The following is a 576,716-nucleotide window of genomic DNA, read 5'->3' as shown; positions in this document are numbered from 1 at the left end:
TCCATCTGCCAGGTGGGTTTCTGAGACTGAATTCAGGTCATTAGACTTGGTAGCAAGCACCCTTACCCACGAGCTCTCTCACCAACCCTCTCTCTTAACGATCCTTCCTCTATGGTTTGTCAGGACTTCCTGAATAGTCTCCCAGTCCTCCCAACCCCCAGCTTCTCCCCTCCATTCCGTTGTGACTGGCAATATTAGTAACTGTTTTGTCCTCCTGAAAAGGTAAACTCCTTTGGTCCTCAGCAGTCAGCTCTCGTGAGGGAGAGAGCTGGTAGCAAAAGACACACTTCCAGTGTTAGGAAGCTTGGAGTGTCAGGGGTATGGATAAATCTGGAAGCCCTAGATTCCCTTCAGCAATGGACAACACCCACTCCACTTCACCCAGCTGGACCATTCTCTTCTGCCAAGCCTCCCTCCCCTGCCCTGGTGTCCTTCCCGCCCACTGTTACTCCATCTGCCACACTAGCAGGCATCCATCCCAGCATAGAATCCAGTCACCATCTTTTCATTTGTTTGTTTGTTTGTTTAGACAGGGTCTTGCAGCATACTCAGTGTTGGTCTCAAGGTCTCCTTCCTGCTGTCTCACCTTCCCGATTGTTAAGGTTAGAGGCATGTGACATTCATTTTGCCTGGCCAGGTACCCTCTTCTGAGGGGCTCTCACAGCACAGGGAAACATCATGTGACCCACACTTCCATGGGCACAGGGCTTTGTGACAGGAGGTAAAATGAGAAGGAACGTTCATGCACAGTCATGGCGGACGACAGGGCTGTAGGGAGAGGGAACGAGGGCTGTGCACAGATGTAGCTCTCCATCTGGGTACGTGGCCCAACTGCCCTACTACAGCTGTGGGACTAGAAACATGGGAATACTGGGTAAGCAAGAAAGGGAGCATATTTAGAATATCTGTCTTTTTTAAAAGTTTTTTTTTTTGTTTTTTGTTTTTTTGTTTTGTTTTGTTTTGTTTTGAGATAGGGTCTGCCTATATAAGTGCTGGCGGCCCTTGAACTCACAAAGATCCACTTATCTCTGCTAAGATTAAAGGTGTGCACCATCACACCAGGCTTAAACTTTTACAATTTGTATGTATATGGGTGCTTTGCTAGCATGTGTCTTGTGTCATGTGGCTGGTGCCCACAGGAGCCAGAAGAGGGTGTCCCTGGAACTGGGGTCACAGATAATTGGGAGCTGCCATGGGTTCACTGGGAACTGAGGTCTGTTCCCTGGAAGCAGCAGTGTTCCTTACCATGGAGGCGTCTCTCCAGATGTCTGATTCTGAGTCTTTACAAACCATAGAAGCATTGGTGAGGAGGAAGGGACAAAAAGATACACACACACACACAGAGAGAGAGAGAGAGAGAGAGAGAGAGAGAGACAGACAGACAGACAGACAGACAGACAGCAAAACAGAGAGACAGAGAGAGATGGAGAAAGACAAAGACAGAGACACACAGACAGAGAGAGTCAGAGAAAGAAAGAGAGACACACACAGAGAGAGAAGAGTGCCAGAGAGTCTTGAAAAGTGGGTCAGGCAAGGACCCAGGCTGACTAGGAGGCAGCCAGGCGTCTCTTCAATGCCAAGATAAAATCAAGGCGTCTGTCCTGCCCAGGCCTGAGACCAATTCAAGGTCTGGGTCCCAGTATTGTTTTCTAAACGTGTGATCTTTAACCGTATCTTTCAGTTGCGGGTCTGCCCTATCCCACGCATGGTCACTAAGATTGAGGCTGTCAGGTAAGACTCTCCAGGTTCTTAGGACTTGTTAGTCTTTTCAAAAACTCAGGATCCCACCAGTGACTCGGATGCCCTAAAGTGGCCCAGAAAGTGGAAAGGACAACTCCCTCTCAGTGGCCCAAGAACAGGTGCAGGAGTCTATGGAGCAATCCAAGTCCTGGATTGCTTGGAATTAGCAACAGGTCTCAGATACAGAGAGTGCTTCCACAGGGTGACTACCTGTGTGCGCCCTGACCTGAATAGTGCAGTCTGTAATTAGCCAGGGTGTCTTGGAATTAACAAATGAACTAATCGAGTTATACGAGGAGAGTCATAAAGCAAAACAAAACAAAAACGCTGAGCTTGCAAATTCTTTAACTCCATCGTGTAGCTTTTATTCCCATTAATACCTGTCCTGGGCACTGTGACTTGTCTTCCCCAATGTCCAGACTCTTGTGTGGGTGGTCAGGAGCTTGGGAGAAGAAGAAGAAAGGGAGGAGGAAGAGGAGAGTGAGAGGAAAAGACCAGGTGTGATACTTCTGAGCAGATAATTGGAAAATTCTATAAGCTGGGAGGGTTGGTGGGGTGGGAAGTGGAGGGGGAAAATCATCAAAGAATAGTCAATGACGAGAAGAAGAGAAGGAAAGAGCTGGCCCTGGGCATTTGCTTCTCCTTGGTACTCAGCTCCTAAACAGAATCCAACTTTGTCCTTGATAGTGGGAGGAACAAGAGAGACAAAGCCTACGGGGCCCGAGGATGTAGAGATAACACCTGGAGAAACAACTGGCCCTGAGAAGGCCCAACACCTGGAGAACACCAGAGTATCTGGCCCAACACCTGGAGAAGGCAGTGGGGCACTGCGGCAAGACCCACAGTCCTGGGTGAGGGGTGAGCTAACAGGGATACAGAGCTGCTGAGAGTGGGCTTTGAAGGAGGCCTGGAGTCAGTGTAGGAAGTGTTCAGGCCAGTGTTCTACACAAGGAAGCAAGCTGCTTTCAGCTGCAGCTCGCTTCCCAATTAGGGAGGAGCAAAGCTCTCTCCCCAGCCCAATAATGTGTCTCCCAGCACATAGCAACAGACATAGTTGAGCCAGCAGAGAGCTTGCAAGAGGCATGGTCACAGGTGAAGCAGAGTAGAGAAAGCACCATGCACAGCTCTCTGTCTCCCCCACTGTACCCCAACCCCCCACCCCCAAGAACATATTTCTCCTCTGTCATAGTTACTTTTCTCTTCACTGTGACCAAACATTCCACAAGAAGGGAGAGTTAGTTTTGACTCATGCTCCAAGATGATACAGTCCATCATGGTAGGAAGGCAGGAGAGTGAAGCAAATGGCCACATCATGTCCACAGTCAGGAGGCAGATAAAGGACACAAAGTGGGGCCAGGCTGTAAAACTCAAGGCCCACCTCAGATGACCCACTTTCTCTCTCAAAGCTCTCTCTTCTAAAGATTCCGCGGCCTTCCCGAACAACACCATCAAGCTCATGAGTCTGTAGGGTACATTTCACACTCAAACCTCATCCTCCTAGCATCAGAGACATCCACCTCTAAGACACGTTTTTTCTTGTGTCACCATCCTGTTAACAGTGTTTGTGGGTCTTCTTTCTGCCTTAGGTTTTGATCAGTTCATCACTGCCTGGTAGTCTGTCTCCCTGTAATTCTTGGACCCTGGGATGAGGCTGGGTTTGCTGCTGGAGTGAGTTGCAAGCCATTTCCTGGATTCCCAGTGTTCACTTCTACCTACCAATTTCTGAAATATGTGCAAAGAATTTCATGTCTAGGGAGGAAAAGTCTCCTCAGATCTATGTTTGCCTTAGTGGTTATTCTAATTTATCTGTTCTAGAACCAGAATTTTGCTTTTCCAACTCTGAGAGAGGTTACCTGTTTAAGCATTTATCTTGAACAGTATGACATACACTGAAGACAAGACTAGAGACATCACAGTGACAAGCCTGGTGTTTTGAGAATGCCTAGGGCATGTTTTCTAATGAGGCTCATGCCTAGGACACACAGGGGCTGCAGTTCTCCACTCATTTCCAGTCAATGGGCTCCTGGCCTTGACCTCATGTTAGAATATCTTCCAGTGAATTCTGATGTGACTTAGGAATCTAATGTTCGATTTCATTTGAACTTTATTGCCCCATTACTGAGGTCTGAATGTGAAATGTCTCCCAAAGACTCGTCTGTTTGAGCACCTACCTGGCCCCTGGCTGGCAGTGTCATTTTAGAAGGTTGAGGAGCCTTTGCAAGGTAGAGCATCTCTGGAGGAAGTGGGCCACTTGGGATAGGCCTTGAGGAATTTTATAGACCAAGCCTACGTCTTAATAATTCTCTGTTTCCTTCTCCATCAAGATGTGAGGAGATACGGAGTCCCAACTACACATTCTGCCATCACGGATCTCAGTTCGCTGACATATTTTCCTGTCTGTGATGGATGGTATGCCCGAAGACCATGAGCCAACAAAAAAATCTTCCTCTTTTAATTTGCTTCATATCAGATAATTGGTCATGGCAACAAGAAGAGTGGCAAATGTAACCATAGGTCTGTTTGGGCCTCTGGCTGGCTCCTTTGAAGAACACATTCATCCATCTACTTGTGGGTTCAGCAACCTAGGCTGTAATTCCAGGGAACAGCCATGTAAGAGACCTTGGTTATGAGTGTTAGTTTACACCTGAGTTCAAATCCCGGGACTGATAGTCGTCATCTATTATCACATCCTTGACACAGTCATTACCTCGTAAGCTTCACTTTCTCTATCCAAATAATATGTAGCGTATGGTGACAAGTATCTATTGACTTGTAGTGTTTGGTCATTATCTCTCTTGGACTATTCACTGTTACTCATGAAATAAGGAAGTCTCAGCCAATAAGGCAATAAGAAAGGGAAATCTTAGACTCTCCTTCATCTCCTGAGATGGTCTGGGCTCTCCTTAAACTAATCCTCGAGCTAATGTCTGTTCTACCAGGAGGACAGGGGCTTCATCTGTTAGCTAGCAATAGACAAACTTTCATAGGAACTTTCGTTAGGATCTTAGCAGGTGTGACCCACTTCCTTACCCTGTAGCTTGCCCTTCTAGGCTTCTTAATTTGGGCGTGTGTGGTCATGCCTCTCAGTGCCTGGCCTCATCCAAAAGGAAGCAGGACATTTGCCAGTGTCCTCCATCCATGGCTCAGGATGCAGTTGCTATTGAGCTTTGGATCCAATGTCTAGACCTCTGGAGGGGAGATTCCTGCTCTAGTTTCCCTTCCTCTCTTCAGATCCAGCAACAGCTGAGCCAGGAGTAGTTGTGGACACCTGCGTGTCCTCCATGCTCTATCACATGACACCCTGTGCCTGATCATGTGTTGGTTCACCCTAAAGACTGGTCCTTTACGTAGATGCCTTCTCCTGCATTCTCATAGGGGTGACCTCCTCCCTAGATAATAACACAGACCCTGTTCTGCATCTTAGCCAGGGGCCAAGGTCTAATTCCTGACCTAGATTCTGGGTCTTTCTCCAGGCTGAAGTCTCCTTCCCATCCTCAGCCCACAGATCCATTTGCATACCCCTTGACCTGGTACTTAGATACATTTGCCTCACCCACTGGTCAGGATGAGTTTGGAAGTTGTTTTTCTACCTCTATATTTTCCTTGTTTGCTTTGGGCTGACTGAATCCCTTGTCTTAAAACAGTTTCTCTAGCTCCAGCCCACCCAGTACAGACACATGGACTTTTAAGAGTCTAGCTCCTGGGCAGGCATGGTGGCACACACCTTCAACCCAGTGCTCAGGAGGGAGGGGCAAGGGAATTTCTGAGTTCAAGGCCAGCTTAGTCCACAGTATATTTCCAGGACAGCCAAGGATGCATGGAAAGACCCCGTCTTAAAAGACCAAACCAAACCAAATGAAAAGAATCTAGCTCTTGCTAGTGGCATGGTCTTGGGAAAGAAACAACCTTAACCTGTTTATGTATCTGTATTTTCTCATCTACAATTGGAAACTAGGTAAGACTGTCCGTGTAAATTAGCTTAATGCCAAGCACACAGACACTAACAGCAGGCAATGGGTGAAAGGCAATTTGATCTTTGTGAGAAGTGGAGGGGGGAGGGGAATGGGGTTTGGGAGAAGGGGAGGACAAGGCACAGACCTTGGCTTTTTGTTTACAGTTCTCATTGCTCCCAGGAAAGCTGAGGTGATGCTCCTCCTCCCCCCAGCCTTGGTTGTTTCCCAGCTAGCACACAGAACCCAAAGAGGTTCCCAGGAAGGACTCTGAGGTGTTGGGCAGAATGGTCCAAGGGCCCAACCATCTCCTGGACCAAAGATACAGGAGCTACTCTAAACTCCAGACTCGAGGCTCTGGACAGAAATCCTAGGCATGGAGAAGAGAAGGTGCGGGGAAAGGATGGGAGTCGGGTGAGAGCAGAGGAAACACCCAGTCAGAGAGGCAGAGGCAAGCAACTAAAGGCTCTGGGCAAGGACAAAGTTTGTGAAAGCCAAATGCCCTTCCTATTCCACTGTGTCAAGCTCATGGGTAGGGCTGGGCTGGGACTGAGCTGTTAGCTTCAGCCTTCCAAGACTTTCCCAAGCTCTAATCACACTTCCCATTAGAAACACTCGGCTGTCCCCCTCACTTGATGGAGTGATAGAGAAGGAGCCTGGAGATCGGATCCGCCTCTGATCATGGAGGCTATGACACAGCACACACTCCCTGGAGATGGAAAGCAGAAAGGACGGGCCTGCTAAATTTGTAAGCCTGGAACCAAAAGACGCAAAACAAGTCCCTAGGATCTTGTTCCTCTGGTCTCAAGAATGTCAACTCCTGCAAAATTTATATGGAAAAGAATTTCAACTATAGCCACATGAGAGGCTGCTGAGGATGCCACAGCTGAGGATCCTGCCAGGGAGACTATTGGGAGATTCCAGTTCAAGGACAGCATGGTCCTCTGACTCCCCAGTGAGAGAACAAGTTGGAGACATCAACCATCATCAGTATCACCCCCATCATGACATCTCCATCCTCAGCACAAGATGGTGTGGGGTCATCCTGCTGGTGCTCCCAGTTTCCTGCCCATGGTGTGCCTTCTGTGTGGGGCACTAGTTTGGTAAGTCCCAGCTTCTCAAATGGTGAGTCCTGAGTGTAGGGGTTGTGAAACTTAGCAACAATACAATGTGTCTGGATGTACACTGAACAAACAATTAATTCAAAACCAAACACATAGGGGAGCTAAGGTGTTAATAGTAACACTACTCCAGCTACATTACCGAGCTCTGTGGCAGGCTGGGCTCTGAACACACAGCATAGGCACTTTGCCCTGCCTATAAACCAGTGCCAAGAAGCTCAGCCTGCGACAAACATGCCTCAGCCCTCAGCTCAGGTTCTAGCTGTAAGGGCTTTGAAGAAGTTTCTTCTCTCTCTCTCTCTCTCTCTCTCTCTCTCTCTCTCTCTCTCTCTCTCTTCTTGGACAGGATCTCACTATGTAGCTCTGACTGGCCTGGAACTCAACTCATTCTATAGACAAGGCTTACCTTGAGCTCACAGAAATCCACCTGTCTCTGCTCGGATTAAAGGCATGAATAATTTTCTGCTCTTATAGAAACAGAATGATTTAATGGTAGGAATTTTAATATTTCCCTACCTTCAATTCCTCCTCAGTGTATACATCATCAGATTGCATTCTGTTAAGATGTTTGATTTTTAGAAAATTCTGGAGTTGCTGATCTGAGTTTCTTTTTTTAAAAAAAAATCTGTCATACATAGTGCCTTTAATCCCAGTAGTCAGGAGGCAGAAGCAGACAGATCTCTGTGAGTTCAAAGCCTGCCTAATCTACATAGTAAGTTCTAGACAGCCAGACCTGTATAGTAAAGATCTTGTCTTGGAAAACAAAAACAAACAACAAAACCCAACATATATCATCCAATGGAGGTGGAGAGATGGCTCTGTAGTTAAGGGCATCGAATGTATCACTCTTGTAGAGGACTCAGGTTCAGTTCCCAGAACCCATATCAGGCAGTTTACAACTACTACCTGTAGCTTCAGCACCTGAGGCCTCTGGTCTCCCAGCACACCTGCTTACAATGTACACAAGCACACACACACACACACACACACACACACACACATCCAAACACATAATTTTTAAACTTTTTCAAGTTGTTCAGTTAATTCATTTTGGGATTAGAAGAAAATTACCACTGCTTTCTGACATGGCCCTGAACATAGCACTCCCGTTTAGAACTACGTGTTTACATAAAGCAATGTCTTCAGCACTGACGGTTATAAAGTCAAGAAGCAGGAAGCTCTGAGAAAACATTGATGATTTTCTGCATCCTGAAGAACCAAACATTCAGCCACAATTTATTTCTCCACATAGAAATAAACATACCTGTTTCATTAGTATGCAAATTAGATTTTGTCTTTAATAAGTGATAAAATTATGTGTATACCAGAGAATTGTTTTAAAATAAATTTCTTTATGATTTGTCATCAGTAAATGTTTGATTTGCACACCTATTTTTGATATTTAAATATTCCATCTGTGGCTGTTGCTGATAGCACACAGTCAAGAGAGTCAGATAAGGGAAGATGTAGCTGTACAAAGGACTGAGTTTGAGCCCCAGGCATTGCCAGGCCTAGCTGCAGCAGCCCGGAGCTGGGCTCCATAGAGCTCCGCTCTGTTTGCCTAACTAGGTAAAGTGGCCTCTGCCTGACATTCTTTACAGTACTTTTAGATCGTAACTATGTGTAGAACCACGAAGAGACACTAGAAAATTATAGCGATAGATCTTAGTGGGACCAGAGGGAGAGTTGGTATTTGTGTTGTTTTGTTTTGCTGTGTGTGTATATCTGTATATATGTGTCTGTGTGTCTTTGTGTGTGTATGTGTTTGTGTGTGTGTCTGTATATATGTGTCTCTGTATATGTCTGTGTGTCTTTGTGTGTGTTTGTGTCTGTGAGTGTGAATGTTTGTGTGTGTGTCTGTGTTTCTGTGTGTCTTTATGTGTGTGTATGTGTTTGTGTGTGTGTGTTTGTATATATGTGTCTGTGTGTGTTTGTGTTTGTGTCTGTGTGTGTCTGTGTGTGTCTCTATGCGTGTGTCATGTGTGTGTCTCTGTGTGTGTGTCTGTGTGTATGTCTGTGTGTGTATGTACTTCCACTGCAGGTAGGCCTGTGAGGATGCTAGATGTTGACGTCAGGATGTCTTTCCTTTATCTCTTCCCCATCTTATTTTCTAAGACAGTGTCTTGGCCTCTTACTGAACCAAAAGCTTGCCATTTTGCCTGAACTGGCTCACAGCAGGCTCCTGGGATCTATGTCTAGCCCTCCCTGATCCGTGCTGGGGTTACAAGCATGTGAAATCCAAGCCTAACTTTGATTTGGGACCTGAGGATCTGAACTCAAGTCCTCATGTTTGCTCAGCAAACACTAAGCCATCCCCCAGCCCTAGAATTTGCATATTTTTGAAATAGTTAACAATAACTAATCACAGTGGCAATTCTAATCTGAGCTGAGCTGGAGAAGGGCAAGGGAATGGGAGGGGAAGGTGTGGCAAAATGGGCTTGGGTGGGAGACAAGTTCACCTGGATTCCTGAGGAGCCAAAGTGGTTTGTGTCTACTAATGAACACATCAGAGCTAAGGTGTGGGCTTTTCCTTCTCAAGTACTCAAGGCCTGTGGCCTCTTCTCCTGTAAACACAAAGGCCACACACACACACACACACACACACACACACACACACACACACACCCTACCACCAGCAGTAGCAGCAGCAGCAGTCTGCTTAGGCTTGCTGTACCTGCTATATGAGACCCGAGATAGGGACTGTAATACAGATTGGTCCACCTGGTTGAAGTTCCTCTTCTGAATAATACCTAGGAGGATATGTTACCAAGGACCACAAATTAAAGGCAACACACAATCTATCACAAAGAAATGAACCCACACTGTGGAATAAACTATGAATTGTGTTTATAAACACACACCTACAATCTCCTCCATGCATCAGTGACAAAGCCCTGTTGCCATGCAGAACTCTGCTTCTGCAAACCAGCCCATGGTTGTTCAAACAGAAAATCGGTTAGGCTTTCTCACCCAGGCTATACCACCTTCCCCTCAGGACTCTCTGGCTACTTTTGTGGACCTAAAGGATTTGCTCTGATAGAAAACTCCATGTCTAATCTCACATTCGTGTCAAAGGCCCTCCCTCCTACTGCTTTGAATACTCAAAGTCCAAAGCAGAGACGCATAGTGGGGGTGGGGGTGGGGGTGGGGTGGGGTGGGGTGGGGTGGGAGTGCTGGGGCTCTTCTCTTCCCCATTTCTGCTTTCCCTCCTTTCTGCTCTTCACATCTCCAGGGCTAGGCAGGGAAGAGTAAGTACCTCCATCTTTACCTCTTATTTCAGAGGCCCTTCTTTTTCCTTTTACCTCTCTAGGAGTCACAGAGGGTCAAGCATACTCTACTACAGGCCCAAGGGTTCTTGGATGTAGGGTGGACCTCCTAGTCACTGCAAGTTCCTCAGAAACCTCACCCAGCATCGTCCAGACAGCTTCCCCTGTCAGCTCTCCACTGGCAGGTCCCAGCTCCATCTTCTTGGAGGATGAGTTTTGTTTTGTTTTTTCCTTTGTTCTCTGAAACAGGGTCTCATGTAGCCCAGGCTGTACCTCTCTATGTAACCAGAATGTCTTCAAATTTCAGATCCTCCTGCCTTCGCCTGTGAGTGGTAGGATTACAAAATATGTGTCGCAGCCCCAGATTTATGCAGTGCTGAGCTTTGAACTCAGGAATTTGAGCACACTAGGCAAGCACTAATAACTCTCCCATCTTAAAAGGGAAAATGCACACTTCCCTTTACACAAAAGCTGGTCTATTTTCCAGTCACTTTCTGGACCCTGGTTTGGTGAGAGAATTCAGCACCATCTAGCCCTAAACTTCATATGGGGTGAGGCCGGAAGGAGGTCCTATCTCTGTTCAGAAAACCCCCAAACTCCAGGGACCTACCAATTCCAGGTGGCTTCACAGTGTCTGCAGCTCCTGGTGACTGAGATTTCTGCGCTGTGTTTTTCCAGTGTCAGTGTCTGTCAACCCCTCCCTGGGTGTGGATGTAACAGGAAATGGACCCGCCAAGGCCCTTCCTGTGTGGCTGACAGTCCTTTATCTCAGCACCTCTCTTAAATGGTTCCATTCACATTTCTTACCTGTAATCCTGGATCGGTTAACATTTGCTAGATCTATTTTTGCTAATCTTTGGGAATTCCAGTAGGGTATTGAAATGCATGGCACCTTAACATCAATAAAATGTTATCCAAAATCTATGCATAAAACATAACCTAGTCTATATTATATGATATATTACATGCACCTAAGTATATATGAGAACTTTGGACACCTGTCCAACCTTAAGGCTTATTGGTCAAATTTTTGGGTCAATCAGGAATTCCGTTTGACAGCATTTTGTACTGCCAGCTTTGATATCCTGGAACCCTCAAACAGGGAAATCTAAGAGACAATCAGTGCTGACTCTCCCAGACTCTCGTGCTGGGTTGTCATGCTGCTTGTTCATTGACTGGGGACATCTGTCACCTATTACAATTAGAATCCCTGGTAACTCTGATGACTTGTGTCACACTGGGAAATACTCTGAACCTACACTCTGCAGCCCAAGCTTTAGCCCCAGGGCTTTGGGTGGCATTTTGATTCTGTTGTTTATTGAGGTATTTTGTTTTGCTAGGTAGCCCATCATAAAGATGTTGGTAGTGTAGCTCTCTGTAATAGATCTCTGTGCATCTTCTTAGACCTAGCCAAGAAAGAAGGGAATGGAAGAAACCTGGGGAGGGGGGAGTGTCCTGAGCTGAATGCTCCCATCACAGCTCCCTTCACAGCCTGTCTCTGAGATGCCCAGTGTCAACCAGCTGCAGCACTCACAGGACCCACTTCTTGCCCGACCTGAGCATTGCTGACCTGTTCCATGCTCACTTTCCTGTGGGTGGTATGCTCTCCCTCCCGCCCCCGCTCCCCCACTCTTTCTCTCTCTTTCTGTCTCTGTCTGTTTCTGTCTGTTTCTGCCCTCCCACCCCCACCCCTGTCTGTCTGTCTCCCATCCTCTCTCAGTTCTGCTGTCTCTTTTGTTTGTTGTTTTTCCTTCCTTCCCCCACCTGTGTCTAAATGACTCAGTGAGACCAGAGACCCTGAAGGGGCCTGTCTAAAAGCTCCAGGCAATTGTACCAGTGCTGTTGTTTCTTCTGGCTGCAGGCTGCTTGCATACCAGTCACCCTGGCAGAGGCTGTGAGTGTCTCACCTATAGCTGCTCTGCCCTTTCCATCTCTGTGCTTGCTAGCCTACTTCCAAGCGCAGCGCCTGGGCCTCGTGCCCGCCCGAGGCTTTCTCCAGCTGCAGGAGCACACCTGGAGCAGGCCAGGTGCAGAGAACCAACACCCTCCCTTCCCTGCAGCAGCAGCTTGCCACCAACTGACAGGAGCTGGTGGCCAAAATGCCCAGTGCCCTTGTTCCTTTGGCATGCAGGGTGCTAGCAGCTCAGGACATGCTTCCAGGGAAATTCAAACTCAAGTTCTCCAAGAAACTAACATGAACAGATAGATGGATCAACAGACTGGCTCAGACCAGCTCCCAGTACAGCCACATTCCCCCAGCTAGCAAGGAGAGGCTGTGTGTGTAGACAGGGAATCTTGCAACCTAGAAACAGGCAGCTAGGAAAGGACCAGAAGAATGTGCACCCTCATCCCCACGTCCTTCCCTGTTACTTTGATTTGACTTCTTGCCTTCTCCCTAACTCTAGAGCCTGGAACTCGGTTCTTCTTTTGCTCAAGACCCCCAGTGTGGTGCTGACCTGTCTGAAGTTCTGTACCCCTTTTCTAGTCCTGAGAGCTAGCCTACCATCGTCTGTGGCCCATTCCACCATGCCAACAATTGTCTTAGGCCTTTGGAAGGAAGTCAGCAAAACCATTCACTGACTAAAGACTGCTCCCAGGAAATAGATCCAAAGTTAAACCTACACACTCTTCTTTCCTGTCAGATGACAGGCAACCCTTTATCTTTGTCAGCTGTATCAATCAAAGAAGTGACTAATTCATTATTTAATATTGGCAAAAGTAACGTAAGGGCCTCAAATGAAGCCAAGAAAATACATACTACAGCAGTGATGGCTCCAGGTGGAAACATTGCCACACTCCTACCTGCAAGCCTGTCGGAACTGTGCGTGTGTGCGCGCGCACGTGTGTGTGTGTGTGTGTGTGTGTGTGTGTGTGTGTGTGTGTGTGTGTGAGATCACATTCATAAGGTTATGCAAAACTCTACTCACCGACTTAGGTGGGTGTGGCCTGAAGGGGGAAAGACTTGTCCTTGCAGCAAAGTTACACTCTTTAAAAACCAATGCTAGCTGGAAAGAATGATAACCCCAAGGTCCAGAGACTGGAGGGTGCTGTGATCCACAGGTTGTTCTCCAGCCATGATGCCAGGATTGGCATCCTGCATCTAGAGCACCCCGATGGCTTGCACAAGATCAGTTCTATTGAGCTTCTCTCGGGTGGCTTATGAGTACTCCCCCCTTTCTGAGGATATATAAGGAATTAACAATTGCTGGTAGGGCTGGAGGGGGCCACTCTCCTTGGGTGGTGTGGCTGTCTATAAATTGACCCGTAAAAATTATCTACCTATGGTCTATAAAGAACCCTAATTAAATTCTTTGGTTCAACAAGCTAAACGTGGGTGGAATCATTTCTTGGGTCTGTTGTTGCCTTCTCTATTTGGAGTGAAGAAACTCCAGAGGAACTCACAGAATGCTTGGCATAGAAACGGAGCATGGCAGAAGCCAAGATGGGTTTGTGCAGATCAGCTGCATGGCCCTTGGGATGGGTGTAAGATTTATGACTGAAGTGAAGTCATCTGAGGGTGGAGCATCAGGGGTACCAGTTCGGATATGCTGCTCTTCCCCATGAGGGATGAAACAGTGTGCCTGTCTACTGCAGTCGCAGTTGGCTCTGCCCCCACCATTCATGATGAGAAACACAGCTGAGACTGTTTAATTTGAAGGTAGAGTGTCTACTGGGGGAATTCCAGTTGACTGTTCTAGTTTGCCTTTCTATTGCATGTGATAAAGTAACTTTGGGAGGAAAAGGTTTTTAATTTTATTTTATACTTCCCCCAACCCCCAAATCAACATGGTCAGATTCAATACATCAACACTTCACTCTTGGTACTGATTTCTGTTCAAGTTTGTTTTCTGTCTCTATCATAAAGCACTCTGACCAAAAGCAACTTGGAGAAGAAAGGGTTTGTTTAGTTTATACTCTAGGTTACATCACTGAATAAATTCAGAGCAGGAACTCAAGAAAAACCATAGAGAGACACTGCTTATCGGCTTTGCTCCCTGAATTATACCCCCCAGCTTTCTCATACAGCCTAAGCCCATCTGTGGAGGGATAGTACCACCCGAAGTGGACTGTGCCCTCCCACATCAGACATTAAACAAAATAGTCTCTCACAGACATGACCACAGGCCAATGTGATTCAATTCTTCAATCTTCTTCTAAATCGTCTAATTCTTCAATTAAGGTTCCTCTTTCCAAATGACTCAGGTTGTATCAAATTGACAATAAAATTTAATCAGCACACCAGTTGTGGTGGTACATGCTGGTAGGATTTGCTAGAGGAGGTGGAGGCAGAAGAATCAAGAGTTCAAGGCCAGCCTGGGCTATGCATTTTTTTTTTTTTTTTTTAGGAACTAGAGAGATGTCTCAGGGGTTAAGAGCACTGGCTGCTCTTCCAGAGGGCTTGGGTCAATTCCCACCATCAATGTGGCAGCTCTCAACTGTTTGTAACTCCAGTTTCAAGGGCTGTGACACCCTCACATAGACATACACACAGGCAAAACACCAATGCACATAAAATGAAAAATAATTTAAAAAAAAAAAGGAAAAAACCCCTGACCATCACAGTGGCCATCTTTTCTGATGTGGTATAAAGTGGCACGCCTTTTTGATGGATGATGTCATGCCATTGACCACAGGATGACCCCAGTATAGCTAAAGGGGCTCGGAAATATCTTGCAGTTCCTGAAAGTAGCACATGAGGCATGGGATCATGAGCAAGCCAGGCTGCCTTGTGTGGCCTATAGCTTCTGATTTGGCAGAAAATCAGGGAAAGACGGAGATGATGACGTAGACATGGCAAAAGCTGCCCTTCACATCTAACCTTTAATGCAGAGGATGGAGACTCTGTTCTCCAGGTAGGCTAGAGTTATGATGATGATTCACTAGAGAAAACCCAGTCTACGAATCCTCTGTCTGAACTGATTAAATTGGGAACTCCTTTTTGACAAGAGATGAAGACGCCTCTCACAGCATAATGGAGGAGGCTGTGGGCCCCAGGCTGAGAAGCTGAGTGGTGAGTGTCTATTTATCCCTCCTTGAGTTTATAAAGGCTGCAAAATCTGAGGCAAGATGAAGAATGCCAGTCCCAGAACACTGACTTAGGAGAGCCAGTGAACTGGAAAACAAGAAAAAAAGCTGGACTTTCCTGAAGAGCTGAGCATGAGAGAGGCAGTGTTGAATGCCCCGTTCACTGGGAAGGACAGACCATATTAAAAGGAGAGTTAAGAAAGGAGGGAATTCTCAGGAACCTTAGGACTTCTGAGGCTCTTGTGGCTTTGCTGAGCCCCATGGAGGGTCAGGCTAGCATGCCAGCTGGGCTTAGAACGTGCAATCAAAGGGGGTGGAAAAATGAAAGATCAGGTAAAGGGACCTTTCCTAAAAGAAAAGAAGGCAAGATTCGTGTTTCTGAGTTCCTAGGGAAGAAACGGACACAAGCCTACTGCTGTGCACTTCTGGAAGGCTTTAGAACCTAAACAGCCATTCATTAAAGGTTCTGTGAAAGAAGTGCAGTTTATTCTAGCTGAACTTGCTGCTATGAAGGAAGGAGATCTCACAAGAACCACCTTAACCATTTCTATAATTGGGTGGCCAAAGATGCCTATAAGTGAGGACTTCATAGGGTACCTGAGATTCCATGTTGAATCATGGCTCCATTGGTGTCTTGCTAATATAAAGGATATTTGGGCTTTGGTGGATGCTAGGGCAGATAAGTCAGTTCTGGAAGTTTCCAGAAACATGGGAAGGGGGCAGTAGACATCACTGGATAGTTATGGAACTAGAGTAGTACAAATGATTACGCTTGTCTCAGACATGTGGAACTATCCCCTTAGACAATGCTCTATACATTCCTCCCCTGATGGTACAGATTGATCACCACCCAGAGGCCTTTTAGCAGCTAGGTGTGGCCAATGGAAAGGTAAAGGCCACAGCACTGTTCAGGAGTTTGTCAGACCCAGTGTCTGGAGCCATAGGGGATGGCAGGACCCTGCTTCCCCTTGGCACCCAGCTCAGAACAGTTCATTCCCTCCAGGCCTGTCTGAGATGGGGAGGCATACAGCAGCCTCAGAATAGTGCCCCAGAATGAGAAAGCTGGTCAGTGTGCAGAGAATGATTGTGGGTTAAGAAGAGCTAAATAAGTCCCTTCTATCCATGACACGGTACCCAACACTGCTAGTTGGAGAAAACAACCAGGGTTCTGGAGCCTTACTAAACCTTGGATCCCCTTAGGAGTTGAATCCTGAGACCAAGTAACTTGTTTAGATTAAATGGCAGTAGTCTTTACAGATTCTGTTCACCCGCTGAAAGAAGGTACATTGCATAATGCTAATCTCTGACGTTTTTTTTTTCACTGATTCAGAAAATCATTTGAAAGACATACATACTCAATGGAGTGAGAGATGGAAGTCAGCACATGCAGACATTATAGGCTTGGATAACGTACAGATAGTACTCAACAGGGTGATGGAGAAAAAAAAATACTACACTTGCCTGTACCCATAAATGTAAAACACTGATTAAGTAATTCAAACTCAAAGACACTGTCCAAGTGGGGAAGAAAGCACATACACGATTTAAAAAAAAAAAAAAAAATGAAATTCCCAGTGCCAAGGATGGGCTACCTCTTTACAGGTTGTTGGCTGGGTGGGTCCTGACCTTCCCTTCCAATACAGGCTATCACTGCTGCTCTTGGATCTACACCAGAACTAGATGTCAAGTCTCTATTTCTGATGACACTGAACATTTTGGTTGGAGGACGAGAAGAACCAGGCTGGGACTGAGCTAGAAGCTCTCTTCCTGCTGCCTAGCACTGATAGTGCTAGAGGAGCTGTGTAGGCTGCCGGGGGAGAATCTTTACTACTCAGCCATGGACCTTCTCATTCTGGGAAGATGTGTCTACTGGTGTAGCAGTGGTATAATTGATATGGCTGAAAACAACTGTTCCCTGGTTAGATTTAAAACAGCAAACCATGGGGGCAGGGTTTAAATAGAAGGGAACCCATGCTTAGAACCATAAGCCAGGACAAAAAAAATCTGTGGCTGGGGAGGGCATAGGCTGTAGTGGGAGAGCTACTGCGGTCATTTTGCTGAATGTACAAACTCATGACAGTTACTGCAGATGCTCATATTGGTCAAAATGCTAAAAATAAATGCCAATTGCCATGACATGGCAGCCTAATACTTAGCCCTAAATGGAAGAAAATATTCATGCATTTATTTCACCCTCTTCTAAGGCTAGAGAACATTAATGAAGGAGGGGGAGAAAGAAAGAATAGGATGAAGTAATAAAGAACTCTGTTCTCTGAATACAACATAACCATAGCTGTCTCAAAACCAGAGCAGCTCTGATGGGACCCTCTCAAATTCAGACCCACTAACAATCCTACATGGATGAAGGGGAGGGCTCAAGACACAGGAGACCCTTCCCTTCCTTGAGAATGTGTAATCTGTTAACAATCACTGGGGGATATGGGAGGTCCTCTTCTTTAGCCATGTATCTGCTCTTACGTTGTCCACTCTCCTGTAAGTAACTCCCTGTCCATGTTTCTCTAGAGAACCCCAGTTAAACTCATGCTTCACCAAGCTAGACTCTAGTGAAATCATGTCACTGTCTACTTTATTTGCAGTGACTATAAATAGACTCCCCCCAAACAGTCACAAGGCAGGGGGTGTAACTCAGTGGTAGAGCACATGCTTAGAACACAGGGGTTTGGTTTCCAGCACTCCAAATTCAAAGCATACAGGCTCCTGGTAGAGGTGCTCCATTACTTCACGACACAATACCATCCTATGCAAGCCCCCACTGAAGAGGTACTGACGAACCCACCTGCCGAGGATGTGCTTGGATGAGACATGATCTCCACTTCTGTTCCAAAAATGAGTTGGGGAGGGAGGAATGCCACAAAGGTAGGCTCCCCAGCAGCAGCAGCAGCAGCAGCGCTTCTGTCCCGGAGGGCTCCAGCCCGGAGTGCCCTGGGCAGGTCAGAGCACTGCTGTGTTCCAAGCTCAGTACCCGGAGGGGAACTTTCCCTGCATATTTTGCCGACACACTCAAAATTTGGCTGCCAAGCACAATGATTTATTTGTATGTCTTCATTGAGGGCAATTATTTTTTAGCACCTTGCTGAGCATGCTGGGTGAGCTCATCTCGGGAAAGAGCTTGTCTCCTCTGGAGCGAACGTGAGAGGCACAGCCTCCGTTTTGCCTCTGCCAGAAATCCTATCCTCTCTCTTTGGCCTCTTCCAAAAAGGTGAGGAAATCAGTGGCCTTGTCTCGGGAGAGCCACACACAGGTTTACCTATAAAACTCACCCAGAGTTAGAAAACAAATATAAAAACATTTTTATTTTGACTGTTTTTCAAGTTGAAAGCAAGTCACATAAACCTCTAGTCAATAAGCAAACTTCACATGACCAATGCCTCTCATCCCCAGATAGAGATAGTGGGGCAAGGTAGAGGCAGCATAGTGAGGGACCTGCAGGAATGGCTAAGGGGACTAAGACTTCATGGGGGCTGAAAATAGGCCAAGCAGAAGACTCTAGGCAGAAAGAAAGAAAGGGAGAAGGAGGCTGAGAGCCTTCCAGAAGCATTCTGCTTCTTTTACTGACTGACCAATTTCTCCTCAAATTCCACCCTCATCCTCAACCAGGATTTGAGTTCCTGCATCCACTGTGACCTGTTTCCCACAAGGAAGTCTTCTTGTCTCTGTCTATAAAGTATGCCCTGTGGGGTAGGCAGAAGAGAGAAACACTGGGAACCATAGATGCTTGACTAGGAATCAACCCTCCCAAGCTCTTCCTGTCCCTGCTCTCCTGGCATCTCCTCTGAGTGGCCATCCCCACAGCTTGCCTTTTGCTCTGTCCACTCCTCAACTCCCTTTGCCTATTTCTTCCTCTGCTCACTTAACAGTAACCTATAGCCATGATGCCATTACCCACCCATGCTCTCCAATGCCACAGACCAGGATGGCACCATGTGTGTTTCCATGGCCACAGTGTCTCCGAAGGAATGGGAAGGAATGGGAAGGAATGGATGGAATGTCTGGGCTTGCTTCAGCTTCAGCAGGAAGAAGCATGGTTTCATGGACACACTCAGTTTCCAATCCTATCATGGACATGGTGCTTTGTGGAAATGTTTTCATCCATCCACAAAACAGTCGTGATTAAACCTGGCCAAAACAAGCCATGATTCCCTGCCATGCAGTTCACTAACGGGCAGCACTTGAGCTGAGAGACCAAAGAGGAACATTTAGGGCTAGAGATTCTGGGCCACTTTTCAAGCACCAGAGATTGTGGGACCTCAGGAAGATGACACACCTGCTAGCAAGGGAAAGATCTAACTCAAGGGGGTTGGCAAAATAATACGGGGATTCTAAGCACAAACTAGGGAGCCAACGTCTGGCCTTGCCGCTCGCTAGTTGTGTGATTTCAAGCTCGCTTCCTAGCCTCTCTCTGCCTCGGTTTCCTTGCCTCAAGAATGGGAATCACAGCAATTACCTCTGTGGAACTGACGTGAAAGATTAAATGAGACAGGTTGGCATAAGCTGCTTACAACAGTGCCCGAAGGGAAGAAAGTGCCAGGCAAGGATTTATGAATAAATGCTATGTTTGCTATGAGTGGAATTATTGATCAAAGATTGCGTATTTATTTCTACTCCTAAGAGCTGTGGAGGAAGCCTATTTCATCTTTCTTTGTACCTAATCATGTCTCTTTGAAGTGACACCAGGCAGAAGTCCTCTTCCCTTGCTTAGGAGCCCTGGGATCAGCCGCTTTCTGTGGCCCATATGAATCCAGGCCAGTGACATCACCAGGTGAGATGGATGTGCTTGTACAAGCAAAGGGATGACGTGCAGGGAGGGCTAGAGACTCCCCGGGACCTGCCTCCCTGCCCTTTGATGTACAGCAGCATCTCCGGGTGACTCAGCTGCATGGCATCATGGGTCACTGTAGCACTGTGGTCGGCCCAAGGGCTGGAAAGGAATAGGAGCCTGGTGGAGAGAGGAAAGTGTTGTCAGGGACTTGGGCCAAGGGGATAAGACTGGGATGGTAAGAGACTTGTCTTGTAGGTGGGTCTGCACTTCATAAAAGGCATGAAGGAGAGATGGGCTGTAAGCTGTTAACCTGACTTACAATGGAGCAGAGTCCTGGCAGACAGCCTTGGTTGAAAGTGTCATAGCCAACAACATGTTAGGTACACCTGCCAGCCTCTCATCTCAGCCACACAGTGCTCTGTGGAGGGTCAGTGTCTCCCCTGGGATATTTGTGTGACTGCATGGGAGTGGTGGCTCTCTGTTACTGAAGACTGTGCCACATATCACTAGCTGGGGGCAAGATCAGAACTCAAAATGTGAAATATGGTTTCTACTGAACTGATGTTGCTTTGGTTCCATTGTGAAGTCAGCAACCCTGGGAGGGATCATCTGGACAAGCACATACACACACACATACACAATCTTTTTAAAGGACATTCTGTTGCTTGTGACAGTATAGTTGGACCTAGAGAATATTGTGTTAAGTGCAATAAGCTGGACACAGGAAGGCGAATAGCATGTGATCTCACTTCTATGTAGAACCTTTAAAAAAAACAGTTCATGAAAGCAAATGGTGCGTGTGAGGGTAGAGGTGATAAAAAGAGGTAGCCTCAGCGATGCAGGACCAGTATGCTCTGAATATAAAACAGGGCTGTAGCTATCAGTAATGCATTGTATAGTTGACACTTGTTTTTACCCCACACCCAAAGGAAGGTTGCCATGTGGGCTGATGGGTAGGTTAACAGGCTTGAGAGCAGCAATAGTTTTATGCCATAGACATATACATATACACACATATATATATGTATACATATACACATATATATGTATACATATACCATAGACACCGTAGATTAATATAATTTCTATTGTTCTGAATACCTCAAAGAAACTGGGTAGGGAGTGAGGGAAACGGGTCAGAACTGGAGAGAAAAAGGAATCTACAGTCATGAGAAATCTAGCCCCAGGCACCTAAGGTTGTGACTGAAGGTCACACAGAAATAATGAGGGTGGCCAGGATTAAATGGCAGTGGGTGGTGGTCGTGGGGTGTCTGATTTTGAAGCCTGAGCCCTTACTTCTAACCACAGTCATCTCCCAAAACCTCCCATCACTGCTGGATCAACCATCTAGAGCAGCGGTTCTCAGTCTGTGGCTCACGGCTCCTGTGAGGGTTGAACGACTCTTTCACGGGGACCACTTAAAACCATCAGAAAACACAGTAGTAAATTCACAGTTATGAGGTAGCAATGAAAGTAATTTATGGCTGGGGTCAGCACAACACGAGGAACTGTATTAAAGGGTGGCAGCATTAGGAAGGCTGAGAATCACTGATTTAGAAAAGTCTTGTTGATCCATGTGGCTTCATGAAGGGGAGTGGCCAAAGAAACAAACACGAACAAACAAAAAACCCTGACCCTTATTGGTGCAGCCTCAATGTAGCTCAGGCTGTGAGGGGGGAGCCTGGTCAAGGACGCATCGTACCTGAGCAGTATCTCTGTTACCTCAGGAGCTTCTGTGGGGCGCCAACCCTCTTTCAAACCTGAACCTTCTGCAGGGTATGCAGTGTACATTTTACTATGGCTAATAGGAGATATAACCTCATCTGCTACTGTCTCTCTTTCCCAGCCCCAAGCCTTACAGAAATGTCTGCAATGATCCTGCCTGTGGTTTACACATCTCTTCTCTACAGCATGATCAGATTCAACCACTGATCCAAGTTCCGCCATTATTGGCCATGGCCTTGGATACGTTGCTTCTCATACAGAGTCCCATGACACTGCTATTTGGTGAAGAGCTTGGGTTCAGAAAGGACACCAAAGAAAATGGCAGAAACATATTCAGGTTGATGTGACTCTAACTTTTCTAGTGTACGGCCCAAGGAGGAGTGGGAATCTCAGCAAACACACTGGAACGTTCTTGCTGCTTTTTTTTTTTTTAACCTCTGACCATTTGAAATACAACCAAATTCAACCAGAAAAATTCAACCAGCAACCACCTCAGTGTGCTAGGCAGAAGGACTTAGAAAAGAGCCCTTGCTATCTGCTCAGGCCACTGGTACCAGTAACTGAGTGAGCCTCCTTCATGAGTCTGTGACATCTTTATACACATGTACATGTTCTCTTGTGGGAAGCTGCATGTTCACAAGTGTGTAGGTAGGTGTGGAGCCCAGAGGACAGTATCAGGTGCCCTCTCCACCTTACTTTTTGAGACAAGGTCTCTCTCTCTCTCTCTCTCTCTCTCTCTCTCTCTCTCTCTCTCTCTCTCTCAACCTTGAGCTTTCTAGTGTGGTTAGATTGGCCAGCCAGAAACCCCAAGATCCTCCTGTGTCCTCCCCTGAGTGCTGGGATTACAGGGTAGCCTGCCACATCCAGCTTTTTATATATGAATGCTGGGGGTCAGACTCAGATGATCCAGTTAAAATGCTAAAAAAAAAAAAAAAAAAAAAAAAAAAAAAAAAAAAAAAAAAAAAAAAAAAAAAAGAAAGAAAGAAAGAAAGAAAGAAAGAAAGAAAATTCACGGTGTTGGGGTTGGGGTTGAGGCAATCTGGGTGCTCCTGAGAAATGGGACACCTCCTGTTCTGATATTGTCTCAGACATCCTCTTGACCTGGAGGAGGATCAAGTCAGTAGAACTTTTGGAGACACACCTTCCGATTAGCAGCTTAGTGGCTGCAGCCTAGCATGTGTCTCCCCTCCAAACCATCCTCCTAAAACCTTCCTTCTTGTAGGAAGAGCCATGCTTTGCAGCATTCAATTGCAGAGTTCAAAGAGTAGTATCCTGTTACTCATTCATCTACCAGTCCCCCTGGCAAGCAGTAAAGAAAGATGTCTCAGCAAGCAAGCCTGAACATGGCTCCTGCCCTACCAGACTCCAGGGAGTGACAGCTTTGGAGGCAGGTGGGTGAGGCCTTCCAGCTCTGCTAATGACAATGGATCATCTCACCTACCCCTAAACTCCCTGAACCTCAGGTCCCTCAGGTCTGAGATGTGCACAGTGATGCTTGCCTCCTGGGACCTGAGGAGAGTGGAAAGAGTACGTGAGGCCAACCGGAAAGGGCTCAACTCACCATAGTTTCCATGTAGCATTTCCTACGAAGGTTGATCTGTAACTAAAGGCTCCTTGCTTTTCCACTCAAGAGGCTTCCTCTGCCTGACTTTCTGGTGGTGCCAAAAACCCAAGAGTTACTTTTCAGGGTTTGTTCTGGATTGTTAGAGGATTTTTAAAAACAAGCTTTATTAAGACACAATTCACCCACTTAAAAAAACTCAGTTCAATGTTTACACAAGATATTCCCAAAATGGCATGGCCATCGTCAAACCTCAGAACATTTCCTCTTTCTATTTATTTTCTCTTAAAAATATTTTTGTGGTCTGAATCTGCAGTTTTGACTCTCTCTCTCTCTCTCTCTCTCTCTCTCTCTCTCTCTCACACACACACACACACACACACACACACACACACACACACACTCTGTCTGGTGCTCATTTATTAATTTTAATTAATTAATTAACTTTTAAGCAGGGACTTATTATATAGCACTGGTTGGCTTCAATCTCACTGAGATCCTCCTTCTTCACCCTGCCAGCCAAGCGCTAAGACGAAAGGCGTGTGCCACCATGCCTGGTTTATGTCGTTCTTCCTGGCATGAGCGTTCCAGTGTCTGCGAAACTTCACCAGCACTCTTTAATCTGTCCTTGGTTATCTTCTGTCTGACGAGTCTGAAGTTATGCTACCTCACTGTGATTTTTGTTTGTGTTTGTGGAGCCGCTTGACGGCCGCGTTGGGAGCCCTTATCCTGTTCCTCCCACAGCATGGGTCAGGTGTATTCTCCCTCACATGAAGAAAGTTGAGTAAGTTCAGTATTGAGCATCCTAATAAATAGGTTCATATTTCGTTTTTTAAAAAAGGCTTTTAAAAGGTGTCTATTACTTATCTTCTTGCCAAAATTGTAGTATGTGTGTGTACATGCATGCATGTGTGTATGTGCACATGTATGCATGTGTATTTGTGTGCCTATGTGTGTCTATGTATCTGGGTATCTCCTTCCCCAGTGAGCCATTATAGAGCCAAAGAAAATGTCAGCTGCCCCTCTAACATTCCCTCCTCTCTTTTCCTCTCTCCTTGGCTTGCAGGGCTTCCTGCAGGTATACCAGTACTCCCTTCTGTCCTGATTCATCAGCTGTCCACAGCAGCCGGGCTCTGGTTAGTGGTGGGTGGAGGAAGCTGACAAGTCACTGTTGTACTTTGTGTTTTTTTTTTTTTTTTTTTTTTTTTTTTTTTACAGGTAACAGTTAAATCCACATATCCAACAAGTGTCAAGTTCACTAGGTCTATGGAATCACCTTCTTGATTTATACTGTGTCAAAATTCTCTCCTTAAATGAGTGAATAGCCCCAGGCTTCTCAGCTTCCCTCGGCTGACCTTCCACTCCTGTCTCTGATGCTCATGGTGGGGGAAGGAGAAAGGCTGTCACGTTGCCAGCTCAAAAGTCACTTCTGGTCACAGAGCAATAGCCATACAGCAAGCTGGGAGCCTGCTTCACTCGATTCCTTACATCCATTTCTTCTCCCACTGGGCCCCACTCTTGCTCCCCACTTACTGTTCCCAGAGCTGCAGAGGTGGCTGCCACCATTCCTGTCCTGGCTGTTCTCACATTCCTGGGCCCTTATGGCTCATTCCTCTGATCTTTACCCAGAACTCTCCCATTTGTTGTTCAGCTGAAGTGTAATGTGTGTGTAATGTGCCTGACACTCACTTTCTGTCCAATGCTCCGATGCTCCGATGCTCCGATGCTCCGATGCTCCGATGCTCCGATGCTCCGATGCTCCGATGCTCCGATGATCCGATGCTCCGATGCTCCGATGCTCCAATCCTCACAGATTCCCCTGATGGGCTTTTAATATGCACTACTGCATTCAAAAGAGAAGCAATGAGTATATATAAAGAACAGATGCAGGAAGTGACACTCAATTAAGTAACATCACAGGCACCTAGACACTTGTGGATCCGCTGACCGAGAATATAAGCAGTACGTGATTTCTTTCTGTTATTTGATTTTGTGGGGAAGTATGGTACTTATCACCATCTGAAACTGTGTTACATTTGTACTTGATGGATGCGTCTTTGTTTCCTGTAATTCCTCCGGAAATGTAAACTCTGCTGTCTCCTGTGTTGCTCTCTCCCCTAGAGCCTCCAGTAGCATCTAAATACCAAAACTCAACTTACGAATGAGTAACGGAGGATCAGGCCAAGGTTGAAGGAATGGGGTCCTCCTCCTCCTGCTGCTGCTGCTGCTGCTGGCATTTGGCCCTCATCTGTCTCCACATGGAGACCCACTAAGTCCAGTTGACTCTGCAGACAAGCTCCTTCCCTCCCTATTTCTCCAAAGTCTAGTTGGTGTATAGACATGTGTACACGCAGTATCTAGAAATGCCCACAACACCCCATGGTTTATTTTGACATTTTAAAGACTGGGTCTATGTCTCTGGCAATAGTAATACATGTTTGCAGGATGCCTGAGTTAGGTACAAGAGTTCTCCACACAGTATTTGCCCAAAAGCAATTTATGCAAATTAATGAGATGTTTGGGATAAACTCGTGTTTCATAGGCCAAGAGTGATGCAAACGGACCTGGGGAGGCATACACTGCCACAGGAGGAGGAGGAGGAGGAGCACTCCTCAGAGTGGAATTGCAACCATTTTGTTCAGGGTTTCAGTAAGCTGCATTTCCTTCTTAGTCAAGTCCCTCCCAGTGAACTGTAGTGGTAACACTTGCTGTCCTCACATGCCACATAAAGATGCCCAGCTTCCAGCAGCAGCCATCTCTCAGCCTGACACCTTCCCCTGATAGGCTAACATAATGAACACCTCTGCTCTGAACTGGCTCCAGGCTCCTTGCCTGCCCTGGAGGTCCATCACTTCCCACACCTGAGCCAGCATATGCAGCAGAAACCACTTCACCATAGGAAAAGGGTGTTTTTGTCTTTTTCCAGCTGCAAGTGTGTGGCCCTTTTAAAGTACGGGGACTGGAAATCTCTCCATAGTGACCCAAATGCTTTCTGAAAAGTCGATCTTCATGATCCTTGTGGAATCTAGGAAGGCTAATCCTCAAAGGGGACCAGGTATGGCCACCACCTTTTCAGAAGACTGAGGTAAAGGAAGCCTGTTCGCTTGCATAGCAGATTCTCCTGGCTGCTCCTTTTCATAGGAGAGAGTGTACCCATATTGGTCATGATCATAGACCATAACCAGCTGACGTTATTTTTGCTGTGCTGGGGATCAGGTATCTCTGCAGACTTGTGCAGTCTGAGCAGAGCCTCTGGATACATGTGAGATGTAACAATTATTCTTGAATGTTTATGCTGCTAAATTAGAGTAGAAATGCTGTATGCATTGAAAGAGTCTAACTGAATCCATTTAAGGAAATTTGAGACCAGGAAATAATTCCAAATATAATTCTAGATACTTACTTGAAAAGAGGAAATAATTTTCAGAAATCTTTAGGATGAGAGAATGAAGAAACCTAAGAATTTATATAGCCAGCACTGCTCAAACTTTTGTGTGTTCCGTGTGTGTGTGTGTGTGTGTGTGTGTGTGTGAGAGAGAGAGAGAGAGAGAGAGAGAGCGAGAGAGAGAGAGAGAGAGAGAGAGAGAGTTTATGTGTGTGTATGTATGTTTCATGTGTAGTGGGATATCTTCCCACTACATTTGTATAAAGCTCAGCAATTGGGCTGTATGAGAGGTAGGCAGAGTGAAGAGTTGGAAGGAGAGGAAGAGGAGAAGGAAGAGGAGGAGCTTTAAAAGCAGAGGAGAGGCAGGATTGTAGGAGCCATGGGGAACCACGGGTCCAGGACTATCCTGGGTAACAACTTATATCTAGGCTAGTTAATTGTGTAACACCTCTAATTGTGCGAGCATCTTGCTAATTGAGCATTGCCAAACATATAAAGCCTTTAGATAATCTTTAAGCATTAGAGTCTCATTTCTACAGGGTACCCCATGGATGGTGGGATGGTCTGGGCTCAGCCCAGCCTTGTGGAGACATCATGGGAGATTGGCAGAGCCATGTCATCTCATGGATGACAGGGCCAGTGTTTTTGGGCCAACATGAGCTGCAGTCAGAGTTGAGCAGCAGTGGGAGCAAGTTGTCGCTCATGGCCTCAGGCCTTGCCTAGTTGGGAAGATGGCAGCCCCGTAACAACAAGCAAGATTGGCTGCCACTGTCTTAATTTTATCTGTAACATCCATGTATGTGTGTGTTCTCTGTGTGTGTGACTGTGTTCTCTCTGTGTGTTCTGTGTGTTCCGTGTGTGTGTGTTCCATGTGTGTGTGTGTTCTCTGTATGTATGTTCTGTGTGTTCTGTGTATTCCATGTGTGTGTGTTCCATGTCTGTATGTTCCATGTGTATGTGTGTTCCATGTGTGTGTTCTCTCTGTGTGTGTTCTCTCTCTCTCTCTCTCTCTCTCTCTCTCTCTCTCTCTCTCTCTCTCTCTGTGTGTGTGTGTGTGTGTGTGTCTGTCTGTCTGTCTATGTCTGGCTCTCTCTCTCTGGCTCTGTGTGTGTGTGTGTCTGTGTCTCTGTTTGTCTCTCTGTGTGTTTGAATGTATGTATGTATATGTGTGTCTGTCTCTATGTGTGTGTGTGTTTCACTTTCTGTGTCTGTCTCTCTGTGTGTGTCTGTGTATCTGTGTCTCTACTTGTCTCTTTGTGTGTCTGCATGTGTGTGTGTGTCTGTCAATCTGGCTCTCTGTCTGTCTGTGTCTGACTCTGTGTGTGTATGTCTGTCTCTCTGTGTGTGTATGTGTGTCTGCATATCTGTGTGTGTGCCACATGTACTTCCTCGAGCTGGAGTTGTAGACGGTTGTGAATTTTCATGCTGAGAACTGAATTCAGGTCTTCTGCAAGAGCAGCAAGCGCTCCCCGATAAGAATATTCTACAGCTGGGTCTGTTCTTTGGAAACATTTTTATATTTTCACATCTTCCCTCTGTGACTCATCTGTTATCTGTCTTGAAGACTATTCCTTTATATATTTATGTATTTTGCTTTTTCTTAGGTTTTCTAAGCAGGAAATATATCCAGCCCCTCTCATTCCATTCCCTTCAGAGGTGGTCTCTCTCCATTTCTCTTCCTTTCTCTGAAATATGACTTAGATGGGAAAGAATGCCTTAGCATCCATCTATAGGAACTCTAAAGGAAGTCAGTGCTTTCCATTGGCCCTGCATAATGTGGTTTTAAAATTACCATTGCTGTAGATAAAATCCAGGGCCTTATCCATGCTAGGCACTTACTGCTTCATGAGTTACATCTCTAGCCTACTACATATGATTATAACAACAACAAAAGAGGCTCCTGACTCTTAGAAGCTTGATCAAGTTCTAACAGTTATAGCACTTATGCCAACGGATGGCTCAGCAAGTAAAGGTGCTTGCTTCTAAGCCTGACGATCTGAGTTCAGCCCCAGAATTCACATGATCAAGGGAGAGACCTAACTCTTGCAAGTTGTCCTATATCCTCCAAACACATTGTGATATGTACACATATGTATAGATTAAATAAATAGATAAAACACAATAATTATCTTGAAGCTATACCACTCAGTCTCTGACATCCAGAAACTCAAATCCAATGAAGCCTTGGCTATATTTTTAAATCTACCTCTGGCAAGACAAGGTATTCTGTCATCCCAAGAGTGAAAAGCTTGGTGTGGTACTTCTCCCTGCAGGCTTTGAGTAGACTGGGTGGGGCCCAAAAGGGACACCCAATCCAGCAATTCATCCTTAAACTGACTGCAAACCATAAGTTTACCTGTGATGTTTAGCTTCAAAGATTTAGAGTAGGCACTGATTCAGACGTCATCTAGTTTCAAACAGTGCAGTGGCTGAACCTGAGACCATGGGTGAGCTTGCTTCTGTGGCAGCTGCTGGGCTTGGTGGCTCAGAGGGCTGGTGAGATACAGGTGACAACATGGGAGAATAGAGTCTCAAGAGTACATCTTGGCAGCTCCTTTTCCTTCTTCTGGGCAAACCAATAGTTATCTCAGAGCCTTGACTTCCCCAGGCTATGTTTTTCCAGGCCTGTTGGAACCACTCTATCTGGCATGATAAGGCCTCCTCCTTTGAAGTCTCATTAAAAATCATCTCACTTCTGAGGCCTGTGGAAAGAACACGATGCCTGCAAATAGAGTCCAGGATGTCATTGGGAATCTTCAGATCCTTTCTTTTGCAAGCTAGATGCTCAAGATCACACACGGCCCTCTTCATCTTTCTAATAAAGCCACATCTAGACTTAAAAGGCAAAGCACCTCCGTTAGCAATCCTTAGTAGTACACCATACGGTGACTTCATTTTTAAATTTCTTAGGTGAAAAAAAAAACCAAAACAACAACAACAACAACAACAAAAAAAAAAAAAAAAAAAAAAAAAAAAAAGTTACTCAGGATGAGAACTGTCTCAGAAGCCTGACTGGAGCTGGGCACATGAGTGAATGCTCAGCATCCTAGCACCTAGAAGGCTCAGGCAGGAGGATGATGAGTTTGAAACCAGACTTGGTGATATAAGAGACCCTACCTCAAGAAACCAAAACAAAGGCAAGAACCTGAATAAAAAGACCTGCACCTGTTGACATTGATTTGCAAATTAATTTTTATTTTTGTTGAAATATTTCTTCATACATATGATATTCGGATTATAGTTTTCTTTCCCCGAACTGCTCCCAGGTCCTCCCCAACTCCAAAACCTCTTTCTCTCTCCCTTTAGAAAACAAACAGGTAAGCAAAACAAAACAAAAAAAAAACTCAGAATTTTAAGAAAAAGGAAAAACACAAGAAAGACACACCACACACACCACACCACACACACACACACACATACATAAAATCACAAACCATAATATACAAGCAAAAGATCAGTAAGACAAAAATTGCCCAAAATATTGTGAGACAAATTGAGTTCACTATGTGCTGGGCATCTACTGCTGGGCATGGGGCCTACCTTTTAGTGTGGTTTATATACCCAGTGAGACCCCCAACCCCGGAGAAAACTTTTTTTTTCCTTTGCAAGCAGACGTCATCTGGAGATAGTTGGTTGTGGGGACTTATGACCACTTCCCCCTCTCAGTTTGCTGGGACCCTGTCTTGCTTCAACCTGTGCAAGCCCTGTGCATGCTGACACAGTCTCTGTGAGTTCACACATGTATAAGTCCTATAGTGTCTACAAGGCACTTAAGTGTCCATGATGTCAGCCATCATCTCTGGCTCTTACAATCTTTCTGCCTCCTCTTCCACATGGCTTCTCTGAGCCCTGAGGGGAGATACTTCCTATTTTTGCCAACTGGGAAAGAAAGCTCTGAATGGCTAGAACTCCCTGTCATTCGTCTAGATGGTATCAACACCTTCTATACTGAAGGAAGCAGAGACATGAACAAGGTCTGATGGAAGATCACATGGTATGAAGCTGGGAAAGGGTGCACCTGACATGGTTGGAGACTGAAGCAAGCTAGGAAGCCCGAGTCTCTGAGGGCAAATGCAGAATGAAGTCAGATTCACCATAATAGGGGGATCTGTAGGAGAGAAATACGCCTGTGTAAATCTTAGCCCTGAGAGTTTAGAGATGTTTGTTCTTATGGCATAACCAAGCTTGTTCTTACTGATATAAATGTTCACATGTGCACACACCTTTCTTGCTTAAACTTATCACTTCTATCATATGTGTTGTGGGAACCTATTCAAATTAAAGCAGAAGAAAGCAAAATCTGCAACATACAGTGAGAAACACATGATTTAAGTGTGTGTGTGTGTGTGTGTGTGTGTGTGTAGTATGTATAGATGTGTGTGGTGTGTATGGGTATGTGTGTGGGTGTGTGTTTGTAGTGTGTATGGATATGTGTGTGTGATATGTATGTGTGTGTGTTGTATAGGTATGCAGGCACAGGTATGAATGTGTGCATCCATGCATGTGTGTGTGTGGAAGCCAGAGGAGACATCTCCTCTATTATTGTCCACCTTATTCCCTTAAGACAGAGTCTCTCACTGAATCTGGAACTAGACAGCGTCCAGCTAGGTTGGTGATCAGCAAGCCCCAGCAATTTGCTTGTCTTTGCCCCACGAGCACGAGGATTATGAGCACATGTGGGCACACACTGTTCTTTGCATGGATGCTGGTAACACAGAGTTGAACTTGGGTCCTCATGCTTGCATGACAAGCACTTACCCAATGCATTAACTCCCCAGCCCCTAGATGGTCTGTTTAAGAGTGAGGTGTAAACTTGTAACCACAAAGTGGTGTGTGTGTGTGTGTGTGTGTGTGTGTGTGTGTGTGTGTGTGTAGGTACTAGTTCCCACATATGCACATACATGTATTCTCAATAAGTCATGCCCTAACAAACGCGCCATCTTCCACTGCCTCATGTTTGTTCTTATACAGAGGTCATTCCACCCCTGTAGGGCAAAGTCAAAACCTAGAAGCCATCACTGACACTCCTTTTCCTGCAACATGCCCCCTCTCACTGCACTGACTCCATCAGGTCCTGTCACATCTCAATCCTCATTTCTGAGTCTCCAGAGCCACAAACTGGCTAGGGTCATCATTATCTTGGCTCCATTGCCTATTATGGTGGGTCCAACCTGTCTCCACTGCATACAGCCACCTCAGTCACATTCTTTATGGGGAGTCACATGCCATGTGTCTTGACCACAATGGCAGTTTTAAAGCCTGGTTGCATCAGCCAGGGTTCCTCAGCAGGATGGCGAGAGTTCTTTTAGCTGCAGCTGTATCTGGGGTCTCCTCCTGAGTAGCCCAGACTGAGGCACATCTTTCCCCTACTCCCCTCTTTCCACACAGTGCAAGTGTGATACTAGCTGTACCAATGTAAGAGAAACACCATCACTCTCCTGTTTAAGCTCCTCAATGCAATCTCAGTGCTTCGAGGTGAAGAGCAGCATCTTGAATAGGGGCGACCTGACCTTCCCCATCCTCCCTCTCCCCTCTGTATATCACAGATCAGGCATGCTGATTCTTAGGGTCACAGTAACAAAGTTCCACAGACTTCTGCAGTCTGTCAGTCAGCAATCAAGTCCTCTGTGCACTGCAGGAAGACCCTTCCTTGCTTCTTCCTAGCTCCTGGTTGATGGCCAGAAACCCTTGCCTTCCTTGACTTGAATGAACATCACTCCAGTCTAAGACCCCTGTCACCTGCAACTCTCCTGGCATCTTTATTGTCACATGCCCTTCTATCCCAGTATGCCCTAACTAATTACATCTGCAGTAAACCTTTTTCCAAGACTCTACTTTGCTTTGGAGTGCATGCCTCCCAAAGTCACATATACTAGAATCTTGATGCTCCCTGTAGTGACATGAGAGCTGTTGGGGCCCTTAAGATATAGGATTTTGTGAGATATATCATTGGCTATTGTATTTCCTTCTCTGGTTTCTTGCTTATCATGTGATCTACCTTTATTTCTTTCTTTCTATCTATCTATCTATCTATCTATCTATCTATCTATCTATCTATCTACCATGAGATCCTTAAAGAAGAGCTAATGCCAATAGCATGCCTTTGAATCTTCAGGACCAGGAGCTAAATAAACATCTCCTCTTTATAATGTTCCAGGCCTTGTAGCAATGGAAAACAGACTATATATTACGAGAAACTGGAGCAGTCAGGACTTGAACATGTCACTCTTCAGAGGACACAATACTCCAATACTACCCATCACACCAACATTCTTTGGATCCTGAAACAAGCCATGCTCCAACCTCCCCACCCCATGGTCTTCACTGCCTCCCTTGTCAGTGTTTTCTTTCTGCTCTGTACTCCAGCTAGGTCAGCTCATCCCATTTATAATACCATGTACTTAGAAATAAAACGCAGGCTACAGGCTACATTGCACCTTCACATCTTTTATGAAACCTCTTAGCCATCTCTGTCCTTTTTTTTTTTTTTTAAAGAATTTATTTATTTATTTTGTGTAAGTACACTGTAGCTGTCTTCAGACACCCATATGAGGGCATCAGATCTCATTATGGATGGTTGTGAGCCACCATGTGGTTGCTGGGATTTGAACTCATGACCTCTGGAAGAGCAGTCAGTGCTCTTAACCACTGAGCCATCTCACCAGCTCCTCTGTCCTTTTTTTTATTGGCTATTTTATTTACATTTCAGATGCCATCCCACTTCCCCATTTCCCCTCCCTAGAGAACCCCTATTCCATCCCCTTTTCTCCTTTTTGTGTTTATACAATTATTTTTAATGTTAATCAAAGGCTTTATAAGTTTGGTAATGCGCAGTAACAAGATGTCCATACAATCAGAAGTGTAACCCAATACCCAACCTAGATATATCAACTATCTTTGACTGGCAGAGGCATGTAAATTCCCGCTTCCATGTTCTCCACCTCTCTCTCTCTCTCTCTCTCTCTCTCTCTCTCTCTCTCTCTCTCTCTCTCTCTCTCCCCCCCCGTCACCTAGCTCCTCCTCTCCTTCTCCTCCTCTCCTTACTCCTCCCACCTTAGCTCCTCCCGAATATCACCCTTCCTGTTAAAATAAAACTTTTCTCTCAAAATACAATTAGAGCATAACTATACCAATTTGTGTCAGTGGGGTACAAGATAGACCTAATACCCAGTCCATCATTTTGTTTACTAACCAGAACCTCTGTCATCTCTCCTAACTAAGAGACTTAGTTCTGAACCTGGCTTTTCTCTTGGCTTTAGAGTGAATGTCAGCTGGAAACTATCTTCTCAAATCTTTTCTCTCAAAGTAAATAGCTGGAATTGGCTATGAGACTATAAGTCTTCAACCCCGTAAGAAATCCGGAATGACTGAGTTAACTGAAATTATGGGCAGCACAAAGCATAGCTTCTAAAACTTAGCCAATTTATACAGACCGCTGAACACCTGGACAGTCCCTATACTACAAAACGTTAGAGCATCCGATATTCAGTCTTCTGGCCCAGGATCATCTGACAGACTTAGTGATGCAGAATTATTAAAGGCTGATTACTCTGTCTTGACAGATATAATCAGTCGACTATTCCGCAAGTGTGTTCTTTTCTGGACAGTAATTTGTCTGTAGATGAAAAGAGGCAATTCTTGCCTAGTGGCTGTCTCACTACAACTGGAGTAACTTCAAGGATGCTAAATTTCTTAGAATCCAAAACAGGAAGCTGTCAGGAGCAGACAGGTCTCTAATCAAAATGAACATTAATACAGAAATGTTTGTAACATCAATTTTGTGGATTTCTGATGTTTTGAAAACCAACTATCCATGTAAGGCAATCTGGAATGTTGTCTGATAACTCCTCTTAGCTATTTCTAAATAAACCCTAGCAATAAACTCAGAGCCATGAATTTTGCTATAGGCCCTTAACTCACAGGCTAACCATCAGTTAATCTAACTAATCAGTTAATCTAACTAATCAGTTAGAAAAGTTAAAGGACTGGGTCTAAGCCTTGTATTCCTAAATGTGTTATATAGGCACAATGCCTATGAGAGTAACAATATTAATCTCACTTTTATATCAATAAGAAGCTCATACTAATGAAAACCTTAGATTTGAAATTAAAGTAAATTTTGTACCATTTAAGAAATTATAACTTCATCTTAATAACAATTATACAGATTTCTACCAATAGGTTATGGCTATGCAATAAATCCTAGCTAATCCTCCCTGTTCCAACAAAACCACTACTTTTCCCTAGAAAGACAGCCCAATATTAACCACCTCAGTCCCCAAGCCCAGGGAATAGGGGTGCAGACTCTTCATTAACTTCTTCAAGCTGATTATGGGCGTTGAGATATTAGAAGAGGGGTAGGGAGAAGAGTAAATTGATAAGCCTCTGATGCTGTGTCTTCATTACATCCAGCTGAAATTCCAGGACATCAGAGGTTCGAGCAGGTCTGCTCAGCTTGCTTGATGAGTAGATAAACCAAGGCTGTATATTCTGTAATATACAATTCTCAAAACAAATTTTAGTATCAAGATTTTTTTTGTTTGAATTCTGGAATCTAGTCTTCTGATGGCCTGCCTCTGTCATGTCTAATCCATATAATTCTGTTAGTTTCTATGAGGGTGTGCTTCCACCATCCTCCCAATTCCCGCCTTCCTGCTCTCAAATTCCCCAACACTAGGGAATCCAAACTTTCAGGCACCAAGGCCCTCTACTTCCACTGATGCCTGGCAAGGCCACCCTCAACTACCTATACAGGTGGAGTCACGAGTCCCTCCCTTTGTGTTCTTGGGCTGGAGATTTTAGAATGGCTACTCCAGCTTGTTTCTTAGGACCATTTGCTTGAAAAATTGTTTTCCAGCCTTTTACTCTAAGGTAGAGTTTGTCTTTGTCACTGAGGTGGGTTTCCTGTATGCAGCAAAATGCTGGGTCCTGTTTACGTATTCAGTCCATTAGCCTATGTCTTTTAATTGGGGAATTGAGTCCACTGATGTTAAGAGATATTAAGTAACAGTGATTGTTGCTTCCTGTTATTTTTGTTATTAGAGGCAGAATTATCTTTGTGTGGCTGTCTTTTGGATTTGTTGGAAGAGGGTTACTTTCTTGCTCTTTCTGGGGTATAATTTCCCTCCTTGTATTGGAGCTTTCCTGCTATTATCCTTTGTAATGCTGGGTTTGTGGAAAGGTGTGTAAATTTGGTTTTGTCGTGGAATATCTTGGTTTCTTCATCTATGGTAATTGAGAGTTTTGCTGGGTATAGTAGCCTGGGCTGGCATTTGTGATCTCTTAGGGTCTGTATGACATCTGTCCAACATCTTCTAGCTTTTATAGTATCTGGTGAGAAGTCTGGTGTAATTCTTATAGGTCTGCCTTTATATGTTACTTGGCCTTTTTCCCTTACTGCATTTAATATTCTTTCTTTGTTTTGTGCACTTGGTGTTTTGATTATTATGTGACAGGAGGTATTTCTGTTCTGGTCTAGTCTATTTGGAGTTCTGTAGGCTTCTTGTATGTTTATGGGCATCTCTTTCTTTAGATTAGGGAAGTTTTCTTCTATAATTTTGTTGAAGATATTTATTGGCCCTTTAAGTTGGGAATCTTCTCTCTCATCTAAACCTATTATCCTTAGGTTTGGTCTCCTCATTGTGTCCTAGATTTCCTGAATATTTTGTGTTAAGAACTTTTTGCATTTTGCATTTTCTTTGACAGTTGTGTTGATATTTTCTATGGTATCTTCTGCACCTGAGATTCTCTCTTCTATCTCTTGTATTCTGTTGGTGATGCTTGCGTCTATGACTCCTGATGTCTTTCCTAGGTTTTCTATCTTGAGGGTAGTCTCCCTTTGTGATTTCTTGATTGTTTCTATTTCCATTTTTATGTCCTGGATGGTTTTGTTCAATTCCTTCACCTGTTTGATTGTGTTCTCTTTTGTAATTCTTTAAGGGATTTTTGTGTTTCCTCTTTAAGGGCTTCTACCTGTTTACCTGTGGTCTCCTCAATTTCTTTGAGAGTGTTATTTATATCCTTCTTAAAGTCCTCTATCATCATCATTAGAAGGGATTTAAAATCTGAATCTTGCTTTCCTAGTGATATGGGGAATTCAGGACTTTATTGTTTTGGAGAACTAGGTTCTAAGGATGCCAAATATCCTGGGTTGCTGATGCTTGTGTTCTTGCGTTTGCCTTTTGCCATCTGGATCTCTTTAGTGCTACCTTCCCTGTCTCTGACTGGAGCCTATCTTTCCTATTATTTTGATAGTGTCAGAACTCTGTAGGGTGGGTGTTACTACTGGAGTTAGAGCTGGGCCCCAAGATCTGCTCAGTGCTCAGGGGCAGACAGGAAGGAACACAGTGCTCCAGGCCAGGAATGACTTCCTGGGTCCTAGTGGGTCCCAGTTACTCCCTGTTTGGGGCAGGTATTACTGTCTTCTTACCTAAGATACTGCCCGGGTTAGAGCTCCTTGGAGGCCTGCTTCCTCTGGGTTCTATGAGATTGGGGGCAGAGCTGCCACCCAGGATCTGCTCAGTGCTCTGGCCCAGACCGGAAGGCCATCTCTGTCTACAAGTTCCACGAGGGCAGGCTGTTGCATTTTCAGTGCCGAGCACAGAGCTTGACATATATTCGGCGCTCAGTAATGAGGTGAACAACTTCAGAAAACTCCCATTGGGTTGTTTGGTTTCATTCCTCCTTGTGTTTGAAGACTTGAGTGTTTTTATTTTCCAGTAAATCAAAACAACAAGGTGGAGAAGGTGAGGTAATCATTCCTGTAGAGTAGTCTGAAGTTGATTCCCAAGTAGGGGGGTGAGGGAGCATATTCCTAGTACACAGGGCTTTCTTTAGGGAGTCAGTTGAAACTCTTTGCTACCCAACTGGGAGGATGGGCAGGACTGACTTTTCTCCCCTGCCTTGGGATCTTCCTATAGTCAGGACTCTGCAAGTGGCAAGTTCCTCACAGGGACACAGCAGAAAGCTGGTGAACAAGGGAACTCAAACAGTTCCTTATATATCCTATCAAGAGAGAATTGGGTATCTCATTCTAGAAGGTTTTAGGAGGCAGAGCATCGGAAACAGCCCAAGTAGATGGGAGTAATGATTTCGGGTAGAGAATGAGAGCTAGTTAGAGACAGCTTAAGGTTCTGCAGATTTACTAACCGAAGGCCTACTGCTTAGCAGCTGTCAACCCTCAAGTAAAGAGAAGCTCTCAATTATTTATGCACTGTGCTTCTCGCAGCTCCCCTTCCCCCGCTGGAATAAAGCTATAATACATGTTTTTAAAAAATTCGTATCCAACTCTTAGCCAAGCCTACTCTCCAGGGGGTAGCTTATTGTACCTGCCCATGTGGCACCAGATGACGTCCATAGTGCCAGGACATTTCCACATGTGTCCTGTCCTTGGCAATACCTGTAGGGGTGTGACAACAAAACTGTCATTTAAATGATTGAGTCCACAATATATGGTGAGCCCTACAAAGCTGTTAATTTGAGGATAAATATAGTTACACCAGGAAAAACAATGGTACATAATTAAAACAACCGCATGGGTCTGGTGTTCATTCCGTGTTCCTCCCAGCTAGGGTAAGTCAAAGAGCGACTGTCTGTTTACCTATTTCTGGTCTAAATTCTGTCTGCAGTTATCCTGTGGCCTTTCCATGTGTCCTCTCCACGATGTGTTGAACTGGAGTTCACTGTGCTCTGACTATGCTATTGTGTACATCTTTTTTTACTATCAGACTGAAGCAGGAACAGAAGAGGCTGTTGGTCCTCTGGTCTGCAGAGTCTTCTCTCCCTGTAACCCTGCAGGTCCTCGTCTTTGTTTGTGATCATCCATGGAACTCAAAGTAGAAGCTTTGGCTTCTCGGTAGAAATTTTGTTAATCAAGCTGTACTGCCAAACGTTAGTGCACGTCTGCTCTGGAGGCAAGGTCGGTGTAGACCTCTAACTGCTGCAAGAGGACAGGGACTGCCAGGCCTCCAGCCTATCCTCAAGCCCCATGTCCAGAAGCTTTTACAGCAAAGGCTCTGTACAACCCTATTACTAGTTGCTCTCTTATGAAAAGCATGAGGCTTTAGAATAGCCCACTTGCTCACTCAGTGTTCATTTCTGTCCCATTCTGCAGTTCCCTGAGCATACTAGAGTGATACCCACTGTTACATGTGTGCATACTTATTGTAACGATACCACATTGGTGATTTAAAAAAAAAACTTACTGAGCTATCTATCTATTTATTATTTATATTGGTTTTTCAAGACAGGGTTTCTCTATGTAGCCTTGGCTGTCCTGGAACTCACTCTGTAGACCAGGTTGTTGTCAAACTCACAGAGGTCCACCTGCCTCTATCTCCAGAGTACTGGAGTTAAAGGGGCAGGGGGTGCCACCATCACCCAGTTCCACTTTGGCATTTTAAAACTTGCCAGGCCTGGTGATATATGGCTGTAATGCCAGCACTCAGCAGGCAGAGGCAGGAAGAAAAACAAATAAATAAACAAGAACAAACTTTAAATCTGGTATGGTGGCGAATACCTTTAATCCCTTGGGAGGAAGAGGCAGGTCTCCTTAGCCCTTCTGCTGCCTTGGGAGCTATGGGCAATTCTGTGTTCCCTGCTGCTTGACAGAAGACGCTTTTATGAGAAGTTATGCTGCAAGCAGGCTACGCTGGATTCAAGACTGTCTTCTGCTTTGTGCTGAGGCTGCTTTCCACAGCTTGGCTGTTTAGCCTGCTGCTTCACAGTAATTGATCTGGGCCTGAAGAGGTTTGACTTGATCCAAAAGAAGTCCTTAGGTAAAGAACCCCAGTGTCCTGGAGCAAGGCTTGGAGACAGCAGCCTGTGACCAGCAAGCACTACTAGCCCAGCTGTTTGCAGGTCTCTGACGGTAATACAGGGCTGATCACTAAAGCCCTCCATCCTCCCGTCCCTCCCTCCCTTCCTCCCTTTCTTTTTGTATTTGTAGACAGTCTACCCATGTAGTCCACTCAGTCTTTGAGCACTACCTTTCCAATTCTGCTTCTACCACCAAAGTGAGATGCCATAGGCTCGAAGTACCCACTGCCAGCCAAAGCAGTTTCTGACACGCTTGGTGAGTCGCCTTGACCTATCTCATGATCCCTGCCACAGGCGATAAAGAGTCCTAAGCCCAGGCTGAGAGCATCAGCATTGGCCCTTGATGCTAAGGTGATATGGAATCTAGCCTTCCAACATAGGGAACATGGAGTAAGAGTGGCCAACAGACCCTCCCACACTCTGCTGTCTTTGTCCATGATCATGAAGAACTCCAGGTACCAATATTTGAGCAAGCAGTGGGGCCATCCATGTTTATGTTATTTTAGGTTTAAACAGATAGGACGGGGAAGTGGTCAGCCGAGATCAAGTAGGCCTGGCCTACTCTAGCATATGCTCTCCGTCTGACATATGTACGGGTACTTGACTGATGTTGAGTGAATTATTGAACTGGGGGTGGGGGGAGGGGAAGAACCAAGAGACTTGGGAGGTGCTGCATACAGAGAATCTCCCTTTCGAGGAGAGTGTACACTTAAGCTTTCTCATTTTACAAGCACCCCTACCCTCTTGCACCCCATCACACACTGTCTCAACACTCACGATTTCCTGCAAAGGTGTGTGTGCTGGGGGTGGATCTCTGCCTGGTCTCTTACGGTTTGCCCTTATGCCTGCACCAACTTTTCCAAGGGCAAGAAAAACTGGTCTATCCAGTTCTCCTTGGCTGCAGCAGAAGCCACTGTCTGCAGCTTCTGAGCCATGGGCTTCCTCACCAGTAGCTGGGATCCTCTTTGCTGCCACAGGGCTGCCTTAAGCTTAAGACAAGGACGGGTCTCAGATCTCCCAGCTGCCTTCAGCAGCCAAGCTCTTGGGTTAGACCCCATGATCACCTGGTGACAGGTCACAACCCTTCTGAACTTAGCAACTGTCCTCCATCTGCTCTCCACGTTGTCCCCAAGGGAGTCAGCAGCGGCACATGTGGCTAAGAGTTTGACAGCTCTTGGACCAGATACAAGTTTCTTAACTTGGCCAAGCCTGAACTCTCTCATCTATAAAACTGGAATAACAATGGTGGCTGCCTCTTAGGATCATTAGAAACACAAGTGAAAAAATATGTGAAAGGATTTGAATAAAAGAAAAAGTTTCTAGACTTGTTTTATGTGTATCAGTGTTTGTTTACACATATGTATCTGTACCACATGAGTGCCTGGTGCCAATGGAGGCAAGAAAAGGCTTTCAGATCCTCTGAAACTGAAGATACAGATGGTTTCAAGCCACCGTGTAGGTGTTGGGAATGGAACCCCGCATCCTCTGCAAGAGCAACAATCTCTTAACCACTGAGCCATCTCTCCAGCCTTAAAATACTTAAGTATTGGTTATGTTTGCTTTCACTAAACCACTTGCTGGAAACAATCTAAGAGGTTCCTCATGGTTTCTGAGGGCTTGAATTCCTCGTGGTGAGAAAGGCCTGACAGACAGGCTCGGTTCATGGCTGTGGTAGTGTGTGTGGCAGAGACAGTCCACATCACAGTAAACCAGAAAGCAGTGCACATGGCAGGAAGAGGATGGGTACAACCCCTAGTGGCCAACTTCTGTCCCCTAAATATTCCATAGCGTCTCTAAGTAGCACTACCACCTGTGGGACAAGAATTCAAGCTATGAATCTATAGATGACATTCCAGATTCAAAGTACAATATTCCCCCCTAACTCCCAAAGGTGCACAGCCATCTTGCAATCCGAAATACATTTAGTCAACATCAAGCATGCCTGCAATTATTGCATTGTATTGTTTATTTAACTAGTTTTAAAAACATCTAAGAGATTGAATCACATCTCTAGATGTAACTGTGGTAGGATTTCAGAGAGGTTTAGCTGAGGTAAAACCCACCGTGAGTGGGGATGGTACCATCTCATGAGTCAGAAGCATAGAAAGGGTGAAAGTGGGGAAAGCAAGATGTGGGCAGAGTGTTCATCTTTCTCTGTAGGTAAAGATGACCAGCTGACTCACCATGATGCCCTCCACCCCCATGATTATATATATATATATCCTCAAACAGTGACAAAATAAATTCTTCCTCCCTCGGGTTGCTTTTTCTCGGGTTTGTGGTCACAGCAAGAGGAAAAGTAACCAATACAGTCCCCAAGGTCTTAACCAGGCCAGTATTGTTCAAATGTCTCAGTATTTTCTGTGACTCAGGCAATCTCTTAGCCGTGAGTGAGCCTCTGCAAAATACAAAGCAAAGTCCCATGCCTCTAATATACCCCAGCACAGAGTAGGCTTGTTATGTGACTAAATCTGACGATATGGTTCTTAAGCCTTTGGAACTGGTTTGTGAAAAGGATTCAGAAGACTTTGGAGCTGTGAAATAAAGTAGTATTGCATGCTATAGACAAAGTTTGATGGGCAGTTCTGGTGAAGGTTGGTTTGGTGCCTTTATCTGCATGAAAAGATGGGCTTTGATGTTGTGTATCTAGTCTCCTTAGCCGTGCAGAGTATGCCCACCTTCCTGAAGCCTAGGTCTCTTTCCTGTTACAACTATAGACGCACTCTAGTCTTCCTTTGAGTTTCATGCTTTGTGTATGGCTCCCATGTTTCTGTACATTAATACACTTTTCATGCATTTCAGTACAAATTGCTTGGTCTTTAATTAACAATGCTAATCTCTTTGAGAACTAAGGACTCTTCTTCTGCCACTTTAGACATGCTCATTTTTCGACCAAACTGCACTCTAAAAAGTCTTTCTGCTCTTCTTTTCGATTCTCACTATAAACTTAGCCAAAAGCAGGTAACAGTAATTATGCCACAGACTGAATTATATGGTTTCTTGAAATTTCCTCCAATCAAATTAAACTCTAACTTTTAAATTCAGCTCCACTCACACTTATTTTCAGGACATGGACAAAACAGACCCATCTGGTCAGAATATAAAACAAATGGTCTCTATCCTAATTCCCAACAGAGTCCTTATTCCCATCTGAATCCTCCTGAGCCTGGCCGTCACTGCACATTTCGATCAGTATTCTGGTTTTCCAAATCCAACAAGTATAGCCTATTAAGCTTTGCCTACTGCACATTGATCTTTATCCTGCATCTCTTAACACTTTCAAATTCCTCTCATAAACCAGTTCCAAAGTCTTAAGAGCCACACTGGCAGATGTGGTACATTAGAGGTATGGAATCAGACTTGTCACATAACAACTCCACTTCTGGTACCAATTCACCATATTAGTTACTTTTGTATTGGAGATCAAAATACCTGATAGAAACCACTGAAGCAAGAAAGATTTATTTGGCTAATGATTTCAATCTATCACGATGGGTAAAGACACAGCAGAACAGGTTCTATCACAATGAGGAAGAATGTGACAGTGGCTATCCACATCACAACAGACCAAGAAATAAACAATGTAGCAGGAACTACAGGCTAGTTATTACTTTCAAAGGCCCACCTCCAATGATCTACTTCTGCCAGCTAGGCCTCACTTCCCACAGCCTCCAAAAACAGTACCACCAGCTAATGAACAAGCATTTGAAACATGAGACTATGGAAGTCATTTCATGTTTAAGCTGTAAACTGTAACAATTTGGCACATAGTAAGAACTCAGTAAATGCTAATATAGAAAAACCTTCCCTCTGAAGGTTCAATAATTGTACTCTGATATTAATTAGAAGTTGGTTATGAGACAGGGGACATAAAATGTATTAATATACAGAAACATGGGAATCGTGCCCAAAGTATGGAACTCAAGAGGGCTGTATTGGTGCTTCCATGGGATGGGTTATGATGGTTGTCCAAAGAGACTAGAAACACAGCATCAAGGACTGCCTTGTCACCAGATAAAGATGGAAGATGCATAGCCATGGAAACCCCAGTCTTCCAGAGGAAAGCTGTTCCTCAGGTGGGATAGTTGACTTCTCCCACTTCAGCTACCATCCTTTCTGCTGGATATAGTTTGTTCTTGTTCTCTTGTTATAAACAAACAAAACACACAGGCCCACAATCTAAATAAAATTAAAGGAGACAGCCATCATTATCAATACACTTAACAAAGACTCTACTGGGTTCAGATAAGACCTGGAAAATTTACAGAATATTGGCAAAGAGTTTGAAGTCCCCTGAGCCTCACATGGGTTGATCCTTGAAACAAATCACACATTGTTCATGTACCTGTCTCACTTTGAGGCTTTCCTAAACTCAGCCTCTGCCTTTTCTGGCTAGTTGCACCCCTGGCTTCATATCCAGGGGGATAAATTCAAAGAGTGGTGCATAGGAAGCTCCTTAGCAGGTGCGTTTGGCCTGAGTAACTGCTGGAAAGAGAGAAAGGCTGACAAAACAAAGAGGACTAGGCACTGTGAAGTCATTTTGGAAGGTGTCGGTGACTTCCTAGGCATGTCTCAAATGAAAAGGAGTAGCTAGATTTCATGTGCCCAAGTGGATAAATCCCTGGATGCAAGCTAAGTGTGGAAGGTGTGACCCTGAGGAAGATGGTTTCCATAAGTAACATCTGTCTGGGAGGGATCTACAGCCTCCCCGAAGCTGTGGAATAATTCAGTCTTTCTCAAGAAGAGACTTGGAGGTACAACTTCCCCCTTGCTGCAGCTTACCTTTGATTATTAATAAGAACATGTTAACATCACCCATTCCACCCCTGCACCTGCCTCTCAATCAGGTAAGAAAAAAGTCAAGGAATTGCAAATTTCTGCACATGCAGACCCACTGACATCCGTGCACGAGGGTCTCTCCATTTCCAGCATCCTGGGCCTCTCTCCACTGCAGAGCACTCCTGACATTGAGGCAAGACGACTGCAGAGGAAGGAGCTTGCAATCAGTAAAGTGAAGAAAACATAGAGGAGGAGCCAAGAAATCACTGGGGAGGAGTGGCCTGAGCTTGTTCCAGAATGGTCTGGATCTCATTTAAGACAGCTTGTGGTTACCTCTGCTGCTTTTTTTGAAGTAGGAGGATGATGAGTAGATTTTAGCGTCTCTGGGCAGAATGAGGGTAGAGCCTATTTCCTTGGACTCTTCATTCACTGCTGTGAGGAGCTCAGTGCAACCAGTCATAATGAAATGTGGCTGGTGGGTCGGCTGTCTGCTGGCATGCTCCAACAGGACCCACCGTAAGACTTACTGGCCTAAGTGCCTGTTGGGGTGAACTCTGGTAACACACAGTATATCTGCAAACATGTCTTCAATTAGAAGTTGCTCCTTGAAAAACTACAGTTGCCTTCCCACCCCAGAAAGGACACACCCCAAATCCAATAGCATAATGTAACTGACTTGCATTTATGACTGATTACAGGTTGCGGGTTTTTTTTTTTTTTTTTAAGATTTATTTTACTATTTATTTTAGTGTGCCTGCAGATACCCTCAAAGGCCAGAGGGGCTGTCAGATCCTCTATAGCTAGAGATACAGGAGGTTGTGAGCCACTTGACATGGGTGCTGGGAAGTGAACTCACTTCCCCCAGAAAACCAGCAAATTCTCTTAACCTCCAAGCCATCCATCCAGCTCTGGTAACAGGTTTTAAGGAGTTCTGAGTTCTCAGAAGGTGGTGGTTGTTGTTGTTGTTGTACTAAAACTTCTGTGAATTTTAAGAACAAAGCCGAAAGCACACATTTCTGTGAGTTTGTGCTGTAATAGGACAGGTGAAGCGGTTCCTACACAAATGTGTGTGTGTGTCATCACAGAGGAATGACTGAGTCCCACCTACGGGAACAATGCTCTATACAGAAAGGACTTATTTGGGGTTGAAGGGAAGAGAAACAAGGTGAACCTAACATACCCTAGTGTGCTAGAAATCAAAGAAGGATTGGAAGAGGGGAGACATCCCAAGGACACAGGAGCCAGATTAGAGGGACTCCATTTGGCCCCATCAGTTATGGACAGTACAGAATTATAAATCATTGGAAAGAATTCCAAGCTCTTCACTAACGATGAATGGATGGATGAATAAATAAGCAAAAGGGGTAATAAAATACCAAGATAGATGAGCTGCCCTGAGTGGAGAGAGGGCTATAGCTGAAAAAGTGTTACCATCATGACACAGACCAGAACCGCCAGTGAAACTCAGGGAGATATTTGGACAAAGAGTGGGATATTCTGACCCATCTCTAAGTGGTTCCCTCAGACCCACCATTAGTTTCAAGGAAAGCAAAGGGGATTAAAGTGGGAAAATCAAGCATCAGCCTAGCTGGTGATCACAGTGAACCTCAGCAAGGGGAGAGGGGGACATCACAGCTTCAGAGGGACCTGCCCACTATCTCTGCAGTGTCCTGGTGAGGAATGCCATTGGGACAGAACATCAATCCTACTAACACAGAGAGAAGAAGGATATGCACTTTTAAAATGTCAGCTTCATAAAAGTCAGGGTAAGCCCTGAGTAGAGAGAACTGAAGAGCCAGGGCTGGGGAGACGGCTCAGTCCAAAAAGTGCTTGCTGAAGGAGCATGGGGTCCTGACTTTCCCACAAGCATGAGGACCTGATTTTAGATTCCAACACCCACACAAAAAGCCAGGAAGGAAGGTGTGCTAGCCTGTAATTCACACAGGGAGGGAGGGAGGGAGGGAGGGAGGGAGAGAGGGAGGAAGAGACCTAACCCTGAAGTTCACTGGCCAGTCAGCCTAATGGAGTCAAGACCAGTTTACTTTTCTAATAGCATTTCTGACCTAGCTCGGGGTCTAGAACACCCTTTCTTCCTCCACCGGCTGCCTGCTTCCCCATGTCTGCCCTTGAAATGGAAACAACAAATGAGATGTCTGTTTCCTGGTAGAGCAAGGAGGTTACATAAGCTCCAGCCCCTCACGGGGCCCCGCCCTCTGGCCGAGGACCTCCTCCAAGAGTCCATTGTCGCCCTCAGCAGTGCCAGGCCTCCACTCAGGTCTCATGAGAAGGCCTGAGATCACATCAAGGCAGTTCCAGTGAAACAGGTGGAGATTCGCCTCTCTTCCATTCATGCTGGGGCCGGTCCCGCCTCCTGCAGCAGCTCCCTCAAGATTGTGTCACACGCCACCAGGCTTCACACGGCCTTTCTTCTGTCTCACAACCTTACACAACTTTGGCTCATGTACAAAATAACTCCCTGAGAGGCCTCTGAACTTAGATGTTTGGGAGTTTGGGAAAAGAGCAGATGAAGTCAGGGAAATGCCAAATTCCCATGGCTGGGAAGGCGGCTTTCCTGGCTGTCATAGGCTTACCCAGCAGACACCTGTCACGCTGAATGTGTATTTTTCCAGTGGCATGGAAGCCAGAGAAGGTGATTGGCAGCTGTAGCAGGGAAATCCTCAAGGTCATGAGGTCTCCTCTGGCTGCTCTCTTCTGACCTCTGATAATACGTTTCAGTTTATTTTTACATTCTTCCACTCAGTGGATAAATCCATTCAGTGGATAAATGTGTACTTTCCTTACTCAAACAAACTGGCAGTCTTTAAGTTAGAAGCTAGGCATGGTGGCACACACTTGTAACCTCAGCACTTAGAATGTAGGATGGTTGCAAGTTTGAGGCCAGCCTGGGATATCACCCTGTTTCTCTGTTGTACTGAGAGAGGAGAAAGGAAGCAAGGGAGGAAGGGAGGAAGGGAGGGAGAGAAAGAAAAAAGATGGAGGAGATTCTTCAAATCTAAAGCCCTACCAAAGACTTGCCAGTGCTCAGCCCTTTTTTGAAGCTGGAGAGTCTAGCTGTGTCTCCTGCACCTGGACTCCAGGAGTAAGCCAACCAGTTATTGTGTGTTATTGACAGGTGAGTCCTTAGAGACGCCTCATATATAATTAGTCAAGAAGACAGCTGGTACTAAACATGTCAAGAAACTTAAACACAGAAGCATTGACCCCAGTGGGCACTCATTTCTCGTTGGTTCTTTTTTCTGGTAGATGAAAAATGAGAAATCTTTTTTTCAGATCTAGTAAATCAATACAATAATTGTGTTGATTAATCTTGACTGTTAACCTGACAGACTTAGAATCTAGTATGAGACAAACTGCAGGGCATGTCTGTGAAGGTATTCCCCGAGAGGTATGACTGAAGAAAGAAAATCCACCCTGAGTACGGGTGACCGCAGCCCATGAACCAGGGTCCTGAACTAAACTAAAAATGGGGGGAGGGAGGTGAGCTGAACACCAGTAGTCATCTGTCTCTCTCTGATTCCTGACCAGGGACAGCATCCACATGCCTTATATTTCTGTCCCATCACCTTTCTTGCCATGATGGACTCTACCCTCAAACTGGGAACCCAGAGAAAGCCCCCTTCTTTGAATCTTCTCTGTCAGGTAATTTGTCACAGCAACAAAGTAACAATAACAATACAGCACTGGAACATCCCCTTCAAAACTGAACTCACTGGATCACATTCTGCTTCCCTCTCTTGTACGCCAGTGACCTCGACATGGTCATTCTCTGCAATACCCCAGTTCCACCGTCTAGAGAGTGGAGTCAGCAACCACACCTGTTGTATGCTGTGGACTGAGACAACAGCCTCTGGTGTGTAATCAGTGCTCAGTAAATCTTAACTATTATATTCCAGAGGCCGAGAGGCATGGGAGTTGAAGGGTGAACTTTCTACTTGGCTTTGGCATCACGAAGAACACTTTCAGTTTTTTTAAAAAGAAGGCACCCATGTGAACACACCCACCACACACACACACATACACACAGACACATACACACCTCCCGTACACACCCCCCATACGCACACCTGCATACAAACCACCACCAGAGGAGAAAAGCTGGTCCATTAAGGGGCTACTTGAGCTGAATGTGCCTGCAGGAGGCCGGGTGGAGAAAAACTCTGGAAAGTTCCGTTTAGCTCTCAACCTGAGAAGTGAAGTGATTTACTCTCCCCATTCTGAAAAGGTTAGTGGCACCGGGGCATCTCCAGGGACAATGCATGCTTTTGTTGAGGAATGACATTTAAAAGTGTGTGATTGTTCAGGGCGGCTGTTTGAAGGGTTGCCTTACTACAGATTAATGGCAAATTCCACCCTGGATTTCCTGCCAACAAATGTATAACGCTTTGTTTGAGACTGAAAGCACTCAGAAGTGTTTGTTTTTCTGGTTTTTTTTTTTTTTCTTTTCTTTTTCTTTCCCCAAGAAGGTTCTGGGTGAATATTAAAAAGAAAAAAGCTGAGGAGGAAAGGCCTCTGTACTGAGAGTGTTTGATGGAAGAAGCAGCTGAGTCAAGGAACTGAATGCAACAGAAGGGGGAAGTGAGGAGCTCCATCCTCCCAGGCTCTGCAGCTTCCTCTGCGATCCTCACCCAGCCCCTTTCTGTTGTGAACCAACAGTGTTGACAAAGTAGCTTCTAGAACCTTCTATCCATTATGTAACATTACATAAAACCTGTTCTGCCAAAGGCTGCAGGTGTTACTGTCAGTAGCCAGAGCCAGCATTCTCCGTCTAGGTCAGGAGTAAACAGCCCCAGGCTTTCACCCCAGTGTTCAAGGGGGTACCTGGTGAAGGAGTACTCCAAGCTTCATCTCTGAGGCCTCATTCATGCAAGCCACCCTGTGTTCTCTGTGGTCAACAATGTGATGACAATCTCCAGCACGAGAGTACTCACTTTATTTTTTAAAAGATTTATTCATGTGCATGGGAGGTTTGCCTACATATATGTCTGTATCATGTGTGTACCAGGCTAGAAGAGGGCTTTGGATCCATGGGACTGGAATTGCAGACAGTTATGAATCATCATGTGTGCGCTGGGAAGTGAACCTGGGTCCTCTGGAAGGGCAGCCGGTGCTCTTAATTGTTGAGCCATTTCTCCACTTACTCTTTTAAAGATGGATAACTATAGTGAACGTGGTGTCACATGAAGAGCGCAGATTGCAAAAAGATGTGGCCAAAGAAAAGCAATGTAGAGAGACATTTTAAACTTTTAAAAATGTAAATTCTGTGTGTGTGTGTGTGTGTGTGTGTGTGTGTGTGTGAGCGCGTGCGCACATGTTTGCATGTAGATCACCAGAACTACATGTGGAGAGGTCTGAGGGCACTTGGTAAGTTTTCGCCTTCCACTTTGTAGGTACAGGGAATTGAGTCTTGGTCACAGGTGCCCTTGAGCCCTCTTGCCAGTCTCCCAATGTAAGGAAAGAAATTAAATTATATTACATATGGAGGGCCCTGCAGATACCCTGGTAGGAAGGAAATGATCTGTGAAGAGGTGAGAGTAAAAACTCAAGTCAGCCTGACTCGATTCAGTCTTCCAGTCTGGCTCAAACCTCTAAGAGTCTGATGCCAAGTGGTTTATTGCCAGCAGATTTAAACACAACGTAACGTGGAAAACAGTCTTTTTGCCCAACACAACCCCCGGTGCATAAGAAAGTAATAATTATATTAAAACTTAATTGAAAGTACATGCCATTTCTTTCAAGAAGATGGGTTCTATATATAGGCTATGTGGGCTAGCTTAAAGGCCTAAAGAAGCATCTGGCCTGGTCTCAGTCATACGGATACCGTGGAGGTCATTTGGGCTAATAACCACCTCTTGTCCTGGTTGTGGGAACTTGGGGGGCCCCTGGCTATACAAGTCATTTAGATTACTAGCTACCTCTGATCCTGGGTATGGAAGCTTGATATGGCCTGGCCCAGTAGATACTGCAGATCACCAGGCTATTATCCACCCCCAGGGTTTCCATCCTTCCCTTGGAAAGGACAATTCTAGATGCCTAACATTCCTGGTTTCCCTGAAGATCTTTGGATGCAAGGACCACTGTGCTTCCAACACATATGATTTAAAGAAACAACTTTAATTGCTTAGAAAGTATAAGAGTATGGCTCAAAATCATGTTGGTTAGTTAGTTAGTTAGTTAGTTAGTTAGTTAGCACTAAAGATCATGGAGAGAGAAAGGGGAGATGAGAAGCAGGAGTTGAGCTGCACCTCAGTCCCTCGAATCAGGAATGACATAGTCTGGGACTAGTGTGCCTGCTGAGCCTAGGTGTGTGGGTCTCCACAGTGTAGATACTTTTATTTTTAAAATCTTCACGATTTTAGATGTAAAAAACAGTGGTATATTTATACAACAGAATACCATGTAGCCATTTAAAATGTAAGGGAGTTTGTGTAGAGTGTCAGAATATGGAATATTTTAGATCAAGACAACAGATTGCTGTCATCTATCTGTACTTAATATCACATATATACAGAAAAAATATGTGTCCCTAGTCTAAAATATCCACACGGCTCCACACACCTATGCTCAATTAACATGCTCGTATATGTTGGCTTAAAAGCAATTAAGGGAGTGTGGTAGTTTGTATATGCTTAGCCCCAGGAGTAGCACTGTTGGGAGGTGTGGCCTTGTTGGAGTAGGTGTAGCCTTGTTGGAGTAGGCGTCACACTGTGGGCTTTAAGACCCTTCTACTAGCTGCCTAGAAGCCAGTATTCTGTCAGCAGCCTTCAGATGAAGATGTACAACTCTCAGCTCCTCCTGTACCATGCCTGCCTGGATGCTGCCATGATAATGGACTAAACCTCTAAGCCTGTAAGCCAGTCCCAATTATATGTTGTCCTTACAAGAGTTGCTTTGGTCATGGTGTCTGTTCATAGCAGTGAAACCCTAACTAAGGCAGAGAGAAAGAGGGTTTTGGAGGGATTTTTTTTCCTTTCTTCCTTTCTTCTTTTCTTCTTCTTTTCTTCTTCTTTCCTTCCTTTCTTTCTTTCTTTCTTTCTTTCTTTCTTCATTCCTTCCTTTCTTCCTTCCTTCCTTCTTTCCTTCCTTCTTTCCTCCCTCCCTCCCTCTCTCTATTTCTTTCTTCTTTCTTTCCTTCTTTTCTTATAGTTTGAGGGGATACAGTCCATCATGACCAGTGGTGAAAGAGAAGCATGGGGTGGCTCGTCACATTGCGTCTGCAGTCAGAAAGCAGAGATGGATGAATGCTGCCTGATGCTCATCTGGTTTATTCTTTCTGCCCCTTTTATTCAGGCTAGGAACAAATCCCATAGGATAGTGGTACCCACATTCAGGGTGGGTCTTCCCTCCTGAGTTATGTCTCTGGAAATGCCCTCACAGATGTGCCCAGTGGAAGGTCTCCTAGGTGATTCTAAGCCTAGTTAAGCTGACAATGGAGATTAACAGTCAGAGTTCCAAACGAAGCAACAGGGGTCCCCTCTGCTATCCTTCGTCTTCATAGCATAATATCACCTATTGTTCCAGTAAAAATCCCTTGGGTAAATGGTGGATTTTCCCTCTCCCTCAAGCCTTGCTGGCCCTTCCTGTCTGTATCAGTTACTTTTCTGCTGCTGTGACAAATACTATGACTAAAGCAACCTATGGAAGAAAGGTTATTTGGGCTCATGGTTCCAGAAAGATCTACTAATGTTAATATAGAAAAACAAGACCAATAAAAGCAATGTGTGCTACCTGCTTCCAGGAAACACATTTGAATTGCAAGGGTGGATAAATTATGGTTACAAAACCAAAACACATGAGCAGTAGCATCCATCCCTCTCTGCTTCCTGACTATGTAGTTATGGCTATGAACCCTCAAAGCCTAACCCAGTGACATCTTTCCTCTAGCTGCATCATCTTCCCAAACAGCACTACCAACTAGGGACCGAGTATTCAAATACCTGAGCCTATGGGGGACATTTCTCATTCAAACCACCACTGTCCTACCTCTAATCCTCCCCTGCCCTGCCCCTCATCATTGGTCCCAGAACTCTCTCCTACAATCCCTGTTACTTCTTATAGTCTCTCATTTCCACTGTGGCTGGTGTGGTCCCAAGAGATAGAAACCATTCCTATGGAAACCTCAATATTTCCATTATTCTCACTCTTTGATTCCTAGTCTGGTTCTAGCCTCATTCCCTGCCTCGTCTGAGGCCCATCTCCCCATTGGCCCCTGTGCTCCACTCTGGAGCGCTGGAGTTTGCCTGTGCGCATGGCACTCTGTGCTGACAGGAACACCTTGTATGTCATCTCTCTTGCTGCAGCAGCCTGTCCTGCCTTCCTCTCTCACACATCCTAGGCCAACCTCAAACTCCTTATATATCCAGAGATGATCTTGAACTTCTGATCTTCTCCCTTGTATCTCCAATGTGCTGGGATTAAGGCATTTGTGTCATTTATACGCAGCTTATGTGGTGCTGGGGATTTATCTATACTCACAACAAAACCTGCTCCCTGGAAAAAGATAGCACACTGTGCTTTTGTTGATCTTACGATTTCCATATTTATTATTCTATTCAATGTGGTAAGCACGTTGACTCCTAGTCCTGCCCTAGAGCTGTCCTACATCCTGCTCCCTGCTCTCTACCTCCATCACCACAGGCTTTACCGGATCTCCAGTCTCTACTACATAATGGGAACTACATAGAAACACATGTGTTTGTCATTTCTCATAGGACAGAAACTCCTTGGTTCTAATACTTGGGAACAAGGCTAAACATCGTCTAGAATCCTATTTTCCTCCTAACATAGCTATAAGTCTAAAACCAAGTGAACTTCACTTCATCACATAGACCAGTTCTTCTGAGACCTGAGCCTTACCCTGTATACAGCTTTCTGATGCTAACTTTTGCATCTGGACAACTCCCTGGAAACTTGCCAGAGTGCTCTGTGGCTGGATACCTCTGTATGCAGTTTCTGGAGTACACAGTCGAGTCTCCAGTGCAGGATACATCCTGCCTGTCCACACAGCCTTGTCTCCTGGAGCACAGTCCAGATTCTTGGTTCATTTCGAAATCCTTGGGGTCAAAATCTACAAAGAAAGTGCCTGTGTAAAGTTCTCTGGGTTAATTATTGGTATTAAGTCAATTTCTTTGTTGTTTGTTTGTTCCACAAAAGCTCTGGTGGACAAAAGAGCATTCAGAAAACATTTGATTGTGAAATAAACAGAGGTGGGTTTAGCCTTATGTTGAAAGCACAAGGTAGGCATGCTCTTTCCTTCACAACCAGATCTTGTGCTTATAGACAAACTTCTACACATCCATCAACACCCACCTTACACATCACTTTGGGAAAAAATATTTTCTCAATGCAACCAACCTAAGGAGGGGGCTTTTCTTCTTTACTGTGATTCCCAGAACATACCTACTATTTCTAGTTCAGCACTAGCCATGATGCCTTTGAATCATTCATTCATTGTGTCTTCCCATAGAATAACTAGGTCCTCTAAGGCTAGAACTGTATTTTGTCCCATCAAGCATGAGATTTGTCCCATGTAACCATAGCCAAATAGGAGCTCTTGGGAACAAGTGAAAGCGGGTTCCAATTCTAACTCAACACTCTACTTCTGGTTTGGACATGGAAAATCATTTCCCCTCCTGTGTCTAGTGTCTAGAGGACAGCTGCTTCTTGGGGTTGTTAAGGCAACTGAAGGAGGTAGTTACCACTGGGAAGCCTAGGAAAGTCACCAGTCTGCAGTGTCACAGCCAGTTGGCCCTAGAACCTCGCAGCCCAGAAGAGACACGGAGCTGGGAAACAGGTGGGAAGGGAACAGGGGTGTGCTCTCTGAGGTTGATCACAGCTTTCAAAATTCTGTTGTGAGTGTCTTTCTGTTTTGCTTTATGGTCCATCAGTGACTGAACTTATTGCCAGAGGAATGGGAAGGCCTAGACCCTGCTTTTAGGCCTTTTTTTTTCCCCAGAGGTCTTACATTGCAAAATTGTAGCTGTCTGATTTCTATTGGGTCTCACACTGCTGAGGCAAGACCTGCTCACCTGTGAAGCAGAACAGAGAACCCTGGACGGCTAAGGGAGAAGGGACAATTAGCAAAAGATTCAGAAGAGTTCTGGCCTTTGCTCCTGAGACAGAAACGCAGAGACAAGCGACAGGAATAACAGATGCTTCTCTTGTATGTGCACTCTCAAGTTTAGAAGAAAGCACTGGATCCCATGGAGCTGGAGTGCTGTCCTCCGGATACTGGAAACCAAACTATGATCCTCTGAGAGAGCATCTAGTGCTCCTAACTGCTGAAACATCTCTGTAGTACCTTCAGAAAACCAGTCTTTGGCCAGGCGTCATGGTACACTTCTTTAATCCCAGCACTGGTGAAGCAGAGGCAGGCACCATCACAGAGGCAGGATCTTTGTGAATCTGAGGCCAGCCTGGTCTACATAATTAGTTCCAGGTTAACCAGGATTACAGAGTGAGACCCTGTCTCAACAAATAATAAAAATTATTATTATTATTAATTACATTATTATTATTATTATTATTTAATAGCCCTGTGGAATAGACCTGCTAGACCAATTGTTCTCAACCTGTGGCTCACAATCTCTTTGGTGACCAAACAACCCTTTCATATGGGTCCCATACCAGATATCCTGCAGGTCAGATATTTACATTACAGTTTATAATTGTAGCAAAACTACAGTTGTGAAACAGCAATGAAAATAACTTTATGGTTGGGGGGGTCATCACAATATGAGGAACTGTATTAAAAGGTCTCAGCACTAGAAAGGTTCAGAACCACTGTGCTAGACCAAAAGCAAGCTGACCCCTTTATGGCCTCTTATGGAGTCAACTAACTCAAATATTCTTCCCTAGACGTTTGGAAACAGTGAACAAAAATAAATTCAAATCAAACACTTAATGAATCTGGGCTGTTTCTCAGATCACTCTTCTGTGTTATAGTCAACAACTTTATTGCAACCTTAGTTCTGAACACACATGTAACACAAAGGAACTCTGCCTGAGACACCTCAGTTCACATTGGAGACACTGTACATTATAAACAGCAGTGTTTATACTGTATGTACAAAATTTTCTGATCTTATAGAAACATTTAATTATGGGAGACAATTACTTTTAATATATCCCTCCTGCCATTCTTCAGCCTGTAAGTATTAAATTAGTATATATTTTGTTTGTGTTGCATAGAGTATTTGATTTTTAAAATCCCTGTTTAATTTGCTTTTGTTGACTTGGTTTTTATGTTTTAAAATTGTTAAATGAATGCTAGTTTGAAATTAGGACAGAATTTCCAACAATTTCTGCAATGGCTCTAGACAAACCCTTGCTATTTTGTTCTGGCTATTTATCGTAGGTATATTTCTCAGCACTGGTCATTACAAAAATCAAAATATTTGTCCACTCTGAAAAAAACTGAAGATACTCTGTGTCCTGTCGTATCAAATGTTTAGACAGTATTTAACTTTGGGACAGGTTCAAGTAGCCCAGGCTAGCCTGGAACTTGACACATACCTAAGGCTAACCTTGAACTCCTGACCCTCCTGAAGCTACTTCCCAAGCCCTGGGATTATAAGCATGTGCCACCACACCCAGCTTTCAAGTTTAGTTCTTTCTTTAAATATATTTTTATTTATGCTTTGAGACTATCATATGTGTTTATGTCTTTTGATCATGTCCTCATCCCACTGTGCTCATTAAACTCCTCTCAGACACCTTCTTGTCTTTTTATTTATTAATTAAAAAAAAATAACCCACTGAATCCAGTTAATGTTGCCTGTACGTACATGAGTGCAATGGCCATCATGGTTGGCCTACCAGGAGCCACATCCCTACATCCCTGAAGAAAATGGATTCTCTTTGCCCAGCAGCATCAACTGCCAATAGCGCCAATAGCGCCTCAGCTAGGGAGTGGAGCCAAGCTTTCATTCCTGCTGGGATGCTGATTGGCTTGCTTGAGTCAGTCTTGTGCGGGGAGCCACAGCTGCTGTGAGGTCCTGAGCGCGGTGGTCCAGTCATACGTAGGGGATACTTTTGCAGCAGCCCTGCTGACACCTGGCTCTCACACTCTTTCTGCTTGCTCTTCTACAGCGGTCTGAGAGCCCTTGGGGAGAGTCTGTGATGTAGATATCCCAGGTCACCTGTTCTCTGCACTTTGACCACGTGCGAATGACCTGCACTAATCCAAGAGTGCAGAGACAAGTATTTAGAAGACAGTTTGATATGGTGTTAACAGGAGGTTCAACCCTGGGGCCTATGAGCTTCCCAGCCACAGGTTCTTGGTCAGGTTTATAGTATCAGGCCTTGAATCTAATGATTTAATACTCTCTCTCTCTCTCCCCTCTCTCCTCTCCCCTCTCTCCCCCTTCCTCCCTCCCTCCTTCCTTCTTTCCTTTCTTTCTCTCTTTTTCCTTTTTTTTCTTGAAACATGGCCTCTCTCTATAGCCCTGGCTGTCCTGGAGCTCAATCCGCAGACCAGGCTGGCCTTGAACTCACAGTGATTCCACCTACCTCTGCCTCCTAAATGATGGGATTAAAGGCATGTGCCACCACACCCTACTCAAAGATTTCTTTATGTAAAAATAAACCAGCTTATCCATTACATTAGCATACAAATTTACCTTTATCTTTAATCAATGGCAAAATTATATATACACATCAAAGAACGATTTTAAAAGATTTTCTAATGGTTTATCATCAGTAGATGTTTGATTCACATGCCTATTTTACATACCTATGTTCCAAGAAATGTGTGAAAATTTCTCCAGAGAAAAGAGGATCTGGAACAACAACAACAACAAAAATACATGCAGTCTGCTCTCTCTCAGCAATTACCATCCCTGCCAGGCACTGCAGTGAAGGTGTTGGAAGGCTGCTTCATCTGGCCTGTTGGGGCAAGTGCATTCTCTCAGAGAGCCGGCAGGAGACAGCTTAATTGGTGGTCATTAGAATAGATGCGACTGATTACGAATCACTTGAAAGCATTTCAGCTGCTTTTGCACTTTGTAATCTTCTTCCCTTATCCTTTCCTGGCAACTTTTCTGCTTACTCCTCATTGAAGTTTCCCAGATAGACGCTTTATGTATATATATAAATTTATAGCCTGTTATTCTGCCGGTGGCTCTTCATTCTTCCCTTCACTGAGACCATAGTGGCAGCTCCAAGAATGCCTACTGTGTGCTTTGAGAATACCTACTGTGTGCTCATGGACAGTGTAGTGACTAGAACTCTAGCCCAGCCATGACACACAGAGAACATTGTCCTGGCTTTGTTTTGTTTCCTACTATATCCCCCAAAGAGTGCATGCCTTCGTTACTTGTTCCGTTGCTATGACAACACACTTGACAAAGGCAACTTAAAGGAGGAAGGGTTTATCAGCTCTCAGATCCAAGTACAGCCAGCATGACAGGTAGGCATGGCAGCAGGAGTAGGAGGCAGCCATTCACACTGCATCCACAGGCTGAATCAGAGTGATGGATGCTGGTGCTCACCTTGCCTTCTACTTTCTATCTAGTCCAGGACCCCACCCATAGGATGATGCTACCCACGTAGAGGATAGACCCTTGAATATTAATTAATATAATCTAGATACCCCCTCTCAGATGTGCCCAGAGGTTTGTCTCCTAGGTTATTTTAGATTCTGTAAACCATCAAATATCAACTATGATAGCAGAACAAACAACCCGTGGTGTGAGGCAGAGTAGCTGTCAAATAAACTTCCTGACGCACCCCTGTTACCTCACTACACTGAAAGTACTGTCCTTCAGATTACAGCCACTTCAGCCACTGCTCTCCTCAAACTCAAGCCATGCCCTCGTACTCTCTCTCTCTCTCTCTCTCTCTCTCTCTCTCTCTCTCTCTCTCTCTCTCTCTCTCCACATAGAAAGTTGCCATGTAGCATCTGATATAATCTTGCTGCAATCTTCCTCCCCTTCTCCCAGGACCTACAGTCCCCTACCCCTCACTGCCCAAAGGTGGTCTTGGCTATAATTAGTCCTTATCAGTGCCTACCTGACTTCTGACTCACAGGCTAGGTCATAGCATGGAAACTTCCCCAACCCTGGAAACCTATACAAGGCAGAAAAGCTATCTTCTTCCTCAGTCTGTTAGTCCCTAAGGGCTGTTAACTGAGTACCACAAATAAGATAGTGTCAAACATCTGGAAAGAAACTGTCAAGTTCAAGGGTAAATGGTGGCTCTCCGACAACTCTGTCCCACCATCTGGGGTTGACTGGTTGGCCTCAATGTCTCTGGAAGATGCAGTGATCTGGTCCTGGATATTTTCATACCTTCTTCCTCTGGCATCTGTCTCCAATTCAAAGTCCCCTTTTATAAGGGCACTAGGTATGTTGTCAAGGTCATCTTCCCTAGTGACCTTAATTTTATGTAATGGCTTTTATAAAGACACTTTTCTAAAGAGGGTTGTGGACATGCTCTCCTCTCTTTAAAGTTGTATTTACAAACATCAAGTGTGATGGACCCAGGACATCACAATCTCTTTTAATCTAGCCTAGCTATAATAGTTAAATCCCTTTTCCTTCTTGTAGGCGTTTTGTCCTGTAGAGCCTCTCAAAACATGAATTTGGCTAATTGTGTGTTGAAAATCATGCCCCACATGTTCCTCTGTTGCCAGACTCCTCTTCTTCAGCAGAACCACACTCATCATTGGCTATAAATGCACCATATGAGAAGAACATTTGTCAAGCAGGGTCCAGTACTCCCCCAAGTTATCAGACCAGGAGATACAGTGATCCCAGAGAGGCCTGGGTCTCAGTGGCACATGCTGACACTGCAGCTCAATGTCTCCCTGACACCAGTTGTTCTCCTTGACAATCATGTGGCCACACAAAGGACATCTAGCCCACTCCCACTCCCACCCCCTTCCCCCACTACAGGCTGAAATTCTAGTGAAAAGAACTTATCCTTATCAACTGTTTGATGACTTAGAAACACAGTGTGTTCAGGAAAGGCAGAATAAATGTTCTTTTTATTATTGATGTCGAGAAAAACAACTTGGTATCCTAGCAACCCCCAAAGGTAATTAAGAAGCTAATTTCTTTTCTTTCTTCGGGTCATTTGGAAGCTTTGCGTTTTTATATTTCAGGATGACTCCATTACAGTTGTCATGATCATTTTTTCTCACTTTGAACCATCAGTAGCCCCTTAGGTTGACCCCAAGTTCTGTAGGCATACATATAGTTTTGTTTTACAATTATTTATTCTGTGTTGAGGGGTAAGAGAGCTCAGGTGCTGAGATGAGTATGTGACAGTCAGAGGAACACTGACATGAGCCGATTCTCACCATCCATGTGGACTCCAGGAATCAAACTCAGGTCTCCTCATTGGCAACAAGCATCCTAACCTTGCAAAACACAAAGTTGTAAGTTTCCTAGCTTTCTAGCAGCTAGGATGCAGGGGCCCACCTCAGCCCCTTTGTGCCTTAGGTTCTGTCATGGTTTGAATATGCTTGGTCCAGGGAGTGACACTATTTGGAGGTGTGGCCTTGTTGGAGTAGGTGTGTCACTGTGGGTGTGGGCTTTAAGACCCTCATCATAGCTTCCTAGAAGCCAGTATTCTGCTAACAGCCTTCAGATAATGATGTAGAACTCTCAGCTCCTCCTGCACCATGCCTGCCTGGATGCTGCCACAATCTCACCTTGATTATAATGGACTGAACCTCTGAACTTGTAAGCCAGCCCCAATTAAATGTTGTCCTTACAAGAGTTGCCTTGGTCAATGGTGTCTGTTCACAGCAGTAAAACCCTGACTAAGACAGGTTCTGCATAGGTCAGATTCAGGGCCCTTTTCCCTTGTCATAGAAAATGACACTTAGGTACCACAGTGTAGGTATGTGACGGGTGCTGGGAACTGGTGTACAAGCTTTGATTTCGGGCTTTCTCAGAGAACAAAGCTAAAAAAATGTATTATTTGTAGAGTTTAGGAAATCAGGAGTGGATTTATACCACGTCCACCAGCTTGTGTTCTTGCTCATCGCCATAGTAGAAATGTTCTCCATGTTCACAGTGCAGACCTGTGTGATCTCAGAAACCATACAATGAGAAGAGCATGACTATAGTGGTCTGCAGAAGCCGTTTCCCACTGAGGTGACCTCTCAGCTTTCTCTGTGACACACAGTGTCTCAATGAGCCTCGTACACGTACTCGTACGCGTGCAAATGTTCTGAGAGGCTCTTCAAAGTGGAGTTCTTGTTTTGAAAGTATTTTAAAATCCCAGTACCAGGCCAGACATGGTGATGCATACCTTAATTTCAGCACTTGGGAGACAGAGGCAGATGGATATTTAAGTGTGAAGTAAGCCTTGCAACCAGCATGTTCTACACATTAAGTTCCAGGACAGCCAGAGCTACACAGTGACACTGTCTCAATAAATACATGAGTGAATAATAAATAAGTAAGTCCCAAACCATTAAATAAATAAATAAAATAATCTTTAAATAACCAATTAAATAATCTTAAAAAATTTAAATTACATTTATGTGTGTGCATGTGTGTGTGCGCGCACATGTGTGTTTGTGTCTGTGTGTGTTCATGCATGTATCACAGTATGCTTGCAAAGTCAAGAGGACAACTTTACGTGTCAGCCTTCATTTTCCAGCTTTTTGAGGCCGAGTCTTTTGTGTGCTGCTGCCTCCTCTAAGCTAGCTTACCTGGGAGCTTCCAGAAATTCTCCTATGTAGGGGGTTGGTTTGGTACTGCTATGTATTCAAATGGTAAGTACTGGCCCCCAAGATCTAGTTGTCCTCATGAGGATATCCTCATGACATCAAATGATTCTGTGTAAACTTTGCCTCCACGTTATCTTATCCCTGATTGGTTAATAAAGATGGCTACAGCCTGGGCTGGGCAGAAGAAGCTGGGCAGAATGAAGGTTCCTGGATTTGGGGTCTCAGGAAGGGACCATGTGGAGAGTGAAAGAAGTTGCCATGGAGGAGGTGGATGGTGAGAGTGTGGCCATGAGGGCTGGCCTGTTGGAGTAGGAGCAGCCCAGGCACAACCTGGCAAGAAGGGAAAGTAGACAAAATAGCTTAGAGGACTGATATTCACCCAGCTCTAATGCTTTAAGGCTTATTATAATCTAGAGGTTTTGTGTGTTTTACTTGGGAACTATATGGTCTAAGTCGGGGGAAAAACAGAATAATATTTACTACAACATTTTTGGCACCAGTGTAAAATATTGTGAATTAAACTTAAGCCCTGTCTTGCTTCAAATGAATGAGTCTCAAACTACGAGACTTATTCATTAGGCTCTGCACAATTACTGGAGAATCACCCCTAATCTAAATCTCTAAAGCTACTCTGGCTACTACCCCAAATGTGTTCCCCAAATACTTGCTGTTTGAAATTCTCTGGGTTATTTCTGCTCCAGTAGTCTGGTGAGGCATCTCACTCTGGTACATGCTGCTGGTCTCATCATGAGTAATGGAGACCTCCTGTTTCTCTGTCTTCTTCTTCTTCTGGCTTCTTCTCCCCCTCTCTCCTTTCTCCTTTTCATGGTCCCCATCTGTGACCCTTGCATGATAACTCAAAGTCCATCCATCTCTATCCCTCCCCCACCCCAGTAACTGGCTATTGCCAGTTCAATTTAACCAATAGTTTTAAATTGGGGAGCAAGGTTTATACAACAAAGGCTGGTATACTGAGAGTCTGTTCTTTTTGCAGCAACCAGATCTTAGGGTGCAGAATTTAGCATTTGAATACAAGCAACACCAGACCAACCCCCTACATTCCTATCTTACAGCTCCCTGTAAGAGCACTGGGATCACAGGTGTGCACTACCACATCCAGCTTGTGTGGGTCCTGGGAATTTGACCTCAAATCCTCATACTTGCATGCACACATGTCCATGAAGCCACCGTCTCAGCCTTGTTATCTTATTTTTGACTTGAATATCTCAGCAAACATGAAGTTATCGCTTTGTTCAAGGTAATGTATACCTTCATATAGTCCCAATAAAATATACTGATAGAGGCTATTACCAGCTAAGGACAGCTTTCTAGTATTATAATTGAGAATGATACCATTATGAAAAAATAGAAACCAGGGACAAGGGAGCGGGTTGTTAGCCCATCTTCTCTTGCTTAAGGGCAAACACAGGCTTGATAAGTTTCTAAATTGGTCAGACAGAAGAAATGTAAGTATGGTTCTTAGTAAGTTTGGAGAAACAGAAGAGGTAAATTAAAGACACTGCTTTCAAATTGCCCAAAGAAAATTCTATCCATCCTATGACAGGGAAAACAGAAAACATCCTGTTTAGTGTAGTGGCAGAGGGGGCACAGTGAGAACCTCTGAAATGCCACTTGTCAGTAAAAACAAGACATCTCCCAGAATTTTGCAGATTCCAAAAACCCAACAACCCAAAGAGACCTGTAACCCCAGAACCTGGGCAGGGGGTCTTCAAACTTGACAAGTTTGAAGTCAGTCTGGGCCTATGTAATGAGACCCTGTATCAAAAGAAAGGGACAGAGAAAGGAAGGCTGGGAAGGAGTAAAGGAAGGGAGGGAAGGGAGAGAGGAAGGGAGGGAAGAAGAGAGGGGGGGAAGGAGGGAGGGAAGGAAGGAGAGGGAGGGAGAAAAGAAAGAGGAACTAATTGAATGAGAAGATCCAGCACACCTGTGCTCTCTGGTGCTTGTGCCTACACTATTCCCATCCCCTCCCCCAGCTCCACAGAAGTCTTGAAAACCAGTAGCCCCAGAATCACAAGAACACCCCCACACCCCCGTCCTCGTTACAGTGCAAAGCAGCAGCCCTGCAATCACAGAGCAAACAGGCAGCCCTGCAATCACAGGGCAAAGCAGCAGCTCTGTAAGCAATTACAATGGGGACCAGATGGACTTCTCTGACTGTCACCATCCTTTGACCTGTCTAGTTGGTTTTTATTTCATCCAGCCCCTTTCCCCTGCAGGTGTTGGTCAACAACAGTTACAGATAATTGTTCAACATCACAACTGCTTGAAGCAGAGATTATAGCAGAAAAGCAAGAGTCTGTCTCTCTCTCTCTCTCTCTCTCTCTCTCTCTCTCTCTCTCTCTCTCTCACACACACACACACACACACACACACACACACACACACACACACACACACACAAAGTTAAAAGGAAAAGTTAGTGAATAAAATGCCCACAGAGGCTTTGGGGGCTCTGGCACTTTTCTAGGAATCTAGCCAGTCTCATCCTGAATAAGGAGTGCAGCTGACATAAGAGAGCAGTAAGCACTAGGCTCTGAATGGACTCCAGGCTCTGAGCCAGGGGAAAGTGAAGTTCACCCAAACCACCCCTAAGGTGAAGATTTAGCCTGACTCACACAGAGCCCCTGAGGATGGCTGAGAGATGAATTAGCATTTAAGGAACTCTGTCCAATCAATAACAACCACTAGCCTACCTATGCAGACTTCTGTGGCCACAAGACACTTTACAGAATCAATTCAAGAAAGTTACTAACCAAACAAGCAGGAGTTGCAAACCAAAGGAAACTATCAAAGACAGCAACAAAGACTCTGATGTCCAGAGTTGGCATGTTGTACTGTTTATAATGTCCAGTTTTCAACAACAACAAATTATGGGGCATGCAAAGAGACAAATAAAGCAAGGTCTAGGTCTACAAGCAGGAAGAAAAGTAAATAATAAAAACTACCCACAACATAGTTCTGGTTTACAAATTATTTTAAAAAGGCAAATTATTATTATTATTTTTTTTATTAGGATCTTTCTATGTAGCCCAGGTGTCTTAGTTTGAGTTACTACTGCTACAATGAAACACCACAATCAAAAGCAATTTGGAGAGGAAAGGGTTTGTCTCACTCCCAGTTCCATATAGTAATCCATCACCAAAAGCAATGAGAGCAGGAACTCACACAGGGCAAGAACCTGGAGGCAGGAGCTGATGCAGAGGCCAAGGGGTGCTGCTTACTGGCTTGCTCCCCACAGCTTGCTCAGCCTGATTTCTTATAGAACCCAGGACCATCATCCCAGGGATAGCACCACCAATTGTCTGGCCTCCCAGCTCAATCACTAATTACGAAAGGCTTTATAGGCTTGCCTGCAGCCCAAACCTATGGAGGTATTTTCTTAACTAAGGTTCCTTCCTCTCAGATGACTCTAGCTTGTGTCAAGTTAACATAAAACTAGTGAGCACACCACGTTAGGCTGGAACTCCTGACCCTCATATTTCTGGCCTAAAGGTCCTGGGATGACAGGAGTGTGCTACTTTGCCTGGATTAAAGTCAGTGATTTTAGAAAGTCCTTATCCAGAAATAGTGACCTGGTTATATAGTTCCAGTTATTTGAGAGACTGAGGTGGGAAATTCATCTGAACTTAGATATTCAAGAACAGATAGTCAAGGCAGGGGCAACCTAGTGAAACCCAAACTTCATATAAACAATTAGATAAATGAATACATGGGAATGGTTTCACAACAAATAAAGGGGGGAAAGGCTCATTTTAGATTCAAACACAAAAATATGCTAAATGTGAAATAATAGAAAAATATATTGCATATAAATAGCAATCAAACAAAATCTGGGGTAGCCTTGTAAATACCAAACAATATGGACCTTAAGTCACCATCTGTTGCAAAAAAAAGAAGGGTGTCAAATATCAATAAGAAGATCAATTCACCCTAGAGTCATAGCAATTATAAACAAATATTTACCAAGTATTAGAACCCCAAAGAGTGAAGCAAATGTCAGCAAAATAAGAGAAGGAAAACTCTACAATAGCTCTATAGTTACAGCAGGAATGTTTACAGACTTTTTTTCAGATAGAACAATGAGAGAAAGGACATGGGCCCTTGAACCATGGCCTAGACCAATGATACCCAGGAGAAACAAACAGAATGTCATTCCCACCAAGAGTCTAGTATACATTTTCTCAACTGCACATGGAAAATTCTCCAATATACATAATACATTTAAGGAAATTAAAAACATTTCATTTTTTTTAAAAAAAGAACCTGTCGGGGATTGGAGATATGGTTCAGTGGTTAAGAGCATGTACTGCTCATCCAGAGGACATGAGTTCAATTCCCAACACCTATATCAGGCAGCTTGCAACTGCCTATAACTCAGCTCCAAGGGGATCTGACACTCTTGGCCCATAGGAGCACCTGTATATACACATACATATTTAAAAGAAAACTGTCTTTTTTACCACAATAGAACAGACAAAAATAGCAGAAAGAAAACTAGAAAATTCACAAATATGTAGAGATTAAAGAGCAAATTCCTAATGAATGCATCAAAGAAGAAATCACAGGTGAAGTTAAGAATCCTTGAAACAGATGAAAACAAAACTCTGTCACCAACAGGGCCCTAGAGACTGTGTGAGTGGGGAAATCAAGCTAAACCACAAACAGGCAAATAAATAAGCATGTGTGCATTCATTCTGCCTCTGCTCTCAACTGTGGATATGGTGTGAGCAGCTGTTTGGAGCTCCTACCGTGATTTCCCCATAATGGTGGGATGTAATCTTGTATTATAAGTTGAAATAAATTCTTTCTCCCCTATGCTGCTTCTCATCAGGGTATTTTATCACAGTGGAAATGAAACAAATACTGAGTATCAAAGCAACTGGGATGTAGCTAAAGCTGCCCTAAGAGTAACATTCATAGCACTAAACACATGTTGGGACAAAAAGGTCTTAGATTGGCCTCTTAACTGTCTACCTTAAGCTAAGCTCAAAGCAGAAGACAACAAAGATGAAAGCAAGCATGAGAGATATAAAGACTAGGAAAGTGGGGATGGGGTGGGGAAGCAACTGGAGAAATACTCAGTGGTTAGGAGCTCTTCCAGAAGACCTGAGTTTAGTTCCCAGCACCCACAGCAGGCATATCACCATGGCTTACAACTCTTGCTCCAGGGGATCCAAACACTCTCTTCTGGCCTTCATGAGTGCCTGCACACATGTGCCTATAAACACACAGAGATGCATACATAAAAACAAATACTTTTTAAAGGACAGTGATAATGGGAGGGAGAAACCAAGAAGGGGTCAACCCTACATAAAGAATTACAGGCAGCTAAGGAATGCTGAGAGCAGGAGAAAGTCCTTCTGGGAAAGAGCACACTAATTGGTTATCCAACATCAAATGGTCATCCCTGAAAACATACATACAAGCAACATTTTATACTGAGCAGGTTATACTTATATATCTAGGAATATATATATATATATATATATATATATGTGTGTGTGTGTGTGTGTGTGTGTGTGTGTGTGTGTGTATGTGTGTGTGTGTACACACATATATGTGTGTATGTATGTATGTATATATGTGCACAATACATATAAATACATGATATATAGAGAGATACATATATAAATGGCAAGAAAATAGTCAAGAAGTTGAAATAAAAATAGTTCAAATCTGAAACAATACCTCTTCTTGCAAATGGCACATTCTGACACAGACTATCATGAAGATCACATGCCTATGCAGACACATTAGCAGGGCTAACCAATAAGATTAGCAAAGTTTCAGTAAATAAAAGCCAACAGACATTCTTTTCACTAACAATGAACATCCCAGAAAGAAAAGTAAGAAAACAGTTCCATTTACTATAACATCTGGAATAAAAGAAATTTAAATAAAATAATTAGTAATGATTTTAGCAGAGGTAAAACTTTGGAAACAGAAAACTATACAATTGCTGCAATAAACTAAAGACAACATAGATGGATAGATGGGTAGATGGATGGATAGATGGATGGGTGGATAGATGGATAGGGGATGGATAGACAGATAGAAAGGCTGTTTACAGATTAAAAGATTAATAATGTTGCCATGGTTCTTTAGTTTCTTTTCCTGTTGCTGTAATTAAAATACCCTGGCAGAGAAAGGAGAAGGGGCTCATTCTGGGCCACAGAGGCATCTGCCATCGAGAAGCAGGGGCTGATGAGTGCTTGTGCCCAGATCACTTGCTCCTTTTTATACAGTGCAGGGTCCCAGCCTAGGGATCGGTGCTATCCTCTCTGGGATGGACTCCCATCTTGATTACTAGTCTAGTAAAGATAACCCCTCAGAGGCATGCCCAGAGGGCTTCTCTAGAAGGCAATTCTAGACTCTAGAATCTAAAGCAGCAGTTCTCAACCTGTGGGTTGAGACTCCTTTAGGGGGATCAAATGACACTTTCACAGGGGCCACCTAAGACCACCGAAAAGCACAGATGTTTACTTTATGATTCATAACAGTAGCAAAATTACACTTATGAAGTATCAATGAAAATAACTTTATGGTTGGAGGTCACCACAACATTAGGAATTATATTAAAGGGTCTCAGTGGTAGGAAGGTAAATCACTGGCCTAGAGCCTTCAATCTGATGGTTGAGATTAACCATCTGAGATGGCAATGCTGTAATTCAGATCTGCAGTGACCCCCAAAAGCCTCTGGGGCCCATCATATTGCTATTAGGATGCTGAGGAAACTTACAAGGGTAGATCAAATGGAAAGTTTTGAGTCATGAGGAGAATGTCCTCAAAGAGGTTGTAGGATGCTGGCCATTTCCTATTGCTTTTTCTTTTTACTTCCTGGCCACGAGAATGAAGTTTGTTCCATCATGACCTCCCTGACACAATGTGCTTTCTCCATACAGGTCCAACACTGATCATGGATTGAAACCTCCAAAACTCCAAAACCTCCAGAATACCTTTTGTCTTTTTAAGTCGATTTCTCAAAGTATTTTGTTACAGTAATAGAATGCCAACTAGCACAGGGAATATGCTGTGAAGTCAAATAAGATACAAGAACGCCATTAAGTATCTTCAGGAGTTGAAATGTGATCTTAATGAAGTAGAGTGGACTCAATTCTGCAGTTTTTACTGAGGGTCATGTTGGCCTGAGAAAAGGGCTGATAGATGGAAGACCAACAACTCCAATCCAGCTAAGAAATGCAGATGTCATCCTAGATGCTCTGGGGACATCCTATAAGTGTTAAATGATTTACAAAGGAATAGATAAAAAGGCAGAGGATGGGACAGTGGGCTTTAGGTCTTATTCCACAGAGGGAGGCCATGTGGCCAAGGATGTCCTTAACCCAGATACACAGGTTTAAATGCATGGGAACAGGGAGGCACAGTAACTCTCACCCTTGTCTCTTCCCTAAGATTCTTGTATGGAATGGCTCACCAGAAAAGATTCAGTTAAAAGTGCTAGGTGGACTGGGATGTGGCTCAGTTGGTAGAGTGCTTGCCTAGCATGCAGGAGGCCCTGGGTTCTTTCCCTAGCATCACATAAACTTGCATCGTTTTGCATGCCTGAACTTCCAGTACTCATCTGGAAGTCAGGAAGTCAAAAGTTCAAAGTCACTCTTGACCACATAGAGAGTTCAAAGCTGGGCTGAGCTACATGAGACCCTGTCAATAAAATTAAAAAGCTAGGGACTGCTCTGACAGCTTGGGTTGTCACCACCAAGAACTTCATGTACCTGGCGCTCTTGCTCTCTCTCTCTCTTGCTCTCTCTCTCTCTCTCTCTCTCTCTCTCTCTCTCTCTCTCTCTCTCTCTCTCTCCATCCCTCCCCCTCCTCGTCCTCCTCTTCTTCTGTTTTTTTGTTTTTTTTTTTTTTTTTTTTTTTTTGTTGTTGTTTTTTTTGTTTTTGAGACAAGGTCTACATAGCTTTGGCTGGGCATGAACTCACAGAGATCCACATGCCTGTGGCTGCCAAGTGCCCGTCCTCTCTAATTTTCCTAGCCACTCAAATATTTCCTGGGAATGTCTCACCTCTGTCTTGTGCTAACTTTTTACCTACAGATAATCACTAGCTCTGGGATATGGAAGAGATGGTTCCTCCTCTCTGAGGGAAACAAGATCTTGCTAATGGCTAAGCCTTTCCAACACTAGAGCCTTTGACAGCTCTCTCATAGGTTTGCCAAGCTCTCTGTGCAGGTGTCTGGTGTGTGTGCAAGCAGGGTGCTGGCTATGAGGTCAGGCTTGGGCTGGAATCTCCTGTCAGCTTTGTGTGTGTGTGTGTGTGTGTGTGTGTTAGAGATGGGGTTTCCACATGTCCTGAAATTCACTCTGTAGACCAGACTGGCCTCAAACTCACAGAGATCCACCTGCCTCTGCCTCCCAAGTGCTGGGATAAAAGGTGAATGCCACCGCCATGCCCAACACTCACGGTCAGCTACTGATCAGAAAGACAAACTTTGTCTCTTTGTAAAAGATGGAGATTCAAAAGGCCCACCTCACAGGGAAAAATACATGTTGTCCTATAATGTAGTCTATTGGAAAAATTCAGACAACAGAGGCTTCCATATCTACCCTCTGTCCTTCCTCTAAGGAAGTACCTTGGGCAAACATTTCCACACTGGAGACTTCACTTCCCTTTTCAAAAATTTAGGGATGGGCTGGCAAGATGTCTGGGTGAGTAAAGATACTGCCAAGCTCAGCAACCTGACTACCACCAGAACCCACATAGCAAGAAGAGAACAGACTCCCACAAACTGTCCTCGGCTTTCCATACGTAGTGTGGTGTGTGCCCCTCCCCAAATAAACAATACGTAAATGTTAAAAAGGGGGGGGGGGATAGTCTAAGAACTGAATAATACATGGAAACTAAAATTTTAAATTAACAAGAATTTAGAACTGAGCCCAGGTGGTAGAGCGAAAACCCCAGTTTTACAAACTGTTAGCAGCTGCTAATTAGCAGCTTGGCCTGTGTGTTTATTGTGTTTACATTTAATTTTTCAGTAAAGGTTTGTAAAGAGAAACACAATGTATTCATGACATCATCTTCCAAGAATCACTGTTCCGCTAGACTCAGATGAAAAAGATAACTATTTGTTTTTATAACTCCGGTTCTTCTGTTATCTCCTTTGTCTTGCTCCTACAGAGCCTTGGCCCCTCCTACTCTCACATCATTGGCCAGTTTGGATGGGAGACAAGATTGCTAGTGGGTAAGTCTGCCCAGAGAAGAAAGAAGAAAATGAACGGAACACTATGCTCTCTTCTTCCTCCTCTTCATCCTCCTCCCCATTCCCTCCTCTTTCTCCTCTTCCCCCTCCTCCTCCTCACCCCCCCTTCCTTTCTTTTTAAAGACGGGCGTCTCATGTAGCCCAAGCTGGCCTCAAACTCACTGTATGACTTTGGACCTTTGACCCTCCTCCTCCTTCACCTGTTAAATGTTGGGATAATAGTTACAAGCCACTATGCCTGGTTTTACATACTGCTGAGGATTAATCCCAGGGCTCCTACCTGCTAGGCAACTCTACCAAGTGAGTTACACCCCTAGGCCCTGCCATGTCATCCTAATTCTTATAAGTAAAGGCGTGTGTCCTTGCTGTGGTGGTTTTAAAGCACATTTACAAGAGAGCTCTATCACCAAGTTGCACCTCAGACGACTGAACACCTCTACCACCTGACCCAGCCTGTTACAAAGATATCTTAGGATGATGATGCTCAGCCCTGATTTTGAGGCTATATGAATTAATACATTTTGATGAAACTATTTTTTAACAAACAAACAAAAACCAATATCTAATGACTTCTAGGATAAAGTGGGTATTTTTATACATAGCTTACTTTAATTAGAATAAATTGTTGGAAAAGCATTGTGGCAAATACACATGAAGCTTATAAATGTGTCCACTCTTTAGGGTAAGAATTCTCTTCCTGGGAGTCTTTTGGGGGGAGCAGGAGGGGAGCCCCCAGAGCAGATGCACTTGTAAAGGAGCTTAGCACAGCTATGTTACAATAGTGAGAATGTGGGTTAATAACGTGAGCTGTCACAGAAACTATGAAGCTCAAGAGTGGTTGTCCATAGTGTGGGGCCAAAGCATGCATGCAGTCTTATCAAAGTTATGTGCAAATAATAGAGCAAAATAGGAAAATTTCAAAATGCACAAAAAGCCCTGAAGGGAACTTTGGCGAATTTTGGCAGGGACAGGCTTTTTGTGGTAAGAACCTGAATATGGCTCTTCTTTCTTTCCGAAAGTCATGGTGCTTCCAAGTCTTTCCTCAAGACTGTGCTGTGCAGCTTTTCTAAAGATGAAACTATTAATAAAAATAATAACCATTCTTTTTTTAAAAAAAAAGTGTGTGTGTGTCTATGTGTGTGTGTACACACACATGCACGCTCTAGCTTGAATGTGCATGTGTGTGTTTGTGTGTGCCCAGTCACCTCTGAGGAGGTCAGGGGACAATTTGCAGCGGTCAGTTCTCTCCTTCCACCATGTATGACCTGAGGATCAAACTCCTGTCCGGCTTGGTGTCCAGCACCTTTTACCCACTAAGCCATCGTCTCGTGGGCCTAATAACCATATTTTAAAGAGGGAAGTAAACATAGTAAGGCCACATGGGATGCTGGGTCTGGGAGAGCACCCTGAATATGATGAATTGGAACACACAGTGGATCATTCTAATTCCAGAAGAAAGATGGGCGGGCTGGCTGGGAAGGAGCTTGTGGCACTCTCTTCACAAGCGTGCTGGATTTCCATAGGGCCTAAAAACAACCAGAGAGCAGGAGTCCCTCTCCCAGGGACAATGTGTGCAATGTTGACTCACCTCTAGTGTCACGGGAACTATCCATATGCAGGAAAATGGAACACACTCATTCATCAGTGAGACTTCAAGCCTACACACACAGCTGTGACAAGAACTTTTCACAAAAGCAACCCCTGCCTCTCCTCCCGCCCCCAACTCTCCTCTCTCCTACTCACACAGAGAATACCGCTTAGGAATAGAATTGATTGGAATGAAAGAAAAAAAGACTAGTCTATCTTTTGTTATAAGCAAAGCCTTCCAGCTGTCCGAAGAGTTTTAAGCAGGGTAATGTCTTCATGTGTTAGAGACAGGGAATGTTCTCAAAATCCCCGCAGGCACTCCTCCTGTGATGTGGCATGTTTGCTTTGCGGGTTTCGGGCATATTTGCTGACGTCAGCTACCCATCAAAGTTTAAAATAATAATAGTCAAAAGGAAAACAGCTCCTTTCGGCCAGGCAGTCGTGCTCTGCCAACTTCTATGTTCTTTCTGAGTTAATAAACGTCCAAGAACCACCTCCCCTACAACCCTAGGGGGAAGAAAAAAAAAAGCATGATAATTTAAAAAACCACCAGGTCAGCCCATTGCCAGCATAAACCATTCAGACAGGTGGCATTTGTCACACTCTAATGAGGATTTTACCTCTGCCTCAAAAGGAAGGCTGTCATTAAGCTTTGTGTTTACCGAATCAAATGATCGTCTGGGGAACGGGGAGGTTCTTTTGGAGGAGTTTCTTTTGGCCCCTTCTTCTTTTGAATGATGCCACAGGACCAAGAGTGTGTGGATGTTTTCTGCATCAGAGGAACCTAAGCAACAGCCACATAACTATGCCAAATGGGAAACAAAGGCTTTCAAAAAGTAGCACGTAAGAAAACTGCCTTTTCACTTTGATTGTACTTGAATATTTGAGAATGGTCTCGTGTGTTTTTATTCCACGGCAGCATCAGTATGGGGACAGTCTATGAAAAGGGGACATCCCAATAGTGAACTGAGGAGCTCAGGAGGACATGCTCCCGTTGGGGACACTAAGGCAGGTGATCTCAGAAGGGAAGAAACAGCTACAAATCCCAAGCTTCTGAACTTATCTTTGCATGTCGTTGTGGGGATGGCAGCCAGCCCCTCACTAGTTCAGTGGATACCAGCCTTCTGTACCTCATTGGCAACACACACACACACCATTGTTAATACTTCCTCTGGACAGATTAGATCCACATTCCTCAGAAAGTACTGGGCTCCACAGGGAAATGAACTAGTAGGCTCACTGGCCCAACAGCTAACTACAACTGATAAGTTTAAATTGAAATACCTGGAACAATTACACTGCGGGCCCCCCCCCCCCCCAGCACTACCACCAGCTACTGGAGACGATGTCACCACTGCCACACGCAGAGGGATGTGACCAGGCAGGAGCAACTTAAATTCTTAACTCAGTTTCATGTGCTTTCTCATAGCACATGGCTCTGTGCTATGGTTGATCTATTTGTTTACCCACAGTGGCCTATCAGATTGCTCCCCCACCCCACCCCCCACCTTGGGGCCTTAGCTAGTAAACCCTGCTGTTTGCACTTGAAGTTAATTGGCACTTGCAGTTTACTTGAACCAGAACCTTATCTCCAACCAAAGATACTGAAGTTAGACTTGAGTCTGGGTAAAATTCATGAAGAACATAGTTGGTTTTAATCAGGGAGCTGTATTTAGCAGCTAAACACTATGCAAAGATCCTTGCTTCCAGGTTGTAGCTGACACCAGACTGTCCTTTGAAAACAGCAAAGTAGGCTGCACTGCGTTCTGCAACTTCCCTTTTTAAACTATAATTGAGCCAATGAACAGCAACTCTGCCTTTGCAGAAACACACCCCAAAGAGCCAGATTACATTTTTACCCTGGATTGTGTATGCTAGGATTTTATAACTAAAAGTGCTATGTTTGGGGTGAAGGTAGGGGGCCTTTAACACAATGTATTTAGTAGGGAGAAGCCTTAGATCTCAGTGCAGTTTGGCCTTTGACAGAAATAAAAGGCAAATGATTTAGCAGATGGGTAATTCCCGAACCTGAAGAAATGTAAACAACCAGGACTTTGATGCCTATGGGTTTTATCAAAGATGTTAAGCAAGGCAGAGACCAACACTGGTGCGTCCTCTTTGGCTAGTTTGAACACGTTTCCAGTCACAATTAACATTCAAGGAATTTCCTTTCCATCCAAGTGTTTTCTTTTAGCAGCACTTTATGCCTCAGACCACAATTCTAGCTGTCATCGGTCCTTCCCATACTCAGGAGTGGTAAAAATGTCCCGTAATGTTTTTCTTTTCTCTTGTTTTGAAAATGGGCTTGGACCTCGTCACTTACCTAATGTATTTTTAAAAACAGGGAGGGGTTCTCATCTCCTGACTCCTTTTCCCTCTAAAGCTTAGGAAGTTCAGGGCTTCCTTGTTCAGGACTCTCCTTCACACTCATTCTCTAGACCCATCCGTGGGAACTCCGAGCTCACCCCCAGAACTCACTTCATGTCCCTGAGCAGGCCAAGCAAGTGCATGCTGCAAGCGTCTAAGCTCACTTTGTACTACTTCTACACAAGGGATTCGCACACTGGGGGCACCGAGTCTGAGTCTTGGCTATGCATGGAGCTCAGCCCAGTATCTGAGTCCTCATCGTTGCCGGGGCAACTCTTAGCCAGTCCCCGGGCCTGGTCTACCCACATTTCTGCACAGGTCTGAGGTTGAGGTTCGCGAGAGGGTCCGCCTGAACCCAGAGCCCCATCATGCACCACCGTCTGCTCAAAAGTGCGCAAACTCTGGAGAAGGCCTTGAAGCTCGCGCTCCTTAATGTCCCTCTGCTGCTGGCTGTAATCCAAGTCCGCCTTGACGGCCTCCAGGTCCGTGCTGAGCCTCAGCCCGATGTAAAGGCTGGTGCTGAGCTGCGTCCTGACCCGCTCCTGCTCCAGCAGCAGCTCGCCCTCCGGACCGCCATCGGGCTCCGGGCACTCTTCTCGAGCTGCCAGCTCCTCATTGCGCCGCTGCATCCAGCGCTGGTTCAGTTCCTCCTGGATCTCGGCGGACAAGCGCTCCAGCAACTCCTCCTGCTGGGCGCGCTCCTCCTGTAGCCGTACCAGGTCGTCACAACGCCGGGCCAGCTCCTCCAGCGCTGCCGCCTGCGCCTCGCCGTCCAGGGGTGCCGCCGCCTCTGTCCTCTTCTCCTCCAGTGTCGCATCCTCCTGCTCCTCTTCAGGAGTTGGCCCGTCCAGGTCGATGCCAGCCCCCACGAGATAGGTATCCTGCACGTAGTTGACTCCGTGCCTCCGCATGCGGTCTAGGTGCACCTTGGCCTCGTAGCGGTCTATCTCGCGGTCCAGCTCCCGGAGCCGCTGCACCTGCTGGCGGATCGTATGGTCCTGCGACAGCACAAGATGTACCAGCGTCTCCATGCGCTCTACCGACGCGCTCTCGTGGGTCCTAGGAGACGACGAGCAGGACGAGGCGGTGGACGACGACGTGGACGAACAAGGTGAGGACGGCTGCTGCTGGCGCCTCCGGTTGAGCTTGGCCAGCTTGCGGAAGGCCTTACGTACCACCCGCCGCTGCTTCTCCTGGGTCAAGGCCAGGTTGGGCCGCGCCGGGGTTCCCCGGGCCAAGCAGGGGCGCTCGCGGCTGAGCACTACCCGCGCCTCCGCGCTTCGCGGCCCGGCGTTGGGCAGCGACGCCTCGCTGCGCACCAGCACGAAGCGCACATTCTCCTGCTCGTCACCCCAAGCAGTCCAGAGGCGCAAGATCCGCGTTTTGTTGGGCAGGATGCGCTCAAATCCGCGCCACTTCTCCACGATGCAATAGCACTGCGGGGGACCACATAGCATGCCCGGGGGCATCGCGTCGTCGTCATCCTCGTCGTTTTCGTCCGGGGGCTCCGGCAGCTCCAACTGGCCGGAAGGGTCCTCCGTCAACCCCCGTCGCTGGCCCCGCCGCTGCCTGCAGCGCCGCCGGCAGCCGTCCTCCAAAAGCACCCGCACCACGTCCGAGCAGGTGGTACGGCGGGAGAGGCCAGACACCAGCTTCTCCTCCTGGCAGATCCACACCGATATCTTCTTCTCCGAAGGATCCATGGCGCAACCGGGACGTGAGGAGCAAGTCCGGCTAGGTGCTATCAGGGCGGCAGGGACAGCGCGGGCAACCTGGCAGCTCCCGAACTGAAGTAGAATCCGTGACCGGGTCTCCGGCTCCACTAGCCTTTCTCCCGGACTGTGTACTGAAATCCGGCAGCGACCGCTTTCGTCTCGGACGGCAGACTCTCCCAAAGCTGCACGCCGGGGCTCGGGTTCCAGCGGCTCTGGTTCTGCCCGCCTTGCCCGAGGCCTCCGGGTTTTGCTCCTCCCCACCTGGCTCCACCTCTTCCCGCCCCCAGCGCCCTGAGCCGCCGCTCAGAGCACCGCAGGCGCAGCGCCCAGAGTCGCCCCTCCCAGCCCTGCCGCTGGGTCTGCCCCTGGCTCGAGTTACTGGCGTCCAATTCCCAGTTTTCTCCACTCAGAGCTAAGAAGGACTCTGGGACCTCTCTGCTACAAGGCCTGGAGCCCGCACCTCACCAAGCATCAGCTCTGAGCCTCCCCGGGCTCGGCTACTCCTTGCCTTGCGTCTAGACTTGGTTGGAAACACCTTAACCCTGACTTCCTCCTTTTCCAGCGTCCCCAGATGTGCGTGGTCTTGTACCCTCTATGCACTTTTCACAGGCGGGGAAACTGAGGCACCCAACAGTTTCTAGAAGAGACATTGCAATCCACTACTTGACCAGCTCAGATTTGTAAGCGCTGCCTCTAAACCTTCCAGGTTTCCTCAACCACAGTGAGGTCCATGATCAGATATGCAATGATCTAAAGGTGGTACCCAATTCCCCATAGGTTCTGTAGGTTCCTACCTTGCCTCTCCACTTCCCACAGCCTTCTTGACAGAAAAGTCAGGGCCAAAGCTAAATTGATCACCAGTCCTGATTCCAAAGGGGAAACTGAGGCAGTTACTGTGACTGTTTCTGCTGTTCCCTGGCATCTAAATGTGGTCTGGAAATGATGAGAATCAAGTATCAGAACACAAGAAATTCAAAGCCACTCAAATCGAAGCTTAAAGCCCTCTCAGTGAAATGCTTGCCCTGAGCTTGTTCTGGGAAGCCCGGATCTGACAGCTCACTCACTCCCCTGCCTCAAGACCTTGGATGTCTCATTATTTCTTGTAAAGTGCTTTGGTCCATTGAATGACTCTTTCCTGGAACATTTGCTGAGTTCCCACTGTCCCCTAAGTCCAGTGCAAGTGATGTGATGATGAGCAAGCCTCCTGGCCTGCCAGCAGCTCACCATAGCTCAAGAGACATTTCCAACATGGGGCCTTGTGTTTCTGACTAGGGAAGTCACCATGCAGTAAGAAATCATGCGTGGACGCTGCACACCAGCCTAGACCCCGTCTGCAAGAGTCTGCAAAGGCTTCCCATCAAGGGTACCATCTGAGGCAAGACAAAAAAAGAACCGTTCGGAACTGCCAAAGGTCTAAGAGATGGGGTACCTGGCAGGCAGAAGGAATCTGATGCGCAAACTCAAAAGAATCAAGAGAGCATGGCAGTCACTGGGCCACCACAAAGTTATATGAAGAAGAATCTGCCAAGGATAAGCTAAAAGGACCAGGTCAGGAAATGTTCTTAATTCCATGCGTACGCTTTTAAATGTATCAGAAGCATAGTCAGACACTGGAGGTTTACACTGGATACTTTTACTTACCATGCCTTAGGAAAAATATGTAATACCTCTGAATCTTATCTGTAAAGTGGTGATAATTTAAAAAGTAACTGCTATAAGGATTAAATGTCAGGTCCTGGTAAGTGTATAGCAAAAGTTTTTATTGAAAGGTTAAAAAGCTAGGAGGTATGAGTTTTTAACTGCTATAAAATGGATTGCCATGCAGTTAGTAGCTGAAAGCAACACCCACACCTAATCACACTCTTCTGAGGCCTCAGGTTGTACTTGTCTTGACTGCATAGAGTGTCCCAGGCTAGAGGTAGTGTGCTTCTGCTGGTAGAGTTTGGGATGGAGAGGAACTCCACTTCAAACCCATTCGGATGTGTTTCCAGACACCACTTCCCTTCCATGGTGACACTGAAGTCTCCATCTTCTTGGTGGCCTTCATCAGAACCTCTCTCAGCCTCTTATGGATTCTTCCCATGTGTAAGTGCCCATTTAAAGCAGTAATGGCAGGTCAGAACCACCCAGTCCTCTTGGCATCTAATCATCCTGGCATCATCCTTTGCTAACACTAAGAGAAAACTCTGCTTGTAAAAGGCTTCATCAGGCAGACCCACCTGGAGAAACTGTATTAAGGTCAGCTGATTAGTCACTGCACTGGCTAGATTTATGTCAACTTGACACAGGATAAAGTCATCAGAGAGGAGGGAATTCAATTGAGAGAAAACATCTCCATAAGATTGGATTGTAGGAGGCTTATAGGGCATTTTCTTAATTTGCGATTGGTGGGGGAGGACCTGGCCCATTGTGGGTGGGGGGGCATTCCTCAGCAGGAGGTCCTGGGTTCTGTAAGAAGCAGGTTGAGTGGACCATGGGGAGTAGACAAGCAGCACTCCTTCATGGCCTCTGCATCAGCTGCCCCCTCCAGGTTGCTGCCTGGCTTGAGTTCCTGCCCTCAATGGTTTTGGTGGAGATTTTAATATGGAACTGTGAGTGATATAAACTTTTTTCTTCCCAAGTTCCTTTTTCATGGTTTTTCATCACAGCAATAGAAACCTTAAAACAGTCACCATAACTATATCTGCACAATCACCTTGATTGTGTGATGTCACAGTCACCAGAGCAATGACCAGAGTGGAGGAAGTAGAGAACTATGAGGCCAGCTTGAGACACTTCCCACTGTAGGGCTTAATAACAGGCCAGACCTTCACTTTTGAACCATCATACTGTATGGGGACCATGGGGCCAGGAGGAGTGGAGTGACGGGCTAGAAGGCCCTTAAAATCTCACTCAGCCCAGTGGTGGTAGTGCATGACTTTAATCCCAGAGCTTGGGAGGCAGAGGCAGAGGCAGAGAGAGAGAGAGAGAGAGAGAGAGAGAGAGGCAGAAGCAGATGGATCTTTGTGAGTTCAAGGCTAGCCTGGTCAACAGAGAAACTCTGTTTCAAAAACAATCCCACTCACGAAAAGAAGAGATATTGGGTTCTATTGCCTCTAGAAAAAGAAGGAGATATGTGCATGGTCATGTAGCAGTATTTTAAAGTATAGGATCTAGAGGTCATCCCAACTACATTTGCATTGAGGATAAATCTGTCCTCTCACTCAGCAGTAGTGGATATCGGGAGTAAAGGGCTCCGATCCACTAAGCGGGCAAGCAGGCAATGGTTCTAGAAGCAACAGACTCCAGCTGAGCACCTTCTAACTCAATTTTCTTCTGATGCTGCCGCTGTCTTTCTTGAGAGATGGCAGGTGGAGAGCTCAGTCCCTAAGACTGCCTTCTACCCTACCTCAGACAACAGCTACAAAGCCCAGGCTTGAACTGAGGGTCAGATGGAGGGGCGCAGGGCAAGATGGAGGGGGAGGGGGAGGAGGAAGAGGAAGAGGAGGAGGGGGAGGAGGAAGAGGAGGAGGAGGAGGAGGAGGAGGAGGAAGAGAGTGCTTCCGTGCCACCCTCCAGGGACCTCCATCTATTCAGTTGTCCAAAGTTCTCCACCCTGATCATTTGGGGAAGTCCTGTCATTGGAGAGGCAGTATGGATGAAGGCATTGGCCATTGACGCCCAACTGAACCTTCAGTTTTTCTTCCCTCAAAGGAGGCTGAGGACCGGGAATTAGGACTGCAGCCCTCTGAGTGACTGGCTGCTCTCTCCCACCCAGTATCCATTCTAGAGGCGTCCCAAAGCATCATCAGTCCTGTGCTTGCAAAGGCTTCCCAAAACCAAAAAGTTGGTCTGTCACTGTCATTACTCTGGAGCTGCTGTCAAGAACCAAGGACAAAAGAACAAATGTCTGTCCCCCAAAAATGCCCTTTCTGTTCTAAACCATTTATGAAATTGCAAAAACTACAATGGCTTAAAGCCAGGAGCTGGTAAGCAAGAAGAAGTATGTGCAGTCACGAACTGAATAATGACATTCCTGCCAAGGACAGACCACATGTAGGGTAGTGGTCCCATAAGAGCAGAATGGAGGAGCTCAAAGATTCCTGTTGCCTAGGGAGCTGTAGCCATCACACCATACACTGTGTGGGTCACATGTCGATGTAAACAAGTCTGCCGGGCTGCCAGCACTATAAAAGCAAACCACGTGCAGTTACTACACAATAATGGAAATTAAGAACTGTGTTTGCTTTGCATTTATGGTTTGTGTTCTTAGTATACTGCACTCTTGGTTGTTATTTTAGAGTGAACTTGTACTTAAAAAAACACACACACACACACAGTTGGCTACAGAACAGCACACTGCCCTGTGCAGGCAGCAGCTCAGACAGCTGTTCACCATATCACTCCACTGCAGGGCTTTTGTCTATGTTTGAATTTTTATCTCGTGTGGTTTTGTCTCTCACGACCCAAGCAGCCATAGGGTGTGCATGTATGTGAGTGTGTGTGTGTGTCTATGTGTGTCATCAGCTATACTATCTAGGTTTATGTCCATATACTCTGCAATGTTTGCAAAATGACAGACTCACGAGTTACTGCATTTCTCAGAATGTACCCCTTCATCCTGTTGTTGAGCAATGTAAAACCATATGTCATATGGACTGGAGAGATGACTCAGTACTTAAGACTGCTTACTACTATAGTCCAGAACCAGAGTTTGGTCCCCAGCACCCACATAGTGGCTCAAAACACCTCTAACTCCAGTTTCAGAAAATCTGACCATAACATCACAATAGCCAGAGGTTTTGTAAGCTCCTATCTTCAGATCTGGGTAAAGATGAGAAGAACATTGTAGAGTTGGCATTGTATAGAACAAAGCAATAATATATAGTATATAAAATACCTATGTCCAAGTTAATCATTATCAACCTCACTGGGTTTGGAATCACCTAAAAGACACACCTCTTACATATCTGTGAGGGCGCTGCCAATGAGTAACTGAGGGGGAAAGACCCAACTGGATATGGGCAGCACCATCCTACAGGCTAGGGTCCCAAAGTAAAAGGCACCTAAGAAGCACTAAATAAAGCACAATGCATAGAGGTACACAAGGGCAATTGCTGTTCTTGTAGCAAATTAATAGAGACCCACCCACTAAGGGGTAACTCCACAGACAAGAAGCCTCCCCTGGTTCTGAAGGTTTGCAGCAATTGAATCTGGTAGATTTATTTGTCTAGGCAGCAATGAGTCTTCAACGTGCGTTGGCCAGTACAAAATGCCAGCTTCAGAAGGATTTATCTGAGAGGATCTTGCTTATATTTTAAAGGACATACATAGAACACATATGCACATAAAATTCCTCTCTGTGTTTTTCAGGAGTCCGGACACCTGTACAGGCATGCATAGAAAGTGGTCCTAATGAACACTGAGTTCAAAGCAATGACTCCCTGCAGAGGGAGTGTTAAATTTAACCTATGTCATAATGATTTTTATATGGAGTTAGTCATCTATTAACTATTTAGTCACGACGAACAACTTTTACTTGTTTGTTTACTTGCTTGTTTGATTGATTGATTGGTTGGTTGATTGAGGCAGGCTCTAACTCTATTGCCCAGGATGGCCTTGAATTCAAGGTGAGCCTCCTGCCTCAGCATCCCAAGTGCTATCATACACATCTCTGTAATGTGTAACTCTCAAAAGTGAAGATGCTAGACTTGGGATCACTACCCACTGCCTGTTCTCCTTTATGCCTTTCCCTTACCAGCCTGTGTCTCCTTTCTGTGGTCTCAGCCACTACACAGCTATGTCTGCTCCCTGCTCCCTGCAGGGCATTATGTAGCTTCTGACTTATGAGAATGCTTGTGAGACTAATACTTCTGGCAGAGGGATGGAAGGCACCATGAGCCCCACAGTGTGTGCTTTACAGAGCTCTCTGCTCCTCTCTCTCTGGGGACACTTTCCAAATACATCTCAGCTCTCAGAGAGGTGGCCTTCGTCCGATTCCCACGTTGGCTCGCAAAGGTGGCAGGTCATTTGAGCCTGTGGGAGTTTTTTCAGTCTTTTACCTTCCTAAGACCTATGAGAGGTAAGGCATAGCTCTCTTACCATGAGAAAACTGGGGCCAGAGAGGAGGCGTTGGCGAGTTTCCCAGCTCACACAGCCCTGAGGAAGGTGGCATTTCTCAGGAACTTTCTACCTTTCCAGTCTGTCAGTCAAGGTTCACAGCAGCCCGGAACACCCCAAACAGGAACTTCCGACATTAATTATGTTGAACCACACAAAAAACGTGACTAGATTTTATTGACTCAATCGGTTTCTTGTAATGATTAGCTCCAGAAAATAATTTGGCAAACCGTGTTTACAGAAACTTGTGGCGCCTCTCAGACTTGGTGGAGGAAGCTGTGCACTGCCGCTCTTGTGCACCTTATGAACAACCCTTATCTGACTCAACTGAGCCCACGGCTGGGGCAGAAATTCTGAGTTATTATTCCAGGGACATATGGCTTCTTAAAGTGAGGGGAAACCTGGCATGGGGCTTTTTAAATTGCAGCCAGCTGGGCTTTACTAACAGGAATCCCTGTCTGTAAACCCAGGAATCTGTCTTCTCTGGTGGTTATTTTTTATTAAAGTCAAGATTAATTTTAAAATGTATTATTATCATTATTATTAAGATGAGTGTGTATGGGAGGGGGCACACACATACCACGGCACACATGTGGAGGTCAGAGGAAGCTTTGGGAATCTGTTCTTGCCTTCTACAGTGGATTCCAGGGACCGCACTCAGGTAGTCAGGCTTGCTTGCTTTGACCTAAGGAGCCACCGTCTGGCCTTCCCACATGACTCTTGCGTACACTCAACTCTGACTGGGATGTATGGGGATCTGAGAGCTCTTCATGAGAACTTCACATGAGAATGTGCTTCGGCCATTCTACTCCCACAGATGACAATGATGTACATCTTACACAAGAAAATGGCAGGAACATATGACAGGTTAGAAACAACACCTCAGGCAGGAAGGAGAAGCCAGAGCACAGGCAGGAGGAGAAACTGCTCACCCGTTCTCCTCTTGAGACTGATGAATCGTTGGTGGGAGTCTGGGCTACATTGCTATGAGAACATAGCGTTGCTTAGGTAAGGGACTCTAAAGCAATAGACACTCCAGGTATGGGAAAGACATTCTGTAAATGAGTAAGCATGTCTTTGTTCCAAGCAAAGGAGCCTGGCATCTGAGAGACCTCCTGGGAATTCATAGTACATACAGAATGGAGCTGTCACCTATTCAAGACTGATGACATCACCCTCTCGGACTATGTCAAAAGGGGTTTTGTCTGATTAATTTTCATTATCTGTTGTTACTCAGTAATGAAAGGTGATACTATTAATGAGTGTGTGAACGAGACAGTGTCTTCAGTGCCATAGCTGAGCCATTCCCAGCTTTGTCAGGGTAGAATAGCTCTGACCTAAAGAGTGCCCTTTCTCCATTGTAGGGAACACTACTCTTTCTCTCCAAGTGTCCCCAACACCAACTTACTGTGTGTCAGCTGCTCACTTCTCAGAACACAGCATGAAGCCTGTGCTTGAGTTTCTGCTATTCTGTGTGTGCAGAATGCTAGCTTTCTTTCCGCAGTGAAGTTGATTGAGTCAAGAGGCGTTTCAATACCGTATTGATTGGCTTGGAAATGTGGTTCTTTTAGGAGCTGGTACGAACTGCAGGGACTCGGGAATCCATTTAAGGAATATTGTGTTGAAGGAATTAAATCGGACTGAGCAGAGCAAATTACCCTTAAATGCTGAAACCATCATCACAAGATGTTCTGATTTTCTCCACTGAGGAAGACATGGAGATATCTTTCAATTGTCATCACATCCATCCGTCTAGAAGAGGAAGGAGGCTGTGGGCCAGATAAGGGAACTAGGTTACATCTGGCATCCTGGTGTACTTTTCTCTGCCTGCTGAAGAAGCTTCTCTTTGTTTCATTCCTGAAGTGCAGCGTTGTTTTCTTGGGCTGTGCTCTGGGTTAAACCTGGGTTAGACTATGGATCTCTTACACTTGATCCTGTGATTGGGAGACCCACACAAATGCAAGCCCAGGACACAATCGGACCCCTATTAGCTGAAACCTCCATGAATAGCACAGAAGCTACTTGATCTTACATAAGTCTTGTGCGGTGGCTTTCTCTTTTGCGGCAGTTAGATTTCAAGATGAAATCAGATGGATTTATCAGCCTGTGGGTGTTTGCTGCTTTAGAATATACCTTTTAAGAATTTAGCAAAAACTATGTATGCTTTAAAATGTACTTCCTCCATAGGATGTAACAATACTCCCTGAATAGGCACATACCCCAAAGGACTGAGAGCAGGACCTCAGAAATGTTCACAATCGGTTTCATCATCCACAATACCAAAAATAGAAGCAACTTTGGGGTCCATTGATTGACTGATGGGTGAATTCCTTGTGATATATATACATAATGAGTTACAAGGTTTAGGAACCTTGAGAACATAATGCCAAGCAAAGCAAGGCAGTTATAGAAAAGACAGACTCAACACTACTTATACAAGGTGCCCAGAGCGATCAGGTTCATAGAGCCAGAGAATCCAATGGTGTCGAGGGGCAGAGGGAGGAAATGGGGCGGGGGGGGGGAGGAGCTCTCTTTCACATAGCTTCACTTTTGCATTATGGAGACACTTCTGGAGTCTGACAGTAGTGATGGCTGCACAATATGTATGCATACTCAATGCCACTGAATTTCACATTTAAAATTGGTTGTGATGCTCTGGTGGTTTGAATGAGATGTCCACAATAATGCTGGGCATTTGAATGCCTTGTTTCCTATTGGCAGTGCTGTTTGGGGAGGCTTAGGAAGTGTGGCCTCTTTGGAGGAAGCATGCCACTGGGGGCAGGCTTTGAGAGTTAAAGACTCAGTGTTTCCCTCTCATCTCTGCTGCTTCATGTTTATGGTTCAAGATTCTCCAGCCTTTGTCCTCCAGGGGCTGTCTGCTGCACGCTATCATCGTGGTCTTTCAGCCCTTTGGAAGTGTATGTCAAGTAATAAGCCCTTCCTCTACAAGTTGCCTTGCTTAGTCTTATATCACAGCAATAGGAAAGTAACTGACACAGAGGCTAAATGTTAAGTTATGTATATTTTACTACTTTTGAAAATAATAACAAAGGGCTGAGAGGTAGGTTGGCAATTAGGAAATACTTACTGCTCTTGCAGATGACATGGGTTCAGTTCCCAGCACTCACAGTGGGTGGTTCACAGCCACCCAAAACTCCAGTTCTAGATGTCCTCAAGCACCTGGAGCACACAACACACATAAATTCACACACACACACACACACAATCTTTTAAAAAATAATATATTTTTTCTTTAAAAAAAAAAAAACTTTATGTGCATGGCTGTCTTGTCTGAATGTATGTCTATACAACTTGCTTGTGGTATTGTAGTACACAAAAGCCAGACGAGGGAGTCAGATTTCCTGGAATGGGGTTATACGACTCTTGTGAGCTGCCACGTGGGTGTTGGGAATCAAACCTGGGTCTTCTGCAAGAAGAGCCAGTGCTTTTAACTGATGAACCATCTCTCCAGCCCCAAATAATAGTTAGTAAAGACTTTGTACTATGGTTCTTATTAAAGATCCTTCAACTTTTTCAAGGATGTGTAAAATACTTTTTACCTGACTTTCAAAGTAAGTAACTACTTCATTAACCCCTCCCCTTTCTGTGATACCAAATTCCTGGTCATTTGAGTAAAGTATTTGTCTTCCTTCTCCCTTCACCCCACCTCCCCACAGCTCTGTGTATGAGTGAACGTTGTTAGTCATTGGTGCTGTTTGTGGCTTCTTTGCTCTGGTCTTCATTAGAAACTCAGGTAGGTATGTGCACACATTGTTAAGCTTGATAAATGATGGCTGTGTACCAATTACTCTGCACTAAGGAACCTGTATGTCTCTATGTTAACAAAGCGTATTTTTATCCTTACAAAGATTGATGTTCCTTCCTTCAAAGCTGTCCACAGAATCAGCAGCACGAAGCCTGACGAAGAGCCTAGAAGCTGTGGCCAGGAACACACACCATCCCAGCAGGTATTTGCTGATTAAGCAGTAGTAAAAAAAAAAAAAAAAGTGAGGTGGATTCAAAGGCTCTTCATCCTGTACCCTGGAGCACGAGGTTTCTAAGCCAGTTTTCTGTCTCAGGAGTGACAGGAACCAGAGTTAAGCCTTCATTTTTCAGTCAGCTAGTGAGACTGCACTTGTATGTTTATAGAGTCTGAGTTGTTTAACCGCGAGGTGGCTTCCGAGAACCTCCTTGGGTGATGTCATCACCAGTATTAGGGCATGGGGAGATGACTGACTCGGTGGTTGAGAGCGGCCTGCACGTCTTCCAAAGGATCTGAGTTTGGTTCCCAGCACCCATGTCAGGACACTTCCAATCTCCCGAACCCCCAGATTCAGGGTATCTAATGCCTGTGCCCTCCTTGGGCACCTGCACTCATGTGCACATATTCCCACATAGGCACCCACACATATACATAATTAAAAATAATTTAAAAAATAAATTAGAAGGTGTCGATGTGGACTGTGTTAGGATGTTGACACTTTTTAAAAAAAGATGAGTGTTAAGTGATTTTGTGGACTGTCCTCTGATTTTATCTTGACTGCCTTCTTTGTCCTTCCCCTGAACTATGACCCTCTCTTTTAAAGTGTCTACTGCATCCTGCCACTCAGAAGCCAGCATCTTCATGACACTGTCTCCAGCCTGATGTCCTGAACAGCGTTTTAGTCAGCTGCTCCTCTCCACTGTGGTGTCTGAACTCCTGCTTGGAATCTTGGAAGATTCCAAGCTGAGTCCGGAGTGCATTTTTTTTAATTCCAGAAGTTGTGTGGCAGAGGCAGGAAGAGTGCTAGTTGGAGCCCAGCCAGGGATACATGAGACCCTGTCAAAAACAAAGGTAAAAAGGAAGGGAGGGAGGAAGGAAAGAGAGAAAGAAGAGAAGGAGGGAGGGAGAGAGAGACAAAGATCTGATGAGCCTAGATGAAGCAATGGGGTTTGAAATGTGTCCCTTGATGGGAATTAATACTTAGAAAGCCTTGCTGGGCAATAACATACTCATGGACTCCAGACAATAGCTTAGAATGCTACATAATTAGCATCAGCAGCAAGGAATTAAAACCTGTAGGCCTGCATGAACTGGGGGAAGAAATAACACCTCTGGGCCCGCGAGAGTCAGTCACAGAGCAGCCACCTGACAGGAACCTGGGAGAGAGATGCAGCTGCTGCTAGAGGTACAGACAAGCGGAGAGGAATCTGTAAGGAAATCCTCTGGCCTTCTCCTGTGGCTACCCTTTGGCCTCTAAACAGTGACTCCTTGGCTTCAAAGGAAACAAGATGGCACAGAGCTTCATGATGCTTCCAGGGACTTGCCCTACAGATCTTGGCTTGCCCTTGAGATGGAAAACAGACAGGTTTAGGGACCTGAGCCCTAAACTTATTTCTTTATGAGGAAGGTCTGGTAGAGTTGACATGAATGTCTGTAGAAACAAAGACCTGAAGGAGTTCTGCTACCCCCACTCCCTGTGGCAGACACTGCTTGACTGGCATTCATGACTCTCAGGGTTCCTGGACACCACTGGTAGTGAGTGATCAGCTAGTCCCTTTAATGCTGATCATGTATTAGAAGTAGATTTTGGGGGGAAAAAGTTAAATCTTTAGGTTGGCAGAGTCATTATGGAAAGAGCTGAAATCTCAGAGTCAGAGAGTTTTGGGCTTCCTGGTGTCCACCATGTGAGGCCTTCACACACACCCATGTGTGTGAACAGGGTTGAGGTATATCTAACACTTGGAAGTCAGGACAAGAAAAACAATGGTTTCTGCCTTATTCTCCGTTGGTGCATTCTGCAGAACTCACTACCATGCCATTAGAAAAGGCCCTAGTTGGTGAAGAGGCCAAGCTTCCAGATCAGGCTAGCAAGAATGAAGTCTCTTCCTGAGTCACTTCCTGAGCCACATGAACTTAGGGCTGGGTCCTCTACCTCCCTTCAAGCCTTCAGATGCCTGCAAGTCCTCCTAACGACAGACCTGTAGCCTCATTGCGAACACCCATCGAAAACAGACCTAAGTCCTTGCCTTACAGAACATGGACTGGGAGCCTTAAGCCACTGCATTTAAAGTATTACAATAGTAGGCTTGGGGTTTTAATGTCTTTTTTAAAGTTTCAAAGTTTGCAACCTGGGTCTTGAAGGCTGAGTGAGGCTCGCCTGGAGAGAGGGAAGAGCACAGCCCATACAACCATGGAGGTTGTGCCTCAGCATTTGGACTCGTTGAAATAACAGAAAAGAGCTCTGCAAAGAACACGCTTAGGAAACAGAAGTGGAGCTGAGGGAGCACAGTGTGGGACAGTGTTCGTGTCATCTAAGACGCTGGGACCCTCGGCTACACGCAATGAGGAGCTAGCCCGTGAACAATAACTACGAGGGACCAAAGCCATGACAAAGAGAGATTTTTAATTTTCTATAACTTTTATTAATTCCTTGAGAATTTCACACACGCATACAATGTGTGTTTGTAGCCTATTTACCCAAAGGTAGATTGTTTTTCCCCAATGCGGTATTTTTACTATTCCGGAATTTCACATCACACACACCAAACCAATCACAATCACTTCCCAGTCTTCCCATGCCCACTCCCCTCCCTCGTGACCTCCCCTTCAAAAGAAAAAGAAAAAAAAAAAAAAAACAAAGAAAAACAGAAAAACAAAAAACAGAAAAACAAAAAAGAAAAACAAAGTCCATTTTGTGTTCTCCATATGCTCACTAGAGCATGGTCAATCTCGCAGTGACCAGTCCCTGAGGAAACTGAGTCCTTCTCCACCTGCATCCCTGCAGAAGCCATCAACTGTGGAGAGCTACATTTCAGCATCCGGATCACAAGGTTTAAGAGTTCTCTTTGATGGCTTCCTGTTTGTGCTGTTTCTTTTGGGGTGGGGTGGGGTGTGGTGGGGTGCGGTGGGCTGGAGGTAGGGGTGGTCACCGAAGCCTTCCATGTCCCTCTTTCTCAAGTGTTCATCTGTAGTCATTGCTACCACTGCATCAGGAGCTCCCTTCCCCTTTACAGTCAGTGGAAGCACAGAGCACGGCCTTCTACCTGATTTCTGGTAACAGAGCAAACCACAAATATTCATATGGCCTCCAACACCAGCGCATGCCAAGGACCTCCATTTAGTCTCCAGTGGTAGTACGTCCACAGACATCAACATGACCCTCTGCCAGAGCACAGACCATAGACCAGCACGGCCTCTAGAAGCACGTACTATGGAGGTCTTTCAAGAAGACTGAGTCCAATAAATGGGCCATTCTTCATCTCAAGCATCCTGTTGCTGTTCAGAGCCAGGGTGGCTGGTACAGCTGGACAGTTTGTTTAGGGGCTGAGTCTGAGTGAGCTCCACACTGCTGCACACCGTGCCGCTGACCCTACTGACTAACCTGTTCCTTCATCGGCCGCAGCCTTCTCCCACACCTGTCACAGCTGCACACGCACCGCCCTGCTCCTTCATCTTTCCTGCCTCTCCATCACACATTTATGTGTTGTCGTGGCATTGGAAGCTGTAGTGTGTCTTACAGTATACCTTTTGCTCAAACAGCTTTATTTTCAATTTACGTGAGTCATTGGTCTGGTTCAAGGACTCTGGCTTCTGCTGCCCCATCAACATTGGACCCTCACAAAGACCTGCCATCACCCAGAGTCATGGAGATCCTGCAGCTTTGGATCTGCAGAACCAGCTCCTTCATGTGACCCAGAAGTTCACAGATTGAGTAGATCTGGGATGAGCCAACTCAAAGCCCTGATCTGAGCATGGGTAGTATCTGAACTGGTCAGCCCTGGGCCCACAAGGGGCTAGACCAGCCTTCTAGATTTTCCTTCTTTCTTTCATTCATTTTTTTTCTTACTTCCTTTGTTCCTTTATATAAAATGTAAGCAACAGGGCAGGGTGGTACACATCTCTGTTACCACTATTATTGTTATTTGAAGGCAAGAAAACAAGGAGTTCAAGGTCCTCCTTGGCTACATAGTGAGTTCAAAGCCAGCCTCTGTCTCAATTTTTTTCTTTTACTTAAAAATTAATAAATGATATAATGTCCTGAAGGTGAAAGCCCACCAGAAGTCTGTTGTACTAGTGAGAGAAGCTGAGAGGGTGGATCTGGAAAAGAAGGAGAAGGGGACAAGATAAAACCAAACCAGAGGAAAACAAAACAAAATCCAGTTCAAGAAAAAAAAAGAAAGGAGAATGAGAGACATTCCCCTTCCTGGACAGGGAAGAAAAATCTAAGCTCTTCTCTCTAAGCCTGAAAATATGAAAGAGTTTTGCTTGAGGATGGTCTGTTGAGACCAGGAGGAGAAGGAAGGAGACCACTAAGTTTCCAGGGAGCAGGTAGAGGCTGCCTTGAGTCTCCATCAGCAGTGGGGCTCAGGACTAGGAGCAGGATGCTCTCTCAACTCTCTGGGCTCCAGCAGGATACTGGAGGAAACCCCTGTCTGCCACCAGTGTAACTTCACAGAGTCCTCTCTACTTAAAAACTTTTATGTGGTCCAAGATCCTTTGTCTACACCTCCGGAACAAGCCAGCTGCGGAAGAGATGCCGGTTTTATTGGTGACTGCCTCACCTTGGCCTTGATCATGGCCCAAGCTCTGGTTTTGTTTCTAAAAGGCCACACATGGAGAAACCTTTCCTAAGTCAAAATGGACAAGAAGACAGAAATGTGTCCATGAATGAGCAGGAAAAAAATATCAAAACTTAGAGGAAGAACATGTGTATGCATGTATAAATATGAACCCTCTCAAAGAGGTAAACGGCAGAGATCACAAATTTGGCAAACATGTTCTTGGGCCTTTGAAATATCCCATTGGTTAAAGGCACTTACTGACAAACCTAATTACCTAAGTTCAGTCCTCAAGACCCACATGGTGGAGGGAGAAAACCTTATTGCTGAAGGCTGACCTCTGACTAACACACACACACACACACACACACACACACACACACACACGAAAACATGTATATGTGCCACACACACACACGAAAACATGTATATGTGCCACACACACACACACGAAAACATGAATACATGCCACATAAACTTAAGAAAACATTTTTTAAAGGGCTGAAGAAATAGCTCAGAGGTGAGGAATGCATACTGCTCTCGAAGAAGACCTGAATTTGGTTCCCAGAACCCATGACAGAAGACTCACAACCACCCGTAACTCCAGCTCCAACCATCCGTAACTCTTCTGGCCTCTGCAGGCACTTGCACTTGGGCACGTATTCACACACAGGCACACACACACACACACACACACACACACACACACACACACACACACTTTAAAACTAATAAATCTAGAAGATAGGCATTCCCTCCCATCTTTGATAGCCGTGGCTCACAGAGCTTCTTTGACTGAAAATGTTGACCCCTCCAAGGGTACCTAGAAGCAGAAGGAAGGTCTGGCATCTCTGTAGTCATTCGATGCCAATCTACTGCACTTGAAGACACAGAAATAAGTCATTGTCCTAAACCTGCTCTCACCTTAGATTCTAGGGGCAGCAAACTCTTCACAGGGCCGACCCTCTTCCCCGGAGGAGGACAATTGCCCATGATGGGTGAGACTGCATTCCGGAGCATAAGTGGTGGCCTCTCAAGAACTCCACTGTCCTCTCAAGCAGTGATTTCTTTGGATCACCTTGCAGAACCAGGTAGACTGGCTGGGGAGCGAATGGCAAACAGGAAAGGGCTAGGATACAGGGAGTTGGTAAAAATCAAATGCAAAGGGTATCAAGGCCACGCCCTAATTAAGCACTGGAGCTAGTCAATTCAATTGGAATTTGTAATGTCATCATGATAGAGGGCCACTGTCATCTTACACAGACTCAATCCAGCCATGCTACCGGGCTCACTGAGTTCCTGGAGTCAGAGAACATCCACTGGGCACAACTAAAGGTCCTAGGGAGAAGGAGGGCCACTATAGGCAATGTCCTGGAAACCACAACTTAATGTCAGTGCTGGACAAACCTGAGTTCTCTTTTGCCTCTAATCTCATAAGTACCAGGCCAGAAAGGGAAGGAAGGCAAAGCTGTGGTTCAGAGCCCATCAATTGACTCGGGATTGCATTGATTGGTTTTACAGCACATTGTGGAATACCTTGCTTCAAAGATAGGCGAGCAGGGTTGGAAAGGCAGTTATCCCATAAAGCACTTGTCACACAAGCACAAATAAAACAGAGATGTGTGCTTGTAATCCCAATTCTGGCACCGTGGAGACAGGAGGATCCTTGAGACTTGCTGACCAGCTAGTCTTGCCAAATAGGAGAGTTCTGGTTTCAGCAAGAGACACTGCCTCAAGAAACAAGGTGAGGAGCAATAAAGGAAGTCATCTAACATTGACCTCACTCCTCCACAGGCACACACAATATGCACATATACATACCTATACACATGTACACACAGTATGCACATATACATACCTGTACACATGCACACACAGTATGCCCACATACATACCTATACACATGTACACACACACACACACACACACAAATGATAAAGCAAGGAGCTTTAACATCTAAACTAGAGAGGGGAAATAGAAATTCTATTCCTTCTAAACTGCCATAGCACCTATTCACGGTGCTTGATGTGCCCACCTTTTCCAGTAAACTGAGCACTTTCTGTGTGGGCCAGGTCTGCCATCTACATGCTAGCACATGGTACAAAGGCCAACATAGACAAAAATGACCAAGTAAGAGTGGGAGTTGTTCAAGTGGTAGAGATGTCAGGTCCAAGGTACATTTTGAAGACAAAGCTCAATAAGTATTCCTTATTGAGTTGAAGAGTGAAGGAGAGGTAACTCAACAGTTCTGGCTTGGGAGCTGGAGAGTAAACAGTCCTCAAGGGTGGAGAAAGCTGGAAGGAGGTAAGATGTTCTCGTTTGCACAGGTGCATTCTGGGTGTCCACAAGCTATCCAAGAGGCTGAGTAACAGCTGAGATTTCAGAAAGGTTTATATTAAAGACAAAAAATATATTGAGAATCCTTGGCATAAAGATGACAAATGAAAAGACCTTGAAACTGTTCACTTTTACCAGAGAGTGGGTGTAGAGTGGTCCTGAAATATTACATTAGCAACAATCTCAGGAGAGATAGAGACACCATCGAACAAAAGAATGAACAGTAACCAAAGATAGAGCTAGGGGAAAAAAGAAATAAAAGAGGAAATCTAGAAGTGGCCTGACGGCCAAGAGGGGGGGAGAGTCACATCAAGGAAGAGGGGTGTCCAACAGTATCAAGTGCTTATGAGGAAACCGAGGGTGAGAACAGCCACTGGGCCTGGCAGGTGGAGGCCACAATGAGATCATGTGTGGGCTAACAGCTGGGGTGGGTGAGTCTGGGAGAGGAGGAGCGGCTAGGCTGGAGGCAGGGAAGGCTATTCCCTATAAGGATTCAATAAGAGAGAAGCAACAGGATGAGCACCAGAGCCAACAGAAGTGGTAGGAAGTCACACATATGTCACTAATGGTGACTATGGGCAGGTTGGGGTGCTGCTGCCTCTGTTGCCTTGAAGAGGCTATGGCTAGACTTTCCTCAACTCAGTCTTCTCTTTTCTAGGTCCGACCCCTAAATTGTCTCAAGGATGGGGGTCACATGACTTTCCTTGATTCTTGTCATATGGATACTGAGTAGATACAAAATATTTATCAACTATATGAATGACTGCACATCTGAGCCAACAGTCAACTCTGAGCCACAGTTGCTGCTGCCTCCAAGGATTAAATAAGAAGAGACACACAAGTGCACAGAAAAGGTCTGGTACTTGGTTGGTACCCAATATTACTTTCAATAAATCTAACTAATCCAATGCCTTCATGTTATAGATAATGTATCTGTTAATGTATCTGAGGTGCAGAAACCCAGCTAGTGACAGATAATAGTCTCTTGAATTCATCTTGAATTTCTTCCATAGGGTCAGAAAAAAACCCTAGGTGACATGGACCTGGGTATATATGTTCAAGCTTCTGCAGATTGAGGCGATGAGAAGCTTAGACATTCAGAACTGATGGCAGCTGTGACATCTCGCTGTGACCTTCCTATATGGCCAGCACGCACCTTCCTGCGTGACTTGCCAGCCCTGCCATGCCATTTCTCTCTCTCTCTCTCTCTCTCTCTCTCTCTCTCTCTCTCTCTCTCTCTCGGCTTGTTTCCTTGTTTTACCTGAATTTCACATCTAATGTTTTGGGTAGCAGCCCTTGTTACTCTTCTCATCCTCAAGTCAGGGGACCAAGCTATGTCACGCACATCCTTTTCATTTATCATTAATTGTTCTTTAAGCCCAGGTGGCTGACTCTTCCAGTTCCAACCGCAGGTGACCATTTCCATACAGGGCCAGCATACATTTCTGAACATTAATGAACATGTTTGTGAGCTAGGAGCACACCTCTGTCATTGTCCTTGCACGAGATAAACAGCCAACCCTTTCCCGGATGAATGAAGCCTGTTTACTCTGCCAGCATTTATCCGTGGAGAACTATAGGCAGCAATCCCTTTAATAAGACAGTAAATCTTTAGCATGGTTTATAGCTGTCTTTCATCCAAAAACCTCAAAGAAACTTTACTCACACCGTCATTATTAATCATCCGGCTTGCCCAGGGAGGCAAGCTGTGATTGTTTCAAAGAGAGAAACTGAGGTTCCAACAAGGTTTATGTGACTTCTCAGGGTCATGAACAGGGTCAGAAGAAAGAGCTGGGCACAGAGCCCAGATTCCTTTCTATCAGGCCAAGAACCCAGCCCTCCCTTCGAAGCTCTCCAAACACTCCCTTTTGGTAGAAAACATGATTTGTTGTTACCTTGATCTATTAAGCAGGAATGAACTCCGAACTCTTCTTCAATGACAGCGGGAAAGCAACATTTATTTTTGAAGTTCCTTCAAGTCATAAAAAGCTTGATTCACTGTGTTAAATACTAACATTGACCCGAGCCGATAGCTTTGTAGTCCTAATGATACCCTGGATTTAAATGGTGCCTTTGCAGTGCAGTTCACAGGCTTCTGAAGACCTTTGGTCTCGGTTTGATTTCCAGTATCTCCTTCCTTTTCTTCTCCCCAGTCTTCTCCTCATCCCCCTTTTCTCCACCTCCCCCTTTCCCCACTAATCACATCTGCCCGTGCCTCATGCTCTCAGGATAAAAGGAACTCTTTGGGGTGGAGGAAGAAAATCTCCCAGGCTCCTGGAGCTGCTGGGAATCCACAGGGATTCTCCATCAGATTTATGGGATTAAATCCTGCCTGCAAGGACAGGTAGTGGTGGGGAATTAGTCGCTTGGCTGCTGTTTGCTGACCTCTGATCTGGGGTGTTTGGATAAGAGAATCCTCAGTTTGTTTGACTGCTAGTTACATTTGTCAAGGCATTACAGTCAACGTCTACATTTGGAAAGTATTGAATGGCTTGCAGGGAGAAAGGAAAGAGAGGAAATAGAACTTTCGGTCTCTACCTTCTCCTGAACTTTAAGTGGTCTACAAATGCTATGGCTCCTGCTCTTAATGCCCACTCAGATGCAGGAACAAGGAGGGTTGTTTTTGGAAAACAGAACTTGGGGAGCAGAGCGCAGTGTTTAGTGAACACTTGAAAAACTGAAGAAAAGTCAGGCAGGTGCGTGCAGAACAGAACTGCATCAAGTACAAAGGCCCAGGGGCAGAAGTATTCCTAGTATCTTCAGGGACAAGTGGGGTGTTAGTATGATCAGAGCAGATGAAACAAGGGAGGGAGCATGATCAGTAGTAAGACAGAAGGACGTAGAGCTGGGGCGGTGTTGAGAGATCACACGGGCTACCGTAACCATCTTGAAGATGCTAGTTTTTAGCATGGAATGAGTTGAGAAGCCATAGAGAATATTGGGGTGAATGGGGACATACTTTTGTACTCCGTGCTATTTGAGATCTTGTTGACAGGGGGGACTTTCACTAGTAACTTTTAGACTAATATCCTTATTCTTAGGACCTGAAGCTTAAAAGATTAAGGGGTACACACAGTAGAAAAGCATATCATATAAAATTTATTCTTAAGGGTTCCGAAAAATACATACACTAATATGTGTGTGCACGCACATGCACACTTATACATACATGTTTGAGAGAAAGAATAAGTCAAACACTAACACAAAGCAGAACTTCTGGAAAGAGTGGCTGGGGTTACAACATGACTTTAAAACATTCTATTACATTTGAAAAACTTGTAAAGGTTTTTACTCATGCATGGAGGTTTGTGCCTATAATGAGTAACTGAGAGGCTGAAGTAGGGGTATTTTAGGCAGTTCAAGTCTACCCTGGGCTGCATAGTGAGTCTGAGGCCAGCCTGGGCTTACACAGAGAGAACTAGACCAAAGCCAAGTAGAAAGTTTAAAACAAAACCAATCAGTTTGGCTATGCTGTAGCTCCTGCCATAAGAAGAGGGAGGCATTTTGCTTCAAATGATGCCCCAATATTCAGAGGACAGGAAGAACAATGAGAGCCTCCTCAGTTCCCAACCAGGAGCCAGTAAGCCATCTCTTGTCCCTGCTGCCATAGAGCAAGAAGTCTCGGGATTGTAACAACAACCAGACACCACCGCCTCTCATACACAGCAGGTCCAATATCACCAGAGGCAGGAACACCCATGGCCTTGCTTGTCCTGCCTCTGGGGTTCTGACTTACTGTGAGGAGCCAGGAAGCATGGAAGGGTCATGGGGCTTCTGAAATAGGAGTTTGAGCAGCTGTGAGTCACCTGTACAACATTCCTGAGACCCTGATTCATAATACCATACCTCCTACTCTGAGTGGAGCACAGTGCTGGAGAAATGACATACAGGTGAGTGGTTGGAACTCTATTCCCAAATGCTAGCTCAGATGCTGTGGCCCTGAGTGTTGAAATTCCAGAAGAACAAAGTCCCTGAAGCCCATTACCACTCAAATCACAAACCCAAGAGGTCAAAATTCTAAAGTGTCCAATGGCACAGTTGCTGTGGCAGGGAGGGAGGAGAGAAAGAATGAAGTCGGGGGAGAAAAGAATGAACACTTATGCAAAGCCCAGGAAGAGGCCACGTGACAGAGCAGGACACAATCTTCAGTTTAAAACACGTCATCTGCCTGTCACTCATTGGCCCGGGAGGAAAGCTGTCGTGTCACAATGTTGCGCCTATGATCCAGATTCCCAGGGGTGACACTGGTTTTGTAAATGGTGAACTCGAGCTATAAAATTAAACTTCGCGTTTGGAAGAAAAATAATGTGTATTAATCCATGTCAGCACTCCTTCAGCTGGTGAAGATGCCAGGTGATCCATCCGGGGTTTGGAAAGAGTCTGTCCAAAGACCCGGAGGCTCAGCCTGCTACTTCAGATCACTTCCAGCAGTGCTAAAGCAGGGTGCCCAGCCGCCAGTGCTCCAGTGTGAACGGGCTTCATCTGCTCTTCTTGAGTGCTGCTGATAAACCTGGGTCTTTGCTATCTTTATAGAAAATGGTGATTTTCTGTTTTAACCTGTGAAATGGCCTCTAAAAAGCTTTTACATGTTTTCACTGATCAGATAAAGCTTTTCAAAATATATGATTTGAATGTAAACATTTTTTTAAAGGGAGAAATTTTTGTTTTTTATAACAGGTCCTCTCAAAGCCAGGCATGACAGTGACGCCTGCCTGCAATCCCAGAAATTGGGGATGGACGCAAAAAGAACAATAACTAGACGCTGTCCAATCTGGTGACATGGGACTGTGACTCTTCCTTCTGTGACAACAGAGGAAGAGGAAGAGGAAAGAAGAGAAATAGAGATAAAGACACACACACAGAGAGAGAGAGAGAAAGAGAGAGAGACAGAGAGAGACAGACAGAGAGAGAGAGAGAGAGAGAGAGAGAGAGAGAGAGAGAGAGAGAGACTCTCCTTCTGCAGCCCTTGCAGCCCTGAACCTCATTATGTAACCCAGACTGGTCAAACTCAGTGATCTCCTGCCTCAGCCTCCCCAGTGCGAAGCACCACACACAGTTTGTAGATCTTTTCTTTAAAGAAACAAAAACTACATAAATGTCTGTGGTTTTAAGAATTTTTAAATGATTTTTTTCCAAAATTATATATATATATATATATATATATATATATATATATATAGACTTTGCCCTTCCAATATTTAAATTTTACAGAGTTTGATCTTCTGAGCTTTCAACAGTTGGAGGGACTGTGATTCAAACTGGCTTGCAAAAATCTTCCAGGTTGCCAACATCCTTGACTACAAGGAGCACCCTCCGGTGATTGACAGCTTCAGGGTCTCCATGGAATGCAGGAACTCAGGAGTGCCTGGAAATCTGTTCTTGCAGCGCTGTCCAAAACACCCATTTGTTTCAGCAGGGGTTCTACCACCAAGCTCAGCTCTGAGGGCTGGGGAAGAATTAACAGGGACGTAAAGGGCTTTTGGGTATATTCAGAACCTTTCAGGTGCAGAAACCACCTTCCCATACCCACTAAACAGGCCACCAGGACACACAGCCTGAGCGGCAGCACAGAGTCGGCAGGCAGGGTAACTGTGAGTATTCCCGCAGCTCAAATGAACTCTTTGTCTTCAGTCCACTGGAAAACCGTCTCAGGCTACATCTATTCAAAGATGTATCTATTCAAAGATGCTGCAGCCTGGGAAGGTTAGCTTGCAACAGCCCCTGGTGCTGAGGGAGGTACTGCAGGCTCTTCCCATCTCTAGTTGTTCCTGCTCCCCAAGTTCAAGATACATTTCCAAGGTTCCTCATTTGAAAGGTATTAAATGCTAGGACTTAAGTGTCTAGTGGGTAGTTACTCAGCTTTGAAATTTTGCCCTGAAGAGTTAAACTTTCTACTTGACTGAAAATGAGGAGGGAGGTGGATGTCCTTGTGGGAGGAATTTTTAGCCCTTGGAATTTTATGTCTGATCTCCCTCCCCAGCACGAGATCAGTGGGAGATTGCTGGAGAGGGAGGGAGGGCAAGTACAGTTTGGGGGCCTCCAGGTGTTCCTTTCCATGCCAGCCAGTGAGAGCTGCCACCCCCTTCTCAGCCCCCACAGGCAGATGCACCAGCCAGGACTTGCCAAAGCCCAGAGTCACAGGAGTCAGCTTGCAAATGACTTTCCACAGCATCAGTCCTGATTGGATCACACGTGAGAGGCTATGGAGGTGCAGGAGCCAGGACTGTAGATGGAGGGTCCACAGAAAGAGTGCTATCATGCAAAGGTGCAAGGACCACCTGTGATGACCCCCAGACAACCCTGCTGGGACCCACAGCTTCTCTCCTGTTCCTATGTCAAGAGCAGACTAAGTAAGCTGAAAGCTGAGGAACTGCACCCCGTCTCCCATCTCAGCTGTAATTGCTGCCCTTTCTCTTTTAGAGTCTGTCTATCCATCTGTCTGTCTGTCTAAGACAGGGTCTCAGGTAACTTCAAATTCACTAAGTACGAATGATGACCTTGGACTTCTGCTTCCCCAGTCACCACTTCCAGAGGCCTGTGCTGCTACACTAGGTCTATGCATTGCTGGATATCCAACCAATGCACACTAGGAAGCTCTCTGTCAACTGATCTGCATTCTCAGGGCTTGCTCTCTCTTTCAATCAACATCCCCTGAGTCCTGTACTTGGAGAAGCCCAACACTGACCTCCAGGAAGGCTGTAGCCAGGAACTACTCAATATAACAATTTGCACAATAGACGTCAGTTCTTAGTTAACTATGGTTTAAGGAAACACGGGGTCCTCCGGAGTGATATCAGATGTGACATGAGAGTCCTGAAAGGGGGGATGAGCAATAGGGCACTGAGGACATTAAGGAGGCTAGTGACACATTAGGGTTGAAAAGGGGCTATAGTCACACCAGCCAATTACCAAGGACCCTCAGGTCTGCCTCCTCTGCAGATGGGCCCAAGTTTAAAGGAATGTTCATGGAACAAGAATTTAGGAGATGTTTATAAAATGAAGATAAAACTAGAGGTGAGAGGGCTTGTCTCCATCAAAGCAAGGGGCAGAGGAAAGGAACTTCAAATTTCCACTTGAGAGTGGCAGAGAGCTGAGGAAAGAGGCAGGGTGGAATGCTACTTGAACCCCTTTGGAGCTTCCAAGGTTCGGGGAGAGCAGGAAGAGGAGAGACAAGGGTTAAGTCTTCAGTTGCTCTTCTCAGCTTCTGAGAAAGGCAGGCTCCTCTCAAGGGCAATTCAGTCCCCCTTAACTCCCTTCCCCTTGTGGACTTAACCTCACCAGGCCCCAAAGTCTGCCCCAGGCCACCCACCAACAAAGACAGGCAGATTGAGAGGAAATGTGCCTCCAAGATCCACCCCACTGCCTTCCCTATCGGCCCTCCAGATCTAGAAGTCAGTGCCTCCATCCCTAGGATCCTAGCACTTGGAAGATTTTCTTTTTTTCCTCCACAAACCCCTTCCTGCCTCCTTGTCTCAGATCCCTTAACAGTGATCTACACTTTCACGATAACGCTTTAATCAGATTTGCTCTTATCATCGACTTTCATACCCAGCCTCATTCCACAAAGGATTGGAGGCAGCTCTAAAGTTGCAGGTGGTGACTGCTTTGATAAAGACAGCTCTCCACTCTCTTCCCAAGCACCTGCGCCCACAGCCTGGAGTATGGACGCTGTTTCTAGTTTTAGTATAAAACCAGTGAAAAAGTACCTTTGAAGCCTGGCTCCAGGGTAGAAACCATGTGCACATACTTAGTGCCCCAAGATAACAACTTAACACGCAAGTGGAGTGTCTTGACCTCGAGGGTGACATTGGTGAGCTATGCTTGAGAGGTGTTTGTAAAGTTCTGGCCTCCTCAAGGCACTGCTCCTTGGCCTAGCATCTGGGTTCTGAGTTCTGAGCTGTAGGCCTGCACTGGAAGGAGGGATTTGGGAGGAGCAGGGTTTCCCTCCCCCAGAACTCTGCAGAGTTCACACCTCCTCAGCTCCTTTTCTGGCCAGACTGGCACCTCTACTCATAAAGGATCGAACCTACAGGTGCCAACTAATCAGAGTTGTCTGAAACTGGAATCTTTTGCTAAAAGGCCTCTTGGCCACTGCCCAGCTCAGCAAGGGAGGGTCCAGCTTTGTCCCTAGGGAGCTGCTATGAGAGGCTCACTCTTGGGAACTCCCATGTTGTGGGAAACTCAGTGGTGCCCCCCCAACCCCCATTCACAGAGACAACATTTGTTTGGGTCTACCCTGGGAATGGGCAGGGCTTTTCTCTGCCAGGGACCCAGGCAAGGTCAGCTATGCCAGCTCAGGAACACAATGGGGACTACGAAAAAGCTTTTGGGTTCATTTTTGTTTACGTTAGTCATGAGTTTATATGGCTGCCTTTCTTCTGAAAACACCTGGGAGTTTGAGAAAGCGTGGCATAAGACAAGATAGCCTCTGAACAAGCAAAAGATGTGCTGTCCAAACAAAGAGCTGAGCATGGGGACAGGAGCAGCCTGAAGGCTCCTGGCTGTCATCTCCTCATGGCACTCACACTCCCTTGTATTTTTACAATCCCGTGGGATAAACACCACCAACGGCTAATGGGTGCTGTAGAAAACTTCCTGGGGAGAAATAATCAAACATCGCACCTCAGCTGGAGTGCCAACAGCATGGAACAAGCCCATCAAAGCCCATCTTCACCAGCCAGTGCATCTCCAGAGCTTACTTACAGGGCAAAGGTGAGAGGTTACTTACAGGTCAAAGGTGAAACGTTACCTGAGTGCCTTCAAGGCAACACACCACCAAAAAGTCTCACACCTACATGGATGATGACTTCTCTGTAGCTACATAGATGAAGTCCCGCTCTGGCTAACATTCCGTACTCTATACACCTCCAGAGACCCTGAGACGACATGCTTCTGGGACCAAATTTACATACAGCTGGGAGGGGGTTGTAGGAAAGCATGGTTAGAATCTCAGGTAAGAGTCTGGTAGAACCCAAACAGGTATTGTAAAAGCACCTAGGAGTATGGGTGCCATGCAGAGATGACACAGAGACCCTAGGAGTGTGGGTGCCATGCAGAGATGACACAGAGACCCTAGGAGTGTGGGTGCCATGCAGAGATGACACAGAGACCCTCTTAAGTTAGTCCCCTCTCCATATTCAACTTCTTTGGACAGCACATCCGCTGCTTGGCCAGAGATGTCTTCATTTCATTCAGGGACTTCTTGATGGTCTCTCATGGGTCGTCACAGCTGCTCTGAAGATGGTAAAGGCTGTTATGCCCAGAGAGTCTGGTTTGAGTCCAGACTAGGTGATGCCATGTGCCCTTGTACAGCTGCCATTGTCAGACACAGCATTGTTTGTGTCTATAACCACAAAGGCAGAGCTAAATTCAGATAGGCCGTGAGTCTCACCCTCGGCTGGGTAACAATCGTGGACTCAGCAGTGACACATGTCCCGTCTCTCATATGGACTCTGCTTGTCTCACTGATGAGTTCTACCTGATATGGGTATGCCTTGAAATCTGTAGTCCATTCCTAGATGGCACTTCCATTAAATATGAACACTTATGGCTCTGTCTTCTTTGCAGTTTGATATACTTTGGGAATACCCCAGGAGTGGCTGAGATATGCAGCTTTCACGTAGCTTCTAAATCAACCCGTTGAAACAAAACTGTCCCGGGCTGCTAGAAATGTAGAAAATAGGTAGAAAGATCATTTTCACGGGGTTCCAATCAATGATGAGCTTCTGAGAACTGCAGAGTTCTGAGACAGCAGGGTGGACGCAGGCAGGAGGGATTGCAACAACCAAAAGGTTGCAAAGGCCCTTCTTACTGCTCTAGTCTGCTTTCTATTGCTTTGATAAAACACTGACCAAAAACAACGTGGGAGGAAGGGGCTTATTTGGCTTCTATGTGCTGATCCATCATTAGGGGAGGCCAGTGCAGGAACTCAAGCAGAGCAGAAACCTGGAGGCAGGAACTGAAGTAGAAACCTCCACGGAATGTTGCTTACTAGCTGGCTCCCTGTGGCTTGCTCAGCCTGCTTTCTTTTCTTCTACAGTTGAGGACCAGCTGACCAATGGTGGTACCTCCCAGTGGACCAGGCCTTCCCACATCAGTCATTAACTAGAAGAAATGTCCGCACACACTTGCCCACAGGCCAAATCTCATGGTATCCTTCTCACAAGGTTCCTTGATGTCAATTGGCTCTCCCTGTGTGGAGTTGGCAAAAATCTACCCAGTAAGTAATCTACACTTAGTAAGGAGAGACGAGCCAGCTGAGCACAGGCATACACTGGAGGCCAGCTGTCCTGACAGAAAAAAATGGTCTGACAGAACTGGGGTACAACCTGAGGGATTGTCGTCTTAAACACATTCGCACTCATAGTACATGGAGGCGAGATGGCATTCTTATGTCTATTTTATTAGAGACTGGATTTGCAGAGAGGACATCGTTTTTTTAGAAAGTCAGTAGACAAGGGTTCAAATCCATGCTATTCCAGGTCATGGCTGTGAGGCTTTGATAAGTTGCCCAAGTTAGAGTCCAGTGTCCTCCTTAGGAAAGGAGAGATGACAATACAAACCTTGCTGGAAAGCTGTCAGGATAAAAGGCTGCCCTGTGGAGACTCGATGCCAGGTACTTTGGAAGGCTCTATAGTAGGGTTGTCTGCCTCACAAGCAGCGTGGTTGTGGCACTGGACACCCCTGGCTCCCACTGTCAGGTCAAAAGAGCATGGGAATAAGTTCAGGTTTTGCAGGAATAGCAGCCACATGACCTTGACTGAGGGGTTCTGGGGTTTGCTTATTTGGTTTTAGATTTGGGGTTAGGAGGCATTGTTTTATCTTGAGACAAGGTCTCTCCTGGTCTAACCTTGAAGGTGCCTTGTAGCTGAAGATGTCCTTGAACCTGTGAACCTACAGTGCTGGGGTTTCAGGTGTAGGACACTGAACCTGGTTACAGGTGTGCTGGGAATGGAGCCAAGAGCATCATGTACAGAAGAAAGTGCTCTACGGCCTGGTCTACAGCCCCTGCCCTTGGCTTCAGGGTGTTGTCGTTGTTTGGCTTGTTTTAGACAGCCAGTTGAATTCACTATGTTGCCCAAGTCGTCCTTGACCTCATGATCTTTCTGACTGGCCTCCAAAGTTCTGGGGTTACCAGCATGTGCTTGTAATGGTTAAAAACATGAGGCCAACCAACCCAAGTAGCCATCCCTGTTACCTGCTATGTCTCCCACCTAAGCCTTCAGCAAAGCCGCCAGCCTCCATAAAGTGTTGACATGGCAGTTTGCTGCCCTCTGCTGTCCATAAGAGGAACTTACTAAGGCTACTTGTTTTTGTTTTTTAATTTCCAAGAAACTTGTGGCCCCAGGTGGGCCACATACAGAACTTGCTCTACTCTTCTGAAAATAGCCCCAGAAATGGTAATGCGAGGCCTGGCCGCATAGTCTGAGGGGCCCAAAGACCTTGCTAAAAAGTATTACACTGCAAGTTATCCTCTGATTTCCACATGAGCGTCACCCCCACCTCTCCCCTCCTCTCTCTGTCTTCCTCTACCCCCTCTCTTTCTCTCTGTCTCTGTCTCTCTGTCTCTCTGTCTCTGTCTGTCTCTGTCTCTCTCTCTCTCTGTCTCTCTCTCTCTGTCTCTCTCTCTCTGTCTCTCTCTGTCTCTGTCTCTCTCTCTCTCTCTCTCTCTCTCTCTCTCTCTCTCTCCTCTGTCCAAAGACGAAAACTTTAAAAAGAAACATAGGAGGTAGGACATGGTATTAAGCTCAGCTTCAGACACTTATGAAGGTGACAGCTTATGTCTACCTGTGCCTCATGCCCTGAAACTAGGATGTCCTCATTTCTTCCTGCTCCTGACATTAAACTCCTGGGCCACTAAGCCCCTGAAGGATTTTCAGACTTTGGAAGGTAGCGGATGGAGATAAGTCTCTCCCTAACAGGACAGTCTTGCAAACAGACTTCTCTAGAGTAGACTGCATCATCAATCCAGCCTCTTTCAACTCACTATTAAGGCCAGGAGAGGCCAAAAACTCAGTACCTCTGTCCAGGTCCCAAGAGTCAATTCAGTCTTAAGAGCTGGACCAATAGGAAGTCAGATGTCAATTTTGAACAGAGCAAGCTACATTGAGGACCGAGGTGACTTAAGACCACAGGGTGGGAAAATTCACTTACAAATTTCTCCAAGAAAGATTATTCCAAAAGAGAACATGGGTTCACTGCTGTCACAGTAACTCAGTGTACATCTGGGGATGAATGAAGAATCGGAGAAGGTGCCAGGAGGGTTGGAGGAGGCGGGGCATGGTGCAGGGCTGCCTGGAATGGATTCGGGGAACTGGTGATAGAGGTAAGGGGAATGAAGCTCAAGATTAGCAGCAGTGGCAATCACTTGGGCTCCAGATGGAGACATAAGCTGCTATACCCGGACCAGGGACCACACACACCGAGCATCCCTCAGACTGGACCTGAGGGCATCAGAAAACGCAACTGTGCTGGTTCAGAGAAAGGACAGAATCCTGGCTTCTGCACTGCTTCTAGCTTAACTTCTCCTGGCCACAGAGACTGACAGGCAGCTGTCACAGGAGTGGGAGGGAGGAGAGCTCACAAGGTCAGAGCTCCTGAGTGACAGAGGACAAGCAAGGGCTGGGTGCACACACCCCACCCAGCACCAGAGCTCGCCTTCGGTGGCTATTTCTGCAGCCCTGTGGAAAGGCCCTTAGCCTTACTTCCTTTTCCTGGGGCTCTCCGAGGCCACCGTTCTCTCCCTCCTCTGCCTTCTCTCTCCCTCCCCTCACCCCCACCTCTTCTCCTGTTTGTTTCCATCTTTGCTTTTTCTCCGGTCCTTTTCTAACTTTCCATTCTCCTTTCTCTCCGCCTCTTTGTTTCCCATTCATGTGCTTGTTGACGTCAAGGCCATTATGTGTATTACGTATTATTTTCCAATAAATATTCCCGTACAGCCAACGACAGTCGTCCATCTCTGCTGCTGGTTTCGCCCCCTGTGGTTTTTAATCACTGAGTCTGCCGCCTGCCACTGGCTGCAGTTGGAGAAGAGCAAATGGATAATTTCAAAAATAATCAACTCATGAGGTTTTAAGTTGTATCCCAGTTTGGATACTGTGAAGAAATCCCCTGCTGCTCCATCCTCCCTGGAACATGACTGTTCCCTCTGTCCAGGGCATCCACAGTGTATATACTGCCTGATCGTTTGTTACTTAGTATGCCACCACCTTAACTATGGTATATCTCCCTGCTGATGTTCAAGTCGCCTTAACTCTACTTAATGATGGTCCTGAGCACGAGGGCATAAACTGTGGAAGGATCAATCAACCGTGGGACTCTGTGGTCATGCTATATTCAGGACATATCGGAAAACACTGTGTAGACAGGGATCCGTACCACCTGTGGTTTCACACAGCCAATAAGAATCTGGGACTGTGGCCCTCCTGAATCGAAAGAGTATGGTATGAAAACAGAGTGTGACCCCTGACCCCATTCCCACCTCTATAGCCAGGAAGCCCCAAATCCAAATGTCCAAATGAAAATTAATCCCAACTTCCTTTACTTCGTGACTAGATTTGATACTGACTTCATGGGAAGACTCGGCAACGATGGCAAGGAAAAGACATCTAACTCCCACATCAAGGGAACTGGTACAATGTTGACTCAGTAAGACTTCTGCTCACAGAAATGATTACAGACACATCTGCTGGGTGGACACCACTTGAAATGCAGCTACCCAAAGGCACTAAAGAGTGAACTCAGTAGGCAGGTTCTGGGAAAAGTCAGGCATGAAGCAGAGATGCTACAGAAGTATAGTCCCTCCCTGCTTCTGCTCTCTGAGCCTGGGGAGTACCCTGTGGTACGTGAGCTACTGCTGGTACTGGTGAAAGCAGCCATCATGTTGGTTCCCCAAACAGAAGGTCACATTCAGAGCAATGACAGCTGAGAGTCCAGGAAGGTAGGGAGCCTGAGTCACCCTGCTCCCAGCCCTCACCAAATGCTACCCACTCCTGTAGCTGGCTAACCCCTGAACTGAGCGTGCCCAGGAAGAGATGAAGCATTTCAGCTAAAGACAAAAACACTTTAGAAAGAAGCCACTGCTACAAAATAAGACTGGTCAGAATTCAGTCAAGAAAGCCCCTATGAAGGTGCAGCACCCCCGGAAAAGAGGGGAATCACAACAAATTCAGGGTGGGCTGGGCTGCACAGGAGTTCCAGGTCAGCTAGGTCAGATCCTGTATTAAAAGTAAGGGCGAGCAGACAGACATATTTATTGTGAATGAGAGGCAAACTGCCTAAATTTGCAGATGACAAGGTCCTATAATTCTTTACAAACAGCTATTTAATCCAATAAACAATTTTACCAACAGTAGATACAGGGTCAGTCCACAAGTCAACTGAATTCCCATGTATTCACAATGGGTAGATTAAAATGAGATTTCAAAAAAAGAGAGAGAGAAGAAAAAGAGGAAGAGGAAGAGGAGGAGAAAGAAGAGGAGAAAGAAGAGGAGGAGGAGGAGCAGGAGCGGAAGAAGAAGTAGAAGAAAAAGAAGGGAGGAGGAGGAAGAGGTGGAGGAAGAGGAGGAATCACATCTTTTAAAAAAGATAAAACGAACTTCACTGAGATCTAAGGCTTTTGCTCCTCAAATGATCAGGCTAAGAAACTGCAAAGACAAGCCACAGATTGGGAGAAAAGATTGGCAATGCATCCAGCCAAGCTCAGGCTCGTATCCAGACTTTATCAAACCCTCCCAAGACTCAAAGACTAAAAGAAATAAATATGAGGAAAAGACTCGAGGGATCACTCTATAAGATAAACGAGTAGCTAAGGGGCACATGGAAAGCACTCGGTCTCACTAGGTCATCCAGGAAGTTCAAGTTAAAACCACAAACTATGTGCTATTATGTACCCACCAGAAGGCTAAATGGTGAAGAATGACAACTGCCAATTCTAAAGGCGGCATGCATTGCTGGAGGCCATAGGCAACGGCAACGTTGTGTGGAGAAAGAAAGGGACAAGCTCTTATAAAGACACATTTGCCAACCACTCAACAATCCCCTTCTAGAAACACGGACACATGTCCACAAATAGGCTTAGCACAGACATTTCTTACAGCAGCAGGGTACACTAAAGCTCAAAAGTGGGGAACAACTCCAATGCCTGTCAGCTGGGGATTTAATAGTGGAACATGCATGCTTTGGGACACCACTCTCTGTGACAAAAAGGGAATGAACTATTTATTGCTTTAAGAAATATCACTGACGACCCTGAAACACATTATTCAAAGTGCAAAGAAACAAATAGAAAGGACTGCATGGCCACATGTCTCCAATTACATGAACTCTCAGAAAAGCCAAAGGTAGCTGGGCGGTAGTAGTGCACGCCTTTAATCCCAGCACTTGGGAGGCAGAGGCAGGCGGATTTCTGAGTTCAAGGTCTACAGAGTGAGTATCAGGACAGCCAGGACTACACAGAGAAACCCTGTCTCGAAAAAAAACAAAACAAAAAAAGGGGGAAAAAAGCCAAAGGTAGAGGAACAGAACACAAACTAGTGCTTGCCTGCCTGAGTCTGGAGTTGTCATGGGGGGTGGGGGGGAAGGCTTGCAGAGAAGTGGGAAGCTCTAGGTGTAGGTGGTGCATGTGTGTGTACTTTATGTGGTGACGGTTATGCAACTGAGTACAATTTTCCAAACTCATTATTTACTTCTAATGAGAGCAAATTACACTTTTAAAAGACTGGATTTAAAGACAGACAGCATGAGCTGGGTGGTGGCTCAGTGGGTAAAGGAATCCTTGTAAAAGCCAGGATTGGTGGCACCATCTATAACCCCAGCGCTTTGTGGGGTGGAGGTGGAAATCGGAGGCTCCCCAGAGCTGGCTGGTGAGCCAGTCTAGCTGGCCAGGGAGCTCCCGGTTCAGTAAGAGATCCTGATTCAAAAAATAAGGTGGAGAGCAACAAAGGACGACACTCAGTGTCAACTTCTGGACACTATGTGTGCATGTATGGGCATGTGTGCTCATATACATTAATGCATGTACGCACACATTAATTAATAAACAAAATCAGTCAATAAGCTCTTCCTCATAGTTACAAGATACAGGTTCATATCTTCATGTCCTTTAGACTTGTAATGGCCCATTGCACCAAAAATAATTAATGGGGCTGGAGAAATAACTCAGAGGTTGAGAGTGGGTTGAAAAGAACCCTAGTTTGGTCCCAATACTCTGTTAGGTGGCTCAACAACTCCCTGTAACTCCAGATCCAGAGGATCTAATGTCTTCTGGGTTCAACAGGCACTGCCTTCTTAACTCCTCACCTCTACCTCTACCTCTCCCTCTCTCCCTCTCCCTCTCCCCACCCCCCCTCCCCCAGCCTGGAAGTAGCAGGTGAAAGAGGCATCTCCTTCCTCTAGACTGAAGAACAGAGAGCAATGAAGGCACTAATGACAGGGGACTCCTACTCCTATCCCATCACAGACTGAGATCTGTGCCATATAGAGGAGAAGATGCCTGCATCTTGCCATTAGAGAACACGCTCTCCATTCACAAAGCCCAAGTGCACACTTGCCCATTTTCCAGGTCATTGCTCAAAAATGGCAAAGCAGGGAGAAAGGATGGATTTGGAGCTACAAGAAAATCAACTGGCAATTGATACACTCTCCTAAATTGTTAGTCCTTTCCGAGAGTTCATGAGTCATTTTTGATTATCTGATTCCCCACTCCCACCTCCCGCCCTGAGACAGGGTTTCTCTGTGTAGCTCCGGCTGTCCTGGAACTGTCCAGACCAGGGTGACCTCGAACTCACAGAGATCTCTTGCCTTTGTCTCCAAGTGCTGGGATTAAAGATGTAGCACCACTGCCCAGCCGATTCTCTGAATTTCTATACATGAGGGGCACAAAGGGAAAGTAGCAAATTTTTACTTTGGTGGTATTTAATCCATAGACTTATTGGGTGGAACTGAGGATTTCAGCTCAGGAGTGTCTTCAGCTCTTCATTGACTTATTGAAGGTTTTGGTTTTTTTTTTTTTTTGTTTTTTTTTCCAAGACAGGGTTTCTATATGTAGCCTTGGTTGTCCTGGAACTAGCTCTGTAGACCAGGATAGCCTCAGTTTCACTGAGATCTGTCTGTCTCTACCTCCCAAATACCAGGATTAAAGATATCCCTTCATAATTGTAAAGAAATGATATTTGAATTTATTTTTCTTGTATGAAAAGCAAATGTGTTTTGGCTGTTGGTGGGTTTTGTTTGTTTGCTTTCTGAGACAGGGTCTTAAGCCCAGTTTGGTCTCAAACTGGCTATGTAGCTGTCTGCCCTTGAACTTCTGATCCTCATGCCTCTATAAGCCAAGTCACCAAACTGTTTATATCATGGTAGAAATCAAACTCGGGGCTTCCAGCATACTAGGCAAGCTCTCTACTCATGAACCACGTCTGCAGGCACCCCAAATGCAACTCTAGGCATTCATGCATTGCTTTGTGATTCATGTAGGCATCCATGTCTCATTTCCCAAACCGGATTTCACTAAAAGCTTATTTTTTTGATAGTCTTTGGTTCAGAAAGGGTCTTTCTAGTCTTAACTCAATAAGTAATAGTAATAATAATAAAGTCCATGAATGTTTGGGGTTAAACAAAACCCATTTAACGCTCACATTTGAAGGTCTAGACCATGGTGTCAAGAAGATTCTAAGTGCTGATGACAGCTTCCCTATTCTGCAGATGGCCTTTGTCTGTGATCTTGTATGAAGGGAAGAAGGAGGCTCTAACCTCTCCTGGTAAAGACTCTAAACCCCTTCACAAGGACCACATCCACATAATTCCATACAACTGTGATCACCTCCCACAAGCTCTGCCTCTGAATATCATCACATTGGGGAAAGGGTAGGAGCTGTAGTATGAGAATGTGACAGAGTTGGGGGACACAGTGGACACCGGATATCATCGCATGCACCAGTCTCCATCTCTTCGTGTGGTTTTGCTCCTTTTATCTTCTGTGGGAGTTTATGTGTGCCGATTTCCTAATGTTTACCCGAGCTAGTATTGTTTGGAATGGGCACCATTTTGTTACACATGATGATGCTTGCCCTGTTACACTCAACTTGCTAGTATTTTGACTCATTTATGCTCACTAGTGGGATTAACCTATGGGTTCCCTTTTACTGCCCTTGTGAGTGTAAGGTATTCATCTCAAACAACTACTGGAGCATATTTAGAAACAAGGCTTGTGCACCACCTCACATGCCCTTGGTTCCCCACCCCTACCCTCGTACACTTTCTACATCAGCCTTCTGCTTTCAGACATTTCATGGCTCATACCTTGGGCCATGGGTCTGAAGTCTTCCATAACTACTACAGGGTAGATGCTGGGATAGAGGACACACAGTACCAGACTGTTGGAAGATTGTCACCTGATGACAACTGGTAGGTGAAGCAGTTGAGAAGCCAACTGCTCCCTCTTCTTTCTTTCATTGGTAACTACAAGACTTTCTTCCTCTTTGCAACATTTCTAGGAAAGCCCAAACGCCAAGCATCACATATGCTGAGTGACTTCAGGTGAGTAACTCCAGTTTGAATTACCAAAGCTCAAATATTCTAATCTATGAAACTTGCCAAGTACTGACATCAGGTTTTAGGAGAGAAATGCCATATCTGATCAAAAATGATGGGTTGGAGTCAACATATAGGTGCATTAAAAACATGTAAATTTACTTTCAAATGATGTAAGACAATGCATATGAAACAAAGATGAATCTCCTATTGAGATTTGAGTCCCATCTCCAAGTTATCTCATTATTACATCCAAGTACTTAAAAATCTGAGATACTTTAGATCCTACATGTTTTGGGTAAATGACCTGAACACCTCAAGGGCTGTAACTTGGCAGTCTGTAGATTAATACATGACACGTGTCAATGATGTCTACTGACTTCAGTGTCCCTCTTGTTCACCCTGCCCTGAATGTGCATCTCCTATACATTAGCAGCTTTACTCTCCATTCAGACTCTATGTTCTGGAAGATCTAAGCTATGAATCCTGTATAGAAGAGCACAGGACTTCGCTCCTTAGGTTTGTGTGGTACCATTAGGAACAACCGTCGCTTTCTTTAGTGATTTTAAGGCCACCATTCTGTTACACTCATCTTTATGAGATTATTTTCTGAAGTTATCTGTTTTCTAACTTTTATCTGTATTTTCAACTTTCTTGGCATAAAAACTTACTAGTATGTCTTTATTATCTATCATATTTCATGTAAAATCTGTAGCGATGTCCCATCTTCCTGTTATGTTGGCACTGTCCCAAAGCTGAAGATTTCTCTATACAACATCTGAAAAATCAAGTTTGAACTTTGTTAATCTATTTGATTCCTAATTAGTTTGCCAAACTTACTGTGAGTCTTTCTCTCTCCTTCTCCTTCCTTTCTTCTGTTTATTTGTTCTTTAACTTTGGGAAGTGAAGACCTAGCTCCGCTTTAACCTCCTTCTTATACAATGTTCTTTTGGAATGCATGCCTCCTAGAGACTAATTTGTCTTCAACACACACAGATCCACCTGCCTCGTGAGTGCTGCGATTAAAGGTGTAGCCCTGGCTGTCCTGAAACTCATTCTGTAGACCAGGCTGGTCTTGAACTCAGAAATCCACCTGCCTCTGCCTCCCAAGTGCTGGGATTAAAAGTGTGCGGCACCACTGCCTGGCGCATATTTTTCTTATGAGTTAGAATTATGTATTCATCCTGAGGTGTGTATGTGTGTGTGTGTGTGTATATATATATATATATATATATATATATATATATATATATATATACATGTATGTATTTCTTTACAAGATCCTCTCTATACTGACTTCTACTTCAATTGCATTAAGGCCAGAAAATATTATTATAGCAATACTTTGACATATAGAGATTTGCTTAATTTTCAAGTATATAGTTTCCAGTTTTCCCTTAAATGTGAAAAAAAAAATGGGGATATACTGTATATACACATTGTGTTCACTAATGTAAAATGTCTATACATTCTTCATATTGGCTTGTTTCATTGATAACTGGGGAAAATGTATGTGTTTGGTTTGAGGCAGTTTCTTATTTTTGTCTCATATCCATTAAGACACAATTATCAAGGGGACACTTAGATTTAGACTAGTTCACCAATATCTGCTTGAGTTCCCATCACTTCTACACTAAGGGTAAATCTTCACCAAGATCCAGACAGAAAAGTTGGGTCCTTGCTTCTAGAAGATGGGGATCAATCAGCAAGAGCTACAGGACCAACCCAGTCTGATTTTTCCCAACAGGAACTGGGAGACTTTGCCTTGGAGCAAATCTTGAGAACATGAATCTGGACTATTATTATGTCCAGATTATGGACAGCCACTGGTATACCAGGTGCCCTTCTGCAATTCAGGTATTAATGTCCCAGTGGAAACCAGGTGCTATTTCTAATGTGCTGCTGGGCAGCCCCTTGATACTTGAAAGAAACTATGGTCAAGACCATACTCCCGGGATGAATTGATAACTAGAGTAGAAACTAGAGTGTGCACTTCCTATGTGCCAAAGGTCTAGACACTGCATTAAAACTATAGTGAATGGGGACCAGTACTGTCGAGAAACTCGGTGGCTTACAGTCAAGGCTTGGTGATAGAGGATGCTGATATGGAACTGTATGGAGATATTAGGGCTCTGACGGAAGCACTCCGCTGTCAGACACAAAGGGGAGAAGACAACAGGAGGTAAGGTATGTAACCAACCAAGGTAAGTAGACAGGGCAAGCCAAGGGAGAACAAGAATGCCAGCCACTGGAGGCACTGCTTGGGTGCTTTAGAAACCAATGTTCTGACTGGGGAAGGAGACTCGGCTACTGCACTCAATCAAGGCCACCATTCCTGGAACTGGAGGGATTATTCAGTTCATTTGAAGGACCTGAGTTTGACCCCAAGAACCATCACTATAAAATGAGATAGGTGTGGCAGATTACACTTGTCATCCTGGCCTTGAAGGGGTGGAGACAGGAGGATCTCTAGGACTCACTGGTCAGCCATAGAGCTTTATTGGCAAGCTTTAGGACCCAGGAGGACTACTTCAAAGGAAGCAAATGTTCCTGAGGATGACCCTGGGGTTGTCCTCCAGTTTATAAACACCCACACAGACACACCCCACCTCCCACTTTAAAATACCTCCCTTACTCAACTTGTCCAGACTTGAGCTTGTCCTGTTGATGGAAAGAAAAACTGGGTGGCTTGAGGGACCTAAGTTATAGTCACTTACCAGGGTACCTACTACACATCAAAGAGAAACTACCCTTTTAGAGTTATTGAATATTAAGACTTTTTTAAATGGCTTATAGTGGGGTGGTTAAGTATTCCCCCACATATTGCAGAAGTCCAGAAATTCTTTTAGATTCTGGCCTACAGGGTCTTTGTCATAGTTAACTCTGCTACCAGTGTGAAATAAGTCACAGCAGTAGGCTAACAAACAGTAATGGCTGTGTCTAAGACACTGCATTTGCCAGTTTCCTGACTGCTGGCTTTGGGTATGGCCAATATTCATAAAAATTCTGTATGTACTTGAAAGTAATGTATTGCACTTCACCATCTTGTACTTAGTACATTAGAACACGCTCATCCAATTGTGCAGTGCATGTGTGCTCTGTAAATGGAATGCCTACAACCCACTATGACCATCAGTTCATCCCCTTTACTCTGTAGCTAGGTTAATGGGCACATGTCAATTTTGCCCTTCATTCCACATCAATCCAAACTTGTACCATTGTGAAGTAATCCTCACTGGCTCTAGTGAGCATTTATACTGTGAGTGAAGATTAATGAAGCTGTATTAGTTTTCTTGTTGGGCTTTGATTTATTATTTGGGCTAAGATTACATTATTTACAGACTAATAGAAGTCCACTCATTCTCTCCTTCCAACCCGTGGGTCCCAGGGATTACTCAAGTAGTCAGGCTTGGTGGCAGGTGATTTTACCCACTGACCCATCTTGCTAGCTGTATTTATCTTCAGTCTTTCTGAGGTTTTTGTTTTTATTTGGTTCCTTATCAATAATGCAAAGCACACATTTTAAGTCTTAGCCTCTTAGAGGTTAGAGTGAATGAAAACATTTGCTGAGGAGGCAGGCAGTGAGAGGCCTATTTGCTGTCATGACAACCGGGGCATACTTGATGACTAGGCGTTGGTCAGAAGCAGCTCATATGCACACACACAGCAAGCTAACAACATGGGAGTGCATGCCTTTTATTCTAAGACTATTGTGATTCACAGGAGAGATGGTTTCTTGTTGATTTTGGAAACAGAGTCCTATGTAGCCCAGGTTGTGCTCAAAACTAATGTAGCTGAGGGTGGCTTTGAACTCTTGATCCTCTCATCTCTACCTCCTGCGTACTGGGATCAGGGGCATGGAGCACTTCACCTCATGTATTCTGTGCTGGGGTCAGAACTCCAAGGCCTATGTGTATGCTAGGCCAGCATTCTACCAATGAGCTCCATGGTGAGCCTATTTTTGTCAGAGTACCAAGACAGACAGGACAGCTGACTGTGGCTGTTTAAGAAACCCTGTAGGGCATACCTAAAGCTCTAGTGATCAGGCACAGTGGACACAACCACAGCTCCAACCCACTTCCATCCACATATTAACCCCCACCACATACAGGGCACATTTGAGTAGGTAAGATGGCTCAATGAGTAGAGGCACTGGCTGGCAAGCCTGATGACCCAAGTTTTATTTCCAACACTCATGCAGTGGAAGGAGAGGACTGAGCAAGTCACTGGCTGGTGTAGGCTTCCACCCCAACAAAATAAAATAAACGTAAGAGAAAAGAGGGCAGATTTCATTCTCAACGACACAGACCATTGCAGATAAGAAAGGTGACCCACACTTTCATTTTCTTTATTTTTCATTGATACTGTATGGATACAAAGTTTCTAGAAAGCTACAAAATGTCTACCACTTTATCAAGAAGGCATCAAAATGTGTCACTTTGCAAAGACATGAAAACACCTGCAGGAACTGACACAAAAATAGCATTTTTAGAGTGATGAAATAATTGCACTTAACTGTCATGGGTATTAAAGTTATCACACATATGTACCGCGAAAGCTAGAATACATTTGTTTGTTTGTTTGTTTTTTTACAAAGCACTTTATAAAAAAATTCTCTGCACACAAACCCTATAATTTTCATATAACTATCATACTAAAGATAAATTCACTTTAAAGCCAACACTTAGAACATTTTTTTTTTAAACAAAAAGGTACCAGTACCTAAACACAAACGTTAACAAATACGAGAATACTGTACTGCCGGGAGGTTTAGCCAAATGCCTTTTGAAAGTTTCTGCAAACAGTTTAAGAAAATGTGAACAAGCCACCTCACCCTCTTCTCTACAGTCTCCCCAGAGAGGACCCAGTCACCCAGAGGCTCAGGTTCCGGCCCAGGCCCATCGGCAGTACAGTATCAAAAGAGCTACTGACCAGATGAAATGCTTACGCCACAAGCCCATCCTATACACTTTACACGACAGAGAAGCCATGAAGTCTTTTAGAATCTGAAGGAACACATGTGGCAAAACCCAATTTACATAAAATTTGAGCGTATCAAAGAAGTAAAGGCTTTTCAGGTTTTTTTAAATGTTACAAAAAGATTTTTTTTTTTTTGTCATTTTCAGGCACGTACTATTTTTGTTTTTACACTTTTTTCCCTTGTCTGAAGTCATAAGCCCACTGAAAAAGGCCTAGAGAAGTTGATCTTTCAAGGAGGTGACAGGAGATGTACATCCTTTTTTCTTTTTTAAAGAAGTGCAGTTAATAATCTATTTTACACGTTGAAACTAATCACGGAAAACAATTAGTGTGAAAAATAAAAACACAAAACTCATAGACAGGCTTTCTAACATGATGGATGTGTGGATTCTGCCCGCCTCTCTTAGAGAGAACGTCCATGGTAAAAACCGAAAAGGGCCAGGCTGAGCAAGGCTGGGGGTCTAGTGGGACCTGACCCCACGGTAGTGAATGAATAGGGTGGGAGACACACATAAAGGCTGCTTTTATCTAAAATGATGCAGTGTGTGGCACGGGACCCAATGCAGATTCACAGAGAAAACAAGTTACAGCTTAGGAAGGAACAATAAATACAGATATCTCAACTTAGTAAATGGTGTGTGACTTCAGTGAGGCCTACCCTTTGCAACACAGTAAATTTAAAACACAAACCTTCACTTTAAAAGATACAAGCCAACAGTTCAGGAGAGAAAACTACTGCAAATGAGACAGCAATGACTAGAAAGAGGCACAAGAGAACACACATTTGACTAAGTTCTTCAAGTTGTGGTGCGTCCCTGCCAGGGAGGAGTACAAGACAGCAAACTACAAACTCTAACCTGTGCTGAGAAATTATCCTTTTCATTTGATAGTTGTTTTTCTTTTAGAAAACAAAGCAAAACAAAAAAAATCAGAAACTAGACTTTTATATATACTCACAACTTGCGGTGGATACAAATCACTCGGGCAATTTCAGAGCCCGGAGAGGCTATTCCTTAGACACCAGGGAGGGACGGAGAGAAGGTATGTGGTAGAGTTTTGAGGCTAACTTTCAGAGTTGTCTGTCATTACTTTTACACTTACATCAGCAAAGGAAGAAAAAAACAAAACAAAACATCTATTTTTTTTTCTGGCTTCTTTTTGCCTCTTTTGTTCTTTTTCCTTAAGGTAGGTATGGGGTTTCCAGATGCAAAAAGGTTTTACTCTAAGCTGACACAGACTTCAAAGAGTTGGCTGAGGACTAGACCATCCTTGAAAATGCCGAATTGCAAACGGTGTGCTCTTCGCAAGTCTCTCAGCACATTCAGACATCCAGAGCCAGCAAAACTGCCCAGAGACACTTCAACTGCAATGACCTAATGAACCCATTTTTAATTTTTGTTCTGCACTGTCATCTCAATGCGAGGCTTCCAACAACCAAACGTGTAGGCAGGCAAGTGCGCACTGTCGTTCCAGTGAACGAGAGTCTCTACAGTCTGGACATGGACACGGGGGAAGGCAGAGCCATGGTGTCCGCCCACTGGCCGGGATTCAGGTGCTTGTGCGTAAGTTCCTTCCCAGGGATGTAGAGCTGGGTGATGAATTGTGGACATGCCGGGGAGAGGCGGCACACACAGACACAACAGTTTGCAGGCTCCCCACTGCCACACTGTGCTGTACAGGACAGTGGTGGTGGGGTTCCCCACTGGCAGGCAGACTTACAGCAGGCAGGGACCACACGGTACTCGGTACTCTCATGAATACAAGCCTGCGGTTGGTTGGTTACTCATCCCGGTTAACCAAAGGCATTATGGTGATCTCGAAATATTTTTGGTCTCTCTACAAATTGTCGTTATTATGGTGGCACTTTCTAAGCTGGAATCTCGAGCCAAAGGCACTTTCAAGCTGGAGTGCAGAAGATTCACAAATAGCTAAGTATTTGGTCATGGACTGAAAAAGGCATCAATGAAAAGTACAATTCTGCTCTTCATAGCAAGCTGCGGAGCTGCAGCCTTTAGTTTTGGTATGGATACGTATGTGAGAGCATGGTCAAAGAACTGACTTGGTTTCTGATTCAGGTTGTTTGAAACCAAGCCACCAGCTTCCTGTAGAGCTGGATTTAAAAACGGGCTTTTGAAACACAAATGAGAACGATTTTGGCTTGTCCTGCTTCTGATATGGGGCCAATCAGCAAGTGGACACCCAGAACAGGCTGAGAAAAAAGGCTGGCGGCTCCAAGGTTTCACTAAGGCACTGCTTTACTGGGAGGCTTTGGCAGCTGTGAACTGAAAACTATGAGAAGTAACAGTAGTAAGAGAACCGCTTCCAGCTTACAGAAGGGCTCACGGTTCCCAGGCAGCCTGGCACACTGATACCCTGCAACGTGACTTCTCCAAGATTTAAGGCTTTTCAGGAATGACACGTGCAGGGCTTAGCCACAGAAACATCAACACAGAAGAAGCCAGCAACTCAAGCATCCTCCTAATGTCACAGGTGAGGACAGCAACACACAGGTATTCTACCCTTCCTTAGGACAGGCATGGTATACCAGAGCATATACAAAATTATACAAATTACAGGTACCTGGTTTGTAAAACTGACCATCATGTGACTTCAATAATATATGGTTGTATAAAAATGATGGTTAATGCCACCATGGTATTGAAGCCTAAAGAAGATCTGAATCTAAAAGTCCTCTGAAGAATTTTAACACCAAGGGTTCTCTTTTGGCTGGTGTGTGGGCAGGACTTTGCTGCTGGGATATGTGGTAAATAGAAATTTGACTCAAAGCCTGTGGCTGGAGAACTGTCTTCTGAGAAAACAAAAGGCGCATCAGCCTCACCATCTACTTGCAGTCCCCAGACAGCTATAGGGGAGCTGAACTGACCCTGTCCATGCGTTCTCGGGACTCCCAGAGCACCAAGGAAAGATGGCTTCCACCCAGGAAAGGCTGAAGATGAAATAGAAGCCCTCACCCTTGCCTGTGAGTAAATAGCTAGGAGACTGAATCAGGCACCTCTCAACCCTTCAAGATGAAGGGGAATGGACTGTGCTCTCTTTAGTTTGAGGACGAGGCACCTTCTGGAAGGGATCCAGACCTGCTCCATCCCTAAAGATGGAATCCATACAACAGATAGCACAGAGCATGAGGCAGACAGCAGAAGCAGTGTAGAAGAGATATACCCTACCCAGAAAAGGATGAAGAAGAGACCAGGAGCTTGTGAGAAAGAACCAAGTGGGGGAGGGGGTTTTCTCTTTTTAAGCCCTGGGAAAGGGAAGGCTATAAGCTAGATCAGAAATGCTCTTTAAACAGATGGCCACAGGGAGGGTGCTTTCCCAGACAGGAGAGAAAGAGCAGCAGGAAAGAGATGCTGGCTGTGCAGGAGCCTCACTGTCACTTGCTTCTTTCTGATCTTAAAAAGTTGGGGGTGGGTGGGGTCAGGTCATAGAAGAGATTTCCTGAAAAACTGGTTATCAATATGCTAATGTGACCAATAAAAGAAAGGGTAGCCATTTTCAGCTAAGGTTGAAGCTTGCACAACCCAGGGCAATCATCCGTGAAAACTATGAAAGTGGAATTCTAAACCCTCCAACCATGCACAGGGCATGGCCAATTAACTGGTCCAAAATGTCCCTGGCCTCCAGGTAGCTGGACTCTGGGGGGTCCCAGGACATGTTCTGAACAAGTTTTGGGTTGACTTTATGTCTTTCATTGGAAAGACGGCCTCTAAACTATGCAGTGGCTAAGTAAGATGTCTACATTATGTCCATGACAGATCTGTCCCAGTCACTGTGAGACAGCACTGGGGAGGGAAGAGTGCGGGCAGGGCTCAGCAATGGTGTCCATAAGCTTTAGGAAGCTGAGAAGAGGGCAGAAGGAGCCAAGGATTAGAGACTGGGATAAGAGGTTAGAACACAACCTCCAGCCCCAAACCCAGGCTTTCACTTGGGAAATAAAGCAACTTTGGAATAGCTGGGTCACTGATTAAGACAGGGAAACTCCAGAAGATTTACAAAACTTAGAGCTACCAGCGCTGAAGACAGAGCAGATCGTAAGAACAGGAGGTAAAGTGGGGGGTATGGAGCAAAATGTTGTCTTCTGGACACGAGAGGGCCACTGTGTTCATAAACTCACAGCAACTGTGAGAACAAGCTGGTCTACACTCCAAGGCCAAGGAGCTACTGACAGTTGATGATTCTCGGGAAGAGAGCTTAGTTTAAGAGTGTGGTTCCTGGTTGGCTTCCTATGTTCCCATGGATATCCCCACACCCGTGAGTATATAGGCAGCACAAATTGGCCATGGTGAGTGTGCTGGCTGGTTTTATGTCAACTTAACACAAGCTATATTCATCTGAGAAAAGGGAACCTCAATTGAGAAAATATCTCCCCTAAGAATTGGCTGTAGGCAAGCCTGTAGGGCATTTTTAAAATCAGTGATGGAGCGGGGAGAGGCCACTGTGCACAGTGCTATCCCTAGGCTGATTGATGGTCCTGGATTAAGAAAGGAGGCTGAGCAAGCCATGAGGAGCAATCCAGTAAGCAGCACTCCTTCATGGTCTCTGTATTAACTTGTGATCTCAGGCTCCTGCCCTGACTTCCTTCACTGATGGATGAGGATGTGGAGATGTAAGTCCACTTTATCTCCCAACTTGCTTTTGGGCATTATTAACATCATAGCAACATAACTGTAACTAAGACTAAGGTTATTTTCTTTTTAAAGTTGGGAGAAGTTGGGAGGGATGGAGACATGGGTGGAGTGTGAAGTAAGAAGGTGGGGAGAAGTGTGGAGGGGGGAATATACATTAAAGAATTTTATAGGTGTTTTCAAAGCAAAAGAGAAATCAGCTCATCCACACCTGGCACCTCCTACTGCCCAGAAAGGCATCAGAAGAAGAGGACCGGACAGTGAGGCAGCAGACAGGCCACCCTGAATGTCAGTCTCACCCTCCCCACTGCCAACCACTATCCTCTAGCTGGTACTTGGGAAATAAATTCCCAGAGCCTTAGTGGTACAAAGGAGCAGCTCCACTCCTGAGCAGCAGACCTCTCCGCCATCACATTCTGGGATGACCTATAGCCACAGGAGATCATTTGTATTCATTCATTCATTCATTCATTCATATCTTCCTGGTCTCAAGACACAGGGGGCTCCTCTTGAATACGGATATAGGAAATCAAAGCTAAAGAAACCTCTCTAAGAGGGTTGTCCAAAAGATTAATTAATGTCACATCTAGGAGACATCTTTAAACACCTGGTCTGCAGACAGATAAAGGGGAGAAACTCAGGGTAGCCATTCCTTTGAGAGCTGGCTTAGAAACAGGGAACCTAGACAGTTCTCCTGAGAAGAGACAGTGCCCCATTGGCTTACATAAGGGAGGCACATTGCAAATGGAAAACTCTTGCACATTCTTCTCTGGTCTTTCCAAGGATGAGGGATGCTGCTGGGAGGAGAGGGTCAATCCAGGGTGGTTCTTTTAACTACATGCCAGCCTCGCCTATCCACTGATGACTAAAATATGCTGAATAGATATAAGCAGTCAGAGCAGATGCCGGGACAAGGGCATGTGTGTCTCCTGGATAGAGCAGATGTAGAATTTTACTTTATAGCCTTAGTGCAAAAAGCAAGCCATGCTTTTTGTTTTTTTAACGTAAAAAGTTTGTACCATTTCTATCGTGTTTACATATTCCTAACAGTTATGTTGTGTGTGCACACTTGTGTGTGCTCACACATGTGAGTGTGTATATAGAAACTCTTACTTTCCTCTTACCTTCCTTGGGAAGTAGAGGAGTAACATTTCTTGCTTCCCCAGTGAAAAAAAATACTTAGGGAAGTAACCCGAGGCTGGCCACATCAAACCAACTCTGCTGGGCAATGCTTTGGAATATTCTCTTGGTAAGAGAATGAGGGAATCTGCTTGAAAAGATGAGAGAGAGAGAAATAGAGAGAGAGAAAGAGAAAGAGGGGGTTGCCACTGAGGCTTATGGACAGATGCCTTTAGAGAAAATATATCCATGTCTATAATGCAGAGAGGCGATGAACAACTAGCAAACTGAGAAAACCAGGAGCTCAAAGAGCTGAGTATCCACATGTGCATGGTCACAGATGATTCCTGTGCACACTGGGCTACCAGCAACAACCTATCCACAGGCTGGCGAGGAGGCTTGTGACAGTAACATTCTGGGCAGCAGAGACACCAAACCTGATGAGCCTTCTGCTTGCTCGGTTGATGACAATTTTCTTCCAGCCACAGGATTCTGCATCCTTTGCAACTCACAGTGCAGTATTCATGCATACCAATTTGCTATTAAATTTCAGTGATTCAAATGTGAACTCGTCTCCGTAAAAAATTTGGTTGACCATATAAAATGTAACTGCACACACAAGACTATAATAACATTGTAAGCGTAGACTTGTTTCAGTATTATCTACTTATTGCAAAATGAGCTGTCTTTTCTTTCTCATTAAATAATGAATTATCACATTAGTACAATACAATTTTACATTTTTAAATACACTATATATGTTAAGGATAAGGGGTGATGTTTTCCTCCTTTTAACACCTGTTTCAAGAGTTTAATGAATTAGGGTATTAGTTTTAACCTTGGGGAGAAAGGTACAAATTTGTCTCATTAGGATATTTCAACCAAGTATGTCTTAAGGCTATAGTTTAACATTTGGTTTTAAAAAGAAAGAAGATTTCATTTAAAAAATAATTTAGTGAATTACATTCTTCCATAACTTCCGCCCTAATTAGTTACAAAGATAAGTCTAAAGAATCTTAGTTTTCCTGTACTAATTTACATTCATATTTAAAGATTAATTTTACTTGTATCTTAAAACAAGAATCTTATGTCGGAAAAACACAAAAAGAACTAAATACATTTGTATAAAGGGAGTCAATGCCCCGTGGCCAATCCTCTGACTCAGTATTTTCTACCACAACAGGAAACAGGTCTGCAGAGAGGCTTGGCTTAGGCTGGTAAGATTCACCTTCCCCAAGGGATTGTGGGTTGCAGATCTGAGGAATACACAAAAAACTGCATCACAACTTCACAGCTACAATGATAGCATGAACACATGGAAAAAAATAAGTTCACTCGAACAGGATTTAGAAAGGTCAGGGTGGGACCCAGGGGGCCAGGGTAGCACCCTGTGTGGTGAGGTTTACAGTCAGTCGTTCGATAATGGAGAGTGTGTGTGTGCACATATGTGTGTGTATATACAGATATCTCTCTATATAAATAACCAGGTTCAGTCCTTTACAAGCCTGTAGATATGATGTTGTGCTCCATGTTCACTATTCGATACTTCAAATACACAGGCCATGCAGAGGAGAGTTTCTTGTGTATCCCTGTTTGTTACCACCTGTTTAAAAAAAAAAAAAGCACATGTACCATTACACCACATAAAAGACAGCATGGTCGATCTGTGCTATATTCAGAAGATCATAAGTCTCACTGGAACCCCACAAAGCCCACCTGATACTGCTGCTCTCTGCTGACCCAGGCTATACCTCTCACAATGTTAGGAGTTACCCATCCATTGTCCCCGTGGGTTTCTCTCCCTCACATCTATGATCTTAGCCTCTTTCAGATTTGAGCTCCGGCTCTCCTCCTCCCGCTGGCCGGAGGCCCCCATGCTACCTCAGAAGGAACATTTTGAAGGACAATCTGATCAAATGTGCTTCACAACGCTTCAATGATTCTCTGTGACTTTCATGTTCAAAATCGTTTTGGGCTTGAGTGCCTTATCTGGCTTGTCAAGGGCCCAATTTCCTCTCTGCAATGGTCTGCTTCACCATGTAAGTTTCCCTTGCCTCCAAGCTCAGGGTCCCTGACTGAAAAGAATAAAGGCTCACTTCTGATTTTCTCTATGAAGTTCTGTGATTCACATAGACTGGTGTTTTTCAATATCCAGCTCCTCCAGTGAACTGTGATGACCTGAGACCATGTCTTCTGGTTAACCAGTTCAGACATGGAACGCCATGACTGAGCATCTGCTGAGTGAACAAACCTGATGGCCACCAATGCTGTGTGCCCACTATGTATCTACTACAGTATAAGATGCTTGGCACGGGACCTCACAACTCTGACTGAGTAAGACTGTTCCCAATGGCAAAGAGGAGGCTGCGGTGCCATCTGCTGGAGACTAATCAGGTCAAAGCTGCTACCTCACCTACAGGTCTTCCTCACCGCTGAGCTAGGTCATGTCACCTCAGCACTATGCCCATCTCTCTGCAAGACACTGGTGATAACGTTCTTTTCCATTCATTACTGAATGAATGCCTGTCTCCCTCATCTGACCTTGGGGTGGCTGACCCACTCAGCTAGTCCATCGAAGTATTCTTAGCACTCATGTATGCACTCAGGAAAGTCTTACCTGCTTGGTAAATATGAAAAATGTCTGCTTATTCTTCAACATACACACCTTCTTTAAAATTCCTGAGCCCACCCCACCTATCTCTAGGCGTCAATGGTGTCTCATTCAGAAATACTCAACAATTTAAGTGACTGTGTATCATAACCTGCTCACTTTCTTCTTTGACTCGAAGGCCCTAAGTTACCATGGCACACTATGATCACAAAAATCACTTCTCAGCAGCCAACGCTGGACCCGTGGTGTGACTGAGGGAACGTAAAGATTCTTACTGGCCATCTTGGAGGTGAAGACTACAGATTTAAGTGATCCATTTATTAATGGAGACAGCTATGGGGACTTTAAAGCTTCAGTTCAAGCTTTCTGATTCCACGACTCAATCTGTGATCACCACGACCTTGAGTCATAGGGACTCCTTAAGCACAAAAATGATACTGCAGTCCATGGTAAGACTTTTACAGTAACATTTACAAAGGGTCTTTGTACCTAGCATAAGGCTTGTGATTTCTCAGACACAGCCATTTTCTTGTAAATCTGTTCTTTCTGTCTGTCTGTACAGAAGAGTTAAAAACCCAGGGCCTCATGTATGGCAGGCCAAATTCTCTACCACCCTGAATAAAGGCTTACTTCTGATTTTCTCTGTGGAATTCTGTGATTCCCTAGGCGTCTTTTCATTTTGCTTTAAAATATTTAATTTTACTTTATATGTGTGAATAGCTGCCTACATGTGTATATGTGTAGTATATACCTGGTGCCCTCAGAGGCCAGAAGAAGGTTGTTACAGAAGAACTGGAGTTACAGACAGTTATAAGACATCGTGTAGGAAACTGTAGCAGGTGCTCTTAACTGGCAAGTCAGGTCTCCAGCCCCATCTTGTCACTATTTTTAAGACAGGGTCTCAACTAAGATGCCAAGGCTGGCCTTGAACACTCTGTAGCCTAGGCAGACTTTGACATGTGCAATCCTCCTGCCTTGGCTTCCTAAGTAGATGAGATTACAGGCCTATACCACTAGGCCCAAGAAGACAGTAGGCACACGTGGCTCATGATTCACCTTTGTCCTTCCCAGCTCTGCTTGGGGCTCTCACTGCCACTGTGTGTTCAGTTCAATCTCAATGCAACAGGATGCAACCAGAGCCCAGCCTACCAGTCATCGAGATCTTAAATTGGCCCAATAACCCACTTTTACTTAGCAAAGTGATGGCCAGCAGCTGCTAACAAGAGCTAGAAAGTACAATTTCTCCTGTGCAACAATTGGATGCTTTCATCTTTGGAATCCTGAAGTCCACAATTCTCTAAGGCAATGATATTATTTCTAACAAGTGTTTCTTGGAAATTATTAATTATTTATATCAAAATATTTAACTGCTTAATGACACTTTGCTATTGAGAAGGGTTTCCTATAGCCTAACTTGGCCTTGAACCCCTGATCCTCCTACCTCCATTTGCCAAATGCAGGAATTATGAGATACACACACACACCATTACGACTGGCTTTAATGACACATTTTAACCAAACTCAGCGAGGTCCAGGATGGTGGAAGTTGTATGTCCCAGAGGCATACTGCTGACAGGTACCTGGGCTCTCTGACAATTAGGGGCCAGGCTCTGACATCTCAGGGCCACATTCAATTCAGCCAGGCTCTATGAGGCAGAGTCCAGACTGGTGCTATCACAATCCTCAACCAGCAGTCACAGACAGAACTATAGTTGCAATCCCTGCTAAGAGAGAATTCACCTAAGAATTCAAGCCACTGACATGGAAAGAATACCACATTCCCTGCTGCTCCGGAGTGTTGGGACCTGCACTTGCTTTTGTTTGTGCATATATTTAGGCCAGAGTTTGATCTTGCATGTCCTCCTTGCTCACTGGAGCTATCTAAATACAGATATCTAAATCTCTATCTAAATACAGAGCGCACTGATTAGGCCCGGCTGGCCAACGGCCTCCAGTGAATGAGCTACCCGTCCCCACCTCCCCAGGGCCACGTACTAGAGGCAGTGCCATGAGGCCTGGCCTTTTGTGGGGCAGAGGTCCTTCCTGACTGAACCGTCCTTTCTAGTTCCCACACACTGGGACTGCAGCAGGGTACAGTTCTGAGACAGATACCCGCTTCCTGCCACTGCTCACTCTGCAAACTGCTCATCTTCCACCAAAAGGATACTGGTGACTATTAAAGATGGGCATTTTCCCAGACTTCCAGGCTCTAAGCTTCAGGAGCACACAGACACAGTTGAGGCTCCACTGAGAGTCTCTCTCTAGACAAAGTCAAGCTTGTATGCAATCCATCATGCATGTTGATCCTAGGTCTGAGCTCTGAGATGCCAGTCCCTGATGGCAAGGACTCCAAATTCTGGCTATGCCGTGGCTACTTAGGTTACTAGGTTTGCATAGCAAGCACCTTTACCTGAGCCAGTTCATTGGCTTGTCTGAAGACAGAGTTTCACTATGCATTCTAGCCTGCTCCCAATCTCCTGATCCCCCTGCCTTAGCCTCCTAAGTATGGAGATTACAGACATGTACTACCACATAAGGCTTAAATCAGTCTTCCTTCCTTCCTTCCTTCCTTCCTTCCTTCCTTCCTTCCTTCCTTCCTTCCTTCCTTCCTTAAATGGGAAGAGATAGGTGGAAAGAAACCTTTCAAACCAAACAGAAACAGTATATATCTGACTGAAACCAACACAACAGATAAGGGATTCCCTGGATACACACTCAGGCTCACCATTCTAATAACAGAGAAATGTGGCAGCCTTCAGAGGCTGTAGGACACAGGGGTGTCCTTGCCAGCCCCTTCAGAGGCTGTGGGACACAGGGGTGTCCTTGCCGGCCCCTTCAGAGGCTGTGGGACACAGGGGTGTCCTTGCCGGCCCCTCAGGAGAACTGCACTCACTGAGGTTTACTTTGGCATCCTGACCTTCCAGTTTAATCAAGAGCTATTTTCTTTTCTAAAAATCCTTATAAAACTCATTATTGAATATTTTATGAACATGTTTTGAGGACAAAAGCCTCTGAGTCTGGCAACCGATAAAGAATCATGATATTAGAACTTGTTGAGCACCAGGTACCCAAGTATTCTTGCTGAAAACCTGGCTTCCTTCCCACCCACCTTCCTCACCATCCCCAACAAGCCTCAGCACAGGCTCTATCAATGCCAACCAGGAGAGAGACAAATATTACCAATAATATGGTGAAGTTTTCCAAAACACTGTTCATCATATATTTCTCTGGTAGGTGTTTGAGTTTGTGGATGAAATTGATCATATATTCACACATTGGCGAGCGGTTTATTCGGTACACGAATCGGCCATTCTCGAACCTCGCATACTCCGTCTGTGAGGAAAAAGAGGTTTGAGCATCTCTGTATTTCCAAACAGAGAATGGCTGCTTCTGAACTTTTCAACATGAATCATCTATTGATAAGCTCTGTCATTTCTGCCAATTACCTAATCAAAAACAAACCCTACCTCTAAAGTTACAGCCAGGTACAGACTCTATTATTTTTCTGCAAATTTAAAAAATGTTGTAAAGGATGGTCTTTAAAGCATTTGATAAATTCTTCCAGTAAAAGTGTATGTGTGGGTGGGGGGTGGGGGGTGGGGGGATGGAGAGAAGGACAGAGAGAGAGAGAAAGAGAGAAAGAAAGAGAGAGAGAGATAGTTAGTTCCAATAACCCTAAGTAAGAGGCACAAATTTAGAGGATACAATTCTGGTCCAGAAAAATGTACATTGCTAGTACTGAACCAGAAAGAGGTGTTGAGCATGGCGAATGGAAGCCACAGGAGTGACCACTAGGCCTGAATACACAGAGAACTCAAAACCTTAAGGGAGAAACCACTGGGGTTAAACTGGAGAATCTGCTACATTGGATACCCTGAAGACAGATCTTCTTTTGAGACAGACCTCTCTATGTAGTACTGGCTGGCTTAGAACTAGCTATGTAGACTAGGCTGGCCTTGACCTACTGGGATTAAAGGCATGCACCACCATGCTCAGCTCTACAGAAATGCCTTTGGTATAGATCTTTAAATCAGATGCCCAAACCCAAAGCCTATCTATTCTAGAAACTAGAATCTAGAAATATGAATCTAACACAAATCATTAAATATTCAGAATTAACAAGGAACAAACAGATATGATAAAAACAATAAAATCCTATCAAAACATGAGATAGAAATGCAAATAAATTTATATTAATAATACATCATTTTAAATATAATTATAGTTTTCAAACCATCTGCCTTTCTTTTCATTAAATAAAGTGCACATTGTTTGGAAATAGGAAGGTTGGCTCCTAGCTTAGCACGTGTGTCACTGCATGCATGTGGAGGTCAAAGGAAAACCTACAGGAGTTGGTTCCTTCTCTCCTTTCCACCATGTGAGTGCCAGGAATTGAACTCAGAATCTTAGGCTTAGCAGTAAGCACCCTACCCGATAAGCCATCCTGCCGGCTATCATCATCCCCTCCAACACTCCTTTTAATCCTAATTTTGTGCTCCTGCTAGTTTGTCAGAGCAGCCACACCCCACACTCCAATTTTAATTATCCTTAGTGCTCAGGATTCCCAACTGACATTTCCTGTCTCCCAAGTCTACTCTTATATCTCTAATTATCCCTTATTTGTCCCTTGAAAAGGTATTGTCTGGTCACTGCTGCTGGCAGGCATAAAGAATGTGCCCACTGGCTCTCCCTCCTCTTTAAAGCTTTAATATGCAGTTACTAAATTCCATTTAAAACCTCTTACTGGAGCCCCACTAAGTCATTTCAGGAAAGCTCATGACCCCTATTAAATTCACCATCAACTCAACCCACCTGTATCCTTTCCTGCCATTTTAACATCAGTCAGTCCTGCACGCCCGAGCAGTGCTCCTCCAGAGGCTCCAAGGGAGCCCACACCCCCAGAGCTCCGCCTACGCTCTTAAACCCTTCCTCTACTGACAGGCATCCTCAAGGCTTGGCTGGAAAGCCGGAGTCTTGCCACAGGCAAGATAGGTACTGGATGGAGAGTCCAGAACTGTGGCAAATAAAACCTCAATCTTCAGATGGTGGCAGTTAGGCAGAAGACACTGGAAAATTAGACAGGTGACGGGATGGCAACTTGCAGCCTGCAAACGTTATTTACAAAAGCAACTAACCCTGATAAGACAAACAGGTTTGTAAAAGTTGCAAGTTGAATGTAGCTATTTCCTAATACAGTTTGTAACCAAGTTTGTAAAAGTTTGTAAAGTTTGTAAAAGTTTGCAAGCTAAATGTAAGTATTTCCTAATGCATTTTTACCTTTATGATGTAACATGGAAAAACTGCAAATGGAAGAGAAAGGACCTAAAAAGGTCCTTGCCAACTGGAAGGCGACAGGCCACCCAGAGGACTTCCTGTCAGGCCAACTTACCTCTACTTTTTCTACTACTTGCTTCCCAAAGGAGCACACTTTGGTGGAACAGGTAACTGTCATGTTTTCAGAACTCTCATACTGACTGCTCACACCATAAAAGGCCCCAGCGTCGTCTTGGATATTGCAGTTTAAGTCCGCCTGTAGGAAGAAAGTAGGGGCAGGTTATTCTTTCATCCTAGGATCACAGTGTCAAAGAACCACTTTGGTAAGCAGCTAAGCAGTGGAGAGAAGACATCTGCCTCTCTACATATACCAACTTGATGGGAAGCCACTACTTTCCCAGGCAAGGCTGAACTTGCTATGTGGCCAAGGATGACCTTGGACTCCAGTCTCCACCTCCCAAGTGCTTACAGGAATGTGCTACCATATCCAGTTCCCGGGTGCCAGGGGTTGAACCCAGCCAGGGCTTCATCCATACCAGGGAAACACCCTACCAAATGAGCCCTGCAGTGGTTGGTAAACATCTGGGAAGTCTTCCCTTGAGAGGACATGCTACCAGGATGCATTCAGCCTGGCTTCCTTGCATTCAGTATTGGAGTAGGACTGTACCCTTGTAATGAAAATCCTAAAGTTTCTAAAAATGTATAGAAAGTGGGGCATGAAATGACTGTACACTCTGCCAATCTTGTGAGAGACTAAAAAAACAAAAACAAACAAACAAACAAACCAAAACACAGGTCCCTGCAGCTGACGCATCACTGCTATACAAAGATGATTAACACATCTAGAGCAGAAAGGCTTCCTACTAACGTCCACCCTACAGAGATGCTGAATCACAGCTACTCATGTAACACATGCTTATGAATGGCCTACGATGTAAGGCTCATGCTGGACATGATGGCATCTGGCTACAAGCTAATGTGGGAGACAAGCACAGCAGAAAGGCTATGCAGTCAAAGAGTGTCACACCAAGAGATGACAGATCTTAGTTGCAGAGTGAAGAGAGGCCTGGAGGGCTTCCTCTTAGTTCATGTGCTCATGTATGAGCAGGAGATGAGGAGGTACACAGACGTGGCTCAGGCTGGGGAGGGCTAAGTAAATAAAAAGGGTAGGTTGCATCTTGGAGCAAATGGGAGACCCTAGAAAATTCTGGTGCCAGGAATCAAGATTAAAGCGGGGCTTCAGAGTGCAATGTCTGCAGAGCACGGAGGCACTATGGAAGGTCATGGCCATGGGTGTATGCTACTGCTATGGTCTTACTGTGGACATACAATTCCCACAGCAAGTGTTAGGATGGGAAGCTTTCAGGATGGGATTAGGATTCTGTCCTTGTACATGAATGGATAATCACAGAAAAGGACCATGCCCTCCACAACAGGAGACCTCGCCAGATACTGGTATCTGGACCCTGGACCTTCCAATCGCCAGAAATTCAAGTGATAAATCTGGTTCTGTCTATCCAGAGATCCCAGGACACTGTATAAGAACAGCACCAGAGGAACAGGTTGCAACCAGTTGTTGCTCTATAACAACTCAACAATAAATACAAGCTTGGGCAGGAAAGGAGGTTTTCAAATATTTTCTCTAGTTTCAGCTTCAGCTTCAGCTTCAGAAAACCCTACCTTTAAGAGCAATAACTGTAAGATGAACATGCCTATAATCCCATACCAAGGAGATAGAAGCAGGAGGATCACCATAAATTCAAGGCCAGCCTGCACCACATAGTAAGTTTCAAGCTAACCAAGGCTACATAGTGAGATCAAGTCATGGATGGGTAAGAAAAAGATAGCAACAATAAAGGGGATATGCTCAAGGGACTATAAAATAATGATGCGACTTAATATCCTAAATCAAAAAACCTAGCTTGTTTGGGTAATTGTGGAAGACACAGTGATGAAACAAGCAGGTGTTTTTGGAATAAGGATTGGAGGAAACAGGAGATGAAGACTGGGAGGATGGAGGGCTGATGGGACAGTAACTACTTAAAATACCTGTGATAACTTGTCAGTGTACATCATATTCTGAAAACAATAGTAATGGTTTGACACCAGCAAAGCTGATGACAGTGTTCAGTGTTCACACTTCCATCCCTGTGAGCTGAAGGGAAAGCTGCTGCCCCCTGTTGGCCACAAATCTAGATCCCATAACAAGAGTGAGTTGGGTGTTCTATTTCTTTACTCCCAGTGCCAACTGGGTGCTCTATTTCAGCTCTATTTAAAATGTCAAACTCTAAATAAAGAGGGAGAAGACCGTGGCTGAGTCTGCCCCTTCATCCTCACCATCACTAAGCAGCTGACACTCGTTTACAGGGTTGTTGAAGGAGACCAATGGATGAGGCTGTACCTGGGGTACAGCTTGTCCAAGCTAGAGCTGCAGCGCAGCAGGCTCAGACAGTCCCAAGCTGTTACAAACGTAACTCCAGGAAAGAATGTAATGCACTTGTGCATTTTGCTAAAGTCTAATAACAAGGGTTATGTGTGCTAATTTAAAGCATATATGTGCTATGTATATCAAATAAGCCTCCAATTTATCATTTCCTGTATTAGGAATCAGGCAAGCAATCTGGGGGAGGGTATCAGTAGGATTACTTAGAATACTGTGCACATGATAATAAGAAGAAGACTTTTTTTTTTTTAAAACAAATGGTTTTCTGCCGTTGTCAATTCCCCACAGATACACAGCCCTCTTGGCTTAAGCCTACACAGATCATGCTCGTTTGTACACTGACCTGCATCACTGCTGCGTCTTAGGACTATGCAGATAATGCTGATAAGCTTTCATCAGAAGTGGATCATGTACCATACACTGATCCTCGAAAACAAAGTTATTGGTCAAGTGTGGTGGCACAGCCATGCAATCCCAGCACTACAGAGGAAGACTGCAGCAAGGCTGAGGTCAGCTTGGTCTACAGTCAATTCAAGGCCAGCCAGAGATACATAATGAGATCTAGTATCCCCCAGGGGAAAGAAAAGAAGTCACGAAAGGTCTGGAGGAGCTGGGTGCTGGTGGTGCACGCCTTTAATCCCAGCACTCTGGGAGGCAGAGGCAGGTGGATCTCTGGGTGTTTGAGGCCAAAGTGGTCTACAGAAAGAATTTCAGGACAGCCAGGGTTATCCAGAGAAAACCTGTCTGGAAAAACCAAAAAGGATCTGGAGGGATGGCTCAGCAGTTAAAGGTTAAAAGCACCATCTGCTTTTCCAGAGGTCCTGGCTTGATTCTCAGCACTCATGTGGTGGCTCACAACTGTCTGCAGTTCCAGTTCCAAAGGATCTGATGCCCTCTTCTTGTCTCCTTGAGTACCAATTACTCATGTGGCACATAGATAAATTCCACAAGAGTGGACACAGGCAAAAGACCCAGACACAATCAATCAGTCAATAAATAAATAAAAATTTGAAAAAGAAGGAAAGAGAACTTGAAGGTGTTGGGACTTAAGTTCCGTTGGTAGAGTTCTCAACTAGCATGCACAGGACAGGATGCTGATTCAATCCCCAGCACCTCAGAAACATGAGGTGGAGACAGAAGAACCAAAAGTTCAAGGTCATTCTGTTACATGGTGCATTTGAGGCCAGTCTGAGATGTATGCTGTCTCAAACAAAACCAAACAAATATCAAGAAGTGGTTCACTGTTTACCACGTTACTTCAGCAACATACGGAGAGAACCTCAAATTGGATTTGTAATTTCGGAGTTTAGATTTTAAAAGGTTTCCCCAGCGAGTGGCAAATCACAGATTTGCAGGTGACATCAGAACTGCTTTACAAAAAACTATCTTTGCACGTGAGAAATAATTCTGCAGTCACCAACTAATATCACAGATGCTTTTTTTAGAATGTTCTAGAAGGGTCTGATGGCATTAGAAAGAAACAGTCAGGCTGACTCCCCTAGAGCAAGGCAACACAAGAAAAAATGGAAGCAACAAAGGACACGGCTGCAATGAGTCTGTGTTTCACAGAAACTCAGGACTTGATTGACTTCCCTACAGCCAAAGACTAAAAACACTCAACTCACAGAATTTTGAAGGCAAGAAAATGAGGGAGAAAAGTATACTGCCAGTTTTTACCTAACCACAGAGTATTTTCTAAAAGCAAATAAACACAAAACACAAGAAACAGCAAAAGGAAACCCACTCCTCTTGCTGTATACCAGACTTAAAATGCATCCCCGTTCCTTGGTTCCCTGGAAAGGTTGACTGTGGAGTGGGCTCTGAGGGAGGAGGGTAAGCAGTCCAAGGAGGAAGCCCTTCTGAGAGAGCTACTCAGTTACCTTAAGGATGTATGAACTTCAGAGTTCAATTCTTTCTTCTCCATGCAGAAACCCCTTTCCCATGCCCCTGGCCCAAGATACCAATGTCTAAGTGTTTATACATACTTCTTCAGTACCACTGCTGGATGCAGTCAGCGGTCTTATTAGCTCCTTCTGTCCAATGAACTCCGTACTGCTGCAGCAACAAACTGTTGTCTTAGTTAGGGTTTCTATTGCTGCAACAAAACACCATGACCAACAAGCAAGTTGGGGAGGAAAGGGTTTATTCAGCTTACACTTCCACATTGCTGTTCATCACCAAAGGAAGCCAAAACAGGAACTTAAACATGGCAGGAACCTAGAGGCAGGAGCTGATACAAATGCCACAGAAGGCTGCTGCTTACTGGTTTGCTTCCCTTGGCCTTATTTCTTCTAGAACCCAGGACCACTAGTCCAGGAATGTCACCATCCACAATGGCCCTTTCCCTCTGATCACTAATTAGGAAAATGATTTACAGCTGGATCTCATGAAGACATTTCTTCAACTGAGGCTCGTTTGTCACTGATGACTCTAGCTTATATCAAGTTGACACAAAACCAGCCAGTACAAACTGCCACAGATTTAGAGGCTTAAAACAACACTAATTGATCTTGGACTCCAGGCAGGTAGAAATCCTACTGGGTCTCACCAGGCTAAAACCAAGGAATGGATTAGCCAAGCTGTCTTGTTGGGAGACTTTGTGGGAAATCTGATTCTTAGTCTCTTTTCAATGTCCAGGGCCACTCAAATCTTTCCTATGTAGCTCTTGGTTCCATTCCTTCTGTTCCTTCTACATCACTCTTCGCCTAGGATTACACTGGACTCAGGTGGAAAATGTAAGCTATCCTCCCATCTGAAATTTAGCCCCACAATGTCGTTCCTGCACCTCACGGGTAGTATGGCATAGTCACAGACCCCTTAGATACAGGCATGGCACTCACTGGGACATCACGACTCTGCCTTGCACAGTTGCTGACAAGGCAGCCATAAAGGTCTGTTAAGAGAAAAGCATGTCCTTCAGTCAAGTGGATACAATCTCTGACCTGGCTGGTGACCTAACTTTCTTGTTGGACAGGGTCAAAGACCTGGCTATGGGGCCGTCCATCAGGAAGATGGTACCACTCCTAGGAAAGGCTTCACCTAAAGCCATACTGAAGACAAAGGAGTAATAATTGGTGCTTTAATGAGACATTATATTTTTCTCCCAGAATTCCTGCTCCTAAGGCAGCCGTGGACTGGGCTCCAGGACCCTAACCACTTTCCTGAATTACTAAGAAAAGCTTAATTTTTCCTTTCCTTCATCCTTTTAAGCATGCTTCCTCGTGTATCCTGGGCTTCCTCATGCTTTCTCTGAAGACCCCCTGGCTAACCTTCATAGCAGTTTAACTGAAGTGGTATGGCCCCATCCCCTTCTGCAAACAGTGTTGACATTTGCAATTTGTCAGCCCTGTGGATTTCTTTTTAAACTCTAAAGCAACTGTCTTCTCACTCCCTTTGGGTTCATCCTTAAATTCTTTTATTAATGAGACTAAAAGGGAACTTTGCTCTCCCTGTATCACTGCTTCCGATAGCTTCCAGCAGATCTCCAGGTCAGGAAGAAAATTCTGACACTCTCTTCAGTTTTGCTGAGCTCTCCTATTCTTTCCCAGTCTCTCCAGCAGGCTCTATCCTAGGGCTCCAATTACAAATCTATTTTCATTAAGCCTCCTCCAGTGTTAAAGAGTCCCTTCTATCTAGTCCAGATGTTCCAGATGCCACTTCACCTGTCACTGCCTCGTCTCTGTCATCAGAACAATGGCATGGGCAGCAGGGCCTCACATTTCTCATCTTTATGGGAGAAGATGACGTGAGCACCTGCTGTGGACCTTTGAGGACTGGGTGCACAGCAGTGCCCCTGCAAGCTGCTAGCCGCTGTACTGATGACGGCAAGAAGCACCGGCTTCTACTTCTTTTAACTCCACAACTAAAACACTGACCAGGACAGAGCCTCAAGTCCTATCAACTATCAAGCTTAGCTTCAGTCCACATGGGTGCAAAGAGCAGGCTGGATTTTCCTCAGTTAAACAAAGCAGGATGCTTCCCTGGTTTGTGAGTTCCATGACCTTGGCACATTAGGTGTAACTACTCAGACAAGTACAAACTCTCCACAAATGCATAGAGACACATTATGGAATTTCCTCCAGAAACTAACAAAATAGAAGTCACTAACATGCTGAGCGGATTAAAGGCTCCAAGATCTATTTGTAGGCAAGTTCTGGAAAGCAAGGTGGGAACAGAGGCAGGTGCCAAAGGCAGGTCAAACAAATAATAACAGAAGTATACCAACAAAAAGTACCCCTGGGGCTGAGCATGTGACCCAGTTGGGAGAGCACTTGACTACTATGTACAAGGATTTGGGTTCAGTCTTCAGCCTTCATAAACCATATTACATGCCTATAATTCACACATGGGAAGAAGCAAGAGGATGAGGAGTTCAAGGCCAGCCTTTGCTACGTGAGACCCTTTAAGGCATGGCTTCTCCTCCCTATCCTCTTATTCAATAGACCTATTTATTCAAAGCTGTGGTTCACTGTTCAATTTCATGGCTTTGATGGGGAGAGGAGGGGGCACTTTGGGGTAAACATTAAAAATGCAATTATCAGTCCAGGTGGTAGTCCACGCCTTTAATCCCAGCACCTGGGAGGCAGAGGCAAGTGGATCTCAGTGAGTTCAAGGCCAGCCTGGTTTACAAAGAGTTACAGGACAGTCAGGCTGTTACAAAGAGAAACCTTGTCTTGGGTAGGGGAGAAAAAAAAATCTTTAAAAATGAAGCCTGGTCTAGGAGTGTGGGATCCAGACCCTGGAGAGGGGACAGGGCCAAGGGCTAGGCCAAAAACAGAGAAACTCGAAGGGCGGTGGTGGCGCACACTTTTAATCCCAGCACTTGGGAGGCAGAGGCAGGCGGATTTCTGAGTTCGAGGCCAGCCTGGTCTACAGAGTGAGTTCCAGGACAGCTAGAACTACACAGAGAAACCATGTCTTGAACCCCTCCCCCCCCCCAAAAAAAAACCCCAACAACAACAACAAAACAAAAACAGAGAAACTGTCCCTGCAAAACCTACAGCCTCTGGAGAACTGGCCACAGGGGCAAAACCAGGAAGACTGGGAGCTTGACAGCCCACATAGAAAGGACACTCGGCTGTGTCACAGGTTGGCACGGCAAAGCTTGCTGGACCATGAGTAAGAGAGAACACCTAAGGTAAAGACATAAAGGGCAGGGGTGGACTGTGGACATTCCCTTCCGACTTATCTCCCTTCATTCTTGAGTGCAAGGAGGGCCAGGCAGGAATTATGAGGTTACAGAAATGAAAACCATCCAGGACTGTCCTTGACAAGAGCCAGTATAATAGGAACTGATGGATGGGCCGTTTTCAAACCACCACTTTGAATCTCTCCTCTGCATCCTCTCTGAGCCATGATCAAAGGACCAAGATTTCAAATTGTGAAGCAATTTTTTTCCCAATGGCAGCATCTGGCTGCTTGGCAGGCTGCACCGGGAGCTAGGCCCTGCTGTGGGCGGCTGTCCAGGCCTGCCACATGGTGAGGCTGGGCCAGGCAGGGCACGCCTTGCGGGCTTTGCAGCTGCTCCCACAGGCGCCAAAGGACAATCGCTCTGCACAGGGCAAAAGGGCCCTGAGAGACTGGGCCTATCTAGGGAGTGAAGGGGTAGGTCTGGAGAAAGCTGGCAGCCCCAGAGCCCTCCCAGACTGCTTCATTTGCATGCATCTGTACCTTGGCCCAGACCCCTGAAGCCTGTGGGGCCGGCTTCAGGGGTCTGGGCAGGGGAGGTCTGCCTTGTGCTGGACACCTCTCCAGTTAGACAGCCTGCCTATGGGGACAGGGGAGGAAGGAGCTGCCGGCAGGAAAGTGGGCCCCTGAGTATAGCCATTCACTGGAGCCTTTGTGCCCGGACACAACACCACTGAAGCAGAGGCAGCTCTCAGGCCACAGCTGTTTTAAATAAGAATAACAGGAATAAACTCAGCCAGGCCAGCTCTTCAACTTACTTTCCACTAATTATGGCATATATTTACATCCACAAAATAGACGATTTTTAAAAACACCACCGGGACCCTTTTTTGTGCAGACTGCACACCCCCATTTGAATTTCATAAACATTTAGTACTTCAAAGAATCTTAAAAGCTTGCTCTAATTACAATAAGCCTCGCCTGAAAAGGCTGTCTGTTTGCATTGCAAATTTCCCACCAATACCAGCATTCATTTACAAAAATGCAATTAATATTGCCCACACAACTCCAGGTAAGGACCACTGTAGACTACAGACTGGAACTGTAATAGAGGCAAGGTCTTAGCCCTGTGAAGAAAATCTCTGCTTGGGCCAGTGCTTTCCAACAGAGTCAGGTAATGAGTCCTGGGCACCCAGTGGACGTGGCCTGACCCTACCTAGTTATCAGTGTACAAAGAATGCTGCCACTTTCCCAGGAAAGAGGACTGTTCTCTGGATTGGAGTTTCCATCCACGAAAAGTCCCTCTTAAATAAACCACAACCACCAGGCAACCAACCACACACAGTCAAACAGCAATTGTATGTGAATAAGCTACAAAGGCTGGCCAGTGAAACCCGCATGGCAGGTAAACATTACCAGTACTTTGGTACACAAACATTCCAATGACCTCATAGACACTATCGATGGAATTTAAATTTAAGTGAGAAGCCTTCAATGTTAGTTACTATCCCAATAATTCTACTAATGCTAATGAATCATCTTTACTAGAAAGAACAAAAACAAAAGCATATCCTCAAATACTGACTACTGTTAAGAAAATGTTATAATTGTATAAAAACACTGTATCCATGTACAATTCTCACAGACTTGGTTGACAAGTTAACGGGGACAAGAGTCTGTCTCACATTTTAAACTGTATTCTTGTATCTGCTTGAACTACTTGTAACTAACTTGTATTACTTTCAAAAGATTTTAGTTTTTATTATTTTCTTGACTATGTGCATGTGTATCTGAATACTACATGAGTGCAGATGTACAGGGAAGCCAGGGGTGTTTGACACACAGGAGCTGGAGGTACAGGTGGTGCTGAGCCACCAACTGGGTGCTGGGATCTGAACTCTGGTTCTCTAAAAAAGCAGTATATACTGCTAACCTCCAAGCCGCCTTCTCTCTTGCCCCCTACTTTTAAATGTGAGACAGAGTGTTCATAATGGATCTCAATTCAGCATACAACAGATTGAAAGGTTCCTTTGTGACTAAGTGTATAAACTCAGTTTTAATGGAACTACAAACAACAACAGAAACCAAAACAAGTGTGAAAAGGGCAGTGCCATTCTGTCTGTCCCTGCCTGGCCCCCAACCCCTCTGTTCAGTGGCAGCTCTCCTAAGACAGTGATTGTGTTTAAACACACATAGGAAGGGCTGTACCCTGCCCTCACCTTTGCTAGCAAACACTAAGCCCAGTGACCCAGGAGAGAAAGCAGTTAAGGACTGGCCAGCCAACTGGCAAAGGGATTCTCCCATTGTGGTCAACGCAACTCCCAAAGGAAAAGATTTTATGTGGCTTCTACAGGCTGCCACCATGCCAGACAACTGGCTTGCCTTTTCTCAGGTTCATAAAATTCTCTCACATCTGTATGGTTACTAAATTAACCTTGCTTTTTAAATTCCTTTAAAAAGTGGTTATGCAGGCATGGTGATATATAGCTTTAATCAAAGCACTTGGGCGGCAGATCTTCATGAGTTCAAGGCCAGCCTGATCTACATAGTGAGTTCTAGGACAGTCAAGGTTACATGGTTGTTAATAACGTAAAATTAAGTGAGCATGAACATACTGGTATTTATAGTGAGAAAAGCATTATTTAAAATACAGTGAAGGGGCTGGAGGGTAGACAATCTTGTTTCAATTTCCAGTACCATGTGGCAGCTCACAACCATCTATAACTCCGATTTCAAGGATGAGACACCCCCACACAGACATACCTGCAGGCAAAACACCAATGCACATAAAATAAAAATAAATTAATCATTTTTTAAAAAATATATAGGGTAATATATATCTTAGTTTCTCAGATATAACTACTTATAATTATTTGCAAGGAAAACAAATTATTAAATGGACATTGAAAATTTTCATGTCTGGCAAGAAGATACATAGTTATACATCTACAAGTTTTATAAAGATTTATTGTATTTTGGACTGGGCATTGTGGCTCATACCTTTAATCCCAAGACTTTAAGAGACAGACTAGGGGGGCTTTTTGTGAGTTCATGGGCAGCCTGGTCTCTATAGTGAGTTCCAGACCAGCTAGCTAGGTGACACCTACCTCTCAAAAGGACTAAAAAGATTTTACTTTTATGTGTGTTTATGCACATGCATGCAGATTTCTTTTAGTGTGTGTGTGTGTGTGTTCGTGTGTTCATAGGCCAGAATGGGATGTCAGATCCTCTAGAGCTGGAGTTACAGAAGGTTGTGAGCTGCCCGATACAGTTGCAGAAATATGAGCCCTAGTCTGTAAGAGAAGACTCTCTTAGAAGCTGAGCCATCTCTCCACCCCCCAGCTCATTACTCCAGTTATGTTTAAGAATTAGGTTTCATCACATTAAACCATATTATGAATAGTTTGGGTTGTAAGGTGAAAACATTTAGCTTTCTTTACACAAGTATTTCCAATCTTAACACCCTTGAGTTTTATCAGGGCTCAAAGTAGAAATCTGAGATCCTTTCAAATCAAAGGCAGTAGCTTCATCTGAATTCTTTACTGAGTTTAAATGCTTCAATTCACTACCTCTGTAAGTGTCATTTGGTATAATTCTGCCCAGCACAGCTCGGCATAAAGCTTCCACTGCCTGAGGTATCCACACCGGTGTTCTGTGTTCTGCCATTTGCTTTGTTTGTGAGTCAATGAAATCACAGCACAGATATTTCCCCCCACAGGAAACACCTCAGGTTGTCTTGCCTTACTGAATAACCCAGGTTAGATGCTCTGAAAATGGAATTTCAACAGCAATCAAATGAGCAAATTAAGAGTCCTCCTGATTTGAGAAAGAGGCAAAAGGGAGAGCAGTTGGGCATGGGGTCTCATGTAATTTACTGAATTCACACTAAGAAGAGAGTCTGCTGAATGAACTGCTAATATAAAGGCTGTTTCAAAGGGAGCATTAAACCTTCAGAAGCATCGTCCACAGCACGCACCTGCCGATACCCAAGGATGGAGATTCGAAGAGCACAACTCGTCCTCACCAAGTCATTACAGAAGCCAGTGAGACTCCAAACTGCAGCCTGATTGAAACTGTCTTCTCGCCTCTGTTCTAACAGTTCCAAGCGCATTTCCTCCCTGGTAAAGGTTAAGGACTCCCAGCAGTGGTGCTGAATGAGTCACGTTTTCTATCATACTCATGGAAGTGCTCAATTTTAATCCTGTAAATCTGAATAGAACACTTAAGTGTCTGGGCTCACAGACTAACATTCGAAGTTTGTACACCACAAGCCACACATCTGCAATCGAGGCCTCCTTATTAGGAGACATTAACAGGCAAGTCATGGCCTAAGGGTCCCTCAGGGAAAGCAGCTAATCCACTGGAGAAAGGGGGCAATTTTGGAAGCAAAGCCAAAAAGATATCTGTCCAAGCACCTTCTATACCAATTCACATTCAAACAAAAATGTTAATTATAAAAAAAATCTTATCATCACTAAAACTCAATGCTGTTTAATTTAAAAGTGGTTTCTTCGAATTATCTTATGCTTTCTTATTAACTTGGATAAACAATCCCACTTCCTATCTTTAACGATAACTGTCACACTTGATGTAAGAACCACTCAGGCTTAAAACCCAGCTTTTGTTCTTTCTGTACTACAAACAGTTTTTACAAACAGTTTTTACCTTACCTTCTAGTAGCCTCAAAAAAACAAATCATATGCTAATATATACCTTTTAAAACTTAAGCATGCATTCATATATAGATAGACAGATAGCTATAGATACTAATATTTTATTTGTTTTTTTTTTCTGTGTAACCCTGGCTGTCCTGAAACTCTTGCTATAGACCAGAATGGTCTTGAATTCAGAGATCTGCCTGTCTCTGCCTTATCACCAGGCCCAGCTAAGCATGCCTATTTATATATAGTAAGAAGGGAGACCAGGGTGTTAGGCCTTTAATCCCAGCATTTGGGCCAGAAGCTATGAGTTTGAGACCAGCCTGGGTTACAAAGTGTGTAAACTTGCCTCCAAAAAAGAAAAGGGGGTTGGGGGAATTTTACATTTGTAATAGGTTGTTCAAATGATTATTCTGATTTTTTCTTCTGTGTGCACTATGTCTAAGAGACCAATGAACTGGTGTCGTTCTTCAAGAACCACCTACCTTATTTTGTTAATTATTTTAATTACATATTATCTGTTCGTTCGTTCGTTCGTTCATTCATTCATTCATTCATTCATTAGGTGAGGATAGCACCATGGGGTAAACCAGAAAACAACTTTTGAGAGTTGGTTCTTCTCTTTCTACTATGTGGGTCTTGGGAATTGAACTTAGGATATCAAGCCTGGCAGTTTCTATCCACTGAGCCATCCAGCTGGTTTCATCTTGTATTTGGGGGGAAGGTTTGTCACTGCCTGCGTACTCCCTAAGTACTGGCTAGCCAGTCTGCCCCATGAATCCATCTTTATATGCCTCTCTGACACTGGGATTACAGATGCATGTCTGCACACGTGGCTTGTTATGTGGGTTCTGGGCATCAGACTCGGGCCCTAAGGCTTACCCAACAAACACTTGACTGAGCCATCTCCACAGCTAGAGTTTTTCCATGGCTTAGCTATGGCGTGTAAACAGTCCAAATTCACACCAAGCAAGTTGTCTCCTCCACTACATTAAAAGCCACCAGTGTCCCCAACACAGTTCTTACTATTACCGTGAATCTCTTCAGAAAAATCCTTCAAGTACTGGGCACCTGTGAAATTCACTGAAACAGGGACAAATTTCCCAAAATTCTAGCTTTCCTTTACAAACTTAAATTTTATCTTTTGCAATAGATAATGTGTGTGTCCTTCCAAGTCACGATGAGCCAACTCATTGTGTTCATTTCCAACATGTACTCTAGGTCCTAGGTGTGTTCAATCAAATGCACACAGGACCTGCTGGATTGACTGTGTTTCTAAATGCTGGGTGTTTTGGGAGCAGAGCCTTGGCCTGTTCTACTATGCCACTCCATTCTCACTGCTGCCTGAGTATCAGCAGCGTGCAGATCAGGGCACCTCAGTATTCAGTATTCAAACGAGTGTATGGTTTTGACCTTATCAATCTATTAAAGGCCACTGAGGAAGGGCTGGCAGCAGAGCTCTATTGGTAGAGTGCGTGCTTGGTCCAGCATGCATGGAGCCAGCCCTGGTTGCATCTCCAGCACCACATGGGCAGGTGTGGTAGCACATACCTACAATCCTAGTACTTGGAGGTAAAGGCAGAAGAACCAGAAGTTCGGGGTCATCGTTGGCTACACAGGCAGTTCCAGATCGGGCTGGGAGAAGAGAGAATTTGCTGAATGAATGCCAACAAGCAAGCAGGATTCTGAGGAACCAATCGGTGCTGATCTTATAACAAATCCCCGAACACTCAAATCTTCACAAACAGCCACCAGCTTAGAAAAGTGGCAGTGCGACTTTCTCAGGCTGCCCTGTGTCAATGTGACCACATCCATCCAAGTGTCAATGCTGACAGCATAGTCAGTACAACCTAGTCACCACGGAAGGATGAAAAGCTGAATACATTTAATATGCAAATTCCTCAAAGGAATTTAAAACATACTTTTTTTTTTTTAATCCACCCATTTGTTTCCACATTGGCTAGATTTTTATTTTTCCTCTCGGGCACATGCCTGGTGTCACAAATATGGAGACTCTTAGGGTGACAAACCCTGTGACCCACAGGGAGTTAAGCTGCCTGGACACAGGGAGTGTATTGAAGTTGACAGATCTGATATCAAGTGCCAGGTCCCAAGCCTCAAGCAGTTGGTCCACTGTCATGCCCAGGTCTGCCTTTTTAGTTGGATATGAGACAAATTCCACTTACAGCATGAAATCTATGTAAAGCACTCAGCCCGTTCCTAACACACAGCAGGCATTCAATAAATGGAAGCCACTCTGTGAATAAGGTCCCCTGGGGGCACTCAGAGTCCAGAGGGGAGCGGAACACATGTTCCAATAATTATGACCCAGCAAGAGAACTGATTAACCACAAAATGGAACAGGAATAAGGGGGGAAAAAAATCAATGGCCTGCTTCAGTAAGGAAGGTGCTGAGACAGGAAGGAGCTGGCTTGGTGACAGCAGACAAAAAGAAAATGGTGTCTGGATCAGTAGGAAGGTGTGTAGGTATGCAGAATGGAAGGGAGCAAAGGGACATAGAGTGACAGCACATCAGCCAGCCCAGGCACCAGGGACAATTCAAGTGGCTCATGTCCTGTGCAAGCAGGAACAAATTTTCTTTTTTTCTCTTTTGGTGTGTGCAGGCCAGAGAACATCTTCAGATGTGGTTCCTTGGGAGCCATTCACTCTGGTTCTTTGAGATGAAGTCTCTCACTGGCCTGGAGCTCACTAAGCAGACGACTCACTAAGCAGGCTACTCTGGCTGGCCAGTGAAGCACAGAGACCCTCCTGTCTGTGCCTCCCCAGCACTGGATGACAGGCGCATGCTCCACACCTGTCTGTCTGACATGAGTGTGGGAGATCATACTCAGATCTGTGCTCATGGCTAACACTGTACTGCAGAGTTACCTTCCCAGACCAGGAAAGAAGCAGCTATTGCCAAAGTCACTGTGTAGCCTGTCTGACACTTAGAAAATCTTGAAGCATACAACTCAATCTTCCTCCTGACCCCAGGTCCTGTGCTCCAGTGAAAACCACAGTCACTTGGTTTATGGAGTGAAAAGCTGCAGAAAGGGGGCAGGCAATGTCTCAAGCTTCGAACTGTGACTCCAGCCACCTGTGAGTCACCACATGAGTGAGCCCAGCACTCACCTACCCAGTCAGTGTGGAGCCACACCTGGCTACACTGTACCTCCTCTCACAGCAACCAGGAAAACAAGGTCTACTCACCCAGAATTTTACGAGGAAGAAGGCGTTTTGAGGGCCCTTTCCAAATAGCTCCTTCAAGCCACCTTTCTTTTCAGGAAATTTGTCATATATCTGACGAATGTCCACGGATTCAAGCAACGGGTCACTGTAAGAATGGTTGGCGTGCCCAATGTGCACGAAGAGGTGTTTGTTGTACTGTAAGAAACCATCAGAGACATTCCCATTATAAACTTTTTCACAGAACGGGGACTCACCTGTGTGAACTGGAGAACAAGTGGAAATTTTGAAATCCCACCCCTGAAAGCACACTTACAGAAAAAAGTCATTAGAGCTGTTGTCTAGCCATTGTCTCCAGACAGTGGCAGTCTCCCAAAATGCCTAAGGAAAGCCTCTCAGCTTGTCGACTACCAAACCAAGAAACAATCCTACTCTCCAGCTTCCTCTGGCCCACTCTTTACATCTCATTACCCACAACATAAACTCTGTGATTACAGCTGCTAATAGCATCACCCACAATGCACCTTTAGCCCCAGCTTTCCAAGTAGGAATGTGGGCACAGCAGTTTGACTCACTTTGTCAAAAATTAGAGTCCTGAGCCTCTGGGTCAGCAGCCATCTTAGGAACCCATATAAAATTTCTATGGGATGGGCTGGTCACAATAGTTGAGTGCAAAGTTAGGGCCATGAATAAAGAATCTCCAAAGCCAAACAGGGATAGTAAGAAAAAAGCAGAGGTCAGCTGGGAACAAAGAAAGTCATTTGTTCACAAAGCAAACTCTTTCTTCTTTGCTTTGCTATAAAACCTTATTTGTTTTATAAGGGTTTATAAGGTTTGTTGTTTAGGATGAACTGTGTTGGCACCATACCTGGCTTAACATCTTGTACAGGAAATACAAAGGCATGTGTCCGGACCCTCAACAATTATTTAGACCTCACCAGTGCCTGAACCCCAATCTCACTACACTGAAATCTCTGAGAATTGAGACCAGGCAAAGCCAATTTTTAAAGTTCCTTGATGAGGTCAACGTTTAGCTGAGTATGAAGCTATTATGTAAACTCGATACCAGACACTTAGGGCCTTCGTTTCCCACCTAGTGGCATGGCCTAGGAATGTCCAGGAGAGCAGAGGCTCCATCCAGGAGAACGCAGGGAATCACAAGGGATATTACATCTCCAGTTCTTCACATAGCAGAGCCCCTCTCCACCCACTAACAAGGTTTAAGCCAATCTTTTACCAACTATGACCCTGAGTGAGACTATGACAGTAATATTCAAATTATTGAATGCTTGGCAAATGTTTCTATATCACTGTCCACTGGTGAAGAATGTACTGTCCAGATTCAGCCATTTCACAGACAAACCCTAGGCCTGGTGTATGTTATCTGTAGCAGTGGCCTTGCCTCCTTAGTGTCCTATGAGTGGTAGCAATGATGGAATGACTCTCACAGGGTTACCAGAAGGTTTAAATGACACCATACTTCAAAATTTGTCATAGATCCTAGAGCCAATGAAAAGCAAGCACTCAAAATGAAACTCTGGAGATTCACAGTGAATACTTTCATAGTAAAAGAAGTGCCATAAAGGAAGTGTTTTGGGGCCATGAATAATTCAGTTTCCTCAACTGGACTGGCTATAAACTCTAGAAAATACACCCCGAGGGAGTGCTGGCTGCTATCCTGACTGCTATCCAAGAGAACTCTAGCCATGACACTGAGAAAGAGAAGGATGGGTGTCTCATCTGATGCCAGCATCCCATACACAGTATGACTGGGTGGATAAAATGTCCCTGAATAACAGCTGTTACCAAGAGGTCAAGAAGGTGAACAGAAGGGAGAACTTTAGCATGCTCCAATGGTGGCCAAGAAGGGATAGCTGTGCTGTTGAACTCTGTCCTTTGAACCTAAAAGTCACTACCATCTTCATGAGAGCAGCTGGGATTGCTTCTTGGAGACCTTCCAGATCTGGCTTGTTGAGGTTCCCTCATGGAGGAGAGAGTGGGGGAAGGTCATCAGACTATTGAGAGTTAGTAGAGCTAGCAGCTTTTTCCTACTCTGTATTTTCACCTGAGCTGTATATTGCCTGTGCAGAAGGAAGGAAGGACCAGGTCTTGTGTCCCCAGGCTGTTGTAAGCCATACCTTTTCTACTTATGACCTCAGGTCATCCTTGCTGCAGTGGACTTCATATTCTCCTTACAGAGGAGGAAACAGGAGCTCAGAGTTACACACTGTTGTCTGAGGTCACACATTCGGAAATAGGTCTGAAGTTAAGAATAAAACTTGGGCCTGTGAAAGCCAGGCTTTGTTCTGCACAGACACCACCACTATCTCCTGGAAGAACCACCTATACCCTTCCAAATGTGCAGTCAACTGCTCCTGAAAGCTGAATGAGGGGAAAGCTGAAGTGAATTTCCCAAGTCCGTGAAATTAAATTAGAATTCTAGATCAAGTCATAAGTGCAGTGGACCGAGTCTTCAAAGCTTTCTATTTTGAGAATGTGACCTCTATGCCTGAGGGGCTGAAAGGGACAGAGAAGAGACATAGAAGCTGGAGCTGTCTTTCCAAGGCTGAAGACTTGAAACCAAACCTCAGCCAGGGCTGTCTGCAGGCTTAATACTGCCAAGGGGTGACTCTATTTCTAAGAATACAAAGAACTGGAGAAGGTGTCCTGGAGACCACAGCATGGAACAAACAGACCTCGCTTTCCCCTTAACTCAACCTGGGCAGGTCATGAGTCCTGGCTGCAAACCCAAAGAACAAAATGAAGAAAACAACCTGATGTGCTTGAGCCTGTGTTTAAATGAAATCAAAATTCTAAAGAACACTGGATGAGACTGTAACAAATCCAAAGGGTGGTGCTCTCCCCAAAAGTTGCACACATATCCAAAAGGCAGGGCAGGGAAGCACTTTCAAAAGGAGGCAGCTGCCAGGTGAACTGCACCAAGGCCCAGCACTGTGTATGATTCTTCAGAACACAACTTCTTCAGTTAATGTGTAAAAACTGGGACCCACATAAAGGAGAGAGTAACTGCACAAAGCTGCCCTCTGACCTCTACATGCATGTCCCAGCTCATGCCAACCAATACTCACACACAAACCACAAATACAGAGAATTCAAAGAATAAAGTTTCACAGGCACTTAAAAGCTATAAAGAGTCACCCAAGGAGCTGGAGAGATGGCTCGGCAGTTAAGAGGACTGGCTTTTCTTCCAGAGGTCCTGAGTTCAATTCCCAGCAACCACATGTTGGCTCATAACCATCTGCAATGGGTTCTGGTGCCCTTTTCTGGCATGCAGATGTACATGCAGATAGAGCACAAAAAGAAAAACATCACCCAAATATCAAGGAGGACAGAAATGGTACCCACTCTGCATTTTCTCTGTGGATTTTAGTAGAACAACCAACATGCCTATCACCTACCGTCCACCAGGCACTGAGCTAGGAACACTAAATCCATAAACAAACACCACCAGCTGCTTTTCTTCACAGGCTCTACAAAAGCAGAGTACCTACATTGCAGCTTGCCATCAGCTACAACTCTAGTTTCAGGGATCTGGCCTCCGAGGGCTCTTCTGGCCTCCACATGTACCATGCATGCAAAACATTTGCACACATAAAATAAAAATAAATATATCTACAAACAAACAAATAAAACCCCTCCCACACATCTTCCATGAATTGTGGTGTCTTTCATTAACAAGGAATATGTGTGCAGAATCCCACCCAGAAAATGTGAATGGTTCTATAAATCATATGAATCAGGTTACCCACTTACATGAGAGCAGAGTCCACATCCAGATATAGGCTTCAGAAAACTGACCATCCCTGAAGTTTTTTAGTAGCTATGGGCTACATTTCTAACAATCAAAGAGCAAGGGCCCTGGGCAGGAACTGGGTCAGTAAGGATGTGGACTGTGGACTCCCGGATCCAAGAGATCGCAGCAAGAAAAATGGGTAACTGAGAGATTTCTCTATTGGAACATCCAGAGAACGTTCTAGAGTTGTACTAGAATTGGGGTGTCTGTATGCATGTGGAACCCCCTAGGAAGATACACTTGTGTAGAAATAAAAAGCAAAAAACAAACAACTAGACAGATAAAAAACAGAGGCAATCATATCGAGGGCAGTTTATAAAGAAGAAGACAGTGCTAACAGATCATATTGCTGTATTAAAAATAAAATCAGTTTGGAAAGTAAAAGCTAAGTGAGAATTAAACTCAAAATACTAATAAACTACACTGAGAAGTTAGGAAAGCAGAGCGGAAGCTGGAATTTTAAATTTAGCACGTGCTAATATAGAGTTAAATCCTATTCTCCCATAGTAAGAAGTCAGTGAGTATTTAAAAAAAAAAAAAAAAAAAAAAAAAAAAGTGATCAGAGGCCAAAAGAAGGCTCCGTGGGTAAAAGCACCGGCATTGAAAGTCTGAAGAGCTGAGTTCCAAACACACACAACAGAAGGAGAGACTTGATACCCAGAAGTTGTGAGCCTGTACGTGTGTACACACACACAGAGTGGTAACAAATTACATCTAAAATATACAAAGAAGTGATTGCAAGGGCTTAACATAGCTGTCACTAATAAGAGGGACTGGGAGGTAAGGAACACAGGGTGGCATACATCTCTTTTGCTTATGGGTCATGTGGTTCAATTTGCCTTAGCTTAAATAAATAGTCCGTGCAAAACTACCACGAAACATGGCAGGTGGGGTGAGGAAAGGAAAAAAACATAAATGGAAACAAAAGTATGATTTTCAGGATGTTTATTATTCATCGACTGTAAGCTCCCTAGGCTCTGAAGGAGCTTGGGTCACACTGTAAAACTCTCCTGTGGCTCAGGATGGCTGCACAGCAGTTGGAGTGAGTGTACATGTGAGACTCCCCAAACAGGCAGATTCACTTGGGATCTGAGGAGTTTCTCAGATCCTCTTACTACTGCTGTGACCCTAGTCTGTCTTCACTGTCACTAAGAGTCTGTAAGGGTATATGAACATCCTGAGAGTCACAGTACGGGAGGTGCTGGAGGGGTCAAGGTTTCTCCTGTTCTATTTGTTCTTTGATGCCTATGGAAACCATAGAGAAATGAAGAGACCTGGACCCCAGAGTCGGCTAAGGTCTCTGTTTGGATTTGCTGTTAATTCCATCCACTTTCTAGAAACTTCTGGGCTGGGGCTTTCAGATCCTCTACCCCAGCTGCCTCCATTCTAAAGCAGTTCCTGCTCTGCATGCATGAGCATTGGCGACTAGTGAGAGAATGCATGGAAACGACATTATCCACTGGGCCTGTTCAACAGTCCGTCATGAATATTCTTTATTCCGTAATTGTGACAGTCCCCTACTTGAGTGGAGATAATGAGAGCATTTCCTCTAACAGCAACGGAATGGAAAGACTGGGTTAAAACAGAAATGGAGGGTGGGAAGTTCCAGGCCCAGCAGGTGATTCCCACTGTCATGAGGTCACTTACCATCACTACTGGAGCTGAGGTGGGCTCCTGACCAGACCTCTGAGTTTCCCTTAGAATAGCAGACTCCAACCCTGGGGGCTCCTTTTGTGGAAGCACAAAAGGTCTGTCCTCCAAAATGAGATGGAACAGCTGGGGATATACCCAATTTGAGACAAAGAGGGACAGGAGAGCTCAATGGCTATCAGGGCTTCACTATTTTCCTTTCTCCAACAGGACTGATAATCTATCTTGTTTAGGAAATTCTGATGTGGCTGCTTTATTTTTTGAAAGAAGGAAGGGAGGGGGAAGGAAGGAGGGAGGGAGACAAGGGAAGGGAAAGGGGAAGGGAAAAAGAAGGGAGAAGAGGGAAGGGGGAAAGGGGAAGGGGAAGAGGGGAAGGGGGAAGAGGGGAAAGGGGAAGGGGGAAGAGGGGAAAGGGGAAGGGGGAAAGGGAAGGGGGAAAAGGAAGGGGGAAGGGGGAAAGGGGGAAAGGGGGGAGGGGAAGGGGGAACAGAGGAAAGGGGAAGGGGGAACGGGAAGGGGGAGGGGGACGGGGGAGGGGGGGAAGGGGGGGCGGGGAAGGGAGAAGGGGGGAAAGGGGGAAGGGGAAGGGGGAAGGGGAAGAGGAAGGGGAAACTACAAATAACCCTCTGTGCCCTGGGATAGAGCTGAGAGCTGCACTGCGCCATACCACCTGAAGGTGGCGATCTTTTCCTAAACTTCTCCCAAAAATTTCAAGTATTTGAAGAACTTAGTAAAACCTTGAAAAGCGACTGCTGTCAAATAGTACCAAGAGAGAAATTATAATCCACTTAGGAATTTAAAGAAACCAAGACAAATAATTCATGTCGAAGGATACTAATGTTTAAGCTGAATCAGAACAAGGACAAATCACCTGCATTTGCTTCCTGTCACGATCCAGCCTGGACTGTCTGTCCAGGCACCCTCAGGGTGGCCTGGGCAGCTTTTGATGGCAGGAACAGGGAGTGGGTGTGGAGTCAAGCCAAGAAAGTGACTTGCAGATTGAGCCAGGAGAGGATGGGGATGGCATGGGTCTCTATGAGGCTGCCAGAGAGAAGGTGAACCAGGAGTTTCCTCCTGAGCTTAAGCACAGCAGGCTGCTAGATCCCTTGTAGTTTCAGGATGTTACACCAGGATACCTCCTTCCTGCTTCCTATTTCCACCCAGTGCAGCTGAAAAGATACAATGGCTGAATGAAGGGTAGGCACTGGGAAGGCAAGCGGGAGGGAAGCTGACCCGCCAAGAAAAGCAGATGGAGCCTGGCTGGGCCTCTGTGAAATGTCTATAAAACCTGCATTTCCAGATGCTTTCAATTGCCTCTTCCCCAAAGGCTAATGAAGAAAGAGGGTGAGTTCCCAGACCAGCTCAGAGAATATAAACCACCCAGCAGACAGGCTGTGTGCTGGTGTGGGACAACTTAGCATCGTTCAATACAGTGAGAACTGAGGGATTGCACCACGCCTGGCCATCACACACAGAGGTCTCCCTGGAAGATGACAGAGGAAAACCTGAGAGACACCCCCATCCAGACCCAGTCAACCATCAACCAAGCTGCAGCACCCCTCCAAGGCTGGGAGGGTCAAATGTACTTCGGGATGATGTATTCTAAGTGTTAAGGATATTAAGGATGTACAGGGAGAATCTTCTATGTGTGAGCTGTGCGACCTGAGACGTGTTGCTTAATAGCCTTTCTGGGCTGTGTGTCATCTGAACACAAAAATGACACACATGGCTGGGTCATCTCCAGGGGTCCATGTGAAGGTCAAGTGAAAGAGAGAGTTGCAACAGAATCTGAGAGATCTGCCCAGCTGGCCACACCCCTCAATGAGACATAAGTGCCTTAGCAGGCCCTACACAGCCGGAGGCTTTAGCTGACACAGTACCCTGCCCCAACCACCCAGACCAGATGCAAGGATGGTTAGAAATGTAGAAATCCAACCCTTGTCCCATCTTCAACCCTCCACCCTCCTCACACAAAGGCTCCTAGATGCTGACTTCCTTTTAGTTGTTCTGATGACATTTCCCGAAACAACCAACGTCAGAACTGCAGTCTGACAAAGGAATTTTACTGGATCTGGGAATTTAAGCTTTTGAAAGGAGCTATAAAGATAAGAAAATTAAATCATCTTTGGGCCTATGTTAGCCCAAGCACTTTACTGGAAGGACTCAGGTTATCTATCTGATGGTACATTGGTGGAACATCAATAAGAGCGGGGTCAGAGGCCACAGTCTCCTAAGGGGACTTGGGCTCCTGAGGTGAGGACTGGTGACTCACACCACAGCCCAGGGTCCTGAGAGTCACAGTACGGAAGGTGCTGGAGGGGTCCAGGTTTCTGTCTTCCTTGTCCCTGCTCTATTTGCTCTTTGATGCCTATGAAAACCACAGAGAAATGAAGAGACCTGGACCCCAGAGTCGGCTAAGGTCTCTGTCTGGATTTGCTGCTGATCTCATCACCAGCTCCAGATTCCAGCCACCGGGAGATGAGAGGCAGAATCCAGGCTCTGCAGGATTCCCAGCCTAGGGACCTTAAACAATTCTTCTATCTACAGAGCACAAGTGTCTGAACTCTCCCCCGCCCCCACACGCCCTGTGAACTGTCCATCCTCTCACTGAAAGAAAAGTGTGGGAGGGCACTCATCCACCCAGAGACCTCCCTAGATATTAGCAATTTATTGCTTGGACTTTCCCTAGAATGCCCCAAGCCATTGGCGTTCGACTCAAAAGTTCAAATAGCCCACCCTTCCATCCATGTATGAACTGCTTCAATGCCACCTAAGCCCTCTAACGCTGGGTCCCAACACCAATGCCAGCGTCTTGTTTAGTTTGAGGCTGACAGGACAGGCATTAGGACCTTCCTCTCCTACTCTATGCTCTTCTGCATCCCATCAGCGTGCTCAGTGATTCCAGGTACCTGCTCCCTCATGTAAGAGGCTAATCCCAAAGGTTTTGTCCTCAAACTCACCATCTGGTCCTATTTCCCATGATATCATTTTAACACCAGCTCAAAAAACATTTTGGCATTGTTTGATCTGCCTAAAGACGGCACCAAAATGTAATTAAGATAGCTACTCAGAGACCTTACATCAAAGCCTGGAAAGAGGCTCACACTGCTGATAAGAAGTCAAGGAATCCAATCTCTGTATGCAATACAGACGTCATTAAAGTGAGGAGGAAGAGTTCAGGTAAGGACATCCTTTGTTTCTCTGGCTTCACAGAGTACTGAGCTGTAAACTGGGATCACCCAGCCTTTCTCCTGGAGGGCTCACACTTTGGGGGAAAAATACCTAGCACAGTGGTGTGGCTAAGAAGGGGCCAGTTTATGTATAGGTACACAAAGGCAAACTCAGAGGGCCTACCCTGGTCAAGGGTACCCCAGTGGCATATCAGAGAGCTGGACGGCGTGCCCTCTCCCAGTGTCCCCTTTCTTTAATACAGCTGTCACCTAAGCAATCCTGCATACTCTCCATACCTGCTCTCAGCTCCTGGTCATTCGGGCACTTGGACCATGGTGCACATGAAACACAGAGCCTGGCACCGGGGAAGATTGACAGGGAGGGGTTGTGCTGCAGATGAATACAGGGGCAACGCTCAGAACCGTCCTTGTCCCAGGACTGAGATGGGGTAGGGACTGAGGAACTACCCAGACTTTACCAGACAGGCACACATAGAAAACTACGCACAGCTTCCTACTATGGGATTGTATGTATACAAGGAAGCAACTGCCAAAGACTCCCTCAAGACACCAGCCCTGATTCCGATTCCAGGACTGGCCCTTTAAATTGCCTGGCTCCATGTAGGAGCTTGCACTTCTTCAAGCCCCTTGATGCACAACACTGAAACCATGTAGAAAGTGTATTTTCAGACATTCCCAACCATTTTTAAAACAGTCTTTGTTTTTTAGGTTCTTCTTTCTTTTCTTCACCCTCTGCTGTTTTTCTCTCAGCTTCTAGTGGAGCCAAAGGTAACAGAGGGACTGCCTTGCTGGTTTTCTACCAACACAAACAACCACCAACTTGGGGAAGTGCTGCCATCTGCTGCACGCAGGACTCAGAGCCAGCAGGGGGCGTGCACCCATCCATTATTCTTCCATTAGAGCCTCACAGCCTTGGGTCATGAACACAGGCCATCCCTCAGACATAAATGGACCAGACAGCCTTTTGGTCACAATCTCAGGACTCAGCGTCATCTGACCTGAATATGAATCCCATTTCAAGTATTAGTTGGCAGTCTAACATTAGACAAACTACTTCATAAGGATTACATAAGCTAACATATAGTTTTGGGACATAGGAAAGCTTTAAGAGACACTGGTCATAAGTGCTAATGAAACTAGCACTGTCCATATGACAGTGACAAAATTGAGAAGTCCTCAGGGATGACAACAGTGTCACATGGTAAGCCAGTGGGGTTTCAAACAAGGCTGGTACTGACTGTGCAGCCATGTACCGGGGGGCAGGCTAAGCCCCATGTTCTTAGGCAGCTAATCAATCACGATACAGAAGACCAGGGTTCAAAGCTGCCTATCAGACAGAATCCCCTTCAAGCCTCTTATCCAGGAAGAGGTTGTGACCTATTTCAGTGTTGAGCTACAGAGTAAACTAATTCGCCACCACTGGCTGCTTCCTTTTTGCTCTAGTGAGAACAGAAGTTCTCCTACTGTGAATATTCTTTAAGATTTATTTCAATTATGTATATGCCCGTGTAATCTGTCTCTGTGTAGGGATGTACATATGAGTGCAGGTGCCTATAGACCCCTGGTGAGCTGCCTGATTCAGTGGCTGTGAACACCAGTCCTCTGCAAGAGCAGAAAGTATTTCTAAGCTTAGAGCCATCTCCTGAGTCTGTACTGAGGGTACATTACTACCTCGTGATTTAAATGAGCCAGCGTTGCTGCAGAGAAACAGAAGAAATACACCTGCAAACTGCATAGAGCAAAGACCTAGAAACTCGAACTGCAACATTTAATTTGGTTATGGTCCTTGAATTACTGGCCACTTTGCTGGTTTCCTTATCAAATTAATGTGTTTAATGGTTTCATCTTAAATTTTAACAATTTCCAAATGTTTTTTTTTAAATATACCAACAGAGTATTTTAAATGACCTTAATGTTTCTATCTTAGAACCAAAGTGCAATGAAATTAATGTCTCAGAAGTCACAGAAAGTCTCAAGAACCAAAGAAATCATCCACATGTTTCAAATTTTTCAGCCTAATCTTAATTCTGAAGCAGCACTCGGGCCTATCAGGGGACAGCATAGAGCGTTTGCCTAGTGAGGTCACTGCAAAGGCTGGTGTGCTTGACATGTTGTTAGATGCTTTAAATAACTTGGATAATTCCCTTTCACTCCAGTGAGTCAATCACCACTCTCCTCCTCCAGTACAAAAAGCCCTCACGTTTCCACTAAAATCAAAGATGCACAATTTTCAACCTCTACACACGCAACTCGGGGTGGCTTGCAATTCATCATGGATCCACAGAATGACAGTAAACTCCCGACCCTCCTGTCTCTACCTCCCAAATGCACACAGCATCATGTTCAGGTTACATGGTGCTGGCAATGAAACGCGGCATGCTAGGCAAGCACACTACCAGCTGAGCTTGCCCCTATGCACTCATCTGTACACATTCAACCTCTGCTTTAAAATAAAGGGGAGAGTATGTGTAGGCTCTAGGGGAATTGAGCATCTGAAGCGTCTAGAATGTTCTACCCACATTGAGGGACCACGGTCAAGAAATTTGATGTGTGTTTCATTAGGCAAACAGGCCCGGGGGGAGGGGGGGAATCCTGGCTCATCTAGGCCTATGTAGGACCACTCGGGCGGTTCACAGGTCCCTTCATCATGGGTGTGATGAGAGGGCATTTCAGGAGAAATGCAGTATGGTCCTAACTATATACCTTAAGTCACCAAATGTGCCTGGCCTGTTTCCTCCTCTGCAAAGTGAGGAAAACAGACCCCATCTGAGGAGGAGAGAATAATGGACTCCATGGCAAAGCACTCTGAGACAAACACAAGATACAGGGGAGGGCCAGGCCAGCCTCCAAGCAGAAACAACAAGGTGACCTATGTCATCAAAATGCTCTCACCTGTACGGACTATTAGCCCAGCAGGCCATTCTTCCTGGACGGCATCCTGCACTGGAGAAGAGTACACCAGGCAGTTTCCTTGCTCAGGTCTCAAGAGCTTGAGATCTGTTATCTACTTTACTTCATCACAGCCCTGTTTTCTGACAGCCCTCAGAGTGACAGGCATATATCAGAGGCCCCACATAAACTCTTGGTGTGCTTTGATAACATGTGGTACAGTGTCTCTGCCTTGGGCACCTCTGCACCCAACCAAGCAGAAGCTTGGAGGTCACCTCTAATGCTCAGCATTAGTGTGAACAATATGTTCACTTATGCCAAACTGTGTGCTCACCTCTGTGCGCCTTCCTCTCTGCCCTTTCCCACTTCTCTCTCATAGGGTCTCACTATATAGCCCTGGCTATTCTAGAACTCACTATGTAAACCAGGCTGGCCTCAAACTCACAGACATCCACCTGCCTCTGTGTGTGCCACCAAGCCCAGCCTCTGATTCTTTCTCTTGGTAACAGATGATAGCAAGACCCACACAACTAATATGTCCCCCAAAGAGGTCAGTGCTGGGAGATACAGAGTGTGGAGAAAGGAGTTGGTGAGGATCCCAAACACTAACTCATGATTGTTTCAATTGCTGCCTGGGGCTCACCCACACACAGATGCAACCCTCACACTCACAGCCAAGGAGTGGGCGCACACAAAGGGTACAGGCTTATGGGGGGAGGAAGAAAGGAGGCTCACATATGCATGGGATGATGTGTACAAGATGGAGTAGGCGGGGAAGGAAAAGAAGAAAACGACAAATAGAGTCCAGATGCCTGTGTTTCTGGTATTTACAACATGACAAGGCACTGCAGTCTACAGTAGCTATCAAAGCACCAACATTACTTCTGAAGAAGATAATTGCTTTTTTAACATTTTGGGGGGAGGGGGGCTAGAACTGCCAGATAATATGATGACTGGGTATTTAGCCTTTAGCCTATTAGGATGAGTCTTTAACCCAGCAGATATAACTATATGACTAAAGAAGTTACTAATTCAGGGTCCTCATTTATCTAAGTGTCCAGATACTTTACATCCCACCAGCCACACAAGAAGGCTCAGTAAGTGCTCTCTGTTATTAAATTTTGTGAGCTACAAGCCTGGTGAGGGCCTGCCCTCCAGCCCAGGTACTCCCTGGAGCTTGTGGTCCACATGGCAATAAACACCCACCTCTTATATCTGACAATATGAGATGGTATCTGCCAAAAGCATCCTTTTCCCTGGGTGAGGAAGTGTGGCCTGGCAGCTCCACGTGTTTTTACACGGAACATTTCACACAGGTGTAAGGGAAGGAAGGGGTCAGTAAGGGACAGACCACAGGGTGAAGACAGGAGTAGGCATGAAAGCACTTCCTGTTAGCCACACCCCTCTGGGCATACTCACCGAGTCTGGGTCTCTCTGCTGTTCAAGGAAAGCCGAGAATTCCACCAGGCGAAGCTTGGTTGTGCCAATGGATCGGCCCTGCCAGGCAGGAACTGAGGGGGCTGGGGCTGATGCAGGCTCAAACCCTGAAATAACAATTGTCACCTTTACACAAGCACATGCACCTCCTTCCAAACCTCAATGGGGCAGAATTCTAAACACAGAGGACCTAGAAGGGAAGGACAAATCCCTCCACTGGTGACACCCAGGCAGGGTGACACTCTGGCTGGGGCTTTTGCAGACAGTGACAGCTAAGCAGACTGGATGAAGCTAATCATGAAGCCAGCTTCAGATAAGCTTAAAGAGCTGTGGCAGGGGGCACTGTGATGATTCATCACCATGGTAAACCATCTATGAGGTTTAAGTGAAGCAGTGGGAAGACTCTCCCTAAATGTGCATAGCACCATCCCACAGCTAGGGTTCTGAAAAACATAAAAGAGAGAGAGAGTGAGAGAGCTGAGCATCAACATTCACCTCTCTGCTTCCTGTCAGTGGACATACAGTGAACAGCTGCCTCACACTCCTCCCTCCATGACGTCACTGCCGTGATGGACTACACCCTCAAACTATACGAACCCAAACAAACCGCTCCTCTCTTCAGTCGCTTGTATAAATATTTTGTCACAGCACCTAAAATTGACACCTAATGCTGGGTAACAGGGTCTGGCTGGGGAGCATGCTAAGAATGGAGGGAACATTTAGGGAAACATTTGTGAAGACATCCCATGAAGCCAGGACCCATAGTGCACTGCTTCTATTGTCTCATCTTCTATCTCAAGACTGTGCTCACCAGCACTATAGAGCATTCCCTCAGGATGTTTCAGAGGAACACAGGGCAACGTGAAATGCATTTTTTGGACTAGAGGCACTGAAAGGGCAGACCCAGAATTATACACTCTCTCAAGAAGTTCAGCTGAGTGAGCCTATGTACATTTGGGTGACAGGGCTCAGGAGAAAGGGAGTCAGCCAGATTCAGTTTCTGCTATGAGCTTTCAGGTAAACCCTCTCTTACAGGAGGGAACCAACAGGGAACTGAACTTCACTACCTCAGAAAGCTTAAGTAATCTGTGTCTGACTCAATGACATGATTTGGTAGCTTCTGACAAGAGTAACCACAACAACTTCCCCTTGTAAGTAGGACCCAGCATCTTAAGTGAAAGTGGTCAGGCTTCCTGTTTCCTGACCACCCCACAGGAGGAGCTCTCGGAAGGGGTGTTTTAAAACTTATCTTTTATTTACTTATTTTTATCATTTAATCGTTTTTGCCTGCATATATGTATGTGCACCATGTTCGTGCCTGGTGCTTGCAGGTAAGAAAAGAGCATTGATTGTATCCCCTGGAACTGGATTAACAAATGTTTGCAAGCCACCATGTGGGTACTAGGAAACAAACCCAGGTCTTCTACAATCAGGGCTCTTGACCACTGAGCCATCTCTCAAGGCCCCAGGAAAAGGAACTCTTGAGTAAAGAAACACAACCTGACAGGAGATGCCTGGGACTTTTCTCAGCTTCAAAAGTGACCCACCTTTAGGAAAAGGAAGAGAGGCAAATGGTGGCCAAGACCTTTATCACTGCACTCCTGGGACAAGAGAGGCCAGGCTGCCCATCACTCCTCATCCAAGAAGCAGGGAGACTCACCTGGAATGGGGGCTGTGACTGCTGGCTGGATGGGGTAGGCCTGCTGCACAAAGGGCTTGACACTGGGAAAAAAGGGTCAACAAGAGTCAAAATTATGGATGTAGTGGTGGATACTGCCAAGGCCTAGCCTTGGCCTGCAGTAGAACTCCCCCATCATCCCATCTGCCAGGGTCCCTGCCTGCAGTGGGATTGCCCATTCCACGCAGAGCTATACCTACCTAAAGGAAATTTCTACTTCCAAAGGAGAGGCTACTTAGCAGGCTGCTGAGGTAGAAACACCCACAACATCCACCAACAATGTGGTGGGATAAGCTGGACTGGGGTCAGCCTGGCTTCCCTTGCTATAGTGTAGCAGGTACCACGGAGCATAACTTCCATCCCCAAACAGATCAAGGTCAGCTGTCTAGGGAGGGTTTAGGAGGCCGTGAGTCAGGGTCTCCTGTCTCTAGACCACTAGGCAAAACATATACAAAGAAAATTTCCTTTCTGCTTTATTCCCAAGCTGCCCTTGGCTCCTGTGGGCTGAGCTTGCCCTTTGGATTCAAGGGATCTCAGGGATTTTCTATTAGGCACTCCTATCACAGAGACAACCACAACAGAAAGAGACAGTCTTTGCTGCCCTCTCTCAGGTGAGGAAGACCCTGGTGCTGCAGCCAAAACCATGAAGGATAAGGGACCTAATTCAAGTGTTTAGCTATGTCGCTGCTAATATTGCAGATCAGAGAAAGGAATGGATACATCAAAGATGCTAACTCTCAAAGGTGGGTCCCTTTCCATGTCCTGGAACATGGGAACCTAACGAGGGTCAGACTTCCATTTGACTGTCTCTTCTCCCTTAATCCCTGAGAAAGCCTGATACAGTAAAATGTCCCCCAGGGTGGTCTGCCTAGCCTCTGTTGTCTGGGGCCTTAAAAAACTTACTCTTGTGAGGATCCTGGCTGTCCTGTCTGTATCATCCCAGGCCAGAACTGGAAGGCAAGATGCAAAGGCTTCAGGGTTATGAGTTCTCATCAAAGCACATTGTGTGACATGTTCAAATTATAAGCCGCTGCTGAAGACACCAGATTCCTGGTTTGGCTGTGGTCAGTGCTGTGTTTAAGACCATAGCCTATCCCAGGGAGCTTCCTTTAGCCACTGTGTCCTGAAAACTCTCCTAAGGCCAAGAGGCAATGTAGAAGCACTTCAGTTTATTCTACAAGGGCTTCCTGCATACCCTACACTTATGTAGCTCCCAAGGTCCAATGGAGCAACAGATACACTTTGAAACAAAGACATCAAAGCATGGAGAAGCAACTAGGACACTCACTCATCTTTGCTGTGAGCACACCTAAGGCCTTTGGCAGAATCCTGACATCACTGAGTACCTAAATGACCAAGTCACATCTAATGGTGCCTCAGAATGAGTAACCTCAGCTTTGTCATCTATAAAATGGTCACAAAACTGAAACTACTGAAGATGGCTCTGGGGTCAAACCAGATGTAACAGATAGCTTCTCAGCCTTTTGGGAGCTGACAAAAGAAAATATTTAAAAGAATATTGTGCCCCTGTGGGTTTTGGTTGCTATAAAGTAACCCTGAGTATATAGGGATAGAGACTGAGACCAAGAACCAAGAAAAAGAGTAAAAGAGGAGGCAGGTTCTGACTAAATGTCACTGCACAAACAAGATATTTAATCTCATGTCTTTAAATTTCACTATTTTCCTATCCCTCTTATTCCCATTTTTCTCTTTTCCTTTCTTCCTCTCCACTTCTTCCTTTTCTACCATATCTCTCTTCCCTTTGTCCATCCATTGAGTATCTATCACCTGTCAATTATCCATCTATTTATCCATCTATCCACCATCTTTCTATCCATCCTTCATCTATCTTTTTTATACATTTCTTTTTTAATGATATATATATATATATCATTGCTCTCCTCAGACACACCAGAAGAGGGCATCAGATCCCATTACAGATGGTTATGAGCCACTATGTGGTTGCTGAGAATTGAACTCAGGCCCTCTGGAAGAAGCAGTCAGTGCTCTTAACCACTGAGCCATCTCTCCAGCCCTTCATCTATCTTTTATTCTATGTGTTCATCTATTATCTATCTCTTTGTCTACCTATCTGTCACCTACCTACCATCTTTTATTCCGTGATACTGTGAATTGTCCTACGGACTCATTCACAACAAGCAAGTGCTCTACTACTGAACCACATCCTCAGTCCCATTTCACCCTAGCTTTAGACAGGATTACATCAAGTTGCACAGGCTGACCTTGAACTTATAGCCCAAGTAAGCTTTCAAACTTGTGATCCTCCTAAATCAGCCTCCTTGGTAGCTGGGCTATCTCACCCATGGTGGCCATCATTCCTGGATTTGGTTATTAACTTACCCCCGGTCCCCCTGGGAAGGTGGGGCGTGGAATCCCAGGCAGCCCCAGCTTGTTGTGGATGGCAGTAGCTGAGACGATCTGGGCTGATGACATGGCAGCCATGTGCTGCAGGGCCTTGTCCTTGGCAGTCTGATCCTTGAAGATGACAGTGACACACTGACTTAATAGAGAACACATGTCTACCATGCAGGTTAAACAGTACAGCCACAAGCACAGAGACTACAATACAGAGCCACACGGGGGCCATGAAAGCACACATGCACAGAGAGAAATCAGCACGGCCGAGAGCCAGTGCCTTTGGCTTACTAGCCAGCAGCAGCTAGTGGCCAGGTTGGGTTTTAAATCCTTGATCCATTTTTCCAATGATAGGAAGTCAAACAATATAAGCATTGTTTCTACTTCCAGAAGAATTCTCAAGGGCTTATCATGCCAGGGGTGGGGGTGACCCTACTTTCAAGTGAGAGGTCACCACCAGGGTTAGGGCCATCTATAGATCGAAGAGAGCACAATTTGGGTGACTGCTATCATTGGGCCACAGTGCCAGGCCCCTGCAGGGGTCATTCAAGGCCCAGGAACCGTGGCAGACATCTGTAGAGGGGCAGCTCAAAAAGCAGCAGACGGGCAGGGGAGCAGCCGGGCAGCATGCTGTCGGGTGGGGCACATGCTATGGGGCTAAGGCCACAGTGGTTCCTTTACCAAAGCTCAGAGTGTGGGGATGCTACAGAGTTTCCTTTCTCAAATGGATCTTTACTACAAAGCCAAGATTGGTAACATAAAGCTAGCCAAAAAAAGAAAAACAAAAAGAAAAAGAAAAAGAAAAAAACAAATTCTGCCAAGCACAGCTAAAATACAGAATACTGTTTAGAGAACATACTTACCATGCTTGTTACCTGGATACAATAATAAACAGTTTGTTAAAAGGATCACTTACAAAGGCAGGGTTACTTTTCTTCTTCAGTTAAAAAAAAACATATGTATATAAACACAACATTTGTGTGCCATAAAAATGCATATGCGAATGTGGCAATTCTTATACTTTAGGAGTATGCTATCCAGATGCTATCTAAGAGCCACCACTGACAGAAGTGACCACCCACTTCCCTGGCTGTGAAACTCTGTGGTGTCCCCGATATAGATGGGAGCAATGGTCAGGCCCTGTGTGTGGCAGGACCCACGGGTACACTCAGAGCTGAGGGTCTATACTCAGAACCCAGAGGTCACTGAAGCAGGAACAAAGTAGTGACACTACTGAGGTGCCTCCCACCCAGATGCCACTCAAGAGTGGTGACACCTACGGTGAGGACAGTGGCTGAGACACAACAGAAATGCCAGCCAGGAGAAGCTTCCATGTTTGCATAGCTAACCAAAGGTGAGGAACAAACAGGCCAGGCTGCCAAAGGGAAGGTCAAGAGAAGCTTGAAAAAGAATCAGACTAGAAAACAATTCTGGAAGCTTCTGGCAAGGACACATTCAATTCTTCTAAGTGCGGATAGAATGCCATGAGACTTTTTCTTTAAGAAAAATCAACAGACAGATTCTCAAAGAATAAAAATATTCTACTACAAAGTATTTCTGAGAGAGGAAGAATGAGAAGAGGGAGGGGAAAGAGAAGGAGGAGGAGCTAAACATGCATTTTTACATTTCTAGGCTTTGTATTTGAGAGCTAGGGAGAGTCTGCTCTCCAGACTGTACCTGCCCACTGGGAACATCTACCATGCTATGGCACCTTCTCCATCAAGGACACAGTGAAAGCTTAGGAAGGCTTGTTTGGTTGCTGGTCCCTGCTAGATTGGCCTGGGGTGACTAGGAATGGTGATTCCTATCTCCTCACTAGCAGGCACTTTCAAGCCAGGCTTGATTAGCTAGTCAGTCAAACCTCTAACCTGAAGCCTGTCTAACTGAAGTTGATGCAAGTAAAATTTAAAATCACTCACACACACACACACACACACACACACACACACACACACACACACACGGAAATAGACTGGAAGCATTCAGATGTATCCTAAAGCAGAGCCTAGCTGAGCACACACAGGTGTCAGTACCAGTCAGCTCACTTTAAAAACCCTATGGCTTCAGCTGGCCCCGCCCATCCCCTTAGCAGGGAATGGATGAGCAGTGAGCATGGCTCTACACAGTAAGAACGGCCTGACATCAATCCACACAGGCCAGGTTTCCTTTCAGCCCATCAAATTGGACTCCAGCGCTAAAGCCACTTAACCCATGTTGAGAGGTTATAAATGTTCTCTGGGGTAATTTGCTAAGACTGATGTAATGGCAGAGGAACAGCCACAGGTGCCTTCCCCAAGCTTCACATTCTCTTTGGGCCCCAGAATGGGGTAGTTTGGAAAAGAGAAGCCCAGACTTTTACCCTGCCTGGCTGGTGTGAATTCTTAAGAACTACAAAATTGCTTCAGGACCTGGCTCTGTTTCATGAGAAAGCCATGCACTCTCTCAGAGACCTATGAGTTCTTGTGTTTCTTAGATGCTGACCAATATGATTGGTACATTTTAGTGGGGCAACCTGAAAAGCCATAGCCCAGGTCCAGAGGATCCTTGAGTCTCTAAGACCTATTGATATGAGGACCTGCTGGGAACATTTCTCTTGGCTAGGTATGCTCAAGAATTCTTTAAAATATCCATGAAGGATTGATAGTTTTCCTTAAAAAATAAAAATTAAAAACATTTACTAGGTATGTATGTACCCACATACAGAGTCAGAGGACAGTTTGTGGGAGCTGGTTCTCTGCACTGTGTGAGTCCCTGACTCTACACAGATCAGGCTTGGGAGCAAGTGTCTTTACCTGCTGAGCCATCTCACCAGCCACATTCTCTGTTTCCTGAAACAAGGAAATCAGTGGGGCTGAGGGCAGGGTGCGTGCATTGCTTGACTTCCAGAGCTTCAGAACATGACCTAATTCATCTGTTTAATGACTACTGGCTCCTCTGTCTGGAAGGTCATAAATAAAAACAAAGTTCAAAGGCAGGAGAGCAGAGCTATCGGTTTCTGTGATTTCTCTAGCACCCAGTGCTTTCTAGTAGTAAAGCACCCACTGTTGGGAAGTCAAGTACCTGGCCTCTTCCCTACCTAGGGCAAGTCACATGGCACCTTTTAACTTTCTTATTAAGAATTTCATCTTACATCTTCTGGTTCCATTATAAATGTGTGCATTTGTAACTATGAGGGTGGCTGGTGAACTCCATTCTAACCAGCACATCATATTCCATACAGCCACTGAACTAATGACCAGCAGCAACCAAATAGTTTGTTCAGACCTGGGCACCTCTTGGCTTTCTATCTGTCAGGTTAGGCAGCTAAGAATGGGCTGGAAATATTACCTCAAGTAGTGGCTCCTGCACTTGACCCACCTGCCTGAGAATGGGCAATTTTCTGTAAATGGACTAAAACGTCCTCTCTTGTGATTCCTACCTATTCATTGAATTTCACAGCAATGGCCCTTCATCTACAATATACATGTAAAAATTAAAAGGCTATGTTATGTGTGGCTGGGACAGGGGGCGTAAAATCTAAAGTAACCCTGGAGACAGATAATAAGCACTGGCAGGGCTCTGTGAAAATCAGGGTGAGAGCTTGTCCGCACACCCTCTTACCCTGAAATGGGAGTTGAGAAAGATGATCTCTCGGCTGTCATTTGCAGCCCTGAGACCTGAGGTTGGCTTTGGAAAAATTATCACCCTAAGTGTCAAACCTGGGTAAATTGCCTGCCCGTGTCACTACAGGATAATATCTTGGCCTTTTATCTGTTGGTTCTTCTCACCCTCATAAAAAAAGAGGAGCTGATGGACCCAGTAAGTAAGTCTTGGTGCATGCAAGAAACGTGAGCTACACTCACATACTAAATTAAATTCACTCTAAGATGTATTTGTATCTCTCAATGTTTCTGAGATGATGTTGAGATTTACAAAAGGTGAAAGAACTGTTTTATCTTGAAACACTGCAGGAAGTCAATATTGAGTCATACTCTGCCTGACTTAGACACTGTGTGTGTGTGTGTGTGTGTGTGTGTGTGTGTGTGTGTGTGTGTGTTCGTTCAGGAACACGGGAGAAGAATAAAAGTCTCAGGAGGAACTCCTAGGACAAGTTCATACTCTGTTCCTCCTTAGCCTGTGACCTGCAAAACTCCCAGAGAGTGGCAAACATGGCCCAAAGATGCTGGTAAATTCTGGGTTAGAGGTAAGTCTCATTATCCACCCTCTCTCCTCACCACACAACTGATGCCATACACAATCAACTGCCTCACTGGTCCTGTCCAGTCCAGCAGGCTGAGTCACTCATAAACTCCTCAGCCTGGAACCTTGCAGACTGTTAGTAAGTAAACAGGCTTTCACATTTCGTGAAGCTGAGCTCTGTTCTGCTGACTGCCTCTCCTTCGTGATCACAATGGATGTGGTGGTAGGGAAATGCCTGTATGTAATATACATGTTGAGAAGGCAGCAATATGCATGCACATAGATGAAGAGGAGCCTGTATGAACTAGCCTCTAGCTATTGCACAGATCGATCCCTCCTTTCTCATTGCTTTGCCAGCACCCAGTTGGCTTGCAAATGATCTTGTCTCTCGACATTGTCCACAGACAAACTTTGAGGGTAAGAAACAAAGAGAATGCAGGCTCCCATATGCAGCATATCACAGCTGACACCCATTACTGAAGAGCATGCTATGCAGAGCATATATAGATAGCCTGTAAAGTTCTAGTATATAGAATATACAGTGTGTATAGATAAATCATCTAACAGGCCAATTTATTCATAAACTATCATCTCAGAAATTCATATGGAAATATTAGTAATGTTGCAGGGAAAGATACATATAAAGTCACAGAGACCATGGAGTAAAAGAGCTGTCATGAGCTATTAAATGCTTTCCTGCAAACATATTTTCCCCAGCAAAATAAAATTGTAATTCAAGAGAGGGAAAACAGCAATTTGCTTGAAAATCCACATTTTTCCCCCAGCAGAAAAAGAAAAAACACGAAAAATACTTCTCTAAGAATTACTTTTGCAGATGTTGTTTCTAACCAAGCACAGTGTGGATTCATTCACGTGACCTCTGTAATAATTAGCCGTGACTTAAGCAGATAAACATCACAGAAACATAAGGTGGTCTGGGGAAAGGATGGGGCACTTGAATGTTTTCGAGCCAGGATCTCTAATTTGCTTATCAGTGCAGAAGGCAGGAGCAAATACAAAAGGGGCAATTCTGGTCAGGCCATAGCCTCTGTGGAGGAGGGAAGGCACATTCAGCACTGGCCTGACTTGCTGCCTAATGAGTAGCAATTAATTCATTGCATTGTATTTCGAAATGCCGAAGACTCCATTCACATCAAAGAAAAAATGTTTCAAGGCTTTTACACATTGTTCATTTTCAAATGTACAGAGCTATGTTTAGCAGTGTGTCATTGTCCACAGCGGATCTTTTCTTTCTGATGTGGGCCTCCAGCTTTCACAAAGAACTGCAGATGGGAAGCCAGGAAGGTGAGCCTTGAGACTCCTAGGAATGGAGGGTGTAGGCCAGCTGTGGTCTGGAGCTGGGTGCTGAGGAAAAGATGTCTTCCTGCTTCCTGCCCTCTTGTCTGGGAGCTAGCATCTGGGTTCTAGGGTGAGAGCTGCCCTCACTGCTCATCTTTACCACATCCTTCAAACTCACAGAGAAAGGCCAGCTACAGGGAGCCCATGCACGACTCCTTCAGTCAGGGATGTAAACCCTTCTGAGTCATTCTGTGAGGAACTTGGGCTTTGGCACCAGACAGGCTAAGGATCAGGGTCAGATATGCAACCCCATGCAGGTCACAAAGCCTCTGTAAGCCCTTATTGCCTCTTTGCTAAAGCAGGGACAAAGGTGGCTCAGCTCAGACAAGATGGTGTCCCACTGGCCCACCATCCAGGCTTCTCCTGCTATGACCTGCTGCTTAGGAGCTCTGGTCTTTACTGCACAATCTTGGTTACCAACTCTATTCTAGAGTATTCTCTGATAGACACTGGAGGTTGCTTAGCAAGAAAGAGATTTCTCATTTCAGAATGGAGCTGCTTCAGTTTACCCTACAAAATCTTTCAGGCTTGGCTCAGAACAGAAAGGCAAACAGATCCAGTGTTGGGCTCACAGACTCAGCCCTGCATTGCCACATTCCTGGTGGAAACTCTAATTCCTTCCCACATCAGCTAAAGCATCTATGAGGTCATAGGATTCCTGTCATGATGGCAAAAGAACCTGAAGACTGGAACCTGGAAGAAGCCCACATGGTTTCCCAAGAAATGGCCAGGAGGAGGCAGGTTCCCATCAAGGCTTGGGACCTTGTGTTCTGTTCAGGTCCCACTCCTCCTGTGCAGCCTAGAGGACCACAGAGAGCACAGCATATCTGCTTCCCCTGGAGTCGCACTTAAGCAATGCCCCATGAAGTTCTTGAGCTTGGAAGAATAAAATCAGATATTTAAACTTTAAGCTCATGCTTATTAGAAGGAATGGCTGACTGGAAAAAAAAATAGTCTATTTGAAAAATCAAACCACAAAGGGCCCCAGGTCAAAAACGAAACAACAGCCAGGCGGTGGTGGTGCACGCCTTTAATCCCAGCTCAGAGGCAGGCAGATTTCTGAGTTCGAGGCCAACCTGGTCTACAGAGTGAGTTCCAGGACAGCCAGGACTACACGGAGAAACCCTGTCTCGAAAAACCAAAAAAAAAAAAAAAAAAAAAAAACCACAGCAAATGGCCCCCGGAGAGTCCACTAGCTTCTAGTTTAGTCAGCCACGGGATGGATCAGAGATACATGCCTGTTCTCCTCTGCCGAAATGCTGGTCTTCACTGCCTGCTGTGGCCAGACCTGAGCAAACCTGCCCAAGAGAGATCCCTGCCAATGTGAGGACAGCAGTGGCCTCGCTTCCTCTTCATGTTTTCTCATGCTGTACAATAATTTGAACACAAACATGACTCCACCCATTTCCCATAAGGAAGATGACAGCAGTACACCATCTTCAGAGCCAGGTCTGGATCCTATGGTCTCTGAGATGATGGTTCTGGATATCTTGGGTGGGGAGAGAGACACAGAGCAGGAATCTCTGTGTGAAACTCCACGTAGGAAAGAAAGATACAAAACATGGAAAATTCAGCTGCCATCTTTTTCCAGCCCAGGATGAGTCTCAATTCGTGGAGCTTCAGAAAGGGCTAATTTTGAAATATCCAGAGAAAACATTTCAAAGTAGGGAGAAATTTCGAATGTTACAAGCTGGTCCTTTACAATGGTGTCTCCTGCAACCCAATCTGAGATCTCGGTAAGGTTCTAAACTGAAGGAGACAAGGGCATCTACACAATACACAAATGAGTGCAGGTGCTCCTGCACCAGACACAGCTGGTAACAAATCAGACAGCCAGCTCCAAGTTGGCATCTGTGAATTCCAATCCTCCCGTACCACAGACCCAGAGGCCATTTGCCTACTGCCCAGTATGGGTCTACCTTTGCTGACCACATCAGGACAGCTACAAAGCTGTGGGTCACCTAAAACACACCCACCCACAGAAGAGGCATGAGTCAGAAGGGCTAGGCCCAACAGGAAAGCTATCCTCTAGAAGATAAGCTCCCAGAGGCCTGGAGGAAGAACTTTTGCTTCTTCTTAGGTACTTTGATCAAGATAAAATAAACTCTTGATTGTGTGAATTTCTATCATTCCTTTAGCCATCTTCATGGGCTCTTCTTGAGTGTCTCCTGGAAGTGGACCGTACCATCCTTCCTGCTCTGATGCACTGTTTCTTGGTGTCTTTCCCTATTTCTTTTCTTGTTATGCAGTTGAAGATCCAACCAGGCCAGGCAAGCCCTCAGTCATTGAGCTATATCCCAACTTATTTCACTCTCTTCTTGCATCTCTCCCCATGATCATGGCCTGCATCTGGTGTCATCCAGTGACCAGGTCAGTCTGCTGGGCCTTCTGTAAAAGCCTTATCTTATGTTGGTGCTAAGGGCACCAGCAAGAGCTCTTGGTAGACAATGAGTGACTGCCAACTGAATTCAACTTCAGGGTAAGAGGGGACCCGATTTATCAGTTGCTTTATTTTCTCAATGTGACAAAGGAAAGACTTGGGAGATGAGGGCAGAGGGAGTGGGTTGAGTTTCGTAAGGGAAGAAGAGAGGTTGGAGAAAATTAGAAAGAGTATAGAATAATGTTTCTCTCCTTGATTATTTTGTTGGGTTTTTTGTTTGTTTGTTTGTTTTTTGTTTTTCGAGACAGGGTTTCTCTGTGTAGCCCTGGCTGTCCTGGAACTCACTCTGTAGACCAGGCTGGCCTCAAACTCAGAAATCCACCTGCCTCTGCCTCCCAAGTGCTGGGATTAAAGGCGTGTGCCACCACCACCCAGCCCCCCCCCCCCCCTTTTTTTTTTAAAGTCACCTGTGAAGGAGACAAACCTGGGTGTTGTGTTTTGGTTTTTGAGATGCAGCTATGTTCATCCTAGGAGACTGACTTTAAATTCAGTCCTCCTACCTTCCAAGTACTGTGATTACAAATATAAGCAAGCGCACCTGAACATGTACTGACTTTTTTATACTTAATTAAAAGCTTCATAGTTATTTTTAATTTTGATGCATGTTTCCAGGGGTTTTTTTTTTGTTTTTTTTTGGTTTTTTTTTTTTGGTTTTTGTTTTTTGTTTTTCGAGACAGGGTTTCTCAGTGTAGTCCTAGCTATCCTCGAACTCAGAAATCCACCTGCTTCTGCCTCCCAAGTGCTGGGATTAAAGGCGTGCACCACCACTATGTTTCCAGCTTTTAAGAAGCTCAGGGTTGCCAGGCAGTGGTGGAGCATGCCTTTAATCCCAGCACTTGGGAGGCAGAGGCAGGCAGATTTCTGAGTTGGGCCAGCCTGGTCTACAAAGTGAGCTATTGTCCAGGACAACCAGAGCTATACAGAGAAACCCTGTCTCCAAAATCAAACAAATAAAACAAAGAAGCTCAGGGACTCTGTCAGTCCCCTCACCCCACTGCTTACATGGGTGCATCTGCTCCTCCTTCCCTCTCTCTCCACCTTATTATTCTAAGACAAGGAATACTGGCTGCCTAAAGCAAGCCTATGAACCCGGAGGGATCTGCCCAACACTAGGAATATAGACACATGCTCCTGTGTCCAGCTTTTCACATCAGTGCTATGGATCTAAGATCTAAACTCAGGTCTTCCTGTTTGCTCGGCAAGCACTTTGCTGACTCAGCTACTTCCCAGCTCTTAAAAAGCTGTATTTTAAGTGTGTTGCTGAAACTCTTATTCAGGGGACTGGAGAGATAGCTCAGCAGCTAAGAACACTGGCTGCTCTTCCAGACCTCTGAAGTTCAATTACCAGCATTGACAAGATGGCTCATAACTGTCTGTAAGTAATCCAATGCCATCTTCTGGTGTGCCAGCAAACATGTAGACAAAACTCTCATATATATAAAACATAAAATAAATAAAATAAATCTTTTTTGTTAAGAAAAAAATACTAGTTCAGAAGTTCTATCATATATTTTACAGACTTATGAACAGAACTTGTATTCATACTTCTTTGATTAAAAACACTGAGAAAACCCAAGCAGACATAGTGGGCTGAAGTGGGGAACTGGTAGAGGCTGGCCATAAGGGACAGCTGAAGGCCACTAAGTAGGGAGGCCCTGGCCCAGGTGCCTAGCTCTCTTGCCACACTCTCATAGTTCAATCACTAGGCCTGCCTCCAGCTTGGTCTCTTTTACCAGCCATCCTCTTAGAGCAAACTATAAGGTCTTTCCAAAGGAGCCTGATGTTCCATCTTCAGGTAGGTGACACAGAGCTACTCCGACCACTGCCCAGGGTCTACCTCCATGGTACTCTTTAGGGTAATTCAGATAACCACTCTTGGATTGGGTATTCTTTCTTTTCTGGGCCCTGTTTCCTGCCTACTGCAGAGTCCTGGCTGTGGGAATTTGACAAGGGAATTAGCACAAGGTTTAGTATTTCCTCAGAATACCAGCTCCATGAAGTCAAGGCCTAGGATGCACTAGATCTGACAAACCCCCAGAGGCCAAGTGAAGCATCACTTCCTTGCTTTTAAAGTTCAACAGAACCTTTTCCTGCTTGTGAAAGTGAAAACGGACTTAGAGTCTGCATACCTGGGGGATGATTGAGCCTACAGTCATGCTGAGAAGCAGCCAGGAGCAGTGGCTGACCTTTAGAACTAATACTAACAGTTTTCAAGGGGCTACTCATTGAGAATGCAGCAGGGGAGATAGTCACCTCTGTGAGTTTCCTCAGGGAAACACACACCAGGAACCGGCACTATAACTGGAACACTGAGGCTGAAAAAACACCCTGGGGGTAGTGGTCTCCTTGACCTTCTGCCTGAGGCAGGGATGGCAGTGGCAATGTTTCAATCTATATTCCATAAAACAGCCAGAGGACAAAGTAGAAGTAAGGATTTGAGAGGGTGGGTGTCAGTCAGATCCACATTTACTATTGCAGGTCATAATTTCACTGTGCTGTCCAGCTTAAAACATAAGTTTTGGTGCTGGAGAGATGACTATAGGTGAAATTTAAGGAGCTTAGCCTGAATTCCCCAGTACCCACAAAAATATGACAGGGGGTGAGTGGTGGCCCCTCCTGTAACCTCAACAAATAAGAGGTAGAGACCCTGGATCAAGCTGCATTTCTAGAGCAGCCAAAACAGTACGAGCTGGAGTAAAAGAGAAACACTGTGGCTCAATATGAGGTGGAGTGAAATTAAGGAAAATACCCAATGCCAACACCTGACACATTCGTGACACACATGAACACACACACGCACACACGCATGCACATGTGCACTTGGTTGGTTTTCTGCCAACTAGACACCAGCTAGTCATTAGAAAATAGGAACCTCTATCAGACTATCTTGTAAGCAACTCTAGGGCAATCTTCTTGATTAATGATTAATGTGGGAGGGCCCAGCCCACTAGGAGCAGTGCCATTCCTGGGCAGGTGGTCCTGCCTTGCATAAGAAAGCAGACTGAGCAAGCCAAGAACAGTGTTCCTTCATGGGCCTCCTTTAGTTCTTGACTCCCAGTTCCTGCCCAGACTTTCATCAGTGATGGAACATGAGAATTGTGAGCTGAAATAAACACTTCCCTCTCCTTTAGTTGCCTAAAGAATTCTCTCACTCCCTGGTTTAGAAAAGGAGACGTAAACAGGCTTGAGATGAAGAGATGTCTCAACGGATAAAGACAACTGCCTCACAAGAGACCTATATTATTGGAAGGAGAGAACCCATGCCAGAAAGTTGTTCTCTGACCTTCGTAAGTGTGTCCCCCTGTCTCACACACACACACACACACTTTTAAAGCAAACAGGCTTATGGGAAAGTGTACCCAAAAGGGACCCAGCTATACACAAGCTACTTTTACCATCTCTTTAGGAAGACAAAGAGATGAGACATTGGTTTTAGTATTCACAGGGCATGCAGACAATTGCTCAACACCCTCCACCGTACCCCATTTTGATTTCTGGATATGTGGAAACATGATGACCAGCCAAGAAGAGGCATTACTACTGAGCATAGACAAGCAGCGGCCAAGTCAACAGTCATCTTCTCCAACAAGCCTCCTTCCTACACCTTTCTCAAGGACAACACAACATCTCTGTAATCTTGGCCACTTCCTGCCACCCCCAGTGCATACCCAGGAGTGATCTGTGTCATTTTTAAGATGACTTCAAATTGTATAGTGAGTTTATCTCATCAGTTATTGTGGGAATTCAACTAGGACACTTAGTCTGTCTCCATGGTGAACTCTTCGAAGAGACCTGTCCCTGTGTCTTTCAAATGTGCTGATAGATAACAGAGCACAGCAGAGAAAGCTGAGACAAGACTCTGAGACTACCTACCTCCTCAAGATCTGCAGACAAGCGCTCATGTTCTGCCAAGGGATAGTAAAGCAATATCAAATACTAAAACATCCATAGGAAAATGTGCACAGGATGTATGACTGGCAAGCAGATATGCCAACAGGCATTTTTTACTGTACTATTACCCTGAGAAAATGGACAAGGTACTACCAACTAAGTTACTAATAACCACCAGTGTCCATTCTAAATTATCTCCATATATTACCCACAGGCTCAATAGTGTAGAATAGACACTTAATGGAAGTGCTGTGTGTCCTGAACTAGGAAATAAAGAGTGGCCACTTCTCTACAATATGCTGACATGAAGCATTCTTCTGGCTTAGGATTCAGAAAGAGCTGAGTTCAAATCCTCTCTTTGCTCTTTATGAGGCTTGGTAGCTTTTGTCAAATCAATTATGGACTTGACCCACTGAACCATAATTTTTTCCATATTTTTTCTTGAAATCAGAACAACATAGTACTAATTTGTGAGTTTCAATGAGAGAACACAGAAGGCTCTGCATCAGAACACAACATCTGTCCTTGAAATCCCAGACTCTGAAACACATTCTCCAGGCTTTGGTCATGAAGCTCCTTCCACATCAAAGTGTGACTCTTTCTGCTAACAGTCAACAGTATCCTATATCTCAGAGTCCCATTTATATAGCTAGCTCTGAGACAGGGGAGTGCCTATCAAGAGCCCTCTCCATTAGTAGGTCTAATGGAGAGAAAGACCACAGAGGGCTCCATTTCTGCAAGAGTCGTAGAAGAAAAAAAGAAGCCACTAGAAGTGCCTCTGGGGCTCAAATGTGGAGCCCACTGCCATCCTACAGCCTCTGCCTGACATCTGCTCCTTATGCCTGTTCCAAGAGAGGGTTGAAAGTAGAGAGAAAGCATTCTTTTTTATTGTTTAAGAACAAACATATATACAACATTATCTGTCTAAATGCAGGAGTTATATGTAATACCGTTACATTTATTTAAAGAAGAAAGTTGAAAACCTCCAAGTGATTTTTCCTACCTCAACAGGATCTCTTCTGAGTCAAGACAGTTTTTTATTACCTTCTGAGGTTTCCACTCAGGTCCCAACCCCAGCCCCATTCCCATCTGACCCCCACCCCCATCCCATATGCCTACAGGGAACATACACACAGTGGAGAGAGTTTATAACATCAGAGATGGAAATACAAAATTGGTATCTGTAAACTTCTTTGTACATCATTAATTCATTAGCCTAGAGAACTAGAATCAGAGGGAGAACTTGAGCAAGCACTGGGGTAGTTACATACATGTAGAGAGTACAGCATCTCCGGTTAAAAAGCAAGATCTAGAAAGTTCCTTTAGCCTTTCAACTGCTCAGCCAGCGCAGCTCAAAGCCAGCCACCATCAGCCACACGTGCAAGCGAGCAAGCATGCTGCCCACTGCAGAGCGCATATCCAACGTTCCTTCCTACCTAGTCCTATGTCAGTCAGCCTGGTTTGCATTTTTAAAGTTGAAGGGGTGGGGTGGGGTGTCAGTGTTCAGCACTATGAAATGGCACTGTTTTGTCGTGGAACAAAACCACAAACATAATAAGTGGGTGGGGGAAAGATTATGAGAATAGCGACAATATGATCCTAAACTAATTTTTACTATGAATAAATAGTAAATAAAGACCTTCCCAAGGGGCTCTGAATGACTGCACGTCAGAGAAGTAAATGTCATGCACACTTCACTATAAACTGGAGCAGAAAAGGAAACTCGGAATTATCAATGCCTTAATTTTTAAACTTTTATTTAATTATTTATTACCGTGGATAGTACTTAGTTATAAATGAGGCACATATAAAAAAGCTCTATGTGAACCAGGCTTGATTATTTTATCTTCAAGACCCATCATTTGGTTTTGTTTTATTCTTTTGTTTTTGCCTGTGGCCAAATCTGCAGATTTCTTTATTTCTATCTCTTTTCTGTGTTTATTTTGTTTTTTGAGATAAGGTTTCTCTGTGTAACAGAGCCCTGGCTGTCCTAGACTGGCTTTGTGAACCAGGCTGGCCTGGAACTCACAGATATCCACCTGCCTCTGCCTCTTGAGTGCTGGGATTAAAGGCATGCGCTACCATGCCAGAGCCCTTTTCTATATTTGAGATGGTATCTCATTACAAATTTGTAGTGATCCTCCCTCCGTGCCTCTGCCTCCTTCCTACTGGGATCACAGGGGTAAGCTACTGCGCCTGGTTCAGATTTCTCTACTAAGGAGAGCCACTAAAAACAGCATAATGTGGACAACATTGGATGAAAATACTATTTGTGTTGAAAGAGATACATATAAAAAGGTATTTTCTTAAATTATTACTATTGTTGTTGTTGTTAATTTTATGTGTACGTGTGTTTTGCTAGCAGAGGCCAGAAAATGGCACTGGATACCCTGGAACTCAAGTTACAGACAATGTGAGCTGCCATAAGGATTCTGGGAATTGAACCAGGGTTCTTTAGGCCATCTCTCCAGCACCGTATTTAAAAATAAATAAATAAATAAATAAGTAAATAACATAGAGTCAGTACTAAATGTATTATCAAAGTCATTTCACAACAACTCTGGAGATAATTTCTTTCTTTACACTTCTCTTTTTTTAGGTATATTTCTCTGGGGACAAATTACTAGCCCAGTGCTACAGGATTACATGATTTTTCTTTTTCTTTTAATTGTATTTCTGTGCTGAAGTTACCAAGATCAGCTCTCTGCTGCGATTGCGTGTTACTGGGAACTTGCACACACTCACACACACAGAGTTTAATGTGAGGCCAGGACAGAAACAGAGAGATTAGACACAAAGAAATGTAAACAGCCCTCACATGCTAGGAAGCTAGGTTACAAGAATCCCAGCACCAGGCATTCACCAGTCACCATGGAAAACAGGAAGTGAGGTGCATAGCAACCACGAGCCAAAAAGCAGAAAAGCGCATACCTTTAGCTTGGAATGAAAATCACGAGATTTCCTTCTGGCAAGAACCTGAATGTGACTAGACACCTGCAGGGTAGGGGAAGGGAGGAAAACAAAGGAAAAGCCTGTAACCATGGAGATGAAAAGCCCCCTACAACTGGGCAAGCCAGACGTACCTTAATGGCGGCTTGAATTTCTCGAACTTTCTTTCTTGCTAAGACCTGTATATGACTAGACACCTACATTTTTCGGGTTTATGCGGGGGGGGGGGGGGGAACAAAACGAGAAAAAAAGAAAACAAAAAACAAAAAAACAAACAAAAAAAAGGAAATCAAATATAAAATCGCTATTCCTTGGGAGGGGTGGGGTAGGGGAGGTTATTTGCATCTCAACGCAGCTCTGCGGTTAGGAACAGACAGTCCCAGCCAGACACCAAGCCCCCAGCACTCCTCTAAAGCTCTATGGACAGGGTCCTCATGGCAGTGACTTGATTCAGAAGTTTGGGCAGGCTCACCTCCATGTTCCCACCTGGAGAGATGACAGGTGGGTGCTGGGGAAAACCTCATTTGGAAAGCCATAAGAGGAGGAGGGATGCTTTCTTTATGAAATTAAAAATGATGGGAATAGAAATAAATTAAAATATTTACAGGAGAGAAAAATCCCCCTTTCTCAACTAAAGAGAGGACTGTCCATAAATCAGCATGCTCTACAGAATCAAAGCTGAGGCTGCGCGCTGGACTCTGATCTCTTGGAGAACTCTAGATTCTGTGGCAAATGCTGAAATAATACTAGCACATAAATTAGATTTCAAAGAAAAATGGGACCCAGTTAGCAGAGCCTCCCTGCCCCAACCCTTTAAAATTTCTTTAATCCTTCCCACTCTTTTGGGAATCGACTGGGAGCCAAGTGGATCTGCATATTATTACAAAAAGAAATGTGTGAATACAACCAGCCAGCCAGTTAAAAATCTGGTCTGAAAAACCACTCAGCTTTGCTGAACAACACTAGAGAGGTGTCGCCAACTGTGGCCTACAGGCACCCCGAGGGTGATGCTGGGTGTGGAGAAACTGCCAGACAGGCCTCTAACACACAGTGATTCAACTGGGCAAGCAAAACCGCATCGATTTCAGTGGGATTTGATTAAATTTAGAAGAGCCCCCAGTGAAGGGGTCACTGGGCAAATGACCAGAGCTTGCTGGCCAACGTGCCAGTTTGGCACTTGAGATGGAAGGAGAGCCTGTTGTCTGCATTGGGAGACTCTGAACCTTCCCATTACAAGTTCAGAGACTTGAGCTTTGTGGCAGTCACCTCATTTCTAACTCTCCAGTGACTCCAGATTATTAAAGACCTTTTGGTGGTTAAATGTCTTTTGAGTTTCGATAATTCCCTTTCTTCCAGGGAAGCAGGGCTCCCCCATCCTCTTCACCTCCTTCATCTGGCTCCCGCTGTTACTCATTTGCACCCAGAATCGCTTCTGATTCTCTGCCTTGATGAAGGCCATGGCTGGGTGCATCCCCAGCAGACAGTGCCTGACTGCCTCTGTGCTGGCAGGAGGCCACCCCTTTCTGCTGACTCAGCACGGAGCCAGCATGGGCAGCTTTTCTGAAGCACAGCCCAGCCCCTGCTCCACACTCCAGAAAGGAAGCTTCCTCCCCACCCTAACCCGGGCACCCTAATGCCACTCAACCTTGAAGAGACACAGGTGGATTGGCTGCACTCAGGATTCAGTTATAGCTCCTTGCTCCCTTTAATTATTCGCCATGAAGTCTCTATATTACCAAGTGGTCTTGAACTCCAGGGCTCAAAAGATCCTGAGGCCTCAGACTCCCAAGTAGCTGGGACTAGAGGTACACACCACCACATCTAGTCAGCTGCAGCTGCTGAACCCTGTGCCGTGTGCATTGTCATTCCACATAGATTGACTTGAAGAAATAACTGTTTTCCTGTCATGGACCCACCCATCACATGGGTTGTTTGTTTTCATTTCCTTTTCTGTTTTTAGAGCTGATTTCCCTCCCATTTCATTTGTGAACCTGGTCACATCAGAGATCTGGGCTGCTCTGTGTCCAGAAGAACCAGGGAAGGCAGAACCCTGGCCAGAGTCAGAAAAGAATTCCCATTCCTGCTCTGCAGCTTATAAAACTTGTAACTGCTTTATAGTCAAAGCAGAGGCTGACAAAAAGCCATTGCTAAAGAAGCCACAGTGCCCTGGAAGTGTATCACTTGCTCAGTGTCGTGTTTAGGCCACTGCTAAAGGCCACTGGCGTGACTTCATTCAAAGCATGACAATTACATAATCATTGCAGGATATTAAAATGCACAGAACCTCCAAATCTCTTGGCTTGCCAGGGTAAGTGCACCTGCAGCCTTCTGCAACTCTGGCAAATGTTAAGGAGGTCGGGGGAAAAAAGACAGGATTGAACACACAGCACGGGAAGCTCAGACACTGGCTTGGCAGGGAACTTTCCCATGTGTGTATGGCAGTGCAGTAGCACATGCTTGGGCCACAGAAAAACCGTCCGCCATGGACTCCTTACAGGGCACTGGGACTAGGGCTCTTAGAGCCAAAGCACAGCAGCCAAGGCAGCCCAATGTCTCCGGGCCATTCGCTGACATGCAAACCTTGCAGGCGGGTACTGTACCTGCTTCCTGGTCCTTGTCTTTCCCGTCCTGAGTTTGATGTATCTGGCTATCAATTCATTTCTACCTGCAAGAAGAAAAAAAAAAGAATTTTACAATAAGGTAGACTACTTAAGAATAAAGAACAAAACAAAGCCCCTAAAAGCTAAGAATAGAAACTCATTCAAGAATTTTGAATTGCAGGAGCTGCAGAGATGGCTCAGTGGCTAAAAGCACTGGCTGCGCTTCCAGAGGCTCTGAGTTCAATTTCCAGCAATCGAATGGTGGTTTACAACCATCCGTAACTGCAGTTCCAGAGAATCTGGCACCTTCTTCTGGTATCCACAGACACTCACACAGGTAGTGCACATACATTTATGCACACAGGCACAACACTCATATATAAAGTAAAAACAAATCATAAAAGAACAGGCAGAGTTTTTAATTGGAATGGGTGGTAGAATTGCTTCTGGCAATAAACCAAGCATGGTGCTGTCCACCTGTAATGTCAGCACTTAGGAAGTAGAGGCAGGAGGATCAGAACTTTTAGGCCAGCCTGGTCAAGACAAGACATTGATTTGTTTTCTTTCTTTTTAATTGGAGCCTTCTTAGTTCATTCCTGACAGGAAAATAGCACAACTATCTGAAAAATATTTACTAAGGAAAATTAAGATAAAACCACTTAACTTTAAATATTGTCCAGCCACTGAGATTGAAATATGTCTTTTAAGAAAATGCCAGTACAGTTTGACACAATGGCAACACCAACTCAGGAGGCTGAGGCAGGAGGATCTCTGAGGCAAGCCTAATCTACAGAATGAGTTCCAAAATAGACAGGGCTACACAGAGAAGCCCTGTTTCAAAAAGATCAAACAAAAAAGTCTGTGTGATCCTGTCTGCTTGCACATAAAAGTGCTGAGCTGGAAAGGAGACACTGACACTGGGAGACACACACATGCACACAGATTATTTAGTCTGGGAGAAAATGAGACTAGATCTTCTGCCTTAGTCTTTATTTCTAAATGGTCATTTTTTTTTTCTTTATCCAAGCTTCTCCCTGTGGTCACCTCATTATAGACACAAGAGAGCAAGGCTCTTGTAGCTGCCAAGTACAGCAGCCAAAGGAAGCTTAACAGTATGGAAGTAGAAGATCCAAAATGTGGTCTTTGCACCCGCAGCTAACTACAGACAAGACTGTTCTCATGCCTGTGTGTTAGGCAAGTGACTCAACCTTCTCCAAGTCTTGTAACCTTGAGCCAAGAAAAAACATCTGAACAGAAAAACTTTTCATTCTCTTGCTGCTGGCAAACTGAAATTTTAAGCAGTTATGATGAAAAAAAAAAAAAAAAAAAAAAAAAAAAAAAACCTATGCTCTGACAGAAACGCATTCACCCCAGAAGCTGAAGAGGCAAAAAGTACCACTAAGCTACCATGAGAAAGAAACCCCACTCCTCAAGATGTGGATCCTTTTAAGAGTGGTCCAATGAGTCACTTTCAACTGTTCAGGGAACATATATATACACACTCTATACCACACGGCATTAGAACCCTGTATTTCATGGTCTTTAATCAGCCCCACAGGCAAGATCAGGTCTAAAGGCAATCACTCTGGCAAGCGTCTCCCTGCCCTGTTGAGCATGGTTTTGCTTTAACATGACATCAGAGCTACTGAAAGCAGTAAGTTCCAGTCTTTCCCCTTTTGGAATGCACCTGAATTGTCATGGCACTGTCTACAGAGCTTGTACTCTGTGTCTCATTTTGCAGACATATTGCACACCTCAAGAACACAGAACCCTTTTCTCTTACACAACTGTCCTGAACAGCCAGCACCTTGCTGGGCAGAGTAATATTAGAAAAATAATCCTTTGGTTTGAATGTGAAATATTCCCCAAGGGCTCTTAGGTTTGAACATAGGTTCCTTTGCACTGTCTGGGGGGAGGGGTTAGCCTTAAAAACATGAACTCTAGCTGGTGGATGAAGTCAGCATAGGCAGGCTTTGAGGGTTAAAACCTAATACTGTCTCTTTCCAGAGGGCACTGTGAGCTCATACCACAAAGAACTAAGGTGAGCCAAGCATGAAGTTTTTCCCATTACCAGGGATGTGCCCTCTAAACTGTGAGCCAAAACAAATCCTGCTTCCCTCAAGTTGTTTCTGTCAGTTATTTGATCAAAGAGACAGAAGTCACTAACACATACACTGCCCCAATAAACCAGTGACCACACCCCTGCCTTGGTGAGCTGGTGACCCCCTCGCTCTGGCAGGACACATTAAACTATGCTTAGAGATGTCACGACTCAGACAACTCATTGCATCTTGAAACGTTCATGTCCTTACAGGAACTTCAGTCCATCAGCTGCCTGTGTTAGGACCTCATTGAACATACAGAGCACAGAAGACAAAGGTGTCCTGTGCCACAAAGTACTCCTGCATTATTACTCCCTCTCTTCTCTGCGACCATAAAACACCCCCAAGTGTGAGCCAACATGTTTAGAATGGATGAAGAGGCCTGCTGGATCTTAAAGCAGATTAATAAGAAAATGAAGTTTCTTCTAATTTTTATCTTTAGACTCTTCTAGGTGCTCTTAAAAGGCCTTCACACAGATGCCTAGCTGCCTTTCAGGGATCCTCTTGGATCCGCAGTCTGTCCTCTGCCTACCTTCCTTCTAGAAGAGTATGCAGACCTAGGAATGGCCATGCTGTGAGGTTGAGTGTACCTATCACCTTCTCAGCCTAGACAGGCCTACTACGCTCACGCTACTGTCTACCACTACTAATTATTATTATTATTATTATTATTATTATTATTTAAATTGTATGTGTGTGGGTGTTTTATTTCCATGTCTGTGTATAATGTGCATGCCCACAAAGGCCAGAAAAGCATGTCAGAACCCCAAGGACTAGAGCTATGAATGATGAAAGCCACCATGTGGGGGCTGTTCCTCCTCCATTCAGATCTGCTGGTATTTTCAAACCCCAACATAAAACTTTCCATTTATTTCTACTCCTATCTCACCCTATTAAGTTGAGCCTATCATTCCAGCCTGTCAAAATCTTTTCAGATCTCAACTCTGTAACTGAATGTACCTTTCCCAGAGCATTTAGAGGAGATGGGCTTCTGAACTCGGCTTGGGGACTGCTTCCATGAGCATCCCCTTTCAAACTGCTCGCAGCCAATATCCCTTGTAGTGTCATTGGGCCTACTTGTCCATCTCTCAGAAGGCTGTGCAGATTCTGCAATTTGTCATAAAGGCTCACTGACAGCCGAGGCCAGCCAGGAGCTGATTACCAGAAACCAGACCTGAATGACAATGTCCACAGATCAACCAAGTACCCTCCAGCCCTGGGCCCTCTCTGGGCAGCCATTCGGGGCTGTTTGAGTGGCCAGGGCTCTGTTCGAAATGCAATTTCATCTGGATCCTGTCCAGGTGGCACAAAAGAGGCTCTTGCCCCAAACTTGCTTGTTTTCTGTGAATATAGAAAAGATAGCTCAGGAGATGCGACATGAACCAACATAAAGACTTTCAGTTTCTCAGAGCACCATGTTGAAGAAGGAAGATGGCTCCAGGAGAGCCACAAGTGCCCAGGATCCCCAGAGCCTATGCTAATGGCACTATGCTTTAATCATGCTGAAAAGTGATTCTAAAGGTGGCTTTTTCTAAAGTACATCCTTAATGGAGGGATGTGCTGAGCACGCCTTTCTGATCATTTCACTGAAAGCCTAGTTTAAGCCAGGTGTGAAGGGCACCAGCTTGAGCTACAGAGACAGATCCTGTATTACAATTATGAGAAAGCTTATCATCTTACTCTCATATCCTCGACCCAGAGATGAACAAGACCACTTTACAAAGCCTGGATTTTTTTTTTTTTCTTTCATGCCCTGCTCCAGAATTTATGTCTTTTAGATATTAAAACTGCCTGTTTTAACTTACGGAGAAAGTGTCTTCCCTAAGAGACTGCAGAGAAGCAGCCTGAGCAGTTCTCTAGCAAAAAGAGTGATTTCAACCCACAGCATCTAATTCAATTAATGTGCTATATAGTTTAACTGGGAAGTACAGGCTAATCTATTAACCTGATCTTTTTTATTGGGGGGGGGGGGTGGGGGGAGTGTCAAGACAGGGTATCTCTGTGTAGCCCTGGCTGTCCTGAAACTCTCTCAGGACAGACTGGCCTTAAACTCAGAGATCCACCTGTCTCTCTGCCTCCCAAGTGATGGGACTAAAAGTGTGATCCACAACTGCCCAGCTGACTCAAACTTTTTTTTAATAACTATTTGAAAATAGCAAATAAGACAGAAATCCTTTAAGCCAAAATAGAAACCGTATGGTTGAGTCTATTAAACTTTCTACATTTATTTCTAAATCTCTCCTAAATTAAAATATTCTGACTTACTTGGGAAACAAGAATGGCGTTCCAAATGTCTGGGTTTCTCTGTGATGTTGATAGGACAGCCTGAGTGCTACTTCTATTTCTTGTGTGTTGGTGTGTGTGTGTGCGTGCGTGCGCGTGTGCATGTGCACACATGTATGTACTCACTCATGTGCAGGCACACACACATTCTTACAAGTGTTTCCATTCAGAGGCCAGAGAATTCATATTGTACTGTAGTCACAATCTCCTTTACTCCCTCTCATTTACACCTAAGCTCAGCTCACGGTTTCACATCTAGACTAGCTTGCCAGCAAGCCTCAGCAGTCGTCCTGTGTCTGCTCCACTCACTCTACCCCAAACCTGTTCCTTTTCTTTTTTTTAAATGGGGGTTCTAGGACTGGAAACTCAGCTCATGGAGCTTGTGTTTACTCAGAAGCTATCACCACGGCCCCCACTTACATCTTTTCTCCATGCACGGTGGATCTATAAAGCCCACAACCCTCAACTTGAACTGTGTAAGTTTCCAATTTGAGACCCAGGTTGGATACTACAACAGCCTGGTGACTCAGTAACTGGGAGGGGTGCCCAGGCTGCTCTCAGGGGCTTTCGGAACACCCACAGTCAATCAGAACACTGGCCAGTAGAAATGCTCCTTCTGGCTACTCTAGTTCTGCCTTGCCTTTCCCCACCCCCACCTCATACACAGGCACATATTCCCATGAACATTACATTGTAATATGGACTTCAACAAGGTAAACTTAATTTTACACTATATCCCCACACACATTCTGCACATTATCAGAAATGCTTAGAAACAATTGTGGTTTTGAATTGTGTGTTTTTCTGATTTTTTTTTTTTTAGAGTACCTACATATATAAATCTGTGAGCTGTGGGCAGGGCCCATATCTACACATGAAATCCATGCACGCTTAAAATAAATACTCCTTTTAATGCCTGCCCTGTAGAAAATGTAATTAACACATTTGAAAAAGAAAAGAGAGGGAAACCAAGTTTTAACTACAACCTATCACCTATCTACCTATGAGGTAGACCTAAAAATTTCCAATAAATCTCAAATGTATTCCAGATTTTTGTATTAGGGAGTCAAAATATATCTAATCTTCCTGTTTCTTTAGGTTTTTTGAGACAGGGTCTCATGTAGCCAAGGGTGACCTTGAACACCTAAACTTCCTTTTCTACTTTCCAAGAGCTGAAATTAAGGGTGTGTGTGGTAGCACAGGCACTTAACTTGCTTTCCTCTCCCCAGCAACTCAGACACGAACCCAGTTATTTTGCTGTAACATGAAGGCATCTAAAGCGGCTCTGAAATACTTGAGTAAACATATCATTACCAAGAATGACAAGACCACAGTGGACAGATAAAAGATTATCTTAACAAGCAGGATCCAGAAGCTCTTGTGAAAAAAAAAAAAAAATCACAGGGAGCTGCCCTCAGACTCCCTGAGCTTGCTAAGCCTACTCTCTGTGCTTGCCTGGGAGGCCACAGGCCACACAGGTCACATTCAGCATTCCTGATACAACCCTGCTCCTTCAGAACAGTACAGCTTACAGAGCTGAGTGGCCATGTCATGTATCATTACTAAATGTCACCTCATGGCACAACTCCTGTGTGTGTGTGTGTGTGTGTGTGTGTGTGTGTGTGTGTGAGAGAGAGAGAGAGAGAGAGAGAGAGAGAGAGAGAGAGAGAGAGAAGGGCATGGCCACACCCACACGGCTTGCTTAGCCATCATAACCACGCTCCCCAGTCCTTAGATCTCTAAATTTAATGTTTGACAGCAGGCCTGCCTCTGGCTTTTCCTACTACAGGACAAGACGGAGAGAGATGCAGAGTTCACACTGAGCTTCTAAACCCAGAGGAGACTGGTTAACATTGTTGTGGGCTGTGCATGTGAAGGAAAGTGGCCTCGAGGTCTTGTTTGAGGCTCAGAAAATGCAGGGTCTGTGGCTACAAATTGTAGCCCAGAGACACTGAGCTTTAAGGAGCAAGAGCCACTTTGTTATTCAATGGAGTCAGTCTGCCAGTGAGGACAGAATGTGTAGCTCTTCCCTGCTACGGCCAGCCTAAAGTAAACCCAATGCTAGGCAAGGCCCTCAAGACCTCCGAAGTATGGAAAGGCCTCTGGCCCAGTACTGGAAGTAAATCTCTGTTGCCCTTCAACCTCCATGTTGGACCCCCACCCCTGTGGATCTATATGAACAGATCCACCCCCTATGTAGAAGAATGGAATGCAGAGAACATCTGTAAGCTGTATCTGATCTCTCTATTATCAGAAAGGCATTGGTCCATGGGTACAGCTATAGGTTAGTGACACCACCCCAAATCCTGTTCTAGCCCAAAGGACTATTAGATTACTAGAATGTTCTCTAAGAACATTTTGAGTTTACTCTTTACCTGGAGTGTCCCTGCTGATGTCTGCATGTCTAGAGTCCATTTATCTTTCTGATAGCACCATTTTTCCCAGAGTTTTGACCTGACACAAGCTGACCAGACCTCTCCTTTTCCAGATACCCCTAGCCTTTGAAATGACAGCATGCAGGTTTTCTGTGGCAGCCTTACCCAGCAGCTCAGTGTTAATGGAGCATGCCCTCATATGGGACATAAACATCCCAACAGACATTTGCTCATGGACTGTCACCATTAGGCCAAGAAAAAGATGCAGTGAGAAGAGGCAGTGAGAAGCTTTCCAACAGGACCACAGCCATGGGAGGCTGTGATGGAGACTCTGTCCTCCGATGCCAGCAGCAGCACACAGCACAGACAGAAGATTCACAAGGGATCTTCTCAGACACGATGGTATTAACATAGCTTCTAGCCCTGGGATTCATTTTCATTAAGCTGGAATTCATCTAAATGAGAAGAAAACGCCAATCTTCTAAAACATGAAAGCTAACAGCCAAAAGGCACAGGAGTAGGGGACATTGCAGGAGCCAAGTGTCACCAGCTCAGCAAAGGTCTGAGGTATGTTCAACTGTGGACCTGGCTAGAGTCACTGGCCTTTCTTTATTAACTTTAAGGCTTAATAATTAGCCACTACCACCATTGCAACGTGTCCGGGCATACTGGGAAGTGGGAGAGGCCTACCAAGTGGGGAAGACACTCACTGGTCAAATCCAAGTGGGTATATTTGATGGAGGACAGACAACACTAGAGGGAAGTGATGCTACCTAAAGGACTTTATAATGTTTAAAGAATCTCCCAAGAGGACCTGGCTGGGTAGTCCTACTGTGTGCTCACAGGTGCCCAGAGTCTCCTCCTGGTTATCAGGCTTTCTGCATACAAATGCTCAAACACCACAGCTCCTTCCCTCCTCACCAACACACACCAAGCAGGAAATTCTCTGCTCACTGTACCGAGGCAGGCAATGGGTAGGCACGAAAAGGTGGAGCGAATGGCTCCACAGGAGGGATGCAGGATCAGTGTGAGCAGGTGACTCCATGAAAAGGGGCATTTTAATCAGTCCCTGAGCACCATCCAGGAGGAAGTAGCTAGGCCAATGTCTCAGTTAATCTCCAATATAAATCATTGACCAAAACCCAGTGCCAACATGGAAAATCACCAGGAAAGGGCCAGGATACCTTCCTAGGTTGTCAGGTGTTAGGACTGCATGTTCCTAAGCCAAAGGTCTACAAAGGGACTGGTGGCAGTTTCCCGAGATGACTAGTCTCTTCATTCAGGGCACAGGAGAACCGCTCATACTTAAGGAGAGTATCACAGAGAAGGTTGATGGACTCCTGCTCATCCAGAAGTTCAGTTCTCCCTAGAATCTCTTTAAAGTTCCTGGTAATAATAACTCAACTTCTAGCTTCCTGGGAGTGTCATCAGTCCACTACCTTGATAGCATTATCAAATGACAGCCCCATAAAATACCTTCATCTTGGGGTAAGACAGCTTATACTTTTGCATAGAGTTACAGAAGAGCAGGTAAATGTGGCTAAGGCTGTGAGCTGAGTGTGACAGTCCTGGTTCTGTGTTCATACAACCTGTGCTCTATAGAAGCTCTGTAGAAGAGTAAACAGGCATGATATTTTAATTCATTATGAAGCAATGAAGATATACCAGTCACCTTCTTAATCCCCAAACAGATAGGGAACGTTACCTTCAGAGTTCCAATGCACTGTCCATGCCTCACTGACAGGGACTTACAACATGGTTCTGGGATAGCCAATCTACAGCTTCAAGGCCTTCAAGGTTCTGATGCCTCTTTAGCAGGGTGTCCTACAGTGTCACCATCTGTCGCCCCATTTACCTTTCTCATGGTGCCCTACCACCATCTTTTAATTCACTTTACCATCCTGCTGTTCTAAAGTTATTCACAGCTTCACTATGCCCCAAGACAACAGGACAGTTAGCGTCAATTGTCAACCAAACACCTGAGAAGAAAATCTCAAGGAGGGACTGTCTACATTGAGTTGGCCTGTGGCACATGTGAGAAGGCTCAGACCACAATGAATGGTACCATTTTTATGCATAAAGTCCTGAACTGATTAGGAATAGAGAGACTGAGCTGAGAAGCAAGCAAATTACTGTGCAAGTGATGTGTCTTGTTGTTTAAAGTCCTGCCACCTCAACTTCCCCGCTCTGATGGATTAAAACCTGGATTTATGAGCTTATTTTCTCCTTAGTTAGTTATCTTTTGTCAGGGTAACAGATGAAAATAAGGCAGATTGTCAATCAACATCCAATCTAGGTCTACCTCAGAATGTGTTTTCTCAAAGACTCATGGCATATGAAGGTGGGGGTATGAGTGGTGAGCCAGGTGGTAGGAGATCCCCTTGCAGGGACTCAAGAACTATAAGCTCAAAAAAAGTAGCTTAGTGCATAGGAGGAATTATGACTTGACTGTCACTGGGAAAGCAGCCTTAGAGCCAACATCAATCACCCTAGTCCTGTAGCTCTTCTTCTCTTCTTTGTGGGCGATCTGAACATACTCCTGTCCAGGAAGCTTCAGAACTGACAGTTCCTTCCAACTCGTTTCTTTCAGGCCCACATCTGTTTATATTGGGTTGTGTTAATGGTCTGAAAATAAGATGCATCATCATACTTGATACCCAGTTGATGATGATGTAGGGTCTCATTTTAAAAAGTGGGTTGATGGGAAAGAAGGGGTATGGGGCTACAGCCCAACCCCACCCCTTGCCTGGCCTTTGATCCAGGTTAGTACCAGTAAGGAACAGCACTGAGACATTCTTGCCACCATGTTGCCCCTCCCTCCATGATGGACTGTGTTCCTCAAACCATGAACCACATAAATCCTTCATCCAATAAGTTGTATTGGGCAAGTATTTTATCAAAGTTATGTGAAAAGTAACAAGTATACCCTTCCTGTGTCTATTCTGAAGAAAACACAAAGTCCTCCTAGGAGCATTCCTGTCTAGGGATCTTCTTCTGCTCAAGGATGAGGAGGGAGCTTTTCCACACCATAGCTCTACTTTCCATACCTCTATCTAGGCTACCATGTAGCCATTCTCCCTATAACACCCATGTATCCATTCTCTCTATAACACCCATGTAGCCTTCTCCCTGTAACACCCATGTAGCCATTCTCCCTATAACACCCATGTAGCCATTCTCCCTATAACACCCATGTAGCCTTCTCCCTGTAACACCCATGTAGCCATTCTCCCTATAACACCCATGTAGCCATTCTCCCTATAACACCCATGTAGCCTTCTCCCTATAACACCCATGTAGCCTTCTCCCTGTAACACCCTTGTTCTCCTCTTTTGCTTTCAATCTCCTATTCATGCTCATTCATCCCACCTGCCTTATTTCTTCCAATATGGTGGTTCAAAAGCAGCAGAAATGAAATTGGTTATTTATTTATTCCTTTACACCCAACAGGATGCAGTGCATGCCCGCTGTGCATTCCTCACTTCCTGCAGCAGAGACTGCTCTACAAAATCCCCTTGCTTCCCTCTGACCCCATATTCAGTACCTTCCAACTGCACATGCCAAAACATGTTTTTTTAAAAATTAGTTAAATGAATAAGCTCCTCTCTTGTGTATAGAGATGAACAAAGAAAGAACTCAAGGATTATGGAAGCTGGGAAGTACCAGCATTATTACCTGGACTCAAAAGTCCTTCTGTTCACAATTTCAGAGATGCACACTTTTGAGACCTAACACTGCCACCACTTGCTCCTTCCTGCTTCGTGCCCCACCCCCACCTGCCACAGAAATAGGGACTCAGTCCAAAAAGAGAGCTAATCTCAACATTAACCCAGGAAAGCCTCGTTAATGAAAAACTTCACTAAGAACACTCTGTCTGTTTGTTAACTATCTGGCCTTAGAGAAGTGTGAAATCCACACATGAGACGTGCTAAGAACCACTGGTCTTTACTGATGCACTGATTCACACTCTGGGTGTGTCTGCTTCCAGCACTGAGCCTACGGTCAGGCCCACCCTCTACCCAGCTTGTTTGCTCTCACCCTCTACCCAGCTTGTCTTCTTTTCTTCTAGTCTCCCTCCCTCGTCCATGTCTCTCTCTCTGTCTCTCTCTGTCTCTCGCGCCTCTCTCTCTCTCTCTCTCTCTCTCTCTCTCTCTCTCTCTCTCTCTCTCTCTCTCTCTCTCTCCCCCTCCCTCCCTCCCTCCTTTTTTCTTTAAGACTCGGTCTCACTATGTAGCCCTGGCTGGCCTGGAATTTGCTATATAAACCTCAGAGTCCTAGACTGGGGCAAGATGCTCTGCAGTGCTAGTATTGAATCCACTAAGATGGGAGGCAGAGCTGTGCTGAAGTACAGTCTAGGACACAAGTGCTGGGATGCCTTTTCCTGAGGTTGCCCGGTTCTGGGTCATGTGACCTTCTAAGCCTTGTGAGGCTAAGCCAGAGAGAAACCAGTGGCTTGGAAAATGTCCTTCCGTGTTAAGACAGTGACTGATCACATTTAAATACACAATCTCTCTAGAAGAAATTTAGGTTTTGAGTCAATTACTTTTATATCTATTATATTTATAATTACCCAGGTACCACAAATATCCTCCCCACCCTGCAAAACAAAACAGAAACCAAGATGTGCACACCACCTTTGCCCTTCTTACCTGCCACTCTCTACACACACTTCCCTGGCACATCCTTATTCCTCGGCACCTCTTGGGAGCTGTTCCCTTTGGATAAAATGACTAGAACTCATTCTGTCCTGTCTCTGTGATCCACCCAAATCTGCTGAACAATAGTGTTTTTGTTTTTTGTGTGTTTTTTTGTTTTGTTTTGTTTTGTTTTTCGAGACAGGGTTTCTCTGTGTAGCCCTGGCTGTCCTGGAACTCACTCTGTAGACCAGGCTGGCCTCGAACTCAGAAATCCACCTGCCTCTGCCTCCCAAGTGCTGGGATTAAAGACATGTGCCACCACCGCCTGGCAGCCTAGAACATCTTGACCATCAGCTCCTGACTCTCTGGACACCTCATAGCACTAAACAAGAATTGCCAGGTGATACAGTGTATGTATCTGCCCAATTTCCTTGACAAATTCTGGGCTTCATGAAAGCAGGGACCACATTCTGTTTCCACAGACTACTGTCTTCCTGGCTCCTAGCACCCTCAGGAGAGACTACGCATGGTAACCACCATACCAATGCTCTTCCTCCAACACTTTTACTCTGAAGAGCACAATTAGCAGCTCTGATGTGTTCTTGTGGCGAGGAACATCAAAGAGCTCCATGCTGGCAGAAGAAGAAAAGGCCAGGGCTCCTGTCCTCAAGGTACAACAGGATCTGGGCAGAAAGACTGTGGCATGCTGAACTCTCTGTGACGTTCCCCCTGAGAGGCAGTTGAGTCATAGGGTCTCACAGGTAGGATGAACAGCCTGCCATATTTTCTAGTGGCATGAACTCAGAAAACTAAAAACCTTCAAAATCCATTCGCCCATCTACCTACCCACCCATCCACCATCCATCCACCCATCCAACACAGGGTTGCCCCAGGATGCCTAGGCTGGTGTTGAAAATTATCCATGAAATTATCTTTCAGCCTGGAGTGGTTGGTTGAGAGGCTTGTATTGGGGCACCTGGCTTTTCTTTTTTTTAAATTCTGGTGGCCTTCATAGCTTTTAGAAGTAGCATCTGCCTCAATCTACCAGACAAAAGGGGGAAGTCAGCCTTTGAGAAAATACTTTCCAGGAAACATCTACAACAGGTTAAACAGGTAGGAATCAACTCACTAACTCAGGCCATATTCCGGGTATCCGTAATGTTTTCTAAAGACAGAAGGACTATACATCTGCTAGCTCACCCACTACACTCAAGAGCCCATGTGTCATATCCTTATATGGCTCTAGCCTTGAATATTGCTTTGTAGAGATATCTCAAAGTGAAATTATCCAGCAAACCCTTGTGTGGATAGAAGGTTCCACAAGTCAACAACCGCTTAAGCAGTTTAAACCAACAAGCAAGATGCCTTCTATTTAAATGCTATGAGCGAATCTATTTTAAGCCTTTAAAAATCCTTCAGGCAGGTGTTTAAGCTGTGTACTGACTGTGCCTGTGGAGGCTCTGGGGTGGGGGATGGCAGGCTCTACTCTCCACGAAGGCAGCGTTTTGTTCAGACAATCTTCCTGCTGCAGGTCATGTGACAAAGGGCAAATAAACAGCATCTGGGGATTTTCAATTACAGACCTTCGCCCAGCATGCCTGCACTGTAATCTCTACCAGATGAGGCCCAGGCCTCCCTATTTTCAATAATTCACACACTGTGTACACAGAACATGACAATAAGGGCATTCATGGTGCGGCCTGATTCGCAGATCAAAGCTAGCAGAGGGCCAGGAGGGCCAGCTGTAAGCAGGCTCGGCTGCTGGATGCTCCGTGCTTTTCACAGGCTTGGAAAGGCTCTCCCCGGGACCTGGCAAGCCAGCCCTCTTTCCTGAGCTGTATTGCTGAGCAAACTCTGAACGGGAATGGGGTGCCCTCGGGGACTGCCAGAGAGGCAGCCAATCCATGTGCATTTGGGGAGGCTGGGAAAGCTGCACAACCCTGAGCCACTGGAAGAGCTGCCTCTTGGCTGGTGCAAGGTCAGTGTAAGAGTTCCTGGGCCGGGTGGTACCTAAAAATATGAAGTCTAAAAACACTGCCGATACCTGGGCAGCCTAAACCAGATACTACTGTGTCTTTCCAAATAACCCGCAAGACCACACTAAGGCCAGGTGACACAGAGTCATATTTTAAAGGCATGTCAGAACCTTAGGTGTGGGAAATGAAAGACAGGACACTCTGTTGTTACTAGTGAAATCTCTACAGTTAATTAACTCAAACGTGGAGACCAGCAATTTAGTCACTGTGTATTGCTCACATGCACACACCTCCATGTCAGTTCTCTAATTGCACAGGTTTCTCAAATCCACAACATTCCAGATGCTGCAAGAGCCTCTAGTAGGGACACGGCTTCCTCCTCTCAAGATTTCACACTCATCACTGAGGGCAGGAACCAGGAGAAAGCCATAATGGTGACTTCCTCTCTGCAAACACACACTGCTCACCAGCTGTGACTGTAAGTCCTTCCCCCTTTTCTCTCTCATTCAGAATGGTTTCCTCCTAATCACAATAATTCTGAAAGTGCTAAAACATATCAATCGTTGGCTAAGCCTCGCCTACAAAGGGGCCAGCCGGCTGGCTTTTATGGCCTTGTCCAACAGCAGCTCATACTTCATTCAGCGACAAATCCAATTTGGCAGTTACAAGAGGGTTAGCATCCCTGAAAAAATATTGGGGTTGATCTGGAGCTCTGAGTCGGCACATGCTCCCAGACATGCTTTGCCCGTTTGTCTGCGGCCATACTTGGATGTCTAGAAACAACAGTCTTGCACCCCTAAACACAATCCCCTGCGCCTCCACAATCTGATGGTGGTAGTGGTGGTGGAGGAGGCAGCAGCCAGGCAAGTAAGTGTTGATGCAAAGCAAACAGTGGGGTTGCTGGACGGACTCACAAACAAGGAAAAGTAGCAGCCATTCTACTTGTCACAGATTCCTAACACTGGGGAAAGAGAAGAGGCAAAAGGAGTTTGCTCTTAAACCTTTGAGTTTTAGGTCAGCTCTAACGATAAGAAAATGTTAAGATTTTTACTATTTGAATAAAATCTGCTTTGTAATAAGCACTCGGAACTAACCAAATCTGAAATTAAACCGCTCTTTTAAACATCAAATCGTGCCCCATGAGGGAGAGCAAGAAACTGACAGAAAGGTTTACGTTCTTTCCAGATGACTATCTAAGTTCAAGTAAAAAAAAAAAAAAAATCTCTAGAGAAAATGACTTAAATAATTCAGTCATAAAAAGAATCCCCCTCCACCACCCAGATGTCATTTTTTAAGCCACAAGGTAATTTATAAAGTAAGATAAAAAGGAAGTGATGTAACAGGAACACTGGCTGGTTTCTCCTTAATATTAGGCTTTGTAGTCAATAGTTGGTTATTTATCCCAGCTACAGTTTTAGTGATATGAAAAAAAGTGAACCACAGGAACATCTGGTTTTAAAACATAAAATTTTTTCCATGCCATAAAAGAGACACGCACAATTGTGGCTGGCGAGTTATCAATGATGGAATATTCCATACATGGAGGTTTGGGTTCATGTAGTTTTAAAGAGCTTATTCTTCCCTGTGAGCTTTAGAAAGAACAAACTGAAACAACAAAACACACCTCTAGAGGCTGCAGACAAATACACCATTAGATTAATATTTTGTCAATGTCACTTGTCACAACAAAAGCAGCAGCATTTCTCATTTACTTGAGGACTGGTTTAATTAAAATTCAAAAAACCGCGACAAACCTATATTGAATTTCATTGGCTGCATGGTAATTACTCACTTTGTAGCTGACTATAAACAGTATTTTATTACATCCACAAAAATGCATTAAAAAGCTAACAGGAACTATGACACAGAGAGCAAGCCCTGCCTCTTCCACTTGAAATGAGGAGCTACTTCCTATTAATGTGACCTGAGAAAATGAAGCACCATGAGATCCTTTTCCCAGTGCATAGGGAGGATGGACATGCCTGCAGGGCCCTGACTCACACCAGGGTTCAGCTCTACAAGAACAGATCTGGCAGAGCTTGAAGAACGAATCCCCCACCCCACCCCCTCTACCAACAGAAAGAGTCTGGCTTGGCTCAAACCCAAAACTCAGACAATGGAGGCTGCCAGGCATGATGGATGACTTAGAAGACTTAAAACCACCATTTGCATTCTCCCAGATAAACAATTAGCTGGGGGGGGGGGGGGGGGGGGCGCGCGCTCTGAGAACGGAGTGGGGCTGGGGGGGAGTGTCCAGTGGCTGAAAGCAACCTGCAAGTATCTCTCATCTGCCTGAATGAAAAGACTTGCTTAGTGAAATCAGGCTGGTTTACTTTAAAAAACAGCTAAGGCATTACCTAAGGTGTCTCACTGTAATGAAAAGAAATGAAAGGGAAAGTTTAGAACCGTTCAAGTCAGGAAAGGTTTACAAGGGTAAAACAAGCCTCCAGCATGAGGTGTTCAAAGCATGGTGTGCATGATGCCCCTTCCTTCTTCCTTTATTTTCAACCCACACAATTATAATAGGCAGCACAGTAACTTTTTAAGTCATTCATGGAACAAGGCAGGCAGGAATAAATGTGATTTAAACATTTAAATCATGAAAAGGAAACAGACTATAGATATTCTTGCCAGGCAGAAACCAGTGGCTCTGAAGCAGCACACAATTTCTTGAGCTCATGAAGAGTTTGGGTGGGGGTGAGAGAGATCTGAGAGAGGACTGAGAAATGTCTTAAAAGTCAGCCTTAATTTCTCCGGAAAGATTTACAGGCCTGAACAAGAGTGCCTCCGGAAGTCCACCAATTCTCCATTAATGCAGGAGGCAGAAGTGTGGTTTCCATGGTAACGGAGACTCTTGTTCGCCAGCAAGCTTGGTGCACACTGCCAAAAGTTTCTCCTCAAATCTCAACTTCCTGTTTGCAGGTGCTAACAAAACCAGACAGACTTTTAAGTACCAGCAAACAGTGCAGTGATTCCCCCCTAAAGGGGTTCTAATTCTAAATCTTGGTCTTTGCCAAAAGAGGCCTGGCAGGTTCACAAGGCTTTGCAGCTAAACCTTGCAGGAAAGGCTCAGAGAACAATCTGAAAGGAGTTAGGAGCCTCCTGAGAACATTCAATGAGTTAAATGTATTTGCTGTAATATTATAATGTGTTATGACAAGCTATATATGAGCATAATAGGCTCTTATGATTAACACTAGTCTGGTTTTTCTTTCTGGTTACAGGGACGGTTTGAAAGGTGGCAACAGCCTGATTTACCAGAACTCAAAGACTAAAAACATCTGAACACATTGTATGCTCTCTCACTCGCTTGCTTGCTCTTCTGCTCGCTCTCCCTCTCTCCCTTACTCCCTCCCTCCTCTGGTGTGTGTGTGTGTGTGTGTGTGTGTGTGTGTGTGTGTGTGTGTGTGTGTGTTTTAGCATTGGGTGTCTTCTTCAACTGCTCTCCACCTTATTTTTTGAGATAGATTCTCTCACTGAGCCTGGGGCACACATATTCAGCTCTAAGAATCCCCCTGCCTCTGCTCCACCAGCATTAGGATTGTAAGCAAGGGTGGCTGAGCCCAGTTTTTAATAAGGGTGCTCAAAATTTGAACTCAGTTACCCACGGCCGCACAGCAGTTACTTTCCAACCTGAGCCTCTTTTGAGCCCTGACAATAGTTCCTTATCATCTATAATCCTGACATCTGTGTTTTTTATGATACACCTTAAAATACACTTTTGCTCCGTGTGAAGAGAGAATCGCAGGAAAGTACAGACAAGAAATCTCCCATTAACAGTGTTAGCTTGCAGCAAAGTTGCTAACCTTTTTAGTCTTAGTTTCTTCATGGGTCTAATTCAATGCTGCTGTGACTTCTGAACCACTTTTACATACTGCCTCTCTCCAGACACATGTAGACAGCACCAGAAAGCAGTCCCCATTTTATTAGAGATCTTTAATTAATAACCCTCTGAATTTCTTCTGAACACTGTGTTTCAACAGTGCAAACCAAGGCGAGTGTATCTCCCATGTCAGCAGCCCAGAGGGCTTGGAGAAGGGGCCTTCCTAATCTGCTATCATTTGAAAACAAACTATAAAAACAGCATGGAAACCAATAAGCGACCCCACCCCGACCCCGGCAGCTTCTCTTGGGGAGAATGAAAAGCTCTGGAGAAGACAGAGTAGATGGTAACACACTCCTTATTCAGGAATCATCTTGCTTTCACAATACAGTGCTGCACAGACTCAAGTACCAGCAGCCAGTGACTGAGGTTAGAGGCATGACTTGGGAGAAGGCAGCTAATGAAACTGGAGGAAGGGCATTCTGTCGTTCTGCAGCCACCAACTCCCATCCTTACACATCAAAGTGCACAGCGAATGTAGGTGGGAGAAAGGCACAGCACAATGCCTATTTTTTAATATTTCTGAATAACCTAGTTTCATAAGTCTCTCTCTCGAACCACATCAGACACCCTCACACATAGGAGGTTCTCAAGCTAAAAGACTCTATCAGACAACAAGTGGCTGTAGTCAATAACACAAGGGGAAAAGTGTTCCAATTCAATTTCCAGATATGTCTGTCTCTGGACAATCCAACTTAAGGATAGGAAGTGTCTCCTGTGCACACTCCTAATCCCTGTAAAAGCCACAAAGGTACCAACAAGAGGATATGGTGCTGTCAAATATCTATCAGAAGTCTGAGCGCCGCTATATACAAATCATATTCTACTCTATGCAAGGGGTCACATACAGGAGCACCACCATTTCTAACAGAGTCAGTGTCTCAATTCATTAAGTGCATACAGCCAACCTCTAGACATAGAATTAATGATGCTTCTCATTGCTCTGACAAAAGCAACTTAAGTAATGAAGAGTTTGTTTGGACCCACAGTTTACAGGTACAGTCTACCAGTGGAGGAGAATGTCAATCAGCTGTCCACCCAGCTAATGTGGCCAGGAAGCACAACCAGCTTCCTCCTGTCTATGTAGTACAGGGCCCCAACCCACAGAATAGAGCCATTCTCATGTCACCTGAGTCTACCTGCTGCAAATGACAGATCTGGAAATTCCATATGTGTCCAGATTTGACTCATTCTGTTAAGCTAACAACCAATATTAACCATTACAGATGGGACACTTCATTCATGCAGATAAACATATGAGTTGAGTGGGAACCATTACCACAAACAATTACTCCAGTTTAGGAATGCTGACTGACCTTTCTCTGCAATTTAACTAAATCTTTACATGAATGCTACTGAGTGTTTATTTAGCTTCACACAAAAGCACTTTAGATGGGTCCCCATTCCCTGAGTATCTCAGTATGATGCTTCTGCCAGATAATAGAAGGTGAACCTTGGAAAAGTAACACAGGAGGTCAGACTCCATGCTGGGAATGGAGACACGGGTAGATATCAAGAAAGGAATGCCCAAACACCTGGATGATGGAGAAGTAAGACTGGGGGACTGAACTAACTTGAAGAACTTACTCAGTGTAGGTAACAAAGAAAGGACATCAGCAAGACATTGTGGTGTAAGCCTTTAATCCTCAAATTTGGGAAGCTGAGGCAGGAGGACAGCTGTGAGAGGAGAGGGCTACATAGTGAGTTCCAGGCCACTCTAGGCTACAAAATAAGACACCAAGATAAGACAGAACAAAACAAGAGAACTAAGAATAAGAAGGGGGAAAAGATGGAGGAAAGACAGATCTCAGGGGCGACTGGTATTTTTAGCTCCACAATTCTTGGAAACAGAATACCACAGGAGCAGTAGCAGAGGCAGTGAGTTGCATCTTCAGTAGGTGAACTTGAGAAGAAAACCCATCCACGTGAAGCTCTCCAGGAAGCAGCTGGCTGTGCAGAGGGCAGAATCCAGCAGAGCAGATCCCAAGGTCACATGGCTGACTACAAACCCAAGGGAAGTCTGGCAGAATATAGAAGGAAGCAGGAATAGAGGAGGAAAGAGGCTTGAAAATAGGCAATGAAGGCGCAGGGGACAGAGAAAGGACTGAATTATAACCTTTAGAGTCCAAAACTCTACATACAGAGTAAGTGATGCTGGGGCATGAGCCACTGTGCAGCTGCTAGATGACACCTCCAGAATGCTAACATCTGATGTTCTTAGTCTCACCACAAGTGGAAATGAAGTCCAGGAGAAGTGGCCGAGTGGTGCTATACAGGCAGAGAAAGAGGTGACACTGCAGAGCCATTTGGGTAGAGAAAGTAAGGGAAGGGAACACCCCCAAATGTGTAAGCGCCGAGGTGGAGGGTGGTCACTCACATGTCCAGTAGCTGCTGAGCTACTTGTACAAGATTTTTAGGGAAAATGAAATCAATATATTCTGTGACAATCAATAGCCTATATAGAATTGACAATAAAAATGGCAATAAAAATGTTTTAGTATTTGAAAATTGCATGACACAAATCCTTGACAGTAGTAAAAGTTTAACCAAGATGTAGTGTTTAGTTTTCTCTCAGTGTGTGTGTGTGTGTGTGTGTGTGTGTGTGTGTGTGTGTGTGTGTGTGTGTGAGAGAGAGAGAGAGAGAGAGCGAGAGAGAGAGAGAGAGAGAGAGAGACAGACAGACAGACAGACAGACAGACACGCATTCACACTGTTATAAAATGCCATCACCACATCACCACTACTACTGAATCTGAATTTCAGGCTCTAGAAGTTTCAAAGGCGGGTTCCCTCATCAGTAAATACTGTCTCACCGAGCACCCACAAGTCACTCCCCGTGCCTGAGAGCTGCTCACAGTGAGCCAGGCAACACCTACATCAGCCTAGCACCCGGCATGGCTGCTTCTTAGCCTTCACTCTTTCTGTCTCCTTTCAGTAAACCTTGCCTTGTGGCCACCCTCACCTCAACTCTTACCCATCACTGGAGTACCCAACACACATACCATACTGCACCACAAACACACTACAGAGAACATCCCTGCTACCTGCAAACCTCCATTCACCTGCCAAGAACCAGCTGAAATAAAGCCTTCACTATGTGCCATTAGAAACCCTTTTACTTTCAAAGCCTCTGTTGTTCTTGGCGTCAGAAATACATGTCTATCTATCTGCTACTACATAGCAAGTTTGTTTTCTATAACTTCTGTATCCCCAAGTTCCCAGGACACTACTTAGCAGACAGCACATGATCAATAACTTTGTTACCTGAACAAATGAGGCAGAAATAATAATAAAGTATAGGAAGTACTTCTGTAAGTTTAAGATAACATGGAATGAAGATACTATTTTCAAAAAAGGCTTACTGAGAAATTTCCCTGCAAATGGCAATGTTTGGAGGATTTTGTTTTTTGTTTGTTTGTTTTTAACGAGCTGCCTCTGTGGTGACATGTTTTCTGTCAAATGGAATTCATCCGTCTATTTCCCCAATTTGAGCCACACACATTCTTTCTGCAGAGAAACACTGTAATTGCATGTGTGGCTCTCATCTCTCCAAGCTTCCTAATTACAAAACATTATCACTTAAAAAAAAAAAAAAAAAAAAAAAAAAAAAAAAAGCAATCAGAGTATCTGCAACTGCCCTGCCTGAGCTGAGAGGAACCCTCTGGAAATAGAATGACCGACTCCAGAAGACAGCTGAGGTCCAAGGACCATGCCAATGTCACAGGTACGAAAATTTAAGTGAAGAGACACAAAGAGACATGGATCCTTTTATAGCCAGCAAGAACTGAGGCTGGACTGGGTTTGGGAATTTGTTTTTGTTTTATTCTTTTTTTTTTTTTTCTCAATTTTGGGGTTTGGGGGTAGGATCAAGAAAGTGCATGTGTAGGTCAGAGAATAAAGAGTTCATGATAAAGGAAAATACAGGAGTGAGAGAGGCTGTGATCAGACAGGGATGGTGTCCTTTACAGAAAAAGGGAGAGGCAATGAGGCGGCCTCTGCTCGGAGTGAGGACCGGAGAAAGTATGCAGGACAGCCTCCAAAAGTCTTCCAGACATACCGAAACCTTCTCCCTGGGCTTCAGCCTGCAGAACCAGGTGACTGTCTGTGGGTCTCAACTAGGCTGGCCTTGAACTTGCTATGCAGCTGAGGATGCCCTTGAACTCTACACTGTCACTCCATGACAATCTATATTAACATGGCACTGCCTTCCCTGAAACATTCAAGAGGATACCACCACTTAATGACATCTGGGACACTATGCTGTTCTTAGGTCACCCACAGTGTGACAGCCCCACTAGAATACTCCAAAGTATCTAAAGCTTCTTCACAGGTTCAAACCTCACTGATGCAGATACCCACATGCCCTGCCCGGCACAGCCCACTCCAAACTTACTACAGTATGTGGGCCAGAGAAAAGGGTTTTTAAAAAGCCTTTGAGTATTTGCAGTGGTTAAGAACTTAAAACACAGCACTATAGTATGATGGGAACAGCTAATTTTTTGGTCATTTTTTGAGATGGTTTTGTATAACCTAGGCTAGTGTCAAACTCATTCTGTATCTGAGAATAATCATATACTCCTTTACACATGGAGTGTCTGTGGAGTATATATATTTTTTTACAAGTGTGTGACATGTGTCTGTGTGCTTAAATGTGTGGCATGTGTGAGTATGTGTGCCTTACATGTGTGTCCTGTGTCTGAGTATGTGTGCTTTACATGTGGGTTGTGTGAGACTGGGTATGCACGCTTACATGCATGTGGACAGGTGTGAAAACCAGAGGTTGGCACTGGAGCCCTCAGGCCACACAGAATCCACTAATCTAGCTAGCCAGATTGCTAGACTAATTAAATGGTCAATTTTCATTTTATAAATTAATTTCCAGCATTATAAATAATTAATTTCTGCCTCCAAAATTCTGGGATTACAGGCATACCAGCACCACCCATACATGATCCAAAATCACGTTTTCATTCTTGTATGACAAGCTATTTATCTCCCTCTTAGCCATCTCCCTTGATTTCAACCTTGAACTTTCGATGCCCCACTTCTCAAAGGCTGGGGTTACAAGGATTCGAAAGGTGAGAAAGCTGAGAGAACTAAGAGTAGGAAATGACCATGCTGGTTCCTTGTACTCCTAAGCACATTTAGAAACTGGCTAGTGGTGTGCACTCCCGAGCATTCTAAATAGTTCATTTCCAGATGATTGACAGTGGCTGGAGGTAAGTTAATTAAGCTGTTTGCCTTTGCACTAGGGCATATGTGGCTGCTTGGCTAGAGGGAAAGAGTCACTACGGGATGTTCAGTATTAATTAACTTGTGTTTAATTGCTGAACATTGAAAAAAAAAAAAAAGACTGAAGAGGCCAAGTTAGTTGGATTACAGGAAACTGCATTTCATAATACAATGCCTTCAAAGGTTAAGGTTGCAAAGGAAAAATAGATCTTTTTTTGTTTTTAGAAATCTATTTTCATTATTTGTAATTGACTGCTCGTATGTGTATGTAAACGCAGGTGCTGGGAGTCAGAAGAGTCAGATCCCCTGGTGCACAGTCTTAAGCAACTGTGGGCTTCTGCAAGAGCAGTGCTTGCTCTTAACCACTGAGCCATCTCTGTAGCCCCAAGAAACAGATCTTGTCATGACAAATGTACCTTTTACTCTGCCATGTCCAAGATGAGGTAAAGGACTGTCAAACCATTCATTGTCAAGGCAGGGAAGATGTCTGGGCACTACCAGAGTAAACTTGGGACAGTCTTGAGCTAGGGTGATAGCGCGGCAGAGAAAACCTGAGTACAAGCCGGATCACCATGTAAGAGCCAATGTGATGACAGAGCACACTTGTGACCTCAGCACCGAAGAGGTAGGCAGGCAGACACGGCTTGACTGGCAGCTGGTTCACATCATCTTCATGAGCTTCTAAGTGCAAGGCCAAGCCATGAAAGCAAGCCTGCTCCAAGCACTGTGGGGAAGAGGGAAGTTCTCACTACTCTCACTGACCCAACAGAAGGCAGTCATTTCCTTCTGGCTACCGCTTGGTGCCAAATGCCCCAACCCAGTGTCTGCTGGAGTCCAAAGGCTCTCTCTCTACTTGAGCCTATTCTCCCATCCTGTACCTGGAGGAGCCCAGTTTAGGATGAAGAGTTAGCATTCTGGCTGAACTCCATCACACTACAATAGAAAACCCCATCACCCGGCCTGGCGGTGGTGGCGCGCACCTTTAATCCCAGCACTTGGGAGGCAGAGGCAGGCGGATTTCTGAGTTCGAGGCCAGCCTGGTCTACAGAGTGAGTTCCAGGACAGCCAGGGCTGTACAAAGAAACCCTGTCTCAAAAAAAAAAAAAAAAAAAAAGAAAAGAAAAGAAAAGAAAACCCCCATCACCCAACGACACATGAACAGGGGTGTTTTTTTTCTTTATTTAAGAAATTGTTTTGGGTTTTGGTTGATAGCTTTATGGTGAGCTACACAGTGCTGCTCTGACACACACTGTAGAATGACAGCATTGGGCTAATACACACCTGTTCATTTCACCATTTATAATCTCACTGAGAAACAAATGGGATTTCTTAGCACTATGAAAACACCCTGAGGAATAATGTCTAGGCTAACACTACTTAACACTACTGCTGTTGCCAGATCTTCCCTGACACAGTGCCCCTCAGATTCAGTCACACTCAGGGGTGCATGTTTTCCAGTAGAAAAAGCAAGGTTTGGCAGGTCATGGTGGTAACTGTCTTTAATTTCCAGGAGGCAGAGGCAGGTGGATCTATATGAATTCCAGGTCACTCCTGAATTTCAGGAGAGGCAAGGTCACATACTGGAGACCCTGTCTCAAACACACACACACACACACACACACACACACACACACCCAGAAAAGCATAGTTTGCTGGTCCCCACATTCAGGGCAGCTGTTGGATCCGGATAAGCATGATTTCTGAGACAAAGGAAGCCACTTGCAACTAGAGGTAGGATTTAAAGAGGTGAGGATGTAGCCAAGCCTGACAACCTGAGTCTCCCACAAGTTGTCCTCTAACTGCCCTATACCTACTGTGGCACTTACCCGAGTGTGCACATACAGAGTAAGTACAATATAATTTAAAAAAAAAAAATTAACGCCACTACAATGGAGAGCCTTATGTTTAATCAGCACCAAGAATCTCTTCTGAAAAATCTACCCCGAGGCACTCAACACACATCTCATCAGCTCTTCACCGGTATTTAACAATTTCAGGCATGGGACATCACATTCCACCTGACAGGTATGGAAGCAGAGCCTGAGACCTATGTTCCCCCACAGCACAACAGATCACCTGATGCTAGCCTGGTCTATCAGATCCCACTACCCATGCTGAGTGCCCATGGTTACCTGTTTCATCCAGGCTACACCCACAGCATACATGTAGAAGTTAGGGTGAACAGTTGAAGCGTATCAATCACCAGGAAAAACCTCAGCTCTGACTTATACCTCACCTTGTCCTCTCCTTCCGCAGAGACATTGACTTGTCTTCCATACCTCACATGGTTTTACTCCACACTGTAATAATGTCCCAGGGCTGGTGCCCAACCATTTACTCACAGGATTTCACAATATCTAATTTGATCCAAGCTGTCCTTTTTGGACTCCAACTTCAAATTCTCATTCCTCAAAATGTAATGATTGCAACTCAATTGAAAAAAAAAAAAAAAAAAAAAACAGCATTTATTAAGCCCTTACATAATTACATGTGTCACATCTTCAAACACAGCCCTTGCCCAAGGCAAGCTCAAGATACTCTCTGTGAAACAAGTCCCCAACCTGTAAACATTAAGAAGGACCTGCTAATTTGCTTTAGAAAATGCTGTGGAGGCACCTCAGGAGCTTTGAAAACCAAAGAATCAAGAATGGCTATTGTGACAAAGAAAATGCCAAGTAAAAAACCAGGATAAATTAAAATTGCCATGTGTGATTGTATAGTAAATATATATGATTAAAGAGGCGGGGATAAACCACACAGCTAAGTTATAAACAGTTTTTAATTTTTGTTTTTAAACAACTTATTTTATATTTACATGTGTGTGTATATGTACAGGTGTGTACAAGTGACTGTCAATGCCAGAAGAGGGTGTCAGATCCCCTAATGATGAAGTAGCTGTGAGCCTCCCAACATGGGTGCCAGGAACCAAGCAGTCTTGACTGCTGAGCCATCTCTCTCCAGCCCCACTGTGACACAATTTTACACAAGAAAAAGGCTCTATCATGGTGAGCTGGGGATAATGTTTCCCTAGAAGCATGGTGACAGGAGACAACTGAGTTTCAGGAAACTGATGGAACATTCTGAATATCTTCCACAGCAAGAGACTTGAAGGTAAATTCCACGTGTTCAGATTTTACAGGCCCTGGATGTCAAGTTCCTAAGGACAAATTTCACAAACAGGTGCCTAAGGATCTCCTTTATGTCACCTTGATTCAGGTACAGGGGCATCTAGCCCTGTACAAATTAAATCCAGGACCAGGAAAAAGGCCAGGTAGCACTCTGTTGCATCTCTGCAGACTGGAATGCAATGTTTATAATTAAGACTATCTGAATCCCCTGCCCCCACCTCCGAATCTTTTTCTTTTCTTCAACTCATTGATAAAGTCCTGATTAAAAATACAGACATTTTGTCGTTCTTACTACATTAACCTCATCTCCAAACTCTCCTGGCTGGATGAGAGCTAATGCTGCTGCCTCTGTCTGGTCAATTATTGCATGGACACGAGGGACCAATTAATGCCATCCATAAAAGCCTGAATCATTCTGTCAATTAACGAGAGCTAACTATGTCATCAGATATATTACTGGTGAGCAAGTCTATTTGGTTGCAGTGTGTCTTGGAGGAGAGCACTATCAAATGAATCACAATTGACTTGGACAACTGCTAGCATAATTTCGAAAGATGAAAAGACAGATGTGGTAGTTATTAGTGGTCCCCTGAGGAATTACGGCCAAGCAATTGTGATGTGCGAAGGCTGCACTAGCAGGTGCCTGCAGTAGGAACCAGGCGGAGGGTTAAATCAATATTTTCAATTTCTTAGGATCAATCTGGTGTTTGAACGAGATGGAAACTTGTTAGCAATTGGCAGGATGTGTAAATGAAAAGTCAAACTTCTTATTATTTGTTAAAAGGGAACAAGTGTACTGCCTCATGCCCTTGGCACAAGCTAACGCTTTCATGATCCAGTAGCCAGGGCATTCGTTGGGAATCAAGCGGTTCTTACATTTTAATAGAGTACAAAAGGTTAGCTTCGTAAAGGTTGAACATTTGAGATCTTTACAAAATGATTGAAGTGTCAATGGGAAAGTTTTGAGCTGTGACAACAGTATAGTTATTAATGATTAGTGCAAAACGCAGAAAGAAATGTCAGCCCAGCTAGCAAGAGGGGAAAGCGGTCTCACCAACAGTGTGGAGATTAGGCAGAGCCCTGAGAATGCCACTGCTTTTTCTGTCTCTGGAATCAGTCTTACCTCGATGGTTCTTTACCAAAAACTTTGTCTTTTCTCCCCAATCTTCTGTAACGTTTGTGAACATCTTTTATTATTAAAATTGTATTGGTTGTGTTCAGAGAGACGGAGACAGACAGACAGACAGACAGACAGACAGACAGACAGACAGCTTTAAGTCATCAGGTATGGGCGGGCAGTGGTGGTGCACACCTTTAATCCCAGCACTTGGGAGGCAGAGGCAGGCGGATTTCTGAGTTCGAGGCCAGCCTGGTCTACAGAGCAAATTCGAAAAACCAAAAAAAAAAAAAAAAAAAAAAAAAGTCATCAGGTTTGACTGGCTGCACAGGGATTTACTGCACCATCCCATCAGCCTCTGGACATCTTAAATGAACCATCTGACAATGTCTCTTCTCATGTTTTGTTTACTTGCTTTGAATTAGGAATAAACAATCCTTTGAAAGACACAGAGGTATTAAGGTGCAGAAATTTAAAGAAAGTTTGGAATAAACAAACAAAAAATTTGCAACCTAATACATCTTTGTGAGCCAATACTGGAATAGCTAAAGATAGAGCCAGTGTGCTCCATGGGGAGACAGTAAGAAAAACAGCATCTACCTGGACCTGCCACCCCCTTCCCGCTGTGCTGCAGATCCTCTCACACCTGTTGAGGACAGGAAAGCTGCCTGGCATATCAATTGAAAGGTGCAAAGGTCTACACCTTACATTCTATTTAATTACCTATTTCAAAATAAAGAAACAAGAGTATGAAAAGTGAAATGCAAGGTTAGCGTAAGTATTACTAAGCGCAATGTAGACTATCATGACTTTCCTATGGGGGGGGGGGGGATAGTCCCCCTACAAACCCTATAAACAAAACTAATCCAAACAAGGATTTCTTGACTATAAGGGAGCAAGATCTCAGAGACAGGAGGATAATGAGGTAGAGCATCCGCCCAGAGGGTGAGAGGGGAGTATTCGCCAATTAACACTAACAAAGCAGATGACAGATCAGAGGCGGGCACTGGGGGAATTCGGGAAGGAGAAAGCTTTCAGTTGGGCAGGGCAAGGAAGGGCAAGCTCTCCAAAGGAAGAACTCACAGAAGATCCCAGAGATGAGCTGGGTGAGCTAGACAGGGCTGAGAACGGCGAGGAAAAGGGATAAAAGAGCCAAAGCAGGCCTACGGCCCTAGGTTCCCAGGACTGCACAAACTGGGAACAGTGGTACACACCTGTCATCCCACTTGACAGATGGAGGCTAAAGATTACAGCTCAAAAGAGAACATCCTCAGCTATATTGCAAGTTCAAGGCAAGTCTGGGCCACATAAGAAAAATCAGGGAGAGAAAAGAGAGAGAATGCATTTGAGTCATAGAAAGAACCGCATGAGGGAGAAGGAAAACGAGCAGCCTCCTGTCACAGCCCTGCATCCTGGAACTGACACAGGGATCTGGCAAAACTGAGCTCAGTCAACAATAGAACAGAAAGAGGAGAGACCCAGTGGACCCATGGGATGTGTGCTGCACACACTCTGCCCATGCTAGGTGGGTTTCTCTCTGAGCTGACCACAACACCTCTGTCTGTGTACAAACACAGATGTTTATATGTTTCATTTCAAATGAATGCAGGCTGGTTTTATTAAATCACATAAGCAGGAGGTATCTAACATAAAGGGTTCAGTCAATTGTGAGAGACCAGCACTGTTCCCTGGGCCAAGCCCCTGGGACCTGAAGCATCACTCCCTGATCTCTGAGGATGAGGGAAGACCAAGCCCCAGCCTTGAGTCCTTACAAAGCCCAGAACTTAGGGCTGTGTTATTAACACTGCAGGCCAGCAGCAGTGAACCCAGTAGGGCAACCAAGGCCATCAGGGAGAAGCTACCTTCCTGCAGAGACAAATACAACAAAAACTGAGAAATAAAAAGCTGAGCAGTGCCAACTTGTCCATGAATTCAGAAATGGAATCAGAAGACAGAAACAACATATTAAAATCCACTAAAAAGCAGGACCGTGGTGCTGCACACCTTTAATCCCAGCACTTGGAAGGCAGAGGCAGATCTCTGAGTTCTAGGCCAACCTGGTCTACAGAGCAAATTCCAGGCCAGCCAGGGCAACACAGAGAAACCCTGTCTTGAAAAACAAATAAAAAACCAGAATCCACTAAAGATGTTAATGAAATAAGCAGCAGAATTTGCAGGGAAATGTCAAGAGTGAGCCACGTCCCCTCCAACATAGCTAGATCCTCCCATCTGCAGATCACATTGTCGATCCACTGGCTGCTCCTGCCAACTGGCTTGTCCTCTGCCCTCATTTAGCTTATCTCTCTCACCCTCAACCAGGACATCATTCACTGGGACTCTGTTCAATTTCCAAGGATAATCTCCGGATTCGAAAAGTACAGAGGCCTTTGCATATCCTTTCTCCAATAGCTCCCTGAACTCTATGTTCCTGGGCCTAGCCCTCTTCAATGCTCAATCTCAAGACTCAGCTCCACAACCCCATCTCAGCAAGCCTCTCCCTCATCCAAACTGTCCATTAAAAGCCCTTGGATGTCATACTGAGTGGTTTAGAGAACTGGAAACGGTCTCTGCAGTCTGATGATAACGTGTGTTATGTTCCCATCTCAGGAATTGTGTAAGAACAAGGCAGGCACAGACTCCAGGGTAGGGTAGTATTGGAATATGCGGACTCCAGTGGTTTGTACATTGCGAATCCTGTCTACCAAGGGGTGGTAGGGGCTGCAGACCTCACACTCATACTTCATCATTTCTTATGCAACAAGGGAGCTCGATGAACACAAGGATAAAGGAACAATCTAGAAGGGCATCAGTAGGAACATTGCCAACTCGTATTCAAAATCAGCAAGATAAGAACGAACCCTCAGTGCGAAGGCACTGGGATGAGAAATGCTTTATGCTGTAATCACAGCTGGCATTTATGACTCAGAAGAATTCTGTATCATTGCCTCCGATGCTGGCCTTGGTGAGCTGGGTAAGAGTCTCACCCAATGAGTAGTGAAACTCAAGGAGAACTTACAAAGAAATAGGGAAGAGAAGCTGGGATGAGTAACTCCTACATTCTCATAGACTTGCTGGCCTGGGTACCATGAGAAACTGTGGAAGTCAAGAGTATAGCCAAGACTACCATGTAGAAACTTGGGGTATTCTGGATCAAAATAGACCAGTGTAAAGTGCTGTGTGCTATGTTTCAGTATGGGAGGACAGCTCTGACACAATACCTCCAAATGCACCTCCACCATGACATGCTCACCAGTTTACCAACATGACGGCATTAAGGGATCAGAAGGAGCTGGGCATGGTGGCGTACATCTATGAACCACTTGGGAGGTAAAGATGGGACGAGCAGGAGGGAGTCTAAGACCAGTATCAGCTACATGAGCTACACCAAACTGTGTCTAAACAAACAAACAAACCAGGAAAATGAAAAAAAAAAAGGGGGGGGGGAGTGTAAATTTTTCTTTCCAATATTTAAACAGAAATACAAACTTTTTCAGTGATGCGGCGTACACCCCATAATGGTATCATCTGTAGAACTGGTACTACATATACAGGCAGAATTTAGGTAGCTCATTTCTACTCCAACATGTTCCCAAGTGTTTGAGGCAGGTTCCAAAACCCCAAGATGAAGAGAAAAGGCAAGAACCCTACCAAAGAGATGGTAGGAAAAAATGATGAGAGATGATGGGAAGAAATGAAAACCAAGAAGAACGCTGCCTGGGCTGACACCGATAATAAGAAAAACCAAAGTGAGAACCATTCGGTGTGTGTGTGTGTGTGTGTGTGTGTGTGTGTGTGTGTGTGTGTGTGTGTGTGTGTGTTGAATGTACACATGCTTGCATGTATATGGATAGGTACATGTGTATGGAGACCCAAATGCCATATGTATGTCTTTCTTCCTTGATCATTCTCCATTCTGTGGTGTTTTGAGATGAGCCTGGTCTACAATGTGGCTGGGGTGGGAGGTAGGGTTATATCCACTGAGCCAACTTCCTATCTTTCACTTAAAATTTTTATTAATGTTTTTTTTTTAAACACACACATTTCCACATATACCTCATATTTCCCATATTTTCGTCGTTGTTGCTGTTGTTTAAATGTGCTAGACATTGCAACTCATAAAAAAAGGAAAACTGCACCTTTAAGAAATTCAGCTCATAAACACTAGGCTTTGAAAACCAGGGTTCAGCTAAGAAGAGCCAATAAAAACCTTGTAACTTGAAACCAACCCACACAGCATAGGAAGAAAGGAGCCCAGCAGCGCCCAGTTTGCAGGACAAGAAGCTAATTGACCGGAATGTCTGCTGCATAAGCTATAAACTAAGTACATAAAGAACAATATGAACATACAGTTCAACAAAAAGGCCCAACTGTCCAACACCACACTGTGCACTAAACAAGCAGGATGATTGTTTGAGGAGCCGCCGGAGGAAGGAGGAATAATTAGTGCCCTTGTGAATCAAGTGTCTGCCAGGAAAAGGTCTCCATTCCATGGAGTGGCCCTGGCGCAATGGCACATTTTGCCCTCAAGAGTCAAGCTGGGAGGTTGGAGATGGTTCAGGCAGAAAGAAGGACCCTAGTTCAGATCCATAGCACCTAACCCATGGTGTGGGAGTGAGGCCTAGATCCCAGCACTGAGAGACAGGACACCTAAAGTTTGCTGGCCAGCCAGTCTAACTGAAATGGTGGACTCCAGGTCTTATAAGATACCCTGAATCAGAAAATAAGGTCAGAGAGACACTAAGGAAGACATCCAACATCGACCTCGGGTGTCTAGACAGGCACACAGGCAGGAGACACATACGCAGAGCCAAGGTTGGATTTTAAGGCCCTTTTACTGACAACCATGAAGGAGGTAAATATATTCTTCAGTCTACTTCTCTTCAGGTTTCACAAGCTGCCCCTTTCCATGACAGAGAAGGGTTATTTTCTCTCATTTACTGCCTCATTGGCTAGGGATATAAGAGCCTGTGCCAAAGGGGCAGGGAAGATACCAAAGCATCCATCCAAGTCATGATGACACAAAGAGGGCCTACAACAAAATAGCACGTCCATGAAAGTTTATCTAGGGGTCAGAGAAATAGGACCTAGGATCTGTCTCATTCTCTCACTATGCATGGAAGTGGGTAATCTTTACCCTTCTGGTGCCTCCTGTAGCTTCCAGAAGAAGCTGCAAGGCAGAGCATTGGGTACTTCAGGACCCAGAGTTTGCAAATCCAAGTTCAAATCCCCACCCTCCCTGAAGAACAATGTCACCAAGTCCTTCATTTACATGGACTTTCCTTTTCCCTCACACCATCCTGCTCCAGCATTGTTGAAAGCACAAAGAAGAGATTTTTAAGCCTCTGAATCTGACACAGATGTGGGCCTATTACTTCATCTATGATACTCAAAAAATGTCAGGCATAGTCTCCTTGCTATGCAAGGGATGCAGACAGACAATCAGAAGGTGCAGCTCCCCTGCTGAGAACTCACAGGCTAGCTGGAGTCAGACTATACAGGTTGAGTGATAAAGCCAGGTATGGCATATGTCACTGGAGATAATGAGTCTAAATGTTATTATTCAACTCACTTAATTCTTCCGCACTCGAGAAACTCCACTGAGCTCTACCCAGAAGGTTCACAGCCTCCAAAACAATAACAACAGATCAGATGAGTGGCATCTCCCAACCCCACCAAGGGGATTCTTGGAGACAGAGAGTTGAGAAGAATTCCCTCCTGAGCTTTAGTTACTCTATGAATTTAAGCTATGGAGATAGCTACAGCCCAAAGGAAATCACGTCTGCAGTGACAGGAGAACTTGCTTCGGACTTTGAAGTGCATTCTAAAAAAGAAAACACTTAGGAGCTGGGACCTGAGTAAGGAACCTCTAGGGTCTGATCCCCGAGCCCCATAAACTTGAACACCAACTGCTCAGCAATATGAGTCCAGCACTAGCCCTTTAAACATATTTTCTTCCAGTTCATGTTCAAAGCAGCCTTACCAAAAAAATAATTTCTTTATCTCTCTTGCATGACATCAAGTGATGAACAACTAAGAAGTGAAGCAATGCTCTAAATCCATGATAATTTTTATCCCATCTCAATCACTTATTTGTTTGGGCTGTATCCAATTTACACTCATTACATCTTGAAAATCACACATATAATCTTCTTTGCCAAAGAACCAAAGATACCATGGATCCCCATACTCTGGGAGTTCACAGATAACAGGGGAAAAAAATGCAATTTAACATACAATTCCCACCTGCTTTAATTCAAGTTCTTCTGCAAGTATTAGCCAAGATAGCTCCAATAATTGAGTGATACATACATACATACATACACACACACACACACACACACATACACACACACACTCGGGGTGTGGGGGGTTACTATCAAGCTTAGCCCCTCGATTGCAATCTCAGACCAACATGGTACGGGACAAGGAGACTCTTTCAAGTTGTCCTCTGACTTCCACATGACTGTGGCACGCGTACCACCCCCATAAACACACACACATTCACTCAAGCAAAATAAATATAGCAAATATCCCAGAAGGGAAGATGGGATGTTCCCAGCCTGGCCTTCTATCTAAGCACTAAGGTCATGAAGACTTGGTACAATGTTTTCTGAGAGATCCTGCCTAGCCCTACAACCCATCTTTAACTACATTCTGTATATGGAATGTAAGATAAGGTTCTAAAATTATCATTCTGTGTATGGTGATCCAATTTCCTAGTAATGTTTGTAGAAGACTACTGAATTAAACTCTACTACTTCTGAATTGCACTGGCTCCTTTGTAGAAAGATCAAGAATGAATAATAGTTTATTTCTGCACTCTCAATTCTGCTCAACTGTCTCAGCTTACACAAATAGCACCCACGGTCTATCGCTGTAGCTGTGTGCTAAGTTTTGAAACCAATATATTCATGTCTTCTAAGCCTTTTCCTTTTCCGGATTATGTTATCTTGGGTCCTCTGCTTTACTATGTTGATTTAGGAAATGGCTGCCAGCTTCACCTTAAGGAAACAAAGACGCCTGGATTTTTTAAAGCCCATACTGAGTCTGAGTCAATTTGTGGAGAATCAGCAATATTGAGTCTTGCACTCCATGAAGATGGAATGGCTCTGTTTGCTTACAGCTTTTCTTTTCCTTAACAAAGCTTGGCACCTTTCACTGTTGAAGCCTCATACTTATTTCATTAAATTTATTCATAAGAGTCTTGTTCTTGCCAGGCAGTGGTGACCCATACCTTTACTCCCAGAACTGGGGAGGCAGAGGCAAATGGATGTCTGAATTTGAGGTCAACCTGGTCTACAGAGAAAGTTCCAAGACAGCCAGGGCTACACAGAGAGAAACCCTGCTTCGAAAACCGAAAACCAGCCAAACAAACAAACAAAAAGAAACTTATTCTTTGAGCAGGTGTGTGTGTGTGTGTGTGTCTGTCTGTCTGTCTGTCTGTCTATATTTCTCAGGATTTCTCAATACCGGCCCAACCTATCAAGAAATAAGAACAGTGTCACTTCATCTTTATAATCTGGATAACCATCATTTCTAAGTGTGCACTGTTATTTTGGTCAGAAGTAGCAAGAGAGGACATTAGCATCCTTGCCTTCCAGGATCTAAGAGAAAGTTGCCATCATCATCACCACCATCACCACCACCCGCAGGTAGTCAGCTACCCAAGTGTTTCTCTAGAGAACTGGAGAAACAGTTTCTTATATTGATGACCCCTGAGCACTCCACAATTAAAAAATACACTTGTAAACTTAAAAAAAAAAATCGAAGTATGTTTTCACTTTAAGAAGAACCATAAAGAGCCAACAGATAGCAAAAAAGTATAAAGTTACTAACAAGTACATGAAAAAACAGAACATCTCATGTAAGGATTGCTTCAAGCAAAGATAAGGCAACCTAAGTGGAGGCAGGCCTGCTGCCCAAAGGTTCTCCAACAGAGTTCAAGACGGCCTAGCCCTTAGGTCCCATCTTCCCTCTCTCTGAAAGCTTTTTACCAGGAAACACTATTGCCATCCCGAATGGTTTAAGAGGAAGAATAAATACACTGTCCATGGCAAGAACATGCGTGTCTGCTGTCCTATCCCATCACTTACAAAGGTCCCCACTATAGAAAGGCCCTCTGAATGAAAAAGTACCGTGACTAACCTAGTAGCCCCAGCAGGGTAGCTGTCAGGGAAATATGTCTCTGGCCTGTTTTACAGATTACTTCCAAATGGCTTCTACAGTGGCTTCACACACAGCCTTGCAAAGTAGGTCTAAGAGATGGAAACTTCTTCCAGGCTCAAGGAACCTAGTAACCTGCCCCAGTGTCACAGCTGGTGGGTACTCAGCACTTTCCTTGTCCCACCACCTCCACCACCAAGTGCTTAAAGGTTTTATTTGCCATTAGATAGTTCCTAAAGAGGCTCAGAGATTAAGAGAACACTAGCTGCTCTTCCAGAGGACCTGGGTTCAACTCCCAGTATTAATATGGTAGCTCACTGTCCATAACTGCAGCTCCAGAAAATCTGATAGGTAGGCATATGGTGCAGGCAAAACATTACTAAACATTTAGTAAAAATATATTAAAATTTCTAAAAAGCTCAGAGACATCCAGTGAGAAAAGCAAGGGACAACCAATGTAGCAGCTCTCCAGTCATTACTGCCACAGGTGAGATGTGCTAAGGGGGTAGAAACTTCAAAATAAGAAAGGAAAAAAAACCTGACATATACTCTTTAAAAATCACTGGACAATTACTTACTAAAAATGTTGTCTTGAAATGTGAAAACTGCAAATTAAACCCAAGCTAGGTCCTGAAGAGCTTTTTCAGCTCACTTGTCTGTACAACATGTAATCAGGCATGCTCGGAAGATTACCCCAATAAGCTTTGAAAAGAGCAGTCATTAGATAAAATCATGAGATAATTGCAGGGTTCTCCGAGCCGGGTGTTACTAATATGGATGCTAATCTTGTCTGTGCAGCCATACTGATAACAGAACCAGGGTGCTCCCGAAACTCAAGTTGCTCCACGCATCCCAGTCTTCAAGGTGCATAGCAGGGAAAAGAAACGTTTTCTGCCCTGTGGCTGCCGAGATCAGAGAACATAAGACATCGTCTCTGGAAAAGAAAGACATTATGGCTCCCCAGCTACTCCCCTCTGTGCTCATCACAGTTAACACTCCACAGTGAAGCTGGGTAGATGGCTCAGTAAGCACTTGCCCTACACACATAGAGACCTGAATCTGAGCGCCTGGGACCCATGTAAAAAGCTGGGCATGCCTATAATCATAGCATCAGGGAGTGGAGACAGGTAGATTCTGAGGGCTCACTGGTCTAGCCAAAAAAACTTCCAGTTCGGTAAAAGATCCTATCTTGAGGCCATAAGGAAGAGAGTGATAGAGGCCAACTATCTATGCCTTGCCTTTGGGCCCCCCATGCATGTGCCTATGTGCACGCACCAGGCACACACACCAAAATGGAAAGTAAAAAGCAAGAAGCACAGGGGGCAATCTGAGTACACACTGGAAAAAAGTGTCATCCCATTTTACCGGCTGTCAAACGAATGGGAATGCATCAGGTAGGGGGATTACACCTTGCATATTTGGGGCTACTTAGAGAGGAATCTATAGCCAGAGCACCTGGGTTCAAATCCAGTTCCAGAAGTACCCTGGATACCAAAATCTGAATGCTAACATTTCTTCTGCAGAGTGTTGTCAAACATACAAGCAATCTGAAAATACCCCGTCCACTAGATCACTCAGAATGCCTAATCCGGTGTGAATAAAAGTTAACAAGCTCTTTTTCCTGTGTAAGTCTGTGGGTGTTTGAAGAACCCAGTACACTGATAACCAGTTGTACCACTGTTTCCTCAATGCCAAGGAAGGGGCAAAACAAGCCAGGTAGGAAGGAGCAGGGCACACACATACAAGGGCTGCACACGCTCCCTCTCCTTCAGCCCTTCCTTGCCAACAGCCAATATCTGAGAGAGAAGCAGCTAGAATTGTATACACTCTAGACACCATACTTTCAGATTCTACCTGATCTGCAATACGATTCTTGTCACCTTGAAACTGCTTGTACTGATTTAAGTGCCTGTGTGTACATCCACAGCACAATGAAACATGACTCTGCTGAGGAAGAGAGTTAATCAGGGAAGACAGCACTCACGTTCCCATATCCCAAACAAACCAAGGGGATTCACCCGTCTGGCCCTGGCCCCCTGGAAGAGCAGCCATGACTGTGAACAGTCACTACTTTGTGTTCCGACTCTTCCTGTAATTGCACTTCCCCTCTCAAGCCAAGCATGTCTAATAGCCCTGCAAGTTCCGACTCCAAAGCCCTCTTTTAGGATGTTGCGATCTCATCACTAATGGAGACAACTGCTTCCAAACAGCTCCGTGACACGTCTGACTTGTAAGCCTCTGAGATCATGGTTTGGGTGAGAAGGAGGACGCTTTGGGAGTGGGATAAGAGGAAAGGACATACAACTGTGCCTTTCTTCTCATAAGACAAAGTGCTATTAGACCAGAGCTCTAGATGGCCTGTGGGTGAACAGAGTGGGGTGACATAGAACCATAAGGGTGCCATGAAGAGCCTGCTCTCCCTCCCTGACAGCAAAGGGGTCTGAGGGACTGAAGGATTATTGTAAGGCAAGAGTCTTGAGCATATGGCATTCAAACCGGACCATGACACATCCACCATCATACTTTTCCTCTTAAGACCTTTGTCCCAAGGCTCTGTACTGATGAAGGATTGTATATGGGGTGGCATACAGCACCCTTCATGAGCTGTCACCATGATCCCTCAGCTGATTCACCCCTTTCTCTGACTACACGGTGCTGAGCTCCCAGCAACTTGGTCCTTTTACCTCTAGTAACAATAAGGGTGAGAAGCTGTCACTCCCCTCAAGGAACTCCCATCAGAGCAAGGATAATGTGTTAGTGGTCAACAGACAGTAAAAGCAAGCCACTTCCTTGTCTGTGGTACAGTCTTACTCATTACATCCAATGCTGTAAAATTGAGCCAATGGATTACAAAGTGAGGCTACTCCTTTGGGCTTTCATTCTCCTTTAACACACACAGAACTAAGACAAGAGTAACAGCTTAATGTTTAAATGGAGGATTAGAGGGCTGGGCACATCTGACAGGGAACTTGTCCACTGTGTGATCCCCAGCACAGGAGGGAAAGAGGGTAACACAAGGGGGTGGGGGAAGGAAAACAGAAGGGGACTGAAAGGGAAAAGGAAATATCCATATATGTAACTCATTTTTTAAAAAAATGTTAAGTGCCCTAAGTACCAGCAATAATGCCACCACCATGCAGCCATCTTGTACCAGGGATATCAAGTCTGGCTTTCACCAGCTCTCCACCTGCATGGCACACAATGTCCACTGTCTACATCTTAGTCAAAATCCACCCCAGGTTATCCAGGGCTATGTCAGTTTCAAAGTTCAGGTTCTTGGTTCTCTAGAAAACCTCAATGGTGTCCAGAGGCCTACAAAGCTCCCAGACTTCCTGTGATCCAAGAGCACCTGGAAGGGGCCTGGAGCCCACAGCCTGTGTGTCTACTTACTTGTCCTCTCCCAAAACCTGAGAGGACTCAGTTGCGTCACACCGGTCCCAAGTCGGCACTCAGCTGAGTCACAGGGCTTTCTCATTTCATCACTGAGCTGATAAAGGTTACAAGAATTTCTGGTGCAATTCTAAATGGCATCTGCATACCCCAGCTTGTGAGTGTCCCAGGGATATTTCACACTGCTCTGGCTCCATGTCTTCTTCCTGCTCTCTAAGCTTGAGAAACCCATGGATAATGAATCTCGTTTGCCAGCTTGGGCAATGATGGTGGGGAGTCCACACAGGAGGGCAACTCTTTGGAGCCAGATGTTACTAGACCACTCCAACACAAATGGCTTACATACTCAAGTGGCCAAACACCTTGAGTCATGATTCTAAGTGACGCCATTCACCTCCAAGGCTGCCATATCTCCAGGATGCCCTCAAGCCTTACTTGAATTTTTTTTTTTTTTTTTTTTGACTCTGGAAGAGTTTAATGGGATGTGGAATGTCAGAACTATCCAGATCTAATCTGTGTGTACACTTGCCCTTGTAGCCACGTGTTAAATGGTACTCACTGGGGTCAGGAAAACTTGCTTCTTTAATGGCATCTCCGCCTTATTTTCTGAGACAAGATCTCACTGGACCTCTCTCTTTGAACTAGACTGCCTGTTCGGTCACTGAGGCCCCAGGAATCCCATTTCCTAGAGCCATCCCGGGGTTCTAGATCTACTCTAGAGAATGCCACAATGACATTTCCTGAGTTCTAGGGATCTGAGTAAGTCCTTCATTGCTTGTGCAGACAGCACTTTACCCACTGCTCTATTTTCCTCAGCTCCAAATCACACAGACAAGGTCAGAGGTCACAAACTTAAAAGGAGCAGGATACAACACTAAAAAGCAGAGTCTCTAAGGGATGAGTGGTACCCTAAACACTGCAGCTGTGCACTGTGTACTTTGTGGATGCAAGTGGATATGCACTTTCACCATAACAGGAGTTCGGGGCAAAGGTTACAAATCAAAGGTGTTTAATGGCTATTGTATGGTACTACCCACATGTATGAGAAATAATGAGAATGTGTCTTCTAATTTCCTATAGGTTGCCTGCCAAATTCCTGCCTTCTTCCCAGGACAGAATCTGTAGTGTTTTCTTTGCTGCACTGATATACCCTGTGTCATTATAAACAAATGCTGCTTTCTTTGCAGCTAATAACCACAATGTGTGGGTAAGAAACCTCTCCAGTATAAATCCGTGGGGACAAGGCTGCATTGTGGGCATTAAATAATTATAACAATCTGACATGAGTCAGAGGATTGTTTCTCAATGGCCCAACTGCACTTCTAACTTTAAAGTCAACCCCAAACTCTCTTTTCCTGGCACTCACTCCATGTGCTCCACTATTGGGAAACAATTCCCATTCTTTACAGTTGAGTCTCATTGCAAGAAGTTGGCAACGTGGGCATTCATGAAATATTAACATGATACATTGATTTTTTTTATAAGTGTGGCCAACAGTGGATCAATTATATTACTATGAAAAGCTTTTCATAATTCATTTGGGGGGCACTGGGATCTTATTGCTGGATGGCACTCGGGTGATGAAGCCGACAGTTCTGAAGAGGTTGGAACGCACAGAGAGCAAACACATTATATGTGACAGATGGGTGAACACAGTGTTCACAAAGACAGAAGATGTTTGCATCTGCCAGGAAGATTGAAATAGGGCACAACAGATAAACAAGTTGGTTATTAGGTCTATGCCAGTTTCTCTCCATAAACAAGAACAGGAAAGAAATATCCCACACTGGATATTTATTCCCCTTATGTCAACCAGGATATGTCTATCCACACCCCCCGCTGAAGTAAGATCTGCTACTTTCTAGATTCGAGAAGGAAGAATTCCCATTTGTAGCTTCTCTGAACTTTTTTTGTTCCTAACAGCTTACTATAAACTTTGGCTTCACTGGTTTTTGTTTGTTTGGGTTTTCTGGGAGAAGGTCCCGATATGCAGCCCAGGCTGGCATCAGACTCACAATCTTCCTGCCTATGTTCCTGGCAAGATGACAGGCATGTGCCATCATACCAGACACACTCTAATTTCGAACAGGTGAGATATCAACAGTGCACCAGGGTATATGATTCAGTCCTCACAGCCCAGAGACAGAAGGAACCCTATTTCCTAGATAGTGTGATCCAAGCAGTGTCCAGTCCCAGGTGCTGATCCAGCCACTAGTGAACGTGTGTGAGCTTCTCTTCCAGCTTGTCATATGCACAAACCTCACACAGATTTGGGGTAATAGTTCATCAGTCACAGGAATAACCAATCCAGCAGTCCTGTGGCCACACATACTGGCCAGGCAGCCACAGAAGACATCAAGGAAATAAGGAAGGTGGGACCACAGGGAAGGAACAATGCCAGCTCTGCATCTTCTCCTTTCTCGTTCTGATGCTGCTGCGGTCTGTGGCTAGCTGCCCTAGAGTCAACGTGACCTTTACTCACCACCCTTTGCTGACTGGGAAGATGTGCACAGATGTGGTGAGCCAATAGCCACAGGGTGTGCATTCTCCCTTCTGTGCTCTGAGCCTCACAGGCAGAAGGTCAACGCTGCTTCTTCTTAAACTGCCCCATAGGATTTTTAAAAATTGCCCAAATGGTCTCTTCCTGAGCTCCTGGATTAGGGCCTCACATGGAAATGCCCAGAATACACAAACAAAGGCTTTCAATCACTCAGATGATCTTGACTCCAGTATCCTGAAAACTGAGCCATGTTTAAAACAGACATTCTCAGGATTCTTCTGTAAAATCCTGTAAGGATTTACTGGTGGCACAATGGGTCTGTGACCAGAAAGACCAAGAGATGAAAACTGGGGGTGACAAGGCCATCAGTCTGCCTGCCACCTGGTCCCATGTGGAACACAAACATTAAGAATGTGCCAAGCACAATCATAGCATCTACCCCCTCAGTAACTTACCACCAGAGAAAGAAGACAGGGTGGTCCCCAGTCTGTCCCACCTCAACAGAAGCCCTGCCCAGATTCCTAAGAACCCACCATGTTCTGAAACACTAATGATTTCAGTCAGGAGCCAATCAAAACCTAAATTACAGCTATTAGTAGATAACGGAAAAAGGTCACCCTTTCTGCTTCCTCCTGAGCCAGGGCTGTGCTAGGAAGGAATTCATTGATCTGTAAGGCAGTCAACAACTTCCATGTATTGCTTGTAGCCAGTGTCTGTTGCCCTATACACCCCAGGGCTAAAAATACACAAGAAATGTGTGACCTCCACAGAGGTTCTGAAAACATAAGAAAGAGACATACCTAATTCTAAAAATCATCTAGTCTTAAATACTTCTGAATATATTACAAATTAGTGCAATAATCCCCCAATCATCGGAATTACTTGGCTACTTTTGGCTGAATTTTTAACCTGGAAACAAGTTTCAGAGATGCAGCATCAAGCTGGTGCCCAGTATCAATTGAGGAACACGGTTACGGCACACACAACCATGGGAGAACACTGTTGGGTCCTGGTTTGGTTTGAAGTATTTATTTTTACTATTTTTTGCCATGTGTTGTGTGTATATGTGCCTGTGTGAGGATGTGCCTGCATGCTCTCACAAGTGCAAGCGACTGCAGAGGTCAGAGGCATCAGATCACTCTGGAGCCAGAGGAACAGAAAGTTTGATCTTTACCATGAGTGCTGAGAACCACACTTGGGCCCTCTGCAAGAGCAGCACACGCTCTTAACCACTGAGCCACCTCCCCATCCCCATCCTCTGTGAATAACTACATTTTTTAAATTATTCTAAATGCCCTACAATAAAGTATGGGTGGAAAGTTATCACTTGGAGACGGGTCTCTTTATGCTGTGGAGGCTGGTCTTGAGATTGCTGTCCTCCTGTCTTAGCCTCCTGATTTGAAGACTGCAGGCTTGTATTGCCATGCCTAGCTATGGGCTGTAAAACTCTAAAAACCAAACAGAAACCCCAGAGCACTGGAAACCCTCCCCATTCCACATACAAATGAAGACAGGGGTGTGGCCATCCCAAAGAAACAAAGGCTCCCAGATCTTGTAGTCTCCTGAATGACAGAAGGAAACCAGCTTCCCTTTCAAAATCATCTTCTCTGCAACTTGGAGAAAGGCCTCTAGAGCCACAAAAAGAAACCTACCCTAATCTACAAACAAAACTTGCTTTGATGTTGCCAAGCCGGCCTGCATCCCTTTTCAATGGAGACTTATCAGCAGCTGCATCTCCATTAAGCACTTAGTCAGCAACCATTAAGGGGCCCAGTTCTGTACCAGGTGCCTCTCCAGAGAGGACTGAAAGGAGCAAGCAAAAGCCTTGCCCCCTCCTTACCACAGACAGACAGAGGCAGACACAATCAACCTCTCTCGATCATACACACACACACACACACACCCCACGGGGTGGGGGGGGGAGGGTAATGGGGGCACAGACAGACAGACAGACAGACAAGCTCTAAGACTGCAGGTGCTGTGTTTGAGGTCACACCTCCCCTCTCCACCAACCCTGCTGTTTGGGAGTGAGAGAATCAGGATGGAGACTCTCCACAGCTATTTGGCTTTTCACTGATTTCTGAATTCCCCTTCAAGCAGGTCTTCCCCTCCATGACACTGGGGCCTAACCCTGGTATTTTTAACATGTTCCCTGAAGCCCATAGATGCCCTCCTAATTCAGTCTCAGAGTTCCCTTCCATGTTAATTTTTCTGGCTAGGCTAGCAGCGACTGGGAGGGGTGAGGGTAGGAAGAGAGGTAGTGGAGCAAAGATGTCAAAAATTCCAACTGCACCTCTTTAGTGCAGGCCAGAGTGCCCTGTGCACACTCCAACTACCTATTCAAGGCACTGTGTATACATCTACTTCAAAGAACAAACTGCCTCAAGAGCTAGGGTGGAAACCAGCACTGGGTACAATCCCAGCAGCACAGGACACCATGCACTTAGGACAGGCGCTCAGATATACTTTGTGCACTCTGATACCCAGAGGCCTCAGCTCTAGCCACCTCCCTCTGCCAAACATCCTTCATCTATGGAGAGTGTTCACAATAACCTACACTGTCATTTCTCCCACATAGTGAGCCCTTGTGACCAGTGAGGGGGGCAAGCAACAAATAGGAGGTGAGAGGGAATGAAAAAAGTTTCCAGAACAGCCTGCTTGTGTAGTCCACTGTTCAGACCAGGATGCTGAACAAGCCAGTGCAGAGAGACACACCCTTTGCAGAGTACTTCCTCAGGACTATATCTAGGAGAGCCAGATCTGTTATGGACAGTGGCTTCTGTCCTTTCATCCTTAAAGTGACTCAAACCCCAGCCCAGCCTAGTCTGAATAGAATCTGAAAAATGAACTATGAGCTTAGGGTGCACCCTCTACCTGGATAGAGTCAGGAAGGGAGGCGGGCTTATGCACCCAGAGCATCCCCTCCAAGCCACAGTCATGGGAGACTTCACCTCACTGAGTCCTCAAAGAGCCCTCTCTGTAAGGTTCATGAACCCTGCATGCTGAGGTTCAGAGAAGTGAAGGGGCTCACATAGATCCACACAGCTTGTATTTGGCTTTTGTTTTTGTTTTAAGCCAGGGAGAGAGAGAGAGAGAGAGAGAGAGAGAGAGAGAGAGAGAGAGAGAGAAAGTAAGTAAGTCAGTCAGTCTATGGCTTCAATAATACACCTCTGGAGTAAAGAATGAAACAGAGACAGAAACAGACAGATAGATGAGCATGAACGGACAGAGATGGACAGAAGGACAGAGGAACACAGGCAGTCAGGCAGTCAGGCAGGCAGGTACGAACTCATACACACAGGCACAATTAGTCTCCCAGCCCCAAACGTGGGGTGAAATGGAAAAGACACAGTGTACCCTGGGTACTTCCTTCAGTATCACACTTCCCTTCCCTCCAGTCTCACCACAGGACTCACTTGAGCATCCCTTAACAGTGGACATCCTCATGGATGAATGAAAGCTGTTATTTCCACAGCTGCATAAGAAAAAAGCAAATGAAACAACCAACAACAAACAAACCTGCCTCCCAGAGCTTCCACCACCTCTCATTAGCCTGCCACTAATCAGAAATGGGTTTTAGAACTCCAGGGCAGCCCCCAGGCTCTGCTCTGCAGGTGCAACAAACATCCACACTGGGATCAGCCTCCTCCCTCCAGTTCCAAGCCACCCTAGCCCACCAACATTCCCCAGGAGTCGCTAGATGCCAGCTGCTCTGCCCATCAACCCTTGCCCCACTCACAGACCAGGTGCTTCAGTGGTCACCAGCAGAACTCTGGTTACTCAACACAGGCTCTGTCCTCTCAGTCTCTCCACTGGGCCTTTGCCCAGTCTGGCCCAGAACCTTCACAAAAGGCATGGTTCTGCTCAGTGAACAGAGATGTCCTGAAACCTACAAATAGGGAACTTCCAGCTTAGCACTCCAGAACACAGATGAAAACTAGCTCCACTTTCCCAATTCAGTGCTGACAGATTGCTGATAACACCCTCTTGGGGTTTCTATCATCATCATCATCATCATCATCATCATCATCATCACCACCACCACCATCACCACCACCATCACCACCACCACCACCACCACCACCACCACCACCACCACCACCACCACCACCACCATTATCACTATTAATTTTTGAGTTAAAAGAAAAACTCACTTAACCTGGCTGTCCTGGAACTCCTAAGAGGTGGGACATTATGGCTAAGGATTTTAAAAAAAACCTTAGGCTAACCAATTTCTCTTAATAAAATTTAATGAGTTAACACCCTGGCTGCTATATTTGAAAGAAGAGTAATGACCATAAAGTGTATAATTGTTTTTATTTTTTTAAGTAAGCTGGGCCAGTATTCAGCAGTCAATATACTGTCCCTATAGTCTGTCATTTTTAACGACATGAGCTCGGTGGGATTCTAAAAGCTGTGTCCATGTTTTCTTCTCCTAGTGATCAGCAGACACTATGTGACTTATTTTCTTTTGAGACACAGCCTTGTTCTGTAACCACTGGCTGCCCTGCATAGACCGGGCTAGACTCAAACCTCCAGCTTTGCCTCCCAAGTCTGACCAGTCACATGCAGCTCTTTTAACTGTCACCCTTTTGGGATTCTAATGACAATACCCAGCAGGGATCAGATGCTGCTGCTCTTTCAAATAATCACAGCATTGCTGCCCTTTGCCCCCCCCCCCCCAAACCCCCAAGTACTCACTCTGCAGGTGGTAGCAAAGGAGTCCTTCCCTACCATCCCGTTCTGCAAACCCAGGAAGGGGCTTTCTTGATTCACAACCCAGGTCCATCAGTTCTGAGTTCGGCCCTCACTGGTGTGAAGACGTAGACACACTGGTGTGATAGCTGTGAGTTTGGCCCTCACTAGTGTGATAGCTGTGAATTATCAGGCCAGTCACAGGTATCCTAGAAACCCAACATCACAGCAAAACTAGCAGACAGTACCTATTGCTGTTTCCTGACAATCCACAAAACCCACCATACAACTGCCTGAGACACGATAGAATTAGGGTTCCCCTCCCCAATACACAAAAGCACATGTAAAACCTAGGCAAAGATGGGCTCTGGATGGGATATTTGGTTTATTTGGGGATACTCCAGAGTGAGCATAAACTCCCACAGATGCACCCCATCCCAGTCAACCTTTCTTTTGGAATCCTAATTGACTCTTGCTTGGAGGGCCCCTTTGACATAAGGTAGAATATGCTTTAATTCAAAGGAAGACCCTGGCCCCAGACTCAGGGGTTTAGGGTCATCCTCAGTTACGTGGTCCCAACACAGAATTTGTACAGGCTGTTGTTGCAAAGCCCTCAGTTCCCAGTGGGATGAGTCTTCATATCACGTGACCAAATGCTTCTTTCCAAAAAACAGTAATAAAACTGGCTTTCAAGCAGAGGAGGGGGAAAACGTTGAATGACTCATTTAACTAAACTAACAAGTCTCATGTTCTAGCCGCTTCCGTGGCACCATGAGAAATCTTGTTCCCTCCAGACTCATTTTCAGCAGTGACGGGGCATGCACACCTGCCATGTTGCAGATGCACAGACCTCATGTCCACACAGTCAGCCATCACTGACTCACACTCCAATCAGAGACAACTCTTCTCTGCCAGAAGCCACAGCAAGGCAGATCCTCTTCCTGTCATGTCATCCCTGAACAGCTACCATGGGCATGGCTGTCTGACCTGTGTATACTGGAACCTACCTCTGGAGTTCAAGTGAGGCCAATGCCACTCAGATCATCCGCTATACACAGAAGATGCTGTCCTGAGTGCTTTGGGTAAGCAGAGGGGCTGCAGAGGCTGTTGTACATGTCCTGCAGAACTGGGGGCTACCTAGGCACCTTCCAGTTGCCTCTGCACAAGTGCCTATCAACCTCTAGGCTGGCAAAAGCAACTTCTGTGATAGAAGAGAAATGGACAGCAGCACAAAGAATTAATTTCAGGACCACACATTAAGACAAGAAGTTGGCTCCTTCAGAGACACAGGCTGAGACCTCTATGGTCAAAGGTCATGCAAAGAACATCCAGACAGTAAGCCTTGCCCCATCCCAGCCCCTGCAGAAAGCTAAGAAACTGAGCTCAAAAAAAAAAAGAGAACCTCAGGTCGATGGATGCAGGGAGGAAAAGGGGCTGCACCATGAAGTCACTCTCCAGCATGGGTGATGATGTTCCTATAACTGCACAGATGAAGTGAAGCCCATCAGTTGATCTTCAACACTACACACACACTACACACACACACACACACACACACACACACACACACACACACGTGTACCTGACCAAGAGGCTACATGCAATCAGAGCAGAATAACACACAAAGAGCTAGGGTCTTAGGTAAGGGGACAATGACCATCCCCCAAATCACACACAAATGGCTGGGGTCTCAAGTGAGGGGACAATGACCACCCCCAATCTTTCTTCTATAGGGAAGGTCAACAGTCAACAGATCCACTCTAAAAGATTCCCTGAAAGTCAACAACTGGTGTAGATGTTAACTCAGAGGACAGCTCCTCAACTCAATATGCACACAAACATTATCACTTCCAGTACCTTTTCCAAGAGAGTGCTTTCATACTCGGAGCTTTTATGGTAAATATTAGCATAACATCCTCTGACTGTGCAGTTTTGCTACATTTTTCACATCTTTTTTTAAAACCTGCAATGTGATTTGCTTCTGTACAGAGGGTGTTTCATTTGGTTCTTACTGTAACCCACATAGTTTAAAAAGTTTGTCAATCTCCCACCCACCAAAAGCAGCTTCAGGATTTTGCCTGTGAGAGCCAACCTACCAATTCATTTGACTGCTTGGTGCATCCTGAAAGTTTTACATGCAATTTCATGTTGTGGGGACTGTATAGCACATGTCTGTGGGTCCAGAAGCTGAAGATGAACAGCGAACTTGAACAACCAAATAGTAGCTGCACATTTGCCACTGAAAACTCAGACTGGAGTAGCGGTGGAACGGTGTACAGTTCCCAGTTGTCCACTTGACTACATCCGGAATGAACTACAACCCAGAAATGGTGGCCATACCAGTGATCCAGATCCTGAGGCTTTTGATCTGGATCTTGAGACAAAGTGGACAAGAAAAGCTTAGGCCCAGTTAAGGTGGTACATGCCTTTAATCCCAGGAGACAGAGGCAAGCAGATGTGTGAGTCCAAAGTCAGCCTGGGACAGAGCAAGTTACACTCACTTGTCAGCACATCTGGTGGACCACACTTCAAGACGCCAGCTTATACAGAAGACCAGCTGAAACATCCAGTCTCATGAGACTGAGCAACTACTTGATTCTTAGATTTCCCATTCAGAGCTGCCCATTGTTCCGTTAGTTGGACTGCAGACTATAAGTCATTCCAATAATTCACCTAAATATTTAGAGATATTCCATAAGTTCTGTGACTCTAGAGAATCCTAATACAGTCTTCAAATCTAAATGAATGGTGGAAACATCTCTGTCAACTCTGGAATCTTAACTGCCATACTCAACCGAGTGTTTGTTTTTACATACATTCAGAAGAATGTTAAGCTGAATGGTCAGTTAGTCACACTCCTCCTATGGTGGTACAGAGACTTTGGGGATCAAGAAGATCGTCCCTTTCATGTTTTAGCTCAGGGACCTAGAACAAGATGCCAGAATTTCTGGCCCCAAACTCTACCATACTTTCAGGGCTGAAGAAGGTCAGCATCCTGAAACTCAACTAGTCTCACAGCTGTGTGCACAGTAAAAGAAGTGGTCCAAAGGGCCTGGTTAGGTGGCCCCTGAATACTAGGGAGCTGGTTAGATCCATTCGAACAGGAGTACTATCATTTTAATCGGACTAATAAGAACCCTACACAAACTTTTAATCGATTCAGGAAATTAAATAAATAAATATCCTCAACAATTCTATAGTAAAAATAAACAAACTTCCTGAGACCAGCTCATCAGCCTAGAATAAGTGATAACTTAATTTAAATAGATCAATACTCAAGAAGGTACAAGGTGTACCAATCAATGTTCTACAGGTGTCTGTGCCTACTAATCTTTAGCTAATCATGGGACACATGGTTCTGTTGACAGTCTCAATTACAGAACCTCCATGTGCTGTCATTAAACCATACTGCATGGAAAAGAGGTATTATCAGTTTATCACTGGTACTAAGATGTGCCCATATGAAGAGCAACCATTTTGCAAATGAAAAGATACCAAGCTGTGCAAAAAACTGGAGCCCCAACTTTAGTGAGTCTACATCAGAGGTAGCTGGAGTTTTGTTTTTAATAGTGCTTTTATAATCACTAGGATACATCACATCATCTTTACTTCTAGAGTCAAAAAGCAATTAAATACCCATGATGCAGAATTATGGTACAACACACCAAAAGCCAAGTAAATAATGCAAAGTTGGTTCTTTGAACTGTCCTGTCCCAAAGAAACACTATAATGTCTGCCTTGTCTCTGAGAGGGCAGCTTCCTTTTGCCTCCCCATGTATGCCTAACATATTCAGAAGTAACTGGGCCTATGCACCAAGGACATGACAGAAAGCACACCAAACTCCATGTGTTAGTCAATGGAAAGCATCCTCTCCTCCAGCTATGTAGCCTGAGATGAGAGGTTCATTTCTGCAGGAGCAATGTATATGAACCACTGGGCTGCTGAGTCTGGTGCTCATGCTCATTATACCCGGACATCTAGGCCATCTCCTTCCTCAGATGAGCCCACCCTTCCAGCACTGGCAGATCTCTTTCTGCATTCCGAGTAAAGTAAGAGGAGCAAACTCAAGACACTATGCAAATGCCAGGCATAAAAAAAAACAGTATGGTCACCCCCCCACACAAAGGCTCTCCCACTTCCTCACCTGCTCTCACCCCTGAGTCCTAACCAGCTGCAATTCAGATCAGTCTCTGCATTCAGCCCATAAAATGTATCTATTTTTAACAAGGAGACATGATTAAATCATATCAAATGTCTTGTTTACTACGTTAACCTCAGTTTCTGCTTAATATGCTTCTCAAAGAAAAGAAGACAGCTTGCCTGGAATGGCCGGGTTTTAATGAGTCTATGCTGGGTAGGAGAGATCTCCACTAGGGAAAAGCCCAGGCTTTTCAGCCCATATTTAAAGGCATTATACACTCATGAATGAGCCATAGAATTGGATTTAAAGCCTTGGAATACAAGCTCAGGCACAGCACTATCCCCTTCAGGTTCCCTAAAAGATTTGAAAAATAATGTTTGTTATTGTTAGGAGGCAGTCAGGGATTTGTCAGTTCAAGACCAGCTGGGGCTACATAGCAAGTTCCTGACCATCCTGAGCTATACAGTAAGATGGAGAGAAAAGAAGGTAAAGGATAGAGAGAGGGAGACATCATAGGGTGGGTGGTCTTTGTTTTGAAGAAAATTTATTTTAGCATTATCTGAGGTGATGTCTCAAAAGAACATTCTATTCTTAAATTAGAGGGTTGATAGGCATGCAACACCTGTACCCAGGTCATGTCCTTGGTACACAGGGCCAGGAGAGAGTCACCTGATCTGACTAGCTAGATGGGTGTCTCCCCCCATCCTTACAGCCTGGCATTTGTCCTTTCAGAGGCTACACACTGAAGTGAACCACCTTTCCAGACAAAGGAACGCCTTCCTACTCTCAAGGGTATTCCAAGCTACTCCCCTGCTAGAACCTCCAGCCAAGGTCTCAAGCATATTGTTCTCTGCTATCTCGGGGCTCTGGCAAAGACTGCAGAAAGGCTGAGCTTCATGGTATTCCTCCCTCCCCCAGACACCACTTAAGCAACGGCACAGTGTATATACACCACCCAATTCCATCCAGGTTGTATGTTTTAAGATTTATTTTATCTTATGTGTATGAGTGTTTTGCCTGAAAGAGAAGGAGTTGGATTCCCCTGAAACTGGAGTTGTGAGAACTGAACCTGTGTCCTCTGAAAGAGCAACAAGTGCCCTAACTTCTGAGCCATCCCTCCAGCCCCTCTACCCTGCTTTCTTAGCAAAGGTGTGCCGCACACTACAGTCTATAATACACACAGACTAAACACACCAACAACCCCGTGGAGCACCATGAGTGTGGGGCCAAGTTGCAGGGTTACCACGAGCAGCCCAGGAGAGCCAGTTCCATGAAGACTTATTCAGTGTCTGTGAACCACAAACACCAGGCACCCAGGATGGAGCCTTCCTCCCTACACACCTCCCACCTCGTCTTATCAGGTGGGCCACACACACAGCACTCAATCAACAAAAGCCATGAAAAGTATTATCATCTTTGTGGCTTATGAAAAGCCGTAATTCTCCTTCCTGTTTTACTCAAAGCCACCTGAAGTTGCTTGGTCTTAAACATGGCCCACCTAAGCTACCAGAGGCAGGAAAGAGGGGCTCTTCCTTGTGAGGATGGAAAAACAAAGTGGTTCTAAATTCGCACACACATTTCTAAACCCACCATCCCCAGGGCCTTCAGAAATGCCCACAGGAGGAAGAAATTTTCTCAACTGTTCTGTGGCTGAGAACACCTGGGGTTTCAGGATGAGTGATAATGGAAAATTTACCATAAACAGGGAATGTGAAAAAAAAATTAGAAAGCCTTTCAGGAAAGGGGAGTGAGCAGCCTCAGGACTCCAGGGCAGGTGGGCAAGGACAGCGGTTTTCTGCCAAGCAGAAATACATAGGTAAAAAGGATTGGGCCTACGCAACTTTTGTTTCCTACACATCCAGCACCCAGGATGGCCCTGGTCAGAAGGCTGCTTGGCTCCTGGCTACTGTGGTGGTTTTTTTTTTTTTTTTTTTCCTTGACAATTCACTTCCCCAACAGGCACAGTGCCAACTCAAATGAGACTCAGAGCACTGAAAAGCCCTTCAGGTAAACAGTGTGATAAGCTAAACTGAAAAACTAGACAATGTTTTTGGACTATGAGGTAGTTGCTATGGAGACAGTTGCTAATTAACTGCTTTCAAGCAGGAGAACAAAGGGCTCAGGGCAGGCAGGCCTCTGTATCTCCCAGCTAGCAATGCTTGGAGCTTGCGCAACAGCACGTCGCTCATATCTGGAATACCTGAGACCCGGCTGGTCTGCTAGATGCCTGGGGAATTGACAAAAGTACATTTTCTTCATTGTGACCTGGATTAACAGCACCTGGCCACCAGCACCTGTCAGGGAAGCAAGCTACAGTGAAATGGCAGATTTCAGAGTATCAACAAAAAGGCTGGCCCTTTCCTAAACAGTTATCTCCGTTGCTGCCTGGAGACAATGGGGGATGTGTTTGAATGAAGGGCTGAGCAGAGAAACTTTTTTAGTTTTGGGTCCTGGGGTTGAACCCAGAGCTTTGCACATACATGCTTAACATGCATTCTATCATGGAACTACACCCAAGAGATAAATGCACCAGAATGAGTAATTTGTATGTAGGCATGTGTCTCTAATGTGCATGCATGCGGCCATAAAGCTACATGAGGTGCCTTCTTCTACTGCTCTGCCTTAATTTTTGAGACAGGGTCTTCTATTGAATATGGGCCACATTAATATGGCCTGACTGTCTGGCCAGAAAGCCTACAGAATCCACCTGTCTCTACACCCCAGCACTGGGGTTCCAGACTCATGCAGCTGGTCCTGTTTTTTTGCATAGGTGCTGAGAATCCAGACTTGGGTTCCCATACTTGTACAGCAAGCACTTTACCCACTGAGGCATCATCTCAGTGTGCCTCCACCCCAATTTGTAAACATGAGTTTAACTTTTCATGCTTTATTACAGATGGGGGGGGGGGGCATTTCAAAACAAAGACATAAATCTCTCCTCTTTTGGGATTCAAGTTCCCTGTGGAAAACTATGCCTGGATATCCTGGATACAGCTCAAGACCCAACAATAAAACCCACAATCACACAATACTCTTTAGCCCCAACATTATGCATACTCAATAAACATGCACAAGAGTGCAACTGAAATGTGTGTATCTCTCACCGGCTCTTTCCTCATCCGTCACCATCCCAAGCTGACTGGGTTGACCCTGAGGCAACAATGCTATGTTCTGAAGGGCTGGCCCCAGAGCTACATCCCTTTACCAACATCAACACTGAAGCAGCACATCACAATTAGTGACCACCAGGTCTTGGAAAGACTCGGAAGAACTCTGATAAATCCATGGAGACCCAAGTAGTTGTTTACGCCAGGTTACATGAAACATAGCTACATTAAGTAAATGTGCAGTAAGCTCTGCCTGTGAGAACACATCAAACACTCCTCTTTATTCTTAAGAATCTCAGATCAATGCGACCTGGAGCATCTACCTTCATTACTAGAGGCAGAAACCGGATTAAGCAGGCCATGATTCTCAGAGACACAATAAGAGAATTCTCAGCTGGATTCTGGGGTGTTCATAAACAACCTTAGAAAAGGCTGATGGTTTTCTGGCATGGCTGACATCCAGCAAAGTGCACGAGCTGTCAAAGCAGACATGCTGGATCACACCCAGGTCCTTGTGGCATGGTCTTTTGCAATACTGGCCCCTTTGAGCTCTGGCTTTCACATTTGCAAAAGATACCAGTTTCGGAGAGTCCCTGAGCTAGCTGGCTGCTTGCTCCAGTCCCTAGTCTATAGCAAGCAGTCAAGAGACCACAGCTGTTTACCACAGTCTCCATTTATTAACTGCTTTCCTTCACAATGGCATAAAGCTGCTGGAGACTTTAATTCCCCAGGAAAAGGAAATAGGTATTTTCAATAGGGACTTGTGACTCTCTCTGCCTACAATACAAATGACTGTGTCTAATGTCTACGGTTTGAACGGTGGGCACTGGACCTGTCATACTCAGGCTCAGTTGTGTCTGTTCTTGTGAAAACAAGGAGTTAACTTGTTCTGCAGCGGGCAGTTTTTAAATAATGCCTGCAGCCCAAGCCCCTCCCTGCCTGGGTTACATTTCATCAGCCAGTGCCCAGGGGCATCTCACCTCATCTCATTTCAATCTGCTTCCTCCACTCCTTCCAGACTGTCCCCCATCCATCCATCCATCCATCCATCCATCCACACATTCAACAAAACTTATCAGCCATGAAAGGTGTGGCAGACATGGTGTGCTAATGCAGAGAATACAGAAACCCAATCCAAACTCACAAAAAGGTTCAAAAGGTTCACAGGCCAGTGTCGCCTACATAGGACCCTTAAAATTCTATGAAAGGGGGCTGGAAAGATAGTTCAGTGGTCCAAGGCTTTTGCCAATCTGGACAACTGATATCAATCTCCCAGAGTCCACATGATGGAAAGAAAGCACTGGCTCCCACAAATCATCCTCCAGCCTCCACACAAGTGCTGTGGCAGGTACTCTCCCCCAGCGAAGAAGTAACTGTGAGAAGTCAGGCATGGTTGTGCATGCCTGTAACCTGGGAGGCTGAAGCAGGAGGATTAAGAGTTCAAAGCCAGCCTTAGATGCCTACTGACCTGAGCTACATAAGACTTTGGCTCAAAAACAAACCAGTGAGATTAGCCTTCTAAGAAGAGTACATGTGCTCAGAGGTGGAAACCAGGAGGGGCCCTACCAGTTTTCTTAGAAGAGAGAACCAGAGCTGTCAGGACACTCTTCCTTTTGGTACCGCCATGCACATCCACCCTGCAACTTGTATCCCAACCTGCAAAACCAAGAGGGACCAGTATAGGGGGAAAGGCAGGAAAGCTGGACATTGGGTAATATATTAGGCTATGTAATTCTCCACTCCCTCTGACACCTAATTCCTTGGCATAGCTGTCTCCCACCACTGACTCAGCTCCCTGGGACAGGCTCAAGAACCATGTCTCTCATCAGCCACACCTGCTGGTATGAGAACTGTCCCCATTCAGCAGCTTGTTCATCTGTCCTTCTGTCCAGAATGCCCATGGAGATGCCACTGTTACACATGTAAAGTCTCTACACTGAAATAACAGAAGTCTGAGATCACAGACACAAAGAGGGGAGTAACCCTAGCTGGGAGGGCAGGCTCTGACTCCTCCCTCCTGACAGGGATGGCTGCAGCCCTTTCTGGGCAGAGATGCCTGGCTCTGGAGGGAGAAAAATGATCCCCTACTCTCCAACCAGAATCTTCACCTGAACCATGGTTCACCCACTGACCATCTTCTCTGAAAACCAGCCACACAGCCCAAGAAAAAGAGTTGGTTTTTGTTTTTGTTTTTGGTTTTTTAAAATCAAATTAGATCTTTAAAAAATAAAAATGGAACAAAATCATTGCATCATCTATTAATTTCCCTCTTTCGAAAACCAACGCTCTCTCTTCTGCTGTCTAGCATATCTACACATGGGATTCCAGGTAGAAGGAGCCATCGTTTTTATCCAGCTTGAGAACTAACCTTAAGACAGAGACTTATGTCACACACAGCTGTCGGAGCAAAGGGCTGAGAGTCCCTATGGTTCAAACTGCAATGTGTCTGTTGTTGACTAAGAGATATAGTATCTGAAACAGTAACCATAAATTAAAGTGATACATGCCTTGCTTGGGTGGTTGGGTTTTGTAATTTAATACACAGACACACAAACACAGACAGGCGCACACAAAATCTGACGAGGGAGAGAAAGCTTGAAGTTAACTGTGGGGAAGCATACCACAGTCCTGGCACTCATAGGATGAGGCAGGAAGACAGAGACTTCCTGACCAGCCTGGGATAGACTACGTAAAATAAGAGGGAAGGAAGAAATGCAAAGATTTATGAGAATAAAAGGCTTAGTGCGTTGGGCATTAAATTGGTAAGAATGAATTTACAGTCAGCTTCATAAATATTCGGGGCCAATAAATGTTTTAAAAGTGTCTTATTTAGGCTGGTAAGATGGCTCAGCGGTTAAGAGCATTGACTGCTCTTCTGGAGTGCAAATCCCAGCAACAACATGGTAGCTCACAGCCATCCATAATGAGATCTGATGCCCTCTTATGGGGTGTCTGAAGACAACTACAGTGTACTCACATATAATAAATTTAAAAAAAAAAAAAAAAAAAGCTGGGCAGTGGTGGCACACACCTTTAATCCCAGCATTTGGGAGGCAGAGGCAGGTGGATTTCTGAGTTTGAGGCCAGCCTGGTCTACAGAGTGAGTTCCGGGACAGCCAAGGCTATACAGAGAAACCCTGTCTTGAAAAACCAAAAAAAAACAAAAACAAACAAAACAAAACCCTTTGGGCCAGAGGGAGGAGGGGAGTGTCTTTTTCAAACAGGTTTTTCCTTTTATGTATGGCTGTACATGGGTTTGTGCATGTGCATGTAGTATCCACAGAGTCCAGAAGAGGGCATCAGATCCACGTGGGGCTGGAGTTAGGCGTAGCAGTGAGCTGCCTAGCTTTGGTGCAGAGAACCAATCCCAGGTCCTCTGTCTGCAAGAGCAGAAGGTGCTCTTGGCTGAGGTCACAAGCCTTAAAATGAGTATTAACTGCACTGACTGTCATCTGTGAAAGGAGGACAGACACTCATACTTCTCAGCGGTGTTTTAAAAGGTCACTCATTTAAAATTTGAACTTAAATAAGTTAATCTGTCTGAAGAAACAGCAAAACCAGTTCACAGTTGTTTCTAATTTGACAAGTGAGACCCATAGGTAAATTACACACAGTGAATAAGTACTTCTCAGAAAGCTGTTCTCTCAGGTTTTAGTGTACCGTTAGTAGCACCCAGTTAAAACACAACTGTGCCACCGCTCTGATTGCCCAAGTCCATCTTTCTACTTTCAGCTCGGTGCTATCTAGCAATTCACCAACCACCCCTCCGCTAAAAGTGAGGGAACTGGGAGACATCAATCACTGCTACCACAGAAACTTGGGCTCCTTTTATGAAGACCTACCATGCAGGTCTCAAGCATCTGAGCCAAGCTCAACTGCAAACACAAGATGTTTGCCTCCAGTGATCACACACAGCACCCTGCCTTCAACATACCAGAAGACCTTTCTGTGGGCTTGTTTCAATAAACAAGCTTACTGGTTCCAATTCCCTTCATGCAGGTCTTTGACCTGAAACCTGAGATCCTACTATGTGTGGACCAATGCCTTGCATCTGATGAGGAAAATAGCAATCAAATTCTAGCCTTTAAAGAAGACAGCTTAACCCCACTTGACCCTGACTTTAAGGAGCTGGGTTAACAGCTGAGTGGTGTGTTAATCAAAGTATGTCAAGTTATAACAAAGTTAATGAAACATGCTAGATAAGATGAGCACTCTCCAACTCTGGAGGAAAGAAACCAATATCCAGAACCCATATATAAGGCAAGATGAGGTGGCACATAGTTTTATACAGGAGTGGGGTGAGGTGGGGTGGGCACAGAAAAAGTCAGAATAGCCTAGGAACTAGTAGGCCAGCTAGTCTGAAGTACATCACCAAGTGGCAGAAACAGGAAAACTCTATGCACAAGGTGAAAGGACAATTCCCAAAAGATGTCCCATGGCTGGCAACACACACACACACACACACACACACACACACACACACACACAGAGGGAGGTACAGTATTATGTTAAAACAAATAAGTGATTGATGGGGAAAAACAGACAGAAAGACCCAGACAGGCCCCTGAAGGGGAGGAGTCTGGTCAGCAACAGTGTCAGAATTCTAGCTCTCGCCTAGAGATGCTGTCACAAGTCCCAAAAGCACACTCCAAGACCAAAATGCACACACCGCCCCAAATTTAGTTTACAATCAATAACTCTACAGCAGAAGGCCTTTTGTTTTCTTTAGATTTTTTTATTTTTATTTTATGTATACAAGTACACAGTCGCCATCTTCAGACACAAGAAGAGGGCATCAGATCCCATTATAGATTGTTATAATGTGTGAATGATCGGAATTGAACTCAGGACCTCTGGGAGAGTAGTCAGTTCTCTTAACCACTAAGCCATCTCTCCAGCCCCTACAGCAAGAGTTTTAAAACTATGTGTGGGAGAAACAGCAAGAACAAGAGAGAAAAAACAGCATCCGTTTGAGTACATCTGAAAATGCAGACCAAATTAACCATTAGGTATTTTCTTGCTATCAGAGACTTTACAATTTAAAGATCCAGCACTGATCATAACCTGAGAGAGTGAGTTACTTCTATAGTGGGGTGGACATTGGTAATACAGTGAATTAGCAAGGCTCTTAAAGTAAATAACCCACCTTTTAATTACATTTAGGAATTGGTACTAAGGAAATTACCAACATTATTATTCTAAAACATTCATAATAGCTACTTATGGAAGGGAAAATCATTTTAATCACAACAAAAAATAAGTAATTGACTAATAAAGCATATTTGAATGTATACACATTTTCTGTTTACATCTCTTGATACATACTTATAAACAATTTTTAAGTAATTTCAGAGAATTTTCAATGATATTTTGGTATGTAAGTTACAATCCTGAGCTGGGAGTAGTGGTATGTGTCTTTAATATCAGCACTCAGGAGGCAGAGGCAGAGAGGCAGAGAGGCAGAGAGGCAGAGGCACGCGGATCTGAGTGAGTTCCAGGCCAGACTGGCATACAGAGCAAGTCCAAGGAAGGCCAGAGGGCTACACAGAGAAATCAGTCCTGAACAAAACTATTTTTTTAAGTTATAATTTAAATGATCAATTTTATAAAAAGTTACAGGTATGGGTGTTGGGGGAGATAAGATATATACCAAACTATTAGTTAGGCTGTGGTCAATAGTCCTGGCCAACTCCTTACACTTCCTCCTGTTTGGTCAATGACTAAACAATGAATATTAACTTGATTAATTTCCAGAATAAGAACTGAATTTATTTTAACGTTTTTCAATCTCTTCTAATGCTACAAGAAAAGAGTATACTTTAAGATTAGAAACTCTGACTTACAATTTTCACTACGAATTATTTGCATGGAAGATAATATGGTCATTAACCCTGGTGGAGCATTTTACCTCAGTCCCGTGGTATCTATCAACTTTCCTGTGTCTCGTTTAATACTCACAGTAGCTGCACAACTGTTCCCCAGAACTGCCCTGTGTTAAAGGGTCCCCACTGGGGAATGGGTATAGGTTCTGCAGACAAAAGCTCCTCTGTGCACACCCCAGCCTCATAATTCTAACACCAGGAATTCTGAGAGTGTAGCATTCCCAGGGGTCCCTGAGAGCCACACTGTAAGCATCTCTGGGCATCACCCAGGGACAGGCAGCTCTCGTGAAAGACAACAGAACAACAGGTGTGCAAGACCAACCCCAAATCTTCTTTACAGGGCTGAACAGGAATTACAGTTTTCTTTTTTTCTTTTTTTTCTTTTTTTGGTTTTTTGAGACAGGGTTTCTCTGTGTAGCCCTGGCTGTCCTGGAACTCAGGATTTACAGTTTTCCTTTTCCTATTGCTCAAGAGTCCTTAGAACCCGTCCCCACCCCAATGAAGGTTCCAGGCCAGAAGAAATGCTCCAGAGGGGAGGGGCACTGTTATCTACGGGACTGTGAAGGAAATCACTCTTAAAAATACTTACTTTCACCTTAAGTCTCTGTAGGTCACCTATCAAGGTTCTAATCTGGAAGGTGATCTCCAAGTATCCCCAAGCACCTTAAGGATTGTCCCGACACACCCAAGGTCAAGCCTGCAGCCTCACCTCCCATCCCCTAGCCTAGAGTTTCAGGAGAGAAGCCACAACTCCAATTCGAGCATTTCCAGGCCTCATGGGTTCCCTGAGCTCTGTGGTTTCCTGGGGCCACCTACTTTATCCTAGTAGCCAAGGAACCTTATAGAACTCATATCCCAAATGTAGGAGAGTGTTTGATCGGGACTGTCTTAATCTGGTCCTCATCAAAAGGCTCTGAGGCTGATACTTAACTCCTGCCCTTTACTCAACCACCTGTTGACTAGAACTGGTTGGAGCCAGGAAAAGCCTGTTGCTCAGGTATCTCAATCAATGGAACTTCTCAAAGGAAGCCCCACCCACCTCAGAAACTGACAAGTCCTTATCGGGTCTTTCAGGGATATCTCAGTACTGGGAGAATTGTCTAACAGCCAGGAATCCCTCTTCCAAAGCCTGCAACCCACATAACAAGAAGTCCACCCATGCTGGTTCTGAGGAATGCAGGAAACCAACCCCAGGAGACCTTGGGCAGATACCTTTCATGATAAAGGTTTCTGCAGATCTACTCAAGAGAGCTGCCTGCCTCGGCTTTCCTGAGCCCTAGGGCTATAGTCGTGCATTCCTAAAACAATCAATCTTCTTCCCTGAAACATGAAAGTTGGAAAGGGAGGTGGGACTAGCTGGCATTTGCTAGGTACAAGCCCCGCTACATAAACCATCCCTGGAACATCTCTGCAGAGTGTCCTCATTCCCAGTCCCTAAGAGGCCACCCATGAGAACAATGCTCCATCTAAGTGTGAGTCTGCACACAAGTATGTTTGCTTGTCTTAGGTAGATTGATTCAAGCAGACATTTAAGAACTTTCCGGTTGCTGTCCAAGAAAGCTCACCACTTACATTCTTCCCACTCCTCCCCACTATCAGGCTTGCTGACCATAGTCGTCCTAACAACTGGAAAATGTCTGCAACAGACAGTGGGGTTGGTGTTTCTGTATGCCTTCTGGCAATTTATATGCCCTTAAGAGAGAACACCGGCTTAGGTCCACTAGCAACACCAGTGAAAGTCTGGGTTGGTAAATGAGAAGCACACAAGAGCTTCTCTTATGAATCTATGTCATATCAGAGAGAGTAAACTGATGCAGATGTCCCTTCACTAGAGTCCCTTCTGCTCCAGCTTTAAAGAAAAAAAAGTTACCTACACCTTCCTTCTCTCCTCAGCCTTACACAGGGGTGAGGACACTCTTGTCCTCTTGGTCCAAATTTAACCAGTCATTTACTGGGCAAATGGTTGCCCCAAGGAGCACAGAGATAAATTCATGTCAACAGCTTCCAAGGAATCAACTGTCTAGTGAAGCAACAAGCCCCATGAGGGTAGGATGACTTGCCCAAGGATTTCAGCACCATCTGTGTGTTGTGCCCAAGTGTCATAGTAAAACAGAACAAAGACCATCTCTGGACATGCTGGGGAGAAAGGGCCCCTGTGGGCAGGTAACAAGTACCCTAAGAGGCTTCAGGGCCCATCTCAGGCTTGGAACTGCCCCTGGAGAGTAAGGACCTGGTCTTCAATCATGGTTATCCCGCTGACCAGAGCCCTGCAGAGGTAATGAGCTGAAACCTGTGGCACACACACTGTCAGTGCTGAGGCGGGAAGCTGTCACCAGCAAGTGACAGATTTAAATAGCAATGCAGGGATTCATGCAGCTCAGGCCTAACACAGGCATCAAGCGGTTGGAGGCCACAGCCCCCTTTCGGGGCCCTTCTGCTCCCTGAGCCCACTAGGCAAGACCCAGAATGTGAAGTGTCTGTATACCAGCTGAGACCTGGATAGGCCCAACTCAGGGTGATGCCTACAGCAGCCCAGCTGAGCCCAGCTGCACCCCCAGCCAGACACAGACCTCCACATACTGTGTGCTCCACTCTCAGCTTACATTTGTTGATACTAATTATCAAGCTGGCTGGGCAGCCATCTGGAGAGATAGCAGGCAGAAAGGCACATTCCCTGGAACTTTAGGGCTTCCATCTACTCTGGGCCTATAATTCTACCTTCACCTGCTTGCTCCCCATCAAGGCATTAGAATTTGAACTGGCATGTCCCTGGATAACACATCAGCAGGTCTCAGTCAACACAATGGGGCTAGAGAGATCATGGCTCAGTGTTAAAAGCATGTGACTGTCCTTGAGAATCAAGATTCAATTCCAGCACCCACAATGGGACACTCACAACTCTGGTAACTCCTATTATTTCTGGGCGCTGCAGGAATCGACACTCATGTGCACAGGCACACACACATATATACACACAATTTTAAAGTAATAAAAATAACTTAGTTATATATAGTGATACGTATACACATTTGTATGAGTAACAATTAGAAGAAAAGATAGGGGTGAGCAAATGGGTTGGAGGAAAGAGAGATGTGAGGTAATATTTTAATTAAAAATATTAAAATCAAACAATAAACCTTTAATAACAAAAGCAATTCTAGTAAGGATGATATTGCTATGCTGAAACATACCACCAGCTTATGTGAAAGGCTGGGTGCCGTGGGCCAATACAAGCCACCTCACTTAACTGGTATAAGAAAGCTGATGGCTTTATTATTCACATTTTAAAATCAATTTATTTATAGAGGGAGGTGGTTTACCACAATGTGTGTGTGTGTGGAAGTCAGCTTGCAGGAACCAATTTTCCTTTCATCATCTGAGGCCCTGGGTTAGAACTGAGGCCACCAGGCTCAACAAAGAGCACCTTTACCCACTGAGCCATCCTGCCAGTCCCATTACTTCCATTTCACAAAAAGGGCTCTATGACTTAAACAAATTGAGGTCAAGAGTGATGGGTGATTAATGCTAGATCTTTCTCCTCTAAAGTGCTCCACCACCACAGTACCACAGTACCACAGTAGCCTCAATTACACATGAACACTTTAAGTTGAGTTTAAATATCTGACCCGCCCCCTTAAAAACAAAACTCACTGGCATACAGTAAGAAAGCTACTGTAAACCAACCGCCCTTCTTGTTAATTCTGTACACACACCTAGATTTTAACTTCACTCCAAGTAGTCAGCCCTTCCATGCTACCTCAGGTTATGCCTGAGGCCCCAAACACTGGCTGCTAGGTGAGCCCAGTTCTCATGTGAGATGCCAACAGGGTCTTCAGACCTGCTTCCGAACTGGGGAGAGCAGGTCTGTTTTCATATCTGAAACCTGTGGGATGTAGATGAGTTCAAGTGTGTTCTGAATGTACCTTCTCGGACGCATCTCGTGGGTGCTCTGAAAACACTCAGAGTCCTCGGCAGGCTTGTTTGCCAGTCTGCCATTAGTCAGCAGGCTTGTCAACCGCTTTTGGAAAATATTTGCCTCTACTGTCAAATTCCCATCAAAACTGGCTGACATTTAGAATAATTTTCACTACTTAAAAGCCAAACCTGTATAGACTCAGCACTTTTCCCCAAAAAAACATAATTTCATGAAAGCAAACTAATATCTTTACTTTTAAATATAATCACTATTTGTGTGACATTTAAATGTTTTTCTTTCATGTCTATTTGTCTTTATGTAAACTGGCATCCATGTCACAATTCAGGTATGGAGGTCAAAGGACAACTCACAGGAGTCCACTCTCTCCTTCCACTGTGCAGTGTCCAGGGCTTGGACTCATGTCATCAGGCTTGGCAGCAAGCTCTTTTACCTGCTGATGCACCGTACTGACCCTGCTCACACTGCATCTGAAGCTGGTCTGCATATGTAGCTCAATTGGCCTTGAGTTCTCTACCCTCTCACCATGGAGGCTGGGGTTACAGGCGTAAAGTTTGCTCCTGGCTTCTTTGAATCTTCCAAGCAGGCTGCCCTGGCCAGGTAAAACAGAGTGCCTTGTATACCTTTTCAGATTGGAAAAGAAAGGGATGCTGCCAGGCCCAACGGCTCTCTAACAATTTCAATTTAAGCAGATTAGTCTATCAAAAAACAACTTCAGGGCCGGAGAGATGACTCAGTTAAGTGCTTACCATGAAAGCACTGGACTAGCCACGATTCTAACACTGTGGAAGGTGGAGACAGGAGGATCACTGAGCCTTGTTCTAGGTTCAGGGAGAGATTGTTTCACAGGGCGATAGAGCAGGGCTCAGTGCAGCCTCTGTAAAGGCACTGGGACAGACAAAATACCAGGATTTCCATTCAGAATTTATATACATACTTTATCTACAAGTATTCACATGTACCTACATACACATATTCATTAAAGTAGGAAGGCTTATTTTCCAGACGAGCAAAGATGGGGAAAGGGACCATGGAGGAATGGTCAATCTGTTCTGACTGTTCCTTCCACTTACCTACCACACACTCCAAACACTCCACCACACACTCCACTGTGACCTCCACGAATCCAGGAGCTCACACCTGGTTTCACTCACTGTCGTCTCCTCAGTGCCTGGGACAGCCTCTGCCATATGTTGCTCCTGACACTCCACAAACTGGAGAGAACTGGGCTGAATGAAAGAGCATTGTGGTTGGCTTCCCTCTGCAGTGAGTAAACCTGGCCTGCCCCTACTGACTGGGGTTGCCATGTAAAACACAACCTTTGCATATGACATGCTTGAATTAGAAAATGACTTATCCGCAAATCAAATCTAACTGGGCACCCCACATTGAACAGGGAAATCTTAGTATTAATTATAGGAGAGAATGGTTAGCCTTGGCCCACCCAGGACCTCCAGGGGAGGAAAAACTCTAGGGTGCCATCTGAAGACCCAGTGACCTTTTCTGTCCTTTATTACAGAGGCCCTGTGGTGATATGAGTACCGCCAGATTTGGATGAGAAACGGCTTGGTGCTGGCTAAGACAGCACAGGACAGAGCCCTGGCGTCCACCTCTTCTGCTGTCAAAGATCCTACTCTGCCAAGGGTTGAGAGGCCCAGCTGCTCAGATGGAAACAATACAGGAAGGGCAAGTAACCAGCTCTCCTCTCCCTCCTGCCAGGAGCCTGCAGCCTCAGGCTTTGCTTGCACCTGCATAATGCCTCGATTAGGGCTTCAGCTAGTCAGGACCCTGGAGGAGAAATGTCTCTTGTGACCCATGTGCTACCAGCAGGCCATGGCAAGCCCATGATCCTGTTTAGAATAAAAAGAACATACTCAATGTTAACAGATCTATCCCAAGTCCTGAAAATCAAATTATCTACATCTAGATACTAGACAATCATGGACGGGCTTTCAAAGGAACAGTCTTCTGGTTTTCCATAGGGTTCCTATCTGCTTTCCTGGGCCTGTGGAGTGGGAGGGATCTGAAGTTTCTGCTCCGTAGACCAAACCTCAAAACACCTAAATCTAAAAGTTCCTGGCATCCAAAATCATGGGACAGGGTTGGTGGGTTGGTGGGTGGGTGGGTGTCAGCCCAAAGGGGAGCTATGGAAAGGAAGGTCCTATTTGCTGCTTGGCCTAACATGGTCCCGCTTGATTCTGTTTCTCCTAGTGTGGTAACAAACATGGCCCACTTACTCTCCAAAGTGTTTCTGTTTGGATTTTAGACAGGACAGCTAGCCTAAGCTGGGGACACACTGGGAACAACATCTGAGCCCTGGGACTGGGATGTCAGAAGGAGACAGCTATGTGGGAGCAGCTGCAAACAAGGCAGCCAGTGTGTCCCCAGAACTGGAACCAGGAAAGGGCCTCACTGGAAGCAGCTTCTCTGAAAGCTGAGGCGGCCGGCTGCCCTCTCCAGATCCCCTAGCCTTGAGTTCCAGGGGCAGCTGCTGTGAGCCTGCCCTCCCCTCCATGCCAGCCCACAGGAGCACATGCAGGCCCACACGTCCTCAGCTTCCAGGTCCCCAGAAAGCCCGAGCACTGGCTCAGGCACATCTTCACATGAGGGTATCAAATGACTGGGAAGCTGCCTTTGATCTGACACAGAGAAAGGGCAGGCCCTGCTCCTCTGACAGAACCTGCCTACCAACCATCTCTGGGTTTTCTCTTCAGTTTTCAAAACCCTGCAGTTGGATCCAGAACAAGGAGTCAAAGAGAGTTTAGAAATGGGGACCATCTCCTGCCAGCATCACCACTCAGTGAAGATGGGGATGGGGGGGACCTGCAAAAAGGAAACCCCACAGGCAGTCAAACTCCTGGGGAAGCTGGAGTAAGAGACACCCCTTCCCTACCTCCATCCCCTAACACCCACCCCACCCAGTGTGTCCAGACAGCTGTGGTATTAAAAAGGCTAGGATCGTGGGAGCTGAGTGTCCTGTAGGGAACACAAGGGCTTTTGCATCCCCTGAGGCTGGTGGGAAAACTGTCATACCTGCATCCCACCTGGCCAGAAGGTATGTCTGAATACTGAATGTATTATGCAGCCAACACAGAACTGACTCGAGGCTCCTCCACCACACCTGCAGGGTTTCATGAACCATCAGATGTTTACTAAGACTCTGCATGGCTTAGCTACATGGAGTTGAGACCTCCTTTGGGCTCCCCTCTCAGTCTTCCTCTCTAAACTGTACATCACCAACAGAATCTCACCCACTTCCAAGATCCTAACCCTAAATTATGCTGATGCCTCAAGCCAAGAATCTTCAACTGTTGGGTACTTGTAGAGAGCCCTACTGCATGGAAATTCCCTAATCCAAATGCACCACTCCAAAGCTGCCCCCTGAAACCTGCTCCTCCTTGCTTCCTACCATTCTCTGCAAATGATAGCCATGCGGATGAAAAGTCGCCATCCCACAACCCCTACACTGTAAGCTCAAATACCTAGTCTCTGATATAAGACCTAAAGACCCATTCCCACCCTATATCCTGTCCTTGTCACTCCCTTAGTCTCAGCACTCATAGGGGAGACTAACACTCTCAAGCAGTGGGTCTAAAAGCACAAGGTTCCTCCCTCCTATCTGTGTGGTATTTCAATGGAGAAAGCGAACTCTTCTCCATGTTTGCTCTCAGCCTTGGCTCTCCATGGACTTTACTATGTCTCTAGTTCTGTCCTTCTAGATGCGCCCCATTCTACCTCTACTTTCAATCTATGCACTACTGACTCCTATGAGCTGGCGCTCAAGTCCCTAAGTCAGTGGCAAGCCAGGACAGCAGCCTGGTAAGTTACTCTAACACAAGCTGAACTGGCTTACACACATACAATGTCATCTGAGAATGACTACTCTTGAAAGTGACTCTCAAACTCAGAGTGGATCTGGGAAAAGCAGCATGCAAGCAAGAATTTGCACATGTGCACCCATTCTTGCCATTTAAAAATACCTCAGACACAAAGACACAGCCACCAATGGTGCACTGCAAGTTTCCTGTCACCAGAAGAAGCATCCTGGGCCACCTCCTAATCAGAATACCTTCAATGTAATGTTTTTAAAGGTGAAACTGTAATAAAGGGGATCCTCTCAGGGTGCATGACAGGCTCTCTAGTAACAGGCTCCACACGGCCAAGCATATTCTGAAATCTGCAGTGAAGCAGCTGCTGTGCTGAGGATGGAAGAACCGAGAGCAGCCACAGCATCTGCCCTTGGAGAGTCCTTAGGGATTGGGGACAGACAGACAGACAGACAGACAGACAGACAGACACACACACACACACACACACACACAAGCCCAAAGTGAACTCAACAGTTTCTAGTATAATTTAAGAGAGTCAAGTCTGCCAAGCTCTTTGACAGATAATAAAGTCTTAGAAAGGACCTAGAAATCTAGCCCTGCCTATGAGGCTTCACAGACCAAGTATCTTTCTTAATAGATTTATTTTTATTTTATGAATACCTGAGAGTACGTGTGTGCGCGCACGCATGCACGCACACACCTCTAAGCACCAAGTACATACCTGATGCTGAGGATTCCAAAAGAGTCAGATCCCCCAGGAACCAGAGCCATAGGCAGTTGTGAGCTGACATGTGGGTGCTGGGAACCTAGGTCCTCTGCACAAGTAGTCAGGGTTATTAACTGCTCAGCCACCTCCAGCCCTAGAGGGGTATTTATTTTTACAATGCCTTGAAAGTCCAGTAGGAGTTTAGCAAGCAGAGAGCAGGATCAAGGGTGTCCCCACATCTAGAAAAATTCACTCTCCCTCTTACACTGCTACATGGAGTCAAAATACCAGAGCAGGTAGCAGCATGGTGACACTAGACTCCTGGGACAGCAAAGAGATCAGAACGCTAGCTCTGGACCCAAACTGCGCCTTGTGACTTAGCAGGAACAATAACCAGCTATACAATCCTAGGCAAGTTGTTAGACTTTTCTGGACTGTGCTAATGTGTAAGGCAGTAACGACTTTAGATGTATGATGTCCTCATCCAGACATCACCATGACCTTAATCTCTTCTCAGGGAAAAAAAAAAAAAAAAAAAAAAAGACAAAACCAGTGAGCTCTCCTAAGAAAGTCACCTTAGATGTATTATGAAATAATGGTGGCAGCCATTTGTAAAGATCCATAGGCCTAAATGTTAGGTATCAGAATAGTGCCTGGCATACTGCACACGTGATGATAATAAATTAATGTTATTATTACCACTACTAGGATTCCTTGTCACAACAGCTGCCCCATTCATGCAGGCCTTAGTGGCATACATTTCTTTCACTTTTTTTCCCCCAAGGCTGACCTCAAACTCGGGTCTGCTTGCCTCTAACTCTGAAGCACTACCACACTGGCCATAGTAAAACACCCTTCAAAAGGCTCTTGTCACTATGCCAATGTTCAAGCTACACAAGAAGCCTCTGCAGCTACAATGCCCACGAGTACTGTCACAGGGCATACAGCTACTGAGAATGCTGCCTACACACAGTTTACAGCCCTAGTAGCCTAAGTCTTGTGACAATATCTTTCACAGTCAACATTCATCTCCACTATAAGTTGTGTGTTGCTGTAAGACAAAACACAAGCACACATCCTAGTGCATGATTTGCAAGCTGAATAAACACACAATCTGATATCTAAAACTGGGCATGCCGCCTCCCCACACCTTTTCACAACAGCTACTTTAGAGGTATGCAAGTTCTTATCAGTACATCGTCATGGTCCACTCTAGACCTTACTCAGGCAAGTGGCCATCAAGAGCTAGCTCTCCTAAAGCTGTAATGGAAGCAACTGTGCTTGGAACAGCATCATTCATCTGGGGACAGCTGCCAGATCTATCTCAAAGCCGCAGTGAGCAACTCAGGTGATAAAGAGGGCAGGCAAGAGCAAGTCACAGGGAAAACTCAACCTATAAACAGAATAAATGCTACCTGGCACTGGGCTCATCAATAACATATCCTACAGGGAATTCTCTCCTTTAGATTATTCAAGGGTTTCTCGGTTGCTTGCAAAAAGAACAATGGTCTGCAAAAATTTTTCAGGTAATGATAGGGAGGGAAGGAGGGAGGGAGGGAAGGAGGGAGGGAGGGGAGACAGAAAGATGCTGTCCCCCCTCCAATCACCCTCTCCTCTCCTCTCCTCTCCTCTCCTCTCCTCTCCTCTCCTCTCCTCTCCTCTCCTCTCCTCTCCTCTCCTCTCCTCTCCTCTCCTCTCCTCTCCTCTCCTCTCCTCTCCTCTCCTCTCCTCCTTTTGAGACAGGGTCTCACTGTGTAGCTCTCACTATCCTAACACTAACTAGGTAGACAAGACTGGCCTTGAACTCAGAGACCAACATGCCTCTGTCCCCAAGTGCTAGGAATGCACTTAAAGGTATACACCTACTCCTGGCAAATGTTTGTTTTCAATAAACCTAAAGGCCCAGGCGCCAGGCTTTGTGGCCACACCTTTCAGCGTGTGTTCTAATAGTCCAAGAGGGAAAGGAAGGACACTGAGACAGGGAGAGAAGTTGAAGAAATAATATCCGGACAGGCTTCAAAATACAGATCTGACTTTGCTATTTGCCTGCAATGGAAGCATTTAGGCAAGGGAAGGAGGGCAGATAGACTCTTAACAGAAGCACCAGGTCAATGAAACCCATCTGCAATGAACTATAATCTAATGAGTGATTAGAGTCAAGTGAGACTTTGCAACCCGCCATAAAGTCCCTGGAGCATTTTCAAATGCTAAACGCACCAACTGTGCCCAAAGGCAGGGCAAGAAGAAGATTACTTGCCAGGAATCTGTTACAAAGAATAGCAAGTCATCAAAAAAACTACTGGCATTTTGAAAAAACAGACACTCCCCCCAAACACCCCCAGAATAAACCAGGTCTACTGTGAAGTACAGGCTGAACTATGGAGAAAATCCTAACTCGGCAGAGAGCCAACTCACTGTCAGCCCCCAGCCACCCACACCAGCACTGTACCATAACTTGGGATATGGCTGACTGTTGGTATGGACAGCTGACTGACAGACCAAGTGGTTGGGCACCTGTTTAACTCTACACTCATGCTAAGAACACACTGCTGTCTTCTGCACCCCAGCACAGACCCTGCGACACCTCTCCCTGTGCCCAAGCTAGGCATCCCAGCCACCTCAAGTGAGAAGAGATGTTCACTAATCCCACATCCTCACCCTGGGACCCTGCTGTGTCTTCCCAAACCAGGACCCCAGGGACACCTTGCCACAGTGCACCCAGGCACCATGGCTCCCTTTCTACCTATGCTGTTCTCTCAGTTGTCTTTAATGAGTGCTTCTTACTTGGAGGAAAAAATAAACTTGATATTATTATCTCTTTTCCTCTAATTCCAAAAGTAACATATGCTCACTATTTTTAAAACCCCATTAATACCAAATCCTGTAATAGAAAGAAGCACTGCAATCCCATTCTCCTCAGCAACCACTGTGAGTGGTTGTAAATGACTCCAGACTGTTTTGTGATCCCACCCACACGATGCATTTATAATACTTCAAACTTACTAAGCTGAATAATATCAAAGACAGAATCTTTACTTAGTAATCAACAAAGCATTGCAAGGAATATGTATAAATGGTAATTTACACTTGTTGACAGATTTCAGTATCAATGGAATGGGGTGCAACTAGACCACACACTCCCCGGGTGAAATACAAGAAATCTCTGTGGAAGGACCTGAGGCTTTAGAAGGGGTTAGCAGAGAAAAGTTATATGGCTGACAGCATGTGCCCTCTTCTTCTCTCTGAGGCTGCAGAAGCTCCTGCCTGCTATGGGGCTCCTCCCCTCTTCCCCACAACAGGCTCTGAGCAGTTCCTCCTATCACACATAACAAAGGCCCATAAAAGTCTACAAAAGGAGAGCTCAGACCAATCTCTCCTTAACAGAGGCAAGCCTCCAGAAAGACCCCAGACCAGTTCTACTGGAAGCGTGTTCTCACACATGACTGTATTCTCCCCAGACACTGCCAAGAAGCAGGGAGGAATACCCTGGCTTTCTTGTCTCCACTCTTCTGATGACAACTAGCCCAAGGAGACCTCACAAGTACTTATGGTCTGGAAAGAGACAAAAAGGAAGCATGTCCTCTGACTCTAAAGTCCCTTCTGCCACTTGATGTTTATTGGGTCTATGCTACCGAATCCTCTATGAAGTTCTACTCATAGCCGAGGGGTCACCTAAAGTCCCCCAGGGAGGGCTACTCAGGTATCATATTCACAAATATGCACTGTACTTATACCAGAAGGAAGCAGTTAGCCAAACCAACCCAACACAGATATCACTGATGACCCCGATGCGATGCTCTTCTTCCTTGACTCTACGGCTACAGCCCACAATGTCCTGGCTACACCAATGAACTCAGAATCTCCCTGTCTACTAAGGAGCCTGCAATCCTGACCCCATTCCCATAGCCAACAGGCCTCTAACAGACTCCACCTGTCATGACTGGCCCCTCCAGATTCCCCAGTTCTCCACCTCCACAACCACACACACTATCTCCCACCCTGATATAAGGCTATGGGTAGACCATGTTCAACCATGCTAATGGCCTCTTCACCTTGCACAGAATTTAATTCAAAACAGATTGCACAATGTGGTTTGAAACGTGACACTTTCAGAGTAACAGAACAGAGAAACTCTTCACTAGGCACCGAGCATGACAGGCAGAAAGGAATGTTAACTCTATAGATGGTGTGAAAATGAAGCTTCTGCTTTTTAAGTTTTACCCAACTGAGCATGGTGGCACACACATATATAGTCTCAGTACTTGGGAGGTAGAGGCAAAGAACCAGAAGTTTAAGGCCAGCCTCGGGCCAGATCTTATCTCATAAATAATTAAATAATTAATTAAATAAATAAATAAATAAATAAATAAATAAATAAATGAATAAGAACAGCACCCCACTCAAGTTTCACTCACCTGGAAGTTCTTGTTTGGTTGGTTTGGTGTTCACCCCTCCCACCCCAATGTAAAAAAGACAGCAACAAAGCTACAATATGGAGAAAATACTTATAAACCATGAGTCCCACAAAGTCCTGTCTCTAGAAGATTGTCTAAATGTTCAGTTATAAGATAGGAAAAAAACACCTGGGGCTGGAGAGATGGCTCAGTGGTTAAGAACACAGACTGCTTTTCCAGAGGCTCTGAGTTCAATTCCCAGCAACCACATGGTGGCTCACAACCATCTGTAATGGGATCTAATGACACCTTCTGGCGTGTATACCCATGTGCATGAAATAAATATATAAATAAATCTTTTTTAAAAAAGAAAAAAGAAAAAAGAAAAAAATACCTGAAGTGATGTCACCACCCAGGAGCATTCATAATCCAAATGAGCACAGGAAAAGGCAGTCAACTTTAGTGGTCACTAAGGAAATGCAAATTAGGAACACAGGAGCTCCTGACCTACACTTTTTACAATGGCATGGTTCACCTCTTTTAATCCTAGCACTTGTGAGGAGGCAAAGAAAAGCAAACCCAAGTTCTGAGCTCATGGCCAGTCTGGTCTAGAGAATTAATTCCAGGACAGCCAGGGCTACACAGAGAAATCCTGTCTTGAAATAAAAGATACAGGACCAAATGGTGGTGAGGGATACAGAGAATGCCGATGAGAACATGCAACAGTGCAGCCATCCTGGAAAATAGCTGACGAGTTACATGCCCCTCTCCCCAGGAATTTACCCTTCAGAAAGAAAGAAAAATTCCCGAAACAAATGTTCATAGAGGAGTGGAGGTGGTAAAAGGCCAGTCAACCGAGATGCCCTTCAACATATGCTTAACCATTTAAGCCTCAGATAGGGACAAGGTTCAGTGGCTAATGCTGCTGTCTAAGCATGGGACCTGAGTTCAAATCCTAGTACCCACATTTAAAAAAAAATCAGGGCAGAGCAGCATTAACACCTGTTGACAGAGACAGGACAATCTTTGGGGCTTGCTAGTTGTAAGGCTAGATCTAGGTTCATCAAGGGGACACTGTCTTAAGGGGATAAAGCAGAGAGGAAAAAGAATGCCTGATGTTACCTGGCTTTCAAATGTGTGTACATAAGTGCCAACACCCACACATACATGCATATCACATCACATCCACAAACATACAAAGGTTAAATGATGGTTGTTCACATACACCAGGGGATGCTTCTTAATGATAAAAGGGTATAAACTATTAATATGAACATATAACTGGATCATCTCCAGGAAATGACCAAATGAGGCTAAGTAGAAAAATACTACTGTCAAAAGACAATGTACACGTCTAATTTCACTAATTAAAAAAGCTTAAAATGGTAACATTTGAAAAATGGAGGGCAGATCAGGAGTTACCAGAAGACAGAAATGGGTAAGGAAAGGGCAAGACAGAACTTAGCATGGTCAGTAAGGAGCAACCCAGGGTCCCTTGTGGTGATGGAACTATTCTGCACTCTGACTGACAGAACAGGAAAGACACTGAATACAACCTAACAAAGCTAAATGCACAAAGACATGCACATGCATGCACATACATATGCACCCATACATGCATGCATGAAACACTGCTGGGAAAATCTGAGTAAGCTCAATGGGTTATACTGATGTAACATCCTGGCTGTGGTATCATAATTGTACAAACTCTAACCACTGGGGGAAATGGGCAAAGTGCACACAAAGGAACCCGTTGTGTATTATTTCTTACAATTGCATGTTGATCTATAATTATCTCAATAAATTTTTCAATAAAAAAAAGTACTAGCCTCCAACTTCCCTTGGGCCCTTCATGGTTCAGCCAGCAATTCTGCTCACCCTGTCTGTCTAGGTCCCATTCTCCCATAGCTGTAATAGGCCTGTTCCACTTCTCCACAGCCTATGGGCCAGCTCAGCCATGTGGCCTTAATCACGGTCAGCCCTCAAGTCCTCTCCTCCATTGTGCCTGGAAACAGAAGCAACCCCACCCTCTAAAGTCCCTTCTGGCTTTTGCTCCATCAAAAATGCCCTTAATTCACAAACTCCTCTCCCCAGCTCACCATATAGACAAGCCTGTTCCTATCCTAAAAGTTAAGTCTTCCCTTAACTTGATAGCCAACCAAGGTATCATGTCTCTTTCCACCTGTGGTCAAAGATCACCACCTCACTGCACTTCAGAGCCTGGGCCATGATCACGTGTCTGGTGATAGGTGAAGAGCAGACTGAATGAAGAAGTCAACTCAGCTAGAAACGTGAGGTCAGAAGTCACTGTGCTGCCCTGGCTCTTTCACCAATTTGCAAAGCTAAACTGCTGCCCAGCCCTGTGGTTCTCAAACCTCGGATGACCACCTGACACACCCAAGTGCTCAGAGCAAGGACTGAGACTCTTTGAACACTTGTCCCTCCTTTTCCCCTCCCAGCTCCTCAAGTTTCTGTTCCTGATAATCAGGTAGAGGAACCACGGACCTATTCTTTTGTTTCTTAAAAGTGGGGCAGGAGGGAAATCCTGGAGTTGGGGTGTAGCTCAGCAGAGTGCTTGTACAGCATGCACAAGGCCTAGGTTCAAACCCAGCACTGGACACTGGGCATATCCAGTCATGTAATCCCAGCACTAGAGAAGTAAAGGCAGGGGGGAACAGAAGGTTAAGGTCATGTTCCTGGGCTACATAGTAAGTTCAGACTATACAAGACCCTATCGTAAAGACAGAAAGGAAAACTGGGAAGGGGAGACCCATAGGAAGCAATCTGTTTTCTCTCCCCACAGCTCTAGACATTTCATTTTAAACCTATGTCAGGATCCTGCAAGATAATTCAGCAGGTAAAGGTGCTTGTCCTTCCAAGCCTGATGGCCGGAGCTGGACCCACATGGTAGAAGAGAAGAACTGAGGGCCGAAAGTTAGCCTGAGCTCTATATATGTGTGTACAATGCAATACAAATGTAGTAACATTTAATCCACACCAGTTTCGGCTTTGTTAAATGACTAACCTGGCAGCACAAGTGGCTGCCACCACTGCTCTACTATGCTTCTCCTCAGCAGGCGTCCTGGCCTGAGCTCTAAGCCTGAGTCCCCAACTTCCCACAGGGCAAGAAGCCACACCGACAGATACCTTGAACAACCATGTGATGCACGGCACCTCCTTCCCACCCTCTCCCAAACCTGCCTCTCCTGTCTCCACTCTCCATCTCATTTCATAGTCCACCTACCTCCCCAGCACCCAGGGGTATAACCCCAGCATAAACCTCTTCTTTCACAAGCCACTTCCCGTCAGCCAGTTCTATGGGTTCCACCTTGGAAACGTAAACCATCCCCAAGCCACACTCCAGCACCAGCACCAATGCCAATGGAAGCCTGCAAGAGGCACTGAACTCATCTTTGCCTGCAGGGTTGGCATTATAACATGCAAGCTGAGCCATGTTACCTTTCCTGAAACACTGCAGAGGTTTTCCTCAGAATGAGCGCCAGACATCTTGGTACATGCCCTCCACCAAGTACCAAGCTACATGGAAGCGTTTATAGTAGGTGCCCAGGTGGCACACTCATTTCCCTGCTCAGAATCATGCTGTTTCACAGCAAGGAGCCTACCCCTTCATCCCACCATTCTGAATTAAGACTCCACAAGTCATGTGAAGTCTCCTGCCAAGGTCTACAGCTACAACACTCTGAACAAGGCTAACGAGTATGAAGTCATCTGCTACAGCCTGCAACTATGCCTTCACCGTCTCTGGCCAGAAGAGATCTATAATCCAAAGAAAACCATTAAGTGGTTCTTTTCCCAAAATTCAAAGTTAGAGCAGGTAATTGCCTGTCTCTCATTCTCACTTGCTCACTCACCTACTCTCAAATATACATACGGAAATTCCCAATCATTTTCTCTCCCTCCCTCCCCACTAACCCATGCATCTCCAGAACAAAATATGCATGCTTAGTTGTAATCGACCACCCTGGTTGGAAATGTCTACTTCACAGCTTCTTTGCTGTGTGACCTTAGAAAAATAACTTGACCTTGCCAGGACCTCAAGCTTCCTCAGCTGCAAAATGGAGATTCCTGGAGTTTATCATTGCATGTTAGGAGGACTAAACAAGACAACACCATTCTAAGGCAATTCGAACAGATCATCCATTTTCCTTATGTTGCCCCACTCATGGTCAGTCCTCAGTGATTTCTACATCTGCATGCATCTTCAGAATCCCAGTTGTCCATGGTCACAGCAAAGCATTAAAGGGTAGAAGAAGTTGAGAATGACTTAGCATTTTTTTAACCCTTTTCCTCCCTCATGACCCAATCCTAAACCACACACCTTGGGAATAAATTCTGCATGTCTGCTCCCACCCCCTCCACATTACTTCCCAATCAGAATACTGATGACACTGGCTATTCTCACAGGAACCAAACTGGGTCAAAATCCCCTATTACTCATCTCATCTGCAGTGAGGAGTCTAGAACTCACCCTGGCTCTCCTTGTGTCCCTATTTGAGTCAGAATTCCTTCCTAATACTTCAAGTATAATCACCAACACTGGCTGGGGAAGAAGAAAAAAAAGGGGCTCCTCTACCCTCATCTACGCAACAAAATAAGTGAATGCATTTCTCTTCTCGTCCCCTTTCACAGCATTTCTTCCCATGGAAGAAGTTCTCAGAGCACAAGCACCAAACACTGAAGACACTTTACTATGTCTGACCCTACAACAAAGCCTGCAGAAAATAAGAGTCCCGGTTTCCTGCTTGTTCCAGTATAAAGCTCTGTGTTGTATAGTCTAACGGATCAACTTGAAACAACAGGTCGAAAAGAAAGTTAAAGATGCCATAGGATGCCTAGATGAAGAACTAGCAAGAGTATGTTCAACCCAGGAAAGACACTTTCCTAAGGACCAGTAACTGTAGTTCACTGGAGTCATTTATATACAAGGGACTCTGGGAGCTCCACAGACTCAACCATCCTCCTCATCCCAAAAATGAACCATGAGAGCAGTTTTCATGTGGAAGCACGGACAGTCCTGTTTCTCCTTAAATGGTTCTCAGGGCTGAGCAGCAACTGGGGACTAACTGCATCCTCCTCCTGCCACCAAGCTGACTGACTAGCACACAGCTGTGCTCTTACCTGTGTGCCCTCTCCTGCTGATGCTCTGACTCACTAAGCAAGCCCCTTGAAAACCAGGCCAGCAAGCAGGCAATTCCATAGTCTGTGCATGACTGGCAAAGCATAGGTCAGCAGTGGGGTAGAGGCACACATACATCTTCCGTCTTCCTGAACTAGTTTGCTGTTTGGGACTGACCAGTAAGTAAGTCTAGCATCCTAACAAGAAACAATTCCCACCCCCACTCCCACCCCACCCCTCACACACAACATAGATCATTTGACAGAATCCTTGTCTTGCATGCATGAGATCCTGGGTTCAATCCCCAGCACCACAGGAAAAAAAATCCAAACATACAACTGGAGGTAGGAATCCCCTGCTTCCCACCCATCTCAAGAAGGAGCTTACAGGCATCTGCTCACAAGAGAAAGCCATTGCCTACCAATGGCTGTGCCCAGTCAGCCTGCAGCGACCTAGGATACTAGAACCTTCCAGACATCTTCCTGGCCAGCACCAGGGCCAGCCTTGTGATCTGGACCCTCCCTGCTGTGTTCTCTTCCTGCCAGCAGCAGGCCAGGTGTCCTGGACTTTGGTAGCCAAGAACAGGCTTCAAAAGGCTAAGTGGAAGGTGACCATCTTCAAAGCGTCCTCAGACTTCCCAGAAATCTCTGGCACCCAGCCCTGACCTCAGGTCAGTTGCCGGCAAGTGAACTTGTGACAGCTCCATGAGGGCAGGGACATGACTGTCTGTCTGGTTCCTAGCCCTCATCCTGGCAACCACAAGCATGAGGCTGGCATACAGCTGGTGCTCAACAGCAATTGGCTGGGTTGCTGTGTAATGGCCTCTAAAAGGGAAGGATAGAAAGCACAGTAGGGGTGGCCCAGGCTCTGGAGCTAGTCAGACCTGGACCTTAACCTTCCAGTCACCTTATCCTCAGACTATGCTGTCCCTCTCACCCAACCCCTTCACCACAGCACCTCGGAGCTCTCAGGAATGTCATCTGCAAATAACATACAGAGCCTTCAGTCAACTAAGGCAGAAACGTCTGCTCTGCTTTCAGTTCACAAACACTAAATAGCACTCAGCTGTACACAAGATGCTATCCAAGCACGGTGGGCAGCCCCACATCATATTGTCTTCAGTTAATTTTTTGTGACAATCCTCTGAAGTTGGGTCTATTTAGCACCCTCCTTTGTACTTTGTACTTTGTAGCTTCATACTTTGAAACACTAGAGAACTAAGACAACTTGCCCAAAGCCTGAGACCTAAAAGTGCTGGGCCAGGATTCATATTAATTACACAGTCTAAACTGCTAAAGTGCTGCACCTGTCTGCCCCTAGGGCCGACAATCACTGCAAACTGGTTTCTGTCTTGATCCTTGAAGAATTCCAAAGACATGTGACCACACTGTCAGACTGTGTCTTCAGTTACAAAGGGAACAAATTCGGGTATTCCCATGGATCACAGTTTGAGGGATTTGTTGGTTGGTTGTTGGTTTTTTTTGGGGGGGGGGGATTTTGTTTTCAACTGTGGTGTACTCCTCTGAAATCCAATTTCAGAGAAGCATGTTCACTGAAAACTTCCCTCCCATCCCATCCTCCCTCTCTACCCCCCAGGAAAAGAAACACACAGCTATGCAAAAATGGGTTAAGAAACGAAAGAGGAAAGGTGCAGGTTTGTGCAGCTTAAGGGCAAAGTCAGAGGCAGCAACCAAGAGCAAGAGCTGTCCATCAGAGAGCACAGAAGACGTCCAGGCACACAGAGTCGGGAGGGCAGCTACATAGCCTCAGCTGCCTGTTGTCCAAGGTAACAGAAAATTAAGCCATTTCTCTTCCAAGGGATGAAAGCTTATCATAAAGCAGTCTCCGTTTACTCTCCTACCAACCATGATGTAAATCTCATTACCAAAATAAATCACTGGACCTTGCCTCTTCCAGTGTTTCAGGACTCGTGACAACCTGGAGAACTCCGTAAATGCTCAGATATGGAGGAATGAAATCCTCAAGGAACACACACCAGGTGTTTCACTTGGATATGACTTTGACTTCACAGTGCATTCATTTTCAAAGGTCTTAGAGAACAAGGATGTTCAAGGGGACTGCGGACTCCTGGTCCACCTATGTTCAGATTCCTGTGTGTGATAGCAAAAGCTTGATCACAAAGGGTGACCCTGGCCTTACACTGGCTCACATGAGTCTGTCCCTAACTGGCTGAGGTAGCACTGAGGAGAGTCAACTTTCTCTGATCTCAAAAGTCCCTGACAATGTTAAAGCAGATCCCCTAAAGGAAGGCAGTCTCCAACTCCACTAGCCCAGGAATTACCACACTTCCCTCCAGGATAGCACCAGGCATTCTATCATATGCCACAAAGACAGGGAGCCGAGGGGAGTGCTTCCTCCCTAGAGAGATGGAGATATTGCAAGGCTAGTGCAGAAAAGCCACCTCTTCCTGATCAGGAACAAAACCCTACAGGTTGTGTACTCTCTTGCCCTGTGAAAACCCACAACCATACTAGACTCTTCCTCCCTAGTGAATTGTGACTCCTGAGGCTGCACGCTCAAAAAAAAAAAAAAAAAAAAGAAACGGTTGCTTCATTTTAAATCTGGCTGGCCACCAACACAGACAGTAATAGGATAGTGTTGACTTAAGGAAAAAGGCACCCATACTCAAAAACAGATACAACTGGGAAGTACTGGGAAGTACTGGAAGCAGAAATACCCTGCTCCTAGAGACATGTCCCACAGCCAACACCAAACTTACCAATATCCAATCACCCGAATTTCATATCCCCAAGCCACAATATCCAATATGGCAAATCCCCAAGGACCTGTGGTCTTCATTTATTTGACCATCTTTCCCAGGAGCCCAAAAATACACTAACACCAAGCACAAATGTGATCAGGTTAATTGTTGAAAGAATAATGCCAATCTGAAGCTTCCGTGGATTCAGTTCTTAGCAAGAGATCTTAAACATCATTTTCACATAAAAAGTCTACAACTGAGTTATAGGCAAAGTAGGCAACTATTCACAAAGAAAATCTCAATGGAGAGAAAAAGCAGTTTTCAGAAGCATGATCTCACGAGATAGCTTTAACTCCCACTATCCTCCTGCCTTAGCCTCCTGAGTGTTGGGATTGTAGGTGTACACTACCAAATCCGTCTTATGCCATTAATTTAGATTAAAACTATTTCTGAGCAAACAAGTGGGAGCTTCAGGGTGCAACACACCAAAGCTACACTTAACCACATGTAACGAATCTTCAGGGGAAGGCTGAAGAAGGAGAAGCCAGGGAAGAAAGGTCGCAGGACACCTGAAGCCTGCAAACTGTCCACCCACAGCAGCTGAGCAGTTTCCACCTGACTTCACTAGCTGAGATAAAAAGAGGATTCTCTGGCTACAGCAGAATGCACAAGATCATAAAACAAATGCCACAAGTTTGGGTTCTCACTCCTGGGTGCATGACAGGCTGAGAGGCTCAGTGCCACAGAAAGCAAAAGTGTCTTTGTTTCCATTACATCATCCGTGGTGAAGGGGGAGGGCAGGCGGGGCACAGCTGGTGGCAGCTGTGCTACCATCTGCTCTCCCCTCAGAAGCCTTTGCTGGTCTGAGCACAGCCTCCTTGGGCTCCTGACAGAGACACTCGGGGTTAAAGGTACAACACCCTATTACAGAAATAGTGGGAATTACTGAGAAATAAATCACTGCTATGTTGAGTTAAGCGCCTCGAGTAGTGGATGAGCCAGTTCCTAGAATTTATGCTGGCTGTATCTCTTTAGACTTGGTGACAACACAAACTCTGTCAACTCAATTAGACAAGCACTATGTACAAGCAACCACCTGCCATCTGCTTCCCTAAAGGTAGATAGCCAAAAACCACAGGTCTGCAGCTGGGAGCATTCTGGAAAGGAAGAGAGAATGTCCCAACCCTGTGGAAGTAAGCTTCACACTAGCTAGGGGGCGGACATACGCTGTTGGCATCCAGAGTCATTTGGAAAGCTGGGATTGCCTTCCTCACCCTCGTGCAGCTTCCCTCAGAACCTATTCAGAGGACAGTCATCAAGGAAGGGGAAGCTGGTAGCTGGGCACATGCATTTGGGGAAAGACAGATGGGACAGGACAGGACACACAACAACACATCTCAACTAGTCATTCAACTACAAGTTGAAAGCAAGAATGGAAACAGGCTAATTATTTATCTGACCAGCACAGCGTTGTTCCTGTAGTGGAGGATTTCAGTATTTTTAGAGGGATATAATGTTGAGACAGAGTCTCATGCAGTCCAGGCTGGCCAAAATTCTCTATGTAGTGGAGGAAGACCTTGAACTTCTAGTCAACCTACCTCCACGTCCTGAGTGCTAGGATTACAGTGTGAGTGCTGCCATGTCTAGTTTTCCAAGTGCTGTGGATTAAACCTAGAGGTTCGTGCTGCTAAGAACAGCCTGAGCCACATCCTCAGCCAATAAAAAGAATAGATTTCAAACACAAATCTAAATCACAGGTTCTTCCTGCAAGGGTGGGAAGGACTCAAGAGACTCAGTCCGATTCCTGACGCCAGCTATGGGGAGCTGAATGACAATGCTCCCTTGAGATAAAGGGAGTATGCTGAAGAACTTGTTCTCTCCTGCATCTATGCCACTGTGGCACCTGAACCCTGAGAGCATCTGTCAGAAGGCCTGTGAATCCAGAAGAGAAAACCCCTAGGGATGGTATCCCAGGATCCTCCTCTGTAGTGGAGCCCTGGTCCCTGGGATAGGCAAATGTCATTCTACAAAGAGCATCCGAGCTGCCTTCAGAAAACATCCCCTTCCACTTCGGCAGGTTGGAGGCCCTGAAAGGAATGTTCCATGCCACTTACCATACATTTTGCCTTCGTCTGATAAGATGATTTTCCTCCTCCCACATGGCGGATAGATAGCCAGGGCCTCCTGGAAACTCTGCTCAATATCAGGACTCCAGACCCCCTCTGCGTCGTTGTCAATCGGCTTATCTGCCGAGTCGCTCATCCTTTCCATGTTTTCGGCAGGGCTCTCGCTGCCGCTCCAGCTGCTGGGCTCAATTTTGGCGGTTGGATTTTCCAAGCCGAAGCCTGGAGCCTTTTCAAGAAAACAAACCTAAAGAGAAATGATAAAATTGTATGAGGCTGGGGGTGCCATCAACATAATGTTCCTACAAGCTGCATAGTAGGTTCTCAGGTCATCGATAGTGTTATGTGGACAATAATTCCTGGAGAATATGGAATTCCAAGATTCCCAGATGATTTTGTTCACTCTATGTCATGTTAAGTACCCTACAAAAACATTAATGGCTGACTGAAGTTGGGTACTCTTGCTGGATGAGAGAAAATTCTCAGCTTGATGGCACTCACTCAGAGCTACCCATCTGCAAGACTCATGTGAAAACCTGTTACTAAGTGCTCACACCTTACAAATGGACCTCAAAGATAGCCAAGTTCCCACAGCAGAACAAGTTTATAAGAATTCACTCTGGAAATCGACAACTTAAGTGAAATACCAAGCCATCTCAATAAAGGCCATCGAGATGCAAGAGTGGGAGACAGAAGAAATGAGAGCACTTAGTGCTGCAGACCTTACCCTACTGAGGTGCAACGCCAGCTGACCTAGACCCTGGCATCAATCTTTGAGGATGCTACCCTGTGGAGTCAGGTCACTGGGTCCTAAATGCTAACTCTGCATGAAACAGAGACTAGTCCCGTCCCCTCCTACACCTGCCACTCTTGTGGGAATGTCCCATCCCATAGCCCTGTAGCATACTCTGAATTCCTGATTACATGGAACCTGAGGAGCAATCTTTCCTTAAGTTTTAGGGCAATGAAGATAACAGAACCACAAGAAATCTTTCTCCAAACATGTAGATGCATTCTCCTTCAATTATACATGCCCCCCTATAGTCACAAGGGGATAAGCTTTCTAAACAAATGTCACTCACAGGCTTGACACCAACCTGAAAATGATCAAATCCAGTATTCCCTGCTGGGTACACACTAACATATCAATATTGCTTTGTGAAAACCACATCAGATCATTAATGCAAAGGACTCCCCAAAAGAAGGAAGGAAACCTGCTCCTGGGAAATGAGAAATGAACCACAGTGTGCTGAGCAGGGAGGGTCTCACGTGATCACTGCTGCCCACTTACATCCCTGCAGTATTTCAACACAAGAAAACAAAGAAAAGCATGTCCATGTTCCAGGGCACTGTCAGCTGAGCAGAAACCCGAGGTTCTTCCCTTGCCTCTACCTACTGCATCCTCTCACCTGTTCTCCCAATCTGGATTTCAACAAACCCCAGAGACATAAACTCGGGAATACTGGGAAATCCGTGTTCTAACTGATGGGTGGCTTTGGGCTCCTCACCTTGACTTCTTCAATTTGGCAGCATTAGCATTTTAAAAAATTAGCATGTTTAGTTTCAACTGTTACCAACAAGCCATCATTCAGAGAACACGTCAGCAAGATACTGACAGCCCCTTACCAACACACATATGCTTACTCAGGACTTCAAAATATGGCAGTGTCAAGGTATAAATTATGAAACAAGAAAGGGTTTTGTGACTGGCCTCCAGATGAACTATGAGTGCTTGCCTCGTGGGCCTTTTGAATTTTCAAGTGATTACATTTTGGGTTGGGATCTGAGAGTTCTATACAATTTGAGCTAAGTTGTAACCACTATAGTGATTGCTTACTGGAGAAATTATGAGAACAGGAGGGAACACTTTGATAGTGGCTAGCCTCTCCCCCAACAAACAAAACAATGCACACGACATGTAAACTATAGCCCAAGCCAGGACAGATCACAGTGGAATGAAATCATCCAAGGAGGCTGTATTTAAAGATATACATAAGACATGTGGGTGCTCAACCAGTATAGCCAAGGGATGAAACTCAGCACAGTGAGGGCTGAGAGGCCTGGGCCCTCACAGGCCTGGGAAGAAGGATCTTACACAACCAAAAATAAGTCTCCAGAAAAAAAACATACCAACAACCCCCACCCAAAGTTTTAAGACCATCTCCCCAGCTGGTCACACAGGCTATGCTGGAATGTCACCAGTGGGAGGACACTCACTGTTTCCTCAGCACCTCCCATCATCAATCACACTGGTGTGCTGAAACTGTTCAACCAATTAGGTCAAAAGCTATTTCTTCCACTGACTTTAACCTATTCACCCTTGAGAGTCTATCTGTCCTTTAGGTCAGCTTCCCTCAAGACCCACTTCCCATGGCCTGACCAGGCATTGGGATCCTTACAGACCTTCATAACTCTGCTCACCCTTCACCAATGCATTTGTAATCCCAAAGTGGGGATCAACTCAACTCTGTGATGCTCAGAAGAAGATCCCATGGTAAGGAAAGCCTGTCCACTAGCCAAACTGTCCACCAAGAATGACCTCATTCAAAAGACTAGCAGCAAAGACTGTCTGACAACATGCAAGTTGCTTCTAAGGCTAGGCATCACACAAATTAATTGATCTCTCCGCCCAGGGCATACAAACACAGCTCTAAGCACTCCCACATTCTGATTCAGCAAAGGGAAGAGCTTCTTGAAATTGGGTCTACTAGAGCTCAGGGGGATGGAGTTACCTTCTCTGGACATGAGACAGAAAATACCAGATACAAAATCTAGAGCTACTCAGGCCCTTGGTTTTACAACCCAACTGTAAAATGAGCCTCTGTATGGGCAGAGTTTCCGATCACAAGGCTGGTGGGGGTTGGCTGAGAAAACTCCCCATACTAGATACCAAAATAACCATCCTGGCATTCCATTCCTCAGCTCCAAAGCCACCTCATCCTAGAAACTGTCCTTGTCGCTCTAGTGACTCTGAGAGTATCAGTCACATTTTATGAGCATCCTACATATGTAGAACTGGTGACTGCTCAATCTACCTTGATTTGAATGCATATAAAAAAAAAGCACCTGCTTATTACCAACATTAAGATCTAATCAAGTCAGGCACTGCAGCACACACCTCTCAACTCAGTACTCTGGAGGTGGGGCTGGGAGGATCCTGAAATGAAAGCCAACCTGAGCTAAAAAGTGAGATCTGGTCTCAATCACCACCACCACAACAGAATATAATGGATTTCACAGACTATCTGCAGAGCTGATGTCTTTCTCTCCCCACACATCTTTTGAATGTCAAAGTCCAGTTTCCCTCAATTCAGAATAAAGAACTCTCTCCTCCCTCTGCAAACACAATCTCAAATCTCTCTCTCTCTCTCTCTCTCTCTCTCTCTCTCTCTCTCTCACACACACACACACACACACACACAGAGAGAGAGAGAGAGAGAGAGAAAGAGAGAGAGAGAGAGAGAGAGAGAAAGAGAGAGAGAGAGAGAGAGAGATATTCAAACTGGATCTAGAACCTAAACTTGACACAGTCACAAGCCACGTGGCTCAAACTAAATTCATCTTTTTGAAGCTCAAGATTTCTCTTACGAAACAGAGATACTAGATTCTATTCTAAAGCAGAAAAGCAATGGGGAAAGGCAACTGCAGCAAGACTGCCGTGAGATTAAGTGAAGTAAGAGGAAGAATTCTGTCATCTGACAAACCACACATTCATTTTCCAGTCTGTCCTCTCCAGATAACAGCATGCTATGAGGTCAAAATACCTACAAAAAACTGGCAGAAGGAATAGAAGTGCCTCCCCTGAAAGCTCACTTAATCAGGAAATCAATTCACAAAATATTTGCATCTTAAAATAAGACTTCAGAAGCCAAAGAGAAATTTCAGATTGTTGACAACTAGTTTCCTAGTATCCACCCAAGATCAACCTTCCTCACAAATTACAGTTTTCATATCCTTCTGAATTGAATTGTCTCCAAGAAAAGACTGTTGAAACCAACAAAAACATGTGTAGTGCAGAGGACCTCAGTTTCATCATGAACACCACCATCCAGTAGGCCCCTCGTCCCCTGAAATCTCCTAGCCTGAGATACTTGAAACACAGCTGTTAAGAATAACCTAAGCAGCCTGCTAATTAGCTAGACAGCCACCCTCCCATCACAGACATTCCTTTCCCAGGACCCACCAACACATCAAGAAGAATCACAAGAGTGCACTTGACCCACACAGCCTATTCCAAGAGCCCTGGGACAGAAGGGAGGGGAGAGCAAATGCAGGCACTTCTGACACCAGCGCCACTCTTCATGGGGTGACATGTGACAAGAGAAGGTGCTGTTTCCTTCACAGATTCCCGTGAGGCACTCACCATGTAAACATCTTACCCCTTCATTAAAAGCAGCCTTAAGGTTAATAAGTCACTGAGCATGAGGGTCAAGAAAATCCATAAACCTTGTTTTAGTCAATGTCTTAACTGTCTATGAAAACAGGAAAGAAGCCAGTCTACGAGTTGGACTTAGATGTCTGCCTAAGAACCCAGAATGGCATCCCATGAGCCTCAGTGGCCACTGTTAACCACGAAGGAGGCCAATTCATCCATCTACCCATCATCCTATATTCCCAGACAGTGCCTATAACAGAACTGTGTTACTATGCCCTTTAACTGTACCCCAAGGTACTTGAAAAAAGGGACCTAACATCTTCTTTGACACAATACTGATACAGAAGCAGCTAATAAAGGACTGGACATCACGCAGGTGACCTGAGCATGCTTTGAGAGCATAGCAGCTCATCCCCCAAACTCATGCTAACTAAATTTTCACTGAATATAAAGTACTTAAAGAAACCACTGGGGCTTAGCAGTGGTGGTGCACTCCTTTAATTCCAGCACTTGGGAGGCAGGTGGATTTCTGAGTTCGAGACCAGCCTGGTCTACAGAGTGAGTTCCAGGACAGCCAGAGATATATAAAGAAACCCTTTCTCGGGGAGAGAGAGAGAGAGAGAGAGAGAGAGAGAGAGAGAGAGAGAGAGAGAAGAGAAGAGAAGAGAAGAGAAGAGAAGAGAAGAGAAGAGAAGAGAAGAGAAGAGAAGAGAAGAGAAGAGAAGAGAAGGAGGGACGGAGAGAGAGAGAGAGAGAGAGAGAGAGAGAGAGAGAGAGAGAGAGAGAGAGAGAAGGGGGAACCACTGGGATGGAGCTTGGTGGTGGAGTGCTTAAATAGCAAACATGTTTGAGGTCCCGGGTCATCCACAATACCACAAGAAAATGGTGGGAAGGGGAGGGAGGTAGGGTGGTCACCATATTAGACAGATGTCAAAGATAGCACATAGCAGAGTGTGCACAGTCCCACTTCCTATCTAGCAGCCATTATTACTGACAACTAGTAGATCCTACGAGGTAAGCTGCTATCATAAACCTTATTTAAAGGAGCTTCTAACATTCTCCAGTTCCCTCATCTTTGGACTGCCAGAGAGGAGAGAGAACTAGAAGACAGAGCTGTAGAGAGAAAGCAGGAGAGGGCAAAGTAATGTGAAGACCGAGTGGCCGGAGAAGTCCCAGAAAGAACTTCCAAAAGGGAGGAACTGGTAAGGCTGAGGGATGGGGTTGGGGGTGGGTGAAGAGCTGATAAGCAAAGATCTACACTAGCTCAAGAGGTGCCAGAAGCAGGAGCCACTGAGGGAACGGGTGGAAAGGGAACCACACAGAGGGGTATTTATAGCACTCAGCTTGACCACGGATTGGACAGCTTGAAGGTCACAATGATCTTCACAAAGGCCCAGGTGTTTTATGTCAGACAAAGCCATACTACAAAACAAACAAACAAACAAAAAACCCACAAAGCCCAAGGCGGTAAGGAACTTTCTTTCCAATGTAATCTCAGGCAGCATATCTAAATACAATTCTACAGCTTCCCAGGGATTCCAGGAGAATAAGACAAAGATTTCGAGTCTGCAGGCCCTTCATCGATGCTCAGACCTTGGGCATGAGCCCCACCTTAGAAGGTCCAGAGATGGATGTTGTCCTAAGTCAAGAGCTTCACAGAATCTGAGTCTTTTGTCCAGAAGGAGTGAATCCATAGGCATATCAAACTGACTGGCCATCCTTAGTAGGCCGGAGGAAGGCAGTGCTGAATTCCCAACTCTGTCCACAGCTGACATCATCAAGCAGTCTAATTAATTCCTAATGAATAGCGAGGACACTGACTAACTCACCTCCCTGGGCAGTGGGGAGGAATTCTGGGCACTAATGACAGTTAATTGCTTTTGCATATGTAAAGTGGGGCATGTAATTATTTTCCTATCATTTCAGACACTCACAAACCTTGCTAACAAGTGGCCTAATCATGTGAGGCTCAGCAGCCAGAGGGGTGGAACTAAAGACTATGTGTAATTGTTAGAGATGGCAGAAATCTCTAGAATGAAGCAATGTCTCTGAAGCAATGTCTTCCACACAGCCAGCAGCAACCAGTGAGTCCTGTTTAGTGTCGTGAGCTCCAATAAGGAAAGACTAATCTTTCCTAATCTAATTTCAAAATTTGCCTTCCTGTCCACAGAATTCCACCTTCATGTCAATGCCTCTTTACTAGTCCACTGTTTCTGGCAACCCAACATACCATCCTGAGATGTTCCATTTCCCAGCCCCTCCAGTCTTGAGTATGTGCCCAGGTGGCAGCTCAAAAAAACCTTTGACTGACTTTATTTAAGACATCTCTTACCTCACTGTTACTGGTTGATAAAGGAACTACCTTCTCCACTCATGAACCACTAAGAACAGCAATCTTGTCCTTTCCTCCACCTCTATTAAGGTGACCACAGTTCCTCCTTCCTCGTAAATTCCTCAAAAAAGATGGAGCCATCTACCCAGTATCAGGCAGTCTATCCCACCCTGCCTCTCCAATGCAAAAACCTGACGTAAAGACACAGTGAACACAGTAAGATGAAGACTGCAGACACAGTCCAGAACCTCTAACATGAGAGTTAATACTGACTGTCAACTTGACAGGGTCTAGAATCATCTAGGAGAGATAGCCTGTCTGTGACAGGTCACCCAGGTTGGGTTAACTTCGTGAGATGGGAATATTCACACTAACCATGGATGGCACAATCCATGTGCCACGGTCCTGGACTGAGTAAAAAGGAGAAAGCTCAACATGTATTTGTTATTCTCTGTTTCCTGGCTGCAGACCTGGTGTGAGCAGCTGCTTCAAATTCCTGACAGGGTGCCTTCCTGGCCATGATGGGCTAACCCCTTGAAATGTGAGCCATAAGAAACCCTTCCTTCCATAAACTGTTTTTGCCAGCTATCTTGTCACAGCAAGAGAAGCGTAATGAATACACCCAGTAGACAACTCTCCCTGAGAAAGACTTCAACACAGACACAGATCTTCTTTCCAGCTCCAAGAGATGACCACAGTGAGTTCCCCACCAGTAGCCATCAATGTCTCAAGATGAAAACTAGTAACCATGCCCAGAGGTTAACAGACAAATCCCCAAGAGTATCCCCAGAATCCTAACAGGTCTAACCAACAAATGCTGTACAGGTAGACAAGTCAACCATAATTCATGCTAAAAATAAAACATCAGTAAGATTAACACTTCTCAGGCAGTAACCTATATATAACCATAATCCCACTTGCTCAGAAAGTCTGGTTCACTCTCAGGATATCTTAGCACTTAACTGGACTGGAGAGATGGCTTGGCTGTTAAGAGCACATGGTACCCTTGCAGAGAACCAGACTTCAGTTCTCAACACTCATGGCAGGCAGCTCACAAATCACCTGCAGCTCCAGCTCTGGAAAATCCTACACTTTCTTTTAGTTCCAGGGTACCCGTACTCATACATGCACATTCCCACACAGAGATACTCACACATTGTTTTGATTTTTTAAGATCTGAAAGTCAACAATTCCTATTCTTATTTCTTTTAAATTTTATTTTTATTGTATGAGTACGTGTGTGTGTGTGTGTGTGTGTGTGTGTGTGTGTGTGTGTGTGTGTGTCTGTCTGTGCACTATATGCATGCCCAGTGACCACAGAGGCCAGAAGAGATTGTGAGAGCCCCTAAAAGTGATGTTACCAACAGTTAAAAGCCAGCATGTAGGAACTGGAACTTAGGTCCTCTGGAAGAGCAGCCAGTGCTCTCATAGCTGACAATACATCTCTGTAACCCAACAGTTCATACTTTAAGACATACAAAATAAATATGTACAATGTGTTTGACTATACTCCATATGGAACCAGCATTTCCAAAGAGTCCACTTTCAAGCACACACCTGAAGTGATGCCTATATGTGAACACCATACTGAGGGACAGGAACTAGCTCCCTGGGTCTGCAGGAAAATGCCTCAGGAGTCACCTGATTACAAAAGAGACTCACCCAATATTACTGCTTGCTGCCAGCCAACTTAATATTGTTGGCTCTGGACTCACACCAGAGACCAGCAGCTAACCTGCCCAGATGGGCCCCCCTCTCCACAGGTGATATGGAAGACACACTCTCTGCATCTATCACTCCCACTATATGTGAGGGAACCATCCTTGCCTTTCTCTCTGGGCCTCCATCAATACAGATGGTTTTGATGCACATGCTATGGGGAACAGAGAGGGGGAGGGAGTCTACAGCTCATCTCTCACTGGGTCATAACTCGGACAACAAGAAAATCTTGAGTCAAGGTGGGATTTTGAGCTATTGAATTAAGAAGCCCAAGCCCTGCTCCTCCCAGCACTTAAATTAGATAGAAAACATCTAGGTACCAACACACCCAAATTAAAAAACAAATTACCCAACAAGCTAGGGTAATCAAGAAATAATCTGTCACCTCACTCTCTTCTTTCTCCTTCTCAACAAACAAGGTCAAAAATCAGGCCATCACTTCCTTGAGGATCCATTTCTAAAGGATCCGAGCAGACACCCTAACAGTTAATCTAATTCATGCTTGAGTGTTGGTTTTGAGTCCCAAACATGACCCCTAAACACCTAGGGCATAGAACCTGATACTGTGCCATCACTAGGACCTAGGGCAGTGGCCATTAGGACACTAATTTAAAAAAAAAATGGAGCTAGGTAAAGTGGTGGGTAAGACTTAGTACCTGGTGCAACAAATCTGCACCCATGCAATTCTGAAGCCCAAGCCGAATGGCTTACAATGGCCTATAATAAAACTCTCACGTCAGGCACTATGGCACAGCCTGTAACCCCAGAATCCAGAAGGCTGAGGCCAGAGGATCCTGTTTAAGAGGTCAGTCTGGGTCACAAAACAAGTTTGAGACCAGCTTGGGTTACACAGTAAGTCCATATCACCAAGGTATACAAAACAGAGCAGTGCCTCAAGGGTCCAGAAACAACCCTATGCATACATTTCCACATGGTGTGTGAGAAGCAAGCATTGTGTTGCCTTTGATAAAGGACAACTTTGTCAATAAGTGAATAAGGGTAATCAGTATCCACATGACCAAAATAAATGACTACTACCTCATAAGATACTCAGTCTAAAAAGAGACTTTAAATCTGAATTTCAAAAGCAAAATAATAAGACAGTCAGAAGAAGCCCAGAAGATTACCTTAACATATCAAATTATTACTATAAAAGGATAAAATGAGGCTGGCAAGTTGGACTGGTAGGTAAAGGTACTTGCAAACAAGCTTAATTTCCAGTTAACCTAAATTCAATTCCAGGGCTCAACACTAAGGTCAGAGGAAGCCCACTCCCTCTAGTTGTCCTATGATTTACATACTGCTCAGTGGCATGCACGCCTGTGTACATATACACTACAGATGGACAGACAGACAGACAGACCTAAAATATTTATGAGTGGGGCTGGAGAGATGGCTCCTTGGTTAAAAGTACATACTGCTCTTGCAGAAGACCTGAGTTCAGTTCCCAACTCCAGGTCCAAGGATCCAATGTCCTCAGATCTCACTGCACACTTGCTTTCATGTACACAAAAGTAAATAAAGTTAAAAATAACAATACTAAAGAGAAAATCTGGTTAGAAATAGCAAATACTTGGTCACTTGAACCCAAGAATTCAAGGCTGGCTTATGTAGAACCAAGCCTCAGAGGCAGGGAAGAAGGAAGGGAGGGAGGAAAAGAGGGAGGGAGGGAGGGAGGGAGGGAGGGAGGGAGGGAGGGAGGGACTCTGTTAAAGTTTAAAACGTTCTTGTACTTCAAGAAGCATTCAGAAAATAAAATTCACCAGGCATGGTGGATGTAGGCATATCTCTGTGATTGAGAATACCAAGTTCCCAACAGCCAGGGCTACACAGTAAGACTCTGTCTCAAATTTTAAAAAGAAGCCACAGCTGCAAAGTCACACAACAGACACTCATTTCCTTATACATAATAAATTCCTACCAAATAATAAGAAATCAAACAGCAAATCTGTATAAAAAACCAAAGGGACAATAAATGAGAAAGTGTTCAGGTCTCTCTTTCCAACATCTTTGAAGTCTTTCCTGTTGTTTCTGCGTATGTACTGCATGTTCTGGGCTAGCTGGCCCAGAAGACTCTGGATGACTGACTCTGTCTCCGCCTCCACCATCGAAGAACTAGAGAACCACTGGAGTTACGGAAGCAGCCTACTCATCTCATAAGGCCCTGCAGCAATCGCTTTTACCTGCCCAGTCTTCTTCTCAGACCGTAAAAGACTAATGCTAACAAATATTGTCCAGGATGCTGAGTGCCCAGAACCCTTACAGACAGCTAACAAAGAATAAAGTAGTCCAAGCATTCTAGAAAACTCTTTTGCAATCACTATGTACTACTAGAACTGACTTGATGCATACTTGCTGACTTGACAATCCTTCCTTCCTTCCTTCCTTCCTTCCTTCCTTCCTTCCTTCCTTCCTTCCTTCCTTCCTTCTCACAAACCTCACAGGAGAGGAGAGGTTCTCTGGAGGGTGGACATAAGAATGTTTATATGATCACTCATCAGGGCAGCCAGAGATGCTCAAATTCTTATTTAATGACAGGATACATACATAGCCTGCATCATATTCATAAAATGAATGCTAGAAAAACCCTCGGTCCAATAACGGTCCATGTTAGTAACAGGCATGTTTAAATGTCAGTCACTAAGATTAAAGCAACAGCATTTCGTGATCTCAGGAGCCACCTGTGGCTAGGGGCTACAGTGTAATACAAGACAGCTTTAAGAAGTGGTTTTGACACTGTGAAAGTTCTGCAGGATGTTGCTATTGCAGTCAGTTGTGATGTTTAGTGGCATAAACCAGATACAAAGAATCTCCTCTAGGCATCCATTTACAAGTTCAAACACTAACAAGACTAATCTAGGAGCTAGGTGTAGTGGAGCATGCCTGCAATTCCAGCACTGCAAGGTTAAGAAAGACTTCAAATTTAAGGTCAGTTTAGATAGCAGAGTGAGACCTTGTCTGTGATTTAGAGTAAGATAATTCAATTAAAAGAGAAGCCTAATCAATGTTATTAGCAGTGAGCATATAGCCTCACCAGGGAGGTTGAAAGGCGAATGCCTGTAAGAGGAGCATAAATTCATATTTTATACTTGGTTACAAAGCAAGTTTGAGCCAGCCTGGGCTACAAGAGACTGTCTCCAAAACAAAACAAGAAGGTCTGGAGGTACAAGTGTTCTCAATGGAAAAATACAGGGACCTGAAACTGATGACTCGTGCAGTTTTTCTAAGCATGTTAGTTATACTTCAATAAAAATCCTAGTGGGGAAGGGGAGAGAGCCTAGCCAAGCATGATGGCACATGTACCAAAGGTCACAAATTTGAAGCCAGCCTGGGCTATACAGAGAGATCTTATCTCCAAAGAAGGATAAGGTGTGTGTTTTGGAGGGAAAGGGGCAGTGAAAATAATGAAAACCACCTGTGTATTTCTGGACCATTCTTATTCTGAGTTACTCAGAGTCTACTCCAGTAGTTCTGAGCACAGTTGTTCTGACTGTGAGATGTTAGATGTGTTTCCATGAGCACCCAAGGATAAGCAGAAGAACCATTCAATGTGATCAGGCACTGGATCCTCCCCAGTGAAGGTGAGGTCACTCATAACAGCTCCTCCACACCCACTGTTTTTTTGTTTTTTTTAAACAAAGATCCTTAAAGAAAGTGGGGGGGGGGAGGGAGGGAGGGAGGGAAAGAGGGAAGGGGGAGGGGAGGGAAGGGGGAGACAGACAGACAGACACCACACAGTCAGCAAAGGCTTTACCCTCCAACCTCCATCCTCCATCCTCCATCCTCCATCCTCCATCCTCCATCCTCCATCCTCCATCCTCCACTCCGGCTGCCAGAACACACTGAACCACACTGGAGTGCCTGGGGCAAAGTGGAAGGCCATCTGAGCCTTCATATTTGGGCTATTTCCTAAAGTCTACTTTGGCCCCCCCATCCCTATCTCATAATTTATGTCTTTCTGTACTTTTAATTCTGCTATACTGCATTCTTTCAAGGTCTCTTAAATTTATTCTGAGGACAGGGTGTTCACAAAAAGAGACATTTCCATTTTCCAGTTATTCTCATTTAATGTAATAAAGTGTATACTGAATGAGGCCTACACTCTGTACTCCTTATCCACGACCAGGTACAAGAGATGGGAGGTCACTAAATATACTCTATTACTGTGTGCTGGCTAGCTTGTATGTTAACATGTGTGTATTTCCTTGACTGAAGACTGGTATAGAGGGCTCAGTTTTCTATAGGTAGCAGCACCCCTGGCCTGGGGGTCTTGGGTGCTAAGCCACAGGCTAAGCAAATCATGAGAAACAAACCAATAAGCAGCATTCCTCCATGGCCTCTGCATCAGTTCCTGCCTTCAGGTTCCTAACCTCACTTCTCATGTAAAAGCTTGCAAAATTGCTTTAAGCCATGCTGTTTTATCACAGAAACAGAAACTCTAAGACTTGTGAGGGCCCCATCCTCAGAAGGCATAAAGGACACTGACTATCCTTCAAGATCCCCTCCTTCCCTAGAAGCTTGATTTGACCCTCCTGCTTGCTCTGTGTTCTTACAAGTAGTATATGGCCAATGTATGAATGAGATACAGTTTGTCTGCCTGTCATTCTTGCCAGTTTGTGGACCTTTGGGGATCTTTCTGTCCTTGATATCCAACAGAATAACTGGCACATGCTAACTTGACCCTCTAAGATATTAGTTGAATGAATGAATAATATATTGAGCTGAAGGGAACACATGAACAAGCAACTGAATCACACACACGAGAGAGAAAGAGAGAGAGAGAGAGAGAGAGAGAGAGAGAGAGAGAGAGAGAGAGACTATTCGATGCACCTAAGAGCACAGAAATGGGATTCTACTCTATGACTCAAGTAAACGAAAATTTCTTGGTAAGTTCTATAAGAACATAGCGGCACTAGTGTGTTAAAGTCACAGCTAAGCATGAAAGCAGAAAGGCTGGAGCCAAGACACAATAATGGTGTGTCAAACTCCAGGTTCTAGGCCTGTGGCACAGGGGCCTAAAAGGCCAGGAACAGAGGTGAAACTGTTCATAGAACAGACCAGAAAACACCAGGACTGTGCAATTCCAGAAGGAGTACATGAGGGGTGTGTGTGTGTGTGTGTGTGTGTGTGTGTGTGTGTGTTCGACCGTGTGTGCGCACACTGTGTGCTTTATGCATAGGTATATAAGTGTACACATGTGCCTTTGGAAATGTATATGCAAAATGGTTAAGTCTGTGTAGAGGGAGAAAGGATAAGATTATTTTATCAATGTAAAACCACAGTTTTTAAATCAAAAGCATTTTCAGTGTGGTCTGAGACCAGGAAAACCCCTAGATCATCTCAGGAATAACAATGTGGTCTATTTCTTAAGCATTCCAAATTTACAAATGCATGAGAGTGACAACTCAGGGAGACAAGTGGGGAGACAGTTTACACAGGTGGCTTGTTTGAACAGCCAAAGGTGTGGATTAATTCTGCTGAGCGAGGGGGCAGTCACTCAGCTCCAATAACTGCTCACCCAACTTCAATCTTCCAGCATATTTCCCCATCCCTAAAAGGGAGTTTGAGAATGACAGTGTGGTGACTCAAGCCTCACCTCTCCAGGGTGCGGTGCTAAGGCCAGCAAAGCCAACACAAGCTAAAGCAGAAGCTAACCAAAAACACAGCAGGGAGGGACTGTCTGTCTGTGCCCATGAAATACTCAGTGAACACGTAGTTGTATGATTTCTTAAATGCTGCACTTAGTAACTGTCCCCCAGCTTCTTTTTCTTCAAAGTTAAAATATTATCACCATGGTAGAGAATAAGTGAGATGGCATAAATAAATAATCCCATAATAATAAAGATTATAATAAATCCTTAATAAATTGTATGTCTCTGTCATCAACAGGCAGTTATGTACTGCTTTAGCTGGATGTACACAGATTAGTGTGAACACACTTTTTCTTTCTGGAGACTCAGTTTATAGCACTACCAGACCTGGAGTGGGCTATGCTGACCAACCTGGCCTCAAACTCAGACATCTGCCTGCCTCTGCCTTCTCAGTGCTGAAATGAACGGGTGTGTTACACCGTGTGTACGTGCATCTTGACTTTGTTGGCATGCATGCTGCAGGATTCTCAAGCAACTGCTGAATAAATGCATTTAACAGTATTTGATAATTACAGCATAAATGTGTGTCACCTCTGTATAACCAATTTTCAAAGGCAGAAACTATTTTCCATTCAGTTTTGCACCCCTCCTAACACCTAATGCAATTCAGTAAATAACCATCCAATTAATTTAAACGTCAGACATTAATTCTTTTTTTATGACTTTTAAGAAATTAAGTCAGGCTTGGTGGTACTAGCTGGTAATCCTAGAACTCAAGAGGGCAGACTGCACCTCAAGGCCTGCTGGTGTGTGTGAAGGGGGGTGGGGAGCAGAAGGGCTTTGAAGTGGGAGGGGGTAGGGGAGAGTGTGATGCACACAAAATTTCTCCTCCCCTAACAAATTTCAAGGATTGATTCAGGCATACCCTACCTAGACTAGACCAACAGAGCAAAAGCAGTAACTCGCTGACTTAAAATATTCCTCATTTCCCCAAATCCCAACTGGGTTCAATAACTAACTAACCCTTTCACTCTTGACTGCAAGGCTGAGCCCTCACCTCCCATCCCAGTAGGGCCTGCAGAACAGCGATCTGAAGTTCTCTCTAGTGACCCCACCCCTCCCCCAAGGCAGCTGCTTGGCCCGGGTGACTGCAACTGCATGGGCCCAGCATCATTTTCAACTTAGTCTGAGTCCCAAGGCCAGGGGGCTCCTCTAAGTATCAGGTTACTACAAAAATAACAGCAGGCCAGTCAACACCCCTGCCAAGTGCAGGAGAGAAGTGTTCAGGAGGTGAGAAAGGAACCCAGGGAGTAAAGAAGGCAGACGTTTGAATAGGAGTAGGAAACAATCCCCACCTTGAGAGAGACACTTCAGAATTCCTACCCGCCTTCTCCACATCTCCACTGTGGACCCCACAATCTCTAATTCCCTCAGAAGCCAGAGAACTCTGTCTCTATGATACTTGACCATTTGGAAGGTCCTTTTGAAAACTGTTTCAGGGGCAAGCTGGAGAGACGGTGTTCTTTCAATAGCATACATAAAAGTCAGATTTGAGTCAAAGGTTTGTACGAGGATTCCCAACTCCACAAATCCCTGATGTTGCTCAGCTTTAATGTAATGTTCTCAAAACCAAATTCCAGCACCACAAAGCTAATTAGGTCTACAGGAGGAGAGGCAGGTCTTCAAGAAAGAAAATGCTAGTAAAAAGGCATTTATTCGCTGTTCTGTTCCTTCCTAAAATGAAATCAAAGTTCACTCCTGTGCCGCTGCCCTCGTGCACACAGGTGCACAGCCGGCTTGATGTGGTCTGGCCCAGCCTGGCCATTTCAAATAAAGTGAACTTCAATCACTCCTCAGAGTTCGCACGTTATTGATTCTCCATCCATCAGTCTTTCATCTCGGTTTGCTCCCCACACAGCCTCTTTAATTGGCTCCTGGAAACTGTTTTATAAGTGGGTGGGTGTGGATCCAGCATCAAGTCTCTCCTTTGGACCTGGCAGGTAACTCTCAAGACCAGGCCATCGATTGGGCAGATTAAATCTCCCACTGACATCCCACAGGTGGGAAAGAAACTCGGAATATCAGGAAGGCTGAGCTAACTCCAATAAGCATGAGAGACTCCCAAAATCAGGTGTGAAAGTGAACAGATCACACTCATCAGTGCCTAAGTTTTTATAAAGGGAACCCTGAGTTTTGGATTTTTTGAGGTTTAGCCTTCTACATATTCTTGGGGTCCTCATGCAGCTCAGGAAAGCCTTTGATTGTATGTATATGTAAGTCAAGACTGGCCTTGAACTCCTGGTTCTTAAGTCTCTACCTTCTGCTCATAAGCATTCACTGCCTGGCTCTAAGATTTCTTTTTAACTTAATTTTGATGGGGGGAGGGTCCCCCAAAAGTCACACTGCTTTATAGTTGGTTTATGTTTTATGTTAAAACAAAGGGATAACAAGTATTCTATGACACAGCAAAATTCTAAACAAGGAACTACTAAGAATGCGCCAAATAAGAAAGAGTTTATAAAGAATATTTTAGTGCAAGCCACAACAGCAGTAGACATGCAGACAGGCAGGAATGGTGGGATTTCTGGTGTTTTTTTTTTTTTTTTTTTTCCTTAGCTTGTAAGAAACAGCCCCTCTCCCAGTTAAATCAGTGAGGAGCTTCGGAGGACCCATGAGCAACAATCCCATTTCACAACCCATGCCTAGTTCCCAAACACAGGATCCCATCTACCTGCCCAACGCCACAATCAAGACACTCCATGCGGAGCTCTGCACACCATGCATATATCAACCAGCTCGAAGTTCTGTAAGAATCCCGGTGTTTACCATAAAAGCTCTCATTATTATCTCGCTCTCTGTGCTTGGTCAGTGTGCCTGGCCACTTACAGGAGGATGAGAAAAATACACAGGCTCAACTCATCTTTCCCCGGCCGGCCTTGTCTCCCAGGGAGCCGCTGGTGTCTCTGAAGCACAATGCCACCGCACTGGCTGGCTGGGTTTAAAATTAGCTGAGCCCTGGAGGGCCATGGGTAACCTTCTGACAAGGTTAGCCAGAGAGCTGAGCACGGCTCAGAGAGGGACATTAATAAGAAGCCAAGTGGGGCCTTTCAACAAGCCCATTAGGGCCTCTCGGAAGCCTGTGTCTGGGAGAGCCAGGTGGCAGCATGGGGAGGCTGACCTAGGCTCTTATTTTTATCCCATCAAGTCAGCGGCTTCCTTTACAGGCCATCAACACAACCTCCAACGTGCCTCTAACAGGATAAATTCAACACATCCTCCCACAAACTGGACGGTTTCTGCTTAAGATATTTAATTGGATTTTTTTTCAAATCTAGTATCTGAAGAATAGCTCTCATCATAAACATCCATCACATGGAACATGGAGAAAGGTACCAGAAAACACTAACCACACTGTATACCATCAAGATACTCGGTGTGAACCATGCACTCAGGGTGTTTTGTTTTGTTGCATTAAGTAACATACTGTCACCCTGCCTTGACTTTTGGGTGTTCTACAGTCCACATAACATCTCACACTCTGCTGTCCTCCTAACACCTCACCATTGGCGTTTTTACTGTGCCTGAAAAACCTTCCCCCACCACCCCCATGTTTGAGATATGTGCCATTCAAGACTGTATCTGTTTCAGTGTTTCATTCTGTGTCACATACAGACCAAGTTTTCTTATGGTACCAAACATTTCCCCTACCTGCCCCGACATACACACCCTATACACACCCACACAAATAAGGTCCCTTTGTGCAGCCCTGGCTGTCCTAGAACCCCCTCTGTAGACCAGGCTGACATGGAACTCAGAGATCTGCTGGCCTCTGCATCCTTAGTACTGGGATTAAATAAAGGCATGTGCCACCACCACCACCTGACTGCCAAACCTACCTAGAGCCAAAGGGCAGGAACAATCGGAAGTAGAGTGAACACCCACCTCCCTCAAGAAGGAGCCATGTGTCTCCCATAGTTCTGACATTAAGTGCTTTCTGCATAAATAAGAATCTCGGGGCTGGTGAGATGGCTCAGCGGTTAAGAGAACTGACTGCTCTTCGGTGGCTCACAACCATTCCTGATGAGTTCTGATGCCCTCTTATGGGTGTCTGAAGACAGCTGCAGTGTACTTACATATAATAAATAAAAACCTTTGGGCGAGCAAGGCTGGAATGAGAGGGAGAAGGGAAGGGGGAAAATGTCTCAGTTAACCAGGACATCCTTCAAGTCTATGGTGATACTTTCCAACCACCTGCTTGAAGATCAGGCCCAACATTCAGTCAGTTTCTTAGCAATGAGCCTAGAGACCTCCAGCCCTTCTGAATCCTGCTCCAGACAAAACCAGGTCCCCCACTCATTCCTCAGCATACTTCTCTGGCACAGCAATGCTGGTTGTCTATAACATATTTAAAAAACAAAAACAAACAAACAAAAAAACCCAAAGAAACAAACAACCATACCACCACTTCCAGATTTGGTAAAGAGCTTGTGCTCTGAGCCCCTCAAGCATCCTGCCCCTCTCTCCAAGTGCCAACTCCCCTGTCCTGAACTGAACCAGTAAAGCATACTAGGGCCTCCATGGGTCCTACTACTAGGAGACCCTTATAGAACAATGGTTAATACTTTAAACATCCCTGTTCATAAGCACTTTTTACTTAAGACTTGCTTTTTAAAATCATGCGAACATACAAAAAAAAATTTTTTTTATTTTCAAAAGGTATGGATAGGGATGAGTCCTCAGACTCTAACCCAGGTTAGCCTAAAACTCACCATGTAGCTAGACTGACTTCAAATTCAGTGATTCCCTTGTCTTAACCTCTCAAGGGTTTAAAAATCTTTTATCAGCATCACTTTGATGTGGTTTCTTGAATTCCCTAATACTTTCTTTTAAGAAACAAAGGTAGCAATCATTAAGAATACTCTTACCAACACACCTAACCAGCGACTGTTTCTGCTCAATACACAACAGTCCCCTTAGAGAGAATAGTAGTAAGTCTCAATGGCATGGAGAGCCCAAGGGTCTGCTTGGATCACACGGGACTTTGGGGAGATCTCACATTTCCAACTAGCCTCTGAGTCGAGCTTAAGCAAAGGGTAAGAAAGGCTGAGATTTGGTGAGCAGGAGGCAGATAGAGCCCAGCCTTCTGCCAGAACCCTCCCCACCTGGACTTACCCACAGTAGCACTAGAAGCAAAGCTGACTGAGCACAGCCACGGGCTGGACACACAGCTATGCATCTGGAAACCCAACTCTCTCGATACTGTAGGCAAAACCCGGTGCTTTTCCGTGGAAAGAAACAGATAATGGCATGTGGACTGAGTTTCATTTCCTTGCAATGTTTTCATCTGTCCTCTAATGGGGATGCCAAGGCAGGAAAACCATCCAAGAAAGGGAAGAGAGACAAACAAGGGGCCTGTATAATTAGACTTTGAAAGGATAGAAGATGCAAACCTGGATGCAGTTCAGCCCTGCCCAGCCCAGGGGCAGCTCTTAGCCCCAACTAGAAGAAGCTCAAGGAGGGGGTGCTCACCCATCTACATTGTGGAGGAATAAACTCCAAATTCAGAACCACTGTGGAAGTGAGAAGCAAAGCTACAGCTTCAGCACCAGACTAGGAAGATGCTAAGCATCTTAACTTGGTTCCTATTGATTTGATAAAAATCCATGACCAAAAGCAACTTGAAGAGAGAGGGATTTTATTTGGCTTGCATATCCCAAGTGGCACCAAGGGAAGCCAAGGAAGGGACCCGGAGTCTGGAAATAAAGCAGAGACCACCATGGTGGAACACACTGCCTGCTTACTGGCTTGATCGTCATGGCTTGCTCAGCCTTTCTCATATAATCCAGGACCACTTGCCCAAAAATAACCCTCTTTCCCCACTCTCTACCTCCCTCCCTCACCCCCCCCCCCCACACACACACACCAAACCACCATGGGGCAAACCCTCTCACATCAATTATTGACCAAGAAGACTTTGCCTACCGACCAATCTAATGGAGACATTTTCTCAACTGAGGTTCTCTCTTCCCAGAATGTAACTTGTATCAAGTTGACCAAAACCTAATCAGCACATCATCCTCACAGTGACGGTTCTGCAATCTATACTTGAGGCATAAGGACTAAGACTTGACCTTCTGGAAGTTAATTTTCTAGTATCACATGGGATCAATATAGATCTTTGGATGCCTGTACTCAGGGTGTTAGGATGTCATCAGGTTGATTAGCGTTATTCATCACCTCAAATATGTATCATCTCTTCTTAAAACTCTAGTTTTGTCAGTTAAATATATATTATCTTTTTAAAAAACAATTTCTTTAGATTCGTTTACTGTATATATTTACACATTCACACTGGTACCCATCTGTGGAGATTGGGAGGCAGCTTGCCCTTCTATTCTTTCCTCTCCTTCTACCATGTGGGTTCAGGGAAATGGAACTCAAGTTGTCAGGTTTGGTGCCGAGTACCTACACTTGTAGAGCCCCTAAACATACATTAATCTGAGCTACTATCACTGTGCTGTCAAACAGATGACAGGGTTTGCTTCGTCCCTACCTGAAACTCCCACCATCTTACAACCGTCTCATTTCCCAGTCTTCCTGTGCCTGATGCCCAGCTTGTGGACAGATACTACCCTGATTTCTACTTCTGTAAGTTCAAATTTCCACATTCTTGGATTGATCATGGTTTTATTATTTTGTTTACCCCCAACATAACTATGAGGTAGGTACAGATGTAATCTTACTTTCCAGTATTTGGAACAACAAATAAACTTTTAAAGCATTAAATTATTTACCTGAAGTCACACCACTGATTGAGATAAACTTGAAACTAAAGCCAAGTCCTGTTACCTTGAACCTAAGGAAGGTCTAACCATATCATGAGGTGCTAATGCTCACATCACTGGAGATAATCAATAGCTACAGGCTGTTTTAACAAGAATATATGAGAAAGGCTGGGAAAGGGAAGGTTGTCAAGGAGACTCCAGTCCATCTTCTGATTTACAATGGCAGAAAGATTCTGCCTGAGGTGTACCAGCCCTGCATGATATGCTTGTGGGACACAAAGAGCCAGCAAGACTATGTATGATGTGAACATACCTTAAACTAAGATCACAGGAGGACAAAGTAGTTTTCAGTTCTCAAAAGCAGGGAAGGCCAGCCAAGAGCTGGGGAGATGTCCACTCAGCACAGTGCTTATCCTACAATAGTAAGGACCTGATCCCCAGAACCTAGTAATAATTTTCTAAAAAGCTGGCGACATCTTGTCGCCACACTTGTAATTCCAGTGCTGGGGAGGCAGAGGCAGCTGAAGCCCAGAGTTCATTGGCGAGCTAAGCTAGTCTACTCCTAAGATCAGGGATCGTTGCAGAACCATGTCTCAAAGAAGAAAGTGGGTGGAAAAATGATGGATCTAAGGAAAAATATCCAACATTTATCTCTACTCTCCACACACATGTACACATACATGTGTGCATGTTCACACACACACATGTACACATACACAAATAAACCATATTTTTAAAAGCAGCTTAAGACAAACATCAGAAAAGGCAGCTCCAGAGCCAAACTGATCACTAGGGCACACTAGAACTAAGATGCAGGCAAAACACATTGCCCTTTTCTGCTTTTCCACATCCTTAATGGCCAGGAAAGTCTGACATTGCCTGGCTAGAAAAGAGTCCCTGCCTCTGAACTTTCTTCCCACATAACACCAACCTTTGTGGTGATGAAACAATTAAAATCTACACTGGAAAATATACACAGAGCTCAAGTAGAAACAGATGGAGAACCCACAGCAGGCAGTGAGCACATATGCATCTTCTCCACGAGAGAGGGAAATGAGCCATAGCCAAGCAAACTTAAGGCAGTGCTTTAAAACACATAATCAGCAGACCTTTAAAGGTGGCTCACATGTCCACGGCACATGGTGAAGAAATCCCACTAACACTCTGAGGGTTAACTGTGGAAACCCTACTAGCTACACTGACAGCCTCAAAATCCTGTGACCTCTTAGGAAGTTACCAAAAACAAGAACACTGAACAGGACACCAGAGTGAATGCAAAACCATGAACTACAAACTATTTACACAGTGCTGCAGATGGCAGGAGAAACATGACACCTGAAAGCTGTCATAGAATCCCATACCTGTGTGCTATGGCACACAAGCACCCATACTCAAACACAGCATACACATGCTCAAAATAAACCAATTTCTCCAACATCCACCCATCCAAGCCCTGTATTTTCTTCACATAAACATCCATGATGGGTTTACCACCTACTATTTAGGTAGCTAAATAGCTAAATAGGAGGAAAGACAGACACTGGTGACAGAAGGAAGACAACACGTAAGCTGGGGTAAAAATGAGACCCTGAATATTCATACCTGAAAAATAAGGTGATTCTGACAAATGCTACAAGATGCCACTAAGTGAAATATGCCAAGAACAAAAGTACTAGGACTATAATGACCTCACTCATATGAGGTACCTCAAAGAAAGCAGACCATATCAAATGTGTATCACAGGTTCTAAACATGAACGTAAGCCAATGGAGGGATCGGTATCTAATAGGTGCTTGATACATCTTGTCATGAGTCTATCCATACATCAACAGACCTACATTTCTCTTGAAGCCTTTCTGGGCACCCAAATCCATCTGGACAATACTGCTGCAAGCTTACATCCCACCACAGCCTTGGCTGCTGCATCTAAACACCTCCCTGTCAAGACCATTGTCCAAGTTAGGGTTACTATTGCTGTGATGAAACCAAAAGCAAGCTGGGGAGGAAAAGGGTTTATCTGGCATACACTTCCATATCACAGTTCATCACTGAAGGAAATGAGGACAAGAACTAAAGCAGAACAGGAAGCTGGAGGCAGGAGCTGATGCAGAGGCCACACAGGGGTGCTGCTTACTGATTTGCTCCTCATGGCTTGATCAGTCTGCATTCTTAGAGAAACTAAGACCACTGACCACAATGGGGTGGGCCCTCCCCCATTAGTTACTAATTAAGAAAATGCCCTACAGCCAGTCTTAGGGAAGCATTTTCTCAATTGAGATTTCTCTTCTTTCAGACAAAACCACCTTCCCAATATTAAGCTCAGTTAAGGCAGCATCCTGTCTTCCTGTGTCCTTCCTTGGGACAGCACTCTGAACCTCTCATCTTTAAGCAATCCTGAATCCACACAGGAACTGAAGGCTAGGGAGCAGGGGTGGGCTAGGGGGCTAATCTTCAGAGCTCACACACAGGGCCTCTTACAGGGTGGTCAGTAAGGCAACTTAAAGATCCAGCAAACAGACAAAAGCTTCATCTGAAACTCAAAGGAAAAGGACTCCACTGCAGAGGAAGCATTCAGTCTCCACCATTTCCTCTGTTTAAGAAAGAGGGAGTTATTGTGAGCTAGGTGATTTCCAGAACGTCCACATTCACAGAGGTCAACCCCCTTGCAATCATCTGATAGCCCAGGACTAAGATTCTGGTGCAAGGGACAGTACAGGGAACTTGACAAGTGTCACCTTTCCAGTTCTCTAGGATACAACTGTATTTTCCTCTTTGCCAGAACAGAAGTTTAAATTGAAACTTGATCCATTGTCAGACACCTATTCTTTGTACTAAAATTAGAAAACATTTGACACGGCTGCTAAACCAGTAGTGCTACTTAGAGGTCAGCTCTGAAGGGACTGGGTCAGGGTGATTACTTTCCTTACTGGATTCACGTCCTTTCCATCCCTTAAGGCAGCCATACGTACTCTATCTTCCATGGTTCCTGCCATGTAACTGTCTGTATGTCCCCACCCAAGCCATTCCAGGATCCACACCTCCAAGCTTACTTTTGATTTATGCTTCAGGTAAGAGAGACAAAATGTTTGGACCTACCACTGAGCAAAATACCTCCCTTGTTTCCCTCCAACTACTAACCACATAGTTAAGATGGATGCTAAATCTGCCTAAGAAAACCTGGGACCTGCGTCCACCCTCCAGACTCAAGCCCAGGATGCTGAGGAGCATAATCACCTGCCAGCATGTCTCCAAAAGAGAAATCTGACAGCAAACGGTTGGGAGGGTGTGGAGAGTAGAACACTTACTAATACACAGTGGAAGTCAGTTTGGAGGTTTCTCAAAAAAGTGAGAAACAGAATTATCACATGACCCTGCTATTTCTTTTCTTGGTACACACCCAGAGAACTCCATACCCTACCAGACATATTTGCACACCCAGACTTAAATTGCTCCTTTATTCACTATAGCAAAGAACTGGAATCAACCTAGCTACCCATCAATAAATAAATGGATAATGAAAACTCTGGCACAACAAAAAATGAAATACTATTCAGCTCTAAAGAGAAATTAAAATTTAAAATTGACAGAAAGTAGGCGAATTTAGAATGTGTGATATTAAATGAGATCACAGTCTCAGCAAACAGCATGTCCTCGCTCATATGCGAATCTAGCCAATATATGTACATATGGAAACAGATGTCTAGTCTATGTGGGTATAGTACAACCTGAAGAACAGAAAAGGCTAAGTACTGGGGAATGAAGATGGACTGAATGTAGGAAACTGATACAGTTATGAAAGAAAGAAAAAGCTAACTTCTAGTTCTAATTCTGTATGATTTTTTTTCTGGGTTTGGTCATGAATAAGTACATAAAATTATTGATAAAGTATAAAATCATATGTAAAGATCAAAGGCTTCAGAATCATATTCCAAGTGAGACTTTGGGTCTAGCTAATTTTGGTATGTGATATGGGGGGTGAGGGGCTTTTTTAAATAATATGGTTTCAATTTTTAAAAAATCACACATCCTGGTATAAGACTAAATCACAACTGGTCTTAAGTAGGCATGCAGTCAGATTAGGGTCAAGCTATGTAGATAATAACAGGCTGCTCCTTCCCAGGCCTCACAGTAAAGTGCCGGAGAGATACAGCAACAGGGAATATAAAGAAAGGCAGCCTAGTAACATAATGATGGAGAAAGATGGGAGAATAGAGAAAGCAGGAGAGGCTGGGGTGGGGATGGGGGTGTATGCGTGTCAACACGTATCACACAGGTATCTTTCCATCTTGGTTACACTTGTAACCCCAGAATACAGGACTAAATAAATAAATAAATAAAAACACAAAAGGGAAGGTAAGAAAAGAAAAGGGGGTGGGGGAGGGGAGAGAAGCAGCCCGGAAGGAGGGAGGAGAAGCAGAGAACTAGGAAGACAGGTAAGTATGGAACATGACTCAGACCTGGGTCTGAACCAGCCACATTTTGCAGCTAGGCTCCAGGGTATCGCAGTTGCTCCCCACCCACACCGTGAAAAACTCAGTGTCCTATGTGGTCTTGGGAGGTCTGTGATGTAAGGAGTATATAGAATGCAGGCCAAGGCAAAGGCTTTACCCCAATCCCTGCTCCCGGAAATGCTTCAGGACTTCTCTGTGCTGCTTGCTGCCCAGAGCTGGGACCAAGAATGACCCAGAACCACCACAGTAGGGTAAGAGGGGGGAGGAGGAGCTGTTTGTCAGTCTATTTTCCTTTCCTTCTCCGTACTCCTTTCCTAATGTGAAAGTCTCAGGGAATGAACTGAAAAGGGACCCCAGGAAGGGGGTTGGGGGGTGACTCCCTGGCTAACCGTGTAGCACAGAGAAGATGGTTGGTGCACTGTGAGACAGAAGCCTTTGTACTCCTGAACTGTAAAGCAGAAAGTCCTTGGAAACCTGAAACATTCCAGCTCCTGCTTTTCTGGACTGCCCCCAAGCCTAGACACTTACTCTGAGTTCTTTCCCCTAATCTCTGTATTTTAAATTCCTTTATTCAAGTGCAAGGATAACTACAGAATGTTAATACTTGATAAACACAAAAGATCTAAACTTAATGAACCTAATTTTAGATCTACTTTCTTTTAAGAAACCATATCTGGGTTCTAAGATGTTTCTATAACATAGTTCTGTTTCCAAACATTCCTGTATACGTGTACACTCCCATGTAGGTACCTGTTGGGTAGGTAAATCAAGTCAGCAGTAGGCTTGCACCTTTTGCCTTGTCATGGCTGAGGGAAGTGGGCCAGGTACCACCATGTACATGGGGAGGCAGGAAAGGTCAACTGTATCTGCCTCAGACACTTGCATGCTTGCCCTGCATACAAACCAAAGGTCTACCCAATGACAAGGCCACTGTAATTCCCAGAAGACCACTGGGCAAGGTTAGATAGGCTAAAACTCTCCTACAGGTCAAGTTGAACCCCTATGGAGCCGGCCTCAAGAGAAGTCTTCCCTTCAGCTAAAGGAGTGAAACGATCCAAGAGGCCCAGGCACCCCTCTAGCCTTCTTCTGACCACCTACCCTACCAGACAAAAGTAATAGACAGAGTCTCTCTAGTTTACAAGGATGAATTGTGATTTTTCATCATGTAAGGCTTCCTCTTTTTCCATAATCCTGAGTGCACACTAAGCACTTACTCAAGATATAGCATTAACAGTGTAACCAATGGATGGACATTGTTGGAATGGCCTGAGAGCTTCTGAAAAGTTCAGATTCTAAAGCCTGCCCTAGACCCAGAGTCCAAATGTACATTTAGATGCACACACACTAAAACAAGGCAGGGCTGGTGCTGTTGGTCCACAGACCAGGCCTGGGGAATCCTACTCTACCTCACCAGCTCGTTCACTCGGTCCTTCCGCCAACTCAGGAACTGCACATGCAACTCCTACATCTATCTTATCTCTATAGGTCACAAGCTACTGAATGGGAAGACTCCCTTAGTGTATAATCATGCTGCCTGCCCGCAGAATTCAGCTACACACAGTAAGAGCCCATGGATTCCAGGCCCTCAAATGCCTTGCAGGTGTCAGGCTGAGACACGCCCAGATGATAGCCAGGCCCCACTGTTTGAACAGAGCTCCTTCTATTTCTGCAGGTGGCACATTCCAAAGATGCTTCTTCTTACAAAGCACGGCAAGAATTCTACACTGAAGAGGAAAAGAGGTTAACTAAGGGCCTGCCTTTCCCCTGAGGACAGAAGAAACTCAAACCTCTCCCAAAGAGGTTTACATTTTAAAACTATATTTATTTTATCAACCACAAGCTTGCAAGTCAAACATCTCCTCAAAGATGTTTTGCAGATAGAGATATTCTGGGAGCACACTGAAGGCAAGGGTATTTATGCACTACTATTGTAAGACTAGCCTGGAGGGATGTGTATGTACCAGATGCTAGCCACTCCAATGACTTATCTGCCTGCCTGCTGGCTACACAAGGTCACAGCCACCTTATGTCCCTGCTCAGTTGTCAGCTTGTGTCCTCTGATCCTCTGAGAGCCTTCCGACTAGCCTATGCTGTTCTTCTTAGGAGGAGTGCTATGTATGCCCCATGTATGACAGGTAAACTGGTGGTGGGAAGCAAAGGCAGGTGCTGAGCATTGCTATGATGCTGTGAGCCGGAGAGCAGGCAGAGAATTAGACCAACGCAGATCAGTGGCTTCAATGTTCCAAGGGGGAAATGCAAGAAACGGGATTTCTGGCACTATACATGGGTCAAGACCACAGCCCCTCCGTTTAGTGTTTTGAATCAGGTCACCCTGTCAATCACAGGAGTTAAGATGAAGGATGCCTTCCACAACACTCCTGGTCACCTATTCCTTGATCTGGTCCCTGTATTACCAGCAGAACACCTTGGATTCAGGGCTGTGGCTAGCTCATTATCACATCCCTATAGTCCAGCAGATTCCTCACCCATCCCAGGTTTCTGGGAAACAGCAGTCAAATGGCAATACATTGCTCCATCATAAACAAGCTTCAGAAAGACAATATAGGACCAAGAACCAGAAAAGCCTGGAAACAAGCTTCAATGTAAGGGGTGAGGGCATTCCTACCGCCCAGTAAGCCAAGTGCAAAACAGAAGGAATTTCTTATCCACAGCACCTCACAGACCCAGCCCCTATGTGCAAGCACTGTGTATGGACGAGGTTTCTACACACTAGACTCTCACTCTCCAACTAATCTCAGCTCTTGTCTAACTTGGAAAACATCATCAGTACACAAGCTAGTGTATAGACGGTGCTTATCTTACTACAAAGAGAACCATCTTTCTCAGTGGGATGAGCTTGAGATTTGGGAAACTCTATACCATAACCTAAGAGCTTACAACAGGGCCCCATTCGTTCATTCAGTCCCAGTGAAAGACTGAATGAGAGTTGGAGACAGGGACACTTTGTAATTTATGCTGGCCTCAAAACACAGCATTCCTCTGCCTCAAAGCTTCACTGAGTGTCACCATACCCTGCCTGGCTTAGATATTTTCAAAATGTTTTTCATAGACATTTTAGCTTTATTTCAATTAAAGCCATGTTAGAAACAGCAAGGAAGGCTCAGATACAAAACCCCTCCTTGAGTTGTACCTCAAACCTGACTAGTTTGCTCTAAAACCTTGTCTCTTTCACTAAGTTCACCTCCTCTCACAAGTCACCCCAGACTCAGCTTTAACACCCACAGAAACCTCATTTAAGGTTCAAAGAAAACAGGAAAAATTAATTTTAATATTAGCCCATGTTGAAAATGTATTGACCTTGACTTGGAGGTGACATAAGCAACATTTAGTAAGTTATTTCTGCATTTAACCCTCTGCACTAAATCTTCGAAGTCTGTGATCCCTGCTTATCACATGCTGTACCTGAGATAGACTGGGCACCTATCCAGAACCCCGCAAAGCCAGCACTGGGGACTCCCACACTTTAAGAGGGCTTCTCTCATGTGTTTGGGTTTCACGGAGCCTTCCATCAGCTGTTCCTACACATAAAGTCTTTTAGCAATACTAATAGTAGGTCAAAAGGGGGCCCCCAAATGGCAGTACTGATGGCAATATTTTAGGGTGACAGCTCAGGTCCTACCTGGGTCACGTTTGGCTAAAATGTTTCTCAGAGGCCCTTAACAGCTGGTTGTCAATAACAGTCAGCACCCTCATCTGTCTGAATGAGTGCCCACTGGCTGTTGAGGCTTCTGAGCCATCTCCCTGACACAAACCCATATAAAATAGAACCAGTTTTGTAACTGGACACTGCCCTCCACTATCCCAGGCAGCACAGTAAACTGCTTTTCTCTCCATGGACTGGATTTGTTCGATGACTTCTTGCTGTGCCTACTCACACACAGGGAGGGAGGCTTGGGTCCTCCTTTGGAGCCCTAGTCCTGCCCTTAACACAGAACTGCTGACTCAGCCTTCCTATGGTACAAACCCTTTGCTGGCCTCTGCCACCCACCACATTCAACTCCTAATCCTGAGTTCCTCCACCTCACCATTTTTCTCTCCTGCATGCCTCCTCACCAACTAGCTAAGTGCCCTTCTCTTGGAACCGCCAGAACAACTTTTCTTGCCACAAAATCACCAGCGCCCTCCTGGGTGCCACCAACATTTGGTCTGGGATTCCCATCCCTCATGATCTAGCCATTCTCTTGACAAACCTCAATCCACTTGAGGACAGCCTCTGGATCACGTTTCCATCCAACGGTGCTTACCCACCCATTTCTGTGTCCAACCTGGCTCTCTACTCCCTCCTTTCTTATCTCTAATCTGCAATCCCTTAACCCCTTATTCGTGTGTACACTACTGGTCCACCTTATAGCAGGACTTCTACTCACAGTCCAGTGTGGACTACATACCTTTCACCCTGTTACTAGGATGCTTTCTATGTTGCCTCCTTCTTAGGACTTCATCTCATTGTCCATGGGGGTCTTCTCGTTCTAAGCCAGACCCTGCCACTCCTTTGCCCTGTCTCCTCAAATCTCTTGCTTCTCTTAGACCATTTTCTCTTTCACTGTAATACAGCTTGGCCTCACTACAAACTTGATAATCAGTCTCAATGGACAGAAAATGGCATCCTTGACTTTCAAATTATCACTGACCTTGATGGCCTCTACCAAAGCACAGGCAAATGGTCCAGCTCCTCCCAAAGCTGACGCCTTCCCAACCAAATCCTCCGAGACGACACCACCTCAATCGCCTGCTCCTCCTACACCGCCTTAAACCTGCTTCTCTACATCTCCCTTACTCTGCCCTCCCTAACCTCATCCTCCACAAGCGCCGTCAACTCCTTACCCACTTGCCCCTCAAGCTCCAAAGGCACCATTGCCTCCCTTATCCCCACAGGCAGCTCTTACCAGGTCTAGCACTGATGGAATCTATCCTTTCAGAGAAGTAACCTCTCTCTTTCCTCAGGTAAGAAAACATCTTGGTTCTTTCCTCAAATGACCCCCTAATTTCATCAAGAAATTTAGGTACCTTCCCCTGGCCTATAACCTAACCTGGCATGACCTCCATGTCCTCTTTTCCTTCACCCTCACCCCAGAAGAGGCAGAACGAGTCTGGACAGCTGCACAGGCTCATACCAATGGTCTCCTCCTGATGATGGTAATTTTCCCATGGAGGTGACGTGTACCTCATAGTGATCCCACTATACCAAACAAATTAAAAAAAAAAAAAAAATACAAAAACTGGTCTCCCAGCAGGGCAGCCTAGGACAAGATTGCCTTCTCTTGGCAAGGCTTCAAAAGGCCTCCCGGGAAGTGGTCAATTTTGACAAGAGAGGTTAGACAGAGGCCAGAAGAAAATCCCACCGAGTTCCTCATGTGGCTCAGAGGCTCGCTTCACTATACTAAGCTAGACCTAAACTCTGAAGAGAACATGCTTGCCCTTGATACTTCTCTCTTAGCCACTGAAAAACTAGGGGAAAACTAAAGAGGCTGTATGGCGGTCCTCAAACCCGTCAGAGATCTGTTGAATGTGACATACAAGGTTTTGTAAAAGGATGGGGTAGGAAAGGGCAGAAAGGGCTTCCTGTGTTAGGCAGAAATAACTGCTTCTGGCATCAAATTTGACACCAAAACCCTCCACCCAGGCCTGCTTTAAATGCAGAAACACTGGCCTCCGGGAGAAGAGCTGCCTGAACTGCCAGGGCCCTGCCCAAATGGTGGATAAACAGGACACTGGAGAGTAAGACTGCCCCTCTTTGCCCTGCAAAGATAGGTCAGTCGTCGTCCCCCCCCCCCCCTTCCTCTTCCACAGGAAAATCTTTCAGGTCTTCTGGACCTGGTACCTGAAGATTGATGCTGCCCTGGGAACTCTGCCTTCATCAAAACTACCAAGATTACCACAGTGGAGTCTGTGGTAACTATCTAGATGGTAGTAAGTCTCTGACATTTTTGACTCATATGAGGGCCACTTGATCTATACTTCCTGCTCACTCAGTACAACTTATCTATCTCCCATGGGACTTGTTGGCCACCCCACCAGCCTAGGGCTACTGGCCCGCTTCCCAGATTCTCCCCAGGGCTATCTGATCACTCACCCTTCCTCATTATAACCAGCTCTTCTACCCTGTTGCAGGGCAGAGACACCATGGCTAAGACACACTTCTCGTCTTTTCACCCACTTTCTTGGGGCTTTTCCTCCTCCTTCTAGCCCCTGAAGCACCTCTTTAAACTGGGGCAACACCCAACTCTCTCCCAGCCTCCCCTGTGGATTCCAAGGTGTGGAGTATTCTCTCTCCTCCAAATGCATTCCATCATTCCCCTAAGAAGCTCTGACTCGAAACCCTTGTCATCCTCAATACCATATATCGCCTAAAACATAAAGCCTGAAACCTTCCATACAACTCAACAATCGTATTAGCAAGCCCACTCACTCACTTCAACACCCCTATCCTGCCCATTCTAAAACCTGACAACTCTGCAGCCTGGTCCAGGACCTTATTATTGAGGCAGCAGTCCTGCCTACCCACCCCGTGGTGCCCAATCCCTACACTCTACTCTCTGGGATTCCCTTTTCACCTTCTCATCTCACTGCCCTGGACTCCACCCATGCCCTCTTCACCAGGGAGGACCCGGACACCAGAGCAGCATTTCGACTTACACAGACTATCCCCCATCAGGGGTCCCAAGATAGCCTCCATTTTTTTCCTAAGCTCTAGACACTGACCTTTCTCCCAGTTGTGATTCAATCTGTAGCTGTGCCGTTAAGCTCCCACTCCACAGACCCGCTTCTTCTCATCGCACCCACACACTACTCAACTCAACCTTGAGGAAACGGCACAGGGGTCTCTCCTTCCAAGGTGCAACTCTGTCCCTCGGGTAAAGGATGCAGGTTTTCCGCTGTCTCTTGGCTCTCTCAAGCTCACTCTTCCATACAGTGTGTAAGGTCCCTTGATCTTTGCACCACTAAAGGTTCTTTCCTGCTGGGTCTCATGGGGTACCTCAGAACCTAGACTCCCAACTCTGCTGTTTTCACTTGCCCCTCTATGAAGCAGCTTAGGGGTCCCTAATGGAGGCCTTAGAACCTATTACACTTGTCACATCTGCCTACTCTTGTCCACAAAATACTCTTGTCCTTACGAGCTCCTGCTCTGGCTCTACCAGACCTTGATCAACCCTTTATCTCTATACTACTGAAAAATGAGAAATGGTCTTGGGGTCCTGGGTCACATGAAAGGGTACACATTTGCCCCTTTCAAACAAATGGCTACATCCTTGCCTATGTGTGCTAGCAGCAGCCTCCCTATTAACCCAGGAAGCCTCTAAGCCCACCTTTGGTCACTCTGCCCTCTCCCCTCACAGGCTCAAAGACCTATAGTCATACAGAAGCCTTGCTGCTCCATTTCGCTCTAACTTCCACCTCTTCTATATCACTTTTTTGAGAGAATGCTAAGCAAGCATGGCGGTGTGCACCTTCAACACAAGTACTCCAGAGGCAGAAGCAGGTACATCTGAGTTCAAGGCCAGCCTGGTCTACAGAGTAAGTTCCAGGATAGCCAGGCATACACAAAGAAACCCTGTTTCAAAAAAAAAAAAAAAAAAAAAAAAAAAAAAAAAAAAAAAACCCAAACATGAAGAGAGGGGGAGGGGGAAGGGGACAGAGGGAGAGGGAGAGGGAAGCAAGAAAGCCAGCCAGCCTCCGGTATTTCTCTTGACACCTGCCCCCCTCTTAACTCAGCCATACTCTTCCCTCAGGCACTCCTGCTCAGAAGGCCAGCCCTCACAAAGCCCTAGTGCAAGACCATCAAAATACACAGATTCTATATGTGCATCCCACATGCTACACCACCATGCTTCTATTTGGCACGAGAGGGGCTCCCCCATCAGCAAGGCCACACCTATTACCAATGGGCTGATAATCCTAAAGTGCTAGAAGGAAGTGGTGGTTATTTACTGTTGAGGTCACAGGCCTCTATCAATGATATAGCTGGGAACTGCTTTAGCTGACAAGACTGTGAAGGAGGTCAGCCAACACCCACCCCTACCCACCTTCCTCCATTCTCTTCCAAGCCCCTCCAAACTTAACTCCTACCTACTCTGAGTCCCAAAGACACGGCCCCCAAGCCTCAGGAACCATTGCTGGGCCAAGTCTAGCATCTTCTATTAGACAGGTCTTTCTGACAGAAAATCGTGAGGCTTTCACACCGGGTCTCAACCTCTCTACCACTTTCTTCTACCCTAGCCTTTCTGCCCATTAAGACTGTCACCCAAGGATGCTCCACCTGCACCCAAACCTCCCCACAGCAGGCCTTATGACTCCCTCCTCTCTTCAGTCCACACCAGTTTCAAGCTACAACTGGATAAGGGCCCAACATTCATCTCCAAAGTTACCTGGCTAGTGTCTAGGCCTCTGAAGATACAATAGCACCTTTAAGGTAAAGGGGACCGTCCTTCAGGAAAATGTATGTCCTCTGGAACCAGCCCACTCCATAACTGCTAGCTTTCCTCACTCTTAAGACATCTTCTTGGGAACACATGTCCTCCCTCACCCACCATCTCACCATAAGACTGGGTTTATTTGAAAGCCTCTACCCCACAGGCCCTCAACCCATGCTGGAAGAGTCCACATGTGGTCATCCTCACCACAACAAGGGCAGCTAAACCTCTGGAAATCTCAACGTGGATCTATCTGTCAGGGCTCAAATAGGCTCTGGATACATTCGCTAATAAGTACTTCTGTCCAAGAAAGCTTAAGTTCTCTCGTTTGCCCTCTATCCCTGAGGGACACCCTAATACGAGTTCCTTCTTCCCACTGCTGCTGGGAATTCTCCCTGTCTTCCCTATCACTCAGACAAGGCAACAAGCACGTGCTACCAAAACTAAGTTCATCCTTGGTGCCACCTTCTGCCCAGTCTCTGGTTGTTGCCAGAGGTCCACCTGACTTTCAACCCCTTAGGGATCCTGTTTTCAGGAATGGGACACTTATACCACCTCCATAAGCTGTTGAAGGCCAGCTCCTCACCCCACTTCCCACCTCCACGTTATATGATAACCCCAAATACCTGTGCTTCCCAGGACTGAACTGGGGTGGGTGTCCAAAGTGGGTATAAGTACCAGCCAGGTAGAAGAAGGGATTAAAAACCTGTAAGTGCTGGCACACAAAATCCAACCACCAGGAACTAACTCCAACCCAGGGCTCTTAAGGCCCTTGGCTCATGCTCCTCAGGCCTCTGACCTCCAATATTCATCTCAGAGTGACAACTGCCCCTATCTCCTCAGATTTTTTTTTTTTCAAGAAAAAAAAAAAAATCAATGAACTGACCAGATGGTCAGTAAACCAGATTCTTCTTATGGAATGAATTTCCTCTGGTCTCCCACCATCACCAGGCGCAGCTTGAATCCCTGCTGCTGGATGCTGTCCTCCACTATTCGAGGCAGCTCAGCAGCTCTGCTCTTAATAAACTGCTTTTCTGTCCACAGAGTGGCTTTGTTCAGTAGTTTCTAGCAAAGCCTACTTACAACTAATTTGAGAATTGTAAGGTACAAAATTTTTTCATCTAGGGGCTGGAGAGATGGCTCAGTGGCTAAGAGCACTGAATGCTCTTCCAAAGGTCCTGAGTTCAAATCCCAGCAACCACATGGTGGCTCACAACTATCTGTAATGAAATCCGATGCCCTCTTCTGGTGTGTCTGAAGACAGTGACAGGACAGTGTACTCACATACATAAAATAAATAAATCTTTAAAAAAAATTTTTTTTTTCATCTAAAAACCTAATTTTTAATTTTTTGCAAAGCCTTCAAGTCTCCTGATCAGTGCCACATCTTTAAGGTGCCTCTTTTCACTGTCCCTCTACCCTACCAGGAGCACCCTAATGCCCCCGACTTCATTCATCACTGGCCCTGCCACCTGCCATGACTGTGCCTGCTCAATTGTGCTTTCCTCCACTGCCTGCATGTTCCTTGGAGACAGGCTTGCAAACCACTCACAGCCCAAGCCTGTCTCCCAGCCCAGTGGGCGCTCAGTTGATTATTTAGGAGATGCATGGGTTGGAAAAATGAATAGCATCCTCTTAAGAGTGGCCTCATCTGTAAAATCTGCACAGCTCCTTCTGGTTCAGTTAGGAAAGGCCTGTTCATGTCTGCGTTGCTGGCACAGGAGACAGGTGCAACTGGACGCTGACGCTTGGCCCTCTGCACAACCAGCTATAGCAGATGACTGATCCGGGAAAGAAACTTTACTTAGATACACTTTACAATGCATTTCTCAGACCCAGCACAGACGTTCAGCTTTCCCCCGCACCCCCCTGGCTCTTTGAGGTGGGGAAGTCACACTCTGTAGTCCAGGCCCAGGCTGACCTTGAACACAGGACAACCCACTTGCCTTGGCTACATGAGGCTTGAACCACAGGTAGACTTAAAAGGTAACTTTTAAGTATCTTGTGGTTTCAGCTAGCCACAGAACTATGGAAATATATCATAAATATATATAATCTCATCTAATTATTGAATTGCAACGACCAGCCATTTATGAATGTTTTATTTCATCCTTAGAGTATCAATGTCACAGAAAGATCTTAAAGGTCAAGTTTTGGGCACTGGGCTAGTACCCTCCTGTGCGATTATAGACACATTATTTTAATCTCTACCATCTCCATTTCCTCATCTCTAGAACAAGAAGTACAACAAATCCAACTCATAAAACAGTTTCAAAGTCAGAATATCCCAACTGCAAAGTCAAGATGCTTTCAACTTATAAAATGCAGTTTTCCTGAGTTAAGTAGCAGTTACTATATAAACTGCTATAGTAACTGTTGTCAGATTAGGTGACAGAGAGTCACTCATGATAAACAAGGACACCACCAGGCCTGGAGATACAAAGGCCAGAGGAACCCCAGATACACTCCCAGGCTGAGACCAAATGGTCCCCATTTGCCTAGGCAGGCCTCACCAGGGGAGTCAGGATGAGGCACGGGAAGCCTCAGCCCCCAAGAGAGGTGGCTGTGAACATGGTGCCTACTGCAATACAAATGAGCCAACCCAGAGAGTGAGCAGGGAGTGGAGGCTGGGAGTTCCCCTCCCAGTCTAGTCAGGCCAGTCAGTCCAGGAGGCCCACAGGAGCTTCCCGCCTTTTTCTTCCTCTTTCTTCTGCATGAACTTTCCCAAACCAGCTCTGCCTGTTTCACGCAGGAACCCAGCTTGCAAGCGCACATTTTATTATTTCAGAAGAAAGCATCTGCAGTCGGCTAGTGAGTCATCTGTAAGCCTTGTCAATCCGCCAGCAGCCTGCCCCTCTTCATTACAAACGTAAAGATAAAAGCCCTCGATGCATTAGCCCGCATCCGCCTCCACAGACAGCACAAATAAATTAATTGTGCCTCATCGCAAACAGCAGAGAGGTGTGCAGGAGGGAAAATGTGCTCCTTGTTTCATTAACAAATTAAATGGCAACAGAGCTGACACACACCCAGCTACACTGCCAACTTCAGATTCTCCCACCAGGCAACTGCCTGGCCTGCATCACCCAGGTAGAGCAGCCATTATTAAGTGAAGGAGGAGTGGGTGTGGGTGGGGGTGGGGGTGGAGGAGAGGGTGGTACTGTAAGGCCAGACCTAACCTTGGCATCCCCACAGTGAGCCTGGAGAACAATCACCGAGCGCCTGTCAGATCAGATGCTGAGTGCTTCTGTTGCAAGCTCCCCAACCCCCACCCCGCCTTGCAGGGGTGTTTTCACAATTTACCCCAGGCAAATAAGCAAACCAGTTCTGGGGCCCTGGTATGCATGGCCCAGTGAGAGAGCTTGTCATCAAGGAGACGCTGTCATACTGAGGATAGCAAACATTCCAGAAAGAACAGGGTGAGTCAAGACCAACTTGAAAAACATGTCGGACTCCCCTGCACTAGCAGCTAAGATTACATCCTCTCACACACCTTTCTTTCTAAGGTTTCCTGTTTTACTCACAGGCAATTTGTTACAATGCTGTGATTTTCTTCTCACTCTGTAGTACATAATTTAGGAAAGCTATGTTTCGAGAGTTGAAGGAGCATGACTAAAAACCAATCCTTTTATGTTTTTATCTCCAAAGACACAAACACAGTGCATGGGGGCGAGGGGGGACAGGAAATGGGAATGGGGGCTGGAGGAAAAGAACAAAGAGAAGTCTAGAAAGAAGAGGAAAAGACCCTCGACTCTCCGAATGTCACCCTATTAACTCATGACCTGTAAGGAAGTTAAAATCACAAACAGCTAATCCAACCATAAAATATGTCCGAAGTATTTATTATACAAATGGACGTTTGGGTTCAGTTGTTAAGTTAGTTGGTTTGTATTTTATCTATAAAATCCAGGAATCTAAAAAATTCTACACAGAAAAAAAATTGACCTGAGCTAGGAGCTAGGAGCTGCCTATAAAAAGCAAAGGAAATAAAAGCTTAAGAAGAAGAATAAATAAAGCCATATGCAACCTCTCCACCATCTAAGGAAGAACTGAACAGCAGTGCACCTCTGAACCAAGTCTTTGTAAAACATTCAGTGTCTGCAGTGGGCCACAATGTTGAAAGTGGGGCCCTTCACCCCGGGGCTTGCAGCACTGTGGAGTTCCAGACTCTCCTCTGGAAGGAAAACAATTTAGCAGTATCCATTGAGAACTAAAAAACTTCTCTTGTCTTTTAACCCCTCAAACCCTGCTTCTGGGAATTGACCTAAGAAAATAATCTACAATCACAATGAAACTGCACCTCAAAATATTATTTATTAACAGCACAGAACTTTGGGGGGAAACGTCTAAATGTCCAACAACAAAGGAGTGGTTAAGTAAACTCAGTCTGTGGGATGAGAGGGTGAGACCATTAAAAGTCATCCTGAAAAGAACAGAGCCATGAGGAAAGGTTTACTGAGAACAGCAGGCAGGTCTGACTGAATCTCTGTGATGGCAAGCTATAGAGAGACATGGCATAGCACTTGGGGGTCGGGGAGAGCTACCGGTTATTTTAAAACAGAGCTCTTTTTTTCTGCTCTTTTGTTTTGTCCCTTTATTGTGATTAGAGGATTTTGGTTGGAGTAGTAGTTGTTGCTCTTTTGAGTTTTTTTTTTTTTGGGGGGGGTGAGAAATAAAGAAAAACGATTAGGGGGTATAGAGACAACTGCTTTGCTCACATTCGGAGGGGAACCAAACACCTACGGGGGAGGGAAGATGAACACACTGCACTCATCCAGAAGCCTGTCCTAGCTTTGCCCCCGGTCACGTGGTCCCAGCAAGACGCTTGAAGAAAGGGTGACTGAGAAGTGGGTTAGATCTGTCTTTAGACAGGCTGCCTGCAGGAGGCTATGAGGTGATACCAATACCCAGAGACCCGGCTCCAAAGCCCTGGTCCACACTGTCCACTGTAGCTCCTAATTCCAAGGCCTCTCTCCACTTTGGAAAACAGTTTCTTCCTCAATAAAAAGAAGGGGTTCCAGCACTGTCTCCACGTCAGTCCTCTGACCGCTGGCATCCAGATTCCTGTTAGAGGAGGCTAAAGGCCAGCTGTCAGTGAATGAGAGCATGTCAAAGTGAGGGACCACAGCCTGCCTTTAAATGAGCTTTCCAGGCAACTCTCACGCACACAATGAGGAGCAGGCCAACAGCTTCCAAGTCCCACATCCAGACTCCTATGCCCATCTCCCCACCCACATCAAACTGTGCATGGGAGGGGGAGGGGCTTTACTCAGAGGCTGGCGCTCTCTCCACTTAATACTTCACCAAAAAACAGTTACAGTGTTTAAAACAGAGGGCACAAGACAGTGGTGTTTCCCAGCATCTTCCATTCTGGTGGAATCATTCCTGGGCTCACAAGACACTTGATAACACATGCTCCATGCTTAGTTAGCACAGTGCCAAGAATGGAACAGGTGTTCAAAACTGCAAAAGACAAGCACAAGAAGATGGGAGTGAATGAGCTGGCAGGCAGGCAGGATCTGAAACACACACACACACAGACAGACAATTTAAAAAAAAAAAAAAAAAAAAGGATGACTCATGGGTCAGGAAAGGTCTGGTACAAACCCCACTGGGCACTTCCATCAACAACAAGTGATCATCCCTAAAGCAGAGGGCTGGCGGGTCAGAAGCCAGGAAGTGGGGGCAGGATGCTGTTCCACTGACCACCAAGATAAACTTCCTAAGTTTAATGCTGAAGGTCTCAGCATTTGCAGATTCAAAACCAGCAAGCAAGGCTCCAGGGAAAGGGGTGGACCCAGAACCCTAACTGCCTACTGTTCCCAGCACTTTAGAAATAAGCAAGTCAGCACCCTCCCTGTCTCCCTCCCTTGGCTTTATTGAGTTACCACAGGAGCATCGTGTATTATTGCGGTGAGTACTGCTCTGACATAACCTAATAAGAAGCCAGTCTCAGCATTCAGCAAGAGTGAATGCTACAGGGCACACGTGCAAACTTGATTCTCCATCTAGGGGTGATTTCCGTGGAGGTGTAATTCCATTGTCCGCTTCACCCAGAACATCTTCCATCCATAAAGCACAAAGCCTCCATCCGTCACGGTTCTCAGGAATGAAAGGTCTTGCCTCCCATCCTGGGATACAAGGTACAGCTAGCCCCGCTCTGGTGACAGGAAGTCAAAGCTAATCTGATCTTTCCATTTAGACCACACAATGGTAAGCATGCACAGGCCTGTGTGTACCAGGTGGCATTTCTCCAGAGGGACACATCATGTCCAGCGTGCAATTCTGCTGGTTACTTATTTATTAGCCCAAAATTACTAGGGATATTGTAGTCTGTGATCATTATAAACTACATTCATTACAGTGCTCATTCTCCTCTGGCTAAACTTGAGCATGAAAGATGCATTCTCTAAAGATTCAAAGATCACCACTTTCTTTGGGTAGCTAACAATGTGATGTGCTCTTGGAACTACACTGGAGGGCAGATGAAAAGTTAAACCCAGTCCTTGATATCCTGGCCAGATCTGTCACCTGGGAGGTGCAGAAGCTGTGACCACTCAGCCTAAAAGTGGGGACTGCCAGCCAGGCTCTGATCTGTTATGTTCTTGTGTCGATGACTCAGAAGAGGGTTGGCAAATTGAAGCTCACAGGCCAAATATGGTCCACCATCTGTTTTCATATGGCCCACAGACGAGAATGAGTTTACCATTTTTAAATGGTTGAAAATTAACCCAAAGGGCATATTACTTAGCATTCACATTTCAGTGTCCCCAATGAGTTCTTGTTGGGACATAGTCACAGCAACAGGTTTACACACTGTCTGTGGGTACCTGCACGCTCACTCCTCAGAGCTGGGTGGTGGGTGCCTCAGACCATATGGCCTGTGTTATCAGAAATATTTACTGTCTGGCTTGTAAAGTGTGCTGATTGCTAACATACAAGCCAGGGCCATAGCACTAGTGAGAAAAGGCCTTGACCTAAGGGCATAGTTCAGGATGAAAACATACAAAATAGCTTCTCAGTTCTAGACCTAGTCAAAGGGCTCAAATAGACCTGCCTGGCGGAATGGCCAAGAGAATCTGCAACCAGGACACTGTACTGTGGCTCAAATACAACTGAAAGAGAGAGAGGGTAAGGAGGGAAGGGAAGCTGGTGCCAGAATTCTGGACCCATCCTTCTGGCCCAGCAGCCTGAAAGGGGCAGACAAAGAACCAAAGAGGGATGTAAGGCCCAGCCTAAGCCATCAAGAAGCCATGATCTCTGGGGGCTGCTTAGTGGAAAAGACAATGACAGTCAGGCTCAGGTGAACTGTGAATGGGATGACAGAACATGAGTTCCTCTTTAAAAAAAAAAAAAGTTGTGTGTGTGTGTGTGTTTTGTGGGGGTAAGTAGGGATAGATGAGCTGGGAGAAGTTGAGGGACATTAAAAATATGATCAAAATGTACTGTATGAAAAATAAATTTTTAAATCCAAAAATTTTTTTAAATTGAATCCAATATTTGCCACATTTTTTCTTTTTTAAATGAGCTAAGACTGACACTGTTCCTGTCCCCAATACCCTTGTCTCCTTTATTCTGAAAATTAAAGAATAATTAATTAATTAATTAATTAATCAATTAATTTTTTGCAGGGCTCAAGTTGTTCCTTTCCCGGTAAATACGGGTTCCAAATCTTGCTGCTCCGAAATGTAATCATGGATGTGCAGTGAAGTGATGCTGCTGTCTGATATGCAAACCTACATCCTGCATCCTATCTAAGCACTCAAGCCAGAAACAATCATTCCTTGTTTTCCAAAGGAGGTGACCCCTTGAGCCCCAGCATGACAGCTGTCTGGACCTCGGTCAGTTGTACCTCAGTGCAGCTCCCTTGGCCTCCACAGAATGAGGCTACCACACGCAGCTCCAGTCTCAATACTCACACAGCACCAACTCCAGCCCTAACCCAAAGAGATGATCTCAGCACTCTCCTATTCCCAAGCCTGGCCCCCACTGCATTCTCTCAGGAAGCCCCTCCCTGGCTACACCAGGCCACAGGTACTGGTGTTAATCTAATGAGGAATGCACCTGAGACATGGATTTTAAGAAGCTGTGTTGGGGGTAGGGGTGCTAAAGTCATTTTGTTAGAGGCTCCTAGACCAGGCCCAGAGACATTAACTGGGGAACAGGAAGCAGCCACCCAAGGTCAGCTCCATGGGGGCAGGAGTTTTATTTACCATTAATCACAGCTGACTTCCTAATCTCTAGTACAATGCTTGACACTCACATCCAAGAAATAACTATGAAACAGTTATGGGTAGAAGTATGACACCTCACCCCCCCCCCAAAAAAAAAAAAAAAAAAACTATGGAAATCCAAACTCCTAATGACTGAAGATGTGACTGTATTTTGAAAGGAGTCAGGCTCCTTAAATGTCCTCAGGTAATAAAATGAGTTCCCATTTGACTGCTTTCCAGAGAAGAGATCTGGGGACTGGAGAGATGGCTCAGTGCTTTAAAATACTTGTTCTTACAGAGGACCCAGGTTTAGTTTCCATCATCAATCAACATGATAGCTCTAGTTCCAAGGGATCTGATGCTTTCTCCTGTCATCATCCAAAGGCAGCAGGCAAGCATCTCCCCCAGCCACCTCCCCCCCTCCCTCTCCCCCTCCCCCTCCCTTTCTCTCCCTTTCTCTCTCTCTCTCTCTCTCTCTCTCTCTCTCTCTCTCTCTCTCTCACACACACACACACACACACACACACACACACACACACACACACACAAGGCAAGGCCATGTAAGGACACAGCAGCAGAGGCTGTCTGCAAGCCAAAGAGAGAGTCCTCAGGAGAAACAAGGATGTGCCAACACCTTGGTCTTTGACTCCAGCCTCTCAAACTGTGAAAACAGAAATGTCTATTGTCTCTGTGGTGGTTTTTTATGGCAGCCCTGAGAACAACTAAACAAGCCAGCCAAGAGGAGGACTCGCCCATGCCTGTCCCTTCTCTTCTCAGCACCACCTTCCCGGCCTATGCCGGTGGTGAGCACTCAGTAAAAAGGCCAAAAAGAAGGACTAAGGACTTAGCTCAGAGGTGCTGTGCTGGCCAAGCATTCCCAAGATCCTGGGTTCTATCTCCTGGAGTAAACATTACCAGGATCAACAGGGGACAGTCACAGGCTCTGGGGCGGCTATCCCACTGAGACCTTGATTGCCTAGAGTTTAATGGTTCAACAGTACCCAGATTATTGCCTGTAGAGATGCAGTTTTCCTATCCTAACAGTTTACCCTACCTTTCTTGAAGGCGGAGTTTTGATCCCAGGCTGAGTTCCTTTTCTACTAAGACCCTTGAGTGTGATGATTGCATTTACTGAGTCCTTGGTTTCATCTGGGAATAGGTAAGTCACCTAGACCTTACTGTCCAAATGAGGCATGAAAGGATCTGAGGGATGGCTAACAACAGGAAAAGATTCCTTCTGAGAAAAACTGAACAACTCCCAGGCATTCCTGTGGGGATGTGATGGCTGGAGCTGCTGCAGCCACTGCTGACCACAAAAGGAGGAAGGTAACAGTTAAAGGACAGAAGAATAGGAAATGGGAAGAACTGGGTGCTGGGTGATCCCAGGTTGCCAACTTGAGGCTGCCTACCTTGGGAAGTTGTCCTGTAAGAGCTCCGTTCTCCTGCTAAGCCATGTTCACCTGGACTTCACCCTCCAATCACACTGCACACACCAGAAGGATGCCAGACCAGCCTTTGAGTTTCACTGGTTACAATCTACAGCTTCGGACTTGATCACGAATTTGATAACCCCTTTTAATAACAGAACATTCTACAGTCCACCCATATAATAGGGTACTACTTAAGTATGCAATGATAAAAAACCAATCACCTAAAAAGATTGTTTGGTGATGTTTCCCACTGGATTTGCATTTTAGGCTTTCAGAAATTCCTGCAAACACCCATGTGTCAACCACAATGATATTCCCTCCACCAAATGGAGCTGCAGAGAATCACTGGCATGCACAAGGGATTCTGAACCCCAACATTTACTGCACGGACCTCAAAGCACACTCAAAAAGCACTTACCCTTCAATTAAAGAATCCAACTGTTAGCTAGAGAGATGTCCCAGTAGTTAAAGTGTGACCATGTGGTCATGTAAATGACCATGAAGACCAGAGTTCAGAGTCCCAGAACTTGAGTGGACTCCCCAGCACTTTCAACCTCAGAAGACCTGCGGAGATACAGGACCCCCACCAGAGGAAGCTGCTAGTGAGAGCAGCACAGTTATTACTAAGCTCTCAGTTTCAATTCACCTCAAAGAATAAAGTAGATGATCAAGGATGACTCCAGACATCAGCTTCAGGTCCCCAGACGCATTCACTCACATGTGGATATGCACCACACACAAGTGCCCAGACATACATAAACACACACCCAAAAAAAAATAGAATAAGAAAAAAGAATACAGCATCTAGACAGAAAGCCAAAGATCTATGTCCCAAGGGTAAAAAGAACGCTGGTGACATCGACAGCTCTGACATTAACGATGGTGGTCGCCATATCAGAGCCAACCAATGGGCAAGTGCTACCCAAGAATCTTCAAGGCAAACTGAGCTAAGCACAGAGAATCCACATACCAACAGACATTGTGCCAGCAAGCTGAAGGAGCTCACCCAAAGCTATGCAGCAGAGCCACAAGGGCAGTCCCAGCCCAGATACCAAGTGAAACTGTGTGGACAAGAGAGCAGGAAGAGGTCCAGAAGCACAGGGACAGGGACAAAAGACAAATCTGCATCCTGAGCAGGAAGAACAGTGAGACATGGTCCCAAAAGGAGCGCAATTAATCGGACAGACAAACAGGTGGTGGGTGAGTGGGTAGACACTGGTAGATTTTTAAGGAAGACGGGTCATCCCATGAAATACTTTAGGAAGACTTCCCATTACTTAATGGCTGAGGACTGCTTCAGAACGTCCCACAATACAAGCAAATTATCCAGATAAGCAATGGATATTCAAGAGGAGCTGCTATGGAGGAGGAGCTGAAGAAGTAGAGCAGAAGAGAGAAACCAGCTTATCTGAGGGGTGATGAGAGTACAAGATGAATGACATGGAGAAGCCTAGTGAGCCTCCTGGGGGTCTGGGAACCAAATACTGGGGACAATGGCTCCTGAGGGGGCCCCTGTGCTGAAGTGGGACTATCAGTCTGTAACCCCACCTCCATGGCTACCTTTGTTACTCTGTTTTCTTCCCCTCTTACCAGCCTCCCTGTGGCTCTTAGAAAACCCCAGGAAGGTAAAGGGCATGTTTGCTGAGCTTTAGGGGGCAGGTGACTACTGTCACTCCTTGGTGAAGGGGACATGAAGGACTGAAGTGGATGTGGGTAGCTATTAAGAAAGAACCTGAGAGCTGAGCATGGTAGTACACATCTTCAATCCCAACCAGTGGATTTCTGTGAGTTCAAGGCTAGCCTGGTCTGCCAAAAAAAAAAAAAAAAAAAATTCCAAGATAGCCAGGTTTAGAGATCTTGCCTCAAAATTAAAGGAAGGAAGAAAGGGAGGGAGGAAGGGAGGAAGGAAAGGAGGGAGGAAGGAAAGGAGGGAGGGAGGGAGGGAGGGAGGGAGGGAGGGAGGGAGGGAGGGAGGGAGGGGGAACTTGGTCCAATCTTGAGGCCTCAGTTACCATAGCCAGGGCCCTCAGGGGAAGACCTTAGGGAGAGGGACTCGACATTTGCTTGGGGAAAATGGGAGTATAGAATGAAATGTTCTCTAAGAATGAAAGGCTAGGGTTTGGCTTAAGAGTCACTGGTGACTTCTGTAAGGACATCACACAAACATGGATTAAAATACACAGTATGAATTTGCTATCACGATTTCAACTGCCACACTGCTCAGGACTTCTGGTACCTGTTGCCTACTTTACCTCACCTTCTGTGCCAGTCTGGCCACTGCAGTGGCTTCTACAGGTCCACTCTGATCCTGGCTTCCTTCCCTTCCTTTGAAGTCAGAGGCAATGTCTGTACCACATCTCTTCCCAGTGTAAAAGCAGCAGCCAGCTGGCCACTAAGGGCTATGACCAAGACTCCTCAATACAGAGCAGAGCCTAGAGACTCCACCCCAGCCTTGTGGGAGGCACCTAACAATGAATGGGCTTCCTCTATACAGCCACCACCACCTCTGTGCCTTGGCACCAGCTACAACCTCTGCCTGGAGCACCTCCAACTCATCCACTTCCTTCCCCAACACTAGCTTCCTCCTCTCCTCTCACAGCCTCGCTCTTCCCAAGGCCTACTGCTTTCTAACTCGAATCTCACACCCCTCAATGCTCATACTCTACTCTCTGCCATACACTGCCCAGGTTTCTCCTGCCAGGTCCTTTCTCTTACTCCAGAGATGCTTGCTCTGTTTGGGAAGGCCCTGCAAGCTGTTCATAGCTGTCTCCAGGCCCTTCAATGGTGCCTGTCCACAGAGCTTGCTCTGTCCTTGGGTGAACAGCATTGCTCTGTCCTGACAGATGCACAGCACAGCCAGCTGAGTGTGATCACATATGGTACAGCTTCCCTGCACACTCAACTCTTCACTGAAACTCTTTAATCACTGGACATGGGCCTTATCTTATCCATTGTATCCCAAACACCCAGCACATGGTGGATGTTGAATGGTATCATTATCACATTATATTCACAAAAGACACCAAAAAATCTAGTTTTAAAACATATACATACTTTACTATGCTAGTTGCTGATTAGCAAGGAGTCTTCCTAGACGGATCTCTACCTTATTTGTAGAGGTAAGGTTTCTCTCGCATTTGAACCTAAAGCTCACCCACCCTACCTTCGGAGCACCAGGATTATGGGCAGGCAGCCACACTACACATGTGCTCAAAACTATGCATGTGCCAGGAATCTGAATTCAGCTCCTTAAGCTTACACAGCAAGTGCTTTAGCTGCTGAGCCATCTCCCGGCCCAGAAGATACTTCTTCAAAATTAAAACCACTACTATTGGCCAGGACAGCATGGAACTTCATGCTGGCAGAATCACTGTGGGGAAATTGCCCTTTGTGGATATGGTTTTTGTATGAATTCTAATACTGAGATGAACAGAACTTTCCACTTGAATATTTCTAAAATTCTCCATGTTTTTCAACTAGGTTCACTAGACACACTAAACAATCCCAGTGCCCTGCAGGAGACTAACAGCATTGACTGTCTGTCAGAAGCACAAGGCTACGGAGGTTAAGTGCATGTGTGTACCATCCCCAGTTCTCCCTAGCAATACTCTCTCTGCTTGTAGACACTACAGTGAGAAGTAGTAATTTGTCAGGTCAGAACTGCAAAGACATAAGAAACAAGAAGCCAGGAGAGGCTCACCTACATATGAGGGAGCCTGGTTTAAAAGACAGACTATTAGTGCAACAGCTAAGCTCTGGTACCCAGAGTTTGTGAAAACTAACTCAAGGGCCATCACACAATCTGAATACTGAAGCCAGGTACGGGTGACTCATGCCCATAATCGTAGCAGCTCAGGAGACAGCTGCTGTGAGTTCAAGGCCAGTCTGTACTACCATAGCAACAGCCTATCTTTAAAAAACAAAAATCTGAGTATCAAGCTCCAAAGTTGTCAAAGCTCAGACATGTCCCTTAGTAAAAGGAAAAAAAAAAAAAAAAAAAAAAAAAAAAAAATTGAGGCATTGAATCAGGCAGGCAGCCAGCCAACAGAGGAACAAAGGGTGAACTCAGGACCAGAGTTTTAAAACAACATATAACCTTGTTTCCCAAGAAGAAAGAAAGGAGATAAGCACCCAGGCACATGAGCAAGTCCCCTGCCACACAGGGGCAACAGGGAGCTGTAAACGCAGAGCCAGCTTGGAACATATACTGCATATGGAGTGTTGGAGTTCAGTTCTCAGCACCGACCTCTGGCCACTCACCTCTAACTCCAACTCTGATGATTCCAAAGCCCTCTTCTGATCTCCAGAGAAGAGCACCTACATTCACATCCACCCACCCACACACAGACACACATAAGACACTGAGAGACAGAGGGATGGACAGACGGACGGACAGACAGACATACACACAATTTAAAGAAATAAATCTTTCATAAGACCTGCACAAGTTCAAACCAGGCAAAATCCCAGCACTTAGAAGAGAGAATAAACACAAACTCCTATCCCTAACTAAGAAGCAATCTGCAACTGGTACCTACTGGGGAAGGGGAAATAATATTTTCCTCCAGTGGAGTGTCACTCAGTTTATCAGCCACATTCCAGGGCAGGACCCATGCATGGAGCAGCTGGCCAACACAAAAGACTCCATGGCATTTTGGGGCACTTTGGATTTTTGGGCTTGTCTTAGTGTTTCCCTGTTGTTGGGTTTTTGGGGGTTTTTTTTTGATTATCTGTTTTGACTTATGTTTTGGTTTGTTGTTGTTGTTTCTGAGAAAGAAAAATGGCAGAAAGTTTCATCCCTACAGGCATTGGGAAGATCTGGTAGAAGCTGGGGGAAGGGAAAGGAATTAATCAAAAATACAATATATGAAAAAAAATATTTTAAAAGAATGAAATCTTTTTTTCAGTAAAGCCCTACGTCTTGTTAGGAAATGCAGGACTGAAGAGTGGTTCCTCAGCTAATTTAGATCTATCTGGGGAAACACAATGTTAAATCTCAATGAAATCAGCTCTTGCTCTCCCCAGACGCTTGGTCCTAGCCTAACAGGGACTGAACGCAAACCTTTAATTCCAATTGCATTGTTTCCCCTAAACAGCTTGAGCTAAGCCTCAGTTTCATTCACTGGTTCGGTACTAAACGAAGCGGACTGCCTCATGTATTACGTTCAACTTACTTAACAAGTCCACAAGACACACACAGCAACAACTGTTATATCTGAGAGGTTTAGAACAATGGAAGTTCTTTGTGGGGCAAGGGCCTTAAAAATGTCATTTATCATCGAAACACATATACTTCAAGACTTACCTTGAGTGGTCAACAAACTGGTTTGCAAAAGTCAGCTTCTATTTATTTGGCATAAATAGTCCGAAAGAATCCTTTAAAAAGATATGTTAGCAAACACTCCACGTACTTGTATGTGGTGCTGTTCTCAAAGGCTTTGCACTCTGTAAGCAGAGCCTGCATATGCGACATCCACCTGTAGGTTCCAGCTGTTACACATGCTACCGTGTCTGCAATATTTCTAGCCACTGTTCTCAGAATATCAGATCAAGTTTTCTCGTAGTATTAGAAAGAACAGGTCTTACTTGTGTTTATTAACTGATCTTTCACTCATAGGGAGCAGCCAGGGTTCTTTTCTGGACTATCAGCGTACCACAATGGCACCAACTGGACTCACAGGAGCTTCCAAAGTGAGAACTTAGGCACCTCGAAATCTGTGGTGGACTTCTAGGATTCTGATGAACAGGGTAAAAACTCGTGGTCATAGGAAAATATGAAATGGTACAGAAGCCACCGTGTCTCCAAACCAACAACAAGGAGAATGAACCTGAGTCCTGGGGCACCCGCCAGCTTCTCTCCTGCGGCATTCTTCAAGCCAAACACGATCAGCTTCGAAAGCTGGAGGACAGGCCTGGAAAGGTGGCTTGATTAAGAGTGCTTAGGAGTTCTTCCAGACCACTCCAGGTGGTTCACAAACGTCTCCAAGTAACTCCAAGTCTAGGGGAGATCTGACACCCCTGGCTCCACAGACAGACAGACACACACATTATTTTTAATATCTTTAAAAGGAAAGGTAGGAAGAAGAGGAAATAAATAGTTCAGAGGGCAAGAACAGTTGCTCTGCAAGCATAAAGGACAACTTTATGCTTTATTCAAACTCCTAGCACCCATGTTAATGAGGGTTGGAGACACACAGATCCCAAGAGCCCAAAACTACAAGGGTTTTAGCTCACTAAAGAGATCCTGTCTCAATGTCAGGCAGAGGCTGACCAAAAAAACCACCTGACACTCTTTTCTGGCTTCCACACCTATACACATGACTGTGCATACACACACACACACACACACAAACACACACACAGCATACACCGCCACTCACCTACACACACTGTGTGTGTGTGTGTGTGTGTGTGTGTGTGTGTGTGTGTGTGTGTGTTTAAGCACCTAAAAAAGACCAAGGGGACTGGGGTAGCACAACTAAAGGGCTATGTAGAATACACGAAGCAGCCTTGGTATTAATCCCCAGCACTGCATAAACCTGTGTAGTGGTTCATGTCTATAACACCCGCCGCCGCCACCCCCCATACACACTGGAGAGGTGGTCAGGCAGATCTGAAGTTCAGTGTCATTCTTAGAGAGACAGGGAATTAGAGGCTATGAGTCCTTGACTCAAAAAGAAAGAAAAGGAAAAGGAAGGGAAGGAGGGGAAGGAAGAAGAGGAGGCGGGAGGAGAAGGAGGAGGAAGAGGAGGAAGGAATAAGTAAGGAAGAAGTCAGTCTGTCCCGCCCAGGGGTTTGGCAGCCTGCAGTCCATCCTCGAACATGCAGGCTCACTTCTCCCAGGCCTTCCAATTCTAAAAGTATTCTCCAAGTTTTACATCCCCTGCTCTATGCAAAGCTAAGTGGCTCAAGTTGGCCATCAAGATTTACAATATAGGAAAACACAGATGGACGCCATGAACCAGATGGACGCCATGAACCAAACGAGGAGGCAAAGGGACGAACCTAGAGAGCGCAAACAGGAAGGAAACTCCACTAACCTCATTGGTAGCAGATAGGAACACCAAGGTATCAAATCCCACACCTCACCCTACGCAACCTCAGCCTGGGACCAGCCTAGGATCACACGTTATTTGTGGTGGCCACAGGAAGAAACAGAGAGTCTGGTCCCATTACATTAGAGTCTGGTCTACGGGAGGGACTTTACTGCAGCCAGGCATTGCATAGATCAAGGAAGTGAGCAGAAAAAAAAAATAACAGCACTTGGTTGATTCCTAGTCATAAAGCCATAAAGCAGGTGAGCAGACCAGGAAAAAAGGATCTGGAGCCACCACAGGGTGCTAGGGGGCTCAGGTGCCCCAGGTGGGCAGAGGGGCTCACAGTTCCTGCGTTACCATGTCACTTGTTAGACAGGATTTCATAGAGGTTTGTAATTTTCTTCTAATGTTCTGTAGTTTCTGTAGCCCAGGGGCTCCTATTCATGAAAGTTTAAACTTTCTTTTAGCTATGTTAAAAAAAAAAAAAAAAAAAAAAAAAAAAAAAATCTGGAGCCCAGGCCCAAGGCTTTTCAGACAGGCTCCACACCTCCTCCACGTGACTCAGTGGTGGCCTGGTATGGTGCTTTACAGCCTTTCTGGTTGATGCCTGCACTTCGAGGCTCCCGGATCCACTAGCAAGGAGTTTTGGGATTCTGTTTTCCGAATCTTACACAGTTCAGACTCCAATAGAGGATGGACTGAAATTTCACGCCACCCTCTGGGACAGGAAGACAGTGAGCCAGACCCAGGACAGGACCCCTTTCAGAGACCCAGCTTTTCTGTCCACTGAGAACTGGTGATTCGCTACCCAGACTAGGATCCTGCATTAGCTTCCCTAAACTTCTACTTCTAGCCTGAGATGAGAAAGTTTACCTAGGGTTTGACATCTTCAGTTTTTGTTTTCATTGCTACAGATTCTGGCAAAGTAAAACCCTTATTACCCTTGAAAGACAGTTACTAAAATTAAAAACACTCCAGAGTACTGCCCTTTCCTTTGGCCAACTTTTTCTGGCTAGTTTTCAACAGTTTTAAAACTGATGAACCAAAAAAAACCCTTTATTTAAAGAAAGAAAAAGATAATCTAAGTCAACAGTTCACCCTGCTATCTAAGCATTCAGACACAGTCTATCCACATAAGGATAAACGCAGTTTTATTAAAGAAAACACAATGGCTCTACCCTTTCCAAATATTGTACAGTGTACACATAAAGAATCCAAAGGGTGGGAGAGGTAACAGGGTCTCTGGGGAAGGACCACTGTGGTTGCTTAAAAAAGTCGGACTCAGTCATGGCTTGAGCTAGGTCCAGCACCTGCTTAATCTTGTCCAAAGTAGAGCTGCCTGGGGACTGGCAGACAAGGCAATATGGAGATAAAATCCTGATAAGGACTGTGGTGAAGGAGCTCAAAATATCTGTGTGTGTGTGTGTGTGTGTGTGTATGTGTGTGTGTGTATGTGTGTGTACGCGCGCCTGCACACATACATGAATGCATGTGTGTTTCAAAACAGGGTTTCTCAGTAACAGCCTTGGCTGTGCTGGGACTCACAGCGATCCACCTGCCTCTGCCTCCCAAGAGCTGATACTAAAGGTGTGCACCACCATGTCCAGCTCAAAATAACTTTCATTGGGTTTGGAGATGCCCTGGTAGATAAAGTGCTTGCTGTGAAGGGGGAAAGACCTGAGTTCAGATCTCCAGCATCAGGAGTTACTTCCCTAGCATGTGCACAGTACCAAAACAGACATACAAACACAGACACACAGACAGATGCACACGCACACACACACGCACACATGCACACACGTGCGCATCTACAATTCCAAAACTAAATTAGATATAATCTCAATTTGTCTGGAACTTCAAATGCACTGTGTATTCTTCTGTATTTTGATTGTTCTTGCTATTTGAGCATATTTTAATACCCATGTGTTAGCAGTTACAAAACCAAAGAGACTACACTTCTGGCCTGGATACCTGTACCTCAAATGAAATGGCTTAAGTGGGTATTGCAATTCTCTCTAAGGAATCCTTACTTACAAAATAAAGAACCAAAGTTCTTGGCAAAAAACATTTTATTTTGCAGCTAGTAAAGACGCCTGCCACCAAGCCTGATGTCCTGACCTCAATCCCTATGACTAGCATGTAGAAGGAAAACTGAGTTTTCTCATCTCAACACATGCATGATAATGTGTGCATATATGCACCTTTACATGGATGCACACATGCAAAATAAGTAAGTCAACTGTTATTTTGTATTTTCTCCTATTAAAAAAGTACTGATACCAAAGGCTAGAGAGATGACTCAGAAATTAAGAGCCTCTTGCAGAGGACCTGGATTCAGTTCCGAGCAAGCACATGGCGACACAACCATGTCAAACTCCAATTCCAGGGGATCTGACATGCTCCTCTGTCTTCTGACTCCTGTCTTTGCAGGCACCAGGCCTACACACATGCAGACAAATACGCATACAAATAAAATGTAAATATTAAAAATAATTAATCAATTTTTTAAAATACCAAAATAATCTATTTTCTTTGTTTTAAAACAGGGTTTCTCTGTGTAGCCCTTGGCGGGGGGGGGGGGGGGGGGGGATGTTCTCTGTGTAGCCCTGCCCCTGGCTCTGGCCCTGCCCCCTCCTCTCCTAAAGCTATGCACCACCACCACCCAACTTCCCAGAACAATCTAAAAGTGAGATGGTTCTAAATTACACAAAATGACAGGATTACTTCCCAATAGTCCCAGCTGACTGTGCTGAACTACCAGCCTCTACTGTGTACAATGAAGTCAAGCCTTATTGTCAAATTTAAGAATATCCTCACTATTAAGGGTTTAGATATCAGTTTCCCTACAAAAGACTTTCTGGCTTGTGGGTTCAAATCACTAAAAAGACTAGAACTGAGGGCTCTGGCCTATTCAATTTATTAGCCCACTGATGGTCTGCTGGCCTTTCAGAGAAATGATACAAAGTTTCAGAGATGCCATGCCGGGTAGGTGGAGCAAGGCTGTATCTTGTCCAGGAACTTCTCTGTGTCTGCCTCCTGGCCACCAGGTGATCAACTTCACTCAGCTTCACCCTTCCACCATGAGCCAAAATAAAACCTTCTTGTTTTCAACTGTTCCTCAGGAATCCCGTCAGCATGCTGAAATAATGGTTACCACATGCAACCTTGATGTAATGGCAGAGAACTTAAGTATCTGCCAAAAGCTACAGGACAATCTCAAGATATGTGACGAATTCAACTGGTATCCATGACAGACAATTCCACATGCCACTGACCATCTATTACATGGCCAGAGCCTCTGGTAATCAATGTATATGGAGCATCCATATGCCAGAATTTCCCAGACCACAGTTTATAAACTGTGGGTTGGGATTCAATATGGTGGTAGTCAAGTAACTAAATGGGGAGGGCACCAAAAAACTGACAACGATAAAGTTTCTGAAAGGTCAACTACCAAAAAATAACTAAAAACCGAGTATATAATAAACCCACAGTGTTCTCAGCTGCACTCAGCCATGATGGATCATAGCAGTTGCCACAGCCTTGGTTCCAAACACACAGCATATGCACTTTGTACTGTGCATGATGCCATCCATGTAACCCCAAAGATGCTGTTTGAAACCCCTTGGTATGCTGCTACAGGTATATTTGTACAGCACTGTGCCCAACTCTTGAAGAAACACTGTGGTTTAGAGTAAACAAATGCAATAGTTCTGTACTGCAGTTTGCAGGCATGTGAATACCGAATTATATCTTGGAATGTGGTTTTGAATTTTAAAACGGCCACTTGTAGGCTAGGGATGTAGCTCAGTTAGCAGAGTGCTAGGCTAGCAGGTGTTAAGCCCTGGGTGGATATTGTGGATCACTGAGTAGACCCTCTGGGTAGACACCACGGTAATCCCAGCACTGGGAACTGGAAGTGGGGATAAGGGGGTCAGGAGGATCAGAAATCCAAGGCCATCCTTGGCTACACAGTTCAATACTAGCATGTGTTACAAGATCCCACCTACCCCCAGCCCCCCTCAAGAACAGATACATAAGCAAAATTTGCTGACTGAGATGAAATAGCCCTAAACATATTTCCGCGGTTAAAAAAAAACTGTGTGCAGCCTATGTGAGTTTACATGAACCACACATACATACACAGGTGCCCATAGAAGACAGTGGGCATCAGATCCCCTGGAACGGCAGCTATGACCTACCATGTACGTGCTAGGAACCAAGCCCAGGTCCTCTTCAAAGCACACCACGCTCTAGCTCTCACTGGCCACAACTCTAGCCTTTGGTACTAAATATTTATGCAAACCGTGTTCTCAGCATTTTCAGCAAATGTTTTAACTACACACTCACTAAAGAATCTCTTGGGCGAAAAGGGGGTCATGATGAGAGAAGCCAGGTACCAGATACTGAGCAATCACACAGGCAAACACGGTGTGCACAGGACCTCTTGAGAGGCTGGCATCTAGTGGGCAAGCTGGGTGATGAGTTTCTGTTACAGAAAAGAATAAATAGACAACACTTTCAAATATTCATTACAAGAGCTCATGTTCAAAAAAAAAAGGTAAAACACAAACATATAGGCTTTAGTCTTTAAAAGGTGAAAGTGACTAATCCAAACAAATAAAAGACCTGTAATCTATCCAAATAAGCTATTTCTAAAATTCAGTGGGAAAACATCTTTTTAAAAAATAATGCCGGGTGGTGGTGGCACACGCCTTTAATCCCAGCACTTGGGAGGCAGAGGCAGGCAGATTTCTGAGTTCGAGGCCAGCCTGGTCTACAGAGTGAGTTCCAGGACAGCCAGGGCTACACAGAGAAACCCTGTCTTGAAAAAAACAAAAAACAAAAATAATAAGAAAGGAATAGCTGTTAGATATTAAAATACTTGACAGCACCAACCAGCCAGACAGCCAGACAGCACCAACAAGCCAGAGCTCAGCCAGAGTGAGGTTAGCAATGAAACCTGATGGCTACCCTCCTGCCACAGAGGTGACATCCTCTCCACCGACTTCCCTTATACACCCCTATGCAAAATAAATACAGTCTATTATCACTGTTAGTTAATTACTGTACCTCTGTAAGACATTTATTTAGTATATGTGTGTAGGTGAATGCTTGCCATGGTGTGTGCCTCTGTGTATGTGTGTGTGGTCAGAAGACAACCTGTGTAAGTCTGTCTCCCAGTTTATGAGTATGAGTCCCTGGGCTTTTGCTGTTGAAGCCTCCAGTAGTAAAACTCACTGAATCTCAAAGACTCTCTGACACAGGAAGCCTCGGCACGTGCACTGCATATTTATACAATTGATCACAGGCAAGCACTTGCCAAAGGCTTCTAGAACATTTCTTCCATATTGCTCAGAGATGGAATGAAGCAAGGGGAGGGGCCATCAGGCAGGACGCTCAGGTCTAATGACACACCTGGCTTGCCTCTTTGCCAGATGCTCAGCTAACCAGAACTCTATGGTGCCCCGAGGCTGACTGGAAAAATTCCTCACCCGACAAGCACTCTGGAGCCACACTCTGTACAGCCTCAACCCATCCACAGGGTGGATGGCCAGCAGAAAGTGAAGGCAGGAGACTGGCAGTGGAGGTCAGAGCCGGTTCAAATCCCCTTTGTTGTTATGGAGATAATGGGGGGGGGGAGGGCCTCAATGATGTCGCTTAGAACAAGGAGGACCAAGGCAGAACAGCTTGGGGACACAGCTGTCCAATGAAGCTGCCTTTCCAAAGCACTCCATAGGACACATTTGCCCACAAGTTTGTTGACCAGACAGCCTTTGGCTCCATTAGCAGAACTGGCTCCCACTCGGCTAAGGATAAGTGGGGAAGGATACAGGTTCACTGTAAAACAGGTTTACCAGAGACCCTGAGTCTCTCCTGAAAGATGGGCAGCAGAAAACAGGAAATGGCAGCCTTCCCGAGGTCTTTCTGGGCTTCTGCACATACACTTTGTCTGTCCCTCCTCCCACAGCTTCACTCAGGCTTCTCTGAACACAAGGGCCAAACACCTACTCCCCAGGTAGCATCTGCCTAAACAGCGTGTGCCTGAGCTCCTCTACTGCATGAGCATCAAAGCTGGAAATGCCACCTTAAGCCCCAAGAGTTTGGGAAGCAGAGGCAACTAAGCCTGGGTCAGGTGGCCTCTCTGATCCTAACATCAGAGAACTAGTGGGCAACTTGGTCTTCCTATTGAAAGCATTTACCTGTCAGGTGTGATGGCAAAAACATCAACATTAATGACATCAGCTGACCCTGCTATCAGCCCAAACTTTGCAAGGGTATCAATCCTGTAATTTTATCATCTGTCCAAGGAGCAGACCCTCAAATGACAGGTAGACATCTTTTTAGCTTTCATGTTCATGGTGGATATCTATTATTAAATGGGAATCTATTTCTGGTTCCTCTTTGTCTCCTTAGAGGAAGGTTCTCAGCAGGAATTTTGTCTGGAAAGAAGCAGATCCTGGCCAATACATCCAAAGGACCTAGAAGTCTTTGGAAAGGGACACACACATAATATCACATATGACATACACGACACACAAACAGCACAAGACACACAAAATGTAACATACAACACACACAGAACTCACAAGAAAATATCTAAGATACAAACAAAAAACCCACAACATATATAAAACATACAAACTATGCAGAGCTGGAGTACTCTGGGTAGTATCAGGAATAATTTCCTGCAATAGGAAGACATCTGAAGAAGAGGTTATAGGCCAGGCCCCATCCTGACAAACACCGCTGAACTTTTCAGAGTCAATCTTCTGTGTCTTCTGCACCTAAAGAAACAAACACATTCCTCACAGATCATGGGCTGCTCTGTGAGGTAGCTAATAAGATAATCTGTTACAGGAGGCTTACAAATCCATTTAAATTGATTTTAATTAATGAATCAATCCCTGACCCAATGAAAAACTAGATCCACAGATAGTAAGCAATACAATGATTTCAGTCTCTAACCCCAGCCTCAAATCTACATAAAAAAGAAGGGTGTTTTCTGCTCAATGCAAGACAATAGAAAGAACAACAAATTATATTGCAACCTAAGGTGAAAACCCCTCTATGTTTAGATAGCACCCACCCCACCTGAGTAAGGGAAACAGATTTCAGAATGGTTTCCACACAGCTCACCTACCATGAAGTGGGGGGAGGGGTGTCATGTACCAGGCTGACATCGGGAACATCTAAGATCCAATAAATTCTCAAAGCCCTTCAGAGTCCTTCAATCTGGACAGAATATTACCTATACACCCCAAATACAAGTGACAGATAAGCCTAAAATGGCCCTCCAATCAGCTGTGTGCTAAACAGTAAGCTGGGTTCCAGTCCCCAGAACCAAAAATGCAATAAAATCAAAATCTACGCAAACTTTCTCATTTGTTGAGATTTTATTCTTTCTAGGCACTGACAGCATCTGGGCTTTCAGAATGGCTGCTGGGGATGAGCTGGAAACAGTCCCCACTTAAAGACAGGGCTTTACGGTTGGTAATTATTTATTTATTTCTCAGTGGCTTCTCACTGGCCTGTTGACCCACTCTATTTTTAGAATCCAATCAGAATTTCCAAGGACAGACTACTCCATAAAACCTTTAGCAGGGAGACAGAGGTCTCCTTCAGGTCTTTTTTTTTTTTTTTTTTTTTTTTTTTTTTTTTTAATTTTTAAAAGCAAAATCTGTAACCAACACCAGTTATCAGAGAGAAACCATGAAAGGCTCCAAAAACAGCAAACTCTTCATTCAAACACTTTCCAAAGTTTGAGAACATCCTATCAAGGCACACTGACAAACAGAGTGAGTCCCTGCCTGGCAGGGACGCTGGCTCTGTACAGAGGGAAGGCTACTTAAAAAGAAATGCAAGTCACAGCAGCAGAGCCAAGGCACCTAGAGAACACTGCTTCGTGTTTCTTCCTCACTCCTTCAGGATAGTTCACAAACCAGTTGGATTCAGCAAGCAAGAAACAAACGGAAGACTGGCTGGAACACTGCAAAAGCGACAGCCACAAAAGACCATCAGGAAGTCAACTGCAGGAAAAAAAAATCAGGATACAGACCAGAGCTTAGGCAGCGAGGCTGTTGGGCTTCCCCCACCTCGTGTGTGTGTGTGTGTGTGTGTGTGTGTGTGTGTGTGTGTGTGTGTGTGAGAGAGAGAGAGAGAGAGAGAGAGAGAGAGAGAGAGAGAGTGATTTATCTGTCTGCTCCTCTCCCTCTCTGTGTTTCTCTGTAGCCATCAGTCAGTCTCTCCCCCACAAAGGGAATAAACAAAAGAACTCTGCTCCTAAGCCCCCAGGTTTGAGGACTCTGGCACCATGTTCCATAAGTGTGCACCAGCAATTCTGAGGATTTAGTCTGTGCCTTTTGGGCTGTGCTGTGCAGGGCTCTACAGCAAATCAGGGAGTGTCAATACAGCCTGAGATTCAGAGCGAGACCACAAATTATAAACAGTTTCAGCAAATTGACTTGAGAGCCTTTGTTCCTCAGACACCCATGCAGGCAGCGGAACCTCCCCACCGCTACAGTCCGGGACTGGGAAAGGAAGTCGTTGAAGCCTGGATTTCCTGCTTTTACTTGTAGCCAAGAACTATGAGGCTTGTAGTGGTTTCAGGAACTGACTCATCCCATGATTCATGGATAAGATACTGCCTTTAATATGTTTCTGACCCAAAGACTGGGGAATTTCAAAACCAACCTGAAGTCACACTCCAGTCTTACAGTACAAATGACTATTTAGGGCAAAATAAACAGGACACCAGATTACCATTCCTTAGGCAGAGGCAGGGAAAGTGAAGCACATCATGTGGCAACGGTGATCAGAGCTTAATCCACAGGCTGTGACTTGACAACAGCCCAACTTCCCCAAAGTGGATAACAGGTGGGATAAGGTTATTTTCAGACATCATTCCCCTAGATGTAAAAATAGATTTAGCAGAGCAATATTTTAATTTAGGCTCATGTGAGGATGAGACTCCATATACCCAAGATGTGCAGAAGCACATGGCTGGATGGAACTGTTAGAGAGAGACCCAGAAGCTAGCTAACCAATGAGCAAACACTCCACTGTGTATGCAGGAAGACTGCAATTTTACTCCTACTCTTACTGACCACACTTCTTTCCCTTCTGCACATACACAGGCACATATGTATACACGTGCTTAGACACACACACAAGCAAGCACAGTCCAAGACTTAGGAGCAACACTCTGCAAATGAACTGCCCCTGTGCTCGTACAAGTAACTCTAATTAAACTCAGTGGGTCACAAAAGATACCAAAGTAGAAAGGGGGCTTTCTGGGAAGAAAGGGTTCAGTGAATATGAAGGGTGTTGACGGTTTCATAGAGGGCAAAGATGATCAAAATACATTATAGATGCATGAAACTGTCAAAGGATAGATTATAAAATTGTTAGTTCTGGAACCTTGCACTTCTGGATGCTCCATCAGCACAGACAAGTCCACTTAAGGGGGAATTCTCAGCTCTATGCCTAATAACCCATGAATCCTGGGGTCCCCTCCCCAGTGCCAATACAGAAAAAGAAGCAGAAGACAATTTTCAAGAGTGGCTTTCATAGGCGCTTACAGATAAACACAAGCTGGGTTGCACAGAGGGAAAGAAGGGGCAGGGAAGAAAGAAAACAAAGGCACAGGCTGGATGGGAGAGCGTGGAGAATAATAGGTGACCAGGCGAGGCCAAAGTGCAGGGGCTGGCAGGCAATGGGCAGCAGGGCTCCTCCATCAGATTTACTGAAGTGACGTCAGTGGCTCCTATCCAGAGTTCTCTCTGACAGCTTTCAGCAATGCCTCCTGTAGCTTCCACTGTGCTGGGAAGCCACAGCGTGGCAAGGAAAATTCCCTTCAGGAAGAGACTTGCCTTGTGAATTAAGAAGTTTAGCACCTATTTCTGGGTACACATGGAGCAAAAGGGTGGAGACAAACCCAGTAACACTATACCATGGAACAGAGGGGCCATTAAAGGAAGTTTGTGAAGTGGAGGACATTAAATGCATATGACTTCCCAGGGCAGGGAGGTCAGCTCAGTAGAGTCAGAAGACCATAATTTCGGATTACTCCCTCACGCTGTTTCTAGGCTGAGCTGCACTGCCCATGGCTTTGTTTTGCCAACAAGAAAGAATCCGCTAAAGCTGAAAGCCCAAGCACCAACTGACCTTCTGAGGAGATTACAGCTAGCACTTTTAAAAACGAGGCGCCCTACCACCATCTTTTTCTACCTAAGTGATGTACCAACATGGGCCTGAAACAATTTACAAGAAGTAGAGGCAGGAATAACTATAAATAAGTTAAGTAACAGGCTGGTCAACAAAAAACACATATACTCGTTTGTCACATACAGGGCTTGCTAGTACATTCTTAAGAGTGTAGTAAAGCAATAGCCATCCAGGCTCCTTGGGGACATGCCAGGAACTACAAAAAAAAAAAAAAAAAAAATCAACATTTTTTTTTACTTATAAAGATAATAAATGATAAATCCTTCAAATGACAGAAACATTAAATATATTCTATTTTAAATACTTTGAATAGAGGACTTACAGATTTAATTCAGTATTTACTGAACAGATATATATAAATGGCCCCAGTAGCATCTTCAAATAAAGCCTGCAGTACACAGGACCCAGAGTCACCATGGAGTGAGGCATGTCCCCTGGGCTTGGTTTGTAGACAGGAGGTGAGACACCTACCAGGCAAACGTAGGGAAAGAGCTTTGGTCTTTGGAGTGAAACCATGAACCACAGTGGAAAAAAAAAAGGTTAGTCTTCAATTTGGGGAATGTTTGGTAGATTTGGAAAGTGGAAGGGTGTGGGAGCCCCAGGCAGGTCTCCTGGCTATCCTCCTGCCTCAGTCTCCTAAGTGCTGGGACTGCAAGCGTGTGCCACTGCACCTGACTAGAGTCTTTCTTTAGGAAAACATAGGGTGACAAGCAGATGTAAGGAAATGGCAAAGGAGATCCAAAAGAGCCCAGCACGGAACGTACACAAAGCGTTCTTACGATAAATCAAGGACTAGACCACGGTAGTCAGTGAGGTCCAATTCCAAACTGGAGCAGGATATGATCAGAGATCCTGGCTAAAATAAAGTGTGACATCAACATTCTTCCCATAAAAGGAACATAACTGCAGAGACACTTGTCATAAACCTGAGTTCACGAGAGGCTGAGCATGAAGGAAGCACAGGGTCCGAGAAAGGTGTCCATAGGACCCAGGAGACAATGAAAGCCACCACTGCTGAGCATGAATGAGCGAGTGACCAGAACTGATTCAGTCGCATCAGAAAATCTAAAATGTAAGACTATAAAAATCGCAAAACAACAGAGAACAGGTACAGCAGAAGACTGTTAGACACTTGCCTAAGTAAGGCACGGGGTTGGGGGTGACTCTGCCTTCCTTTTAAGGAAATGGAAGGCAAGGTTAAACAAACAGCTGGTGAAAGTATCCCATTGCAATAGCAATCTAACAGAGGAAAAGTAACTGAAATAGGGGATATGGAGCAGGAATATGGAGTATTCATTTCTCAAATAAACAAGCATAACCAATCATGCTCCATCGTGAGACAGAGCAGACATTATGTACATGTCAAACAAAAAAAATTAAATAACTGGGGGCTGGAGGGGCCTCAGCCATCCAATTCACAATGGTCAGTTCACAACCACCTGTAACTCCAGCTCCAAAAATCCAATGCCTCAGGCCTCTGCAGGCAGCTGCACGCACGTGCATACATGGGGGTCAAATGCACACACACACAGAGACACATGATTTTTAAGAAAAAAAAATTAAACCCAACCCAAAACAGGTCAGACTCTAGATTTAAGAGCTTCTAGATCTAACTCTCAGTTGCTGAAATTCAACACAGAACAGAGAGCATGATCAACTGTACTATGTGATGCAGCTGTGGAATCCAGATGGAGCTGACAATGAGGAAGACACCGGAGCGCTCGCTCCCCCCACCCCTCTCTCTCTCTCTCTCTCTCTCTCTCTCTCTCTCTCTCTCTCTCTCTCACACACACACACACACACACACACACACACACACACACACACACACACACGTCACAGAGGGAGTTCAAGGGTCAGCAGATCCTTACCTTCTCCCTTGTCTGTGGCAGGAACCCTTGCTCACGGGTATATGCTCCAGGCTAGCCGACCTGTGACCTAGAGACTCTCCTGCCTCCAGCTCTCACATTGCTGGGCAAATGCTGCATTTCCAGGCACTTCCTTATGTTGCCTCCTCCAGCTTTATGTAGCTTCTAAAGATCAGAACTCAAGTCCTGGTGCTTGTGTGGCAAGCACTTTACCCACCCAGGCATCTCCACAACCCCACAGAGTTTTAAGAAACAGCAACCAGGCCTGACCTGTCGGTCTTGCTTGAACCCTGATTTGAACAATTTAAGTAGAGGAAACATTGATGAGGCAATCAAGCTGCTCTGAGTGGCGATGCTAAGCAGTTATTAAGGAGCCAGTGTGACTGTGACATTGTGCTTGGTGGGATGTGAGATTTTTTTTAATGATTAAGTGTGTGTGCATGTACATGTGCCATGTGTATATGTGTGTGCATGTGTACGTGTGTGATTGCGTGTACTTGTACACATGTAAGGGTGTTTCTGTGGTAATGGGGTATATGTACCTGAGCACAGGCGCTTGCAGAGACCAGAAGAGGGCATGGGACCCCACAGAACTGGAATTACAAGCCAGACGGGGGGGGGGGGGGGTAGTGGGAACAGAACTACAGTCCTCTCCTGAGAGAGCAGCAAGCGCTCTTAACTTCACAGTCATCTCTCCAACTCCACCCACCCCACACCCAGTGTTTTTTTTTTTAAAGCAATCACTGTAGGAACACATACTGAAACTTCATAGATGAACCTGTCTGCTTAGATGAATACAGAAATGCTTCAAGACAGAGTTGGAGAGGTGTCAGAACAGGACTGCAGCTGAGTAGCAGAAATGGCTCAAGGGGTGGGGGGAGGGGGCTTTCCCTGACCTCTGCTAGGCTGCACTTTCTCATGACTGAAAATCTGAAACAGAATAGAAACAGGAAAGTCAGACAGCAAAGGCAATGGGCAGCAGTTCGCTTCAGGGTGGCAGTGACCACAGTCCTAATTACAAATAGCATTGTTCAGGAGGCACCATGACAATCCTTGAAAGCCCATAAATGTCCATGGCACAGGTAAGAGTCAACGTTCCTCTGGATCAACGAGGCTCCCAGAGTGGAATATTAGTCAAACTCTCAAGTGCAGCAGCTGATGAAAATCACAAGTTGTTGTCTTTACAAAAACACTGAGTGCTGTGATCTATAAGCCAAGAACTCCAGTACAACAGAAGGACAGATCCCCCGACCCCAGGCATTTCTGGTGAGGAGAGACAGAGATAAAGACAGAAGGGGGGGGAGAAAGAGAGAAAGAGAAAGAGAGAGAGAGAGAGAGAGAGAGAGAGAGAGAGAGAGAGAAAAGAAGAAGAAGAAGAAGGGAGAAGGAGGAGGAAGAAGAAGAGGAGGAAGAAGAGGAAGAGGAGGAGGAGGAGGAAGGAGAAGGAGAAGGAGAAGGAGAAGGAGAAGGAGAAGGAGAAGGAGAAGGAGAAGGAGAAGGAGAAGGAGAAGGAGAAGGAGAAGGAGAGGAGAAACCACTGAAGTGGGAGAAAAGTCAGGCCTGGCAATCTGTAATCCCAGAGCTCAGAAGATGGGAGAAGGATGATGCACACTTGAAGCTAGTTTAGGCTAACAGCAAGATTCTCAGAAGAGGGGTGAGAGACAAGAAAGGGAGGAGAAAGAGTGAAGGGGATGGGGCCTGAGCAGGAACTCCAGCAAAGAGGAAAGCTGGGAAGCCTGAAACACACCCCTTCCCCAGTGGGGACATCCAGATGGGAAAGGTTCCATCTTAGTGGGACTGAGACCTGTGGTGGAGGGAGCAGGAAGCTTAGGAAAGTTGGAGGGACACACAGTGAAGCTTCCTGATGGCTGGCTGTGTGGTTTCATGGGCCTTACACCCCCAAGTACTATTCCTCCCCTACTTTTCAGGGGAGGACACAGTGCCTGGCCTGGGTCACAGTGTCAATAGCAGAAAGGGCCTGGACCTATGTTTGATGACATGGACATTCCTGTCAAGCTAATTTGCAGAAGCCCAATAGTGAACTAAGCTGGGGTCACACCAAAACTCTACAATACAAGCATCTAAAACAACTGGGAAGAGGGCTGGCTGAGACAGAGGGAAAGACAAGAACCCACAACTGGCAAGCAAAGACCCCAATCACCAACAGACCTAAGAAGAGCTGAGCAATACAGTTACAAACCTTTCTCTCTCTTAAAACCAAGGCGTCAAAGATGAATACCACCCTCTTCCCCACCCCATCTCAAAGTTCATCCTCTGAAAAGCAGGTGATAGCCCAATGGGAAGGTGGGGGAGGAATTCATCAAGGTTACCTGGGGGTACCCTATCCCAGCAGGAGTCATTTACATAGAGCGGCCTTGGGGGAACTGAAGGCAAGCCTCTAGACTGCCAGCCTAGAGACCGGTGGGGCAGAGCAGCCTCCAGCTTCCCAAGCACACCTACTCCTCCCCCACAGACTATGGGAAGCAGACAGACCCCTTGCTCTCATTTCCAATGGCCAGTCCTAAAAAACTTAAAGCCAAAAGCTAGAGTTGACCTTTGCTCTTTCCCTGCCAGACAAACAGAAGGCTCCTCTGAACCACACCCAACTGTTTAAGATCTCAGCCACTTGTTTATACTCAAGATGGAGAAAATGCAACTTACAGAGATAAAGTATCCATCCTCTTTCCAAGGCAAAACCTTTAACAAAGAAGTCTCTTTGTTTCCACATCAAGGACTACCTTAACTCATTCAAATTCCACAATAAAACCTGATAGGTGATAGGTAATCCTAAATCTTTTGTTAGCCAGCACATCTAAGAACAGGCAGTGTGACCTTGGAAGGCTCAGAAAACCTTTGGAGCTTCTTCACAAGTCTCAATTACAAATGGAGCTTTTTACATTTGAATGGCTGGTGTTTAAGAACTGGCTTAAAACAGAGCATACCTCCCCTTCCTACCCAAATTCCCACTGGGATGCCCGTGAATTATCACAACCAAAATGACCAGGAGTGAACTGGCCTTAGAAGTGTGGGTTCCGTGGGCTCCCAGATTCAACTCACATACTCAGGCAGCTCCAGGGGCAGACCCCAGCATCACCCCAGACCTAAAGCCCTGTAGTTGGCTGGCAGCATGTTGGAGAGCTCACCTTGAGTCCCATCCACAGAACAAACCTGAGGCCACAGAAAAACCAATGACAGAAGATTCCCACCCCAAACTCCCTGACTACCTCCAACACCCTCTGCCAACAGCACCAACGGAGGACGAGTTCCTGGGCTCAAAGGCCAAATCCAGAGGCTCCAGTCTCCCTCAGACCTCACACACTGAATTGAATACAACAACGAGACAGAACAGCCAGATAAACCCCAGCACTGCCGGGTGTGGTGCCATACACCTTTAATCCCAATGCTCCGGGAGGCAAAGAACCAGGTCTGCAGAGTGAGTTCCAAGCCAGTCAAACTACACAGGGAGACCCTGTCTCAAAGACAAACACAAAAGACCCACTAGCACTAAATGAATTCATACTGACTTTTGGTATGGGGCAAAGATTTCTTCCAAACATTCCTCAGACTCCACCCCATTTTCTCCACCCATGTGTGGGCACTAGTCCGGTCTTCCTCAGAACCAAAGGCACTGGAAGCCTCAGGACCCCTATTCCTTCCTTCTCCTGTCCAGACACTGTTCTTTCTACCTAATAATAGGGAGTTGACCAGTCTCCATGTGCTATCTACCACATCCTTTCAACTAAAGTATTCTGAAAGTAAAGCAGGGTGCCAAGACAAGGCACACTGAGAAGAAGTATGAAACTATAAACAGTGGCCACAGTGTTAAGGAGACAATTAGGATGGGACTGGAGGACGTAGGAACAAGAAAAGCCCTGTGAATGGTAAGAAAACTGGAGAGTACAGAAGTTGAAAGCTCAGCTATCAATTAAAATGACTTAGACTCCTTCCCCCCACCACCCCCACCACCACCACCTTACAATTTACAAACTGGATATGGCATCGGGCAAGCTGCCCATGTGCTGTCCAGAGGTGACTTCATCTTCTACTTGATTCTTCATGATGTCATTTCACTAGATGCCATCAAGCTTATGTTACGAGCAGCTGACAAGAGTGTTGGCCTCGCAGGCACAATTCCCTGGTTTAGATCGCAACACACAAGGCAGAGGCAGGAGGATCAGAAGCGCAAGGTTACCCTTAGCTATACAGTAAGCAAGTTTGATGCCTACCTGGGCTTATACATAAGACCCTGCCTCAAACAAAAAATAAAAAAGTAAGTTTAACCAGTAACTACAAGGGCATATATCATTTGGGAGCCAAAAATTCAACATTACTAGCATTTAGTAAGTAAAAGATTTCCCACACTTTGTTTTGAGACAGGATCTCATTAAATAGCTTGGATTGGCTTGGAACTCAGAGATCTGCCGGCTTCTGACTCACAGGGCTCAGATTACACTAGGAGGAACCCAGGTCTTTGGTACATGCTGGGCCAGAACTACTACTAGGCTACACTCAGCCCAATATGCTCCATTTGACATACCCCTGTGGCTTCATTTAAAAGCAGTGGTTCTCAACCCCTTTGCAGTTGCATATCGGATATTTATATTACAACTCATAACAGTAGTAAAATTACAGTTATAAAGTAGCAACAAAATAGTTTTATGGTTAGGGGGTCAGCACCACCAAAGAACTGCTTGACAGGTTGAAGGCGGCTGCTTTAAAGGATCTCTCTGGGTCTTCTTGTCCCTTCTTCACCAAACCCAGCAAACTGATATAAGCTCATTAGGTCTAAATACTAACTGCTTGAACCACCACCAAAACTCAAGGGACATGGCAGAGGTGCAACAGAGGGCAGTCATCCCAAGTACATTACTCTGACCACACAATTCACATTGTGAAACCTAACCTTTGAGAGTATACAACATACTGTCTTCAGGAAAGCCAAGGAGAGGGCACTGTCCGGTTTTGAAACCTTGCTGTCCCCCTGTGCCTGAAGGCCTCCCTCCGGCCCCACCACTCTCCTCCCTGAAACATTTTTAGTTTTAACTTTTTTCAGACTGGGAAACCTGACTGAGCAGCACACCCTTCCACGCATGGCTTCTTAAGAGATAAGGAAAGGAAGCCGATAAAATGCAGGTGGTCCCTGGCTCAGGCTCCCACAGAGCAATCTAACTGCTTAGCCAGAGTGACCTAAAAACTCAGGGTCAATGACACACCCTGAGCAGAGAATCTGAATAGACCAGGACCAGTTAGATAGAACAGCTGACTTCAAAAACTACCCACGTGAAATTGTGAAAGACTTCAAAAGAATAAAAAAAAAAAACAACTCAACAGGCAATTTGGCTTCCCAGGGAGTCCTGCAGTAGGCTCTCTTCTCCAGGAAATACCTGGAATTAGGTATTTAGGCTAACACTTAGGCTAACAAAAGTCCTGTCCCCTTAAATATACAAATAGCAAATAAACAGAGAAAAAAGCTGCACCCCGCCCCCATCAGCACCTGAATTAGCATGTGAAATGTGGGGAAGCAAAGGACCAAGAGTACAATCTGCAGTCTTTGGGAGCACAAGGGCCAGGCAGCTAAGAGCCACTCCTGCAGCCTGCCTGAGAGCAGCCGCTGACCAGTGGAAGCATCACTCCAATGCCTAACCCCATTTCAGGTGAGGAAATGGAAGGCAGTCTGCCTTAAGTAGTCTCAGAGTTTTGAAGAAGGCCAGAGTTTGAGGCTAGCCTGGTCTACATGAATTCCAGGTCAGCCAAAGCTACTTTAATAAAAACTAAAATTACAAAGAGAACAATAAAGTTAGACATAAGCTGTGGCCCTCTCTGCCTCCCAAAACTAGGTTCCAGGTCTAAGTCCCTTTGCACTGTCTTCCTAAGGAAATGGCCCCTTCCAACGGTCACCAAAAGAATTTACAGACATCAAGCTCAAATCAAAATCAGGAAGGGAGACTCAAAAGGCCTTTCTTTTGGAAAGATATAAATTACCTATTTTCTGAAGAATTTTCATTTAATTCTGATTACCACTTTGCAAAGGTAAGTCCAACTATTACATATTTACTGACGGACTCCTCCACATACTGCACTGGGGAGCGTGATTCCAAGCAATGAAGGCAGAAACTTTGCAGAGCTGCTTATTTACTAAGCTGTGCCTGGATGAGACCCCGGCTTTCGGGGGAGCCACCTGCAGGCTGACCTCCAGGCAATCCCTAGAAAGTCTGATCTGTCAAGACTCCAGTGAGTACTTCACAGTTAGTTACTACCCAGTGAACCTGCTCTACAGATTTACAGATAGTAAAGGAGTCAAGGAAAGCATCCCAAGAACTGAGGCAAGAGGATTATGAAATCCAGGACAACTTGGGCTATACTAAAAGACCCTGCCCTAAAAGGAGAGGGGGGAAGGGATGGGAGAGGAGAGGAACCATCCCGAGGAAGATGCCAAAGACAGAAAGGTCATAGTAACCATGACAGTCTAGAATGGCCTAAGTCCACACAACCGCACTCCTGGTAATGACATTCTTAGGTGTGCCTACTACTTACTGACTTGTCTCAGGATAACTGCATGCGATCTATTGGCTCTGAAGAGTATCTGAAAGTCAAGTGGCCAGCCACAAGATTCTCCCTTTCATGCACATCCCAACTTACAAAACCCTCAAGCTGGCTGGGGATGTATAGGTTGGCTGGCAGAATGCCTACTGTCAACAGTAAACCCAGGGTTCCGGTGTCAACACCACATAAACCTGGAACAGTGACACATGCCCACAATCCCAGCACTCAGGAGGTGGGAACAGGATGGTCAGTTCAAAGTCATCCTCAGCTTACAGAGTGAGTTACAGGCCAGACTGGGATCCATGAAATAAGAAAGATGAAAACCACCTCCTGGGCTGAGGATATGACTTAATGGAAGTATGAGAGAAGGGGGGGGAGGGGGAACTGATGCTTAGTTCCACAAAAGTGAAAAGAAAATAAAGATTTGTCCTTTAGAACTTGGTAAGTTCGGGGCTGGAGAGATGGCTCAGCAGTTAAGAGCACTGACTGCTCTTCCAGAGGTCCCGAGTTCAATTCCCAGCACCCACATGGTGGCTTATAACCACCTATAATGGGATCCGATGCCCTCTTCTGGTGTGTCTGAAGACAGCTACGGTGTACTCATATACATTAAATAAATAATTCTTTAAAAAAATAAGAATTCCGTAAATTCAATACACATACCTTCCCCACTGGCTTCTCACTACCTCTGCATATCTGCCTTGGAGGGGCCCAGAGACTGCTCACTGGCTGTCTTTTCCTGATCACCAAGCCACACTGTCACTTTAAATATACAGTCGAAAGCAGCAGCTCTAAAGATCTGGATGAGCAAGTGCCCGAGAGTTAAGGAGAGGAAGCACGGAAACGTGAGGACTAGAAGCTGAGCACCGTGGTCCCTGTAAGTCTGATTTAGAGCTGCCGTTGGCTTTTCCGACCCCTCAGTGCTCAGATGCACAGGAGGAGCTCTAGAGCATATCCACTGGAGGACCTCAGCAGCCAGAGCGGTTCTGCTCTAAGCCTTAGGAATCACATCTGGAAACAACTAACAACTACTGGCCTCTCCAGGGGAGTTGGTGATGCCAGACACAGAGAGGCCGGTCTGCTTCTTTCATACAAAAAGATGGGCCAGTAAGATGGCACACACAATCAATAATAATAAGTATTTCTTTAAAAAGTAGAACTTTGTACATTGTTTAATTCCAGGAAGATTCCTCTAAATTCCTAGGCACAGATAACTGAGAAACCACTTATTCTGACTCTTATCACAGGTTTAAAAAAAAAGAAGAAAAAGAAAGAAAGAAAGACAGACAGACAGACAGACAAATAGAACATAGTCCCCTGTCCTGAAGAGATGTCTTCAGAGGTCTTCTAGGATCTCAGAACTCTAAGGAAACCAGCCCTTCAGGCTCTATGGCTGGCTGATGCTCATAGTATAGGCAGAAGTAGAGGCTAACCAGGATGTGAAGCAGAAGTCATGAATCAGCCTCTAAATGGGTCTGTGTGCCCTCAGTTACAAATTCAAATGTCAAAATGTGAAAACAGGTGAGGGACCTGAAGGGTGAGGGTGCACACACAGGTGGGAAGGTGATGGGAAAAGGGTCTCACCATAGCTTTCCAGGCAAACTGAAGCAAAAATATGTGCTCAGCAGCTGATAAGCCAGTGGTCATGTGCATGGATGGCCAAACATCCTAAACCAGGTAATGTGTGCACAGAGCCCAGCAGCTCCAGCAAGCTCATCAATGGGGTGATTCTGACTTGCATTCAACTTTGCTGGACACCTAAATGATATTCTAGAAGCATTTCTTAACAATTCCTGGTTAAGAAAATAAGCTGCTCCCCGTCTCCAAATCTCTGGCCTTTTCCAGATATACACTGTCATTCACTTTTGCACTCTGTGATGAAGGTGATAAAAAATTAGGTTAAATTTTCAGGATGTATAACAGAAACCTTTTATCATACACTAGAAACATCAGCAATGTTATCTCATCAATACGTAAAACAAAATTGGACTCTGAATTAAGGGAACCCTTAGCTCTACCAGTATAAAAATGAATACTGGCATCCTGTTTTCTGCTGGTAACAGCAACCAACACAGGCCAGCACCCTCATCCCTTCAGCTGATGGGAAACTGACTTTAACCACTATTGTCTCAGAGAGGCTCTGAGGTGAGGAGGCAGTGATGGGGGAAAAGGACTGAAAGAAATCCTTCCAGAGGAAACACAGGCTCACAATGGTTTGGGAATCAGGCCCCAGCACACCCCAGCCCGGGTGATGGGTAATCTGAAAAACAAGGCATATCAAAGTGCTATTGATAAGCTGAGTCAGTAGACAGCTTATCTGAGGCCCTCATGGACCATATGGTGCCCCAACTTCTGCTGCCTGTTGCTGCCACAACAATAGACTCGCCTGCCCAGAAAGCACTGTGGTGGGACAGAAGCTCAGCAGCAGAGGCATGTCGCCCGGCTATGGTGTTTACATTTTATTTTGTGCTGTTAGCTTTGTGTGTCCCCCAGCGGGGGCTTGAAACACAAACCACACGCTTCATGTCAGACACCAGGGCTACCTGCAGAATATACGCATATACATGGAAGTGTGCTGTATATGCGCCAGTGGATGGGGACAGATCAGGTGAACAAGAAAAGCAGATGTCAATTTCAGAATTAGAACATGGCTGGTGGGGGAGGGTGAGCAGGCAGGCTCCCAGCTAGTGCAGGAGCAGACAATGCTCTTTTCTCAAAAAACACTCTGGCCAGGCGGGCCTCTGGGAGTGGCTATTTAAAACACTTGGCTTCTTTTATTCCACCACCATGGAAGTGAATTCAGTTCTTCGGAGCCAGAGCAAATGAAGTCATTTGGTTTCTGTGGGTTCTCTATGCACTTCGGCAGCAGTAGGAATCGCGCCATCAAAGCTGTCCTTCCCTCTGTTTTCCTTGAAAAAGCCAGTAAGGTCACAGCAAAATTCTAGGATATGGGGCTCTGGAAAGGATGCTGTCAAAGCCATCGGGAAGTCATGGTGTGAAGGCAAACAGGTATCACCTTCCAAAAAGGCTTGGGTTGGCATGAAGGACTGACCACGACTCTTGTCAAATGAATTTATAAGTATTTTTTATGTCTTCTCAGAGATTTTCCTGTCTTTGCAGATGATCATAAAATATTCATTTATCTAGTAAACTACGTATTAAAGAAAAGACACTGGTTTCCAGTAAGAACTCTGCAGCTACAGTGTCAGGTGACATAAAAGCTGCCCTACGATGCAGGTCCTCAAGGTGGTTCAAACGCAAAAATGGGAGACAGAAAGCTCTCTCTCAATATCTACAACAGAGCTTGTGAAGAAAGATACTGGTTTCATCTGTGACACCATCCCCATACCTAAGTGGACAACATTCTTGGATGAACTTCTCAAATTTTCTTAAACAGTCTCAGATTTTTTAATCTCCTTTTAAGTTAAATTGAGATTGCACTTGGACTCCATCCAAGAGCGAAGCTGAACTGAATTATGATAATTAGAAAGCTGTGCCTATAATTTTTTTAAAGAAGGCAACAGCGTTGGATGTATTTTTTTTTTAAAGTTCATGCCAGAGAATATAAGTTCAGAATGTTCTCACGTAATTCACATTTTCCACCATTATGAGCAGTTTCTCAGTTTACCTATCAGTATTGCTGTGTATTCCCAGGCCTCAGTGCTATAGTACACACAAACCTGTCAGATGCCTAGACGCTCCCAGGACTTCCCCCTGCAGAGCTGGATGCTCAACTTCTTCAGCAGTAAATTAGCCTACGTTGAAGTCAAGCTCACTTCCCAACATCCTGCCTTTCCCCATTAAAAACATGTTAATACAGGGTTGACATGTGGCTCAGTTGTTACAGGGGTTGCCTATCATGCATGAGACTGGAGTGTGATCCCAAGCAAGGGTATAATATAAACCCATCGTGGTGACACAGCTCTGTATTCCAGCACGTAAGCAGCACAAGAATGAAGATCGTGAGTCCAGGATCTTGCTCAGCTACACAGTAAACTTAAGGTCTGGTACATGGGACCTGCTTCAAAAAACAAACAAAAATCTAATGAAATTGTATGACAGAGCCTTAAAATCTAGTGTGAATAAGAAAAGAACATAGAAAATACCAGCTTGAATGGGGGCGTGGTTACACAGCCCTCCCTTGGGATGCCACAAAACTGAAAAGACAGCTTTCTCTGAAATACTAGTCCCATTATCCGATCAGAAGAGGACACACACACACACACACCCCACAAGGGCACACATCCATTATCCCCACCTCCACTCCAGCCTGAGGAAACCATGCTGAGACAATTGTGTAAGTGAACAAAATGGGAACTTGGGATCAGGGAGTAGCCCACCCTCTAGGCAACACTGATCTGATCCCTGCCCTGCAAAACCAAAACTTGCCATTTGTTTGGACCAAGTGAAAAAAAAAGCACATTTCAAAACTCTCCTACTCTGCCCTCATGCAAAGGTGGAACATTTCTAAAGAAATGATCCCATCCCAACCTCAAGTTCAAATGTGAACCAGCATCAAGGAGAACCATGGCAGAGAACCTTGAAGGACAGGCAACACACTTCACAACTTTGAAACTGAATAAAAAAAATCCTCCCAAAATGGAGACCCAAATATTCCAACTTTACACACTATGCCCCAGAGGCCAGAAGGGTGGAACATCCTGTTCAGCTATGCACAGTAGCCACACAACAGGGTCTAAATGAGTATCTACCAAAAAGCCCAGCCCTGAGCCAGTGCTAAGGACCTGAATTGCTTTATCACCTTGAGGAACAACAAATAAAACATATTAGCACTACATGACTTAGGTTCCTACATGAAGGTAAGATGATCTGAAGCCTCTATAGCTAATAGAAGAAAGGGCAGCACACAGCTCCAGACCATAATGGCAGCCATCCCCAGTGCCCAAGCAGTCAGCCACAGCGGATATTGGTCAACAATATATTTTTCTTACGGAATTCAGAAGTAGGATATAAGCAGTCTGCAATTCCAGTCACAAAACTCTAATAAAAGAGAAACCTGCCTTAATTAGCAAAAATGATGAAAGCTTTCTTGCAGTTTGGGGAGAAAGCTGAGCACTTTTTTCAGGTAGTATTTCTTAAACCTATGAAGGGGGGGGGGGAAGACCCTACTCAAAAATTGTACCGCTCAACAGATTCCGAACCGCTGTTACTCGGAAACACACACACATATACTACTTCTGTTTTCATATGCCCTTTATGGAGAAACAGAACCAAACACCTAAAATGGTAGCTTCGAAGCAAGGGCCCTAATGTCTCTGCACAGATATGGCTATTCTTTTTAAGCCCACTGGATCGTACACAGTTATCTACATGGACCTCTGGAGTGATTAAGACACCATCACAATTTCTATTTGCAAGCAGTTTAATTATACTCACAATTAACCCATAACACAAGCGATTAGAGAGGAAAGTAATCCTACAGATGTTCAGGCTCTTCTTGTACAAGCATGGATAGGGGATCTATCTCCAAAGCCAGCAACAATGTCCTAATGCTAACAGCCTGTCTGTTTCATGGTTGGGAGTCTCCATTCCCTCAACTGCTCTTGTTATATACCTTTGCACAGACAGTATGATGCCAAACACAGTCTAGGCAAAGATAGTTCCATAAAGATATACCTTCTTACATTTGCTTCTGTGTATCACCAGAACCAACTAAAATCAAAACTAGTTATGCACTACTGAACTTAAAAAAAAATCTATCTTTTTCTTAGTTTTCTGTCTTTTTCCCAAATCAGAAGATGCCAGAATCCAAAATATATGAACATATAATCTCAGCTGTATGCAGCAAAGAGGGGGAGAAAAAGCAGGAGGGGCAGGAAGCCAGGTCCCCACCAGGTGACCCATGCAGGCCCACCCTCACAATTTTAGTGCTATAAGGGAAGCACACACTGTATGTACAGTACAAGAGTTATTCATTCAGTTACTGCAGCCTGGGTCAGACTATACTACAATGTCTGCCTGCTTCAAATTAAAGGTCACTAACTATATCCATGTCCTGGTGAGTCCTGGCCTTTGCTTGTATAAAATCTCCAATAATCCCAGAATGTTCCCTAGAATTTATAAAGAATCCCAGGAAGAAGGAATTCACACAAAGATTCTTTCTCCCCCTCCTTCCCACACCGCCCCCCTTTTTAAAACTCTTCTGTAAAGGCAAAATGTCTCTCTGACTTTGTTTCAAACTTGTTTTTAAAAAATAAAAAGTATTCTAATATTTCCCTAAATCTTCAATTTAAACAATACTTGCTATTAAACAGAAAATAAAATGGTTTACTGAGGACACGAACAAGACTCAGTAATGGAAGACAGCTTATCAGCTCATTTTTTATACAAACAACAAATAAAAGAACTGCAAACTCTGTTGAAAACCTGAAACCTAAGAGTCCAACACAGAGTTACACATTCAAAGAAATACTACACAAAAATATCTTATGACCATTTATGGAAATACTGAGATTAGAAAAATATGCCTTTCCCCCTTAAAATCATCAACAATTTAAAACCTTGCTGTTGACAAAGGTTCAGCTAAACGCATTTGTCTTTCCGGAGTCACGCTGTAACTGGGTCTACTGTTTCCTTCTAAAGAGGAAAGATTCTTACCAAAGTTGGATCTAAGTCTGGCCCTTATAAGCATTCAGATGTGCCTGGGCCCAAAGTTCCAGCTATTCACAGAAAAGCGCAGACTCCGCTGAAAGGCGGAAGCCCCTGGCACAGTATGTACAGCCTGAGGACTATTCCCAGCCCCAATCTCAAGGCAGATTAGCCCCCACACAAGAGCTCAGGCTTGCACAGACAAGCTACCCCTTGGCTCCGGGTAGATCGAGTCTCCCTAACGGGAAGGATCTGTCCACCCGGGGAACCACCTGCAGGCACTCTGCACACTCTAAGCCACCAGACCACCTAAACTCCCAGAACGAACCCAGACTACAAGGAGTAAAGGAGACTGATATTCTGTTACTTTGCTTTATCTGCAGGAATTGAAATATTTTCCTTTCACTATTTTGAAATATGATCGTATTTACAGACCTTTTTTTGTTCCAAGGACCTCGGCTCCTTTCAAATGGCGCTATTTTAAACCCGGCCTTTCTACACTACCGATTCCTGGAATATCTGTCTGTAAGTTTCCAGCGCTGAGATCAATTTGCATTTCTGTAAATCACAGACAGCTTCTAAGAACCTAACAAGCCTCCTAAGAAACGCTGGTGGCTGGTATTTCATTGTTTCATAAATATTTTTATACGGGTGACACCATTCAACTTTAAATAAATCCTTTAAAAGAAAGACGATTAAACACCGAGGAAAAACTAGTCTGGGTTTTATTTTCACGGGAAGAAGATAAGTGAAGTCTAAGCCCATTATTGTTTTCCACTTCTTAAAATGTAGCTTTGATTTTAAAAAATGCATTAAAAAAGAAAAAGGAAACTCCTAGAAGTTGAACTTTCTTTCAAACGGGCCTCTAGACTTTGAAAACAAGTGGTGCTGCCGCGAACAAAGGCTAAAAGTGTCCCCAGATTTTTTTTTTATTTTTTTATTTTTGCCTTCCTGGGGATCGTTTCTCCTCCAATAAACAAACAAATCCCCCAGTATTTCCTACCGAGGGGAAGTTTTCCAGGGAGAGTCTACTCCCGGGTTTGGTGGTAAGTGCGACTCAGTCTTTTTTGGACACAATGTTTCTGCTGACTCCTGAAAATTTTCCACTTGAATGTGCACTGGAGCGGCGGCGGCGGCGGCGGCAGCTCTGGAGAGGCGGCAAGGGCGAGAGAGCCCTCTTTCATCTCCCGGGAGGAGGAGCCCGGATCGGCGCGGACCCCGAAGGGGCCGGGCGCCGGGGGAGTCACCCGGCTGCAGGCTCTAGGCTGCGCGCCGGACGCTCTCCCCACCCGCGATCGCGCCGAATTCGGCTCTTCTCAGACAAGGAGCGAGGTGCGCGGGAGAGGGACGCTGGAGAGAGGGGCGCGCAGGAAAGGCGAGCGGGGCCGCCTGTTGCCGCGCGGGGTTGCGGCCCAACTTGCAGGGCGGCGGGGCCGCTCCCCTTCGGGAGCCGCACACAAAGCACCGATCGCGGTGACGCCTAGACAGCCCGCGCCCCCGAGTCCGCCCCGCGCGCAACTTACCTCGGCCGCACGAGCGGGCGCGGCAAACTTCGGGGCGCTGGGCCGCCGCCCCCGCGCTACTCCAGCCTGGTACTCCCCGCGGTACTCCCCGCGCCCGGCAGCCCCAGCCCGGCCTCGCCGGCTCCCGGGACAGGCAGGGCGCGCCGGGGCAGCTGCCCGCACTCTGGCGACGCTGCGCGCTGGGGGGTCAGCGCATGGCCTGCGCCCCGCCGCGGCCGCCCCGGGCCCGGGCCCCGGAGCGCGGACTCCCCGCGAGCTGGAAGCGAGTGTGCGAAGTGCTGGGGGGCGCCCGCGGCGGGCGGCGGGGCCGCGGAGGCTCGGCTCGGCTCGGGCGGCGCGGCGCGGCGCGAGCGATGCGAAGAATGTGCGGAATGAGGACAGGAATGAAATGAACGCCAGGACCGAACTCGCTCCGGAGGGGTGGGGCCTCGGTGACGTCATGCCGCCGGGCCCGGGGAGGGGCGGGGCCTGCCGCCGCGGTGACGTCATGGTGCGGGGCGGGGCGCGTGGGGCGGGACTTGGCGCCCACTGGGGAGCGAGCCGCGCGCGATGGCGCGCGCTCAGGGCTTTGTGCGGTACGAGGCGGGGCGGCCGTGTACTAGTAAGGCAGGGTGTGCGCCCTCCGCCTGCTGTGTCTCAGTTTACCCCCTTCTGATGTGCGCAGGCAACGACGCTCTCAGGCTGGAAGGGAGGTTGCTCTTCAGGAAACTGAGGCCGGAGTGGGCGGCTTCCCCAGCCCGCCACTCCTCCTCAAGCCGTTTCGCTTTACCTAAGTTCGCGGCGCTCGCGCAAATCCTGGGCTTTGCAGACTCCGGGTTGGAGCGTCGCGGAGTCCTCGCTTGTCTCCTGCCCTGTCTTTCTAGAAGTGGAGTTCACTCTTGCTGCGAGTTGAATCTCCAGAAATTCTGCACTCGGTTAAATAAAATAAAGTCTTTCCTGGCTGCAAAAAGCAGCTTCGCGCCGTCCCTTTATGAAGAAAGTAAGAATCAATCATAAACGGTTTGAACTGTGTTTTTGGAGTGGACGGTGCCGCAGAACTTCAGAAACTCGGGTAAAGTTAACGGTGGCTGGGACAGACATGCTGGCAGTTTGGGCCGGTTGCAGCCCGTAGTTTCCCAGAAAAGAGACGGCCCTTCCCGCACCGGGACTTCCTTCTTTCAGCTCTGGCTTCAGAACAAACTAATGGCGCCTGTTTTGTGCCGGAGGATTCCTGGAGCGTGCATAACTCAGGAAAGCGAATGGGACTCACTGTGCGCGTTTGCTCGGAAACAACGTTTACCAGTGCGTTTTTAAGGCAAAAATATCTTTCACTGATGCATTTTTAAAATTTTATGTCAAGAGAATTGAAGACTCCCATACTGTTGTAAAAAGTAATACAGAGTCATTCTTTGTTCACTTTGCCCAGCTCTTCCCCACACCATGTCAGCCAAAATTATATCCCAGTCGGGGTATTAATTTTCAGGCAGATTTTCCAGATCAACTTGTGCACATCAGTGTGTATTTGTTTAATTCTATACATTCTATAATTTCTCACCTGTGTAGATGTCCACCACAATAAAGTACAAATGTGTATTATTTCTAGTTAATATGCAGTAATGTGACAGGCTGACAAGAAGAACCCCATGCACCTAGACAGAGTATTAGGAAATACACTATTTTCTAATAATATAAAGGGACTATTTTTCCTTTAAAACTCTGGCAGGTTTATCTCTTTTCCAGATAACCTCCCATACCACCACCGAATAAAGTCGGAGAGCAGAAGCTGGAGAAATGGTTCAGCGGTTAAAAGCACTTGCTGCTCTAGCAGAGGACCAGACTACTGTTAGGTTCCCAGGACCCACATGATCGCTTTCAGCAGTCTGTAACTCCAGTTCTGGGAGCATCAGGCACAAACATGGTGTACATACATACAGGTAAAATATTCATATACATAAAAAATAAGAGTTTTTTAAAGTTTGATAGCAGAGCCAGCCTACCAGTGGGTAAATTTCTAAACCAGCATTTTATCTTGCCCATGACAGGCTGGTTACCCTTCAGACTCGAGTCGCTCCTGGCAATTCAGTGTTCTCTCATTTCTACTAAGTTAGGAAATATTCCATGGCCAAACATCCAAAGCTATTCATGATATGCAATAACTCCTTGGCCTGTACTTACTACAACTAATTTTCATCAACACACACATTCTTTGATATGTATGCTAAAAACCTTTTCTCCAAGGAAGTCTGTTCAACTGAAGCCAGGCACAGTGGCAATATAATCCCAGCATTCAGGAGGCTGAGGCAGGAGGATCTGCGGTGAGTTTGAGGAAATCCTGAACTAAAGAATTAGATCCTGTTTGGAAGAGAAGGGAGAGAAAAAAGAAAGGGGGGGGGAAGAGTTGGGGGCAGGGGAGACTGGTTAACTAGATGTCTCCTTCCCATGACCCTGAAACCACTTGGTCCAGCTATGGCATGTGTATTTGGTCTGTTAGTTCACAGCATCTGTGGGTTTGGTCAGGCTCACCTGTATGAGATAGTGACTAGGTCTCATTCAGCTAAGGTTATTCTGTCTAGGACCTGCTCACGAATGGGAAGTCCAGTGTCATCTCTTTACCCATCTATCCCATACTTTGTGCTCTCCTCATCTCCCCATTGATCAATACACAGGACCTATGAGTTTCAAGCTATGAGCAGATGAACCCATCTGAGGGTGGAAACAGCAGCTGCCACCTGCTAACATGATAGCAGTTTTCATTAGTCGAATTCATTCTTAGCCTCTAGTATTTTGCACTTTACCATCTCAATTTTTCCCCACTGCACCTGTACAAAGTAGTAATTCTTGCCCCACTTTATACAGATGAGAAACGAGATACAGGGACAAGCAGGGGATAGATAATAAAACCTAAATCCAAACTCTTTCTGATTCAGATTTGAAGCCTGTGTTTCTAACTCCTGAAAAAGATAGAAAGCACTACTGTGCCGGGGACTGTTCTAAGTATTGCCCCTGCATTGCCTCACCTGACCCACTCTGTAGGTACTGTTTTTTAAGATTTTATTTTATGTGTATATGGAGGGGGAGTGTTAATGTGAGTACAGTACCTACAGAGACCAGAAAAGGGAGTGAGATTCCCCTAGAGCTAGCGTTAAAACAGTTGTAGTCTGCACCCTTTGGGCACTGGAAACTGAGAGCAGTAAGCACTCTTAACTGCTGAGCCATCTCTCCCAGCCTTGAGCTAAGTACTTTTATTATTATCATTTTATAGACAAAAAGCTGAGAACCAGAGAAGTAAGATAACTTGGCCTGGGTTGTGTGCTTAGTAAATACAGACCAAGACTATAAACTCAGGCAGTTCCACTTGAGACTCCGTGCTCTTAGCCATGCCTCTCAGGATCCCCAGTGCAGCACTCCACAGAATTTAAAAGACCGGTGGCCTGAAGGGCCCCTGACTGCAAGATGTAGCAACCTTACACTATCTAATGATACAAGAAGTCCATTTCCCTTAAGCCTTCCCCAGAAAGAAGCTAACTGCTAACTTGTAACACATAAGAGACAAGGTAAGACACTGACACATCTTCCTGAGGAAGATATTCCCAGTCCTCTGAGTTGGTAGAACTCTGAGAAAGGGCATGGCCAAGAAAGTTACTTCTTTCCAAGCTGAAATACATTGTAACAATAATTTGTTTCTACTAATTAAGCTCTTTCTTTCTTCCCTTCTTCCTTTCTTTCTTTCTCTTCCTTTCATTTCTTTTTCTTTCCTTTCCTTTCCTTTCCTTTTTTAAGACATGGTCTTACTAGATAACCCTGGCTGACTTGGAATGCACATGTAGACTAGGCTGGCCTCAAGTTCACAAAGATCCACCTGCCTCTGCCTCACCCCACCACCCTACTATCCCAGTGCTGGGATTAAAACTTGTACCACCATGAATATCACATCCAACTTTTTTTCCTTTTCTTTTTCTTTCTTTTTCTTTCTTTCTTCCTTTCTTTCTTTTTTTTTTTTTTTTTTTTTTTTTTTTTTTTTTTTTGAGACAATCTTGTAAATAGCCTGAGATGGCCTTAAACTTGCTATGACCTTGAATTTGAGATCCTCCTGCCTCTGGCTCTCAAGTGCTAGGATTAAAAGTTTAAACTAGTACTACTTGGCTATTTTATTTTGTATGTCTGGTATTTTGCCTTGCGTGTATGTCTGTGTACCACTTGAGTGTGTGGTGATTGAAGAGACCAGAAGGGGGCATCCAATCCCCTGGAACTGGTTATGAGCTACTGTGTAGGTGCTGGAAACTGAACCCAGGTCCTCTGGGACAGTCATAAATGCTCTTACCAATGAGCCATCTCTCTAGTCCTAAATCCATACTTTTTAAAAAGCTTCAGAATACATACCTATATGCCACTTCTTCCCAGGGACCAGCAGCTTCACTGAGCTTTGAATTTTGGCCCTTCTGATTACAAAAAGTCCTTTCTGCATCCACTATTCTGGGTCTTCAGTTTCAGATGGGCTCTTTCCCTTCAGTGTCCCTATCCTCTCTTTCACTACTGGCCTTGTGAACGGAGCTGCTAGTGCCACTGTCTCTTAGCCTCACCTCCCACTGATTCCTCAGCCTCTGCAGCTGGGCTCATCTACTCCATCCATTTATGGTCCTATGTCTCATCCAGGACCTAGTCAGTTGTGATTGCCACCTCTCTGTGACCGCTTCCTCCTTTTTTTTCCTGTTCCCAGGGATTTTTCTGCTCGATTTCCTCTGAGGATTCATTCTCTTGTAGTTAGCTTCACAGTTTGTAGTTGTGCATCATGGACTTCCTGCTGGCCTTGCTTTATATCCCTTATCTCACTCCCATGGTCTCAGTTACTGTATGTTTGTTGTCATTTGACCATACAGGAGTAATCTTCTCCCCCATCTCTCCCCCTCACTCTGGAATGCCAAAGGTGTCTTCCAAATCTCTTGCTTGGCACCACCATCTGACTATCTCAGAAACACCTCCGACAACCTGTGCAGAACCACGACCTCCACTGTAGACTCTACCTTCCCTAGGCATTTGTCATCTCCTAGACAATTCACAGAAAACTAGATGCCAGGTTTGATACAACCCCTCCTACTAAAACTCTTCAAGAGTACCTGGCAACTTTAAGAATGCAAGGTTCTTCTAAGGCCCTGAATGACCTGACCTCCGAATGTATATATTCAGGCATCTTACATTCCTTCCTTCTATATGTTTTCCCATGCTGGGTCACTTTTAATTTCTCAGATTAGTCATTTGCCTCTAGGGTGTTTAGCTCCTTAAAATAGCTTTCCCTCTTTTACCTAAGGAATCCTCTCCAAATGATGCTTCATCAAAACACGTCTTTCTGAGCCTCTCTATGATGAACTATCGTATTGCTTACTTAAGGTTGTATGACAAAATCTCTCTAAAACTTACATTTTGAAACAATAATAATCACTCGTTATCAATTCCTGTTTATGGGATAGGTGTTTAGAAATGGCTTAAATAGGTAGTCCTGGTTGGTGGTCTCATGAGAAACTTCTAGGAAATGGGGGGAGGGGGGCTCAATTCAGTGGCCAGTGAACTTCAGAGACCTTCCTATCTCTACCCATTCCACTCCCAACTGCCTAGGGCTGGTGCTACAGCCACATGCCCCTGTGCCTGGACTTTTCCAGAGGGTCTAGGGATTCAGACTCAGGTCCTCATGCTTTCCTGGCAGACATTTTATTGACTAAGTCACCTTCCCGGCCTGGTACTGAAGTTTCTAAAGCCAGATTGTTCACCTATGTGGCAGGCACCTCTTGGCCATTATGAAGGACCCCAGTTTCTCTCTGCATTAGCCTCTGCACATGTCCTGAGCTTCCCTACAGGTTGAATTGACTTCAAAATCAAGAAATGGGCAGATAAGACAGGGGTAAATGGAGGGAGGGAGAGAGGGAGGGAGGAAGCAGGAAAGGGCTACATCCTTTTAGATACTCTAACCCCAGAAGTTGCAGAGCTTCATTTCTGCAATATTCTGTCCACTAGAAAGAAGTGGGTCACTTAGACTCTGATCACACCCAGTAAGAGGGAGCAAGATCCACCTCTTAGAGAGAGAGTGTGTGGCGCTTAGATAGGAAACTTTTTCCTGGCATGCATAAGTCTCTGAGTTCCAGTTCCATGCCCAGTACACATGAGTGTACACACACACAATGAGTGTACACACACACACACACACACACACACACATTTTTAAAAATGCTTTTCAAAGAATTCATTACAAAGACTTCTACCAACTTTATCCACCATGATCATGGGGAACACTTGACACTCCCATATAGAATAAATATGTTATAGCTATATGCGATGCCTGAAACAGCCGATGTAGACTGACATATGAGGATCACTTAGAACTCAAAGTCAGCCTGGGCTAAGTATAGAACACAGATGGACCACTAAAGGACTATGTTTTCTCCTCCTATCAGTCTTCTGAGCTATTGGTCTTACTCTTAGTCTCTAAACCAAATAATCACCTGCCCAAAACCCACTGAACATAAGACTAGCCAAGGATAACATGTCTCTTACCCTCCCCCCCACCCCCAGCTCAGAATAGCCCATCTCTGCAGGGGCTGGAGAGGTGACTCAGTGGTTGAAAACACTTGCTGTTTTTCTAGAAGACTCCAGTTCAATTCCCAGCATCCATATAATGTGGCTCGCAACCACCTGAAACTCAAGCTCCAGGGGACCCAATATTCTCTTCTGACCTGTGCTCATGTGCACATACCAAACACAGATATACACATAAGTAAAAATAAAAATTAACATACTTTTTAAAAATCGGTGCCAAAAGGTCTCAAGTCAGTTCTCAAATATCATATTTTACTGGGCAAAGCAAGTCACAGTGATGGGCTGGCTGCAACTCATAATAGCCTGCTGTGCATTTTATAAAAACCTGGATTGGACAAACTGAAGGCTCCAAATGCAAAGGAATGGTAAGGAGATGGAAATACTCACTCTGAGCTGACCAGGATACTGAATACACAAACTGCAGCAACACAGGGGATCTTGCAAATACAGACACATATTAATGTATGCATTACATATTTTCAAAATGTATTCATTGATTCTTGAGGCAAGTTCTCTTGTAGTTCATGCATGTTGTATGGTTAAAACTAGATCCTTCTCACCTTCTCCTTTAATTTTTACATCCTCAATCCACCCCCAGCCCACCTCATTTGCTACTTGCAGACGCCTATAAATGGCTGACAAGGCCTGTTTGGTCAGTTTTTCTTTAAATATTTGAGTGCTTACACAAGTCCACACAAGTACCAACTATTCAAAAATCTCCGTTTCAACATAGTTTTTTCTCTTTTTTCTTTTGCAAAGACTTTCTTCTACCTCTTTATTTCAAGAAAAGAAAACATTAAATATTTTAAATTTTTAGATAACTGAGAAAAGCACACATAGGAAAATAAATACCATCCATTGCACATCATACACTTTCCACTTAGTAGTTAGGAAATAAATTAGACTGTTCCTCCCATACCACACATAGATTACTGTAACCAAGCCTGGGTTCACCACTCAGAATTGCACATTGCTAGTATCTTGTCATATTTGCTTCTAGACAAGTGCTTATAATTTCTTTTATATATTTTTAAAAAGATTTCTATACATTTAAATATCTTACTTATGTGTATAAAATTTTTACATGCACACATGTATGTGCACCACATGCATGCCTGTTGAATCACCTGGAACTTGGATCATGGATGGTAGGGAGCCATCATGTGGGCGATGAGAATTGAACCCAAGTCCTCTGCAAGAGCAACATGTGCTCTTAACTACTGAGCCATCTCTGTCTGCATCCCCTTGTGCTTATATTTTCTGGGCCCACTATAGAACATAAAAGAAAGACCACATATTCTGTGGCTAACTTTAGAAGACAAAGATCAATGCTACCTTCCAATATTGACAAATACATGGTCATGATGAAAATTTCAAATCAATCGTTTGTTTGTTTGAGACAGGGTTTCTCCGTGGTGTAGGCTTGGCAGTCCTGGAACTTGCTCTGTAGACTGGGCTGGCCTCAAACTCACAGAGATCCTCCTGCCTCTGCCTCCCTAGTGCTGGATTAAAGACATATGCCACTGCCGCCCTGCTCAAATCAATATATATATATATATATATATATATATATATATATATATATATATATATTGAAATTAGGTCTCATGCAACTCAGGCTGGCCTCAGACTCACATGTTGGCAAAGGTGACTTTGGACTTCTTATCCTTCTGACTGTACCTTCCAAGTGCTAGGATGACAGATTTAATGCCCAACTGGGGACTGATCTCAGGGCCTTGGGACCCCTGGGCAAGGTTTTCACCAACAGAGCTCTACACCTAACTCCTAAGGGAAATTATTTTTAAATGACTTTTTAAAAAATATTTGCTAATTTGTTGTGGATGTACTATGAATAAGACACATATATGTGGTGATCAGAAGACAACTTTCTGGGGTTGTTCCTCTCTTTCCACCATGTGAGTCCCAGGTCATCAAACTTATATGGCAAGTACCTTTACCCACACTAAGTCATCTCACCATCCCTAAAGGAATAATTTTTTAAGACTAAATTTACCCCTCAAGGAATGATTTTTTTTTAAAGACAAAATTTGCTAAATAGCAACAACAATGGATTTTGAATGAGAATTTTACTAATGATGTTGTGATCAATGATTAATATACTAACATACATGTAATTTATAAATAACTATATTTTTCACACAAATTTATTTTCCTTACCTCGATTTTACGAAAATTGCTAGTAACGTTAAAATATGATTGCTGTTGTTGTTTGAGACAGAATATCATTCTGTGGTCTCAGCTGGACTGGAATTCATGGCAATCCTCCTGCCTCAGCTTCTTGAGTACCAGAGTTACAATTTGAGCCACCACACCTAGCTTAATACTATTGTTAAAACCCATCTTTTGCACAGAATGAGTTCTTTATATTGAATTTTCAGCATTGTTTAATGCTGCACATGGTAAAGTCCTAGTCTCCAGGGTGACACTCCTGGGATGGTGGAACTTGAAAAAGGAAGGGCTAGTAGGCGGTCCCTGTCCCTGTGGCATGGCTTTTGTGTGATAATGGGTTCTGGGTCCCTTCTTTTTCCTTGCTTTTATTTCGTTGCCAGGAAGTAGCTATTTGGGCTCTAACACATGCTTCTGATATTCTTGCCACGAGATACAGTCACAGGCCTAAAAGCAACAGGATAGATAGAACGGGCTATAAATTCTGAAAATGTAAGCCGTGATTGACCTTTTCCATTTGTAAGATAATTTACTGTCTTAGATGTTGATGTAACTAAGACCCTTAGTAATTATAAGCCCAGTCTTCTCTCTTTTGATGACTGTTTTGCAGTCGTTGTAACTTTAGATACTTTTCAGATTTTTGTTTGTTTTTATTAATTTCAGTTTGCTTGTTTATTATTTAAGAGATGTATGTGGTGCTGGGATTGAACCCAGGACCTTGGGCATGCTGGGTAAGCACTCTACCACTGATAGCTTGTTTAGTTTGTGTCACTTTGGAGCAGAGTCTCTTAGAGCCCAGAGTGGCCTGTATGTATAGGCAAATGTGACTTTGAACTCCTGATCCCCCTGCCTCTACCTCCCAAGTGCTGGAATTACAGAAGAGTACCACCTTGCTGGTGGAACTGGGTATGGTGGTGGGGACTGAGCCTCAGGCTTTATGAATGTTAGGCTAGCGCTCTGACAACTTACATCTCTAGCCCAAGAAAATATTTTTATTACATTATAAATTTTTATTCTCCTATCTGATGACCATTTAAGCTGTTTGAATTTTGAGCAAGCACATACTCCCTAAGTTTTATTTCTGTGGGGCCCTGCTCAGACTACAGACTTAGTTCATAGATTAGGTCTATGTCTAACTTTTTACAAAACCTTTAAAACAGTTTATGCAGAAGAAGTGCTGTTTCCTATTACCACGAGCAGTATATGAATACCAAGTGCCCTATACGTCCACAGCCTGCGGCATTGTCTTTAGATATTATAGGTTTTTCCTTCCCAGGGGTTGAGGGGTGTCATGATCTTTTCTTCACATTCATGAAGTTATTTTTGTTGTTTTTCTTTTAAAAAAAAAAAAAGATTTATTTACTTTATATATGTGAGTACACTGTCATTGTCTTCAGACACACCAGAAGACAGCATCAGATCCCATTACAGATGGTTGTGAGCCATACCATGTGGTTGCTGGGAATTGAACTCAGAACTTCAGGAAGAACAGTCAGTGCTCTTAACCGCTGAACCATCTCTCCAGCCCCCTTTTTGTTGTTTTTCAAGACAAAGTTTCTCTGTGTAACCCTAAGTGTTCTGAAACTCATTCTGTAGACAAGTCTGGCCTCAAACTCTGAGACCCATCAGCCTCTGCTTCTTGAGTGCTGGGATTAAAGGCGTGTGACGCCACTGCCTGGCATTTTCAGGAAATTTTTGTCTATTGTTAATCTGTAAAGAGTTTAGTTTTTTTCAAATATCTTTTCTGTATCTATTCAGATCTTGTACAATTCTAATTTTTCTTAATATATTGATTTTTTATTAACTGCTGGATTTTTTTCTTTTAGATTTATTTTGCTTTCTTTTACTTTATGGTGTGAGTGTTTTGCCTGCATCACATGTGTGCCTGGTACCCATGGAGGTCAGAAGAAGGTGTTAGATCCCCTGAGTCTCAAGTTACAGATCGATTGTGAGCTGCTATGTAGATGCTGGAAACTAAACCCAGGGTCCTCTTCAAGAGCAGCAAGTGCTCTTGACTGCTAAGCATCTCTCCATCCCATGACTGTGTGTTAACTAATTTATTTGGATTAATTTCATTTACTTATTTATTTAGAGACAAGGTCTCATATAGCTAAGACTGGCCTTGATTGACAGTTTTGTGTTTTGTTTTGAGACAAGATCTCTACATGGTCCAGGCTGATCTTGAAGTCATGACAAGCCTCCTTTCTCTCTGCCTCCTGAGCGATGGGATTATACACATGAGCCATCATGTCTGGCTACATAAAGTGTTACATGTACAGTTTAAGAACTTTGGGCAATGTTATACTGGCACTGCTATTATAAGCTATTGCCTCTAAACTTTTATTACTACCTTTGGAGACTCCTGGAGGGGCTGCACCCTCTCTGTAATGCTTCCTGGTCATTTCTAGCAAGCGTGTGTGTTCCCTTTTTCAAATTTCAAGGAAACCAGTCTCAAACTTGCAGCAATGCCCCTGCTTCTGCCTCTTCAGTCCTGGAATTACAGGCATATTCTACTGTGTTAAGTATAAACAAGCCATCCTGTATGAGAAAAGAAGCAGATTTAAAGCCAACCCTTTAGGCTTAGGAGACTAGAAAGAGAAGAGTAAAGCCATTCCAAAGGAAGTGGAGAAAAGAAAGCCTGGAAGGAGTCTATAGGGAAGAAAATTCTTGGAGCAGAAAGTTGTCCTATAATTAAACCCCTGCACATGTTACCAGTTCTACATTTAAAACCTACACAGCCACCATCAATTAGATTAGCATATGACCACTTCCTAAGACTTTTGAATTCCTGAATTTGCTGTGTTAGGAGTTGCTGTTCAAATTTACTTCCTGACACATTTCTCCATCTGATTAGTAACGCGACAGAAGTGTCCTACTGTTCCGGTTTTGCATACTTCTCCACATTTAGCTGTTTCCCTTGAGTTTCAGTTGGATTTTGATCTTGACCTCTTTCATTTTTATCAGTTCTTATTGTGCAAATGTAAATCATCTACTATAAGACAGTATGCATGAATAAAATCTCTGCAAGTTATTTTATATATATTAACAGAGACTATACTTTTAAAAAATGTCTTAGTTAGGGTTTCTATTGCCATGAGGAGACACCATGACCACAGCAACTCTTATAAAGGAAAACATTTAGTTGGGGCTGACTTACAGTTTAGAGATTTACTCCATTGTCATCATGGTGGGAAGTGTGGCAGCACACAGGCAGAAATGGTGCTGGAGACATAGATGAAAGTTCAACATCTGGCAGACAGCAGAAAGAGAGAATCACTGGGCCTGGCTTGAGCTTCTGAAACCTCAAAACCCACCCCCAGTGACACTTCCTCTAACAAAGCCACACCTCCTAATAGTGTTACTCCATATTAGCCTATAGGAGCCATTTTCATTTAAACCACCACAAAAAAAAAAAAAAAATATTTCCTTTGAGAAGCTATGGTGGCTCATGCCTTTAATTCTAGCACTCAGTAGCCAGGGTGTAAGTGAATCTCTGACTTTGAGGCCAGCCTGGTCTACAGAATGAGTTCTAGGACAGCCAGGGATATACAAAGAAACACTGTCTCAAAGGAAAAAGCAAAAAAAAAAAAAAAAAAAAAAAAAAAAAAAGGACATTATTGTTTTTAAATATGCATATGTGAAGCAGGGGTATGCATATGAGTGTAGACAGCCGAGAAAGCCAGTATAGGGCATTGGGTTCTCTAGAGCTGCCATTACAGGTGGTTTTGAGCCATTCTATGTGGGTGCTGGGAGTCAAACTCTAGTCATCTGCAAGAGCAGTACTGGCACTTAACCACTGAGCCGTGTCTTTAGTGCCAACAAACAGATTCTAAAGATAATGTGGAGAGATAAATGACCCACAGTATCCAACACTACAAAAAAGATGGACGTTGCCTGTGGAGGACGGTTAACTCTTACACTGTGTAGTGGTCTAAACAAGAATGGCCCCATAGGCCCATATGTTGGAATAGTTGGTCTCCAGTTGGTGGAACTGTTTGGGAAGGATTAGAGGGTGTGGTACTGTTGGAGAGGATGTGTCACTGGGCTGCCTTTGAGGTTTCAAAACACGCACACTATTTTGAGACAGTGTTTCTAATCTCATGCTTGAGGTTGGAGGTGTGAGCTCTCTGCTCTTCCTGCCATGATGCATTTGCTCTGCCGTAATGGACAACAATGCTCTGAAACTGTAAGCCCAATTGAACACTTCTTTTCATGTTACCTTGACCGTGGTATTTTATCAACAGCTATTAAAAAGTATCACAAATTATTAAAACTCTAACGCTCCCTATAAGACTGCAGTAATTAAGGCAGTGTGGTGTTGGTGAAAAATAAGGAAGGTAGTACCAAACCAGACCCAGGTAAAGGTGGTCAACCTGTCTTTGACAAAGATGCCAAGGCTGCGGGATGAGGAAAAAAATGGACTTTCAACAAATGAAGCTAGAACCTTTGAACAGTCATATGCAAAAGAAGTCTAGCAGGCTAGAGACTAGGAAACTGGAAAGAGAGGAGTAAAGTCATTTCAAAGGAAGTGGGGGGGGGGTGGAGAAAGTTCAGAAGAAGTTTATAGGGCAGAAAATTCTTGGAGCAGAAGTTGACCTATAAATAAATCTCTGCACGTATTACCAGGGTTAACCAGAATTAAGAACATTGAAGACCAGAAACCAGTTCCCAGCACATTCATGATGCCTTCAGAATCTGCTTTTTTACTCTTAGTAAGGTGTGTGTGGGGGGAGAGGGGTGTCTTACTCTGTGGCCCTAGCTTTGAACTCACAACACCTCAGCTTCCAGAGTGCTGACATTACAGCAATGAAGCAATATACCCAATTTGTAATACACACACACACACACACAATTTGTTTATTTTTGTGTATGGGTATTTTGCCTACACACACATATATGCATCTTGTGTATCCCCTGGTGCCTGAGGTCAGAAGAAGGTGCTGGATCCCCGGAACTGGAGTTACAGACAGATTTGAGCTACCATGTGGGAAATGGGAATTAAACCAGGTCCTCTGAAAGAACAGCCAGTGCTCTTAACCACTGAGCTGTCTCTTCAGGCCCTGTAATTATTTTCTTGATAGTTGGAGTTACACATGATGTGTAGGGTAGAAGGGACTGTCACCCTAGTTCCCTCAGAAGGTGGTGTGATAAGGAGCTGGGTATGATGCAGGGACTCTCTAGGCTGTTGTTAGCTCTCAGTCTCACAGTAAGCCTGTGTTTTTAGGCTGTGAACATCACAAATACTTCCCAGCAGCCCCCATTGGTTTGGGCAAGAGACAGGAGTGGGCTGGGTATGGTTCTTACCCATGTGCAGGATTAGAAGGAGCTGGAATTCAGTATTTCTTTTCCTCCCCATGGAAGGCAAGAGCCAGCTGGAGTTGAGTGTCTCCCTTTTTCCTGTCATTTCTGCTCTGCTAAACCTCCAGCTGGTTCGGCTCTAGTTAAATCATTTCTCCCGGGGGCAGAAGTTGCTAAGAAGATTGGAATGTGCTTGGTATTTCAACATGGTTTCTCTTCTCTCTCTACCAGAAGCACTGGGGGTGGGGGTGGCATTTCTCAGACAATCACCATGAGAACCTATCAGAGCTCCAGGATGCAAAATTCACAGGAGTCTGGGAGCCCCCAGAATGGGGTGTCCCTGGAGTTTTCATCTCCCAGGCTTGCCCACAGGGAGCCTGCGGTATTTTATCAACCTAATGCAGATGTGCTCAATCCTGGCAGAACCACTAGGGAAGTTTCAGCTTTTGGATTACAGGCCTGGTAAGATGCGATTGACTGTCTTGTGTTTGCTTGTAAGTCTCTCCAATTTGGGAGCAGAGGCATGACCTCACTCCTCTAATGGACCTTGAAAGAAGGGGTTGAATTTCCAGTTTATTTAGCTTTTTGTCATTGTTGGGAGGAAGATTTCTGACTTTTTACATGCCAGACCAGAAACTTACCTTTTACCATTGGATGCTGATGTGGATTACAGTCTGCTCTCACTGTTCAGGAAGTTTACAATGCCCCACATTCATCTAGGCTCTCAGAAGTTGCAAGCTTCCTCTCTGAGGGCTCCACAGAGGTTGAAGTCCTGTGTATGTATGTACTGTCTTCCAGACTTCTAGTGGTTTAGTGTGACTTTTATTTTTAAGATCAGCCTCTTAGTAGCTGCCCCTCTAGGGCAAAGGAACTTACTACTCAGGCTGGCTTTAAGCAGCTTATTCAAGCAAAACTTCACCTCATATTGATGGCCTGTGTGAAGCCCAGGGGTATCCTTCAAGTTCAGCCCCACATCCTACATGTGGGGTAGCCTGAGCATGTGCGACGCCTTCTGGATTCTCAGTGTTAGCTGAATCACAGCAGGCCTCTTGCCCTGGTTCTGTCAACCTTCTGTTGGTTCTGTCGGTTTGCTCATGTTCACCTCGTCTTCAAGGTTTTCATGTTCTCGGGTGCTATAATGATTTGAATGAGAATTCCTCTTTAGGCTCATATATTTCCATGCTTAGTCACCAGTTGGTAGAAGTTTGGGAAGAATTAGGAGATGTGGCCTTGTTGGAGGAGGTGTATCAATGCGGGCAGGCTTTGAGCTCACTCCTGGTCCCTTGTCTCTCTCTCTCTACCCCAACCCCTTCTTTCTGCCTACAGATGAAGATGTAAAGTTCTCAGCTACTACTGCAACACCATGCTTGTCTACTCCCTGGTATGTTAATGGGCTGATTCTCTAAAACTATAAGCAAGTCCCCAGTTAAATGCTTTCTTTTATAAGAGTTGCCTTGGTCATGGTGTCTCTTCACAGCCAATAGAACAGTGACTAAGACAGACAGGTGTAAAGGTTTCCACTCTGTATTCCAGATAGTTCTTCCCATACAACCCCCAGAGAGATTTCTTCTTCCCACATTTAGCCTCTGCTCTATTGCACCAAAACTGAAATGGAGACCCACTTTGTAAGTGGGACATGCCTTTTTATGTGGCGAAGGAACAAGAGGGTAGTTGTCTCTCTTTTCCTGTTGTAATGCTTTCTATATGGAAAACACCCTAAGAGCACATGAAGTAGGGGTGGTGTGGGTTTAGGGTGGTGGCAGCTTATCTGGTATTCGTAGCTTACCATGTGTGGGACAATGTTGAACACTGAAGCACACACTGAATGAGAGGAAAACCGTGGTCCTCTTAGCTGTTGTATGGTAGAGCCTCTAGTACTAGGCTGATGGCACTGAATGGGGCATGGTAGGTGAATCTATATCCTCCTATAATGAGAAGGTGAAGAGGAGTCTCATTATTTGTTTCTTTTGGGGGGGTATCTGTGAGACAAAGCAACTTAGGGGAGAAAAGAAAGGGTTGTTCTGACTCACAGTTTAAGGGGATACAGTACTCCACAGTGGGGAAGGCGTGGCTACAGAAATGTGATTCAGCCAGTCACATTGTGTCCCAGTTAGCCTGCACTTAGCTCTCTGTCATTCCTCTCTCCTTTTTATTCATACCAGTACCCTAGCCTATGGGATGGTAATGCCCATATTCAGAAGAGTCTTATCCCTTCTTAGGTTAAGCCCCTGAGGAAACATCCTCCCAGAAACACCCAGAAGTGTGCCTCCTAGATGACTCTACATCCCATCAAGTTAACGGTGAATATTAGCCATCCCTGGGGTCTTCAAGGAGCCCTAACTGGCTTGGAACTCCCTAAGATCAGCAGGGCCTCAAATCTTCCACTCTTCCTCTGCTACCCAAATATAGGAGTTTAGGTGTACATCACTGTACCCTGTCTACTTGATTAACAGCTATTTCCCCCTTTAGTAGAGAACCATAGAGGTAGGAGTGGATATATGAGAGAACGCAATCTGTTCAAGATTTACATTCTCTGTTAGCCATAATAGTTCACACCCTAGCACTCTGAAGGCTAAAGCATTAAGATCAGGGGTTCAAGGCCAGCCAGGGCTACATAAGTTCTAGATCTGCCTGAGCTAATTTAATGGAACCTTTTGAGAAAAGCTAGAATGAAAGAAGGAAGAGAAAAAGCTAGGTGTGGTGGTCTACTTGTCGAAGAAGGATCAAGTAGTTCAAGGCCAGCCTGAGCTGTATAAGATTCTGTTTCAAAAACAAATGAACAGACAGAAAACCAAAACCAACTAAACATACAAAACTCCCAGAGATGTCCATGTGTAGTTAGATGTCACAGTTGGGGTTGTGAAGGCACTGCCTTGCAGCCACTGCCTTGGGAGAGAAGAGCCCTGGCTTAGAATGCAGGAACCAACTGGCAGAGGTATTGGTCCTCCTAAAAATAGCGCAGGATGGGGGGGGGGGTACCTCTGCTCCACAATTCCAAGTGAGAAAGGCAAGCAGGCAGGCTATCTGTCACATGCTGCAAGCAGGACCAGCAAGCTAAGGGCTAGTAGGAGCCTGTGACAGTATCCAGTGCAGGGCTGGGAAGGAATGCTAGATAAGAAGGCAAGAGACCGGATGCCCAGTCACCCAGGGGGAAAGGCTCCTGGAAGGAGGTGGGGGCTGTGCCTCAATCCCAGCAGTGACTGCTGGTTGGATGTGGGATTTTAGCATGGAGTCTTAGGAGCGCTGGAAAACTCAAAAATTAACCAACTAAATATTTTTTAAAAAGAGCAAACAAAACAAAGAAAATAAAACAAAAACCCTGAAGAAATAGGAAGAGGAAATTCAGTTTTGTTGTTCTAGGATCTCCCTCCAGGAGGCCCTCTGGGAGATAAAGCTGTGGGTGAAGCCTGCTTCTCTTCCAGTCAGCTCTGTGGGCCACAGCCTGGACCACGCAAATCAAAGAAATACACGTGTAAAAAGGTTTGGATCCACAATTTCCACACCCCATCTGAGGGCAGGAGCGCTGACAAAAGCCTGTGTGCATCTGAACTATGACAGAATCTGCAGAATCAGAGCTGCCCAAAAAACCTGGCATCCAGTGTGCTCTGGGCAGCAGGACCTAACTTCCACAGACCTCTCAAGCCAGGCACTTTTCGTAACTGGGCAAGCTAAGACCGTTCCATGGGCGAGGCAGAGCACTGCAGGAGTCTATTAATGCTGAAGGCTGTGAGGATAATGACACCTTGGTGTGACCCCAAGTTCATTCTGGCCTCATTAAAGATGCTCCCTGTAGGCAGCTTTGGTAGTTGTTTAGATTAGAAACAGCTACTTAAAAATGATAGTTATCACTTTGGTGGAATAAGAAAGAGCTGACGGCCACAGGCACAAGCATGCATTTATTTATGAATCTTTTCCTTCCTTCCTTCCTTTCTTTCTTTCTTTCTTTCTTTCTTTCTTTCTTTCTTTCTTTCTTTCTTTCTGTTGTTTGTTATGGTTGGTTTTGGTTTTTTGAGATAGAGTCTGTCTGTGTAGCCCTGGCTGGCCTGGAACTCACTATGTAGATCAGGGTGGCCTTGAACTCACAGAAATTCACTGCCAGCCTCTGCCTTAAAAGTGCTGGAATTAAAGGTATATACCACCATGCCTGGCTTTGTTTGTTTGTTTGTTTGTTTGTTTGTTTGTTTTGGACTGGGACTCATGTAGCCCCTGCTGTGGTGCCGAGGATGGAACCTAGGACTCCTTTTTAAAAATTTAAGATTTAATTTATTTTATGTATGTAAATGTTTTGCCTGAGTGTGTGGTGCTTGCCCCATGTTCTTAGAATTCAGAAGAGGTCATTGGCTCCCTTGGAACTGGAGTTATAGATAGTTGTGAGCAGCCGAGTGCTGGGAATTAAACCTGAGTCCTTTTCAAAAGCAGGAACTGTTCTTAACTGCTGAGCCATTTCCCCAACTGGAACCCAGGACTTTTTGCATGCAGCCTCCCAATCTTCCTAAATACATGAAGAGGAACTAACCTTGGAGAAAAGAAGAGAAATAGAAATGAGAACAGCGAGGGACTACAGCCTAGAACTCCAGAACACTGCATTTTTTTTTTATTGACAATGGACCCTTCAATTTAGTAGCTTAAAATCATGGGCGAAAGATACAGTTGGTAGAAGCCACTGTGCCTGAAGCCCTGGCTTCCATACCTAGTACTGCTTAAACAGAACGTGGTGGCATGTACTTCTACAATCAGTAGGTGGAGGCAGGAGGATCAGGCCTTCACATTTTATGTGAGACCCTGCCTCAAAAAATGAAAAAGAAGCTGAGATAGTAGCCCAGTGAGTAAGAGTGCTCGTAGCTCCAGTGTGAGGACCCAGGTTCAAATCCCCAGCAGCTTCATAAGGAAAATCTGAGCATCACTGTGTATGCCTGCAACCCCAGAACTGGGGGATGAAGACAGGTGGAACTTGGGGAGCTCACTAGCCAGCCATGCTAGCTGAAATGGGAGTCTTCAAGGTCAGTTAGAGACCCTGACCCATGAAACCAAGGCAGAGCAGGATAAAAAAGATACCAATATATTCCTTTGGTCTTTATGGATGCTCATATTGCCTTACCATGTAGTACATACACATACATGTATAATTAACACACACACACACACACACACACACACACACACACACACATATGTATTGTAAAAACAAGCAGACAAACAAACAACCCACAATATGAATTGGAGTGCTGGAGACTGCCCCAAACCAGAGTTAAACGGGGATAGCCAACACAGAGTGTGTGTGAAGTTCTCAGTCTCTGGGATTGCTTGGAACGCATCTTACCTCATACCTCAAATAAGACCACTCTCCCAGGTGGCCAGAGAATTATACTGGAAAGATGTATCTCCATTGGCTCTTTACAAATGCTGAATGGGAGATGAACTCATGGGCCTTCTCTGTTCCGTGGATGGATAGAGAAGGTGCTTCCTGTGTGGGCCTCAGTTAGGGTTCTGGCTTGCCCAATTCTGAGAACTACCTGGTAATATGTGTGGATTTCAAAACAATTATTAAGACCTAGAGGCTTCCTTAAGCAGGAATTGCAGCCTGACTCTGCAAGCCTCCCTGCCCCAGTGACAATGGTGTTCAGTCCTCACTAATGCTCCTGCATGTTCTCTTCCAGCTTAGGAGGCAAGATTGTGTGATGGGTCATATTTGACTGTTTCTACACTTGGCAATGTGTGTGTGGGTGTGTGTGTGTGGAAGCATGTGCATGCACATCCATGCAGACTTATTCAAGTATATAATATATACTAGTGCCCCTCCAAAATTCTTAGTGAAATGCTGATGCAAGGCCTAAGGAGGAGATGACTCTGTGTATAAAGTACTAGCTGTGTAAGCGTGAAGACTTGAGTTCAGATCTCCAGAACCTATGTAAAAGCCAGACACTGATCATGAACATCTGTAATCCTGGTGCCTGTACTGAGGTAGAGACAGAATCCCTAAAATCTCATGGACATGCTAGCCTGGTATGCACAGTAGAAAAACAAAAGACACCCTGCCCCAAACAAGATGAAAGGCAAGGACTGACACCTCAAGATGTCCTCATATGTCTACATGCATGCCATGGTATGTGAATATCTGCGCAGGCATACACAGACACAGACACACAGACACACAGATGAGAAAGAGAGATAGATAGACAGACAGACAGAGAGACAGAGAGACAGAGAAAGATCGATAGAGAGAGAGGCACAAAGTACTTTTAGCTACATTCACCTTCAAGGTAGAAAAAGCCAATGTGTTCAATGAGAAAAATATATTTAAAATGAGTCAACAGCCTTGTGCTACAGTCTTTTAATAATATGGATTGATGTTTCTACATCCTGTAGTTAAATTTGATGCTATTTTATTTTCTGTGTTTGGGTGTTTTGCCTGCCAGTATGTCTGTGCATTATGTAGAAGCCTGGTGTCCACAGAGGCCAGAAGAGGGCATCGAATCCCATGGAACTAGAGGTACAGGTGGTTGCGGGCCACAAAATCAATGCTGGGAATCAAACCTGTGTCCTCTGTTAGTCACCATTCTTAAGGACTGAGTCATCTCTCTAGTACCATACAGTTAAAAAAAAAGAAAGAAAGGAAAGAAGGAAGAGAAGAGAAGAGAAGAGAAGAGAAGAGAAGAGAAGAGAAGAGAAAAGAAAAAGAGTATGATTTGACCTGGGTTTTTGCTGAGTGACCCTTGCTATCCTTAGGGCAAAACAATGATGCTGACAATAAAAAGTATAATCTGTAGTGTGTGTCTTCTTATTTCCACCTATCCCTGGCAAGGCAGAGATGAACTCTGCATTCCACAGATGAGGAAGCAGGTTCGGAGATATGAAGACACGTTAAAAATACTCTTCAAAGGAAGTTGGACTCAGAGCCAACACCAAAGTCCTCCCATTACCCCATGCTGTTGCCTCGGGGGATGACAAAGCTGTGCCAGGGAGCCCCTGGTCCAGTCATCACTGTCAGCTGTAATGTCAATCAATGGATGCTAATAGGCTGAGCAGAGGAGGGAGTGGGGTGGAGGTGGGAGGCACAGAGTCTGGAGGAGTGGGCGCACGTGGAGAGGAATGACAGTCTGATAGAAGTTATCAGCAGATAAGGAATTGAAGAATCTGTGTCAGCTCACTTGTTGATGACATGTCACATGCTTGTACAAGCCTCTTAGCTACCAGGGTACTGGGCTGTTTGGCTTCATTTTCCCGGAGTGAGATTGATAAGCACATTCCATTGAGACCAGACGCAGCCAGGAGAGGCCAGAAGCCAAACAGTGTACAGAGTATGTGGGGAGAGTGGCAAGAAGTCTGCAGCTTTCTAATGCTGCTTGGGGTATCTGTGAAAGGTCATGGAAGGGAGAAATGAAGGAATGTTCCGTGAAAATTGGGCTCAGGCTGAATCCATGTTTCTACCAAGTTGCAAGTCCTGGCTCCTGAGGAGAGAGAGCCTGAACCTGTCTCTCTCTCTCTCTCTCTCTCTCTCTCTCTCTCTCTCTCTCTCTCTCTCTCTCTCTCTCTGTGTGTGTGTGTGTGTGTGTGTGTGTGTGTGTGTGTGTGTGTGTGTGTGAAGTGCGTGCTCATGCATGAGCTCCTGTGTTTGTGCCACAAAGAAAATGATGGACAAGCTTTGGAACAAATGGTTGTTGAAAAGTATTTACAGTTGGTTCTCAATCTTTATCCTTGCTGACTTTTTTTTTTAATGTGGCCTGAGGATATTTTTTAATTTTACATGTATGAGTGTGTTACCTTCGTATATGTATATGATGTATATGATGTATATGATGTAGATGATGTAGATGATGTATATGATGTATATGATTGATGTATATGATGTATATGATGTATATGATGTAGATGTATGTAGGCACTATGTGTGTGCAGTGTCTGTGGAGGCTAGAAGAGATCTCCTGGAACTGTAGTTACAGACTGCTATAAGCTATTTTGTGGGTGCTGGGACCCAAATTCTGATCAACTACAAGGTCTTACAGCAGGTTCTTAACCACTGAGCCATTGCTTTAGCCCCCTGACTCATATTTTTAACACACAATTTGTTTTTCAGATGATAATGTGAGTATTTTGGATAGGTCCAGAAAAGAGGGAAGACAGACCATATAGGAAAGTGGGAGAGGCCTTGGGATGCCACAAATCTCATTTGGAATCCATATTTAACACCCCCCATTAGTTCCAAGTAAGAATAATGGTTAGCAATTATGGGACACTTTGTGCATTTACAATCTGTGCTGTGTATATATCATTTACATGTTTATATATATTTATATATAAATATATGTATTATAATGTATACTATAATAAATATATGCATGATAAATATATGTATATATAATATATAAATATTTACAAATATTTATATGTTACATATATATATATATTACATATTTATATGTGTTGCTTGGTTTTAATTGTTATTGTTTTAGTTTTTTTGTAATACTGGAGATTGAACCTAAGGCCTCACTCATGCCAGGCAAACAAGCGTCTACTGTGCTACATCCCCAGGCAGGCCTGAATTCACTCTGTAGCCCAGCCAGGCCTCAAATTTGCAAGTCCTCCTGTGTGATGGTTTGTATAAGCTCAGCCCAGGGAGTGGCAGGATTAGGTGTGGCCCTGTTGGAGTAGGTGTGTCACTGTGGGTGTGGGTTATAAGTTTCTCGTTCTAGCTGCCTGGAAGCTAGTAGTCTGCTAGTAGCCTCCAGATGAGGATGTAGAACTCTCAGCTCCTCCTGTACCATGCCTGCTTAGACACTGCGATGCTCCCACCTTGATGATAATTGACTGAACCTCTGGACCTGTAAGCCAGCCCCAATTAAATGTTGTCCTTATAAGAGTTGCCTTAGTGTCTGCTCACAGCAGTAAACCCTAAGACATCCTGTCTCAGCCTCCTAAGTAAATAGCTGGGATTGCAGGCCTTTACTACCAAGCCCAGGTCCACTTACACCACAATTCCATTATGTGTACTGTTGGGCACACAGAACTGAAAATTTAGGTGCTGGAGGAACTTTCTGGTTACTGTTGGTTGTGTGTGTGTCTATATGTTTGTATGTGTGGAACCATATTTATTTTACTTTGAAATTATCTATTTGTATGTACAAACAACTGTCAGTGCTTTCGAGGTCAGAAGTGTTGGATTCCCTGGAGTTGGAGTTGCTGGCAGTCATGAACCATTGACTTGGGTGCTAGGAACAAAACTCAAGTCCTCTGCATGTACAATGTGTTCTTTTAATCACTAAACCATCTCTTCAGCACACCCACCCAGTACATGGTTGGGTTTTTTTTTTTTTTTTTTTTTTTTTTTTTTTTTTTTTTTTTTTTTACTATATTTTGCCCATTTTTTTTTTGAGACAGGTGCTCACTATATAGCCCAGTTAGCCTCGAACTTTTGATCCTTCATTCTGCCTCATCCTCTTAAATGTTGGGATTACAGGAGTATGTCACCATGCCTTCACTGCCCATTTTTAGATTGATGTACTTATCTTCCTGCTGAGAAATGTGTATATTCTACACAGGAGATTTTACCAGATATGTGGCTTCCTGTGTTCATCCCAGTCTCTGGATCGTTCCTTCACTTTCTTGCTAATGTCCTCTGATGCTACTCTCTTATGCTGAAGATGTATACTTCAATATGTGTTTTGCCTTGGTCCCCCTTGCTTCATTTGTGGGGAGCCATGAAAAGCCTCTTCCACCCAGGTCTGAGTGTCTCCAAAGAGTTTAGCCTCCATACCAGCCAAACAGAGCTGTTCTATAAACAAGATATAAGTTGCTATGTAAAGCCACTAAGATCAGGACATTGGTGGCCTCATCATAATCTAACCAATTTGAGCTGGTATAAGGAATAGCAAAGGATGGTTTTTTATAAAAAGGTGATTTGATCATGGGTTTGGTTAGAGGTAAAGAAGAAGGAAGAGAGGCCTGAATCAGGCTTATGCCAGTGAGAACTCAGGACAATGGCAAAGAAAAGTTCTCCTGCTGCATGCAAGCCTTTAATCCCAGCACTGAGGAGGCAGAGGCACGTGGATCTCTGAGTCCCAGGCCAGGATGGACCACAGAGTGAGTTCCAGGACAGCCAGGGAGGGCTACATAGAGAACGAACAAACAAACAAACAAAACAAACAACCCCCAAAACCAAAATACCATGTCTGTACTGGTTGGTTTTGTGTCAACTTGACACAAGCTGGAGTTATCACAGAGAAAGGAGCGTCAGTTGAGAAAATGCCTCCATGAGATCCAGCTGTAAGGCATTTTCTCAATTAGTGATCAAGTGGGGAGGGCCCCTTGTAGGTGGTGCCATCCCTGGGCTGGTAGTCTTGGGCTCTATAAGAAAGCAAGCTGAGCAAGCCAGTAAGTAACATCCCTCCGTGGTCTCTGCATCAGCTCCTCCTTCCTGACCTGCTTGAGTTCCAGTCCTGACTTCTTTTGGTGATGAACATCAATGCGGAAGTGTAAGTCAAATAAACCCCTTTCTCCTCAACTTGCTTCTTGGTCATGATGTTTGTGCAGGAATAGAAATCCTCACTAAGACACATGTCCTCCACTGGCCTTCTGCCTGCCGCAGACACAGGGCAACTTGAAGTTGTTCTTGCCTTCACTGCAACTTACCAGGTGATGACTTGGCCTTGCCTTCAAGTATATTTTTAAAATCTATTGTTTTAAATAAAATTTTGCTTAGTGTTCAGGCTGGCTTACCAAATTGATTGGTAGCCCAGGTTGGCCTTGAAGTCCTGGTCCTCTTTCTTCTGCCTCCAGAGAGTTGGGATTATAGGTGTATGCTACCATAAATAGATTTAAAAGCAAAAACCCAAACCAAACAAAAACAAGACCAAACTAAGACTAATTATGTTTACTGAGTTAGTGCCATGGACTACTTGTTGACTGGACAGTGCCTCTATTGACATGAGTGTCTTCCTATCTTGCAGATTAAAGTCTCTAACATGGTAATTCTTACTGGACAATACCGTGTTCAGTTTATTTTGAAAACAATTATTCTCTGACATCAGACATTTCTTTTTGTAGTCAGTAAAGGTTGTTCCATTTTCATTATAGCAGAAATATTCATTTTAGGAGTGAAAACAGAAAGGAAAGATAAGGCCCCCACAGAGCCACTGTTTGCAGAGGAAGCCGATTGGAGCCCACAAGCTGTGCTCTTTGTTCAGTGGTTCAGTTACCACAGAGCAGGGTGCCAAGGCCCGGTGCGGAGATAAAGACGCTGCTGCTAAATACACACGCACCTGTGAGAATTACAGAGCCAGTCAGGTGCTTCCTAGGTTTCAGCAGAATCAGTACCACTGGCTTATCCTGTGGACCACACTGGAGACAAAAACCTTTATACAAAAACCAGCTTGGAGATGGGGAGGAAGGGTTGCATTTCTCAGTGGTGTAGCTGCCCCTGCTCAAGTAAATAGTCCCAATTCGTGTTCATGCACGCAACCCCAATAAATGCAGTAGGTCACACACACATACACAAAAGAATGTAGACATACAAGAGTGGCTTGTTGGGAGGAAGGGAGGTAAAGTGGGAGGAAGAAGTGGATAAGAGATAATAGCTACGAATGTGGTGGTTTGAATAAATATGGACCCCATCCATAGACTCATATGTTTGAATACTTGAACCATAAGGAGTGGCACTGTTAGGAGGTATGACCTCGTTGGAGTAAGTGTGTCACTGGTGGAGGGCTTTGATGTCTTATAGACTCAAGTCTGGCCAGTGTGACACAGTCTCCTGCTGCCTGTGGATCAAGATGTAGAAGAACTCTCAGCTCCTTCTCCAGCACCATGTCTGCCTGCATGCCACCATGTCTCGTCATCATGATAATACTCTAAACCTCTGAAACTGTAAGCCAGCCTCAATTAAATGTTTTCCTATATCAGAGTTGCTGTGGTCATGGTATCTCTTCACAGTGATAAAACCCTAAGATAGGGGATATGGGCATATGACTAAAAATATATATGTATGCATATGTGTGTATATATCTATGAAATCTATCTACGAAATAGAAAAAGAAAGAAGGGGAAGGAAAGAAAAGGGAAAGAAAGAAAAGGGAAAGAAAGAAAGAAAGAAAGAAAGAGAAATGAAGAAACTTCACTCTTCCAGAATCCAATTGTTAGTATCTGCCCACTTCCCCAAAGCACTTCTCAAGTCTTTCCCCAAGTCACTAGTAGATACATATGGGAAAGTCTTAATCGTTTAATGAGGTAATATTTGTTATTTTTTTTTAAAAATTACAAACAGAACTGGGTGATTAAAGTCAAGTCAGCAAATATTTCCCAAGCACCCAAATGTTTCTATTTATGATCAACAAGCCCCTCATGGTACTGCTGAGGTTCTCTGGATGGTGAGGAACAAGGGCAGGAAGGGACGTTCCTACCTGGACCTCTCTCTGCACTGACATTTCCCAGCTCCACAGAAGGGAAGTAAAGCAGCTTTACTTTATTTTAAACCTTCTGTGGATGCCTGGTTAATTCGTCCCACCCACCCCCCACTCCCACCCCCGTTTTTGAAGCAGAATACCATGATATCTTGTATCCCACCCAGACTGGCCTTGAACTCACCATGTAGTTGAAGATGATCTTGAACTCCCGATCCTCCTGCCTCTACCTCCTGAGTTCTGGAGTACAGAGCCCAGGACTTTATGTATGCTACCAAGTACTCTGCCAACTGAGCCACATCCTCAAGTCTCCTCACCTTGTTCTTCCTTTCTTTTCCCAAGTTGAATTTGGTTCTTCTTGGCTTTTGCATTTTTATATTTTATATGTATTTTAGATCAATTTGTCAATTTCCATTCATAAAACATTTGCTGACACAGAATGTATCAGGATTACATATAGCTTATGGATAGATTTGGAGAAAGTTACTGGGTTTTTTTTATTCATAAACATAGTATGTCCCCTTCCATTTACTTAGGTTTTTATTTATCTTAGTAGCATATTTTTTAGTATAAAATTCTTACATCTTATTGCTATATATTTGATATACTTTTGTTTGTTTGTTTTTTATTTATTTTATTTTATTTTATTTTATTTTTTTGAGATAGGGTTTTTTTCTGAGTAGTCCTGGCTGTCCTGGAACTCACTACATAGACCAGGCTGGCTTTGAACTCAGGTATTCTCCAGTCCTTGCCTTAGTGCTGGGATTGAAGTTATACCTGGCTATTTGGTATTTTTTATATTATATTTTGGTATGGTAAAAAATGACTCCTAAGGGTTGGGTGTGGTGGCTCACACATTTAATACCAGCACCTTGGAGGCAGAGGCAGGCTCCAGGCATCAGTTAACACCTGGATCTCTCTGCACTTGTAGATAGATCTCTGAAGTTTTCAGTTACATGACTCAATAAACACTTCTCTTGGCTTTAAGTATTTTGAGTTCTGTTTACTTAGCAGCAATTGAATCTTACATGGATAATTAACAATAGTGAGAGCATAGCAGCGCTCAGTAAATCCACCTTCTACGGCCACAGTTATGTTGGCTGCATTTTAGTCATTATGAGTCATGTCATTCCTGGGGTTGGTCGAGGGGGTGGAAGGACCTAGGTTTTCTGAGAGAAACTCTGACTTTCAAAAGTAGAGTAGAAGCATCAAGGGGCAACTCTGACCACAGAGCTGAGTCAGGGGGAGGGACTGTTTTGTAGGGCTCTTTTTTTTTTTTTTTTCTTTTGAGGATTGGAGACCTCTCTCTCAGAGCTTCTGAGTAGTCTGGAAGGACATGGAGGGGTTAGGTGGTTAGGCTTGGTGGCAAGTGCTTTACCCACTGAGACAAGATGTTGGCTTCTATTTTTAATTTAAAAAATGGATTAACAAATTCTTTATATAACTGTGAGATTTATTACTTTTAAGATTTTTTTTTTTTATTTAGGTGTGTGTGTGTGTCTTGTCAGTTGGCCACGCACATGTGTATAGGTGCCCTTATTGGCCAGCAGAGGGCATTAGTAGCTGGTTATAGGCAGTTGTAAGCTGCCCCACATGGGTGCTAGGGACTAAACTTAGGTCCTCTAGAAAAGCTGCAAGCATTTAACCAGTTAGTCATCTCTCCAGCTCTAATTTAAATGCTGTACTATTTGGCTGAATGAAATGTCAAGGAGCCAGTAAATGTTTTCCTAAGCCTTCATTTGGTGAGGCACATCTAGGCTCTCATGGCTGGGAAAATCTGGACTAACTTTAACTCTGTGACTATAGGACATATGAGAAGACCACCAGGGAAAACCCAGCCAGGTCATGTGGAAATATGAGGATTTGCTTCAGCTGTTCTTTCCTCTCCACAACATTCTCCCAGTGCTGGTCTGTTTAGCATAATCACAATCCTTTTAGGTGCTAACCTAAGACTATGTCAAGACCCTATGACAACTAAGGCCTCCAGCCCTCCATTTCCACCAGCTTCAGGGATGGCTCCCCCTAGTGGCTGCTCTGAAGACACATCCCCTGCCAAGTGGGTCAGGAAACCTAGGCTTAGATGGAGGAGAGGGGCCAAGAACACAGGATGGCAGCCACCCATATTTCCTAAACCTCAGTAGAACAAACACTTCACAGAACGTTCCCAGTCTGTGATGCAATCCTTCCCCAGGGAGAGAACACTCCTCTCTGCTTGGGTGATTCCAGGGCCTGGAGGATAAACAGTGGGGGTTAGGGGACAGAACCCAGAGCCTCCAGAAGAAAGGGTTGATGAATGGAGCTGAGGGGGTCAAAGGCTTTTCTGACCCTACTCAATCTTAAGTAGTAATCTACCTGAGCAGCAGTTATAGGGCCACAGTGATCCCAGACAGTTTGCTGAAGGAACATCCTGGAACAATCTGGACCTGTCCCCAGAAGGCTGGCTTTGAACTCTGAGCCTGTGACTATTGGGGCAGGCATTCACACAAGTACTAAGGTTTCAGAACCCATTCTTTAAGGTTTGCACAGGAAACCTTAGGAAGCTTGTTCTGAGTACTAGCTATTACATCCTGAAAGCTGGACTGCCTTGATCCTGGGATTAGGGAAAGGGAGACAGGCATATGCTGAACTAGCATCTCCTGCCAAGGATGGAGCAAGCACATGGAAGTGTTGGCATGGGCAATCCCTATGTCTCTGAAATTAAAAGCCTTCGTTGCTCTGATCACAGCAATTATTTGTCACCTACAGACATCATCAATCATGGAAGTTCTTACCCACAGCTTTGCTGTTTCTTCTTCTGCCCCAGTCCATGTCCTCTGGGCTCCCCCTGACACTTGCCTGGTGGTTTACTCTACAAGCCTTCTTTTTATCTAAGAACCACTGCCAAGCCACAGTTTCCTGTGTTTTGTCTGATTATCCAGGCAAGAAAGTACTGTCTGTGGGCCATATCTGTCACTCAGGGCCATAATTACGCCTAGACTCTTTGGATGCAAAGGCTGCCTGAACATCTCTCAGAAATACCACAGCTTTCTTGTTCTTTCTTTCCTTTGATGGAGCTACACAGAGACAAATAACATATACCATGGAACCCTGTCAAGTACGACATACTGAACCTATGCATGGGTACCACTATGTCATACTGAACCTATGCATGGATACCACTATGTAAATTTACTTTGCTCCAGGCAGACCCTTAGTATACAGCAGGGAAACTTGGGATGGAGAGATCAAGTGATTGTAATCTATTGAGGTCACATCTCTGAGATACCAGACAGGACAGGAGCCCAGTTTGTCTCATCATCAGTCCACCATCTATCTCCTCTGTTATATTTCTTTCCTGTTTAAAAAGGCTGGGTGTGGTGGCACACATATTTAATCCCAGCTCTTGGTAGGCAGAGGCAGTCAGATTTGAGTTTGAGGCAAGGCTGGCCTCAAACTAGGCCAGCCAAGGGTATGCAACTGTACCCTATCTTAACCAACCAACCAACCTACCAAATTTACCATATGCACTTAGGCCTACTGCTGGGCTGCCAGTTTTGTTCTTTGGCTTATAGCAACATCCTGTCCTGGCTGTTGCAGCAGGAAGGCATGGATGCTTGTTCACATCGTAATGGACCAGAAAAGCAGAGAGAGAAAATTCTGGTGCTTATCTGCATTTCCTTCCCTTTACTCATTCTGGACTCCAAGTTCATGAGATGATGTCCCCCATGGATAGAGTAGGTCTTCCCTCTTCACTCTGGAAATGCCCGCACAGACACACCAAGAGTTGCCTCGCCTAGGTGACTCTAAATCCAGCTCAATTTGCAACAAAGATGAACCATCACAATTATTTTGAACATGTCTTATATTCTCTGGTGCAATCTATGTTTTTTAAGTATTTGTTTTAGGCATAGGTTGGTATGATTGAGTGTATGTATGTGCAACGCGTACTTGAAGGAGCCTGCGGAGGTCAGAAGAAGGTATCAGATCCCCTGGAACTGGTATTGCAGACAGTTGTAAACTGTCGTTTGGATACTGGGAACCAAAAGCAGATCTTTTGTAAGAGCAGTAAGTGTTCTTAAGGACTGAGCCATTTCTCCAGCCCCTGTGTCATCTCTGTTGATAACTCAAACAGAACTATTCATATTTTTTTACTAAGTAATATTAATATTAAATATTAACATAATATTTTGTATCTTACGAGGGCTTAAGAAATTATTAAAATAACCAACAATATTTTGGAGATCTTAAAACACTGTATATGTGTGTGTGTGTTTGTGGTTGTTTGTATATATTTTGTGTTTGTGTTTATTTGTATGTGTGTTATTTGATTGTGTTTGTGTGCGTGTGCGTAGGACAGAGAGAGAACAGTACATATGAGGGGAGTTGAGTTTACAGTCTCTAACCATCAGCAGGCAGCTCAGCCAATGTCTCCTCTTGGGAGGAGTCTCTGAAGGTCCATCTCTCTACTTTTCCTCTGCTTCTCCATCACTGTGCACACCCACATTGTATCATAATATTTAAAAAGCTGCCTAGAGCTCTGCTTGCCTACAGTAGTCTGCATTTCTTGACAATAGGCCCCTGTCTTCTCTGGCATCTTGCACAATGCCTGACATATAGAACTCATTGAATAAGTTTTTGTTGGGCAAATGAGGGAACAAAGGCCCTTCTTGCCTCTGGAGTGCTCCAAAACATCCAGAACATATGTACTAGTCTGTGTGCTCTGCTGAGCTCGGCTTCAGAGAATTAGCATGCAGGCCAATTCTGGTTTTTAAATGCATTCAAAATGGACAATGTTCAGCATGTGTTATAAGTTACTGCTTTTTCCTCAGTAGGGGCCGGAATCAATCAATATCTATGACCCAATAGCAAGAGGCTAAGACCGTCCCTCATCCTTCATCCTCTCATTTGTCACCAGAGGAAAGAGCAAGTCCAAGCCCAGTTCCTGCTAGCTCTGTTTTATCCTAGGAGGTGGGGACTGCCTACCAGGAAAGCAGCCTGTTTCAGAGATGCTGAAGTTAGACTTTTTACCTAAGAGCAATTTCCCTAAACTCCAGCCAGATCAATTTGTGCCCCCTCCCTGGGCTATTATCCCAGAGCCTTTGCCAAAGCTCTCAGCAAGTCTTCATAATCTCCAACATGCCTCATTCTCTGTGGAGTTTTCCAAGCACTTGCCTACCCATTATCCTTGCTAATGTCACACCAGCTGTTATGTATTCCGGAGGGCACCGGATGAGGGGCAGAGATCACACCACATGGATTCAGCTCCTGCTCTGCCATTTACCAGAATGTGGTGGAAGGTAGGTGGTATCCTTCCTGCCAGCCCCCAGTTCTCATCGGGAGGATGACTTACCTGGAAGGCACCTTCAAGGGTGCTACCACTTGGCACAGTGGCAGGCCTAGGGCAGGAGCTGGATGCATGGGGGTTATGGATATTAGTGGTTTCTTATTCCAGTAATGTTATGATTATTTTGGATTTCTGTGACAAGTCATGGGTTAAAATAGTCCTAATGAAGCTGAGGGATGGCTCAGTTGGTAAAAGGACTTGTCACATGAACCTTATGTCATGAGGTTACTTCCTGGGACCCACTGAAAACTGGATGCACATCTGGAATCCCAGCACTCCTGTGGTGAGATGGGAGGAGGAGGCAAGAGAATTGCAGGAGGCTTGCAGGCCAGCTAGCCTGGAATACACAGTACACTGACAGAAACAAGGAAGATCCTGCCTCAGCAAGTTGGGCGCTGACTTCTGCAGGCTGTCCTTTGATCTCCACATGGGCACTGTACTACAGCAGGTGTCTGCACTGTTGTGTCCAAGTTGTTGATAACTCCATCCTACAAATATTTGAAAGTCAAGAGGAGAAGGAACTGAAAACAAAAACAAAAAACAAAAGGCTCAATGGTCAAGGGCCCTGGCTGCTCTTCTAGAGAACCTGGGTTTGATTCCCAGCACCCACATGGTGGCTCATAACCATTTGTAACCACGGTTCCTGGGAATCAGATTCTCTTGTCTGGTTTCTGCAGGTTTCAGGCATGTGCATGGTGCTAGCCATGCATCCAGGCAAAACACCTATGCACATAAAATAGATGCGTCTAAAACCCAAACCAAAACAAACAAAAAGTCACTCAAGAACTAAGACCCAGAAACACAAAACAGAGCAAAGGCAAGCCCTGAGCCTGTTCATTCTTGATTAGTGGAGAAAATCGAGTAAAGTGGCCTCTTTGGAAAAATTGGAGATAATTCATTCCCATGAATATAATAACAACTGAACCAGTACCTAGGCCATACTGCATGCAAAATACAGAGAAATAAATGAATCAGTTAGCAACTAACTGAGGACAAAAGACTGTATGAAGGGCACCAAGGGTGGAGACACTCATCCTATGCAGAGCATCAGGAGTCTTTTTAAGAAGCACATTATGAGGCTGGAGAGTTGGCTTAACAGCTAAGAATGCTTGTTACTCTAGCAGAGGACCTAGGTTTTGTTCCCAGCCCCCACAGACAACTACAACTGTCTGTAACTCTAGGTCTAGGGTATCTGATGCCCTCTTCTGGTCTCCATGGGCACTGCACACATGTGGTGTGACTATACAGATGAGGGTAAATACATATACGCCAATGATAAAAATAAATAAATCATTGGGCATGGCAGTATACGCCTTTAATCCCAGCAAGCAAATCTCTGTAAACTCAAGGCCAGCCTGGTCTACAAAAGAGTTCCAGGACAGCCTGGGCTACATAGGGAGACCGTGTCTAAAAAAACACACCCCTCAAATCTAAATAAATAAATGTTAGGTTTCCTGATCCATTACTTTCCTGATCCACTAAACATACTTAGGAAGCCCAGGCAGAAATGGGGATTAGAGGTTTCCCCCAAGAGTCACATCTGCTCCTCTATGCTCTCTGTGACACTTAACAAGCAGGCTAAAATGCTTTCCTTTCTAGGCAAGCAGGCCAAAGAACAGGGCAGGCAGTAGCTTATTCAAACTGGTTCCCTCTTCCCAACTATCCAAAGGGATGTGATCTCCCCAAGGAGAATGTGAAGATGAGCCAGGGTCCAAGGCTCCCTACTCTACTGTAGAGCTTTCAGACTACGTGGGAACATGAGGTGGCCTCCAAAGACTACAGTCAAGATTCATCATAAGGAGAGAGGCAGAACACTATGTATATGGCCGGGTACAGTAAACATGTGACTCCATGATCCAGATCAACAGAGCCCTGGGTATTACCTGGTATCCTCCCATGAACACACCCATGAAGATATGCAAAAATACCAACACTGGGTGCTAATGAGAAGACGATATGCCTGTACTGAAACTGAAATATGTCTGTATTGAAACTCCTTCCAAATACTTCTTTCTTCCAATTCATAAAAGGAGTGTGTGGCTCTCTCAAGGGAAATAGCAGGGTTAAGGATAGCCATGCTGGTGATGTCAGAGTTAAGGATACCCATACTGGTGATGTTCCTTAGAGAGCATAGAATGAGGACCAGGAAAATGGCTCAGCAGGTAGGTGCCTACCATCTAACTTGACAAGTGCTTTCACACCTAGGACCCATATGGTGGAAAATGGAAACTAACTACCTACAAGTTGTCCTCTAAAACAATACACACACACACACACACACACACACACACACACACACACACACACACAAACAGATGTAATAACAAATTTTAAAAGAAAAGAAAACCATGTGAAGTAGGGTAGCAATGGCATATTCCTTTATTTCCAGGACTCAAGAGGCAGAGGTAAGCAGATCTGTATGAGTTGGAGGCCAGCCTGGTCTACAGAGTTTGTTCCTGGACAGCCAGGGCTACACAGAGAAACCCTGTCTCGAAACAAAACAAAACAAAACAAAACACCAAAACCCAAAACAACAAAACAACAAAAACAACAACATATAAAATTAGTACAGCATAAATTAATTAGAAAAATATTTCAGAGGGAAACTGTAACTTTAAGTTTATTGCAGGGGCTGGAGAGGTGACTCAGTGGTTTGGAGTACTTGTTGCCACTGCTGAGGACCAGGGTTGGATTCCTAGCACCTACACAGCTGGTCACAACCATCCGTAAATCCAGCTCCAGGGGATCCAGTGCCCTCTTCTGGCCTTCACTGGCACTACACACACAGATGCTCTTACATGTAGGCAAAAAACCTCACATACACACTTAAATAAATAATTAAAATAATCCATATTGAAGAAGTCAGAGAACCTTTTGGAAGCATTTCCTTGTTATTTTCAATAAGATGAAAGAAATTCTAAGCCACTAAGTGAGGCAGGAAATTTTTGGGACAAAGTCCCTTGCTAACACTTTCATAGTAGTGTACATTTTTGTTTCACTAAAACTCACAGGAGAGACAAAGATAGCCAAAGTCAACGAGCCAGCCTAATTCTTCTTTGAGGGCACAGTTTCTTAAACTTTTTCCTCTTGTGACCCTTTTTTTTCCCAGATAATTTTCAAGACAGTGTCTCAATATGTATTCCTGGCTAGCCAATAATTCTATGTAGATCAGGCTGGCTTAGAACTCACAGAGATCTATCTGCTTCTGCCTCCAAGTTCTGGATTTAAAGGTATATACACCACGTCTAGCAAGCCAGAAAAAATTTTATAAGCTCCTCAGTATTTAGATATTGAAAATAGGTATACAGACCAAATTATGAATAATCTGAAACAATTTTGTGTACATAATATGTGGGGAGCCAACAGAAAGTGGCTATCATCTTTGCAGCCATCTTGAGCCATATACCCTGATAAGAGATTTGATTACATCAGCCTACAACAGCTGAGCACACTCTGATAACATCTTGTTTTAGATACCCAGGATTTTCCCTTGGGTGTGTGAGACTTAAAGGTGTGATTTAGAGCCGAGACTTAAGGGTGTGACTTAGAGATCAGATTTAGAGACAAGGCCTAAGGGCATGACTTAAAGGGGTGACTTAGAGGCGTGGCTTAGAAGTGAGACATATAAAAGGCGAGAGGCAGACAGAAGAGAGTACAACTTAGAGTAGGAATTAAGCACTTGAGTCTTGGCACTTGGAGGAAGAGCTTGGAATTAGACATTAGGCACTTAGCACTTAGAAGAAGTAACTTGGAACTTGGAGGCACTAGGGACTAGGGACTAGGGACTCAAGACTTGGGACTTGGACTAGGAAGAAAGACTGAAGAATAAACGGGATTGAATTACACTCTGTCTGGTCTCCATTCTTCAAGTCCGTCCTCACTCTCTCTCTTGCTGAACCCCAACCCGAGGACCGGAGCGGGTCCCAACATTGACAGAGCGGTCCCCAACATTTTTGGCCCCCAAGTGTGGAGCAGCTCGGGCTGCAACAATAATATACATATAAGTTATGATTTATTTTGTCTTTTTTTTTTCAGAGCTGAGGACTGAATCCAGGGCCTTGCACTTGCTAGGTAAGAGCTCTACCACTGAGCTAAATTGCCAACCCCAAGTTATGATTTATTAAATATAAAGCAAATTTGTACAGCAAGGAGATAAATAAACTTGTTCATGTAACATGATACAATCCACTGATAAACTAACTTGATGCTTACATACTTGGCAGTAAGGAGCAGAAATAGTAAATCTGTATTTCCTCTCATTAAACAGTGTTTCTCCAGGAGCAGAAAACTTTATATATAGCATGAAAATGCTATAATTTGTAACATGTAATAGTTTCTAAGCCCAGTTGGGGTGAGTCAGGCAGTGGTGACTGGCACTTTGTAGTGGGACAGCATGCACATTCAAAGTGGGTATGTTGTGTACTCAGAACCAAGGTGCAGTGAGGTGTCAAGTTGCAACAGGACTGAGAGCTGACAGGAACACCCCAGATCCATTAAGCATTTGATTCTGACTTAACTTTTGGTCATTATGCCTTCAGAAACCATCCACTGTTGACAAATTCCTCATGACCTGAGCAAATGTCTCTTTGGGAACATTGACTGATTTAAGTTTGAAGGAATAAGTATGAACCAAGAGTTGGTCAGAAACCAAAGGAGAGCTGGTCTACATAAAGTCAAGAGTGTTAAGTTGGCCTGGGAAAGGGTGATGTGTGCCTCTGATCCCAGCACTCCTGAAGTAGAGGCAGGACAAACAGGGCTTTCACGGCCACTCTGAGCTCCAGGGTGAGTTCAAGGCTTTGCTGTATTATATAGTGAGTTAAGCTCAGCACAGACTATACAGAGAGACCTTTCTCAACGAGAGCAAGTTAAACTGTAGGATAAGAGTTAAAAAAGAAAATCCACGATCGCCATTGAAAATGGGTGACTAAATGTACTGACAGACTCGGGATAGTTGGGAACCAAATACCTTTTGGTATTTCAAACAGTAGGGAACTTGACACAGGGCGTCTGTCATTTAGGAGATGATCTTCCTAGGGACACAGATGAGGCATTGCTTCTCAGACTTTAATGCAAATTCAAATTATATTGGATTTTTAAAACATTGTTCTTCCTTTAGCTTCTCTCTCTCTCTCTCTCTCTCTCTCTCTCTCTCTCTCTCTCTCTCTCTCTCGTGTGTGTGTGTGTGTGTGTGTGTGTGTGTGGTACAGCCTTAGGCATGCCAGGCAAGCACTGGGCCCCTGAGACAAGCACACTTGTCACTTTCTTGGCCCTCCTGCAGACTTTTAAAGCTGCAGATTCAAATCCAGTAGGATGAATCTCGGGCCTGAGAGTCCCAATCTCAAGATATTCTCAGAAAAAGCCATTGCCACTAATTTCTGAATCATTTTCCCCCCCCCCCCCCGAGATAGGATTTCTTTGTGTAGCCCTTGGCTATCTCTGTAGACGGTTTGTAGATTCAGATATCTGCCTGCTTCTGTCTCTGGAGCACCAGGGTTAAAGGCATGTGCCATCATTGCTTGGCTAACTCTGACTCACCTTTGAACACACAGGACACAGGAGAAGCCAAAGAAACCAGAGATTAACTATGGCAGAAATTGCAATTTACCTTCAGGCTGAAGAAACTTGGGGAGATTGTGTTGTTTTGGGTCCTGTGGACTGGTGGGTGGCATATATATAGGGCAATTGAATTTGCTCCCAATTTTGATCTTTTTGTGGTCCACAGTAAGATAAAGAGCATGTAGGCACAACATCCACTCCCTGTAGAAAGTGCCAGAGAGCTTAAAAAAAAAAAAAAAAAAAAAAGGTGGGCCTGCAAGAGGGAAACACAAGCAGAGCAGTAACTAACAAATTTTCTTTTGTGCTGTGGCTCTGTGTGGCTCCTGCCAAGAGCCTTGACTGTACCAGGCTCTGAGGCCTTAGCCCAGGCTGACTCTTTACTGTGCAATGCTTTTCCTCAGCTCTCTGGTCGGATAAATGGTGCTCATGACTCAGTACTTAGTTTAACTTTTTTCTTCCTTCCTTCCCTCCCTGCCTCCCCGTCCCTTTTTTCCTTCTTCCTCCCAACCTCTCTCCTTTCCTCCCTCCCTCTATCCCTCTCTTCCTTCCTTTCCAGGATATTTTAGGCTTATTATTGCTATGATGAAATACCATGACCAAAAGTAAGTTGAGGAGGAAAGGATAGGATTTATCTTGACGTATAATTTCACATTGTAATTCATCAATAAACTAAGTCAGGACAGGAACTCAAGCAGGGGTGGAAGCTGGAGGCAGAAGCTGATGCAGAGGCCATGGAGGGATGCTGCTTACTGGCTTACTCCTCATGGCCTGCTCATGTGGGCCTGCTTTCTTAGAGAACCCATGACCACCAGGATCACATGGCCTCATCCACAGTGGGCTGGGCCCTCTCACATCAATCACTAATTAAGAAAATGTCCTACTGCTTGCCTACAGCCCAGTTTTATGGAGACATTTTCTCAGTTGAGGGTCCTTCTTCTGATGATTCTAGCTTGTGTCAAGTTGACATAAAACTAGCCAGTACACAAGGTCTATGTATCTTGGGCTAGCCTGTAACTTACTACAGAGCCGAGGACAACCTTGAACTATGGCTCCTCCTTCCTTTACCATCCAGTTTTAGGATTACAGGTATGTTCTCCTAAGTCTAGGTTTTTCATGCTGGAAATCAAACCTGGGGGCCTTGTGCATGCTAGGCAAGAACTCCACTAACTAAGCCAGACCTGCAGCTCCTTAAATGTCCCTTCTGACCCTAGGCCAGGTAAGATCTACCTGGCATCATTTCTCATCCCACCTCTACCTAGCACTTGTCACAGTGTGAAATCACATGTTCATGTGACCATGCTCTGTGTCCCAGTCACCAGCCAGGGCATCCTTTCCACGAGGGTTCACATCATACCTATTTTGCCAAGCACACTTGTCATGTATGCAAGACTAGACGAGTAAGTGGATGTACCCCTCGGGCTCATCAGTATTTGAAAGTCAGATGGATGTCTCAGTGGCTACAGGAGCTGTTTCTGACTTTAATATTTGAGTGCGAGTATCAGGATAATGGGGTTTGGCTGTGGTTCGGTGGAAGGCCTTTGCTGGGTAATGAGCTGATGCATCAGGGCCTGCTATTACTCTAAACTCTTTTAAGCTGTATTGCGTATGCAACCACATAAAAGTGGCCTTTCGAAGCAGATAATGACCCCTACCATTCATTGGACACTTAGCCATGCCCAACGCTGCACTGTTTTATAGACATTATTTCATTTAATCTTCACAACCGCCCAGAAGGCTGCTGTTCTCATTTTATTAACTAGGAGCCTAGACCTCAGAGAGGCTGAAGGAGGAGCTGGAGCTCATAAATGGTACCGGGAGGATGAAGGCTGAGGATTTATGTTAACAATCAGTATCAATTCTACCGCTGCTAAAAACATGTTTTTTGAGACAGAGTCTTTAACTCAGACTGGCCTTGAACTCAACATGTGGTCAAGGATTGTCTTGAACTTCTGCTCCTCCTGTTTTACCTCCTAGATGTAGGAGTTACAGGCATGTGCTGTCAAACCTGTTTATGAGGTTCTGGGGTTTGATCATAGGGTCTTGTGCATGCTGGGGTGCAAACACTATAACAACTGAGCTAGACTCTCAGCTCCATTCCCCTCTTTTCTTTAGTTTTCCCTTTGTAGTATGTATGTATGTATGTATGTATGTATGTATGTATGTATTATGCACGTATGTATGTATGTACATACATATGTATGTGAATGGCATCTGTGCACACTAGCCACAACGTGTGTGTGAAGGTCAGAGAAAAACTCCTACATGTTGATTCTCTCCTTCTACCCTGGGATTGAACTCAGTTCATCAGGTTTGTTGTTGGCCTGTGCCTTCGCCCTCTAAGCCATCTTGCTGGCTCTTTCTCCTGTTTTCTAGCCTACAGAAAAGAAAGAAGGAAAGAGAAGACGCTACAGAAGGAAAGAAGGAAAGAGAAGAGAAGGCTGAGACTAACAGAAACCCCGGAGAGAGTGGAAGGATAAGTGTCATACAAACCAGGGGTGGGGCAGTCCTGCATGGAGTGTTTGTATCCCTGAGCTGCCAAGAGCCAAGAGAAGTCCATATGGGAAGTTAAGCCCAAACTGGAAAGTCTGGCAGGTTGAATCTGGTAGCATGCCAGCTTATAAGGGCTGATGGCTAAGTTTTCTGGAATTTTGTTAGCTGGTTATTATAATACATAGTCGTTATTAAAAATGCAAGATTATGGGACCAGAAAGATGGTTTAGAGAGTGAAAGACAGTTTCCATAATACTGTGCAAACCTGGTAACCCAAAAGCAAGTCCTAGAACCAAATTCTGAAAGCTGCCCTCTGACCTCCACACATGGTGTGTGCACACTTGTACACACATGTGTCATACACATACGGAATAAATAAATACAATTTAAGTTTGTTAAGCAAGGCATGGTGTCTCTTACCTATAATCACCTGGGAGTCTGAAGTCTTTAGGCTCTAGGACAGCTTAGACTGCCAAGTGATTTCTAGGACAATCTGGGCTACAGAATGAGACCCTGCTCCCAAACAAATACCCCTTCCCCAACAAAAATAAAGTTTATTAACTGTAGTGGTTTGAATAGGAGTGGCCCCCATAGACTCATGTGTTTGAATGGTTGGTCACAGGGAATGGCACTATTAGGAAGTGTGGCCTTGTTGGAGAAAGTGTGTTACTAGAGGTAAGCTTTGAGGTCTAAGAAGTTCAAGTCTGGCCGTGTGACAGTCTCTCTGCTGTCTGTGGATCAAGATGTAGAACTCTCAGCTCCTTCCCCAGCACCATGTCTACCTGTTCGCTACCACGCGTCCCAATATTATGGAAACTGTCTTTTGTTTGTTTGTTTTTGAGACCAGGTCTGACTCTGTAGTTCAGGCTAGCCCAGAACTCACTATATAATCCAAGCTGACCTTGAGCTTCAGGCAACCTTCCTGCTTCAACCTCCTGAGTGCTGAGTTATGGCATAAGCCACTGTGCCCAGCTTTGAGAGCTGGGTTTGAATGGTTCAGATTCTAGGCAAATACCAAAAGTTCACAAAGATGTGTCAAAAGTCAAAGGGCAAAGGACAAAGGACAGTACAGATTAAAATATCAGTGGTGAGCCAGTGAAGAGGGTGTTTGCTGACAGAGAAACAAATAAACCCCACAACCCGAGTTTGATCTTCAGAAATCATTTAGTAGGAGAGAACAGATACCTATAAGTTGTCCCCTTGCACATTCACACACAAAGTAAATAAAGTTAAAAAACAAACAAACAAAAACAAACCAGTGTGGGTCCTGAACAACTGGAGCTGGGGCTATCTCAAAAGCTACTTCTAGCTGGGCTGCCTTGTCTGGCCTCAGTGGGAGAGGAAGTCTCCTAGCAGAGACTTGAAGTGTCAAGGTAGGGGGAGAACTAGGGGGACCAGCCATCTGCTCAGAGGAGAAGGGGAGAGGAGGAGTAGGGGAAGATTGTGGGAGGGGGTGAATGAAAGGGGGCAGTGAGTGGGATGTAAAGTGAATAAGTAAGAAATAAAATAAAATAAAATAAAATAAAACCCAAAACAACCAAACAGTGGAGCAAGCTGTGGCCTGCAATACCAGTATTTTTGAGGCAAAGGTAAGAAAACCCAAAATCTCAAGGCTAGCATAGGCTGCATGGCAAACCTGTAAGCTAAATAGTGACTGCTAACCAGGGCATCTAAGTTGTAAGGAGCTGTCTGAAAAATGGAAAATAAAACACAACAAACAAAATCCCCAGTAACCTGTGCTTACTCTGGTCTGACTCTTGGAAAAGCTATCTTTGGGGGACTGGAGGATGGGCTTTTGGTATTTTATGTACAGGAAACTTGATATAGCTGTGGTTTAAAAAAAAAGGAGCAGGGTTAGGGAGACAGTAGTTGGTTCGGTGCCTGCTGAGTGAGCACAAGGTCTTGAGTTCAAACTAGCAAACCCGTGTTAAAACAGGGCATGGCAGCCTGTGCCTGTAAGCCATGTCGGGGTAGCAGAGACAGGAGGATCTCTGGGGTTGGCTACTCCAAATTACTAGGACCTTGATTAGGATTGCCTTGATATCACATGGGAGATATCAATGGAAAAAAATCTCATCATTATATTGATATTTTCCCACTGTTAATGAGATTTGCACTTCTACTTTGGAATCCTGATGAATGTCTCTTGATAATGTTGGCTAGCTTTGTGGGTGATGGCCAACTGACTTCATAGTCAGCAGCAAGGAGCACGTCTGCTATTAAGCTTTAGTCTTGGTCATCTTATTTTGTTTTGTTTGTTTGTTTTTGTTTTTCAGGGTTTCTTTATGTAGCCCTGGCTGTCCTGGAACTCACTCTGTAGACCAGGCTGGCCTCAAACTCAGAAGTCCACCTGCCTCTGCTTCCCAAGTGCTAGGATTAAAGGCGTGCGCCACCACTGCCCGGCAGTCTTGATCATCTTATAAATACTTTACAAGCTTTATGGTTTATGTTCAAAGCCAAGCATCAGGAAGAGCTAGTTGGGGATCAGCAAGTTTTTTTTTTTTTTTTTTCTTATCTCCTGGTGTTCTAGGTCGAGAAAAACAGATGCCCTCTTAGGCTCCACTGTCAACAGACACCTGGGACAACCATAAATCGCTAAGATCTTAGTGGAGAGACAAGAGTCCAGAACCAGCAAGAATGAGCACAAAGCAAAGTGAGGCAGGAAAACACAGGACAGGATGCTGGGACAGCTTCACCACATTGGCTGCTGTCTTGTAGCTGGCTACAGAAGCATAACCAGTTGCTCAGCAGGTGGGCCACTCAGCCACACTTGAGCCCTGTAGAGAGGCCATATAATCCTAGGTCAGTGGGTGGGGAGACAAGAGAGCTGGCATCTCTGTCTCTTCTCTCTTACTAGTCAATGTCCGCTCCCCAGGAATTGACTTTCCCTCACTTCTGGATGAGGCTAGCAGGCTTCCCAGCAACCATGGGCAGCAATTGCTTCACCCTGTGGAAGGACATTTCTGCTGCATGTGGAGATTGTGGGAGGGCAGCCGTGGCTGATGAACCTAGAGCAACAGCATCTCTTGGCTGAGGTAGTGAGTAAGGCAGACCAAATGATCACTTTCAGGGGAGAGGTGAGATTGGGAGATCTTGAAGAGGACATGAGAGATCAGTTACCCGGGCTACCAACAGTCCTCACCTGATGGGGTTGTGACAACTAAATAAACACTTGTATTAAATCCTAGATTAAATAAGATGCTAAAAAGGTACCCCAGTGGAGCAAGCTCTCAAGTACTGTTAGCTGGAAAGCAGTTCAATATATAATCCCCCGCCCCGCCCCTGCCACTGCTCTTTGTGAAATGCTTAGAAAAGTCCTCCCCATTCAGCTATTATAAAAATAGAATCCATCTGGATCTTATTTTGCTGTAAGAAATGAGGTCAGAAATCAAGCTTTATGTTTTCCCACATGACTTGACACCCGTCCAAGCACCACGTATGCAATAGTTCATATTTCTGCCTTTGCTTTGAAGTTTGATTTATAACAGAACAGGTTTATGTCTTTATTTGCTAATTTATTAGCTTTTGTGTTCCATGGGAGGGTATGTAAGTTCTACTGTACTGTGTCAGGACTGTGGCTTTATGACAGTCAAGTGTTGCTGGACATTTCTATCTTTTTTTTCTCTGCATGGTTTTTCTCTACAGAGGTGTTTCCTGCTTAATTTTATATTTATAATTTTAGATGAAGTTAAAATTTCTTTCTTTATTTAATATACATGACTACACTGTAGCTGTCTTCTGACACACCAGTAGAAAACATCAGATCCTGTTACAGATGGTTGTGAGCCACCATGTGATTGGTACAAATTGAACTCAGGACCTCTGGAAGAGCAATCAGTGCTCTTAACCACTGAGCCATCTCTCCAGCCCGAGTTTTCTTTTCTTTAAACCTCTTCTCCTAAATAAGACACGGTAATGGGGAAGATAAAGAGAGAAAGAAAGCTGGGCAGTGGTGGTGCACTTGGAAGGCAGAGGCAGGAGGATTTCTGAGCTCAAGGACAGCCTGGTCTACAGAGTGAGTTCCAGGACAGCCAGGGCTATACAGAAAAACCCTGTCTCAAAAAAAAAAAAAAAAAAAAAAAAAAAAAAGGAGAGAGACACACACACAGAGAGAGAGAGACATAGAGACAGAGAGACAGAGACAGAGAAAGAGAGACTGAGACTATGTTTTCTATCACATGGGGAATCTAGATTTTGATGTAAAAGTCTATATTAAATATTTTATTTAGTTAGATGTGGTAGTGCACATCTTTAAGCCAAGCATTTGGGAGGCAGAAACTGCTGTGACCTCCAGGCCAGCCTAGTCTACAGAGCAAGTTCCAGGGCCACATAATGAGACTCAAAGAAATTTTATTTAATCATTGTTCTCTGAGTCCATTTCATGCTGCTCATGTGAGCTGCATGTGGGGCCATCTGCTGGAGCAGGGCAGCCTCTCAGGGACTGCATCTCTCCCCCAGCAGCTCTTTAGATAGGTGTGGGCCTTCAGGAACTGGGAGTTTGGCTGGCTTGATCTTGTGCAGGTCTTGTGTGAGCAGTTATAGCTGCTGAGGGTTTGTGTGTGCAACTGCACTGTCATATATGGCAAGCAGAGTTTTGCTACAGTCATCCATCTCTTCCTTCTGGCTCTTACAATTCTTCTGTTCTCAGAAGGAGTGTGATGCAGATGTCCCCTTAGAGCTGAGCATGCAGAAGTCTCTTATTTGTGGGGTCTGTCTGTATTAATTGCCATCTACCGCAAAAAGCTTCTCTGATGAAGGTTGAGAAGTGCATTAATCTATGAGTATAAAATAAGAATATAATATAGAATTCATTACTATGCCCATTTAGCAGAATGATAGTGCTAGTTTCTTCCCTAGAACCTATGACTTAGCCAGACATGGGGTTTTGGTACCAGACATGGGTTTCATCTTATGGAGTGGGCTGTGTCACTATTGAACCAATGGGTACACCTCACCAGTCTAGTTACTATTGTAGCTTGCCATGTGCACAGCTGTTACCTGGCAAGGCTGTCGATGATGTTTTTACATTGGTAGTGTGCATGGAACCTTCTAGCATCATAAAAGCTAGCCAGCAGTGATGGGGCTTCTAGGTAAACACCAGAGTGAGTAAAATCTAAATTTAAATGTGAGCATGTATGTGTGACATGAAGGCAGATATTTAGGGGAGAGAAGGCAAGGGAAGGCAAGGGACAATATGAGCAAAGCACAGTGGCACACATGTTTGAAAATGTCATGACGAAACCTATTATCATAAATAATAATAACAACATAAAACTTAAAATAATTCTCCTAAATATACTATGTAGATTTAATTATGAACCATAAAACTTATGACCTAAACTGTTATGCTGGTGAAGTAGAGCCAACTCCTGAAAGCTGTCCTCTGCCTTCCACATCCATACTTCTGTACACACACACACACACACACACACACACACTCCCCACACATTCACATACCCACACCCCCACACTCCCATATCCACATTCTTCCCCACCCTACCCCCACTCTCAACACATATCCATACCCCCACACTTTCCACACACATATATCTACACATTCACACCCCCATATTCACACACTCATAGCCACACACCCCCTTCCTACCCCTACATACACACCCCCTCACCCCCTACCTACTCTCCCACTCCCCACATCTATACCCCACACTCCCACACATACACCTCCACCCCACATAATTAAAAACAATAAGCTCTCACCCTGTGTTCATTCAAAGTTTAGTATTAATAGAATTTAAAAATTTCCCATGAGTACCAGGCATTTCTTGTTATATTGTTGTTAGATAACTTATAACTTCCTATAGTTGTCTTAATTTTACTTGACTGTGGTTAACATATCAGGAACCTATTACTTTTTTGTTGTTGTTTTGGAGACAGGGTCTTACTATGCATCCCTGGATGGCCTGGAACTCACTATGTAGGTCAGACTGGCCTTAAACTCATAGAAATCTACCTGCCTCTGCCTCCTGAAAGCTAGGATTGAAGTTGTGAGCCACTGTGTCTGGCTAGGAATCTATTACTTTTTAATTGTAATAATTTTACAGTTCCATTTGATTGACTTGTTGAACCCATTTCAAGGATGTAGTTCAATGACTTTTAGCAGCGTGACTCAGCTGGTGTAACTATCACAGCAAGTTTGTCTTAGGGTATGTTCCTTCTGTAAGACCGTTCATGCCTATTTACCCTTAGTCTCTGTCCCTCTCCTCATCCCAGGCCAATACCTGCCTCAAGAAAAAAAAAATCAGCTTCCTTAGTCTGGTGGTGGTGGTGGCACACATCTTTAATCCCAGCACTCTGGAGGCAGAGGCAGAGAGGCAGAGAGGCAGAGAGGCAGAGAGGCAGAGAGGCAGAGAGGCAGAGAGGCAGAGAGGCAGAGAGGCAGAGAGGCAGAGAGGCAGAGAGGCAGAGAGGCAGAGAGGCAGAGAGGCAGAGAGGCAGAGAGAGGCAGAGAGAGGCAGAGAGGCAGAGAGGCAGAGAGGGAGAGAGAGAGAGAGAGAGAGAGAGAGAGAGAGAGAGAGAGAGAGAGAGAGGCAGAGGAGAGGCAGAGAAGCAGAGAGGCAGAGAGGCAGACAGGCAGAGAGGCAGAGAGGCAGACAGGCAGAGAGGCAGAGAGGCAGAGAGGCAGAGAGGCAGAGAGGCAGAGAGGCAGAGAGGCAGAGAGAGAGAGAGAGAGAGAGAGAGAGAGAGAGAGGCAGAGAGAGGCAGAGAGAGGCAGAGAGAGGCAGAGAGAGGCAGAGAGAGGCAGAGAGAGGCAGAGAGAGGCAGAGAGAGGCAGAGAGGCAGAGAGGCAGAGAGGCAGAGAGGCAGAGGCAGACTGATTTCTATGAGTTTGAGGCCAGCCTGATCTACAGATCTAGTTTCAGGACGGCCAGGGCAACACAGAAGCCCTTTATTCCCCTCCCCCTCTCCCAAAATCAGCTTCCACTGTATGGGAAATGGCTACATCTCAGATTCTTGTTGATTCTACTATATTTCATATGGTGTATGTTAATTTTCTCTGCACCAGGTTATCAGATGTTTAACCTCATAGTTGTAATTGTTAATTCACCATCGATCTTTTGTCAGAATCTGGTGCAGCTTGTGTTGAAGACACAATAATTTTGTTTTCCTATCTGCATGATTACAGTAATTTTTCAGCTACATGGGATCCCCACATATAAAACTCCATGAAGATGAGCTCACATCATGCATGAAATACCATTTTCAGACTCTGGGTCTCTTCGATGTTCCCAAATCACACATGGAGTCTGAATTTAGAGTCTAAGTCTGTAGAAGATGCTGTTCTATAGGTCAGATTGTCAAGAGGCACTTTTACTTCTTTGTAGCCCAGAGCCCACATTTGCCTGGAAGGCTCCAAGCTTCCTGTGGCTATCTCAGGTAACTCCCAGCACTACAAGGTTTTTCTGCCATCGCATCTCCTGCACAGATTTAGAAACCCAAATCCCTGGACCAGTGTTTCTCAACCTATGGGTTATAACCCCTTTGTGGGTCTAAGGACTCTTTCACAGGGGTCGAATATCAGATATCCTGCATATCAGATATTTACATCATGATTAATAATAATAGCAAAAGTACTATTTTTGTTAGGAACTAGCAATGAAAATAATTTTATGGCTGGTTGTTACCACAACATGAGGTACTGTATTAAAGGGTCGCAGCATTAGGAAGGTTGAGAACCACTGTTGTTTTCAGGTCTCCCATTTCTAAGATTTGGCCATATCTTCACTATTTTCTATGGGATTACATACTTATTTAAAAGTATATTTGTCTTAAATACATGTGTAAATATGTACATGTGATTTTATACATAGAAAGAAAACAATATATACATAAGAAAAAGATGAGGCTAGCTGGAAGTTATAAAAAAAAATCTATAAAGTATATAGCATGGAAAGATAGTTTATGTGTGACTGGGGTTCCCAAGCAGGCAGAGAGAGATGATTGATTGATTTGGTACTTTCTACCTCAGCTGTTCACGTTCCCTTCCTCAGGTGTATAAGACACATAGGCTTTCTTTTATTTGTTTATTGTTTGGACAGGGTCTTGGGAGGTTCAGGCAGGTCTAGAACTTGATAAATAGCTGAGGATGGCCTGAGCTGATGATCCTGCGTCCGTCACCCAGGTGCTGGGATTACAAGGTAACCCACACCCCTAACATGGTTTTGTTTGCTTTTTCTGGGTTTCTTGTTTTGTACTTATTGATTTGAAGCAAGTGTGACGCAGTCCATACATATCTGCGTGCACGGGGGTTTGTGGTGGTGAGGATGATCCGAGTGTTATCATCAGTGCTGACTGGGGTGGGAATCGACTGGAGACCATTATATAAGTACTTCACTTCTGCTACAAGGTACAGTCTCTGAGGGCTTTCAGAGTTTAGAAAGTTCCCACCATATCATGTTTAAATGTCATGAAAAAGGTGCTCCAAGTGGGACTGCTCACCTGGGGTCATAAACATCACTTGAGCAGGTCTTACGGAAACTGTAGGATGAAGTGTCATCTCCTAAATGGATTGAACAAAGGAAGAAAAACAAATGGCTGATACAGACTTGAAAAGAAAATTGAAGTTCAACCTTCTTAGCCATCTGGGAAACGCAAATTACAATTGTTTCGAGGTTCTATCTCACCTCAGGCAGAATGACTAGCATCAAGGAAACACTGACAGAGAGATCTCTGTGAGCCAGCCTGGTCTATAAAGTGACCAGGGCTATAAAGTGAGACTTGTGTCAAACAACAACAAAAACAAACAAACAAACAAAAAACTAAAACCAAACAAAACAAAAAACCAACCCCCCCCCCCCAAAAAAAACCAAAAAAACAAAAAAACAAACCATGCCATCAAAGGCAGGTGAGCCAGGGAGAATTTAGACTGGAGAAGACACGGAAGTCAGTGTGTAGATTTCCCAAAAAGCTAAAAATAGAGAAGTAACATATGTTCCAGCTAAACCTCTCCTAGGGGTAGATCTGAAGGATTCTTGGTCAGTAGGCCACAGTGATGCTTGCACATCTGTGCCATAACAGCCGGGAGCAAACCAACCTAGATGTCCACCAACAGTGGATAAAGAGACCCTGATACCAGTTCTGGAGAGATGGGTGGATGGCTCAGTTAAGGGTACTTGTTATGGCTGCAAAAGACCCAGGTTCAGTTCCCGGTGCACGTGATGGCTCACAACCATTTATAACTCCAGTTCCAGGGGATCCCATGCCCTCTCATGGTGTATATACACACATGCAGGCAAACATGAGTAATAAAGCTAAAAAAGAAAATGTGGTACAGAATGGAATTCTATGTAGCCATAAAGAAAATGAAATCGTGACGTTTGTAGTAAAATGGATGCAACTGGAGATTATTAGATTAAATGAAATAAGCCTGACTCCAGGAAGATAAATACCACATGTCTTCCCTTATGTGCAGAACCTTGCATTAAAATTGTGGGGTGTGTGCATGTGCCAGTGTGTGTGCATGTGTGTGTGTGTGTGCCCACCCGTGTGAATGTATGTGTGTGTTTAGGTTATGAAGGCAGCAGGAGAGTTGAGGAAGAGATTGCAAGGGAGGTGAGAGATAAGATATTGGAATACAAATAAGAAGGTAGAAAGGGCCCTATCTGGGGGAAGGAAAGAAACCAGTTTGGGGGTGGGGGAGCAACTTGAGGAAAGGGAAACAGCCGATAACAAGATATAATGACATCTATGATATCTATGTAAGGATATTCTACAATGAAACCCATCACTTTGTATGCTAATTTAAAAATTAATTAAAAACCAAAACCAAAAAAAAAAAAAAAAAAAATCCCCAAACAACCTTTCTCCTTTGCTCCTCTTAATTGGTCCTGTATGTAAACTGTTTCTTAGCCCGTATTCCCAGGGAAGTGAAGTAACGAGGCCGGTCTCTGAGCCAAAGTCCGCTCAGGGTGTGCAGTGGGTGGGCATGCTCTTTCCCAACCATTGAGCTGGAAGTGCTCCAGGCCACGCTCCTACGGAACTTGACTCTTCTTCCAGATGAGTGTGTGTGTTTCTACTGAAATCTTTAAGCCACACTCTGAGGCTTGGCCTCACCAAACACAAGCACGGTGCAGTAGTGCAAACAGATAGACTAGCCGAAATACGGCTGTTTCCGGCGCCAGCTCTGTTCGGGGTGCATCATAAGGGATGGAAATCCCACAGTGTGAGAAAGATGTAAGGAAGCAGACACGGCACTTCAGAAATCTGGCTCCCTTATGCGGTAATGAACTTCTTCAGAGGGTACATTTGGTTTCGCTGCTAAGTATAATAAGAGATTGACAGCAGTTGCAAAACAGCCCGCATCAAGTGTGTTTCCAATATTGAGAAACCATCCGAGAGGAATGATACTTGCGGTCACTGAAAATATGCATGAAGATAGGCATGCAGTTTCTCTTTCTCTTTCCCTCTTTCTCTCTCTGAGTCTGTGTCGTTGTCCCCGCTCCCCCACACCTCCTTTTCCCTCTCCTTCTTTCTCCCTCTCTGAGGGGAGGCAGGGTCTCAGGTAGCTTGAGTTGGTCTCAAACTCACTGTAGAACGGAGGATAACCAGGAACTGTTGATTTTCCTGCCTCTCTTCCTCCTTCATGCTGGGATCACAATGTTCAGTTGATATAGTACTGGGGAATTGAACCTAGGGCTTTGCGTTTGTTAGGCAAACAGTCTATCAACTGAGCACGTTCCAGCCACAGTTGTCTCTTGATGTTAGTGACTTCCATGGTCAGTATCTTTCTTGGATGGCTCTCCAATTTTCTCATCGGGGAAGGAAAGGGGTGACTGCTGCCCCTTCCTATCAGATATGAAGGGCTCCGTGGCTTGAGTGGCAGCAAGCCTGGCTGGGATTCTCCTCCCAGGATTGAGCAATTTTTCTAGATCGTATCTTTGGCTTTGCATTCCACATGGTCACTGCATGGAAGTGACCCTAAGCAAATGTGGAGGTGTTGATGTGGCTGGGTTCTCACCAAGTTTTATTGGTGGGGCAGAGTTGGCTTTAACATACCAACCCTGCTTTTGAACTTATTCTATAATGAAACACCACAACCACATGAATGGATCCACATTCAAAGACATTCTTTGTATACATGTGACTTCTAGACACGGTTTGGATCTCTACAGCAACTTCTTTTGAAGAAAAATATTTATTTTATGTGCATGTGTGTTTGCATACATGTGTGCTGTGTGTATGCAGGAGCCCACAGAGGTTAGGAGAGGCATCAGTTTCTCTGGATCTGGAATTACAGACAGTTATGAACCTCTACATGGGTGCTGGGAACTGAATCCAGGTTCTCTGCAAGAGAAGCCAAAACTTTTAACCATAGAGCCATCCCCCCAGCCTTTAGAACTGAAGGACGAGGAGAATGAGAGAGAGAGAGAGCCCATCATCAAAGGCTGAAGTCAGTAGAAAGTAAATAGTGTGGTACTGACCAGGGAGCTTCCCTGAAGGAAGTAGCTCTAGCCCACTGACTTTCTATGCATTCTAGACTTCTTAACAGTCTGTTGGGGCTGGGAGAATGACCAAGATGAGGTTGAGTTTTTAAATATGTCTTTTTATTACTTTAAGTGTGTGTGTGTGTATGTGTCTGTCTGTCGGTATGTGCACATAAGTGCAAGTGCCTATAGAGGGCAGAGGTTTCGGAACCTTGAAGCTGGAGTTACAGGTGGTTGAGAACACTGGATGTGGGTATAAGAAGCAAAGGCCAGATGAGCCATCTTCCAGCCCATAAGACATTTTATACTGAGGGACATTATCCTTCTGCTCTCAAATAAGTTGGAAACATTTTCCTTATTTTTCATTATCTTCTGTTATTTTGACAACTTGATAAATTAAATTTGACTTAATCTATAATAGGTTTTTTTTGCCTCAAGTATTTATTTATTCAGTTTCACAAAATTAAATTTACTGTATTTATTTGTGGCTTTTAGATCTTTTAAGATTAAAATTCTTCTTCATTTTAAGGTCATAAAGAAATTTCTCGGTCAGCAGTGGTGGCACACACCTTTAATCCCAGCACTTGGAAGGCAGAGGTAGGTGGATTTCTGAGTTCAAGGCCAGCCTGGTCTACATAGTGAGTTCCAGAACACAGAGAAGCCCTGTCTCGAAAAACAAACAAACAAACCAAAACAAAAAAAGAAAAGAAATGTCTCTATTCTTTTCTTTGCTTCTTTATTATTATTTTGCTCTATATTCCAGGTCTAATCTTCTAGAATCCCCCCTGATACACAAAGTGAGATATGGCTTTAACTATAATTTATCCTCATTGGTCACATAGTCCATATTCATAATTAAAAAAAAATTTTTTTTTTGTTTTTTTGGAGACAGGATTTCTCTGTGTAGTCCTGGCTGTCCTGGAACTCACTTTGTAGACCAGGCTGGCCTCAAACTCAGAAATCCGCCTGCCTCTGCCTCCCAAGTGCTGGGATTAAAGGCGTGTGCCACCACCGCCCGGCCATAATTTTAAATTTTATTTGTGCCTTCTGTATAGTGTGCATGTATGCTTACAAGTTTGCCTGTGTGTGTATGCAAGTGTGAGTACACACTTACATATTTATCTATGTGTGCTTAAGCCCAAGGCTGACACTGAGAGTCTTCCTCAATCACTAGCTGGGTGGGGTGCTCACCTTTAATCCCAGCACCTGGGAGGCAGAGGCTATTGGATCTTTGTGAGTTCAAAGCCAGCCTGGTCTACAGACAGAGTTCTAGGACAGCCAGGGCTACACAGAGAAACCATATTTTGAAGAACCAAAATAAATAAATAATAAATACACAAACAAATAAATAAAATTAAGAGAGTCTTTCTCACCTGTCCCTAGAACCGTTGCAGGTGTGGCTTCTGTTGTCACATGTGTGTCAGTAGGTAGCATAGAGGAGAGGTTATGTCTCTGGTCAGTGTTCTGATCTATGAATATCTGAATAATCAGTAGCCTAATATTCCCTGAAAAAAACAAGCCTGAGATGAGCACCAGTCCAGTGCCAGGCAGCCCCAACAGATTCCCAGGATGGGGAACAAGCTGGAAACTGGAGAATAGAGGAACACTGGGATTGTAAGCTTAGATTTTTTTTCAAAACTTACTTTAATAAGGGTTCTCAAATGCTTCTACCTGCTTCTAGCCCACAGTCAAAGGTCGGGGAGAAAAGGTGGGTACTAGGACAATGAGAATATAGACCTGTTTAGAAGTAGTTTTTTAAGGGCGATTCCAATCTCCATTGTTAGGATCCCAGCAGTCCAGTTCAGAAGTGTCGGATACAGTAGCAGAAGCCTTGTATTGGCCACAGACTCATTGCAATGAACATTTACAAGCAAAGAAGTATGGACAAGAGGGTGTGCTGTGGGGCGCACTGGGACACACGGCAGCTTCCACAATGAGTTTGGTTTTTGTCTCTGTGGGAATTGAGGCTGCAAGAGTGGAGCAAGGGTACAAGGTACAAGGGGAAGGGGAGAGGAGTGGGATGGGGGTACATGATGTGAAATTCACAAAGAACCAATAAAAATTGAGAGAGAGAGAGAGAGAGAGAGAGAGAGAGAGAGAGAGAGAGAGAGAGTTCCTCAATTACTCTACATTTTGTTCACTGAGGTAAGTTATTTCAATGGAATCTATGAACATAAGCTCATGAATATGACTAGTCTGGCTAGTCAGCTTACTCAGAGGATTCTGTCTCTGCTTCGCATGTGCTGGGATTGCTGAGGGACCTCCATGCCTGCTATTTATGAGGGTGCTAGGAATCTGAACATCTGTACAAATGCTTTACCTGCTGAGCTAACTCCCCTAGCTCTAGTTGTTAAAATGTATTGCCCTCAGCTCTATACTAATGGCACTTGTACAGTCATTCTTGGATGTTCACCAAGTAGCTCAATCTACCTAATGTGTGCAAAACCCAAACCAACCAACTAACCAACCAACCAACCAACCAACCAAACAAAAAACCAGTAAGAGTTCAGGGCCTGAGAGGACAGCTTCAAAGAAGCGTCTTCTGGACATGACATGGCAGTTGCACACACAAACTCATAGCAGCTGTGTTGCCTGCACAGGATGGAGCCAGTCAACATCCCAGCATGCAACGAGGCCAGCCTCTGCCTTCTTGTTTTAGCCTTAGGACCATGAAACAAGTGTCTAGTTAGCACCACCACATCATACTGTTTGTTGGTGCCCAGGCACAGCACTGAAACATTGTAATTTTCCCAGCCTTAAGAAGTCATAATACACACCTTACAGAAAAACACCTTAGGTAGTCAGTTGCTCTAGTTTGCTTTCTATTGCTGTGATAAACACTGTAAACAAAAACAACTTGGGGAAGAAAGAGTGTATATTAGCTTACAAATTATAGTCATCACAGAGGGAAGCCAAGGCAGACACTAAAGGTAGAATCTTGATGCAGAAACTTATCAGAAACCACAGAGAAACTCTGCTTACTGGCTTGCTCCCTGGATCATATTCAGCTACCTTTCTTATACAACCCAGGCTTACCTGCCTAGGAATGGTACCATCCCCAGTGGGATGGGTCCTTTCATATTAATTAATAATCAAGAAACTGTTCCACGGACATGCCCAAAGGCTGGTCTCGTGGAGGCAATTCTTCACCTGAGGTTCCCTCTTCCTAGGTGTGTCAAGTTGACAGCCATGATTAGCCGTCACAGTAGGCTTTGTTCAGATGTGAGTTACAGTGCTGCTGGCCCTCAGTTTAATGTCAATCAACTAACAGTATATGGTAACTAAGGTGCCTTTCAGCAGAAACTGACATAAAAAAGCTTTGCATCAGCAGCACACTGTACTAAAGAGTTCTGTATTTGAGAACCATCACTATTATACCCCCTCCCCCATTCCCTATATAGCCCTATAGGGAATGTCTGGGAAACTGCAACAGTAACTGGGGCTGGAGAGATGGTTCAGCAGTAAAGAGCACTTAATGTTCTTACAGAGGTCATAATTTTGGTTTCCAGCACCCACAAGGTAACTCATAACTGTATATAGCTAAAGTTCCATGGGATCTGATGCCATCTTCTGGCCTCCTCAGGCACTGCATTCACATCACACACACACACACACACACACACCTCTTTTTGTGCAGGCAAACATACACATACATAAAAATAAGTACACCTTTATAAAAAAGGAAAAGTAGTAATTACAGCAGTTACATTATCACAAAAGGGATTTGTAATGTTTACACACACAAAAAGGAGAAAGAAAGGAAGGAAGGAAGGAAGGAAGGAAGGAAGGAAGGAAGGAAAGAAGGAAGGAAGGAAGGAAGGAAGGAAGGAAGGAAGGAAGGAAGGGAAGGAAGGAAGGAAGAAAGAAGCCTTTTGAATGTTCCTCAAAATAAATTTGCCTGAGAGGACAGACAGACTATGTTCATGGACATGAAGATTCAATAGTATAAATAATACCCAAGTTTTTCCCTTAAAGATAGCTACAAACTGTCCTGGTACTATTGTTTATGCAGCCCCTCTTTTCCATTTGATCTGGATGTCCTTTTGTCACTAAAGGCTCTGTCTTATTCTGTATCACTCGTAAGTTAGGGAATTCCTGCACCAAGGTTGCAATGCTTCACTCCTGAGGTTTTATCAAAAACTTCACCTGCTAAACTGTGCTGTTGGTGGGGGCTCAGTGGGTAGAGTGCTTGCTTAGCATGCGTGAAGCCTGGGTTGATTTCTGGCACTGTGTGAACCAGTGTCAGGCTGTTCACCTGTAATCCCAGCATCCAGGAGGTCAAAGCAAGTCAGAAGTCCAAGATGATTCTTAGCCTTAGAGCTAATCTTAGATCTTTTAAATTTATATTTACTTATTTATTTATCTTTTTTTTTTTTTGAGGGAGGGTCTTTCTACATAGTCCTGGCTGTCCTGGAACTTACTCTGTAGACCAGGCTGGCTTTAAACTCATAGGGATCCACCTGCCTCTGCCTCCTGAGTCCTGGGATTTAAAGGCATGAAACACCATAATCAGAATGCTCTTAAAAAACTCTTTAAGTTTAGTTCCTTCTACATTTAAGTTTTCTTCAATATTTTGTTTTTGTCATCCATATAAACTTTAGAATCACATTGTCTAGCTGCAAACATGTATTTTATATATACACATATAATATACATACACAGGTACAGTTTACAATTAAACCAAGGAGACATACCTATCTGCTATTGACTCTTCTCACCAGTGAACGTGGTCTGTCTTTTCTCTTAGGCAGATCTTCTATATTCTGCAGAAGTCATAAGTTTTCCTCACATATGCCTTGAAAATTCTTTTACTTTTAGGTTTCTTTTTAAAAATTACTACATGTACATGGGTGTGCCTGTGCTGCCTATGAATGCAGGTGCCCACAGGGTTCAGAAGAGGGCAGATCCCTTGGGGCTGGAGTTCTAGGCAGTTTCCATCTCCCTGACAGAGGTGCTGGGAACTGAACTCCGGTTTTGGGTTGTCTGTAACAGCAGCAAGTGCTCCTAACAAGGAAGCCATCTCTCCAGCCTGGAAATCCCTTTATTGATACAGCAGTTCCTTCAGTGAGCATTATTACTGTGAGATAGTCAGCCCGTGGGAGTCTGCAGCACTATGTGGAGAACAGGTGGGGGAGGGGAGCGGCATGTTCTGAGCCTGGTTGAAGTCAAGTGTTTTCACAGGAACAAGTCAGTTTTTATGTGGCGTAGATAAAACCGCACGAGGAGATTAGTGAAGATGCAGGAAAGGCTTAAGGGCTCAGTTGTTTCGTTTGCTCCAGCAATCCCTTCCAACGGTTCTGTTTCAGAAAGTTTGAAGTAATTCTGCGATCGTTAATTCCTCTTACCCCTTGACGTCCTTGTAAGAGGACGGATCATCATCACCCCTGTGTTACAAATGAGGAAACTGAGGCAGACAATGGCTTGGAGTTGTACAACTGGTTTGTTGTGGGGCTGTTGGAGGGCACTGTGTACACATACTCCCTGTACAGACACAGATGCATACATATAAATAAAAAATAAAATGAATCTTAAATAGAAATCATTCAAAATGGTTAATGAAGAAAAGATTTAAAAAACAAAACAAAAGACCCCCCCCCAAAAAAAAAAAAAAAAAAAACGAAAACAAAAAAAAAAAAAACAAAGCTCCTGGCAGTCTGACTCTTCCTTGCAGAGAACTAAGGAGAGTGGTCACTGTCCAGCCCAGCCCTCCTTTATTGAGTTTCTATTATATTCCCAGCTGGAGGAAACACTGGGACAGTGTAAGTTCCCACTCAGGCCTGGATTTGAGCAAGGACAGAGATGGGGCTGGTGCTCTGGGTCAAAGACACTCCACACATTTTTTCAGGGCCTTGGGTCATTTGCAGTGAGCCCCATAACTCCCACACATTTGCTTCTTAATGTCCCAAGGCTCTCCCTGCTGCAAGGTTCCCATAGGAACGTGGCTGCCTGCCAGGCGACCTCATGTGCATACCATTCTTCTGGGAGGCAGGGGAGGCCAAGAGGAGGCCAAGAGGAGGCCAAGTTGGCTGGCTGCTTAACTGTTTGCGCCCTAGCTCTGTGTAGTACTTTCCTGACAACTGAAGGTAAAACAGAGAAGAGATATTTATGTATTCATAGAAGCATCTGGAAAACAACTGTTTTTAAGGATAGCCCAATGGAAACCACATTCCTTGGTTTGTTATGAAACTGTCTTCCACCTGAATGGCATTTTCAAGTCACGAGGCTTTGAGAGGTGTGACTAAAGCAGTGTGACTATTTTTTTTAAGTGAACACACCAAAATATAGTCATCTAAATGACGACTGCAGCCATCCAACAATCCAACCAACCACTGGGTTGCTGGCTCACTCTGAGACACTGGACCTGTCACATCCCCGGCAGGGAATTTGTTTTGCATTCATTGGATCGGTTTTTGTTGTTTTCGTTGTTGTTTATCGTTTGTGCAACATGTATGAGACCCTTCCTGTGTACTGAACACTCTGCTGAACTCTGGAGATAGAAGGCTGAGGGATGGGTCGTCCCTTGAGGGTTAGACACCTCCTGTGGGCCTAGCACTCTGATAGAACCTGGGAACAGAACTGTTATCTCTGTGGATCCAGAAGGCACCTGTTGGAGTACCCAAGTTCTTGTGTTCCACAGTGATCTAGTTTCCTGTCTGGTCTGTGACAGAATACTCTAACCAAAACAAATTTAGAAAAGAAAAGGGTTACAATTTGACTTACACTTCAGGTCCATCATTGAGGGATGTTGGGGCAGAAGCTCAGGGCAAGAAGCATGGAGCATGTTGCTTGTTAGCTGGCTCACAGGTAGACCTGTGAATCAGCTAACTTTCCTATACAGTCCAGACCAAGGGATGGCGCCGCCCACAGTGGGCTGGGCCTGTCCACACCAATTAACAATTAAGTTAATCTCCACAGGCCAGTCTGATCTAGGCAATCCCTCAGTTGAGACTTTCTTCTCAGAGGACTGTAGGCCGTGTCAAGTTGATAGTCAAAGTTATGTAGGAGACATGGCAAACTGTGTAACTATGAAAACATCATTAGAAATAGGGCAGTTTATCAAGAAAGGGAAGACATTCTCAAGAATGGTTGTGGTCTAGTGAGCTGCAGAAAAAGCTCCCAACACACTAGGCCACAAGCTACACACATTGACCTAGCGGCCCCTCTCTCACACTTGTATAGCACGCTCCATTTGTTGTGTGAAGCCCAGGTGGGAAAGGATTAGTCTTTCTCTGCCTCCAGCTTCTTTCACAGTCTCAATGTTGCTCTCTAGTCCCTACACTCTTGCCACACACTGGAGAACCAGTTTTACTGAGGGGCCTGGAAAATGAACCTGGCCTGGGTGTGATCCCAGTGTAGTCGGGGCTGTATTATATCAGGCAACTTTCCTAGACACTTCTGAGTCACAGGATTGCTGTGAGGGAAATAAAATCAGACAATACATACATGAGTAGCCTTAACCCAGAGGTCAGCAGAGGAGGCTGCTCCGTGAGAATGCTTGTGATTGTTTCAACTCTGCAGACAGTGCCACCATCTCTCTTTGCTGGACCAAATTCTGAATGAACTTCCTGAAAAACCATGATTTTGTAGTGCATATAAATGATGTACAGTATTGGATTGAAAGAGCTAAAATGTCACATGATGAAAATAAAATCTTCTTTCCCCTTTTCCTTCTGTTGCTAGTCCCCTCCTCAGAGACAAGTAATGAAGCCAGGATCTAGATTTCTTCAAGATTGGTCTGTACCAACATTGGCTGCTTATTGTTTGTCTTTTCTGTGATTTGTTGGTGGGTAGACCTGACAACACTGTGTATAGTATAGGAATACAATGTAGTGATTTGATGTAAGTGTATACTGTAGAGTGGTTACCACAATGAAGTCAGTTACTGTCTTATCATTTCATAGCATCTCTATTATTTGTATGCTGAAAACATGTATTTTTTAAAAAGATTTACTACTTTATTATTTATTTATTGTTCTTTTGAGACAAGGTTTCTCTGTGTAGCCCTAATTGTCTTGGAACTCTTTGCTTTGTAGACCAGGCTGGCCTTGAACTCAGACATCCCCCTTGCCTCTGCCTGCTTTTCCAATGCTGGGATTTAAAGGTGTGTGAAACTAGGCTTGATATATTATTTTATTTTTTCATCGTGTGTCTGTGTGTGTATGTATGTGCTCTCAGAGGCCAGAAAAGGGCATCAGATTTCCTAGAGCTAGCTGTGAGCCCCTTGATCTGGGTGCTGGGAACAGAACTTGGGTCTTTTGTAGGAGCAGTAAGTGCTCTAAACCGTGGCACCATCTCACTGGCCCCCCCACTTATGATTTCTTTCTAGGCCTTTCAAATACTCGGTACAGTATTACTAACTATAGACATCAAGCTGAACATCAGACAACTAGAATACACTTCTTTATAAGTAAAAAGATGTATCCTTTGACCAACATCGGCACGTACGTGAGTGCCTGGTATCTCGGTAACTGCCACTCTGCTTGCCGTTTCTATGAACTTGACCTTCGTGCATATGTGGGCTCATATTGATTTTTCTCTCTGTGTCTGGCTTATTTCATTTAGCATATTGTCCCCCAATGTCTTCTAAGTTGTCACAAATGGTGCGACTTCTTTTTTTGTGTGATTGACTACTATTCTACTTTCCTCTATATACCCCTTGGTGGACACTTAGGGTGCTCCCCTGCCTCAGCCATGGTGTCCAGTACTACAATGGATATGCAGTTTCCTCTTCAGTAGTCTTGTTATGTGTATGCCCAGAAGTGGGGTTGATGGAGCATGTGTAGCTCTAATTTCAATTTTAAAGATTAAGTATATGTCTGTGTGCCTGTTTATCTGTAGGTGTGTCATAGACATACAGTGTGTACAGAAGCCAGAAGAGGGAATTACCCATAGTTTTTGTGAACTGTTTGCTATGCTCTGGGAACCAAACCCAGGGCCTCTGCAACAGTGTTATGCATTCTGAGCTACAGAATCATCTCTCCAGCCCCAAGTTTTCATTTTTAAGGGACCTTTCATAGTGTTTTAATAATGCCTATGTGTAAGGGTTTCCTTTTAGCCACAGCCTCAACAACATCTATCTCATATCTTCTTGATCATACCCTAACAAGTGTGAGGTTGCAGTGGATGGCAGTTTTCATTAGCGTTTCTCTGATGACTTTCATATACTTATTGGATACTTGCATTTCTTCTTGGGGAAATATCTATTCTGGCCTTTCAGAACTTGAAATTAGATTAGCTGCGTGTGATGCACATGCTTTTAATCCCAGCACTTGGAAGGCAGAGGCAAGTAGATCTTCATGAGTTTCAAGGCCACCCTGGTCTACATATCAATTTTGAGGCCAGCCAGAGCTACAGAGTGAGACCCTGTTTCAAAAACAAACAAATCAAACCAAACCAAAGCAACAACAACAAAACAAAAAACAAAAGAAACTCTGTGATTTGGGAGCTGGAGAAATAGCCATTTTTGTGAGTATCATGGACTATTCCAATTTACAGAAGAATGGCAAAACAAGAAAATACAATGGGCTGTTTAAACCAGCGCTGGTCACATTTCTGGACTGATAACTGCTTGTATGTGGATCTGATTGGGGGAATCCTGGGTGTTTTCTCTTACACGCTCCACTTCTTCATTCCAGGACTGCTCAGATCACCTCCAAATACTACCTGTCTCAGCCGTGCAAAGCTTCTCATATAATAATATAACAATGATGACATTTTAGGGCTGGGAGATGGCTTGGTCAGTATCCATACTTCATCCCACAGAACCCATGTTCAAAAAAGAAAGAAAAGCCAGATGTAGGGGGCTGGCTTAGTAAATAAAGGTCCTTGCTGCCATGTCTGACATGCTGGGTTCTATCCATGGTAGAAGGAGAGAATGGACTTCTGCAAGTTGTCCTCTGACCTCCGTTACAGCTCAGTGGTATTCATGTGCCTCTCCCAACCCTACACTTGTGTGTACACACACACACACACACACACACACACACACACACACACACACGCGCGCGCGCGCGCACAGAGAGAGAGAGAGAGAGAAGGGGGGGAGACAGAGACAGAGACAGAGACAGAGACAGAGACAGAGAGAGAGAGAGTTTAGGATAATTGTTGAGTTCCAGGCAAGGTGGGAAATCCTGTGTCAAGGAAAAGGTAGAAAGCATTTGAGGACTAATATCTGAGGCTGTTCTTAGGTGTGTGTATACATGTACAGACAGGTACCCACACTCGTGTGTGCCTGTACACATTCAAGAGTGTGAGCACACATGAATACACAAATGGCAACATTTTAAGCTGGGCATGGCAGTCTTGAAACCTCTCCAGGACATATAATTAATAGGCACATTTTTTCCTGCGGCTGGCATGAAGCATCAGGGGTGCAGAGAAGATTCCAGACAGCCGCTCTAGAAGCAGCTGCTAAGATCTGCACTCTAATTTGCTGCCACAGCTTGACACAGTGAGATGCATTAAAATGTGCCACACTGGTTAACATGGGTTCAAGTAGACAAAGACTGCCAATTCGGAAGGAGGGTAAGTGGCCTTTGGTGGCTCTCTTAGTGATGCCCAGACTGCATGCGGTGGGAAATTACAGTGTGCTTATATGGGCAGTTCTGGCACAATCCAAGCACAAATGAGACCCAAGGATTAGCTTTCCTGGATGAATAATTATCCCTGAATCATGAGACAGGCACCCGCGGGAAGAAGAGTGCTTGTCTTTCTAAGAAGTCTCCAAACACTGTCAGAGAGTCGTATCCTCGCATGAGTTCCATGCAAATGAGAACCGGCCCTTAACGTCTTCGTGAGCCAAAGAAAATTCTTGGTTGGGACTGAAAAAAAAATGTTAGATAAATAATTTCTTCTTGCCTCTCAGAAGGCCACAGCTATCGCTGTAATCCAGAGCTGGCCTCTAAGCAAGTCTGGCGGGTTTTGTTTGGACCAGCTGTTATGATGAACTTACAGTAATTCCAGGTTTTCCTCTACTCCAGACAGAGCCAAGAGCTATCTATGTAAGCATCCGGCTTACTTCATAGCTCTCTTCAGTACCTGCTGACTACTGATTGTTCAGTTTTCTGACTTCTTTCTTCACTGAAACGGGACCATAGGGGAAACTCCTTCCGGGCAGCTGAGGAAGCTGGCAAGGGTTTATGTCAGGTTAGGAAAGCTGGACTAAGCACCAAGGGAATCTGTTTAGGTGGCCTATGTGACGTGACCACTGTGTCTAGACTGAGCTGGACCTTTTCACTCTCTGTACGACAGACCTTCTGTGTTTCACTATTATCACTAAGAGGTGGGGAATATTAATGAGGAAAACTGAGCTCAGAAAGATTGACTCGTCCTTAGGATGAACCGCTGATAAACCAGTCTCAGAATTTGAACTTGGCTGCAGTCTGAAGATCAGCCCTCTGCTTGTCTGCCCTATGCTGTAAGATGGCCATAAACAATGAAAGCCTCTAGTTAGAGCCCAAGAAGAGAGCCCAGGATGAGAACTCTAAGCTGTGTAAAGGGGAGGAAACAGGCTAGGAATGTAGCTGCTGGTAGAATGCTTGCTTGCCCAGCATGCACGAGGCTCTGGATTGGGCTCTCAGTACTGTATAAACTGTGTATGTTTGTGATCCCCGCTCATGGAGGCAAGGGCACCAGAAGTTTAAGAGGACCCTTGACTACACAGTGAGTGAATTCCAGGTAGCCTGGACTACATGAGACTGTCTCTGAGAAGACCAAGTGGGAGAACATGGAGCTAGGCAGACAGGATATGTGGAAATGTGTGGAAATGCAGCAGAAGCTGGGTTTGTTGATCCTGGGCCCAACTTCTGAAGATCTTAGGAATCCCGGAGCCCAGTGGGAGATAGTTGGACAGATTTGCTGGAACTTTGAGCAAATCTTGTTTCCTAAGGCAAACATTCAATATGAATAAACTCAAGTGCTTTTCCCCTAAGGCAAACATTCAATATGAATAAACTCATGTACTCCAGGGGTCTCAGGATCCTAGACATGCCCCAGGACACTGAGGCCTGTGGTGTAAAGACTTTAAAATGAGTTTCCTGTGAAGGATGGGTGACTCATTGCTTTGTCCCCACCTCTTGATGGGCTGACAAGAAAGTACAGAAGGTATGCTTTAAGGGTAGAAAGAATTTTCAGCTGAGAGTGGTAAATGACCTCTGACTAGAGCTTCGCCCCTAGAACCCCAACGGGCCAGGAAGGTCAAGGACAACCTGGCTGACAATGTCTTCCTTTGTTTGCCCCTGGTCTTTAGTCTCTTCTGCTGATCCTGAAGCAGCTCCACAGGCCTGCATGTTCCAGAAGTCACTTCCTGAGGTACCAAGGTGATGCTTGTGACAAAGGCCTGATACTCAAAGTAGTTGTACGGCAGGATCCCGGAAATGACTCATCCAAGATCCTGACGGGAGGAAAATTCATTCTCAAAACCATCAAGGGAGAACTAGGGGATGCTTCACCTGGTTAAAGTGCTTGTCAGCCAAGTATGGGACCTGGATACTCCAGAACTGTGTGAAAAAAAAAAAATCAGGTACCGTGGCACATGCTCGTAATCTCAGTGCTAATGTGACACAGATGGGAGCTTGCCAGCCAACCTAGCCTAATGATTGAGCTCCAGGACAACAAGAGCCTCTGTCTCAAAAATAAAGTATGCAACACCTAAAGTATGACATGGAGGGTTGACTTCTGGCCTCCATGGGCACATGCATGTGTGCTCACACATGGGTGTACACACATGTGCACATACATGAAGTCAAGAGAAGAATGGTCCCACTCCTCTTCTCCATTGGGAAGAAGGTTCTAATAAAGAGACAGGAGACACATTCATCTTAGAATTATTTGCTGCAAATTTAACATGAAGCCAAGGGCCAGTAGAAGATGAGCCATTCACCAGCTTTGTGTCTCTTGGTAGGGGAAGGGAAGTCTCCTCTGGGTGGAATGAAATAGACAAAGAAATAGACAAAGACTATCTAATGGACAATAACTTCTGAGACCTATATATCCATGTCCTGGCTTCATGATGAGTCTTTTATTATAATGTGGACCATTTGGTGGCTTGTGAGACACAGAGCATGTGACTCATACAAAGGTGGTGGGCTCAAAATAGAGAGAACCAATAGTTTACTCTTGGCTGGACACTAATAAGTTGCCGGTAAATTACTCCTCCCTGAGACCCACTTTCCTGTCTGCCAAGTACAAAAACACTCCTGAATCTTGACAGAGCTGCGTACATTTTAAAAGTGCAAAATACATTATGTGTGCTAAGTAAATGAGAGAGAATAAAAAGAAGAGAAATATAGAATTAAATAGATAATAGAAAAATAGTAATACCCAGGGTCAGCAAGACAGCACAGTAGGTAAGGGTACTTGCCACCAAGGCTGACAACTTGAGTTCAATTCCCAGAACCCATAAGGTGAAAGGAAAGAACTAATTTTAGGAAGCTGCTCTCTGACTATCTCACAGGCACCATGGTATGTGTATACTCATTGATAAACAAATAGATGTAAATTTAAAAAAGTACTAACTGGGGCTGGAGAGATGGCTCAAGGTTAGGAGCACAGGTTCTCACGAGGACCCAGATTCCATTCCTCACATCTACATTCACAGCTCACCACCATCTGTAACTTCAGCTCCAGGGGATCTAATGCCCTCTCCTGACCTGGGAGAGCATCAGGCACACATATGCTGTGTACTTATACCTGAGAAAAACACTTATGCACCTAACATCAAATACATAAATCTAGGGCTGGGTGTGGTGGCACATGCTTTTAACAATCCAAGCACTTGGGATGCAGAGGCTGCCAGATCTCTGTGAGTTTAAGGCTAGCCTGGTTTACAAAGCAAGTCTAGGACAGGCAGGGCTTTGTTACACAGAGAAACCCTGTCTGGAAGAAACAAACAAACAAACAAACAAACAAAATCTAAAAAAATGAATTGAAAAAAAAAATAGTAGCAACCAGTGATGGTAAGTACAAGGTGGGAAGATAGTCTTTTGCAATTAAGTCTCATTATGTAATCCAAATTGCCCTTGAACTCTATTCTCCTGCCTCAGCTTCCCAACGGCTGGAATAAAAGGGCACACCCCACATACCTCATGTAAGCTCAAGATATGAACAGTATCTTGTTCATCTTTGTACTCTAATGCCTTATAATATATAAATATTATATTATACATGCACACACATACACACACATATATACATATATACAAATATAATATGTGATATATAATGGCACATAGTAGCAACCCCTAAGCATGTGAGCCTGGCTGGTGTAGTACCATGTATGTGTATGATTGTTTTTTATATTTTGGCAGCAGTGGAAGTAAATGAGCTTCTGCTTAGACTCCAGCAGAGAAGCATTTCGAAATCCCATGAAACTAAACAAGGAACAGAGAAGGAAGGACGTTTTTTGTCTTGCTAGAGGGGACGGACACACAATGTAAGGGCAGTTTTGAACTGTCATTTGGGGAAAGCAGTGGCCTTCTTTAGGAGTGATCTCATTCCCACTCTTTGGTCGGTTCTGCTAAGTAGCACAACTCTTTTCTGCATGGCTCCGAAAGGCAGTGCATCAGAGGGGAAAGGCCACAGAGTCCCTTGGACAGTGACCTATTGACATCAGCTATTAATAGCCATTAAGTCCTTGGATGGAGCCCAAGCTCCTCTCACCCCAGAGATAGCCTTGTATTCAGAATATGCACGATAGAGCTGCAGAACTCTGAGATCTCTTGGAGTTTCCCAGTTAAGGATGTGTTTTTCCCTTCCCTTCCCTTCCCTTCCCTTCCCTTCCCTTCCCTTCCCTTCCCTTCCCTTCCCTTCCCTTCCCTTCCCTTCCCTTCCCTTCCCTTCCCTTCCCTTCCCTTCCCTCCCCTCCCCTCCCCTCCCCTCCCCTCCCCTCCCCTCCCCTCCCCTCCCCTCCCCTCCCCACCCTCCCCCTCCCCTCCCCTCCCCTTCCCCTTCCCCTTCCCCTTCTTCTCTTTTTTACTTTTCTTTCATTTTTCTCTTTCCTTTCTTCTTTTTTTCTTCTCCTCTTCCCCTTCCTCTTTTTTCTCCTCCCCCCCTTTTCCCCTTTAAAGTCATACAAAGGACATTTGGCCTGCAGACTCCATCTGCCTATGTAGTATGCTAACTTTTTTTTTTTTCCACTTAAAAGTCTAAGTGGCTCCTGAGCTTTTAACAAGGACACCAAGTTTCTCAGTCATGCTGGAAAGAAACAAGTACTGTAAGGGGAAGCAAGCCAGCCAGCCATGACACACTGGACTCCGGGGGTCGGGAGGAGCTGATGTTCCAGTCGGCACAGGTCCAGCGGTAAACTATCGCTGGCCATGAACAGCGCATTACTTTTATTGTCTCCACGATTAAAAACCTGACAAGAAGCAACTTAACAGAGGAGGGGTTATTTTGGATCTCGGGTTGATGGGCCATAGTTTGTCATGGTGGAAGGCACGGTGGAAGGAGGGTGCAGTAGGCATCACATTGCGTGCACCGTCAAGGGGCAGAGGTGACTGAATGCTGGTGCTTGCTGTTCTTTCTGTATTTCCCACTTTTACTCTGATTCCCCTTCCACAGGATGGTGCCATTCACATTAAGGGTGCGTCTTCCCTTCTGAGTGAAATGTCTAAGGAAACAGCCTGACTCAGGCTGACATGTGTCTCTTAAGTGATTCTAAGTCTAGTCAGGCAGACAATGAAGACTCCTCATCCTAAGCATCCTGGATGCTGGGAGCAGGCAGGGCCATCTTTTCCCTCTTGCACAGTCACACTTGATATCACCACTTCTAAGACTGGAGAATCTTTGATAATTGTGAGTCCTAAATACAGGACAAAACCAGGTCCTATAGTTTAATGTCAACTTAACTTCTGTCTTTCAAAACTTGCCTCATATAGTGTGTTACCATATAGAGCCCTCTCTGAAGGGTAGGATGGTGTTCTCCTACTGAGCTTCAGTTGTCAAATTGATTCACCCCAGACTTGTCTGAAGGAGTCTCATTCCATAAACTACCTTGATCAGACTGGCTTGTAGGCGTGTCTCTGGGGCATTTTCTTGATTGCTGATTGATATGAGGGGTGGGGGTCTAACCCACAGTATCACTACCACGCAGGGCTCCTGACTATGTAAGACAGCTAGTCAATGTAGAGTTGGGAGAACAAGCCAGGAAGCAGCGTTTTCTGTGGTTTCTGCTTCAGGTTCCTAGTATGACTTTCTTCAACAGTGGGTCGAGAACTGGCAGTGTAAGCCAAATCAACCTTTTCCTTCCGAGCTGTTTTTAGTGTTCATCACTAAAAACCAAGTGCTTGAAAACTAAGATCATATGTATTAGTTATTTCCTGTTGCTGTGAATAAACACCATGACCAAGAACTCTTACTCTTACTGAAGAGTTCACTCGAGCTTACGGTCCCAGAGGGACATCCTGACAAGGAAACCGGACTGGCATCCAGAGAAAAAGGTGGGAGCTCACATCCTCAACCACAAGCAGGTAGCAGAGAGAGTGAATTGAATGTGACCGAGTGTTTTAATCTCAAAGCCCCCTTCCAGTGACACGCTTCCTCCAGCAAGGCCTCCTCAGACATTGCCACCAACCGAGGAACAAGGATTCAGACATGCGAGCTGGTGGGGATATTCCCATTCAAACTGTCACAACATATTTATGAAATAGTATGATGATTTGATACATGTCTATGTTTTGTTGTCAGAACAAGTGGTTAATGTTTCAAAATCTTAGCTATTCAGTTTTTAGATACTAGGATAATAATGATGCAGATCTGTGGGACACAGTGTGATAGTCCAATGCATGTGTGTGGCATGTCCTGCCACACAGGGGGCGTGGTGGAGGTGGGGAGTTGGCATTCTTGTTTCTTCCTTAGTCCTGGTTCTTGGAGCTGTCATACTCCTCTCTTCAAATTATTCATAACTAGATGACAAGTTGCTGTGACCAGTGTCATCCCCACTGTGCTTACATACATGTCTCCTTCAGTATAATCGTTCTGAAAGGTTCCTGTTACCTCCCTATCTAGCCGTGTCTTAGGTCTCATCCATTCTGAGTCTAGTGTGTAGAACACAAATATGACGATGCTTCTGACATTTCTGGGCACATCCTTAGGGACATCTGGACATCTGGCTTTAATCCTGGCTCTCCATCCTCAGTGGACCAGGGTTGCAGTGATTTCCTGACAGGGCTGGCCTGAGATATGGATGGAAACTTGACCTGTAAGAAAAGTGGCTTATGGGGGATATGGGCCTCCTCCACAGAGGACCTCTCTGGTTATTCCTACCCTGCAATGGCAGGGGATTAGACCCACATGGATCTATTAGGGGTGATAAACAAGCCAGAGACCCCACATTCCCCAAAAAGGTATAAGGTATCATAGAAGAACATGGGCTTGGGGCAGGGATGTGATCCATGAGAAAAACCAAAGCCAAGTGGTGTGGCCTCAGGCCATTCACTTCGCTACTCAGCACATCGAGAGAGGTTTGGCCATTTGTAAGAAGTGGATGGAGGAGGGCTGGTGCTGTAGCTCAGTGGTGGAACGTTTGGTTAGCATTGAGGTTCTAGGTTTAAGTTCCAGTGCAGTCATAAACAAGGGGAGGGAGAGAGAGAAGAAGGAGGAGAAGAAGGAGGAGGAGGAGGAGGAAGAGGAGAAGGAGGAAGAGGAAGAGGAGGAAGAAAAGTAGTAGGAGGAGAATGAAGAAAAGGAGGAGGAGGAGGAGAAGGTAGAGGAGGAGGAAGAGATATAAAGGAATATGTCTTCCTCTCAGGGTGGCTGCAAAGATTAGAAAGCATACTTATGTATTAAGAAGCTGTCCAAAGGCCATCAGTTTTAATTCTGGCCCCAAAATGGAAGCCAACAGAACCAGAAGGTCCTAATGCCTGCCTCTTCACTCAGAAGCTTTGCCAACAGAGGCTGGATATGTTATTTATTTGGGGACAGGGCTGGGCTGGATTGTTGCTAGGACTCTGAACAATGGGCTCTTGAAACTGGCCTTCTGCTTTTCTACTGGCCAGGCTGAGTTCCAGGACAGCAGGCTGGGAGATGGAGCTGCTAGCAAGAGCTTGCTAGGGAGTGAGCCACTAATGGGGAACCGCACTTACGGGGCATACTGTCATTTGTGGGGAACAGTCACCTAGGAAAATCTGTGAGGACCACAACTACCAGTGGGGTGCACAGGTCACAGAAACACTTATGGGAGCTGTACTGGCTGGTTTTGTGTGTCACCTTGACACAAGCTGGAGTTATCACAGAGAAGGGAGCCTCTCGAGGAAATGCCTCCATGAGATCCAGCTATAAGGCATTTTCTCAAGTAGTTATCAAGGGTAGGAGGGGCCATTGTGGGTGGTGCCATCCCTGGGCTGGTAGTCTTGGGTTCTATAAGAAAGCAAGCTGAGAAAGCCAGGAGGAGCAAGCCAGTAAGTAACATCCTTCCATGGCCTCTGCATCAGCTCCTGCTTCCTGACCTGCTTGAGTTCCTGACTTCCTTTGGTGATGAACAGCAATGTGGAAGTGTAAGCTGAATAAACCCTTTCGTCCCTAACTTGCTTCTTGGTCATGATGTTTGTGCAGGAACAGAAACCCTGACTAAGACAGGAGCACAGCCAGTTGTGGGGAACATCACACACCTGTGGGAGCACCTGTGGGAATACAGCCACCTATGGAGAGGACAGGTTCCAGGAAAATCTGTGGGGAGCACAATCATCTATGGAGACTACTCATCACAGGAACACCAGTGGGAGCACAGCCACCTGTGGGGAGCACAGGTCACAGGAACACCTGTGGGGATCATAGTTGTCTATCAGAAGCAGGCATCACCTATGCGAGCACGCCTAACCTATGGAAAACATAGGTTCCAAGAACATATGTGGGGAGCACAGCCATCTGTGGGGAGCACAACCATCTATGGGGAGCACTCATCACGCCAGTGGGAGGACAACCACCTGTGGGGATTACAGGTCATAGGAATACCTGGTTGGAGCATAGCCACCTGTTGGGAACACGAGGACCTGTACAGAGCATAGCCACCATTTTGGGGTCCCCAGGGGAGGACATGTTGACAGGCGGTCGCCTTCTGTGGAGACCCAGGGGAGTGGGATGCAGCACTGGGAAGAAGAGGTCAGAGGGAGGGATAACGCATGCCCCTCAGAGAAGCACCGCCTTTTCCAGAGCTCTGCTTCAGTCTGCTGGCTTCTCCTGTTGGGCCTGGCCTTCCCCAGAGCCGGAGAAAGGAATGAGTCCTCGAATCCTCAGCTACCGTCTGGGGCTGCCAGAGACTCTGAAGGCGAAAGCGGAGGAATGCTAGGCATTTATGACTGAGCAGAATTGTTCCCTAACTGCTGGCTTCTGGAGGAGCCTTCTGGATTCCGCTGTGGTTGCTCCTCCGCTTCTAGAACCTGCCAAGAACTCCCAGGTCTCAGTCAGCATTTAGGCTGCTATGTGGGGGCAGGGGTCAGAGGACCTCTGTGTGGCTGGTGGCCCAGAGCACTGGTCTGGATGTCCAGGCCTGCTCCAGGGGAAGGAGGCGGGGTGGGGTGGGGAAGAGAGGCTGCAACCTCAGGGCTCTGGCCCTTTTTGAAGGGTGAGCATGGCCATGACTCTCATCAACCTAGGTTACTGAGTTTTCTCTGAGCAAGGCTTGGTGTACCCCTCAGATGAGGGGACTTTCCATGCTGGCTATCCCTGGGCAGATGGTCACCCTTCCTCTGGTGCTGTCTCCTTCAGTGTACAACTTGAATGGTGGCTGTGGTATTCTCATATTTCCTTCTTCATCCCTGTGGGCTTAAGTGATTGAGAGCAACTGAACTAGAGGGACTCAGAGGGGCTGAGACCGACTTTGCCCAGTCCCTTCACAGAGCCTGCCAGAGCAGGCAGTCCTGTCTCTCAGTGAAGCTCTCCTGCTGCCCTCGAGCTACCTGGACAGCAGGTCATCTCTGCGCAGTCGTCTTCTTTCTCATCCTCATTCTCTCTTTGGGTAGATATTTATACATTTACTCTGTGTGTGTGTGTGTGTGTGTGTGTGTGTGTGTGTATGTGTGTGTGTGTGTGCGTGGGTATGTGTGTGGTGTGTGTGTGCATGGGTATGTGTGCATGTGTGTGCGTGGGTACATTGTGTGTGTGTGTGTGGTGTGTGTACATGTGTGTGCATGTGTATGTGTGCGTGTGTGTGCATGGGTACGTGTGTGTGCGTGTGTGTGTGTGGTGTGTGTACATGTGTGTGCATGTGTATGTGTGCATGTGTGTGCGTGGGTACATTGTGTGTGTGTGTTGTGTGTACATGTGTGTGCATGTGTATGTGTGCGTGTGTGTGCGTGGGTACGTGTGTGTGTGTTCACATGAGTATGTATGGAGGCCAGCAGATGAGCGCTGGCCTATTGCTCTCTCCCTTATTTCCTTGAGACAGGAACCTGGACTTCATTTTTGGTTAGGTTGGCAGCCATTGACCCTGAATCTTCCCCACGCCACACGGTGCTAGGTTGTAAGAGTGCACGGCCCCACTTGGCTCTTTACATGAGTTCTGGAATTTGAACTCTGACCCACATGCTTGAGCAGTGCACACTCTCCTGAGCTGGCCCATTCTCCAGTTCACCTATTCTTTTTCCTTTTCTCTTTTTGAAACAGTGTCTTTCACGGACTTGGAACTGTCTGAGTGTCTGAGTGTCATGGCTGACTGGCCATGATCCACCTTCCTCTGCTTCTTGAATTACAAGCACATACGGCTAGTTTGGTTTCTTTCTTTTTTAAAAAAAACTTGGGTCTGGAGATTGAACTCAGGTCTTCACGCTTGTGACAGCATGCAGTTTCTAAGCAGGGCAGTAGAGAGTATCTTAGTTTCTTTTCCTATTTCTGTGACAAAATATCTTGACAAACACAACTTAAGGGAGAAAGGGGTTACACTTGCTTGATGCTTAACATACAGTCCATCATGGTCGGGAAGCCAAGCATCAGGAGCTTGACACAGCTGGTCTCACTGCATGGACAGTCAAGAAGCAGAACAGTGAGTGCATGCATACCAGTGCTCAGCTTTTTATACAGTCTAGGACCCCCTTCCTAGGGAATGGTGTCGCCCAGAGTGGCCTGGGTCTACCCACATCAGTTAACACAAGACAAAACCCCTCAGCTTGTCTACAGGCCAACCTTTTCCAAACAATCCCTTATTGAGACCTTCCTCTTTCTCTAGGATATTCTAGACTGTCAAGTAGACAATTAAAACTAAGCATCACAGCCTCTCTATATATTATATTGATTAGAGAGCTCGGAAAAAGGAGATGGAGTCCATGGGCTCCCATATCTTAGCTGAGTTCCTACTTACTGCTTGCCACCTCATGGCTCATGGCTTTAATCAAGGCTTTAATCCAGGTGCCTGTTCAGTGAATGTCTATCCTCCAATATCTTAACAAATAAGGGAAGATGTGGTAGCCTTGGTGACCTGAGCAAGGAAAGGCTTCCAGGAGCTGGTTTCAGAAACGTCGACAAATATTTGCCAAAGGCAGGCACCCGTGAGTGGGCAACAGGCTATTGTTGCGGTTTCCAGGAAATCTCAGAACAGCTGGGGAGTCATGTGGCCCCAGCCCCAGCTCCCATACTGAACAAACGTGCGACAGATTAAATATTTATCTATTGTCCTGTCCACCTCAATAAAACCTCACACTCTTTCATGTTCTTGCCTTAATGAGGTTTGTGTGCCTTGGAATGCCGCCCTGGGCCAGCCAATCATATCCAAAGATGTGAAAACATAAAAATCGATAAAAAGAAATGAAAAGTCTGTTTCACTGATAAAACATCGTTTATCTTACTCATGGGTATTTCTCAGATTCCCCCAACTGCCCTTTCAGAGAGCAGCATCAAATCTAGGACCTGCTTGCCTGTAGTCTTCTCAGAGGGGTCGGGTGAAGCAAGAATATATGAGGAGGCCAGGAGCTGCCAAGGAATAGGGTGTTTCTGGGACTGGCACTACTGGACTCGCTTCTGCCCAGGAGTTCCACATGGAGATTTTTTTAAAGCATATTTTCAGCAGGTCAAAGCTCCCAGAGGTTGGGCTGAGGATGCCAGGATGCATGAAGCCCTGGGTTGCACCCATAGCATGCACAACATGAACTGTGGGGGTCTATAGCTCTAATCCCAGTGCTGGGGAGGTAGAGGAGGGTTAGAAGTTCAAAGTCATTCTCGGCTACACATTCAGTTCTAGACCAGCCTAGACTAGCATGTCTAAAATAAAATACTCTCAGAGAAAAGAGTGTATCTTCACAAAGCTCTGACAGTGAAGGCTTGGTGTCCCCTTTTTGGTAGACATTGTGTAAGAGGATAGCTTTATTTATTTATTTTGGTTTTTTCGAGACAGGGTTTCTCTGTGTAGCCCTGGCTATCCTAGAACTCACCCTGTAGACCAGGCTGGCCTTGAACTCAGAAATCTGCCTGCCTCTGCCTCCCAAGTGCTGGGATTAAATGTGTGCACCACCACCGCCCATCGAGGATAGCTTTATGAAGATTACACATGCTGACTGGAATGAATTTGGAAAACCAAATCAGTTTTTAAGTCACGTCTATTTATTGTAGGTGTATGGGCATGTGTGTCATAGCATGTGCGCGGATGTCAGAGGATGAGCTGGGGGAGCCAGTTCTCTTCTTCCACTATGCTAGTGCCTGGCTCAAACTTCAGTCATCACGCGTTAGGGCTAGTCCCTGAGCCACCTCCCTAGCCTGAAAGTGAAATTATTTAGCTCATATCTAGGAGCTTAATAAATCAACTGTTCCTACCTGTAAATTCTGTAACCATGCATTCAGCCAAGCATCCAGTCAACATCAGCTTGAAAATGTCCAGAAAGGGGTCAGGAGATGGCTCAGTGGGTAAAGGCACTTGCTGCCAAGTTTGACAACCTGAGTTCGATTCCCAGTTCCCAGGACTCAACCTGGTGGGAGAAGAACTGACACTCACAAGTTGTACTTTGACTTCCACATGGATGCTGTAGCAGGTTCTCATGTCCCTCCTCTGTAATGTATGTGTGTGTGTATATATATATTTCTGATATATATATATGTGTGTATGTGTGTGTGTGTGTGTGTGTGTGTGTGTGTGTGTGTATCAGAAAAATCATGTCTCTGTTTTGAGCACAGGAAGGTGTTTTTATTGTGTTTGTTCTCCAAATAATACAGTATGACACCTTGTCTTAGTTAGAGTTTTACTGCTGTGAACAGACACCATGACCAAGGCAACTCTTATAAGGACAACATTTAATTGGGACTGGCTTACAGGGTCAGAGGTTTAGTTCAGTATCATCAAGGTGAGAACATGGCAGTATCCAGGCAGGCATGGTGCAGGAGCTGAGAGATCTACATCTTCATCTGAAGGAAGCTAGCAAAATACTGACTTCCAGGCAGCTAGGGCTAGGGTATTAAAGCCCACACCCAGTGACACACCTACTCCAACAAGGCCACACCTCCTAATAGTGCCACTCCTTAGCCCACGCATATACAAACCATCACAGACCTCCCTACATAGCCTAGTGTAGCAAGAACAACACACAGGAGCATTGTGTAAGATCATACACAAGAACACTGCACTACTTTATATGAACACTTGAACATCTGCAGATTTTGCTGTGGGCTAGCCTGCACCCCACTCAGGATGAATGACAGCATTCCTTGAGCCACCTGGGGAGGAAGCAGGTGTCCTCTGAGGTGACAAGGTTGGGGCACTGGTCCTTACGGGGCACCAATAGAACCAGAGAACCCTATGGATTCTCCCAGGTTGTGGGCTCACTTAGCCCTTTTCTGTGGACAGTAGAGAGAGTGGGGTTCTGGGAAGTGCTCCCTCTCTGCATCCTCAGGGGAGGTGCGTACAGACTGAGGCCACTGTGGGGCTAAAGGTGGAAGCCTCCCTTCCTCTTCCAGTTCCCTTTGCTCAGTAGCCATGACTTTGGAAGGGAGGTGAGGGTATGGCAGCTTCCCCCACACAGCTGGATGGTTTCAAGCATTAGTGTTTCCCATTGTTGGTGTAATGAATGCAGTGTTCTTCCACCGAGTGAGTTGATACTTGCCTTTCTGCAAGCTCTCTGTACTGTGGCTCTCCTGGTCCCTGTCAGTTCTTTCCAGGATTTAGCTTTCCTGTGCTTGGTGCTGAGTGGATGCAGGATGCCTCAGTTCAGCAGCTGAGGTACAGGTGTGACTCTAGAATGTCATATTTCCACAACCCTCTCTGGAGCCCCAAATCCAAATCAGACCACTTTCATAGTTTTTAACATAGCTGTCCTTTTGTGTCCTAGGGATTGGTTCCAGAACCACCCCCAGATACTCAAATTAGTAGATACTCAAATATCTTTTATGAATACTGTCTCCTCGCACATGCACAGACCTGTGCCATCCTCCACTATTTTCTTGGTTAAAAAGGTTGCTGGGAGGTTAAGAATACTTACTCTGCTTCCGACCTGGGTTTGTTTCCCAATAAAACCATCTGGAACTCCAGGTCTAGGGGATCTGATCTGGTCCCTTCTGATACTTGTAGAGACTGTATACATGTGGTGCATATACATACGTGCAGACAAAACACTCACATTATACAAAATAAATTTAAAAATATATTTTTAAAAACTTTCTAATAGCTAGTGAGTGTGTCAGTCAACCAACCATGCAGTAGTGTACCTCAGTGTGGTTCTCCTGTTCTCAGTGTTTGAGTGACTGTCCTGTATTTTCCAATATAGCCTGCCGATCTGGTGGGAGAGATTCTATGCAATGCTTGCATTAGAGAAGGTTGGAGGACATATTCTTCTTGCAAGAGTAGGATGGGGTCCCCAGCTTGGATTCCCGAGGTGGGGCTGCACTAAAGGCAGGGAGTCTCAAATCCTTCGCTCTTAGGCAGCCTAAGTCCCTCTGACCTATGGATTCCATCTACTCTCATTTTCCAGTGGAAAAATAAATGAGCGCTAATTCAGGGGGTGGGGAGTGGGTGATGTATACATGTGCGCTCACGCTGGAAGACGGTGATTCATATGGGAACCGCAATGTATACATGTCGGAGAGTCTGGTTATTGGAAAATTACAGCCCTGGAATTCTGTTGATGTAAATAAGCTTCGATATCCTCTGTAGGGTTAACCAAGCAACCCACAACAAAATGAGCTGATAATGACAACGCTGATTCATAATTAAAAAGTCCCTGTGGCAGCAGCTGGAAACTGCAAACAACTCAAGGCCATGCTGATGAGTGGCCGATAAAGAAGCCTTCTCCCAGACTTGGGGATATACCGAGTCTATCTGCACACGGGAGACGTGTGTTTTCTTGTAGCCTGGCAGGCAGCTGGACTTCACAATATTGCAGGGGATGCAGCAACCTTTAAAAGGCTTTCTTAGTCAATTGACAATTAGTTGACCTAATTGCGTGCAAAAATGAAACCTTAATCACACAATTGGGTTGTGCTTGTGTGCGTGCGTGCGTGCATATGTGTATGTGTATAGGTGTGTGTGTGTGCACGCGCGTGCGTGCGGTGTGTCTGAGATAGAGGATGTTTAACACATATTAGATCCTGGGTCTAGACCCCAGATCAACAGCCACAAGAAAAAAATTACACACAATTTACCATTATATTCCAAAGGAAGATCTAGAAAAACTCCGTTTCAGGCACGAGATGCCTCTGATGATGTCTCTAGCACCTGTGGTGGGATTCTGCCTTTGTCCTATGGGCTGGGTTTCCTTCCTACCCCAAGCAGACCAGAGCTGCATGTCTGATGACTAAATCACTCAGATTCTCATTTTTAAAAACGTGCAAATCCTCTATGTGAAACAGTTTAGAAGATTTAACGCTTTTCACTTAATGTCTCACGGAAGATGATTTCTAAGACTTAGCACAACGGAAAACAACCCATAGGAGAGCATATATAACTTGTTATCTATATTGGAAGAAAACACACCAAAGATGTTGTATGTTTGTTCAGGCTTTATTTGCACAGTATATTTCTGGAATCATGCAGAAGAAATGGATCAAGACAGTCATCTCCATGGAGAGTGGAGACCGACAGGAAGAGGGGAGGCAGATACTTAGGGTTTTTAATCAGACATCCTTTTTGCTTGTTGAGTTACTTATGTATCAACTATTAAAAATAATGATGATTAACTGGGGTGGGGGAGACTCACCCTAACTGTGGTGGTACCGTTTCATAGGCTGGGGTCCCAAACTAAATAAAAAATCAGTAGGGTGAGCGCCAGCATTCACCTCTCTCTGCTTCCTGCCTGCATATGCAACGTGGCCAGCTACCTCACACTCCTGTGGCCATGCCTCTCCACTCTCCCCCTTCCCTGTACTCTCAATCTGTGAGCCAGAATGATTCTTGTCTTAGTTTCCTCTCTTTTTTTTTAGGAGATGAAGGCTAATTGATTACTTATAATGGCAAGGTCTCTTTCTGCTTCAAAACCACACTCATGTCGTAAGTATTTGGTTCTAGAATCTAAAGGGAAACACCCATCTCCACGAGATGACAGCTTTATAAAAAAAAAAACCAGACACAAGCTCTGGGATGCTGGGCTGAGGCAAAGACTTTAGTCACAATACTCAGTTGTGGGATACATTGACATGCTATTAAAGTTACCAAGGTCTGATATGGTTTCCTACTTGTGGAGAATACAAAACCCCAATGGAGGGCCCTTAGGAAGGGCAGTGTGTACTAATGGCTTGAATACCAGGGAGCATCAAGGCACAACCCCGACAGCAAAGTTCAAGTGGACAAGGGTCTCTTATTTCATTCTACTTCAGTGCTGCCTGCAGAGACCAAACAGCTATTAATCTCAGTTAACTAACAGGAATTTAAAAGAGCACGAGACCAACATGAATCCTAATGAAAAATACGGTATTTCATTAATTAATTATGCAAAATGTAATTCTGTTCTTATACATAGATCAATGGAAGACAGTGCATTGTCTTCACACCTTAGATGCCCACTGTGCTGAGTAACGATTCCTAGAACAGAACAGCCGGGGAGATGCACAGTGGATCTAAGGGTGCTGGGTTCTGAGCTGCCCTGGATGGTCAGTACAAAAAGAAGCAAGAACAGGCAGGGAATGCCGTGGACAACTGGAAGTCTAGCAAGCCACCTTAGTCCATTTCTGTTCGCATGTACAAAGTGTCCCCTGTGGGCTCATTTTGAACACTTGGTTCTCAGCTGGTGACACTGTTTTGAAAAATTATGAATCCTTTAGGAGGTGGAGCCTCATGGGAGGAGGGCCTTGGGCTTTGACAGCTCAGTCTCACTCCTTGTCTGTTCTCTTCTTGTTCTGACATGTGAAGTGAGGGGTCCTGACAATATGCTCTTCCTGCCATGGCTGCCATAACCTGCCCTCCATGATAGGCTGTGATGAGTCAAAATAATCCCTCTTTCCCGTAACTGTTTTCATCAGGTTATTTTGTTCCATTGAGAAATATAAGACAAGGAGAGACTAGGTAGTTACACACTTCTGGAGGAGGCAACCCAAGCTGGCATCTCCCTGTCATGAGTTCTGTGAAGACAGCGGTAGCATGGGTCATTATCCCAAGATATCCCATTAGCTTCTCAACTGAAGAGCACAAGGGTTAAGTACTGTACCTGCTGCTTTGTCTTTGGGGGGGTATCCCCTGCATGTTAAGCAATTAGTATCCAGCTCTCCCACCTCCATTTCTTGTTCCCTTAGCTCTGACCCTCCCTTTTCCCATCAGCCTCTTTGCTTTCTCTATAGGGCCTTGGGGCAGATTGGCACGCAAAACTCTATCCTTCAAAGCCAGGTTTGCATGAGGAGATACATGACCAGCAGCCCTCGAATCACAGGAGTGAGGAGACGACGCTGAGCTTCTGTTTAAATGACTGACATTTTCCACGCCTGGGAATTAGCCAGTAATTGCATGTGGGCAGACTTAGCCAGAATGGCCTAAATGACCAATTAGAAGGCAAAAAGGAGGTTCTTTCTTTCTTTTTTTTTTAAGTTCAAGGGTCCCTGTTGACGAGCCCTATTTCTCAGGCGATGCTCCAATGGGTCTGCACCCAGCTCTTTGCCATGTGCAAGCACACCCTACATTTGCCTAACGATAATGAATTGAGTACTTATTTTGCAGGAAAATATAGGGCACATCCATTACATGCAATCAAGCAAAAAGGCTGCGAAATGGGCACTCTATTAATTCCAAACAGAACCCTTCCCAAATGTCATCTTGTAACCAGAGCGTGGGCTTATTACCAATCTGAAGGAATTAAGGGTAATTTTCATTTGTACAAAGGATTTGAGGGATGAGGCTCCTGCCACACACAGTATTAATTGAGTTAAATTCAATTTGGCAATTTTACTGCAAATCACCCAGCCCTGACCTGGCCTGCCCTAGGGTGAGATCAGAGTGTCTCGTCTGTTAGAGGACGCAGGTGTATGCAGGTAAGGCTGGTCTGCACAAGCATGCATACATTTTGGGACACAAAGAGAATGGAATGCAGTTGACCAGTCATAAACCAGTAAGTTACCCAGAGGGCGAAAATACACGCTAATGGGTAGCAAACTTCCGCATCTCTGGGCTTCAGTTTCTTCATCTATAACAGGGAGGAATGATCTCCTTTAACGAGACACAAGCCTAATGAACTTGAGAGTGGTAGAGACTCTCCTTCCTTTATTGTGGGGACTAATTCTGATCTTTATTCCTATGTTCTGGGGGACCGTCTCTGGTCTGTGCTGATCCCCACAGCACATGCAGAAACATCTAGGGCCTGAATTTGGATAGAGACAATTTCCCAAGTCACTGCTGGTTCAGTCCCTAGAGCCTACAGATGTTATTAGCCCACTGGGTTAGTGGTCACTTCCTTACTGATTTTAATGTCCACTATTTCCGGGTGGTTGCTGGGCTTTTGGGAGAGGGTAGAACAAGAGACAGGAGTAAGCAGGGCAAGGCAGTTGGGAAGCTGGTCCAGATGGCCTTCATGAGAGTGGCTGGGCAGTAGGAGGCAGCCCAGGTCTTCACTCCACATTCCGGTACTTGGTGAAGAGGTTATATAGCACTCTCAGCGTGGACTTCAGGTCACAGTTGACAATGTCTGTGGAGAGACAAAATTCATCAGTGGCCTCCATGGGCCACGCACCCTAAAGTTGGCACTGATGGTTCCCCGCCATCTGCCACTCATCCTCATCTGCCCAGCTTGGTCCTCAGGTGTGACTCATGGCCCTCAGGGGCAGTCGGGGGTGGAAGGACAGGTAGGTATGCAGTGAGAACTCAGAGCAGGCAAGCAATAAGGGAAGAAGGGGCCAGGGATTAGGGTTTCAGTCCCATAGAAATAAGGCAGTCACCCCAGAGTGTGACTTCACCATGGACATAGCAGCTCCAGGTGAGAGGAGTGTTGGCCTTGGCTGTCCCATCTCATCTGCCCTTAAGGCTCTTCTCCCTAACCTTTGACTTCACCACAGTGCTAGCTGTGTTTGTGAAGAAGGGGACATGAGCTGAGTGTGATGGTGTATGCCTTTAATCCTATCACTTGGGAGGCAGAGGCAGGAGGATCTCTGAGTTTGAGTTGAAGAAGAAGAGAAGGATAAGAAGGAAGAACAGCAATACTTAGCCTATTCTGAGAGTAAGATGTAGGTCCCTTCAACAAGGCAGGCCCCTAGGGGGGCACAGGCCTGCACAGGGCAGAGGGAGGCCAGGAACTAACTTCCCTCTTCCTTACACACACTCATCCATCCACTTCCCATTCAGTCCCCTTTGTGGCTGCCCCTCTACTCTCTGTAGGCTCCTCCAACTTCTTCTCCTCTGTCTTTCCTCAGTGAGCTATTCTTTGAAGAACTAGAATAAACAAAGCAAAGAAAAAAAGGAATTCTGCTACCTAGGAATGAACACACATAGGCTATAAAATAAGGAACAGCAAACTCCTCTAAACACAGTGACTATGAAAGGTGGGGTAGCAGGTGGTACTAGTGAGAGTGTTGGGACAGCAGGTGCCTTTAGAGAGGGAAGGTGGGCAGGGACAGGATTGTGCTTTGAAAGGAAGGTCACAGGGCATGTGAGAAACTTGCATTCCTCTGACCCAGGTGGGGGCTACACCTCTGTTCCTGTGTCATTTTAAAGATAAAAACAGTATTTTAAAGTCTGAGTACGAAGGTCACACGAGGCTTGCAACCTAAGACAATAGCTGATATGGACTCCAAGATGGGAGAGATAGTAAAAGCCACTGGGGAGAAGGTGGAACTGTGACTAGGTACTGGATCACTGTTCCAAAGTTCCACCAAGACAGGCAGAGTGGAATGTCAGAGCCCCTGGTGGGTTGAGTTGGGGTTCCCTTGGCTATGAGGTTATTGAGGCTGTGGCTGCAGTCCTAATAGCCACATGCACTGAAGCCAGGATTCCAAGCACTAAATGGCTATAAACTGAGTCCTGAGCTGCAGATTGCATTAGAGTCCTCTCATCATGTCTGATTCTGGTATCCTGGTTGCAGACCAACCCTGCTTTACTCCAGCTGTGTCCAGATGCACACTTAAATCCCTTACTGATAGAGAATGGGCCACTAGGACATCTGGAGAGGCATGGAGCCCATTGCTTCCCTTTTGGGCCCCATTTCAGCCTTTGAGGCCCTGGCTGGTGTCAGGGCTCCATCAGCGCACTTCTGCTTGTGTGCTCCAAGTCCCACCCGAATCATCTTCCGGGTGCAGTTTTATGGAATCTGGGCTGATTAATGTTCTTCCTACTCATTCAGGGCTATGAAGATCTGGGCAAAGTGCTCACAGCACAGTGAACAGGAAGAAGTAGGAGGCTGTGGGTTGCACACTGGGGTAAACTCTGGAAAGGATTCTGAGAGTCTATCACTTTTCTTCTTCTATAACCTATGTTTGTATATGTACCTCCATATTTGTATGTGTTCCACATGTGTAAAGATACCCAGAGAGGCCAGAAGAGGGCATCGGATCCCCTGCAGATGAGTTATACATGCTTGTGCTGCCTGCTGTGGGTGCTGGGAACCAAACCCAGGACCTCTGGAAGAGCAGCAAGTGCTCTAAACCACTCAACTCAGTCTGTATACTAAAGCCAGCTGAGTTCTGAAATTGACAGGGAAAGCCAGTGTTCAACACAGGAAGATATTTGCACTGGCCATTTTATTTCAAATTTCACTGAGGTTTGATGTCTATCTCCACTGCCCCATGAGGTCCCAGTAGTCAACTTCTCTGAACCTGTTTTCTTACTGGTAAAACTGGGCAACAAATTTATGAAGAATGCCTAGAACACATTAAGGACACATTTAATAAAGCCTTGCTGTTCTCTCACCTTTGTTCATTAACAGAGCCATTACATATAGCTGTGCCAAGCACACACTGCACAATGGCAGAGGGCACTATTCACAGAGAAGAAGCCCTGCTTCCTTAGGTATTCTGAATTGATTCTCCATCCTTGTCACCACTACCAGAGATATATGCAGGGATAAAGGAGTGACTGCTTAGCTTATGTTCTTACCAAGGAAGTCAACTGCTGGCCTTCTATGCTGGCCCAGGGAGATTAGCAGAGACTGAGCTGTCTCAGCAGGGGGAAAGCTGTGGGTGCCTGGGAATATACAGACTCTTAGTGCTATATAAACAGAGTCCATCAAAGCTCCGGTTGAAAGAACTGTGAGATAAGAGATTCATACTCAGTGTGCCTGTGCGGGCTGGTCCAGGACCACTCTCTGGGAACATACAGTCAAGGCCAGGGATAAGGAGAACCAGGTCAGAGCCAAAGCAGCTCCAGGAGAAAACAGCTATGGGCCCAGGGAAAGGGTTCCTCAGCTCCTCTTCCTTCTCCTGGGAACCAGGGACTCCACATATTCAAGAACCAATCAAGTTGGGGATATTATGGGTATATTATTATTAGTATTACTACTACTACTACATTCATCTGTTTGTGGGTAGGATTGAAAATCAGAAGAAAACTTTAGGGAGTTGGTTCTCTCCTCCTACCACATGGGTTCCAGGAAAAGTCGGTTGTCCTGCCTAGCAGCAAGCACCTTTGTCTGCTGAGCCATCTTGCCAATCCTACTCCTTTAAAATTATATGTATGTGTGTGTGTGTGTGTATGTATGTATATATGTATTTATGTTTTTTGAGATGGGTTTCTTTGTGCAGCCTTGGCTGTTCTGGAACTAGCTCTGTAGACCAGCCTAGCCTCCAACTCACAGAGATCCACCAGAGGTCCACCAGCCTCTGCCTCCTGAATGCTGGGATTAAAGGTGCCATCACCACCCAGCATTTTTTTTAATAGAAAAATATCCAATAGTTTCAGGCTTCTGTGAGGAATCTCTGATTTTTTTTTTTTTTTTTTTTGCATAATGGTCAAATCAGTGTAACTAGTACACATATCAGTGGTTATTACCTTGTGTTGAGAACATTAAAAATTGTCTCACTGACTTACTCCCCCAAGCTTTTGATTTCTGTGATTTCACCTCCTTTGGATTCTGCACATGACAAAGATGACAGATATTTGCCTTTTGCATCTGGCTTATTTCACTTAAGATCACATCCTCCAAGCCTGAACATGTCACCAACAACAATTCAGCCTTTTTATGGCTGAATAGTGTTCCATCGTTCCTGTCTGCGTATCCACTGACAGCCACTTAGGTTGGTCCGTCTCCTGACTGCTATGACCCGAGCCGTAGTTCATGCACGTGTGTCTCTGACACACTCACTTCATCCTGTGGATGATCCCAGCAGTGAGATTGCGACATCACACAGAGTCTCCATTTATAATTTTCTGAAGCCCACTCCCTGCTGTTTTCCATGGTGGTGGTACTAATGGACAATGCCACCAATAACGTGTAAGGACTCTACCATGCTTCATCTTGGAGTTCTCTCTTGGCCTGTGGCCATGCATACTTGTGACTGGAGCTATGGGGCCATGGAGTATGCTAACTTCCTGTTCCTGTTGTAACAGATAATCTCAGATCTGGTGGCCTACAACACAGATTTGTCACTTCCCAGTTTTAGGTGTCAAAAGTCCCTAATCAGTCTCTCGGGATGCAATCAAGGTACTGGCTCATATGGCTCAGTCCAGAACTCCTCCTGCTTTTCTGTGCCACTGAGTCTGCCCATACGCCCTGGCTTACAGCCCACTTTCTAGTCAGCAGTGGCCAGGTCAGCCTTTCTCACACTCCATCACTCTGACATTCTTGCAGCTTGTCAGAATGGCTGTGATGATGTGGGGGCTCCTGGAATGGTCTGGAAGGATCTTCTCATCTCAAGATCACCAGTTCAATGTCTGCCAGGTTTTTTTTCCCCCCAAGGTAGTGTGTATAAATTAAAGAATAGGGTGGGGACTCTCATGCTCATGATATTTTGCTTGCCATGCAGGGTGTTAGCAATACCCAACAACCCCAAATGAAGACAGTTTTTCAACATGCTGTAGCCATTCACTCCTACCCCTGCGGTTTTCTATAGCTCCATGCCTTTGTGATGATCTGAATTTGAGGAAGCTGACTGTCTGCTCTGTACACTATAACAGGGCTATGGGGAAGGCAACGAAGGGCATCCTTCACAATTCTGGCCACAGACCAAGCCATGTTGAGCTGAGCAGGGGAACCACCCTTCCATCAGCTGGTGCTCACCTCACAGCCTGTCCCAGCCTGCAGACTCCCTGAGGTTTGCACATGCACCCCAATCTGCTGGCTGTGCTGTCCGAAGTTTGATCCTGACTGCAGTGGGCTTCTCCTGAGTCTCACTGGGAGCTCGTCCATAGTCATTGCTGAGTCCACTTGAATGGTGGGAATGGAGAGGCTTGTGCATTTGAAGATGCATACCCCTCAATAACAAACCAACAGCCTGATATCAAGATTCCCCGTTCTCATTTCTCCTCCTTGATTTTCCTTCCTTCCCCTCCCTTCCTCTTCTCCTTTCCTTTCTTCTCTCACCTACCTGGGATATTAAGCCCAGGTCCTATACAAGTGATCTTCTACTGAGCCTTCATTTTATATGTTAATTTGAGGCAGGAGGGCCGGCTCTCACTAAATTGCCCAGGTTGGGCTTGAATGGTCTCTGTAGCCCAGGCTAGCCTGGAATCACTCTCTAAATCCAAGGCCTTGAGCCTGAAATCCTCCTACCTCAGCCTCTCATGTTCTGAGGATTACAGTCCTGTGCCCTTAGGCTGGTTCCTCACCCGGTATTTCAGCCACTCCACTGGATGTGAATGTGATGCTCACCCTCAGCTTAAGTGTGCTAGAGCACCGAGAAGCTCTGAAGCCTGCTAGCAGAAGACTAAGATAGAATATGAGGGATTGCAGAGGTCTGAGGACTTCTGATCTCAGCATCTTGCCATGAGAAATGCCTCTGTCAAGGTGTTTTAATCTGGAGACATCTTCAGTGAACTTGCAACGCCTGCAGTGTAGACTAGGAAACCACATCCCAGTGGAGACTAGGAAACCACATCCCAGTGGAGACTAGGAAACCTCTCCTAGGAAGAAGCATGGAAGCCAGAGGGAACGCTGGGATCTGCTGCTCACGAAGTCCAGCCTCACAGAACACCACTTCAGCCCCCCTTCCCTTTACTAAAGCCTGGAAATTTTCTGCATGGGCACGATGCCCAGGGCAACAACAAATAAGATACATGTGTTTTTCCACTGACATCGCTTGAGAAGTTTCAGATTAAGTGAGTCAATAATCACATTTGAAACCTCATCTATATACCAAAACAGTCCTATAGATTGACACTGGGAAAGTTCTCCCTGTCCAGAGGGAAACAAAGGCCCAAACACCAACATATCAGGACAAGCCTTTCCAGCCTGCAGGCTGGACGTTTCCATGAAGCAGCTTAAGGAGCCAACCACAGAAAGTGAAGCTGGGGCTGGAGAGATGGCTCAGTCATTAGAGGCTCAAGACCCAGAGGACAAGAAATGAAGCTAGTGCACTCCATCAGGATGGAGAATCTGGCCTTGCCAGGGAGAGTGCTCCTGGGGAGCACTGTCACTCTAGAGCCCCCCCTCCCCCTTTAGAGGTAACCATGGACATGGGACAAGGTAGGAATTAAAGGGAATAAAGTGTTGAGCTTTATCAACTGTAGCTGATAGAATCTGGGTCTGTAGGAGTCACAAACTAAGATCCCTCTCCCTAGCTGGGCCTGTGGCTCATTCCTTCATCCTGGCACAGCTCTTGCCAGACCTTCTGTTATATTCTGACTATCCTTGGGTCAATCACACTGTTTCTTATGTACCCAGCCACACAGCCTCTATTGTACCCTGCCTCAACAACTCTCATGACTCTCATGCTATCTGGCCAGCTAATGACGCTTTCCTTCCTCTGGTTGGTGGCAGGAGCCTTGAGGGCAGGGGTGATCTTCTCTTTACTGTGTATGATGATATGAAGGGACCCAGACGGGCTAGATATAGGTACGGGCATCTTGTAGATGGAAGGCAGATCTTGGGTTGGAGGCAACAAAGCGACATGGCGTAGGAGCCACAACCTTTGCTTTTCGTGACAAGGAAGGTGCAAGCACAAGGCTCTGTGGATGGTCATCTCAGAGTTCCAACCTGACAGACATTACCTGCAGCCCAGTGTCTACTTGCTGGGACTGATTACATGGAAAACTGCAGCAAACATCAGCAAGAGTGTGTAGCAGGATAACGACTCACAGTGACATGCCTCGCACCCTCAGACGCACACATGCAGCCAAGCATAAGCACTCCGGGCATGCCTGAGCGGTGCCTTCTGTTTTGCTTTCCCTTGATCTCACACAGTCAACCTTCTGTATCCCCGGGCTCCACATGCAGGGGATTCAGACAATACCATGTAGAAAATAGTTTTTAAAATAGTTTTCAGGGCTAGGGAGATAGCCCAGTGGTTATGAGTGTTTGTTGCATAACCACTAGGACCTGAGTTCACATCCCCATTCCCAGCAATCTGTGAGTGCCCTTGCATGCTGTGTGAGGATTTCTGGGGCTTGCTGGTTGCCAGCCTCGCTGGGGAAAACAAACCAAAACAAACCCAGAGGTCCCAGGCTCAAGGAGAGACCATGCCTCAAAGAAATAAGGTGGAAAGCGACAGAGGACACACGTTGTTCTGCTCTGGCCTCTGTGTGCATACAGGTACACATGCACACGCACGCACATGTGCGCACACTCAGTGACAGTGACACACAGAGAGAGAGACAGATGGGGAAAGAGAGACAGAGGGAGATAGGAGGAAAGGGAGAAATACAGAGAGACAGAGAGCCTCCATCTGTACTGAACAGGTCCCTGGAGGGGTTTAGAACAAACTGCCCATATATATGGAGAGATTACTATATTTGTCACTCAGACCCCACAGATGAATTTCCCACTCCACTGTCACAAACCCAGGGAAGGACAAAGTACCTTCTGGCCGAGGTTTAGGCTTTTCCAGCCCTCCATCTTGCATGAGCTCAAAGGCAAAGGAGACATTCAGGACCTGGCAAGACAGATACACTGGATATGTCATTGCATACCTTCTGGACCCCAAGACCCTAGGACCCTAGGATCCTATGATTCTAGGACCCCAGGATCTGTCCCTGGAGATCTTAGGAGCCTTACATCATAGCTGTAGGCCTGAGGCTGAGCTATCTCTGCCTACAGAAATGTGCTGGTTGTGCTGAGAGCGGCTATGATGATCTTAGCCACTACCATAGGGGCTCTTTCCATCCCACTCCATCCCTGCATCAGTTGTCAGGACTCCAAACTCAGGATAACAGTGCATTCATTTGCCTGGGTCAGATGGCAAGGCATGTTCAAGGGAACCTCCACCCCGAGCCAAATGCCCTTTCCTAGTCAAGCAGGATAACCGTGGCCTCTGAGGGGATGCAGAGTCAAGCTAGCCCAAACCAAAACCAAGTCACTCAGTTCTTAAAAGGGCTAGAGACATAGCTCAGCTCAATTTATAACCTCTGTCTCTGTCTGTCTCTCTGTCTCTCTCTCCTGCAATTCCAGTATTTAGGAAGCTAAGGCATGAGTACTGTAAGTTCCAGGCTAGTCTGGACTACAGTATCACCTCATATCAAATGGCTCCCCTCCCCCAAACAGAGAAGAATCAGGATTGGAAAGATGGCTCATCAGTTAAGAGGGCCTAAGTTTCGTTCATAGCACCCACGTGGTTCACAACTGCCAGCTCCAAGCATTCAGTGCCGTTTTCTGGCCTCCATAGGACCAAAACACACAGCACATAGACACAGATACATTGCAGAAAAAGAACCAGCCTGGCCATGGGCCTCTGTGCTAACGTCCAGGAACTACCTTCCCTGTCATCTCTGACAGAGACAAGGCTGGCTGTGTATCCACAGAAGCTCAGGGTTAGGGAGGCAGGGATAAACAAAGGGCAAGGAACAGTGTTCAAGATGCCCAGTGTCTGCAGGTGGCTCATGCCAAGCCCAGCTGTTACTAGAGAGGCTCCATCTCCAACCAGCAAAGGCCTGCCCAGGGGGCCGCATCCATCTCTTCCTACACAGGCCCAGTACAGGTGGGCTGAAGGTGGGCTATGGATTCCCCAAGGCCCCTCCCCCTTACCTTCTGTTCAAAGCTGTCCGGGGTCAGGAAGAAGCTGTGCAGGGGTACAAAGTAGCCCTCCAGGAGCCCCATGAGCAGTACCAGGTAGACCCCATCTGCAAACTGCATGGAGAGCCAGGTGTCAGCATGTGCTTCCTTCATCAGTCTGGCATCAATCCACCCAAGGCCGCCTCAGAGGGCAGGCTAATGGTGAGAGAGAGTCACAAGGGGCAAGGGGGGGGGGTGTGGGCTCCACAGGGGAGGCAATTCGGAAGCTGCCCCATGTGTTAGTCCCCAGCTAATCTTGTGAAATGGACATCAAACTGATATACCCCACTTTACAGGCAAGAAAAGTAAGGTGCAGGGGGAAGGCTACCCTGCCTACTGGAAGGGACACCACTGCATGGAGTTGTCAGGTGGAATGACAGATGATGGGCAAGGAGAGCGACCTGAGGGCCTTGGAGTTACTTTCACTGTTGGTATGGAGAACATGGTGGCATCACCCAGGCCTGGCTTGTGTGTCCCTCCAGGCCTGGTTTCTGTGTCCCTTCTTCAGAATTCCACTACTAATGCCTTTGCTATCTGGAGAACGACAAAGCAATTGGTATTCTTTGCTGACTGGACAGAACTCTCTTAAGGACCACAGAAAGAGCCTTGAGGTCTGGACTGGGGTTGGGAAACTGAGCCAAAGGACCAGACTCTTGGGCTAAGAGCAGAGTGCTTTGTTCAACGGAGGCGAGCTGTGTGTCCCTGGGTGATCGGGGCAGTGATGGCCTGGGTTGAGTGAATTTTGGAAGGATTCAGTGTTCAAAGGTGAACATAGATGTCTCAGTCAGATGCTTATCTGATATCCTAGCACCCCTCAGAGGATGCTGGGCCACCACATGTCTGTTGACCACAGATGCTAGAGTTTGCAAGTCACACTTCCTGCTGCTGCCCTATAAGGGAATGGAAGGAACTGGCAGCTAGTGTCTGGGTCTAGAGCATCTTCATTAAACTTCCTAGAGCGACACAGAAGACAGTGGACTCAGGCCCAGCTGGAACTGGGGTAGTCCTCCATATTTTCCTGGGTCACTTTCAGGCAGGTGTGGTCTGGCATCCTGTCCCACCTGGGTGGGTCCTGCAGAGAAGAGCTTAGAATCTCTATGGAGATTCAGAGCCCTCTGTAGTGAGGCAAGAAGCAAGCCTGATCTGGCTATGGCTGGAGTAGGCTAAGGTGGAGTGCAACCTGTCTATGAGACAGGAGGGCTAGGTGACTCTGCTCAGAGGGAGAGACAGATGGTGGCTCCCCATCTGCTGGGTCTGCAGACTAGGTGGGAATGAGGTGGGCCTGTGGACAGATGCCGGAGTGCCAAGAAGCATCCTCTCACAGAGCAGCCCTGGCTCTGAGTCACAGGGAAGTTCCAGAGATCATTCTAGCTGCTGTTCTAGCACTGTTCCAGATTGCCCCAGAGTTTAGACACACAAGAAGACAGCTCTACAAACGGCAGGAGGTGCTCACACTTGGGTGCAAGTCAGGCAGCTGAGGTTCACTCAGACTGAGAGGATAGGGAAGTTGGGGTGTACAAATTATAGCTTAGCTATTAAGTACTAAAGTACAAATGACTGTAGCAGGTTCTAGCTAGAGCCCAGTAGAGAGAGACTACCTTGGTCTCTTTTACCACTATAGTGGGGCTAATAAGACAAATGCCAGAAACGGTGTCTCCTAAGGAGGGCTGGAGTGGACAGTGAACAGTCTGGATGGCCTACAGGGAATTTTCTTGGTACGTTTCAAAATCATCAATGCCAGCCTGAAGGGAGGAGGGGCTTACAATGCACTAGCTGAGGAGCTACTGGCAGTTGATGGCTGCTGGAGGGAGGACAGTTAGATTTCTTCCAAGGTGTGACTCTTTGGTAAGTTGCCTCTGGTCTAGTGAATGGTCCTACACCCATGTGCATATAGACAGCTCTAACTGGACTCGGTAGGTTATTTATAAAAAAAAAGAAGAGGAGGATATAAAATTGGGAGAACGGTGGGGGCATCTGGAAAGAGCTGGGATGAGGGAGTAGGGATGGATATGATCTAAATATATTATATACACATATGAAATTATTAAAGAACAAGGCAACAACAAAAACCCACTGATGTCCTTCCAAGAATGGATGAGTGTTAAAGAGGGGCTGAGAGGATAGAATAGACAATTAAACACAGGGCAGGTGCCAGGAGGGTGGTGACTGTCCTCTAACCATGACACAAACCCATTGCTCCAAACCAGACAATATCACTTCAAGATCCCCCTCTAAACAGACGAGTATAGGGCCCCAGTGCTAAAACTGCCTGCATTTCATCAGTGGACAGTGGTGATCTAAGACTATACTTGTTCAGAGGGAGATATTCAGAGGTGGAGAGAGTGATCTTGGCCATGTGTCATATGTCACATATAGAGTAAACAGAATCCTTTCCCAAAACATTTCTAAAATCAGCTGGGGGAAAGATTCCCATCTGGTTCATCTCTCTGAGAAGAATACATCTCACATATCATCCCTCTGTTGGAAAGCTTTGGGTCCTAGAGCTGTCACCCACCTGCGTCTCCAGTTCTGTGACCTCCAAGTTCAGTTTATTCAGATGCTTGTTCACGAATGTGATGAGGGTCTGAAAGAGAAATGCAAAGGTACCAAGGTAGAGATCTCCACACGTGAAAGCACCCTGGGGCCACAGGGAGAGGTTAGGCAGCCCACACGATATACAGGGTTTTAGCTGAAAGGAACAGGGGAGCCCTGAGAGACAGGATGACAGGTGGACTATCTGATTTGGGGTCAGTGGGGGCAGAAGGGGAATTAAGAAGAGGGCAAGACACAGAATGACCCCCTGGGTCCCTCTTGTTGATCCCTGCTTTGGTACTGCCTCCTGTGCCCAGGGAGAGGAAGGGTTCTGTAGGAGGGGCAGAGAAAGTTTGAGTCAGTATGTGCAGGAAGATAGGGTAGGCATCCTGCTGGGAGAAGATGGGTCCTGGATGACTAACCAGTGTTGAAGAGAGGGAAAAACGTCCAGGACACCCCACAGGCAAGCTGGGATTTCTGCACACACTGTGGGGTCCTATGACTTCTGCCTCTAGACATCATAGACCTACCTTCTTCACCACATTGAGCTTGTCTGGTGCATGGTCAAACAGCGTGTCAAAGGCATCACGCTCTGAAATGGAAACACACACCATGCAGGAAAGCATGGAGTTAACTGGCTACCATGGGGAATCACTGGCTGATCTTTACCAGGGCTCTTGTCTGTGTGTCCATCAGGTAACATATTTCTAAGCAGGCTGACCTGGGCTTGGTCCTTTCTCCTCACTTCTATCTCACCATATCCCAATGCAGGCATGGCTCTAAAGTGTTTCTGACATCTCTAGTCATTAATTATTTAAATACCAAACTGTTTTGGCTAATTTTCAAGACAATTATCCTAGTAGGAGCAGAGCTGAGGGGACAGGAGTCCAGTGCCTTCCAGGACAGAACAAGAGTCTCTCTTTGGGGGTTCCAAGTCTGTCAACCCTTCTTTGCCTCAGTTTCCCCTTCTACAAAACATCATCTGGAAGATAAGCTTTCCTCAGGTGCATGGTAGGTATGAAAGACATGTGTTCTATAGATTTCAACATTGTTCTCCCAATGCAGTTTTAAGTAGAATAAAAATATTTCATGAGGTAAGTAAGTATGAGGCTGGCAGAACATAGCCAAACCATGCTCCTGGCAGGGGATTTTCTTGATGTGGTGCCAGATTCTTAGACCCAGAGGTGATCTAGTAGAAGGGCATGAGGGCAGGGGTGGGGAAATGTTTCCAGATGCAAGCTGGCTTGGGGAGGGTCTGTGACCCAAAGCCAGCCTTTTGAGAACTGATGGGCCTTTAAGCTAAGACTGCTAGGAAGGGGTGTGTGTGTGTCTTTGTGTGTTTTGTCTATTTCTCTGTGTGTGCATGCACATGTGTGTGTTTATATGTTACATACATACAGAGAGAGAGAATATCTTTGACCCCTGAAGACTACAAACAAGCCTAAAGTTCTGAGAGATTGGGTCTGTGATGGGGACTAAAAGGGAGCAAGCAGGGGACTGCCTCCCAAGTGTATTCAAACGTTCAAACGTGTCTTCCTAAACTTCCATGCCAGGCACAGGGTAAGTCTGCCCTGCTGAGGCCAGATCTATGTTGATGAGTGAGTGTTCTTCTTATCACTAAGCTGACCTTCCCCACTTGGCCAGTGTGTCCCCAGCTGGAACAGACACACATTAGACAACAGAACCAACTAGCTTCACTGAGGCCACAGAAGCCAGACCAGCTCAGGACACTCACCATGCCTTCCGGAAAGGGCCCTGGAAGAAAAAGAGAAAGAATTCACTTATGTGGTAGGTTTGAGTTTGGGGTCGGCCTGGGCTACTTGAGACCTTGTCTCCAAAAACAAACAACATAGAGAACACGTTGCTGGCCTTGGGATGGTACCCTTTCCTGTGAGGACTGCACCTTCCCTAGTTGCTGTCAACCTGGTCTTGGTCAAGTTCAAAAAGCTACCTTCTCTGGCACTTGGTCCCGTGCTGTCCCCAATTACTCCTAGAGACTCTTATGCCATGTTCAGGAAGATTGCTGGTATCACTGCAAGATCTACCACAGTGATGTTTAAGTGCTCATTCTTCCCTGACGCCTCGTCAGGAGAGCTGAGCAACCTTCGAGAAGTTTCACCGACTGGGTTCTGTGGCTGACTGCCTGCAGGTCAGCTTTGTCTTGCTCCTGGCCATCCTGTGATGCTCCCAAGTGACACTTGTCACTGCTCCAGGACAGTGTCTCAGAGAGGACAGAAACCAGAACTTCACTTATCAGCAAAAAACCAGTCATGTCCTAAGAGCATAAGCACCAGAGACAGGTCAGAGGACACACCCGTTTTAGATGCTGTGTGACTTCAGGCAAGCTCTTGAAACTCTCTGGTCTCTGGATCTTTTAATTTCTAAAATGAAAATAATGGGTGCTCAGAGCATTCGGCATCTAGAAAGATTTTATTATAATTTCTAGTGCACCATGAATGTCCTAAATATTAAAACAAATATTGCAGTTTGTGTGTGCATGCATGTGTGTGTGTGTGCATGTGCGTATGCGTGTGTGTGTGTGTGTGTAAAAGTCAGAGGACAACTTGCAGGAATTGGTTTTTTCCTTCTACCATGTGGATCCTGGGGAATTGAACTTGGAAGCAAGCACCTTTGCCTGAGCCTTCTTGCTGGTCTCAATCTTGTCTTAGTACATTTCTGGCTCTTAGGAATTTTAGGATATACTTGATTCATTTGCACACCTAACACTAACTCCATGACTATTTGTGTGTGGTTTTCCTACACAGAATGGTGAAGCTGTAGAGGCCAGCTACATGGACTAGCCTTTGGCTTCCTTCATAGCCCGGGGGGGGGGGGGGGCACCCCTGCTGCACCAGAATACAGAAAAGACCTGCACAAACTGTACTGGGCTGTACAGTATGTATGTATGAAGGCTTCACCCATGTTTTTTTGTGGCAGAGAAATGGGGACCATAAAACCCTAATGCACAGCTGAAAAGACTACTAGAATCTTAACTGTCTCCATGCCCCAAGTCCAGCAGTTTCTCCCAGGACACTCCCCTGTTTGGTCTGTTCTTTTTTCCAGAAGATGAGACAGTGGGTACAAAGCATCCCTCATGGGATGGGAGATCCAGGTAGGACAGTGAAGCTGGACCTGAGACAGCTTTGCCTCTTAACCCTAAAAGTCATGCCAAAGGCATTTGGCATCCTGCCAGCCATGTGACTATTGGTGACTAGAACGGGATCTGGGAGAGATGGGGAGGCTTCATGATGGGGTCTCGACAAGTCATATAACAGGCACAGTGGGAAGGACCATTCTCTACCTCTACACTCCCAGGCCCTTTTGAGATCACTATGGTCGCCATAGCATCTGACTCATGTTGCTCTTGGTTGGAGAGTGCTCAAGTGGAAACCAGAGGCCAACATCTAGTGCATTTTACTTTAGTTTTGAGACAGGGTTTCTCATTGTATCTGGACCTTGCTGATTTGGCTGGGCTGGTTGGCCAGTGAGTCCCAGGAGCCTCCTGTCTCTGCCTTCCCAGTAGTGGGATAAGAGGTGCACACATCCTTTAGCTTGAATGCTGGGGATCTGAACTCAGGTTCTCAGGCATGTTTATGTGGCAAGCACTTTGTCAATGGAACCATCTTCCCACCCTCATGGCAAACCTTTCTATTTCCTCATCTTTAAAATTCTAAAAACAAATAAGATAATTGAACCAAACCAAAACTCAAAAGACATCTGTAAAGTAGAGAGTGCTTTCTGGGTCATGGCATGTGACCAAATAAATCAGGTTCAATAAGGGGGGGGGGGGGAGGTCGGTCATCTTTTTGAAGATTGGCCTCATCTACCACATGATGATTTCATGCTGGTTGGCTTTTGGTGGCGGCTGGGGTGGGGTGGGGTACTTTTTCCTGGAGTGCCACAAAATTAGAAATTTTCAATCATGGCTAATTCTTCTCTCCCTGTTTCCCCACCCAAGGCTGTACCTTAAGCAGCAAGAGGCATATTTTGAATGCATGGAAAAGGCTAAGCTATAATCATCGGCTGCAGCTTAATCCCTCCTGCAATCCCAATAAATGAAAACTAAATATCAGCAAATGGGTGAATTTCAGAGAAACATCTGTGTTCCATTACAGACTCGCTGGCAACAATGGTGTTGACATACTCTGTGTTACCAGTTATTTCCTCTTGGATTTGTCGAGACTGGAGGATCCCTTCTCGCTTCTAAAATGGAGAAGAGAGAAGAACAAAACAGGCTTTAGCAATACAGAAACACTGGTTGGCATTCCTGACATGGAGAAGGTTATTGGTGTTTCGTTTAAGATTCAAGATGATAAGATTCAAGGGAAATGCACCGATTTGGGGGCATCTGGCTGCATGCACCATCATGGTGGAGTGCAATTGGTGTTTAGTCCAAACAAGCAGGCAGATTCCTGGATGGTGAGGCCTGCCTTTCTTTATTGAAGATTTGCGAGAAGTCAGCTGCTCGCCTCAGGGAGTGAGGCAAACTGAATGGAAATGAAGACTGGGTGTGTCTGCCTCCAGCTGGGGCCCCGCAGGGCGGCCACTGCTAGCAGCAGAACTGAGCAGTGGGAGCAGCCAGCGGGGCGGAGGTGTGGAAGGCAGCTTGGAGAATCCGGAGGTATAGAGGACTTTTAGTTTACTTTGCTTCTTACCCAATAACCATGGCACTCTTTTAATTTTCTGAATATTTAAAATTTATTCTTTGATAATTTCACACATGTATACAGTGTACCATGATCCTATCCACTCTTTCCATCAACCTTGGACCGTTTCAATACTTCCCACCCTAACCTTTATGTCTATGTATAGGCCACTGACCCCATCACTATTGCCTATGTGCACACGCATGTGAGGCCATCCATGGGAACATGGGTAACCTACCAGAGGTCATGGGCCCCTCAAAGAAAAATGCCTCCCCTTCTCTTAGCAGCCATCACTGGTCAGGAGCTCCTTAGTGAAGGATGGAGCTGTATGAGGCCCCGTGTCAGCCAAGCTGAAATGCTGACTGGCTTGACCTTATGAAGGCAGACACAGCTGTCATGAGAGTCATGCGTGCAGGGACCACACCACAGAAGCCAGCATTATACAGCACAATACTCATCCTCTGGCCCTTCGACTCTTTGCCTGCTCTTGGATGACATTCCTTGAGCCTTGCGAGGATTAGTATAGACATCTCATTTAGGGTGGAACACTGACCAGTTATGAATCGCTCTGCACTGACTGCTGCCCATGGCAGAAAGAAGTTTATAGAAGCAAGGTTGAGAGCAAGCACTTGTCTGTGGAGTGAATCACTGGCACAGTTTTGCTGAGTCAAAGGGTGACATTCTCAGGTCCCTCTATCTTGGGTCCCTGTAGCTCCAGCAGGCTCCTCTTGGTGCTGCCATGGGGACTGTGAGTGATCATCGTACATGCTACTCACTGAGAAAAGCAACCACTTTGAGCCTTGTCCAGCCAATTTCTTTCCTCCTTTTCCTCCTCTTCCTCCTCCCTCTTCCCTCTTCCTTTTCCTCTTCCTTCTCCCATTCTTCCTCCTCCTCCTCTCCCTCCTCTTCCTTCCTCTTCTTTCTCTGTTCTTTTCAAAGACAGGGGCTCATGTAGTCCAGGTTGGCCTTCAATATTATGTGGACTTCCAGCTAGATGGTCAGATATATTTTTCAAGGGGAGGAAACTCTGAGGACAGGTGGACCCTGGGGAGGGGTCGTTCTAGGGGGAGGTGGCTGCTATTAGTTTCTGGGAAGGTCCTCCTGGGGGTGGTGGTGGTTGGAGAGTTGAACATGGAGCCAATGAAGGAGCACAAGGGTCCCTTAGAACCTTCGGATGGATGCCAGGAGAAAGGCTCACTACCAGGCCCCTCTGCAGCCAGCAGCAGACCCTTGCAGGACAGTCTGGGCATCATATAAAGGCTGTCAGAGCAACTGTCCCAAAGCCAAAATGAATGTTAAGAAGGGGCCTCTGAGCCAGGGTATGGTGGCGCACATTTAATCCCAGCACATTGGAAGCTAAAGCAGGAAGACTGAGGGTTTGGGTCGAGCTTGGACTACAGAGTGAAACCTTATCTCAGTCCAACCCCCTCCCCATCAAATAAAGGAGGGACCTCAGTTTGGGAGGATCACCTATGCCTTCTGGAGCCTTCCTCCCAAACTTCCAGAAACAATAGACACAGACAATACCACCCTGGGGAACCCTTTTGCAGAAGGAAAGGCAGAGTCCCTGGATTAGAGGAGAAAGGGACAATCAAGGTGGAAGAGAAAGTGGATGTGAAAAGGGACAGGTTGGTGTGGGGGATCAAGATTTGTTCAAAATTCAGTTTTGAAATATGCCCAATTTTCACATGGGGCTCATCGAATCCTTGTCTCGGGAGGCCACAGTCAGACAGAAACTCTGACTTTCCAGTTCATACACTGTAAAAAAACAAAAACAACAACAACAACAAAAACCACTCTTCTGTAGCTGGGAAGGAAGTGGGTGTTACTTCCCACCCAAGATAGGTTAGAGCACCTATCTCTACTGCCTGGGGAGATCGCTCCTCAGCTTAAGGTCTCACTTTCTCTAGGTTTGTTTTTGTTTTAAAACAGGGCCTCACTATGTAGCCCAGGCTGACCTGGAATTTATTTAGATAGTCTAGACTAGCCTCAAACTCACAGCAATCCTCCTGCCTTGTCCTTCTAGGTTGTACACTATTACACCGGGTATTTTCTGTCAGTTCTGAATCCTGCTTCTGAGCCTCTTCTCTTGATAAAGCTAATGATCACTCTGTAACCCCTAACGCACGCACACACGCACGCACACATACACAGCACTTGTATAACCCTTTTCCCATGCCCTCACCCTAACAAAAGTCCCTGCAGCAGGAATTAAACCCCACACTGCTCCTGATGGCTGATAATAGAGCTCAAAATAAGGTCTGAGATGCGAGCTTGCAGGGACCACTGTTTCAAAATAGCAGTCTCCCACCAACTCTGCTGCTCACATCTTTTTTTTTTTTTTTTCTTTTGTCTCTAGTAAAGCAACAGGTAAGTTTTGTTATTTCTGTTGAAGAGCTGTTTATCTTACCTGGTCAGAAAGACAACTAAAATATTCAATAAACTGACAGACAGAGCACTGTGACATGTAAGTCACAGAAGGAAAGTAGTTGTCGATGTGAAAGCCTGGCTTACCCAGGACCATCTCTGCCAGCAGTGGAGGAGCTATGCCTGAACTGAATGACCACATGTAGAGTTGGGAATAACCCAGGACTCCCAGTGCCTGTGTCAGCTGGTCACCCAAGTACTCTGCATTAACTGTAGGGCTTAGGTGGTTTTTGTTTGTTTTAACCTATGTTAGAATGCTTTAGGTTCGGAGCAAAATTAAGAAGAAGGACTGGGAATCTCCCTTGTTTTCCACCCCGGCACCCGATACTGTCTCATCTACTGTTTGCACCCTGCAGCAGAGGGATACACTGTTCATAACTGAGGTGACCGCACTGAGCCATCAGTCACCCTTGAGAGGCCACAGTTACTACTGGGGTCTGCTTTTGGTGTTGTGCCTTTTATGGCTTTAGGCTGTGTATCCCAGAGCAGTCTAACTGACCTCAAAATCCTCTGTGCGCCACCATCCACCATCCACCCCTCTCTTCCCCATGGTAGCGTTTCAAAACACAAAATGAACTTGCGTGTTATTGGCTGGCAAGGATAACAAAGCAGAGATGGTGTGGGCTCTTTAAGAAGACACTTGTTCCAGGATGCTCTGGACTGGCCACAAAATGCTGGGCACAAAGGCAGAGCTCAACGGCAAGGATTCTGAGGACCTGTCTATCAGCCACACTTAAGGGTCTGAACCACACAGCTCAGCCCAGTCAAGGACAGTCCTCTGCCTGTCTGTGTCATCTTGTCTCCTTGAAGGCAGCACCAACGCGCCCTGTTCCTATTATAGCTTTATGATGCTTTGTGGAGTTGAGTGCCAGTCGGTGTGGAAGAAAGACTTTCTCATTAGGGCAGGAGTGATCGTTGCTTCGGAGCACAATTGTCGACTGCTCCCCTCCAGTTACCATCTGACCTCAGCTCAGCTCAAAGCTCTTTTGTCCTGTAAACAGGCCTGACCTGATCTGGCACAGTTAACCGGCCCAAAAGCTTTTTCTTACTAACTGAAGGCAGGGCTGCTTCCTGTTGTCTGCAGCAGAACCCTGGACGCCCAGGGGATTGTGTGCAGCCAGAGCGCACCCTTTCAATGCATATTTATATGGAAAAAAACAAAAAACACTAGAGATAAGCAAGCGCAACGATGACCTTTTGTTTAAATGGGCATGAAGTTGGAAAACAAAATTGCATTTGAGTATTTAACTGTGTCAGGAGCAGAGTAATCTAGCCATGGGAGAGATCGCACTTTCGTTGTGGAGATGAGGTGACCATATGTGAAGGAAAACTCCATCTAACAGTCTGAACTTGAGGACCTAGCTGGGCTTTGCTTGGGGACTGAGAAGCAGCAGCAATAAAGGGTACAAACATGCATGCACACACACATACACATCCCTGAACACACAACACTCCCTCCCTATATATGAACTTACGCACGTACATACACACATACTTTTACCCCCTCCACATGCTTGAACACACACATTCCCTTACACACACACACACACACACACTCCCTTTCACGTGCACATATTTCTTCATACACACAATTAAACACATACATATACACATACATATCCTCACTCACTGATACGTACTCAAACATACACATGCTTGAACACACTCTTCACATACACACACATATGGTTGAACACATACTACCTCACATGCACACACAATTGAACATACACTACACACACAAACACACACACACTCTCTCTAGAATATGCATTCCTTCACACACAATGCTTGTATGACACTCGACCAAAACCATGATTTTCCAAAGCCTGTCCAAAGAATGTGCATGACACATACAAACACCTTTCTTCATGCTCAACTCTACACACCTCATGAACAAATACACTATACACTTTCAGCCATACGTTGCACAGAGACTCTTCCAGCAAATTCATGTAAAGCCCAGACACACACTCACACAAAGCTACACTACACATAAGGCCACACTCTTTCATTCTCTTCAGGGTTACTGAGCGGAAGGCAGCAGGTGCTGGATACCTCCCAGCACACAGCACAACAAAGTCCACTGAGCCTTGACCCAGCTGTCCTTGTAATCATCTACTCAACATGCTTTGACTCTTGCTCAGCTCAGCCTCTGTGACTTAAGGGTGCACATGAATAGGATAGCATGCATCTTACCTGGACCACAACCACTTGGATGGAAACATGGTCTGGGAGTCGGATTGGTGCCCGGAAATACTGAGACAGAGCAACCAGCAGGTGGAGGATGGCAACCAGGTTCTTGGCATGAACAGCTGAAATGCAAGATCAGAAAATGAGAATCTTCAGATTCTAGGCAGGATAGGTATCTGTTGAGATTATAGCAGTACCTTCCTCAGTGTCTCCTGTTGTACCCTAAGCATCAGAGAATCCCCTCAACACCACCTGTTCCCCCTACCCCAACCCTCTCAACTTATGGCCATGCTCGATAGGTTCCTTCCTGGGTGCTATGATTGGTAGATTTCCAACATAGCATCTCTACCCCACTTGAGGTTCCCCAGGAGCAATGACTGAGTCTGCAGCTCAGAGAACTCTCTCTACCCAGGCCCCATTCTCATCCCGCATCTACTCCCTGCCCACCTGTCAGGGAACAGAACACTGGATTGGTACCACATCCAGTGTCGAAGGCTGTTCACAAACCTTTCTTTAATCAAGAGATACCAAGTCAGAAGCCCTGGGTCTCTTCCTCTGTCCAGAGTCAACTTCTCTAGAAGAACCGTGAGAACCACCCAAAAAGTTTGGCTGCTCATGCCTTAAAAGTTGGGTGTAGTCTACATTCCCAAGCAAACCCAAGTGTCTTCCACAGTTGCCACACCCTGTGCCCATACTAACACTCTTATGCTGCTGAAGGCTAGGACCTTCTGGTTGTAGCTTTCTAAGTAGATGGGCTACATACTGACTCATGAGGCTCACAGTCAGGCAGACTAGAACTTGAATGTGACTTTGTTATCTGTTTACTGGTTATAGCCTTGGGCAGGGGCTACTCTGACCACTGAGACTTTACCATTTCGGATGACAGTTTCCAGGTGGGCATATACACTGTAAAGACTTCCAACATTAACAAAGGCAGAGCCCCTGGGACACTGCAGGTGGCCAGGAATGACTGGTATTTTTTATTATAACTTATGAGAAAGTCCCTGGCACAGAGGCAATCGGGGCATGCCAACCCTCTCTCTTCCTGTCTCATAAAAGGGCAGACTCTTCAGGCTCTTGCCTACCTATGCAGTCCTACTAGCTTCATGGCTCTTCATTACAGGGACATTTAAGGGAAAATCCAGAGTACCATGTGTGTATGTCACCCTCATAGGGTTGTCAGGGTGTCATCTGTCTTCCCTGGGTCAAAAAGTCTGCTTTAGAAGTTTTGAGAAGCCACCATTTAAGAAAATGATTCGGCCTGTCCCTTGACATCATTAGTACCATCCCTCATCGTGTCTGTTCCACATGCAGTGTCTCCTCATGGCCAGTGGTGGCGCAACATGATCCCAAGCAGCACACCTGGCTTTCCAGAACATTCAGATCTGGAAAGTGCTGTGCACTGACTCTGACCTCCAGTGACCACCTACAAAATGGCTCCTGGTTGGGACTGGGCCACTAACATGGCACTGTCATGAAGATAGAACCAAACCAGGGTTTGCTCTTCCAGTCAGGGTTATTCTGTCATCCCCATGTTGGATCCTGGGGGCTGTAAGCACACTTGAGGCCTTCTTTTAAACTTGATGTAGGAAAAGTTCAGGTCAGCCAAGTCCTTATTGCCTGGTGTTCCTGTATATCACCTTGGTAAGTGACATCCAAGGTATCAGACAGATGTCAGATCCTTTCAACAAAAGCTGTGTCCTCCTCCAGGGGATGTTTTTCAGAAGAGATAATTCCATTTAGACATACAGAGAATGTGGACAAGGATGTTAGCCTCTGTGTCACACATCAGCATCAAAAGCAAAACCCTGGGAAACTCCCATACCCAGGAGGAGCATGGTGTAGATCAGGGGCCTCCAAGTTTGCTTTTGTTGTTGAGAGACAACAAAACCACACAGGTCTCACCGTGTAGTTCTGTGGCTCTAGAGCATTCTACGTAGCCCAGCCTGGCCTTGAACTTGCTGTCCTACTACCCTAGGCTCTTGAAGCTTTTTTCTCCCAAAAAACTCATTTTAATTTTTTTCTTGATTAATTGTATAGGGGGCATACCCTATACATGGCACATACGTGGAGATCAAGGGATAACTTTTTCAGGTTGAATATCACCTTCCATCATGTGGTAGGTTCTGGGGATTGAACTCAGATTGTCAAGTTTGGTGGCAAACACCTTTACCTGTTGAGCCATTTCACTGGCCCCTGAGGTTATTTTTTATTTTTTCCCCATTTCCTCTCCCCCTCCTAAGCAGAGAAACCCTCTGGTCTAAAAGCCAATAGCAGAGACTGTGAAAGGAAGACAAGACAATGAAGGCCTTCAAGTCTTAACTGTGGCCCAGCCATTTCTGCTTCTTTTCTTCCAGCTGTGTTTGAGTTTCTCCTACTCCTGAGCCTAGACCGAGCATATGCACCAATCACGGCCTTTCAAAACTATGATATAGCCACATAACAGAACCCTTGCACACAAAGAAAAGCATAGTCAAGACGATGTCAGCTAAGTTTTAGCATGCATTAATTGAAGGGGAACTCCACAGACACAAGACAAGACCATGAACCATGCACATCTATATGCACATACATGCAGGTGTACATACACACACACACACACACACACACACACACATGTGTATAAACATGTACTTGTGATCAGCACTTGAAAAGGGATATAAAACCATTTTGGGTTCTGTGATGAAACCTTGAGCTGAGTCATCCTGTCTTGATCAAGACATGAACTATTGCTTAGCCAGCATCTCCACACCCTGGATGCAACTCCTCTGCTAGTCACCTGGTGGTCATATCCAGCATCAGGCTGCCTCAGTAGTATCATGGCTGTTATTGTACTTAATGATGTCCCCAGGGCATGAGAACAGTGAGGCTGGCAATGCAGACATGCTGAAGTGAAGGCATGAAGGGCTGCCTTTTAAGTTAAAGGGAGAGAAGTCAATAATAGAGAAAAACCTGAGTACTGAGACTCCGATAGCTATAGTAAGAATGCATATTCTATTTAATTGTGAGGAAGAATATTTGTGCTAGTTTAAAAATTAGATTTATTTATTTACTCCATGCGTGTGGATGTTTTGCCTGCCTGCATGTCTGTCTGCCCACAATGTGTGTGCCTGGTATCTACAGACACCCCAGGAGGATATCAGATTTCCTGTTGCTGGGGTTACAGATGGTTATGAGATTGCCATGTGGGTGCTGGGAACTGAACCCAGTCCTTCAAAAGAGCAGCTCTTAACTGCTGAGCCATCTCTCCAGCCCTTCATGTTAATTTTGTTAAGGGACAAGTGTGGTGGTCATTGTGTGTGATAAATGTGTTGTCAGGCTAGGAAAGGCATTAATAGCGGCAGGAACACAAAAACAAACCTGTAGACCAATAGGAGAGTGTAGAACACCAGGAAATAAACACACATGGCTACAGTCACCTGGTTTTCAAAAGGAATGTAAAAAGCATACACTGGAGAAAAAAAAAAATGCCTCTTTAACATATGGTGCTGGGAAAGCCGAATAGCCAACCCCTTGTAAAAGCATGAAACTAGATCTGTATCTCTCACCTTGAGGAACAATCAACTCAAAATGATCAAAGATCTTAACGTGAGACCTGAAAGGTTGAGGCTGCTAGAAGAAAACCCAAGTAAAAGACTTCTCTGCAGGCATAGACGAAGACTTCCCACAAAGAACCCAGGGGCACAGGAAATGACCCCATGAACTGAAAAATGGGACTGTGGGAAATTAAAAATGTCTGCAGATCAGAGGAAACAATCTATCAGCATAAAGAAACAGGCTACAGATGGGAGAAAACCTTGCTAGTTCTTATGCCGTAAGATGTAGCATCTGTAAAGAACCTTAAAGAATTAAACATCACTTTACCCTCTAAATCATCCAATCAACAGATGGGTAAATGTACCGAATAGACATTTCTCAAGGGAAATACAAATGGTCAATATATATAATATATTTCATATATACACATGTATACACATATATACATATATGAAAAGGTGTTGAACTTCCTTAACCATCAGGGCAATGAAGATTAAAAGCATTGCGAGATTCTATCCAGTTAGAATGACTACCACCAGGAGAACAAACAATGAATCCCAGTGAGGCTATGGGGAACGAGGAAGCCTCATTCACACTGGTGAGAGTGGACACTGGTGAGAGTGGACACTAGTGAGAGCCACTACAGAAATCAGCATGGTAGTTCCTCAAAAAACTAAAAGTAGAACTACCTTACTCGACAGCTAGGTCACTCCTGGGTGTATCCCAAAGACGCTATGTTGACATGCCACGGAGATGCTTGCACATCCATGTTTACTGCTGCACTACTCACAATAGCCAGGAAATGGAACTGGCCTTGATGTCCATCAACAGATGAATAGACACAGTGTATGTCTACAATGATACAACTTAATTCAGCTACAGAGAAAAATGAAGTTATGAAGTTTGCAGGCAAATGAATGCAACTGGAGATCAATAGGTGAAATGAGCTATGGTTTTCTCTGTGTGCGTGTGTGCATGTGTGTGTACACGCATGTGTGTGTACACGCATGCATGTGCATGCATGTGAGGTGTGATGGAGGAGATGGAGAAGGGTGCGATTTTAAAAGACAGGGGAGAAAAGAGAGAACGGGATAGATGTGACGTGGAAACAGAACGAGGTACTCTCTGGGGTGAGGGAGGAGATAAGCAAGAGAGGGGCAGGAAGGTGGGAGAAAGCAGTGGGGAGGAGGAGGAGATAGAGCAAGCGAGTGACACACAGGTATGAAAAGGCTCAGTGGGACTCGGGACTTTGTGTGCTAACTTAAATTCATGAAAAAGATGGGAAAGCTATTGTTCTATTTGTGTGTCTGTGCCCATGCAATGTCTGCAGCTATCCACAGTGCAGGCTCCCCCTGGGATGTTGAAAGACATCCCCTTCGGATACAGAGAGATTACTATCCATACATGCACAAATGTGTACTCATATGTGAGTAAACAAAAAGAATGTTTTAGACACTCTATTACACACACAGACACACACAGATGGCCAGACAGACACACCTTGCAGTAATACTCTAAAACTTTCAGAGCCCATCTCTAGGTAGGCAGCTATGGAGGCCTCACACACAGGCTCAGTACACAGCCTGGCTCTGCAGCTGGCTTTCTGAAACAGATTCCTGGCTCCACTGTTCATCACTCTGTAAGCAGGACAGCAGTGTTCCTTCAGGGGACATAAGTGTATCAGTCACCCTTCCTTGCTCTGGGACAGTGATAGTGAAGACGCTAGAATCCCTGACCCTGGTATAATAACGTTCGTAGTGTCATACCTCCTTTGTGCTTTGATTTTCCCATCTGGGAGATGAGGGCAGTGAAAAGGATTACCTGAGTTGGGTGAATGGGTGCTGCGAGGATTAAAATGTACATTAACATCCAAATGTGGTTTTATACACTGGCATTTTCTAAATTTTCAATAATTAAAAAAAATACTGTTTGTGAACAGGAAAGAAAAAAAATCCCTAAAGTCCCGGATCAAAGACCTTGGTAACTCAGCAGCCTATCCCTGCCACCCTTGTCCTGCACATAAAGGTGACACAGTGTCCCCAAATGCACAGCCAGGCCTGATTAGAGAGAAAGCAGAGAACTTCTCCCTGTGAGTTGTGCCTGCTCTGTTCCTTCTAGAACACACTGCTTCTTCTTGTAAACAAGCTTCAGCTCTTCTTGATGCCCTGAGGCATCACAGGGAGCAGCCAAGAGAATAATTATCCCTTCTGACCCACTAATCCATCTTCATTCTGGAGATCTAGCCAGGGAGAGTAATTCACAAGAAGTAAACAGAGAGACAGCAAAGACATCCAACTAAATCCATCTCATATTAGCAACCAGCTTGCAAAGCGTGTGTGTGTGTGTGTGTGTGTGTGTGTGTGTGTGTGTGTGTGCCTGCCCAAGCGCATGTGTGCATGGTATATATATGTGAGGCCAGAGTCAAAATCAGGTGGTCAAGTGTCTTCCTCAAGGCTCCATCTACCTTGTTTTCTGAGACAGTGTCTCTCACTGAATCTGGAGTTCAGTGACACACTTAGCCAGGGTTGGCCAGAGAACTCGAGCTCTCCTGTCTCTGCCTCATCAATGCTGAAATTACAGGGAAGCGACACTACTCTGAGCTTTTAAATTTTTTTTTTTTTTAAATATGGGTACTGGGGCTCATTCCAAGGCTTGTGAGGCAAACGGTTTATCCAATAAGTCATATGCCCAGCCTCATGTGTCCTTTTCTGAACACGATTTAATTTCCCAGGGGCACAGGGAAATAGGGCTCCTTAGCAGGGCAGTCTCTGGGGCCTAAAGCCAGGTCCTGCCCTCAACCCTCTGGTGACTTTGGCTAAGCAGAGAATGCCCTGTTCCCAGCTTATCACACTGGTCTATGCCAGCAACAGTATAATTATGCTGAAGGAGGTATTGGGTGATTTGGCTCCAATGTCAGATGTCAGAAATGAGGACAGGAGACAGCTCCTGGCAGCTATGAGGTCACTGTGGTTGGGGAGGGAGATCCTAATATTTAGAACCAAACATGGTCTAACCATCTTATTTGCACTGTGTAAAATCTGCATTTGTTACTTTACAAAGAGAAAAATCAGGAAACTCCCCGACTAGGCATTGGCTATCACTGCTAGTGTCATGTGACCCATTGACTTACTGTTGAATCTGAGTTCCAGTTTATGTTAGATGCCAAGGCACACTCTTGAGGCAGCAAAAGAATGTTCTCGGGGCTGGGGAGATGGCCCAGAGGTTCGGAGCACTAGCTGCTCTTTCAGAGGACTGAGGTTTGATCCCTTCCACCTACACAGCAGCTCACAACTGTGAGCTCCAGTCCCAGGGGATCTGATACCCCCTTTTAGCCTTTGTGGGCTCTGAATCAGGCAAAACACCTATGCATACAAAAAGTATTAAAAAAGAATAAATGGTCTATATTTTTCTGAAATCTTTGAATTATACTACCAGTGAAAGGTGGAACTTTAAAAAAAAAAAAATCCTGTTCTAGGGGTGGAAAGATGGTTCCGTATATAAAGGTGCTTATTGTAAAGCCTGGTGAATGCCTTTGTCAACTTGACACAACCTAGAATCAGAATCGCCCAGGAAGAAGAGTCTCAATAAAAGACTGGTTGCACTGGATTGGCCCTGTGGGTATTTGTGGTGGACTGTCTGTAAGCTAACTGATGTAACAGAAATGTGGCAGAGGTTGCCCATCCGTTTATAAGACTTGAAATTGATTCCTCCACTTAGGAGAGTTAAAAATCATGTTTTCAAACCTAGGAAAGGAAAAGATCCACCTTCACTGTAAGTGACCTCATAGCTGCAAGACTCCACCCAGTATTGGGCTACCATTCCCCAGGCAGGAGTCCTGCAAGTGGAGAAGAATTCAAGCTGAGTAGAAGCAGTCAAGCAAATAAATCCATGTAAGGGCGAAAGAAAACTGACTCTATAAAGTTGTGTCTTGACCTCCAGATCTGAACCATGGCATGAACATTCCCCCTCCCCTGCGATGTGTCGGTCAGTCTGTCTGTCAGTCTATCAGTCTGTCTGTCTCTCTGTCCCCATTTCTCTCTATCTCCCTAGTAAATAAAACTTTAAAACAAACTCTTTTCTAGTGCTTAGGACTTCCGAGGTATCTTTGCTTCTTCTGAGGAGCAGAGTAGAAGTGACAGGGTGTGGGCAGAACTGAAGCCACACTCTTGGACTCTCAGCTGTGTGGACCTGTGGCCCTCAGCTTCCCCAAGTTCCTACATGATGGAGACAGCTTGACTCTCAGCAGGCTGTGTGGGTCTCAGAAGTGGCTCCAGGAATGTATCATTTCCTTATCAAGCTGACCTAGTGTCACAGAAAACCTTCCAGACAAAGGAATACAGATCTGGACATTTTATTATTTCCACCCACAAGGGTCTGTATGATAGACTATCTTTCCTGTGAAAGGTATTTCTCAAAGAGCAACGAAGTTGCACCCCAGACTAGTTTAGGGATGGTGGGGACACGTTAGGGCTAGTGTCACTGCATGGTCCTCCTCTCCCGACTCACAGTCCACGTTCCATTTGATGCTCCTGGGAGGAATCTTCAGCGTCTCATTGATCTTCTCCAGCACAGTCTGAAGCTTTTGCTTCTGGGCGATCTCCGACTGGGTAACCTCTGCCACATTGAGCTTCTCACTCTCCAGTTTCTCTGGAGTGGGAAGGGAAAAGAGCAGCCGTTATCTTGGGTCACAGAAAACCTAACTCATGCCTATTCCTTCATACGTTCACCTATAACAGCACACAATGAATAAATCTCTACAGTCAAGCCTCGGATTGTTCTGGGATCCCACCCCACATAATCAAATCTGGAGATGTTCGAGTGTTGGGTCAAAAATGGCAGGGTGTTTGCAATCCTATGCAATCCTTTTGTATGCTTTCATCATCTCTGTATTATTCAAATCCCCTATACAATATAAAGGCCATTATATACTGTCATTTTATATTGTTTATAGAATCATGACAAGAAAAATACATTTTTAGTATTGATGTGATTTTTTTTCAAAAATTTTAATTTATAGTCCATTCTAATTCCATTTCTGTTGCTGTGATAAAAATACCCCCAACAAAAAGCAATTAAGTAGAGAAAATGTATGTTTGCTCATAGTTCCAGCCTACATCCCATCATTGTGGGGAAGTCACAGTGGCAGGAGCCTGGGATAGTTGGTCACATGGCATCACACAGAGAGATGAATGTATGCATGCTTACTTCTTGCTTCTGCTCAGCTCCATTTTCTCCACTCAAAAAGTTCATCACTCCCCACCTAGGGATTGGTGCTGCCCACACTGGGCTTTCCCATGCCAATTAGCTTCATAAAGACAACTTTCCGCAGGCATGCCCTCATGTAGGGTGTAGACAGTTTCTCATTGAGACTCTTCCCAAGTGACTTGAGGTTGTGTCAGTTGAATCTGCACATGTGAAACCTTTGGATATGAAGGACCAAGTGTGTTGAGGACCTTCTAGAAGAGGGACACTGCTCCTTGTCTAATTGAGTCCTGTGGAAGCTTTTTGACTGTGCAGTAGATCCCCAGGACCACAGAAGTGGGGAATTTAGCTGGCTACCTTTGAATGTTCTTCTTTCATTCTGAATTTCCCCCTCATCTTTTCTAAAGACACTACTGTGTCCCAACTGGCCAGTCTTCTGTCAGAGCCAGCTATACCCTTCTTATAGGCATTCTGTCTGCTCCTGTATGGATGTCACCCCAATCACATTAGTTTGATATAAACGTCTCTTTCCTTTTCCTCCCAACCCCCACCCTCACCACAGACAATGTTACATTTTGTCAGTTCCAAGGCAACACATCTTTTTAAAAAATCATTTTCACATCCCTAAAATCAGAATGTGTCTTAAAGAAATGACATCCTACAAGTACTCCCATCCAGGTGGAAGACAGAAGAGCCCTCAGGGGACCATTACTTCCGTGCTCTGATAAGCCCACAGGAGCACCTGCAGATAATATCAGCTACAAATCTGAAGAAGAGAGCACCTGGTAATGGTGAGCAGTGACTTCTCTCTCTAGACGGTGCTCGCACTGTGGTGTGCTCTAATATCAATGCTTCTTGTGTGTCCCGACACAGGAGATGGCTTGACCACTTTACTAATCTAGATTCATATTTTAATCTATCTCAAAGGACAAAACAATAGTAGCCTCTTTGATGGAAATTACAGTGGCTGTTTCTAGATTCATCTGAATCCATGCTCCCCTGCTCATTCAGGACTAAGAAACCCATGGCTCAGAACATGTTTAAAATAGCTTTTCTCTGCATTTTTAAGGGTTGCCATATAAATATTTCAACTTTCCATCAATGCTCCGACAAGTGCCTATTTATTTTTGGTAATTACCACTTAGACAAGTTATATGCCCTTTGGTGTGAGACTGTCCTCTGGAGAGTGTGTGCAGCTTCTGTAGAGCCATGAGTTATTGTCAGCACCAGGGCAGGATGACTGCAGGCTGTTTGTAAGTGCAGCATCCTCAGATGTATCTCTCTGCCCTCTTCAGTTGATTCAAGCCATCCCTCACTTCCTCAGTGCAGGGATTTATCAAGCACAGAGCAAACCTTATATATCGTGTGTGTGTGTGTGTGTGTGTGTGTGTGTGTGTGTGTGTGTGCGTGTGAAAGAGAGAGAGACAGAGACAAAGACAGAGAGACAGAAATAAAAGAGAGACAGAGGGACAGAGAGATGAAGGAGGGGGAGGGGGAGGGGGGAGGGGGAGGGGGAGGGGGAGGGGGGAGGGGGAGGGGGAGGGAGGAGGGAGAGGGAGAGGGAGAGGGAGAGGGAGAGGGAGAGGGAGAGGGAGAGGGAGAGGGAGAGGGAGAGGGAGAGGGAGAGGGAGAGGGAGAGGGAGAGGGAGAGGGAGAGGGAGAGGGAGAGGGAGAGGGAGAGAGAGAGAGAGCAGTTAGTCTGTGTGGAGCTCAGAGAATAGTTTGTAGAAGTCTGCTCTCCCCTTCAGCCACTTTGATCCCAAGGATCACTCAGGTCATCAGACCTGGTGCAAGCGCGTTTGCTGAGTGAGCCATCTGTCAGTTCACCTTTTCTACCTTTAAGCTGATTTCTTATTTTGGATCCTTTCTTTTTAAAGAAAGGGAAGACCTGTCTCCCGCCGCCCCCTCATCCTCCATTGTTTCTTGATGACACTGGAATTGTCCTTCCTTAGAACCAAGCTATTTTTTCATACACTGAAACTGCTTGTGCCCTGGGAAGGACTGCACAAAACACTACAATGGTAAAGTTGGAAGCCTGAGCTTGACCTGGAGGAAAAAGCTTTTTCCTTCAGGTCAAGCCATTATACTTTTTGAAATGGGGCCTGTCACTTAGAGCTCACTGGTTTGCCTAGACTGCCAGCGAGAATCCTCCTGCCTCCACATGATGACATACTGATGCATGATGACATACAGATGGCATGATGACATACAGATGCTGATATAGCCAGCTTTTTATATGGGTTCTGGGATCCGAATTCAGGTTCTTATGCTTGTGCAGCAAGTACTTAACCAGGTGAGCCACCTCCCACTGAATCATTTCTAGTTACATAGTGATTTTCCTCCATGGTGCCAAGGAATTAAAGATCCCCCCCTCCAAATTTCTAATTTTCCTCTTCTGTTCTTAGGGTAATATTAGCTGGGTCTTTACAAATCTATTGTTGAAGCATTATTTTCCTGGGAAGCCATTTCTCATACAATTCCATGCTTCTGCAAATTGATCATAATTGGTTAATTTTTAGGAAGTGCTAATATGATCTTCAAATAGATAAGCTGTGGTTTAGAGTGTTCTCAGGTGTATTGCTTTGTGACTGTTTCCTTGCTTTTAGTTAGAATACGAAGATGTTCTTGCAGAGATCGGCTTTACAGAACAATGAAATGGCATACAACAAATTCAGGAAGTGTGGAGAAGTGTAGAGTGCAGTCAATTCCCAGAACAACAAGATGATCCATAGGCTTTAACTCAGTGGCTCTCAAGGGGCTGCATATCAGATTATGATTAATAATGGTAGCAAAATTATAGTTATGAAGTAGCAACAAAATAATTTTATGGTTGGGGGTCAGCATAACAAGAGAAACTATTAAGGGGTCACAGTGTTAGGAAGGTTGGGAACCACTGCTTTAACTCATGGAGTTGCAACATTTATTAAACCCTTAAAGAATTACAAATACTAAAACCCACTTTCCAACAGCACCGAGTCCCCAGCTATTCAACTATTCAAAACCATGTTTGTTTCCAAACATATGGGGACACATCCATTAAATTAAAAAAAAATGGATAAAGTCAATTTCTATGGACTATGTTTGTAATACACCTGGGTTCACTCACACTAGGGTTCACTCACACTAGGGGTTGCTAGCACAAGGGGTTGTACACACTAGGGTGACCCACACTACAGTTCATCCTCACTAGGATTCACCTGTACTAGGAGTCACTTGCACTAGGTGTCATCTGCACTAGAGTTCACCTGTGCTAAGGCTCACACTCACTAGTGGTCACCTGCACTGAGCTAGGGGTCATCTGAACCACGTTAGTTGACGTCCTATTTGTATTGCTTCTCCCATTCCTCCTCCCCTACTATCTCTTTCTTCTTTGCAAAACATTTTTATTACACATGTGCATTTAATTATGCATATATGTATATGCATATGTGCACCATGGTCAAATAAAACACAGTGAAAAGACCTCCACGGTCACCCTGAGTTAAGAGACCAAATAAAGAAGAACAGGGGCTATTGTCGGATGACCTGAGGAGCATCACCAGGTCTCAGACTTCCCTGGAATTGTGTGTCTCCTTCTCTCATGCTGTCCAATGTCTAGGTGTGGGTGTTGGGTGAGTCAGGTGTGTGTGTGTGTGTGTGTGTGTGTGTGTGTGCGTGTGTGTGAAAATATAATGAAGTGACCATGGACTTCAGTATACAACAGCGATGCTGGGAAACATGTCCCGGTGTTTTCTTGGCGGTAACATAGGGTAAGAGCAACCTCTGGGGGGAACTGAGGATGTAGCCTCCTTTAGCCACGTCAGAAGAGAAGACTCCCGAGAATGGATGACTATTGAGCATGGCCAGAGAGTGTTGTGTAGCAGCGTTCTCTCAGGTTAAAAATCTTTCATTTTGGAGAGAAGCCTGTCAAGAGGATGTCCTAAGGGGAGGTGAAACATCTCGCCCTGCAGGGATGCTCTTTAAGGTCAGAAATGAAACTTGAAATAACTTCAGGAAGTCACTGGAACGATCAGATTTACTAGGCCCCTCCCTCCATAGATCACTCTCAGACAAGCCGCTGCCTGGAACACTTGCTGACAAGGTAAGCTGCCTCTGAGAAGCAGAGACCAATTGAGCTACGCAGATACTCTGCAACCTGCCTACAGGCTGCCTACAGCCTGTGCAGTGTGCTTCAGGCTCCCAGCTTTCATGAGCTGTCACCTTGCTGGGGTGGGCTTTGGTGATGCGGCTGTCTTCAAGTCACTTCTGGTCTTATGAGTAACTCCAACAAAACTCACAGTTTCACCAAGTGGGCTTTGGTGGTATCTGAACTTGTAAGATTTTGGTGGTATCTGAATGTCAGTTTCTTGTTGGCTCCCTCTCTGGGGTGAGTAAATACTCGTTCATGTCTCCTTAGGAATAGTGTCACAGAACAGCAAGGCATTTCCTCCTCTGCCTGAGATTAGGACAGTCTTGCTCTGAGGTGTTGAAGGGTGATGCTATTCTCATAAAAGGATGGAGTGGGTTTCATAAAGAGGTAGGCCAGTGAACCAATCTGCTGTCTCCCTGTAGAGTCCCAAGCAGCAGAGAGATGGCCAGTGTTAGCAAGAGCTGCCACAGTGCAGATGTCAGACCTCTGAGATGGCTTTCTCAGAGTTCCCTGTGCCCTGCTATTCACCTGATGCTTCCTGTTCCCACTTCCAGCCCAAGGCTCCTTCTTCTCCTACCACAGATTAGAAAATCAGCTGAAACTTTTTACTTTGTGCAATGGACAAAGGAATCACAGGATAAATGCTCTTGCCTCAATGTCCCCGAAAGGGTGATTTTAGGTCAAACTGTCATCTGGTTGCTCTAAGGGCCCAGGTTACAATCAGAGCAGTTGTTTTTCTTAATATATCTTTTATTTATTAATTATTTTGGGAGTCAGGGTCTAATACAACATTTCTCAACCTGGTGTTGCATATCAGATATTGTGTATATAAGATATTTACATTATGATAGTTGCAAAATTCAAAATTACAGTTAAGAATCAATGAAAATAATTTTATGGCTGGGGGGGTCACCACAACATGAAGAACTGTATTAAAGGATCTCAGTATTAGGAACATTGAGAACTGCTAGTCTAATACGTAGTCCAGACCAGCCTCAAACTCATATCTAATTGAGGATTACCTTTAAATCCTGATTGTCCTGTCTCTTCTACCTCCCAAATGCTCAAGTTTACAGGTAGGATGCTCTCTATGTGTGCTAGGATGGAACCCAGAGCTCTGTGCATGCGAGGCAAGCATGTTACCAACTCAGGCACACCCCCAGCCTATCAGTAATATTCCCCCCGCCCCCATATTTTGAGACAGACAGGATCTTTCTGTGTAGCCCTGACTGACTATCCTAGAACTTTCTATGCTGATCTGGCTGGCCTTGAACCTTCTCTAATAGAATCTATTTAGTTTTTTTCTTTTATATTACTTACTTGCTTATTTATATTTTGTTTCTGCTTTTTGGTCTTGTGGTTTCTCCTCCTCTCCTCCTCCTCTTCTTCCTCTTCTTCTTCCTCCTTATTTATTTATTTATTTATTTATTTATTTATTTATTTATTTATTCTAGGGATTGATTGAACCCAGAGCCTTGGCCATGGTAGGCAAGTACTCTGTCACCAAGTTAAACCCAAAGGCCTGGTTCATCTATACTTTCTTTCTTTCTTTTTTTTTTTCCGTCTATAGTTTCTAAGACACCTATAAACCTTTTTCCACCAGATCTTTGTCTCTGCACTTTAAGGAAAACCTATACAAAAATCTGTTGTCAGCACAAAAGAGAAATGGCCAGAAAACAGACATAGCAGTGGGCACTTGGGAAGGCAGTGAGGTCAGAAGGAGTGGAGAGAACATCCCCCAAATGCCTGGGAGCTCTGAGAAGGGCTGTTTTTCTGCAAGCAAGCTAGACACCAGTGAGCCAGGTCTGCTGCTGTCATTAAGGGGCTCTTGAGCAGAGCACATGCAGAGGGTCATTTCCATCCTAGGTCATCTGTCTTTTCCAGGCTGTCAGCATCACCATCAAGCACACATGACCCTCAGTCAAGACATCACTGCCCTTGGCACCTTGTTCCACTTTCTTTCTGAGTCTTTTTCCCATGATGTCATCCACATGGCTGCTCCTGCTCTCCAGGCCCAACCAAGTTAGTATTGAAGTACTCAAGCCCCAGATATTGGAGGCTCAATTTCTAATGATGCTTGACTTATCTTCATACTATCCATTGAGAATTTGATTATTTGTGCTGCAGAGAACAAGTTAAATCACCCAGTGATAGGCCCAGAACCTGATGTATAAATGCCATTCTAAATTAAAAAAAAAAAAAATCTAGGCTCTTTGGAGAAGTGGTTACCAGAGTACAGAAAATACTATACGATCCTAGACTACCTCATGATGCCATAATGCAAGGACATATCAATAAAACAACACAGGGCTTCAGCTGCATACCAAAAGATTCCAGGAGCCAATGGGGAGAGTGTTCCCAGAAACCAACGCACAAAGATCATTTGTCCATATTGACATAACGAAATAGCTGAATAAACTCATAACATTACAGCTCTTCCTTGCAAGAGAACTCCAGCGAATAAATGTAGAAGAAGGAAGGAAAAGGAGATTCATTCTCAGCACACAAGTGCATGAGTAAAGCAGAGAGTTAAGAGAGGAAGATGTCTCCATGGTCTCAAGGTATCTCTCCCTGAATAAATTAATCACAAAGAGGAAAGTGGTAAGACTGTAGTGAAGAAAGTTGACAGAGACCACCTTAAGTCATGTGAGTGCATGCCCCCTGTGACAAGTCACGGTGACTACAAATGCTCCCTAGTAGGCACTGGGAAGGGTGGGTCATTTGGAGGACTGGCTCCCCAAACTGTGTAGTAGTGTTAATGTAATCACCATCCTACAAAGCTGCCTACCAGTATTCTTCAGACGCACAACCTCATGAAAGACAAGAAGTGACAGAGAAACCACTGTGGACTCAAGAGCAAGGGAGACTCGCCAGCTAAAGTAGCGTGTAAGCTGGGATGCTGAAACTGAGCATCATGTTAGAAAGCAGTGAGTGCATCCTTGGGGGCTGGAGAGATGGCTCAGCAGTTAAGAGCACTTGTTTCTCTTGCAGAGGACGTGGGTTCCATTCCCAGAATCTACATGGTAGCTTACAACTATTCTAACTTCAGTTTGAAGGATCCAATGCCCTCTCCCAGCATCTCCAGATACCAGGTATGCATCTGGCATGCATTTATACACACAGGCAAAAATACAGACATGAAATGTAAAAATAAATAAACCTGAAAAACAATGTAAAACAAGAAAATAGTGTATCCAAAGGAGGCCTATAATTTGGCTAAAGAGCTTTTTAAGGTTATTCTTTAAAGAGTTTTGGTATTGAAGAGATAGTTGGGTCAACTGTGAACATATGGGAGTTTAGGTGAATAATATGTGGAAATTCCTTGTAAAAACTTTGTGACTCAAAGCCTAAAATTAGTTCCAAGTCACAAAGTTTAGAAAGAAAGTGACAAATGTCCCATGGGTTCATTTAAGTGTTGAGCAGATTAGTGAGATGTAGAAAGATATGGAATATCTCCAGCATGCAACGGAGGCAAGAAGTGATGTCCAGGAGCAAAAGATGGAACCCATGAAGCTAAGAGTAAACAAGACGTTCTAAGTGAGTGGTTCTCAGCCTTCCTAATGCCCTGATCCTTTCATACAGTGCCTCACATTGTGGTGACCCCCCAAACCATAAAATTATTTTCATGGCTTCTTCATAACTTATTTTGATACTGTTATGAATCACAGTGTATAAAATAGCTGATATGCTGATAGTCTTAGGTGACCCCTGTGAAAGGGCTGTTTGACCTCCAAAGAGCCAGGACCCACAGGTTGAGAACCACTGTCGTTGTAAGCCAAAGTGGTTGTAGCATAACGTAGAGAGCAAACCCTGCCCATCTGACTAAGCCAAACTCGTTCCTGAGGCTTTGCATGCATGTTGAGAGATTAGATGGATCTGATACACAATAGATGGGAATACAGCCGCCAGGACTTGTGTAGATGAAGGCAAGTGAACAATCTGGATGACTGAATTTCATCTGAGCAACTAGCTGTGCACAGTGAACTCACCATTGGAGTGGAAATGGAATGATTTTGGTGGGAAGAAACAAGGGAAGCAGCTTGTTTGGAACAGGCTGCTGGCAAGGCAGCCAAGGGGCATTCAGGTAGAAACTTTTTTGAAGACAGTTAAACATAAGCTTGGCAGTTTTGGGGACAATGCTGTTCTGGAGTGATGTGAGAGCCGTCATGGTAGCATCAGTGGTTGAAATCTCAGGAATGGGTAGAAGCACCCAGGAACTCGGAAGGAAGAAGAGCCCAAATGGATGATGAGTCTCTGGTTAATCTTTGTCTCTCTCTGCTACCTGATTGTGTATTGTGCAATTGCCCAGCTGTCTCATGCTCCTGCCACCATGACTTCTCTGCTATGATGGGCTGAATCCCCTCCAACTGTGAGCAAGAACAGACTCTTCTTCCTTTAAGCTCTTTCTTACCAGATATTTGGCAGCAGCAATCAGAAAAGTAACTAATACACTGAGAAACTCCAACCATGACTGGAAGAAGCAGAGCCTTGGGAGAAGACAGCAGCAGGTGTCAGCAGCAGGGAAAGTTGATAGAAAGATGGGGAGGTGGCTGCCATACCAGGGGACAGGAGGGAGTGGCTGGCATTGGTAGCAGATGCAGGGAGCGCCAAATGCTCTTTTGAAAAAACTAGGCTAGGGAAGAAAGAAGACAAAAGGCTAGAGGGGAGCTTAAGGTCATGGGTCATTCACACCTGACTCTAAACTTGTCTATCTCAGGGGCTTCTATGGGATCCATGATGCTGCACGATGGTTCTTTCCATCTGGGCATCCTGCCTATAGGTTTGGAATGTGTGTGCCCAACCTTACACCTACAGAGGGATAAACTGAAGTTCACATGAGGAGCATGACTCCTGTTGTGATTCACCTTTGGGGCATGAAGATGGACATCTCACGTCATCTGACCTATTCATACACGACGCCTGACCTGGAGCTAAACAGATGTGATGTCAGGCTCTTTTGTAACCCTTCCCTGGAGGCAACTGACTCTGTGGCCACGTTCCATTCTCGCTCCAAGAGCCTAGCATAGGACATTTCGAGGCAGCTTCTGAGTCTGATTAGAAATCGTGCTGGAGGGGCCAACAGCTGCAGCCACCGGGGACATGCTCAGTGGAGCTCATATCTTCCCCATGGTTACAGGTGCCAAAACCTCCCCATTTTGTATTCAGCTAGCATTTATAACCTTTAAATATTAATACTCATTAATATTGATGTTTGAGTACCAAATCAGTTTAGCTTCCAAGAAATTACTAGATTTTATATCAGCCATTCATTCATTTACCTAATATACATTGATTAAGTGCTAGGTGGTATGCAAGGCAGCCTGACAGAGCCAGAGAAACCTGGAAAAAACAAATAAGACCTACTTCATGACTTCATGTTGGTAAGCCACATGTGTTTACTTACATAGCTACAACCAACACAGAAGATAAGGCATGCACATAGAAACATGTATACATATATGTACATATATACAGATACGTGCATACAAGTTAAATATCCCTTACCTCAAATTTTTGGGACAAAACATTTTTCAGATTTCAGATATCTATTTTTTATTTAGATTTCAGGATATATATATATATATATATATATATATATATATATATATATGACATTTTAGGGACAAGATTTAAGTCTTAAACACAAAATTCTTTAATGGCTCATATACATTTACAGTGGCAATACAAAGCCTAAAAGTAGTTTTTATTATTGCAGATAGTATTGCTAGGTAGCCTTGCCTGCTCATAAACTCATTATACAGCTGAGGCTGGCCTCAAATTTACAAGGGTCCTTCTGCCTGAGCCTCCACAGTGCTGGGGTTATTGGCATGTGCCGCCATGCTAAGCTGAAGGTGGTTTAACATACTAGTTCTAGCACACCATCACTGATTGAAACTCATCATGTATGCCAGTGTGGAGCTTTCAGATACTGGAGTATTTTAGAGTATATAAAATTGAACACTCACATTTTCCACTTAGACAGATATAGGGGTGGGGGATGAACATAGGAGAATCCACAGCTCTGTCTTCTACATGTGACCATAATGCACAGCGTGTAAAAGGGAGCCCCTGAGTCCAGAAGGATGAACAATAATGGTGTGTCTTGGCAGGTGGTGGAGGAAGAAGGGTCTTAGAGACAGATACAAGAGTGAAGTATCGGGCTGAACACATGGCATATGAAACAAACAATGTACTGTATTGGACATAAAATGGAAACACCAGCCGGTCAGTGGTGGCGCACGCCTTTAATCCCAACACTTGGGAGGCAGAGGCAGGCAGATTTCTGAGTTCGAGGCCAGCCTGGTCTACAGAGTGAGTTCCAGGGCAGCCAGAGCTATACAGAGAAACTCTGTCTCAAAAAAAAAAAAAAAAAAAAAAAAAAAAGGAAGCACCAACAACGAGGACAGCCACTTACATCACCTGTCATGCCCTGTCATGTGAGCCATGTGTGTAGAGGTGTCTGGAGGAGAAGCTACAGACAGTTGTGTGTGTGTGTGTGTGGGGGGGGTTGGGTGGGGAGGAGGAGGATCCGATGTCCTGAGGGCTGTGCTAAGTGGTCTGGATGGTGATCAGCTAGAGAGGGCCCCTGGGAGTTTTAGATGAGGGTAGACAGGACCTGTGATTTAACCAGGTGTTGCAGCTAGCAGGTGACAGACCAGAAGAGGTGGGATGAGATGAGTAGACACAAGACCAGAAGCTTTTCAACTGTTCAGACAAGTGCGGAGAGGTGACTGAAAATAGCTTACTGAGGAGAGGTCTCTGAGCAAGGGGGACATCTTGGTGACATTCTACCTGGGGGGTGCTGGCAAGGAGGGGAAGTACTTCTCTAGAATGGTATAATCAATCCAAAGTGCACCCCTACAGAGGTACCAGAGTTGATTCCCAGCCAGACATGGGAATTAGAATCTTGGGTTGGTGTGGGCCCCAGACAAAGAAGATGAGAAAGGAAGGCTGTTTCATCTATTTTCTACCAAGATCACCCCAGAATTCTCCTTTCCTTCCCATTGGCCCCAGATTTACACATGGACAGATAGGGGGGGCACATAGGAAGAGCATGTGTGTGTGTGTATGTGTGTATGCATGTGTGTGTGCCCACATGCACATAGATACTCCAGCCGCAAAACTCTAAAAATACAAGGAGCTACTGAAGCATGTGTGAGGTGTGGTTTGTATCCCTGCAGTGGGGCTTCTCATCAACCCAGCTGATGACCCTGGATAGCCAGGGAGCAGACAGATGCGGTTCCAAAAGACCCCCCCCCCACCACTACCATTCCATCACATAAAGCAGTACCCCCAGAAGGCAGTTAAAGCCCCCATATTTCCATCCCACTCTGTCCACCTCTCTCAGGTGGGGCACTGTGACCTAGGACTGCCTCTCAGCTAGCCATCATTCCCAAGACTCCCCTCTCCTACCGAAGAGCTTCTGTAGGACCTGGCCATCATAGAGATCTTCAGTGAGGTCCTTCACGATAATTCTTTCTCCCACCAATACGTCATTGATCCAGTCGATGAGCACCTACAGAGACAGTGCAGGAGTCAGAGAAAAAGCTGCTGTACATCTGTTTGGAAATCAGCTTTCTTAGGCTAGATAATTAAAATTGGGACCAGTGTGCAAACGGTAGGAGTGAGCCCCAGTACCCTGTGCATTTGCAGATGCTCGGGCTAGTTTGCTGCCGACTTGACACAAGCTAGAGTCATCTGAGAGGGAACCTCACTTGAGAAAATGCCTCCAGATGATTTGATTGTAAGAAGCCTATAGGATATTTTCTCAATTGGTGATTGAATTGGAAAGGGCCAGGTTCATTATGATGTTGACACCTTTGGGGTGGTGGTCCTGGGTTCTATAAGAAAGCAGCCTGAGAAAGCCTTGAGGAGCAAGCCAATGAATAGTGTTTCTCCATCACTTCTTGCCTCCAGATTCCTCCCTTGTTTGAGTTCCTGTCCCGACTTCCCTCAGTGATGGACCACCAACTCTAAGCTAAAATAAACCTTTCCTTCCCCAGTTGTTTTTAATCATGGTGTTTTATGACAGCAATAGAAACCCTAACTAAGACATGAGGGGTTAGCCCTTCTAGTGTGGGTGGTACTGGTGACTCTGATGACCTTCCCTGTCCCTACCAGGCCTTCCCCCAAAGGGATAGGCTTCATACCAGGCAAGAGTATAGACTCTAGAGTTATGCAAATGGGTCCAACCCAAGCCCCACTTACTGACGTGTGTGTGTGTGTGTGTGTGTGTGTGTGTGTGTGTGTGTGTGTGTACTACTGTCATCTACAGCTGTGTGCACATGTGTCTGCGTCCCTCTGATGTCCATGATATATGTGTGCCCGTCCCTCTACGCACTACGGTTGACTCACTGCCCTGTACATGTGCACACTCTTGCCGTCTCTGAACTTGTGCATGCTCATCTCGGTCATCCCTGAGTCTGAGGCAAGCTAGTTACTTCTTTGAGCCTCTGGTCTCTGATATCTAACACTATGGACCAAAGTACTCCCTGTGTTAGGTGGCTGAAAAGAATTGCCTGACAATGGCCAAATACTCCATGGCAGACAGATCTTCTTAGCATATCAAACACTCTCCTTTATGGTACTTGGTAAGGTAGTTCCTGTCAGCTGTGGATATTATACCCACAGTCAGGAAGCACAGCAAGATGGATGCTGATGTTCAGCGTGTTTGCTTCTCCGTTTTATTTAGCTTGGGACCTCAGCTCACAGAACAGTGCTGTCCACACCTAGAGTGGGTCTTCCTAAATTAACCTAACTTAGATAATATCTTATAGGCATGCCCAGAGAATTTTTTTTTTTTTTTTTTTTTTTTGCACAGTGATTCTAAATCCCATCAAGTTGACAATCAAAAGTAACCATCACAAGGTCCTACCCAGGCAGAGAGCACACAGAAGTAAGCAGCAATGAATAGATGCTCCCCCAGATCCTTGCTTGTGAGGAGTCTCTGAACAGAAGATGAGAGGGTCTGTCATGAGGGCTAGGATTTCATATCCATAGCATGCTATCCATAGCATGCTGGCTAGACACTGGGGATATGATGATTCTGAAGAAAGGAAAGTCTCTAACTCCAAGGAGTTCACTGGCTAGAAGGCTAGAACAGGGAGAAGGGGGAGGGGCCAGCACAGCCCTCAAGAGCTGGAGCATGTGGAGACGGCAATAACACTCTAAAGCCAAGGGGCCATTGCTGTACAGTGAGACTGCATCATAGCAATGGCCATTAGTGAGAACTTCTTGGAGGAAGTGGTGTGCAGGAAGCCAGAGGCAATCCAAATGGAGGGAGCTGCTTAAGCAGAGGCCTGGGGACAGGGAGTGCTGCAGCTAGAAGCCAGCTGTCTCTGTGTTACTACAAAGATTATCTGAGGCTGCAGAGAGAGCCAGAGCAAAGACTCAACTCCCATCTGAGGCTGCTGCACTTGATAGGAAACTACAGGCTTCAACAGGCAGGAAGACACCATAAGTAAACTTGTGGACGAGTTATTCACTTTTCTGTTTTTAAGTGAGGCTTGGGAACAAAGAGGAGGGACATATGTCAAGGGACAAGAGGAGTTACTACATGATGGCCAAAGTACCACATACAACACACATCCTCCCCCTCCTCAACCCCCTTCTTTACTCCAGGCTGGCCTCAAACTATGTCACTCAGGGTGACCCTGGATTCTGCTGCTTCTGCCTCCACCTCCCAAGTGCTGGGATTGCAGGCATATGCCAGGTTATGCTGTGGTCGGGTGGAACCAGAGCTATGTGCACGCTAGGAGAATACTCTACTACCAGAGCCACACTCCCAGCCCCCAATTCCATCTCGCTAAAACAGTTAGACAATAAACAAATCATTTGGCTTCCTGAGACTCAGTTTTCTCACCTGGAGAATGGGGCTGTTTCTAACTTTGACTTTACAAGTTCCTTTGAGGGACTGTGACATGACATTGCTCTCCTTACAGCGGCCTTTGTTTGGTGACTTCATGACTCCTGCCAAGGCCAGGAGTCTCCTGTGGGAAAGTCTCCCAGAACCTGTCCTTACTGATTCTTACCTTCATTAGTTCTTGAAGCTTGGGGTCATTGCGTGAGTTTGGATCAACCATTGTCCGGACCTCATTCTCCTCTGTAAAAGAAAGCAAGGTCTCTGTTGAATGCTGCCTATTGCACAAGGAAGCTTCTCTCACAGATTTTGAGAGCAGCCTTAGCCTAACTGGCGATAGTGCTGGGAATAAGTGACTGTGTGCGTTCAGCCCCAAGGGGACACTGAGGAAGAGGACAACAATGATGTAGGAGCCAGAGGGACTGGGGAGGAGTGCTCTGATGCAGTGTCCTCTGGACATGTCATGGCTACTACGCTTACGAACTCACAGCAGCTGTGGTTACCTGAACCAGATGTGCACAAGATTACGCCAGCCATCCAGGCTGGATGGAGGAGGGGCTCTGGAGGCCCCACCCCGTGCTACGGAGTTTTAGGCAGTTGGTGGTCTCTGAGGGAGGGAGAATGGTTCTTTGGGGGTGCCTCCCTTATGGGTTGCCGCTGTTCCGGTGGGTAGCTCCACAGCTGTGCATATGTGCGCAGCATCAGTTAGACTTAGAGGGCCGTTAAGAAGAAGAGAAGGGAGAAGAGACGAGGTTGAGAAGGAGGACATGTTTGGGGGATTTTGGAGTTAGAGAGAAAGCAGAAGTGGATACAATCATATTTCATTAATACCTGTATGGAATTCTTATAGAATAAATTCTTAAGATTAAAAAAAAATCCTAAAGCTAGAAAGAGCGCTAGAAAAAGAAAGGGAGTCTGGTGGGGGTGCCTAAACTGTGTTCTAGAGACAAGAGGGACAGTTACCCAGCATAGTGTCCTCGGGGTCCAGCTCGAAGGAGATAGGGCTAAGAGGGAGGTTGATGGCGTTCATTCCTTCCTCCTGGAACTCGGACACTGAAAGACAAGGGAGAGCCTGGTCACATGTTGGGGAAGGATGGATGGGGCGGAAGAGGACTCTACAACATTCATGATCAATACCGACGTTGAGGGGATGCTTCCCCTTCCTCAGTCAGCCCACAGTTTCTCCCCAGCCTGCCATCATCCCTCAGGCTCTTCGTTATGGCAGCCTAATTGTCCCTTTAATCTCAACTTTCTGCCTGTCATCCTTCTTGCTTTCCTGAGAAAAGGGAGTCATAAATGCAGAGATCCATCTTCTCCTAGAGAAGATTCTGGAACAAAGAGGGGTAGGGTGAGCACAGTGGCTTGCTGAGGCCTCTGTCTTTGGCATCTGTCTTTCCTCCAGGGCTCACAGTGGACACTGTGACAGGAGGAAGGAGGTTATCGATTTCAGCTGTTATCTCCTAAGCTTTTTCCATGTGCAGTTCAACCCTCCTCTGCCTTCCCTGAGACACTCTTTAGATGATCCTCCCTCCCTATCCCCAGCTGCTGTGTGGGAACATCCAGGGCACTGGGCTCTGGCTTGGGCTCTGGCTTGGGCTCCTTGGCTCTCATGAACTGTGGGACTAAGTCCTGGCACTTCCACTTTACAGTCCTGTATTCTCAGCTGAAAAGGAAGGACTTCCAGAGTGTACGTGTGTGTGCATGAGTGATATGGAGGTCAGAGGACAACTTGTAAGAGTAGCTTTTCTCTCTCTCTCATTTGGTTAAACTTAGGTCAGCAGGCTTGGCAGCATGCACCATTACCCACTGAGCCATCTTGCCAACCTGACTACTAATTTCTTTTCACTTTTCAAATACTGGAAACCTACAGTACAATTTAGCAAAAGAAATGTTAGAATGGGTTAGTGACCTACAGCCCCACTCCTTCAAGCACACAATCCCCACACGGACTTTGCAGGGGAAAGATTCCTACCTCCAAGCCCAGTAGTGCAGGAAGCACTTGATGTTGACCTCAGGTTCTTCCTCCTAAAAGCTGGACCTCACATCCTCCCACTTTTCACCAATTAAGTACACAAGGGTCATTTTCTCTGAGGGTGTTGGCCACTGGGAGGTTTGAAGGCACTAATACAGCAGCAGCAATCAACCTTAATGAAAGCAATGGCCCATTTTTCCATCTTCTTTATTTTTTTTATTGGCTCAGTTCTCCCTGGTTGCAGCCTAGACTCTGGAGAGCTCTGAAGCACAGGGGACTACTTACCCACTTGTAGCTGGACAGGGAATGAGTCAGTGGCACCAAAATAGAGAAGCAGGTGTGACCTTAAGGGGAAACTAACATTTTAACAGGAAGTCCCTGGCCAGTTGACTCTTGTATGTATGTTGTATGAGTGTGTGTATGTGTATGTATGTATGTATGTATGTATGTATGTATGTATGTGTGTTGGTGTGCATGCCCTGCATACAGTCCACAGAAGAGGATATCCGGTATCTTCCTCTGTAGCTCTCTGCCTTATTACTTTAAAACAGGGCCTCCCATTGAGCCTGAGGCTTCCCTCCCCAGTGCAGGGGTTACAGGCAGGTGTAGGTATGCTCATTTTATGTGGGCATTGGGGATTCAAACTCATGCTATGGAGAAAGTGCTCTTACTGAGTCATCTCCTCAGACCTTATCCAGCCCCTGTCTCCAAATTCATTCAACTGCTCTTCTGTATAATTCTCCATAAGACATCAGAAAAATACAGGTGACTTCAAACACACACTCCAGTGAACTGACAGGCAATGGAAATGTTTAAATATGGCTACAAGGCTGGGCTTTCTGAAGGCTGGGGCTCCTGTCTTCTTCTGACTTCTCTGCTTGTCTCTTTGTAGGTCTGTGGGGTTCTACACAGTTATTTAAATTTCAGTGAATGAAGCATTCACTTCCATAGCTGCACCAAACACATTTTAAGTCTCAAAGGTCCTTGGTGTCTATATTCCTCAAGCACCATGACGCAATATTTCCCACACAGGAAATCCAATTGTCTGATGTGCCCTTAGGAAATCCTGTCGGCCTACATGCTGAGAATATCCACGTGAAAGGTCCAGTCTCCAGATATCTCAAGTTTAGACATCCAAGACAGAATTTGAGATTCAACATCCTCATGCCCACCACAACCATGCAAAAACAAACCCTCTCTCCCTGTCCTCTGCCTCTTCTTCTTCCTCCTTTTCCTCTTCCTCCTTTCTTTCCTCCTCCTTTCTCTTCCTCCGCAGTAAGAGGTACCACTGTTTACACTAAGCGTGTCCAACCTGCTGTCCAAGGGTTCTCATGGGCATTCACCAGCTATATATGTGGCCCAAGGTAATTATGGATATGGTCTAACATAGAATTGTAAACATACTTAAAACATGATGAGATATGTGTGTAGATACATATATATATGTATATATTTGCATGTATGTACATATGTGTATGTATGCATATAAGTGTGTGCGTTTTGGTATATAAACATATATATGCATATAAGTGTGTGTGTTTTGGTAACTTCGTTGCATGGTGCTTGAACATAAACTTAGAATATGGAAGAATGTGAAATAAACATACATAATCTTCCCAAGCTCCCTGGTTTACATAATGGTTCAAGTTGAAATCTGGAGAGCACCCTTGGCCTCTTTTCCCTTATCCCTTTTATCATGCATATTGACTGGCAAGTTCTCTAGGCCCCACCCCACCAAGCTGGGACCCCAGTCCAGTGTCTCCTCATCAATATTCCCCACCCCCAGTCCTGGCTCTAGCTACCATTCTCCCCCATCTGCCCATCAGAACCACCTCCTACCTAGGTACTGCTTTCTCTTAAATTTCTCTGCCCCCATCTTCTTGTCATGTGCAGCCAGAATGTTCTATTAAATGCAAAGGAGTCCATCCAGCCATCCTCCTGACTTCAACTCTCTTACAGTCCCTCATCACACACTGGACTCCATTGTGACTTTCAAGACTTCTGTTCAGCCTTCTGCTGCCCTTAGAATTTCTCCACAGAATTGTCACCACTTGAAGAAAATACTGTAGGTATATGTTTCCAACATTCCCCAAATCAGAATGAAAGCTGAGTAAAGATGTTTGCTTTGTTTGAGACAAGGAGGTTTAGTTGTATCTCAGGAGAGCCTTGGACCTACTATGTAGCTGTTTTGTAACAATGGCTTTTCCCTGAGATCAAAAATTCCTGTCCTGCAGGAAGTTCTTTAAGCAAGAAAATGAAACAACTCAAAATAGCTTCAGGAAGTCCCTGAAACTGCAGATTCACTAGGCCCCGCCTACCAGAATAAGTTTAAAAAAAAAAAAAGCTGAGAACCCCCCTGTGGTGGTGTGCATAAGAATAACCTCAATAGGCTCATATATTTGAATTTTTAGACATCAGAGAGTGGTACTACTTAGAAGGATTAGGATTGTGTCCTTGTTGGGTTAAGTGTGGTCTTGTTGGAGGAAATATGTCACTGGGGGTGGGCCATTTCAAGAGCCCAAACCAGCCCCATTGTCTCTCTTTCTCTTAGGGAGACACTCCCTAAGGCAAGGGAGAGCTGAGCTGCAAAGAAGGCTCTGAGATCAGACCAGCTGTCTGGAAGGAGTGAAACCAGCACAGGTACCTGGAAGAGGCTTAGACCAACTGAGGCATTTACAACCTGTTGAGTTGCCTGCAGGCTGTGCAGTGTGCTTCCGTTAGGACTTTGTGAGTTGTTACCCACACTGGGGTGGGCTTCAGTGGTGCAACTGTCATTGAGTCACTTCTGTTCCTGTAAGTAACCCTTCAGTCAAATTCCTGTAGATGGCCCCAATAAAACCCAGTGGTCTACCAAACTGGTTTTTTTGGTGATATCTGTACTTTGGTCTGTCCTGGGTTCCCTATGGGGGTGAGTAGATGTGAGTATCATGCCTCCCCAGAAAAAGTTTTTCACACAGTAGTAAGCAAAGATGACCATGAACTTTGGAAGCTCTGCCCTCTGCCTCTTGGTGCTAGGATCAGAAGCATGTATTCTTGGCTCTGTGGTTACGTGGTACTGGGGACTGAACCCAGGGCTTTGTGCATGCTAGGAAGCATCAACTGAGCATCACTCTAGTCATGGGACACTTTGTCCTTTGTTTACTATCAGATTCTCAAAGAGGTCAGATAGCACAGTGCTTAGGGACTAGATGCCTTGATTAACACTCAAGTTCTTCCACTTTCTAGCTATGTGACCTTGGACAAACCCATTAATTTCCTGTGCCTCAGTTTCCTCATCTACATGATGGGAGTGAAAATAGTACTGCCAACTTCTTAGGTCTATTGGGAAGATAAAATGAGTTCCCGGTCCCTGGGAAGAGTCATGGACATACGAGCTGCTACTTAAGATGATACTACTTAAGATGATACCTCTAATACTCTCTGTACCTGGCAAGTATTTATTGAATAAGTAACTTAGACTGCAAAGATCACTCTTTAGAGCACAGGCTAGATTCAGAAGCAGAATTTACCCAAGGAGTTTTAAAAAGGCCTTCATGTTGTTGGGGTGGGGGTGGGGAGGTGGGAGAGTGTTGAGCCAAGAGTCATTTACACTTTAGTCTGAATTTTAGCCCGACTCTATGTGCATTATTGTGCATTTCTGAGATAGAATTTGTAGCTTGTGTTTGTTTTGTTCTTTTGAGACAGGGTCTTGCCAGGTAGCCCAGGCTGCCCACCAGATTCACTATGTAGCACATACTGGCCTCAAACTTGCAGCAATCCTTCCACTACTCCTGACCAGTCTGCATTTTGTGGAGGAAGAAAATCCACATCTGCCCCAAATGTAGCTAGAGCCAGTGTATAAACACAGTGATCTTTAAAAATCTCCTTCTGACTAGAAAGATGATATTCCCAGCCAGGACTCCTAAAGGTGGGTCTGAATGTGGTCTTCCCTCGGAGAGCATTGTTCAGAATAATTTCAGATGAACACAGCTACAGTCAGAACCCCGCCCTCTGGCCTGCCTCTTCAATTCACTCACAGAGACATAACAAGCCCCAGAAGAAAGGCTGAGATATGCTTACAATTGGAAATGGGTGTTTGGAAGAAACCATTGGGCAGGAACCCCATTCCTGTTCCATTAACCGCTGACTCAGAGCCAGCTGTTTGTAAAAGCCAATATGCAAACTGCTCCGTCTGCGCCTGGCCCCGCCCCACGAGGCCCCATTAGCAGCCACTTTCCCAAAACAGCCCGCCCCGCTTTGGAAGGTTCCTTTCTATTCAACCCGAGCAGGGCCCAGCAGCAGCCTGCTTGCTAGTCCCCCGAGCTCGGAAAGACAAAGGGCCCACGACTGAATTTTCTCGGCACAGAATCTGAAGATGCTGTTTACTCTAGAACGGTCTGAAGCTCTCGGCCCGAGGGTGCAGTCTCTAGCTGCTCACGCGCCATTAGTCATAACTTAATAAAAGTATAAACGGCTAGCTGAAGGGCAGGCTGCAAAGGCTCAGAGATTGCCTTAGTTCACCCCAAGGAAAGGGGTTTCTTCATCTCGTTTTATTTTCTAGAAAATGCCATCTGAAATAAAGTCCAGCTGGCCAGCAGAGGCAGACTTGGGGATTTGAAGAGGTGATTTCGAATCCTGCTCTGTTTTTTATTAGCTGTGAGACCTGATGTGGCTTCCTGCAGTTAGATCTGAAGCGATTCTCTCAGAAATGACAGCATAGCTGAGTCTTCTGGTTTCCTCCAGTGTTTATTCTATGAAAGAGACCCCATTTTAGTCTAGGATCCACCTGCCCCTCCTGGGTCCAGAGTGAGATCCTGATTGCTTCAAGTCAGTAATGATTATCCTCATCCCTGCCTTGGGGGCCCATAGGATACAATTCTAGTCACTGAGCTTTGAGCGGAAATAGTTCTAGGAGTTTCTAGAATATTTTCTCTCTATTTAAGAAAGAGTCCCGAGGAAGGTAAGTCTTTTTCCTCTCTTCTCTCCACCGTTGTATCAGGCTATTATGTGTAACTTTGGTATGGCCATTTTACAGCCAAGAGATGAGTTCGCCTGAAGAAGCTAACATGCTCAAGTTGACAAGTCTGAAGGAAAAGAGGGGCGTTTTGGTGATCCTGGTGAGCTGCTGCCCTGGAACCACCCCTTACTATGTAAGCTGGAGGAGCAGATGTTTTCTTGGACCAGGGACATTGTCTACTCAATTGGTGTACAGGAATCAGGATTATGTGGATAGCATAGGTCTGTAATTGATGGTGATTTAACCTCCTCTTTCTTCCCAGAAAGAACAGGATAGCCACAGGAGTTGGTGAACCCTAAATTTCTATGCCTGGGAACCCCAAGAACCCCAGGAGACAAACAAGTATAGGAACAAGAATGGAGAAAGGTTTCTAAAGGTGAAAGAGGGTTGTGGATGGAGCTTGGCTGGTGGGTGGAGCCTGCCTGGCACACATGAAGCCCTGAGTTCCATCCCCGGGAAGTGGTGCACACAGCAACCCCAACACTGGGGAAGGGTAAGTCCAAGACCATACATAGTCATACATAGTGAGTTTGAGGCTCCCTGTGCAGGATCCCTGATAATATTCACTCAACTGAGAAGCATCACTGAGTGTCTCCTCTGGAGCCTGGAGACATGCCCCACTCTGCTCCCAGGGGTGGAGAAGACAGGCCTAGTGGAGCCACAGACCTGTGTGCTGCACTCCAGGTGCCAGATGGGAACCAGAGGAACTTGTGCAGACTGAGGCTGATTTGATGCTGAACACTGAGAAGTGTCAGGGTTCCTAGTAAAAGGGACATTTGAATAGGACTCTGAAACACCTATATTGTCATTCAAAACGGGTAGGTCTCCCCAAACACTTACATGTGAAAATAGGGAGGTTTGGGGAAACAGGGTAGGGGGTGAGACAGTGGCAACAGATGTCTGAACATGATGATGGAGTGAGCATGTTTAAGGACGGGAAACAAAGGAATGGCAGAGGAGTGGATGGGCCAGAATGTTAGAGCCTTGGGCTTAGTCATTGGGAGAAAGAAAGAGCAGAGTGCCTCCAATGGAGGAGACAGAGGGAGTGTCACAAGGCTGCAGGGGTGCCATTATCACTGCACAAGCTGACCGCCCTCCCACACACTGAAAAAAAAAAAAACAACTGGAATTTGAAACTAAAAGTGGTGCCATTCCAGTAGCATAAAATGCAACACTTGGGAGAAACCAAACTAACTGAAGAAGACCAACATGTGGGTAATATAAAACTCTCAGTCAAAACCAGAGGAAGATATTTCCTTGTCATTGACAAACTGATCTGAAGCGCACATGCAAAGGCAGTACAGATACTGACTATAGACTTCAAGACACTAGTAAAGTTGTCATAGTCAAAACAGGATGGCATAGATAATAGCTTAATGGCACAACAGAGAACTCAGAAACAGACCCAAACAGCATCTCAGGGATCCCTGGGTAACCTTGAACTTATCATATAGTTGAGGGTGGTCTTGAACTCCTGATCCTCCTGCCCCTACCTCCTAAGTTCTGGGCATATAGGTGTGTTTCATCATACTTGATTTATGTAGTGCTGGGATGGAATGCAGGGTTTTGTGAATGCTAAGCCAGCACTCTACAAATTGAGTTCCATCTGGGCAACCTCAGTTCATCTCTTGAAGACACAAAGGCAAATCCACACAGAAAGCACAGTCATTTAAACAAAGGACCATACAGGGATTGGATGTCCAGAAGCAGAAAAGTCAGCGAAGACACAGATTATAAACCTTTCCATAAACTTGAAATAACCACATACCTAAATCTAAAGTATAATACCCTCGGCTCCTGTCCCCCTCAAATGAGGGGAGGCACACTGACCTTGGGTATGGCAGTGAATTTTAAAGATAAAAACAGTAGAGGCTGGAGAGATGGCTTAGCGGTTTAGAGCACTGACTGCTCTTCCAGAAGTCCTGAATTCAATTCCCAGCAACCACATGGTGGCTCACAACCATCTGTAATGAAATCCGATGTCCTCTTCTGGTGTGTCTGAAGACAGCTACAGTGTACTCATATACAAATGAATAAATAAATCTTTAAAAAAAATATTAAAACAGTAAAAGGAAAATCTATGACAGAAAACTATTGAACCTTATTAAAACACCCACTCCCTGCAGGACACTGTAAAGCATGAAAAGGACTGGAGAGATGATTCAGGGGATGCCGTGGTTGTCGTGCAAGCCTGAGGACCTGAGGTGGAATCCCCAGCACCTCCATAGAGCTGGGCATGGTAAGACTCATCTGTAATGCAGTGCTCCATGGGGAGAGTCTAAGTAGAGATGGAGTTCCCAGAAGCTCACGAGCGGCTAGCCTGGCATACACAGTGACAAAATGACAAACAGATCCCGTGTCAAACAAGGCACAAAGTGAGGGCTGACACCAGAGGTTGTCCTGCAAACACACCTGAATGCACACACACACATATGAACTCATACACACATATACACATTCACACACATACAAACACATACATGAGAATGGATAAGTCAAATGACACAATTTGAACAAAATAAAACTTATATTGGATTATAAGCAAAGGCATAAAATAGCATCCACTCGGATATAAACAACTGAATAAATGAATAGAGGGAGGATTTGCTGTAAAATCCCAGAGCACTGCTGGGCTTAGTGGCACTCATCTTCAATCCCAGCACATGGGAGGCAGAGGCAGAAGGATCTTTGTCAGTTTGAGGCTAGCCTGGTCTACATAGTGAGTTCCAGAACAGCCAGGACTATATAGAGCAGTTGGTCTCAGCCTTCCTAATGCTGTGACCCTTTAATACAGTCCCTCATTTTCTGGTGACTTCCAACCATAATTATTTTTGTTGCTACTGCATAACTGTAATTTTGCTGTTATTATGAATTGTAATCTAAATATCTCATCTGTGTTTTCCAATAGTCTTACGAGAACCCTGTGATAAGGTCATTTGATCCCCAAAGAGGGTCATGACCCACACAGTTTGAGAACCATGTGCATAGATCGACTCTATCTCAAAAAAAAAAAATCGAGATAACTTAGTAGATATTTTCGGCTTAAACTGGGCACAATTCCCCATCCCTTAGTTGTGGGTTTCATCAGCAACTTCCCTCATTCTACAGTATTGTATAGAAAGAGGACCAAGGCCTGGCTTTACATTGGAACCTTGGAGCATGCTGACATGCTCCCTTACCCATAGGACCAAGTCAGCATTAGCAGCCATGTGGATGCTGATGCTGCACACTACTGGTACGGTGAGGTAAGAATGCTGCTTTGCCTTTTCTTCAGAAGCCACTTCCCAAAGCCTAATGAGGACAAAGATGTCAGCCATATCCCAGTAAAAGAAAAACCTAAAAAACATTTGGCCAGGGGCTGGAGAAATGATGTACGTAAGAACACTGGCTGTTCTTCTAAAGAACCTGGGTTCAAGTACCAACACCCACACAATGTCTCACAATTATCTTTAACTCCAGTTCCAAGGGATCTGACACCCTCTCTTGACTGTCATTGGTACTAGGTATGGATCTTGTGCACAAACATACATGCCAGCAAAACACTCATACATATTTAAAGAAACAAACAAAGACAAAAACCAACAGTATTAACAACAACAAGACAACCCTCAAATACTTGACCAGTTCTCCTCATAAAGGTCAAGATCACCATACTCCAAGCCTGCAAGATGCACAGCTAAGGGGATCTTAAGAGAGGATGGGACTGCGCCCCACACCTGTGATCCCAGGGCTTGGGAAGTGGAGGCTAAAGGATCAGGAGTTCAAGGCCAGACTTGGCCTCACAGTGAGTTTAAAGCCAGCTAGAGAACATGAGGTCCTGTTTTCAAAAGCCACAAAACAGGGCTAGCAAGATGGCTCAGCAAGTGAAGGCATTTGCTGACTGGAACCTACACAGCAGAAAGAGCGAGCTGACCTCTGACCTCTACATGTCTGCCAAATGCACTCCTGAACCACATTAAATCAATGTAAAAAAGCAAATATTAAAGCAGCCAGAACCAAACCACTACAATGCTGAACTATAATTCCAACAAGCACACTGTATTTAACAATGTAAGATGGAAGTGTGGGGACTGGGGGTGGGATGTGAGAAAAATGTACATCTCTGCAAATTTTCTGTGACTTGAAAACTCTGCCATAACAGTATTTTAAAAAGCTAATATGAATTTACTAGTTGTGCTGGCTAGTCTTATGTCAACTTGACAAAAGCAGAGTCACCTGAAAGGAGAGAACCTCAATTGAGAAAACGCCTCCGTAAGATTCAGTTGTAGGGCATTTTCTCAGTGATATGGGAAGACCCAGCCCATTGTGGGTGGTGCCATCCCTGGGCTGGTGGTCCTGAGTTCTATAAAAAAGCAGGTTGAGCAAGCCATGATGAGCAAGCTAGTAAGCAGCACTCCTCCATGGCCTCTGCATCAGCTCCTACCTCCGGGCTCCTGCCCAGTCTGAGCTCCTGTCTTGACTTCCTTCCATAATAAACAATGTTATGGAAGTGAGAGCCAAATAAACCCTTCCCTTCCCAAGTTGCTTTGGTCATGGTGTTTCATCAAAGCAATAGAAACCCTAAGATACTACTACTGTTGCAGAAAAATATACACCATTCATGGGATGAAATTAGAAAGAAAGCCATAATTATATGGGACACAGGTTTCCTCTCTTCTCCAGGAAAATGATAGTGACTTGTTCATCCTGACTAGAGTTTTCTAGATGCATCTGTACAGAAGACAATACACCAAGATTATCACAGAAAACATCCCACAACACCGGCTAAGCCAGGCATAAAGGCAGTGCAGGGACTGTCAACTTGACTGGATTTAAAATCACCATGGAAACATACCTCTGGGTGTGTCTCTATGGGGGTGTTTCCAGATAGGTTTAACTGTGGAGGGAAGATCCACCCTAATGTTGACAGCACCATCCCATGCTTTGCAGGGACCCAGACTTAATACAAAGGAAAAGTGAAAATGGGGAACTGAGTTCCTTCCAGCCTTCATCTCTGATCTCTGTACTCAGGCTCAAGCTGCCGGGCCTTCCCTGCCATGATGGACCACACCTTCAACTGTGAGCCAAAATACTTCCTTCCTCAAGTAGTTTGCCAGGTATTTTATTATGAGAGGGGAAAGCAACCAATAGAATGGCTGCAGGGAAATGAAGAGCTTCCTCCTTACTTAAGGATGCTTAAGGGACTATTGTCATTCTCTAGAAAAGGGATGGGTGGGTCTCACAGGTGGATCTCTCACTGAAGGCTCATTCCCCCCCACCCCCCACCCCGTGTTTGTGTGTCTGAAGTTTCTGGACTAGTTTTCCATTGCAGCATAAGCAAACAACTAGCAACATGGTGGCCTACAGCGAGAGCTGTAGGTTAGAAGACCAATGTGGGTCTCACTGGGCTAAAGAGGAGACATCAGCGGGCCTGCATGCTTTTGTGGGATTCTAAGGAAACTCTGTGTTCTCACCCCTTTGCCTACATTCCCTGTCTTTTGGTTCTTTCATGCCATCTCCAAAGCCGGGACTGGGAGGAGGGGGTGGATTTTCCAGTTGCATCTCTCTGACCCTTCTTCTGTCTCCCTCGTCCACTTTCAAGTAACTTGTACTTCCACTAGGTCTACCTGGGTAATCCTGGACTCCCCACCCAGATCCAAACCATAATCTTTAATCCCTTTTATCACATAAAGCACTTGCTCCAGGGAGTCAGAGCCTGGGTATCTCAGAAAAGACAATACTCTCCACAGGGCTTTCCCTATGGATCTTCTCTCCTTGCCTTTCCTTCCAACATACAGGTTCACTTCCCTCCTTGGGAGATTGCCAAAGGAAAATGCAAAGCCCTGGTTCTGCTCACCCAGCCCCTCAAACAAGTGAAGCTCTATTATTTTCAACAACAAAAAAATGATACTTGTTTTCCTAACAATCATAGATGAGGCAGGAGTCAATCCTTGGTGACCTTACCTCAATGTCAAGAGTAGAATCACATATTCCTATAATCTATATAACAATTTAATCACAAAGGTCTCACATCAGGTCCTGGGAACCTATCTCTCTCTCTCTCTCTCTCTCTCTCTCTCTCTCTCTCTCTCTCTCTCTCTCTCTCTCTCACACACACACACACACACACACACACACACACACACCCACCCTGGGGTGGGGGGGGAGAAACCCTAGGGAGAGACTGGCACTGTGACAGGAAGGGATGGAAGGATCCATAGTCGTTCGTCTTACATTTTCCAGCAGTTTTTAATTTGGTCGGCTTTGTAGCTGCTGCAGAGTTGGAAGGTAGCCAAGCAAAGACCCAGGGCATGATTTTATTGTTCTGCCCAGCACGTGGTACAGCTGCCCTCCAATTGCTGACAAGCTTAGAGGGAGAGGGTAGTACACAACTACTGGTCGGTTCCAGGCAGTCAAAAATGTGAATGGAAACATTTGTTGAGGTTTTAAGTGAGCCACAGGAGTTCAATTTAATCAGGACAAGACAAGGAGGGGCCAGGGGGACAACACATCAGTGGGATTTGTTTTTTCCATGCAATGGCCTGTTGCTTCTTTAGACTGAGAATCACACAACTGCCTTGCCTTTAAAGTCTACCCAAGGCTGATGAAATAGCTCAGCAGGTAAAAGTGCTTGCTGCCAAGCCTGATGACATGAGTTCAATCCCCAGGACCTATAGAATGGAAGGAGAGAATCAACTCCAGCAAGTTGTCCTTTGACTTCTACACACACACACACACACACACACACACACACACACACACACACACACACACATTTATTTAAGGGAGCTTTAGCTGCTGGGCATTTAGGGAGTTCCCAGATTTGGGGGAGCAGCAGCAGGGTCTGTCAACAGGAAAGGGTGAGGGGTGAGCTCAATCCACAATGCTTGCCTAACATGCATGAGAACCTGGGCTTGACCTTAGCACTGTCAGGCCTGGGTACAGATCCGTAATCCCAGCACTCAGGAACATGAGACTCAGGCATTGCCATCCTTGACTACATACTGAGTGTGAGGTCAGCCTGGGCCACATGAGACCCTGATGTGAAAGGGGTAGGGGTGAGATGCTGGACCAAGGACCTTAAGAGGTGATAATCTCCTCCCTCGTATGTGGCAGTTTATCCTCACCAGATAGCAGGAAACGAATCCCACAGAAGCTGTTGGGATTAAGAGTCAGAGGCCTTGTAGAAAATACCTCTTAGAGAATTCCCATCAGCCCATCCCTCAACCCCAACTGTCTCCACATTTTCAGGCCATATAAGGCACAGGCTATAGGGCTCCAGGAGCTAGACCCCGGCAGAAAGTGGAGGAATTTCATTACACGGAGGAGACCTACACTGCTTCCTATAGGTGAGCCAACATAGAGGCAGCTGTGGGTAACTCTGAGGTGTGAGGTGCAAACTTCTATTGTACCCGTGGAGGGGCTCAAGACCTCTCACTTCCCAAGACAATCTCCCAAAAAAACTGGTGGGAGATAAAAAGTATATTTTTAGGAAGAAATCTGAGAAGGGCACTTTTTTTTCTCTCTCCAAGTACAGAGCAATAAGGAATAGACTAGGTCTGAATCTGAACTCTGTTCTTTATGTTTTGACACTAGGCCTATTGCCATTTCTTAGCTCTGGCTCCATGGCATGACCACATGGGAGCTTCTAAGGCTGTCCTGACCTTACCCAGGCTGATCTGAGAATGCTAAGTTAAATTGGGTAGGCAGCTTGCTCTCATCAGAGTCTTGCAGCCTCTTGAGGAAGCTTCTGAGGGTGGGGAGAGAGGCCAGGCCCTGTGCTGGCTGCCTCCAGTCATCTGGGGGAACTGAGCTGAAGTTCAGAGCTAGTTCAGTACATTGTCACAACTGCAGGGCCACTTGCTGTCTGATAGAACAACAATGTGTATATGATGATTACCGTTAACTATCAACCTGACCCAACATACTCACCTGGGCGGAGTCTCAGCGAGGGATTACCCACATTAGGTTGACCTATGGGCATGTCGGTGTGACACTGGCTTAACTAAGTTAATTGATGGGGGAAAGGCTCAGCCTACTGTGGGCAGCACCATTCCTTAGGCAGGGGTTCTTGAACTCTGTAAGAATGGAAATCTATAGCTGAACATAAGCAAGTGAGCTATCTTGGGTGCATTTACTTTTCTTTGTTCTAGACTATGGGTGTGATGATAGCTGCTTCAAGCTCTGGCTGCCTGAGTACTCTACAACAGATCATAACCTGCAATTCTGAAAAGAAAAGAAACCCTTTCTTCCCTAAGTTGCTTTTGCTCAGGGTTTTTTGTTGTTGTTTTGTTTTATTTTTTTATATTTTTATTTTTTTTTTTGTATCACAGGGACAGAAATGGAGCTAAGACAGGGGGCACTGAACATCTACTCATTTCTCTTATCCTCAATGACTGTGCACTAATATGACGCACATTTCTCTAAGAGAGCACGAGCCCTTCTCCTGGAAGCACACAGCCTTGCACACCCCTAGACTAAGGTGCCAGTGGCTGCCCTGGAAGAACTCCAAGCAGTATGAAAGCACTAGGGTATCCAGAAAGGACCAGATGGGAAAGAGGAATAGACTTCACAATAAAGGTGGCATCAGATCTTTTTGTCCCCAGAAGTCTATTTTCCTGTTCATCTCACCCAGCAGTGTGCAATTACACACCTGTGTGCATATCTGAAGAACACCTGTATCCCCCATGACTCCAAAAGGCCCAAGGATCATCCACCAGCATCTGCCAGCATCCCATACACAATGGATGCTTAACGTGCATTTGCTGAATGAGTGAACAGGATGGCAATGTGGGCGGCTGAGCTGCTCTCCCCATCCAGCAGAGACCCGCAGCCAGATAACAGCTTGACTTTTTACACAAGTATTAATTCCTCAAGGTCTGGACTTCCAAAGGGGACCAAGCAGCCCTGGAGGAGCAGAGTTGGTGATGCATGTTTATCCAGAACATGGGAGTTCAGGACATTTGGTGTGAGGCAATTGTGCTTATCATTTTGGACCCCCTTGGTGCTAGATACAGTCCTGTCCAGACCTGGAAATTCATGGAGTATGGCACCGGAAATGGCACAGGCTGCCAGTGTCTGCACCACGAGAGCCACCACAGCTCCCTGGTTATTTATCTTTTTTTTTTTTTTTTCAAAACCAGCAACCCATGTTGACAGCAAATCTGTACAGAAAAATCTATTAAAAGAAATTGTGGTGAGTCGAGCTGCTTTAACTGTCTGCCGTTCTGCTGATTGCAGGCCGCACACCTCCCCTGAGCCTGCCTTCTGTACAACCTTCCATTTAATTCAATTCAATGGATAATTACGGAGTCTCAACTCTGTGCAGGGCAATGCACTGGGAACTTCATTCCAGTAGCATCCTCCAAGCACAGGCTGTGATTTAACTTAGAGACAGAAATGAGTGCATACAAAGATGTGCCAAGCAGCAAAGGCCATAGGATATTACATTACAAAAACCATTTCAAAGAAACTGACGTTGAACCTGTGTGAGTAGGCGTGAGATAGCTGGTTCCACACAGTATGCATCCGTTCTAATACACACTTAGCATCTGTGGAGAGCAATGTTCCTAGGTCACAGTGGTGGTCAATCTTGACTGTCTACTTGACTAGATTGATAATCACTGTGGAAACATACCTCTTGTTGTGTCTAGGAGGGTATTTCCAGAAAGGCTTAGCTGAGAAGACCTACGCTATGTGTACAGGCATAATCTTATGGATTGGGTGCCATGATGAATGAAAAGGAGAAACTACAGCATTCTCTCAGTGCTTTCTGGCTAGATGAATGTGACCAGCTAGCTGCCTTCCCTGCAGGGCTGTAGCTCATGCTGTGAGCCAAGCAAACACTTCCTTCCTTAAGATGCTTTTATCATAGACTCCCAAAGAATAACTCATACAGCCACGCCTACATCTGGAGTGAAGAGAACAAAGGAGAAGCTGCCCCCACCTGCTCACACGGAAGAGGGATAGAGAGAGCCTCTTAGAGGAAGAGGCACTTCAGTGGCTCCAGATAGGACAGGCTGGAGGCTGGCACAACCATTCGTGTCATCAAAGTGAAGTCAAGATCACACAAGCCAGAATGTGCAATATGTGGGTTTAGCCCTGAAAGGAGTGCCCAGCCCCTTGATAAGAAAAAACAGTTTTGCAAGTTTGAAGGGCACCTCTGAAAAGGTTCTCCAGAGGCCGAGGATAAAGCTCCATTGGAAGATTTCTAGCCATGCAAGGATGAAGATCTGAGTTCGATCTCCAGCATCCTCAGAAAAAGCTTGCATGGTGGCTTGTACTTGTAATCCCAATACTAGTGAGGTGTAGACAGGTAGATCCCTGGGGCTTGCTGGCCAGCCAGCCAACTTTAACTGAATCATGAGTTCCCAGAAAGCCAGGAACCTTTGCAAATAAAAAAAGCAAGGTGGGGAGCGACTGAGAAATGCATCCAAGGTTGATCCCTGGCATCTACCATGTGCATGTACTCGAACACACATAGACACATAGACACACACACACCACACACACACATGAGAGAGAGAGAGAGAGAGAGAGAGAGAGAGAGAGAGAGAGAGACAGAGACAGAGACAGAGACAGAGAGAGAGAGAGACAGAGAGAGAGTGCCCTTCAGGGAATTCAGCCAGGTAGAAGTATAGTCCAGAATGCATGTTCCCATGATAAGGTAGACTGAGTTAGTCGGCCCATTGGAGATAGCAGACCCTGGATGAATCCTAGCACAGTCTCTTGACTTCCTTTCCAAAGTGGGAATCTTACCGCTTAGCTCACAGGTTGGTAACAAGCTACCATGACATAACACATATAAAACACCCAGCATGGCAGAATTCTCCTCCCTGAGCACTCAGTACCTGCTCATTTGCCTTTTCACCACCTCAAGTCAGTGTGTGTCTAGTAATGGGTGACCACTAGGAGAGACAGGGAGGCTTGCCAGAGACGATCTAACAGGCTAAGAATGTCTGGGAGAGCCATCTGGTCTTGAAAACTAAGAAGAGACTGTAAGAAATGACCATCCCTTGTCTTGGGTGGACTATGACAGGATGATGAGGAAGGAACAGGCTCACACAAAGGCTCCACAATGCAGAAAGATGCTTTGGGGCACGTGACACAGTGGAGCACCCACACATACAGTGAAGGGCCATCAGATGGCTGTGATGGAGTCTTGGAGGGAGGGAAGATGCTTAAGGAAAAAGAAGACACATGGTGAAGGCAAAGGGGAGACGGCTGAGGTGGCTGTCATAGAAGTCAGTACTGCCATGAGTTGTAGCCCTGGTTTGGCTGAGTTTTCAGAAGTAGGCAGATAATATTCAATGCCATTGAGAGAAGGGGCTGACTCTAAAAGTCTGAACATATTCAGACCAGAGACATGGGATGAGCCTGGGTCATCTGACTTGTGGAAGCCCGTCAGCTGTGGGCTTCCATCAGCTATAGAAGTATCAGTCAGGCTTCGGAGGGCCAAAGGTAGAAAAATTAAACACCAACAAAGATAGAGATAGCAATGGACTGAAATAGATCAATAACATGTAAACCCAAGGATTAATAATGAAATCATCATCATCATCATCATCATCATCATCATCATCATCACCTAGGCAGCCAGGGAGGTGGCTTAGTTGGGAAAGTGCCTCCTGCACAAGCATGAAGACTTGAGTTTAAACCCCACTACTCCTGCAAAACTCCAGGTGTGGCAACTAGTTCTTGTGATCCCAGTGTAAGGTGGAGACAGGTGGATGGCTGGGGCTCACTAGCCAGCCGGCCCCTGTAAGTCAGTGAGTCCCAGGGCTTGGTGAGAGACCCAGCACAATGCTGGGAGCTCTACCTCCAGCTCTTTGCGAGTTTATAAATAATGGTCCAATGCCCCAATAGACTAGCTATCTAAACAATAACCACCAATGGCTCCCTGCATCACAAAGAGAGGCAAGGAAGAGTAAGGCTTCCCACTCTCCAGAGACAAGCTATGCTGACCCCACCCCTACCCAGCAAGCTTTGGAAATGCAGGGGCCAGATGAATAAGTTCAATCACACCTCCACCGTCCAATTAGCAGAGTCCAGACTGTTAGAAACTCTACAGGTTTCTCCAGGGGGAGGGGGAACATTGAAAAGACTCAAAAGAACCTGAACAGGAAGCCACCAATTCCAGTGTGGTTTCTGTTGCTGTTGTCTTAAATATTGATTCCAGCATGCTGGAAAAGTAATTACTAAGTGATCAAAATTTAGAAAACGAAAGGCTGAGAATAGTAAGGAATTGATTTTTTTTCCTTATGTAATTTTTTAAATAAAAAATCCTTCTATAATGAAATAAATCACTTTTATGGTATCCTGAAATATAAATTTTAAATATTGAAAAACTATAACTAGGGCTGGAGAGATGGCTCAGTGGTTAAGAGCACTGTTTGCTCTTTCAGAGGTCCTGAGTTCAATTCCCAGCAACCACATGGTGGCTCACAACCATCTGTAATGGGATCTGATGCCCTCTTCTGGTGTCTGCGGAGAGCAACAGTGTACTCACAAAATAAATCTTTAAAAAGAAAAAAAAAAAATTATACCTAAATAAATGGTAAAAAGTTTAAAGTCTTTGTGCATAATACATAAAAATATATTATTACTATTATTATTATCATTATATCTGGGATTTAATCCAAATTAACTTTCTAGTCGAGATGAGAGGTCAGGTAAGAAGTATGAAGATTGGCAGGGCAGTGATGGCACATACCTTTAATACCAGTATTCAGGAGGCAGAGGCAGATGGCTCTCTGTGAGTTCGAGGCCAGCCTGGTGTACAGAGTGAGTTCCAGGACATCCAGAGCTACACAGTGAAACCCTGTCTCGAAAAAGGAAGTAAAGATCATTGCTTCGTTGGTGAATTGATTGACAGATTTGCTTAGGGGTCAGGGACTTGCACTCTCCTTTCTACCTTTATGTGCATTAGAAGTTTTACATTGTCACTTGGTTTTGTTTTCTCAATTAAAAAGATGTTTTGTCTTTTTGAGACAAAGTCTTACTATGTGACTGCATCCAGTCTCAAAGTGTCTGCCATTCTCCCACCTCAGCTGTCCCACAGCTGGGACTGTAGGCATCTACCAGCATACTTGGGTCTTTTTTCATCTTTCCTTTTAATGGTCCTTTGTAGTGATGAGCAGAAGTAAGCCAAGAGTTTGTTTTCAAAAATAAGGAGGCAGATAAGAGCAAGCCACTTGCCACAGCAAAGATAATGCCAGGCTGAAAAAGAAATCTGGGAAATGGCTCAGCATGGGGACTGGGGTCCAGATCCCCAGGACTCATATAAGGGCCAGCTGGGCATGGTGGCCCACCCATAATCCTAATGCATGAGAGGCAGGGACAGGGGCTTCCTGGAGCAAGCAATCTAGGTACACTAGACAAAGTGCTGATCTCTGGGTTCAAGTGAGAGGTGCTGCCTCAATAGTGAGTTGGAGAGCAGTCAGAGAAGATACCCAGCACCTTTAGGTATGTTGGGCACCCACACCTGCACACACATACACCACAACAAAAGAAATGCAACTAATATAGCAAGCAGCAATCATAATCTTCACATGTAATGACTTTCCAAATACATAATATATACCCACCAGCATACTTAAGCTAAAAAAATACATCAATTGCAATTTAAAGTTTAAAACTTTTTTTTTAAGATTTTAAATTTTATTTACTTGTGCGTGTATGTGTGTATATACGTTGTGTGTTGTGTGTGTAGATGTCAGAGGACAACTTGTAGGAATTGGTTCTCTCCTTCCATCATGTGGTTCCTGGGATTACAATCAGGACCTCAAGCCTGGAGCAAGCCCCTTTACCAGTCCACCCATCTCACCAACCAAAGTGCAATTTTAACGAAGAAAGAAATTACAGCTAACTGGCAAATACTTAGGAAATACTTCTCTTCGCTGCTTTTAAGGATATCCTGTGGAAACAACATCAAAGAGCCACCTCTCAATGGTGGTGTGACCCCTCTTACCACCTTCTTTCCCTTTGTATCTGGCCCAGGGCCATCCCAACCCTAGGGTGACACTTGTTCTGCTCAGGGAGGGATCTCTGGGACTTAGTTGTGGACTCCACACCTCCCAGCTCCTCTCTTGTCCTTAGCAGTCATCATCTCTGCTTGGGACTTTCAGCACAAATGGCTTACTGGAGGGGTGAATGGTGACTTCATACATGACAGAATTCATCAGTAACAGAAGCAAAGAGAACCCCAAGGGAGCCAATATTCTCCTACAGATCTTTAAGGAGGCCAGGAAGACCTCTGGATTTTCATTAACCGTGGTCTTCCAGAACTCGGATCAAGAAGCTCAAATGGATGCAACCTGTCAATCATCCTAGGAGGCATTTCAGCCCATAATTTCAGGCATAAACCCACATGTAAGTTTTTAAGCCCTGCTTTACCATAGACAGAAGCTGAGTGGAAAATTTTGCCAATGACCCTACATACCCATCAATGAAACCCGCAGAGCACCTGTTGGAATTGAGCCCTCCTAAACCAGGTGGGAGAATTGCACCGAAAGCTCTCAAGAATGAGATCCTTGTGTTCTTCATGCTCCTGCTACCAGAGTCAATCAAGACACTTATTCTGTCCCAGCTATGGAGGAGAGCTGGTAGACAGATCCTGGGAAAAGCAGTTAGTAGGAGACAGCTCACAGAGGGGCACACACTTCTCAGAGCAGTGCCAAAGTCCAAGCTTAATTTAGGAGTGGAGGATGAATGTGGCCCAATTAGGTATTGGTTTCCTTGTCTAAGTCCCTCACCCCCTTACCTATCTATTTATCTCATTCCCTACCCCTCTACATTTTCCCTAACAGCAGTCTAACCACCTTAGACAGAAAGCCCTGTCTACATACATGCAGATCCTTCAAGAGTAAGAGGGAGTGGTCTTCATCTCAGAAACCCAAATATGAGAAGCTGGCTAAGGCACTCCTGACAGATTTACCCCCACCCACCATGTTCAACTCTGTCCATGTTTGGTCCTACCTTTAGGGCAAAGTGCCCCGCAGCCCATGGTCTAATACTGCAGCCACAATCATCCTCTCTTCTGTGCGGCTGCCCTCTCTCTGTGGGATCCCCTATGTCTGCTTTCAGGATAGTCTTCTGATATTTGGAGGTCTGCAAAGCTATGGATAGGATGCTTCCCACAGCTTCCTGAGAAGGCTGCTGCTTGCCTAGAACGATTCAGAGCACAACCTCGGCTGAGCACCAGTGGCTGCCTATATAATTTAATATGATGCCACTTGAGACTTGTGGATCTGCTGAAGAGCAAGCAGGATCCTGTCTCCTGCCTCTTGGCAACGGAGATGTGGACTGCCTGTTTGTTTCTGCTGTGTTGGGGTATATATCTCAAGTGATGAGTAGAGACAGAGTGGCAGGCACAGTAGGCTTGGTGCCCTTTTCCAAGGGTCAATGCTTGGGAGCCACTTCAAATAGGGTCTTCTGAAATCTCTTAGCCCCTTACAGCCTAGAAGTCATGAGTGTAGGCAGAAGCAAGATATAGGTACAATTGGGTGACCTCAGCCAGCCCTGGGCACGCAGTGGCCATGTGGCACCTCCAAAGGTTTCTCTCAATAGTTAGGTGGGTGCTGCACTATCAGGAGGAAAAGCCTAAGCTTATGGATAGGACAGTTAAGGTGACAGAATACACACAAACACATTTGTAAGTTCAGATCTGTCTTAAGGAAAAGAAAACCCTCATAGGTTTTAGATATTTGTCACTGTGGTCCATGGAGTTTGCTGCCAGGTTTGGTTTGATGTAGAGCCCTGTCAGGCTGGTACCACTCATCAGCTCCATCTGCAGACAAAGTAGTAAGGTGACTGGCATTGGTGCTGAACTAAAACTCAGACTCAGGGACTAGGTCATCTGCACTCAGAGGACACATCCCTGTGGAGACTCAGGACTTGGTACCAAGATGCTTGGACTATAAAGGCAGAGTGTAGCAGAGATGACCACCACCAAGGTCTGTCCTCTGGGGCCCAACAAGGGTCTCCCTGCCTTAGGCATGGGGACAGACTGAGCAAGTGGATGAAAATGGTCTTGCTAATGAGAGTCAAAATGAGAGTCAGGGGACAGCTCATCTGTCCCCTGAACCCATTAGAGAGATTTTCTTTTCTGCAGCAACTGATCTTGAAGGCCAAGGTGTGGACTGTTCTGGAAGGTGGTGCTACAGAGAGTGTATGTTCTGAGGTCTGGATACTTTCTCCACTCATATAAAGAAGAAGGTTAGGTCTGAAGTACCTGATACCTAGGGTCCTCATCTCTGGCTGTTCTAGATGGTGGAGGAAGGGTTTTGTTTTGTTGAGCTGGGGTGGAAGAAGATGGGGGTGACATGGGGCTACCTCTGGAGCTAATTTCTCTCTTCTGGAAAAAAGAGATTCCAAGTCCCCACTGACCCTGTAGAAACCCTAGAAAGATAAATGATGGGCTACAGTATCAATCCCACCCACTATCAGAGAACAAAGGACACTTTTCATACCTGCCAAATCAATGATCATAATAACATAAAAAGTCTAATATTCTTCTAACTAGTCAGAAGCTAACAGACCCAATATGCAAATTGACCTAATGGCCTTTAATTAAAAGATGATGTGACCAGCATTAAGCTGCACCCCTTAGATACATTATCTCATTTAATCTACAGAATAGAGAATCTCCAAAAATGAGTTTATATTGTCCCTACTGCTTAACTTATTAGCGTATTGAAAAGACAAACCTAGAGATTGCACTGTAGGACTGAGCTAAAAGGTTCTGATTCACAGCAAAGGAAATTTAATTAAAGCATGTAATGTCAATTACTGTCATTCATAATCTTATTAGGCCTCCCCAGAAATAATACAGATATCAAAGTCTAGCATTACCTACGTGTTTGATGTAAATAGGATAAAATTATCTAGGTTCTGAAAATATCCAGATAGCAGACAGGGAAAAGAGGGATCTATCTAGTCTTCTGTGTCATCAAATTTCATTAAACAGGGACATGGACGCCCACCTCCTTAGGAGAGCAGGTTGTAGAGAATCGAACCTGTCTGGAGCTCTAGGGGCCTTACCACGTGTTTTAAACCACTCAAGATCAGACACCTTTTTGTTTGTTCTGATGAAGTCCAAGAGAAGATTCCAATATCTAAGTGGGCTCAAACCAGATTGGGGGGTGGCTAGGACAATTCTCTCATGGGCAGCTTTGAGGGCCCAGAGAATGAAGGAGCTGTAGGAAAACACCCAAGCAAAGAAAATTATGACACACTGGCCAAACCACTGCCCGGCTTCCACTCGCCCATCTAAGGATGGTCAATATACAGCTACTTCCTTCTCTCCTCTCTTCATCACACTGTTGCCAGACTGAAGGTGAGCAGGGGCTTCGCTACCAGCATAGGAAGAAAGCAAGACTTTTGCCTTCTTGGGATTATAGTACAATAGAGGGAGACTGACAATAATTGTAAATGGCACCAGTTTATAAACATAAGCCAAGCTCCACCGAGTCTTATTTTCTGTGCATCTTAGATGGATAGTAGAATGTATCTATTCCACAAGCTCCCAGCAAAGACAAAAGAAATGACCATGCCCAAAGATGCCAAAAATGTTCTTGATTGAACAGAAATTTAAGGGCTGAGGAAAGAAATGACTATTGGTGAAGTGCCTGCCTCTCAAATATGAGGATCTGAATTCAGATCGCCAATGCCCCCTCCCATTCCAAACACACACACACACCTGAAATCCCAGTGAGAAGAAAATTAGAAACAGGCAGATCCTTGGCGCTCACTGCCCGGCCATCCAAACTTATCAGTGAGTTTCGGGCTCAGAGAGAGAGACAAACTGAGGGGTGAGGACTGGGGAGATGTCTCAATGGTTAACAGTGCATACTCCTCTCATAGAGAATCCGAGTTTAGCTCTCAGCACCCACATCAGGGTGGCTTACAACCACCCTAACTCCAGTTCCAGAGGGATCTGATGCATTTGGCCTCTGATGACACCTCTATTCATTTGTATACACTCCCACACAGACACACATGTATCCATGTAATCATAATAAAATAAATTTTAAAACAATGAAGTGGAGAGAGACTAAGGATGACCCCTGACGTGGGCCCCTGGCCTCCACACACATTCACACACAGATATCCACATCTTCACATACACAAACATGCACACACATATATACACAGTTTAAGTTAATACAAGTTCTTCTCTTTGACTGTTCTTACTATGAGAGATGTTCTCATCAGCTACAGGTTTGCGTGGCCTAGGGCAAGTTACTTTACTTTCTTACCTCTCTGCTTTCTTGGGTCCAAGACTCTTTGGTTTTAGTAAAATAAGGGAATAGTGACCTCTAGTAAGGGCTGAATATGCAGATATGATGGCTTGGAACCACGCCTAGCATGTCAGCTGATGATGGTGATTATTAGTTTGCAAACATCCAGAGAATGGCCTTGCTGTGAAGGCATGTTAGCACCTGAAACACTCGCAGTGTAGCTCCAAGCTCAGTCAGTACAGGCACCACTGACCATTGCTCTGGGCAATCCTTGGCTGCAGGGAACTGCCTTGCATACTGAGGGATTTAATGGCATCCCTGGCCTCTCTGACCCATGCCATCTTCTTACTCTCCCAGGCATAAAAACCAAAAATGTCCCTAGACATTGTCTAAATTCTCCTGCCAAGGGACACATAAATGGCCCCTAGAGAGAACAACTAATGTGGCCGCATGCTTGAAGAGGACCAGAGGACAAAGAGAGTTAGAGTCTACAGAATAAGATCGAAAGAACCGGAAGAACAACAATATCAACCAACCAAACCCCCCAGAGCTCCCAAGGGACTAAACCACTAACCAAAGAGCACATAGGGAGGTACCCATGGCTCCAGCTTCATATGTAGCAGAGGATGGCCTTGTTGGGGAGAGGCCTTTGTGGAGGCTCCATGACCCAGCATAGGGGAATGATAGGGGGATGAGGTGGGAGGGGCTGGGTGGGGGGAGCACACTTATAGAAGCAGGGAGCATGGGGGAGGGGATGGGGGTTTGACTGGGAAGGAGGCTAACATATGAAATGTAAATAAATAAAATAACCAATAAAAAAAAAAAAAAAAGAGTGAAAGTGAGTGAGCCCACGCAGCTATCTGCAATGTCGCCTACAGGAGAGGCACTTCAGTGGTTGGTGCTTCTTAGCCATCTATAATATATGACCTTTTCGATAAACATAAAAATCTATTTATCGAGATTTAAAATCTCAAAACAAGTTAAACATCATGAATAACCCAAATTAGAGTTGCTGTAATACACAGGCACCTTTTCTTTCTTTCTTTTTTTTTCTGTTCCACACAGTTCTCCCCTGCATCAATTCTGATAAAGCTGTGTAGCCAAATGTCAGCTCACACAGATTTACATAACAGAGCAGGAGAGGAGAGGAAAGAAAGGAGAGGAAGGGGAGGGAGGGGGAAAAGGGAGGAGACAGGAGGGGAGGGAAGGGAAGAGGAGGAGATAAGATGGCCCAGTGAGCATCTATCTGAGTGGGCACAGGCACTTGCTGCCAAGCTTGACAACCTGAGTTCCATGCTGAGAACTTACTTGGTAGAGTGAGAGAACCAACTCCTGCACACTCCTCTCTGATCTCCACAAGCACACTGTGCCATCCATGTGCACATACAGGCACCCACAGAAAAATAAATGAATGCCAAAAAATATTTTTAAAAAGGAAAAAAAAAATGGAAATGGCTCAGTGGCTAAGAACACTTGTTGCTCTTGTAGAGTGTCTGGGTTTGGTTTCTAGCACCTACATGGTGGCTCAATGTCAGCACTTTAAAACTAGGCACGGTGCCTATCATCCCAGAATTCAGGAGGCAGAGGCAGGAGGATCAGAGGTTGAAGGTCATTCTTAGCCTCATAGTGGTCTAAGCTGAAATACATGAGACTTTGCCTCAAAAAATTCACATCCCACACCCAAAGGTCATAGGTTAGGTTTTTCAAAGTTCACATTTGCATTATGAATGGTCACCATCCATTTCCACTTTTACTTTTAGCAGGTTTATTTGAGGTTTTAAAAACACCACAACGCTCTATATTATAGATTGTATTGACTTTCGCCACAGCGGGAGTGTTGTGATGTTGTAGAGCCGAAGCACTTTAGCAGTCAAGTGTAAACAGTTATGACATAGGGCTCTCATGAGACACAGAAAGATCCTCCTCACCACTTACAGCAAGGCATTTCAGCATTCATGGTTCACATTTAGGAGAGACAGTGCATACACCACCATTCTGGAAGACCCTGTCCTCACCAGAGGGATCTGTCTAAGGAAGCAGGTGCCATCCACTCTGAGACCTACTGTTCAGAGCTCTGGGGTCCTGATTGTGTTCTTATATTTCCCCACTTGGAAAACTTGCCTCTGGCTAGAATGTCTAAGACCAACAATAAAGAAACAGTGGGCCAGAACAGGATGCGCTTCATCACAGGAAATGAAAAGATGACAAAGTTTAGCTTCTCACCCGATTCTTACAGCTGGACCAGACAGACTAGCTGTCATGTGGTCACCACCATACAGCGATAATCTTGTTGTGTTTTTATCAAAATCCATCTTCCCACATGTTTATAAGGCAAGTGCAGTTGATATTTAATAATACAAAACATTCACTCACCCTGGCCTATTACAATACACTTGAACTGCCATGCACCTATTGGTCTTTTGGGCTGTGTCACCTTAGCTAAAATTAAGTCAGCTGATCTACCTACCTTCCCTGTCGGTCTCAAGTGTTATTTTCTCCACTCTTATTTCTAAAAGTAGAATTGTTGGGTCAGAAAGGAACAACTTGTAATCTCTTTGTTTCTTGTAACACAGGAAGAAAAACTAGAAGATAATTCATAATGTCCTCTTCAAAGCCCAGGTGGCTATGTTTCTACAAAACTCTGCCCATGTTACATTTGATGGCTTTTATTTAATTTTGATAAAGTAGTAGGTATGAAATGGTGATTTCCAATTCTTAATGTGAATTGTAAACTTTTCTTCCTAAGATTTGTTTACAGCTTCCATGTGTGAACTTTGAACATTTGTCCAATGAAAATGTGTGTGCATGTGATATGTAGATATGTAAGGGCATGCACATGTATGTATGGGTGCATGTATGTATGTGTGGAGCCAGAGGTCAACACTTGTGGATAGCCTCAGCCTTGTATTTTGATGTTAATTCCCCTTTTTGTGAAGGGCTGCAGAGGAGGAGTGAATCAGTACACAGGTGAATTCTAGTGAACCTTCTGCCCATCTTAATTTGTAAAATAAAGGCTGGAGCCAATGATTGGGCAGAAGAAAGGAAGGTGGAGAAATAAAGGTTGGTGGGAAGAGAGAAGGGAGCAGAGAGAGAGGAGAGAGAGGACAACAGAGGACGAGGACAACCGAGGAGGACGACTAGGAAGCAGGAGGTAGAAGGACAGACTCAGGGTCTGGAAAACCCTCAAGTTATAAGGGTCTCGTAGCTGGAGTAGTGAAGTGGTGAATCTGCTCAATCTGGGCTTGCAATAACTCCTAATTATTGAGTTGTGTTTTCTTTGACCGGTCCTATTTGGGTTGGAGACTTACCGCAACAAACACTGGCTGTTTTTCCATTGCTTTTCTCCTTATTCTCTGAGATGGGATCTCCCAGTAAACCTAGAGCTCACTGAGTGGGGTAGACTGACAGTGGATTGGCTCCAGGGACCTGCATGACTCCCTTTCTACCCCACATGGGGCTACAGATGAAACCATCACACCCAGCTTTGAACACGGATGCTGGGGATCCAAACTCAGGTCCCCGGGCTTGCATGTCAGGCATATTATTTCCTGAGCCATTTCCCTAGCCCCCAAAATGAAGACTTAATTGTGTCCTTTAAGGTTTTAAAACAATTCTTCCCAAAGTATGTGGCTATTGAGATGTTGGTTGTCATGCTGCACCGTGCCCCATCTACTGCCTCTCCTTTCCTTTGCTTGTTGATTTCCTTGATATACCAAAAAGGTGTTTTTTAAAAAATATAATTGAACCCATCAAACTTGTCACTGATAATTTCTTCAATTGCTTCAATAGTCAGAAAATTGTCTTCCCTCAACAATTGGGATAAGTGTGCCATTAAAAAAAAATTAGCTCTTTAAGCCATCTGGCATTTGTTGTGGTCTAGGGGATACAGTGACCATATTTTCTGAGTCAAAAATTGGAACATGTGATCTGACAAATGCCAATGTTCTTATGGGTAAAATGGGACAGAATATTTGAAATTGAGACCATACTGGAAAATTGCAGACATGTGGCCCCCATATGTAAGAAACAAGCTGTTATTTTAAAGGTACAGTGCCAGCCCCTGCTCTTCCTAGCTCCCGTCAACATGAAGCAACAGAGATTTTTAGCCTGAGGCCCAGCCTCAGCCAGGGCCAGATCCCAATCTTACTAAGACTGTCAGGGTGTCAATAGGGATAGGGCCAACTGATGGGACCCAGGATTGGTTAAATTACCAGAAGTCCTGTTTCTGTCCTCCCTCCTTCCTGTTTTCCATTCTCTGTGCAGAAGTGGCTGCATCATTGCCTTCCACGCTGAGCAGAGTTGGATCAAGGGAAAGCATCTGAAGATATTTGAGAGGGAGAGGGTGTTTCTTTCCTGAAAGCACTGCAACTAAAAGCCATAGGTCTTGATAGTTGGGGGCTCTCCCCTTGAACTGGGTACTACCCTACTCTTGTTCCTTCAGATGGTCCCTGAAAGGTGGAGTATGTTTAGCTCATTCTTTTGTAACCAGCATTCATTAAACTTTACACTAACATCTGTAGGCTGCCTCAGAGAGACACATGCAACAATGGAGCCGCATTCTCCAGATTCCATCATTGAGCTGGCTCTGGGAACACAGTAGTTAGAAGTCGTCTAGTTCCTTCTAGAAACAGAGCCTGCTCCAGACCACAGCCTGCTTCAAAACTCTGCTTAGCCCTTTTTCTGCAGGGCAGGATCCTCTTCCGAATGCCAAATGCCCAGGGCAGGGCTGAGTAAGCCTCAGTCAATGCCTTGTCAAATAGAAATGTGCATGAATATTCTCAACCCTCTAATGACCAAGAGGCAGAAGTTCAGTTGTCTATCTTTGACTCTTGCGTCTGCACTTCTGGTGAGATGGTTCAGTGGCAAAGCTGTTGCAGCCAAGCCTGATGACTTGCTTTTAATACCTGGGACACACATGGTGGAAGAAGAGCTGGTATGTATACACACCAATAGGGGCTGGAGGTGGTGGCAGCAGGGAGGCCTCCCTAGTTTCAAGTTTCTCTGATTTGGTAACATTACAACATCTTTCAACCTGCCAGCACCTCTCTTCCAAAGGTGAGTTTCTCCCCTCCCCTCTAACGTCCCACACGCTATTTTTTGACCCTCTGTATGATCATCGGTGTTGTGAAGCTAGGTGGTGAATTGTTTAGCTATTCTGTCTATCTGACTTCCCATGGCACTGTGGACAGTAAGAGCGGACGGCAGGCAGTGGGAGGCAAAAATCACAGAAGTGCTGTTTCTGTGTCCTGCCGCCTTGCAAGCAGATCTGGCTGATGAGTTCTCTCTGAGTCATGAAACGCTTCTGAAACTCCTCTGATCTCTGTCTGCAGGGAACAGCATACTCTGTCTTGCATTCTTCTTTTACATTTTTTACCCCAGTCGATTCCTTTCTGTGTGGAACATCCTGATCATACCCTCAGGATAAATGCACGCTTACATAGAACAGCTTTCCAGCTTCATGGCACCGATGAACCAACATCACTCCTGTTGATCAGGACCTGGAATCCTCTAGCCGCTTACAGCCCATATTTTCTGTGTGGGTTTGGCTCATGAATAAAATCATGGGGGAAGACTCAGGATCACTCATGACCCCACTTGGATGGTGATCCTTAAGGAGGTTTGTTTGTTTGTTTGTTTGTTTGTTTTAAACTGAAAGATTTTACGTAGTCCAGGATAGGTTCAAACTCACTAGGTAGCTGAGGATGACCTTGAACTTGTGACCCTTCTGCCTCCACTTCTTAAGTGCTGCGATTATAGCCTGTCTATGGTGCCAGGCTTCTTGCATACTAAGCAAACACTCCACATCACTACATCCACAGCCGAGAAAAATGGGGTTTGTTTGCTTGTTAAGTTTTCTGCAAGAGAGTTCAGAGGCAAGGGGCCATGCTCATTACTCTTGGCACTCGAAGCCCGGCAGATGGTCTTATCGGCCACATCTTCACATTCCCAACTCTTTTGTAGAAACTGAAGGATGGCATTTCAGAAGAGGTCAGAAAGGCAATGTTTATAACCCACCTCCCCCTAGAGTGGAGGCCGCTGGGGCTTATACTCATTACTATTTGGTCATAAGCAGCAGAACCCCCTTCCCCAAGCCCAGTAATTAAAGCAGATAAAAAAAAATTACTTGGGGTAGTCAGAATCCGAAAATGGCCCCTTATGATTTCCTGTTCTAATCCCAGGGCTGTGACCAGACTGGGCTCCTGCGGCCTGCCGGTGGTAGGTTACTGGGAAAGGAGATTTCACAGATGTAATTAGTTTTGATTTTGAGTTACTCACAGGAGATTATGTAGGTAAAGCCACCTAACCACAGCAGCCTTTTGGAGCAGTCTGCCCTGCAGGCAGTGGAGGAAGTTGGGGGACGGCATGTAGAACAACAAACTTTCTTGCTGATGCTCAGGGGCTGGGAGTGACTTCTAAAGGGACCCCAGGCCATAACAGGAACATAGGAGGAATCTTCTGAGAGACAGCTAGACCTTCTAGTGTAGCCTAGGAACTGGGCCTTAAGACACTCTAATCAAAGTGACCCTTCAACAAGTGTCCCTCTGATCAGAAGGAGCAGTATCACCTGCCACAGGCCCACAATCCCTGTCCACTGACTGACTACCTTCCATCCTAGACTCACTACCATTTTTTAGAGACAGGGCCTCACTGTGTAGCCCTGGCTGGCCTGGAACTCACTCTGTAGACCAGGCTGGTCTAGAGATCACAGAGTTCCACCTGCCTCTGCCTCCCCTGTGCTGGGATTAAAGCTTGCACTACCACACCCAGTTCTAGATTCAGTCTTATTATTCCCTTCCTCTTCAGAACTGGTTGGGTCGAGCTCTACCCCAGACTGCCTCCTCCCTCTTTCCTTTCTCTGCATTCTGTATCCTACTGTCTCTAGAAAAACTCAACACATTTATAGGGCAGTACCTGCGGGTGTTGTCTGCCGTGAGAAGACAAAGGGAGGTTTTGAAACCTTATTCTGCCACTGGCGAGCTGCCTTAATTTTGAGGCAAATGACTCAACCTCCGTGAGCTTATCTGTGCGATGTGGGCAGTAATGGGTACACTGGGAGGGTTTCAGGTGAAGGATAACGTCTCTCACATGGAGCTGGAGAAAGAGCAGAACTGCAGCAGGTACTTGCTGAGTGATGGCTAAGTTCATGAGTTATGATAAGGTCTGAAATATATGTGATGAATGAATACTGATCATCAGAGGGCCAAGGTCAAGATGAACTGGAAGCAGAGCCCAGGGTACCATCTCTTGCCTTCCCAGCAAGCTCAGCCTAACTGCTCAGCCAGCTCCAGCCATCAGGACACCCCAACCCCATCGTCTAACCCACAGCAGAAGAAAGCCTCCTCCTTCCGGTCTGGAAGGAGACTTGGCTGCCAAGCGCGGTCTAAGCATGTTTATCTTCACCCCACATGTCATCATCTCTGAATGTCTTCAAGACTGCTCCTTCAATTCCACTCAGTTCTCCTTAGTTCAGTTCATGAGAACAAGCCTGCCCTGTGTCCCAACAGCACGCAAGGCAGGGAGGGCCCAGAGAAGAGATGGCAGTGGGCTCTTCTCACACTGCTCCTATCTAGTGGGGAGGGGTGTCACCCAGATGGCCAGTTTCTGTACTGTGACAATGCTGACAGTGGATGCTCTCACAGTACAGTGGAGGTGGATGGACCTCTGTTAAGACTTAGAAGAGGGCAGATGAGGGAGGGCAGAGAAGCTTCTGGAAAACGGGGACCCAGAAGTGGACTGTGAAGGATGGGTGGAAGGTTGCCTGGCAGAGGCAGGGAGACCATGTCCAGCATTCCACTCCTTGCCTGTCCTTTCTCACAGACTCTGTGTCTTTCTTCTTCTGTTTCTCAAGCCAGACAAAGAGAAGACCCAAGGTCTCTTCTTTTTTTTATTTCCAAATCATTACAGATTAGTACTTTGTAAAACTCAAATAAATTAGTAAGGAATGGTGAATTGGGGCCGGGGAGATGGCTCAGTGGTTACAGTGCTTGTGGTGCAAAGTTCAGATCCCAAGAGCCCACGTAAAACCAGATTCGGCAGTACACGCCTACATCCCAGCACTCCAGCAGCGGGGTGGGAGCCGCACACAGAACAATCCCTGCGAGCCCCAGGTCAGCTAGCTTGGAGGACTCAGTAGCAAACAAGAGACAGCCTCATACAAAGTGGAGGCCGAAGATGTGAGGGCACTCTCCTAAGTCACCCCAATGATCATCAAGGATGATTCGGGCTAATCTGGCTGCCCAGGAGGGAGCGCCTTCCTCCCATAAGGGAGAAAGTACCCAAATGAAGTATGCGAAGGCAAGTGGTGACCGCAGGCTCAGCTGCTTCAGCAACTGTTGCAAAGGTCTCTCTGCTGGGATTGCAACAATGTGCACACAGCAAGCCACAACTACCAAGGGGTACAGTGGGATGGGAATCCTCATACTGCCTACATTCTGTCTACCACAAGCTCCAACATAAACTCTGGAATCACTTTTAAGTTTTTTTTTTTCTTTCATCTTTAATTTGTTACTGATATATTCAATAACGTTTCCATTTGGGGACAGTCTGATGGCCCCTTCTCTCCTTCGCATCGCTTCAAATCAAAGTCCTATTCCCACAGCTCTCTGCTGAGAATCCTCCTTCTCCCCATCCTCTAATCAAAATGTCTAGCTGTCATTTATTTATTTGTAGGCAGAGTCTCAGATAGTCATTCGTAGATGGGGCTAACACTGAGCTGACTGTCCTGTCTCCCTCCATCTTGATGTTGCTGGGGTTATGGGCATGCACCACCTCATCTGGTTTTATGTGGTACTGGGAGTGAACCCAGGCAAATATTCTGTCAACTGAGCTACATCCTTAGCTCTCCAAAATACCTTTTCAATCGGGGAACTTTATTTTTCCCAATCCTGTTTCATCATGTTCTCATTAAAAAATACTCAATGGCTCCCTGGTGCCTCTGGTATTGATTTTAACTTCCCTAACTACTGTCCACAGAAGCCTGTATGACTTGTTACTTACTTTATACCACATGACGTTTTTATGCCAAGCAGTCTTTCCAGGCCACATCCTATCTACCGGAGTCCCACTGGCCTTCCCATCTCTACAAGTCTTACTGCCGGATGTCCTGGACACCTGGTCAAAGCAAGACCATGGAGAGCCTCTAAAGGAGTGTGGGGTTTCAGCAGCCTGAGATCTGGGGCCAGCTCCAGGAATCTTCTCAATTCTCATTCTAGTGTGTATATGCAGGAAAGAGGTTATAAGTAATTGTTGGTGAGTTGGCAGGTGTCAGGCTTATTGTTAGGACAGAACAATGTCACCACACCAGCCTGATCACCTGCTAAATAGTGTCTCTATCTTTCCACTAGTTCATTATCTGTCATCCTCAGGAAAGAATGATACCATTTCACAAATAATAACAGAGACACACCTGGGAGAAACCAGTTCCCCAAGGACACACCATGGTGGGAGGAGAGTAGGCTTGAAGTACCAAGAATAATTCCAAACCCCACAGAGTTTCCATAGCCCAACCAGCTTGTGGGTGGCAGATTCATTCCAGGCTAGAGCCCATATGCCCAGGAGGTGAGAATATGGATGGCCAATATGGTCACCCAAGCCCTGCTCTAAACTCCACAGACTCAGACACCAATCCTCGACATCACCACCAGAGGAACACTGATTCCCCTAGGACTCCCAAGTGATCACAGACACAGACTGCTAGCCTCACCAGCCACTTGTAGAGGTTCTATTCCCATGTGCTGAGATAGAAGCAAGCTTTTAGGTGCAGCCTTTGGAACTGCCAACCTCCTGAACTTCTGCAGGGATGTAATAATTGTGAAGAAACTAAAAGAAAAGAGAAAGCCACTGGGAGGTGGGTGGAGAAGAGGGAGAGAGAAAGGAGAATCCAAGTCACCCTCATCACAAGGGCAGAAGAGAAGACAGCAACAGAAGAGAACTTGGGACAATGAAGAAAGATCTGAGAGTTGGTAAGTGGGGTGGAGTGGAGCCAGGACTTGTGCGTAAATGGAAGCAAAGAAGTGTCTTCCCTGGATGAGTTTTCAAGGCAGGTGATTAAGGGAAGGAAACATTGCTGACTGGGAAGCCCAGTGCATGTATGCTTGTATATGTGTGTGTGTGTTCATCCAGGGGCGGGGCTGGGGGGTCAGGTTAGCAGCCTCAATTCCCAGCAGAACTGAAGAAGGCTAGCAGAGCGTTTCCTAGTTTTTTCGAATGAGGACTACACAGTTCTTGCAGTGAGTGCACAAAAAACGTTGGAGGTGGAGTGGGTGAAATCGGGGACGCTCACTCTTGTCATCATCCCAGTGATGTGTAGCTGAAATAATCAACTGTCAAGTGGGCTGGGTTGGGAGGATACCAAGTCTCTGGAGAATGGAGGGTCATTAGTTAGGGGCCAAAGAAAAATCATGAACGATAAAGAGGAAAGATGGAGAATGGCGACCAGGGAGGGCTGATATTCAGACCTAGTGTGGTCCATTTAAGACAGGAAAATGAAAGTCACAGGCTGAGTGGCTCTCAAGGACAGAGAGACAAAGAAGGCAGAGGAACCAAGTAGTGGGTAGACAGGTGAGCAGGGGAGTCAAATTCAGCAGGGAGCCAGGGTGGGAGGATGGTCTCAATGGACACCTACAGTTTTCATGAACGCCAAGAACACCTCAGCTCCTAAAAGTCAGCTGTGGGTGCACACCAAGTACCCTAGCTTCTGGGGAGGAGGTGCTTCAGAGGAGAATGACCTAGGTGGACATATGAAAAAGCCTGGAGCTTGGGAGAGATGAGATGTTGGAAGGCAGGCCCAGGTTTCCCAAAAAGCATGCAAGGAGTGGGTTAGGAATGATTGGGAGGTTCCTGGCAGCAGAGTCAGTACTCTAAAGAAAAGGAAGTGGTTAGGGAGCAGTAAGGGCTGGCAGGAGGCAGAGCTAATGTGTGTGCATGCATGTGCATGTGTGTGAGTGTGCGTACATGCATGCATGCGAGTGTGTGTGTGTGTTGGGGGTGGTAAAGAAGACAGAAACTATGTGTGGCCAGAGTGAGACTCTGTTTCATGGTGGGCTCCACACAGAGCGAAGACAAGTCTGCAAGGCCTGCAGTTCACTTGTTTTTGAGGTAATTTTGTTTTCAAGGGTAATTTTGACCCTTGGTTCCTCCAAAAGACCAGAAGCAGGACTTAGTCACCTGACTGTTGGCACAGTCACATGCAGAGGTGGCTCAGGCCCCAGAGAAGGGCCTGAGGTAAAATCCAGCAAGGCCTGGTCAAGGGAGGGCACAGGAGGAAAGGAAAAACAGAAAACAAGAAGCTTCTGTAAAGCCTACTTTATGACTTTCCCCAGAGGCTTTAAAAAGGTATTTATGCTTTGGTAATCCTCGAGAGCCCCTGTAAAGGAAAATGCAGGCCTGTCGTAACACGCCCTGTTCAATGCTGGTCTATGCCAGGCCCTCAACTCTTTGTAATCTTAGAAATTCATTCTGGGGACCAGGCAGGACCCATCCCTGGTTAACCTGCCATCCTGCAGCTGTGACAGCAATCAAAGCAAGGACAGCACAACATTCTCCACGCTCTCGAGGTCCCTCACATCACCCCTTGACTCTGTGGCAGCAAGCAAGGCTGTGGGATGGCCCCACATCACCGTCTTTCAAATGCATCTGGGAAAACCACTCATATACACTCTGCTTTAACCACTGGTTGGATATCAGAATCTGACAGCAACCTGTGCACAAGTCTCCTGGCTAAGCCTGGAGGTACACACTTGTAGGTCACAGGACTAAGGATGCCGGGGCCTGTGCCAGGATCGAAGCAGAGCTAGTTCTCAGTCTGCTTCACATTTTCCTCTTCGTTTTTATCTGCAGGATCGGGCGTGTGAGAGAGGGGAGGAGAGAGGCCTGGTAACAACAGCTCCCCATCGCTCTTGGTTACTTACATCTGTGGTCAATTTTCCACACTTTATTCCATAAAAGGTAAATGAGACACGGTACTTGCAACAGGATAATCTAAACAATGAGAGCCATGTTACTGTTAAAATCCATCTGGCTGATCACGCCCAACCCCACACTTTTTAACTCCTTGAGGAAAGAAGGATGCCAAAGCAGAGGGGCTGGAACCCTAGTCTGGATCTCTTCCTTTCTGTCAGTTGAAAGGGCCTCCTCTGAGGGCTCTGCCAACTCCAGTATCCCTCCTGATTCTAGGCTGGCTATGGGCAAAACAACTTGTAAAACGTTTCTTACCAAATGCTTTTGCTTTTTCTCTTTAAAAGGAAACATTAAAAGCTGAAAGAGAGAGAGAGAGAGGCTTACACACTGTCCAAACTAAAGCCCTCAAGAGCTCCTGCTTCACACCAGAGGGTTCATTTACATAATGTTAATTTCCAAAGGCAACACACACAGTGAAGGAAGAAGCAGCGTGACTGTTCTTTCCTTTTATTTGGGCTTACACATTTTTCTGGCCATCTGTTATCTAAGAAAATTGCAAACTCAAATAAGAGATGGGAAAATTTGTAAAATCAGATGGTGTGGGATTTTTAAAATTCTTATTCTTATTCTTTGGGTGGGGAAAGTAATGATAAGATATTCCAGTAAAGCTTCAGATGTGTAAGGTCATTGAAGAACTGGAGCTTGGTATTCCCCTGAGGTGCAGTGGTCCCACCTGCAGAAGGAATTTGACCTTTGACCTAGAAGTCCAGAAGTATTTTCATCTTGGACCTTCAGAATAGCAGCTTCGCCCAGCTCGCTCTGAGGGTATTTAAACCACCAGCACAGGTCAGGCTAACACACCTTTTAATTTTTAAAACCACGCTTTTTATCTTCCATCCAGGTTGAATGTTCCAGAATCAGCCACAGCAGCCCTCATTTGCAACCACGCCCTCCCCACTGTGTAACCTGGGGCCAGCCTAAGCAATCTCTGTTGTGGGAATTGGTTTTCAGACGTGCGGCAGGAAATACGCTCAGATAAAAAGGCCCCAGCGAGGCTGTCTAAAGCAACCACTGGAAATATTAATTCTACTCGCCCTCTTTTAGGAGAAAAAGATATTTTTATGTGTATGAGTGTTTTATCTGCATGTAAGTCTATGCCCATGGAAGCCAGAAGAGGGTGCAGATCCCTTGGAAGTGGGGTTACAGACAGCTGGGAGCCATCCTGTCTGTGCTGGGAATTGAACGCAGGTACTCTGCCTTTGACCACTAAGCCATCTCTCCAGCTCCCAACTCCCCCTTTATAAGGCATTCCGGGACTGGGGAGGTAGTTCAGCCAGTGAAGTACTTGTTCTGCATGAGGATCTGAGTTTGATCCCCACACCCATGTAAAAACTAACAAACAGCAACTGTCCTGGGCACAGGAGTAGGCATTTGTAATCCCAGCCCTGAGAGGCAGGGACCGGTGGCTCCTTGAAGCTCACTGGCTAGCCAGCCCGGCCCACTTGGTGAGTTCCAGACCAGTGAGAAATGCTGTATCCAATAAAGGTGGGTGGTATCTGAAGACTGACACTTGAAGGTGTCTGTTGGCTTCCACACACGTATTCACTTGTGTATGTGCACCTGCACCCATTTGTAGACTCGTATGCACATGAATACACACACACACACACACACACACACACACACAAATAAAATAAAAAGACAGTATGGAAAATCTTGATAATAACACAGAAAAAGATAACATAAAAAAAAAAAACCTGCTGGGACATCAGTATGCTTAATATTTTGAGAAACTTTTTGCCATCAAAGTCAGCTTGACCAAGGCCTATATTTCCTGAACTGCTCCTTTCTCCTTTGTGCTGATTAGCCAATCGAATGCCATGTTGTGAAGTCCAGCTCCCACCACTGGGATGAGATGTAGTTACCACCTGTGTCAGAGATAAAAGGCCATTTTGGCAAGCGTGTTTACTAGCTCAGTTGACATTCTGGTCACCCTTTTTGTAAGAAGAAACTGTCTTTTGCTGAATTATTTTCATTTTGTCTGTGCCTTCCTTTGTAAAATAAGCCAGGATTATTTTCTACCCAACAATGTTTACATGATTAGGATTAGAGATGGCTCATCACTTGACAGTGCTTGCCGCTATTTCAGAGGACCCAGGTTCAGTTCCCAGCACCCAGATCAGGGAGCTCCAGGACATCCGATGTCCTTGTCTGGCCTCCACAGGCATTTACACACACATGCACACACACACACACAGAGAAACAAACACGTATATACACAAATAGAAATAAAATAAAAATTTAATAATAGATCTATCCAGGGCTGGAGAGTTGGCTCAGTGGTTAAGAGTGCCTGCTCGTCTTGTAGAGAACCCAAATTCAGTGTTCCCAGTCCAGATCAGGGAACTCACAGTTAACTGTAACTCCAGTTTCAGGGGATCTAATGCCCTTTTTTTTTTTGGCATCTGCAGACACTATACCCATGCGTATAAGCATACAGACATACATAATTATACAATAAAGCACATATCCACATGATCAACTGTGGCTCTTTGCTGGACAACCTGCTCCTGTGTGGGTGTAGTTTTTGGTGTTGTCTGGGTGACTCGATAAGACTAGCTTCCACCTCCTGCCTTTCCCATCTGCCTGCAAGTCTACCACCTCCTCTGGCTGCACAGAGTAACTCCGAGTTGAAGGAGTTAACAGTCACTAACAGAACCCGTGGGAGACAAAGCACTGGACCCCATGATCGTAAATCTCTTTCAAAGCGAGTCAGACTGCATTCTATTCAGGCTCTCTAAACTCAGCTTTCATCGTAGGTTACATAAAGTGATATTTACGTCTGTTCCGACGCTTTTCATTTCCCAACACGTTTATCTCAGGAAATGACAACAGGAAGACACACCCCCCATTCCAAGCACACATGTTATTTTTTTAAAAGGGGGGTTAAGGAATCAGGCTAAATCACTGAATTAACAGGCTTTTATTGGAATTCACTTTTAATATAAATTCTCAAACATCTGTAAGCAATATTTTATTAAAGTGAGCAAGAAAACAAATGAGGAAAAACAAAACAAAATAAAACAAAAAATCCCCATGACTTAACCATTACTCAGCTATGGCAGTGGTTTCACAACCCAGAGCAGAATAGGCAAGATTTTAGGATAACTGAAAAAGTGATTTTATTATGAATATGTATCATAAATATCATGGATGTCGTCACAGTGTGGTCCCTCTGAAGAGCTTAGGAGTTCCATGTCTGTGATTTTGGTCAGCATAGGTGACTCCAATGTAAGCCAGTGCTCTGCTTCTTCAAGGACCCTGGCTTCAGCCAGAGCAGGGAAGGCTGGGAATTTCCAACTGGTGCTGAGTCGGAATGATGTTAAAGTTAGAAACAACAGAAGACTCGGGAAAGTCCCAGATGGCCTGAGTCTCAGCTGGGTGAGGGTGAGTTTGTCACACCTGGCAGAGCCTTAACAAGGGGACAGGTGTGTCTTCTGGGGCTGAAAAAGCACACGGGGACCTGTTTAAAGGAACTGGGATGTGAGGAGACAGGAGGGGCCCCACCCAGGCATGGGGGACATGCCAAGAGAAGCGCTTAGGATTTTGGAAGCCTTGGGTTGATTCTAAGCATTGAGTTTTCTACTGGAGACAACACGGATCCCACAGGCATGAAAGGGGCTGGTGACTTCTGGCAGGGACTGAGTACACAGTGGTAGCGAGTCAGAAGCTCATGACCCTGAAGATGTGAGCAAGGGGCAGGTGTGAATACTAACACTGGTGGCCGGCCTGTCAAATGCCAGAGTCTCTGTCCTTGTCTGCTGGGGAAAGGCTCTGAGGTGGCCTGCACAGGCAGGGAGGTGGGGTGGGGGCGCTGGTTGGGCATCTGGGCAGTCGTCTATTTATCAACTAGTGTAAGTACAGTCTCCTGGGAGTCAGCCCTGGAGTAGGGCCAACAAGCTGCTTCCTGCCCCCCCCACCCCCTCCCCCCATGTGTGTGAAAGGGATATTGATTGCTTAAATAAAAGAAACCGAGGTGGAGGAGGCCAGAGCTGGGCGGGAGGAACTTGTACTGGTCAAATTTCTCAATAAACATTTGCTTTGCTGATAAGTTTGGCCTATGTGCAGTGAGAAACTCTGTTCCTTTGTGCTAGAGGCATCGGAGGGGGTAAAGGTAGAGAGCACATCTAAGCCTATCAGGCAAGTTTGGACGGCTCTGAGGAGGTGAGGTCAGGGGTCAGGAGGGAGTCAGTTACTTTAGGGTAATTCAACTGATGGTTGCCCTAGGGAATCTCTCCTTAATGTCCTCTGCTACAGCTATATACAACCAATCTGTCTGTTTGTCTGTCTGTCTGTCTGTCTCCTTGGTATACAGAAATGAATGTGAAATATGAACTTACTACAGAATTCATGAAATACACATTACTACAGAATTCACTAAATCACCATTAGGATGACAGAGAATCATAACCCCCATCCCTATCAATACCCCTTCTCCAACTTCTCCAAGTCTCAGAAAAGAGGTAGCCTATGCTAACTAATCGTGTGTCTAGGAGGGCATGGTGAGGAAAAGTCCATAGCTCTTTTTTTGTTTGTTTGTGTTTTTTTGTTTTTTTGTTTTTTGGTTTTTTCAAGACAGGGTTTCTCTGTGTAGCCCTAGCTGTCCTGGAACTCACTCTGTAGACCAGGCTGGCCTCAAACTCAGAAATCCGCCTGCCTCTGCCTCCCAAGTGCCGGGACTAAAGGCATGCGCCACCACCACCACCTCCCGGCAAGTCCATAGCTCTTAACCTAATAAGATTTTTGCCTTCACTTCGAACAAAGGCATGGTACTGAGCTGCCACTTCTCAGGCACTAAATGTCTAGGAAGGCAATTAAACAAGCTAAAACATTAAGTTGAAAACAAATAAGTTACAGTGCCTGATGCCCTTCATCTATGAGGGTGGGGATGGGGGTTTAAGGTTTACATTTCAAGTAGATGGCCAGGATCACAGAGAGTACTGAAGCCTGTTTAAAAGCATTGTGATCCCCTGATACTCGGTCTGATTACCCAGGCAGCTAAGCTGGGAAATAGGTAGTGGCACACAGTGTGGACACAGTAGGTCAACAGAAGAGGCAGGACCCTGGGCAGGACAGCAAAAGATGGCATGTGATCTCAGCATGCTGCTTAGAAGAACATGTAGTTTAAAATTTATAAATTGTTCATGTCCGTAATTTCCCATTTAACATGTGGTTGGCCAAGAGAACCTGAAACTAGAAAGAAAGCGAAACTGCTGACTAGAGGAGACTGTTGTATCCTTTGAAAGAAAGGTAACACATGCTCACAATGTAACGGTTTGTTATTATTGTACTGGAGATTATTTACATTTTCAAGACAATAGAACAGAAGTAGATCTCCTCCCATTATACATCCAGGGGTCCTGACACCTTAGAGATAGAAAACTGTGCATTGGGAGGAGTCCTCATCTGTGATTGATTTCTTGTTCTGTTAATCTAGACCTACGGAAGTGATGGAGTCAAGGAGGATTAAACTAAAGAGTGAGTCGTGTCTGCACTCACTACATTGTGAACACTATCTTAAGAGGAGGAACACCATCTCCCAGCATTCGAAAGCTGTTGTCAGGTGCAGCACGGGTGAACAAGTTAAGTTCTGACACACCGGTGATGAAGATGTGGCAGTTTAAGGAGTATCAGAAAACCAGGGGTAAAAAACAAATTATTACATTTCTTTGTTTATAGTACTGGGGGTCAAACTGAGGGCCTTGCACATGCCAGGCAAGTGCTTCATTATAGAGTTACATCCATCTCCAGTCACGGGGATGGATGTGTGTGTGTGTGTGTGTGTGTGTGTGTGTGTGTGTGTATGACTAAACTTTGCTCATATTCACCCCTGCCCATTGCTGTCTCCAGTCTGCCCACCTTCCTTCTGCTGGTCTCAGTTCCCAACCATAAATTCTTAGAAATGGAATTGCTGTCTCAAGCTTTTTAGGTTTGAACTTAGCTAGAAATGTCCAGCTTAGTCTCCAGGAAGGAGACTAAGGAAGGAGACGCCTGATTGGTGGAGCAGGCAGTGGGGTGACTATACACAAATATTCCTATATTTTCTATTTTAGGGCTAAAAACAATCATTTTTTTTCTTCCTATGAATTCAGTCCTGCCTCTGCATTCAGGAGGTGGGGCAGAAAGCCTGGTTGGTGTTTGCACCACAGCCTCTGCATAGCAAGATTCTGTTGTTGGTTTGGGGATCTTTCTCTCTCTCTCTCTCTCTCTCTCTCTCTCTCTCTCTCTCTCTCTCTCTCTCTCTCTCTCATACATAAAGGGCAGAAGATATCCAAATGAAAACTGAATGGAGCCAATTCTCTTTCCATGATGTTCCAGGAATTGAACTTGGATCTTCAGCCTGGTGGCAAGTACTCTTACTCTGAATTATCTTGTCAGACTAGACTTTTGTTTTGGGGATAGGGTCTCTCACTAGGAACTCACCTAGTGGGCTAGGCTAGTTAGTTAGTGAGTCCTAGGCTGCCCAGTGACCTGTCTCTTTACCTCTCCATTTTTGGGATTACAAACATGTACCACTGCATCCAGCTTTGTTACATGGGTTTCTGTCTCTTTACTGGCTAAGCTATCTTCCCAGTCCTTACATTGGGTTTTTTGTTTTGTTTTGTTTTTTTAAAGACACAAACAAGATCTTTCTGGCTCAGACCTCCAAGTGTATTGGGATTACAGTCTTATGTTGCACACCAGGCTCCTGCAATACATTTACTGGGGAAGAGTGAGTGGAATTAGGGGAAAATTCTAATGGTCCAATCATGGCTCAGCTGCAGCACAAGCTACCATGGCTAAAAGAACTTAACAGAAATCAGCAAAAGCACTCACTCTGAGTCACTGCCTGCACAGAATTCGCTATGTGGAGGAGTGGAGGTTTTATTATCGCTTGTGAAATGTATGTGCGTAGCTTTTATGTTAGGAAAGTTATAATAAATTTATAGACTTGTTCCTACACATAACTTTTTTTCCCCTGAAAATCTGGTCGAACATTTACCAACACGCGACTGAATGATGGTGTCTAGAAACGTCAGGCCTTAGGGAAAGGGCTGTTCTCTCATTTTCATAGCTAAGGGGACAAAGGGCTAATATAGTTTAAAAGTCTCAACTCTGTGCTACGCTAGAAGAACACAAAATATACTCTCTCTGCCAATCCACAGAGCTGACCTCTCCCTCCAATCCCTGCAGCACTTTCCGCTTTCATTCACGTAGCACTTAGAAAAATGAAACCCTCGTGTTGATTTTTCAACAAGTAACATTTCTTGACTTGGACAAGGGTCAGTCACACAAGCTTTCATTGAGCCTTTTAAAGGTGCCTGTATGGATGTGTGCTCAAAATTATTTATTCCCTTGTCAGTTGTTCCCCTTGCATTAACAGAGTCTCAGAGAACCTGGGTACCAGTCATGGTTCCAACCAAGATTCCTGGGCATCTCCCAGTAATGAGGGTGATGGTGATGTGTGCTTTGCTGAGTACTGAATCCATGCCAGCTGCTGTGTCCGGCCCACGGCCTGCAACACTCAGATATACTACTGTCTATGCATATGTCGCTCTTGACCAGAGACTCCTTGTATTGTGCAGTCATTTCCTAGGAGACTCGTTAAGACTTAGAAAGCTCTTAGAGTTTCCTGAGAAAGACTCAAGACATTTCTGAGAGGAGGCTTGTTAATATTCAGGATGCAAACAATTCAGAAACCTCAGGAAGTCCCTCTGTAAGAAGGAACCCAAGTAGCCCTAACATGGTGCCTCAAAGACTTGTCATGATCTGGCTAAAGCTTAGTGTACATGAATGAACTTCACCTTTCCTGCTTCCCACCCCCCTTTGACCATTGCTGTAGAGACACTCTCCCATCCTCTCCTAGACACAACCTGACACCTTCTTGAAGGGCCATTCATTCCTGAATGGAGGTCCCAGAAGCTGCAGGAAGCCTTTGTTCCATCACTGGTGAGATTTCTCCCAGGACAGGGGAGGTACCAAGAAGGCACAGGTGGAGATTGCCTGCTCTGTTCTGCTTTTCCCAACCTTCTCAGCCTATAGCTTCCTAGGTGTGCACTGAGTGCAGGCACAGGTGCTCCCCAGATGGCTCACTTAATTTTGCAGTTTGAGAACCTTATAGCAATGTACTTCTGACCAAGGCCATTTGCCTGCCCAAGAGACTCAAAGATACAGAACAGCTGTATTTGAAGGTTTTGCCTAAAATGTAATATTTCACGCTGCAAATAGAAGCTTCCTTGTACTGCCTTGTTGATGATCCACCATGATAGAAACTTCTAGACACTTTAAAAAAATGCCTTCAAGCACCGAAATCTGCTCTTCAAAACGGATTTTCTGTGGTGAGAATCGTTTCCGAAGCCCATTGTTCAGAAGGCTGAGCAGATAAGACACACAACAAGGCCAGTGCTGGTTGCTGTCAACTGTCAGTTTGCACCAAACCAACCACATATTCATATTGACGGCTTTATTTTTCCACCCCAGGCAGGGGTCTGAGCAGGGTCATGAAGACGGATCAAACTTCAGCAAGCAGGGAAGGGAAGGGCAGGTGGAGGGCAGAAGCTCTCCCAAGACTTAACGGCAATAAATTGCTGACCAGTCCCATTATCTCATGCTGTCACCGTCTCTGTGTCAGCTTGGTTAGCTAATGCTGCAAGGAGTTATGGGTAGTGGTCTAGAGAAGTGACAAACTTTCAAATAATATTTCCTTTCTTGTTTGCTATCTCTACTGCGTTAAAGTGCAAAGGCTACCTTGTGATTTCGCTCCTTGTCCTTTTCATCTCCCTTTTGTGCTGTGGTCTTTTTAGCTTGGATCTTTTTGTTTCCTTTTTTAAACCGTATATTAATAAAAAGGTGCCTTCAAGGTATTTTATTTAAGAACAAATATATCAAATCTATTCATCCCCTCATATATTTCCCCATCCTCTGCCACACAGAAAAGTGTCCGTTTCTCTGCAGTGACCTTTTACCTACACTATGGAAAGAGCCCCTGTCTGCTTGCTCTCATACTGACAAACGCAACCAGCCACTTAAGGCCCCAAAGATATAGTTATATAGCCAAGTGGGAGCCACTGTGTAGGCTCTGCAGGCTCGAGATGATTTGGGAATTTCCTAGTCCCTCCATAAACATTCTAGAGACACCAGAGTAGTTGCCTATCTTCACTGGGCCTTGGTTACTCAACTGGAAAGTTGAGCATATTAATAATAGCTTTATAGTTGGGTGTGGTGGTACATCCTTCAATATCAGCATTTGGGATGTGGAGGCAAGGGGGATCAAGAATTCAAGGCCAAATTTGCTACATAGTGAATTCAGGCCTGGGCTACATGAGACCCTGTTTTTGTGTTGTTTTGGATTTTTGTTTTTTTAAAAACATAAACAAATAATAGTGCCTGTGCCATATGAAGCCTCAGTATTAAGTGAGCTAATACACGTTTATTAGATAGGGTACTATTAAGCCCATAAACTAGCTTAGAAAAGCTGTCACGGCTAGGCTGTAAAATCTCCCTGCAAACTTATGTGTTGACACTCGGTCCTGACTGTAGTGTTTAGAGGCAGGGCTTTGGGTATAGGACTAACTGAGGATTCTCTCCTAAGTGAGTGAACCCACTGATGTACTCATGATCTGACTATTAGGAGGTGGGGCCCCTTTTGTCCATCTGTCTGTCCTGACTGCTGAGAGTGTCCTCTACCATGGGTTATGGCTCCCTTCAGGCCTAGGTCAATGGAGTCAGCTGACCATGGAAGAAAGCCCCTGAATCCACAACCCTGAATCTTTCCTCCTCTATAGTGTTTTTCTCAGGCACTTTTATCATAGTGATGTAGAAAATAGAAAAGTGGCTAACATACAGCACCTTGGAAAACATAATCAATCGGTAAGAACCCAAATGGCCAGGCCTGGACCACAGGACCTTTCCCATCATCTTTCATCCCACCTTTGCACATCTCATCTTCGTCTTCTGAAGAGCTCTGCTCAGTGAGCAAGCCAACTGCAGGTATCCACACCATTCTCTCTCCTTTATGGTACTTAGCACAATTTGCAGTTATGCAGCTATTGGTTGGTTTGTTTGCTTAAAACCAGCTTCTGCTACTGGACAGGGAATACCATGAAACCAGGGAAGACTCTCCTTCTCCTCCCTCTCCCTCTCCCTCTCCCTCTCCCTCTCCCTCTCCCTCTCCCTCTCCCTCTCCCTCTCCCTCTCCCTCTCCCTCTCCCTCTCCCTCTCCCTCTCTCTTTTTCTCCCTTTTCCTCTACTTCTTTCCAACCCAGAAGCCTCCATTCTCAGCTCCCAGGAGCTACTCAACAGCTCCCTATGCCTTCAACAAAAGAGGATGGATGGACAAATGAGACAGCCTGGAAGGTAAGCGTGGCCCCTTGTGGAAACCCTTGTGTTTCTTCCTCCTAATGAGTTCACTAAAGCTAATCTAATCCAGTTCACTAAAGCTGATCAAATCCGCCCCTGGCTGGAATCTGGGTTTTGCCTGAGAGTAAGGTGAGAATTACTGAGTCACCCACTGCTTACTCAGAGAGGATTTCTGAGTGTTTGCCACATACTTAGCACCACAGAGCAGCTTGTGTTAAGTAAATAAACAGACCTGAAGCCTCCCTCCACCCTGTCCCTGTAGGGATGCTGGACTCAGGAGACATACATAATGACACAGGAGGCAATTAGATAATAGGATACAGCTAGGATAATTATTTGCCATGGTGAGTGACACACTTAAGGAAAACATTGGGGCACAAGCAGAGAGATATCACTTGGGGGTACTTAGAGGAGGGTGTCCTCAGGACCAGGACAGGTATGCAGGAAAGTCACCCTCTGCAAAGTGTTAGGAAGAGGCCACAAGGGCAGGTTCCCTGATGGGGTTGTGTTACTGACCTAGATTGACTAATGGGGAGTCCGGTGCTAAAATCTTAGGGGAGCCCTAAGACTCCAGGAAGAGGGGAGGTGATAGCTTTTAGGGGTTTTCGTTTGTTCTCGATGATTCATGGGATATCTGCCATCTAGCACTTAGCCCAGTGTTAACTAGTCTAGGTGGTGCATACTCAACTGTGCATGATGATACAAACGTATACACGGATACAAACATCAAACACACACACACACACACACACCACAGACAGAGAGAGAGGAAAATAAATTGTAGGTTTATCTTACTTAATAGTTTAAGAAATCATAAATAAGATCCTCTAAAAAGAACAGTGAAAAGTCTCAGAATCACTTACAAGCAATCTCACAAGGACAGAGAATCAGCACCACTAAGGAAACAGTTCAAAACTTGTACAAGAAATGTTTTGAAATATAAGATTATTCTGAGGGGCTGGAGGAATGGCTCAGCAGTTAAGGGCACGGGCTGCTCTTCAGAGGGCCTGGGTTGGCTCCTAACACCCACATGACAGTTCACAAACAGTTGCAGTACCGGGGATCTGACTGTCTCCTCTGTCCCCACAGGCATTGCATACTTATTTACTATACATATATGCATACAGGCAAATACTCATATACACAAAATTAAAATAAATCTTTAAAAAATGTTTCAGCAGATGCAGAAGAAGCTATCATCAATAACATTCAACTATATCTTACCCCTCCCTTTTTCCTTCTTCCCTCCCCCCTTCACTCCTTCCCTCCCTCCATTCCTTTCTCCCAACCTTCTTCTCAACCTGGGGATTAAATTCCAGCCTTCCACACACTAAGCAAGCATTCTACCACAAAGCTACCTTCTTAGCCCCTTTAAAAAAGGAATTTCAATTTTAAATAGGATTTTGCTAAATTGCCCAGGCTGACCTTAAACTTGTAATCCTTCTGCCCAGTCTCCTTAGTAGTTGAGATTATAGACATGTATCACTTCCAACATTAATTCTTTATATAAATTCTTTAAAATCGAAAGATAGGATTTTTTTCCCCCTACAAAGTTAGAAAGGGTGGGCTGCCAAGATGGCTTGGAGTGGCTACAAAGCACTTGATGCCAAGCCTGATGCCCTGTGTTTGCTAGCTGGGCCTGTATGGTGGTAGGAGAGAACAGACTCTTGACTTCTGACCTCTGCATATGTGACATGGCTTCCACATGCTCCACCCCCAACACAAAATGAAGCAAAACCATTTAGTATTTTTAAAAGTTTATAGATTTAAATATGAGCTTTAATAGTAGTCTTAATATGTACCTTGATCCATTTTCTATTGGTATCACAGAACACCCCAGATGGTGTTTTATAGAGAAATTTCTCTTTCGGGGTTGTGGTGCTGGGGTCTGGTGACTGCCATCATGCTAGGTCACAAGCGGAGAGCAGCACCATGAATACCAAGTCTTTCCTCTTCTTCCTATAAAAAACCACCCTTCACCTCATGGGGGTCCCACCCTTATGACATCATCTAATTCTGATCATCTTCCAGGTCCTGCTTCCCACTAGGGTCAGCACCCCCAGTAAGATAAAAAGTGCTCCCTATAAAAATGTTCAGACGTGAACTAAGTAGAATCTCAATGACCTGAAGCAGAAGGCATGAGAAATAAGAGAGGTTAGATGGCTAACAGCTTAGGCAAAGCCAAGAAAACCAAACCAAACCAGCCAAAAATGGATTCATATCCCAAAATATTGATGGAAACTTGGATTTAAACCTCATCACAGGGCTTGGGAGATGGAGATAGCTCAGTGCTGTTGTAGAGACCTGAGTTTGGCTCCCAGCACCCAGCTGAGTGGCTCACAATCAGTTCTAGGGGAGCTAATGTCCGTGGCCACCTGGAGCACTTCTGTACTTATACCCACCCCACTCACACGCATATAATTAAACATTATTTTAAAAAAATAACTTAAAGAAAATCCCATCACCAGGCAGGCACCACTCCAGTGTCTTTGTATCCGGTTCCCAGACTGCTTACCCTAGCATCTCTAGAAACAGCTACAGTTTTCTTTAGAGCCACCCACAGATCCCAAAACATTGTCAGCTTTGTCTCATGTACCCTTCTACAGGGTCTCACTGGTTAGTAGCACTGACTGGCGTAGAGCTCGCTAGGTAGACCAGGCTGGCCTTGAACTCACAGAGATCTGTCTCTGCTCCTGGGATTAAAGGTATCTGCCACCACAGCGGGCTCACTGGCTCTCTTACCCACATGCGGCATTGCTTCCCTTCTCTAAACGTTCATTATAAAAATACTCTGAGCTGTAGGTCCAACCATTTGCTCCAACTATCCAGTGCCACAGCTGGTGGTTGTGGAAACCTGTCCCAGGATCTGGTCTTTTTGTGGTTAGCATCTGTAATGGCTTAATAAACTGCTTTATTTCAGAGACACACAGACACCATTGCAAAGATTCCACAAAAAGCTTTAGAAGAGGCGACATGCTGAGGTTATAGAGATTCTTGTTTGTATGCCGTGTACAGCTGGACAGCCAGGGACGCCAGCTGGCCGAGACTTGTCACAAGCACCTGTGGGTCATGTAGGCACAGCTCATGAGACTGAGAGCTGATAGTTATTTCTTTTACACTTTATGTAAGTGGCTGTATGACCAGCTACCAGCGATCGCGGCATAAGAGCTACCACAGAAGAGACCACTCTGCAAGTTCAGGTAGAAAACTCAGGCGACCCTCTCAGCATGTCTTCTGGAGGAGAAAATCCACAGGAATAAGATGAAAAGGAAATAGAAAATAAATACAGGAAAGACAGAAATAGAAATAATGCTTTTTTTTCTTTTGTAGTTTATACAATTAGTTAAATGGAAAACCCACCAAATGCACCCTTGACATAAAGTTAGAAAAAAAAAGTATTTAAAAATCTACTTATGCAGATAGATGAGCTATCTAGCAAAGTAAGAAGTATAATGGGGAAGAAAAAAACAATCCTAAATAAACAAAGCTAGATCCATTAACCCCGATTTAGAAAATTCATGGTTATGTCAGAATGATTAGTCTGTAAGATGATAAATACATTAACATAATACCAATTACATTCTTGCTACAATACTCTAGACTGTGATAAATCACTGGCAAAATTAAGAAGGAAACACACAGAGAGAACAATACCCAAGAGTGGAAGAGGGCGCAATAATCAAATTTTAAGACACATTATAAAGTGATCTTCATCAAAACTGAATTTTGCTGGATCAAAGCCAGGACAAAGACTAATAAAATAATGATCTCAGAGATAGATTTAAGCACTTAAGAGTCCTTAGGACATAGCAAACACAATCAAAGAAGAGTCAGTCATAATAATGGATGAAGGAATTACCACTTAATAAATGTGGGTAGAACAAACGAATATCAATATGAGGAGAATATATTATATCAATAACTCACCAAATAGAATCATTCCAAATTGGTCAATGAACTAATTAAACACAGAAAGCAATAAGCGAGAGAAGAGGCGCCTCCGATGTAGTGGAGCAATAATTCATGCGTACTGAGAACAACAGAGTGGTGTGTAAGACCGAGGCAAGTGATGGCAAACGTTTTAAAGTATCTCAGACTCCCAATAAAAGTAACAAAGCAAATGCAACAGAAAGAAACAATCACTTTAAATCATGAGAAAGAGGATAGAGATTTAAATCCCAAGTAGAGAATAAAAAGGTCTGTATCATGGCATAAACACATCCTGCCATCGGTGACATGTTGTCGGCTAAGGAGAAGCAGGAACAGAACTGGCAAGCATAAACCCCACAGTAGCGCTTCTTTTTTTTATACCGTGAAAACATACCCAGTAAGCCAACTGGGAAGGCATGTTGTCTCACGAGCACACAAGGAATAGACATAGACAGTTTGAGCTGTTTGTTGTTGTTGTTTATTTCATTTTTTTTTTTTACTAGCCGGTGTTATCAGTAGAAACAATATTTTGATTTTTTTAAAGATTTATTTTCAATTCCATCATATGTATGTGTGTGAATCTGTGCATTTATGTGTGAGTTTGTGTATGTAAATGAATACAGATTCCCACGGAGGCCAGAAGCAGGTATTGGATCTTCTGGAGCTGGTGTTATAGTTGGTAGTGAGCTGCTCCACATGGGTGCCGGGAACCCAGCTTGGGTTTGCTGGAAGAGCACCAAGCACTCTTGACTGCAGAGCCATCTCTCCATCCCATTTGCTTGGTATTCTTTAGGACACATGTAAACATTTCTATTTGGAGCAGAAATATAACTCCTCTTGGACATAGTTTGTTCTGCTCAATCTTTATGTGAGACTCTGTAGTCCCCTTTGCTTGTCCACCTTCCTGTTCATCACATGTGAGTCAAGCAATCAGTCTGCCAGAACGTAACAAGTGCTAGCTTCCTGGTGACCCCTCATCTCACAGGTGTGTGGAAGGAGGTCTCAGTGTCCTAATAGATTGATAAGAATGATACTTGCCTTCTGCTAGGTTGACTATTGAAGGACATCAGAATTTAGAACTTCTGCCAGTTGGTTCCCCCTACCCTTGTTAGGAGATATTTGTGTGGGGCAAGGATCAGAGTTCAAGTGTCTCTTGATGGGTAGCCACCACCGCCACCTCCGCCGCCCCCACAACAGCCATCATCATCACCTCTACCACTTTTTTTCTTTTAAGGACAGGCCTTGGGCTCTAGGTCTAAGCTCCCAGAAGATCCCTTACTTCAAAGAACTCTGGAGCTGTGATCTGTCATCAAATGGAAACATCTCCTGTCCCTTAACATCTTACTTTTCTCCAGGCGGTGGTGGCGCACGCCTTTAATCTCAGCACTTGGGAGGCAGAGGCAGGTGGATTTCTGAGTTCGAGGCCAGCCTGGTCTACAGAGTTAGTTCCAGGTCAGCCAGGGCTACACAGAGAAACCCTGTCTCGAAAAACCAAAAAAAAAAAAAAAAAAGAAAAACATCTTACTTTTCACGTGTCTGTTCCATATGTGACAAAACTCATTACCCTCATTGTGATAGTCTTAACTGAGGAATTACATAGATCAGGTTGTCTTGATAATTGATAGAGATGACCCAGCCCACTGTGGGCTGTATCATTCCCTAGGCAGGAGTTCTGAACTATATAAAAGAGAAGGCTAGTAAGCAAGCAAACAGGTTTGCATGTATTTACTTATCTCTGCTTCTAACTGTGGATGTGACATGACCGGCTGCTTCAAGTTTTTGCATTGGGACCATAGCTACCATGGATCATAACCCAGGCCTGTAAGCAGGATAAACTTTCTTCTCCTACAGTTGCTTTTTGTCAGGATATTTTATCACAGCAATAAAAATGAAACTGGAATACACTTATCATCCCTCTTCTTGGCATCTTTTTTTTTTTCCTTTAATAATTTGAATATACTCCCAGTAACTGGGAGGCAGAGGCAGGTGGAGGGAGCTCTGAGATGAAGGCCAGGCTGGTCTGCAGAGTGAGTTCCAGGACAGCCAGGGTTTACATGACACCCTCCTTGTTAACACTTGGAAGACAATTTATTTATGAAATTCAGATTCAAAATCAACGATACAGCCATCTATGTGGACTTTTTTAAGCATCACAAATCCACAATCTCTGTTGCCATCAGTATCTCCAAAAGGATGATGACTGATGTGTATAACAACTTCTGAAGGGCCCATGTGAGGAGTTTCTAAGAACTGGCTGCTATACTCCCAAGAATGAAGTCCCCTTAGATCCCCAAATGCCACTTTACTTAGTTTTATTTATTCATGGAAACTGAAAGACTTGAAGAAATGTATTTTTAAGAGACTGGAGTGCTCAGCCCCAAATGGACATAACTACCACACCTTGCTTCCTCAGGGTGATCATAAGAGCCAGATACAGTGGCTGCCCCCAAGCAAACAGTGTTTTCCAGCTACAACATGGCAGTTACACAAAGAGCCAGCATACCTGCACAAGCATGTACACACATGTACAAGCATGTACATACCTGCACAAGCTCAAGCCAGACAACAATGCCTACATGGAGGGAGGAAGGTAGGCATGAAGCCACACCACTAGGTGAGGAGCCATTGGTAGCTGATAGCTGCTGGGAGAGAATCTGTTCTCTTTAATGATGTGACTCTTGGTAGGTCAGCCAATGGCAGGCAGAGCAGGCAGAGCACCCAAGACCAGTTTGGTCAGTATAAACTGGACTTTATGCAGGGGCTGGCAGTGGGGATAAGAAAGCTCAAAGTTGGGAGGGTTGAGAGGGAAGCCTGTAGACAGTGGATGAAAGAGGAATTGGGGGAGGAGAATCAAATACATGGTATAAAACTCTCAAAGAATTAATGCAAATATTAAAGAAGAGAAGCATTCTACATATTCTGTGAATGTGCAGCATCATAGGCAGACAGACAATTACACACAGCAGTAATAGAATTAAGTTAACATTTATCCATACAGAGCATATGTAATTTATACTATATGCATACATGCCTTTCCCTGTGATGATGGCAGACATGCTGAACAGCAGGAGTCTTAGAGGCATCTCTGCCAGTGTTTACCTGCACATTGCTCCCAAGTCTTCATTGGTAAAACTGAACGATGGAGATTTCCTTCAAAAAGCATCAGTCCTCACTGAACCGAGGCTCACTGAGTAGTCCGGGATAGCTGGCAAGCTTTAGACATCTGCCTGTCTCTACCTCCCTGGCACTGAGATTCTAGGGTGCACATTGTATGAAGTTTACCACTTTTGGCCTATCAGCCAGGCTGTAGATGAACACTTGGGGTACGTTTGCCTTTTAACTATTGTGAGCAATGCTGCTATGATCAAAGCCATGCCTGTTTGGGTCCCTGCTTTCACTGCAAGTATGTACCCCAAAGTAGAATTGCCAGGTCATATGGATAAATCTATTTCCAACCTGGAAAGGAACTGCTGTAGTACTTTTGTAGTGGCTATATGTTCCTGTAACCGGGCACAGGCTTTCCAATCTTCGTTAATACTTTGATGAAGCAGGCAGATCAAAACTTTAAGACCAGCCTGGACTACAGAGTGAGTTCAAGATCAGCCTGGGCAGCTCAGTAGGTAAAGTGTTTACTGTGCAAATGTGAGGATCTGAGTTCTGACCCCCAGCTCCCACAAAAGCCAGCTGTGATGTCAAGGTACAGGGAGCAGAGACAATAGGACCCAGGGGCTTGTTGACCAGTCAGTCTAACTGAAACTGTGAGATCCAGGTTTGCTGAGAGATCCTGTATCAAGAAATGAAATGGAGAGGAAGTAATCAAAAGACAACACCTCAGCATCTGGCTTCCAAATGTGCACACACAGGCTCAGACATCTTCCTTTACATGTATACACCACACACACACACACACACACACACACACACACACACACACACACACACACACACAGAGAGAGAGATAGAGAGAGAGAGAGAGAGAGAGAGAGAGAGAGAGAGAGAGAGAGAGAGAGGCAGGCCCTCGATGATTTGAGGGGGTGGGGTGATTTAGAGAAGAGGTTATTAGATTGAAATTTGAATAGGGGGGATTGATAAATCCTTCTTAGGAGAAAGCAGGGCCCACGCTGAGGTTGGCTAAGGGAGGAAGCTGAGGCTGCTAATTAGGAGAGAGGGGGGCTTTCCAGAGCGCTAAGGAAGTGACTGCAGAGCTGACTGAATTCCTTTCATCCCTCCACATCAGGGTTCCAGGACAATGAATGAGGCACAGTCGGAGTAGACAGGGCTTTGGGAGGAGAAAGAACACAGAGGAGCAAGTGAGGAAATATCTGAAGCCCCACATGGCCTTTGGCTTCTGTTATTAACTTTAAGAATGAAAAGAAGTGCATCGTGATAGGAAAACCGTGTCCCTGATTGGTGCCCTGAAAAAAGTCCAGGACAATGTAAGGTCAGCTAAGGCTGCCCACAGCATCCCAAGACCCCTTGACCTGCCAGCAGGCAGGGACATTGAAAGCACACTGTGCTGGGATTCAGAGGCCTGCAGTGTAGCCCTGCTGTGCATAAGGCTGCTTCCTGGACTCCTCCAGCTCATCTGCAAAGGCCTCACAGAGAAAGAATTTCAGCCAGAGCTGACGGGTGGGTTAGGCCACCCGATAAGCAGCAGCAGTAGCAGCTTCCTTCCAGGGAAGACTGAAGGCTGGTCAGAACCTACCATACTAAACCAGACCTCTGGGCTGGAAGTTCCTTCATGTGCCACGTCCACCATCACTGCTGGAGCAACTTGCTACAGGCTGGCTTCACTACTTCCTCTCAGGTCTTCTCTACCCATGCCCACTCCTGCTGATGGCTGCCACATCCGGTCTTCGTTGCACAGGAAGGCCTCTGTCAGTGTCATGTTCAGCCCCCACCCCATCCCTGTATCTCAGTGGTAATTTGACTGCCCACCGCTCCTTTGTCTTGGTATTTTCCAGGTTGGACTACTAAGAAAGATGCTGTAATTATTGCCCAGCTCATCTTTAAGTGCCAAACCTCGTGATAGGCCACAGGCAAGCCTCCTGCTTGGCCATCTGGTCCGAAGAGCCCAGTTTGGATTCTGTGGTAACAAATATGGCTACCTAAGGTATCCATCCCTGCAGCACTGGAACACAGACCACCAGCAGCGCCCCTGACATTTGTAACAATGTTGCAAGGTCTCTGATTCTGATTACCTGTAATTAGACAGTTTTGGTGACCAAACAACCAAGGAACAAGAGCTGAGATTTATTTTCCTTTAATTCTTAAAATCTCACCAGCCTAATTCTCAGAAGACAGACTGAGCATTTCATTGGATTGAGAGAGGAAAGTTAGCATGAATTCAGCTGGGATCCACGGAATTTACCAATTTTATGATCTATCCCGGAAAACTAGCAAGGATCTTTCTTTCCCAAGGCCACATCCATGGTTACTGTGGGGATGGAAAACTCAGGGTTTAGCTTACAAAAGGCAGAGTTGCCCCACTCCCCAGGGAACTAGTGAGTTGAGGTGTCTATCCTCAGGGGAAATGAGAGACAGAATGGACCCCAGGCCTCATTTGGAGCAACTTGGGGGATTAGTAGAGAAAGAGTACATCTCCTCATAGAAACTTCTAGACTTCATTAGAACTACTGTTATCCACTTCCAGAAGTGGACAGAATCCCCATGAAAATGACTCTCCCCAGCCCATCATTTAGTGTTCTTGGCATCTGAACTTGACAGAGGTAGTCTGGACAAAGATGACACCTGTCTTGGGTTGTAGCAGGATATTTCGCCCACTACATTTTACAATAAAGTTTGGTAATTTGGGAGGAGCTAAGGTGGGAGGAACGAAGAGTGGAAGGAGAGAGGAGGAAGAGGGGGAGAGGAGAGAGAAGATGGCTGGAGATGTCTGTCTGTCTCTAGCAGTCTCAGGACGTTATTCATATCTAGGTTAGTTAATTGGGTTAACAATTCTAACTTTGTGGGCATCTTGTTATTTGAGCATTACCAAATATATGAACCAACTGGATAACCTTAAGCTCTAAGAGTCTTCATTCTATTAGGTACCGAGGGATGGCGGGTATTATCTGGGCTCAGACAAGCATTGTGGACAGTGTGGTGGATTGGCAGAGTCGGCCACCATGCTGGCGTCTCGTGGGTGTCAGGGCCAGTGCTTCTGGTTGGCTGAAGCCTCGGTCTGAGCCAAACAGCAGCAGGAGCACAGCGCAGCTCTTGGCCTCTGGCCACTGCTAGTCGGGATCATGGCGGCTACTTGGAAAAAAGCAGGACCTTTGCGATGCTTTTTAAAATATTTCCGTTACACTGGGTCACTTATAAGTGAGTCTCACTGTTCCTTGATGTTTATCTAAATCATTTATATAAACCTGTGTGAGGATGTGTGGTATGTGTGTGAATTCGGACACATTCATGTCCACATGGGGCATGCCATAGCGTGAATGTAAAGATTAGGAGACAACTTTGGGGAGTCAGTTCTCATCTTTCCTTGAAGGTCTTAGTGACAAAACTCCAGTCTTCAGACTTGGGATACAAATGCTTCTGTCTCATCCAGCCATTTCAGTGGCCTGCCAAACTGAATTCAGCTGCATTCTTCTGATCTTGCAGGTAAGAGCAATGCGCAAGTAAACACTGGCAGAGATTCCTCTAAGATTCATGTTTAATGAAACACCCAAAGCTGCCATCTGATCTTCACATGTACATCACACACACACACACACACACACACACACACACACACACACAGAGAGAGAGAGAGAGAGAGAGAGAGAGAGAGAGAGAGAGAGAGAGAGAGAGAGAGAGATACAGATACACTCCTTCCCATTACTAGGAATCAAACACCACAGGGTCTTCTTTGTACACGCCAGGTAAGGATTCTACCATACCACTAAGCCACACGACCAGCCAGAATGCTTCTGCTCTATGAGATTCCTAGAGAGCTCAGGTTTGTACAGATGTAAAGCAGAGCATTGGTTTCCAGAACCTGCTGGAGGAATGGGGCTGCTTTCTGGGTGCTGGGTTTTCCAATCATATCAGTTTTACGATATGAAAGGGTTAGGGTCAGCTAAGCTCCATAACAATTGAATGACCACTAACTAGACTACATCGTAAATGGCTGAGACAGATGGCAGACTAAGGTTTTCATGAATACTCTGTGACAATGGTTATTTATCTTATATAGGTGATTCTGACGTGTGTGTGTGTGTGTGTGTGTGTGTGTGTGTGTGTGTGTAGAAAGAGAGAGAAGATAGACAGACAGACAGACAGATAGATAACACATGTGCCACAGCATACACATGTGCAGGTCAGTATGCCAGGCTAGTTACCCTCAAGCTTTGGGGATTTTCTGTCTCTGCTTCCTTTCTCACCATTGGAGCACTGGGGTCACAGTTGTGCTATCTCCTCCGGTTTTCTGTGGGCAGCTTCTGGGAACTTAAGAGACAAGCCCTTTGCCTACTGAGCCATCTTGACAGCCCAACTTGTTGTTGCTCTCTAAAGAACTCTTTAGTGCAGCTTGTTGCATGTTTTGACTTCTGCAAACGGAACTAGGAATCCAGACCTTCAGGAAATTGTCACAGGTGAAATGTTTAAGGGCGCTCGGTGTCAGTCACTGATGCTACAGTGCTCCATCTGGAGCACTTCCTTGTGTTGGCTGGTTAATCCTGCCTCTACCCACCTCTCAGTCTGAAATTCTAGCTGGTGCAGGTAGTGAGTGGCCTCGGTCTCCTAGGGGAGAGCAGAAATGATACTCATCCAGCCTCAGTGACTGGTAGTTACCAGGGATTCTCAAACTGGCTCCAGATTCTAGTCAGAACTGGATCTTAAGTCCCAACCGAGATCTCTGGAGGTGGAAATGGAGCTGGCTGTGCTGGTGAGTCGGAGAAGATCCTCAGGGCTTCAGGCCAAGAACCCACCCACTGAGAACCCCAGCAGTTCGGTCTTCCTCCCACACCCATCCTGCCCCAGGGAGAGGACCAGCTGGAAGCAACACAGAGAACAGGAGTGGAAAGCCCAACCCCAAAACTTCACCTAGAGGTCACAGCAACCTCCAAGCAAATAGGAGGAGGAGACTGGGAAGAGGTAGAGACAAGGGAACAAAACTCACATCACCCTGCCAGAGCCAGGCAGGCAGCCTGTGCCCCAGCCGTCATCTCTGCTTCATCTCTGCTTTGGTGCACAGACTTCCTTGGAGAATGTCTGAGACTAGGGAAGGTTTTCAGTCAGCTTACCTCAGGACCCAAACCAAGGAACCATCCAGCCACTTGTACCCTGGGCTGTGTGCTGTCTTTGAAATCTGTGATTTGGCCTCCCCACCTCACTCCAAGCTGGTTGAGGCTGGCCATCAGTGTTTCCTGTCAGAACTGAGCAGCAGTGGGTCTAGTCTAGAGGAAAGAGAGCCCTCATGAAATTTGTCTACACACACACACACACACACACACACACACACACACACACAGCCTGAAGAAGAGCAGCTGTCACTTCTAGACCACTCAGGCCAGGCCTAAATGGGAAAGAAGATCTCAGACCAGGTGCCTAGAGCAATAAATAAATAAATAAATAAACATTTATTTTTTATTTGTTATTTAGTATTTTTTTGAGACAGGGTAGGTCTTTCACACAGCCCAGGCTAGTCTCCAATTTTCAATAGCTCAGGATAACTTTGAACTCCTTGATTCTCCTGCCTCTACCTCCCAAGTGCTGAGATTACAGGTATTACAGGTATGTTTATGCTGTGCTGGGAATTGAACCTGGGACTCTGTGAAGGTTAGGCAAGCACTCTACCAACTGATTCCCGGCCTTGGCCCTGATGTATGGGATATTTTTGGTTTTACTCCTTCAATTTTGAAAAAGGATCTATAAACTCTCACTTAACTTGGGCCTTTTTCTGTTGAAAAAGAACTTAAGTAAATGCCCTCTGAGTGGAAAAGTTCCCCTCCTTCCATTTTTTTTGTATTAGGCAAGTCATACATATTCATGGTAGAAAATGGATTCGGAAAATACTGATAGAAAAATGAAGCACTCCAAATCCTATCTTCCAGATCCAACCACTGGTGATACTTTAGGACCGTGTTCCCAGACTTTGTTAAATGCAAGTGCATGTATGTGTTTTTACGTGAATCACATGTAATTACAAAAATCCTCTGAAGAATGTTATAGGCAATATGCTATAAAAATCAGTCTCCACAAGTATACAGAGTTGCATTTTAATTAGGTTATAAATCTTATTATGATATACCACCATTTACTTAACTAGTCTCATCCACTTCTTTTTTAAGATTTATTTTTATGCCTGGTGATGGTGGCTCACACCTTTAATCACTTGGGAAGCAGTGAAAGATCTCTGAGTTCAAGTTCAGCCTAGCCTACAGAGTGAGTTCCATGACAGCCAAGGCTACACACAGAAAAACCCTGTTTCAAAAAAAAAATTTTATTTTTATTTTTATTTTTAAATTCTGTGTCTGTGCATGTGAGTGTGATACTCAGGGAAGCCAGAAGAGGGGGTTAGGTCCCTTGGTCCTCTTTTAGAGCAATAAGCACTCTTACTGGCTACGTTATCTCTCCAGCCCCGTCTAGACCCTGTCTTTAAAAAAGTAACTAAATACAAACATAAAATTCAAAGGGAACAACAACCAAAACCCACAATGGGATTTTCAGTGTAACTTCTTTTAAGATAGAGAGGGGAGATGAACACAACTCATACCTGGCCCGTTTATTTCTTCATAATAAGTTCTTTGGACTGGGTGTAGTGGTGACCAACTGTGATCCTAGCACTTGGGAAGCATGGACAGGAGAATGAAAAAGACATTCAAAGTCACCCTCAGCTACACAGCAAGCTCGGAGCTAACCTGGTCTATCTGAGACCCTGTCTCAGAACAACAAAAGATTTAAATTCCTAAGTCCTAACTTTGCAATGGTTGGGTCAGAATGTTTTTGCAATATCCATGAATGTCTTCGGTCAATCATTTTGATCAATTTACTCGTGTGTTCCTTCAAGATGGAGCTCCCTGGAGCTGCGTTTGGAGACTAGAGCGATGCTTGGCTTTCTCAGACACAAACCTTTAAATCTAGCTTCAAAACAAAACTGCTTAAGGCTCTCCTCTATGAGCTCACCAACAACTAATGACATTTAAAAGACACACAGGCTTGTTTTGACTTTGGTTGTCTGCTAAACAAAAGCCCACATGGCAGATGTACCGCGGAGTACAATCGGCTCACAGTTTTCTGCAAGATTAGACTTAGCTACCGACCTTCTTACAGTCATCTGCCTCCCAACCTTCCACCCTTCTGCCCTCATTGCCTCCTAGCTTCTTTGCTCTTTCTTCTCCTCGTTTCCCCTTTCTTGTTCTTCATCACCACCATCACCACCATCACCACCATCACCACCATCACCACCATCACCCCACCATCACCATCATCATCGTGTGAGTGTGTATTATCACTGTGTGTATATGACTGTAAATGTAGGCACAAATGTGAAGACTGGGAAACAGTTTAAGTTGGTTCTCTTCAACCTTGGGTTCCAGGGATGGAACTCAGGTCATCAGACTTATTCTGCAAACACCTTTACCCATTGGCCTCCATTTCTAAAGCAGCTGGGAATACAGTCTGCTTTCTCTCTCTCTCTTTCAATGTAGCCTCACACATCTCATACTGGCCTTGGACTTGCTCTGTAGCTAAGGATGACTCTGAACTGAGCCTCCTGCCTGCACCTCCTGAGTGGTGTCTACCACCACGCCTGGTTTGTGCTGAGGATCAAAGCCAGGGTTTCCTGCAGGGGAGACAAGCACTCTGCCAACTGAGCAGCTTCCCCAGCCCCAAGCCTCTTCCTCTTCCTCTCTTTCACCTTTGCTCCTGCTTCCTGGCAGGCCTCTTCCCTTCTGGAAGAGTGAGGGCTCTGTACATGGCGACCTTGTGGAGTTGGGCAAAGGTTTCAGCTACACAGGAATGTCCGTAAACTCTTGAGTTTGGGGTATTTGTGATTTCAGTTCTGAGGAAATGGAATTGCTCTGAAGTCTCCTGACTCATCTCTCATCTTTCTCTTTAACTTATTTCCTGTAAGTGAGGCACTTGTGTGGGGCAGGGATGGTGTCATACAGCATCTCCTTCAGAGTGGCTGACCAGGCCAGGGATCATCTGAACGGGGCCCCTTACAGACATGAGCTAGAGCAAGAGGCTCACTGGCCGGCTCTGCAATCTTAGGCGTTGCTGGAGCAGCCCTAACGGCCGCCTTGAATTAATAATACGAAACACATGCTCCATCTGCCTGCTAATGGTGACAAAGCCATTTGTGTTCGGCATGGCCACAATCATTCTACAGATGAAAATCTTTCTAAAACTCATCACCCGGGCTGTTCAATCATCCTCACCAAATGGGAAGCCCCCCACTCCCACGCAGCATCCCACTTAGGACCTCTCAGCCAAAGCAGCCAGTTCAGCGTCAGGCATCATACTGCTGAAAAGGGGAACAGAGTAGAAACAGTTCACCCAACTTTTCAAACTTTCTGCTCCTAATAAGGCAGGCGAAGACCAGTGCCAGTAGCTAAAGTGGCACTGTGCCTCCCACAGATCCTGGGATATAGGTATGACTCCAGTGGGTTTCAGAGACCAAATCAAACTGGTTACAAGGCTGCTTCCTTAAGGAAAAAAGAATAAATGGAAAAAGGACTGTTATCAGCCAAATGTTAAATCTCTCTCTTTTTTCTTCTGGCTGCAAACAGAAAGATATTTCTTTGATAACTGAAATAAAAGTTGAATTATTGACTGATCACATTAATGCTGAATTTTACTACTGTCATATTTCAAAATGAAGTTAGTCTAACATTTATGCTTCAAATTAAGATTCAGTATAATATATACTGCAGTCCATAGAATGTCTTAGGTTCAGATGATGTAAATAAAGGTCAGGCCCCTTCGGGAATAAACATTGGCTAATCGTCTCCCTGTCCCCTCTAAATAAATCTAAGCGGCAATGACATCAGAGAGGGCTGTCTGGTTATCAAAGCATGGCTAGGGATAGGCTCTGACAGGCATAGTGATGCTATGGGCTGCTGATGAGGATGGTGTGGCTAAAATGCAGAGCTGTCAAAATGTAGCTCCTGCCTGCAACCTGAAGCTAAAGCCTGGTGAGAATGACTGGCATGCGCAGACCCGTTTCTCTCTCGTCCCTTCTGCCATGCTCCAAGCTTCTCATCCCGTCTTTGCTCTTAGATACACAATGCCTTTGGGTGACACTGAGAACCACGAATGGGTTCCACCGTCTCGGGATGAAGGTGTGGTGCTGACGTATTATCCTCAGCAAGTTGCATCATTAAGGCATTCATAGGGAGGGGAAGCAAGCAGTTAAGCCAAGCTGTCTGGGGCCAGCTGCTCCTGCTGGCCTAGGGTATGTGACACTGTACATCTAGCCTTCCATTCACAAAGAACACTGGTCCCTCTCTCTATGGTAAGACTTCTTGTTTTGGAGAGAACACATCTCCACCCAGAAGCCTTCCTGCCACTAGGCTTTGCTGAGTCTCTCCAGGCCCAATCATTAGATACCACTAACATCATCCACACAGGTCAGCCACGATCCTCGGATTCCTCACCATCCAAGTCCCACATAACAAACTGACAAAGAACCAAGTCCCTCCATCCCCAATTTTTAAGTGGTGCTGGGGATCAAACCCAGGGCCTCGAGCATCCTAGGCACGTGCACCACCATTGAGCCCAATCGCTAGCTCTAGATTCCATTTAAAATATTACCTTTTATAATTTCATTTGCCGCTTAGGAAAAGAAGACCAAGTGTTGGGCTGTATTTTCACTTTTCAAACACCAACTTAAGGAATCAGGAAAGGAATTCTCTGCAGCCACAAGAATGCCTTTCTCCCTCTGCCAACTCAGAGGCTGATACCCAGATAAGCGACAGGGTACAAAGAAAATACGACTCTCCAAATGTTTTCTGACACATCTCTTACTTCACCTTATACCCGCCTAGTGCCTGCTTCCTTTTCTTCCTCGTGTTTGTTTTTGTTTCATTTTGTGTTCGGTAGCACTGGGGACTGAATCTAGGCCATCACGCCTTGGCGGCCAGCTCTCTACCACTGAGCCACAACGCTTTTGTTCAAAAAACTTTAATATTCCTATTTTAATTGTAGTCTCATGGTCTTAAATGTCTCCAGCAATGCTAAAAGGAAAAAAAATGGAAGTATTATTTAATATTAACTTGGAGCAAAGAGGACAACTTTGGGGGCACTATAAATAAAAACTTCATATTAAACCACTTGAGCAGCTCCAGATTTGCAGGAAAAGCAACCAACTAATCGTGCTGAGTCTCGGACCAGGGAGGTGGGCTATCGGAAAATGTAAATAACTCCTGCCTGGCACCTCTAGCTATTTTTGTTTTAATTTAAGAACCGGAATGTAATTATCTCTTATTTACTACAGTCACAAACACCGCCAAAGGGAAAATAAACCATTCCTTTTGGGATGAAGTTGCTGACAAAGGTTTGACAAAGAAAAATAATTAATAGCTTGACGCTGGCACGGAGCTGAGGTTTGGCTAAGTGGGCATGCCAGGCACAGCCACCACTCAGTTCTCAGATCCTGGGGCTGGCAGAGCATGCGCCTGATTCTGTGCCTTTAAGACTGTTGTATGGGCAAAAGGCCCAGGAGGTTCTGAACACTCTCCTTAGGTCACCCTCCTCTGCAGACTTGCTGTGTGCTGCAAAGATAAACTTTCTGTTTGTGAAAGAGCCCCCCCCCCCCCGCCCCCAGGGGGTTAATGCCTTTCAGCTGGGGCAAATGACCTTCCAGTTTGTTGCTGGACTTTTCCTGTTGAGAATCTCATCCTGAAAAAAACAGTGGAAAGGCAGCCTCTGGGACAAGGAGCTGAAGGTGCCAATGTCTTACAGCCTGTATGACATCTCATGTAACTACACCTGTCTCTAGGGGTTCAGATGGGCAAGACTGCAGGATCTTGTGCAGGTGAAATCACAGGTAGCCGGGTCAAACCCTGAAGAGGAAGATGCTGAGGGATGGGAACATGGTGGCTGCCATAAAAGCATGAGGATCTGGGCTCAGACTCCCACACAGAAGCCAAGCATGGAGCATGCCTCTAAATCAAGCCTGGTGCTGGAGGAGTGGAGGTGGGCCCATCCCTGCAGGAAGATTCCTTCTCTTAAATGTACACAAGATCTACCATTGCTTGCACTTAAACTACAGAAGCTTTGGACACGGGGTTCAATTTTAGCAGACAGACATCCCTTGTCCTTTTGTGTATTGCAGATGCTAGGAAGCTCATGGCCCCAGAAAGGAAAGATACAATTCTTCTTCTTCTTCTTCTTCTTCTTCTTCTTCTTCTTCTTCTTCTTATTATTATTATTATTATTATTATTATTATTATTATTATTAATGATGGGTTCACCTGTCACAACCTATTGTGATAGCCCTTTGCTTCCCTGGGGCATGGGAAGACCTTCCAACAGGCAACTTGACTAGATCCTTGAGGAGGCGTGCAAAGAATCAAGTCTCAAAGGCAGGCAGGATCTGGTTGTGGCCTGGACAAGTCACTTAACGGTTCTGGCCTTAGTTTCCTCTCTGAACAGCCAAGGATTATGTTGGTTCAATTCTTCTTACATCCAAAGGAGAACAAACATGGAGCAGGTACCAAATACACCAAAGCCACAGTTATTATGACCATAAGGAGTATCAACAACGAAAGCACAGAGCCATGTCTAATCTCACCTCCACCACACAGCTACTCTCTCCCCTCCTTCCTAGAACTCAGGGCAGTTGATGCTCCAACTTCTCAGTGGCAATCTTGATTTTAGAAATATCTGTTAAGAATTTCAAAACCAAGGTGAGCCCTTTAAACACTGAAATGGAAAGAGAAATCAGGAAGTCCTCATCAAGGTCTGGCCACACACATAATAAGATCATTTATCTCTACCAGCGTCATTTCATGGCTCTTGGTAGCTTTTGTCCTCTTTGTAGACCTCTGGGGTAAAGGACATTTGGGGCCTACACATGTTTGCAGAACAGGCTGGTACATCCTGTCCTTGCTACAGAGCCTGGCACATCGGTGGCAAAACAGACTTCTCTTTTGACACACTTTCTTTCAGGAGTCTGGCTGGACCAGGGCTGACTGCTGAAGCCAACCCAGCCTTCATCCCCTGCTGGCTGCTGAACTGCCTCCTGAAGCCCTCTGGTGGCCAGTCCTATATTCGCACCCCACCCTCAACACTCTAGGACAAGGAGAAAATGCCCTTAAAAAACAAATCCACCCAAAGGTACACATAGCCCACTAGCAGCCCACTAGCACACTGCATGTTCTGTGAACAAAGGTGGGGTGTTTCATTGAGGCTGCCCTGGAAAATGACATATTTCTCTAATGTCTCATCCACTTCTTATCTCCTGGTGTCTGCTGTGTACCAGGCTGTGCTGGTAGAAGTGTAGGAAGCTCTCCAGCATAGAACAGAATGATCAGACTCGCATACCCAAGGGAGCCCTGGGGACTGCACCAGTTGCCTCAGGGAAAGTGGAGACAAAAGGAGGGAGGAGATGAAGAGTCAATCAGACCTTGGCATCTTTCCCAAGACTTCAGAAGGGAGCCAGGTAGAGAGAATGAAAGGCATTCCATGGAACCAGGGCTGACTGCGGAGACAGTCAGGAAGCTAGAAGCTCTCAGGAGGGAGAGTGACAGGCCAGTGACAGGTTCAGAGATAAACACAGAAGGTTCTTGAAAGCCTTGTGTATCATTGTGTATCATCACTGACTTTTCTAAGCATGCTGTAGGCTTCATACAAGCATTTGATTCCAATTTCACAGATGCTATGTAGGCCATCCATGACCCACCAACTCAATTGCAGCCTGACTATGAGTAGATCAGGGGACAAATCCCAGGACAGAAGCATCCTACAGCACACCTAACCCAACTTCCTGGAAATATAAGCTCTAGAGGCTAGACAGATGGCTCGGTGGTCAGGAGCACTTGTTGCTCTTCCAGAGGACCCGGGTTCGATTCCTAGCACCCACATTGTGGTTCACAACCATCTGTAACCCTAGTCCCAGAGGACCAGATACCTTCTTTTGGCCTCTGTGAGCACTTTATGCATAAGAGCACAAACATACAAGCCAACCAAAAATGTCTGTCCATCATATAAAATTTTTTTTAAAAAAAGGCAAGAATTTTAGAAAGAAAATATAAGAACCAAGGAAAGCCTGAAACCTATCCCTACCACAAGGAGATTAGGAATCTGGAACCACCTAAGAAAATGTGGTCCCAGAGCAGAGAAAGATGGTTCTTGGGTAAGAGCTAAGGGAATCTAAACAAAGTGTGGTGTGTGGCCTTTAGTGAAAGTTGTGCATCAGTACTGGCTCATCCACTGTACACAGGGTCTCATCTCACACCAGCATGGGTCTATGATAGGGGAAGGGCATGACAGATACATGAAAACCCTGTATTAGCCCCCTATAGTCTCTATAAATTCGTCTGCTCCAAAAACATATTAAAGCCTATTACTGTTATTACTGTTCACCTAAATATCTAAAGGAAAAGAAATAAAGGGATCTTTCGAAAGAAGCAAAGGAAGAAAGACCTTTGAGACAGTCTCTCATTGAACCTAGGGTCGTGTTTTCAGGCTACGCTGGTAACCAGTGTAGTGTGGTAAACACTTAGTGATGTGACATGAATGTTATTACACATGTGCCCATACATGTGGAGGTTAGAGGAGAACTTTCTAGAGTCAGTTCACTCCTTCTACCATGGGTTCTGGGGGACAGATCTAAGGCCCCAGGCTTTCATAGTAAGTAAGCACTTTTACCCACTGAGACATCCTGTCAACCCAGCCTTCAGCTTCTGATTCTGTTCCTTCTACTTTCCATTGCCTGGGCCCCCTGAGTGCTGGGACCACAGGCTTTACCACGATGCTCAGGCTTATGCAGTACTGGGGAGGCACCCAGGGCTTTGTGTACACGAGGTGAGCTCTCTGCCAGCTGAGCTGCATGCCAGCCTCTCGGTTTTATACAGAGGTGCCATGTGATGAGTCACTAAAAAAAGAAGGCTCTATGGTGATTTTATTTTCCTGGTTTATTTTCACATTTGAAGCTAAGATGGTTGTGGTGGTGGAGGGTCCTCAACTGTGCCCAGGGAAGAGGGACACAGTGAACACTGGGTTTTGGAGTGAGCAATCTGGCAGGCTCAGTGTGAATCACAGACTGGTTGCGGGCACTGGGCCCTATTGAGATTTGCTGGTGATGCGTCCAGAGAGAGGAGGAGAAACAAGCAAGAGAGAACCAACTTCCCTAAAAGGAGAAAGCAACAGGCCTTGTGTAGGACCCTTGGATCCAGCCACAACCAAGCAAATGTATCCACTGCTGAGCCCCAAATGTAGGCCTGGAACAGGCTGGGCTGGCCCTCTGAAGACCGGCCTGACAGCTAGCAAGGGGGAAACAACCGCAGCACAGGAGGTGAAGCAGCTGTCTGGGGCCCTGGCTAAGGGAAGGGAAAGGCTTGGAGGGAGTTTCTTTTGAGCTGAGACAAGCTAGGGTGTTTCACATAGGAGGCCTGAAAGCTGAACCTTGAATCCCAGGACAGAACAGACAAGGGACTTTACAGAGAGCCCACATCAGTCTGAGGGCCATTCAACCCTTGATGCAGTTTCTGGATCACACTGCCAAAGGGTCTTGGGGCTGCATATCCAACCACTCTCCCTGAATTCTGTAGCTTCCCCTGCTCTCCATGGTCAGTTAAAATCAGGACTCTTGATAGGCTACAATGTGCCACCTGGAAACATGCTTGCTACCTACATTCCTCAAAGCTACAGACATGTCACCAAGTCTCCTCCAATCACTCTTCCAAAGGCATGATGTCTTTCTACATAGCCTGACAAGCAGTTTCTCTAAAGATCTCTCTCTCCTCCTCCTCCTCCTCCTTTCCCCCCTCTTCCTCCTCCTTCTTGTTTTTTTCTTCTTCTTTTTGAGACAGGTTATCACTATATAGTCATATCTAGCCTAGAACTCACTATGTAGACCAGGCTGGTGTTGAACTCATAGAGATTCATCTACTTCTGCCTCATGAGTGCTAGGATTTGAAACACTCACTACACCTAGAAAAAGACAGACTTACAATTTCTCAGTCAAAGGTCATAACAGAATGTGCTACAGTTAAGGATATTTGGTACAAAGATTTTGTTTGTATTCCTCTTGCTGATGCAACCAATTACCACATATTTAGAGGCTTAAAACAACGTACATTCATTATTTCACAATGGTAGAGGTCAGAAGTCACAACAGGTCTCACTGGGCTGGAGTCAGGATGTCAGCAGGCTCATGTTCTCTTCTGGAGGCTCTGAGGAGAACCCCTGCCCTTCCCCTTTTCAGGTGCTGGTAGCTTCCAACATTGCTTGGCTCGTGGCCCTTCACCCTGTGTTCACAGTCTGTCATGTCACATATCTCTGACCTCTTGTCCCTGGCCATACCTCCCTCTAGCTCTCAGGTCCCTCTCCTACACTTTTAAGGTCCCTTGCCAATGCAAGCATACCTGATGATTCAAAATAATTTCTATTTTTTACAGTCACCTGATTGATTACCTTAAGGATAATTCTACCTTTACTGTTAATTTTCCATCATCATGAAAGGCCCTAGGAGTTAAAATGTGGAATTTGGAGAGACCATTATTTGCTGGACTGCCCTAGCTTCTCATTACCCATGAAAAACAGTTGAAAAAAGAGTTAGAAGATTGAGATTGGGTGTGGTGGTGTATTCCTTTAACCCCAGAACTTGGGAAGCAGAGGCAGGTAGATTTCTGTGAGTTCAAGGCCAACATGGTCTATATATCAAGTTCTAGGACAGCCAGAGAGCTCTGTAAACAGAAAACTAAAAGACTGATCTGATTCTTGGTCTCACAGTTTTCAGCCCATGGTAGGAGCTCCATCACTCTTGGGCCTGTATAAGGAGAGAGCATCCTGGCAGCTGCTGACCACATGGCAGAGGGAGAGCTGGGGAAAGGAGCCTCTTCAAAGACACAACAGTGACTTAGTTCCTCCATCTAGGTCTGATTCTCAACAGTCTCTTAGGCTATGAACTCAAGTGTAGACTCACACATTGATGAAGCCGGGGCTCTCAGGGTCCAATCACACCTCAACAGCACCACCAGCTGGAGAGCAAACCTTCAACCCATAAGCTTTTAAGGGTGTTTAATCCTATCTGCCACATACCACATTCTTATTTTCTTAAAAGATCACATTATTTATTTGTTTGTTTATTCATCTACTTATTTATGAGTGTGTGTGTACTCGCCATGGTGCACATGTGGAAGTCAGAGGACAACTTTCAAGACTCAGTTCTTTCTCCTCAACTATGTGGTTCCAGGGGTGGATGAGAGATTGCCAGGCTTAGATGCAAGCACCTTTCCTTGAGCCAGCTTTCTGGCCCCACATGTGACCATGTCAAATCAAATTACAGGCGATAATCACCCTGTCTCTAAAATGAAAAACAAAACAAAAATCCCCACCTCATCAAACATGGACAGTAACCATATTTAATTGTAGACAAGGTCCATGAGGTGGCCACCACTAATATTCAGAGTCCAGCACTGCCCTGCTCAGACCCTACACCGGCTTTCCTGTGTCCTTGAAAGAATTCCTGAAAGCTCTTTTTAGATTACCAGCTCCCCCCTCACTAGTCTCCCTAGCACCTCCATGTTGTTGCTTTTTGGTTTCTGGAAATCTTGTGTCTGTGCCTGGAATATTTGGAACATTCATCCTCGTGATTCTCTGTGGTGGTTTGAATATGCTTTGCCCATGGGGTGGCACTATTAGGAGGTGTGGCCTTGTTGGAAGAAGTATGTCACTGTGGGGATGGGCTTTGAGATCTTCCTTCTAGGAACCTGAGGTGCTCAGTCTTCTAGTAGCCGTTGGATGAAGATGTAGAACTCTCAGTTCCTCCTGTACTGTGCATGACTGGATGCTGCCATGCCCCTGCCTTGATGTTAATGGACTGAAACTCTGAAACCATAAGCCAGCCTCAATTAAATGTTGTTCTTATAAGAGTTGCCTTGGTCATAGTGTCTGTTCACAGCAGTAAAACCCTAAGACATTTTTATAGAAGAGCCCTGACTCTTTAGGTCTTGGGTCACATCCTCAGAGAGGACTTCTTCAGCTCTTCTGCCTGGTTACCTGCATGCTCCCAGCAAGCCACCACTACTCACAACACCAATCATGTGTTTGATACTACAGATCTCATTCATAGGCAAGGCCCAGATAACTGGTCTATCCCGTTCAAAGCTGTATGCCTAACTCCTAAAAATGGGACTTGGTATGTAGTTGATGCCCTATAAATGTTTGTAAAAGAACAAATATGAAATGTAGAGGTGAGAAGAGACACAGCCAGCTTTCCAGAGCCTCTCACGTAAGACACAGGAAGCAAGCCTGACTTCTGAATTTTACAAATCACATTACTATTTCTCATGTGCTTCCGTGGGGTCACACACGTGCTATGGCACGCATATGGAGGTCAGAAGACAATTTGCTGGAGTCAGTTCTCTCTTTCCACCACATGGATCAGACTCAGATCATCAGGCCTGGAGGCAAGCACCTTTGCCCTCCGTCAGACACCTTGCTCTGATTTCTATCAGAGAACGTGGCTGTGAGAGGTGGTGAAGGAAGGAGGTCGGGTTCCGAGTGGCCCTCTGCTCCGGGAGCACGGTGGCAGAAACAGTGACAGGGCAGAGCCCAGCTCATCAGCAGAATCCGTGCGGTCTGTGTGCTCAGCCTGAAGGCGGAGGAAAGGACAGGACACGGTCACTGCAAACCAGGAATTCTCAATCAAGTTTGGGAAACCAATTCAAAACAAGAGCCAGAGATGCAGGGTTCACTGCTGTGGCAGGGGGAACTGCAAGGCCAGGTGTGCTCAGGAGAGCATGACACAGGGGTAAGCACAGGGGGAGGGGATGCACCCAGCTTAAGCAAAGGGAAGATAAAGTTAGAAAGACAACTAGCAGAAGAAGCAAGCTGGGGGAGGGGGCTCCAGGGAAGAATGCATGCTTCATCTTAAATCATCCTTTTCTTTTTTTTCTGAGACAGGGTTTCTCTGTGTAGCCCCGGCTATCACTGAAACTCTCTCTATAGACCTGACTAGTCTCAAATTCAGAGATCCACCTGCCTCCGCTTCCTGAGTGCTGGGATTAAAGGCGTGTACCACCATCACCCAGCTCACCTTAAATCATCTTTAAAGGATGACGAGGAGAGTTGGGAGATAAGGTGACTCAGTGGGTAGTACAGGCTTGAAGAGCAGAGTTCAATCTGAAGCTATGGGTGTGGTGGTGTGCTTACAATGCCAGCACTGGGGAGGCAGAGACAGGTAGATTCCTGGGGGTCAGTAGACAGCAAGCCTAGCCTACTGGGCAAGCCCTAGACCCCCATGAGAGACCGTGTCTCAAAAACAAAACAGATAAACACCAATCAGCGAGCCAAACAGAACCCAAGGTGAATGACATCACTTGAGGTTGACCTCTGGCCTCCATACACACATGTGCACATATGTCCATATACACATGCTCCCCACCCCATACATAGACACACAAAACGATGAGGTAGGTTGGGCATAACCTGGCAGTACATACCAGGGATCCAGAATCCCAGAGGTGAGGGCAGAAGCCTGGGCACACACTGAGACTCTATCTTAAAAAGAGAGGAATGGAGGGAGGCATGGCTCCTTTTTTGAACAGCAGAAGGGTTAGAGTTTTAGTGACACATTATTCTCTTCTGTTAGCAGAAAGCAGTATGGATTGAAAGTCAGCAAATTCTATCCCTTATCAAACAAACTGTGACAAAAAGATCTTAGGCCACCAATTCCTCTGCACCTCGGGCTCTGCCCTCATCTAAGTCCCCCACAGTGACCCTGGGGTGACCCTAACACTTGCAGACTGAGCAGCTGGGGACACCTGGGAGGTGTAAGAAGAGAACTGAGAAGGAGCTAAGCTTCTGGGCCTCTCCTCTCCCACAGCTCAAAGGGGAGTGTTTACAGTTTCCTGACCTCAGAAAGCGCCCCAGAGAGCCTGCTGGAAGGAATTCCTTATTTATTGAGCATGTTTAAAATGAAACACGTTAAAATATCCTTCCATGTTTTATCTTCCCAATGCTTCAATTCCAGAGAACAGCCTATAGTCCCTTCCTTCTCCTCGGCCTCCGGTTCCCTTGTGACCTGCAGTAGAGCACTGTAACCTACCATTGCTTTCTCAAGGCATCCCAGGAGGAACTAAGGCTTTGGGAATGAGTCTTTACGAAGATGTCGGCAGCCTCTAAGCAGTCACCCTCCGCCACATTCCAGTCTTGCACATTTTGAACATCAGAATTTTGGGGCCATGTAAAGTTAGAAAGATGGGGCTCTGCTTTTCTCCACACAGCTCTGGAGGCGGCAGACTCAACTGGAGCCTTTGCATCACGAATTCCTACTGAACTAACCACAGGGAAGAACTCTTCAGAGGTCCCTCTGAAAAACTAGCCTTGCAAGCCAACAGTGGCTGAAGACTGTGACAGTGACACCAACTCAAGAGGACTGTCCCTTCTCTTCAGTCACCCCCTTGCTCAGCTGTAAATATGGAGCACAGAAAGTTCTGGGTGAAAGTTTGTGCCTCCCAACTCAAATGTCAAAACCTTGCCCAGTGTGATACGATAAATGGAATGAGTCATGATGTGGAATCTCCACAAAAGGGATAAGTGCCCTCATTAAAGAGCCCCATGAGATCCCTCACCCCCACCCCCATAGGAGGACACAGAGAGCTGGTACCATCTCTGAGGAAGAGCACCCTCAGCAGACATTAAACAGTGAGCACATTCATGAAGAACCCAGCAACCTCTAAAACTGTAAAAAAAAAAAAAAAAAAAAAAAAAAATCTGTATTTAAGCTACTTAGTCTAGGGCATTTTTGTTAAGATAGCTCAAACAGCCTAAGACAGAGGAGGAGGAAGCTGAGGAAAAGTCCCAAGCCTGACCCCAACTGATGCAGATGCCTGAGCCACAGGCAGGCTGAGCTAGAAGGAGGTAGGTACATAGAACTGAGTGAGAGAGTAACATCTGATGCCAGACAGGGCTAGACCTTCACAGCTGCAAGCAAGCCACCATGATCTAAACAAGCTACGTGCTCTGCGGGACCCAATAGAAATGATTTCCATTGTGGCTGTGGGTAAAGAAACAAACAAAAAAAGACAGAGTTCCACCCCCCACACACACACACTGAATTTCTCTGGTAAAATTAAAATAAAAAGAATACCATTCTTTTGGTTAGTGAGTTAGTGAAGGTGACAGATAACAGTGAACCAAGTGTGGCAGTGCACACTTGCAGTCCCAGCATTCAGGCGGCTTATATACAGACATTAATTTTTAAATTTATTTTATTATTTATTTTACAGTTTTAGAGGAGGCAGGAGAATTGTGAGTTCTAGGGTAGCCTGGGCTACAGAGTGAGGCCATGTTTCAATAATAATAACGTTAACAACAACAGCGACAGCAACAATAAAAATGGGGATAAAAGGAAAACCAATGGCATCCAGCTTTAATGAAGATGTAACTAAACAAGGCTCTATATGTATTTCTGTCTGGGCTGTAAGTTGAGAAGAATTTTCTTGGGCAGGACTTCTAAAACTTTAATGTACATGTCAACATTAATAATCAAAGAAGGAGTAGGCATGAATTTGAGAGGGAGTAAGGGAGGTGGTTAGAAGGGGTTAAGGGAAAAAAGGGTGGAAAAATATAATTGTATTTTAATTTAAAATGAATGCATTAAAAAGGCTTTAATGTACATGCACATCACTGCGGATCTTGCTAAAATGTAGGCAGACTCAGGCGGCTTAGGGTAAGGTCCAAGAGTCTGTGTGTTCATCAGTTACCAAGTAACCAGATGGGGGAAACTATGGCCTGAGAGAATTTAGCAAGTATATCAAGAGCTTAAAATTCTCAAATCTTCAGTAATTCCACATTAATGACTGCACTCTAGGAACCCTAATGAGTGCATAAAAACCCAGCAAAGGCATTTTATACCAACATTGTGTCTATCATGAATAACAAACACAGCTTCCACAGCCAACGAACAACTGGAACTTTCCAAATCTGTCATGCAAAGCCTTTATGCCTTAGGGCTTCACAAAATGCCACGAAATAGCGAATTCATTTAGAATTGATAGTGTTATGGGAGGATATTTGTGAGTGTGTGGTGTGTGTATGTGTGCGTGTGTTTGCATGCACACATGTCCTGTGAAGAAAGCTCAGTGGGTAAAGCTTTTATCAAGCAGGCATGAGGTCCTGAGTTTGAATCTCCAAAACTCATATAAAATCTGTATGTCATGATAGATAGCTCAACTATAATCCCTATGCACAAGGCAGAGACAAGAATTCCTTGAGCAAGCTGGTTAGTCAGACCACCCTAAACAGCAGTTAGGGGTTCAGGGGAGACCCTGCCTCAACATATAAAATGGAAAATGGTTGAGGAAGAAACCTGACATCACTCTGGGGCCTCCACACTCACAGCAAACTCGAATGCACCACAAACATGCACATACACACACACACACACACACACACACACACGGGTATGTATTGTGATAGCTAGTTTCATGTGACAACTTAGCTAGGCTCTAGCACCCAGTTATTTAATCAGATGGGATCTGGTCATTGCTATGATGTGAATAGCACCTAGGTCACTTGACTTAAATAACAGATCACTTCTGCAAAGAGGTTGGACTTCATCCAGCAATCTCATCAAGTCCCAGTGAGTAGAACTAGACCCCTCAGAGAAGAAGAAACTATACCTCAATATTGCTGGAACTCTCCAGTGCTACTGGCCTGGTGCAGTGATCACCCTAAAGACATTTTAACCTGTCAACCTTATGTTATCTGAACCAGCTCCTGGAAACAACAACAGAAAAACAAAACAAAATAAAACAAACAAACAAACAACAACAGCAACGACAACAAAATCTCTTCATACATGTGTCCTGCTGTCTTGTATCTCTGGAGAGTCTTGTCTGGCCTACAATTGGAGCCCATAAAGCTAAAAGTACATGAATGCATGAATAACCTTGTGTTCCAGGACTGAACACTCAGAAGACTCTAACTCTGTGACTTCAATTGTACTATTCAAATAATTATTTAAAGAATTATTTATTTAATGTATATAAGTATACCATTGCTCTCTTCAGACACACCAGAAAAGGGCATCAGACCCCATTGCAGATGGTTGTGAGTTACCATGTGGTTGCTGGGAATTGAACTCAGGACCTCTGGAAGAGCAGCTGGTGCTCTTAACCACTGAGCCATCTCTCCATTCCCCTATTCAAATATTTAAAAGTAGATGCATAAACAATGAAAGCAGAAAACATCCCAAATTAATAGTTTAAAAAGGACTATGGTACTCTTTCTCTTCCTGTCCCAGGCGCTGTGGGAGCCTCGGGTTACCGTGCAGACATGGCCAAGTCCAAGAACCACACCACACACAAACAGTCCCACAAATGGCACAGAAATGGCATCAGAAACCCCGTCACAAAGATACGAATCTCTTAAGGGGGTTGACCTCAAGTTCCTGAGGAACATGAGCTTTGTCAAGAAGCACAAGAAAGGCCTGAAGACACAGGCCAACAATGCAAAGGCAGTGAGTGCAGGCGCAGAGGCCATCAAGGCCCTTGTGAAGCCTCAGGCCATCAAGCCCAAGATGCCAAAGGACCCCAGTTGCAAACTCAGCCGCCTGCCTTTCATCGCTCACCCCAAGCTTGGGAAGTGATTTGAAGCTACATGGCCAAGGGTCTTAGGCTCTGCCAACCAAAGCCCAAGGTTCAAACCAAGGCAGAGGCCAAAGCTCCAGCTAAAGCCCAGGCTTCAGCTCCAGCCCAGGCTCCCTAAGGTGCCCAGGCCCCTGTGAAGGCCCCATAGAAAAGGTTCCTGCCAATGTGAAGACAGATGAACCGCTGTGACACACCTACACACACACTATATCCAGATGACCAGTGTCCTATGCTGTTTTTACAAATAAACTCGAGGCAAGAAAAAAAAAAGACTATGGTATATTTTTATTATCTTTCTTTATATTTAATGTTTTCTAAACTTTTTTCTAAAAATAGGCTACTTTTACAGCTAGAAAAAATATTATCACAAGGCCTACATGTAATGTGGTGATTTCAATATCCACTGAAAGGTTATCCAGAGGCTTCAGACAACCAGGAGTAAAGGGCCTTCCTCACATTCTGCCTACAACCCAGGCCAGCAGCCTTTCTCTCAACTTTTCTCCCTGTCTGCCAAGATCCACTTCTTCCTTTTTACCTTTTCTGCCTCCTGCTCCTTTCTTCTTTCCCAGAAGAAAAGCCCATGGACAGGTACAACAAAGTGACTTTTTTCTGTTTTCCAAACAAGGAAACTGAGGCCTCTAAGGCTGGAGTAGCACCAGGCTTGCCCAGCTGGTAGTTGATACAGCCCAAATGCCTCCCTCTGTAAACTGTAAAATGAGACACATGTGGGTGATTTTTATGACTGTTCCCATATGGTAAGTGAGGGAGCCATGTCAATTACATTACTGGCCTTTCACAGCCTTCTCCAATGATTGTATGCAAAGGGTCATTCGGCTCCAGAAAGAGCCAGGATGATGGCCAGGGTCACATGCCAGAACCAAAGGCATTCTGGACTCTGCCGGGAGCTCTGAGCATCCTGGGGTGGCCCTGGTGACTCAAGCCTCACAGCTGGAAGTGAGTAGGGCCACCCACACTGCCCAAGTGGGCCAAATTCAGAGCCTACTTTCCACTCTCAGCAGCCTCTCTAGTCACCATCTAATTGCTGGCACAAAACCTTGGCCAGCTGCCAGCCCCACACCCAGCAGGATGGCGGGACATTCAGCAACATCCACTGCTCTCCTCTTGGAGTCCTGCCTCTGTGGACACCCAAGGCTATTCCTCTCACTACCCTAGGTCACACTGACCTACTGTGCTCTCAAGTCCCTTTAGGATAAAACCCTGGGGTTTTGATGTTCTTGGTCACCTATAACAGATGGGCTGATCTCCCTAGATCATGAGCCCTCTGCCTCAGCAACTTGGAGTTGTTGCCATCAACTGCCCACCTAAGAATCTATGGCGATGCAGGTGTTGAGAACATCTGGTGTTTGCCTAACAAATGAATGGTCAGAAGATACATAGGCCATGCTACTGAGGTGCTTGCTGACAACCCTCTTCTCCAAGCCACGGTGATGAACCAGGACCATATTAAATGGTGGGCTAACAGGCCTGCTGCCCAAAACAGCCAGGGCAGACCAGAACTATGGTGCCAGGTTTCTACTTGTTACCAATCAATGCCACTTTTGTCAAATGAGACCGACCATGCATTTCAGATGAACATGTTTAGGATAGCAAGTTGTAAGGTGTCATTAGAGAGCATGCCACCAACCCTGAAACCAGCTCTGGGACAGCTAACATTATAAACCCAAACTGAGGCTGGCTCAGTTTGTTAAGTGAGAGCAAAAGATGTGTGTGTGTGTGTGTGTGTGTGTGTGTGTGTGTGTGTAAATAAGCCTGGACACATTTACCCTATTTTCTAAAATGCTGCTTAGTACATGAAACTACATGAAATAAGCATATGAAAATCTCTTCTCTTGAACATCAAGAGACAGTTAACAATAAGATAGATAGTGCCCTAGGAATGACACACAAGAATGTTCTCTGGCAGGGCTGGAGAAATGGTTCAGCGGTTAAAAGCACTGCTTGTTCTTCCAGAGGTCCTGAGTTCAATTCCCAGCAACCACATGGTGGCTCACAACCATCTGTAATGAGATCTGGTGCCCTCTTCTGGTGTGTCCTTCTGGTGTGTCTGAGGACAGCTACTGTGTGTCATATATATAAAATAAACAAATAAAATATTAAAAAAAAAAAAGAATATTCTCTGGCTATTCAAGGGTATGTGCGCGCGTGTGCGCGCACACACACACCAAAACAACAATATTAAAATTAAAATGTCTACCAGTCCAGGAAGTAGAAAAGGATGCCTTCCAAGGTGTCCTGGATGGAATGGTATGTTGGTCTCCTGTCCCAACCACACTCTGCCACTGGCCTGCATATTCTTTCAATAGTTGTGCTTTGAGTACATTGAGAAATCATGTCTTATTGACAAGTAGTTTCTTGAATTATTAAAGAGAAAATGAATCTTCCACAGATATCCTCAGGAATATATATTGGACATATAGGTCAACTTATATTGTTGGATTCCACCCTCTGCTCAAGGGCCTCCCCAAGCCTCCCTTTGCCCTCTCTGTAAGCAGAGCACACAGAAGTCACTTAGAATTTCCTAAGCCACCTAGTTTTCAAACATTCTTCCTACCAGACATCAGAAATGTCAAACTGAGGAGTAGGCACAAAAAAATGGACTCATTGGGGCTGGCAATTAATGTTTCAAAAAAAAAAAAAAAAAAAAAAAAAAAACCGGTCAACTCCTTTAAGTGAGAGGAGGAGGGGGATGGCTGAGGAAATCATAGGAAATGGGGAAATACAGCCGCTGGAGCTTGTTGCATTATGGGCGAGGAGGACTTGGTATGAACTTGGGTGGGGTGTTCTAGACAGAAGGAACAGTTCTGAGGACCTAACTCAGTGGTTAAGCACTGGCTCAGCACAAGTCAGGGGTTGAGGGAGGAAACATGGGGAGAGAGCCTCTAAATACAACAACTATAAAGGTCATAAAAGGAGCTCCCATGATGGCCTTAGAGACACAGGCAGCAAGAGACATGGAGAAGACACAGATTCCAGGGATGGATAATGGGTATCACTATGGGACTTTGTGCCCAGGGTTACTTTGGCCTCCAATTTGAGGTACTTCGAAATTTGTTCAAAGTCATAAGTTTTCATTCTCATGCTCAGCAGAGTATGAAAGAAATTGAAGTGGTGGTAAGCACAGAAAATGTTTAACCTTGTCGGTCATCAAAGAAATGCCAATAAAAGCAATTAAGACTGTTTCCGCTAACTAAACTTTACAAACAAAGGCAGAAAGGGCACACTTAACCAGGCACTCGGCTAGAGGGCTGCAGGGGTGTGCACTGCCACATGCTCTTAGAAAATAATGGGTTACTATCTATGAGGGATGTATGGGCCAGAGGCTGGGGAAATGGCCCAGTGGGTCAAATGCCACAGCTTTGGGACCGACCTGACTGTGATGACAAGGAATGAAGAAACAACAGGTACACACAGAGAACAGCTGGCATGCCACACACTCTGATGGAGACACACCAGTAGCCAGAAAGTCAGCTTGGGAAATGTATGGGCCAGGCATGGTGGGGCATGCTTGTCATCCCAGTGCATGGAAGGTAGTGGCAGGAAGATCAGGAGTTCAAGGTCAGCTTCAGCTACAAAAGAAGTTTAAACTAGCCTAAGTAAACTGGGCATGGTGGTAATTCAAGTAGTTGGGAGCCTAGGACAGAGAGATCTTGATTTGAGGTCAATTTGGGCTGTGTAGCAAGAGTGGTTAAAAAAAAAAAAAAAACAAAAAAAACAAAAAACAACAAACAAAACATTAGTCATCACCACCACCACCAGAGAAGAATTTTCACCCAGAGAAGGGAGAATTTTCAAATTTCTTAATGTTTAACTCAGTAATTCCATCCCATGAAATCAACCCTACAGAAGTAATATTACATATGGGAAAATATATCTAGAACAAAACTAAAACCACAGCATTTCTATAATGGCAAATAAATGGAAAATTAACTACTGAAGGAACAGCTGGAAAGCTTCAGCACATCTTCCAGGCAGAATATTATTCCATTCTTTGGCTATCCCAGAAAAGCCAAGCTGTGGAACGAACATACACCCAGGACATCCCAGGATCAAGAACTGCAAAGCTGCCCTAACTCAATCTACAGACTCCTTCATACAGTTCCATGTTTTTATGTTATCTTGTTATCATGAAAAAAGTTGACTCCTTCATACAGTTCCATGTTTTATGTTATCTTGTTATCATGAAAAAAGTTAACAGTTGTTTGGGGTTTTTTTTTTTTTTTAATTAAGAGAATAAGAAAAGGGGCTGAAGAGATGGTTCAGTGGTTAAGAGCACTGACTGTTTTTCCAGAAGTTCTGAGTTCAATTCCCAGCAACCACATGGTGGCTCACAACCATCTGTAATGCGATCCCTCTTCTGGTGTGTCTGAAGGCAACTACAGTGTACTCACGTACATAAAATAAATAAATCTTTAAAAGAGAGAGAGAGAACAGGAAAAACATCCTTTTCTGGACCATACTTGAAAACTCTCTCATAGTTTCTTGTACTATGGAAACATAGATATGCTGAGAGGCAGGATAACCTAATGGTTAGGGGAAAGTAGGTTCTAGAGCTGATGGCCTTGGTTTGAATGCTATGCTGGCCCCACCACTTACAATGAGCTGATGCGTCAAGCTCTGTAGCTCAGTACACAGAAGGAGATAAAAGCAAAGCCTTGAGACCAGCAAAGAGGCATAGCTGGTCAAGGAGTTTGCCACCAAGCCTGATGACCTGATTTCGGTCCCCTGGACCTACATAGCAGAAGGAGAGAAGTGACTCCTGTAAGTTGTCCTCTGACCCCTCATGCATGTATACTATACAGTACATAAATGTAATAAAATAGCAAAATCCTACTTCACAGCTAGTCATTTAATAGCATTCAATGAATCTGTCTATCTTTCTATGTAATATATACATTACATATAACTGTGAACTCTGCAAGCTCTCTACAGTAATATTCCAAGCTTTAGGGAGGGGTGAAGCCACAGTCACTAATGGGCCAAAAGGAAAAGTAGAAATACCAGCAAAGTAACAGCACGCATTTCTGTATGGCATGCTTTGTGTAAAGACTCTGACATGAACTCTTTATTAGCTATGTTAGAGACCGCTCTGTGGTGTCCCTGCATAGAAATAATACACACATACAGAGAAAAGCTGGGATCAGGTAGACTGGACTCTGATGAAGAAGAACAGCATGTTTATTATACACAGCCAAACAAGGAGGCAGGTTTAGCTAGTCTCCATAGACGCAGCCTGTGTAGGGGATCAGTCTTCAGGCCACCAATATGGGGGAGCAGGTACAAAGCTTCAGTGGGCATTTTCTGGAGCTACTATGAATATCCACACATGGACAAGAGGAAGGTTCTGCCATTCCCAGAGCCTCACCCAGGGAAGGCTTTGTCACTTTGATGGGTCTGAGACACTGGGGTTCTTGACTCATGTCAAACAATCATACCCTTCTTCAGTCACTCCCCAACATTGCTTCAAGGCCTTTTTATCCCCCTTTTGGTAGATCGGAAAAGTGACATTCAAAGAAACAAATGACATGGCCAGGCCCAACTAGCTATGAGGTCTGTGTCCCTGTAGGGAACCAGGCTATTCGCAGAGGACCAGTCCCTAGAAGCTAGGCTGCAAGTCTCTTAAGGGTTGAAGTGTGGTGTGTCTCCATCCCCTGAGACCAAAATTAAACACCAGGGTGGGTTTCTTCCGGGCATCTTCAGTCTCCTCCCTGGGGCTAACACTCAGCAAGTTTGCCTTGCTGCCCTTGGTGATGGTATTCTCTGGGTGTGAACTCAGCAGGAAGGCAGTTCTTGGAATGTTCTGGGAGGATGCAGGGGCTCATGAGTCACTCTGCCTTCTCCCTGCTCCTTCCCAAAGCCCTGGATGTCATTATCCCTGTCACTGGGTTTTCTGCTGCTGGTTGGCTGCACAATTATCCCTAAAAGGAAATCAGTCTTAAGTCTCATCTCTATAGCCAAGAAGTGCACTGGAGGCCGAAGGAGAGACCTGCAAACCTTCTAGGGCTCCTGCCTGGAAGAACTAGAGAGGCAGAGGGGCTCTGAGGGGCTGGCAGACTCTAATTGCCTGACTTTGGATCTCTACTAGGGCCTGAGGCTTCCTCCGGTCAGAACCGTGGACCCTCTGCATCAAAGGCCAGCATGCCGGAAGAGCACAAAAATCTCTAAATATTTATCCCGAAAGTCAAGAGAGAACTCAGCCGGCAAAGGCTGGGAAACCAGAGGCAGTTGGCCTGGGAGAAAGGAGAACGTTAGAAACACAGAGGATTTTTGCCTTGAACTCCAGAACTTTCTGTGAACACTAAATGCTGGAGGCAGGATCTTGGAAATTCACCACTTAGAAATTTATGGGCACATTCCCGACAAAATCAGAGCTCAGGGTGACTCAACTGACAGACCCTCTTTACAAGAAAAGTTTTAATTTTGTATTTAGTTTTAATTTTTTTGAGACAGGACCTCACTTTGTAGTCCAGGCTGGCCTCAGACTTTGCTGCATCAAACCAGGTATAGATGTCACATGTTTATTATCACAATATTTCAGAGGCTGAGGCAGGAGAATGACAGATTCATGACTAGCCTGGACTATATAGCGATGCTCTCTCTTACTCTCTCTCAAGATCCAAACCAACAACAAAATCTTGTTATGCAGAGGCTGTGGCACAAACACCAACCAGGCTTTCTGCATCACCTCCTGAATGCAGAAGGCAGGACTGAGTTCATAAGAAATAAGAAATGATTGCTTTTAGACCTAAAATATAAAATATAGAAATATTCGCTTATAGTTACCCCACTGACTGCTCCACCACTCAGGCATCTCCTTCCTGGAGACCAAGCTGGACATATTTAGCTAAATTTAAACCTAAGAAGCTTGAGACAGCAATTCCATTTCTAAGAATTTATGGTTGGGAACTGAGACCAGCAGAAGAAAGGTGGGCAGACTGGAGACAGCAATGGGCAGGGGTGAATATGAGCAAAGTTTAGTCATACACACACACACACACACAGTGACGAAATACATTATTTTATATTCTACCTAAAAAAATAATAAAAAGGAATTCATGGTGCTGGCAAACTGAAATAGGATATCTTTTTATTTGTTTGCCATCAGGTTTAATGCACCATTGTTTGGAGCAGTAAATTGTTACAGAAAGCTTAAATACCTGGCAAGAGGAAAGCATCTGAATACCTTCTAGCAGGGAGTGACTCCATCACACAGTACACCAAACTGCTGAAAAACGAGATGAAAAATGAAAGGCACTAAGACCAGTAACAACCAGAAGAGTAGCCAGACATCTAAACATTATATTTATTATTCTTATCAGCGTGTGTTGTGGGATCAAACTCAGGTCTTCAGGCTTGCACAGGAAGCTTCTTTACCCACCCAACCAACCTCCCAGCTGGTTAAACACTTTTAACACATGGTTGAAGCACTCAGATTTTCTTTACTCTGTCTGTCTGTCTGTCTGTCTGTCTGTCTGTCTGTCACTCTGCTGTTAGTGTTTTGAGAGAAGGTCTTACTCTGTGTCCCAGGCTCAAACTTGCATCTGTCCTCCCCAGATCGGCCTACCGAGTGCTGGGATCACAGGAGTTACATCCTTGCCTGGTTCATGGCTTTGTTCGCATGTACACTACCACTGTCTTTTAAGTCCTGCAGTAAGGAATAAAGATGGACCTGAGCTTTCCAGTCAATACTCCTGGCCCCAAAAGCTGGAGAGACAGCTCACTGGTCAAGAGCACCTACTGCTCTGACAGAGAGGGCTTGAGCTCAGTTCCCAGAACTCAAATCAGGAGGCTCAAAAACTTCCCTAACTCCAGCTCCAAGGAGGTCTGACGACCTCTTCTGGCTTCCAAGGACATCGCATTCAGGTGCATATACCCACATAAGAAAAAAAAAAAATTCAGAGGGGGCGGAGTGCCACACACCTTTAATCCCAGTGCTCAGGAGGCAGAGGCAGGTGGATCTCTGTAAATTCAAGCCCAGCCTGATCTACATATGAGTTCAGGACAGCCAGAGCCACATAGTGAAACCCTGGCTTAAAAAAAAAAAGTAAAAGAAAAGCTAAAATCTAGCCCAAACTGAACTTGCTTCACTATAAACAAAATCTTAATTTGTTTAATACAAGTATCATTAATACTAAATGCTGGCTTGGCATCCTGTGAACAAGAAGAGCCACAACCTAGAGCCTGACAGCACACATCAGTGGAATGCCCAGAGGGCCCAGCCTTTCCATGCTTTCCAGTATTGGGTCTTTTCTTAACAATTTTATGAGCTGTCTATATCAACCTAGAGCTCAGAGACCACAATAAATTTGTCTCGGGTTGCACAACCAACATGTGGCAGGACCTAGTGGGATGGCTCCTTGGCAGGCTCTCAGTGCTAGTTTGTTGAAAAATTAATCAACTAGAAAAGTGGCAACATCTTGAAAGACTAGGGAAACTGTAACTTATAGGTGGTCACTATGGATACCATTGACAAGCCAGAATTGGGTTTGGCTATGGAAGAGACTGGGGGGGCGGGGGGAGGGGGATTCGAACTCGGAAAGTCGGGACACGTCTGCCTTCTGGTGGCCGGCACCAAAGCCGTGTGCCATTGTACACTTGCTGTGGTTGTTACTTTTAAAAAATTTATTTGTGTGTGTGTGTGTGTGTGTATGTGTAAACACATGTATGCATGCATGTGAGTATAGGTATTCACAAAGACCTGAAGAGAGCAGAGTTATACTGGAGTTATAGAGGCTGTGAGCTTCCTGACGTGGCTGCTGGGAACCAAACTTGGGTCCTTTAGGGAAACAGCATTCTGAACCTTCTCTCTGGCCCCACCTTGTTGTACTGTACCTCTTCATATGAGAGCAGCTTTGGGCCAGTCACTTTCCTCTCTGAGTTTCAGCTTTCTTATCTGTAAAACTGGGTGACAGGACCTCCTAGGAGTCTCGCAGGGATTTCACTCATGCAGATGCATTACATATGTTGGCTCCATCCAAACATAAAAGGAAGAGCCTGGGTGGAATAAACCATACAAGGCACATTGACAGGCACACCCCAACTATTCTGGTTTTAAAAGCAAGCTGAAAAATGGCTACATACCTTCTAGTGATCTGACCGGGAAAGCTGGCTTTTAACTGTTCTGATCCTGCCTCTTGATTATCGACTCAGGACAACTAATACCATCTTCAAATGCCAGGCTTCATATGTATCTGGTCAAAGCCAGTCTGCTGACTGCCTTGATTTTAGGGACCTCAACACTGCCCTAGCTCCTAAGTCCACCTTCCTCTCGGCTCCAGGCCAGGCCTGAGCTGGCTTTACCTGGTACTCAGAAGAGCTGCTTGCAGAGGAGGCCAAGTCTGTGATGGATTTTTACTGTTTAACTTGAAGTGCAGCTAGGGCCCGGGCAATGCATTTGTCACGGGCTGTTCAACTAGGCCATGCTGTGCCTTGGCAGGGCACAGCCCAGACTTTGCTTTCTCTTTCTGCCTAAGAAGGTGGTGTTGACCTCTGGGTAGCTTGAGGACTCATCCTCATGAGTTCCTCTAGGTGCAGCAGGTTTTATCTAGAAGCATTTCAGAATCCAAAGTTTTAAAATAGCCAGTGGCTGGGCAAGGTGGTACACCTTTAACCCCCAGCACTTGGGAGGCAGAGGCAAGTGGATCTCTGAGTCTGAGGCCAGCCTGTTCCTACATAGTGAGTCTAGGGAAGCCAGGGCTACATAGTAAGACCCTATCTCAAAACAAAACAAACAAAACCCCACCAAAAGTTCACACATGGACCTTCTGAAGACCCAGCTAGCCCCTCAGCAAGTACATTCAGTGCTCAGCACGCCTGGCATTTCACTCACTGCCGGGGCATCAAAGGCCTACCTTCAGGACTCACAAAAGTCTTCTGTTTTTCTCAAAATTTCAAATATATCCTAAAGTTGCAATAGCAATAATCACCCTCTGGCCCCACCCTGCAACTGCAATTTCTACCACAATTGTGTATCAGCACAAAGATAAATTTAAAGAAATTTTTAAGAAAGCAGTACCAGAGAGCTAGAGAGTCACTGAATTTCATGGCTCATGAAACGGAAGGAAAGAAAGACTTGAAGAACAGCTTGTTGAGCCAGACCTCCTGGATTCAAATCTCATGCCTTCCTTTCACTCAATAAGATTCTGTGGAATAGATTTCCCATCTCTCTTCATAAGCAGTGAGGTTATATTTCTCAGCCTCATTTTTGCTTGATGGTAGCCATGTCACTGAGCTCTGGTGGATGGCAGTTGGCAGTGTGTTAGGATGGGATAGCCAAACCTTCCCCTGTATCTTCCACTGCTTTCTGGAGGTCAGCAAGGACCTGGAGGACTGGAAGGCTGCAAAGTGGCTTGTGAATGCCAGCCGCATGCTTAACACTAGGCTATCTCTAGCACTGAAAAACTTTCTTTTTGTTTTGAGACAGAGTTTCATGTAGCCCAGGCTGGCCTCAGACTTGTTATGTAAGAAGATGACTGAGTCACAACCACAGCCTCAAAATACAATGTTGCATGTTAGAATCCCACTCAAGAAAGAAGCATCAATTATTAGTGACTTTAGGAAGTAAAGTTAAAAACACAGAAAGTCTAAGGACAGATCTGTGTTTGTTTAGTGTGGATAGATGTGCTAATCGGTCTCACCAAGCATGTGAACGTTCATTGCTGATATCACCTGACATTCTCTTAAAGAGCTCTTGCTCTTAGAGCCATATGGTGTGTTATACAGAGGGCAGTTAATTATCTAGATTTCAAAAATACCAGTTTTTTCACTATAAGAAATCACAGTCCCATTGTAATTAATCTAAATGTTTTAAGCCTTGAAATAAGCCTCAAATAAGCCAACTAGGTGAATTTTGACACAGGGTCTCATTTAGCCCATAATAGCCTCAAACTTGCTATTGGTCTGAAGATAATCTTGCTATGTATCTAAGTCAAACTCCTGATTCTCCTGCCTCCACTTCACAGGTAGGATGACAGGCATGCACCACAATGTCCAGCTCATATTTGCTGTCAAACAACAACAACAACAAAGCAAACCATGCTGGGCATGGTAGTACATACCTTACTCTCAGCCTAGTGAAGCAGAGGCAGGCTATATATTGATATTCTGTCTAATAAAAAGCCTGAATCCTCATATGATCATGTGGGAACAGTGCAATCAAGAGCAACGCCAGTGGGTTCTGCTGGGATGTAAGATGCATCCTTATACTAACTTTTATTGTGTTAAGCTTCAGAGAATGGAGAGTCTAGCTGTTAAACAAGCTAGAAGTACCTTTACTAGCACATGACCTTTGACTTTGGAAAACTTTCCCAACCTCTCTATGCCTCGGTGACCTCATCTGAAAGTAGGTTAACTTCTTTCATAGGTTTGCTGCAAAGATCCAAAAAGTTAATATGTATAAGATATCAACCTGGCCCCACAGTGGGGCTGTATTATGTTCCTGCTGTCACTATTACTATTTGAAAAGTAATAACATAGACTCTGGCTTAGATAAGTGTCCCTCAAAAACCCATGTGCAGATCTTACAGGGCCCTTTCTCCAGGAGGTAGGGTCCCTCTATTGAGAGATCCTCAGGTCACCAGAGTGTAGGACCCCAGCCTACCCTTTTCCCTTTTGCTTTTTAACCACAAGATGGCCATGTGCTCCCCACCATCAACCCCTGGCACATCTAGCAGCAACTCAGAGCTGAGTAGGTTTGTAGTAGATCTGCCCACTCTTGAACTCTTCAAAACTATTAACCAAAGTAAACCTTTTCTTTTTATGAGCTAATTATCTCAGGCATTTCATTATAGTCATAGGAATTGAAGTAACATGTTATCAAAATATTCTATGTGCCATTTACATGTATACATTTTTAATATTTAGTTCGGGGCTAAAGCTATCTATATTCCTGGCAAGCAACCTGTAATTTAATGATGAAAGCCAGAAACATATGATCATTTGCTTAACAAGATATTTCGGGAATATGGTAACTCTGTAAGATGAAATGTGCCTAACTCAAGGTGAATCATGTCTCTACTTCCCCCAGCCAATGCCAAAAAATAAAGAAGAGGAGATGGCTTCAATGGTCAGCTTTCTGGCTAACATTCCAGGGATGCTCATGAATTCTGTGGACTTTAAAAAACTGGTGCCCAGTTAGACATCCAAGTGACCAGAAAACGTTTGAAAAGTTACTTAAGATCAGCCACCCAGAAAACACAACTAGAAGCAAAGGATGGTATCATAGGAAAGAGGCACATTAACAAGTGTTGGCAAGGACTCAAGGGAAGTGGTCTTCCCACACATAGCTCTCGAGAACAGCTCCCCCACTGTTTTGTATATGCATGTGTTTGCTCTGTGTATGTGTGCGCACACACCCATACAGTGTGCATATTCATATTTTTGTCAATGTGAGGAGACCTGAGGGTGATGGAAATTTTCCTCTGTCACTCTTCACCCTATTCTTTGAGACAAAGTCTTATGGTTAAACCTGGAACTGACTGTTTTGGCTAGTCTCACTAGCCAGCTTACTCAAGGATTCCATGTTTCTACCTTCTAAGATACAATTTACAGATAAACTGCCATGGCTCCCTGGCATTTATGTATGTTGTAGGGGTCCAAACACCGGTCCCCTTGATTGTACAGCACTAGCAACTAGCAACTTCCCCACCCCAGTTGTTGATCTGTTTGAAAAGTTTGGCAACTCCTCAAAATATCAAATATGGTGATTACCATATAACCCAGCAATGTCTCTTTTAAGTACCCAAGGGAAATGAAAACACATAGTCATACAAATATTGACATATGAAAATTCACAGTGCTAATTTGTAATAGGTTAAAAAAATGAAAATAACCCTCGTCCATCAGCTGATGAGTTTACTTCAGCTTCCACTTCCAGGTCACAGTATATCCCTGGGAGAAGTCAACAGGAACTGGAAGGCAAGCCTGCTTGCTATTCCACACAGCACCTTGGCCAAAAGCACTCCTTTCACAGCTGAAGTACACAGGAATTTTGTGTACCTTATTGCTTGCTAACTGGCTTGTAGGCTAATACTCAGCTTGCTTTCTTACACGGTTGGGGACCACCTGTCTAGGGATGATGCCGCCCATGGTGGGCCGGACCTCCCTACATCAATTAACAAACAAGATAATCCTCCAGTCATGCCCACAGGCCAATCTGACCAGGACATTCCTCAGCTGAGGCTATGTCAAGCTGATTTTAAAGCTATCCAGGACAGTAAGCAAATCCATAGAAACAATGAGTAGACTGGGGTAGAGGGATGGAGAAGCAGGCACAGTGATGTTTTTTGAAAGGTAAAAGAAAGCATCGACAACTTATAGCAATGATTGTACAACAGCAAACACACCGCAGATCGACACCATTTAGAGGTGGGTTATATCTCAGTATAGATTTTTTTTTTAAAATCATTTCTCCTTTATAAGGACCAGACTGTCTTTCCTCTAGCTTTGTACTTCCAGCAGAGACCTGAAACATGCATTCCCACCTCGTGAGAAGCTGTGTGAAGACAAGTTACTACTGCATGACAGCATCATGACACCCAGGCTAATGAGCCTGCAAGTTAAGGCAAGAGGTCCTAAGCTAAGAGGTCTGGGCAAGAAGGGTGGCTTGGGAAGGACCAGCACACCAGGCAGGAGAGGAACCTGTCATTCACACTCCCTCCCTCCTCCCCATCAAAACACAATCTTCCAACCCGAGAGGTACAGAAGAGGCTGTTAGAACTTTTTTTTTCTTCACACAAGAACACCATGAATCACAATTCCCAGAACCAGCAACCCAGAAAGGGCTAGGTAGCCAGGAGCCCAAATGACTTCAATTGATGTCACAGACTGGAAAAGCTGACAGTCAGGCCTTCCAAACTGAAAGTCAATTGCCAACCACGAAATTCATGGCCCCTGGACTCCTCTTCCCCACCTGCTTCAACACCAATTTAAGCAATTCTGAACTTTGATCTCTGTGGTAGAATGTCCCCGATTTATTGAAGTGTCAGGTCCCAATTGTGTTAACATCCACCTCTGGCAGGGCCATTACTAGGCGTGAATCTGGGTGCCCATCACCCTGTCACATTAGCACAGTGACAATCAGAAGCAACAAATCAATCTTCCCCTCCAGAGTCATCAGGGAGCCTTGCAATTTACCATAATGACGGGCAGTGAGGAAAAGCAGGTGAAGTGTCATTTTTCCTCTGGGAGACTGGACAGGCGCTGGAGGGGCTACTGAGCCCACCGTGAGGCCTTGCAGCCCTCAGCCAAGACACAGCTGCAGCTCCCTGCAAAGGGCTACACCCTTAGACTTGCTTTACATTAGAACTGGGCTACCCTCCCCCTGTGTTTTGCAAACAGCCTCAAAACTGTCAGCCCCTGCTGCCCAGGCTTCTTCCAGCTGTCGCTACTAACTACCTGTCATCTGCAGGTCTGCTCAACCAGGGCTGAGAGCCAGGAAGGGTGTGTGTGTGTGCTCAGCCTTACGGTAAATAGGAAAATTCCTTCCAGCAGACAGGGCTGTTTATTTCCAGGCCTAAGGTGCGAGGGTGCTGGGTGAATAGGGCAAGAAGCGGGGGTTCCTTCCTGAACACCCTCTCCACCTCATGGAGCCAGTGAAATTGTGATTCTGTAGTGGTTATCAACAGCTCAAGCTGTTACTCAGTGAGGAGCCCAGCCTTTGTCCCCAGAATGCTGCATCTGAGACTGTGCCCTGGATTCCCATAAGTCTCTCTGATTCAAGGCCGTGATGGTTAATGGTGACTGTCAACTTAACTGGATTTAGGATCACCATAGATACACATCTCTGAGTGTATCTATGAAGATGCGTCCAGAAAGGTTTTTGGAGAGCAGGAAAAAGCCATCCTGGATGTGGGCGGCACCATCCCAAGGGGTAGGGTCCAAGACAGAATGAAAAAGAGGCAGTGGGCACCAGCATTGTGTCCCTCTGCTTCCTGACTGCAGGTGTGATATGGCTGGCTGTCTCACGCTCCTGCTGCCATGCCCTCTCTCACATGAATGCATCCTGGAAATGTGAGCCAAGTTAAGCCAGCCTGCCTCCCTCCCTTCTATCCTCCCTCCCTTTCCTTCCTTCCTTCCTTCCTTCCTTCCTTCCTTCCTTCCTTCCTTCAGCCAGGTATTTTGTCCCAGCGACAAGATAATAATAGAAGAACCAAGGCATGTGGCAGACAATAAGATTCTCTGTTCAGAATGCCCACATCTGCTGCCTTGGTGCCTCACTTTCCACTTCCTCTTGCTGCCTGCAGCCCCCATAGCCATGCAAGCCAAGGCAAACGTTGACTGTAGAGTCATTACTCTGAATCAAAAAGTCAGTGGACTCTGCAATTAGCAGATTTAATATTCTACCAATGAAGATGTTGTGGAGAGAGAGAATCATGGAGTCTGTTGCACTAAGCCTCCTGAGTCATGGGGTACCCACGACTGGGTTCACATCATGGTAGAAACAGCCCATTCCAGCCCAATGCAGTTACCCCAGGAGCTCAGCTGTATTTTGTGCAGAGCTTCATTCCTGACTGCAGAGAGATGGACTGTGCTTGCCACAGCACAGCAGAGAACGGTGGTGTTAATAAGTGCTCTGGTCACATCTGCTATCAAGTGACTCCCAGAAACACTCCCTGAGGTACGGGGTGTGATAGACACGTGCTCCAGCAGGCTCAAGTCCACAGCAGATGTGACACATCTGATGATAGGCTCCTGTCCCAGATGAAGGACACCTGCATAACCCACTTGTCAAAAGAAGGTAGCTGAGGAGATGGCTCATCAGTCAAGTGCTTTCTTGCAAGCACAAAGACATGAGTTCTGTTCCCATAACTCACATATATCAGTAAATGCCCAAATGGTGTGATAGCTTATGCTTATACTCCTAACCTTGCAGGGGAGATGGAGACAGGTAAGTCCCTAGGGCTCACTGACCAGCTAGCCTAGACTATTTGGCAAGTTCTAGGCCAATAAGAGATACTATCTTAAAAGGCATTGATTGGTGCTCGGGGGAACAGCACTCCAAGCTGCCCCACTTCCTCCAGACACCTGTGGGCTTTGCCATTGTTTGTTTGGGCCCTTTTGGTCACCCCCTTATTGGTTTTTGTTTTTCAAGACAGGGTTTCTCTGTGAAGCCCTGGCTGTCCTAGACCAGGCTAGACTTGAATTATTGTTTTATTTTGAGACTGGTCTTTCAAAGTACCATAGGCAGTACCGGAACTTGAGATTTACCTCTCAGGTAGCTGGGGTGACAGGCTGGTGCCTCACCACCTAATTAGCTGTCACCATTGATTGATAGGCAGCACTCTTGCTGAGGAGTAACATGGTGGCCTTGCCCCTGGTTCATTTGCAGTTCCTTAAGCTTTGCACTTAGAAAGGATACATGGGACGGGAGGAGGCTGGGGTGAAATAATTCTGAATCTTAGAGAGGCCTGATTTGCCTGTCTATTGCTCTCTGCCCCCTAGTCTTGCCAGTGAGCTACTATATCTCAGTCCTTCATTTAAGTGTGCTGACAAGAACTTGTACAGAGCCACTCAGGGGAAGCCTTCCCAGCCTCCCCTCCCCTTCATGCTAAACACTAGGATACCCACATATCCTAGGACTTGGTCTGTGCTCCTAGAGGTCTGCCAAACAATAGGACTTACTGAGAACGTCTTCCCTCAAAGAAGATACATTCCTAGGGAGAGAAAGGGGAGGGATTTTCCCAAGCTAAATACACATAATCCAGGGACAAGAAAAGTCACCCAGGATTACAAGAGAATTTGAGGTAAATTGGGGCCTTCTTTGGGAACAAGCTGCCTACTGATGGTCCGATCCAGTCAAGACACACTTCATGGAGAGGGTGTTGAGTACTCTGTGATATGACAGATGCCAGGGACAGATGCCTGGGACATAAATATGACCAGAACACACACAACTCCTGCCTGCCTGTCATCTGCAGGGGAATCAGGACCGTGATTGGTGAGGACCAAGCCCAAGGCTTAGGACATTCCATATCCAGGGCTCTTGTCCTCAGGTGAAGCCCTCACCTAGATTTCTTACTGGATTCAGGCTCCACAACATACTGAACACTGCAGAAAAGTTTACACCTGGCTCTTAAAAGTACTTTCCCTTTACCTTTAAAGGTAATTTAATATTGAATTTGTTGTGTGGCTTTCTTCAAACATTGGCTATTTACCCACAACAGCGAGTGGAGGTTTTAGGTGCTCACTAATGTCCATAGAAAGATTCCATCTCTTCTCCAGTACTAATGGCTGAAATGTAATTATGAACTATGCTTGTTAACCAAATAAAGATATTCCAGGAGATAAGAATGATCCATAATATGGAGGTGTCCTTGGGCTGGAGCCCACGTATCAGCTCTCCATCTCCTCCTGACACAGAGGTGTCTTCATTAGCAAAGGAAAGAAAGAGTCTTTGTGGTGATGTCATTCCCAGACCACCCCACACAGACAATAAAATGCAGTTTGAGAGAAGCCTGGTGAAATCAGAGCTCAGAAATCATAGAAGGGCTGTGAGGGCCCCAGAGGTTATCCAAGCCTGATCCCCTAATTTTAGAAATGGGCAAACACCACCAGGAAGGAGAAGCAACTGTGATTAGACCACCTGCTAGTGAGGGCAATTTTCACCAGGTAAATATGGGGAAATTCATCCCTCAAAAAAGCCCCCAAACTTATGTGTGTTAAATAGTATGCAGGGCTATAGAGAGAAGACTCCCTGCAGTGGGTTCCACTCACAGATATAGGGGGCTAAATGGAATGTGCCCACTGTCACGATTGAGTGGCAGGCCAGAGGCTTTGGTGCACACAGAAGGAAGGGCATCCCATTGTCTTTGGAGTGCTATAAGTGACATGCAGAAGGGAAATCATCTGACTTTGTATGATTAGTTTATTTTCATATAGCCTAGGACAGTCTTGAACTTGCTATGTAGCAGAGGATGATCTTGGATTTCTGGCCCTCTTGCCTCCAGCTCCCAAATGCTGGGACTGCAGGGCCACACCACCATGCCTGCTCTACATGGCGTGGAGATTGAACCCAGGGGTTCATGTATGCCAGCCAAGTACTCTATCAACCCAGTTGTGTACTCAGCCCCTTGGATTGGGTCTTAATGAATGAATAGAGTTTATTGAATAGAGAAGGTCTTTCTTAGACATGTCAAATAGTAGGTGGACAGGCAAGAAGAATATGGCACTTTTGTTGTGAACCTAGCTTTTACAGCTGAGCTGTCTCTCCAGCCCAAAGGTAAGAACACAAGAACAGGATGTGCTTAGGGAATGAAGAGTGCTTGCTCTGATTAAATGAAGAGTTCTTAAAGGGGAAAAAATGAAGCCTGGTATACAGAGAACTCTGTCCTGGGGAGAAGTTCCCTGTACATTTAAAAGTTAAACAATAATAAGAACCAGGGTCTAGAGAGAAGGCTCGGAGCACTGGCTGGGCTTCCAGAGCACTCAGGATTGGTTCCCAGCATTCACATGGAGGCTCACACCACCTGTAACTCTAGTCCAAGGGGATCCAGCATGCCCTTCTGACCTCTCTGGGCACCAGGCATGTACCTGCACATGGCATGTACCTGCACGTGGTACACACATTCATGCAAGCAGAACCCTCACAGACATAAAAATAAATAACTCTTGGGGGCAATTAGACAACATATTTTCAGGCATGGTGGCCCACACCCGCAATCCCAGCACTTGGTAGGCAAAGACAGGAGGAATCACCTAAAGTTCCAAGCCAGCCACGGTTATACAGTTAGATCCTAAAAACTGAATCAAACTAATCCAAAACAATATACTGGCCAAAGAATAAAGAAAGAAGAAAAATGGACCAGAGATACACCAGTGTGGTGTGTACTACAAAACAAAAACACAGATACAAAAAACCCAACAACAACAATAAAACCAAAAACCAAACCAAAACAACAGCAACAACAAAAACCAACCAAACAAAAATAACCAGGTAGAATTTTAAAAATAAACAATTTGCCTAAAAGAAGGCAAAGTGAGTGGAAAGCCTCGATGTCCAGAAGGTAGAATCAGCAGGAGAGTCGGCTGGACCTGCGCTAACTGCGGTCCACACCTCCACACAGTTTGCACAGCTTTAGTGCCGAGAAAGCATTTGATATTTTTTTTAACTGGCTAAAAAAGAAGGTGAAAATTATGTAAACTTCAGGTTCAGTGTCAAATGTTTACTGTTTGATCTTTAAAAAGAAGTCATTGGTTTCTGAACCAGAAAGTACCTGACACCTTGCAGCTTTCTGTGGCAGATAAATGATGAAAAAGTGGTCATGAACTGGTGATAGGTAGAACAAATAATTCCACCTGGCATGTCAAGTTGAGAGTCCATGAAATAGCCAAGTGGGGAGATGTATTAGGAACAGGGGTGAAAGGCCAAGATTGGAGATATTCAAGAATTATCAATGGGCAGATGGTAGGTGAGGGAGCAGGGAAGATAATGGGGTGGGGGTGGGGCAGGAAAGACAGCTGGGCAGAGAGGCAGCTAGAGGAGGGATCTGAAAAGTGGAGAGACACCAGGAGCAAATACAGAGAGAAAAATGTACCAGAGGTGAGTTAAGGGCTTGGAAGCGGAACAGTGCTGAATGTCCCCAGGAGCAGAGGCAGAGTCAGGAGCAGACGTGGAAAAGGAGGCCTTGACCAGGGAAGCCACCTGAATAGCAAACGATACTGGTGCTCTGGTTGGGCTTGGGATTCAATATTCTCCCAGTTTTCCTACTGCTCCTGGCCTCTTCAGTCTTTCTGCTGCTTCCTCATCTCCCAGCTTCTGAATCTGGGGAACCCACAGGCCCCAGTCCTTAGACCTCTTCCATTTTATAACGAGATCTGATCATCCCATCCAATCTCATGGCTGCATCTCCACCTAGACCGGTGGTTCCCTGCCTTCCTAATGCTGTGACATTTACTACAGTTCTTCATGTTGTGGTGAACCCCAGCCATAAAATTATTTTCATTGCTACTTCATACTGTAGTGATGCTACTGCTATGAATAGTAATGTAAATATTTTTTGAAGATAGAGGCTTGCCAAAGAGGCCATGACCACATATGGAGAACCTCTGACCTAGACCCTCCTCTTGATTCACATCTTTATATGGAAGTACAACAGGAACCATTACCTAGACAAGACCATAACCCAGAACTCTTTCCTTTTCTCCAGGCAGATCAGAAAGATTCTCCACCACTGTTCAAATCAACTCCATCTTTGCAGCTGTTCAAACCTAAAACCTTGGTATCTTGATTTGACTTTCATTTTCTATTCAGCCTTTCAATAACTCCCTCTTGCTGTATACACCCCCCCCCACACACACCCATTGTTACCAGACGGCACCAGACTCCCACTGTCTGTCACCTAGATCACTCTAGGAACCTCCTGACTCATCTTCCTGCTTCTATTGTTGCTCCTCAGTCATTAATATCACCACTGACAGCTATGGAGCTAGGGGGAGAAGACATGCTCTTTTGGGAACCTTCCCAAACCTTTCTGTCTTGTTATGAGTAGAGAGAGGACCGAGACTCACAATGACACAAGACATAGCAAAGTGAAGCCAGTTGAGTTGTAATTCCTGAGCACAGACCCACGTTGCGAGCTGACGCATAACATCTTGGGCACAGAATGGGACTTGTTTAAAAAAAAAAAAAAAGTCACTTAGCCCTTTCTACAAGGTCTGTATTAGTGTCATAGGTGCTCCATGTGGTCAGTAGCTACTTACAGAAGCTATAGAAAGTTCTACTGCCCACAATAAAGACCATTTTAAATTTCTAAGACTCTTTAAAAGTAAGTTGTCAATTTCAATAGTTACTATTACTCGTGCCTTATAATGCATACAACATAGCCTCTCCTGTAAAGTTCAAAAATTCCAGGAGGAAGTGAGGATCTGGGAGACTGTGGTAAAGCACTTGCATTACATGTACAAGGCTCTGGGGCTGATCATGAAACTGCAAAAACTAAATAAATAAATAAATAAATAAATTACAGTCTCATGTTAAGGATGATGAAAGAGAGACTTAGATATTTTAAGGAACTTGTTCTATGTCCAACAGACGTTAAAACACAATAGGACAGAACTCAAACATACAATTGTAAGCTATGAAAGACATTTTTAACTCCTATTCTGTCTTGTTCATTTAATAATAGTGCTTATTTTTAATTTCTATGTGTGTATATACATACATGCATATACATAATATATATATATATATCTCCTGCATATATGTCTGCATACTACATGCATGCCTAGTACTTACAGAAGCTATTAGAGCATTAGGTCCCCTAGGATTAGAGTTACAATTGGTTGTGAGTTACTACATGGGTGTAATTGAACCCTGGTCCTCTGGAAGAGCAGCCAGTGCTCTTAACTACTGAACTATCTCCCCAGACCCTTGTCTGTTTTATTGTTTTTCTTATAACACCCCCCCCCACACACACACAGAGGAATGGCTGAGCGTGATGGTACACTCCTATAATCCTAGGACTTGGGAGGTAAAGGCAAAAGGATCAGGAGTTCCAGTTCATCTTCAGCTACATAGGGAGTTAAAGGCCAGCCTGAGCTACATGAGAACTCGTTTCAAGAAACAAACACATTAGGTTGGGGTTATAGCTTGGTGATAGAATTCTCGCCTTGAATTCGGGGACCTTAGGTTTGATCTCCAGTTCTGCCAAAATAAACCACACAAAACAATAAAACACAAACATGGAAACTTACTTGATGTCTTCTAAATGAGACTTATTCTATGATGTATGTAGTAAGTATCTTTAAGAAGATATTTTATAGAAATTATTGACCTAAATATTCCAACACACATCCTATCTTTCAAATCTTTGTGTCTTAGAGTAGGACAGAGTAAGTATCAAATGATGAAGGGTGGTCCCAAGAGAAGTCCATGCTGAGGCCCTAGGATAGTCTGTCAGCATATCAGTGCACATGATTCTGAAGAGTCACAAATAGGAGGGAAATGGAAGAAAGATTCTGTATAGCACAAAGTTGCAAACTCACACACATAGAGCAAGACCCAGCCCAATGTTGGGTCTCAACTACAGTTGGGGCTTGTGGGTCATGGACACACACTTACCAACAGTCATTGTCACCCCAGCCTCAAGACTTCTTTGACTGTCTTGTAGAACCACCCCCGGGCAGCAGGAAGCAGCTGGAGTGAGTGGTGGCCAGCCCTGTCAGAAGCTGTGTGCACTCCTATTTGACCACTTATGGCCCTTGGATTCACTAATGGACTGGAAAGAATTGGAGGCTTATAGTTTATAGAAATACAAAAAGTAAGATCTGGTTTCAAAAACCTCAACTGATTACAGAAGGGCAGGGCTTATGAGCCCCAAACAAGCCCACAGAGAGATAGTGTGGTACAGGTGGCCCCGTGGTTACATTAAAGGAACTCTATGTTTCTGCCAGAAAAAGGAAGACAACTCTGATGGTGTCCACAAGGCCCCCATCTATCCTCCTCTTCTCTCCTCTGCTGACCATGTAAGAGCCAGTCCCCACATTTTGTCTCCTTCAGTCTCCTTGCCCAGCTGTATCCCTTTACGTTCAAGGATGGAAAAGTACTTGAGTCCGTGCTCCACTTGCTCCCCTTCTGTCTGCATATTCCTAACAGGGGCTGTGTCCCCAGTGGCTACAGTTAGTTCCTGTCCAAAAGCCCTTGCAAGTTGGTCCTGGAACACATGATTACTTAAGAGGCTGAGGCAGGAAGATTAATAATTCACGGCTAGCCTGAAATGATACACAGTTTCAAAATAAAAATAAGCAAAAGAGGGCTAGGAGGTCTGAGGAGATGACTTGGTCAAGTGTTTACCACAAAAGCATGATGACCCATGCTCAGATCCCCACCATCCATTTAAAAAGCAGGCATTACAGTGTGTAGCTGCAATCCCAGCATTAGGGAGGCAGAGGATCCTTGGGCTTGATGGCCAACTGGTCTACCCTAATAAGTGTGTGCTAGGGACACTGAGAGAAGAGACTTGTCTCAAAAAACTGAGGTGGAAAGCAGTTAAAATGGCTTGGATGGTAAACAAAATTGTTAAGCAATGTTAAGCACCAGGCACATGAGTGCTCTCCAACACACACATCTTGGGAACACACATACTAATAAAAAAATAAAAATGGAAAGCAATCGAGAAAGGTATTCAGCATTGGCCTCTGTTCTCCACACACACTCAAACATAAAAGTATTCCTACACAGATACCACACACATGTACAGGACACAGGGAGGGGACAAGTGAGCCCACTGAAGACGTGGCTCAGTGCTTAGCATGTACAAAGCCCTAAGTCTGAGTCCCAGCACTACAAAAAACAATAACAGAATCAAGAGCTGGAGAACTGGCTCTGAGGTTAAGAGCACTTGATACTCCTATGAGGGACCCAAGTTTGATTTTCAGCACCCACACTGTGGCTCATAACTGTCTCTAACTCCAGTTCCAGGGGACCTGATGTCCTCTTCTGGCCTCCGTCGGCACCATGCACACCTGTGCTACAGACATACATGCAAACAAAACACACAGACACACAGATTTTTTTAAATTGAAAAACAAACCAAAGAAAACACAAGGGAAGATAGTTGAATCTTTCTCCAAAGAGGAAACAAAATAGATACCGGAGGTTGATAGAAGGAGGGAACTGGATGGGAGGGGGGATGTGGAGGGGCACCGGGTAGGGTAGGAGAACAGGGGAGAGAGAAGGGAGACTAGCTGGGGGTGGGGTGGGGGCAATCTCTAGGATGTGCCAGAGACCTGGGATGGGGAGAGGCCCCAGAGCATCTAAGGGATCTAGCTGAGATTCCTAGCAGTGGGGGATATGGATCCTGAAGTGGCCACTTTCTGTAGGACTCCCAGTGGAAGGATAAGGACAGCAACCCATTCACAAAGCCTTCCACCCAAAATGTGTCCTGCCTACAAGATATGCAGGGGCAAAGACAGAGCAGAGACTGAGGGAATGGCCATCCAATGACTGCCCCAAATTGAGACCCATCTCATGGGCAAGAACCAATCCCTGACACTATCAATGATACTCCACTATGCTTGCTGACAGGAACCTAGCATGACTGTCCTCTGAGAGGCTCCACCCAACAGCCAATGGAAAGAGATGAAGAGACTCACAGCCAAACATTAGATGCAGCTCTGGAAGATTTACGAAAGGGTTAGGAGAAAGACTGAGAAACCCGAAGAGGACATGGATTCCACAGGAAGACCAAGAGAGTCAACTAACATGGACCACTGGGGGCTCCCTGAGACTGAATCACCAATTAAACAGTGAGCACAGGCTGGACCCATCCCCCACATACATATGTAGCAGATGAGCAGCTTGGTCTTCCTGTGGGTCCCCCAAACAACTGGAGCAGGGGCTCTGAGCCCTGAGCCTGCTGCTTACCTGCCTGCCTGTGGATCCCACACCTCTAAACTGGCAGGCCTTAGTGAAAGAGGATGTGCCTAGTCCCACAGCAACTTGCTGTATGGGGTGTGGAGGGAAGGGAGTTGCAATGGGGTGGGTTAACACCTAGGGAGCTTCTCCTTCTTAAGGGAATGGGGGTAAGACTTATGTGAGGGGGTACTGGGAGAAGAGGAAGGGTTGATATTGGGTTATAAAGTGAATAAATAAATATTTAAAAAATTAAAAAAACAAACGGAATGTAAGCTCAGTGGGTTCCAGTTACCCTCTGTGCCCCTTTAGGTATGGAGGGAGTAACAACAACTTCCTCCTATCATCAGCCCTCCAGCCTGTGGCCTGCAGGCTACACACAGTCAAGGATGGCTGCCACTGCTGCCTGAAACAAAATCATAAACCCAGGCTACCTATGGCCAAGAATGGCTGTCAATGCTGTCTGACACAAAATCATAAACCCACTTAAAACATTTTTGAAACCTCTATGAAATTTTGATGAGGGGTAACTCAATGATTGTGCTTGAGCATCAAATTTTGTAGGTGACATCACATCACAACATGGAAAGGTTGGACATGCCTGCTCTTGTAGCATCCCTTTTTGGCTCTGTGTTGCCTGTGGCTCTGTAAATAACTCCTTTACTGCAATGCACACTGTTTGGGTCACAGAAACCTGGCTGAGGTTATCGAAGGAATGAGGAAAGAACAGACTCATAGGTACACATACAGAAAAGCTGAGGTGGGTGGCCATGCACACTCTGGTGGAGTGGCACCAACTATGCAGTAACTCAGAACTTCAGCATGTTTTTTTATGAATAGCACAGGGGGAGGGGATTGGTCAGGCTTGGTAGGAGGTATCTGTGGGTGAGCAGCCTCAGGAGGAGGATGCTTCAGATGTTAGTTTCTGCACACACTGGTCAATCGTTTATAACACTCATATTTGTGCACGCTGTCGGCATGCACACTCAGACTAGAGGAAGGCTTTGCCATCACTCTGAGCCTGACGTAGGGAAAAAAGCTTTGCCAGTTTCCCATGGGTCCACAGCCTTGGTCCTTGACAGGGTTGGCTCATGTCAAACCACATCCATCCCTCAAGACTTCCCTCTCTCTATACTCCTTCACTAATTATTTTCGAGATCCTATCCAAGTCGACCTTCCGTTTCCTCAGGGTTCTGCTGGACAGAAAAGACAGGATGCCAGAGAGCCTTAAGCTCATGTCCCTGAGGACTAGCTGCAGGGACAGCAGATGCCGGGCTTGGTCAAGAGGAGACTCCAGAAAGTAGTACAATCTATTTCAAAAGGGTCAATGTCACATCAGACTCCAAGAGAGTAGCGGACACACACTGATTACCTTTGGGCTAATAAAAATGTTTCTCAAAGTTGCTAACAGTGGGATGAACACTGCAGGCCAGTTATGAGCTTCAGTAATTCTGAGCTGCCATCCATCAGATGGATGAACCTATACTGGGAACACAATCTAGAAAAAGACTTCCCAAGCTAGGATCTCATGACCAGTCACCCACAGTACACCAATCAATGGTTTACCAGCACACCTGCTCACAATTTCTACTTCTGTGGTATCAGATACCTATGGCCAACTGTGGTTGCAAAATACTAAATGGAAAATTCCAGAAATACCTCCTAAATTTTATGTTACAGGCCATTCTGATTAGCATGATGAAATTTTGCTTCATTCCAAACCTTCCTGCCTGGGATAGGAGTCCTGTGGCTACACATTGTATACTCAGCCTTGGTAACTTAGTAGCCATCTTTGTTACTGGCTCAAGTATCAGCCTGTCTGAGCACTGCAATGCCTAAGCACTATCTGTTGTTATTATTATCATTATTATGTGTGCATGATGCATGTATGTGGGCATTCTGACATAGGTCAGAGGTCAACTTTGTGGAGTCAGTTTTTTCCTTCCACCTATGTAGGATCTAAATCACCAGTCTGTTGTGGCAAGTGCCTTTACCCACTGAGCCTTCTCAGCTCAGCCACGTTAACCTCTTACTGTGCCTAACATAAAGGCTAAACTTTACCATAGGAAAACCACACTATATATCAGGCTCAGAATAGCTCATAGTATTGGCCATCCACTGAGCATCTTATTCCCTTAGAAATAAGGGGGAACTAGGTATAACAGTCATTTGGGGGTGAGGTGTTTTATAGATTCATGCCACAATCTAGACAACAGACACTTAGCTCATGCACTGAGTTTGCTAATTAAACACCAAAGTGGTTTCCATAGTCAGGAGACTAAGAATATGAGACACTTACTAGTTCATCACCTCAGACCTACTAAAGTAATCTCCTGAAATGATCTGGGGGCTTGGGCTATAACTCAGTGGTTGGTAGAGTACTTGCCTAACATCCAGCACCACAGAAAAGAACAATTCATCAACACCAAATTGGGCAGGCCTGTAATCTCAGATACTTTGGAAGCTGAAGTAGGAGGGCCTGGGCTACACAGACTAAACTCAAGGTTAACCCGTGCAACTTAGAGTCTCAAAAGAGAAGGAACAAGACCTCGGTGCTCACGCAGTAAACCGAAGGCCATTTAAATTCAATCCCAGCACAGCCAAAAAGGAAAACATTTTAAACCGGTTTTATTCACACACCTATCGCCACATGGATTTTTGATAACCATAATTTCATTTCATACACCCAAAAGCCAGTTGTAACCTTCTGCCTACGGGATAAGTACTTTACACAGAAACTATTCTGGAAACAAAAAACCAAGATTGCCGCAATTTACCATGGTAGGAAAAAAATCTTTTTTTTAAAATAAAACTTGGAATGGAATGTCCAGGTTCACAGCAGGGTCACAGTCCTTAGGTATAGGAATCTCACCATTCCCCATCCCCACGCCCCCAACTTTGGCACGTTCTTCTCTCAGTCAACATTTTATACAAATCACTGTTCACACAAGCTCAGGGGGCCCGCGAGAGATCCAAGGAGGCCAGTGCGGCTGCAGTAAAAGACCTGAAGGCGCCCGGGAAACGACGGCGCAACAGACCAATGAAGGCTGAGAGCGGGGAGTGACGGCGCCCAAGAAAACTTTCCAGCAGAAACTTGGCAAATGCCAGTCCTCGGGCGCGCAGAGGGCGGGGACAGCGGCCTAGGGTAGAGCGCAGGGGACCAGCAGGGCCTGGACTCTGGGACAACAGCCACCCAAAGCCTGGGCTCCGCCTGTGGCCCAGCACTGACACAGATCTGGTTAGGGCCTTGGAAGCGACTTGGGGACTTTGTGAGGCGCGCCCCGTCACTGCCAGGGGGGTCTCCCACTCCCAGGCTCCCGGATCCCTGCAGCGCCCGCGGCCTCGGCTGTTCCTACCTTCCTTGGCTTTCTTCCTCCGGGCCAGCGTTCCTCCGAGTTTCCCCAAGAACGAGTCATCCTTCTTGCGGGACGGAGGCGACTTGGGAGTGGGAGATTTGGGGACCAAGGGCGACTTCTGTGGGGATGTGGCCATGGCGGCGGGACGCGGAGCTGGAGCTGGGCGGCCGCGGCGGGCGGCGGCGGGACTGAGGCTGCGGCTTTCCAAACGGAAGCGGAATTATTCCAGGCATTTGAGGCAGCTCGCTCGCCTTTCCCGTCCCTCGCTCCCTCCCTCGCGCCGCCCTCCGCCCTGCGAGGAGCTGCTGCGCCTGGGGCCTCGCGCCCGGAGCTGCCCTGGCTGCGAGGATGTCCTGGCTTGCTGCTTACTGGGGGCTGTGAACGCAGGGGCAAGTGCAGGCTATGGGGACGCGAGGTCTTATCTGGAGCCTGGAAGCCTTCACTACTCTGCTTTACACACACACACACACACACACACACACACACACACACACATACACACACACGTCAGAATCCGCAGGGAATCAGCCCTGTGACCCTGTTTCCCAGCTGCGGGAATCTCTTGCTCTACTTCTGCATGAATGGGTCCCTGTATTGTTAGCACTCTTGTCTCACAAAGACAAGAGTCAAGGAACCAAAATGGGCTCTGGTCCCAACAGACTTCCCCCGTTCAACTTCTACATGAATCTGCGGACTTCCACCTTCTCCTGTCCACACTTAACCAAAGCTGGAAGTCCACGACGGCAGAGGCTCAGCTTATTCTTTTTGCAAGGCACTCGTGGGTATGGCATCGTAATTGTAAGAAAAGATGAGACTAGAGATGTAGAAGGCACAACCATGAACTCCTGTGAGACATTCATCCCGATCCATCTAGCCAAGAGCAATAGAATTAGTTCCAGATCCTCTTGGCCTGACACTGGAGTCACACGGGGCAGTTTTAAAGAATCGTGCTGGAGATGTTTAGAAGTTGTACTTTTCCTGTGCTTCTTCGTCCTGTGTTGTGGCTTGGGCTCTTGTGTTTGACTATCTCTTTCCCATTCTTACAGGGTACCTTGGCAATACATCAGCGGGAAGAGTTACATCCTGTTTCCACTGCTCTTTCCCTGGAGAAGCATAAACAAATATCTATGCCTCCTTCACAGAACACCATCAACAAACTACGATTCCCCTGCAATCAAGCTCGGGTGACCAATGAGTTTATCAGATGTAGTTACAGAGCCTGGGTGAAGGGTCACCTATAGGGATGTGGGTGGCCCCAAAGCAGCTGCACTACTGCAAATTCCTACCACAGCACGGATGACTTCTCCTAACTGTGTAAACGGAATCCCCTTCAGCTAATCTTCAATAGCCACTATTCTAGCGCCTCCGGAGACCACATGGAATGAGGGCAGAATTACTTAGTAGAGTTATAAGAGGGAGTGGCCAGAATTGAGAAGAGAATCCAATGACTGTCCCTGCTCCATCCTTCTATAAGGGAACATCAATAAACAGGTCCTATCTCTAAGTCAGGGGCTTGGTGGGGGGGGGGGGGGGGGTGCGGGGGAGAGGATACAAGTTCTCACATCTGCTTAGATGAAGATGGTGGCTGTCATGCTCTGAGGAGGGCATTCCACAACAGGGATGCTACCTACTCTCACTGATCGAATCTGACTGAACACCTGACACAGAGGGAGCAAGAGCTTGAACTGAGCTGGAGAAGTCTGTCCAGCAGTTAGGCACTAGGTTGCTGATCTAGGCAGTGGTGTCTGTTCTCAGCCAGAGGCACGTTGATGAGTGGTACATATCCTTCCTATTGTTCTGATAAAAACCAGAACCAGAAGCAACCTGGGGAGGAAAGGGTTTATTTCTCCCCTTAGATTGCAGTCCCTCGTGAGGGAAGTCAAGGCAGGAGTCTGGAAGCAGAAATTAGAAGCAGAGACTATGGAGAAACACTGCTTACTGGATTGCTTCTCCTGGATTCCTCAGTTTGCTTTATTATACAACTCAGGACCACCTGCCCAGGGGTGGCACCACACACAGTGAGACGAGCCCTTCCATGTCAATCATAAATCAAGAAGATGCCTCATAGGCTTGCCTATAGGCTAAACTGATAGGGGCACTATCTCAATTGTGGTCCCTTCTTCTCAGATGACTCTAGCTTGTGTCAGGTTGACCAAAAACTAGGCATCATAAAGTACACTCGGAGGGACATAGGGACACAGGGCCGTACCTGGGGTGTGTGTGTGTGTGTCTGACACTATTGTCGTGTCTGATGACCTTGGAGTCCAGAAGAGGGCGTTGGAACTAGAGTTATAGACAGTTGTAAGCTGTCATGTAGGTGCTCAGAATCAAACCAAGGTCCTCTGGAAAAGTAGCCAGTGCTCTTAACTGCTGAGGCATCTCTCTTGCCTTAGAGTCCCAGATTTTTATGTGGGTGCTGAGAATTTGAACTCAGGTTTCCATACTTAGGCACTTTTACCTACAAAGTCATCTCCTTAGCCTGGCTCACTTTTTAAATGAAGTCCCTGTCCTCTGTATTCTATAGAAACCTTTTCTGTGGGTCTAGTCTCTAGGTCTCTGAGTGGACCATATCACTCAAAGATCCACAGGCCCTAAACTGTCACCAGGCTTTTTTGAGTGGAGGTCATATTTCTTGCCTTGTGCTTCTCCCAGCCATGCTCTGTCCAGTCTTGTCCTCTTCCTTCAACAGCCCTGACATCTAACTGTTGGGGTTCATATAGTGGTTGGTAGAGGACTTGGGTTAGGATCACTACTCTGCAGCCAGCCATCTGTGAATGCACTGTGAATGCATTGTTCCTGAATCTCTCTATGACTCTGTTCCCTCATCATGAAATCTATACAGCCAGCTATAGTGGTACACACCTATAATCCAAGATTGGGGAGGAGAAGGAAGAATTCTGGATTGCAAATTTACAGGATCTTATAGGAATAGTGGGTAATCTCAGAAGGGTGAAACTAAAGGTAGCATGGTCCCTAGGGCATGTAGCACTTTCAAGATGACAGCTGAGAAGCTTAGAGTAGCCACCCTCCCAAAAATAAGTAGAGGAAAGGTCTGGGTGGATGGGGGACAGAGGTTCTTCTAAAACTCTAAAACAGTGTCCATTCTAGTATACGAAGAAAAATGACATTTCTAAACACACACACACACACTGTGTGTGTGTGTGTGTGTGTGTGTGTGTGTAGAATTTGTCAATAGAGTATACAGAAGGAATGACAACTTTTATGGTTTTTTTTTGTTTGTTTGTTTTTATATTCCTGATCATCCCAGATGGAAAAATGGTACAAAGAAAGATGAGGAATAAGTGGGGTTAGCCACATTCCCTCCTCCCAAAGCCCAGGGAACATCAAAGTACCAGCCAGAGGTCTGAGAGAACTAAAGCCAGTTTTTCTGGACGTGAGTGATTGGCCCTTTGTATTCATGAGCTCCCAGCAGCTTGGTTGCCTGCACAGGACCTGCAAAGATCAAGCAGTCAGTACTCCAACTCGAGGGGGGGGGGCATGTCATAAGCCCCAAACCCTAGCTAAGGTACTATTGAAAGTTGATGGTTTCTAAGAAGGGACAGTCAGTTCTCTTCAGGGCTGTGGGCCCTGACAGCTTGCCCATAACCCAGTGAATGTCTCACACCCATACACATCCAGGTAGAATCAACTTGACTCAGTGAGTTTCAAAGAGAGGAGATGAAGTTGGAAAGAGACATGGAGAAGTCTGGAAGAAGTTGAGTGGGTTTGGTGAGTAGACATGATCAGAATATATTGTAAACATACATGAAATTCTCAAAGAAAAATTTTAAAACAATTTCTAGGGGCCAGGGAGATGGCCAACATAAAAGGTATGGAACGGCTATGCACTGAGGCTGCAGGAAACTTTGGAAAGCCAGCCTAGCCAAGAGTGCAAGCTTCACTTCATTAAAAGACCCTGTCTCAAGGCAGTTAAGCAGAGAATGATAGAGGTAGATACACAGATATCCAAACTCTCACATGCATACACAACACACACACACACACACACACACACACGCATGCACGCACATACACACACACACATAAATACCTCCAATCTCCACACTCATTAGCATGAAAACATCAAGCTTTATATGGTGACATTTACCTGGGAAGGGACAGTTTTCTATCAGGCTGTGGCCCTGACAGCTTGGTTATACCCCAGTGGATGTCCACCCACATGCACATCCAGGTAGAGCTAACTTGACCCAGTGAGCTACAAAGAGAGGACATGAAGTTGGAAGGAGACATGGAGGAATCTGGAAGGAGTTGATTGGGTTTGCTGTAATTTCAGCACTTCAGAAGCAGAGCAGCGGGAATCACCACAGGGTTGAGGGCAACCTGGACTATACAGCAAGTTCCAGGCTCACCAGTGATATATAGCAAGACATTTCTCCCCCAAAATAAGAGTGGGTTATTAGATGGTGTCTTAGTCAGGGTTTCTATTGCTGCACAAACATCATGACCAAGAAGCAAGTTAGGGACGAAAGGGTTTATTCATCTTATACTTCCACATTGCTGTTCATCACCAAAGGAAGTCAGGATTGGAACTCACAGAGGTCAGGAACCTGGAGGCAGGAGATGATGCAGAGGCTGTGGAGGGGTCCTGCTTACTGAATTGCTTCTCCTGGCTTGCTCAGCTTTCTTTCTTATAGAACCCAGGACTACTGGCCTAGGGATGGCACCACTTAAAATGAGACCCCTGCCCCTTGATCAATAATTGAGAAAATGCCTTACAGCTGGATCTCATGGAAGCATTTCCTCAAGGGAGTGTCCTTTCTCTGTGGTAACTCCAGCTTGTGTCAAGTTGATACACAAAACCAGTCAGTATAGATGGCTTAGAGAGTAAAGGTGATTGCTACCAAGCCTGATGACCTTAGCTCAGTCTTTGGCCTCCACATTGTAGTAGGTCCTTTGCTGTCCACACATGCACCATGAGGCTTGTACCCCCCACCTATCCCCACAATAATTAAAATTTAAAATACACTGATTAAATTTTAAAAAAGGAATAAGACATGCTATGAGTGTGTCTGAAAACATGACACAAAATAACAAAAAGTCTTTTTAGGGACTGTAATGTTAAAAGTATGCAAATCAAATTGAAATACACAAAAGAAGCCTTCCCATGGGGAGGTAAGTAAACAGTGTGGAATGTCTTCAGGTCCAGCCACGCCCTGTGAAGAAGTAAAAGACATTAGACACTTGACATTAGAGTTCAACAAACGGAGGATCATGCAGCATTGGAGAACACTTGAAAAGTAACTGAGGTATTAGGATAATGGAGAGAAAGTTGGCATCTTGGAGCTCAGTTCAGACAGAGTTCATAAACTGTGTGTAATCTTTTCTTGTCACATAGCTGTCACCTTTACTTTTACTTTCAGGATGGAAGACATGTGCGTGATATGAAAATTCTGGAAAGCACATGGGGGGCACAGTTCTTACAGTGTTTTCTTTTTATTTTACCTTGTTCCTTTAAAAAAAGATCACATTCCTTCAATAAGGATGGAGGCTAACTAGCCACCACAAAGCAGATTATAATAAAACTCAAAAGGCTCATGCCTAGGGAAGTTTTCCCTATAAGTGGATGTTACAGATTGAACAGAATCCCCCAGAGTGGGACCCTACTTGGAAACAGGATTATTGAAGACACATTTGGAATGACCTCAAACTCTTGAACAATAAAGTACTAGTGGTGGTCTTTGAAGGCCATTCTGCCAGTGAGCATGTCCCCTTAAGTATGGTGGTCAACCAATTCAGGAAGGCTGATATATTTAGGATATGAGGAACATCTGGACACAAGCAAGCACAAAGGGGGCATGATAGGAAGGAGGCCACAAACCAAGGGGTGGCAGAGGCATAGAAAGATCCTGACTTAGAATCTTAGGTACCCTGGCTCAAATACACACCTGGGTTTTGGACTTCCCACTTCTACACCCAAGGAAAATTGATTTCTATTCCTCAAAGCCAGTCAGCTCTTGGTCCTTGGTGTTAGCAGTCCCACGAAGCTAATACACACCTGAGTCATGTGACTGTAGACTGGTTGAGCATTTCACAAGAGCTCTGGGTCTTAATCTGTAACCAGAATTGCTAACATGGGAAGGAGTCAGAGGAACTTGCCAGAGTATTTTGGAAACCTCTTTGATCATGGATAGGGAGGTGTGCTTTCAGGATGGAAGCCATGTGTGTGATATGAAAATTCTGGAAAGCACATGGGGGGCACAGTTCTTACATAAGGATCCATCTATACATCTTTCTTAGGGACCCTGGAGTCTTAGCAGGGTCCTTTGAAGGCCAGTCTACTGGCAATCTTCTGAAGCATAATGGGTACCTGCAAGAAGCCATGGAGTTGGCCTGGTCTAGCTGCTTTGAGAAATGTGTGTCATGGGTTAGAGTCCACAGTTCCTTTCACTTGGTTCCTGAGGATCCAAGGTACTCTCTCAGGCAGTGACACATTCAGGCAGCTTTGTGTTTCTCTGTGTGTTCCTTTAGAAGTCAAGGAAGCATGGAAGCTCAGCAGGATGATTGGTCTTAGACATTTTTTTTGTGTGTACCCTGTATAGCTTTCAAACATCATTTTAGCATTCTAGCAAACAACAACTGTATTGATCCTGGCAATTGTCACTATATTCTGTTTCAGATAAGGGTATAAAAGTCTAATTGCTCTCAATAAAATTGTCACAGCCTTAGTCTTGCTATGGCCACCTCTAACCAGAGTCTGGTTTAATTTTTCGCCAGCCATATCAGATAAGCTTGGCCCCAGTAAGTGCAGGTACATACAGGTACCCAATCCTGGAAGACCAATGTCCTTTTGAGAAAAGGAACCTCTGAACACAGGCATATTCTGAAGTTGTTGGGGTGGATATAAAACGCTTTGTTGTGCATATTCAAGGATTCTGGGATTGGAGTGCTGGCCTTTGAAGGCCAGCAGTGAGCATAGGAAGCAGGCAACAAGAGACCTTGAATACATTTGGGGACATGGTAGACAGAGAGTGGGATTATCTTGTTTTGTTTTTCAAGACAGGGTCTTACTGTGTAGCCCTGACTAGCCTAGAACTCACTATGTAAACCTGTTCACCTCCAACTCACAGAAATCCCCTTGCCTCTGCCTCCCAAGTGCTGGGATTAAAGGTGTACAGCACTGGACCTGGAGAGATGGCTCAGTGGTTAAGAGCACTAGCTGCTCTTCCAGAGGTCCTGAGTTGAAATCCCAGTAACCACAGAGTGGCTCATAACCATCTGTAATGGGATCTGATGCCCTCTTCTGACATGCAGGCATACATGCAGATAGAGCACTCATGTATAAAACAAATAAACAAATCTTTATTATTTTTTTTTTAACAAAAAAGAAGGTGTACAGCATCACACCCTGTCATAGGTGGGATGTCTTTGAGGGTTACACAGACGAGCTTTGGAGTTATGAGCTTCAGGTTCTTGAAGCAGATGATGCATTTAGCTATCTTTCAGGAATCTTACAATACAATGAACAGACCAAGGGAAAAATTTCCCCCAGAGTACAATAGCTGACTTTCAGCTACAGTAGCAAATCTCTAAAATTAGTAGCTAAGACAAAAGTCATTCAGAAGATGACCAGAGAACAACCTAAGAACAGCAGCAGCAGCTACACTGGAGTGTGTGTGTGTGTGTGTGTGTGTGTGTGTGTGTGTGTGTGTGTGTGAAAATACCTGTTTACAAATGTGTAATTGCAAACGTCTCAGTATGTGTTGTTGAATGTAGTCTTCCAAGTAAAACAGTTGCCATCTTTAGATCAGGTCCTTTGAAGAACCCATCACAACTGTGCCTGTGGACTGTTGACTTTCCGTCCTTGGAGGGGTTGGGGCTGTCATGGGACCCTTACCTAATAGCCCAGTCACTCTTCCCAGCCGTTTGCAATTTTGCCTAGTGGCTCACAGCCTCTGAGTCTGGGGGTAGGAAAGGTTAATAGAAAGGGGCTTTCTCTGTGCAGCAATGGGAAGCCATCATTCATTCTGGGTGCAGACTTTACAGTGTGGCTACATGGAGTCTCCCATACTCCTCCTCTCTAAAGAAGCCCAACGAACTCAGTGGTTTCCCAGGTGAACTTTGGTGGAATAACATTTTGGTCCGTCCTTGAGTGGGTAGATGTTTACATCTCCCCTGGAAAAAAAATCTTACCACAGTTCACATGCACATGCGCTTTGGAGTGCGTGGAAGCCAGAGGACAATGGAATCCACTTTGGTTTGTTGTTGTTGTTGTTTTTGAGACAGTGGCTCTCATTGATCTGGAGTTGTCAATTTGGCCAGGCTGGCTGGCCAGTGAGTCCCAGGGACTTACCTATTCCTACCTTCCCAGTGCTGGGATTCAGGCACCAGGCACCAAACTTTTAAGGACAAAAAGGAAGCAGGTGTGGGTCACTGTCAGGCCAGTGTGACAAGCAAGAACACACGAGCCTGGGGGATATTGTGATATTGTTGGCTTGTGGTCTGTCACAGGTCACTGAACTTGTCTTTTTTGGTTTGTTGTATAATAGGGTCTCACACTGTGGCTTATCTGCTATCCCCTCTCCTCTGCCCCTTCCCAGGTCAGTGTGACTTGGAACCAGGATTTCTCTGCTATGATAGTAACTACTTCCTTCCACACTCCATCTCCAGACTTGTATGGTCAGCAGGAAGAATGAGTGCCTGCACTAGGGTCTGCTGGACAGATGCTCAAGCTAACTGAGGGCAAGGACATTCCTTCTCATGGAGGGAGGCCCAAAGGGTGCGAGATGGAACTAAGTGTGCAGGTGACTTTTTTGGGAAGCCCTGGTGGGTGGGCTCAAATCATTGCTGGCTATCGGGCAAGGAAGAGACTGGGTAGCTGGTCATGAGAGCCCAGGCCAGAATGATAACCCCAGAGCAGTTCATTCGCAAGCCATTATTTAGGGGACAGTTCTGGAAGGAGGGTACCCACCCAACCTGGCATCTGCCTGTGTCTTCCCTACAGAAAACTGTCCCTTTTGACCTGAGACTCTCTGGGACCCTTTCTGGCTCTGCTGTTGGGACTGAGACTCTGAATCCAATTACAAAGTTAAATGTTTGTCATTCTCATTTTAAACTGTTTTTTATTCGAGATTTATTTATATTTTATTATATTTTATGCATATGAGTGTTTTTTGTATGTATGTCTGTGTACTGTGTGGATGCCAGGTACCCACGGAGGCCAGAAGAGGGCATCAGATTCCCTAGAACTCGAGTTACAGATGGTTGTGAGCCACCATATGGGTGCTGAGAATTAAACTCAGATCCTCTGCAAAAGTAGCAAGTGTCCTTAACCTCTGAGCTATCACTCCAGCCCTGCCATTCCCATTTGAAAACATGATCATATACAGCAGGAACCCTTGAGGGAGGCAGGTGAGGGGACCAGTCCTGTGTCACAGATGGAGACAGCAAGGACACACTGAGTTTCTGGGGCATGCAGTGAGCATCGCTGAGCTGGAGTTAAGAGTCCTAACTTAACAGTCTCTTCCTTGTGAGCTGTTTTTAGAACAGATATACTTTTTGAGGTACTTGATTGTTTGAAAATTATTTTACTAAGGTCTTGTTTACACTCACACGCATGCCAGAGCTATATACACATATATCTGTGCACACATCAAATTATTGTTGACATACTGTCTGTTCTTCTAGGATGGGGAAGGAACTGAAGTCATGTGCCACCACTGCTCAGCATCAGGCTGTTGGCTCCGGTGTCACACAGGACCTTGAGGGCTTCTGCAATGTCTACCATCCTCCTTTCCTTCTGGAATGTCCCTTAAAAACCTGCAAGAGCCACCTCTCCCACCCACAACCCCCAAACACTCTCTCAGTTCATCTCCTTCCCCATCCCTCTGTGCTCTTTAGCTCCAGGATATGATCCTTTCTTTAGAATATATATATATATATATATATATATATATATATATATATATATTTCACTCTGGGATGCCACTGTGTCTTCCTCTAATTCTGTCAGCCTCATTCCCTTGAGACAGGATCTGTCACTGAATGTAAAATTTGCCCTCTTGGCTGGGCCAGCTGTCTATGGTGCTTTTTTCCCCTGGCTCTTTTACAGAGGTACTAGGAATACAAACCCAGGTCTTTATGCTTGCACAACATGAAGTCCACTGAGCCACCCCTTCAGCACCCCTCTTGTACCACACATACTTTTTTGGAGACAGGGTCTTATGTATCCAGGCGGGCCTGGAACTCATCTTCTGGCCGAGACTTACCCTGAGTTCCTGATCTTCTTGT

The 576,716-nt window shown here is 45.2% G+C and overlaps 4 protein-coding genes, 4 long non-coding RNA genes and 1 other non-coding gene across 17 annotated transcripts in view; 4 read left to right on the top strand and 5 right to left on the bottom strand.

Moving 5' to 3' along the window:
- The window catches only part of LOC143435555 (uncharacterized), a 19,672-nt gene extending 8,915 nt beyond the window's left edge, over window positions 1-10,757 (bottom strand). Inside the window, exons 1-2 of the long non-coding RNA XR_013105961.1 lie at window positions 10,688-10,757; window positions 10,218-10,400 (exon numbers count right to left, since the gene is read on the bottom strand). This is a non-coding gene — a long non-coding RNA (uncharacterized LOC143435555). The remainder of the gene's footprint in view (window positions 1-10,217; window positions 10,401-10,687) is intronic.
- A 62,548-nt stretch (window positions 10,758-73,305) lies between these two features.
- Window positions 73,306-76,024, bottom strand: Rassf10 (Ras association domain family member 10). Its single transcript, XM_034519300.2, has one exon. The coding sequence runs from the start codon at window positions 75,746-75,748 to the stop codon at window positions 74,222-74,224; it is 1,527 nt and encodes a 508-aa protein (XP_034375191.1). The 5' UTR covers window positions 75,749-76,024; the 3' UTR covers window positions 73,306-74,221.
- A 39,563-nt stretch (window positions 76,025-115,587) lies between these two features.
- Tead1 (TEA domain transcription factor 1) lies at window positions 115,588-338,856 on the bottom strand. Of its 3 annotated transcripts, XM_076941024.1 has the most exons (13): window positions 338,353-338,856; window positions 261,209-261,464; window positions 179,760-179,824; window positions 177,294-177,356; window positions 177,142-177,204; window positions 162,327-162,461; window positions 160,869-160,915; window positions 159,948-160,009; window positions 158,270-158,394; window positions 145,331-145,504; window positions 130,008-130,148; window positions 127,799-127,951; window positions 115,588-123,610 (listed from the first exon to the last, which is right to left on the bottom strand). In XM_076941024.1, the coding sequence occupies exons 1-13, from the start codon at window positions 338,839-338,841 to the stop codon at window positions 123,497-123,499; spliced, it is 1,887 nt and encodes a 628-aa protein (XP_076797139.1). In that variant the 5' UTR covers window positions 338,842-338,856; the 3' UTR covers window positions 115,588-123,496. The 3 variants fall into 3 exon arrangements, with proteins under 3 accessions (XP_076797139.1, XP_076797150.1, XP_076797145.1); XM_076941035.1 differs by lacking the exon at window positions 177,142-177,204; XM_076941030.1 differs by lacking the exon at window positions 177,294-177,356.
- Window positions 337,049-402,256, top strand: LOC143443642 (uncharacterized). Of its 3 annotated transcripts, none has more exons than XM_076941046.1 (3): window positions 337,049-338,161; window positions 374,152-374,187; window positions 401,851-402,256. In XM_076941046.1, the coding sequence occupies exons 1-3, from the start codon at window positions 337,906-337,908 to the stop codon at window positions 401,922-401,924; spliced, it is 366 nt and encodes a 121-aa protein (XP_076797161.1). In that variant the 5' UTR covers window positions 337,049-337,905; the 3' UTR covers window positions 401,925-402,256. The 3 variants fall into 3 exon arrangements, 2 of the variants coding, with proteins under 2 accessions (XP_076797161.1, XP_076797155.1); XR_013112782.1 differs by lacking the exon at window positions 337,049-338,161 and adding an exon at window positions 352,175-352,863; XM_076941040.1 differs by lacking the exons at window positions 374,152-374,187; window positions 401,851-402,256 and adding an exon at window positions 339,017-339,938 and having other exon boundaries at window positions 337,056-338,161.
- On the top strand, window positions 390,976-391,106 carry LOC117701658 (small nucleolar RNA SNORA17). The gene has a single exon (XR_004605795.1). It is a non-coding gene; the product is annotated as a small nucleolar RNA SNORA17 (small nucleolar RNA).
- Window positions 402,257-415,490: 13,234 nt separating the features above from the next.
- On the bottom strand, window positions 415,491-567,047 carry Parva (parvin alpha). The gene is made up of 13 exons (XM_034501865.2): window positions 566,469-567,047; window positions 462,543-462,632; window positions 461,752-461,822; window positions 459,134-459,236; window positions 446,896-447,036; window positions 438,859-438,974; window positions 433,731-433,789; window positions 431,322-431,341; window positions 430,117-430,178; window positions 429,570-429,638; window positions 427,028-427,129; window positions 425,867-425,939; window positions 415,491-418,612 (listed from the first exon to the last, which is right to left on the bottom strand). The coding sequence occupies exons 1-13, from the start codon at window positions 566,602-566,604 to the stop codon at window positions 418,536-418,538; spliced, it is 1,119 nt and encodes a 372-aa protein (XP_034357756.1). The 5' UTR covers window positions 566,605-567,047; the 3' UTR covers window positions 415,491-418,535.
- On the top strand, window positions 467,782-477,717 carry LOC143443640 (uncharacterized). 4 transcript variants are annotated; one of them, XR_013112780.1, is made up of 5 exons: window positions 467,782-468,152; window positions 468,566-469,040; window positions 470,674-470,786; window positions 473,477-473,643; window positions 476,860-477,717. It is a non-coding gene; the product is annotated as an uncharacterized LOC143443640 (long non-coding RNA). The 4 variants fall into 4 exon arrangements; XR_013112779.1 differs by having other exon boundaries at window positions 467,782-468,490; XR_013112778.1 differs by having other exon boundaries at window positions 467,782-468,680; window positions 468,810-469,040.
- On the top strand, window positions 496,166-501,201 carry LOC143435548 (uncharacterized). The gene is made up of 3 exons (XR_013105924.1): window positions 496,166-496,727; window positions 498,604-498,711; window positions 499,565-501,201. It is a non-coding gene; the product is annotated as an uncharacterized LOC143435548 (long non-coding RNA).
- On the bottom strand, window positions 530,043-548,086 carry LOC143443638 (uncharacterized). Of its 2 annotated transcripts, none has more exons than XR_013112776.1 (4): window positions 547,845-548,086; window positions 547,596-547,757; window positions 545,921-545,985; window positions 530,043-533,743 (listed from the first exon to the last, which is right to left on the bottom strand). It is a non-coding gene; the product is annotated as an uncharacterized LOC143443638 (long non-coding RNA). The 2 variants fall into 2 exon arrangements; XR_013112775.1 differs by having other exon boundaries at window positions 545,921-545,988; window positions 547,845-548,084.
- Window positions 567,048-576,716: the final 9,669 nt, after the last annotated feature.

The sequence above is a fragment of the Arvicanthis niloticus genome, chromosome 1 (assembly GCF_011762505.2).
Source record: "Arvicanthis niloticus isolate mArvNil1 chromosome 1, mArvNil1.pat.X, whole genome shotgun sequence".
NCBI classification, from domain to species: Eukaryota; Metazoa; Chordata; class Mammalia; order Rodentia; family Muridae; genus Arvicanthis; species Arvicanthis niloticus.
The sequence above is the reverse complement of the archived record's forward strand: the minus strand, read 5'-3'. Positions and strand labels throughout refer to the sequence as shown.

Excerpts from the sequence above, each read along its gene's own strand:
- Rassf10 (XM_034519300.2), bottom strand. The coding sequence starts at position 75,748 with ATGGATCCTTCGGAGAAGAAGATATCGGTGTGGATCTGCCAGGAGGAG.
- LOC143443642 (XM_076941040.1), top strand. The coding sequence starts at position 337,906 with ATGTTTCTGCTGACTCCTGAAAATTTTCCACTTGAATGTGCACTGGAG. Across the intron at positions 338,162-339,016 it reads CTTCTCAGACAAGGAGCGAG|GCAACGACGCTCTCAGGCTG; the intron begins GTGCGCGGGAGA and ends TGATGTGCGCAG.
- Tead1 (XM_076941024.1), bottom strand. The coding sequence starts at position 338,841 with ATGACGTCACCGCGGCGGCAGGCCCCGCCCCTCCCCGGGCCCGGCGGC. Across the intron at positions 177,357-179,759 it reads AGACAAGGACCAGGAAGCAG|GTGTCTAGTCATATACAGGT; the intron begins GTACAGTACCCG and ends CGAAAAATGTAG. Across the intron at positions 127,952-130,007 it reads AAGTAGTAGAAAAAGTAGAG|ACGGAGTATGCGAGGTTCGA; the intron begins GTAAGTTGGCCT and ends TTTTCCTCACAG.
- Parva (XM_034501865.2), bottom strand. The coding sequence starts at position 566,604 with ATGGCCACATCCCCACAGAAGTCGCCCTTGGTCCCCAAATCTCCCACT. Across the intron at positions 429,639-430,116 it reads AGCTCAATGTGGTGAAGAAG|ACCCTCATCACATTCGTGAA; the intron begins GTAGGTCTATGA and ends TTTCTCTTTCAG. Across the intron at positions 427,130-429,569 it reads TCACAGAACTGGAGACGCAG|TTTGCAGATGGGGTCTACCT; the intron begins GTGGGTGACAGC and ends CTCTCCATGCAG.